Below are 549,754 nucleotides of genomic sequence, written 5' to 3' on the forward strand. Positions count from 1 at the left end.
AAAGATAGACCTTTGGGAAATTGGCTTTATAGGAGGGACAGACACAAGAAAAGGAAATACTAAAGGAGATAAGGATATTAAAACAGAGAAATCAAGAAGAGGGGAGGAGACATGGCAAGAAAGAATGTCAGGGAATCTTAAGGAGAAGACTCTAACAAAGCAGAAGCAGCCATCAGTGAAAACACAATAGTAAGGTAAAGAAAGAAGTCTTTAAGAGACTCAGATCATGTTGTCAGCAAGTGTTTAGAAATTTTGGAGTGAAATGACCAACACTTCCTGGAAGCTCCAGAGTGGGAAAGGAAATGGTGGCAACAAGGCTAATTGTAAAAATACAACCCGCGGTAGTAGTGATTCTAATAATAAAAACAATGCTGACAGTACTCAAAGGGTTACAAATCTGAGTTACTATATGTAATTCCCAAAAAGATTCCTCGCTATAACATTATACCACTTGTCCCTAATAAGCACCTTTATAATACAGATATTTCTTTAGCATATTTTTATTAATATCAAGCATTTTCTATGTTATAAAAATACAAGATACACTGTAGTTGTTTTATTTTTGACCAGTAAGACTCTTCCTACTTTCCAACGTAAACATGTGACACAAATTTCTCTGCTGAAGACTTCTACTATAAGTCTTATGGAAAAATCGGAACACTTAAGATCAAATTCACTGACCTGGTCAAAGAGAAGATTATATGTGGCTCCATAATACAGTAGAAAGATCATAAAGTCAAGCAGTTATTAGCTGTTTCCCATTGAATAGATATTTAACTTCTGCTTCCTCATCTATTAAGAAAAGTCTAATAATATCACTTCAAAACGTTATCGGATGGAATGAATGTGAAATACCTCATACATTGCCAAATCACTGAAGGTTAATTATATGTCTATTTCTTATAAAGCCATATGAAAGGCCAGGCATGGTTGCTCATGCCTGTAATCCCAGCACTTTGGGAGGCCAAGGCAGGCGGATCACCTGAGGTCAGGAGTTCAAGACCAGCCTGGCCAACATGACGAAACCCTGTCTCCACTAAAAATACAAAAATTAGCTGGACATGGTGACAGGCACCTGTAATCCCAGCTACTTGGGAGGCTGAGACAGGAGAATCACTTGAACCCAGCAGGTGGAAGTTGTTGCAGTGAGCCGAGATAGCGCCACTGCACTCCAGCCTGGGCAGTGGAGATTCTGTCCCAAAATAAAATAAAATAAAATAAAAATAAATAAAACCATATGAAGGAACAGGTCATATTTGAACGAGTGAAAGTAAAGAAATTCCTAACACATCCAAAATATTTATTAACATTAATCACCATCATGTAACCCAAACAGGCTCCCTCATAGGACTAAAGACTTCACCATTCCCATAGGAAGCCTTTTTCGTTAAGTGTACCAGCTTCAAGCAGCTAGAAACAAATTTGATTTAGCAATTCAAAGGTAAGGATACAAGGATTTTCATAAGGTAATATGTAATAAGGTAATATGTAAATATGAATTTTAAACTAGGAGCTTCATTGGCCTTCAGGGCTGGCCCTTGCAGAGAATGGAGCAAGAATGTCTGTACATAGATTACAGCCACACGGTTTGAGATTGAGTCTTGTGTGGAAGTTCCTGACAATCAGATTTTCGCAGCCAAAACATTGTTGACAAGGAGCCTGGAAACTGTAGACAAGACTAAAACCTCTTCTGGTTGGCTTTAATAGTAGCCTTTGCAAAATCGTAACTGTAGATTAGATGATTTTCAGAAGGCAGAAAGTTGAATTAATTTTATGCTCCTTTTTTCAAATATCCTTCCAATATATCGTCTAAATTTCTACTGTTACAGTCCTTTCCTAATCACTTCAGTAGAAAGAGAGCAACTCAGAAGCTAGTGAATTTTTTTCTAAGAAAGTCAGACCTATGCTAAATCTAATAAGGGGAGTAGCACAGACTTCTGGCCTGCTATGCTTTTATTTATGTGTGGTTCATAAAGACATGCTGCTAATTCCCATTTAGCTTGTTATCCACTCTAATCCCATTATTTTTCTGCTACTGTTGCCTCACTCTGGAAGGTTCAGTCTTGTGTCCTCAGGATAGTTTTCTCTTCACAGGTGAATTGTTCTTTATTGTCTCTATCAAATTATCACTCATCAAAGGCATCTTGAAATGCAATGCCCCTCTCCAGAATCTCACTTTTGAGGTACAGTCAAAATACCTACAAAGGCCTGAATGATTGGCAAATAAAATTATCATCAACATATACTAAGTATTATAAAATGGTTATGAGAGTGTACAGATTGCAATGGATAACAGAAAGACACCTAATGCTTGTCCTCATTCAAAGTGGTAAACTGCCTGGCGAGGCCTGAAGTCCAGAAACACAAGCAGTGTATGGAGCCAAGGACAAGTCAGCAGTCTGAAGAGGAGAGGCTGAGGTCAAAGTGGTTAAAGAACAGCCTTGAAGGAAGGTTAAGATGCTCTTCAAAGTAAAGGGGAATTCCAATGACAAGGGCAAGAGAGACAGTTGTAGAAAAGGCATAGAGGATTCCTAGAGCCTATTTAGGTCATCCTGAGAGGACCAGGGTGCCTGAAATCAAGACTTCACTCAGAGACTGAGAGAGACAGAACCTAGGTAGATGTGCTGGTACGAAACTATGGAGAGCACTTCATACTAGGACAGGGCATCAGAATATTCAAGAGGGTAGTATGGCATGCCGTTTAAAGTATAATCTGAAAAGCTGGGTTCAAGTCTAGGTGATGTTGCCAATCAACTGTGAGTTTGGGGGAAAGTTTCTTGCACTTATTTCTTCAGGTATAAAGTGGGAATTCCAATAGTACCCATTCTCAAGGCACATGTGGGTACACAAGACAATACATGATTAATAATACTGGCCTGAGCCAGGCACTGTGATATAAGGGAGCACTAAAGATATAGGGGAGCAAAGCACATTCAATTCCTGTTTTCAGGGGTTTAGGTTAAGAAGTTTGGGATTTAATCTGTTGGGTGAAAGGCAGCCCCTTTTTATTGGTTTTAAACAGAGAAGTATTGAGATGAAAACTGACTTGGAGGTAAATAATTCACTAGTCATGTAGTGGAATATTTGTATAGGGTAGCAACAGCTAAAGGTAATACCAACAAGGGGCTTTATAGCAGAAATGTTAGAATGACTTTCTAGCTAAGAGTGATAAAAGATCAAAACTGTGGATCCAAAGGAATGCCCATCATTTGCATGTTTGCCTGAGATCTGAAGTAGTAAAATGGAGAGGAACATCATAGTTAAAAGGGCACATACTCCTCCTGTGGAATTTTACCTTTTTTGCTTTTTAGACTTCATAGTCATTATCTATATGCACTAAAGAAATAAGAAACCATTTACTGACTTATGTCTTAATTCTCCTGAGATTGGACAGTTGATTATAACAACTGAGCAGCAAACTACTTCTATCAAAAGCAAGAATAAACCAGGCAAATCAAAACAATTTGTGTGAGCCATTAAATAAGAAAAAAGAATAAGTTAATGGAAAGAACACAGAGCTGGAAGCTCAGTAAATCTGGTCTGAGTCTTACTGCTGCCATTGCCTCCTTGAAAAAAAAAAATCACTCTTTTCTGGGTCTTAGTGTCTTCCACATGAAGATACAGAACCCAAGGTTTTCAAAAGTCCTCCTCAGTTGATTTCATAGAAGTAGAAAATAGGATAGTGGTTACCAGAGGCTGGGGGAGAGGGGAAGATGGGAAGAGGGTGGTCAACAGGTACCAAGTTACAGTTCGATAGGAAGAAGAAATTCTGATGTTCTTTCACACACTAGGGTGACTATAGCTAATAACAGTTGTTAAATCAAGTTTAGCCTAAAGCTGCCTTCTTACCTACTTAAGTTCGGCCTAAAGGTTTTTCTGTACATTGTGAACTATATAACACATGGAGGTATAAACAGACTGGGTAGCCTACACTTGTGCCAATCACCAAGTTTTGGCCAAACAAAACTCCAACCATGTTGGTCAACTGCTCCAACCATGTTCGAATAAGGCAAATGCTGAGTTGTAATCAATCCAGTTGTTTCTGTACCTCACTTCCGTGTTCTGCATGTCTTTCCTTTTTCTGTCCATAAATCTTCTCCCACCACGTGCCTGCACTGGAGTCTCTGGACCTATTCTGGTTCGAAAGACTTTCCAATTCACGAATCGTTCATTGTTCAATTAAACTCTTTTAAATTTAATTTCGCTGAAGGATTTTCTTTTAGCACAGTATATTATACACTACAAGATAGCTAGAAGAAGGCTGGGCACGGTGGCTCACGCCTATAATCCCAGCACTTTGGGAGGCCAAGGTGGGCAGATCACCTGAGGTCAGGAGTTCAAGACCAGCCTGGCCAACATGATGAAATCCTGTCTCCACTAAAAATGCAAAAATTAGCTGGGCGTGGTGGCGCATGCCTGTAATCTCTGCTACTCAGAAGGCTGAGGCATGAGAATCACTTAAACCTGGGAGGTGGAGGTTGCAGTGAGTCCAGATTGTGTCACTGCACTCCAGTCTGGGCAACAGAACAAGACTCAGTCTCAAATAATAATAAATAATTAATGGTAATATAACTAGAAGAGAATTTTCAATTTATCACCACAAAGAAATGGTAAATGTTTAAAGTGATAGATATGCTAATTACCCCAATTTCATCATTATACAATGCACATATGCATTGAAACACCACACTGCACCCCATTAATATGTCATTATGTGTCCACTGTAAATAAAAGTTTAGAAATGTAAAAAAAAAAAAAAAAAAAGTCCTCCTAGCTCCCAAATTCCAGAATTCTATTACATAACTCAAAGAGCCATTCCAGCCAACAGGGTGCGGTAGCTCACACCTGTAATCCCAGCACTTTGGGCGGCCGAGGAGGGCGGATCACAAGGTCAGGAGATTGAGACCATTCTGGCTAACACTGTGAAACGCCGTCTCTACTAAAAATACAAAAAAATTAGCCAGGCGTGGTGGTGGGCGTCTGTAGTCCCAGCTGCTGGGAAGGCCGAGGCAGGAGAATGGCGTAAACCCGCCAGGCGGAGCTTGCAGTGAGCGGAGATCGCGCCACTGCACTCCAGCCTGGGCGACAGAGCGAGACTCCGTCTCAAAAAAAAAAAAAAAAAAAAGCCATTCCAAACCATCCACTCTTGTAGAGAGAATTGTTATGTTCTCTTGAAGGTTAGCATCATTTTCAGCTCTTTTGATATGGGAGGGGGGCAGGGAAATGCTGGGTAGAGAAAGGCGGGTCCCTGGCTAGGGCTCCACCCTCGGGCCTGTGCCTAAGGACCTAGGTCAGGACAGGCACTCCTCCCTTCACACCAAAATGTTACATCTCCCAAGACCACCCTGTCCTGCCACAACCCGATCCTGTGCCTATAAAAACCCCGAGACCCTAGTGGGCAGACACACATGAGGCTGGACGTCGAGAGAAACACATCAGCGGAAGAACACACAAGCGGCTGGACATCGAAAGGACGTCTAGGGTAGCATGCCAGCGAAAGAACACACTGATAGACGCTGGCAGGCCAGCAGGCCAGCAGGCCATCCACTGGCGGAATGACGTGGAGATTGGTCAAGGCAGACAGAAGGGAGCCCGGACCGCTGAGTGGCCCAACTCCAGGGGAAAACCACCTTCCCACTCCCTCCCGCTTCTGTCCTCCCCATCCACCTTGCTGAAAGCTTCTACCATTCAATAAAACCTTGCACTCATTCTCCAAGCCCACGTGTGATCTGATTCTTCCAGTACACCAAGGCAAGAACCCTAGCATACAGAAAGCCCTCTGTTTTTGCGATAAGGCAGAGGGTCTAATTGAGCTAACACAAGCCGCCTATGGACAGTTAAACTAAAAGAGCACCCTGTAACACACGCCCACTGGGGCTTCAGGAGCTGTAATCATTCACCCCTAGACACTGCTGTGGGGTCAGACCCCCTCATTCTGCTCGCCTGTATGCTCCCCCTAGAGGTTTGAGCAGGGGGGCACTGAAGAGGCCAGCCACTCTCCCTGTCACATGCCTGCGGGGGACAAGGGAACCTTTCCGGTTTCAATTACTTACATAATTTCACTTACTTACATATTCACTTACCTACATAAAATACATATAAGTAACACAGTATTTTTCCAGTGGCATGTGGGAGCCAGACATAGGTGCAGCCTACTGTTAAATTTTTAGAAGTATCGAAAGCCAGTTGACGTTAGGCTATGAAGTTAGAACTGATCATGCTGGGATCATTTGTATCCTATACCTTTTCAAATGCTACACATAATGCTTTTGTTTTTGAGTTTTATTTTGTTTTGTTCGCCTTTGGAAAGCCAGTTTTTAAACATTTATCAGCACACCACTAGTCTTCCTTGAGTGGGGTAAGTAAACCAATACTGTTAAACAACAAAGGTCTTCTGCTTTTGAATTATGATTGGCTCCATGCTAAAAATAGTAGGAATTGTTTCAAAGAGTAATTTAAAACAAATTAGTTACACTTAAAACAATGTGCAGTGAGATGTCACAAGTAACAAAACTTCCACTCTTTCATGTCATCTTTTCCTGTTGTCTCAAGATAATTTTCATTTATATAAATGAAAGCTACCCAGAAGCTATAAACCCTAATTCCAAACCTAGCTGGAAATCACAATCAAGACTGCTAGCTATTAATAGAGTGACTTGTCCCCAGTAGGATGTCCCAGGAAGTGAATTAGCTTTGCATTAAACATCACCAGGGATAAACAAGAAAACTCACTCTAGAAGCACTGCCAGTGGCTTAACATCAACTCACAGAAAGAGCTCAAGGCAAGCTTTACTCCTAATAAATATCTTGATATTGAATCTAAGAGACTCTAAATTTGGTTTGCAAGATTGCCAACACATGTTACAATGCTTCCTGGGGCCCAGCACCACCACAGAATCATTCTAAAGAAAGCCAACAGTAGTGGGTGAGAGAAGAGCTTTATATCTGGATTCAGTTTCTCATAAATGAAATAAATGTGTCTTTTTAAGGCCTTCCGCATGCCTGTTGACAAAAATAAGAAACGCTGCAGATTTACAGGGCAAGAAGACCAAAGTTCCAAGAGTCTTTGTCCCAGAAAAGTTAAATATTTGAAGCTAACTTGTTACAAAATCCTGCCAGAACTCTCCAGACAATAATCAGAATTTGTGTTGAAGAGAGTGACCAAGTACAATAATCTCATGAAGTTTTGAGCTCCGGATTCTTTTATTTTTCTCACTGTTTTCATCAAATGTACTCTATACAACAGTAAGGATAACAACAAAAATAACTGACGTTATTACTGTTTGGCACATCATCTGATGTTAGGCAGTGCAAGCCATCTGTTTACCCAAATGTGAGTGTAAATTTTTAAAGAAAAATTTTAAAAGTGAAATTGCTTAAGGACCTATGATAGAGATCAAAGCAAATATCTGAAAACTTCTCTCAGTTCAGAAGTGTGAACTTGATGTTATCCAACTGTGTTCAAAATGTGACTTAAACTTCATTTCCATTTCTAAGAATAATGCCCATAAAATAAGCTAATCATTCATTCCTTTGTGAGCCTATCAAGCTAACAACTGTTAGAAGTATTAATAATATCAGTATTTTAAAGTGTATACCATTTGTAAATCAACAGCATTTGCTAACTAGTCCTGTAAGAATTACTGGGAAATGGAAAGATAAAAACGTTTTTTTACAATGAAAAACATGTAAAATTGGCAAAATCTTTAGCTCAATAATTAATATCAACATCACATATCTTAGTCCTAAATCTGTTCTTTTCTTCTAATAAATATTATTTTGAGCCCATCAATAAACATTTCCTGAGATAAGATAAAGGATAAAAGATAGTCTTAAAAATAAGGAAGGCATCAAATAAAACTTTCCAAGTATAATCTTATTCTCTTTTTGGTATTGGTTTTATTGTTATCAATATTGTTAATTATTAACATCATTAAAATGATGCAGGGATTTACTTCTAACAGGAAAATGAACAAGGTTTCTCTCATGTTTATGTAAAATTCCTATAAAATATGAAGTCTCCTCTATTCTCAGGAAAGAGAATTTTTGATTGTGTGTAGTGATTTTCATTTCCGTTGAAGTAGCTATATCTGTTAGTTGGCCAAAAAATTATAAAGTAAAAATGTTCACTTTGAAATTTGCACGCAAATTTTGCAATAAAAACATTTTTTAACCTGTAAACAATTTTTATCTAATGTAGAGGATTTCTGCTGCTGCTACAAAACAAAAAGTAATCACACCAAATACATTAGAGGCGTCACACTAACCAAGCCTGACAGTGCTAGGATCGGGAATCAGACATAATCTTATTATTTGGCTGTAGTTTGGACAGCTTCTAGGCATGACTTTAAAAACAGAATTTAAAAGATTACTTTCTAAAATGGCATTTTCCCATTCAAGCTTCTGTTTCCAATTTGTATTCTCTCTCACACTCCATTTCTCTCCTTACTCCCTTTTCTAACTCAGCCTCTTTTTTCTCCTCTAGTCACCTTCTTGCTTCTCCTCTAGGCTTCTTGGCCAGCTATTTGTGAAGTCCTGACACACTTCCATGGGATTTCTTGTTTGCCTATTATGAACTAAATGCAAATTGTCTCAACATTATGCTAATTGTGAAAGACCAGGTTAGAGGATAGCTCACATGTAAAGTCATTGTTGTTTAGTGAAACACTGACATGGGGCCAAATTTTTCTTAAATGAGTTTACCAAAGGCCGTTATCAAGAAACTAGATCTTAGGAAACATTTATACAATACATGGTGATAGTGGGAACCAGATGCTTTGGTTTCTATTACAACACTTTTGGGGGGTGTTTTTTTTTTTTTTTTCTGGTATAAAAAGCAAGTTTCCATGCTTTATCATAGACATGTTGCAGTAAGCTGTATCACAGTTTGCCTCCAGTAATCTGTGGCTGTTCTTAATATAAATGGAGAAGAGCTATGAATTCCAAACTGACATGGTTTCCCTGGTGTGAACGCCAGATTTTTCTCTAATCCCAAGATTAGATACTGAAGTGCTGCTTCAATTGTACAATATTATCACATCCTATCACTTGGCCCCATTTCAACCTGGAGCATTTATTGACAATACTTTCCAAGTTGTTGCTAAGTTGTGAGCTCTCCACCTTATCTGTTGCTCCTTCTACAGTCTTAACTAGCAAGGCTCCCTTAGAGGAAATGTCCTGCGAATACAGCCACCAGATACAGTCAGATACAGCCAGATACAGCCAGCTTGTTTTGGCCTCCTTTAATACAAAAGACCCTTAATAGTTATAAACATTTATTTACTCTCGATTTCTTTTTCACGTGGAAGGGTCAGTCTACTTTGATTTGTGTTTGTGTGTGTGTGTGTGTGTGTACATATGCTAATGTCAAATACCTCTCTCATTCTCTGTTTAGATTTCTTATTGACCTCCTGAAAGCCATGTGAACATATGAAGAATTATTTGTTCTTATTCACAGCTTTATTTTTCCCCTTAAAATATTACGTATGTGCATTTCTAGTATAAACAGTGAATTAAGCACTTTAAAATCAGGTAAAAGCCAATACTCTTACAACAGTAGACAATGACGGCAGCAGAAATATCTAGAGATATGTGATGAGAAAAACACCTCTTGTCAGCTGAAAATAGGACTTTCCAAGCTTCCCGGATCATTGGAGTTTTATAAATACATAATTGCTCACACACAAAACACTGGGCAACCTTGAATCAGCTTGTCATCTCCACTTGGATATCTCATAAACATCTCAAAAGGAGCAAAAGTGAACTTCACATCATCCCAGAAAATTCATTCTTTTGGCAGGATTCTTCAACCTAGTTCCTAGCAACTCCATCCTTCCAGTTGTTTAGACAACAATCCCAAGGTCTTCATTGATTCTCTTTCACTCTACATCCAATCATTCTACAAATCGTGGGTTTAATGCTCAAATCCAACCACTCCTCACCATGACTTTTCCTCTGGTTTTGGCCACTATATTCTCTTACATATAGTGTAAGAGCATATATGAGTTTTTGCGTTAGCATCTTAACTAGCCTTTAAGCTTTCATCCTTCTCCTTCTTTAAGTCTTTTCTTAACAGAGTAGCCAGTGATTCTTGTTAAAGCATTTTAGATTACAGCAATTTTATACTCAAAACTTTCCAATGGTGTCCCTCCCTACTCAGAGAAAAAACAAACAAACAAAAAACCTTACCCATTATAGTGGTCTTCCAGGCTCTGCAAAATCTGGTCATCATTTCCTACCTACCCTAGGCTTTTCCCACTCACTCCACAGACACAAGTCACTTTCCCACTGCTCCAACACAGAGGCCATGCTCCCCACTTCATGGGGAACTTAGAAAGTGCCTGGAGCATAGAGCTATTTGGTAAATATGTATGGAATGTTTAAATGTTCTGTATCTATTACACATCATTGAGTATGTCATTTGTGTTTGGCTCATTGGCACAGTACTTTTTTTTGATTGGACTAGAATTATTAACAATGGAATAAAACATGAGAAAAAGGAAAATCCAATTTTATTTACTGGCACTTGCTGTTTGCTGGTACGCCTAATATCCGCCTGGGTCACCCTTGACCTTTTTCAGGTCTCTATTAAAATACCGCCTTCTCTGGGATGCTTTCTATGACCTGCTTAAAATTTTAAGCCTCACGTATCTCCCTATCCCCTTTCTCTATTTCCATTTTTCTCCTTACAACATTTCACAATCTGTCGTACAATCTATTTTCTTATTGACTGTGTTTATTGCCTATCTCCCCTTACTGGAATATAAGTTCCACGAGGATAGGTATGTTGATCTGTTTTGTTTTCTGCATTATTCTTAGTACTTAGAAAGTGCATGGAGCATAGAGGTCCCCAATAAATACGTGGGTGGGGGGGTGGTGCTAAATGTGTATCTACTGCATGTCATTGAGTATGTCGTCTGTGTTTGGCTTGTTGGCATGGTATGTTTTCTGGATTGGAATAGAATTATTAATAATGGAATAAAACTTGAGATAAAGTAAAATATGATTTTATTTAATCTCTGTTAAAATGATGATAATCTATTGATTTCATTAAAGAAAAATAAAGAATCTACATTTTTGTAAACATAACTGCTATATATACAACAGGCTAAATATTCCCAAACGTTAGAATTTCTATGTGTACTTCATCTGTTTTATAAAACGTGTATAATCTGAGGAAGAAAAAATTAAAAATTGTAATGACATACATAATAAATTGAAACAAATATGGAATACTAAAAACTTAAAATGTGCAATATTGAGTTACACATAAAATAACATAATCTGAGGGGCTATAAGATACTTGCACAGTATACTTCAAAAGTATTTTCATTTAAGTATTTCATACACAAGTATAGCTGAGATATAAACTGGGGGACTCTGCCAGCATTTTGACAGCTTTCTTTGACCTATGGAAGCTCTAAGTCATTCTCCAAATTTCAGTTAATTATCAGAGGACTTTATCCTCAGTTCCTTTCGTCCTCAGCCTTTGGCCTTGTGCCTTCTGACCAGCTCTCTGACCAGCATTGCACGAAAGTCTCCTTGTAAACAAGGAAACAATCCCTTTTGATATTGTCAGAGGCATCTGAACCAGAGCGACTCCATCTTGAATAGGGGCTGGATAAAATGAGGCTGACACCTGCTGGGCTGCATCCCCCAGGAGGTTAGACATTCTTAGCCACAGGATAAGATTGGAGGTCACAAGATTCAGGTCACAAATACCTCACTGATAAAACAGAATGCAATAAAGAAGCTGGTCAAAACCTGCCAAAATCAAGATGGTGACGAAAGTGACCTCTGGTCTTCTTCACTGCTCATTACATGCTAACTATAATGTATTAGCATGCTAAAAGACACTCCAACCAGAGCCATGACTTTTACAAATGCCATGGCAATGTCCTGCTGTATATAGTTTAAAAGCAAGAGGAACCCTCAGTTCCGAGAAATCCCCACCCCTTTCCCGGAAAACTCATGAACAATCTGCCCCTTGTTTAGCATAAGATCAAGAAATAACCCTAAAAATAGCCAAACAGCAGCCCTTGGGGCTGCTCTGCTTATGGAGTAGCCATTCTTTTGTTCCTTTACTTCTTTAATAAACTTGCTTTCACGCTACTCTGTGGACTCACCCTGAATTCTTTCTTGCCCAAGATCCAAGAACCTTCTCTTGGGGTCTGAATTGGGAGCCCTTTCTGGTAACAATATTACTAAAGATTTTAGATTGTCACCTAGCCATGAAGGCTAATGAATGTCTTTGCTAAAATAAAAACATTTCTCTCCACAAGGAAAAATGCTAGTTATAACTGCTAATAGAAGTTATAGCTATAGCTGCTAATATAAAATAAGTAAAAAGAAAATATGATAAGTATAACTTAGAAGAAGCCAGGAATAAGATTAGTACATAAAATGTCTACTGCAAGGTAAATAACAAAGATAACCAACTCTGAATTTTGTCATAACCATTTCAAAGCAGAAACCTAATCAAGTTCATGATTCTGTAGCCATAAGTTTAAAAATAAAATATTTCAAGGAAACTCAACTATCCATAGTATTACAATCAATAAATGCCTCCTATTTCTTCATTCAAAAGACACTGTGTAATAAGGTAAGCAGAGTCCTAAAAGACATCTTTAAATGAGACAATGCATATAAAAAAATAGGCCAAAAGACATAAAAGCTGAGGACAATTTAATCAGAACTAATTATTGAGGGAAAGAGTAAATTCACTGATTTCTTTGCCACATCACTAGTAGCATGTAGAGTAGCAAGAAATGTTCAACATTTGTTGAAGACAGTTTTTAAAAGTCAAATGAGTTACTACTTCTCCTTTAGTTCTCTATAATCATAATCACTGTGTGTTCTTCCATAGGCAAGTCAAGACAGTATTAATTTATTCTAAAAAAGAATGTATTTAAGCTAAATTATTCAATTAATTACATAATTTGGCACCTGAATTATCTTATATTTTAAAACTATAACCTTACAGTGAGTATATAGAATATATACTTATATAGAATATAAACTGAGGGAAGAAAAGCATCATAACACAAAGAAAAAATTGATTCTATTTTGGTAAAAACAATACAAAGGAAAAAAGAAGTTACTTTCGGTTTGTGTCATAGCCCAATCGTATATGTTTGGAATTGTTCCCTGGATGTGAATCTTTTGTATAAAGACATTTGCTAGCTCTTAAGAGAGACAGTGAAAGAGGCGAAGTAAATATGTGTGTAGAATCTAAGAGCTTCTAAATGAAACTAATTCAGTGATTTAAATATAAATGAGTCTAAAACATACGTACTAATTTTCCTTTAAAATGTACTTTCATGAAAAAAATGAGCTTCACAACTTACAGTGCATCATGTAATGAATGACCTCCCTCAGTTTTAGCCATGTCTACATTGTAATTTTATTAAAGCCACTTTAGTCTAAACTATATTTTTTCCATCAGCTACATCTGATTAAAAACCTTAGAAAAGGCAGCCAGGCATGGTGGCTCACACCTGTAATCCCAGCACTTTGGGAGGCTGAGGCGGGCAGATCATCTGAGGTCAGGAGATTGAGACCAACCTAGCCAACATGATGGCAAAACCCCATCTCTACTAAAAATACAAAAATTAGCCGAGCATGGTGGTGAGTGCCTGTAATCCCAGCTACTAGGGAGGCTGAGGCAGGAGAATCGCCTCCCAGGGAGGCAGAAGTTGCAGTGAGCCAAGATCTTGCCACTGCACTCCAGCCTGGGTGACAGAGTGGGACTCCATCTCAAAAATTAATAAATAAATAAAATAAAAATAAAAATTTAGAAAGGACTAATGTGAAAATGGGACCAAGGGCCAGAAGCTTGCTGTTATAATTCCATCTCTAATTTTAATTGTACAGGGGTTGGTTTTGTTTTCTTTTGTTGTTTATTTGTTTGTTTTTGCCTCACAATGCAAATATGAAGAAGGTGACTGAAAAATAATATATACATGATTCAAAAGCTAAATTAGCATACCTTTCCCCTACTTCCTCTCTTCCAAGTCTCCTTTACATCAGTAAGGACATAGGCTGTTATTTATTCAGTTACAGTTGTTTCCTACTGATATCAGTTCCTTGCCTCAGTTTCCCTATGCTCTATGGGTTTTAAATATTTTGAATCAACCCTAGATGAAATTTATGGACAGTAGATATGTTTTAAGTTAGTCTTTCAAGAAAAATCTTAGACAGGCCCAGAGATCCATTTTGCAGGAGAAAAAAAAAAAGAAAAAGAAAGAACAAAAGAAAATCATGTGTAAGAATTACGGCTGGAACATGAGGCTCAAGGAAGCTCTACTTGTGAAATAGTTGTACCAATTGGCCTTTTTGCCCATCCCCTCTCACATAGCTTTTATTAACCAAAAAAGAAAGAAAAGAAAAGGAAAGGAGAAGAGAAGAGAGGAGAAGAGAGAAGAAGAGAAAAGAAGAAAAGAAAAAAGAAACCCAGTGATCATCTCAATTGAAAAAGTGATTAATCTGCGTGGGCAGACCTAAGTGGGAATGTTGGAGTCTCAACACAAACTTTAACAATTCTGCTTTTTATGGGTCCTTCAGTCAACTCCTTTGTTCCCCACCCTATATCACACAGTGAAGCCTGTCAGCCAGCCAATTACACCCTTGTCCCCAGTCAAACTTCTCAATCATGGAAGAGCCCATCTAGAGAAAATTCACAAGAGCTAGCAGAAATAATTAGTTTGTCCATCATTTTCAAACATGAGCAGACAACCAAAACCACAAGACATATGGGCAAATCAATTTGAAGAACTTCAATTGATAGGAGAGGGGAGAAGTTCCTGTCCCAAGCTGGGCAAATTAGCCCCTTTCCTGGGATTTTTGAACATAAGACCAAGAGAATTGGCTCAGTTTATCCTTAGTCACTTAAGACAAATCTATGTAAAATCCAGACTTTTTGTTTCCTGTGTTTTTTGTTTTGTTTGCTATGTGGAAAAAACAATAAATCTACAATATGAAAAAAGAAAATGGGCACTCAGAGAAACACAGAGAACAGAGACAGTTTTGTCAGCATTCAAATTATGTTCTGTTTTATTAATTTCTGAGGCTGAGATAAATCCATGCTTTTCCAGAAGCTTGGCACTTTCATGTAATTTTGCTAAATTTAATTTTTAAGTTAGTTTGAGGTGACTCTGAACAAATATAGTATCTTTGTATATTATCAAAGTGGATATTATATATTTTTGATAATGCACCAAAATTAGGTAATTCTTTTGAACTTCAGACATAAATGAGATGCAACAAGTCATGAAACTAACTTTGATCTACTTACATAACTTATATTTTCCCCTTTACAACTATTAAGATGCTATACACATATTCCAATAGCACTACTGATTCAAAAATGCCCTTGAAGCTGAATTTTTGTAATTGTCTTCTCAGCATTTTTTACAGAACCTTAACTTGTTTCAAAGATTCATGGCATTAAAAGTGGTAAATATCATGTTTTCTCAATTTCCATCTTTATAAGTTAGAACGTGAAATTTTCTCAGGCACACTAAGTATGGGGGTAAATGAAGATCGAACAAGTATGTTTAGCCTCATTCATTCAATGTCTTAGTCGCTCAACTGAGCAACAGTTACCACTGTGATGTTTTTGACTATTATGCTATAAATGATTTTTTGTATCCATATTGGGCCTTTATTTGAACATGATTATAAAGTAATAAAGAGCTTATATTTGTTTAGGTTGGCTAAGTTATGCTATAGCAACAAACAATCCCAAATTCTCAGAAATAATTTGTCTTTCTTATTTATAGGATATACCCAATGTGGGATTGGTGGGGTTGCAGGGCACAGAGGTACTCCATTAAATGCAGTCACTCAAGGACCAGGATAGTGGAGATGATGGTGTTACCATCTTGTAACTATACCATCTAGAGATGTGGCCTTCTTTGTAACCATGGCAAGGGAAGAGAAAAGACTGGACAATGGACTTTTCACAGCTTTGGGCCAGAATGGCATGTGTCATTTCTCCTCACAAAATGTCCACTGGCAAAAATTAGTTTTATGTCTTCCCTAACTACAAGGAGGCTAAGAAATGTAAGCGAACCAATGGAAAATTCTGACACAGAGCCTGAGGTGATGACACGGCAAATTCACTTCAGAATAACCTTTACTAGCTTCCTATAATCAACAATCCTATATTATACATAATAATGCCACTTTTATACTATAAAATAAATTCACTGTTTAAAATATTTGTGACAACTATTCCCAATTATGGGAAAAAAAAATTTACCCCATCAGTAATGTCATGTAATTAGAGAAAAGCTTACAAAAAAAGAAACCTAAATGTTTTATCTTATCAATATAAAAAAATTGTAGAAATAATTTAACTGTTTTGTTAAGCAAAAAGTGCAAATAAAAAGACTAATATCTTTCCACTATGAATTTTTTTCTATTTTGATTCTGTATAACATACTTAAATTTAATGTAAACATTTTAAATGATCCCAAACCAAATGTAAAATATTAGGTTATTTTCAAATTTATTAGTTAGCAATCATATTTTACTTACATAATTTATTTAAAGTAAGTTTAATGCTTTTTAATTTGTTAAATAAAAACATATTTCATATAATAAACACTACTAAAAATTGAATTATAAATAAGTCCTATAATAAAATCTTTAATAATGCACTGACCAAAAGATTTTTATTTACTTAAAATTGTTTCTTATCATGTAACATGGAATTTTTTTTCCAAAATTCCTATTTATTTTTTAAGATAATCTGTAGTGGTATAAATAGATTGCTAGTAGGAAAAAAAGAGAAAATATACACTTAGATATTGCTAGTATAGAAAAAAATCACTGTGCTGAAATTGGGAAATCTGAGTTCTCAGACTACCTCTGCACTCCATTTCCCTTGTCAGTAGATTAAGGGTTCGCTTCACTGAAGACCGCTGTAGTGCAAACAGTGGACCCTCACAACCCTCACACAGCCTTTCATCAGACCGAGGCTTCACAGCAGAAAGGCACTAAGAACCTTGCTCAGGCGCAAAGAGCAGTGACAGACCCAAAGAGCAAGTTCCTCTTATTCTGCATCCTTCTGTCCTCTTCCATACGCTCTTGAATTTTTTCTTAGGATTACTGCTTTAGGTAAAAAAGTGAAGCGAAACTCATGAAGAAGAGAAAGAACAGGTAAATCAAATTTTATAAGAAAAATACCAACAACAAAATGCAACAAAATAAGAAAAAAATTGTTTTTACCACAAAGGACTGGTCACTCCAGTCCTGATAGGAGTTTTGATGTGGTATGAAGAGCTTCACTAGAAATACACGATCTATGTCCTAAAAGTTTGAATAAAACTATAGCAAATTAATCAATGTGGAGAATTTGTCTAAAAAAACTCAAACCCAGTGTTTGGATTTTTTTTTTCTATCAGTGTATCATACTATTGATAGAAAACAATAGTCTTTGTTTCTAGATATTTTATGGGCAATGTTGGAAATTATGGATATCATAAGAAACCTCATTAGAAGAATTCAAAATAAAATTCTGTGAAGAGTGATGAAGCTGGACATATTTTCATACATTCGTTAGCCATCTGGATTTGCCCGTCAACTAACAACAAAATAACATTTTTGCCCATTTTAGTATAGTTATGAATTCGTTAATTTTCAAGTTGAAGAGATTTTGAAAATCTAGACATTAAATCTTTATCCATCATGAATTCAGAAGTTATTTTTCATTTTATAGAACATCTTTTGAGGTTATATTTTTCCATAAATTCAAAGAAGTATGAATGCAAATTTTTTTCATTAATTTCAGATTACCTGTTTTAAGTCTTTAAAGCACCTGGATAATATAAATATTCACTTTGTTTCTTGTTTAATTTTTACATAAATACTTCAATCCATTAGGAATTTATTTTTGTGTATAATATCACATAGGTCCTCCATTTTATTTTCTTCCACATGGAGAACCAGTTGTATAGGTACTATTAAATACACCATAATTAAACTGATTCAATAAACCACTGAATTCAAAAAATACATTTATTATAAGTTTTTATATATAAGATATCAAATTTTTGTTCATCTGATTTATTTTATTCCAATACTATACTAGAACAATCATACTAGCTTTGTTATATTTTAATTCCTTTAAAATAAGTTCCCTATCAATTTTTAAATAACTTTCAGCTAATTTCATATATCAAATCCTATCTTTAAGTTCGATATTATTTTGGCCAATTCCAAACAAAATAACCATCCTGATTCTAACTCAATTGCATTTATGTCTATGTTAATTATGGAGGTAATAATTATGATATTGTTTTCTACTCAATAGAAAGTTTGTTCTTTCATTTATTCAGTTCTCATTTTATCAGTTTAAAATATATTATATGTCTATTCACAATTTTCTGGTTAATTTCATTAGCCTTTTAAAAATCCTGTCAATAATATGCATAGCTCCATCTTTGGAGCAGAGAGTAGACCCTCTCTAGATACCAAATGTGCTGATATCTTGATCTTAAACTTCCCAGCCTCCAAAACTGTAAGCAGTAAATTTCTGTTGTTTATGAATTACCCAGTCTAGGGTGTTTTGTTACAGAAGCTCAAACGGACTAATACAGGTCTCATAACATTTCTTTAAGTAAATATGTAGCCCCAGAGCCTTCATTTTAATCTGAGAGAGTTAGCTCCTTATGGTTTACTTTCCAGTTTCCCTCCAGCAATGTTTTTCACTTCTCATTAGTACAAGGAAAAGATCAAGATCATTCAAAGATAACCCAACCTGGAAAAAAATGTAAATCAAAGAACAGAAGATTATTACTCACAACTTCTTTATACTATAAAATACATAGTAAAAATATGAAATAAGTCAAATAGGTTCTCAGATTTGAGATATTAAAACACTGAATAGGCTGGAGAGAGATATTTAATATTGAAAAAAAAACTGAAGACAAAAGTTTGTTGTAGACTTAATAAGAAATAACCAAAATAGATGTTGCTCAAAAGTTAATGGGCATAAATAAAAGGTTTAAGATGTTCAACATAAATGCAGATGGGGAAGACCAAAATCTTAAAGAAACTAAAGAGAAGAAAATATATATAAAAGATAGATTAAAATGAGATGGAATGAGATGGAATAGAAATCCCAACAAATACATCATATCTCTGTAATGTTCTTTGCACAAAGTTACTTGAAATAAAAAACTGAATTTGCAGTTAAAGAGCATATTGAAAAAATTGAAGCAGAATGTTCGGTCCTAGGTTAGCCATAAAACTTCAAGGATAAAGGATTACTCAGGCATCTAGATAAAGCAGTTCACCTACATGGATGGAAAAATCAAGCACATCTCAGGCTACTCCACAGAACTAGGCAGTGCCAGAAAACAGTTGCACAATGTTGACAAATGTGATGCAAGAATATAATGCCCAGCCAAGAAGTTATCCAAGTAAAAAGGCAACAGACAGATATTTTTAAACATGAAAAAAACTCAGGAAATGCAGCAGCCATAAATCAATGGATAAAACTTCAAAAGACTCAAGGGCAAAACCTAATCATTTAAGAAAGGAAGCTCAAGAGTGATTAATCATCACTGAATGTATCTACTGAAATTTACAATTTAAAAACAAATTTTTAACTCTAATTCCTGGTCTTTTTTAATGCTGCATTCAAATCTTCATAGATTCTCTTATTTTTTTTCTGTTGTTGCTGTCAAAATTATCTATCTCTACCTGTTTTCTGGCACTGCATGTTGTTACCACAGAGAAAATAAGGCCTTCCTGGTTTTCTTCTAAAGATTTTTCTTATTCTTTCTCTGCATGCTGAGCACCCATAAAGTGAACTTCTAGGTGAATTGCGTTTTCTGTTTGGAATCTTACAGTAAAGTTTAAATGGCTGTGGTTAGACAGAGCAGATCTGAGTCACTATCAAGTTTCCTTCATCTTTTATATAGCACAGAAGGAATCCAAAAGTTTCTATCTCCCCTTCACTGCAGAATCACCTGACATAGCCTTCTCTAAGAGCTGTCTGTTCATGAGAATGTCCACCAGGGAAGCTAAGAATAAGCTGTTACAGTACTTTAGGGCACAATAAATATATTATTAATGGGACTTGTTGCTGTCTTGACCTCCATTAGCCAGAAGTTTGATGATTTGCATGCCATCAGTTTTACGCTACAACACCGAGAAGGAAAAAAAAAAAAAAAAACTGAAGACAATTAGCCCCCTCCCAGTCCCTGGATAAGAAGAATATCAGCTAATTAGTGCATATTCTCTACTCTTCATTCATAGGCAGTAGTGTCTCCCAGGTCCTAGCAGGACCTTCCATGAGTACAGGGACAAGCCTTCCACAAGCATTTCAAAGATCACATAGGCAATGCTCTGCTTAAAATCATCAGTGTTCTGATGCTCTCTCAAGCCTTTGTGCTACCTCAAGTCACCACGTGCAGCTTACAGGGAGATAAAGCCCTGTGCATACCCTCACCTTCCAGATTTTGGCATAGCACTAAGTTTTGCAATCATTCCCAAGCCTTAGCCACCTTCTGCCGCACTCAGCCGAAATAATTTGACTGTGGTTATGAGGGGAGGAAGTCAGAGATGTGTATTTTGTTAGTGTGGCAGTCATGAAAATGCACCACTCAGATCTCCTGCAGTGTGGAACGCAGTGATGGAGAGCCTCCACTGCTGGGTCTGCCCCTGGATCCACCCACTGTGTTTCCATGGAGGCCACACTTCCTACAGGCTACTTCTAGCAAATGACTAAGGATAGTGGAGGCACAAAAGTGGACTTTCCGGTGAAATTCGGGACTCTTTCAATGGGCATCTTTGGCTTAAGGACTCCTGATTGGCCTGGCCAGTCTGAGATTTCTCCTTCTCTCTCTTTTATCACAGATATCAGACCTGCATCTTCCCTTGGGGCAGGCAGTTAGAAGGATGAGGATGAAACCCTGTAAAACTGGTTACTTATAAACAACATTAACATTGACAACAAAGTTTACCAAAAAGACTACTGTATTGTCAACTGAAAGAAATTCTTTAACTTTAAGATACCAAACTTGGCCAAGTTATATTTTTCTCTATTATTTTATTCTGTAAGTTGGGATATTTTACAGGTGCGCAGGACAAAACACATGAACTTTTGCCTGTGGCTAAATGTGAAATAAGACTAATATTTAATACAAATGAGGTACAATTTTGAGTGTTTTATGCATATTTATTTAACCTTCATAAAAACTTTATGAAATATTAAAATTATGGTTTCCATTCTGCATATGAAGAAAATGAGGCAGAGAAAGATAAAGTGATGTTTCAAGGCCACATGACAAGGAAGAAGCAGAGTTAGGATTCCACCCTAGAAACTCTGGCTCCTTAGATGGTAAGTTTTGCCATTGTGCCCTACTGTCTCTTCATATACTTTATGAATTGAAGAGGCCTCCTTTTTATATATTCGTGATATGCTCTGTACTGTAGTTTTCCTTTAGAAACACCAGAACCCCCAAAACATGTACAGGTATTCTAACACTCAATAATTATTCAGCACCTAACATATGCCCAACATTCAGTCACTAGACATATAATGGTGTATTAGTCCATTTTCACACTGCTGATAAAGACATACCTCAGACTGGGAAATTTACAAAAGAAAGAGGTTTCACTGGACTCACAATCATGATGGAAGGCAAGGAGGAGCAAGTCATGTCTTACGTGGATGGCAGCAGGCAAAAAGAGAACTTGTGCAGAGAAACGCCCATTTTTAAAACTGTAAGATCTCGTGAGACCCATTCACTATCATGAGAACAGCACGGGAAAGACACACCCCCATGATTCAATCATCTCCCACCAGGTCCCTCCCACAACATGTGGGAATTATGGGAGCTACAAGATGAGATTTGGGTGGGGATATAGAGCCAAACCATATCAAATGGTAAAAAAGGCAGGCAAGTTCTTTATTCTCAGTGGAGTTGTTAGTCCAGTGTCAAACCAGATGCATTATATAAATACAGGTTTCAAACAAGGCTATAAAGAAGGATATAGAGTAGTGTCAGGGAGAGTGACTAGGCAAAAAACTTCTCTCATCAGATGGCATTTCAGCTAAAGGATGAAAAAGGACTATCCATGCAGTTAGCCCAGGAAAGGGCATTATGAGAGAAAAGGATGTTAAGCATGTGAGTGACTATATGTGCTCTGGAAGTGAGATGATGTTGGTATGGATGACGTGTAGCAGTGAAGACAATGAAAACTGGAGTGACTTGGATGATATGGGTGATGTGAAAATCGGGAGAGAGGGGAAGGGAAAAGTAAAGGATATTGCCTATGTTTAGAGCTTCAACAACTAGGAAGACACTGGTACCATTTATCATCAGATGGAAAACTGTATTTGAGAGAAAAATCCAAGACTTCCATTTTAAACATGTTAGAAATTACTAATGGACATTCGATTGAAGGCATCAAGTAGGTAAAATGGAGAAGTCTGCAGGTCAGCATCTAGCCATGAGGTATTTCTAAGTCCCTCTCCATCAACCACAAAGTGTGATCGTTGGATTCTCTGAGCTCTCACAAACTTTGTGCCTTTCTTTTGCCATATATCACATGAAAGTTTTTGAAAAGTATTCTAGGACAGGGATCTCCAACCCCCTGGGCTGGTCTGTAGCCTGTTAGGAACAGGGCCACACAGCAGAAGGTGAGTGATGGGTGAGCAAGCATTACCACCTGAGCTCCACCTCCTGTCAGATCAGCAGTGGCAACAGATTTTCATAGGAACGTGATCTAGGTTGCATGCTCCTTATGAGAACCTAACTAATGCCTGATAATCTGAGGTGGAACAGTTTCATCCCAAACCATCCCCTCCCATCCCCAACTCCCGTCTGTTGAAAAACTGTCTTCCATGAAACCGGTCCCTAGTGCCAAAAATGTTGGAGATCACTGTTCTAGAACACATGGGGATTTCCATATGAGCCATGCTAAAATATTCAGACAAATAAAAGATGTCAAAGCTTTTCATGCCTAAAGCTTTCAAATTACCCTCTATCTATAAGCATCCAGAAGACGAGAGTTGTCCTTAACCAAATATTTGTGACATCCCTCTACTAGATAAAGCTCATGGTCATCTATATTTATGTTTCTTGTAGCTCCAAAGGCAATGATTTGTACAGAAATTTTGTTTAATAGTGCAATTATTGATACAAATAAATATCAGCAAGAATGTTTTTCGGAATACAGTTTTGCTGTTTTTCTTATAGGGTATTTGCTTATCTTTGAATAAGCATGGAGGGGAGAAGAAATGATTGACTAACAAGCTCTAAAGATACTATACTATACTGTGGAAAGAAAAAAAAACACCATCCCTTCCAAAGGAATCTGTTTGTGTAATGTCTGATAATTAATGAGTATCTGTAAAGGACACCAGAAGCAAGAAGCAAATGTTAGTAGACAATTTGTCAAATTTATAAATAGGTTTAAATCACTCTAAGATAGAATTAACTTAAAAGTTTTAACACATTTTGTCATTTTTACAGACATACCTTAAGAAAATTTTCATACATTAAATGTGTATATTTTACCTCAGTTGTAACATTCAATGAAATATTTTATCATCCGGTACATAATCATATAAATAAATGAAACTATTTTTTTCTGTGTGTTTTTTCTTTTGTCATATTCTTTTTATTTTTATTTTTTGAAGTGAAAGATATTTCAAAGTTATCCAAGAAGTTGTACTACTTATAGGATTATATAGTTTCTGTTCTGAAATTATGATTTGATTTTAAAGATTCTGCCAGTCTCTCTGTATTTTAGATTATCACACAAGCTCTAGGCTGAGAGATACAAAGGTGAAAAAAGTAACCTACTTACCCTTTAAGTTTATTACTTTCAAAAGTGGCTGGTGTTTGATTTCACGTGATGTTACATAACATGACTTCCAGGAGAGAATTTACAGCCTTGACATAGTAAGGTGGGCTGCTTAAGCTCAACGCAGTACTGCTGTTTTATGTAAGTCACTGTCAGGCATATTTATTATCAATACCTAAGGCATGCCAAACAGCTGCACTTGCTCTCTTTGAAATATTTTGAACAATTTTTATGGACCTATTAGCACTAATAATAATTTTCAACATGAACTGATAAAACCAGATTTGTGATTGTTGTGACCTCTCCAGCAGGCATGCCTTTTCTGAGGTAAATGCATAGTACCTCTGTTCAAGTTTAATCCCTTAAAATAACAGCTTTAACTTCATCTCTTCAGTGCTGGTACTGCTAATACTGTTTTTTTCAGCAGCTGTGAGCACTAATATATGTGAGGTGCTCCTTGGACTATAATAATCACATCTCCCCATTGTGTTTACAGTCTCTTTTATACAGGGTCCAGGAGGATATTTGCTCACACAGTTACATAGATTCACTTTCTTAGAGACATGAGATAGAAGCCAGATGTGGGTTATTACCTAATTATTGACTATAATAATGATGATGCCTTAAATATCATATGACTATAGGAAAACAGAAATGTTACGTATATAATAGACACATATCATTTTATTTTCTCACACATCCTGTGAATCAGACACTATTATATCTATTTTCAACTTGAGAAAAACTCAAGTTCAGCGAGCCAATTAACTCCTCACTGAAGTCAAACAGCTAGGAAGTCATAAACCCTAGACTCCAACCCATGTATTTTGATTGCATATGTTTTCACGGTACAAATCCTAATTTTGAGCCCAAGCTCAATTTATAACATTGACCAAGACTCAGAAGGTACATATAAAATTTTTAAATCTTTTAAAAACAGTTACTTAAAAGCAGTTTAAGAAATTCATGTAATTAATGACAATTCAATTGCCTCCACAGAAGTACCAAAATTACTTTGTAATTTTGCAAAAACATTAATTGAAATAAAATTTAAAAGAACTAAACTTTGTTTAAAAGAATCACAAAGGTTTTATGAAATGATATTTCCATTGTTTTAAACTCAAAACACTGTTTTTATTGGATCTAAAGGTAAGAACACAGTATCTCAAGATTTTGCATATTGAAGAAGGGCTCATGCACTTACAGACATCTTTATGTCAGATAGACACAGATCCTTTGATTAAAATCAATCTCATAGGCCAGAGCCAGAGCTTCCAGAGATAATAAGAAAGTTTCATTTCTGGAGGAGGGCTGATTTTCTCTCCAACCCTACACATTGTACCACTTTAACAAACAAACAGTGCCCAAGTTGTGTTGTACTAACTTCTGCTTACTTATAGTGGTATCCTTTGAAAGATCTCAAGAGTATACAAGGAGCAAGTATGTTATTCAAAAAATGCATACCCGAAGCTAGCTACTGTCTCTTGGAAACTGTGAAGCTTCTTCTCACTTACTCAGTTCTTTATTCTTAATGTTTCTTAACTTTATACATAAATATGTATTCTATCCCATATAAAAATATTATAGTAAAGCAAAAAATGTCACACAAACCAGTTGCAGAGTACAAGGTACAAAGTATTAAAGATAAGAGGAAATGAATTCACAAACAAAAATGCCCTCCCATTTCAATGAGCACTTCTACTGTGAACTGCTATAAGCAATAAGGGAAAAGAGGAATGTGTGGCTGAATCTCCTCCAGTAAAATCTTTGATGATCACAAAACACAATCCAATGTGACTAAGCAGACCGACAGAGTTTTGATTTTGTAAATAGAAGATAAAACTCAAAATATGCATCTTAGTTGTAATATAATTCAGGAAGAACCAAAGCAGCAAGAAGATTAAAAAAGTAAGATGCAAGAACAATCCATTTTTCTTGTAAGAGATGAATTCAGCAATTTGAGAAATGTGCTGGACGTAAAAAGCGTTAAAAGGCTGAAGTTGCCAGAGTTTATGCTTGGTCAGCACAACATGTTATAAAAATTTGGCTTTTGTTGCTGAAAGAATACTATTTGCATATATATGTAACAAATGATATATATACTTACATATGTATATTATATATACCCATATGTATATGCATATTAAGAGACCATAATGGCTGGTTTGAACTAAAGAACAAATATTGGCTGTTTATTTCATATAGAAATTACTTTAGAATCGCATATGCTATTCTGATGTTTCTATGTATACCTATACATACATACATATAGTATGCATGTATGTGTGTGTACACACACACGTGATGTTGTTAGCATAAACCTTTAAGTGACTCAGGCACTTCTGTATATGTACATGGCATCTTCTTGTAACATCAACATTTTTCTCAACTCATTTGGAGACGTCCCTAACTCACCTTTTTCCTCTGCTTATGTGGTTTATCTTATCATTATGATTTCAATTTCCATGTTTCCAATTTTGTCATATAATCCATCTCTCTGTGAAAAAATAAATTCTTTCACAAAGATAGTTAACCTACTAAAATTGTGAGAATGAACATATTTTTAAAATATTCATCATAGCAGTTATTTGAATGGAAAAAATGGCTAGCATAGTTAAAACACCTATTGAGCTACCTCCTTTCAATTTTCTTGTGTCTTAAACCCTTTTGGTTTTACACGGGCATCAGACTAGCCATTGTAAAGTATGGTTTCATTTACAGTCATATCACAAAATAAGATTACTTTCGTTGACTGTGAGATTAGAGCCTTCCCCACAAATGTGTATTTTATAGCTACTGTTAGGTGTAAGCAATCATAGCTTAAAACTGGAAGCAAACACACAGAAATCATCCAGTTGATTCAGGCTAGAGGCTCTTAGGCAAGTCACTCTTCATTTGCCCAAGTCAAGATAAGCAGTGTTAACATTCTCATTATTCATCAATAAAACAAGAAGGATGAAAAGAATAGGAGGGCACTGAATGTGATAAATGCCAAATAAAATGTTTGGGAAAAGTGAATGTAGAAGGTGGAGATTAAAATACAACATATCCTTGGGTCACTCAGTTAAAAGGCTGTGTACATTCATCAGGGAACTCTATAGTGTTTGGTGAGCACATTAATAGACCTAAGGGAATCCTGACAGAGGTAATATAAACACCCAGTCCTTGTCATATATCATCACCAAGTATTATAAACTATCCTTAGGAAAACCATGTGTTTTTCCAACATTAAAAAAATGTGCAAAATTTCGGGTCATGATACCAGCCTTTTGAGGAGAATTTTTAACCTACTGATACTCTTGTCAAACACAGACTGCAATAAATATTGAGATAAAAAGCTTAATCAAGAAAATATGTGTTTATTCATATACTAAGCTATCTAAGAAAAGTAATACAGCTAGTATCTCCAATAAACAAATAAGACATGATATCAAGAATGCAAGATTAGTTCTTTTGGAATTTTGCTGACAAAATATGCAGCATTGTTTGAGACAAAAGAAAACATAAATATAGTGGGGGCATGTATTGACTTGCAACATATAATATGTTCAGCTTCAGTGCACCCTAATGTGTTATATGATACTTTTAACACTAAAGAAGACTCACCAATAGAAATGTGTACTATAGGCAGGCCACTCACTGACATTTTTGTTTGCCCTCTGAAAAATAATCTAACTTCAGTAGAACAAAGAGACAAAAAGAAGAAAAACAAATAACTGCAAGATTCCCTTCTGGCACACTTAATAAGATGGGCAGGGATAAGTTACTAAAATTTTATGGGAGGTCTTTTAAGCACCATGGCATGGTCATTAACTATTGGAAAGTATTAGCAACCAAAGATCATCCAAATGCATAGCAAACTGTGTGTGTCATGCCAACCATGATGAAACAAAACAGAACTGAATACATAAAGAACACCCATAAAAATGGCTAACCAGCTGACAAATTGCAGATGAAATTTGTAGTTAAATATAACCTCAGTAAAAATTCTGATTTTGCTCCTTTATCTAACAGTAAACAGTCAAGTATTTCCATGTTAAATACAAAATCTATGTCTTTAAAATGATACCACTGCATACTGAGGCATGTTTACTGCAAAGCTATTCAAACTTAAGCATTTCTCACTTTCACCAACCCCTTCCTGGACTCTGAAGTTTATATAGTTTTGCAGAATACTCTAAAGTAAGATATGCTTTCTTAATTTGGTTAAGAAATCTCTCTCCTTTGACTTCAACTTCCCTCTATATTTATCCCCTAATTTTGACTAACAGTAGAGTGGCCAAATACATTTTTGAGATCCAGCTAAGGGGAAATTATTTGGAGAAATGTTTAGTTTAGATTTACTGGAATATATTTTAGGGACTGGCAGTGATTTCTGTGTATAGTTTAGGTATTGTCAGTCAAAAGAATAGTTCCTACTAATCCTCCTACCAACCGTTTGCAGAGCCAGAGATAATACCATGATATGAATATGTCCCTGAAGACCTAGAAATGGGAGTATGTGCATAGTGGAGCAGGAAAAGGGAAGGGAAGGGGAAGAAGGGGGGAAGTGGGAGGGAGGGGGGAGGAAGGAGGGAGGGGGGACGTGGGGAAGGGGGGAAGTGGGGAAGGGGGGAAGTGGGGAAGGGGGGAGGGAGGGAAGCAGGGAGGGAGGGAGGGAAGGAAGAAAGGAAGAAAGGAAGGAAGAAAGGAAGGAAGGAAGGAAAATGAATGAAGCTTGAATGTAGCCTTTGGATAATTTTCTAATCAACAGACACGTAAAGTTATGAGTGGGGGATTTGCTTCTCATCAATACCTAGATAAAACATAAATTCACTCTCATCATTAAAGGATTAGAATCAGTAGTTCATCATAGTAACTATACACACACTAAACATTTTATTTGTTTATGGGAATTGCATTGGAATGTGATCAGAAATCCTGTTTGTAGAACAGAAGCCCAGCAGTACTGCTTCACCTAAAAATTTGTGAGTAAAATCACCTGCTTTCTCCACGCCAACATATTGGATCATGTCTAAGTATATCTGACTCCTTGTGGCCTGATGAAGTCTAAGGGTTTCAGAATAAAAGGCATGCAAACTGCTACAGATCTGGCAAGCCAATATGAAGAAATAAACATTCAGCACTGAAATTCTTCACATATTAATTGATCAAACGATGCATGTAGTATCAGTGCTTGAGTACACCATCATGAAGCTCAGTACTCCCAATTTGGAACAAATGAAGGGTAATTTTTAGTCATTATTAAATTTATTTATGGAAAAAACTAAGAAAATTCTGATTAAAATTAGTAGAATACAAAACAATATAATAAAAAAGCAAGGGAAGCAGTGGAATTTACCTTGACATTGAAAAGTAAATTATGACAAAAAATTAGATCATGCTATCAGTAATAATTCCTTAAGAGATACATTTTGAAAAGCAGTAATGAAAAGACTTTTAGATTATTTGAAAATCCAATAAATGAAGAAAAGTAAATCTTATATTAGTAAAGACTTTTTTGCTGATTGGACACAAAATGCTGACATGAAAAAAATAACTACAAATCTCACAATTAGCCTTTACAATAAGGACATAGTAGAGAAAAAACTGGTTAATGCAAGGAGTATTTAAAATTAATTGTTGCATAAATGGCCTTCAAAAGCCATGAAATCTTATAGCCCAAACATGAAAGAAAGTTAACAGTTTTGCCAAATTTGAGAATAAGACTAAAAATGTATTTGACATTACTAAAATGAATCATGAATCTAACAGTTTTCAGATCTCTCAACAAAAAAGATTGCCAATAAAAAAGATTGAATTACCTTTCTATTTAAAGAAATTACAAAATCATTGTCATATGAGAAGATAATCAAATAGTACACAGGATGTTTCCTATGAAAAAATTAAAATAAATATGGATGTGTACGCAGTTAATTAAAATTCTACACTTTTAAATGGATTTTAAATATTTTTTAGATATTTTGGCTTTTTCACATTTTTACTTTTTTGTGATTACTTATTCTAATTCTCACTTCTGAGCCTACATTTTTATTTTTAATGTTGGATTACTTTTGATAAGGACAGTCCCTAAAATTGCACAAATAGGTTTCACATGGCATAAAATCTAGATTCATACACAGAGCCTTCTGGACTTGAAATTGTAGGAGCTGGATTTAATTCTCTGTTCAGTAATTTCCAAGAGAGATAACATTAAGTTATAATAAACATAACTCTATAATATTGTTGTGAAAATAAATAAAATACACATACTATAGTCTATTAAAATGTATAAAGCTTTATTATATAAAGATTTATTTTTACTATTGTGCAATTGAATTTCTTTCTAAAATGATGATTGGACAGGGCATGAAACTGCATCTATAATAAGAGACAAGGAAAGTTGGCTTAAATCACATGACTTAACTAAAGCATATGGAAGAGCTTTCCAACAGTGAAAACTTCAAAATGTGGCCATGAATTAATACAGGAAATTATGAGGCTATAATATAATCTCTGAAAGTTAAATCTCTTTGAAGACTCAAACTAAATTATTTAAATTCTTCGTGATCTAAATGGGTTTGAAATTTCACTTAAAAAGATGACATTTTAGGGTTATTTATTTACTTTTTACTATAAAAATAACACAAGGCCATGTTGGGAAATTACAAAACAATAAAAGACAAAATCCCTATCATCTACAAGCTAGTAATTTTAACTTATATAGTGAGAAGACATATATAATAATAACTCTTGAAATATAAATGAAATAACACCTCATGTCATCACAGTGCAAAATACTAGTCCTATGAACTTTCTTATTATAGTCACTTCCACCGCTGGCATTTGTAGCACGATTTCCCACATGTCACCTCCCTTCGTGGCTTGTTTAGTCCAATGCTATTTTTTATTTTAGCATCTTCATCTGCTTTTCATCACCAACATGTTTGAGTTTCTGGCTTTGTGTCATTTGTCATGAAATTCTCGCCTTGTGTGTATTTACTAAGCAGAGAAAGATTTGATAGCCTCCACTAATATATAATTTAGTTTAATATTTATACTTGTTGTCAAATAACCTGGTAACTGTTTCATGTCATCTCATGTATGCATACTCACTTCCTAACTTAAATGTAAACTTATTTCATATATAGTGTATTTACGTGTATTTCATATACAGTATACATATTTTATATGAGCCATAAGATGGTATTAGATTCAACTACAATTAATAGTAGAATCCAAATTCACAATGGTCAGAGCAAGAAAGAAGTTTGTTTCTCACATATATGAATTCCGGGGAGAGAGGCCATGGTGCAGTGGCTCTGTCCCACAAAGTCCTTAGGAAGCCATCTCCTATGGCTACTGCATTACAAACTCCAGTGGGGCACTATTCATAGAGGTCATGTAGATTGTTGCCCACTGGCATTGCACAACAGTGCAGCCCTCTGGGGTTCCTCCAGCCACCACTCCAACACTCTTGGGTGTGGCCTCATGCTTATGGTCCAAGAGGATCCACATGTGTGCTTCAGACAGCAAAATGAGAACAGAAAATAAGAGGACAGAGTGTATGTCCATTTCTCTCTTCGCAAAATTTCCTAGAAAGTGCCATAGAACATGTTGCTTGCAGCCCATTATGCAGTGCATTTAACATCCACATGCTCATATCTCCCTGGAAGAAAAGCCAGGAATTGCATTCTATGTTCCGTCAAGCCATAGGTCAATACAGGAAGAAAGAAATGACAGAAAATAGGGAAAAAAAATGAAATGAAGCTGCTGTTGTGAGAAAGACAACAAAGCAAACGAGATTTAAAAATTGGGGGAAGATTTGTCCTATTTTGCTTGGACTATGAATCAATAAAAGGAGGCTTATTGAAAATAAAAATTTTTGTGCAAAATAGACAATCATGCAATAAAATGTACGTTCACATAAATTCATAAAAAATTTTAAAAGATATTCTGATTTTTTCAGTGATGTAAAAGTACATTTGCCTACCAGGAGATGATTCTGAGGAATAATGAGCATTTAAAAAATTTTTAAAACATCAATTACATTATTTTGTGCCCTACTCACTGAATACATTTTTCATTGAAAAATGAAAATTTTTTTATTGAATGAAATAATTTCCAAAAAATATGCTGGAGAATCTCAGACTTTCCATCTTAACAGCTGGTGTGCAAAACCCCCTCTCCATCTTCCTCACTAGAACTGGCATAAACATTACCTTATTGAAATGACATAGCCAGAAGGACATAAAACAAGATGTAGCTAGAGATGTCTGGAACTTATCGTTGAACTACAGCACTTGAATATAAATGGTCTCTGCAAGTCTAAATCCTTTATGGGAAAAAGGGAGCAAGGAATATGAATAAGATTTTTTTTTACTTTGAGAAATAAAGCATTCTTTCCTTTCCACTCTGATTCTCTCCTCAATTCTCTGAGAAAGGAGTTAAACCTAAAATTAGAGCTAGAAAGGAATTTCAGTGACCTTTCACCAGCAAATGGCTCCATGTGCACCTGTGAGACACCTTTACTGGAACTGCAGACACAATTGGGATATGTTCATTGCAACTTAGAACAGATGGAACCAGTATAGGCAAAAAGTAATTTCTTATATAAGTCAATGAATTTAAACCTGTCTGATGTTGTCCAAGAGTAATTTGGAATGGATTCAGATAGTTCCAAACCACTGTATTTGGGCTTTAGCATGATCTTGACTGGTAATGATTTAAATTTGATAAAAAGCCAGAGTTCCAACATTTTTACCCCCTTTCCCAAAATTGATGTAGAGAGTTAGGAATTTATCATTCACCAAAATCATTTTTATATTGCTATCCTACCATTTTACAGATAGATCATATTTTCAAGAAAAAGAAAAACTAATTTGCTGTTCATATTTTCCATTTGTAAAACCCATAACAAATATTTAACTTTCTGATGGTTAACTCTATACAAGCTTGTTTCAGTTAGTAGACAGAAATGTGACTCTATCTGTGGCTCACAAAAGCCCCATGCGTGGCACAACACAATTTTGAAAAGAGACAGATGGAAAGAGTTTATTCTCCATGTGAAAAGCTATAATTTGTTTCTTGGTAAATAAATAAATTAAAGACCACTCACATTTTGGATTTGACCAGAAACAAATGTGAAGAGCCCTCTCTAGTCTACAATGATAGCTTCAGCATCCTGTTATGTAAATAAAACTTGAGCCAGCCATTGACATTGGTGTTTATTGAATAATCAACAGTAGAAGGGCTTGATTCCTTCTACTAGGCATTGGGAGCCTGTGACAATAAGCAAATATACTAGGTCGACGTCTCATGGCTCTGATAAAATAGTTAATATGACTTTCACATTGATAGGAATAGGAAATTACAGACTTTTTATTCTGAATGACATCATATTACATGAAAAAGGGATGTAGGGATTGGTGTATATAAGTCTTCTCAACTTAATTATGAGCAATTTTATTTTTCCAATCCCCTTATACACTTTTCACATAACATGCTTTCAAATCTCCCCAACATTACGGTCATTCCTAAATAAATGAGAGTGTATATCTTCTTTGAAGTATAATGTCCCAAACTGAGCATCATGATTTAAGCATGATGTGATTGTTGCAGAATAATGGGTCTAATACCAAACTACCAAGCTTTGTATGATTTTTTCTTTTAAATTAAAGCAAGTGTCATGGCAACTATTTATAGAACATTAACAATCATCATCATTATCATCATCTAAAGGGAAGAAACACACAATTCTGCAAACTCACCAGTTCATGAGCTCCACCTGAGATAGGAATGATGTCTGATTCAACTGCTTTCTTAGCATCTGCATTCTTCCTGGGAGATAGTGCTCAATAAATGTTTGCTAATGAATTCTACTAAGTTAATGTATTTGGACCAAACACATTATCAGAACTATCCAGAAAGGAATTGTATTACTCAGAGGAAGAGGGTGATCTGCGGAGAAACTGCCTTTCTGGAACAGTAGTGAGCAGAAGACTGATAAATTATTCAAAACACCTGTGCACGGATTTTTCCCCTTCCGAAATGAGTATGTGGCCTTGCTCACACTGGTTCAAGAATTGAGACAATCCTGTTTGTAAGCATTCCCTTAAATAGACCCACCTGGATTTTTGGTGGAAGGCACTCCAACTGGTGAGTATAAAGAGCCAAACACTGAGCACCTGGGATCTGACACGTATAAGTCACGGTCATTGTTGTGTTAGTTAAGGGAAGTTCAGCTGAGATGAGTTCCTACCTTGTATGAACTTGTTACTACCAATAAGGATTTACATATTTACCTAAATGACTTGGGAACTCTTTTACCCTCATACTTTCTGTGTGTATGTATATATGTGCATGTCTCTATCTCTTCCTGGTCACCTGGAACTCACGATTCTTGCAGCTATAAATTTTAAAACCTGCCACATTAGTAGCTATCAACACCCTCTGCAAATAAGTACAGGCGTCTTAAGCAAAGTTCAAAAACAAAAATTGTAATATTTTGTTTTTAAGAAACATTTAATGAGATATAGATAGAAAAAAAGTTTAAATGTAAATAATGGGAACTAAAATGTATTCATCTGAGTCAAATAAGGAAATCAGGATTTTTAGTTGTGCTGACAAAATGCCATAAAAGGCCAAAATGTATTTTGGTATATATAAGGATAAAATTCTAACAATTTTCAAGATAGATCTATAGATAGATACACAGACATTTCCATTCCAAAATATGATTAAGCACCCAGGGTTTCAGGACCACGTATACAAGCAGAGGCTGGGATTTTCATGAATAACTGAGGGTAAGAGCCAACACTAGAGATCTTGCATCAGGTAAGAAGCTAGAACTTACAAGCCAATGTCTATCCACAAATCTAGGGACCAGAATGAGCTGTCTCTTCCGTGAAATGGGAACTAGAGTAAGTAAATTAGAAAAAAATAAATAAATCTGTACACTGGCATGGAGATGTAGCACAGATGTAGGCCACATACTATGGGCCATGAGTTCAAAAAAATGACTGCCCTGCACAGAAAGCGTAGAGCCCAAGCACACACTTATCTATAAGGTAAAGAAACCCAATAAACCCCTTATCAAGAAGAAAAACAAAATAGCTGATCAAGAATCAATTAAACCCGTATGGATAAGACGGAAATAAACTTGGGGGGATAATTGCCGCCTCTACAACTTAGGTCATGCACAGGACTCCCACAAGTTGGCAATTTTCACCAAAGAATATACAATTAAAATTTGTAACAGCAAGAGGCAAATATATCACGAGAGAGTCAATACATTCAAAAACCAAGAAGTCTCACACCCAAAATAGAAGGGCAATCTAAAAATGACTTTAAAATAAGTGTCAATAAAATGTTTAAATGAATAAACAAAGTGACAAAATCAGGAGGAAGATTGAGGATGAAGTTTATACATTGTTCAATTAAATATATATGTAGATACAGTATATATAGAAAATACTTTATACAGTTTATATTTATAATATGCATTATATATAATGATATATAGATATATAGATATAGATATAGATATATAGAGAGAGACCTTTTAAACTTCCAAATCACAGGCATGAAGTGGAGGAGACCAATTCAGAGAAACAGAGATAAAACAATAAAACAACAATAACAAATAAAAATCCAGGAAAAACATAGCATAAGGTAATAGAATTATAATCAAACACATTAACAATTAGAATATATGAAAATCAATTAAACATTAAAGTCAAAATTCTGATACTGGATTACCTACAACATCACTATATTTACCAAAGACAAGTTTATAACACAACGAGACAGAAATGTTAACATAAAATGATGGGGAATAAGACCAGGCAAATATTTACCAAAACAATGCTTTGATAGAAATAAAAGACAAAAAATATGAATAAGGATAAAACATGATCTTATTCATTCATAAAGGAAACAATGGTCTAAAAAGACACAACAATCATAAGTATGAACATTTCTTAAAATAAAGTCTCAAACATCAAGGCCAAAACCTGAAAAAATAACAAGAAGAAAATAAAAAATAGGTAACACCTTGGATTTCCACATACTTCTTTCCGAAAATACATAGAATAATAGTAGGGATGTAGGTTAAAACAACACAATTAACAATCTTGATTTAACAGATATATGTAGAACCATTACCTAACAAATAGAGAAAGTGCATTTTTAAAAATATATATGAATTATTTTCAAAATTGATCCTGTAGCAATCAATAAAGGAAGCTTAATGTTTTATCAGTGGGAAAAAATAGAATCTTGTAGAATTCTCAAGGGAAGCCACTAGGGAGTTTTAACTTAGAAGTGATATGATCCTCCCAATTTTAAGGATCATCATGACTGCAGTATTGAAAAGAAGTTGTAGGACTGAAGAAGGACTAAAGATGACACAGACAGTCGAGATTACTTAATAAACGAACGGTAGGTTGAAGAAGACAGAAAAAAAATTAGTGCAAACAAAATAGTGGAAAAACTAATCATGAATGAAATACTCACTTCATAGAAATTACATAGAAACATACATAACATAGAAATATAAGTGCTATGTAGAACAAAATGGTAGTCTTCTCTAGAGTAAATGCAAAAGCAGGGATACAATATACGTAAGTTTTCTGAACTATTTTCTAGTTTAGGGGGAAGAAAATGTTAAGGGTTGGAATAAAGCCAAGAAGCTACATCAGTGTGGCAGCCCTGCTGAATAAATTGCCTGGTAGTTTTACCACTCTCTCACGGTCTTTGAAATTAATTATGATATTGGGCTTGTTGGGGTCTTCCATATCACAATGCCTTCAAAAGAAAAAAAAAAAAAAGACCCAGTGTTTACTTACTGACATTGGGTTAATTTATCAAAAAGGTCACTTAACAAGGTAATTTATTATCTTTTACCGTATATAATACCGATAATTCTAAGTTATCCAAAGAAAACAGTAAAATCTTCCATCTTCTAGAGAAAACTTAAATGGATAAGGAATTAGCAAAAGGAGAGTAAGAGAGAAAATACCTTTTGTTTAACTGCTGAGCTTTATATGAAGGGTTAGAACAGAATTTTCTGAAGTTTGGCCACTTAAAGGACTTAGACCTATTTAATGACATTCTTCTAATTTTGAAACATCTTTCCCTTCTCAAAAGAAATGGTCACAAGTGGTAGAGTGTTAGCTAAGCTTAAAATCACTTAGATTTACAATGCAATTTTTAAAATTATAAATCAGTAAAGATAAAATTTTAAGTTGACAAATAACTGTATATATATATGTATATATATTTATTACAAAATTTAACCACATTCTTTGTTTGCTTCTTCTTTGTCCCCCATAGAGGAATATACACACATACTTACCCTACACATTTAAAATTTTTATGATTCTAAAGGTATTTTTCCCACAATTTACATAAAGTTTCCCTGTTATCCATTAAAGTGAGTATTCTAACTCTTTTGATATTTCACAACTTCTCTGGTGGAGGCCTTAAAAATTTATAATTTCTTCCATTATGTAGTCATTTGATATAATTTAGAATTGTTGATTTTTCTCTTAACTATCCTATGTCATAGCATCATGGTGGTAAAACACCACCATCAAACTAAAAATCATATACACTGCTTAAATACTTATAAACTAGAAAATATATCATAGGAAAAATGTGACCACTAAATTGTTTGTTGAATAACATGCCTATAAAAAGAAAATAATTTAGATTTAAGCTGATAGTTACATAGAGTAAAAGAAATATTTGGATGTCCTTTGAGATTATTCATTTCAACAAAGTCTGTCATGCCCAATAAGTACCAAATGACAGTGTGGGAACATGTGAAACTGAAACTGGACTGTTAAAGAAATCTGAGCAGAAATATGGAAAATCAGAATATGAAATGTACAACCCCCAGCTAAGTCATAGACTATCATTTTCATTATCTGTCACCTGACAGCAGATTATCTACTCCTAAACTGTGTTTAAAGTATCTCATAAACTTAAATGATGTTAAGGGCAAATGTTTATATTAAAGTATCCATAAAAAGAACTAAATTTGTAAAAATGAGACTTAAAATAACTTACATAATTTTAATACAAATCATTTAAAATTGAATTTTGCTTAGAGAAGAGTTTTCTAAAAAGGAATAATGAAAAACTGTACTTATTTATGCTAATTATTAATTTTTTTTTTTTTTGAGACAGAGTCCACTCTGTTGCCCAGGCTGGAGTGCAGTGGTGCAATCTCGGTTCACTGCAACCTCTGCCTGCCAGGTTCAAGTGATTCTCGTGCCTCAGTCTCCTGAGTGGCAGGGACTAGAGGTGCCCACAACCACACCTGGCTAATTTTTTGCATTTTTAGTAGAGACAGGCTTTCACCATGTTGGTTGGCCTGGTCTCGAACACCTGACCTCAAATGACCTGCCAGCCTCAGCCTCCCAGAGTGCTAGGATTACAGGTGTAAGCCACCATGCCCGGCCAAAAACTGTATTTACTAAAATATTTTATTACTCTTTTATATGTTCGTATACCAAAATAATGCCTGAATTATGTTTAAACAAATGTATTTATATTCATGTATTTATGGCTTTACCAGTACAAGGCATTAGGTTAAGGCTGTGTAGCAATATAAGGATGAATAAAATTACCATTTCTTTCCTTAAAAACTTCATAACAAACAGGGAAGCTGTACACACAAGTAAATATCACAGCTTACAGACTTAAGTCTGCCATAGGTGAGGTTGATATTGTTACAGAGGTCATTTTTCACTCAGTCATTCAACAGTAATAAAGGATTGCCTCTTAAGTGCCTGCCACTCTTCTAGGTATGATGGATAGAGAGAACAAGACTAACAATGAATGAATAAATAACTTCACAGGATTATTTCAAATAATAATAAGTACAATCAATAATTTCAAAGAGTGCTACTAAGATATAGAACTAGAGAGTAGCTGATTGTCCTATTGTGGGGAGCTATGGAACTGGTGGATAATTAAGAGCTACCACCCTCTGTGTGAGCAGAAATTGTTTTGGTTTATATTTAATAGGGATCAGCCATTCAAAGCCTCTTTCTTCTACCTAATCACATTTATGGCATTGTTATAATATAAACTAAGATGCTTCCCTTAAAGTACATCATGCAATTATTTCACAGCAAGGAGCTTAGCTTTAGTTATAGATGATCATTTCTGCTTTCTTCTTTTCCTGATCCTCATCAAATATTGTTCAAGTATCTTCCCTAATATCTAGATTCTGTAACTTTCTAGACTGTTAGATTGTTATGATCTAGATTCATCAACTTTCCTTGATGCTAAAAAAGGTCCATTTGTTTCTGTCCAGAACATGTGAATATATCATGTTCACATTTAATATATTTAAAATAAATGACCTCTGAGGAATGGAGGGCTGTGCAGCTTGAACATCTCCAAGGACAAGGCTAAATACTAACTTCTTTGGCAGCAGTTCTGTCCTCAGGCAGACATATCTATGAGCTTTGCAGAGAGACTCTTGCCTCCTAGGACTCATGAAAAGGCAATGAAAATTATGGCTCTTATTCCTGCACAAATATTTCATGTGTAGAAAATGCCAGGGAAGCTTCTATTATTAGAAGTAATTGCACATTCTAGAAAAGTTGCATTTACCACATACATTTTAATTCAACATATGCCCAGCTATTGCAATTCCAGACACAACTTATATGGCATTTCAGGCTTTGTTTAATTATTCTTCCCAACTAGTTAATAAGGTAAATAGAAAAATAATTATTATCCCTATTCTCTCTAGAAGAGTAAACCAAAACTCAGGCAGGGTAACAGAAACAATCATGGATTAAGAACTCTAAGCCAAGTTTTAAATTCTTAGTCCAGTGTTACTTTCACTATGTCAGAATGGCTGTGCAATGATAAATTTTATATACTGGAAGAATAATTCCTTTCACTTACATGTCAACAGTACTTGTGCATAAAAATTAGACTATCTTTCCATATAGAACTAAATGATAAATGCATAGCAGAGAGATTTTTAAACAGCGAAAATAATGTTACAATTTTCTAATTCATAGGCATGAACACTGTTTTCGAAGTAAAAGGGAAAAACAATGACTTTCTTGCAGTATTAAAATTTTACAAACCAACTTCTCTGTTTTCTAAGATTTTTCTTGCAATCTTGCTTAATAGTCTTAAAACCCTTTTTGTATACTACATAGCATTAGTTTTCATATAATATGTCCACAATAATTCTGATAATTAGGAAAGTATTATCTCTATTTTATGGGTAGCTTGGCATAGAAAGATTAAGTGACTGGCACATAGGCCAGTATTTTGCATTACACTGTAGTACATTTTTTGCCCTACTATATTTTGCACAAGATGAGATTTTCTGGTAGTGTTGAGACTAGTACCTCATCACACTTAATGCAGAAAATTTGATCTACACTTTGGAAAAAAAGAATAGAGAGTAGCTATTGACAAAGGGAAGCAATCCCAGGAAATTTCAAAAGTAAAATAAACTTCCTTAATTGTTGAACTCCCTTGATCAGGTTACGTCTTCATATCAAATGCTTTTGTAATGTCTAATATCAATCTCTATCACTGAAGTTACTGGCCTTGAAGAAGGGACTACTTCTTACTCACCTGTGTGTATCACAAGGATTAAATCTGGTAAATATAGGCACTCAATAAATTCTTGATGCTTAGTTAGTAAATTAATTATATTCTTTTTATTTTTAATATTTTTAGATAATAAAAATTCTTCAGTTAAAGACATTAATCTCCCTGGCCAACATAGCCAGGATAGTTAATGTGGCTGCCTAAGGTAGATATATTACAGCTTTTTCTTTATATTATTATTTAATATTTTTAGAGATAGGAGTCTATGTTGGCCAGGCTGGTCTGGAACTCCTGGCCTCAAGTGATCCTCCCACCTCAGCCTCTCAAAGTGCTGGGATCATAGGCATGAGCCACTGTACCCAGCCCATCATCTTAACATTCTTAACCTTTATGTTTTCAAAACAATCTTAAAGATTATTTTTGCAAGGTGTTTATAATGATTTTTAAATATGGTTTTATTATTTAAGACTTCTAGTCATTAAAATATCCCAAAACTCCTGTACTCCATTGAGACCATATTGATTCCTTAGAGAATAGAAATGGTGTCTGTGATTGTATATGAGAAAAATAAGTGAAAACTGATCAACTATCCAATTGGGATGGAGGAAGAAAGAGCATGTAGCCATAAGCTTTCATCAACTACTCTTTCCTTTCAGTTGCTGAGGTTATCAGATGCTCTTCCATTCATAATCACTGAGTGACTTTTCAACTTCAAATACCATAAGATGGCCAGTGAAGAGGTCTAGATCTAATCATTTTCCTTCTAAAAACAGCTTTGTAAGATGAATGTGAAAGCAAAAGAAATTTGATCCGCCACTGATCCCACTTGGATTTAAATTAAGATACACTATGTGTTAAAATTCACTCTTAAAGCTTAAAGACAAATGCATCTGTGGTTTGCTTCCCAGGGCTTTCTTCCTAATCTGCCACTGACAGTGAAGCCAACATTGTAAGAACAGTGTGACAGTGACAATTTACCAATGACTGAGACAGGTTTTGAACAATTGCTGAAAGTCTAGGGCAGGATTTTCTTAGAATGACAGTCGCATTGAAATATCTGCAACACAAACTTTCCCAATCTAATCCCCAAGTCCTGTATTGACTGCGTGATCTGTACAGTTCTTTGAAGGATCTAGGAGGAGATGCTCACCAACTCATGGATGATCTAGTGAGTCAGTGAGTGCTGGAACAAGGACATTTTTAGCATGCTAGCAGAACTCAGTGCACATCCATCAACATATCTGAGACAGATTGACAAGGACAGCCTTGTCCTCCTTAGGCAGTTACACAGTTTTATGAAATCCGTATGCAATCTTTATAGAAAATACACATGTGATTTTGCTGAAAACCGGGATATTAGTCAAGTAAGCCCCCTCATCAGTTTTCCATAGAATCCAAAAACTTAAAAGACTTGAAAAATAATAGTGCTACTGCTGACATGTGGTTGCTGTATGTTTTATGTACTGTTTTTAACAATAATAATTGAATGTGAATTGCATTTTGATTTTTTAAATAGAATCTTATATTCTAAGTTCCAGATAGAAAGAGAAAGATCTAAAACCCTGTGTGAGGTATTGGCTCCACAGATAATTGGATAAAGAAAGAAGGCAGACCAAAGAAAATGTTTTGAATGATTTAATATACCAAAGCAAATAATAATTTAAATTACCTAATTCTAGAACTATACCCTCTTGTATATGTAAGAGTGGTAATCAAGATGATTATAAAAATGATTTAGAAAAAAGAATTTCCAAAGTGTTGAGACGATAATCCCAATTATGTCAGTTATCTCAAGGTGATGACAGACAAATTTATAGAGGAGTTAATAGGACATAAAATGTCATCAATTAAACCTTTTTAGCTACCTTCTGTGATTTATGTCATTTTTAGAGTTTAACATTTCAATGAAAGCATAGTCCAATAAACAGAGAGATACTGGGAAATTCTAGGCAGTAATTTGGAGAAAAGAATAGAGCAGCAAAGAACACAGAGAATCAACCAGCTATCCATCACCATGTTTGACTAACCGCGTGCTTCTCTCTGCAAATGCTAATCTACTTGAGAACCACCCTTTCCCTCAGATGCTGGAAGCCAGTTAATGTATAGTTTTAATTTAACGTTTCCACATGTTCCCAAGGTCTTGTGTTTCCTCTTTTGAATAGAAACCTAGATAGACAGCCTGGCAGACACACCCTTTCCACAATGTTGGAACAAAATTTAAAGCAGTGATTACCAGATGAAACTTGAGTTTCTTTCAGTGTTTGGTGAAATGAGAAAAAAGAAAAAAAGGACAACATAGTGAATTTTAAATAAAATCAACTGTACTTTTTTTTTGTAATTTGTACTTTTTCACTTTTAAAATACCCTTTATAAGGTGAGAACAATAGACACTGGGGATTCCATAAAGGGGGAGGGATCCTAGGGGGCAAAGGTTGAATCTATTGTGTACTGTGTTCACTATTTGGGTGACAGGTTCAGTGGAAGCCCAAACCTCAGCATCACACAATATATCCATGTAACCATCCTGCATATGTACCCCCTAAAATAAAAAAATAAATAAAAATTAAGTTAACATAAAAAATGTGCTTTATACAAATAAAAGAGGCTAATTAAAAGAAACCATTTGATTTTTTATCTTGACAAAATGAAAATTTTGAAGCTATGCTGCCTGTCTTCCCAGTTTTATTTTTATTGATCTCAGAAAGCTAAAAGTCTTGGAAAAACTGGTTTAAAGTTTCATATGGAAATAAACATGTTGCCTATGGAAAAGTATAGTTAATCCAGATTATTATTTTAGTAAATACAGAATTTTTTCTGTCATCCTATATATCCTTCATTAGTATATAAGCCCTAAAGTGTGTTTTTTGTGAGTTTCTAACTGTGTGTATCCATATATGTTTTTGTCTCTATTTCCATTTTTTTCTCCCTGTGACTCTTCTAAGCATCTGCCCATATTTGCATAAACTATCATTAAAACAGCTCTGTCCAAACGTCTGAATCTGGGATTTTCTTGCTCAGTATAGCTAAATGTAAATGACAAAAGAAGGCAAACATTTTAAATCAAATGCCCTCTAAATCAAGTTCTTGATCACTTACTACTCTGTAAATAGAGCTGTAGTCTAAGTTTGAACTGAAAGAACAAACTGCATTCAGGGATGGAAAAGGGGGTTACCCCCACCATAAAGCAGGGGCTTCTAAGGGTCCGGCCCACCACCCACAGTAAGAAATCCATTTTACATTAAAGCTTGAAAGCACATTCACAGAAATACAACTAAACATCCGCAGCTTAACAAACATCTTGTGAAACAATACTTATCCTTATTTAGTGCAATGCACGCTCACATTTTTTATTCTATCATTTTTAAGCTGACCACAGTTGCCATATTGATTTCATGACCCACTTATGTGTCATGGCTCACAGTTTGAAAAATATTGCCATAAAGCATACATCATAAGGGTGCTATTAAATTACATAGCAGCATAAAGTTCAACAGAATTCTCTTAAATCAATATAAAATTAGAATCTGGGCCCTAACAAATAATTTTCTAGTGTGTTTCCATTGAATTCCTAAGGGAAATAATCAGATATTTTTAACTCAACTTTCCTGATGTCCCTTTCATCTGATCTGATTGTCTCTATCTCAACTTTCCTCGATTATTCTCTAGATAAATATCTTCTAAAGTAGGAGGAGAGAAAAGATAAATAAAAGCTTTCTTTTTTTAAGGTAAACTCTGAGGATCCTAGTTTCAGCATTGATGATGATTCAGATACTGGCTTAAGATTCTCAATTATATAAATTTAGGAGAAAGTGTTCTTAAAAATTACTAAAGAAAGGAGTTACCTTAAATTTCCTATTTCATGTTTGTATAATAAATTATCTGCAATGTTTCCCAATTTATTTTCAAATGAGTAATAAGAGGTAATTTTAAATCTGTTACATATGTTGGTAATGTGTACATGGATATGTATTAATATGTGCATATGTACATGAACACACAACCCCACATATATATATAAAATATATATATTTTATATATAACCCCGCATATATATATATAACCCCGCATATATATATATATATAAAATACATTTACAGTGACAGAGACTAAGCTTTGGAATTCAAAGTAGTTCAAGCCCTGATTCCAACTTCTTAACCACTAATTTTTTTTAAAATGAGATAATAATCACACCTGCCTCACAAGCTGCTGTCAAGGGCAAATTAAAGTCAGCAAAAATCAAAGTGTTAGTATATTGTTAGTTATTACTCTAAATTCCAAGGAATTATCTGTGTAAGTTTTTTTCTGCAGGAGTAAAAAATAAAATAAAATAAAATTAGTCTTGCTGACCATTTCAGCTGATTTCCTTGTGTAATCCTAATCTTATAATTCACTTCATGCATGTGAGTAGAGAAAAATAACCTCTTTAAAACAAGAAAATTGGCTGGACGGGGTGGCTAACGCCTGTAATCCCCACACTTTGGGAGGCCAAGGTGGGCAGATCGCTTGAGCCCAGGAATTCAAGACCAGCCTGGGCAACATGGCAAAACCCCATCTCTACAAAAAATACAAAAAATTAGCCAGGCGTGGTGGCACCTGCCTGGGGTCCCAGCTACTCTGGAGGCTGAGGCAGGAGCATTGCTTGAGTCTGGCAAGTCGAGGCTTCAGCGAGCTGTGTTCCACCACTCCACTCTAGCCCTGGTGACAGAGCAAGACCCTGTTTCAAAAATAAATAAATAAAAATAAAAAATAAAACAAGAAAATTATAGAGAAAAGACTAACACTATAGTTGAGGCTAGAAGGGATTCAAATTTATACTTATTTCCTAAAATCTTTAGATAATTGAAATTGACCATCAGTGATCGCTATTGAGACAATCTCCTACACTCTCAACGACTTAAATTTTCAACTTCTCTGAGTTCTCTTAAAGTAATAACCAAATATAAACTTCAATTTGTGGACTGTGTTCTGTAGACTATCCAACGCATGGGCAAACTATGGTCCCCAGGTCAAATCTAGCCCACCAAATGTTTATCTATGGCCTGCAGGCTAGGAATGGTTTTTATATTTCTAAATGGTTGGAGAAAAAGATTACAAGAAGAAAAATATTTAGTGATAGTGAAAATTACATAAAATTCAAATTTCAGTTTCCACAGATAAAGCTTCATTTGAACACAACAAAAGTCATTCATTTATATATTGTCTATGGCTACTTTCATGCTTTAACAGCAAAGTTTAATAGTTGAAATAGATACTGTATGGTCCACAAAGCCTAACATAAAATATTTATTATCTTGTTCTTCACAGTTTGCCAACCATGGATTACAGAGCAAACAAAACTAAACCTCAAGGACAAAATGTGAGTGATGCTTATTAGCACATTAATCTAATATACTTCGTATTTCAAAATACAGTAAAGATAATTTTTCACCATAACTGTGTCTTATATTTGAGATAGAGTATACACCCTTGAACTACATAAACTTAATTACTTTAAAACTATAGTAACAAAATAAAGAGCATACTGTTTTGAACTAAGATACGTTAGTGTGCTTCAAAATCTAGTAAAGAAAAAAGGTTTTTTATTCTCTAATAGTGTATAGTACACACCTAGGTAATGAAATTAGTTAAATGTTATTATTTTTATAGTGGAATGGATCCCAATTTAAAATAAAATCCCAAGAACTATTTTCTACAGGCCTTCTATCCATCATTACAAGTGAAAAATCAGTATTCTCCAAAATCAAAATTTAATTTAGATTAAGTAACATTTTATTAAACTCCTAGGACTATAAAAAAAAAACTACTGATTTCAGTTTAACATAAGCACTAGTGTTTGAAGGAACGAGAGGATTTTATTTATATATTAATCAGCACTAATTAAATGGAGACTAACAGATAATAGCTTCTTATTACTTGCCCACAAGTACTTGAGCCAAACAGTTAAATCAACAGCTAAAGAGTTTAAATGGACCTATGAGTCAAAAGAAAACATTGAAAAAGCACATTCAGAATTTGCTACTTCTAAATCTCAAGTACTTCTCAATTTTATCAAACACATAATGAATCATCACTAAATCTTGACTTAATTTTCAAAACGGGCAAGAGGAAATTGTTCACCAATCTTAAGCAAGTGAAAGGATTGAGATATTTCATAAATTAAAACATGTAATGTTTGACCTTCTTAGTCTAGATCAGTGTTCTCTGGCCTGGAGGGTACACCCGCACCTCTCACACCCTACAACACAATATAGGTGTATGACAAAAAAATTATAAAATCCCATTTCTATTTCTTACTAACTTTCAATCATGTACATTAATATAATAATAAAGTACCTACAGTGAAAGAGTATCATGAAAACATTTTACTTACAAGTGCACATAACAAAAATAATTGAAAACCACTGGTCTAAATTACTTTGGTTTGATCTTGAAGTATAATCAATTGCAATAGTCTAAATAATTTTGATATAAGCTATAATGACAGGTCAGTTGAAAATGGTTGGTTTCTCTCACATCCGACTGTAATCTCTAAAATGGTTGAACGCTAGAAAGAAGCAGAACACCTTGAAGAAAGAGCTGATTCCAACTCTGAAGTGGGAAATGTATAGGATGGGCGTGGTAGAAGATCAGAAAGCTATCAAAAACAATTGAGGACATGTTCAAAGAACTCAGGTGACAAAAGAGGATCCCACTGGCCAAAAATGGGACAATGTGAGTATCCATAATGATAGTAACTGCAATAGATTGCCTGTTTAAATTCATATGCATTGGTTGCTTTCAGAGAATGCTAGGGAACTAACTCATTTTGAAAACTGCTAAATTTTTTAAAATCAAGCATTTATCTTATATTTTCTAAAAAATAAAAATACTCAAGGTAGATGTAGGGAAAATAAAGAATAGGTGACATTTTGTGCTTGAAGTAAAAAAAATGGCATTTATTTCTTCTAAGTGATGGTATAACTTTTACTCTTGTTCTCAGTATGAAAATACTCAACCAAAAGTAATATGGCATTATTTTTCCCAAGGAGTTTAGTTTCATGCCCTGACTTGTGGATTTTTTAAAGAAAAATGATTCTGTCACCTAATTTAAAACCTTTTGGAATCCATAGTTCAAATCAATCCTTTATAGATGGTTAAAGTGAAGAACTTTTAATAAAATTGTCTTTCCTTTCAGTGGTTAATCCTTAAGACCTGAAAAAATCCTTCTGAGCTGATAATGTTTCGTTTTTTCATCCTGCCAGTAGAAAGGAAGCCAAATAAAATACCCCATCCTACAGTTTCCTTCAAGGATATAAATGAGGCTGAAGATGTCCTGGCCTTATTTTCTAAGCTGGCTAAAGTCCCCATAGCCATTTGCTTATCTCAGGGGGACTGGATAGCTCCTTTAAATTATATTTTATATGGTATGTCCCTGAGTTTTAAAAACTATCTGAGCAACAGTAAAGTCTCATTCCTTAAGGTAGGACAGCAATGAAAAGGCTGGCTCATTTCCCTGGTGTGCTTGCCAACACTCTTCATGCATGAATATTTCTCCCTGCTGCTGTCAGTGAGCCTTTCGAGGTGAGGACAAGATGTTTTAGCCATAGAACTACAGGATCAGGGGAATGAGCTAAAAAAGAAGATATCACTGTAAATTTTTTTTAAAAAGTCATTCTTTCCATTCTCATTCCCCATAATGAGCATTCTATACACCACTGAGACAGAAATATTCTCAGTTACTTACAATTAGATGATCTAATTTCAATTCAATTATTCTAGTTAGTAGTTGCAAATGACTGAAAATCTCTGAGGCTAAACTTTATTATCTGTACACAGGGAATAACAATAATAAGTTCTACCAAACTGCAAGGTCAGAAATGAGAAAATAAAAGTAACATTGCTTGTACAATTAATATGTAATATAAACTGTCAACATTATCATAAAAATGTCATTTGGAGAATGAAAAAGTACCAGCTTTTAGATATTCCACAATATCTATATACTAAGCACCTTACATATATTACCGCATATAAAACTATGAGGTATGTGTGAGTATTCTCAGCTTACTAATCAGGAAACTGAGGCTCAAAGAAGCTTAGTAGTGTGCCAAAAGATACGTATGGAACAATCAATTAGCCCGAGGTTAAATGTGAATCTAAGTCTGTCAGACTCTCAGACCAAGCTATTAACTCATTTTTTTCCCACTTCTAGACACAGCCAGAGGGGGGAGGGAGGGAGGGAGGGAAAAGACAGAGAGAGAGAGGAGAAGAGAGAGATTATTTAAAAAATAGAATTACATTCCAAAAAAAAGGTAACAAATATGCTGAGACAAATGATAAATCAATACTTGAAAAAAGTTTATGTAAATAAGGCTGATTCCATGAAGTATTGCTTAATTTTGCTAAGCAAATAATTTCAGTATAAATGCAATAAATTGAACTGCATCTATTATATGTGATTCCTTAATAATCTCTTTTACTGGATCAAGATCTACTAAAGATATTATTTTCTTGCCTGCTCTGCAGGGATTATTTCAAGTGCTCTAAAATCCTTATATCCCTGAAAGCCTTTTTGATACAGACACAGTTAAATCCTCTTACAGTCAACCTGAATTTATAAAAACGATTTTTAGAGTTTCTCCAAAAACACCACAGGAGCCTTCTAATGCTTACGCACTAGCACTACCCCCATCATCAAGGTACAGAGCTGTTTGGCTGCACATGCAAACAATTGAAAGAGAAGCCTTTGCTCTTCCAGCTCTTTGCTTCCCCTTTCCACAGTGATCTTTCACTGGCCTCTCCTCTCTCCTATTTGTTTGTACTCTCTCCTTCTTCAACAGTCATTAAATTCTTTGTGAAGCTTATTTCATGTTCAGTCTTTTAGCCCAACCTGTTTCTGCTCACTGCAAAACAGAAGTTTTTAACAAAGCAGAGTCGTCTTAACATCTGTTCACTCTTAAACATATGATCCACTTCCAGAAAACTCTGAAAAAGTACAGAATTCGGACATCATCCTGTGAGTTAATCTTAAGGCTTGACATCCCTGAAACATAAATATGTATTAGTTTCTTTTGTGGGTTCCCCGCTTCCTTCTCTGGTTCATCAGAGCACTGCCCTCCAAGATGAAAGAAGAGAAAAAGATTTGCTTTCTTCAGAGGGGAAGTTTGATAACAGGGACATAGCACCTAGAGTACTCTATCCAAGTCCCAAAGATGAGTTCTGGGGCCATATAATGTGTGCTTGATATTGTTAGGAAGCTCTCCTATCCTCCATTTCTCCGACAATGATAGGCTTGTCCCCAGGTGACTGTTGGGGAGCATTCACCTGAAACTGCCTGAGCCCACAGGGTCAATGGATTCACTGCTTTGGAGGATGAGTAAAAACAAGTCCATTTTTTTCAGGTCCAGCTGAAATTCCATTTATGAAGCCTTTAATCATTCAAATCCATAGCAATCCCATGGTACTTATTGTCTGTATAATTCATAGACAACCTGGAAATATTTTTAGAATTTGTATTTAACACTGTCTTGATTATAGAGCAATTTCTCTCTTGAATATCTTAATATCTACTAACAATATCATAAATCCATAATAATTAATGCCTATTAAGATGAGACTGGTCACCAAGACAAGATAGTCTTTATCTTAAAAACAAAAACCGAACAATAAGGTGTATTTCAGAAAGATTTCCTTTAAAATAATTAATTTTTTGAAAATTGGGGCTCTTAATAAATTAGAGATAACTGACACTTCCTGATAGCATCAGAGATGCTGCACTCACAGTAATAGTAATAGCAGGGAACATGTGCTGGTGTTTTCCCCTGGCCAGGCAGTGGGCTAAGTCCTTTACACTTGGCCTTCCCAACACTCAGTAATAAATGCACTTTTGTAATTTACATACAATGGATGAGAAAACTGAGGCAGTTAAGTAAATTTCTAAAAATTTCAAGTAAGTGATAGAGTTAGGATTTGGAACCCAGACAATTTGGCTAGAGAACTCCTTGCCTTGAATCTTTGACTAAAATGAACTTTGACTTCATACTAATTATATTATGTATCCACTTTACTGGGACAACAGAACAACAGAGTTATGTAAGAAATAATGCAGTTTGTCCTATTGACAGATTATTGTATTCCAAAGAAAATTTACATTTAAAAATTGCCTTGTAAAGACATGTAAAAATATGAAGGTGAAATGTGAATTTAAGAGTTTCAGATTCGAAGGAACCATGTTATTTTTCCTGTGAGATGCAAATAATAAATTTTAAAGGCCACTAGTGAATTATATTATGTTTCAAAAATAAGACATATTTTTAATGAAATTGATAAAGCAGGCATACACACAATAGACACAATAGCCATGCATCCTCCATGGCTCATAAAACCTCTAGGCCTAAGGGGTGAATAGACTGAGCAGTTTTGGAAACCCAGAGACAGAGCTGGGTCTGATGAAATCCACCTGAAAAAGACAGAGGGGACGTGAAGGGAATGAGCAGCGTGACCTCACTCTCCTCTTGCCTGTGACTCAACCAGCAGCCAGAGGCAAGGGAACCCATTCTTGTTTTGTTTTTATTTTTTATTTTTTGAGACACATTCTCGCTCTGTCACCCAGGCTGGAGTGCAGTGGTGCAATCTTAGCTCACTGCAACCTCAAACTCCTGCGCTCAAGCCATTCTCCGTCAGCCTCCCTAAGTGTTTGGATTACAAGTGTAAGCCACCACATCCTGCCGGGAACCCATTAACACAGTCCATTCCTTGTCAGCAACTTAGGTGGACAGCAGGGAGGAGAGCTTCAGAGTGAACCTGAGAAACCAACATAAGAGAGGTAGACAGGAGAAGTGTCATCTATGTGTGTCTTCTATTTTTCTAGAACCTCCTTCTTCTTAGAGTTAAAAGTATGTAGATGTATTTGTACCATTCTGGAAATTTTCCCTATGTATTAAAAATCCAGAATCTAAGGCAAAATCATTAAAACATATATAACAAAAACATTTTGCTTTAAGAGACAATTTTATCTTTGCTTCTTTTACCAATTACTTCCTCATACTTATATTGAGTGATTCATATCTGCTAGGTATAGCGCTGGGCATCAGAAATGACAAGATTAGAAAGAATGCTCTTTGTTTTCATGAACTGTCATACTCAATTGGAGACAATAGCAAAATAGGTAGATTACTACAACCACTACTAGATAAGTGAGTTCCATGGGTTGAAAGCCCATTGCTTGACTTCTTGCATGACTTCTTGCATTTTCTCCTTATTTCTGTTAGTTTTGAATATTGTAAACAATAAGCACAGTGCTTGGATAGTGACATTTATTATAAGTGACAATATATATTTGTTCTATATAGCCGTAATACGAAAACTTGGTGCTTAGAATTCCAAAGCCGGAGCTAGTAGTGGGATTCTCACCGCTTTCACACCTTTCTTTATCAAGATGATTTTGCAGCAGGGTTTTACTGTTCTTTCCCTCAATTTGTATTTCTAAAGTCCCCATAGGACTTCCTCATCTTTGTAAATCTTGATTCAATGTAGCATGGGAAATGTAGAATGGCTTTATGCTAGGAATGTGGCTTTTTTTATATATATATAATATAGAATGATTGGTCTTGGGATTTTGGTTTAGGCTCCTGAGATTTACCGGCTTAAATCATTCTGTTTTCCTGGACCAGAAGTAAATGTACCAACTTACATAAGCATAGGTTTAAATGAAATCAATAAACAAATCCTCACCTACCTGCCTCATGGGAGAAGGAGTACAGAGGGATTAGATCTCCTTCACCTACCTAAACCAATTTAGTCGTTGTTATTAATGATCTTTGGAAGATAATTTCCTGGTCATGTGGCTAATGCTGTTTTACAATTCAAGTGTCCTATGAGTAATAAAGGTAAATCAAGCCAAGGTCAGAGTTGCTGGGTAAATGATTGGGTGAGACACTCAGAGAAAACAGTAAAACTATTTTTCTTTCCAGCCAAAGCTCAATGAAAAGAGCAATTATCCTAAGTTTGTATGAATCTGAGTCCCCATCCAAGCTCTTTCACTTTATTCTTTAGGTAAGTTTGTTCACTTCTATTAACTTTAGATCCCTTCTTTGTAAAGAAGAGATCATAATGTCTACATACTTAGGATTCTAATGTGATTTAAGTGACATTATGTTTGCAAATAATGCATTATGTGCATTATACAAGGTAATTTCTCTATATCATTTTTATTGTTGTTACTGCATGACACCTTTTTAAAAAACAGATTGCATTAGCAACAAAGGCACCTGCAGTAAGATAATCACAACACAGACCAGTGTGCTGAGAAGGAGGGAAGCAAATGGTGCATATGATTTTCTTATAGTTTATAAGAAGTCAGATTGTAACTTGTTTCCATTTTCTAAGGTATAAAATTTAAGCAAGCAGATCCTGAGGGATAATGAATGACCAGTGGCCTACTGAAGGCTACCCTACAATCTCATTGCAGAAATTTCTCATTTACAGATAGAGAAGCTTAGGCAAACGGAAGTCAGACCCAGATTCCCATTAGTACAGTGGTTCAGCCCTATCCCATCCCCAAAACACACCTGATTATGCACTTACCTTACCTTACATGGGGTCAAAGTACTCTCCCGGGGTAGGCTCCAGACTTTTCAGATTTTTTATTCCTAGTCAGTAAAGCACATTGGGCAGGCACAATCCTATAAGAATATTTATTAAAGTATGCTCATTGAAATCAGAGCCCTTATACAGTACTGACAGGAAAGTAAAATGGTACAGTCACTGGAAAAAACAGTGTGGCCATCCTCAGAAAGCTCAACATAGAGTTACCATACAAGCCCATAATCCCACTCCTAGATAAATGACCAAAAGAATTTAAAACAGATGCTCAAATACTGGCATGTGAGTGTTCATAGCAGCTCTATTCACAATAGCCAAAAAGTAGAAATGGCCCAAGTGTCCATTAAGAAATAAATTGTGGTTTACATATGCAATGGAGTATTGTTCAGCCATGAAAAGGAACAAAGTACCGGCACACACTACAACATCGATGAACTTCCACAAACATAATGCAGAAAGGAGCCAGGCACAGTCCCGTGTTATATGATTCCATTTATGTGAAATATCCAGAATAAATAAATCCAGAGAGACAGAACACAGCCCGGTGGTTGCCAGGGGCTGGATGGTAGGAGGAATGGGGAGAAACTGCTTAATGGGTGGTTTTACTTTGGAGTGATGGAAATGGTTTGGAGCCAGATAGAAGTACTGTTTGCACAAAATTGTGGATGTATTAAACGCCACTGAATTGTTCACTTTGAAATGGTTAGCTTTGTGTTATATGAATTTCACCTTTAAAAATATTGAAAATTTTAGCTATACTCATTTAAACTGTATGAATATGCATATTTAAACATAAGTAAAATAGAAATTAAAATAATGAGCAAAGGTGAAATAAACAGCATTTTATGTTAACTCACAGTACTAAGCTTTTGCTCTCACAAAAATCTTGATTAATGATAGTATTTTTAAATAGAAGCATCATTGAATATGTTTTTTATAATTAAGTTTAATAGCTATTTTATTTTAGAGGCAATCACAGCTAGAAGGATTATCTCATAGAGATAAGTTGATACAAAAGGAAAGGCATGTACCAAAGTACATAGACTACATTTACTAAATCATGATGTTTATTTTTGTAACCCCTTTATATAATCTATAGTATAATAAAATACATATATTACATATTAATCCATAACATTATGAATAATATGGACAATATTATAGATGATTATATATAATTTAGAAAAATTATTTTGCTAGGAAATTTCTCTTTCTTAAGTCAATCAGTTATTCTTAAAAACTATGTGGAAGATTTTGCCCATTTATATTTTTAAACACATGACTCAAAACCTGCTTAAATTCGTTATTTGAGAGACTTTTAAAGAAGTTAAAAATTCCTACTTCCAAAATGAAAAAAATTAAAAAGTGTTCAACTCTGAAGGTTTTTATGGATGATAAACATATTTTAACAATAAAAATCACATGATTGGAAATTTTCAAAGTCAAATTTTCAAATACTTTCTCCAAAATTATAAGTTTATTTTGAACAGCACTTAATCTCTCAAGCACTGTTTCAATCATTAACTTTAACTTATATAACATTTTAATAACACCTATTATGCAGCATAGTATTATCACCCACTTGATATCACAGAAACAGTCAGGAAAATTAGATCACTTTTATTTTTGTTTTAAGAAAGAATATGTGTAACTCATTTTTGACAATTCACAAGATATGGTTATTCACAAGATAACCCATAAATCTCACAAAAGATTTTTATGGCCATTACACATAGTACTAAAGATACCACTATTTAAAAATCTTGGTTTTATCATAACAAAATCAATAACACCTTGTAACCCATAAACTACAATGCCTCACAATAAGCTGAGAGCAAATCAACATATGAATGAATGTGCTACTGTCACACACTCCCACCCTTTCTTGAAAACACACCGTGTATGTGAAAATCAAACATAGGCAGTCAAAGTGTCAGAACATATATGAAACACTATTAACTTTAATTCTTTCCCATTTTAGGTAAAAATTGAGATAAATAGAATTTATCACCTTACCTCTTCCACCCTTATGAGTCGTGTGCTTATGACACCTAGGGATGCTCATCCACTTTGGAGACCACTGGTCCACTGGACTAGCTGAGAGAGGAGGAATTTGTAGCTTGGGTTTACCTATCACACAGTTGTAAGTACAAATTGGCTCAACCAAACAACTGATTTTGATATAGTTGTTTCTGAGTAAGATGTATACCCTTAAGCTATTGCCCAGAAGATGGAAATAGTTGACAAAAATTTCATATCAATTAAGGAGCTTTAGGGATAGTTTTCTTTGGAGTTGCTTTTTTTTTTTTTTTTTTTTGAGACAGGGTCTCTCTCTCTCTCTCTCTGTCATCCAGGCTGGAGTGCAATGGTGCGATCTCGGCTCACCGCAACCTCTGTCTCCCAGGATCAAGCGATCCTCCCAGTAGCTGGGATTATAGGTGCACACCACCACACTCAGCTAATTTTTGTATTTTTTGTAGAGATTAGGTTTTGCCATGTTTGCCAGGCTGGTTTCAAATGCCCTGGCTCAAGGGATCCTCCTGCCTCGGCTTCCCAAAGTGCTGGGATTACAGGGGTGAGCCACCATGGCTGGCCAGGGACACTTTTTATGCTAAATTTTGGTTCATTTTTAATAAAAAAAATTTCTTAAACAGTACAGCAATGAAAGGCAACATAAAGTAGATCTCTTTTTGCAGTTAAATAGCAAAAAAATTCCAACTGCCCAAGCATCTTCCTGAACATTATTTTTCTAAAAGCATATTTATTATAATCTGATATTTTGTGCTTTCTGAAATTTTATCCCAATGCATTAGATATTAAACAAAATACAAGTACTTGTATATATTGTATTTTATGAAAAAATTATATTTAAAACGTCAATCTGAAATCATTTCCTTTTTTGCAGTTACTCTTATACCTACCAGTAGGTTAGCCACCAATCATCTGGAGCTCTTAGGCTAGGACAACCCATCCAGAGGGAACCCAGACCTTTCTGAGGCTTCTTGTCACCAAGATTGTCACTAATCATGTCCCCTGTGATGCCCAGGCTGGAGTGCAGTGGTGTGATTGCAGCTCACTAAAGCCTTGACTCCCCAGGCTCAAGCCATCCTCCCACCTCAGCCTCCCAAATACAATAGGTGCATGCCACCAAGCCCTGCGAACTTTTTTATTTTGTAGAGATGGGGCTTTGCCATGTTACCCAGGCTGGTCTCAAATTCCCCATCTCAAGCGATGCGCCCGCTGTGACCTTCCAAAGTGCTGGGATTGCAGGAGTGAGCCACTGCACCTGGCCTCTATTGCTCTTTTCTACTTGCAGTATCTCCATTGGATAAAGAATTACACATCTATGCACATATATGATGCTATATCCACATTCTACAGATTTCAAGGATTCTGGCAGTAATAATTTACAAAGGGAAATATTAAATCAGTCTCTTCAAATTGACAATGGTCAGAAAAATCTGCTGCCACCAGAAATACTAAGTTAGTCCTAAGTAGATACAAACATTAACTCAGTTACTTCTTTTACTAATAATTATCCTATGCCTCTGCTTACCTTTTGCTCAAATTTATTTTTGACTGAGGACTCTACATATTAATCTCACTGCTGTCACTTAAAATGAAGTGCTTCCTCAGGATAATGACATTTAACTCCTTCACCTAAGAACTAATGGACTAATAAAATTTATAGATTCCTCCACTACAAGAAAATGGATTGTTTTAATGCACTGCAGTTCAGTTGATCTAGGCCCACCCAAATCTGACAGTGTTACTGATATAATAACTGTGGACTCACATAATCCTATGCCACAAAGGCAAATGGCTCTTCGTGTCCTCTGATCCTCATGGTTTCTTGGTTACATATCTTATCATGGAATGTGTGAAGACATAGAAGTAAAAAAATAGCATGATCACCAGTAAGTTTAGAATTTCAAGTTCTTCCCTGCTCCTTTGTATATTTGAAGAAGTCACTCCATTCCCCTGACCCTTGCTTTAATTTTCTCCATAGCATTTATCACCATCGGGCATGACTATTATTTTTATTCATATTTATTTATTCACATGAATTTCAGGAGGGCAGGCATTTTTTCTTTACATTTACTATTGTACTTCAAGTGTCTAAGATAGTTCCTAGCACATGGGCAATATTCAACTAATTTTCATTGCATGAATTAACAGTTTAACACTGGAAATTAAACTATTTTTCTTCTCTCTGACATAGTCTAGTATTTTTAATATTAGTCCATATTTTTCTCATTTCTCTAATATTTTTCTAATTACTTTTATTGAAAAATATACTCACACACAAAAGATTTGATGAATTGCCATATTTATATTTCTTTGATATAAGTTGGTTCTATAGTATTATTATTATTATTTTCGAGATGGAGTTTTGCTCTTGTTGCCCATTAGAATTATGTATTAAAAATTAGCCTAAGAATTAGGCTGGAGTGCAATGGCACGATCTCCGCTCACCGCAATCTCCGCCTCCCAGGTTCAAGCGATTCTCCTGCCTCAGCCTCCTGAGTAGCTGGGATTACAGGCATGCGCCACCACGCCTGGCTAATTTTGTGTTTTTAGTAGAGATGGAGTTTCTCCATGTTGGTCAAACTGGTCTCGATCTTCTGACCTCAGGTGATCCGCCCACCTCGGCTTCCCAAAGTGCTGGGATTACAGGCGTGATCCACCGTGCCCGGCCACAGTTCTATATTATTTCTAACCATAATATAATTTTTAATGCTTTTAGAGATAAGACAAATTCAAACTGGCTCAACTTTCTCTCTGCTATTTTTTACCTGTAGCTCTTATCAATAACACCTTTATTGAGATACGTAAAAAACTGAACTCTACTGTCCAGCCCAGTCTCATAATCTATTTTCAGTCATTCTGTCTTTCAGATTTCTCAAGATTTAGCATGATAAATTTAAGTGCTAGGAAATCTGATTGTTATTCTAGCTGTACCCATCAGTTGTTAACATCCCTAATGCTTATTTATTTCTCATATAAAAATAAATAGGCAACCAAATAAAAATTTTTTTCAAGTATGCTCGATCTTAGATTATTTGAAAGTAGAGTCATGGATCTTGAAACTTTATCTTAAAATTGATTCATAAGGGAATAAATTAGTAAACATCTCAGACTTCAAAATCATATTATCTAGGCTGGAAACTTGATTCACCTCATTACTACACAGGTGACCTTAAGCAAGTTACTTTATTACTCCAAGATTCAGTTTCCTCATTTATGAAATACTGACGTGCTTGTACCTATCTCATAAAAATGTTGTGAAAAGTAAATGAGAGATACCCTTTTAAGTGTTTAGCACACAATGATTGTTCAAAATATGGTAAATGTAATCTGTATTATCCCCCCAAAATGTATGGAAGTCCTTTCTTCTTGAATCCTGTGTGTGTGTGTGTGTGTGTGTGTGTTGTGTCAAAATATTTTCACATGTATCTAACACCAGAGTTATTTGTGTATTTATTTTTCCTATATTTCCCTCACATAGGAAGTCTTATCCATCCTCTTCTTTACTGTGGTCCCCAGAACTGTGTCTTGAACATGGCAAAAACTTGGTATGTATTTTTCAATACAATTAAACTAAAACAGGATACACCTATAGATCACTTTAAAATGAAAAGTAATAATTTCACTTGCCTCTCATAAATAAAATCACATGAAAGTCTTTTGAAACACAATTTTCATAAAACGCAAATGATAAATTCATTCAACAACTATGAATTGTTCCTGTGTTCATCACTTCAAAAGTAGGTGTCATCTTGGATTTGCTGCTTCAAATGTGTTGCATTTAAGCTCCATGGAAGAGTGAACTAGAATCAGGGATTCCAGCCTCAGTCATGCACTTCCTAATTTAATAAACAGTATTTCCAAACACAAAGACTTCCCAATGAATTGAAACATCAGAACTAAGGTCCTAATGAACCATTACAGCTATCTAATTTTCTCTCATATTCAAGTACTACTTTTTGCATTGGTCTAACAGGTAATAACCACTCACATTTCACAGGAAAAACTGGGACTTGAAGAGAATAAAAAGTATGTCTAAGATGATTCAAAAAGCAGGAAAAAAAGTTTCAGTGTTTAGTTTTTAGTCCATCTAGTTTAGACTATCGCCTAAAAATTATAATATCTAAACTAGCAACACATAATGTAGCTAATTGGATTTTAATCTATGTAATTATAATATAAATGTATACTTTTATATATGTACATATACACTTTTGTGTAAACTATACATATACATTTATGTATAATAATGTAAATGTGTAATTTTTTTCTAGAAGTTTCTATCCAAAGACAAAAAGACATTATTGGGAATATAAAAATTCACTCAATATTATGATGACTAAACTGCTACAGTTATCAACAAAAATTCCCAGACAGAAAATGAAATTGATGTTTTCCCAAATTAAATTATAAAGCTGACACATAAGCATGATATATTTATGACTGAAAATGTCAACCTTCTGGATATCACCTGGAAGTCTTATTCTGCTAAAAACGGAGAGCGCCTGATAAATCCTTGCCTTGCCTTATCTTGCTTTGACTTGCTGATAATTTCATATCCCAACAGGCTAAGGAGGCAGGAGTGGAGAAATGGTATTTTGAACTTAATTTTACTAAATCCATACATGTCAAGGATGATGTTCAAACTATTTAATAAGCAGTACTGAACAGGCACCAGCCAGTCAGTTTCCAGAGGCCCTGTATGCTCCAGCAGTGAGTTGTTTAGCTGTTGGGTTGTGAGAATCCTAAACCTGGAGAGAGCTCCAAGCGTCCAGTGAACTGGGGGGACAGTTGGGTGTCTCTAGGAAGCGGGACTTATCAACCAGTATTTCAATACTGTAACAACGCTATACCCATATTCTTGTATACCTGCTGCATATACATTTTGTTTTGAAAATTCTCCTCTCCTCTCTCTTGAATCCCGTGGACTCATCTCCTACTCTCAGGCTCATCGCTATCTAACCTAGGCAACCTAACCTAAACCATGAGTCTCGTGGCTTCTATCTCCCCAAAAGCATTTAAACTCTTTTCTAGTCTCTCAAATCATTTTATTTATTTATTTATTTATTTATTTATTTTTGTTTTGAGACGGAGTCTCACTCTGTCACCTAGGCTGGAGTGCAGTGGCTCAATCTCGGCTCACTGCAAACTCCGCCTCCCGGGTTCAAGCGATTCTCCCGCCTCAGCCTCCTGAGTAGCTGGGATTACAAGCATACTCTACCAGGCCCAGCTAATTTTTGTATTTTTAGTAGAGACAGGGTTTCACCACGTTGGTCAGGCTGGTCTGGAACTGCTGACCTCGTGATCTGCCCACCTCGGTTTTCTAGCCTGTCTTGGCTTCTGCTGGCAGTTTTTTTTTTTTTTTTAAGGTCATTGAATTATTATTTTTTATTATACTTTAAGTTTTAGGGTACATGTGCACAATGTGCAGGTTTGTTACATATGTATACATGTGCCATGTTGGTGTGCTGCACCCATTAACTGGTCATTTAGCATTAGGTGTATCTCCTAATGCTATCCCTCCCCCTTGCCCCTGCCCCACAACAGGCCCCAGCGTGTGATGTTCCCCTTCCTGTGTCCATGTGTTCTCATTGTTCAATTCCCACCTATGAGTGAGAACATGCAGTGTTTGGTTTTTTGTCCTTGCGATAGTTTGCTGAGAATGATGGTTTCCAGCTTTATCCATGTCCCTACAAAGGACATGAACTCATCATTTTTTATGGCTGCGTAGTATTCCATGGTGTATATGTGCCACATTTTCTTAATCCAGTCTATCATTGTTGGACATTTGGGTTGGTTCCAAGTCTTTGCTATTGTGAATAATGCCACAATAAACATACGTGTGCATGTGTCTTTATAGCAGCATGATTTATAGTCCTTTGGGTATATACCCAGTAATGGGATGGCTGGGTCAAATGGTATTTCTACTTCTAGATCCCTGAGGAATCGCCACACCAACTTCCACAATGGTTGAACTAGTTTACAGTCCCACCAACAGGTGCTGGTGAGGATGTGGAGAAATAGGAACACTTCTGCTGGCAGTTTAAAGTTCTGTTCAGAACACTTTACTATTTCTCCAAACATCATCATCAACACAAAACCCAACATTCTTAGCCTAAATATTAGGACATACCCTTCATCTGATCCCAACATATCTTTGCAAAATTGTTACTTTTTAAATAAACTCTACAATCTAGGCAAAATGAACAGTTTTTTTCCTCTGAATATAGGACACATTTTCATGCTCCTATTATGATCTTATTCTGCTCCTTTGATTGGAATGCAATTTCTTTCATCTGTGTCTATGCACTTCACAGACCACCTCAAACATGATCTTCGTCAAAGTCAACAATAATCTGAACACCTAGTACAGCTTTAGCAATGCTTTATATACACTGATGATTAAAAGAACTATCTTGTTATATAATTATTTGGGTACATATTTAATCTTCCTTGTAGACTGTAGTTTACTGGGTAGAATCCACTTTTGATTCATTTTTGTGTTCTGATAGATCCTAGTTCATACTATACACACAGCAGCCACTCCGTAGATATTTGGTGGATGAAGAAGTGGGTATAACAAAAAACAAGAGAATAAAATGAAATTGGCAAAAATGTTGGCAAAGAGGGACTCTCATCTCAGAACTCATCTAACTAAAAAGAAAAGAAGGAAAAAAAAGAAATGTTGGCCATAGGAAAAAAAAAAGAAAAAAAGTGCCTGTCCTCTGAAATAGCATATTCTTAAGTTGACTAACAGGTAGATGACACTAGAAATTCTTAAACAGTAAATGATCAAGAAAGATGAAAGTCTATAAAAGATATGACCATAAAAGTAAACTGAAACTGAACCAGCAAAAGCTAATGAAATTGATCTACATGCACAGGGATGATTGTGAACAGAAATTGGAAGGGAACTCTCATAACTCAACACACTTGAATACCAAAGAGTAGCATAGCCAAAACCCAAAAAGCACTGAGTCTTTTGAAAAAAAGAAAAAACATATACTTGTGAAATGGGGAGTAGGCTATGTTGGGTTTTTTTTTGTTATTGTTAGCTTATTTTGATTGATTGGTTTTATATATATAGATATATATATTTACATATAAAGTATGAATATGTATTTATATATTATATATCATATATATCATATATCAATATATATTGATATTTATTTATAGTTATATATGATATATCATATATAAATATATATCATATCATATATTATGTATGTGATATATCATATATAAATATATATCATATCATATATTATGTATATATTATATATAAATATAAATATATAAATATATGTTATATATAGAGAGAGAGAGAGTAAGGGATAGGGTCAGTCTTTGGGGAAGGTAGAGTATGTGTAGACACACACACACATACACACACATACACACACACACACGTACAATTTAGTGTTTATTTTCCTCAACAATTATAATGATCAACATATGAAAATGGTAGAGCTAATATTGTTAAAAAGGGTTTTGAAACTCAGGGTAGATAAGGAATTGACAGCAAATAACCTAGTTACTCTTAATTAGTTTAGCTCTTCAAGCCTAGACAAATCACATTTCCAGAAACCAGAATTTATAGAAATCACTGTGAAACTATTGTTGTGAATATCTTTAAAGTAGGGGAGGGGTACAAAAACTATATACCCTTAAAATAATCATTAGAAAAAGAGAAAGGCATGAAAGTTATATATGAACAAAACATCCCACTTAAGAAACCATGAAAATTATATATTTAGAAACTAGAATTTGTATTATAAGTAGCCCTTGAATTTCATTTTTTGATGTAAAATAGTTTCATGTTATGAAATCATACATATTTCTCATTATTGGACTATTTTGTTTCTTATTGTTATTGGACTATTTTATCTGTTTTTGTCTATATATCATTTTTTACAGAATTCTGAAATTTATTTTAAAGATTTTTTTGTATTTAAATAAGGAGACCATATGTACTATGTGATAACTGCAACATTTTATATCTATTTTGGGGAAAAAAAGAGGTATTTAATAAATGGGATTTATTCCATTGACATTGGTGTCTTTCCTGTAGGGATAGTTGGTTCTTTCTTAACTCTCAGGTCTCAGATATCCTCTCTTCACTAAGGTCTTCCTAATGATAACCATGGCTATTTATGCAATTTTTTCTGCCTCTGCATTTCTCTATCTCCCTTCCTTGCTCCATTATTTGATATAAAGTTATAACCATCTGACATACTAAAATTTCTACATAGATGTTACTCTCCTTTCTCCCAGCCCCCTCATCCAGCTCCCCAGAATATAAACTGTACAATAGCCAGAATATTTGACCTTTTGTTCAATTCTATGTCTCCGATGCATGAGTTTATGACTGTTCATTATATATTAAATAGTTTTTCTATAGCAAAGAAAATGTCTAGGTTTTGAGTGTCCTTTTTTAGTGTAGAAGTCAGAATGCAGAATTTACTTATATACATATAAAATAGAGCCTTCTCTATGACTAAGATACAGACATGTGAACTCACCTATCACACCCAACTACTCAAGACTCTGATTTAGAAATGAGCACCTCCAGCAAAGAGGCTCTGTGATAAGCTTGAACTTTACTGGTGCATTTTGTAGCAGATGCTTCCGTGTTGGAGTGGAGCAGGGATTGACTGCATGGTCACTTTCCTAATGCAAAACTGGACTTTGGGGCTGGCAGTTGTGCTTATTGCAGTAAAGTTGAGTTGCTGACATTCAATTCTCAGTGGCAGCAGTAGTAGCAGACATAATTCTGGACATAGTTCTGGGCAGAGTTTGAGTTTAACCTCAAGCTCCGCCAAATTCTCCAATAACTCTGTGAAATATCTATCATCCTTCTAATATATTCCTTTTCTGTTTAAACTGTCCAGAACATATTCTATTTGTGAAACCAAGAACCCTTGTTAATACAATCCTATGTCAGTGATGCAGGTGATCCTGCAATAAGTTTACCATACAGTGAGTCTTATTGTTTGGAATATTACTACATAATAAATCTTGAGCCCTAGTTAAAATACTTTGGCTTTTTTCTCTATCATAATCCATTTCTGAGGGTTGGCTCACTGTGATACTCACAGTATCTTGGTATGTTCAAAATTGTCTCCCTTGAATTATTTAGTGGATATTAAACTTAATCCATAAATTCAGTATGCAAAAAATATAAATTTACTTTTTCATCAACTCAATTTATATATGTGGCCCCTTTCCTGAGAGTTATACCTAAATATTAGGAACTCAAATGATGCGAAATTGTTGGAAAGAAGAGAAGTTTTGCAACTGGTACAATACACATTATCTATTCGTGGGGACATCCGCTGACACATTTTTCATCCCATCTGGCCCTAGGAAGTAAATCCAAATGTTGCTATCCACTCTACATTATTTCAGTTCTCAAAGTTCCTTCATGTCTATCAGCTCTTTCTGAAACTTCCAGCCACTGCTGGCTAGGTAGGAATTTTTCTACTACTCCTCAGTCAGGAAAAATTATAAAGAAAGTTAAGACTTTTGGCTTCTTCCATGTCATGATTGGGTGAAGGGAATGAATAGATAAAAACACCAATAACCTTCTTCTTGACTTTTCTGATGTAAGCCATCTCTCTAGGCTGCCATCTTTCAAGTGAATGTAATGTCATTGGAAATGGAAGCGATTATATCTATGAGCACATCTGCTTTCTAGGCCTTAGCTCCTTCTACCTGTAACACTATTTATGATTTGCTACCACCACATTCAGACATTAATGACATTACAGTTTTCATGCATTTGTTTATTCATTAATTCAGCAGTATTTATTGAGTGCTTACTGCATGCCAATACACCAGCATTTTCTAAGAGCTAAATATAGGGTAATAAAAACAGACCAATACGGTTTCCTTACTCTTATGCAGCTTGCACACAATAGTTACTGAATGCTATGTGCCAATAAGTATACGTACTCATTAGACTACATGGACGCACAATTAGAGGCAAAGATTGTTAATTTATACATCAATGTGAGCTTGGAAGGAAGACTTTAAATAAGATCCCAATAGTTGGAACATTTGGACCATACTAATGAGATGAGTTTTAAGGTCCTAGATATTGATTTTTTTAAAAATCAACGATTCAAATAGTGACCTAATTTAACAACAGTAGATGTTAACACACTTAAAAAAACAAACAAACTTAAAGCTTATTTGATTTCCCTCCACTTGATTGTCTGTGAGTCAATCAAGAAATGACTACTCAAAAAAGTAATGTACAATTACTTTAGAGTTCATCAGCTAAAGTGCAGTTTCCAATGCCAGAGTAAAACTACATTATGGGCTGGTCACTACAACATTCAAAGTAAAATATTCACTTAATGTAGAAATGTAGAATTCCAAGTAAATACTTTAAGTAAAATATTAAGTGAAATATTAATATTTTAAGTGAAATAGTAAAATATTGGTGGCATTCTTAAAGAAATGGGTTGTTTAAAGATCATTTTATTTGTCAAATGACTGGAGAAACTGGAATTTTTCTGCTAGAATTCATATCTTAGAAAAATTACATGCTTTGAAGAATTGCCTTGTCAACAAAGATTTTACATATTTTGGGCAATTGCAAGGTACCAAACTAGAACAAGCAGGCCAAAGTTATATAGAGACAGATCAGATCAATACTAGTTAGAACTGGATAAGAATAAAGCTGTTTAGAAAATCGAAGTGCTTTCTCAAGTGATAATGAGCTTCTCGTGGGTGAAAGTGTCAGGGATATAATAGATTAGTAATGGATCAGGTTGTAAGACCTTTACATTTTCCTCCAACTTCAAAATTCTACAGTTCTAAGATGTATATGTCATTATGAGTAATATACATAAAAGCAGATAAGTTTGTTTTCTGTGGATGTTAACAGTGTAATGAAATTATAGTTCTTGCTGCCTCTCATATTTGCCCAAAATAAGTTCCCAAATATTGGTATAGTTATTCTGCCTCATTTATTTCCCTCAACAATAACTCAGGTAAAGTCTCTATGCCTATACATGGTCCAAGAACCAACAACAGATGATATCTACCTATATTTAAGAAAATAAATTACATTAAGTCTCAGCTAGTTTCGGTGAATATTAGACCTCTGGCCTACCACCCTTAAGCTCTTTTTATGGGAATTGCACAGTAATGATTTGTAAATCTTCCAAAGAAAGGTGAAAATCAGAGAAGCAAGAATTCCCAAAGTCCTGATGTTTCACAGATTAGTAGCCTGCCATTAAGAAACTGTGGGGTTTGGGTGAGTGAGCTGGAGCCATAAGCATTATCAGGTAAAAGTGAGGTTTCCTGGGGCTGCAGAAAGAAATGAGCTTGTTACTACTTCTGGTATTAATCATAATAAGTGTTTTATCTAAGCCTGTCATGTTTAGTTTCTCCATGCAATTTACCTCTCAGGCACACTGTTCACAGTATCAGTTGGCCTTATCTTTTAACTTATAGTCTTCAAGTGCCTAAATGTATTTCCTCCAAAGTTCCCACAGTTAACATGACAAAGTGAACATCAGTGCTATTTTAAGACAATGCCGCACCCGTGTTATGAAAGACAGAGTTGCTTATGCCTGGCTACTCCTATCATCTGTTGAAAAGCTTAACAGGCAGCACTGATTCTTTGCCTAATTGCAGTTTTGCTGTGAGATTAGCACGATTTTAAATGTACAGCCCAAGTACGTGCTTCAATACATTCATTTATTTCATTTTTCACCTTTGCAAAGAAATAAAATAAAGATCTACTTATCCTCTATCTTGCTCGTCTTTTATCGACTGACACTTGTTAGCCAATGGAGTCAAGTAGCTTTTGAGGGACCATATTATGAAGCTCAATTTCTAAGAATCATAGAACGCTACTAGGAGCAACCATACCAACCAGCAAAGAATTCAAACCCACAACAATGCAGAGACAGACTTTTTGCTAAAAATAGAGGAAAAAACTAGTAGCCCTTATAAACCCAGTCCACAGTTCACATTGAAGAAAGATGTCAACCTGCAAGGAAGATATGACTTGAAGATTAGGAAGCTAATAATATACCACTCTGCACGACCCTATTTCATTGTAGTCCTCTTATGATCTGCTAATAATCCTTTATAATTAAGCTTCCAGTACAATATTAAAATGTAATCCACATGAACACCAATCGCAGTGTATTTCAATGGCTGAAGTGGTTACCGCTTCCAGCCATGCATGACAATCACTGTGCAGCTTTAATTTCATATTTTTAAATGACTTGCCCCAAGATTTCAAGAAAAATTATGATTCGTTTCTATCCATAAGTGCAGCAAAATAGGTCTTATTTAAACCCAAACTGTTAAAAGTATGTCTAAAGTATAGGCCTTATGAATTTACATTTTTTCCCCTTTAAAACTAAAAATCTTTAGAACATCCCAACAGAAGTGAGGTCATATTTTGAGGAGTAGCTTATGAAATGTTTATAGTAATTGAAGCTGGCAGTACTAGATGTTGAAAATGGATGTCATAGAGCGACATAAGAAAAAAATTATTCATTTATATATAATATGATTTTATTAATCCCTGCTACCTATATTCAACTGTAGTGCTTATAACATTTTGGTTCTTTTATTTCAGTATATTGTCCTCATTATATCTTGAAAACTTTAGTTTTTGTCCAATAAGTGAATAGTAATATCAACCAAATAATAATTATTTGAAGTAACACATTCAAAATATTTAGTTTAACTGAAGTTTTATATTCCAGTATAGCTGAATCATGACTATAATCTAATTAGTAAATCTACTTCAGAACAGAATTATTAGAATATTATGAATATTGATGCTAGAGTTAATGAGTTTTTAAAAAAAGAAATGATTATAAACAATTTAACCATATAATTATTTTTGATTCTGCCTCTTTAATGGAAACAAGGGAATTGGGTGATGTTAACAGCTTTCAAATAAAAAACATTGGTTTTGTCTCCAGTAAAGAAAAAAATGGCAATTAGTCCATGATCTTTTAAAAGATTTGACTTGACTTGTAATTTACAGATAATAAAGTAATATTAGAGGACATTATTTTCCAAGTTGAGTGTTACTACAGATTAGGAAAATAACATCCTGTCAAATAAGAAATAATGACGTGAAACCGTTATGACTATATCTAGACTCAAAGGGCTCTGGAAAAAAATACTCTTCCTCAAATAGCTATTTGGTGAGATGACTACCAAACATTTGACTAAATTTAAATGTCTTTGTTGATGGAAAAGTCGTACATGTATTTTTAAACAAAAGCTATATACACAGTTCTACAGGAATTATTTACAAGTTACATTTAAGCCATTTAAAAATGGTTTATGTGAAGGTTAATGGTAATAATGTCCTTTCAAACATTTCTTGAAAATATTTAATTAGAGCACTCCTATTTTGATAGAAGTTTTATATAATCCTAAGCATCAAGAAGAGCAGACCAAGAAATTTTTTAAGTCATTGTATTTATTCCTAGCTATATTCCAGGCTCTGTGGTATATGGTGATGAAAGCAAACAAAAAAGGAATAAAACACAGGATCTGAGTCCAAAGAGCTTTTAACCCAGAGGTGAGGTTTGGGGAGAGGTGAAGGAGGAAGAATGTAAGAGAAAATAAGCAGAGAGTAAAAGGAAATACACAACACAGAACACAGAAGCAAAAGCCTTTGAGAGTACAATCAGGAAATGCAAATTCAGGAACTAGCTAAGCATAAGACATTAGGGTATAGTGGGAATTCTAAATAACTCCACAGTGTGCGCCATGCAGAAGCACTCAAAATAAAATATACTTAAACATTACTTCAGTAAATCAAAATGACCCTTCTGCCCAATTCAGTCTGCAATTTGCAATGTTTGTTATAAAATATAAAACCATAAGAGATTAAACTGTAATATGACACATGCTATAGTAAAGGTACAAGTAAAAGTTACTGAGAGCCTAAAGAATATAGTGAGTAAATCCAGGTGAGGAATTAGAGAAGTCCTCATTGCAGTTAAGAGTTAACTGAATCCTGACAAATAAGGAGAATTCAACACGTAGGAAATGGTGGATGTGATATGATGTAGTGACTAAGAGCCTGAAATTTGGAGCTACATTGTCTAGATTAAAATGCTAGCTGTGCCACTCACCAGTTCTGCGATCCCAGCAAGTTACATAACCTCTATAAGCCTCAGTTTCTTCACATATAAGATGGGTACTTACCTCAGTGGATTGTTTTAAAGAGTAAATGCGTGTGAATTACTGGTTTAGCTATTATATTTACATACACAGCTATATATATTAGCCATTTGTATTAAGCATTTCTAAAAGTTAGCAAATCGTTCTTTAAAAAATGATCTCAGATTTCATCCTTCTTACTTTTTTTGCAGTTCAGCTGTCATGAGAAAGTTGAGTGATGAGACCTTGAGCGGGAATCATCAATGAAAGGGCCAAGGAGATGAGATGGAGCATTGTAATCAACAAAAGTGCTAAACACCAAGAAGTGTTGTCCCATATTTTATTACACTTGAGAATGTCTTGCTATTTTAGACGTTACAAGGTATGGCAAGACAATCTTGTAGCAGTGCTAGAATGATTTGTTGAAATGCATTCAATCAGAAATAAAAGATGCTGTTAATAACTGTCACAAAACTATCGTGCTAAGTGTGTGCTTGCCTCCTGTCATTTGGCTTTGAAGTTGAATTAACTGTTGTAAAAGCATTTGGTCTTTCCCGCCAGAAGAAGAGGTTACAAACAAATCTTAATAGAAACATAGTTTTGGCTTTTCCCTTCTGGAGATTTATACTGAAAAGACAAAACACTGGGTACTCAAATGGAAAGAAATTAATTGAAAATAAAAAGAAAGTGTCTGGCCATCTTCATTTCATGCCTGATTTCCCACAGCCATTTTCTAAGTCATTTTGTACCATATAGGATACTCCTAAGACTGATTTTCAAGACCTTCCTTAATCTGACCTCTCAGCTCTTCCCAACAGCATACTCTGCTTCTGCACAGGCCAGTAGGATCATTTTGCCCTGCAAATGTCTTACACCGCTCCAGGCCACTTCACACTTATCTCCTCTCCACTTGTCCTACTCTGAATAAATCCTTTCTTTCCTTAAGGAAATTCTGATCTTGATGTGCCTTCTTCAGCTGCTGCAATCCAAAAAGGACTCTCCTTCCCTCAAACTTCTATTTCATTATATCCTAAGTATTTATATCCTATTTGTTTTTATCAATTTTATGTCAACTATAGACATTCAACTCCATGATGACTTCAGTTGCTTCTAAAATTTGCCAGTCATATTCTTCTTTTTCTGTGCCCAAATAAAAACTTAATAGGTATTTCAATCTTTTTATTTTGGGATGTTTCTATGTTTTAAAATTATTTGATATCACTTGATTTTCTAAATATGAGATGTGAAATGTCAGGGTTTACATTATCTCTTTTTCCAAAATGTCAGCTAACACTGACATTATTTACCAAATAATCCTTCCCTTTGCAATCCAACCCTAATGTCTCCTTTAGCCCAATAAGTCTATTTCAAGAACTCCTAATACACTTATTTGTCTGCCTATTCTGAGCGTCACTACTGAAATGTTTAAATAATTGCATCTGTATTTTGAGTTTTATCACTGTATTTTTTTCTGAATATATGCTCATATGTTTATTACTCTAGATAAGTTTTAGAACTAGTTTATTAAAACATCATGAGTTTTTATGAAAATTACCTTCAACATGTCTATTAATTTGGCAATGAACTTATTGCTATTTATTCAGTAAGTAATATAACATTTCAGAACCTGTTAGGTCCTTTCAAATATGCATATTCAACATTTTTTCTAACTCTTAGATTTTGCCTTTAAGGACTAAACAAACTAAACTATTCCCCATTCTCTGAATATACCTGATACATGTCTACATTTCTAAATCTACCCACTCTCTTCTTCTCATTGCAAATATCCCCCCATATATTAATATCTCTTATGATCACCATTCACTCACCAAAGAAACCTGTTTTCAAATCCCACTGTGTCTATGGATCTTCTATTTACACAGTGGGAAATAATCTTTCCATTTTCTAAACTCCTATGGAAGAGGAGTGTAATTTTGTGGATGAGTTATGTCACATCAAAAATTTTGATTTACTGTTACTCAAATGTCATCTTTTCCCTTTTCCTTTGGTTTGTAAGATCTATGCAACCAGTTAGTTCTGTTTTCACCTGGCACCAATGAGTATGTGAGACTCTACACTTTGTAATGTTTCCCAAAAAGACACATACTAATTGATGAGAAACAAAGGTTTTTTAACACAAAATGTTATAACTTGCAAGACAGGTATTTCACATTAAAGAACCTCAGAAACAATTTGAAAGCAGTTTAAAATGCTTATTGACTATTTTTTGTCTTCCCCAAGTCCCTGTCTTAGTTGGGCCTCCCCCAGGAAGTCTTCTTTTATTTTTCTGAGATATAGTCTTGCTCTGTCACCCAGGCTGGAGTGCAATGGTGCTATCTCAGCTCAAACTGCAACATGTGCCTCCCAGGCTCCAGCAATTCTTGTGCCTCAGCCTCCCAAGTAGCTGAGATTACAGGCACATGCCACCATGCCCAGCTAATTTTTCATATTTTTTGTAGAGACGGGGTTTCACCATGTCAGTCAGGCTGGTCTCGAACTCCTGACCTCAAGTGATCCACCCGCCTCGGCCTCCTAAAGTGCTGGGATTACAGGCGTGAGCCACCGCACCTGGCTCCAAGAAGTCTTCTTACCTTCTTATGCTTTCCCCACACAATCAGCACTCAGTCAACCAGCACAGCCAAATGTCCCTCTACCAGGCAGAGGGCTTTCTCTGTCTTATGAAACCTGGGGGCCAGCTGATAGCCAGTCCTTGGAAGCCTAGCCTCTGTCCAGATTGTAACTCATCAAATTATCATCAAAACATCATTGAGAGGAATGGATAGGGGGAGTCTCTTCATAAAATGAAGTTTCATATCAGCTGCTAAGAAAATAAAATTTCTCCATATCTATATTTGCTTAATTGTGACCATGTGTTATCTCTCTATTGTATGACAAATTCTATTAAGTGCAAAATTACTGTCATGCTATTTTTCAAGTATCTTCATAGTACAAGGTGTATGATTCACAATGGCTTGCTTTTTGTGTATGAAAGTTTTGGGATGAATGAACCATTTGATAAATTTATAATTGATAAATGAATGAATATATGGCCTATGCATACCCATAAAAGATATGAATAAAATTGACTTGGAAAAAGCTGTTTTATTAAAATGAGGCTATATAAATTTTGTTTCTCATTTTCCTTCTTAGCTCAACAATAGGTCATTATTTTGATGGAAAGATTTCTTGTGTGTGCAGTTTCAATTTTCAAAAGGAAACAACCTCTACTTTTAAGTTGCTTTTTTGTTGTTTTTGTCTCTCATTTATTCTATATTAAATATAGAATATATATTAAATTCCCACATAATATTGAAGAAAAGAGAAAAAAATAAACTTTGTATAATCACCTAAATCTAATGCAACAAGATATTGAATGGAACTTTTCAATTACCCTAGAATTTGCAACTGGGACACAAACCTGAAAATAAATGAATCAAATACTCTGTTCTAAAGAGAGGAAACACCAAAAAGTCTGAGCAAGTTGTCAAAACTGACTAGTTTCATTAATTATAAGTTCTACCTTTTAAAATCACAACTTAATTTTAAGTTTACCTCAATAATATGAAGCAAACTCATAACTTTTTTATTAGTCAATTTGGTCTCTCAAAGAATAATTCCAATGTTTTGTTAAAATTACCTAAAACATGAAAAATAATCATATCTAATACATTTTTTGTAATCACTGTAAGCCTTATATCAAAGCCTGGCCAAGAGAGTTACCTTCAAACCACTAAAACTCTGCTTCACTAAAGGAGATACACACAGAAATACTAAGCAAATGGAAGAATCCCTAAGCAAATGACATGAAAGAAATAAAGTAAAAGGATATCGAATATCTTGCAAATAATATATACAACAGAATAAAAATATTATATATGTCCAAGGTTATTTTTAGCTAAAAGAAGCAAGATTCTTTCTAAATAAAAGCATAACAATCATAACTTTCAGTAATTAATAACAATATCAAAATGTGTAATGCAATGCAAATACTGTTACAAATTTTTAAGAAATGTTCTGGTATTTAATTGTAGTAGGAGCATTTACTTTACCACACAACCTCTGTCAGATTACACAGATAAAAAGAGAATCAAATATAGAATTTTTGATTATAAAATTAATGTATCCGATTCAACTTATAACTAAGAATATGTTTTCTTTCCTAAGCATTCATAAAATGTTTTAAAATGACCATATATTAAGTAACAAAGACAACAGCAAGAAAATCCAAAAAACAGAATTTCAGAGGCCATATTCTATGATCATAATGGAATAAATCTAGAAATTAAAAAACTAACAATTAAAATACAGAAAGGGGAAATATTTGTACTATATAGTAAAATACATTACCATATTTAAATATATATTTGTTATATATAATAAAGTGGAATATACTTTTATGTAAAAAGCTTTCAAATAAATAAAAAGTTTCACAACTCAATGGAAAAGTGTACAATGGCAAATAAACAGAGGTGTCAGGAAAAGTAATAAACTGGCCAGTAACTCTGAAAAGTTGTTCACTCTCACAGTTAAACAAATGCAAATTAAAGGCAAACTTTGTCTACCTGCTTAGGAAGCAACAACAAAAAAAATGGAAATAGTGTCAATGGACCATGGAAGCGAATAAATATATAAAAAGGAAGTAAAAGTATAAATTGCTGCACTCTTTCTAAAAGGTAATACAGCAATATAGAGTGGAGTGTTAAACATAGGTACCATCTAACCCATTCAATTTACATCTAAGGATTTATCCTAAGGAAATAGTAAGTGTAAAAGAAGCAAAGATATTATAAACCTGAATGGTCAAAATAGTGATAACTTGAAAACAAACTTATATATCAAAAGGAGACTGATTAAGTATTTGTTGACATGTCCATACAGTAGAATATCCTTAGATAATAGAAGTAATGATGTTACATGTAAGTACTGAATGATCCCATTTACAAAAAGCCAAAGTGGACATGTTTCAAACTTGTGGGGGGCTGGTGAAGAATGCAGAAATCTATTATTAATTAAAGGTTCCCACTAGTTGGTTGACTCAGCTTAATTTAGACTTTCATCTATTTTGTTTTTAATTTGTGATTGCTTATATATTTTAAAATCACTTTTTACCAGTTTATTCAGTAAAAACATTTGTGTGTCTATTCACTGAATGTGTGTTCCAAGTACTTGACAAATTTTTTCCAAAAATCCCCAAACCAGAAAATACCATTAGAGATATTTCATTCCAAATTAAAATAATCTACATTTCATTCAGACCCTCTGGGGGCATCTCATTATCCCTTAGCTGAAAGTGGAAGCTAGGATCTGACAGAAACTGAAATCTTTATATTGATTCTAACAAGTATAGTTTCTTCTTTGCTGAAAATAATTGCTGACTTAAAAATTCAAAGTTCAAATTTTATTCTCCTCCATTGGCTTGAACACTATTCCTTGGGTAACATGTGCCATGGAGTTTACTTTATGGGTTGGAATCATTTCAAATTTTAGCAGACAGTGAGACCAAGCTAAAGACTTCTTTAAGTGTTATCAGTCTTCTTGTTTTACTGCCATTTAGACCCAGATTTCAAAGGTCGATGAATTAGGCCAGCGTTGTTTAGATTATGTACCAACTACAAACATACCATAATGTGCAGGGCTGATAAGAAACATGATCGATAACCAGATAACCCCTTACAGCTGGTGCTTTTGAAAGGAAAGATGATCAAAAATGACCTAACACTTTCAGCATTTGTTTACAACATATTGATTAATTGTATAACAGTTAATGTATTCTAAACAGCATGACTGCTCAAGCTGAAGTTGCTTTATGTCATTATTACCAAAGAGCAACCCAGGGTGCTACAGGTTTTTTTGTATTTCTACTTAATATATAGCTTCAATAATGCATCTTGCTACTTTCTTACAGTCTGTTCTGAAAATAACATATTCTTCACTGAGTAAATATGTCAAATACAAACAAAAAGTAGGTCAACTTAAGCCCTGAAATATCTTAGGGCAAAGAAATGCATGAGTGTTTTTAAAATCAATTTACTCAGTATCCCAAAGGATCAAAGCTCTTTTTTAAAGCTCTAAAGCACTGGAAATAATTCTGATATATAGATTCTAAATATTCTGCTTAATATGAACCTTAAACAACTTGATATGTTAATTTAAAAAATACCAACCTATGATTTCTGACTAAAGAGTTCTAACACTGGAAGTTTAATAGAGGTTTAAGTGCATTTAAACTCGGGAGTAACTGCTAAACTGCATTGAACTCCTACAATGCATGTCAAGCTCCATTCTAAGCACTACACATATATTATCCAAAGGAATCTGCACAATATCACTATGGATAAATATTCATTTTAGAGAGGACGAGAATAAAACACAAAGAGAATAAGTTCCTCCCTATATTACCCAGCTAGTGAATGGTGGAACTGAGTTTCAAACCTAGGCAGTCCAGCTCTGTAGATCATGCTCCTAACCTCTGTGCCTTCATATAATTATTAAAAGATTTTTCTTGCATTCTATATGTATGTGTTAAGGTATGTATCTTTACAATTCCTAATAATACATATTCTTGAAAGTTTTAAACATGGCACAAAGATTGCATTACTGAGTAACACTATTTTCTAAAACTCCTGTGATTATTTTCCATTACATGGGGTACGTTCATATGTAAACCTATGCACAGATGCCTTTCTTTCCTTCCTCTTTCTTCTATTTTTATTCTCTATTCCCCTTCTCTTAACTTGCTTACATAGATTTTCTCTCCCAAAATTTCACTCCATTCTCTTTCGTTAAGCCACATTTTCTCCCTGCACCCCCAGCTGCATCCCAGATCAGCTGACTTCTCCCCAACCTCACATCCCCTTCTGCCCACTTTCCTCTACCCAAGTCCATGTTTCCAGGCCTCTGGCTCCTAGTAAGTGACTCGGTTATCATCCCTGGTCAATCTGGAGATTATAGCCCCAGTGCATCTTATCACAAAACTTAGTCATTATTGTAATAAAGTCTTCTTTCAAAAACATTTTTAATAATGATCAATATAACCTAATGAAATACTTTAAAGACTTTTTATTCCAATGGTTGAATTTTAAAATCTCATCCTGCCTTTCTAATGTTAATTTTTTTTCCAAATTTCAGTTTAATAACTACCTACTTATCAAAAAGAACATAAACAAATTGGTCTGCTTTAAAACAAGCTTTGTCTTACATGGTGGTGTTTGACAATTAATCCCTGGTTCTCACCTTAACCATGAAATTCAGCTGCTTTGTGATAAATTACTGGCTGATATCCTAGCAAACTTTATCACCAATAAAACAAATATGAATTTAAAAGAGTAAAAGAAAAAAAATCATGGACCATCAAAAGAGAAAGAAAGGTGAAAAGAATGCTAACATAAACCCAAATAAGTTTTTTAAAAAATTAAAAATCTATTTTTAAAAAAGTACATTTATTATCTCGAGTAGAAAGGAGGTAATAAAATTAAATATTAGTTTTTTTAATTATTAGGTATTGAAGTACAAAATTATTATTTTTATTTCTATTGCATAAAAGTTGATACAATTATTTTTACAAAAATACATTTGTTATCACAATAATTAAAAATAGATTTCAAGATGAAAATTATAAAAAGAGAGAAAGAGGGTCATTACATAATGATAGATGGGTCAACTCAGTAACCGGAAGTAGGAATACAATATTTAATATCATAACTGGTTAGGTTAGAAACCATCAAGTGAGTGTGATGTGTGTGTGTGTGTGTTTATGCATGTACAAGTGCACTCACTTCATCAAACCCACATCTGGGTGTTTGTTTTGCATAAGGAACATTCCTCATTTTTCATCTTCTGTTATGTGGGAGGGAATAAGTAGGGAAGAAGTAAACTTTGCCTTTCTCACTCTCACAGAAAAGCCTGCAATTAAATGAAGGAGAACTGAAGATCTTCATTAGAAGTCATAGTGATTCCCACCACTTGTTTATGGTGGAGTTCAGATTCCCTCTCCAGGGACTGGTCTAAGCTTACCTCCTCCCCTATTGACCTGAATATCTCGCCCTCCTAACATTAAAAGACCTGAGTGAATTTTCATCACATTTCTCAGGAGACTAAACTTAGTGGAACTTTGAAGCGTGCCTTGGAACACCATGCTTATGCAAGTTTTTTTTCTGCTGTGGATTGTTGATGCTGCAGGAGCAGATAGACTGATGTGCCTTGAATTCCAACAAGGAGAAGGTAGTGTGTTGTTCTTTTTGAATAAAGAGTGAGTATTTTCAAGAGGGTTTTTACCTTAAGTTGCTCCGTTTTTCTTCTTGATCAATTCAATGAGAGTCATTTAAATGCTATGCAACATTAATTTATATTTACTCATTTGAAAACTTTGTCTAGTTATTTGCTCATATTGGAATCATTTGAGGCCAATCTGTAAACAATATTCAAATTCACTGTCATGCAATAAGAATTAACGTGTGTGCATACACATGTATTGGGGAAGGCAGGGGACAAAGAAAAGGTAAATTATGGCAGTCATATTAGAAATTAACAAAATAGGAGTTTTCATAATCAAATTAGACCTCACCCTGATAATTAGGAAATATTTATAAGGAATGATGTGGCTCAGGGAAATGGTATATATATTACACAGGCTACTTTGGAGGATTAAGACCTTTCAGTGTATCTGATCCATCTGCTTCTTTAAGGCCCACGTTTTGGAGGAACTGCCATGTGATTTTATGTAGGGATGTTCATAACCTGAGTTCTTAAAGCTGTGTATGAAACAGATTTTAAGAGATCCAGGCCTGATTAGAACAGTTAGCCTATTCACATCCTCCCTATTTACTGTGGATTATAGGAAGGGAAGTAGGGGTTAAATCAGCAGGTCTTCCTGTTTCCCCAGAGGTTAACCTGGCAGCCGGTTTGGCACCCACAGGAGGGCTGACAGGTAGCAGGATTTGTCTAAGCAGGCTGCCTGAGAGCCAACAAGGAAAACTGAATGCTCTGGATTAGTTCTGGATTATGTTGTCAGAGTGAAGGCTGATGGACAAACTGCAGAGGAATAAAATGCAATCTGTTTGGGGAGAGAGGCAGCGTGCATAGCTTTCATTTTTCAAGAAATGACAAGAAAAATCATTAATAATTTGTAAATCCATGTCCATTAACTTTTCTCTTTGTTATCCCAAGACAGTCTTTTCAACATGAGTTTGCCACTGTCCTATATCTCTTCTGCCTAGTGACAGATGGCAAGATAGATATGAAATTGGATTCATAAAATAGTACCCCCATCTCCAAGACAGACAGAGACTTTATTTTCCTAACATCACTTTTCTCCTCCCAACACCCAGCCCCAGGATGAAAAGAAACTTTGACATCAGTGAGATAGCCAAATGACATGCATTTGTTTTCTGTCCTCTGTAATAAATTTTTAAGACAATGGTATTACTTAATGAAATTCAAAGCCAAAATAAATAACCATGATAACATTAATACATTTATTATGATGATAAAATATAGTGTGATTTTTTTCATGAAATGACTTCAGCATCAGTTTCAGGAACTATCCGAGATAGTTAATAGTTATTAACATTAAAGTACATTTAATGAAAATAAATTTAGGTCTCTATAGAAAGGGTTTACATTTTTCCAATATAGGAGTTACTAAAATTCCTAAAGAGCAATTGTTAATTAATCGTGACTAAATTTCCATTTACTAACATTGAACATTTTAAAATAATTTAGAGTTTGTTCTTGGTACAAGTTTTATAATCTACTTTAGTATTTCTTAAAGGGAAAATTACTTATCATCAGATAAAAGCCTCTATTTAGACTAAGGTAAAACTAGCAAAAAAATTAAAATATTTCTAAAATATCAAAACTGAGAATATTCAGAAATTTGGGCTTTTAGCAGAATTATTATTATTGCTTTATTATAGTTTCAAAAATGGAGTTTTGAGAAATAAGGGGCCAACATTTATAGACTCTAACAGTAATATATTAATAGTAGGATTCTTATTTATTCCATGCTCAATGATTTCAATGACAAATTATTCTCTTTTACTAAGTAGAAGAGTTTCTTTTCTTCTCCGCAGAAAACACCATACATTAAGTCCCAATTCCTCAGACTGGGGGGTTTAGCATATATAATTACAAAAAGAAGGAATCCACAGTAACAAATTAACATTTTGAGCTTGAGAAGAATTCCATGTCGGCTTTCCATTGCTGTTTCATCTCACTCTATCTAGCACATAGTAGGCACTCAATAAATATTTGATAAAGAGATACATAAGTCAATAAAACATGTTTGATGCAAATAAATGAATTCATTGTTACTTAGAAGCAGAAAAATGCCTATTAGAAATTTCATTTTGTACAATATTGCTCTATTGGATGTTAATATAATACATAAAGCATAAAACAGTAATAATGACTAAAAAAGATAGACTCAGTCTGTTTATATAGCATTATAATAAGTTAAAAAGTTATTTGGCCCGCAGCTGTGATTTTTCTCACTAGAGTCAATTAAGCCAGCCATTGTGTATGAACACACCTTCAAATCTGTGTTTAATTATAAGCCATTTAGAAAACAGACTATCATTATATAAAATATTATTCAGATAAAGCAATCAATGATATAATTCTTCTCATTTTAACAATGAACCTCAAATTTCTTGTACACATACATATACCGCCTGTTCTTACTAGCTAATAACCATTAAAAATAATTTTGATTTATCAGTTTCTAATAAAAATAATCCATTATTTTTATAGCAATATAAAAAAGAATATCAAGTTTTTGTTTTCTTCAATACTTGTCCTAAAGATAAGTTCTGCTTTACTGTAAAGTAGCAATTCTTTATTATTTTTATATTATAGTATACAAAGGAAATGATAATATTTCTCTGGGTACTGGCTTGACAAAGAAAGCTGCCCTTGACTGGGAGTCCCCACTGCTTCCCCAAGGCTGAAGACATTAACTTTTCTGCACAACTTTAAACCATGGGGCAACAGGCCCCTGTGCCACAGCCCCTGGATAGAAAGTTCTAAGGTACTGCATCCTCCTGCTCCCCACCCTTTTCTAAAATCTCACAACAAACATGTCATGAGTTTAGCTGTAAAATTAGAGAGACTGTTTCTGAAGAAATAGAAGCAATAAGCAACAATGGAAGTTTATTTCTTTATTATGAGTAGTGAAATAGCAATAAAAATAACTTCATGAATAATATAACTACCTAGAAAACATTTTGAAATAAAAATGAAGTTTATGAAAAACATCATCTTTAAAGGATGTTTATAGAATAAGAGAACTTTATTTAACTGCCATTCATGTTATGTACATAAGAAGAGTTAGTATAAAAACAAATAAACGGGCTATGGCTTGGAGTTATATAGAAACTCCAAATATTTACAATTTTAAATGTGTTAAAAGATTGGCAGAGGAAAGAGAGATTTTAAAGATAAATACAGGTGGCAATTATTGAGTCATCTCAATGAAGCCACCTATAGTGCAGAATTTCTTTCAAGTCTGTAGCCTTTCGCATTTTCTCAAAGGTAACAGACTACCAAATATTTTAGATCTAAAGATTGTCCTCTTTTCCATAACTATGATAATATAATATAGGCTTGGGTAACTTATAAGCACTTAATAAAGAAAAACAAATTGGTGAAAGGGAAATAGAAACTTTGGCACATTTGAAGAGTCTCTGAACTCCTCAAATCAGGTCACTGTTTCTTAATGGAGCAAAGTCATTATATTACTTATTATTCTTTTCAAAAATGACAGCAGCCTCTCCTAAAATCCTATAGAGTCAATGCTAAGACAGTTTTCCTAAACCAATTAGCTTTGTAGCTTTTGTTGTAGATAGTCTTACTGTTTTGTGTCTTACAGAACTTGCTGTTTAGTATCTTTGCAAGCCTAAATAAAAACATCAAATTTAAGAGATATTTAAATTGTTATAAATTTTCTAGCATAAATAAAATCTTATTAAAAGTCAAAGCAATTCAACAATTATATAATTCATGTACTTTGATTTCTAAAGTCCAGTCCAGTAACATGAGGATGAAAAATGATGATTGGGTTTGGAAAATTAAAATATATGTAAGTGTTGCCTTAATAACAGCAGTTCTAATGTGGTGGTGAGGGAATAATCAGATTTCAGGGAACTAAAAAATTTAAGTAAGGAAGTGAAGACTACTTCTTTGCAAAGTTTGGATGAGAAAAGAAGAAAAAATGAATAATAACAGAGGTACTCCAGTGTCAAGGGACACTTTATTAGAATAAGAGGGGCTGGAGCATCATCATATTCATGAGAAGGAACCATTAGAGGAGGTGAGTATGAAAGGGAGGGTGGGAGGCCGAAAAGTAGAGTCAAGTCTAGGGAAATGAGATTTTGGAATATTGATGGGATGGATGGACACATCTTCCTAGTCTAGGGAAAAGACTTTTAAGATTGGTCTAGAGATAGTTTACAGGTAGAGGGATAAACTATAATGAGAGTTTGTAACAAAATTGTGATAGGTACAGTTTTCTCAATAAATCAAGAAGTCATTAGCTGATAGAAGGAAAAGATTGAAGAGGGCACATAAGAAAAGCACCACATGTTTAAATAATTCATTGAAAAGATTGAGAAAGGAGGTAGATATTACAGTGACTAGACAAATTGGAGACCACAGGTTTGTAATGGTCTTTAAGTTTTTGTTATTATTCTTTGGCAGATTCAGCTACTAGGATATGGGAGCAGAGAAGGTGGATTGTGGCAACAGTGTAGGATCAGAATATTGTAGGTAATAGGTGAATAGATAGATATAAGAGTCAAGGATATTTGTGAGCAAGTAATTTGGGTAACCAGCCACAGGGTCTAGCCTGGGGGAAAAAACGGAGCAGAGGAGGGATCCAAGGACTGGGAGCAGCCACATGGATCAAGAAAATGAGCACCATTAGCATAAATAGTAGGAGCTATTTAAATTTAGATAGTATAGGAGATGGCCCATGGGGTAGGAAAGTTAAGGACAAAATAATGGGGGAATTCTAGCATTCAAGGAATATACAGACACAATTTGTCTTCTATTAATAATTGGTGGTGTTAGAGAAAACAATAATAATTTTTGAAATAATTATAAAATGTGAAGTCTGATGAACACACTCAGAGATCCCTTTCAAAATTTTTGCCATAGAGAATGTGAAACAGTTATATGGAAGAATTGGAGTAACTGCAAGATAATTTTCTGTCAAATTCTATAAAGAAACTTTGAGGTTTATTCATGCCTTTCACTTCATTTCATGACTGCGTGAAGGAGTAAGCATTAAGACACATGCTTAAGGTAAAGTGATTTTTTTTCTTTAAGTATTTTTATAGCTGTTTTAAGAACTTCTCCCGAAATACATAAAACAAAAATGTGAACACCCAACATCTAAATCCACCTCTGAACCCACCTTTGAAAAAGGATGGTGATTCCACTAAGGCAGAATAAGATGACTCAAAACTCCAGAGAGTGTGGGCACCAAAGGCACTCACGAATGTGGGTGTCTGTTCATTAAGAGTAACAAATGAGCAAGGAGCCAGCAGGCTTTCCATGGGACATTTCTTTCAGCTTCTAAACCTCCGTAGGTGGCATACCTCAAAAGATAATTATTACAATTATTGCAATTAATTATTACAATTATAGTAATTATAATTGTATATATAGTAATTATAATTGTAATAATTTCAAAGGAAGAAAAATATTCCTAAGATCTCTTAATAAAAACACAACCATAAAATCCCAACTATCCTTAGCATGAAAAACTAAACCTTTAAATCATGAATTCATTTCAATTTAAGAAATACTTACTGAGAAAATAATGTGTTTTAGACATGGAAAAAAGTGCCCAAAAGTATATACAAAGTTTGAAAAGAAGGATGTCCCAGGGAGTAAATCATAAAAGAAGAGGACCTACTTAGGAAAATAAACATAAACACTGTGAGGAAATGGTATTTTCCCTCTTGCCAGTACTCCTAAAATGCACTTGGCTGAGCAGTGCAGTAACAGGCATTGAAATAGATGCCATGCTTATACACAAACTGATATGTGTGTTTTACCACTTTCAAAGGCAAATAATCAAAGCTGTATTTCCAAAGACCCATGTAAAGTAAAGAAGTGTGTGTGTTTGTGCATGTGTGATTCCACTGAATAATGTAGTCCAAACTGGATAAAGTAGAGCAGTGATAGGTAACAGAGATATGTTATACAATAATGATTCTTTTTTTCCTCACCTCCCTTTCTATATCACAATCTCATCTTAAACAACATCACAAGCCCACAGGCATGCACACACACACATACACACACACACACACATACACACACACACACATTGTCATCTTCTCTAGCTGTAGTTTTCTTCATAGCACTTAGTACCTGAAACAATCTGTAACATAGTGATCTTGTCTGTCTCATTTACTGCTGATTCTCCAGAACCTCAGATAGGACTGGCGCATTGAATTCAGTGGATGAATGACAGAAAACACCATGCGCTGAGCTCCAGAGACAAGATATACCCACATTTGGCCCTTCAATTACTGCACCACTGCCCTTTATTTCTTCACCCATAACTTAGTTTTTCTTTTGTTTCTGCTTTTTCCTACAAACAGATTTCAGAGCTTATATCAGAAGATAAAGCAGAAGGAAAATATTGCAAATCATAATTTAGACCTGGAAACATAGCTTGAGAGTCATATGCAGATCTATGACAGGTAGCTGCTTGTGTGATTTTTGTTATGTATTAGACCATAAGGTCAATGCTGTCAATCCGCCATGACCAACTGAAAGTGTTTCATTTCAAGAACAGTTTCAGAAATGTCATTTTTTTAAAATCACAGTTTATGTTAGTTCCTCTTAACTTTGAGAGAAACATTCTAAAACCCCCAGTGGATGCCTGAAACCACAAATGTTACCAAACCCTATATACAATATGACTTTTCCTATACATATATACTTATAATAAAGTTTAATTTATAAATTAGGCACAGTAATAAATAGCAATAACTAATTATACATGTACTGTAGTAAGTTATGTGAATGTGCTCTTACTCTCTCTTCTCTCAGAAAAATTGTGTTGTACTACACTGCAGGTAACTGAAACCACACAAAGCAAAACCATAGATAAGGAGAGATATCTGTATGCAAATAAAAATACTGTTAAATGCTGCATATTAATCATTGCCCATGTGTTAAACCAGTCCTTACTATTTCTTTTGTGTAATTCAATATACAGTGATCATAAAAATCAAAAAAATGTGTTCAATATCACACAAAAATTCATGGCACATACTATGTTCCAGGCCCTCTTCTAAACACTTTGGATGCAGCAGCATCGGTTTCTGCCTTGAAGAAAGGCATATTTAAATAGAGAATAAAAAACAAATAAGAACTATATCATATATGTTTATATATGAACTGTTTGATGGTGGTAAGTGATATGAAGAAAAATAAGGCAAGAGAGAGACTAGAGAGCAAGGGAGAGAGTGGCACTAAATGATCTCAGGAAGGCACTGTCAGCCAGATCTTGTAAGAATTTGTAGGTTATAATAAGGTCCAAAATCTTTGCTCACAATTTTAAAATCCTAAAAGCTTTGACAACCAAAAGTCACTCCCTCCTGCTACTAAACTGTCTAAACATAAAATATCATGTTAGAGTAAAACTAGATCTGATCTGATGTGAGGCTATTTGCAGTCTTTAATTGTTTCTCCTTTTGCTGTGAAAATTTAAGACATATAAATATCCCACATGGACCCAGAACTCCAGTGGGCAATCCGCATAATAGAAAATATGTTCTATGCATTGCATTAACTCTAAAAATCTTCAAAATTGTTAATATCAAAATGCATGTGGTTCCAAAGTTTTCAGATTCGAGGTTATACCTGTATGAACTTGGCTTTCACTCAAGCAAACTGGTAAAACATTAGTGTTCGAACAAAGAGACATGATCTGGATTATGTTTTACTATGATGATTCTTACTAGTTTATATACATTAGAGAATTTTATTATCAAATTTAAAAATTTTCAATGATAGTAAAATTATTATAAGTGTATAAAGCAACAGATCCCCAAATGAGACATAATGAGGTACCAAGGGAGTCTATAAATGCAGAAATGAAGTGGAGAGTGATGAGATCCTTATAGGTGATGGCAAATTGATCATTCAGTTTGGAGCTGTGGTAGTGAGCAGGTACCTTGAACTACATTTTGACTTAAGGGGAGGAAAGAAAGAAGAAGAAGAAACAGAATTGCCAACTTACAGAGAAAAAGTCCTAAGATTTGAGCCATCAGTGTAAACCATTAAAAGCTGACACACAGGCCAGGCGCGGTGGCTCATGTCTGTAATCCTAGCACCCTGGGAGGCCGAGGCGGGCGGATCACTTGAGGTCAGGATTTCTAGACCAGCCTAGCCAACATGGTGAAACCCTGTCTCTACTAAAACTACAAAAAATTAGCTGCGTATGTTGGCAGGCACCTGTAATCCCAGTTACTCAGGAAGCTGAGACAGAAGAATCGCATGAACCCGGGAGGTGGAGGCTGCAGCGAGCCAAGATCGTACCACTGCACTCCAGCCTGCGCAACAGAGGGAGACTCCATCTCACACACACACATGCACAAAAAATGTCCACATACAAATGCCCTCACTTTTAATTTTAAAAATAATAAATAATATTTGCAAAAAGTTCAATAGTAGAGAGAGTAGAAAAAGTCCCTCGTATTCCCGCTTTTTGGAAATAACCACTGAGTTTCAGCAATCAAAAATCTTCATGTGCTCCATGTGAAGTACATGCACACATACATTATGATTTTCCATAGTTCTGGTACACACTGTGGATTCTTCTTGTAGGAGTGAATTCCAGAGAAGGAGACTTATGTTATGACTTATGTTATGACCAAGCTAAGAAAATCGTTGTCAATATTTCTCAGAAGTACATTTTTTTAAAGTTAGTATCCAAATGCATTTGGTGAGTTTCTATGAAAACCAATACATTAAATTATTTGGAAGCAATAAGATATATAAGCCAAATCATACACTCATTCTTTACTACTTTTTCCTTAAAATGAAATGAAATTCAACCATCTCATTTAAAATCAAGTTTCATTTGTCCGTTCACTATGTAGTACTTGATAGAGAGTCCTTCAGAAATGCCTAAAATAGTATCTGGAAAGTAACAGAAAATGAAAGAAACAGAAACCATTGCAATTCAACACTTCTAATCCATTAGATCTTTACTGATCACCCACTGTGGGGCAGGCATAGTACTAGGGACTTTGAATTAAAAAATCAAATAAAACCTAATGTCTGTCATTCATCCTTTTCACTTACATGCACAGAACATTTATTTGCTTTAAATTAAAACTTTATGTAAATTATTTACCCTTAGCAAATGTTTTATCAAACATTTCAACACGGAATCACCTTTACTTTGAAGACATTCTCAATTTGAATTTTCTTAACAGAAACAATTACAGGTTCTTAAGGTCATTTTCCTCTATGAATTCCTTATGTCTAACTTTATATCTGCAGACAACAAAAATTTATTTAGATCAAGAAATATCTAGCTGAATGGTGTGAATCCTGATTTTGATTGTTAGTAGAAGATAATGATGAACACAAAAATTGTCATTGGCTTTTGGGCTGTAAAAACTAAGTCTCATTAATTCCCAGTGTGACCCCATAAAAAAAAAATTCTAGTATTCTCACAGGTAGCCATTGCCCTGGGAGCAGAGAAATGTGGTAAAAGAGGAACTCTGTGTCCAAGCTCATCTCTGTCCTAGGAACCAGTTTTTTCTGAACCCAGCAGAAATGCCAAAAGTCACTGAAAATGGAAAAATAAAATGGTAGGGAGAACACAGGATCAATTATTGATGCTTTTAGTCCAAATTTAATAGACCAGGTCAAGAGAATAAGTGACCTCACCAAGGGAGAGATGTAAACAGAAATCAACTAGAACAAGCTGGTGAATATAAAAATAAAGAGGGTCCAAGAAGGGAAGGAAGGTAGAGTCACTAAACTATGAAGAGAATTGAAACAAGAACCTCCCAGGAAGGCAAAGGAGAAGAGTTTTAAGAGAAGATATAAATCTAGAATCACAAATTTACAAACAGGTCAAGATATGGACTGATAAAATTAGTGCAGTTACTTATCATACAGTTCTTGGTCTTTGCTGTATGCAACTAGTACAAATATTATGAAACACTTACCCAATAAATCCTGCTAAATTGAATAATATTAATAGTATATAGAAACAAGTTCTGTCAGGAAAAACAGGAATTTTCTGTTTGTTTCTTTGGCATGCAAAAGTAATTTTGTGCTTTGTACAAAAGTAGAACTTTGTACCAGTACAAATTACAACTTTGTGCTGGTCTGTACTCTTTCAACTACAAGCACTAATCATTTTGAGGAAACAATTGCACACATTGAGAGCAAGATTACAATCTCTTTCATCCATTAATTTGTTTTTGACCTGCTGAAAGGCAAGACTACCTAAGAGTCTTTTTGTCTACAAAAACATCTGAAGTATATGCAGCCATATATGCCATGTTCAATGGATTGGACTAATGGGATCTCTGACAAAATAGCAATTTTTTTCTGTTATTTTTCTTTTCATTCTGAGTTCTATATGAAAAACAATGAAGACTGGCTCAATGTGTTAAGTACTTGCAGAGATAAAATGCAGAGCGATGTAGACTTCAAAAAGGGTTTGAGTTACTTATAAGTGAAAACACCAAAGAACAAGGAGAGGAAATGAGTAATAGTGCAGAAAGAATAGCAGGCAAGAAATCACTGAAAGAATAGTCTCTACAACGTTCTAATTGCAATGAATCAGAACTCCTGGTAATAAATGTCTTAAAGTATCTTTGGATATATATTGAGCTACCAGTGTAAGCCGTTAAAAGTTGGCATAAAAATGCCATGACTATTTTTTATTACAAAGTAATAAATACTACCTTGTACATGTGTGCCGTATGTGTGTATTCAGCTGCAGGTTCATTTTTGAGAAGAATAAATACATAGATATCTTTGATTTGTTCATAATCGAAATGGAGGTGGAAAAATAGGAGAAACTTTAATTGATAAATCTTTTTTTCAGATACTCTAATTGACCCAGCTATGAACTCTAAGCTTATATATCAACATTCTAGTTATATAACTAATATCAGTAATATCAAGCATAATAATGGCTTTCATTTATTAAGTGCTTACTGTGTGTCAGATACTGTAAAAGATACATAATAACATTACTGCCAACATTTGGTATATAGCTACCATTATGTTTATTTTACCGATAAGGAAACTTATTCAGTATAAAGAGCAGTAAATTCCCTGGAGTCGGATCTAGAACTAGAAATACCATTTGACCCAGCCATCCCATTACTGGGTATATACCCAAAGGATTATAAAACATGCTGCTATAAAGACACATGCACACGTATGTTTATTGCGGCACTATTCACAATAGCAAAGACTTGGAACCAACCCAAATGTCCAACAATGATAGACTGGATTAAGAAAATGCGGCACATATACACCATGGAATACTATGCAGCCAGAAAAAATGATGAGTTCATGTCCTTTGTAGGGACATGGATGAAGCTGGAAACCATCAATCTCAGCAAACTATCGCAAGGACAAAAAACCAAACACTGCATGTTCTCACTCATAGGTGGGAATTGAACAATGAGAACACATGGACACAGGAAGGGGAACATCACACACTGGGGCCTGTTGTGGGGTGGAGGCAAGGGGGAGGGATAGCATTAGGAGATATACCTAATGTTAAATGATGAGTTAATGGGTACAGCACACCAACATGGCACATGTATACATATGTAACAAACCTGCACATTGTGCACACGTACCCTAAAACTTAAAGTATTAAAAAAAAAAATTCCCTAGAGTCACACAACTTAGTAAGAACTTTAAGAGCAGGAACTTCATCTTTCTTTTGCACGATTGCATCCCAGAAGCAAGGACAGTGCCTGGCGCATATTAAATAACACCATTAAAATGGTGCATATTAAATAGCACCATTTAATAGCAAAATGTCTGACGCTTACAATCCATGTGGCCCCAAAGCATGTGTTTCCTCTGCCAATGCCATACTTTCTACTATGCCATAATACTATTTTAAATTAAAGATAACTAAACCTAAAGTAAAGCAGATCAAAATGTATATTTTCAAAAGAAAAAAGTAAATAAAAAATAAAAAGCACTTTAATTGTACATTAAAAAGAGGCAATTATTTTTAGCTGTAATTTTGTTTTAATTAACTGCGTGAAAACATTGAAATTTGCACTCCTTTCGAAAACACATAATTATAGAAGTTGAACGTTATACTTAATAAAGAGCATCACTCAATGAATGGCAGGGACTTTCACTGATACAAACAAAGAGTAACAATAGAAATACAATTAAAAACCAATCAATTTGTTCATTGCAGTTGTTACGTATATATACAGTTCATTGTTTTATGGGGCTTGTTGTATTGTTTCTCTTGATCCAAAAAATATTCATGCTATCCATTACCTTCTGCTGGATCTCTAATCAAATAAAATGGGAACTATCAGGAAAAATAAGTAAAAAGAGAACAGGAAGAAAATGAAAAATTATACAAAAGCTATAACCCATGGATCTACTAAGAAACATTATTGAGTATTTTTTGCCCTACAAAATTTAAAAGGAGTTGTGCTAGAATGCAATTCCTTGGTTCCCCAGAACTTCTAGGAGGGATTTTAGATGAACAGAAAAAAAAAAAAAAGGAGAAACTGTTATTTTATTAGAGATTCCATTCACCCAATCCATTGAATGTGACTTGACAGCCTGTACTTCAGATTTTTTTTAATATAAAAAGACCCAATTATCTTGCCTTTCAGCAGGTCAAAAATAAACTGCTGAGGTAAAATATACAGTACCCTTTGAATCACATGAAGGCATAGTTATTCTCCTTTTAACTCTGTTAAATCATGTAAATTAATTTTTTAAATTTCCTAATATGTTTTTAAAACTTATCTAACACCTGTTAATCTTTTTAGTAGAAAAAAAGAACATTTTTTTCTAGAGCCTTCAATGTCCAAAAATATTTTTTCTCCTTGTAGCCCCAACACACAACACAGAGTACAGCACATAAAAGGAGCTCAATATATGTTTCTCAAATGAAGATGGAGATGAATAATTCAGATAGATAGATAGATAGATAGATAGATAGATAGATAGATAGATAGATAGATCGATCGATCTTGGACTCAATGTACCTTTAGTATGACCCAGCTAACTGCCATCTCCTGAACTAAGTACTGTAGCTATAATTGTACAGTAAAACAAACATTATGGCAGATCTTAGAAAAGCCAAATATGTTTGCTTTCTAAGAGATGCCTCTTGACTTTCCAAAAGCCTTCAATACCCAAAAGAAGGAAGCTCTGCTGGTAGAAAGATTAGAAATTGGCTCATATTTGAAATCATGAAGACTTGGCCTATAATCCTCCAAAGCCCATTGTGAACATCATTAGCATTCCTCTCTGCAACATTAGCCCAGTCTGAGTTAGTCTTCTTTCACATATTTCAATATATAAATTTTTTACTAATTTATACGCTGATAGAATGTATCAACTGATAGAATCATTTTTTTCTTCCTATTCCCCTTCCATGTAAATCTTTGGTGTACTCATACAGATAAGAAAATTCAGGATCCAGATAATCAGGAATCCACTAAAGAAAGGTATGGTCCATTCAAGAATGCAATGCTCATTAGACAGTTTTGTCGTTTCTAGTCAATCATTAAAATTTACACTAAGGCTGCTTTTGTTTTTCTCTCAAAAGTTTGTGTTTTTAAAAATCTTTCAATTATCTATGTATTTTATTGGTTATGCAACCTCATCTCCAATTCCAAAGGGTAATTGAGAGTTAATGGTAGATTGGAATTTTATGTATTATACAGTTAGCCCAATAAGAAAAATGAGTCAGACACCATTAGCTCTTATCCACACTAACCAGTCAGCAAGAATTCCTTATTAATTGTCAGAAAAGTAAAACCAAAATCACAGAAAGAGAATTAAACATTCGGGTAAGTTTTTTTCTAGCTTCAATTTTTACTTTTAATAGCAAAATGTGTGACGCTTGCAAGTAACTATACAGTGTTTATAAATCACATTTTGTACTTGTATAAGAATGTTTTAAGTATTCCCAGACAACTTCTGTTACTAGTAAGTTAAAATATTTGACAAGCAGAAGCTGGATATTTTTAGAAAGTCTTTTAAATATGTTTTTCCTTTGCACGGTTCTGAACCACAGAGGCAGCTCAGCTGGCTGAGAAAACGGCATCATTGGGTCTTTTGTGCACTAGTCATTGAAGGTCATCCAAACCCTGCTCAAGTAGCAGCTCAGAAATGCCCCAGTTGAAGAGGGCTTGGGAGGTTAATTCTGTCATTACTGTGTTGACATGAGGCATGTTGCAGCGTTCAGCGCAAAATGTTACTTGTAATCTTTTAATCCCAAATTAGGTCAATATTTTATCAAGTTAATCTAGCATGAAGATTAATTGTATTAGTTACACACCCATATACACATGCAGGTTATTTGTTTTAGAAATACTTTTAATCAAAGAGCAAACCTTAGGTTACAATAGGCAATTTTTCACCCCGAAAACTGTAGCACACCTTTTAAAAATTATCCTTTCCCCAACAATATTTATCTTTATAAAAGAGATATTTATTCTTTTAATTGATCTTTAGTCACGGGTGATGTTAGAGAAAGGATAATGGTCTTATAATCACTGAAACAATGACCATTTAGAAAAACTGTTTATGAAGAAGTGACTTCTGATTGAAATGTTTTTAATAAAGTATCTCATCCTTTGGCCTATTTCAATTTAATTCAATTTGTTTTCTTAAAATGTGTGATTAGTCCTGTAAAGAAAACAAAAATACTTTTCTGTGTTTACTTCTTTGTATCTCTAAGCACGCTTAAAAATATTATAACAAGGAACATGAACTATAGTGGTTTCTAGAAAGTTATATGTAGTTTTATTCCATTATAAAAATTGAAATTGGGAGTCTTCCTTCCCTCCCTTTCTTTTTTAACCTAAAAAGTAGAGCTTAGGGGGTGGGAAGGTGGAGATATATTGATCCAAGTGGCATAAATCTGCTAACAGAAGTCATTAGAGAGGACAAACGCCTTTCTCACTCAGTTTCTTAGATAAGAACTATCTGGTAGTTTAAAATTCCCAGGCGTCATTCTGGGTAGTTTTGCAAGCCCTGCTAAATGGCAACACAGAGTTCATGCCCTGTTTCATCAATATCCAATGACATTCTCCAAAGGTTATGCTAATTATAAAGATTTCACAGACAATGTTTGAGATGATTACATTACATCTCAAAATTTTAGCTCTTATCTTTAAATATTGGATTTCTGGCATTCTTTGTTAGTGGAAAATGATAGGTAAAAGGACCCAAGAATATTTTCTTGTGATTAGCCCTTTGAATTCATTAACACATTAAAATCAAATCCTTCATGTGAAGAATAAGTAACAAAAGATGTCAGTATCAGACACCTCTAAGAAGAGGATCGTTGACTATATTTGGAAGTAAAATTCACAATCCTGAATGTCAACATTACAGTTATAAAGTTGAGGTAGCCATGCTAAAGAAACATGCCAAACAATTCTTTATTTTTCCACTGCCTACAGTGTAATATTCTTCTCACAATAAATATGAAGAAAAACACACTTCAATTTGCAGTATGAAAAGTGAAATTTATAGGTATCAGTACATACATCAAAAAAAGAAAAACATTTTTAAAAATAACCTAATAATGCATCTTAATGAATTAGAAAAGCAAAAGCAAACTAAACCCAAAATTAGTAGAAAAAAAAAAGAAATAAAGATCAGAGCAGAAATCAATGTAATTGAAATGAAGAAAATACAAAATATTAAGATGCAAAGTTGTTTTTTAAAAAAGATAAAATTGACAAACCTGTAGCCAGACTAAGAAAAGAAGAGAGATATCCCAAATAAGTAAAATCAGAGATGAAAAAGGAGACATTGCAACTGATATTACAAAAATCCAAAGGATCATTAGTGGCTACTGTGAGCAACTGTATGCCAATAAATTGGAAAATCCAGAGAAAATGGACAAATTCCTAGACACACACAACCTACCCAGATTGAACCAGAAGAAATCCGAAGTCTAAACAGACCAATAACAAAGCGATATTAGAAAGTCTCCAAGTAAAGAAAAGCCTGAGACTCAATAGCTTCACTGCTAAATTCTACCAACATTTAAAGAAGAAATAATGCCAATCCTATTCAAACTATTACAAAATGTAGAAGAGGAGGGAATACTTCCAAACTCATTCTAAAAGGCCAGGATTACCCTGCTACCAAAATCAAAGACATATCAAATATGATTATTATGCATTGCATGCCTATATCAAAATAACTCATGTAACCCATAAATATATATACCTACTATGTACCCATGAAAATGTTTTTAAAAATTATAACCTTGGATTTCTCTCTTAGGATATTATACTTCTATTGGACCAGTCTAGGATTGTCTTTTTCTTTTTCATGTTAAAATTATAACTTTTATGAAATTATAAAAATGCTAGATAAAGGGTTTTTTCCCCCAAATCTTCATTAAAATCCTACTTGACCAACAGAAAAAAAAAATGGCTAAGCAGATGAGGGACCCTCTCCAATAAAATACATATATGTATACTGTTTCATGAAAACCCTATATCTGGGAACTTCTGGATCGATAACTAACATTTCTTCTAATATGAAGGCCTTGTTGTTCCAAATTGTCCCCACTCACTTATTTCTCCCACCCTACTTAACAGCTTATCACCAGCAAGCAGATTCCCATACGTGATAACTAATGAAAGAAAACTTAATGTGCCCTAATTCTTTATACAAGAATTAGTTCTTTTGACAGAGATGTATTTCTTTTCTCCATGGCTCTCTGGTGTAAAACAGGAATACTGGTGGTGATTTAAAAAAATTACCCAGCATCAGAAACAAAAGCAAACAAACCGACTGTGTAGTATTATTGCAGAGCATAGAGAACATGCTGGGGTGGGTAGAGGGGATTTAGATGGAGAGTGCATTGCTATCCCTTGAAATCGTTAGATGTGCAGCTACTTAATACATGAACTTTTAAAAATGCATTAAATGTATACATACATATAAAATGATTCATACCTATCTTTTAAATAGAACAACATGGAGAGACTTTAGAGAATTGTTTTATTATTCAGACATGTCTATTTCCAAAAATATTTTGGTAATTAAATCCAAAATTATTTTCACAACGAATATACTCTACAAATGTGACATGATTTTTTGGAGGGTGGGTAGAAGTCCCATAAGACAAATACAGTACTACAAAATAACAAAAGTGTTTTTCCTGCAACTTTTCAGTTTTAGAAAAACATGTTTTTTTAATTTGTTTGGATTTTTTTCTTTTGTGCAACCTAAAGTAACTACTTTTATGGTTTTGTCCCTTTGCTTTCCATTTATTTTACTTGCTTTGACTATTTTAAAGTGAAACTGAAAAAAAAAACAGTTTTTTACAAATGTGTCAGCAACTTTTTTTTTACTTTAGGTTCAGGGGTACATGTGCAGGTTTGTTATATAGGTAATTTGTGTGTCACAGGGGTTTGGTGAACAGATTTTGTCACCCAAGTACTAAGCATAGTACTCAATAAGTACTTCTTTAATCGTCACCCTTCTTGCTCTCTCCACCCTCAGGTAGACCCTGATGTCTGGGCCTGTTGTTACCTTCTTTGTGTCCAAATGTACTCAATGTTGTTACATTCTTTGTGTCCATATGTACTCAATGTTTAGCTCCCTAAGTGTGAATATGTGGTATTTGGTTTTCTGTTCCTATGTTAGTTCACTTAGGATAATGGCCTCCACTTCCCTCCACCTTACTGCAAAAGACATGATCTCATTCTTTATTATGGCTGCATAGTATTCCATGGTGTATTTGTATCACATTTTCTTTATCCAATCTACCACTGATGGGCATTTAGGTTGATTCCATGTCTGTGCTATTGTGAATAGTGCTGCAATGAACATATGCATGCATGTGTCTTTGTTAGCATGACTTATATTCCTTTGGGTATATACCCAGTAATAGGATCACTGGGTTGAATTGTACTGCTGCTTTGAGTTCTTTGAGAAATTGCTAAACTGCTTTGCACAATGGCTGAATTAATTTACATTCCCCCCAGTGGTGTATAACCGTTCTTTTTTTCTGCAGCATCACCAGCATCTGTTATTTTTTGACTTTGTAATAATAGCCATTCTGACTTATGTGAGATGGTATCTCATTGTGGCTTTGATTTGCATTTCTCTAATGATCAGTAATATTGAGCATTTCTTCATAGGCTTGTTGGCCATACGTATGTCTTCCTTTGAAAAATGTCTGCTCATATCCTTTTCCCACTTTTTAATGGGGTTAATTTTTGGTTGTTGATTTGTTTAAGCTCCCTATAGATTCTGGATATTAGGCCTTTGTTGGATGCATAGTTTGTGAATATTTTCTCCCATTTGGTAGGTGCTCTGTTTACTCTGTTGATAGTTTCATTTGTTGTGCAAATGAGGTCCCATTTGTCAATTTTTGTTTCTGTTATTATTGTTTTTGGCATCTTCATCACAAAATCTTTGCCAGGTCCTATGTCCTGAGTGGCATTCCCTAGGTTATCAACAAGGGTTTTATAGTTTCCGTTTTTTATTTATAGTATAAGGAAGGGGTCCAGTCTCAACCTTCTGCATATGGCTAGCCAGTTATCCTAGCACTATTTATTGAATAGGGAGTCCTTTCCCTATTGCTTGGTTTTGTTGACTTTCTCAAATATCAAATGATGGTAGATGTGCAACTTTCTTTCTGGATTCTCTATCCTGTTCTATTGGTCTATGTTTTTGTACCAGTACCTTGCTGTTTTGGTTACTGTAGCCTTATAGTATAGTTTGAAGTCAGCTGATGTGATGCCTCTAGCTTTGTTCCTTTTACTTAGGATTGCTTTGACTATTCGGACTCTTTTTTGGTTCCATATGAATTTTTAAATAGTTTTTCCTAATTCTGTGAAGAATGTCATTTGTAGTTTGATAGGAATAGTATTGACTCTTTAATTGCTTTGGACAGTATGACCATTTTAACAATGTTGATTCTTCCTATCCATGAGCATGGAATGTTTTTCCATTTGTGCATGTCATCACTGATTTATTTGAGCAATGTTTTGTAATTCTTACTGTAGAGATCTTTCACCTCACTGGTTAGCTGTATTTCTAGGTATTTTATTCTTTCCATGGCTATTTTGAATGTGATTTGACCCTTGATTTGGCTCTCAGCTTGAGTGTTGCTGGTGTATAAGGTGCTACTAATTTTGTATATTGATTTTATCTCCTGAAACTTTGCTGAAGTTGTGTATCAGGTCTTGGAGGCTTTGGGCAAAGACTATAAGACTTTCTAGGTATAGAATTATAACATCTACAAACAGGGTAATTTGACTTCTTCTCTTCCTATTTGGATGCCCTTTATTTCTTTCTCTTACCTGATTGTTCTGGCCAGGACTTCCAGTGCTATGTTGAATAGAAGTGGTGGGAGGGAGCATCCTTGCCTTGTTCCAGTTCAAGGAAAATGCTTCCAGCTTTTGCCCATTCAATATGATATCGGCCGTGGGTTTTTCATAGATGTATGTTACTATTTTGAAGTATGTTCCTTCAGTGCCTATTTTGTTGAGGCTTTTTAACATGAAGGGATGTTGAATTTTATGGAAAACCTCTTTTTTTGGCATATATTGAGGCAATCATGTGGTTTTTGTTTTTAGTTCTAATTATGTGATGCATCACATTTACTGACTTGCATATATTAAACCAACCTTGCATCCCAGGGATAAAGCCTACTTGATTGTGGTGGATTAGTTATTTGATGTGCTGCTGGATTTGGTTTGCTAGTATTTCGTTGAGGAATTTTGCATCTATGTTCATCAAGAATATTGGCCAGAAGTTTTCTTCTTTTGTTGTATCTATGCCAGGTTTTGGTATCAGGATGATGCTGGCCTCATACAATGAGTTAAAAAGGAGACCCCTCTTCTCAATTGTTTGGAATAATTTCGTAGAAATGGTACCAGCTCTTTCTTATACATTGGATAGAATTCAGCTGTGAGTTTGTCTGGTCCTGGGCTTTTTCTGATTGAACCAGTAATAAAAATTCTACCAATTTCAGAACTTGTTATTTGTCTGTTCAAGGATACAATTTCTTCCTGGTTCAATCTTGGGATGTTACAGTTCCCAGGAATTTATTCATTTCTTTTAGGTTTTCTAGTTTGTGTGCATAGAGGTTTCTTAGTCTCTAAAGGTTTTTTTTTTTTTATTTCTGTAGGTTGAGTAGTAATGTCCCCTTTGTCATTTCTGATTGTTGTTATTTGGACCTTCTCTCTTTATTAGCCTAGCTGGTGATCTTATTAATTCTTTCAAAGAACCAGCTCCTGGATTTGTTGATCTTTTGTATGGTATTCTGTGTCACAATTTCCTTCAGGTCAGCTCTGATTTTGGTTATTTCTTGTCTTCTGCTAGCTTTGGGATCAGTCTGCTCTTAGTTCACTAGCTTCTCTAGTTCTGATGATAGGTTGTTAATTTGAGATATTTCTAACTTTTTAATGTTGATGTTTAGTGCTATAAACTTCCCTCTTAATACTGCTTTAACTGTGTCTAGAGATTCTGTTGTTTTGGGGTGGAGAGTTCTGTAGATGTCTATTAGGTCCATTTGGTCAGTTGTTGTATTCAGGTCCTGAATATCTTTGTTAGTTTTCTGCCTTGATGATCTGTCTAATACGGTTAGTGGGGTGTTGAAGTCTCTCACTATTATTGTGTGGTAATCTAAGTCTCTTTGTCTCTAAGAACTTGCTTTATGAATCTGGGTGCTTCTGTGTTGGGTGCATATATATCTAGAATACTTAGGTCTTCTTGTTGAATTGAACCCTTTACCATTATGTGATGCCCTTCTTTACCTTTTTTGATTTTTGTTAAAGTCTGTTTTGTTTAAAATTAGATTAGAAATCTCTAATTTTTTCTGATTTCTGTTTGCTTGGTAGATTTTTCTTCATCCCTTTACTTTGAGCCTATGGTTGTCATTGCATGTGAGATGAGACTCTTGAAGACAACATACAAGTGGGTCTTGCTTCTTTATCCAACTTGCCACTCTGTGCCTTTTGATTGAGGCATTTAACCCATTTACACTCAAGGTTAGTATTGATATGTGCAAATTTGATCCTGTCATTGTGTTATTAGCTGATTATTATGCAGACTTGTTTGTGTGGTTTCTTTATAGTGCCACTGCTCTATGTACTTAAGTGTGTTTTTATAGTATCTGATAACAGCCTTTCCTTTCATATTTGGAATTCCCTTCAGGAAATCTTCTAAGACAGGTCTGGTTGTCATGAATTCCCTTAGGATTCATAATATCCTGGAAAGGATATTATTTCTCCTGCACTTATGAAGCTTGGTTTGTCTGCATATAAAATTCTTGGTTATTAATTCATTTCTTTAAGAATACTGTATATAAGCCCCCAATTTCTTCTGGCTTGTAAGGTTTTTGCTAAAAGGTCCACTGTTAGCTTGATGGTGTACCCTTTGTAGGCGACCTACCCTTTCTCTATAGCTGCCTTTTTCACTTTTCTCTTTCATTTTAATCTTGGAGAATCTGATGACTATGTGTCTTCAGGATGGTCTTCTTGTATAGTATTTCACAGGGCTTCTCTGCATTTCCTGAATTTGAATGTTGCCTTCTCTAGCACAGTTGGGAAAGTTTTCATGGGTGATATTCTGAAATAAATTTTCCAACCTTCTCACTTCCTCTGCCTCTCTTTCAGGGATCCCAATGTGTCATAGATTTGATCCCTTTACATAATCCCATATTTCTCAGAGGTTTTGTTTATTCTTCTTTTTCTTTATTTTCATCTGACTTATTTCAGATAACCAGTCTTCAAGTTCTGAGATTCCACAGCTTGGTTGATTTTGCTGTTAACATTTGGAATTGTATGCTGAAATTCTTGAATTAAGTTTTCAGCTTTATTAGATCAGTTTTTTCCTTCTTAAAATGGTCATTCCATATTTCATCTCCTGTAGCATTTTATTTCTTTGAATCCTTAGATTGGATTTCAACTCTCTCCTGAATCTCAGTGATCTTCATTCTTACCCATAATCATAATTCTGTTTCTGTCATTTCAGCCATTTCATCGTGGTTAGGAACCATTGCAGAAGAAGTCACTCTGGGCTGTGTATAGTAGTTGACACCTATAATCCTGGCACTTTGGGAGGCTGAGGCAGGAGGATCACTTGAGCTCAGTAGTCTGAGACTAGCCTGGGCAACATAGTGAGATGTCATCTCTATTTAAATAAATAAACAGATAGAAGTCTTTCTGGATTTTTGAGCTGCCAGAGTTCTTGCACTGGTTTTCTCTCATCTTTGTGGGCTGATCTTCATTTAGTCTTTGAGCTTGCTGTCCTTTAGATGTGTTTTTTCTTTCATCTTCTTTGATGTCCTTGGGGGGTTTGATTGTACTATAAGGGTTCAGTAAACTAGCTTTGTTTCTGGAAGAGTTCAGGGGGCCAAAGCTCAGCTCAGCATTCCTGGGCTGCATGCTCTGACTCTGGGAGGCTATTAATGGGCTCCCAGCTTTGTTCTCTGGCCCCTTGATGTTAGGATTCTGCTGTGCTGGAGGGAACAAGCGGTTCCAAGACTCTAGTCTACAACATTTTGATAAGCGGTGCCAGTCAAAGCACTTTGTTGGGTGGTAGCAGCAGGATCCATGCTTGTTCACACGTGCCAGTGGCAGCAGCACATGGCAGGGTGCATGCTCATCAACCGGGTTGGGACACTGGCAGGCGTGGAAATGCTGGCTTCCATGATGGTGTTTGCAGCAGCAGCGGTGGCAGCACAGGGTTGGGGGTAGGGCGAGGGGCAGGGCTGCTGGCAATGTCAACACCAGGGGCCGGGTACATGCAGGCACAGGGCTGATGGCCTTCATTCACAGTCCGTGCCACTGGCAATGGTGGTATGGGGTAGAAAGGGGGTGCAGAGCCGCTCCACACTTGATAGACCAAGGCAAGTATAGATTGAACTATACAACTAATGGTAGCAGATCAATAACAATTTCATGCATAAAACTTTGAAAGCATTATTGTCCACATCAATTGTATAGTTGACTATGTGTTTCTGGGACAATTGGCATATCTTATGTAACACACATGTATGGAATCACTTTTCTAAGCAGTGCATATATTAGGCAAGTGAGTCAACTACTCTGCAGCTACCATACTCTGCTAAGTTAAATCTACCAACTTCCCTTTAGCAAGTGCTCTGAAGTTAATTATTTTAGCATTTAAATGAGGTTTCCTGCAAGGATTCATCAGTGTTAAGTTATAATCATCCAGAAAATGGCCAAAGCCTCAAGCATCAGTGATTTGATATAACTTTATAGTGTTTAAAATTAGTCATAATTAGTGTCTAAATACTTGAGTGGTAATCTTAAGGTCATAGTCCCGTTTATTTTTTATTTTTATCATAGTATACTTATATGTTAAGTACAAAACCAATTTGGAATACACAATTGTGATGCATGTTTTCTCCTATCATTTTATTTTTAACAATGTCAAACCTACAGAAAATTGACAAAAATAGTAAATAAACAGCCATACAACATCTTCATTTGGTTTTACTAGTTGCCAACATTGTCATATTTACATGCTCATGCTCTCTCTCATGTGTTTATATGTACACATATTCACATATATACACACATACACTTTCTGCAGCTATGCATGTATATATATATACATGTAATTTTATATATTATATATATATGTAGCTGAATCATTTTGGATTTAGACGTACATTTGTAATTTTAGTCTTAAGGCTAGGTCTTATCAAATGTCATGAATAAAATAACATGTTTTACTTCTATTTTAATGCTTGTGTTGCCTTTCCCATGAAAATTTAACAAGGTTAATATAATACTTAGAAATGAAAGGAATATTATCTTTTTTTCAATTACCACAGTTAAGTCATATTGTACTATTTTACTTAAACTAACTAGTATCTGGTCTCCACTACTATATTGCCTCTCCACCTTCCACGCCCACGCCTATTCTATACTTTCAAGAACAGCCTAAGATCTTCTAAAACTGGAATCAAATCATGCCACTGCCTACTTGGATTACTCTGTGATTTCCCATCTCATTCAAGTGTTAAAGCCTACATTCTTAAATGGCCTACAGAAAACTGCACTGACTCCTTCCCTGTACCCCTTATCATCTCTAATTGCTCCTAAAGGACCAGGAAAGCTTTGACATCAGTGCCTTAGCACTTTGACTTTGCTTGCCTATTTTTTATTTTTATCATAGTATATTTATATGTTCTGCTTGGAACATTCTTTTGTCAATACCCTCATGGACTGCTTCTGTGTTTTTAGATTTTGACCTATATATTATCTTCTCATGAAGTTTTCTTAGCCAAGGTTTAAAAACCGTTTTTGAAATGCAAGCACTCTCTATCCTCCTTCCTTGTTTAATTTTGATCATGAGTACTTAGCAATATCTAATATATTATATCTTAAGAAATTTATGAACATGCAAGCTTCAGAAGATGTCTATTTGGTCTGCTGCTAAATTGCCAGCCCTGTAATGGTGCCTGGCACATAGGAGGTGATTTCTAGTTTTTTTAAAAAATGAGCGAATGATACAAATACAAATGAAGCAAATAATAAAGGTAATAATATTAAAGTTTAATCATCTTTTGTTCCTATTAGTTTCTTGAAGATAGTGTAAACAATATCAATGCCTCAATTTGGCAAGCATTTTGTGTTTTCCGCCATCTTCCACATATTATCGACTGTATGTTACCTTTTGCTGCATAACAAATTACCCCCAAACTTAGTGCCTAATGACAAAAGTGTTTGTTATCTCAGTCCCTTTGCTGTTAAATCTGGGTACAGCTTAGCTGGTGCCCCTGTTTCTACATCTCTTGTCACATCTCTCACGGGACTCCGGTCAGACTGTCGGCTAACTCTGCACTCATCTCAAGGCTTTCCAGGGCTGGGGATCTGCTTTCAGGTTCATTTGTGTCATTACTGGCTGGTCTAGGTTCTTACTGCATGCCCACTGTACATGTTTTCTGAGTGTCCTTGTGACTTTGTAGCTGGTGAGCTGAGACAGACAAAGAGAGCTAAAAAGGGCTTTAAGACAGAAGCCACCATCTTTTACAACCTAATCTCAGATGTAACATCTCCGTGTAGCCCTCATCCAGGGGGAAAACATTACACAGGGTGTGAAAACCAAGAGCCAGGGATCACTGGAGGCCACCAGAGCATGCCTAGGGTACTGGTCATTTTATAGATATAGAGAATAAAACCTAGAGATATCAATTTTTCCAGTTTATTCAGTTAAAAGTAAATTAGAGTAATTCTAATTCTCTGCTAATCATCCTTTCGGGATTACTGATAAATTAAAATATAATAATTATTATTCCCAAAATGAACATATATTTTTGCTTTGCTATGTACCAGACAAAATTAAGTACTTTATATATGTCACCGCATTTAATCCATAAAACAACCCTCTATAGTAAGTATACTTATTAAATATATTTACAGATAAGAAAAATGAGAAACAGAGAATTAAAATAACTTTCTCAGGGTCATACAGATAAAAAGTGTCAGGGTTAGCATTCAAACCTGGCAGTCTGGCTTGAGAGATTGGCTTCATAAGCCATACTCTATACTGTGTGCCTCTTAGACACATGAAAACAAAGTAAGTGACTGTCTTAAGCTCATCAGGATTCATTTTGTAACTCTTTTTTAAACTTAAAGCAACAAGAGAATCTTACTGTTATCTTAATGTTTATCTGGTGAGGAAACACATACTACAGGAAAAAAACACCTCAGATTTAAAGTTATATCCATTGGGTATACAGTTCAACAGTGAAAAAATAATAGAACAAATATGTGTTCGTGGTCAGATTGACCCTGAATAGAGTGTCTAATGCTGACTGTGTTGTTCTAGAGTGAATATTGCTTCCCTCTTCCAAAGAAATAAGAAAGCCACACACAGAGAATACCATCCAGTGCATGGGAAATACATATCCTCCTCTCTTTCTTCTTTCTAGTTTATAAAAGTTCCCCTTCCAAATGGCAATAAGTCACTTCAGAGAATGCATTTTCTAAAGGATGATTGCCCTTCTTGAGTAGTGATGCACTTAAGGCAGGCATGCAGTAATCCCCAGAAATGTACTGCCTGGAGTGTCTTATTGCTTAATTAGAGCTGGCACGGGGCCACTTCTTCTCAGCCTTGAACTAACGCAAGAGCAGTGGAAGGAGGCACAGGTATAAGATGTGCTATTTCAGGAGGATATAAAGTAATGGCACAGTGCCAGTCTGCAGAAAACAAAGCCAAACACTCCTGCTACGACAATGAAATATCAAAATGCCTGGCTTCATTGTAGTCAGAGATTAAGTCCATCACTGTGCCCATGACCAGGGCTTAAACATGATCTCTGTTGTTCTAAAAGACTTTATAATCTTCACTCATAGGACCACAGGCCATGAAAGCACCCAGTAATTTGGAAGATATCACAGAAAGTTAATTGTAGGAGTCCAGAAGCTATATGTTGAAGAATTTTAGACCAAGATCACAGACTAGCAAATTATTATAATAAACATAACTTTTCCAAACAGAAGGAGGAAGTCATAATTTTAATTATGTAAACACATCTTCTTAACTTCCTTGAAAAGCCTACCCTTTTTTTTTGTTTTAAATAATACCATACTTTATCAAAGAGCAAACAGCTAGTCCACACCAACTGAATGATGAAACACCATGGCTCCAGCCAATGCCCACCCAGCTTTCCCATCTGCTCAAGGGGCTTCTGGAGAAGTTTGGCGAGCATCAGCAACACTTTACAACATACAGCAAGTTCTACTTTTCCATAATCCCTACATTAGCAACTTTCTATTTAAGTACTGAGACATTCTAGCTGGGGGTCACAGCACCCTGTCAACTAGACCCTTTGTTCTTTCCTCAGTGATTTTTCTGCCTTGCCTAGAGTTTCCATGAAGAATAAGGCAAGCTCCTTAATTGAAACAACTCTTGTCAACAAAAAACATCAACTCTGTCCACTGACAGAATGGAGCATAAGAACAAATCTTTGTTTTCACAATGAATGTCAATGGAAAACTTTATTGATTATTCTTTAACAATCTTATACAACCATCTGATACTTATATTCTTCTTTCACAATCAGGGCTCTGTCTAAATCAACAGTTTATTGAATACCCACTGTGTTCTCATGGATATAAACCAGCCTTCTCTAGCAGTCACAATGTACCTAAAGGCCTAGAATCTGTAAGAAATTATTACTGGAAGTCAAGACCAGCTACATAATATGTGGGGCCCAGGGCAACATGAGGCTCCACTGAGGATAGAATTCTGTGGTATTACATGTGTGTCATGCCCACAGAGCTGGCCCTGCAGGAAGTCTAAAACATGATATGTGAAATGCAATTAAATACATATGCTCAATAGCATTGTTACATAGGAAGCTTTTTATGTGTCAAGGTAGCCTGTTAATTTAGTCCTTTCTAGTTAATTCAGCAAAACAAGCAAACACCTTCATTTTCCCCCACACCAACCAAAAAACCAGTATCTTAGAACAAGAAAATCTATTCTCAGGTAACTTGTGCTCATACCCTGTTGGCAAGGCTGGTGAATGTAATGACTAAAATAAGAATTTAAAAAATACTATTACGAACGTGCTATAGTCTATTAAAGAGAAAGTGTCATTAATGTGTAAAACCTTTTCAAAATGAAAGACAAGTACCTAAGGAAAAGAAACTTCAGGAGGGGAGGGGAGGAGGAGGAGTCCATAGAGAAAATCTGGCAGAGAGATAGCTTCCTAGTTCCAGTAGAGTTTTCGCAGCATCATGTTTTGTAACTTAACTTTCAGTTTGAAGCCTAGTGTTCACAATTGTAACATCCATAAATACTGCAAACCTTCCACAGGCATTTCTGTTTTTCTTCAAATAGTGTTCATTTGTCCACCATGTGGAACTGGGAAACAGCTGACATCAGTCTTGACAGTGTTGGAGAGGCAGGTTACAGAGTCCCCTGGTGAAAAGGTACACAGAGCGATGATGCCATAGGTTGAGTTACCTCATAGCTAAGACCTGCCCAGCAAGGACCGGAGTTAAATATATGTGCTGATAAATGAAGTAATCGTTGATGTTCCAGGCAAGTGTTTCCAAAGCTGGGATTTTACTGGATCATATCAAATGAGGGAGGAGACACAGATGTATCTTCCCAACTGGGAGGGGGGGAACAGTGTTACAGCTCAGAAGGAAACTATGTGTGATGCATATGTGCTCAGTTACACTAAGATGCCTTTCCTTTTCACATATATCTAGAATATGCAATTTATTTCAGTGTTTATGTATTGCTTGATGTTCTATCATCTTGGGAAAAAAAAGTGAATGTTCCTAAAAATGTCTTCATGGAATGGAATTATAACTTGTTTGTTTAGATAACTTTTGTTTATCTCTTTGAGTTATTCCGATACTGACAGTGACTCATACCACCGTCTTACCTCTATCCAAACCATGCAGTCAGGAAAGACTCTTAGGAAAGTATCTTTTTGGTTGTTTTATTAGCATAAAATATTATCTTCTTCCTTTGGCATTTTCTTCACAAACTCCTAATTTTATAGTTGTGACATATTTTGAAAGCATTTAAAAGCATTGGGATATAATATTTTTTTTCAATGAGTAAATCACGTATGACCTTACCATATGTGAGAAAGCACTAATTTTGCTTCTATTTTTAGATATATGTTCAGGGTTTATCACTGACTTGCTGAATGAAAACTTTGCCTTTGAAAACAGAGCCAAAGACATGCAATAATATAAAATGAGAAGATTGTACTCTTGCCTCTGACTCAGGGGACTGTGGTTTGTCTCTAGGTTTAAGACCAGAGGAGGACTGTGTGAGTCTTAAACCTCCCCAGCCCCCCACACTTAGCAATCTTTTTATGTATGGAACTTCCCACTATATTTAAACACATAGTCTGCAAGTTTGAAGGAGACCATGTGCAGCTCTAGAAATCAAGAGTAAAATTTAAAAGCCTTTTCTATAACACTGTAAATCTAATTCTTCCTTACTCCTAATTCCACAGTTTATGTACATACAGAAAATTTCCTTTTACCTTTCCTTCCTTCCATCTTTCCTTCCCTCCTTTCTTCTGTCCTGCCTTCATTCTTTCCTTCCTCTCTTCTGATTGTCATGAAGTTCTTGTGCTAGAGATCACCACTGAACTTTCTAGGACCATTCTGACTACGCCCCAGTATCTAGGAAGGTAGTGATGGGATAAACAGGAGGCTGGACATTCTTTGCGTTCTCCCTTGATTGATGGGGGTTATTGGATTGCTCGCATGCTCTTTACTTATTTAACATCCAAAAAGTCAACCACTATTAAAAGATATGTTTAATTAGATGTCAGTGAAGTAAGCTGAATTCATGCAGCCATAAATTTAAATTGGCAACTCTAACCTTAGGTTTCTTAAATGGTTTAGACAACTATTTTGTTCAGGCGGTAATGTTAGTACATGTTCTGTCTTACATTACTACTTCAAGACGAAAATGAGTATGAAATTTATTTTTTCCAGCATAGCCATAAATTCGTGGGGTTTTTTTATATAAAAGCTTATGGAAAAAAATAGTCTCAGCATCCTGATTTATGTCATCTCTTTCACTCTCTCTCTCTCTCTCTCTCTCAGTTAAAAACTGATTGTCTGTTGTCTGTTTTTCCAGTAGCAGCATATCCTTACGGCATTTTTCCAGCCATAATAACAGTTAACAAGATGCTTTATCCAGAAGAACATAAATGAAATACATTCAGTTCCATCTTCCTTCTTTTATGTGTGCTACTGGATTTCTGCATTCCAGTTGGAACCACAGTAGCAAATGTGCTGAAAAATCAGTTTAAAAATCATTTTTTTCTCAATTGCCATTAATTTAGAAAATTCTGCTGCTAATTTTGGAAAATTGTAATTTAAATATTCAAGAAACCTGTAAAAGTGTTTTCTATTATACCTTATCATACATTATCATACATTTGATCTACTTCACATTTCATTGACTGAAAAGGAATGATCTGTTATTCTTTATGTTGGTATTGTCTATTTGAGATACTTACCCTTAGTAAAAATGTAGCAAGAATGGCTAATTTGTGGGACCCAGAGCTAAATAAAAATAGGAGCCTCTTTTCAAAAGTTATTAAGAATTTCAAGACAGTTATAACAGAGCATTAAACCAAGCACTAGAGCTGAGTGCAGAGTCTTGTGTAGCAGCTCAGGTCAGACGCCTGTGGAAAGTGGCCCTGATGGGAGCATATTTCAGCTCCTTCTAAATCCTACACTCTGTAACGACATCTCCTGCCACTAATCTATCTAGGGATGTGCAAACCTCAAAAGGTGGGGATTTTTTATTTCTATTTCCAGGTATCAAGTAGATATGGGTTTTCACAAATGACTTTGGCTAGAAAACAAAGGTTTTTTTTTTTTTAATGTTTCTTGAGCTTTGGGATTTCAGCCAGGTTGGTAAAAATCTCAGTAAGATTTTTCTAAGATAGAAGAATCCCAGTGCCCCATGTGAACATATTGGTGATGGGGGTCTGGGAGGGTAAAGCTCTCAGAGTTGGGATTTGCTCAGTTGGACTGCTTCCCTTATCTTTAAGTTCCATTAATTGATTTTGGTGAAGTGCAAATTTTTTGCTGAAGAGAGATAAATAGGATCCACACAATAATAGCATCAACTTTAACCAACAAGCCATGCAGTCATTGATTTAGTTAGTCTGGTAGTCATCAGTCAGCATTTTATTCCCTTATGGGCAGCGCCTCCATGAAGAAGGTGGTCCAGAAAAGCAAAGAAGGGAAGAGAGTCCACAAGGCAAATGCTGCCATCTAGAGAGGCAGAGAGGAGAACATGCTGACAGTGGTAATTTTCCAAATAAAATTAGAACAAAAATAAAAACCCTTGTCAGGCAGTGAGTGTGAAAATTTCCCAAGAAGAGATCATCCCTTTGAAGAAATCAGCATTTCATTAAAAGGTGCCATTTGGAATCCATCTAATTTGAGATGAAAGATTATTCTGCTAATAATTCCACATCAGGGAACCTACCAAGAGATTTTTTGTTGTTGTTTAAGCAGGGACTTTTAAAGGTGATTTTCCTAAGGCTGAGTAAAATAACTGCATGACAGCTAATTGTTTGACCTGTCTAAAAAAGAAATGAGTGTGTAACTGTGTTTCTGTTTTACCTTGTTTAAACAAACAAAAAATAGCACAAGGAAGTTGAATTATCTGAAGTATACTGGTCAGTTTACCTCTTTTTTCATGATACAGTGCAAAGACATCCTGCTTGCTCTCTAAGTGGCTTTAAACAAGTAGGAACTGCAAAAATCAAGCAGAGGCACAACACAAACAGACGGCTAAAAAATACCTGAAAAATCAAGGGGAAAGACAGGGATCTAGCTTGTCTCCACATATTACATGTGCAGAAATTTAAACAACTCAATAAACAGCACATACTGAGATGGTAATGCCCCAATTTTTTCAGTTAGAAATGCCCAAAACATTTATAGTGACTCTTACTGGGGAATACATTGCCTAGATTACTGGACAACAATTGAATTCCCACTTAGGAAATATCCTAAATCATTTTACAATCAAAGCAGTATGAATGGAAGTAAGCTGTATAGTGTTGGGGTGTTTTTTTGTTTTGTTTTGAGACAGAGTCTCGCTCTGCTGTCCAGGCTGGAGTGCAGTGACGCCATTTTGGCTCACTGCAACCTCTGCCTCCCGGGTTCAGGTGATTCTTCTGCCTCAGCCTCCTGAGTAGCTGGGATTACAGGCGCCCGCCACTACGCCTGGCTACTTTTTGTATTTTTAGTGAAAATGGGGTTTCACCATGTTGGCCAGGCTGGTCACGAACTCCTGACTTCAAGTGATCTGCCTGCCTCGGCTTCCCAAAGTACTGGAATTACAGCACTTTGTGAGCCACCACACCTGGCCAATTGAAGTAAACTATACAGTTGTTTTTTTTGTTTTTTGGGGTTTTTCTGGCTATTCAGAATTTGTCTATGTGAAAAGTTTTGAAATTTAATATTGTACTGTAAATTTCAAATTTTTATGAGCTATATACTTATCGCAAATATATTTTGATAGTATGTGTAAATATATGTAAACACAAGTATATTATGCTTATATTCATAATTTTAAATTATTTAAAAATGTACAAATTGAGATCTGCCATTTAAATTTGTTTAAATAGAAGGGCTAATGTCTCTGCTTATCTAGTAATAAGAATAGCTATAACTATTTGAGTAATATTATAAGCATTATTCATTCATTTAGCAAATACTTATTAAGCACCTACTATACCTCAGGCACTATTATATGTGCTGGAGATGCAGTAGTGAACAAATATAGATGCATAGCTCAGTGTAAGCCTCATAATATCCCATAAGCAGTAAATGCTTCCCAATTTAGGGCAATTTGCCCAAAATCTTACTGCTTACTAGTGAGGGAACAGATTTTGAATACAGTTTCTGCTTATTTATAAATCATATTTTTTATGCCACATTGTGTTGCCTCCCATATAGTAACGCCCTTTCTGCTCTGATGGAAGTTTTAAGAAATAAGTTTTTATTTTCAATGATTTGTGAAGCTGTAACAGGTGAATATCAGTATGGAACTTGGAAAGTTTATTATAGTTTGTTGAAAACACTTAAATTCTTCATAGGCAACATCACCAGTCATTACGAATTGCAAATCAAAACCACAATGAGGCTGGGCACAGTGGCTCACATCTGTAATCCCAGCACTTTGGGGGGCTGAGGCAGGTGGATCACTTGAGGTCAGGAGTTTGAGCCCAGCCTGACCAACATGGTGACCCTGTCTCTACTAAAAACACACAAAAAAAGTAGCTGGGCATGGTGACACGCGTCTGTAATCCCAGCTACTCAGGAGGCTGAAGCAGGAGAATTGCTTGAACATGAAAGCGGAAGTTGCAGTGAGCCAAGATCATGCCACTGCACTCCAGCCTGGGAAAAAGCATGAGACTGTCTCAAAAAAAAAAAAAAAAAAACACATACACACAATGAGAAACCACTTCACACCCAAAATCAAAAGTGTTGGTGAGGAAGTGGAGAAATTGGAACCCTCGTGCATTACTGGTGAATTGCGGAATTTAAAATAGTGAAGCTGCTGTGGAAAACAGTTTAGTGATTCTTCAAAAAGTCAAATATAGAATTACCAAAAAAAAAGAAAAAAAAAAGATTTAGCAAATCCACTCCTAGGAATATACCCAAAAGAACTGAAAGCAAGGACTCATACAGAAACTTTTACACCAATGTTCATAGCAGCATGATTCACAATAGCCTAAGGTGAAAACAAACCAAATGTCCATCAACAGATGTGTGCATAAACTAAATGTGGTATAAACATACAATAAAATATTATCAGCCTTAAAAAAATGAAATCTGACACATGCTATGATACAGATGAACCTTAGAAACATTATGCAAGTGAAATAAGCACACACAAAAGGGCAAATATTGTGATTCTACTTAATGAGGTACCAAGAATAAATAAACTCATAGACACAGAAAGTAGGATAAAGGTTACTGAGGTCTGTGGGAAAGAAAGTGAGGGTCATTGTTTAATGGGTACAGAGTTTCTTTTTGGGGTAACCACTAAGTTTTAGAAATAGAGGTGATGGTAACAACCATGTAAATACTCTAGTTCCCATCTATCTTCAGCTTTGCCTTCTGCAGTTTTAATTGCCCATGGTTTCAATTACCTGTCAACATCAATCCAAAAATACTAAATGAGAAATTCCAGAAACAAACAATGCCTAAGTTTTAAATTGCGCACCGTTCTGAGTGACCTAATGAAGCTTGTGTCTTCCCACTCCGTCGTGCCTGGGATATGAATCATCCCTTTTTCCAGTATATCCAGGCTATAGATGCTACCTGTCCATGAGTCATTTAGCAGTTATCTAGGTTATCAGATCCACTGTCACAGTATGGCAGTGCTTATGTTCAAGCAACCCTTATTTTACTTAATAACGTCCCCAAAGCACAATAGTAGTGATGTTGGAAATTCAGATGTGCCAAAGAAAAGCTATGAAGCACTCCCTTTAAGTGAAAAGGTGAAAGTTCTTGACTTAATAAGAAAAAAAAAATCCTATGCTAATGTTGCTAAGATCTATGGTAAGAATGAATCTTCTATCCATGAAATTGTGAGGAAGGAAAAATAAATTTGTGCATACCATACAGTATCTAGGGTTTGGTGCTATCTGAAGTTTCTGGCTTACACTGAGGTTCTTGGAACATATCCCCTAAGGATAAGGGGAAACTACTGTATACTTAATGCCACTAAATTGTAAATTTTATGTTATTATACATATTTCACCACACACACATGCAAAATCTTTCAAAAGTAGTAATGAAGATCTATGAGTCCCAAGAACATTGGAAACAAGTGTGGGTAGGTTAGCCATGAGAAAAGGTGGGTGAAGGTAAAACAGTGTCTCTTTAGGACTATTTTAAACAAATGAGCAAATAAATAGTTTACCTACTTCATAATTTGAATAAAGTGTACCTCTAAACATATAGTATAGAGAGTACATTCCTTATCCCTACTATAATTTATTATCCATATATGTCAGAAAAAATATGCATCCACGTTTGGCAGCAAAAGGCAGATAGCATGAAACAGAATGCATTTGGGATGATGGTTTATATTAGGAAATTATACTTTGAGTTATTTATTGGAAGAATGTAACACTAGTTAGCTTTCTTTAAAAATCGCCGTGGAAAAATCTAAAACTGATTGAGCACATTAATCAGAAATGCTGTATTTATAATGAGCTCATCTTGGGAATTTGACACCAAGATCCATATATATGAAGCAATTTCTTCTAAAAACAATTTTGTATTAGAGGAAGTTTAACAATTTGAGGTGAACTATATTAGTATTCCTACAAAGGTAACTATAAAAATGCAAAATATTGTGAAGTATCCATGTCAGAGAATTCAAAAATCATACATCCATATGGTACTCAATAAAAAGCAATTAAATCAACCTCTTATTATCTGGCACTTAATTGACCACCATGGCTGCCTACTGTTGACATCAATTTGGTTTTATATTAACCCAAGGAAGACTGACATTAACTTCATGTTAATATCCCTTATGGAAAACTCACTAGATTTAAATTTGCTAAATTTATAGATTCTTGTGCAACATCCCTTTCTTTTTTCTGTTTACTATTTCTACATATATTGATTTAGGTCCAGAATCTGAAAGCCTAAAATAAATTATGCCAGAAGAAAATGAACCTGATTTCATTTTAATTGAAAAGGACTCAATTGTGTTTACACAGCTTTAAAATTCACCAGGATTAATATTATATAATGTGTAATTATTTTTAATGTAAGTCCACAGGGCCAAAGAAAATTATGGAAGCTGATAGATTTTACTGAACCCAACATATAAATATGAAGCATCTATTATTTATGGGAGTGTCTATCCTAATCTTTAATTCATACTTAAAACAACTCTAATGTAGAATGGCTAAATAATTAAGAAGTACTGAAATAGTTAAGAAGTACTATTATATATAAGAAGTACTTATATATAATATAAGAAGTATATTATATATAAAAAATAAGCTGTGAAGTTGGATTCTAATTCTCTAATAAATCTTGATATTCTGGAGAAAAAAATATTTCATCACTGGAAGGCTATAGTTATTAAAATTGTATCAATGGCATTTAGATAGAAATTTAACACTTGTTGCTTCTAGGTAGCACTATAATAGCAAATTTTTATTGAGGAAAAAGATTAATGAAATTTCAAAATCAAGGCATCTTTCTTTGTTCAGATAGCCAAAGCACACAAGAACAATTTTTGGCAATTGTTCATGTAGGTTAAGGTCTTTTTCCCTGTAATATTCTTTGCAATTACTCAGGCACTTTAGACAAAAGCCAGTTTTATGGTAAATAACAATAAACAGATGAAGTTCTTATTTGGTCTGTAAAATATCTGTGGTTAGTATGAGAATAAAATCTTAAGAACAAATCTAAGTTATAAGACATTCGGTTTTGGTATTAGTAAAGATTGTATGCCCTCCACATAGTTTATGATGTTTAGCATAAGCCAAATATAATTTAAAACTTCAATAGCTTTTCTATCCAAACAATATGTTTCACTTAAATCTTACTAATTAAAATGAAAAATATTGGGAGGATTTTAGAGTGAGATTTTAAAGAAAATTAGCAAAGGATATACTATCATAAATAGGATGATTTGACCTTTTACAAAGCAAAGTAAATTCATCCTTACTCAGGGCTGTTTCATGATGTTATGACCAATGTTTGGTTTTGCTTGTTTCTGTGCTGTGTGAGTTTAATGTTTGTTTTCTATCTATCATGATTTTCCTCTCCTCCCCATGATAAACTCTGCCTTCTACTAATAGTATCAGTTACAAAAAATTAACCAAGCTAACTTTTATGGCTTGTTTTCTCAGACTACAAACATGATGAGATGAGATGCACCCCTGACCCCCTAACCTATCAAGTCATGCAGTGATTGGATTCCATGGAAAGGTCTGTTGTCCAGGCATTGTTTAAAAACTAAATGAAGAACTATCTTTAACCTACTATGACAGGACAGTGAGTTACTCTATTGCTTAGAATCTGGGCTAACATTTAGTGTTTGTTTCTTTGTAAAGATGATTTTTGTAGTTATCTAAAATGAAAGACTTATTTTATAAGTTTGTATAAGGTTATATTTTCTTTTTATTTTTGGTACTTTTTTTCCCCAAAGCTCCTTTTAAAGAAAAAGTAAATGAGCCTTTCTATATTCAAATAAAAAAAGTCTTAGACATCTGGGTTGGGGGTTTATGAGGAGAGAAGGAAGAAAGCAGATAAAATATCCCAACTCCAAAAATCATCTAAGCTGAAATAGAAAGTAGCAGCAGGAAATTAATACCACGTTGTAAAAGAAAGAATGCTAATATAATGAAGCAAATGTCGAGCCAGATGCTACATATGAATGAGCCACTCTAGGACATGCTGGCCACTTTTATAATATCCAAGTGGCCAACCAGAGTTGATGCCCTTCCCAAAGTTCCAGCCTGGAACTCATAGTCGCTGACTTATTCATAGGATTTGGCTAAGAAATTTTTAGATTTGCAAAAAAATCACCATATTTCTGTTTTGTATTGGTGGAAAGTGATGAAATTGTTTTCCAATCAATACATTTTCCATGAAAAGCTGAGTTTTGTCATTTTTATGTTACTGCCTTTTGCTCATGTACAAAAAATACTCTTCTACAGCCCACAAAAATATATAATGTTATTTCAATATGCTTTCAAGTCAAAAACTTAGTCATAACATTTGGAAAAATGAATAATGTTAACATTTATCTGTTTAACCATCCAGACACAGTACTAACTGAAGAAAAAATATCAAAATTCACCTTAGATACCTGCTAATCAGCTAATTTTCCATAGTCATAATTGCCTCCTCAGAATATCTGGTAAATATACTCTAACTTTGGAAGCAAAGTTAAAACAGGATATCATAAAAAGAGGATAACAAAAGAGAAGCTAAATAGTTTTTTAGGAACCTTCATTGTTGGAATGGAACGTGATAATGTGGATTTAAAATGCTTCATAGGAAGTTTGCCAGTCCAACTAGACTGAAAAGTAACCTGGTAATTTCAACAACGTTGTTAAATCATTAGCAAATTCTTTTGGGGAACTTTGTGATATGAACTATAAGAGAAGCCTGATAAGAATTCACTGGCATGCAAAGCATATGTACACTTGTATGCCATCAACCCAAGCTTATTAAGATCTACCATCAAATGTTTTCAAATATGCTACACAAACCCCTTGAGGGCTGAGACTAAGGCCAGATGTGGTATTTTATCCGCATTCTACCCCTTCTCTGCCCTCTTGCTGACATTTCACTGAGTACAGTACACAGTTGAGCACACAGTAAGTACCAAATAATTGTTGACAAGCAGACAGCATACATAATATGTGTCTGCTATTGTTGACTAGCAGACAGCAAACATAATATGGTATCATGAAATGCAGATATCTTAAGTATTAAAAATGTACATCAAATGAAGATAAAAGAGGACAAGGCAAGAAAATAAAAGAAATTTTATTTCCTCTCAATTTTTCTGGTATGGATTGTGCAAAACTATTTCAGGCAGAATATACATAGAACACAACTTTTCTAAGCATGGAAATGACAGAGACTTTCACATTTATCAAAGTACTAAGGATAGATTACCAAAGAAAACTGATCTCTTTTTTTCACCACCTCATCAAATATAGCACTTAAAATTACACAGAAAAGCACTGTGGTAGTACGTTCCTCCAAAATGTTGCCAGTTAGAAAATGCATTTTATCATTGGATGGACCTTCATTTCCCCAGCCTTCCTACATCACTAAAAAATGTTTGTGTAGTTTTATGCATTTTTCCAGAGAGCAATGAATAGGTTAGATCAGCAACTGACTTTATCCACTGACATACAGACTGACTGATGGAAACTTCTAACAGGCTTAAGACTTTAAGCCTTGGTACAAGGGTTTACATCAGACCCTTCACAGAAGAGGAAAGCCATTTAATCCTAGAAACTTGCTAAACTTCCTAAAAGACAAACCAGAGATTTTGTGTATTCTATTAATTCAAAAAAAACAGTGAAAATAAGACTTTTATATCTCTGCGCATTCACATTTCTTTATTCCTGTATAACTGTGTATTGGGAAAAACAAGTTCTTATGATTAGTGGCAAGTGGCACCCCAATTTTTCTCTGTACCGTGTGTCATCCCTCTTTTCCTATTAAGCGCTACTGCTTGCTTGGGTTCCTGACAATAATTGCTACCACTTCATTCTGAAATGATGTGCAGGTTAAAAAAAATATAGGAGAGAGAGAGAATGCCAAAGCACACTATGCTTATCCTCCCAAAAGCAAATTCAAAGGTTTCATAATTTAAATAGAAAGTGACTGGAATTCACATTTGCCCACGTGCTTTTTATTAAATTATTGAAAGCTTTTTTTAACTCTGCATTTTAAAATTCTCAACTCCAATGTATATTTTCTATGATTTTGTACTGAATGAGAAAAACCTCCCAAAAGATTGCATACCAAAGAGCAGAGCCGCCTGTTCTGAGATTGATGTATGTTTATGAGGAAATCCAGCATGCAATTTTCAAAACCTGCAGGTTCATTGTAAGTTAAACCATGTGGCCTCCATTCGAATCATTCCTTCCTTTCAAAATCACTCATCAGAGCTCCCAATTGCCCTCTTCTCTTGAATCGTTCTGCACCGATTTGCTCCCGCCAGACCCCAGCTCTGTGTCTGTGTATCCCATTGCGGAACGTGGAGCTCAGTAACCAGGCATCTTGGTGTCTCCTTCTGTCACCAAGGCACCACTACAATGCTTTTCAAACATTGTACTTCATTTGTTCGTCTGTTATTCTTTTTCATTTTGGATAAGAAATGTATAAACAAAAAAGAAAACTTTCCTCAAAAAATATAGAACATATTTTATATGTGCATCAAAATAGCCTGAAAGGGCTTGGTAAAAATACAGATTCCTGGCTTCTTTCTAGAACTTTTGAATCAGAACATTGTTGGGTATATATGGGATTTGCATTAAATTTGAGAACTTATAAGGACCCTAATAATCATTTCTATCACTTCTATCTCATTACAAGAATAAGGAAAATACTCTTCAAAGGACAGAGTTCTTTCCATAACAAAGCATACGCATTTTGAAAGCATGCCTTGCAGAATAAATTAAGACCAAAAATATCCAGCATCTAGCAGATGTCAAAATTTTAAGTGCTATGCAATATGTCACCAGTAAATTTTTAAAAGAAAAAAAATTTTAATAGAAAATGCAGCTATTGCTTTATTACTCGATTTTTAAATAAAGTCACGGAGTGTCGTAGAAAGTCTTAGGGTCATGTGCCATCATTTAAAAATGATGTCGGACCTTAATTCTCAGACAAAAGAAATAAAATGTAACTTCAAGAATTTGCAAAAAATATTTTTGTGGGTTCATTTTCACTGTGCCTAGGCCTCATTCATCTCGGGATTTGCACAGGAGCCTGCTGGAGGGTCTCAGAGTTATTAAGTGACAATCTAAAAGCCAATTTAGGATTAGCCAGTTTAACCAGGTGAGCAGAGGGTTTCACTTGAGAAAGCAAGCAGCAGCCCTGCCGGAAGTCAGGATTGGAAGGCTGAAGGGTTTTACTAGCGCCCTGAGAGCCGCGCGTTCCGAATGGGTGCGGATGGGGGACCCGGCTCACCAGGGAGGGATTAACGCGGCTCGGGCAATCCTGCGCTAAAGCCCGCTCCCCCCGCCGCCAGCAACGCCGCGGAGCCGCCGCACCAGCAATATAAATATTAGATGAGACTCTCCTGTGTATTAATTAGCACTTTCTAGGGGATCTTGTCATTGAATATTATGAGATAATCACTCCAAAATCATGTTGAAGGAGGGCGCACTTTCAGGTATCAGGGTTGCTAGGGTGCTCTGCCTTGCGCATTGTTTCTTAATCACCAGAATGTACTTGCTTTGTCCTTCCTGAAACTACAGTGTTTTCCTTGCAGTTGAAAAAGAGAAGGAAAGCTTATGATAAAATTCTCTGTGTTTTTATGGGAAGTGCTATTTCTCTGCGCTAAAGACTGTATTGTCAATGTGAGCCTTTCCCTTCAATGATTTGGTGTCACAGGATTGCCTTCAGTGAGGCCGAGTCCCCATTTCCAGAGCATGTTTAAGAGTGTAAGGGTGTGATTCAAAGAAAGGCATTTGTTCAGGAAATGCAAGTGCAAAGGATTTTCCTTCAAGACACAGAAATGCGATTTTTGAAAGGGTGTGCTGTGCCTATGAAAAGTTGTCTAATTCGTTGGACATTTCTGTAGATAATACCAATCTCAGAAAAGAGAGACAGACATGAAACAGCAGAAGCAAAGCAAATGGGCAGGAAAGGGAAAGAATTTCTAAAAGTGGTAGTAAGCAGAACAAACAGCTGTTTGCTACAGGAGCAAGGCTGTGGAATCTAGAGTCTCCCTACTCTATAGCGTGGTTCAGGGATCAGCATTGCCAGTATCAGTTGTGAGACATGCAGAGTCTTGGGCCTCACCCTAGACCTGTGGAATCAGAATCCGCACTGGAACTAGAACCCGCTTTGGTTCACATGCGCATTCAAGTTTGAGATGCTTTGCTCTAGAATTTATGGCAGGTAAGCATGACAAGTGGAAATATGGTCCATGAGGTCCAGAACACATTTCAGATTTTATTTTGCAAATGAAGGAGGATAAAGGAAAATTTTGAGCATGGGAATTATTTTAGAAAAAGTAATAAGACAGTTTGTATTAAAAATTGGAAATATATGTATACCTACATGCATATATACATAGACGTATATGAAACTTATAAAAAAAAATCCTTTTGAGTATTTATTTGAGCACCATGTAGGATAAATGACTTAAGGAGTATTTAAATGTCATACTTTACCCTGTATTTTCCTTTACACTAATTCCTAAAGAGTATCAGGGCTCCTTGCTCCTAGTTTCAAGGACGCTAAATGGTCCCAGGAGTGTAATCCTGAGGCAACATTTTGTCAAATAGCAGTTAACAGAGACTCACTTCCCAGAAGATGAGGTCACAAAGCACACGTCAACCTAGTCATCACTTAAAAGAACCTAATGCAGAATTGCAAAAGCATCATGAAAAGCATGAAAATGGAAAGATGGAAAATTTGGAGAGAATTTGCGTGTGCGTGCACTCGAGAGAGAAGTGGGGTGGATGCAGGGGTCGGGGGAGAGAAGATTTTGACAGAAAAAGAGGACTAGAAAACATACAGGTGTCCTCTAATGTCCATATTCTGCCTCTCCAAATTCAGGAACTTATGAATTCTGATTGCCAGGTGTACAGGACACTGGCTACGAGAGAGGCAGTGGTGGAGGGAATATAACCAGTCCCATTTACCTAGAAGTCCATTCATAGAGAATTGACTGAATATCAAGAAAAGAATTTGCCCCGCCACCCTTCCCATTAAGGAATCACAATGATGATTTAGCATTACAGCACTGTGTTCCATAACTCAAGAGTGTGAGGTTGCGGAGCTCTTAATCTGTAGCTTCTTTTATTCTGTGACTTTAGTCCTTTCCCCATGAGTATGTCCTGCCTTGATTGGAGGCATGCACAGCAGGGTCTGGGTTGCCTGGTACAATGCAAATCTACTGTGAAATTGTGGATAGAGCTGGTGTGGGAAACCTCCACAGGAGACTGTCATCTCTGCCAATCATACTTCATTCAGACACTGAGTAAAACAATTTTCCTTCCTCAACTAACATGTCATACTAATTCCCTCAATCTGACTGCCTTATGTGCAAGGCTGGTACCATCTGTAGACCATAATAGCAGCTAATCTAACTAGAAACACATACCCAGTGACAATTATCTCCCTAAGTCTGCAATCACAGTTCTGTAAGTTTCACTTTAACAGTCATTCCTGTAGAGGCCTCCTGAAGACATATTTCTTTGGTGGTCATATATATATTGCAAGAAACAGTTTAGAAGGCCACTTAAGAAGCTGTGTCACCTGAGCAAGCAACTTAATACCACTTTAGGCCTCCGTTCCCTCATGTGTAATATGGAGATAAATGGTGTGTGTGTGTGTGTGTGTGTGGTATGCACATGTATACACACTACTTGGCACATTTATTTACTGTGTTATGTAAATATTAGTGGTTATTAGTGTCAAATGCAGGTTCCCCAAATATTACTAACACAATCTGTTGATAAGAGAAAGTTGAGTTTATTGCTTACTGTGGTAAGGGAGAGCCCAACTTCGACAGAGCTTTGGCAATGTCTTGAAGGGGGAAAGAAGCAAGAACAGCATGTGTTGAAAATTGGATATTTGATTTATGGTGGGCTTTCAGTTAGGAAGCTTGATTAATTCTGAGTAAAGATTAGGATACAATTGTTTAGCCCTATCTTTTGATGCTTTCCTTTGAGGATTTGGTGGGTCTTTAGGGAAGTTCTTGTAATGAACAACCGAACCATTTGCCTGGCCAAGAGACTCATGAAATAGCAGTCATATACATGCAGACAGCAAATTGTAGGGGGAAAGGGGTAGAAGGGGGTGGTAGGTAGTTTCAGTCCCCAGTGTCAATTCATGTATATAGGAAAATGGTTGATTGTTATTATTGTTTACTCTTCTCTGTATTATTATTATTATTACATTTCTCTGAATAGGAACAAGTTAGCTTGCTATCACATTAGCCCAATTATTAGGATAATCTATGTTAACCCACAGTTACCCAGGAGACATCAAAACCTTGAGAAATCAGACAAAGTGAAGGAAGTTCCTTGGAAGTTAGATCTGAGTAAAGCAGTAATGGGGAGGACTCCAGGAGGTGCTAGAAGGGAGTAGAATAGACATAATGAGTAGTGACATAATATCAGAAACAGACTGTGCCTACAGCATAAGCGATTTTTCTGATGTCAGGCTGCTCTTTTCCAACATTTAATCATTTACTCTGGGTTTGATTCTTAGATGGCAAGTGTCAACCATTGTATTTGTTTTGTTTTCTTTTTCCTTTTATACCCTTAGGGTACCTGAAAGAACTTTTGAGATGGCATTGCACACAGTTTTATTAGAAACAAGAGTGATATTTGCAGATAGATACATGTGGATTCATTAAAGGGAGGCAATGTGGCTACAAATAAAGGGTTGTTAAGAGCTTTGGGCCCAAATGAATCTGCCTTAAGATCCTGTTTCTACTACGTACTAGCTATGTGGCCTTGTACATGTTATTTAACCTCTCCAAACTACTCTTTCCTACAGTAAAACTATAATATCTACTTGGAGTGATATTTTTTAAGAAAGAGGTAATTAAGCAAATAATTCCCAATAAATTATATATAATAGACAGTACAGATACGCTTTGAATTTTGTAGTTTATATGTGTGCATTCTTGCTTATGACATATGATCCTATCACTATATAGTAGTTGTGATTTACCTACTATATAAATACAAATTAGTAACTGCAATACATGTGACATTTCTGCTTTAAATAAAGCTGAAATCTTCTTAATCATTATGCAAACTGTCAAAATTACAGAATTTAGTTTTAGTTGTCAATCACAACAGATGAAGTATTGTACCTAAAATGTCACCTATCTAGCAAGCAATTGTATTTTTATCTATATTCAGGGCATTCAATTTTAACATCAGTTATTGTCATTCATGTCCTCAGATAATAATATCTGCTTTTGAACTTTCTCCATTTTTATAACATAAATTCTAGATGATCAAAAAATCTATAATTATCCCAATAGTTTTTTTAAATCACTAGTTAACCTATAGCATTTTTTAAAATTTGGGCCTATAATCAGTTTATTGAGGCAAATAAATATAATATTCACATGTTCAACTAGACAAATTGATAAAAGAGGTTTCAAAGGATCTAATAATAAAATCAACAAAAGGCAAACTACAATTCTAATGTCAGATTTTACTTTTCTTTTTGTGTATCTTTACGTTAGTTAACAACATAAATATATCATCTCTGATTTTTGAGATAAAATTTTTCCCAAAGAGTTTTACAATGAAAAGAAATGAAACTGCATCACAAAAAAATGGCATTGTGAACATGTATAATACATTTCCTTTTAATACTATGTTGAAACTGAATAGCAACAGCATCCTTTCTCCTCTTCCTTTTCATGAAAGGTACCCAAAGAGCCCATACATCCAGGTAGCCTTCAGATATGGTGTCAAACAGCCCCTTTTTCTGTCACTCCCTGATGATGAATGAGGTTCTTTTCCTAAACAAATAAGCACTTCAGAGGGTTACCCTTGACAGGGTTGTTAATCCAGACAGCCTCTCTTATCAGTACAGAATTCAAGGGCTGAAGTTTTACAGGATCCCTGCACTGCCTGGCTCTTGGGCAGTTGTCTGGAAACTGCTTGGCCCATGGCAACACTTTTCAAAGAACAGCCAGGCTATGCCCTTCTCTTCAATGTTCCCTCTGCTTTCAAATCTGGTCTTCAGCTAACTAGAGATTTTTCTCTTAGAAAATTCAAATCATTTGTATTGTACTTTCAGCAATGAGTTAATATGCTACATTAACATAGTTTTTATTTTCTCTCCAGAAAAGCAATTTGCCAACATAAATTTTAGTTCATGCAAAGAAATAAAAGGGAGGTTAAATGACTGGTTCTGATCTTACAAGAGCAGAGCTAGAAACACTGCCTCTGGATTCCAGTATATGAAACACAGGGACAATCTCCACCTCTTATCAGCAATGTATAAATTTTTTAACCAAAACTCTCTGGCTCTTGACTTTGCTTCCATTGACATCTAGACTAAAGGTCAGCATTTCTTTTGCATTCCAGAAGCTATTAGGAATCAGCTTCAACTTATATTCCTGTTAAGAATTGATGAGTTGACCTTAATTCAATGAGGTTCAACAAATCTCTCAGTAGCATCTCTCAAAATATTGTGTCCAGATGATGGTTGAGAAATCAGAAATTCTTTAGCTAGCATATACTCTCTTGATATTTTAAAAGTATCAACGTATATTTTTTCAATAAAAGTAACAAGTTTAAAATCAGTTTTGCCTCTGAAAATGATTAGCAGGCACTTCAGACCTCCTTCTAACCTCCTCTGTTCTTCCATTCCCACAGTGTAGCACCACAAGAGATATGTAGAAATAAAGAATGCATATTTTTTTATCCCAGTCACAAGCCTAATGTCTTAAAAGGTTTAGAAAAGGCATGTGACAAAGCCTGTTTGAAAAGCAGAGCATAATGTGTTTTCAGTTTATAAATTATAAAATATTCAACAGCACAGGCTAACACCAAGGAATTGGTTACTGCTAGATATCTGGAACTGTTTTTTCTTTCCTTCTCTCATGTGCTTGCTCTTTTTTCCCATTAAGAACAAAATGCAAATCAAATGCAAATGAGATGCCTTAGGCTTAGAAGACAAGAAGGAAAAGAACTGTGCCAAAAAGAAAAAGAACACAGGGGGTCCCTATGAATGGTTATTAAACAAATTATCTGCTCACAGAATTTTTTGATTGACCCAGTCCTAGGATGTTATTTCTGATTTGCATGTTGCTTGAATTTTAAAACAACCCTATAGTTCAGCAAAACAGACTCACTATTTCATATTTTGTTTTCAATGTTCTGCATAAAGAGCCTAAAAATTATACTCTATAAATATGGCTGCTCAGGGCAGAAAGTTTGCTACGTTGTTTCAATTCAGAATTGCTGCCTAGTAGATATTACACAAAATGGGAAGTCAATTCTCAACATCCTGTTAGATATGCGATTGTATTTGTTAAGAAGGAAGAGCTGAAATATGCTCTGTCTCAATAACAATGAGCTTCTTAATACTCAGAATCTGTGTGGGTAGCAATTTAAGCCTTAAATTGGGATCTACAAGTCTTTCTGAAGATTCAATATAAACGAAAGATTAAGTGGGTCATATTAAAATGGTTCAAGAAGATTCTAGAGTATCAGGAGAGCCCAGGGTTTTCAGGTTTGATTTAAATCTATATGCATGCACATCAGATCTAATTGAAAAGGTTAAAATCTTACGATCACTTATTTTGTAATACTCACAGGGGTTTTAGATTCTCATAAAACCCTTTCATTAAATTCCATGGCCTATTTTTAAAGTTATTTGTATTTATTTTCAACTAGTAAAGAGGAAAACATTATTTAGAAACTCAGCATAACTACATCAGTAAAATAGTACAAGCAGAGAGTTAAGCATGAGCCCCAAACTCTCCCAACACCTAACTCCTCAGACTTTTATTGTGTGGCTATGACATACTTTTCTTAGATCATCTTCAATCTTTATGGCAAAGAAAAAGGCTTCCTTCAAGTCATAAGACTATAGAAGTATATAGTTATGATAGTTATATGTATCCAAAAGACTGTTAAACAACTTTTTGGCATAACTTGAGACTCAATTCAAAACATCACCATTGTTATAACTCAGTCTATTATTACAGTCCTTTATTTTATGATAATTTCAACAAATAGATGAAAATATCTCATTTCTAATGTCAAGTATAGAAACTATAATACAGCAACTCTATTAAAATAAGAAAAGACTTCATGTCTAGATAGATTTTAATCAATGCCTCTTATATCAAGATGGATAAAGTACTGCTGAAAGATACATGTAAGTGTACCTAAGCTAAGTATACAATGGAGACTCTTAAAAGAGATTATGTAAATGAGGGACAATTCAAAAGTAAAGTTTAAAAAAACTGACTTAGAGAATTTATCCAGTTTCAGATGCCTTGGTTTCAGACAGTATGGCAAGAACTTGATTTTCCTTTCTTAAAAAAAAGGAAGTAAAGAAAAAACCATTATTTTCAGAAATAGGTGACTTTAAAAATTGAAGTTGAGAAGATGAAAATTAAAAAGAACAAATTTTGATAAGTAACAGAAAATATTTCAGAGTAATACTTAAAACAAATCAGTGTTATATTAGAGGTAGCTGCAAGTTTAGAGCCTTGAAGTTTTGTTATGGAAATAAAAGGATATCATATAAGACACTTTCTTTGTTCTGAAATATCTTTATTTAATCTTAGCTCTATTCTTTTGGTTTAAATTAAATCTTATGAAGAAGTCTTCTTTCTTAAAGAATTGTTGTGCCTATCTTAAGTGAGTTTACATACAGTCCCTTATCTTTGAGTAAATAAGTGATTGGATAGTTATATTGCTATCGGTAACATTTTTCTGAGGAATTAACTAAAGAGAAAGCATTGAGTTTGAGGCATCCAGATAGAGGAGAATCTTTCAGACCTTTTGGAGAGGTATATTCCTTTCCAATATCAGGCAGATGCACATCTCAATTGCTCTTTATTTTTATCTGTCTATTGACTAGGATATTCTGCTAAGGAACAAACAACAGCATCCATGGGATGAGCTATCAAGTGTGAGAGAGCTATCAAGTGTGATGTAACTGCCCCATAGAGATTGTGTTCCTTGTTTTCCTCCCTCTGTTATCTTGCTAGACAAATCTCTTCAGCCTTTAATTGCAGCCTTGACTGTGCAATAATTAACAGTTTGGGTTGGGAGGAGGGTCTTTTTTTTTTTAAGATATATATAATAGATTAGATGTTTTCAATATAAACCTCAATTTAAGCATGGAATTGATTTGTAAAATAGAAATTGCTTGGCAACTGTCATTTAATGGTCCACTTTTCCTGCGAGAAAGCATTTTGATTGATTGGGTATTTTTTAAGATGAATACATGAAGTTGATTTAATTGATATCAGAGCCATTCTTAACATTTATCATTAGATACAATATGTATAGCTGACTAGCATGTTATCTTTTTTTTGGAAAAGGTCAACTAAAGTGAAAGAGATTCTTCCTTTGTAGCTCCTCCCAAAATAAACATTAACTCCTGCATCTGAGAGAGCAGGCTGAGGGAAGGCTCCAGAACAATATTGTCTATGTGAAGTGGAAACTGCTACTGAGGAGCTCAGATTCAAAAATTCCCTGTAATCATGAGGCCAAATAAGCTCCAGCTGAGATAATTCACTGGGCTTTCATGAGTTACAGTCACATCTCCTGAGAGTTTATTACAGGACAAAGTAAAGTAGATTAATTAAACCAAAATGTGCTACAAAAAAAAAAAATGAGAAACTGACTTCATAATATAGCACTGTCAGACCCAGTTTAAATAGATGTTAAAAAGAAACTAATCATTAGAAAACAATTTAGCAAGAGTCAAGTAAAAAAATAATTGTTTTCTTAATGAACCCCTTTTAATAGTGTGATGATAATATTGTACAATGTTTACTCCAAATGAATATATGATATAGTGAAGATTTATTTTCTCAAGGAGATCCTACAAAGTGATATCTCTTCATGTGTATGAAAATTTTACACTTGATTCAGTGTTTTTATATTATGAAATAAATTATTTTAATATATAATTTATATTACTAAACTTATTCTAAGTATAAGCACATATGTGTGCATATTCATGTGTGTATATATGTTGATCAAGTTTAGAGAACCGTAACTTTGGTTATTCATAGAAAAAAATGTCAGAATAAATTTTTTTCTTCACCCTACCTTAAACATGAGTTATGATGTGGAACTGATCTCAACTTTCCATCAAATTTAGCCTTGATCAAATAAATCCCCTGGACCTAAAGCAAGGTAGGTCAGATGTTGGGTGAGACAAGAGCCTAAGACAGCTCTCCTTGCTGGCCGCCATGACCACCATTTGAACCACCATTGGTTTCCAGGACCATGTGAACCTATGGTTTTAGAAATTAAAAGTGCCATGTACTGAAAACATAAGATATACAGCTCCACAATTTATTAGGCATGCTCTCAGGGCTGGCTACCATTTCGTGGGACCCAGTGCAAAATCAAAATTCAGGGCAACAGCAGAGCATTAAACTAAGTGCTTGGCACTTTGGCTTGGAGCCCTGTGTGACTACACTGGTCACACCACACACCTGGGAAGCTAGCTCCGGGTGTGCTGCAACTTCTAAGTAAGGAATAGCTCAATTTGCTACAAGTAACTTCTCCATGCATCACATTATTCTCTATTAAAAAGTCTCAAAGCACAAATATACATCTGCATTGATTGGATATTCATTCAGAGACCTTTTACCTGGCCTCTGTTTGTGTGGCTTCATATCTTTATGACATGGAATGAACAGCTTGGCGCCACGTTGCTGTTATCCATTAACCATTCCTGTTTTCCTAATCATCTTTGACTCCATCTTTCTCTGTCCTATCTGTTATTGTCTTAGGAAAAGAGATGTGAGGTTTCCTTAGCCTGTTCTGGTTTACATGACATGATTTGTGTATCTGCCTACAAGAGTTTCTCAAATGAACCCTGTGCATTATCTTCTTTCCCCAACCCCTCCTCCTCTGAAGAAAGAAGAAAAAGGTCATACATCTGTAAAATGACAGCACTTATGAAAAATGAGAGTTTGGCCCACATGGCTCTCATCAGACACAGACTCATCTGCTGTGCCACAGACTCTGCTCATTTCCTTCAGAATCAGACTGCAGTTAAAAACAGGAAACACCTAATAAATTGCCCATACTATCAAATTAACAAAGCATAAAGAAACTTTCCTAGGTAATCAATGAGTATTGCTTGCTTAAAAAATGCAAGTGTCAAACATAAGGAACCTAAAAATATGACCGCACTTTTCTCTATAAAACTACTTTAAGATGTCTACCTAATCTAAATTTAGAAATAAAGAAGCCTACACAGAGATATGGAAAATTGGACTTTCTACCTAATTTTCTGTCATGAAAGGACTGAAAGCATTTCAAAAGCAGTATGACATTTTATCATATAATCATTACTCTGGGATATTTAGGCACACACGTTTTTAAAAAACAGGATAATATGCAATAATCATACAAGTGTCAGGATTGTCAAGGTAGCCCCTTGTGTGTGAAATTCATCAGTCCCATTTTGTAATGAGAAAAAAGTCTCAATATTATAAAAAGATTTTGTCATAACAATATCTAACTGCCAAAGCTGGGTGTTTTCATTATTCTTGCCTAGAGTGAAATCAGTAATAAACCATAAAGCCAGAGGAAATTTTCTTGAGCTATATTTTGGATTAGAAAAACGCAAGCGAATTTAAATTTCGGGGAAAATTATGCTTATGCAAGTATAACCCTTCCCACTCCTCTACTAAAAAATTTTGTCTCCATGAAAAAAATACATATAAAGGTCTGAAAATACTTTGCCCTAATTTCCTACAAAGCTTTTGAAAATCTAATCATTCTAATGCATATGTATTCTAGGTTCCATTCTTATCCTTAAAACAAACTTCTAGGAAAATGTCAAGAAAATAACTTTTTCAGAAATAACAAAAAGAATATCCCTTAAATTCCTAAGTTTGAACACACTTCTTAGGAAAACAACCTTTATTTCAAGACAGAATTCAACTGCTCTGTCCCTCAGAAGGAACACAAAATGTTTCTACCACTACTCAAAGACATTTTGCTATTCAAATCAAGAGCACCCATCACCAAGAGAGTATTTACAGGATAGAGAGAAAGTATCCTGTGCATGAGTGACCCCTTCAGGTGCTATACTGAAAAGACTATTCTATGCACAGAGTGGGGAGGGTCTCTGTGACGCAATACAAAGTGCTAAGAATTTTCAGGGAAAAAAAAAAATTAACACAGTAATTTATTCCAAAGTTCCCTAAAAGTAATTATTTTTACAATCAAGAAAATGCTTCTTCAACTAATGCATTTCATATGCTATTCACATATATTAAACACGAAACTTTTTGAATGCTACCTGCAAGAAAACTATGTTTTAAATGAGGCAATAATGATAGCCAGAATAAAAATGTCAGGTTCTATTTCAAATAATTCATACTTTGACCCTGTAAGAATAGTAGAATTTATCAAATCATGTATCTGGATTTTTTTTCCCAGAAAATATGGCTACTACAACAATGAGAGATATAATAAAGTATAATTCCTGCACTTTAGAAGTATGGGATAAATTACAAACTGCATGAAAAAATCACTAAAATAATTTCATAATTAAGCTAGACTTGTCAAGGAAGTCAAAACTTCATAATCTTCATAGTCTCAGATAAAATGTCTGAAGCTACCCGAACAGTGGGCTGGCAGGGAAAAACAAGTACAGTCATCCCTCAGTATAGCCAGGGAATTGGTTCCAGGACCTCCACATATACCAAAATCAGCACATAGCCAAGTCCCACAGTAGTACCTGTGGAACCCGCAGATGCAGAGTCAGACCTCCATATCCTGCAAACTGTACATTTGGTCAGTGTTTGGTTGAAAAAAATCTGCATACAAGTAGACCCATGCAGTTCAAACCCATGTTGCTCATGGGTCAACTGTATTTATAACATGGATAATTTTGTCTCTGTGAAAACTAAAATGACATTAGAGTAGGACTCAAGCAGAATTAACAAGAATCCAACCAAGTGCCTAAGCAGGAGATGGTGAACTGCCCAACTCAAGTTGTTACGCTATGTGCATTGCTTTCTATGAGGTGGGGCCATAATGATGTGAATCTGGAGAGCGGTGTAACACCTGTCTATAGTACAGTAGAATCCTGGACCTGGTGTGGCAGTGGAAGATGGGATGAGGGAATGCCTCAGCCAGAGTGGTGGTGGTTAAATATAGGATTCAACTTCCCAGAAATGGAAGAGAAAATGAGGGTATGACTCAAATCAGCCTGATGTTGAGGGCAAGATTTCATCTTGGATGATACTTGGACTTCAAACTAGTAATCATGGGATCCATATGGAGTTGGCTGAGAAAAAGACAAGCTATTTTCCTATCAGGGTTCACCCACTAAACACCAGATTCAAGGAAGAAGGCAGCAGAGTGATTTCTTACCCCTTCTTTGTGGCAAGACTTAAGGCCCCTATAGGTAGTCCGAGTTAACTTTCATTGTCTCAGCAACTATACCAAATATTGGGCAAAATGTTCCAGCAGAAATGAACGCATGGAAGGATTTGATTTGAGCGTTTGAGGAAGGGTGAGCTCTTGAAAAGAAAGCAGAGAAATACAGAATTTGTTAAGGAATAAGTGATATTTCATGTTGTATTTATTATGGAAAGCCTGGTTATCAGGCATTCTGCTAATCATCAAATTCAGTAATCAATACTTGCATATGCGAATGGTGTGTTAGGCTGTTCTTGAGTTGCTACAAAGAAATGTTTGAGGCTGGGTAGTTTATAAAGAAAAGAAGTTTAATTGGCTCAGTTTCTGCAGGCTGTACCAGCATGGCTCCAGCATCTGCTTCTGATAAGGGCCTCAGGAACCTTACCAACATGGCAGAGCTGAAGCGGCAGCAGGAATATCACATAGTGAGAGCAGGAGCAAGAGAGAGTGAGGGGAAAGTTGCCACACACTTTTGAACAACCAGACATTGTGAAAACCATCACAATCACTAGGACAGCACCAAGACATCCATGAGGAATCCACCCCCATGATCCAAACACCTCCCACCAGGCCCCACCCCCAACACTGGGGATTTCAATTCAACATGAGATTTGGAGGGGACAAACATCCAAACTGTATCAAGTAGTAAATAATGATTAGCGTATAAAATAATAATATGCACACAATAAAGGTCTTCAAAGCCTTTCTGAATGATTTAAAATAATTTTTTATAATGTAATTTCATGTTAAAATATAGTTTTCATATTTAACAGAATTAGAGATTACTTAACTCTCCTAAGTTAATCACAGATCTGTGGCATTAAATTTAGCACACCGTATGGTCTTCTATGCTTGGCTCTGTCCTGATAGCAATTTTAGCAATTATTTTGCAGAACATGTGAAGGAATCCTCATCAACAATTTTAAATGACACAAAACAGTAAATTGGGTTATATACTAGACCAAAGCAAAATTAAAAAATGATCTTGATAGGCAAACAAACTATAAATATGAAACTGAACATCAGCTATAACATACTTCTTCAAAGTTAAAAAATAATTTAATATTCTTAGATGAAAAAACCTCAAAATTGTACAGATCTAATGACAATACATTTATTTGTATATTTAATAAACTTTAAATAAAAATAGTTTATGGTGGAAGAGATAGAATCTGACAGTTATAGATTTTATGAATGAATGAATATATAGCAATAATTGACATTTTGAAAAATGACATTAGAAAACTTGTTCTATCAGTTAGTAAAACATAATATAAAGCTACAGTAATAAAGTTGATATGGCATGCACAAACATAGGCAGATCAATAAATCTAAAAATAGAACTAGAGACAAATGCAATAAACAATAATTGGCATTTTGAAGCACTAGGGAATAAATGAATTTATTCAATAATTATGATAAAAAACTGGTTACTTGTGGAAACAAAAAGAACCCTGTATCATATGGATTTATTTTACATAAATAAAAAAACTAAAAGTACTAAAGGAATATAAGATAATATTTTTATACTTCTTTAGGTGGTGATTTATTTAGATAGAAATTAAAATCAGACCACGGAGAAAAAGCTTCACACATTTGACCACATAAACTTCTATATTGCAAGACACTATAAATATACTTGAAAGATAAACAGTAAATAAGAAAAACTGTTCAACATATTTATAAAGGGTTAATATCCATAATATAAAGATCTTATAAAATAAAGTCTACACAGTATATAAATGAGCAAAAGACAAAAAAAGGTAATTTTATGTTAACAATTATGTTAACATAAAACAACAATTATGTTTAAAAAGTTAACATAGTTAACAATTATGTTTAAAAAGATGCTCAGCTGAATAAAATCAAAGGAATGAAAATTAAGACAAGATGTTTTTCATTTGCCAAATTATCAAGGGTTAAAACTGTGCTATTGCACAGCACAACGTAGCACAGTGCAATAGAAATTTCTGAAATGATAGAAATAGTTTGTATATGTTGCCTACTATGGTAACCACTGGCCATGGGTAGTTATTGTGCAACCTGAAGTATGACTAATGAGACTGAGAAACTAATTTTTAAATTGTATTTAATTGTAATTAGTTTAAATAGTCACACATTGGCACTGCCTCCATTTTGAACAGCACAGCTATAGATAATAAATGGTGTTTTTGAGGGCCGTATTAGTCCATTCTCATGCTGCTATGAAGAAATTTCTGAGACTGGGTAATTAATAAACAAAAGAAGTTTAATTGACTCACAGTCCCGCATGGCTGGAGACGCCTCAGGAAACGTACAATCATGCCGGGAGGCACCCCCTCACATTCACAGGGCGGCAGGAGAGAGAATAAGTACTGAGTGAAGGGGATAGCCCCCTTATAAAACCATGAGATCTCGTGAGAACTCATTCACTATCACGAGAACAGCATGGCGGCAACTGCCTCTGTGATTCAATTATCTCCATCTGGTGCTGCCCTTGACATGTGGGGATTATTACAATTCAAGGTGAGATTTGGGTTGGGGACACAGCCAAACCACATCAAGGGGCAAGGCAAATGGCAACAATCATACCCTGATGGTATGAGTATAAATTGATAGATTTAAGAGGAATATTTGCAGGAAAAAATTCTAATATTTTTAACAGTAATGTTTACAGTGTTTTTACATTAGTATTCTCTCTAGTCTAGCAATTCCATTACTAGAAATTTTCTTATGAAATACTCCTACAAGTAAGCAGAGGTATATACAATAGTAGTTTTATTACAGCCTTAAAACAATCATATTGTTCATCAATACGAGTTTGGTTAAACTGTTGTACCTTTAAGCAATAAAACAGAAAACAACTTTAGAAAAATGATAAATATTTACTGTCATGGAAAAATGTTTATAGTGTGGGGTTAAGTGAAAAAGCAAATTAATCAATATGAAATTTATCTTATAATTTTCTATTAATTGAAATATTTGATTAATAAGACTGGGCTATGTGCATAACATTCTGATATATCTTATCACAATACATGTTCATTCCAGATAATTAGAAAATACAGAAAGCAAATACAATAAATTTTAAATTACTCATAATCTTGTCAGCACTTAAGGAACTTTATTAAAACTTTAACATAGAAATTACAATACAATACTATTCTGTATTTTTTTCCAACTAAAACTATATCAAAAACATCTTTTCATATCAATAAGTCAATTAAAATTACTTCAGAGTGTTCCATTATGCTTGTTACAATAATTTATTTAAACAACTTTGAATTAATGCATACCTAGCTTTTCTCATTGTTGTCTATTATTTATTTATTTTTTTTTTGAGATGGAGTCTTGCTCTTGTCACCCAGGCTGGAGTGCAATGGCGCGATCTCAGCTCACTGCAACCTCTGCCTCCCAGGTTCAAGAGATTCTCCTGCCTCAGCCTCCCAAGTAGCTGGGATTACAGCCACCCGCCACCATGCCCAGCCCATTTTTTATTATTTTTATTTTTATTTTTAGTAGAGTTGGGGTTTCACCATGTTGGCCAGACTGGTCTCGAACTCCTGACCTCAAGTGATCCACCCACCTTGGTCTCCCAAAGTGCTGGGATTACAGGCATGAGCCACCATGCCCAGCCTGTTGTCTACTATTAATACACACAACACTAAGATGACCACCCTTCTAGTCAAGTCTGTACATACAGTTTTAACTGTTTTGCAATAAATTCTTAGATGTCAGAGAAGCCTATTACAAGCTCAATAACTAAACTCTCTTTTGTAAGCAAGGCCGACCAATGAATTATTCTTTGCAATTAGATATTTCTACTAATAGGATAATGTATTATCTAGGTTAGTAAAACCCTATTAAAAATCTACCAGATATTAACCTTTCTGACTCACTCATTCTACTGCCGAAAAATCTCCTCTTAATGAGCCTTAAGGAAATATTTGAGGCAACGTTCGCAACTGAACCATTTAGTTTGTGACCATCCATTCTCTTTTCTTTTTCCTTTTATGACTTTTTCAAGAAAGACATAAAAATCTTTTTCAGTAAAAACCTGACCTAGAACATGCTGAATCCCTTCTACCTTGGCAGTGAACTCCTTGAGACAGAAAACAAAACTGTGGCTAAAGAAATTCAATCATTCTTCCCAGAGTGAAGCAGAAGATGTTTCACAGACAGCATGTGTCCTCAGAGCAAATCTCGTTACAGTCTAGTATATGCCTAGATCTGGAAAATAACAAGATGAAAAAAGAGAACCTGAAAGACAGAACTTTGATCGCTTGCAGAAGGAGAAACAGAATTCTCTACAAATTGCATTAAATTATTATGTAAGGAAACAAACATTCCAATGCAGACCAGTCAATTAAGAGACAATATTGCCAGACAAATTCAGCCAAGGTTTCCACCCATTTTCAGAGAGGAAGGACCATCTAACTAACGTATTCATTCTATGTATTTGTGGGCTATATGATCATATTAAATTAACAGGTAATTAACAGTATATATTTCTCACTTCATTGTACAGGTTCAATTATTCTTAGCTAATCCTTTTTATGGGCTATAATACATTCCCAAGTAAAATATCTATGTCAAGTAAACATCTGAAAGAAGTAGAAGTTATTTTATTACTCAAATCAAGGCTATATTTTAAAAAATTTTAAAAAATGCAGAGCAAGTAAGCATTATCCTTTATACTTAAGAAAAATGATTTCTACCAGCATATGGCATGTATTGCACACAATGCTTTGAAAACGCTTTATCTAGTCGTGTCATTTTGTACATTTAGTCTGTATTGACTAGCTCTTTAAATGAATCACAGTGCTTATGAGGCCAGTGTGATAACCTCAACATCAATTAAACTGTTGAGGTTAAATAACTTCAGGTTGCTTTAAGTGCATGAATATGGTGCACGTGCACAGTACACAGGCAAACACACACACACTACACAAAACCAACAGTGAAAACTAGAAAAACTATGTTAATAATTTAGTGCAATTCACTACTACTTTTAGATAAAGCAAGCCAAAACATGTCATGCTGATGTGTTTTTCCTCTATGAAAATATCTCATTTTTCATTGTAGGTGAGAGAAATACCAATCTGAAGTAATAGATAATTTGAATTATAGAAACATATCAAAGAAGTATATATAGGATTATTTTTCTGAGTACACACAGTAATAATACTAAAATGTGTTCTGCTAGAGATTCTTAGGAGTCTAACTGAAAGGAACCCAGGATCATGACTTGCTATGAGCATAACAATTGTTTGCCTCACATGTGCGTATCCTAAATTTCTGAAAGCAGGACCCTTTAGTAGCATGCATACTAAATAGTATTATTAAACATTAAACACTAAGTCTGTTCTAGCCACTCTTCAATGCTTTACCCATATTTACAGTCAATTCTCACAACAACCCTGTAGAGCAGATAAAAATAAATAAATAAACTTGCCCAATATTGTACAGTTAGAATTAAGAAAAGTTGGAACTGAATCTCAGGTATGTCTGACCTCAGACCCCAAGTTCATTAGCTACTACACTATATAGGCTCATGAAAATATCAAATAGCCAACCCACAGCCTTTTGTATATTTTTAAGATTTTAATAGGCCTTTTGTCTTAAACAATGGATAAATTTAAATTTAGCTCTTGTCTCAAATCCATTGGTTCACAATTCTTTATACCTATGTCTGATTGTTCAATGCGGAAAGGATACTATTATTATATTGATAATATTTCTAAGCAAATTTCCTACATTATCTAAAGTCCTTTGTGGGAATAGATGAAGTTAAAAGTAACTGAATACATACATATATACATAACAATATCTGTGAATATTTTTCTCTGCTAGAAATGAGACAACAGAAATGGGTAAGATGGGCAAGGAAGTGCAGAAGAGTTATTGAAAAAGGAGACTTCAAGCCCACAAAGCAAATGTAGCAGGCAGAGAAGAATGTGAAACTACAAACCCTAGTTGGAGCCCCATCCCATGGGAAGGCAGGGAATTTTTTTCCCTTACTCCATGTGGGTATTACAAAGGTAATACAGTATAGCATAATGCCAGTACTTTAAGAAGTCTCTTCTGGACTTCTCTCTGAATGGCTTCATACAGAGATAACCTTTGTCCAAGCTCACGTCAGGCCCTGAAATCCCGCTGTGTACCAGAGGTGGCACAAGGGAGTCTTGGCTAAGGCTGGAAACCTGAGGCTCAGGACCAGTGTCCAGGGCCAACCTCTTAGACATTCCCTTCTAAGGACTTTTAACCTCCCCGTGGGGAGCTCATGGCTTCCAGGGCCACCTAGCCTCAAGTAATGCCTGCACTCCAGCCTCTCTCCTCAGTGTTCAAGCTTCTAGAAAACAAAATCCGTAAATACAGACGGCTTGCAAATAACTTCTACATTTTGCCCTCTAAGTCAACTTCCCCTGAAGGCACAGAGTCTGGCTACAAGTTTGAACCCAGGGGGAAATAATAGAGGAAAAACTGAAAATAATGTCTTGCCCATAAATAATATGCAAAGGTAAGGAAAACAATATTTTTTCCTCTTTTCTCTCTATCATGCCCTATTCCTCATTGACTCTTGCTTTATAAATCACACCATCTCTAACTTTTACCATTTCTCTCATGCTTTCATCTCTCTTTTCCTATCTCTCCAGGACGTATACCCCTTACTTGAGATAGTGGTGCTGAAAAGGGCCTCCATTTTTGCTACAGTATTAGTTGAAACCGGCAGGGGAACACCTTGAATCTGTAGAAGTATTTGTTAATAACGAACTCTGCATCTTTTAAGTTTAATATTGTGTGTGTGTGTGTGTGTGTGTGTGTGTGTGTGAGAGAGAGAGAGAGAGAGAGAGAGAGAGAGAGAGAGAGAGAAGGACAGAGACAGAGAAATCATTTTCCTCTTTTATTTTCAACAATGTTTGGCAATGACTATACCAATAATCTTGAGGAAATTCCAGTCAAACACCTAATACCCACCCTGACAAATATGGCAAGTGTATATGCAGTGTTTATAATTTGATGATAAAATAACCACTTTAATTTACAAAAGCCAGTTCTCTGGCATAAACTTTTTTCAGACACAGACACTTTAATATTTTCAAGTTTCCCAGTCCCTTAATTGTTTAACTCACCCAAGTTTTAGAATATTACAAAGAGAAGTTGCATTTAACAGATGTTCATTTCAAAGACCTTCAGAAAATTATAAATTATGATAAATTAATTTCCTCATTTCACAGTTTGACAAAGCAGCTCTGAGAGCTTGCCTTGGTCTATACTAAAGGGAGGGAAGAGAAAAAAGCAGCAAGTCGGGATCCCAGGAAAAGGAGCGTCTCTTGACTCAGTAAGTGGCTCTGTCACATAAAACTCATGTCGGCTCTTAAGGAGCCAAGCCAGCTGTATCCAATGTGCCACAAATGCTCTGGCCTCTTTTTTCTCCAGTTCAGTTATTGTGTCTATAAATTCAGCGGGCCACCTGTGCAATGTGCTCATCCGAAAGAACCCCAAAGGAGGCATTAACATATCAAGGCTCATAAAGTACAAATCCTTAAATGTGAAAACTGACACTTTCCTCCTCTCCAGGCTACATCTATATAGATTTCTTTTTAATGAAAAAGAAAAGGCTTACTTTTTTGCTTACAGTAAAATGCCTTTGTGTGGCGTTACATAATTAATGACTGCATTTTTTAAATTTCTACTATTGTAAAGCTACCTAACTTTATTCTCCTTTGAATCTAAATGTGAGTCCATGGTTAGAATACCCATCCCTATCAGTAACTCATCAATCAATTTAATCATGAATACTACCTATGACTTGTGTTGGACAAGCATCAACTCATAGGACCAAAAACAAATAAGCTTTAAGACTAACTGAATAGATCTTCCCCCACACACATACTTTCAATTCTCTTTTAAACTAGTTTTTCTGAAAATCTGTCACCTACTGGGGAATCCAACAGAGAATCCATTCCTCTACCTTGCTTCTCTAACTCTAACAATAGTCAAACGTTGTAATGTATTTAGTAACATACCTCTATTAGTATTTCACCTGGAAGGTTGTGATTATCTTCTCTGTCTCTTCCTTTACATTGTAAACTTCTAACAGCAGTTCTTAATGGTAGTTGAAAAGGAGCTGAACAGATCATTTAGGGACCTCTTTGTGTCTTTACATTCACCTTCCCATCACTTCTACCCACTCCAGAAGACTAACAGCACGAGAAGATGGAGAGCAGAAAATGAAAAGAGGTCATGTGTAGTTTACAAAGCTCCCTACTGTAAGGAGGAGATATAGTGCATGCATATTTGTGTGCATATCAGTACCTGGTACATCACAGGAAATTAATAAACTCTGAATAAATGAGTGAGTGAAACCAGGTAAAGCAAAACCTTTCCATTCTGATAAGTCAACACTAATAATTTCAAGTAAATTTGTTAACCAAGCCCATTTTGACCAAAAAGAAAATACAAATTATTTGGATGTATTATTTTCTAATCAATATGTGTTGATTAAACCAGTGGTTGGGAGAGCAGAGAAGGTGGGAGATAATCATTGTGGGGGGAGGGGGGAAGGAAGCAATGTTGATGTTTAAGGGCAAAGCCAGTGTAATGTATGGAAAGCAAAGAGAAGCTCTGGGGTTAATGACTGTTGGGCCACCAATTTCTGCACAAGAGCCAGAACACTTAACTTACATTTGAACGTCTGCCTAAAAGCTGAACCCAAGCTGCCACACTTCACCATTTCCTTACTGATAAAACATTGCAAATTATCATCAAAATGTGATAACTATTTAAGATAAGGCAATAAACACACATTTTGTGATACTCCCTGCATGATCAGAAGCAACATCCCTCCTTACCAGGGAGTGAGAGAAAGAAAAGGATGAGATTCAGTCACTTAAGCTATTTAAATTTCGAGTGTGTATAAAAGAATTAACCTTACCCAAAGAGAGGTCTGGCCTTTGCCCTTGTCTCCTGGGAGGTGGTCTCTAGGAAGAGTGGCTTTGCTTACCTGGGGGCTTTAGGTCACACCAGACATTCTAACAACATGACTTATGATAGGGGCTTTCTGCCATGTAGTAACCACTCTGCCTCCAAAGAGGCTGAAGACTAAAGGCCAGACACTCAGGCAGTCAGCTACATCATTGGGCCCCACTAAAAAGTATGAACACAAAGCTCAGGTAAACTCCCCGGTTGGCAGTACTCACTGTGTATTGTCACATATCATTGCCAGAAAAGCAGCGCTGTCCATGACTCCATGAGGAAGGGTAACTGAAAGCTCCTGGTTTGGAACCTTCTTGGATTCTGCCCCATGCGTCTCTTCCCCTGGGTGATTTGTGTCTGTATCCTTTCCCTGTAATAAACTGTAAATGTGAGTAAAACAGTTTTCAGTGAGTTCTGAGTCCTTCTAGTGAACTCTCAAACCTGAATGTGGTCTTAGGAAGCCCTGAACTCTGGAGTTGTTGTCAGAAGTGAGGGCAGTCTTGTGGATGGCTCTCTAAGTTTCTACAGGGCTTCTCTGATTTTTTTAAAGTCACAGATTCTCAGTACTTCGACACAGGAATTAATTATTTCACATTTCAAAATATATCTATTATCAGCCAGGTGCGGTGGCTTGCGCCTGTAATCCCAGCACTTTGGGAGGCCGAGGTGGGCGGATCACGAGGTCAGGAGATCGAGACCATCCTGGCCAACACGGTGAAACCCCGTCTCTACTGAAAAAAAAAAAAAATTAGCTGGGCGTGGTGGCAGGCACCTGTAGTCCCAGCTACTTGGGAGGCTGAGGCAGGAGAATGGCGTAAACCCGGGAGGCGGAGCTTGCAGTGAGCCAAGATCGCGCCACTGCACTCCAGCCTGGGCGATAGAGCGAGCCTCTGTCTCAAAAAAAAAAAGAAAAGAAAAGAAAAAGAAAAAAGCGACTTACTCCTAAAACTCAGACAATATTCCCATCCTGACATTGTGTGGCGGGAGCCTGGGTCTGTTCCCCAACCCCCAGTGCTCGTAGATTGAGTTATTTTGACAAGCCAGGGTGGCAGGTATCGGATGGAAAAAATGGGATGATTTGGAACAAAAAGAACATGGTTCAAGTCCAAATTCCATTACTTAGATCTGACTGAGCTTGAGCACATCAATTGACTTCTGTAAGCCTTAGGTTCCTCTGAAAAACAAACTCAGTACCCTACTACCTAACACCAAAACAAAAGCACTTTGAAAATTCTAAGGCAGTATTGTCAAACTCTAGTGTGCCTCAGAATTACCTGGAAGGCTTGCTAGAACACAGATGGCTGTGCCCCACCTTTAGAGTTTCTACTTCAGTAGGTCTTGGGTGGTGCCTAGAAATTTGCATTCTAACAAGTTGCCTGGTGATGTTGATGCTGCTGGACCAGGAGCCATACTTTGAGAATGACTTCTCTAAAATACTATACAAAGATAAATAAATAACATTACTTTAGTACTAGGTGCCAAAGTAGCTATTAAATAGTTCACCGGAGAAAGAAGTCCTCTGAAATAAAATACAACCCATTGCTTAAGGCTGTGGCGAGGCTGAACATAGATGCGCCCTCAGTACGCAGAACATCTCAGACTACCACAAGGATTACCACAGGAGGCATGGACGTGATGTGGTGACATTTTTTCCACCAGACACTGCTGTGCTCAACAAATTGAAAGAGAGGAGTGCCTCAGACCCACAATTCATTTTAAAGTCCCAAAATACTGGCTTGCTAGTAGAAATCAATTCTCTATTTGGGAATTTGACTTTATTCTTGTTTTTGCTTTTTAAATCTTACCAATTAAGTTTTGATCAAGGATAATTTGGACTCCGTTTCCAATAGAAATATTTGGTAAATAGCAGTATCCCTTTACACAAAGCTAACTGAGGGATGGCAAGCTTTGGTAGTGGTGGTTAATTGTAATTCCATTCCTTCCATCTAGTTCACTACTATTAAATATAAAAACACAAAAATTATAGTGTTAAGACTGCTGTTTGGACAAAATTTTAAGATTTAATTTAAAACTTTCAAGAACATTGGAAGTTTATTTCTTTCTGAGATAAACTTATTTTCAAGAGCGAAAGAAAATAAAGAACTATAAAAATAAAATTATTCATAGCATTTATACACACTTTTCTTCCATGGTAATGCCGAAGTTACTCTTTTCTTCATGTGCCACTCAAAATAGCACAATTTACCTTCTTAAATGGACCCTTGACAAAGAAGTTATGTTAAAGTGATCATTTCACGATGTCCCTTGTGTCTTAAAAATATGCTGGGGGTTCAAGTCGGCATCCAAGGAAGACCCCTCTACTTTGTTCAATTTGACCACAAATCATTATTCTACAACATGAAAACCTTAGAACATTTTAAAAGACCAAAGTTTCTTTCTTCCTCCATTAAGATTCAGTGCTGTATTAACATATTTCTACTGCAGACCTACTTGTCAAAATCAAACTTATGACGTGCTTTAGGCCAGAGCCTGGTGTCACCTTCTGAGTCAGTTTTCTTATTAGTCTTCTGGCTTACTAGAAAAATGTTATGAGGTATTTGTGCATAGTAAAGATAGATCAGATAGTGTTGAGAACGACGCAGCATTTTTTCTAACAGCACTAGCTAGCATGGTTGAAAATGTAAGTTATACTACATGTTCCTGTGCTGAGAATATGAATGCATATGAGTTTCCTAAAATAAATCTCTTAAATTCATTAACACCTTTCCCAACAAGCCCTTCAATAGCCCTCTCAAAAGCTTTCGAATAAATAGATGTAGAGAAGAGTCTCTATTTACCTTTGTTTGATGTCTTGCTGGAAAATCGATATAGACCATTGACATAATTAGGGACAATAAATGGACTCAGAAACTAGTTTTTCAATGGGGAAGTGGATAGGGGAGCTGTGTAGCTATGAACTACAGAGAACTGGATTACAAAATCCACACAGTAGTCCCTCCTATGCAAAATAATTGTTTGGGCTGCCTGTCATATTTAATAACCATGAAAATTGTAAATTACTGACAGTGATCATGTTGAATTCCCAAACTTAATATACACCCAGGCTTATTATAAAATATTTACATTTTATTGAAAATGCATAAGTAATTTACAATTCCAGCAAAAAGTATAGTTGTGATTCCAAATATGTATATAATGAACATTCCATTCAACTTATCCCTAACATGGGTAAAATAAGCAACTTGTAACTTTGATGAAATCTCAAATAAACTATTTGATAATGAAAAACTACCTAATGTAATGTGATAAGAAAATACATCTTGGGAAATACTTAACAAATTTGCTTGAGACAAAGAGATAAAGCACCAAAGCCACTGAACCATTGTCTTAGTGCAATAAAGAATGGGGGCTCTATTCTCTGCAAATCCTAAGTGAGATAAGGCAAATTCTCGTGATATGTCCTCTCCATATTCTCAGGTTCTGAAAGACATATGCTCAAACAAGCTTAACTTCTTACTGAAGAACAAGAAGGCTGTTAAGGAGCAGGTGTATCCTAGTCAGATCTTCTACACTGTCTTACAATGCCCTAAACCTTTAGCTCTTTTTGCATGTGTGGTGGGGAGGGGAGTAGCTGATTTGATGATGTCATGAATTGTTTTCTTCCATGATATGTAAAATGGAACATAGTTCAAGCTTTATCACATTAAGATATATAAATGACTTTAAGGTCCATTCCCCCTTTATATTAATGAAGTCATTCACAATGAATAATATGTTTATTTTTCCCATTCTTTTTTCAGAGAGTGGAAGCAAATATAGGTCCATAAATATCCCAAAAACCACTAAAAAGACTGGATTACTAACCTTTATGGCTCATTACCTGAGTCTCAAAATCTCTTAAAGCTCTTCGACGGTTAATCTTGAATTTATTTTCATTTAATTGTTCAAGTTGCCCATCACACTGAACATTATTCTACTAAGCACAAAAGAAAAAAAATACACCTATGTATATTATATAAAATATATGCTTATAAAATTATATAAGTAAAACCACACCCATATGTTTTTCCAATACACATTATAAGAAGGCTCTGCTTGCACTCATTTGTTTTATTGGTTTAATAAATTATTGATGATCTAATAAGTGTCAGGCACTAAATACTGGGTAAAAATATTAGATATGTTACCTAACTTTGTGAACTTCACACACTACTAAGGGAGACAAACTCAAACAGATAATTACAACATAGTGTGAAAGGTGCTTTATTAGAGTTTTTTTTTTTTCATTTTACTACAAATACAAAACAAGAGACCCATTAGTTGAGTTTCCCTAAAAGCTTCATGTCTGAGTCTTTCTCTGTGTCTAGGAGTTTCCTCATAACTCATCAACTTGTGATACCACCCTCATCTATCCTGCCAGCCCACACACTACCACTGTTACACATGAAGTTTAACTGCTTGCTTTAATTCAGTCAATCTGTAAACCCCCATCCCTGGCAGCAGTTCATTGTCATTATCAAGTGATTTCAAAACTATCCCCACCACAAACACATCCACCTATCAGTGAGCAAAATTAGTTCTGCTGCTCTTCCAGAGTACATCAAAGCAAACGTAAACATTTTAAGTGGGCCACAAAATGAGAATGGCATTAACAGTCCTTGACTCAAAAGAACAAAAGCATTGGCACGAATGCCTGATAGTTTCCTTTTAAACAGAGACTTGATATACTCTGAGCACTTATGGGACTGGATCCAGGCTCTATGCTGGGTATTGTGGAATCAGAAATGAGTGATACCTGGTCGCTGCTGTAGAGGATTATGTACTCTAACAATTGTTATTAAAATAAAGAAACTGGCTTTAAGACATGTATTTGTAACAGAATTGTTACCAGCAAATTTGACTACACAATGCTTCTTTATAAGAATTTTCTCCTTTGTTAGCTCTTCAACTACCAATTTTAAATATAGAAGACATGTTTTTAATAGTGCATGGGGGTAGGGATGCTCCCTTACTAATTGAGTTAAAATGATTTTTTCTCTAAGAAAAGTCAGTAGAATGTGGGAATTTACAGAATGCCAACAATACTGAAGGAAGTGCTTTCCAGTACTGTTCATGGCTTTCCAGTACAGTTCATGCAGAATTCTCTTTGTCCTGGGGCATTAGTTCCAGTATTGGACCCTCCGATATTATACAAAATTCCTCTGTCCAAGACTCCCTTGACTATTTCCTGAAATAGTCCTTTTTCCTCTGGACTGGATACATTAACAATCTTTAATAAATTTAGATGGCATTATTGCACTTTAGCAATAGGTCTCTATCAATTACCCTGCATGGTTTTCAAATTCAAGGTTGATTCATATGAACTGGGTAAGACTGAAATTCTGCATGTTATATTCTGTTTTATTATCAGTGCTATTTGCAGACAGGAGACAAAAAAATGCTTACCAATTCTCATCATGTTCATTCCCTAACTGATATTAGCTTCCAATGAGTGCTTTTTATTTAACATGGTGGGCAAAAAGGTTATTTTATTCATTTTTTGTCATTTTTCATTTGTGATTCTTTTTTTTTTCCTTCCATGCTGCAGAAAGGCATAACCATTGCACTATTTCTAAAACACCAATGCTTGGTTTTGGTTTGGTTACTTTGGAAAGTCTCCTAACTGAGCAATGAGAAGAGTTTTTTACCTTGAGGGATAGGAGAAAAATAACTTTTTACCCCCCAACAAACCCTAACTGTAAACACAGGCCTGGCTCTCCGTGACCCTAGATGCCGCCAGTTACACACGTGCATGGAGCATGGGAATCCTCTTAGCTGCCGCCCTCACCTGCCACTTCCATCACTCTGTGGCCGCAGCTCCTCTGAGAAGGCAGTAAATCTGTCAATGGGGCCTAGCACCAAATGGCACAGGGTTCCTATCTAGCCTTTTAAGACAAGCCCTCCAGATGATTTCTTCTCTTTAGATTGACATAAATGTTAAATGCAGAAGACTGATACCAAAATCTTTACTTAAGTTGCCTTTCCTCTTAAAAAATTTTATCAATAGAAACTGATAAGAACAAATTTCAAAGAATCATCTAAAAGTATCCATACTTCAAAAATCAAAAACACTCATTTTGTTTTGGTTTGCCTGTAAATACTGCCTAGGGGCTGAAGAGCTGGAGATAAACTGAGGGATGCATTGAGAGGAGGTCACTTGGCAGTCAGGTTTGAAGACTGCACTTCTGAAGCTCCATCAACTACTTCAAGCAAAAGCCTTTATTGATCCACCTTTAACTTGGAACACTGTCATTTTAGCTTCCTTTTCTCCCATTAGTTCCAGTTCAGTCCTGTTATTAATCATGTATTGAAATAGAAAGAGGGTCACAACGTAATGTGAGGCAGGGTAGCAGGGGCACAAGATTCTGCATTCTAAGTGTTGTAGCCCTTTGGAAAAGATGGCTTCAATCTTTTGAAGCCTCAAGCCTCCCTACTCATAATACAACTACTTTCCCAAAAGGGAATTGATTTGTAGTATTTCAGTATTTCAAATATATACCTCATATTTAAAATAAGTTTCATAGTATGTTGTTCTCTCTCTCTCTCTTTCTCTCTCCTCTTTCTCTCTCTCTCTTTCTATATATATATAATATATATATCGATATATATTATATATATATCAATATACATAGATGTTATCTATAGATATTATATAGTATATAATATATTATAATATATAATATATAGATATTATAAACTATAATATAGATCTATATATTATGTAGATATATATATAAAGGGAGTATATATATAGAGAGAGAGAGTATACACACACACACATATATAAATATACTTAAGTGCTCAAATGCTATAATGGGAAGAATGACATTTTAGAGTTAGATCTGGTTCAAATTCTGTCTTAGCCACTTAGATTTATGAATATTAAATAAGAAAGTAGATATAAGTATCTATACATGTGACTTAAAATATATTAGTTATTATTTCTTTCTTATGAAAACACTTTTGCAAAATTATGACAAGACAAATCTGTTACAGTTGACTCCATCTTGCTTCTGACCTCCAAGCTGTCCTTGGTCATTCCTGGGCATAGGCCAAGCTAACTTTGGGAGGAATTTAGTTGATAGTTTACCCTTAAACAAGGATGATAATAGCGCTTCCCAAAACTAAACCAACTTTGTAAAACTGATGAAAGGCCACTAGATTAGAATTATGAAGGAGGCCTCCACTCTGCTTAAGATATAGGAGTAGTTTCTATACTCCCTACTGCTCAGAAGTTATGTGCCAGGGGTCACAAGATCTGTAACTTCCACAGTTGCTTCTGTAGATAACATCACTATTGTAGAACCTAAGATTGGTCTTTTGAGGTTTTTTTCTCAGATTTTTGCATTCTGACAACCAAGGGACCCTGCCCTGACCATGACTCATGACTCAACCAGTCCTGTGGCATCACCCAGAGGAGGACTCAGCACACAAGGACCATTTTCCACACCCCTTTGATTTCACCCCCAACCAATCAGCAGCACCCATTCCCAAGCCCCATACCCATCAAATTGTCCATAAAAACCCTAACCCTGCCAGCCTTTAGAGAGACTGATATGAGTAGAAACTCCAGTTCTCCTGTGGCTGGGCTCAAGTTAATTAAACTCTTTCTTTACTGATCTCAGTGAATTCGTTTTGTCTGTGCAGAGGGCCAGAAGAACCTGTTGGGTAATTACATTTAGCAGCCATAAAATATTAGAATTAAAAACAGTTTAGATTACTTTTACATAATCAATGTAATATTTTGTTTTTAAATCCCCTACTAACTATGACTTGATTTCTGATTATTTTAGTACTGTTTTTCCCCCTATATGGGCTGGCATTGCTTTGTTTAATAAGCTAAACTCAAGAGAAGTTTGGTGGGCAGAATCTTAAGATGGTGGCAAGAATCCTGTCTCCTGGCAAACACACTGATTATAATCTACTCAAGGGCAGTCTGGAGCCATGAATATGATGGAATAATAGCTCTTGATGAGGTTATGTCCTGTGAGTAAGGTGATGGGACAGTCATCCCCTGATGTGTTACATTATATAAGACAATGCCTTAGTAGACTGAAGAAAAAGAGGTTCTCCTACTAGCCTTGACCTTAGGAAGGAAGGTGGCCTCTAAAACTGAGGGCAGCTTGCTGCTGACAGCAAGAAAACAGAGGCCTCAGTCCTACAAACATAAGGAGCTGGATTCTGCCAACAACCACATGGTCTTGGAAGACCCTGAGCTCCAAAGGAGAATGCAGCCTGGTCAAAATCCTGACTGCAGCCTTGTGAGACTCTGAGTAGAGGACCCGGGCAACCATGCCCAGACTCCTGACACAGGGAAACTGAGATAACATGTATGTGTTGCTTTAAGCTGTTGAATTCATGGTAATTTGCCACACAGCATAGAAAACTAATACAAGAAGCAAATCAACATTTCATATTAAGTATTCAGTTTAAAAGTCATTCCTTCAAAGAGAGATTAAAGTAAGAGTAATTGAATCCTTCAGCCCTAATCTGTTAGGAAAGGTATGCCTATCTATTAAGGATCTATACGGAATAAATATCCGTTGGCAGTGAAACAGGGGCCTATTTGTAAAAAGGAAAAAAAAATAGCTATGCTACAAACAGTATTTACAGTAAGAGAGACTCTGGAGTAATAGAAAAACAGATCGTGTTTCTTGGTTATTTCTTGTGCGCAGGTTCTGTTCTAAGTCTTCTACAGTTTACATCTTTAGATATTTTCCCACAGCTTATCATTAAAGTTGATGAAAAGTCAAGACATTTTTCTCAATACTATTTTTTCAAAATAGTACTGGTGTTTGGAAGAACACCTAGATTAGATCTAAATTTATAACTGTTAAAATCTAAGTTATTATTCATATGGAATTTCAATGCATCCTAAATAGCGTAATCTTGAAAAAGAACAAGTTGGAGGTCTTACACGTCCTGATTTCAAAACATACTACAAAGCTACAATAATCAAATCAGTGTGGTAGTAGAATAACAACAGACATATAGATGAATGGAATAAGATTTAAAAAAAAAACGAAATAAGCCTTCATTTATGTGGTCAAACAATTTTTGACAAGGGTGTCAAGCCCATTCATTAGGGAAAGAATAGTCTTTTCAACAAATGGCACTGGGAAAATGGGATATCCACACGTGAAATAATGAAGTTTGCCCCTTGCCTCACACCAAGTATAATAATTAATTTAAAATGAAGCAAAGAGCTAAATGTAAGACCTAAAGCACTCTTAGCAGAAAACATAGAGGAAAGACTGCATGACATTAGATTTTGCAATGATTTCCTGGATATGGCAGTAAGTACAAGCAACAAAAGAAAAATAGTAGATAAGTTGAACTTCATCAAAATTTAAACTTTGTGTATCAAAGGTTACTATCAACAAAGTGAAAAGGCAATAAGCACACTGAACATTTGCAAATTATACATCTGATAAGGGGTTAATATCCTGAATTTAGAAAGAATTTCTACAACTCAACAACAACAAAAACAACCTGATTTAAAAATGGGCAAATATTTCTCCAAAGAAGATATACAAAGGGCCAATAAGCACAAAATAAGATGGTCAACATCACTACTCATTAGGGAAATGCAAACCAAAACCACAATCAGATACCACTCCACATTCATTAGGATGGCTATTACTGATTTTTTAAAAAGAAAAATAAAGGAAAGAAAAACAGGAGGTAACTAATGTTGATAGGAAGTAGAGAAACTGGAACCCTTGTACACTGCTGGTTGGAATGCAAAATGGAACAGCTGTTATGGAAAACAGTATGGAGTTCCTCAAAAAATTTAAAATTGAATTACTATATGACTCAGCAATCTACTTCCAAATACATATCCAAAACAATTTAAAGCAGACACTTGAACAGGTATTTGCACACCCATGTGTACAGCAGCATTATTTGCAATAGTCAAAACCAACCCAAATGTCTATTGAGAAATGAATAGACTAAATGTGAGATATACATGCTATAGAATATTATTCAGCCTTAAAAAGGAGTCAAATTCTACCGCATGATACAACGTGGATAAAACTCGAAGACATGCTAAGTGAAGTAAGCTAGTCACAAGAGAACACATAGCTTATAATTCCACATGTATGAGGTACCCAGAATAGTCAAATTATAGAGACAAAAAGTAGAATGGTGGTTGCCAGGAGCTGGGGAGAGGGGAAAATGGGGATTATAATGGGTATAGACTTCCAGTTTGGGAAGATGAAAAATGTTCTAGGGATGGATGGTGGTGACAGTTGCAGAACAATGTGAATTTACTTAATGGTACTGAACCATACACTTAAAAATGGTTAAAATGGTAAACTTTATGTTATGTGTATTTTACTACAGTAAAAAAAAAAAATTTTAACCCAACATTCTACCAGAAGATTGTTTTAATCAACATATGGGAAAATTTGTTCACACCTGCTTGGTAGCACTACACTTTTAAGAGCCTGTCCCTGTACACTAACCAAGTTTCCCAATAAGCATAACCAATAGCAAATTTAAATATCAAGAGTCCTTACTTGAAATGCTGTAGGTAAGCCATTATATTGTGGCAGTTACTTCAGAATTGGAAAAACTAAATTTAATTTCTAGTTCTACCACTTAGCTATGGAAAATTGAACAAGTGCTTAATCTCTTAATTTCTCCATCTGTAAAAACTCTGTCCTTTTAGGATTGCTGCAAAGACTGCTAGAAGAGGATGTATATATGCATGTTAATAGGGGCAATCTCAAGTGTTCATTTAGCATCCTTCCACGTGGTTATTCGGGATCCCGGTTGTTTTCATCTCACTGTACCACTATCTAGCAAAGATTCCTCAGAGTCATCCACAGGCTTCTCTGCATTGAACCAACAAAAATATTAAGAGTGAGGAAAATTATACAGGATAATTTTATGACCAGGTATGTAAATGAAGTTCAAGTCCTCCATGAACATTTCACTGGCCAGAACCTGATCCCACGGTTGCAACCCACCAGCAAAGCAAGCTGGTAAACATAGTCCTCTGTTCGCCCCAGAAGAGAAAATGAAATTGATAAGCATCTAGTCAGTTTCTGCTACAAATGCCAAAGAAAAAGTTGTTTCCTGTCCCATAAGGAACATCTCCAAGAACATAGTGAAAGTGAAGAAGTAGATTATCTCATTTTGGGCCAGGGCCGGTGGCTCACGCCTGTAATCCCAGCACTTTGGGAGGCCGAGGCGGGCGGATCAGCTGAGGTCAGGAGTTCAAGACCAGGAGTTCACCAACATGGTGAAACCCCGTCTCTACTAAAAATACAAAAAATTAGCCAGGCATGGTGGCGGGTGCCTGTAATCCCAGCTACTTGGGAGGCTGAGGCAGGATAATCGCTTGAACCCAGGAGGCGGAGCTTGCAGTGAGCCTAAATCTCTCCACTGCTCTCCATCCTGGACAACAAGAGCAAAACTCCCATCTCAGAAAAAAAAAACAATTATCTCCTTTCTTCTTGGACCACTTGACAACTACCTTGTTTCAGATGCCTCTCTCTTTGCAGTGAGATACATTTGCCATCAGGCAATTGTTTTTCTGAGCTACTTGAAGCCACACAATAAACATTGTGCATTTTCCTGGAATATCTTAACTGGTTGGGGGAGTAGGGTAGGGGTGGAGTCAGATATGTGTTATTTAACTTGTACATAATTTAAAACTTTAAATTTATAAGGCAAACTTGAATATAATATGAAGTAGAATGCAAACTTCACATTAATTTTTTAATAGAGAAAACATGAGACTTCAAAAAAAATTGTATACAGGAAGGGAGCCCTTTAGGTTGAATTTTTTCCTACTACTATGTGTACACGTTCATTCTGTTCTGAGGTTATTTTAAGGGAAAAGGGTGAGAGGCACTGAATTATATATTGACTTTTATGTTTTTAATTATTTAATAGACTCTACCTCTTTCTTGTATATTTTTGAGATATGTAAACTATACATGTATTTATAATTGCTAAATATTAGCATAAGCTGAATATTATGCACTAGCTATACTGAAACTTACATTGCCTCCCTATACCTTCAGTATAAATATATCAACACATTCTTTCAGCAAAAATGTTATCATTCCAATGCTATTATGCTTGCAATGCCACCTAACCATTAAAAGCAGTTCTCTTTTGCAAGTGTTCAAAGAGGTTGGACAGATGAGATAAGACAAAGTTTAAGCAAGCCAAAGTAACTACTTAGTTCAAATTTCTTTCAGTCAACATTAGGAGGAGGCAGCTTGTTGTTGCCAGGATTTCCAGATCTAAAACATTTGTTTATTTGATTGTGTAATGTAGATAAAGCTTAACTCTTTCACCTCACATTTTATTATTTTATCTTAGAGAAGAAATTCATGCTAATTGCAACCAAGGAATCAAGCTAAAATGCATGAAGAGTTAATGATTTCACCCCTTTTCCTTTCACTCCCTCACTGGATAACCAGTGTTAACATTCTTCTTCTTGAGCATACAGATATATACAAGTGTACAGGTACGTAAGATTCTTAGATGTAAGTGGGATTGTACCATACACAACGCATTTCTCACTTATATTATCAACATTCCACCAGTTCATAGATATGGATCTAATTCATTTTCAGTTAAAAAATGTATTCTCTAATATGAAATACCGTAATTGATTCCACTATTTAATTATTCATGAACACTCCTTGGCTTTTTTGTTTATGTGTTTGCTAATTACTATTAAAAATTCTGCAATAAATACCCTTTTATATATTTGTTTATAGAATGGAGCTTTCATTTATTACTATAAGGTAGATTGTCAAAGAGCCAATGGATATGTTTATCTTTAATCTCAAAATTGGTCTATTTAATATATATTGGTCTATGCTTTATTCTATTTGCCTGATCTGATTATCTTTTCCTGGGCCAGTAACACAGCTTTGATTATAGTGTGTGGTAGAGATGACTATTATTCATCAATATCTGTGTGCTCCTCTTTTTCCTGAGTATATCACTAGAAGACACTTCTTATCCCTCTTGCATTTAGGGAAGGCCACATGATTAGTGTCTACTTTCCACAGAAGTTTAGGAAAAGTGAGGTTTCTCCATCTTTTTGCCATAAACTTAATGAATAGGAAAACTTTCAGAAGGAAGAGCCCCAAGACAGAAGGAACACAGCTGTGCCACTTTATCAAGGTATTGCCTCTTAGCTTAAATCTGCCTACTTTCCCCTGCTTCATTACACTGGAGCTAGAGCCTGTAAACATTTCTCCTTCGTCAGGTGGCACAAGATTAAACATCAGATTAACCTTTGTCAGTGGAAGGTGTTAGAGGGACACTTTAAGGGGAAGGGACTTCTCTTCCTCCTTCTGAGGTGATTTTTCCTTTTGAATCATTCGATTGATTGGTTGATTGGAGACAATGGCTCACTCTGTCACCCAAGCTGAAGTGCAGTGGCACAATCATGGCTCACTGCATCCTCAACCTCCCAGGCTCAAGTGTTCCTCCCACCTTAGCCTCCCAAGTAGCTGGGGCTACAGGTGCGTGTCACCACACTGGATAATTTTTGTATTTTTTTTTTGTAGAGTGTTTTGCCATGTTGCCCAGGCTGGTCAGGAACCCCTGAACTCAAGTGACCTGCCCACCTCAGCCTCCCAAAGTGCTGAGATTACAGGTGTGAGCCACTGTGCCTGGCCCTTCCTGTTGATTCTTGGAGCACGTGGCACCTGGTAGCATTCACCCTCCAGCAACTTCCCTAGACACACCAGCAGGCAGCTTCTGAGAGAGTCTTGCTAGCACCACAGTGATCAGTTTTCTGCCTATCAGCCCCAGCCAGTGGCAGCAAACTTTTCCACTTCCAAGGGACACATTCCAAAGAGCTCCAATTGTCAGTCTTGAGTGGGGTTGGGTCTTCAAGTCTATTCTTTCCTTGGCTACTCTGCCTCAGCCCTATAAGGAGTGACTGCTCCCCAATTCTTCTATTCTTCTATTCTTTAGAATTTTCTCCACACCTTAGTCGTTAATCCCCCTGCTTAATAAATCTTTATATTACATTTTCCCTATTCCAATAACTGATGTGGTTTCTGTCTCCTGGTTGATATAGCATATCACTGAGTGACTGCTAGAAAAGGTCTCCCGCTTCTACCACCGGTTACATGAGTATGAACTGTGTTTGGTTGCTAAAATTTGGGGGATGCTGGCTGCAAAATTAGACTGAACAACCAGTTGAATTATGGAGTTATGGTAATAGTTAATACCTGGTAAATCAAAGACTCTACACTTTTTCAAATTGGCATACCTATTCTCAGCTAATACTTCAATATGAAATCTGACTTTATCACATTCCAATAAATAAAAATTCTATTCCACTAGAATACTAATTTACATAATATATTTATGAAATGTAATATTTTTACAATATTAAGTCTCTTCCCTGGGAAAGATATTATGCCTGTATATTTGTTTAGACTTTCTATAATGTCCTCCAATAATTTGTTGTTTTTGTATAGAAAATATATTCCTTATCAAATTAATTTTATCACTACTTCAAATGAGATATTTTTCTGCTTCCATTTTTACATAGCTTTTTTCTCTTTTCTGAGACAGGGTCTCATTCTCTCAGCGAAGCTGGAGTGCAACGATACAGTCACAGCTCACTGCAGTCTCAATTTGCCAGACTCAAGTGATCCTCCCACCTCAGCCTCCCAAGTAGCTGGGACTACAGGCACATGCCACCATGCCTAATTTTTAAATTTTTTGTACAGATGGGGACTTACTATGTTGCCTAGGCTGGTCTCAAATTCCTGAACTCAAATGATCCTCTCCCCAGGCTTCACAAATGCTGGGATTATAGGCATGAGCCACTGTTCCCAGCCTAAATTATTTTTTTCTAATTCAAGAATTTCTATAGATTTTTACAAGCTGATTTTTAAAATTCAGCCAATATTCCAATTTTTCATATTAAATTTAGGAGTTTTAAGGAAAATCCTTTTGGGTTTTTGTCATCTAAAAGATACAAATCTATCCAATGTTTACACTGTTTTTTTATTGCATTAGTTAATACCTCTAAAATGTTTTATAAAAGGGTAAAAGTGGATATTCCACAATTTTTTTCTAATTTTTATGGAAATAGCTTAACATTGTACCATTTATTTTCTCACTTCCTGGTGCAGATAAATAAACTTGTCCTTCTCTTCCTTCCAGTTAGAGTTTTACATAACAAATAATTGTTTGGGTTTTATCGAATGTCTTTGTGGCAATCATGAGTATAGTCATACGGTTTTCTACTTAATTGGTTGGTATAAGAAATTAGGCTTAGATTTCCTCCTGGTACCACTAGTTTCAACTCCCTCATACAGAATCTAAGGCATATTCCTAGACTTGAAATCATCTACAGAAGGCTTGTTTGGCCGAGAAACCATAAAGCTCCAAGTGTTCCACATATGATCTTGTTCCATTGCCTCAGCACTGCCCACACAGTGATAGGGAACTCAGGAATGCCACATGGTCTGGTATGGTTTGTCTATGTGTCCACCCAAATCTCATCTTGAACTGTAGTTCCCATAATCTCCAGTTGGCATGGTAGGGATCCGGTGGGAGGTAAATTATTGGGGTGGTTACCTCCATGTTATTCTCCTGATAGTGAGTTTTTAAGCGATCTCATGGTTTTATAAGGAGCTTTTCCCTCTCTTTGTTTCCCCTATCATTGTTTGCTTCCCCTTCTGCCATGATTGTAAATTTCCTGAGGGGTCCTCAGCCCTGTGGGACTGTGAGTCAATTAAACCTTTTCCTTTATAAATTACCCAGTCTCAGGTATGTCCTTACAGCAGCATGAGAACAGACTAACATGTGGTCCCAGTGAGACCACTTTTCTCCTACCACATAAAACACCCTGCTTCACCAATGCAAATTGCTTAAGAAACCACCCCCCAAAGGAGAATATCATTAGATCCGACCATTTACTCTTCTTACAAGACCATTAAAGCTAATGCCAACATGCACTATGTCCCTAGTTAACGTAATCCCATCAATGGGAGTGCAAGCCACCCCATATTTTTAGGCAGTTTTCATTCCCAGATCTTATCCTCTAAGCTATGTAGACCCTCTAATCTGATTGAAGCCCTCAGTCCTAACTGATTCTCCCAGTGGTCCCATTTGTGGTTGTACTGGCATTTTGGTGCAGGAATCAGAGATATTAAATGTCCTCCCTTATCCTGGAGAGCTTCTGCACTGTAAAAATGATCTCACTTAAATTGCCAATAGTTTATCTGTTAAGAAACATGACATTTTCTTATGTGTCCTCTAAAACTTCTGTTTATTATCAGCAACAGCTTCTCTATCCTCAACTCCATCTCTGAATGTTCATTTTACTTTCCTGCTCTAAGACAAACTGGGCCAGCTACCCACTGAGGGACTCTTCCCAAGTAGAGGCTGTTACATCTACAATACCCCAAGCTCCTTAGTTTCAGCCACAGCCAGATGTCAGTCTATTCTGCCCGTTATTAAAATCCAAAACCTATGAACTTAACTTCAATTGCAAGAAACTTCCCTTTTAGAGGCTAATTATTATGTTTTTGTTTTTGTTTTTGCTTTGAGATGTAGTCTCCCTCTGTCACCCAGGCTGGAGTGCAGTGGCATGATCTCAGCTCCCTGCAACCTCTGCTTCCTGAATTCAAGCAATTCTCCTGCCTCAGCCTCCAGAGTAGCTGGGATTACAAGCATGCGCCATCATGCCCGGCTAATAGAGGCTAATTATTATGTTGGTGCAAAAGTAATTGCGGTTTTAGACCATGAATTTTAAATCATTATAACTAGGCTCAAATACATCTTTATTAATCACAATAGGAACCATTAAAATTAACACATTTTTGCCAATGAGAAATAAGTTTGTTTATTCCTGTAGCATAAAAATCTGTGCTTCGGGATTTGACAAACTCTTAGAAAGCATTTTCTGCATCCTGCTGGTTGTAGAAGGTTTTCCCTGCAAAACAAACAAAAAGAAATTGTCGAGATACTTGAAGAAGTGGTAGTCAGTTGGCAAGAGATCATGTGAATATGGTGGATGAGGCAAAATTTTGTAGCCCAAGTCGTTCAACTTTTGAAGCATTGGTTGTGCGACGTGTGGTCCTGAGTTGTCATGGAGAAGAATTGAGCCCGTTCTGTTGGCCAGTGCTGGTTGCAGGCATTGCGGTATTTGGTGCACCTCATAGATTTGCTGAGCATATTTCTCAGATGTAATTATTTCACCAGGATTCAGAAAGATGTAGTGGATCAGACCGGCAGCAGACCACCAAACAGTCACCAAGTTTGAGTTTGGGAAGTGCTTTGGATCTTCTCGGTCCAACCACTGAGCTGGTCATCGCCAGTTGTCATATAAAATCCACTTTTTGTCGCACATCACAATCCGATCAAGAAATGGTTCGTTTGTTGTTGTGTAGAGTAAGAGAAGATGACACTTTAAAACGACGATTTTTTTTATTTTCGCTCAACTCATGAGGCACCCAGTTATCCAGCTCTTTCACCTTTCCTGTTTGCTTCAAATGCCAAACTACTGTAGAAAGATCGACATTGAGTTCTTCGGCAACTTCTTGAGTAGTTGTAAGAGAATCAGCTTCGATAATTGCTTTCATTTGGTCTTTGTCAACTTCTGATGGCCAGCCACTATGCTCCTCATCTTCAAGGCTCTTGTCTCCTTTGCAAAATTTGAACCACCACTGCACTGTACATTTGTTAGCAGTTCCTGAGCCAAATGTGTTGTTGATGTGGCAAGTTGTCTTCACTGCTTTATGACCTATTTTGAACTCAAATAAGAAAATTGCTCGAATTTGTTTTTTGTCTAATATCATTTCCGTAGTCTAAAATAAACAGCAAGTAATAAGTCACAAGCAAAAAAAAAAAATAAAGTGAGAAATGCCCATTAAAATGATGTATAATATAACCACATTTATTTAAGAATGTACTCCAATATCAAACAGCAAATTCCAACAATTCAAAAACCACAATTACATTTGCACCAACCTAATGGGTTTATTTCTAAGAGAAAATTCTCTCTTAAGATTTTGGCACCTTTCTCAGATTGTAGCATTGGAAAGTCTTGTGTTCTTGCATAGAATGTTACATTGGTAGTAAACCCAGACAGCATGCCTTATTTGAAAAGCCTTCACCCTTTGCCCAAATCTAGCTTTTTTAGAACCTTTTAATTACCCTCTGGGCCTGTGTTGTCAGCTTCCCATATATGCCTATGAAACCCATAGGCATATATCCGATCTATCCATCCACCCATCTCCAATATATCTGTATATTTTTTTCAGCTGGAAAAGCAGCCTTAGAAGAACGTTTATCTGAAGATTCTACTGAATATTTACTAATGGCTCTGTTTGTGACCCCTAGTGCCTTGTGAGGAGGGAACTGTTTTTCACTTGCCACTAAGAATAGCCTTAAGTATTACTGTCTCCTGATCTCTTATTCTAGAGATTCTCCACCTGATAGACATTAGAATCACCTGGAGAGCACTGCGAAGAGGCTATTGCCAGGACCTCACCACCATATATTCCAGTAAAATTGGTTTGTGGAGAGGCCCAGGTCTCAGTATTTTTTTTAATTCTCCAGCTGATTCTAATGTGCAGCCACCATTGAAAAACCACTGTCATAATTTCAACTGAGTTGATAACAGTTCCAACTTCTTTGTTGACTCTTTCGTGGCCTTCCACAAGTAAGGCCAATGCTACTTGTTAGTTTTAAAAACCCTCTATCCTACCTTCCTTTGCATTCTGGTGAACACGTTGTGTTTTCCTAATTTAATAATTTAGATTTCATCTTGTGAAATCCCATATTGTAGCAATTATGAAATCAATGATCACTGTCTTCCCAAAGCATCTGTTGTTCATATAATTTTTATCTGCCATCATTTCAGAGTCAGATAATTTCATTCAGGCTCATTCTCTCATCCAACCAAGATCTATTCCAACTGCATCTATTCTTATTCTACCAGGTTTCTGACTGATAAGCCTCATCACTGCTGCACATTCCCTTGAATTTCACAATTTTTAGTTATGTTCCCAAAGACACAGCCTGCAGAGTCATCTGCCGTACTGTTGAACTCATTTGGATATTCTTTCAGAATCTTATATTGACCTTCTCCCAAATCAATAACCATACAGTCTTATGATACAATCTTTCTATGTTTAATATAGCATAACTAGTTTTATGGAGAATACAGGGTCTAGGAAAGGTATCGGCAGATTTAAGGGACCATTTTACGTTAATCTCCTGGATCTTACTATTAATCTCCTGGATCTTACTATCTGGAAAGTCATTCCAGTTTGCTCTCCATGATCTTCATCCTATTCCTCTGATAAATTTATCTGGGAAAAAGTCATAGTTTCTGATCAATAACAACTCAAATATATACCCATCTTGTGATTTTTCTTGGCCCCTCTTTAAGAGAGCTTAATCCTGGATATATTTCTTTTATTCCCACTGTTTTCAATTTGTACTGCATTTTGATATCCTGTTTTCCACTCTTTACTTTCTCTTAAGTCTTTGAGGATGGAGGTTTTCTCTTAAGGACATACCTCTGTTCTTTTAATATAGTCAGCTTTATTTTCTTGTTTTATTCTTTGTTCTCCCTCTGTTCTTGTTAAGATAGCAAGATTGAAACTCCAGTTTATCTTTGACATCCTGGGAAAAACATGATTCCTAAAGATAGAAATCAGGACATTTTTAATTAATAGTTTTTGTCAACAAAACATTTGGTTTAAAAAAAGTCTTGATTTAGAAAAGTATATATAAATGAACAGTACAAAGACTTATTATAAAATGAACAAACCCATGCAACCATCACCTAGGGCAAAAATTAGAAAATTACCACAAGCAACCCAGAAGCAACCTTCTTGCTACCTGCCAATCATTACCCTCACTACCTCAAAATGTACCCACCAATCTTGACTTCTACCACCACTTCCTATTTTTGAAATTTATATAAATTAAAACATATTTTTAAAAATTTCTGGCTTCTTTCACTCAATGCTATACTTATAAAATGCAATCATGCTGTTGCATGTGCAATAATTTAGCCATTTTATCACAGTATAGCAATTCATTTTATAAATATAATCAAGATATGTTTATTTCTATTTTACCATTAGTAGACATTTACTATTGAAAGTCTTGAAAATTATGAGCAACTTAGGATCTATGAATTCTATCGGTAGCTGTGAAATTATCTTGGCATTAAACTATTACAAATAACACTGCTTTGAATATTCTTTTTTTTTTTTTTGAATATTCTTATATGTCTCTTTTGGTTGATCTAAGTGTTTGACTTTGTCAGACACATACCTATGGAGTAGAATTGCTGGCTATATGGATCAACTGTGCCAGGATCTAGTTGATGCAGTTTCATGCCCAAGGCTTTGGTATATTTTGAAAAAGTTAAATAATGACTTTTTTTTACATTTACCAGTATATATATCCCAGAAAGACATAACTGATCTAATAAAATAATACACAGTGGTGGAAGTAAGTGATATGATTGTAGCTGAACAATTTCCAATATTTAGGCAGAAATGTCATATACTTGAAAAGACAATTAACCATTTATCACAATCTGATAGGCCTGGATCATAGAAGGCTCTGTGAGTCAGGTTACGATGTTTGCCTTAGATTCTCTGGGTAATAGATATTGAGCAACAGAGTGACCTGGGTGGAGTTATCCTTTAGGGAGACATCCTGGCAGAATGGCGTGAAGTGAAATGAAGGTGAACTGAAGTCAGTGAGCCATTTAGAATCTTCTCATGAAAGTCCAGAGAAAACACAGAAAGGGATCAAGCTAGAGCAATGACAGTGGATGCCAATCACTCTACAAGGAAAAATTGAAGGTTGGGAGACAGGAAAGTTTTCCTGTCCTGGCTGGAGAAACAATTTTTAATGACTGTATAGCCTGTTCTTTGTAAAATTTCCTATCCATTTTCTCAGGAAGAGACAAGATAGGAGAACTTTAGTGGTCAATCACCCTTCTAAGAATCAATTAATAAAGATACCAATAAATACTGATTCCATTTCCTCAGACTGATTCTTTTAAGTGGGGGAAGTAAAAGGCTGAATTAAAGGTAATATAACAGTCTTATATTTATGTAATTTCTAAGGTAGCTGCATTGCTTGTCAGTGTATACTTAATGTATGATGACAGTTCAGAACTGATTTTTTTCCTTTGGGATTTTTAATAATAATTATTTACTGCATTTTCAAAGCCCTTGTCTATATCAGCAGGATGCTATATTGTATGACAAGCAATTCAAGACTCATACTTCTTAGTAGTGGCCTCTTTTTGGAGACTTCAGAAAATGCCAGGCAGGGGGTGATAACAGAGAAAGAGCTTAATAAATGTTGCACCAAAAATGAATCCAGAAACCAGTCTTTCTTTGTAGTAGTTTCATGACATTCAAATGTACCAAGAGCGTCACCATTGACTTTTCACAGGTTAGAGACATCTTGCAATTTCTAGCCAAACTTCAACTTTGGTTCCAACTTTATATGACTAAGAACAAATTGATTCAACTTAAAAAGAAAAATTGTTACTCCTTTATACAATAAGAATAAGAGGATTAGGAGGGAAAAAAATGTTTACCTCACAGAAGTACAGCAGATTGCACAGAATTGTTCTAACAATTTTAGTCATGCTAATAAAGTCACTGGATTTCCACTCTCATGAGGGAGTTTCTCAAATTACTCAAAAATCTGCTTTGGGTGTTTTTGCTTTCAGAAGCTGAGAAATTACTAGTGGGGGATAGTTAATATCTTCCCACAGAGATAAGAACAGAATCACCAAGAGAATTAAAGGAAAAGCAGGAAAATGGAGCGTTCAGTGCAATGTGCTCGGGAGAATCTGACTGTGAATCTAATGCCAACTCAGCTGCCACTTACAGCCACATCTTCTTTAAAATATAAACTAAAAAAAAAATTACATTTTGCTGTCGTGCTAAACCCCTATCCACTCCAATGGATATGGTACCAGGTTTAAGAGGCTGAAGAAGAGACCCAGAGCCAGTGAAAAAGACATGGAGTTTTACTGGTGGCTTACATAGAGGGGAGAGAGTCCAGTTGCAGCAGGCTGAACAGGAGAGCCACAACCACTTGCAAAGGCACGCAGTTTACATAGCATTTTCACTGAACACCCTTTCCCTATCAACCTCCACCTGACAACCTTCATTCAACACAAAACTCAAGGCCTTCATGTCCCATGTGACCAGTATTCCACAGGACAAGTCGGGGCTCAGATGTTCCTCACAGAAAAGGAATGAATTGCCAGGTTGGCCACTGCCAGATTCCCTAGCTTGGAACATACACATTCAGGTGCATCTGTCATACAGGCTTATTTTCAAGACATGCTTAAGTTGTTTCTATCAGATGTGTTTACCATGTATTTGTCAATAGCTTTCTTCAAGAATCACAGCCAGGATGAGGAAGACTTGAAAACAGCACTGTGATCAGAAATTATCCCTTCAGCACAATTTTTCTGATTTTTGTCATTTTGCAAGTCAACATTCAGGGACACCTTGCAGAAATACACTCAAGCACCTGTGTGTACTGTTTATATTTAAGGTTTGTGTTTCTATGTCATTCTTCACTAATACCCAAGATAGCCCTAGGCACTCCTAAAACTATACCAACATTACAAAGTGTCAAGTTAGCACCCCTAAAAAATTATCTCACAGTTACATTTTTAGGACATTCCAAATTCATGGGCTCAGAGGCCTTTCTTGGAGCTCTATCACAGAGGAAGAGACAAGTATATAATGGGCCAGGAGGCTTTCTGTTGTTCTTTCTGTCAAAAATCATTCAGACATGATGTTTATTTGTAGTAGCATTTTTGTCTGGGCTGAAGGAAGATGGATGAACTAAAACCTACTTGGGCTTGTCATTAATGGCCCAAATCAATCATTGAAAAAGGCCACTGCATTACCTCAAGGAGAGGATGAAAGCAATGGCATTTTGGTAAAGAGAGAGACGACTTTACTTCACTGATGGTAATTTTAATCATAAATAATTTATTAATGTCCTCCCTCTTGGTGGTGGACAGATTCTTGATTTATTTATATTAGTGTGGTAAATTGAATCAACTAACTTTACTAAAAGATTAGAAAAATGTTAACCCTATGAAAAGGTAGTAAACAAGCAAGCTACATTCTGTCCTATGTGGTAATATAAGAGATCAACGAAAAGGGTTTGCATCATATTTTCCACAATACAACCTTTCAAAGTAAAAAAATAATAATTTTGTGGATTGTGCTGAACGTGATGAAACTCCATTAGATCGTGAATTTGAGGTAGGATGGGGTTATCAACGGTTTTGCAAAAGATCACATTTATAGTTCAGAGCTGCCTCAGCTCAGAAGTGTCCTTCATTTATACTCCTTAGTGTATTCACTAAGATAGTAAACGCAAGAAGCTTCATGAATGTCGAATTAGTAGACATCATTTCTGTACTACTTGGTTTCCAGGTCTTTGGGTTCCATAGCAATTGGCATTAGCAAAGATCACAGCCTAGGGGATGGTTAAAATACAATTGTATTCACACTTTTTTTATCCTGCAATAGAAGAGCTATTTTCAATTCGATTGAATACATATATGGGATATAGGCCTAAGAGAGTGACGAATTTAGCTTAGAACAACACTCAGAGGATAAACACATCCCTGTTCTGTGGAATATGCCCACTTTCAACAATGAAGGTGACCCTGCATCGGGAAGTACTTGGCTGGACTAGTTGTTTCCTAGGCTCTTGACCCCAGTGTATTACAACCCAGGATGCTTAAATAACTTGCAAATAAGACTGTAATACCTCTATCAGTGAATGCTAGAGATGAAGAAATGCCTTATCTAAAAAAAAAAAAAAAGAAGAAGAAGAAGAAGAAACACGAATTGAAGGCTACCAAGCTTGGTATTGATCCTGGTAAAGTTTGTGAAACAAGCCATCAGTGGATGGTTTGTGAGCATTGTAAAGGAGGGTCACTGGATGAAAGATGGAATCACTAAGAGGACACCGTCTTGTCCTTTTTCCTTTTCATTTATTTTGCTTATAGTGTCACTAGAGCAGTTTATTTCTTTGGGAAATGCAGCCCCTCTGGGGAAAAAAAAAAAGACTAGTACTAATTTAAAAAGTGAAGAAAGCTGAAGGTGATGGTTCTTTGCCAGAAAATAAAAGTTTGGAAATAGCAAGAGTGAAAAAATAAATTTTATGGTAGTTTAGAAACAATACATAAACAAGTTCACTATGTGATCTATAAAGAAACAAGAAAAAGTTTCATTAAAATAATTCAATATTTCTTCCAGACAAAAAATAAAAAAATAGTATTTGCTACAGTGGTACTTGCAAATTTTGAAGTCTCAATACAGAAGGTATTATTATCTACAGCATGAATTATTAATTTTGATTCACAGAATCAAAATTACTAGAACTTCCTGAATAGATTTTACTATACAACAATCATTCTTCAAAGTTAGAAAGCCTTCTGTCTTTATTTTGCTGATGAGGCTACTGAGACCCAAGTATTTTTAATGAAAATTGATAAATAAAAGGGGGAATTTAAAATCCAAGTCTCATACAGGTCTATGTACCATACTATTTTCTACATACCTGAAAATTCAACTTTAGTTATATTTTCTTTATACCCTTTGATATGGTTAGGCTGTGTCCCCACCCAAATCTCAACTTGAATTATAGCTTCCATAATTTCCATGTATCATGGAAGGGACCTGGTGGGAGGTAATTAAATCATGGGGGCGATTCTTTCCTATGCCGCTCTCATGATAGTGAATAAGTCTCACAAGATCTGATGGTTTTATAAAGGGCAGTTCCCCTGCACACGCTCTGTTGCCTGCTGCCGTGTAAGACATGACTTTGCTCCTCCTTGACCTTCCACCGTGATTGTGAGGCCTCCCCACCAATGTGAGACTGCAAGTCAATTAAACCTCTTTCTTTTGTAAAGTACCCAGTCTTGAGTATGTCTTCATTAGCAGCGTGAGAACAAACTAATATACCCTCTCATGCATCAAATGGTGAATATGGATTTGGCTGCCCCTTACCAAGCAATTCAAGATGGGTACATAAGAAAAATCAGTGTATAAGTTACAAATGTAAAATTCTAGGTAAAGACTACAAATAATAACAATTAGAGGAGAAAAAAATGAAATGTACTAGTATTTTTATATCACAGAGATAAAAGATTTTTAAAGTTTTTCTAAAATTTTATGCAGGAAACATCACAGATTTCATTTTATAATTTTGAAATGAAGAAATAATACATCTAATGTGTTCCCAACACTCCCTATTAGTCATCCTCTATTTTACTACTATACTATTTCTTTGGCTCAGTATTTGTGATTTTCTAAAAGTACACTATTTATACATTTATTTATTTGCTTATTGTCTGTCTTTGCCTGAATTTTACCTTTTTCTAAAATTAAGTTATTTGTACATTTATTTATTATCTCTCTCACTTGTATGGAATTTTGTCTGCTTTGTTGACATCTGATGCCTAAGTAGTATCTGAAATATAGTAAGAATTCAATACATATTCTCTAAAAACAATTTAAAATATGAAAACATATACACATAATATGTGATATATATATTTGCTAGGTGAACAATGTTAATTTAACACACATACATATTTGCTAAAATTATAACTAAATTTCTTCCTTTTAGCATTGCTACTTTTTCTAAGAATAATGAGCAACTCAGCCCTTCTTTTATTTGCAAGGTCTCCACATTTTCTAGAACATCAATAGAAAGGTTTAAACCTTAAAATATTAAAATGATGGCCTATGGAATGTCTGGATATATCTGCATTTCTCATGATAATCCTAGTAAAAACATGTATTTTATTAACATTTAACCTTTGAAGCAGGTATGTATTTAAATATTTTAATATATTCGCTGATTATCTTAAGAAGGCACACATGTCAAAATTTAATGCATTATATCTTATTCAGAAATAACAGGAATCTTGGCCTTGTAGTATTGCTAGACCTATAAAATAAAGTATGATCTCATGAGAAAATGGGGACAAATGTAGATGTCTGGTGGAAAGAAAACAAATGCAAGCACAAAGACTAAGTTGAAATATAATAGAGTATTGATACAAGGGAAGAACTTAACTAAAAAGCAAAATAAAACCTTAGAAAACTCTTCAAATGCTGCCACAAAAGCACAATGCTCGCCTTAGTGTTTGTCTAGACTCCATTTATACCGTTATTATTTCCAATTGGGTATACACCAAACATCAAGTCAAGATTATTTTCTGAACACTGGTTCCAGATTATGTCAGATGTTGTGGGTTGTACTTTTAAAATAAACTATAAAATATATAGTAGCCATCTGTCTTAGAATTTTCTGTTCCTTGTTTTTTTAAGGCATAACAGGCAAAAATAGAATCAAATAAAGGAAAACAGCTGTGATGGAAAACTTTGCAAGGCTGATAATTTCACTCTTAAACTAGCACTGAAATTAACACATTAGTCATTTTGAAAAACCAGATTTGTCTTTTTATTAAAAACTGGTGTCTGGGTGCGGGTGGCTCATGCCTGTAATCCCAGCACTTTGGGCAGCTGAAGCAGGTGGATCACGAGGTCAGGAGTTCGAGACCAGCCTGGCCAACATGGCGAAACCCCATCTCTACTAAAAATACAAAAATTAGCCAGCGTGGTGGTGCTCGCCTGTAATCTCAGCTACTCAGGAGACTGAGGCAGGACAATCGTTTGAACTTGGGAAGCAGAGGTTGCAGTGAGCTGAGATCATGCTATTGTACTCCAGCCTGGGCGACAAGAGCAAGACTTCGTCTCAAAAACAAACAAACAAACAAAAAAAACTGGTTTGGATTTTTATAATTAAATTGTCTAATTACATTAGCACCACTTTGTCTCAAGTCATTAATGCTGAAGGAGAATATTATAAAATCTTAAATTTGCACAAACTAAAAATGGCATGCCATTGACATTTATATAACATACTGATATAAAGATTTTACCTAAACTTACCATTTGAAATGGCAGTGAGTTGGCAGCTGCATGAATTAGACTCTCATGATTTCCCATTTGAAATGTGTTTATATGATAGAAATAATATTTCCAGAATTTTGAAGAAATTTCTATAAATGATGAGGTTAATCTAACTTATCATCTGTAAAGTCTAACAAAAAATCTAACTTATAAAAAATATTTTCCTACCTGAAAAAATACAAGAAGAAAAATGTTATCTATTCATTGTCTCTTCATGGATTCAGAACTCTTAGGACTGTATCTTTGCTCCAGATCATTATTACTCCCCACCCTGTCACATAAAACTCACTCTGAGAAACGCATGCAATTTTGCCACACTCTCCACTGCTTTCCTGTTACAGTAATCACAGCCTTTGCCATCTGGCCCACAGTCTTCCTCTCCATGTTAAACCCTGCCATCTGTCGGAAGGACTGCAGTGTCCCATCACTAACCCACCCTTCTCAGTTCCTTGGCCTGCTGGTTCCAAGTCACCTTTACTTCCACATGCAATTCAACCACCCGCAACTAGATTGATACCTCAGTCTTAGCTACAACCACAAATGCTCCACCTCCAAAAACACTCCAGGTGGTTTCCTGCTTTCTCACCATACTGCTTCTCCTTCCCACTTGCTTATTCAGCTACTCCTACAACGGTGCTTTGGCCTCATTAGATCACCAGACAGTTGATGGCTCTCCCAATATGTAAGAACTCTTCCTTCTTTACTTTTTTGTTATCCAAGTACAATCATGCACCCCATAATGATGCTTCATTCAACAATGGACTTCCCAAAAAATAATGTAGCTGAAAAATTCCTTTCGCCTGGTGACATCATAGATGTCCTAATGTCACAGCACAACGTATCACTCATGTGTCTGCGGTGATGTTGGTATAAACAAACCTATTGTGCTACCAGTTGTATAAAAGTGTAACACATACAATTATCTACAGTATATAATTCTTGATAATAAGCAACAATGTTACTGGTTTATATATTTACTACACCTTTATCATTATTTTAGAGTATACTCTTTCTACTTACTAAAAAGAAATTTAACTGTGAAACAGGCAGGTCCTTCAGGAGGTATCCAGAAGAAGGCATTGTTATCACAGGAGATGACAGCTCCATGTGTGTTATTACCCCTGAAGACCTTCCAGTGGGACAAGATGTGGAGGTGGAGATGGTGATATTGATGATCCTGGCCCTGCGTAGGCCTAGGCTAGTGTATGTGTTTGTGTCTTGGTTATTAACAAAAGAGCTTAAAAAGTAAAAAATAAAAATAAAAGTAAACATTTTCAAATACAAAAAAAGTTTATAGAAAATGATATAAAGAAGGAAAATATTTTTTGTTCAGCTGTACCTGTGTTTGTGTTTTAAGTCTTACTACAAAGGAATCAAAACATTAAAAAAATGAAAAGTTTATAAAGTTAAAAAGTTACAGTAAACTAGGGTTAATTTATTATTGAAGAAAGAAGAATATTTTTTATAGGTTTAGTACAGCCGAAGGGCACAGTGTTGATAAAGTCTACAGTAGTGTACAGTAATGCCCTAGGCCTTCACATTCCCTCACCACTCACTCACTGACTCACCTGCAATAACTTCCATTCCTGCAAGCTCCATTCATAGTAAGTAACCTCTCCAGGTATACCATTTTTAATCTTTTATATCATACTTTTACTAAACCATTTTTATTTTTAGATTCACAAATACTTATCATTGTGTTATAATTAATTGCCTATATTTAGTACAGTAACATGCTGTATAGATTTGTAGCCTAGGAGGAATAGGCTATACTGTGTAGCCCAAGTGTATAGTAGACTATACTGTCCAGGTGTGTATAAGTACACTATGACATTCTCACAATGACAAAATTGCCTAACAACACATTTCATACGTAGCAATTACAGCCAGCTGGAAGATATAAAGGGGAAAAATACTTCATTTAAAATATCAATAAAAGAGATTTTAAAAAAATACTTAGTATGTAATTTAGCATTAGGTCCAGCTTCATACAACAACAACAAATAAACAGTGGCTTAGTCACACAGTGGTTATTGTTTCATGTGAAATGTCCCGTGGTCCAATCCAAGACAGAAATAGATGTTTTACATATCCCAGGGGTCCCAGGCTCCCTCCAGCTTTCTGCTCTGGCCCTGGTGTCCCATTCTTACTACAAGAAAGAAGAAAGAGAAGAGCATGCCCCTCGCTTGGAAAACACTCCTCAAAATTGCACATACCACTTCCACTCATATCCCACTGTCTAAAACTCAGTCATATGGCCAGGCTTAACTGCAAGAGAGGCTGTGAAATGTAGCCTTTGTTCTGAGTGGTCATACGCCAGCTAAGATTCAGAGCTTCCACTATCGGGAAAGAAAAGGGGAAATGATACTGGGAGACAACTAGCAGTCTCTGTCACACCTAAGAATAAGTTTAAGAAAAAAAATATGTAATATCTATAAGAAATACTTTCAAATTGCCTGTTAGATACAAAATAGGATCTAAACAAATACAAAGCACACCACATTCTTGGGTGAGCAAAGAGAGATTTTGCCTTGATAATCCACAAAAAAAGGTCTAATAGCCATGAATTTGGATGCCTCAAGTAGTATAGCATAAATTTGTATAAAACAAAACTGTTAAGTATATGTGTAAATGGCAGAAAGACAATTATAGTAATAGATCTCAACCTTTGGCAGATCAAACAAAAATAAGGCCATAATTATTTTTAACAGTAGAATAAATAACATCCAGATGGCAGCTAAAGTCATCTTTCTGTCAAAAATAAAATTGGCAAATGCCCCCATTACTTGTCTGGCAAAGGTTCAATGGCCTCCCCAAAACTTCTGGGAATCTCCATGTCTCTCATTCTTGAGATTCCCTCCAGCCTTGTCCCTGCCCTCTGAATCTCATTAGTTCTTGCCTCCTGTCTCATTCCCCTTTATACATTCCGCATAGACCCAGATGCGGGACACAGACCCTTTTCTTCATCTAGCTAACAACAGCTCACAAAGGCCTTTTTTGTTTATAGTCAAGTTAACTGAAAGTTTGGGGCAGTAGAGTGGGATTACAGCCCTGACAAGCAAACTGCTTATAAGCACACACAGGCAGACCGTTTTCAGAAGTCTTTAGGCTTTGGCTACCACACTGCAACAAATTTCTCCCTCAAATTCCTGGTAAATCTAGCTTCTTGCCTTGTTACCTGGTTCCTGCTTGCCTTAAGAATTCTGTCCTAACATTTCCCTATTTCTCTGTTTTTCAGTTCTACCCCATTCTGCATCATCTCAGAAAATAAATTTTGCTTATTTTTTTTAAATATTAGAGATAACTCCAACAAGTAGCATGGGTGAAACATATTGGGGGGCTACAATATCACCATAATTTCACTCAGACTCCATAGAGTCATGCAAAATAAATATATACTCAATAGTGCACTGCAGCCAGCTCATAGTTGCTCATAAGAGTGGATTATAAGATCTCTTCCCTACTCTCCATGCAGTAACTTCACATCAGTAGGTTGAAATCCTCATATTGAAAGTATTTACAACATAGAAGCTGGCAAACACTCCGAATATCAGTGATTTTTTGTTTTGGCTAGGTTTGGGATTGAGGTTTGTTTTGTGGTTTTTAGTGAGCTGTTTGTTTGAGGAGCCTGCTTACCAGCACAACACTGCCTAAATCCTAAGAAAACTGTGTTTAATGTGCAAATGAAGATTCAAGTCTGTTAACTCATGTTCCTGCCACACGAGCCAGCTAAACCCTCCAAGGCAGTGATAAGAAGAAGGAGAAGACTCTAAGCAAAAGATGACTCCATCACTCGGATCCACAGAGACCACAGGAACATGACACTCTGCCTATTCTAGTCCATGTAACAACATTGATTAAAACAGTTGAGGCAACACGGATATGAAACTGTATAATTTAGTAACTTAAAATCGTTAATTACACTGAACTGACCAGAGTTCAATCCTGAGAATAAAGAAACACTATTATACCACATTCTTCCTTTTTTTTTTTTTTTTTTTTTTTTTTTTTGAGACAGAGTTTCGCTCTTGTTGCCCAACAACAAGAGCTGGAGTGCAATGGCATGATCTCAGCTCACTGTAACCTCCGCGTCTCAGGTTCAAGCAATTCTACTGCCTCGGCCTCCCAAATAGGTGGGATTACAGGCACCTGCCACCACACCCAGCTAACTTTTGTATTTTTAGTAGAGACGGGGTTTCACCATGTTGGCCAAGCTGGTCTCGAACTCCTGACCTCAGGTGATCCGCCCACCTTAGCCTCCCAAAATGCTGGGATTATAGGTGTGAGCCACCACGCCCAGCCTATTATACCACATTCTAAAGTGAGGCACTAGGGATCAATATCTCTCACATGATCTAGTGAAAAGCAACCCCCAGCCTGTCCCCATCCCTGCCCATCCCAACCAGCTATATCAGGAGAAGACTGGAGGGAGAGAGGGAAGAGTTGCTATAGTCACTGGGCTTGTGTGGACTATAGTGTTCATGGAAAAAGGTACTACCCAGCCCTTAAGCCAAGGTGGCAGGAAGGGATTTCACGATTACTGAATGGGATTTGACGATTACTGAATAGAATTTCTTACTGCCTTCAAGATGAGTGACTGCCTCACATTTGGAGAAAGACTATACTATCTATCTGCTAGGACTTGCTGACCATTCCCTATGAATTAAAGAGAGATGATGGCACGCTAAGAAAGAGGAAGACAGTGCAGCAGCCAAGTTAACATTTGCAATGGTAACGGTGTGTGAGTTTCTTATAGGTCCAAGGACACCAGAAAAGGAGCTAGTCTTGAGTCCTTTTTGCCAGTTCCTCATCCTCCAGGCAAAGGGGCTCCAGCAGGGGGAAGCTGTGGGATCCACCTCTGTGGATAGGAGCTGAGTAGAAGGAATTACAAGTACTTGTGCCAAAGAAGATGCTCCTTGCAACAAAACTGAGCCATAGGAAATTCTCACAGGACAAGGCAAAAAACTCACATACACCTTCCATAAGAACAACTCTTTCAATGCCTGCACACAAAGATGCCATCAGGAGAAGCCTGTCAAGATTATTAGCAGAAGAGCAACATAAACCTGCATGAGCCAACAAAGGAAGAAGCACAAATACCCCTGGGTAAAGCAGATTGGCACTCTGGCACTTTCTTTCTTACTGTTGTCCCCAAACACAGAAGTTAGAGTCTGGATGAGGGGTAAAAGTGAGGGAGCACAAGAACAGGCCAAGTTAATCTCCCCACTCAAAAACCCTTGAAATATGGCATTAAGTCATGACGTGACATGGGAACGCTTTAGATCAAGAATGAAAGGGGAACTTTAAACTTGATTGCGTTGAGTTTTTAAATCTAAGAGTGTTCAAAGGTCCTAAATCTGTCTACAAGGTCCTTAAAAGAAAGAAATAGAGGATTTGATAAATATCGAAAGCAGTGATTAGAGAAACGTAAAAAATTTCATGTTTATATTCCACACAGTTGAGATCCACTTCTTTAAAAACACAGCTTATTTGGATTTACGCAAAACAGAAACTCAAACAAAACTTGCTTCCTTTGTTTCTTTTCTTCTCTCCTCCCAGTTCCCTGTCAGTGCTCCCTCAGGGAAGTCCAATATGACATGGCTCCCTATGGGTTGATGCTGGCTTATGCTGCTCTTCTAGCTAATCCTGACAGTCTGTTGATGGTGACATCTCCTGTGAAAGGCACTGCAAGAGGTAAACTCTTGCCAAGGGTACCTGTTAGTGCTTCACCCTAGCCTGGGCCTCAGCTCTCTGGCATGGCAGATCAAGCCGGTACTTCCAGATCCTTTCATTGGCATGTCTTTGTATAATGGTCATTGTGGTGTCTTAGTTCATGTGTGCTGCTATAACAAAATACCTAAGACTGGGTAATTTATAAAAAGATAGAAGTGTGCTTCTCAGAGTTTTGGAGGATGTAAGTTCAAGATCAAGGCACTGACATTTGGAATCTGGGGAAGTACTCCTTGTTGGTCCTCACATGGCCAACAGCAAAAGGGTAAAAAGGGCCAAACTCGCCCCCTTTTATAAGAACACCTAATCACATTCACGAGGGCAGAGACCTCATGACTTAATCACCAACCCACAGGTTCCACCTCTTAATACTACCATGGGAATTAAGTTTCAACATGAATTTGGGGGAGGACACCATCATTCAAACCGTAGCATATGGTAAGTGGTTTGGCGTCTTAGGCTATTTCTCATGTGTCACTTATGCAATCATTCCTTGATGATAAATCCAATGTTAGCTGATTTACTTCCAAGTCTGTGCAAAAGATGTTATATACTGTTGCAGTAATGCAAAGAACCAAACATTTGTTTTCTACAATAAACACAAGTTGGTACTAACTGGTTTATCTTTTTTCATTCACTTTCCTTGTACTTACAGTCCCGTAGGTTTTTTTTTTAACTCAAAAATTGTTTCCCTCTAATTGCAGGCTACTTATTTTTAAAATATTATTTAAACTTAAATACATATTATTGCAAATTTTACTTTTCATCGTTTTACTTTTCAACAAAGACAAGGTCTCTAATCTCTCCCTCCACTCAAATTGCCACTCTCAAACCTCACTATGTATTTGCGCAGTATTAGCTCTCTACAAGTCCAAAGCTTGGATTATATGTTTTGATAAGCAAATGGCCCAACACTTTGAGTTGAACACAGAAGAACTGATAGAAACTTTGAAAGTTCAGCCTTTCTTCTCTCCCACCTACACCAATCTCTTTTCCCAATAAAATGAATAACATCATTCTTGCCCTCCCTCAGAAAACTAAGAGTTACAATTGTTTTATTTTTTTAAATAAACCCCCCCCCCCAATATAAGTAGGCATATTGGAGGATGCAAATGAAGAAGTAATAGGCCAAATTCACTCAGTCAACACAGCTAAGTTTGAGGAGGTATATCCATATAATCTGTTTGTTTGTTTGTTTGTTTGTTTGTGAAGGAGTCTTGTTCTGTTGCCCAGGCTGGAGTGCAGTGGCTTGATCTCCACTCACTGCAACCTCTACCTCCCAGGTTCAAGGGATTCTCCTACCTCAGCCTCCTGAGTAGCTGGAATTACAGGCACACGCCACCACGCCCAGCTAATTTTTGTATTTTTAGTAGAGACAGGGTTTCACCATGCTGGTCAGGATGGTCTTGAATTCCTGACCTCGTGATCCACCCACCTCAGCCTCCCAAAGTGCTAGGATTATAGGCGTGAGCCACCGTGCCCAGCTCGTATAGTCATTTTTAAAAAATTTTTTGGATTTGTATCTTCAGGCCAAATATGTGCTCTTCCTGTTACTTCATTTACACCCCTCTTTATTGAATGACATCTGGCTGTTGAGCACTTTCATGTCAGTGTCTTGACTTCTGAAGGTGTTTGGATTGACCTGAAACAAATATTGAATGTATAGATGCATATATATCTATGTCTTCCACTAACAGGAAATATGTCTTCTTTTCAAACAATCATAAAACGTTTGTAAATATTGTTTCAAGAATGGACAAACAAATCAACAGAACAATAGAGACCATCTTAAGGCCAAAAAACTAAATGAAACCATTTTATATATAAATGTGTACATATTTATATATGTATATATATAAAACATAAATATATAAATATAAATATATGTATATCTTCCACTAACGGAGAATATGTCTTCTTTTCAAACACCCATAAAATGTTTGTAAATATCGTTTCAAGAATGGACAAACAAATCAACAGAACAATAGAGGCCTCAAGACAAAAAACTAAATGAAACCATTTTATATATAAATGTGTATATATTTGTATATATGTATATATAATATAAAATATATTTGTATAAAATATATTTATATTTATATTATATATACATATATGCATATATACATATAAATATATATATACATTAATAAAATATATAAATAAATACATATTATATATGAATTATATATAATTAATATATAAATATATTAAATTATAATTAAAATATATTATATATTAATTATATGTAATTTATATAAATAATAATATATAAATAAAATATATATACATATATACATGAATGAATCATTACAAACTAATGCATGCAGATGAATTATCCAAATGTTCTGAGGAAATTATACTTTTGAGGAACAGATTAAGTTGGGTTGCAATTTTAAAATGCCATCCATGAAAATAAATTTAATTAAAAAATAAAAGCAGAAAACAAATGTAAATTGGCAACTGTTTAACTGATCTCAGAATTATCAGAATGGATAAGAGCTTTCTAAACTGGGAAAAAAAATGAAATTCCTCATTAGGAAATTCTAAACTTACCTATGTAAAATTTGAAGATCTCTGAAGAGCAAAGCCTCTGCAGAAAATTGTAAAACAATTCAAACTGAGAATATTATTTATATCCATGCCGACTGATATTTAATAATATTTTCTATATTAAAAACTTACTCAAACTCATAAAGGAGACACTAAAACTTAGACTGAAAATAGACATGAATACAAAATTCACAGAAGATGGCATATAAATTGTTAATAAGATATGAAATAAAATATTCAAGTTATTAATAAATAGAGATACCAGTTAAAACAGACAATACGATGTTTTCTAAGTTGTCCTTTTTTAAAAGATAATATTTAGTGCTGCCATGAGTGTATTGAGAAAAGTCTCTCACACACACCTGGTGGGAAAGATAAACTGGCATAAACTTTCTGGAAAATAATCAGACAACATGAACAAAAATTAACAAATATATTGCTATTTAACCCAAAGGAAATAGGCAGAAATAAGAATAAAGATGTATATTGAAAGAATTTCATAATAGGTTGTACATAAAAACAAATATTGGATACAACCTAACTTTGAATAATAGAAAAATAATTAAACAAATAATTTTTGAAGAACTTGCATGTGATTAACACGCAAATGTTTTAATGTAACATTAGGTGGAAAAGTATATGTATTCATATATTTCAACTCAGACAAATTCTAAACCACATTAAAAAACACAAAGAAAATAAAACAATGTAATTAACTACCTTAATTATATTTAGGTAGTACAATTACAAAAGTTGTACTTTCTCCTAAAAGTGGCTCAATATTTTCTAAATTTTGTAATGCACATGTATGATTAAAAGTTTTTAAAAGTACTCTTTGAGCACTGACTATATTTTTTAATAGTTTGGAAATATCTCTTGAAAACACGTAAAATATAGCTTTATATCACAATGAGCCTGGCACTGCTGTCACAGCACAGAGTTCAGATCTGAAGTATCTATTGCAAGACTGTTAGAGACAGGCAGAAGGGCAATGAATTTTCCTGCACCTGAGAAGCACACAGTCTAGCAAAGACACAGACAAGGAAGTTGACTACTAGAATAGAAACTGCTAAATGCTATAACTGAGACACTCAGGTGGAAGCACAGTCAAAAAACAGTTTAATTCAACAGCGAAGACATGGAATCAACCTAAATGCCCATCAGTGATAAACTGATGTGGTATGTATACACCATGGAATACTATGCAGCCATAAAAAAGAATGAGATCATGTCCTTTGCAGGGCTGGAGGCTATTATTCTCAGCAAACTAATACAAAAACAAAAACCAAAATTCCACATGTTCTACTTATAAGTGGGACCTAAATGATGAGAACACATGGACACATAGAAGGGGACAACACTCACTGGGGTCTATCAGAGGGTGGAGGGTGGGAGCAAGAAGAGGATCAGGAAAAATAACTAATGGGTACTAGGTTGCATACCTGGGTGATGAAATAATCTGTACAACAAACCACCATGACACAAGTTTACCTATGTAACAAACCTGCACATGTACCCCTGAACTTAATAGAAGTTTTTTTTTTTACATGAATTCACCCCAGAGGAAGGAGGGTGCATGACTGGAAAAATTTCCGAGGAGAAGTTAACATCTGATCTGACTCATTCTTCTCTTCTCCCCCCTCACTCTTTCTTTTCTTCTCAAAGTAGGTTAGAGACAGAGGAGGCACAGTAAAGAGATAGAGCTTTTAAAATAGGGAAACAAAGTCATGTTATGAGGGGTTGTTAAAATCAGCTGGAGTAGGGATTATTTATTTTTATTATCTCAACTCTGAGAACTCTGAAAATCTAAGGCCCCTTCCTGATACACAGAGGGGGGAAATACCACCCTGATAGAACTAGAAATGGAAAGTGTTGAGGATTCTGCTGTGTCTCAGGCATGGAATTTAGATCCTGGGGGCGGGATGTAGCAGAGAGAGATTCTTCAAGAAAAGACAAGCTGCACAGCTGCAAGGACTGAATTGTGAGACTGACAACTTCCAGAAGTCACTCTTTTCCGGGAGCAGGAGCTAGCCAATGACTGAACAGTGATTCACAGGGCCAGCTATTTCCACCCAATGTGTACTCCTCTGGAGAGCAGTCATGGCTCCTGACCTCCCTGTTGGGCTCCATCAGATGGCATCGCAATCTGATGATTTCCCCACCCATTTCTGCGTTCTTCACTCTTGCACTCCTACTCAGTCTCTATATTTGCTTCTCAGAGAACCCAATGATCACAGGCAAGGTAAGTCCAAAAAGTCCAGAGAAGCGCAGGCAAAGAAGAGAAGAGAAAAGAAACAGAACCAGAGAAAAAAAGAGAAATGTTGGCCTCTCATGAGATGAACTTGGCCAATAGTAATATAATTTTCTTTCTGGAAATGTTATGTTAGCTGTTGCAGGCTTTACTAAGAAGCACACAAGAGACATGCAGTGAGGTTACAGCACGTATAGCAATCAGGAGGAATGAGACCATTAGAGAACTGGCACCACCTGGTTGGTTTGGATGAATAAAAAAAAAATGTACATTGGGACACAACAAAAATTTGGCCTGGAGACTTAGGAGCCAGACCATGGGGAATGCTGTATCCTATGTCAAGTAAATGAGTACATTTCCTTACAACTTTCTTAAATACCTTCTTTTTGACCTCCATTATTACTATAATCCTATGCAAGGACAATGGAATTACATAAAAATCCTCAGTGAAATTTATTAATACAATACTTTCAGTGAATATTGGAAACAAAATCAAATATCAGAGAGGAAGCATGCATTTTCCTGCTAGAACATCCACTTATCCTTGTGTCTGGCAGGCTATTAACTCCAATTATAACAAAACAGGTGGCAATTTGAGCACATATAAGATTTAGTTAAGGTATGTATTTAAAGGTTTTTTATCACCAGTGTGCTCTCAGACGATAACAATTTCTCTGTGATGTGGTGTCTCCCAGATCAAAGTTTCCAGATGTCTTTACAAAACTGTAGGGAACCATCTATCCAGAGAGCTCTTCTTTCCTGTGACATAAGTTTGCCTTTCAGACATGTCACAATCACTTAACCATGACTCACAACCACTTTGTGTGGACACCTACATGAAATTGATTGTTGTTTACAAGGCTTTGGAACTAGGCTAGTTCCTCGTGGCCTTTGCTTCACTGTTATCTATCACACAATGACAAGACAGTAAGTACATAAATTCATTTTGTTTCAAGTGTTACAAAGAACAAAAGAGGCCAAATAGCCCATAAGGTAGTCTCCTAAATGGATATTTTCCGGTGATATCCCATGGCCCTCACTGGTTGACACTGCCCTAATAAAACATTCCTACAACAGATGTCTGTGTCTATGGTAATGACCTAGATGGGCTTAGGCTGAGAATTGCTTGAAAGCAGGGGTTTTGTCTTACTATTCTTTGCGTCTGTAGTGCCTAGAGTGACCAGTAGATGGAAATTGTTGGTTCGCATTTCAGCTTTGCAAATCAGGAACATGTTCTCTAAAAGCTGTGACATTGCTCCAGTGATTGAGCTAGAAATGGAACTAAAACGGAGGGAAAGAGCTTAGTAAATTTTTTCTTAAAATTTTTTTCTTAAAGTCCTTTATGAAGTAAATGGCCCATGAGAATCCATCCTCAGTAACTTTCTCTCATCCAGTCGTACGTGGCTGACTTCTGCAAAGCCTGATGTGCCATTGCCTAGCAAGAACTCCACAAAGTATGGGGCGCTACCAGCTGTAAATATACTGCACTTCCCTAGAATTAATTTCTGTGACACTAATGAAAGTTTTGCAATTGTGCATATTGACTACCAAACAGACTTAAAATGTCAACTTTTTATTTATGTTCTATCAAAGCAATTCTATAGCATGCTTTTTTGCCTCCATCAGGATTATCATAAATTCAACCAGTATGAATGATGAAAAATAAATTTTAAAAAAGAAAACTGATATGAATAAGCTTAAACAAAAGTGCCAATAACAAAACAACGAAGAATGTAAATGCCACTTGATTCGCCTTTCCTTCGTGTCCCTGCCCTCTCCTTTTCTTTTCCCCAAAGGGTTCTATAAACTATACTGAACAGACTAATGTTCTAAGGCCCTGACTCCTGCTCCTCGGGAGCTTGATCATAAATTACGGTTGTACAAATTTGTAAAAGGCTTCATCTGTAAGCTTAGCTAAAGCACACATGTAAAAAAATTTTTAAATAACAATAATTTTTTAGAAGGAGATATAAACAAACGAAGAACTTAACCATCTAAGGAAATCACAAAATGAATAGATTGTTCAATATTTTCCTTCATATTCCTTAACAACATTACAGTTGACCAGAAACATGTATGCTATCATTCACCAAAATGCAGAATGGAAATCTAGTTTAATTTGAAACAGACAGGTTAAAAGGCAACTCTTTATTGGAGAAATTTTCATGTTAAAATTAATAAGAGTTGGATAAAAATTGTGAAATAAACTAGCTTGCCTTTGACATCTTCCCCAATTCAAGGAAGAACCTTTTCCTACCATTTGTATTTCCTCTTGCCCCTCTAACCCCCTAGATTTATTTTTTGTTCCCTTTAAAATGAATTATTATGTTTGTATTACTAAAATAATATCTATTTTTAGGCAGCATTTAACCTCAGAAAGTGCTGTGTATCTCTTTATGATATCACCTACCAAATATATTGGCATGTTTATATAACTCTCTCTCCAAAATATAAATTCTCCCAGCCAGAAACTTTGAGCCTTCAGTGCCTTCTTAGTAAATGGCATATATTAGGGACTCAATATTTATTTCTTATTAAAATAAACAAAACATACCCACAAGTTCACCACTCAGAGTTATTTTCTTTTATATTTTTCTATATTTATTTCCAATGTTTTTATTTTATTGTTTCTGGATCATTTTTTAGGTTGGAAAATAATACAAAAAACTTTTTTTGATAAGAAAATTCTAACATTCAAAAAGCCCTTCAGGATCAAACAAATAAATCTTAAGTGGTAGAAATGAAGATGGATGTTCCAGAAAGCCAGAGAACATACCATCATTGCCCACATTATGATACCTGCTACTCCACTTCTTTGTAATGTTAACCCTCTGCTGTTAAGGAACCAACATTTTTTCTATAAGAGATAAAAGATATACCAATAAAATAAACTCAGGAAGAACCATGCAATATTAAATATAAGTTGGAAATTTCAGTGTGAGCTCACCATTTTGTTGTATGGTTTTCTAGCTCTAATTTCTAATGAATATAGAAATGATGATATCTCTGTAGCAATGAGCACATCTTGTGCCCAGGTCTTGCATTCTAACCACCATTCTTCACTGAAAGAAACCACAGGAACTTAAAAAAATATTTATTTCATGTTTGAGTCTGGGAAAATACAAACTGAATTTGAGAAATCTTGTTGCACTAGAAAAAAATAGAAGTGCTCAAAGACTATTTAGGTTGTATATTGCTACATAAGAAATTACTCCCAAACTTAGGGGCTTAAAACAATAAACATTTATTATCTCACAGTTCTGTGGATCAGAAATAGGAGAGTGGCTTAACTGGCTGGGTCCTCTGACTCAGTCTCTAACAAGACTGCAATGAAGTTGTCAGGCAGGCTGCAGCTCTCTGCAGGCTCAACTGAAAGAGGATCTGCTTATAAGCTCACTCCCGGCTGTGGACAGTATTTGCTTCCTCATGGCTGTTGGACTGAAAATTTAACTTACTTATCAGCTACTGATCAAAGGCCTCTTTTATCTTCCAGCCACATGGACTTCCTCATAGGGGAGCTTACAATATGGCACCTCACTTTCATATGGAGAGCAAGCAAGAGAGTAAGAGAAGGTAAGCAAGACAGAAGCCACAGGCTTTTTATGACCTAACATCAGACATTACATACTATTCACTTTTGCCCTGTCTTCTTTTGGTAGAAGTGAATCACTAGGTCCAGCCCACCCTCAAGGAGAGGAATTATGTAAGGTCATGAATACCAAGAAGCAGGGATTATCCAAAACCATTCTAGAGGCTGCCTATCACATGGATCATGTCAAAGATCAAAGGAACAGCTTGAATGGGCTCCAATTGAATTGACCATTTAGGGAAATTTGACCATCCATAAGAATAAATATAATAATTTATTATGATATAATAGATTTTAAAAATCCATGAGTCCATACTGATTTTTAAAAAGTGGGAAGCAGAGAATTACATTCTTATTTATAAAAGAATTCCAGCTAATAAATGTAGAAGAAATGATAGAATTAGAGAATCATCATTTTATAACCCCCAAATGTAATAAAGGATTCAGACAAGGATTACTGCAAGGAGTTAAAACCATTGGGTCGAATGTAGTTGTGTAGCATGATAGTCATATAGTGCCAAAATATCATCTAACATTGAATATTAATTAACAATAGCAAAAATGTTTTGCCTTTTTCAGTAGCAATTCTGATGATTAGCACTCAGCCAATCACTAATAGTTGGATAACTTTATATTATATGCTCCCTGATATAATGTAATACAAAGTATACATCATCTGTAAAATCTTTTTGTCACAAATGTTTAAATTTAATCTTATCAGGTTTTTCAACAAACATTCAATTTACAGGAAATATAGGAGATGGAAGAATAAGTTAAATAATGTCATGAGGAAGTAATCAGAAAAATCTAGAATATGTGAAATTCTAAGAGAAAATTGTCATACATTTCAAAATGCTCTGCCATGGAAAAAAATTTTTTTTAAATGTACGACTGTTCTAGATAAGACTAAAGAGCAATGAAAAACAAATGTAATATGTGAGCCCTGATTGGATTGTGCACAAAGTAAAAAAGAAATTGTTTAAGTTTCAGGAGGATGCAATTCAAAGACAGCGCAGACACATAGTACTAAGATATAAAATAAGGTTTATTGAGTGAAAGACTTGAAGCAGAGTGCATGCATTCCCCATAACTCTTATAATCTCACAATTTAGACTGGACATACATGACCTCTGAGTGCCTGGCTAATGTTCCAGTAGAGAGAGTCCCTTTCTCATTGATAAAGTTCTATATATTTATAGGATGCAGCCCAGGCAGGGATAATCTATGCAACCATGCAACACTGGAAGCTCATAGGTTGAGAAATGGTCTTAGCAGAAATACAAAACCTCCAGAGTCCAGTGGCTGGTATTAGCCTCTTATTCCATGGAGCTAACTTAGACTTGCTGAGAAGTGCTCTGCAAAGCTATTGAAAAGAACCCCCAAGACCATCATGGAACTCTTATCAGGGAAAAGTTGGAGAAATTTTAAAATGAACTGGATAGTAAATAAATTGCTGAATGACTGTACATTTCCTTAAGTGTGATAATGATTTTGTGGTTAGGTATGAAAAAGCCCTTTGTTCTTAGAAAGTACATGATGAAGGATCCAGAAGTCAAGTGTCATGATGTCTGCAACTTATTTTCAAATAGCTTTTTTTTAAGTAAATGTGTGCCAAGAGAGACAAAGGAAATTTTGAGTTTTCTTTTAAATAAAACGTTAGGGAGAAATGAGGACTGTCTTGACTCTTCAGTAAAGTAGAAGTAAATTTACAAACATTATGAAAATATGTTTTCTAATTCTTCTCTGATTAAAATAAAACATAATGTAGACTGTCTCAGAGGCTAGACTGTTGGCTGCAAATAATTGACCTTTGGAAGCCAGATTAAATTATTCAAGACAATTTTGTTCCTAGAACAGTGAAAGGAGGACATGAAAAATAATATGCTCATGGGAAAAATTTATCTAGGTCCTTTTGAATCTCTTCTTGTGTCTAATTTAAAATTTATCTTTATATATGGTTGGCATATTGGCTATTTCATTGAGCAGACTGTGACACTGATCCAGCCAAATTGGAAACAAAATTTGTTGTCATTTAAAATTATTTCTCTTAACTATAATAATATGTATTCCTTAATAAAATATCTGTTACTTTCTACTTATTGCTAAGCTATCATTTGTTAAAATGCAGCTTTTTGTTAAACAACAGTAAGATGCTGACCCAAGAAACACATTAAGGGAATAAAAGAAGAATATTTCATTTGCTATAGTATTCTGGTCTCCATGAATAGTTCTCCCATACCAGAAATGAAAACAGATTTTATTGTCTTATCTACCTTCTCCACCATGACCTTCTTCTCCCTATTGTCCGGTAAATACCTGCTTCAATGGAATATTTGAGCTCTTTAAGAAATAAAAATTACATTTTTCTCTAATTCTTTCTCTGATATTCATGTACGATTTCCATCACCTCTAAATCATAATAGTACCCAACACGGAAACTGGAAGAAGAAGGTTATTAGAATGAAATTTAATTATACACATGAAGCTCAGTAAGGTAGTACCAGACACCTGGAAAAGACACCTGCACTTATTTCTTCATGGTGAGAATTTTAATAAACCTAAAAGGCTCAACTCTGGGAAAAGGAAGATAGTTAAACAATTAACCTGCACAGCCTTTGAAGAATAGCAGGGCAAGTTTCCCTATGTAAGTTGACACACATAGAAAATATGGATTTGTTTTAGACTGTTTAACATATCACTCTAAATTAATAAAAAATTATATGAATTAACTATAAAACTTTAAAAGGCACAAATTAAAAATAATTTTTTCTTAAAATAATAGATGTTGGTAGAACAGAGACCTATTTTAACTACATCTCCAACACTGCACAAGCTTGTGTATGTTATTTAACATCTGCACTTGAGTTTCCTAATCTGTAAAACGTGTGTGATTTTCATTGTGTTATTGGGAAGAATAAGTAAATGCATGCATATAAAGTGCTTGGGATGCAGCAAACTTTCAACAAATGCCAGTTTTCTCCCAAACTACTTCCCCAAAATGATTCACCACCCCTGTTTCTTTCTTCACAAAAATAATATGCTTTTTTTCCCTAGAACTCAGGGGATTTGCAGGAAAAAATAATATATTGATATTATGATAAACAATTTGCCAATCACTTATTTAATTAAAATTGACTTACAAAATTAAATCTTGTTGCAAACATTATGGATATGACTTTTTTTATTACCAAGAAAAAGAAAAGGGTTTGACTGAGATACAATTTTAGATCATAGAATTACAATACTGTTCAATTTGGGTTTTCTTTTCCTTTAAAAAGATTCTATTTCTTCAAATATAATATACACAGTTTACATAAATCTAGTACAGCATTAATCTGATTAAAATTCTAGCATTTTTAATTATTATTCCCTGAAGAGATACTTGATCATAACACAATTAAATGGAAACAGGAACAAGATCAAGAAATTCAGTAAAGTGCATTGTGGGAAAATGAAGAGACCACTACCACAGTCTCATCAAACGAGGGTTTCTCCTCGAGGCAAATCATGCAAAAGGGTCTCAGAGGCCCTCACCTTCTGTTTACATCACACTAATCAAAGTCTCAAGTCACTGGGTTTACAACCTCCTTAAATCCCACATCTAATATTTCTAAATATAGATTTGACCCCATTCTTCAAAAGAAGACTCTTAAAATAAGTCTCAGTTCCTGAGGTGGTATGCCATTCTTTATCTTATCTCATCACTCTCTCTCAGTTTTTTTATCACTGTGTTGAAACAGTACACAGAATAACCAGTGTTATAAACTGATGTGAGTAGCAGTGACTGGGATATTTCTCTCCACTACTCATCTTTCTGCTTCCCACAGTATTGATACTCTCTTGACTCTATGACTTAAGATTGTTTTTAGATGATGGAGCTAAAAATAAATTCAATTTGGAGACAGCCAAGAGGTGCAAAACAAAGACAATGAAATTTAAAATATGCCTTTTAATGCTGTTTGTCTAATCTTCACAGAGAATATGGGTGCTCTAATGTCTACAACATGTACTTATGACTTAAGACAAATATGTTTGGAGTGTTAACTGTCTCACAGCTACTATCCTCAGAGATACATGCAAAAAAGAAAGAAATTAGAACAGTGCTTTGAAAGTATGCATTTCTCCCTAAAGACAGATGCAGTCTTATTGCATGAGTTTCCACATCCTCTGAAGAAAGAAGCAAGAAAAGTTGAATAAAAGTATTGCTTAAATTTTAAACCCATGAATTTGTCAATTTAAATTGCTGCTTTATTTCCAAGGGCATTTGGCAATTTACTTTTTGAATTGGCCACAAGCTGAATAGGATCTCACCTTTCTCATAAAAGGATTCTGTCAAGCCTGAGAGAATATGGGTATGTGGCTCCCCTTAGTGGCCACTGAGAATATCAACATAGTTCAGAAATAAAAGTTGGGAAAAGTGATGCTTTGAATTATCTCCAGCAAAAGCTCATTGTCTGTCTTCTTCACCACCTGGCAACAGCTGGTATATATGTAAAAATGAGACAAAAAACAGATAGAGGTCAGATCCAGGAGGACTTTCCTTGTATAGAAAATCAATTTCAAGTAATGAATGTCCCAAGATAAAGTTTCCAAGAACTTCTGAAGCTTAAAAAACATGGCTTGACTTAAGGGAGAAGATAGAAGCAAAGCTTCACTCCATATACTGTTTCATTAATAGCTCCAGGTTTAGAAAAGTAGAATAAATACTACAACACCAGGGGATAGGCTAATAACAGAATATTCCCAACCTGACAAGTAATTTGATGGAAACAGACACAATGAAAAATGGTTATGTGCAGAATATATTCCAGCTGAGAGTCTTCAATACCAGCAAGTCCCAGAGGTTCTAGGCAGGCACTGAGACATTCACAGTATCAGAATTTCTGGGCCTTGGCGCAGGTTTCAACCGTGTCCCACATACAACATTGCTTTGGTTCCCTTGAGAGTTCAACCTTCATAGTGGCCACTAAATTCAAAGCATAACTTCTGAGAAAGGAAAATGCTTTGGAACAAAGATGGGAAGATAGATCTGCTTTCCAAATTTATAAACCTCTATATTTATCGGAACTAGTCAGGCCACAAGCACTATGCACAATAACTTACGGACACTGGTAACTGCTCAAGTAAGAGATGGGAGGGAGGCTTGGCCAATCCCACTCCTACCAACAGAGCTGACTCATCAATTCTGATACCTCATCCCACCTCTTAAATCAACCTCCCTAACTAATTCATGTGCAACCCTCTTCTTACCTTTGCTCCTTTTCTGATTTTTTTCTTCCTCCATTCTTTACTTTAACCTGGACTCTCTCCCTAATACAACCACCTTGTCCAAGTCACATGAACCCCACCTCCAAATACTGTTTTTTCTAGGTTAAGAGCTTGATTCTTCTCTCTTGTCTTTTATTTCCCTTAATCATCCTCTAGTGAACTTTCTTCAGCCATCCGTTGTGACTAACATGGTAAGCAGGGTCTCTTAAGGGATTTTACCAAAGACACTCTGCTAAAAAGCATTCAAGTTGTAGAGCTTACAGCCCCACATGGTGTCACTATATAATGCGACACACCTCTCAGCTGGCAGACTGTTAAGATGTCTCCGAATTTTTCAGATACTGAAATTGAGGCTTAGAGCAAGTGTCTTGCCAACTGACAATTACATACAACTTGCTGCTTCTTAAGACAGAGTATTTCCCATTATTTAACAGTACCTCTAAAAGATAACAACACAGAAAAAGCTTTGAGGAAAGGGTTAGGTTTTTGGTACTCTTTGAATATCGTCACCCAAATAAAATCCACCTGACAACATATATTTGAATGTCAGTATTAGAGCAATCTACTTTTTAATTATAACCATTTTGTCCTTTACATTCTACCTTTTTTCTTCACTTCAATATAAATAATTACCCCTTTTTTGATAATGTCTTTTCCCTGGTTATTGTGTACAAATACAAAATACGTTCTCATTTTAAGGGTAATGTTTTCACCTGCCACCTGTCATTTAAAATTGCATCTGCAAAAACCAAGCCTTCCTTTTAGTTTTTTTATGTTTTGTTTTCCCAGTAAAGGTTAATTGCAGTCCTGCTTCCATAGCTTCCTCACTGCTGCAGAGTTAACCATGGGTTTGCTTCACTGGGAAAGGTTTATCAAAGGTCTGGAATCCAAAACAATGACAGCAATAAATACCAATTAGATCTAGGCCCTTTGCTCCTACTGCCTTCACAGGTTACAGCAGCAAACCCAGCTTTTGACTTTAGTAAGACTGGACCCTCCTAAAGCCATGGAAGAGGCTGGGCCTTGTTTTCAAGATCACTTTTGGATCATAAGTTCTCCTTCCTGATTGAGATGATAACATGGAAACATTAATGAATAGTGTCCCTCCTCCCTACCTTCTCAAAACAGCTCTTAAATGTCTGCAATTATATTAGGTCTTCGTCGGTGAATGAGGAGTGTAAGTGATACGTGAATCTGTCACCTACAATTTATTTTGTCATAGACTAACAATTTGAGAAACTGAAATTAGAACTTGATCTTAGGACAGAGAACATGCAAAGCAAAGTAAAAACTGTACATTCTTTCTATTAGGGAGAAATACATAATATGTTTCTTACCTATCCTGTATAGTTCCCTTTTTTAAACCATTGACTTTTTAAAGTAGAAAAATGCAAATATAGCTATCAAAAAACATAAAGATATACAGATATAGAAACTAGTCTGTCACATGAGGAAGACTGGAGTCCCTTGAAAATATTTAGCTATTGAAGTAAACAGAAAAGTGCTAGTAATTTTACTAAAACATTGAAAAAGCAACACAAATACAAGCTACAGTGACACAAATGCCAGTTACTATGACTTTAGTGTTCTATGGCCAAACAATTAACAGTTATAAAACCAAATGCTTGTCTGTTTATTGTGGTTAACAAGTATCAAATCAAATTGTAACTTCTGAAAATAAAAGGGCTGTCACTGCAAATCTGGCTTTACAGGTTACTATCTCTATGGGAAAAAAGATATAGCAATAACATTTAAAATTCTTTAATCATTACCATCTCACCATCTTAATGAAACGTTTTTCATTTTTGCTTTAACTTTCCAGTCATTGTTCACCTGAATACACTTTAATGTAGCCATCATTACATATTTTGTCCCAAATAGTATGGTCATAAACTTTTTGGTAGTTTTATTAAAGATTTTATTTTTTGGCCGAGCATGGTGGCTCACGCCTATGATCCCAGCACTTTGGGAGGCTGAGGCGGGCAGATCACTTGAGGTCAGCCATGGCCTGGCTAACATGACGAAACCCTGTCTCTACTAAAAATACAAAAATTAGCTAGGTGTGGTGGCATGCGCCTGTAATCTCAGCTACTCGGGAGGCTGAGGCAGGAGAATTGCTTGAACTCGGGAGGTGGAGGTTTCAGTGAGCTGAGATCACACCATTACACTCCAGACTGGGGAACAAGAGCAACTCAAAAAAAGAAAGAGAAAAAAGAAAAAGAAAAAGAAATAAAGAAAAGAAAGATTTAATTTTTTTTGACTCTCCGTTTGGAAGTCACAAGCTACAAGCAGAGAAATTAATGGGTTTGTCACTATAGGATTGTTAGGTGCTGAAACATACGTGTTTTTTGTGGCATGGTTTTAGCTCTATCTCCCAAAATATAGGTCCCATTGACCACGAAGGAGATCGTCAAACATCAAAACTAGTTAATTAGTCAGCATACAGGGGAAAAAAGCACCTAATAGGAAACTCTAAACTACAGGATGCCTGAAATTCTGGTGTTTGGATCCTGCTTACCTGCAGGAATGACTAATCAAGCACACTACTGCAGTTTGCTCCAAGCTGAACCTGATCTGAAAGACGGGAATTGGTTAACTATGAGATGCATTATTATTTTAGCTCTGATAAACCTGGCTAAAACAAACAAACAAAAAACTCTTGCAATTTATGTTTTTTCAGCACAGCAAATTCAATTCACCCAGGAGGTACAAATTGATAAGCAAGGATTCACAATATAAAAATAAGAAATTCATGTTTCTCATCTAATGAGTCTTATCCTCCACAAAGAAACAGTAACTGGAAACAAACATCTCTAGAATGCCGTCTATGTCTTGTTTTTTGATTGAGAGGGCAGCTCTATCATCTCATCCACCCAGTAAAGCAGCTGGCACACTGATCTCTGGACGTAACAGCTAAGTGGCAGTGATATGTGGGCTGGGCTCTTTCTCGGTAGCTATGGAACAGCCACACATAGCTCGTCTTTTTAAGAGAATGCCCAAATCATTAGCTTATATTTCATAAAATATTTCATTTTCATTATGTCCTTTTGTGTTCTACTACCATTATGAATGGAGACTTATAGGCAAAAAAAAGTTAGAAATAATCAACCTTAAACTAAAATGAGAACTGCTCTTTATGCATACCTATTTCAAACTATGTCTCTCACTTAGCTGTCAAGTTACTGGACCAAATTACACTTTTATTATTCAGATTATAGGAAGGTAAAAAATAAGAGAGTAAGAATCTGTATGTGGGTAGGTGGGAGATCTTTTTAAGGGCGCGTAAACTGAAGGTGAGCTCAACACTTTCTAATAAAGGGACAGAGAAATTGAGACTGTGAATTGCAAAGGAAATGCATATTAAAAATTGTAGAAAGGTTAGCATTCTTCTATCCCTTGTTTGAGGTGATAAGTAAATAGTAGAGTAATGCAGGAGCGAAGCAAAAAACTAAGAATTATTTGATGACAGTACAGTTTTGAGTGATTCCCCAAGGGCCTGACCATGACGTATATAGCCCAGAGAAGAAGAACACTGAACCCAAAGATTCCAAACACTCCACGTGGGAAATTGCATCAAAGACATTTCTCATATCAGCTGCCCTGAGAGTAAGGAATAGCATTCAAAATATTGTGATATTGGGGTTCTATACAAATTTACTGCCCCTGTATTACCTATTAACTTGATCCTTGTTATATTAAACTTCTTTTTAAATGAACAATTCTTTGTAACGAGAATTCAAGAAATAGAAAAGTTATTTTAAAAATCTATTCAGCAGTTTCTGTCAAGAATGCAGAGAAATCGATGATGAGAAGATGACATTTCTGAGTTAAGAAATCTTAAGTCTTTCATGGTTCTGATACAAAAGAAACAATTTTATAGAATTTTACCTTTTATCTAAATGGTATGATATCCTTAAATTGTTTTCAATTAGCTTTTGAATTACTACTGTAACCCTGAGGTTCCATTTATTGTATATTTGTCCACTTTGGTTAATATTATAAAATACAATGAATGTACTAAATTATCTGTAAAAAATGTCAAACTATAATAAAAGTGTTTTAAATATTTTTAATATTGTTACTCTTATAATCAGATATAAATCATATGTCTGAAGAATATAAATGGTTTGTTCCACCTGATTCATCAACTTTTTTCTACTTATAGGAAAGATAAGAGAATGTACTAGTTAATATATGGACATATAATAACATATAATGGGCTGTCTATGTTCTAATTATATTCTACATTTAATAAGTCCCCCCCAAAATATCTGTTTACCTTTAAATGTACCATCTTTAAAATAAGGCTAATAATATTCACTTCACAGGAGTGTTTTGAACATGAAATGAGACTATGCTCACAGAGTGCCTTGAATAATTTCTAATACAAAATGACATATAATGCATCACATTGATTCCACTTTTCAAAGACAAAGTACTTTGGTCACAAAACAGCCGAATTTACTGCACATTTTCATATGACATCTTTTGTCGGCAACCCCAAATCCCTACAAACCCTTAATTAAGGGTTTTTCTTTTCCCTTTTGCCATTGGGTTTATTTGATTTTTTATGAGATATAAGATATGATATAACTTTATGAGATATAATTTACATGCCATAAAATATGCCTGTTTAAAATCTAAACTTGAATCAGTTTTGGCAAGCATGTGCATCCGTGTAACCACCACCACAGTCAAAATATCAATATTGCCATTTCGCCCCAGAAGTTTTCTGGTACCCTTGGTAGACAATTCCCCTGCAACTGGTCCCCTCCCATCATTGCTCTACTTCCTATCACCATGGAGTAGTTTGTTCTACAATTTCATATAAATTGAATTATACAGTATGTACTTTTTTGTGTCTGGTTTCTTTTGTTCAGGATAATGTTTTTTAGATTCATTCGTATTGTATTAGTAAGTCTGTTCACTTTTTTTGCCAAGTGATATTTTATTATATGGATAAACCAGAATGTATTTATTCATTCTCCTGTTAATAACATCTGGGCTGCTTCTAGTTTTAAATTATGAATAAAGTTGAGTAAACTTCAGCTTTTAATCTTATAATGAGTAAAGTTTTAGGCTATTATAAAGATTCCTGTACAGATCTTTGTGTGATCATATGTTTTCTTTTTGCTTTGGGTAAATAACTAGGAGTAGAATTATGGGTCTTGTGGTAATTATATATTAAACTTGATATGAAACTCTCAAACTGTTTTCCAAGTGATTGTATTGTGTTATCCTTTCACTAGCAATGTATGAAAGTTCTATTTGCTTTCATCCTCATCAACACTTGGTATTGTCTGTCTTTTTATTTAGCCATTCTATAATAGGTATAAAATGGTTTCTCATTGTGGCTTTAATTCCGTATTTTCCTATAACTAATGATACTTTTTTGAGGTATCTACTCTCATTTGTTGTCAGCCTTTTAGACATTTAATTGAAATTTTAAAATTATCTGATTTCTTCTGAATATCTGGGACAATACCTGTGGATCATTTCCCTTGCTTGTGTTTTCAGGGTCAAAAGAATCTTCTGAGTCAAATTTAACTAGTATTTAATATCTTAGTTTTATTAAATGTAATGCCACACAGTGGGATAGAGCACGGAAAAGCAAGAGAAATATTGAAAACTGGACCCAAACAGAAGCTGAGGCAGAAAATGAGAAAAAGCAACAGAATTAGTGGTCAGGAGGATCAGAAGAAAAATCAAGCTTTAAAAATTGGTAAAGGAGAAAATTTCAGAACAAAAACTATGAGCAGTAAGTGTAAGGTAATGATCTTTTACGTGGTAGCAAGTGTTTTTGTAGAGTCAAGTATGGAAATTCAAAGTAGCCAAAGAAGATTAACAAATATGACAATGTCACCTTCATAACCTTCCATCTTGTTTCGAGTTCAATACTTTAATAATATGACCAGGTCTTGCTGACTTCTCGTCCTTACTGAGAAAGCAGCCTCTAGTTAATAGAAGAAGAGGTAAGGTTCAGGAACTGTGGCCTTTACTCTTTGATATGTTTGTGAGGAACACCTTGCAATCTTGCCAAATACTTCATCTTTCTGCATCTCAATTTCCCTAACAATTATATATAAACACCTTGAATAATAGAAGCCTGTATACTTAATCTTTCACACAATTAAGAGCAAACAACAACAAAACAATTAGTGCTAATACCATGAGCTCCAGAAATCCTCACAGATGCTCAAATGCTAAAGATTGTTAAGAGTTGTTCTGTGTTAGATGTGTGGTCTAACCAGACAGACTTTATGTGAAATGCTGTCTTGACAAAAATTTAATAACATGTGTGAAGTGAAAGATTCAGTGTTGAAGAATCCCTCTGAACATGCTTCCCTTCAGCACTGCCACATGAGAAAAGCAGACATGTGTTCACAGCCGTCTGGCTCCTGGTGTTATTCATTCTCTTTCTTCTCCATCTTTGAATCCCATTTCTGTGAGCCTTCCTCAGTCACAAATCACAATGACTTAGGAGAGGTGGAAGAGTTATCCTTAGAGGGGAGAATATCAACTCTTCTTTCTGAACCTTTCTAGGGAAAGAATTATTATAGGTTCTCTGTTTCAACAAGTGCATATGGAATGCCCACTATGGACACTGCGGGAGCAGGCAAAACTTGCCTTGGTTTTCTATTACATTATTTTCCTTTTAGGACAAACATGTTAGTATTAATACCATTGATTGGCAGAGAGTAAAGACAGCATAAGATCTCTACAACATATCTCCATTGATATTTTCACTTATATTGCTGTGTCTACAGAGAATTTCTGTTGTACTATAGATATTTTCATTACGGACTAGGGAAAAAGGAAAGATCTGCATTATTATCATTTATAGATAAAGAGACAACAAAAATAGGCATCTTAAAATTTAAGGCAAAAAAATTTGATTTTGCAACAAAAAAATAAACTGACATAAAAATGGGCAAAATGCAGTGATAAGATCAACAATCTGAAAAAATAAACAACATAAAGAAATTAATTTTTGCTACAGATAAGTCTTCAAATTTAATCAACTGCACCTCATAGGAAAAGAATAAAGAGCTATCAGTGCATGGGCAATTTAGAGAAGAGGAAACCCAAAAGGCTAATAAGAAAATGAAGAGATGTTCAAGTTCATTATTAATCAGAAGTACAAATTAAAACCACAGTGAAGTTTCAGTCTATACTCTATAGACTAGCAAAAGCCTTAAAGCAATAAAAAGCCAAATGTTGATGGGAATATGATGATATGGGGTATGCATGGTGGGCACTACTGATGGGAGACCATCAGCCAGCCCGGAGAAGAGTGCACTGGCAGTATCCAATGAAGTTACATATTTTCCTGGGTATGTGTCACACCGAAATTCCAACAGTTATATAGGTGGGAAAGCATGAGGATATTCATTACAGTGTTGCTGATGATGATGGGGAGTGGAGGTCTTTCCTTGGGGGAGTGAACACATACAATATAGTGACCATTATGAAGCTCTATGCAGCAGCTAAAAGAGACACACGAAATAGAGTGCTGAAAAACATCTGTAAAGAAGAATGACTATAGCACAATGCCACTTATGTAAATTTTTAAAAATATACACATTAACAACAAAATACATTTAAAAGAATACATATGTTCAGAAGGATACACATTAAATATATTAGAATGATTGCCCATCAAAAAGGGGGAATGTAAAATGGAAATGGAAATAAGAGTAAATAAACAAACAAAACAAGAAAGTGGCTTTGGAGGAACAATGATGGTAGGTAAGACCAAAAAGGAAACGAGGCCAAAGACCAAAAAGGAAAACCAAGGGGCAAGCGAAGGAAAACAGAAAGAGAGAGAGTGCTACCTCTAGGAAATAACCAAAATAATTAAGTATTGCCTTCTTGTTATCTCTGTACTCTTTGTTGTGAAAGTAGCAGACTTTTAGATAAACTGGAAACATTTTTAATAGGGAAAGAAACCAGTTTTCTTTGAAATGTAAGGATAGTGACAGGGAAGGGTTTGGATCATACTCCTAGGATTCATCTTGCCACACTTGTGGCAACCAGCAGACAAGAAATAGAAGCTATTGTGATAGCTGCCAAAAATAAAACAGCCTTTAAAATAAGGCTCCGTGTGCTGTTAGCAAACAAAGTTACAATGAGTAAGGCTACAGAGCTCATAGTAAGTCCTATAGTGGAAATACTAGGAAAGGATCGCACCCCCAAAATCTTAATAAAATGCCAGTTCCCTAGATACAGCGTTACAAATATATTTTGATCACTATAGTGCAATATTCTTACCTTTTTCAAGTATAAAAATTCTCTGAAAATCTTTAAGAAAATAATAATGATTGAACTTTACCTTAGAGAGTATACAGATAAACTTGGGCTTGGATGAGGAATTAAAATATTTCAAAAACTTCTGTTTTCTATAAAGAATAGTCTTTATCTTTTATATGGGAACAGCCTGATGAATGTCAGTTGTCTAACAAACAGAGTTTGAAAGCAGCATGCCAGCTCCTCCATTTCAAGGAGGGTTAACAGCTGCTGTGGGGGAAAATGGGATTCCCTGTTCAAATAGCTTTATAAACTATGGGTTAAGCAAAAGCTTGTGTTTCATAAACTACAGGACTTGTCAGAGCCTATGCTATGTTAGTACGCACTGTGAATATTCCAGATGTGTTGGATACAGCATTTCTTGATCTTATCTCACTGCAGACTCCATTCGCTGCAAAGCTCTTTGGGAGACTAATGTTCTTTCATACACACTTCCAGACATGCTCTTCTAGGTCAGGAGTTACCATATCTGGTTCATCATCAAAATCACACGGAGATATCTTCAGGTACAGATAGAGATAGAAATATATAGAGATAGACTGTAGGTTCCATCAAGACTGACAGACTCAGAATTTCTGGTGGAGATGAGGAAGAAATTATGGGAAGCCCAGAAATTTGTGTTTTTAGTAAACTTTTCAGGTAATTTTGTTAATTGATCAAATTTGGGTATCATGCAAGACTTAATTGAAGCATACAACATTATTATCTGGTATGAAAGTCCCAAAGGTCTTTGTAAAGTTTTTTGTTTGTTTGTTTTTCATTTGTTGTTGTTGTTGTTTTGAGATCGAGTTTCGCTCTTGTCGCCTAGGCTGGAGTGCAATGGTGCCATCTCTGGGCACTGCAACCTCCACCTCCCAGGTTCAAGTGATTCTCCTGCCTAGCTTCCCGAGTAGCTGGGATTACAGGCGCCCACCATCACACCTGGCTAACTTTTGTATTTTTAGTAGAGACGAGGTTTCACCACGTTGGCCGGGCTGGTCTCGAACTGATGACCTCAGGTGATCTGCCCACCTCGGCCTCCCAAAGTGCTGGGATTACAGGCGTAAGCCACTGTGCCCGGCCCTTTGTATAGGTTTAAACTTTAATAACTTCAGAAGTATAATGCTACACACTTACCAAAAAAAAAAAAAACACTTGGAAGGTTAAATTTTCTAAATATTGTCATGTTTCTTATTCTAGTTTAACATAACCACTCTCTTGTGCTATGTATTGCTATAGTCAATATTCAAACTTTGCAGAAACAAAGGCATTGCATTTGTAATCTGAGCTTTAATATATCCAAAGAGTGAGGTGTTGAATCATACACAGTGCTTGTGATGTGACCTCACAAGAGTTTAATGGTGAGAGATCAGTTTAGTGAGGTGGCCAAGGAAGAGGACTTGCTGCACCAGAAAGTGTGGCATGAAAAAAAATTAAATTAAAAACTTACTTTTCATTATTTACTTTAATTACTTATGTTGTTAATTCAACAATCTGCCGTTGTACCTGAAGTAAATAACATTTCATGTTTAAGATGAATATCGTGAAGAATAAGAAGGCTCAAGTTGTTTTCCAAATTATCAAATTAAATTTTCATTTGCTATAACTGTGATGTGCAAATATACACTTAAGAAAAGTAGCAGTCTGTGAATTGATTGATTGTAATTCTTATATCAATGAGATATTCAGTGAACAAAAACAACTAATCCTCAGCCATTTCAGGTAAACAAGAAATTGCAATTTTAATTTAACTAATCTTGTAGGGAGAAATATATAGAAAGAGATATTTAAGACTGGGCAAGGTGGCTCACGCCTGTAATCCCAGCACTTTGGAAGGCCGAGGTGGGCGGATCACCTGAGGTAAGGAGTTCAACACCAGCCTGGCCAACAAGAGGAAACCCCATCTCTACAAAAAATACAAAAATTAGCCAGATGTGGTGGTGCACACCTGTAATCCCAGCTACTCGAGAGGCTGACATGGGAGAATCGCTTGAACTCCAGAGGCAGAAGTTGTGGTGAGCTGAGATTGCGCCACTGCACTCCAGCCTGGGCAACAAGAGTGAAACTCCATCTCAAAAAAAATACTTTAAGTTCTAGGGTACGTGTGCACAATGTGCAGATTTGTTACATAGGTATACATGTGCCATGTTGGTTTGCTGCACCCATCAACTCATCATTTATATTAGGTATTTCTACTAAGGCTATCCCTCCCCCAGCCCCCAACCCCTCAACAGGCCCCAGTGTGTGATGTTCCACTCCCTGTGTCCATGTGTTCTCATTGTTCAACTCCCACTTATGAGTGAGAACATGTGGTGTTTGGTTTTCTGTCCTTGTGATATTTGCTGAGAATGATGGTTTCCAACTTCATCCATGTCCCTGTGAAAGACATGAACCCATCCTTTTTTATGGCTGCATAGTATTCCATGGTGTATATGTACCACATTTTCTTTATCCAGTCTATTATTGATGGACATTTGGGTTGGTTCCAAGTCTTTGCTATTGTGAATGGTACCTCAATAAACATACATGTGCATGTGTCTTTATAGTAGCATGATTTATAATCCTTTGGGTATATACCCAGTAATGAGATTGCTGGGTCAAATGGTATTTCTAGTTCTAGATCCTTGAGGAATCACCACACTGTCTTCCACAATGGTAGAACTAATTTACACTCCAACCAACAGTGTGAAAGTGTTCCTATTTCTCCACATCCTCTCCAGCATCTGTTGTTTCCTGACTTTTTAATGATTACCATTCTAACTGGTGTGAGATGGTATCTCATTGTGGGTTTGATTGGCATTTCTCTGATGACCAGTGATGATGAGCATTTTTTTTTCATATGTATGTTGGGTGCATAAATGTCTTCTTTTGAGAAGTGCCTGTTCATATCCTTTGCCCACTTTTTGATGGGGTTGTTTGTTTTTCCTTATAAATTTGTTTAAGATCTTTGTAGATTTTGGATATTAGCCCTTTGTTGATGGATAGATTGCAAAAATTTTCTCCCATTTGATAGGTTTCCTGCTCACTATGATGATAGTTTCTTTTGCTGTGCAGAAGCTCTTTAGTTTAATTAGATCCCATTTGTCAATTTTGGCTTTTGTTGCCATTGCTTTTGGTGTTTTAGTCATGAAGTCTTTGCCCATCCTGTGTCTTGAATGGTATTGCCTATGTTTACTCCTAGGATTTTTATGGTTTTAGGTCTTACATTGAAGTCTTTAATCCATCTTGAGTTAATTTTTGTATCAGGTGTAAGGAAGGGATCCAGTTTCAGCTTTCTCCATATGGCTAGCCAGTTTTCCCAGCACCATTTATTAAATAGGGAATCCTTTCCCCATTGCTTGTTTGTGTCAAGTTTGTCAAAGATCAGATGGTTGTAGATGTGCGGTGTTATTTCTGAGGCCTCTGTTCTGTTCCATTGGTCTACATATCTGTTTTGGTACCAGTACCATGCTGTTTTGGTTACTGTAGCCTTGTACTATAGTTTGAAGTCAGGTAGTGTGACGCCTCCAGCTTTGTTCTTTTTGCTTAGGATTGTCTTGGCTATGCGGGCTCTTTTATGGTTCCATATGAAATTTAAAGTAGTTTTTTCCAATTCTGTGAAGAAAGTCAGTGGTAGCTTGATGGGAATAGCATTGAATCTATAAATTACTTTGGGCAGTATGGCCATTTTCATGATAGTGATTCTTCCTATCCATGAGCACGGACTGTTCTTCCATTTGTTTGTGTCCTCTTTTATTTTGTTGAGCAGTGGTTTGTAGTCCTCCTTAAAGAGGTCCTTCACATCCCTTGTAAGTTGGATTTCTAGGTATTTTATTCAGAAAGAGATATTTAAATATATCTCTTCAAATAATGGTAATAAAATAATTTTAATTTCCATAACCAAACTTTAAAATTATGGCTTTTATAAGTTTATAGCCTTTATATTTCATATCTTATTAAATTGTACTTTAATTTTAACTTAAATTATGGGATCCTGTATGAGACAAATATATAAAACCCATATATCCATGCTAGTACGAAAATATAATTTATAGTCACTTATTATTAATTCATTCAGGGAGATGGCCATTATTCAATAAATGTTTGTTGAGTGTCTACTTTATAGCTGGAACTGTTTGAGATAGAGCTTATAGCTAAAGAAACAGATAAAGTCCCTGTCCTCATGCCACTTATATTCTACATAGGGAAGTCAAATGATAAACAAAGAATTAAAACATAGATGTGTCAGATACTGATGAGTGGAAAGGACAGTAAACAAAGAAATGAGCATAGACAATTCGCTGGGAGGCTGGAGGAGTTGCTGTTTTATATAAGATGATTAAGTCCTCCTTGATAAAGTGACATTTGAACAGAGAAGTGAAGGAAAGAAAGAAGCACACCACGCTATTATCTTTTTTTATTTTTTTTCTTCGAGACGGAGTCTCGCTCTGTCACCCAGGCTGGAGTGCAATGGCGCAATCTCGGCTCACTGCAACCTCCGCCTCCCAGGTTCAAGCTATTCTCCTGACTCAGCCTCCTGAGTAGCTGGTATTGCAGACATGCAACACCACACCCGGCTAATTTTTGTATTTTTAGTAGAGATGGGGTTTCACCATGTTGGTCAGTCTGGTCTAGAACTCCTGACCTCATGATCTGCCCGCCTTGGCCTCCCAAAGTGCTGGGATTACAGGCGTGAGCCACTGCGCCCGGCCTACCACATTATTATCTGAGGAAAGGCAGTTTCAGACAGAGGAAACCCTAAGTGCCCGCAGGAAGTGTGCTTGACAGGCTGAAAGAACAGTAAGGGGCCAGCATTCCTGGAGCATAATGAGAGATGGAGCGAAGTGGTGGAAACTCTGGAGGGTTTGGAGCAGAAGAGTGGCATGACCTGATTTACATTTTAAAATGAGAGACTGGCCAGGAACTGTGGCTCATGACTATAATCCTAACACTTTGGGAGGCTGAGGTGGGAGGATCTCTAGAGCCCGGGAGGTAGAGGGTCCAGTGAGCCATGATCGCGCCACTGCACTCCAGCCTGTGTGATAGAGCAAGACTCTCAAAAAAATAAAATAAAAAATAAATAAAAAGGGAGACAACGACAATCATCTTGGCACAGATGGTGGTCATGCGGACCAGTGTGGTAATGGTGTCTATAGCCAAAAGTGGCCCCACAGGATAAGAAGTGGACTAGATTTGGGTTATGAAAGAAAAAGAAAACCAAAAGATAATTTTGGGCCTGAGCAACTGAATATTTGGAGTTGTCATTTGCTGAAACAGGAAAGACCTCTAGAGGATTAGGGATGGGAGAGTAGAGGTGAGAAATCAGGGGTTCAGTTTAAGTTTCAAATGCTTAAGATGCATCTCCAAACTTGATTTGTAGAGTAAGCAGTTTGATACTGAGTTTGCATTTCAAGGAGAGGGTATAGCTAAAGAGATAAAGTTGAGCTTTGTCAGAGCACAGTTAGTATTAAAAAAGCCTACCTGGGGAGTATGTGTATATACAAAAGGGAAGAAGTAAGGGATACCCTAATGTTCGGAGGTTGGTGAGTGAGTCGGAACCCTCAAAGACATTGTGATATATGGAAACTAAGAGACAGAGGAGCTCATACTCTCCATGCATCTGGGTTTCTTAATGCCTTCCTCAGATACCTATGAATGTACCGAGATTAATTATAAAATAATGACGTAATTCATATTTATCCAAAATCCAAAGGGATATATAAAATGTAATTTTACTCTCCTCTCTCTCTGATGGATAAGGATGTAAATGAAAAATAAACAAGGTGATTAAAAAAAAAATCCAGGCTGGATCACAAACTCAATCTTGATTCCTGTCAGCTCTATCTCCTACACCTTCTGTCACATTTAATGTTCATCATGAAACTTCTGCGATACAAAGAGAACTCAAAAAGTCATCTGATGAAAATTCTGCGATACAAAGAGAACTCAAAAAGTCATCTGAATTATCAAAGAAAATTGACATTCACTAAAATTGCAATGTACTTTATACTTTTAAGAAAATTAGCAATGCATGAACTGTAGAATTATAACTCCTACATTAACAAGATACTCAATTAACAAAAATGCCCATTCCTCAATCAATAGAGGTAAGTGAAAAATTAAAATTCTCATTTAAATAAATTTGCAGAGTAATATATAAAGATATTTAAGTAAAATAGTTTAACAAGGAAAATTAATGGTGACAATTTTTTATTAAAACCACACTAAATCTTCACAATATAAATGCATGGTTTTCTTCTTATGTTATGGTTATGTTATAATTGACTAGTAAACAAATGAAATATATCAGACAGAGATCCTTAAAGTTTTAAAAAGCATTTCAAAGTGACCAATCCAAAGTGCGTGGATTAGGTATCTACCTATAAGGAGTGACTTGAGGAGCGTCAAGAAATGTGAAGAATGCAACATGTAAAAGAAAGAGGATGAACTTAGACTTTGGTTGGATTGGGTCTTATTAGCTGTGCTACCATGGATAGGTGAATTTACCTATCAGAGCCTTTTCTTGTAAAGCAAAGTCAGTCTCCCTATCAGAGTTGTTGCAGGATTATATGAGACCATTCATTTATTCATGAATTCTTACTGAGTTTTAACTGTGTTTAAAGATGGTGTTAGACCTTGGTTGTGAGAAGAAAAGATAGGATCATTTGAGTGTGATTCTGTATGTGTATCTATGGTTGAGTAGACAAGGAGACCCACGATATTTGAGCTGAAGTAATACATGAGAAAGCTATTGGAACATATTGGAAATGCAAAACGTGTGTATTTTATCTTCTCAATTTTGTTCCCAAATATTTTTCACAAATAGCTAGATGAGATAATTTTTTTTTAAATCACCATCTAATTTTGACATGAAGACCTGGTTTCAAAAAAGCCTTTTTAAGACTCAGATTAGAAAATACTGTGAAGTGGATGATGGAAGAAACTAATAGTTTGGGAAAACACACTATTATTTTTAATCCTCAAAACAATATAATAAGGTTAATACTATTAATAGTCTCATTTTAGAATTGGGGAAACTGAAGCTCAAAGAACCAAATGATTTTTCTAAAGTCATATAACTAAAATGTAGTGAATTTCAAACTTGAGCATAGAACTAACTCTAAAGATTTTTCTTTACCAATTACCACCAGGGGTGGTTTTGCCACAACTAAACAATACTTAAGCTCCAGGGCCCCTTAACCACATGAGATCCTCCCCATTACCTTAGAAGGCTCTAAGCAATGTGGATAAAGAATGATATAAGGCTGTCTTATTCCTGTAATGTCAGCCTTTGAGAGGCTGAGGTGGGCAGCTTGGGATTGCTTGAGCCCAGGAGTTCAAGACCAGCCTAGGCAACATAGTGAAATCCCATCTCAACAGAAAATCAGCTGGGTGTCATGATGCACACTTGTAGTCCCAGCTACTCTGGAGGCTGAGGTGGGAAGATCACCAGGACGCTGAGGCTGCAGTGAATCGTGATTGTCCTACTGCACTCTAGCCTGGGTAACAGAGAGAGACCCTGTCTCAAAAAAAAAAAAAAAAAAAAAAAAAAAAAAAAAAAGAATGTCGTCAATCCAAAGAGATTTAACATTGTTCGCTGCACAAGAAAATTTCACAAGCCTGAAAGTTTATCATAACCATAAACATTTACATAAGTTTACATAAGAGCAATTACAAATTGTGAAGTGAAAAAGAAACTTTTCTAAAATATCAGTAGTAGAAAATTTGATTCATTATGCAAGAGGAAAGACAAAATTATCTTTTCATTTTCTCTACAGAGACTTATTAAAATATTGCCATCATAATGAAGAGGCAATCAAAAAATATGCTGACAAATGTATAGGGAAAAGATATTTAAAATGTGTGACAGTTAATTAAAATAATTATATTATTTTTCTAGATTTTGTAATGTTTGCCATATTTGTTAACTTAAAAATTTGTCATTTAAGATTTTTTTCATTTTCAATAATGTTTTCCTTTGTACCCAATTTTGTATTCTTTTTCTAAATGAGAGCCCCTCAAGTTGTGTAAACTTCCACAACTTGAGACAAAACCCAGACATGCCTCTGATTACCACCTATCAAATCCCCAGCTTATTGACAAAGAACAGGTCCACAATGAAACAGAGCAGCAGATGGCCAGGTATGCGGCAAAGGAGGGACGCTCTCACTCTCAGGGTTGGCCCACCTGAGAGGAGCCGGGAAATGGGCAATTCCTATGAGCCAGAGTAGAGCAGGAGAGAAGTCATTACCTTGAGGGGAGCATCTATCAGGGGACATAGGACAACGAGAAAGGACGTGACTGAAGTGCAAAAAAAACCCACCACACTCCACAGTCTTTCTTTACGTTCTAGACTATATTCTACCATCTTTTGCTGTATGGATCACATTCTATAGTTTCTAAATACCTCACCTTTAGCTAGGGAAATATTTCATTTACATACATTTTTCAGAAACTGGCTTATATTACTTTGAGTCCTTAATTTAAGGCAGATCACAGAAAATCCAATAACAAGAAAGAATCCTAGGAATTCTTTAGACCTGGCTTCATTTTACTACAAAAGAAACTTGACTTACTGAAGGCCACACAGCTCACTGGAGACAAAAGCTCAATCAATCAGATTAACTGAAAGTCTGTTCTGTGTTTAAGGCATTGGGAAAGGGAGAAAAAGTGACTAATAAAAAGAATCTGCCTTATATATTTAATATTTAGGATTAGAACAATATGTATAGTCATTAATAATATATATAAACATATACACATATATATTTAGTTCTAACTATTAAATATATGATATATAGTGCATAGTCACTTAAGAGCAACCAAAAATGCTATAAAAACAGAAATAAAACTCCATTAGATATAAGTATAAATAGCAATATAAGGATATTTTAACATGCATCAGAAAATTCTAGGGTATTAACATATTTAATAATTGTTAACAGTATTAATAGGAAAGCAAATATTTGTATCATTGCCTATACAAACAAAATTCAGATATGATAGAATTGAACAATTATTCTTTGTTTTTATTTTCTATTTTTTATTATTTGTAATGAATGTTATAGTTCTTTTTTAAGACAAAATAACTTTCAGATAAATGTCAACTAAACTTTATATATAAACTTTATGTGTGTGTGTATACAAAATAATGTCTGAGTCCTCAGAATATAAGATTCTAGATAAAATATGAAATTTAGGGATGAAGAAGTCAAAGGCAACAAGATGTTTGTTACTTTGTGAATTACCTCTACCTTTACAGAAATCCAAATTAGTTTTATCTTTAGCTGGATTCATGAGAGAAATGTTCCATCAAGATAATCCACCAAAAACCACACTTCAAAAGTGAAGTTTGAAAAAAAGAGATTTGTCTTTCCTAATCTAAAGTAAAACACTGAAAGAAACAGATTAAAACACGAAAGAGGGGATGGAGATTTCAAAATTACTCCATTCTGGCTGGGCATGGTGGCTGACACCTGTAATCCCAGCACTTTGGGAGGCTGAGGCAGGCGGATCAGGAGGTCAGGAGTTCGAGACCAGCCTGGCCAACATGTGAAACCCCATCTCTACTAAAAATACAAAAAATTAGCCGGGCATGGTGGCAGGTACCTGTAATCCCAGCTACTCAGGAGGCTGAGGCAGGAGAATCACTTGAACCTGTGAGGCAGAAGTTGCAGTGAGCCAAGATCGTGCCATTGCACTCCAGCCTAGGTGACAGAGCGAGACTATGTCTCAAAAAAAAAAAAAAAAAAAAAATTACTCCATTCCATATTACCTCCTATCTCCCACTCTATCCCACCCCACCTCATCCGCCTGGGAAAAAACCTTAAAAATTAGTATTTTGAAACAGAACCAGAGTACATTAACTTTCTCTTAATGCCATAGCTGTCTGAAAGTTGGGAGGAAAACTCTAAACGAGATTATGGTTCTTCCTTTTTCATTGTTGTTGTGTTTCTGGCAGCTCATTTTTGGGTTTTTGAAAACCAAAGAAAGAATAAGCCACTGGATGGACAGACAGACAATTGCTTGAAGCCAGATTATCAGTAGCTTAAGTAGTAATCCTTTAAGTGTATTGCCAAACATACCGCAAAGAGATCTGAAATAGCTCTTGACTGAAAAAAGCTGAAGTGATGTGGTGACAGCATACCTCAAACTGTTCTGACCGCCTGAAACTTTAAGATGTTACTTTCATCTCCTTAAAAGGTACATAAAGGACAGCGAGGTTTGGAGCCTTCCTTCACTGTAGCTTGAATTATTAGAAGTTTTTTATTGTAATAGTAAAAATTACCTCCACGATGCAAGCTGTGACAACATAAAAGCTACAGCAATCTCCTGAAATTATAAATGAATCCATTTTAGCTGCATTTTTCTTTGCTTTACCAGAAGACAGAAAACTGTGAGACGGTGTATGCTATTCCAGTTAGACATACTGGCCTATATCATTAAGATTTCAAGGCAAGAAACCCTTAACAGAATAATAAATTTCAGTTCAAAATGGGACTGGTTTTTTTTAACTTTTATTTTAGATTCAGGAGCATATGTGCAGGTTTGCTGTGTGGGTAAATGGAGTGTCACTGAGGCTTGGTGTATTAATGATCCCATCACCAAGGCAGTGAGCATAGATAGCACCCAATAGGTAGCCTTTCAACCTACCCACTTCTTCCCAACCTCCCACCTCAAGCACTCCCCACTGTCTATTGTTCCCATCTTTGTGTCCATGTGTATTCAATGTTTAGCTCCCACTTACAAGTGAGAACACATGGTTTTTGGTTTTCTGAGAACTGAACTAATAAAAATTACCTTGTAAATGTCAAAACATCAGCAGAGCAGTAAACAAACCCCTTTGCCAAAATTCCATTTGGGAAATAGTTGCAATGATTATTTTTCTTGGTATAAAAATAGAAACAGCAATAGAAAATAGATAATTTAGATTTTTATTTTTTCAGCTTATAAAACTTTTTGTTTTTAATTTTTATGGATGCATAATAGTTATACATATTTATGGAGTACATGTGATATTTTGATAAGAGCATACAATATGTAGTAATCCAATCGGGGTAATTTGGGTATCCATCACCTCAACAATTTATCATTTCTTTTTGTTAGGAACATTTCAATTCTACTCTTTTAGTTATTTTTAAATAAACAATAAATTATCCTTAACTATAGTCACCCTATTGTGGCTGTACACTAGTTTTTTAGAAGCATGACAAATATTATGTATGTTCTTTTGAAGATAAAGGCAAAAACCACAGAGCCATTTATATACTGTAATCTCTTCTCATCTTCCTTTTATTTCACCTTTTTCTGCATTTAGGGAGTAAGGGAAGCATTGTAAAAATGAAACTGGCAAGTTTTTTGGGTTTTTTGTTCTGTTTGTTTGTACGTTGTTTGTTTTTTGTTTGTTTGGGGGTTTTGAATGGGGGGGTGTTGTTTGTTTGTTTTGAGACAGAGTCTCTGTCACCCAGGCTGGAGTGCAGTGGCATGATCTTGGCTCACTGCAGCCTCAACCTCCCTGAGCTAAGGTGATCCTCCTGCCTCAGTCTCCCAAGTAGCTGGGACTACAGGTGTGCACCACCACGCTCGGCTTTTTTGTAATTTTAGTAGAGACGGTGTTTCACCGTGTTGACCAGGCTGGTCTTGATCTCCTGGCCTCAAGTGATCCATCTGCCTCGTCCTCCCAAAGTGGTGTGTTTTTTTTTTTTAAGACAGAGTCTTACTCTGTCAAATAGGCTGGGGTGCAGTGGTACAACCACGGCTCACCGCAACCTCCATCTCTCAGACTCAAGTGATCCTCCCACCTCAGCCTCCCAAGTAGCCAGGATTACAGGTGTGCACCACCATGCCGTTTTTTTGTCTTTTTTGTGGAGACAGGGTTTTGCCATGTTGCCCAGGCTGGTCTCAAACTCCTGGACTCAAGCCATCTGAAGCCACCTGCCTCAGCTTCCCAAAGTGCTAGGATTACAGGTGTGAACCATTGTGCCCAGCCTGCAAGTATTATTTTTAATTAATATATATTTTTTGTAACAAATTCAGACAACACATATGTATACATCAGAAAATAAAGGCCCCATTCTTCCTCTATCCCATTCCCTTAATGTTAATATATATCCTTTTTGTTTTCTATGCATATACAGTATATGTAACTATAGAATGCATATGTAATGAAATATTCATTTACCCTAACTTTCAAGTATTTTTAACTTACTTTTATTACAGTATTTAAAACTGTAAGAAAGTCACAGCACCAAAGAGACGAAATATTTTTTGGTCCAAAATGAATAACTGTTCAGTAACTCCAATCCAAGACGTATAGAAACCAAGTACAATTCTGCATTTTTCCAGGCAATTTTTGTGGAAATGAGATTAGCATAACTTGCCAGGTAAAAACAATCATAGTAAAAACCATGGAAACTACTAAACCAGACAATCTTTAAAAAAAAAAAAAAGGCAAGGAACAGAGAGTATACAATATCTCTATTCAGTAAGGACTCAGATAAGCTTAAATCGTAAAATTTTCAGAAACATTGCCAGAAATACCCATATTTGCAGCTTATCCCAAGAGCATTACCAATTCCAGCATACATTCTACTGACTTTTTTTCTTTTGCTTCTGGTTTTAAAAATGTCCTTTAACTTCTTAACACTTTAATTAACAAAGAGTTCCTTTAATGTCAGTGCTGTTATGTACAATAAAGTGCATCATTTAATGCTACTAAGTTCTAAAGTATTTGTGATTTTTCTTTCATTTATACCAATAACCTGAGTGTGATGCAAATTAACAATTCCCATATTAGTTGTCTGTGTGTCATTGATACAGCAACTGCAGTCACTGGGTTTCCCAGTGACTATGAGTGATTTAGATTGGATTTACATTGGATTTACATTGTATCAGCATCCAAGTGCTGATTTCTGAAACTGGTCACAGTGTGGTTGAATGTGGTAGGATGATTCACTGAGATCCTAAATCCTTACAGCCAGTGGTATGCTGGTAAATGGTTAACAATCAGTTCTGTGGGATGGGGAGAAGGTCAGCCCTGATTTGCAGTATTTTCCAGTTCCTATGAAATAAATATCCCTACCATCACCAATTTGAAGATATCAACATGAGGTCATTGACTTCAGAGTTGGGAAGAGAGGTGCACCTTCAGTTCTTGAGAACCTCTACAAGCTGCCTCTAGCATATTTCTTCATAAATATGTTAAAAATGTAACTTAGAAATCAGTGACATCCAAACCTTTCACTCCCAATAACAACACTCATGATTACCTGAAAAACAAAAAGAACCCCAGTCAATATCCTCCCTTTCCCTCTTCCCATTACATCTCTCTCTCTTTTGGAATATTGAGTCTAATGAGTTTAATGGCTCAGCTAAGCTTTTGATCTTAAGCCTCTTCCCTTGAACCTATGAATTAAAGTCTTCTCTACACTTGGCACATTTGGCAATACCATGGTCTTTTTAAAAATAAGGGGGAATAAAGGAAACATAAAGGCATCTTCCGTGGTTGTTTTTTAAGCCCAGAGCAGTAGATGTTTATTTCCTATCAGCAGGACTAGAGTCAAGAGGAAGGCTAAATAACTATAATTACTCCCTAGGGAATATTTGCAACATGCAAAGTTGTGATACTGGGAGCCTCCTCAAAAATTCTTTCCCATCTCTTCATTTTTACAATCACCTCAAATGGCTTCACATAGTAAGTGCACAGCAAAGTGCCTGGCACAGAGAGATGATGGACACATGTCTGTTGAATAAATATGTCTCCTCTCTCAATCCTCTGTCACTCTTGTGATACCCTTTTATGGACAGCTCTTAGAAGGAAGTATGTATTAATATGATAGTTGTGCCACCATAATGTATTCTCAGCTATTTTACTTTGTAAGTAATACAAAGATCAGTGATGGAAGGGAATATGGTTGAAATACTTCTGAATTTAGCAGTGGAAGAATTAATTTGCTAAACTGTGGTTATGAGAAAATACTGTATTTCTAAAATTGTCCAAAATTGTTGGTACCTGTGCTGTAACTATTCCTCCAGACTTCAAGGGCCACATTCACTGGGGAGAGCCTGCTTGTACTCCAGGAAGCCAAGTGAGCAACTAGAAGATGGCAATAAATGAAAGCACTTGGCTCAGAATTGCATTCAACAAATACTGGTGTGTGTGTGTGTGTGTGTGTGTGTGTTAGCTTTCTGCTTTTCCAATAGTTTCCCTGCTGTTTTTCCTTCACTAACACTATAATCACAAATTAGCACTGTCATAATCTCTATCAGGAACCTGCCTTCAACTGGGCAGCAGTAGCAACCAGTCCCATATTTTCATGTGTGTAGATAAATGTAGATCTGTTCTTCCTTGAGCTGATGTGGAAAACAAGGACTTTTGAGGAAGACTCAATTCAATAATTTCATGTGTTTCATTACAAATACACAAAATTATCCCAAGTTGTATCCTTTTATTTTGTAAGCTGCATTACAATAATTATTTCCCACTATTATCTTTGGAAATATACTGATTGAAATATTGAAATATAAAATGGTAATACTATATATTACCATTTTATAGTCTCTGATTGGCTAATCTGAATTTTAATTCAGAGATTCATATGGTACCTAAATACATGTTGCAAGAATGTTTGCTGTCTTAATGAATAAATGAGTGAATGAATTAATGATGTAAGGTCAAAATCACTATTGTGGAATCTAAATGCATATTGATGCACAATCCAATTGAAAAGCACTCACTTAGAACACATCTCATTGCTAGCTTGGATATTGACCACACTTGATATATTTCATTCAACTCTGCATCTTGTTAAAGACCTGAAAATACGTTATTCTTCAACTGCCAAGCCAAATCTTTATAAACTTTATGGTTATAGTTGTTATAGTAGAATAAAATATTGTTCTCTCTAATGAGCTTTCCCAAGAAAATTTTAAAATTTTGGAATTAAATCTGGTTTTATCACTGTGCCTTCTTAAAAATTCAGTAATTTCCATTATAATTAAAAGCTTCAAGCATAATTCTAGAGAAGACAGTTCCCCAGTTGTTGGTATGACTATTTTGTTTGCCAAAAACCAAAAGGCCGGCAGAGGTCCTTTCAATCCTATAGCTACAAACCTACACAGGAAAGATCTCATCTTAAGTAAAGGAATCTAATGATTTACAGAGAAAGAGAAAAACTAGTGCCTTCCTAGATAGTAAGAGCTGTATTTCAAACATTTGCCTTCCTATTGGTCCCAGAAATTAATTTTCCAATATAAGAGACAAATCCAACTAAAGTCAACTACTTTTCCACTGTTTGGTCATATACTAACCTGTAACTTACAGTACATGCAAGATTCCTTCCTTCCTTCCTTTCTTCAGTAGACACAACTAAACAACTGTTATATCCAGTGATTAAAAATTAATGTTTAGAATAGAAAATAAAATTCTACTTATCAATTAAAAATGTTTTTTGTGTTCAAAAAAACTACTAAACAAAGAAACTCATGTTTTTAATAGTAAACACTTATTCAGTATCTACTATTGGCTTTTTTGTTGTTGTTTTTCTTTTTAACTTTAGATTTAGTACTATTGTTGCTCCCAGAAAACTGGTTGGCTAGCAAGGGCTGTCTGCAAAATCCCCAATGTGGCAATAGTAGAGCTGAAATCACTTTACCCAACTTGTGTCAGCTATTCCTGATGACAAGAGTGCCAGCAGGGTGGGGCAAGCTTATAGTCAGATTAAGAAGAGGTTTAATCCTCTACTTCCCCAATATTAATATAATGCAGCAGTTTCTCTTTCCACAGGGTGCAATTAATAATCATTTCTCATTCAAACAGCTGAGACACAACACTGCCATTAGGCAGTGTTGCTGCAACAGCTGAGTCATCGCTTTCAATTTGGTGTCAATTAGGCTAATTAGTGGTTAGCAGCTCAGACTGCCCTTCAATCATTTGGAAATGGCTCTCCAAAAAGTCAGGCACTTGCTCTAAAATTTTCTCACATACTGATGATATATGTCTTGACTGCTAAGACAGAAGCTTTAGGCTGGAAAGATGATATTTGGCCACAACATTTATCTGCCCATTGTCACAAAATAGAGTTTTTCTTGGCCACCCACTAGTTCTATGGCCTCTTGTCAGCCATAGCAGTTGAGGCACAATTTGTTGGCCACTGATATTACTGAATCCTATTATCTTTTCATCTCACCAGCTAGGTGGTCGGGGTGTGCTTTCCCCTAAGGGCATATGTACCTGTTAAAACACTATTTCTTTTGGCTCTGATTCTAAACCCAGGCAGAAGGGATTAGAAACCTGGCTTTTAATTGTGCTTGCCTTTTTCTTTTGCGAACAGCAATCATTCTGTAACCCCTTTTTGTGATATGAGAATGAACACTGGATTAAAGCATATTTTTGATTCCTCACCAACCATTCTAGTCTGTCAGGCACCTTGTTTAAGCCGGTGGGTGTGCTTATCAGCAGCTCAGCTTTGGCAGAAGGCAAACATTGAGCAATTTCAAAGCAAATCTGGTTCCTACTCCTAGAAAAGATGCCTACGAACAAGTTTATGGAGATAATTCAAAGAACTATTCAGCATTGTTCATTTAGTTATCAAATTCAAATCTTTAAAGTTTTGACAGAGTAATGATTTCCTTCGTAAGATTTAAATACTCATAATACGTAAACAAAGAGCCTGCATAAATTATAGTAAAACATAAAGTAGGTTGTTCTGTAAACAAAATCATCATTTGAAATATATCTTTGCAGAATTCAGGTAGTGTTACTACTACTTTTTAAAATTGTAATGTATGCTGACATGACTCATCATATAAGAAAATTTCAATTTAAATAATCCTCCACTATGCCCTATCCTAATGGTTTAGATTTTAAGAAAATTTTCTTGTTCTATTGCATTATTTATGTTATCAACTTTTTGATTCTAAGAAATTGAATCTCATGTAATAAGACTACATATCAATATACTTTGCAAATGCAAAATAAATTTCAAGGAGTTGGTATAAAATCAGAGAATTTGCTAATTGAATATTATTGATGACTTAGTAAAATATCTAAGTAGTGAATCTCACACCAAATTTTATGTAAATAATATTCAAAATACATCACTGACACAACAAATTTACATATAGAAGCTTATCTGTGATGCAAGTTAAATATAATCTATACTTTCACTTTATAAATATCATTTTTATTTTATCTACATGTTTATAGTCTACATAATTTGTATAAGGTATATTTATATATCCTATAGTGTTCAGTTACATATGAAATTTTTAAATATACATTTGAATTTACATAGTATAACCAAATTAAAAGAATTTTAAACACTCAGATATTTTTAAAGGTGACATCTATTATAGCTATAGAAAAATGTGACCAGCGAAAAGCTGATAAATAAAAAGACTCATTTTGACTAAACAGTGGCTCAGCAAATTAAATCATTTAATGCAATGAATGATCCTATAATTTCTTAATATTCATTTAAAAGCATTTTCTGACAATTTTTATTTTAAATTAATCGTCAGAACACAAATTTTTTTAGCAATATAAATACTTGAAAATATTCAAATATTTGTGCTCTTTAAGCTAAACTCATATAGATATAGGACTGAATAGCTACAGCAAGATGGGACTATCTTTGTAAATAGAGCAAATTATGGATGAGAAACTTGTAAGTTTTTTTTTTTTCTTTGTTTTTGGTTTCTTTTCTTTGTTTTAGTTCCTTTCTTTGTTTCTTTTTTTTTTTTAAGTTTTTGTTTTTATTTGCCTTACCATCAGTAAGGCTCAATCTTAGGTCTTTTCCTCTAAATACAAAATGACACGTTGAAGAAATTTTTCTTAATAATTATATAAACACTATATAGTCCATATTACATGGACAAATTTTTTAAGTATTTTCTGTATCAAAGTTAAATTAACTTCTAAAACATGAGAATTGAAAAAGAGAAATAATTTATAGTACTCTGCTACTATTTACTTAGCTAACACTTAGAAATTTTAAAGCTTCAACATTTTTCCTTTCACAATATTTCAATAGTAGGCAGTACCTGCACCCAGTTAAAACAATGCAAAAATAATACAGTATAGCTTGGAAAATATAACCAGTCTCTTTTCTATACTTGAAAGGTAATATTTTCTGCACAGCTCTTTCTCATTGCTCATTAATAAGTTTCATACCATTAACATAGCAATTTGCTCTCATTGACATCAGTGTGAAAAATTACATTCTTAACTAGGCATATGAGCCAAGTAATTTTCAAAATATAAAACAGTGACAGCAAACTATGAAATGACATCAGAGTCAGAAGGAAGAGGGTAAAATAAAATGGAAAAATTATAACTTACAAATCAGACCAGAGATTCCAGAAAGAGTAATGCTTAAGGAAATTTATACGTAATAGGGAATAAGGATTTTGTGGATTTTTTTTAAGTTTCAACATAGTTCTTTTTAAAACCATCCATTTATTTAATCTGTATGAAAAGGTGTAATATTACTCTCCAACATGGTAGCCACTGGCCACATGTGGCTATGAGCATTTCAAGTGTGGCTAGTCCAAATTGAGATGTTCTTTAAGTGTAAAATACACCTGGGATTTCAAAAATTTAGTACAACAAAGATCATATGTATTCTTAGTAACTTTTTATATTGATTACATGTTGAGGTGATAATATTTTGGATATGTTAAGTTAAATAATATATATTAGTAAAATTTATTTCACCTGTTTCTTTTTACTTTTTTGTATATTCACCAGAAAATGTAAAAGTATACTTCTTGCATTCTATTTCTAATGAACAGCACTAGTGTAGAGTACATACTCATTGCACTAGAAATAATTAGTGACTCCAATCAAAATTTTGATGGGACTTATTTTTTCTGAAAAGCCTAAAAGATATCTTAAACAGATAAGTTTGTTTATTTTGACCAGCCTAACTGACAAAATTAGCCAAAAGAAAAATAAAAGTGAAGTAAATCCAAAGTCAGTAAAAAACACAAAACATGGGAAGTTATATAAAGATAGATATATTGAGCAATTTTCCACTGGTCACATTGTTCAAATAGCTAAACCATTTGTGCTTATTGATACAACTCAATTTCTTATCTAAATCAATCAGATTAATCCAGCTAGGGAATATCTTACATTCTTGTTATTGTCCCAAATATATTGGTCAGATATTATTCCAAGCAATGGCTAGAATATTACATTCAAAAGCATAAGAGTGATAATGGGCATTAGGCTTATATATACAAAGGATGTTTACAAAACCTGGAGTTTTAACTACTAATTATTTTTAAGTAATATATTAATTTCTTAGAAATAAGACATTAATCCTATCAACAATCAGTAACACGATTATTTTATTGGCAAATATGTTTGGGTATAATGGTATCAAAATAGATACTGAAAACCGAAAATTTTAATCAACCAACTAGCTGTTTTATACAGTGTTGAACAATTATAGTCAATAACGTGGGTGTATCCAAAGAGCAGATTGGAACCCACTTTCATATTAAATAACATGAGAAAAGAAATGGCAAATAGAACTGAAAAATCTCACAGCTATGTAAGAAATAAATTATACTACCTATACTAAGCTTCCATTTAACAGAAAGCTTTCCTTTCTCGTACTCTGTTTCCAGTAGATTTGTCACTTAAAGTTCTGTTCACATGGAATTTGATGAAATCCCCAGCAGACCACAAGATTGGTAAACCTGTTCTAACTGCTCTTACAATATCATGGAACAGAGCTTGAATTACCAATCCACCAGAGAATGCTAATGCAATTATGAGTGTTTACTTACACCATGTGTTTCTCACTGAGCCTCCCCCGCTGTGTCAGGATAAACCAAAGGGAGCTAATGTTTTATAGATGGTAAGACTCTGTTTGTTTTCAGTAGGGCTAAGTCTCCCAAAGCACTCAGACACACTAATTAAAGTAAACTGCAGAGGCCCATAATAAAATATATGTGTTTGGAGACTGTGAGATGAACCCTACTGGCTTATTAAAAGTCAAAAGAAAAATATACATTATTTATGACTTCAAAGGGACACATTGTGAGCTCCAGTTTATTTAAAGGATTAACTAAGCAGTGGTTATTGGTGACCATCTGAACAGTTCTTCTTTCACAGTTCATTAGTTCTGTCATATATGTGAGAAGTCATCATTTGGGTTCAAATCAAATATTATTAATCAAATAAATTGCAGAGGGTACACCAACATTATTAAATGGAATCTTTGTGAAAATAGCTGCTAATAAATCTGGTACTTACTTTTCAACAGTTGCCTAGTTGCAACAATGTGATTTAGGTTTTCAAAATGTTGTATAAGTATTAAATAATACATTCTTCATAAATTTGGCCCTCCCAGAAATAGAAAGTTGTGGAATATAATTACAAAACAAATTGCTTCATGACTATCTATTTTCACAGAAGTTACTCCTTTAATCTAGAAACCTGGAAATTTCACAGGGAGTCCACTTTCCCATTTTCAACACAAGGCTGCAAGAGAAGAAAAAGTAATGGCTCATGAAAATTGAAGCCTTTCTATATCTTTAATATTTTTTTTGAGACGGAGTCTTACTCTGTGGTTTATTAATTGTCCTAAATCAAGCCACATAATTCAAAGTGCACCATTTCTACTTTGCTTAAATAAGTCTGAACTAAGGATGATCAAAGCAAATCAATATTGCTGCATCTGTTCCCTGGCATTTATCTGAATAATTGCAAACTAGCCATGTTATTATTTCTATCAGTAAAAACTTTATATCATTTAACTGAATATTAACTTGCATCTGAAGCATTCTTATAAATAAAACTGCACATATTTCATGGTACAGTCACTGAGAGAGTTTGTTTCTCATGTATTTCTAGGTTACCTTGAGATTTACCTGAGTTTATACATTAAAAAAAAATGTACTCCCAAATAAGAAGCTGGACTTAAGATATCCCTTCTGAACTAGCTAGGAAGCAGAGGCTTTTTCGAGATAGCAGAAATGCTACTGTAGATCTGATATTGCCTCTGATGGAATTATTAGAGCTTTAATTTCATTTTTTCTTTATTCTCTCTCTCCTTCCTTCCCTTCTTCCTTCTCTCTTCTCTTTCTCACTCACTCTCTCTCTCTCTCTTTTTCTCTCTCCCCACCAATCCCATCTGTGTCTCTCTCTGTTTGGCATTTGTTTCCATCTGAAATTTGCCCACAGTCTTTGTCATCATACCCTTAGGAGAATACAATAAAACCTAGAGTTACGAGATGACATTTTGAACATTATGGGTTACATGTCCAGGAGGTGAATTAAAGTTGCTGCCAGTTATGAAGTAATGATAGGATATTTATTTTTATTTTCTTTATACATTCATTTTAATACCACTATCTTATACCATCATAAAGCAGAAAAAGAAAAACTAAATAAAATAAAATAAATATTACCAAAATAGTACTTATTGAACATTTATTTTATTTCTATAATTTGTGTAACTTTACCTCAACAATGAGATTTATATAAGTTTAATTTTCAGATTTCATTAACCTATTAGCAGCAAAATATATAATTTTAATATTCTCCAAGGTATTAATGATGAAAAGAGTATATCACTTCCACTTGATTGTAAGTTGTTTCCCTAAATGCATATTACAATGGGAAAATAATAAAATTTATTGGATGAAGGGCTACTTGTCTTCTTTCTCCCATTTTTCTTGTGTCTACCTCTATTTTTTTTTTACCTCTTGTCCAATGGGCTTCCTAAGTCTATTTCTCTGAAATATTAAATTTAAGAGCATCTTTTTATCTTCACAATTTTGGAACTATCTCTAACTTCTGGAACCGTAAAGCTTTATGATTTTGTTGTCATTTAATAGAGCTCTATAGACCTTTTCCAAAAGCATCACTTGATTATTCTGTAAACAAAATTAAGCAAATGAACAAAACACTACCATGAAGGAACACACATTTTTAAAATCCATGCTCCCTTGAGCAATAAAAAGCAATTTGGCATGTATTGTGAACATGTATGTGTGAACTCAGTAAACTTCAGACAAGTCCCTTTAATTTTGTTTCTTTGGTCCAAATAGTATCCTCTACTCATAGCCCCATTTTAACTATCTCTACCAGAATCAGGGTGTCCTTATTTCTGCATTGAATTGAAAGTATTTTACAAATATAATAAAGATTTTCCATTTTCAAATTAAACTTTGGTTTGAAATATGATAAAGAATAGCTACATTTCTTTAGCATTTACTGTGAGATATATCTATTATTACCTTCATTTTATAGATAAGAACAGTGAGATTTAGATAGATAGTTATTTTTTTAGTGTCATACTCTTGGTAAGCAATGAAGCCTTGATCTTGATACTAGCACAGACCTGTCTGAATCTAGAGCTGAAAGCTCAACTACGATCATGAATTGCCTTTCCAGTAATAGAAAACCAGTTGTCAAGCTACAAGACCAGATTTTAAGGCTCGTGATTAGACTGATAACGGATTTTGCCAAAAAATTAAATTGAAAATATTTATGATTGCTTAAATTATTTCATTAAAGTGTTTCCACCTCCTCTACAATAATAATGTAGATTATCATTATTATTATCTTAGAAACAAGAGACTGGACAATGGAATGAATCAAACTTCCCTGACCACAGCATTCCTTAAAATGTTCATTACCCTCACATTGTGTGGCCTTGTTTTATATGCTTAAGAGCATTGTTGTTGGAATTTATATAAACTTACTTCCTCTGGATAAAGATCTATGTTTGGATCCAAAATTTTCATATTATCAACATGACAATATTGATATAATGTTGTTTTGCCTCCTCCACAAGATTGCATCTTCCAAATAGCATAAATTGTGTCTCATTCATGCTCAAAGCCCGCTACACTGTAAGATTCCAGTACACATTCAACAAATGCTTATTGAACAAACTCATACTACTTTGTAGCATCCATAACAAGTTCCACAGTCTTCTGTATATGAATGGTATTCAGTAAATACATATTGGAAAAGTTATGACCTCCTTATTAAATAAAGAAGAACATCTTACTCAAAATATAACAGTAAAAGCATTTAATTTTTTAATAAAAACCTAAAATATGGGTGGCCAAAAGAAATCATGGTAAGGTGACTTCCCTAAAATAAGACCCACCAAATCGCTAAGATCCAAAATAAAAATGAGAGATTTTTATTAATATATTTAATTCCATCTAACATCTTTCCCACTCAACTTTGAAAACAACAGGAAGTAGAAGAAAATGCCAAGTTATTAGTTGGTCTAGGACAGTCTTAGAAACAATTTTAAATTTATAACTCCAAATCTGAAGACTCAAGTATTTCTTCTAAAAATATTTATTTAGAAATAATTTAATACCATAAAGATATATAAAACCTTTTTTTCAGGTTTACAATTTAGTGTAGGGTCTGAGATTCAAATAGTTAAAAAAAGGAAAGAAAAAATGAAGTAGGATTTTCTCTTTCATATATTTATTCTAATAGATATAATTTTATTAGCATCTGTCTTATCCAGGAGACTGTAAGGCTTATTAGACAGAGGTTATGTCTATTTTTCTTCTTGATTTATTCCCAGTACCAAAGGCAGTACCTAGAAAACACGCACATTAAACCATCATTTGTTAACTGTTTATTATTGAGTTGTATATATCATTAAGTCCTGTAGGATTTTAGAGAGACAGTGATTGCTTCCAGTTGGAGTAATTATAGAAGGCAGTGGAAACAAAATAGCTTTTGAGTTGATCTTGAAGAATGAGTTCGAATTTCAGTAGACGGGGTTAAAAGTGTGTATTTCCATGTTGAGGAGCAAGGGAGTGGAGTTGAGGAAGGAAGGCTATCAGGCAGATAGAATAACACAAAGATAAAATACAAACATATTCAATTACAGCAAGCAAATTAACTGAAATGTGGGATTGCGGAGAAGGATTCCACAATAAAAATAACAATAATAGAACAGAAAGCTAAAAAGACAGATAAGATCAAAATTCAGAAATCCTTGAAATCTAAGCTAAATGTGGAAGGTTTTTGAACAGGGAATGAATAGCATTGTGTGAATCTAAGTCTTCTAATAGACTGCAGCAGTTACTGCACCAAAACAATCAAAGCAGAAAACACTAGTTAGGAGACAATTGCAAAAATTCAAGTGGGAGGTAGATAAAGTTATGAAAATGTTTCTGCTAATTAATTTTTGCAAGATTTTTCCTTTAAATCAGCAAATTGTTAATTTTAGGGCTAAGGTGATTTTAGAAATTATCTTGTTCAAACCCCATATTTTTATGATTTAGGAAATTGAGGACTAAAGAGATTCAATGACCTGCCTAAGATTCCAAAGCCAAGACTGGAAGTGGATCTTCTAGTTTCCAGTTCTATTGTTCTTTCTATCTTAAATATATGCCTCCCTCAAGGTGACGCTTTAAATTAAAAGGAATTAACAAAGTAACAAATACAGAAATAGGACCTTTATTGCGACTTCACTAACCGAACAGTAACCTTATTTAATAGATCTTCCCTGCCACACAGATATCCCACTGAAACATTGTAATAAATGTAATAAAAGGGGAGATTAGGGCAAACATCAGTGGGAAGACATTAATTAGAGAAGGACCTCACCAATTCTCAGTTGACTAATCCTCAAACCCTGTAATTCTCATAAGAAAACTGGCAATCTTGCTTTACTTCTTATCAAAGAGATTTTCCAGCCAAAGAGAGCAGCAAGCTCAAGTAATCAGAATCTCATTAATTTTATTAAATATGCTATAAAGTCTCATAATAAATAATTAAGCCCTATCAAACAGATATCTGATAGTCTTATCCCTTCTTATTTATAGACATAAATAAAATGACAGTGCTTACAATGAAAATCATAAAAGATAATTGTGATTATTGATGATAATAATACCTTGTTTGTTTTAAGAGATTTTAAAGCTTTTCAAAGCATGACTGTTGCATCATAATTGGCATACAAAGCATTTATGTCCTAATCTATATAAATAAAGTTTCTATCAACTACCTGTTACACCATCACTTGAAAATGGCTAGACAGATTTTCACCAAATTTGGCTTGTGATGGCCTGACTTAAGACATAAAATAATAATTGCTCAACAAATCCAGTGAGGAGGGCCCTCACAGGGGGGTCTCCAAGGGAGAAGCCTTTATCATCCAGAAACTGCCAACAGTGTTTGAAGCTGCACTGGGCAGAATAAACTGAAATACATAGATGTAGTCTATGCTTATCTTATTAGGTGTTAGAATATGATCCAAAGTTTCTTTTTCACTATTAAAAAATGTTAAAGACTGTCAAGTTTGTTTTTAAAAAATATATCATACATTTCTACTTATATAGGTAAATACTTCTGGCTATTAGTAAAACTCAAAGTGCTGTAATTTTGTTTCTTTGTTTTTGACTGTACCTGGATTACAAATGCAATACAGAATTTATCATTTCAGTTTATTCTTTCTCATATAGCCATTAAATCAGTTGCTTGATGTGGTAGGCAGAATCTCTCCCCTAAATATGTCCACACCCTAATTCTTGGAACCTGTGAATATGCTAATTTGCATGGCAAAAAGGATTGTGAGAATGTAATTAAAATTACAATCCTTAAAATGGGGTAATTATCATGGATTATCCTGATAGGCCCAGTGTAATCACATGAGCCATGACTCTGGCCATAGTCAGAGATGTTGCAGAAGGAGAAATCAGAGAGATTTGAAACATGATAGGGAAATGGTTCACCATGATTAGAGGTGACCTTTGGAAAGCATGAGAGAGAATTCAACCAGCATCTAGAAGCAAAAACTAGCCCCAGCTGACAATCAACGAGGAACAAGGACCTCAGTCCTACAACCATAAGGAACTAAATTTGGCCAAGAAACTGAATAGCTTGGAAGCAGATTCTTCCCCCCAGAGCCTCCAGTAAGGAATGAAGCCCAGCTGGAACCTGGATTTTAGTCTCGTGGGACCCTAAGCAGAGGGTCCAGCCAAGTCCACAAGGAATTATAACCTACAAAAACTGACAGATTAATATATTTCTGTTGTTTGAAGTTGCTAAGGTTTGGTAATATGTTACAGCAGCAACAAAAAGAAAGAATACACCTGAGTATTCTGGTCAATGTCATTAATTCAGGACATGCCATATGTAAAGTACTATGCTAGAGTAAATGTTTCCTTACCTTGGATGACATACAATCTGGTTAGGAAGGTAAGATAAACATATAAAAATGTAATTAGTAAATCCAGGGAGTAGCAGGAATGCCTAGCAATATCATTTAGGGAAGTCTAGATAAAAGGTAGTTTTTTTTTCTATGTATAGGGCAATGTTTCTCAAATTATAGCATATATCAGGATCACCAGGAATCTTTTGAAGATCTTATTAAAGATATCTCACTCAGGGCTGGACATGGTGGCTCAGGCCTGTAATCCCAGCACTTTAGGAAGCCGAGGTGGAAGAATCACTTGAAGCCAGGCGTTCAAGACCAGTCTGGGCAACAAGGGGAGAGACCCTGTCTCTACAATTTTTTTTTTTTAATTAGCCAAACATGGTATCATGCAACTATAGTCCCAACAACTCCAAAGGCTGAGGCAGGAGGATTGCTTGAGCCTAGGAGTTTGAGGCCACAGTGAGCTATGATGACACCACTGCACTCCAGTCCAGATGACAGAGTAAGAGCTGTCTCTAAAATAAAATAAAATAAAATAAAATAAAATAAAATAAAAATAAATAAAGATAAAGATAAAGATAGCTCTGATTCAGTAAGTTTGGATGGGACTTGAGAAGTTGCGTTAGCAAATTTCTAGGTGAGACTCATGCTGCTGATCCTAGGACCATACATTGAGAACCATCATGTAGAAGTAGAAAAGGGAAATAGTTTAAGCAAATATTTAAGGCTTAATTAGAAGTTCAAGAATTGTTTAGGGACCATGAGTTGACTTGCATGAAAATGGTGCTTTGCGAAGATTATTGAGGCCATAAATATTCAGAAAATATTTGTAGTTGGGAAGACATCTAAAACAGAAAAAAAAGGGGGGGGAGGGGGGAACCTTGAGAAATAGCAAAATACTATGAGATAAGAAAATATTAGTTAATAATAAATAGAGTAACCTGGCATGTTATACTAAAAGTAATTGACTCTTTAAGCTTTGGGGCATTTTATATTTTTTTCTTCTGTCAATTTTGGTGGTGTTTTTAGAAAACTTTATCCACTTCCTCCAAGCTGTCAAAGTTATTAGTATAAATTTATTTGTAATATCCTTTATTCCCATTTGAATGTCTTTAGTATCTGCAACATTGTTGCCTTTTTCATTATTAATATTGATAATTTGTGTTCTCTTTTGCTTTATCACCCTTAAAAAAGGTTTTCAATCATATTGACTTTTTCAAATAATCAAATTTTGACTGTCAAAACTTTCTTTACATTTATTTTCTCCTTTATTTTGGTTCTTATCTTTATAATTTCCTTTCAATATTTCTGTTTAGTATGATTTGTTGTAGGTGTTTCTAACTTAGGAAGATGAAAGCATTAGAACAGTGATTTTAAGCCCTTCCTCTCTTCTATTGTATGCATTTAATGCTACAAATTTCCACTGCAATACAGCTGTGGCTGCATTCCATGGGTTTTGCTATATCACATTTTATTATCATTTAATTTGAAATAATTTTTAAAAGTTTATTATTATTCCTTCCTTATCCCACAGGCTTTCATAAGTATTCTGTTTAACTTAAAGACAATTTTGGAATTTTTGATACATTTTGGTTATTATTTTATTACCTTTAGGAAAGCATATTCTGAATTATTTCAATCCTTGCAAATGTATTGAGATTTTTTATGGTCCAATTATAGTAAGTCTGATCAGCATTCCATGTGCATTTGAAAGGAATGTGAATTCTGTCATTGTTGGGCATATTGTTCTATGTAAGTCAGTTAGGTCAAATTTGATCATTGTACTATTGAGATCTTCTATACTCCCACTAAGATTTTCATCTGCTTGTTCTCTCAGCTCTTAGGATAGGTCTATTTAAGTCACCAACTCTGATTATGGATTTGTATATTTTTCCTTTTCTTCCAGTTAATTTTTCCTTTATATTTTTTAATGTAATAAAATCATGTTATATACATAAATATTTTTAAGATTGTGACATTGTCCTAGTGGTTTGGCTATCATTTAAAGTCCCTATTTATCACCAATAATGACACAAACTTGACTTTTAAAATTAAAGTAGAATTTCTCTGACATTATTTATTTTGGGCTAGTATATACATGACATATCTTTTTTAATCCTTTTACTTTCAATCATTATCTTACATTTGAGCTATGTATCTTGTAAGCATTACATAATTTGTTTTCCCCATCATCTACAACTTTAGTCTTTTTCTTTGCATATTTATTCCAATTGCATTAATTTAAGTGCATTTGTTTTTTATCCTTCCTTACCATCCTTGTCTAATCAAACATTTTTTAAAATTATTGTTCCATTTCCTGACTGGTTAAATTGTTAAATATGCCTTCTTTTAGCCATTAATCTAGATGTTACAACATGCATCTATTATATTCTCATGTAAATTATTACTACTTTCCTAAAAAAGGCTAAAATCTTGAAGTGCCTTAACTTTACCTTTTTCTGCCTTTTACATTAATTTTGTATTTTAATTCTACAAATATTTTACAAGTGTTTTATACTCCATAAGACATTATTTTATCACCATTATTAACCTACAGAGTTACTTTTTCTAGTAGCCTACATTTCTTTTTATATTTTCATTATCTTATGTAGAATCATTTCCCTGTTCATTAAGAATTTTCTAGAGTATTTACTTCAATACAGACATGCTTATGAAAAATTCAGTTTTTATTTGCTTAAAATATCTTTATATCCCACTTCATTTTTGTAGGATATTTACCTGGTCATAGTATTCTAGGTTGGTAGTTATTTTCTTTTAACCCTTTCAATATTGCCTTCTGGCTTATATTATTTGTTAAGAAGACAGATGCAAGTCTTAAAATTATTTATTTAAAGTTAATAATTTTTCTCCAACTTAAAAAAATGTTTCTCTCTGTTCTGGATTTTCAGCAGTTTGACTATGATGTGCTTGTGTGTGTGTGTGTGTGTATGTGTGTGTACGTGTGTGTGTGTGTGTACGTGTCTCTGTGTGTGTGTGTGTGTGTATTGGTTTTTTGGTTTTTGTATCCTTTTTGGGGTTTGCTGAGATTTTTGAATCTGTGTGTTTGTGCTTTCATCAGTTTGGGGACACACCAAGCCATTATCAAATACGGTTCTTCCCAATTTTCTCTCTCCTGTTTCGGTTACTCACATTAAACATATATTAGATTTCTTTACTATGTGCCACATCTTTTAGGCTATGTTTTATATTTCCTGTGTTTTTGGTGTGTTTTAATTTTAATACTGTGTGTTGACCTGTATTAACGTTCATCAATCCTATCTTCTGCTGTGCCCCACATGCTGTTAAACTCATTCACTGTGTTCTGAATTTCAGATGTTGTATTTTCAGATCTGCTGTAATGAGAAAACAGTATGCCTGAAAATGCAGCCAATAGAAAGAAATAATAAAATGTAGAGATGTAGAAATACTGGGAATCATGACATTACTTGAGTCTCTGGACCCAGTGCTGCTTGAAGCTAGTACTATCCATGATCTTTCCAATTACATAAGTCAGTAAATCTTGTTTTTGTTAGTTGGAATTCAGCTTCCAATTGCTTGAAACTCAAATAATCCTTACAAGTATAAATCACCAAGTTGGCATTCACTATATGCCAGTTTGTCATCCAGAGGTCCAGAACGGTCCCCAGCATAACAGCCTCTGCCCCGTGGAATTGAGTGTGCCACCTTTCTGGCATGTGGATATGGTCACCAATTCAGAAGCCCCCCAAACTCCACCATGCAAAGATTTCTATGGAGGTTTTATTATTTAGGCATGATAAATGAAATCACAAGCCATTGAGGACTGAACTCAATCTCCAGCCACTCTCACCTCCCTGGAGTTAGGGAGACAAAGCTGAAAGTTCTAACTATAATCACGTGGTTAGTTTTTCTTGTGACCAGCCCTCATCCTCACCATCGGTCATCTCATTAGCATACAAAAGAGAATAAATTCCAAGGGTTTTAGAACTCCATACCAGGAACCAATAATAGAAAACAATTATTTATTTTTATTATATACAATAAGAAATGAAAATTTTGATATGTAGATTCAATGAAATCCCAATCATAATCCCAATACATTATTTTGCAGATATCAACCAACTGATTTTAAAGTTTATATGGAGAGGCACCCAGAGTAGTCAACATAATACTGAAGAAGAACAAAGTTGTATGACTGATATTACCAGACTTCAGGACTTACTATAACATAGCTACAGTAGTCCAGACACTGTGGTGTTGGTAAAAGAATAGACAAATAGATCAGTGGAACAGAATAGAGAACTCAGATACAGAATCACATAAATACAGTCAACTGATCTTTGGAAAAGCAGCAAAGGCAGTACAATAAAGCAAAATAGTCTTTTCAACAAACGGTGCTGGATACTTACATGCAAAACACTGAATCTAGACACAGGTATTATTCCCTTCACAAAAATAAACTTAAAATGATTAATAGAGCTAAATGTAAAATACAAGAATATAAAACTCCTAGAAAATGAAGTGGGTGAAAATCAAATGACCTTGGGTATGATGATGACATTTTAGATATAACGCCAAGGGTATGATCCATGAAAAAAATAATTGATAAGCTGAACTTCATAAAAAAAAAAAAACTTCTGCTCTGTGAAAGACAATGTCAAGAAGATAAGACAAACCAAAGACTGGGAGAAAATATTTTCAAAAGACACATCTGCTAAAGGACTGTTATCCAAAATACATAAAGAACTCTTAAAACTCAACAATAAGACAGCACACAACCTGATTTTTTAAATGTGCCAAAGGCCTTAACTGATGCCTCTCCAAAGAAGATATTCAGATAGAAAACAAGCATACAAAAAGATGCTCTACCTTGTATGTCATTTGGGAAATGCAAGTTAAAACAACAATGTGATACCACTGTTACACAATTGATGAACCTACATTGACACATCATGATCACCCAAAAGTCCACAGTTTACGTTAGGGTTCACTCAATTAGAATGGCCAAAATCCAGAAAGCTGACAACATCAAATGCTGGTGTGGATACGGAGCAACAGGAACTCTCATTCATTGTTATTGGGAATGCAAAATGGTATAGCAACTTTGGAGGACAGTTTAGCAGCTTCTTACAAAAGAAAGAAACTCATACATTTCTACTCATGTATGAGTAGAAAACTAAATCCTGCTCTTTGACATCTACTCAAAGGAGTGGAAAACGTATGTTCACATAAAAATTTGCACCCAGATGTTTATAGCAGCTTTATTCATAATTGCCAAAACATGGAAGCTAACAAGATGTCCTCTGGTAGGTGAATGAATTATAAACTGTGGTATATCTAGACAATATTAAGTCCTAAAAAGCTATGAAATGACATGAAGCAAACTTAAATGCATACTACTAAGTGAATAAAGCCAATTTGAAAAGGTTACATGCTGTATGATTCCAACTGCAGGACATTCTGGAAAAGGTAAAACTTTAGAGAAAGTAAAACAAAATCAATGGTTGCCAATGGTTGGGAAGGAGTGGTTAGAGGGAAGGATGAATAGGGAGAGCACGGAGAGTTTTTACGGCAGTAAAAATTGTGTGTTAATTTAATGGTGGATATATGTCATTTTACGTTTGTACTAACTCATAGAATGTACAACACCAAGAGTGAACCCTAATGTACACTGTGGACTTTTGGGTGATCATGATGTGTCAATGTAGGTTCATCAATTGTAACAAATATAGGAATTTCCACTGTGATAGGAAATGTTGATAATGAGGACGGCTTCACATGTGTGGGAACTGGGTTGATAGGGGAAATCTCTGTACCTTCCTCTCAATTTGGCTGTGAATCTAAAATAAAGTCATGAAAGAAGGAGACAGACAGATACATCATTTCTGATGTGCACTCTACAGTTAACCCTTACTTAACCACAATTCATTTAACAGAGAAATTATAATACATATTAAAAAGAAAATCTCAAAATATTAAATCACTTTGTCCTTACTACTGGTATAGCTAAAATTTTAGCACCTGTACCTATGGCTAACCTGTATTCATCAGCTACCCTCTGAAGTCGATTTGTACTGACAGACTTCGTAAAATAATCCATGGCCAAGTTTTAAAATGTATTGATTGAAAAACCAGGTTAAGAACAATATAATCAACATAAGTACATGTGTGATTATTTGCTGATCATTTCTCAATGTTCACCAAACATTCAGCAAATAAACTTGTATGGTTATATAATTTTTATCCATCATATTGATGAAAGTTATATTAATTATTATTAGCGAGAGTGTGGGAAAGCAAATACTCTCATATACTTCAATGTGGTAGAGCAAAACAATAAAGAATTTTGGAGGTCCAATTTAGCAGTATCTATCAAAATTTTAAATGTGAATATAATTTAACTCGGGAATTCCTTCAAGGCATATATTTTACGGAAATATTTACACATGTGCAAAAACGGTTTTAGTAATAATATTCTTTTTGTTCATTGCAGTGGTGAAAATATGAAACAATCTAAACACCCACCAATAAGGGAATGGTACCATCCAGTATATGCTTAGCAGTTAAAAAGAGCTTGGTAGATATTTCCTTGTATTACATTTCCTTGCATCACTGGTACAAGAAAATATTTCAAAGACATGCTAACAAATAAAAAATCAAGCTTTAAACAGTTTAAAATATATGAAACCACAATGTTAAAAAAGAAGTATATATACATAATATGAGTAGAAATCTATTTTTAAATTTATATATATGTATGCATAAAAATATTTAAAATGATTATCTTTGCTAGGTGTGGAGGCTCATGCCTGTAATTCTAGCAGTTTAGGAGGCGAAGGCAGGAGGGTCACTGAGCCCAGGAGTTTGAGGCTTCAGTGAGCTATGATCATACCACTGCACTCCAGCCTGGGTGACATAGCAAGACTCTGTCTCTAAAAAATAAAAAAAAATGAAATAATTAAATAATAATTTTTAAAATGATTACATTTTAGAGAGAGTATTACTGTGAGGGAGCAAATAAGAGCAACCCATTTTTTATTCTATTACGTCTTTTTTAAAAATCTGCATAATGAAATTATATTTTATTTGTGTTACATATATAATACATATATATGTCTACCTTACGTAACTATACCACTCAGTTTGAAACCACTAAAAATGTGTTCCCATATTACTGACAAATGAATATTTTAAATTGCTTACATATGTGTATATATATATATATGTCACAAGTAAAATAGTTTATACATATCTCTAAAAAACAAAGGAATCCTGAGATCCAGTCAATTTATTTTCATATAGGCCGTGCCCTGAAGTCCTGTGAGCATGTCACTCCATGTGGCAGTGTATCCCTTCTGTACTCTGCTCATGTAAATGCATCAGCAAATCCTAGGGCACCAACACATTTGAGAAGTCTTATTTCCCGACATTAGCCTTTGAGCTCACCCCAACACCCCAACTATACGGCCAAGTTGTTTATTTGGATTTGTCACTCACACCTCACAGAATCTCTTCTCCTGCTCCCTTCTTTGTCCTTTCTCATTCTATCTGGACATTCTTCCTTCTCTGCTTGTCCCATGGAGTCAGATAGACTCGTATTTGAGTCTTAGCTCTGTCACTATGTATGTGGCGTTGGGCAAGTTACTTAAATTCTCTGAAGTCCAGTTTCAACTGCACAAAGATGAATATAATACCAGCCTCTCAGAATTATTGTTAGGGTACTGCATGTGAAGTACAGCACTGGGCTCTATTTAAGGCTCAGTAAATAAAACCTACTATTATTATTTTTATTTCTTTGGTTAAGCCATCTCCTTCAAAAGTTCAGAGACCCTGTGACCTGTCAATTCCCAAATTCCTAAGCACTTCATAACTACCATTTAGAAGCTGACCCCAACTTCCATCCATGGGGAATAATGATAGATACTTTATACAGGGTCTACGTTTCTCAGAGTTGACCACTCAGCTTTAACCAACTTCTGTGGCAACAGTGTCATTACACACGGTATATTCCAGACTCTGAAAGATGGAAAATATTCCCTTATAATCAAAATAACCTTGGGTCATGAGTGTGGCTTGTTTTTATTCAAACTACCAGGAGAGAGACATGCAGAAAAGTGAGCAGAAAGGTAAACAAAGCCTCTTTCTTGTGAATGTGAAGAAATGAGAGTAGGATAAAGAGTGTAAAAGTATTAAGAAAAGAATTACTAAAACAAGTCAAGCTTTCCCTGGATCACTTCCTATGAAGACATATACAATTCCTCTTTTTAAAAGAAAATTTACCTAAAACCACACTGCATGTATAGTTACCACTTTCCATGGCAGTTCTGATGACATATAAAAATACATTTGAATTGGATTCTGTAAAGCATGTAATTTAAACATTGGTACAACGTTCTAAGTGGGTTTATAGAATCCATGGGTCTAACATATAGGTGAAATCATGTTACGATGGAATTCTTTCAATTATTCAGGTAATTTTATCCCAAACCATGCTCTGCTTACTATAATACTAAGGTGCTGTTATTCAGTGAAATGCTGTTTCTCACTGCTTTTTGTTATTTTCATTGTAAATAAATTCAAGAGCACTACAACTACATATGAATCAGTACATTTTAATGCTTTATTTAAAAATCCATGCTTAAAGTAATGTTGACTTTGTTGCTGCCACTGTAAAATTTTTAAAAAACTATGTAAGTGGTCACATCTTCTAACAAGAAAGGCATGGTTCACAAATACTTTAAAAACATGCGTTAAACCAATCGTGACTCCTGCGGGTTAAGTGCATGGGTTCCCGGTCAAAACAGATATAATTTCTCATAATATCTGGCCTCTATGCTGGTGTTCTTTATAACGCTATTATAAGAGGTTTCATTAGTCAAAGACATCTTCATCTAAAGCTTCCTTCTGGAAATCATATCCTATTTAATAAATTAGATGTAAAGCTCTTTATTCAGTTAACCACTTTGGATTTATTTATCTTAGACACATTTGGCGTAAAAACCTAAATCAGAAGTGTTTCACCCTGGTAAGGACATATAAAAATAAAATGATCTTTCTCTCATTTTATTCCTTCTTATTTCCCTTTACCCCGCCTAGATATAATAACCTATTTCTGAAGTAATACGGATAATTCTGTGACAAATCCACTTCAGCCTTGGTAATGCCCTTCGTTTTGACTTCAAAACATTCACTGGCTCTCATGGATTTGTACTATTTAACACCCAGATAAAGGTAAGCTGCCTTTTTTAATAATGATGGATTACATTTTCTCGTTACATGCTCTTATTCAATTGGATTTTTTCAATTTAAGCACATCTATTCTAGGGAAAAATGTAATGTAAGTCTGAGAATAATTGTAGTTATTAGAAAAGTAAACATGATGAAACACAAAGTAACATAAACTGAAATTATCTGATTAAATTACTATAAAAAAGACGTGTATTTCCATGGAAAAATGATGCAGCTATGTGCTCTGTATTTTCTCTCTCCATTCTTTGTTATAGGACTATGTCATTACTTGTACTTTCTTATAAACAAACATGTGGAGGATGGGGGATATTTTAAGTAGAAATACAAGTTTGGGCCACGTGCAATCAAAGAAATATGATGGCATTTTATGTGTGGAGACTGACCCAATAGTCTCTATGCTAACAAATGTGTCAATGTTTTTACCGAAGTTCTTCTTGAATATCAATTCCAGACCTCCAGAGCGTGAGGTTTTCAAATGTGCTAATCCTAATATTCTGATAATATGGCTAAATCTATTAAATTTATTTTGTTCAGTAAACTCAATTCAAATAAAACTGCCTTATTTTAATTGCTCAATAACTCAAATAAAACTGCCTTACAAAACTATACCATTCAATTTGAAACCACAATTTAAAAAGTGTTCCTATATTACTGACAAATGAATATTTTAAAATTACTAAAATTACTTTTAAAATTATTAAATTATTAATTGAGTTAGAGCAGGAATAAATCAGTACTATTTCTAATAATAAAATTAGTTATGATGTTTCCAGCATCAGCATACTAAATGTAGCTATCATTTTACCTATATTTTCCCTAAACCTCACAAGCATTCTGCAGGAAAGATATGCTGACCTCTTTTCTAGATGGGGACACTGAGGCTGAGAGATGTGAAGTGTCTTACCCTAAACAGCTCAACTAACTAGTTTCTTAAGTAGTATTTGAGCCCTGGTTGACCCAAATCCAAAGTGAATGATCAGCCTAGTACACTACTTAGCCTCTCACATTCCTGGTATCCAATACTGAGACTTGCTCCCAAGTGTTATCCCCTGCTCAGCACCTTGCACAGTGTCCGACATCTACGTAGGTGCTTAGCAAATGTTGAATGGATGAATGAAGCATGCATAAATAAATAAAATATTAGGCTTGGTAGGGTACAGAACCTGACCCACAAATGAAATGTACCATCACAGTTTCTTAAAGCCAACATACAAAATCCATGAAAGTCTATGTCATTGGCATAAATGTAATTAAAATAACATTCATAGCAGTATATTTCTATTTGAACAATTGATATAAGTTACTCACCTTTTTGAGTACCAGAAAATGTGGTCGTATATGTATATGTGTCTATATATATATAATAATCTGAGAAATTAGGCTTATTGATGTCTTCCACTGTTTTTCCTTCAATTCAAGCTTTATTATGATTAATGGAACATTCCCTTTTCCTGTGTCAGAATTAAAACAGTGTATTTCATATACATTCCTTTTTTAGAGATGCCAACGTTTAAACCTGACATTTGAGTTTTGAATCAAATTTTGTAGACAAAACATCTTTAGAGAACAGAATGCAATATTCATTATTTCCAGGCATGTTATTGTTGGATGTACCCTGCAGCAGTGAACCTGAAAGAGTGGCAGGATGAAAAAGTAAGAATTCAAGAGAAATGAAAGCCAAGACAGAAAGAGAGGAGAGCAAAAGATGAAGAGAAAGAGAGGAAGAGGGAGGAGAGGAGGGAAGAGAAAAAGATCTGTATTTGTTTTACTACCTAGTGACAGCCATATAGAATGACATAATCCTGTTTTTGTAGGACTGTTTTGTTAAAGTAAGAATATTGTGTTTGTCTTATTTAAAACATTTCATAACCGTGCACCAAAAGAAAGATATGAAGACCCTCCTGTTTCATTTCCTGCCTCCATAGAATGTTGTGTTACTAAAATATTTTTATTACAGCAGAACCTGAAGCAATATAAAATGTTTGCTTGAGGATTATTTTTAGTCCCTTTAAGCTGAACTTCTGTAATGAAATCTATTTAGAGACATTCCATAGTACCCTATGGTTACTAGCTTATGCAAATGAAGTGTGACCCTGGGAATAAACCTCTTGCCCCCTCATCATCCTCCCTGGCTTCAAAGGTCTCTAGGCAATCACTTTTTTAAGTGAAGAGATTTTAAGGCTGAATTGAAATAGAAAGAGAGGGAATATAACTTGATATATAATACTCGTACAACCCAACCATTTACTATCTACTGTTTTCCCATAAATATTTAGACACTAATTTATAAATCCATTTGGGATAAAGGTATTAGTACGTAATGATTTTTTTCTTTCAACCTCTACCTGTACTTTGGATTCTACAAACTAAAGACCAATATCAATCAATAGTCATTTACTCTAACTTCATTTCTTACTTAAACTGAGGGTCACTAGATTGGGACAGAATTGGTTTAGTGATAACAAATCTCTGCTGATTATATTCTCACTGAAAATATATTTGTGCTGAACATCAGAATAATCAAAAGCGATCAGGAAGATTTATATAATTCTAAAGAGGATAATTACTAGGTATATGCTTAATATATTATTTGAATATATTAGTATTGGAAAATATTGATGTTTAAAAACAATTGCAGAGAAAAATGATGGATCTCATTTTTAAGAGAAGGTTAATGAAATTGGATAACATTGCATTTTCAGAAATACTAGTGAATGGGAAAGAGCTGTCTAAAATGCTTGGATAATAACCATCATAATAAACTTTATAATTTTAGGGGTCCCTTCCTACTGGATGATACTATGAACACAAAGTTTACTTTTTATGGGACAAATTGTTTAAATGCAAGCCAGTTACAGATGGTGAGTGGATTCAAATCAGCTTTTGGAGGCCCTAGGGATCTCCAGGTCAAAGTGTCACCTCAGGATATTGCTAAAATTAGGAACTAATCCAGGATGACTCTGGGACTTGTAGGCCAAAAGGTCTGCTATACAATATTTCAAGAGACGGCAAACCACAGATAACTAACTTTTTAACCTGGTCAAATAGCACAATGAAGTTAAAGTGCCCTGGAAATTCTCTGCAAATACTTTTCTTTTTTCAATACTCTGGTAAAGTGTGGTGAATCTACCATTTTTCATAAAATATCGAGCTTTTTTAAAATTAAAGTAAATGTTACCATTTAAGCTCTGTTATTTATGTTCTGCTTTTTTGTATATGATTATCAAATTTATGTCATGAGGTTTTATTTTAGGTGGTTGATGCTGAATAGTCAGTATTTGGTATAGGTTAATGCTTAGGCCTTGAAATGCATAAGGCTTCACAAACTCTTCCTTTCTAAGGGGTAGGATCTCAGTACTACAGCTATCTTCGTGGAAAAATCTGATTAAGCTCCAGAATAGGGTAAACGGTCCTGAATCCCTGGCCAGTGACTGAAAGAGAGAAAATTAATCAACGATGTACTCAAAATAGGTGCCAGAAGTTGGTGCTAAAACTTAGCTGGTCACCGCAAAGTAATGACTCAAAATAAGATTGTTGCATCTGTTAATGCTACTAAGTTATACAGCAAATATTCATGGACCCAGAAAAAAAAAGAGAATGATGCAACAGAGGTAAGAATTAGAATTCAGAAGAAACTGGAGCATAGCAAAACAAAATCACAGCTAAAATACACCGGCAAATTATAAAGCCACAGAAACTAAGGGCCCAGTAGGAAAAAGTCAAGGATCCTCAACCTGCAAAAAGCAGTAAATCTAGTAGAAAACATTGGATAATTAAAGAAAACTCTCCTGAAAAACAATATATAATTCCAGATTAGTACCCATGCAGACCAAAATCAATTCCTTTCAGAAGCATTTCTCCAAACAGATATGTCAGGTTTTTAAACCTCAAGGACTAATAAATATTTGAGAAGAATTTCAACTGTAGACACTCCTCCTCCAGACCGAGAAGGGAATGAGAGGATGCCCCATGATAAAGAGCCACTCCTACAAGTGTAGCATGTTTGCAAGTTGACCTTCAACAGACTAATCCAATGGTTCACTTGTTCATTCATTCTCTCAACAAATATTAACTTTTGTTATATGACAATCATTCTGTTTATATGCTGCATATAAGACGGTGAACAAAACAAACCCCTTCTCAGCTCTTAAGCATGCAACCAAGTGAGGGAGACAAATTACTAAAAATAAACAAACAAAGAAGCAATTACAGGTGGGCAGATCATAAGGTCAAGAGATCAAGACCATGCTGGCCAATATGGTGAAATCCCATCTCTACTAAAAATACAAAAATTAGCTGGGCATGGTGGTGTGCACCTGCAGTCTCAGCTACTCGGCAGGCTGAGGCAGGAGAATCGCTTGAACCCAGGAGGTAGAGGCTGCAGTGAGCCGAGATCGCGTCACTGCACTCCAGCCTAGCAACAGAATGAGACTCTTTCTAAAAAGAAAGAAAAAAGAAGCAATTACAGTTTGTGATAAACATGATAAAAGGGTAAGGGGGATGCAGTAAGACAGAAAGACAGAATAATTGGGCGAGGGGGCTTTAATTTAGATAAAGTTCATGGAAGACATTTCTGATAAATGTTTTTTAAGAAACCTGAGATCTAGAAGCTGAGTAAAAGCCTGGTACAGAGGAGGCGAAAGAGTCTTCTAGGCAGGAAGACAAGCACGATTGAAAAACCTGAGGTGAGAAAGAGCTGGAAGCATTTGAGAAACTGAAAGAAAGGTCTCAAAGAGGCCATGAACAGAAAAATCTAGAGCAACTCATCCATGGAAGGACCACAAATCTACTGAAAGAAATATAGATGGTATTTTTATTTGCAACAAAGGGACATTAAAGAGCTTTACACAGGCCAGTTGAATGTCAAAAGCAGATTTACCAAGAAGCTAGTGGAGTTTCAACTTCAGAACCATTCAGGACCTTTCTGAAGTCCCAGAAGGAGCTCTAGCAAAGTGCTCGCTCACATATGTTTTCATAATATTATATATAGTCTGTAATGTTGCATATCTATATCGGCTCCCTTTGCTCATGTGCCCCATGAGAGAGAAATTTAGTCTTTTTTGTATACTGCTATATCCCTAAAGACTAGAATAATACCTGGCATATAGGAGGTGCTCAATTAATATTTGTTGAATGAATGAAAGATCTTCAGGGCATGTTACAATGATATTCGCCTCCAAGCTGGATCTCTATGACTCTAGTGCTCCCTATCCAATACACCATATCTGATAGTAGTAAAGAACAATCAGTCCCTAAGAAAAGGGGAAGAAGTCTAATATACACATAAATATATAAATCATATATATATCTGATCATATCATTACCCTCCTTATCTAATGCCCTTTGGCACCTCCCCACTGCCTACAAGAATAAAGTCTCAGCAATTTAGAAAATCATGATCAGTAGAGCAAGTCACATAGATCCTCAACCTATTACATCATATGATAAGTTACTTAATATCCCAGTGTTCAAATTTTCTCCATAGGGCCATAGTGTATATTAAAGGTTATGCTTTTATTGTTTTTGAAAATGTCAGTTAAGACAGTCAATAACATCTACTACCTGCTTAGTAAAGCATGTAAGCAGAGAGCTCTGTAACTGAGTTTTCCTCCTTCTTTTCCTCATATTTTCTTCTATCTTGCATTGACTTTGCTGTCCCTCCCTCAAACCATCACTCCCACCACACAATGCTTAGACTTTAGGATAAATATTGGTCAGATAGATCTTAAAGCAGAGAATGGAATAAAAAATGACAATAAACTTTGGAAAAAAATGATAGAAAGCCCAAGCTCCAGTTCCACAAAATGGTCATGGTCTCCAACTTTCTTAAGGTCCTGGCCACTATCATAAAAGAAACATCACATTTCTTACATAGTTTCAGAAGTGCCTGCTCTGAACCACACTTAGAAGTCAAGTAGCAAAACAGGATCCTTAGCAGCAAAGTGCTCAAATGTGTCAGTCATATCAGTTTTTATTTTCTTTGTTTTGTTTTGTCTTTTGTAGAGACAGGGTCTGGCTATGTTGCCCAGGCTAGTCTCAACCTCCTGGCCTCAAGTGATCCTCCTGCCTCAGCCTCCCAAAATACTGAGATTACAGTCATGAGACACTGTGCCCAACCTAGTCTTACCAGATTTGTATAAGATAATCACCATATCATTCATCAAAGAATCATATCCCAGGCTACATTTCCTTAGTGGATTAAAAATCTCAAAGAGTGAAGGCAGAGAAAAAGTTCTAAAATTTTACAGAAATATATCATCAATGCAAACGGCCAGAAAATAATTGCAGAAAACCAAGGAGCATATTAGAGAAAAGGATTTACCTCTTTAGGCCAAGCTATATATAGACAGGACAGTATATCTGGGGTCCTGGCATTTCAACACACACCCCGTCAGCAAGCCAAGCACATTCTGATAATGTTACATCAAAAGATACAACATTATCCCTGCAAGGGCCACAGGAGCCTAATATTTTCTCCTCTACCAATAAATAGATTTCAAATACAGTTGCCTTCTGGGTAGTCAAACCCTGGCTAGTTTGGGTATGACATAGGATGTGAACATAGGATGAGGAGGCACCTGAAGTCCTAGGAGACTGATATAAAAATAGAGTGTGCATTTTGAGTACATGGGCCAAAGATGCCCCACTCGTTTACAAGTAGAGCTTGTCACTAAGGAAAGAGATGGTAGATCATTTTCGTAGGAAGTACAGAACCAATGATATCTTAAACTAGGATATAAGAGTAAAGAACAATGAGTCCTTAAGAAAAAGGAAAGTCTAGACTGTTACAAGCTCAGGGTTGAACACCGACTGAAGGCATTCTTGGGGGCAGGTCGCTGGGCACAATGTGTGATTGACATTGGAAGCCTTTCAGACTCAGCCACTTTTGCAAGGCTGCTGTGCTGTAGTGACTAGTAACTTTCACACTCAGATACTCTGTCAAGGCTGTGCTGTAGTGACTGGTAACTGAGCATATAAGCAAAGGGCCCCAATCTTATAGCGTGGGTGGGCATCCAGCTGAAAAATGCAGGACAGGTTTCTGACATTGACACCATGTGGCAGAAGAAGGCAAAGGCATTCATGAACTGAATAAACTTTCTTGTGCCTCTTGTGCTCTAGTACTTGAAATAAGACTAGCCTCTCCTTTAGTATTAAGGATTTTCTGGGCTTCTTGGGCAATTAAGTAGGAGATATGCTAATAGGACAGTTAAGTAATAGATGAGGCAATAACTCTCAAGGCTTCGGCATGGAAGTGGCACATATCCCTTGTCCATACTTACTTCTTCGTAACACATTTCCTCCACCAAAATATTTGGCTAAGCTTGATATTTAAGAGACCCGGTAGAAAAGGATGAAGTAAACAAGGGTCCAATAAAATGAAGTCCCAAATATTTTGACAATCATAGCATCTATCACACATTTCTTCTTTGTCCACATAGTCAATGATCAGTATCTAAACAGGGACATGATAAAAGAAAAAAAATAACTTTATAGACTCTCTAATAAGAAGTGTGAAGATTTTATTTTTACAGTTGAGATGCTTTCTAATTCTAAGCTTCTTTAATTTTACAGTAAATAGTATGGCACTTTTTCTTTCTTTCTTTTTTTTTTTTTTTTTGAGACACTGTCTCGCTCTGTCACCCAGGCTGGAGTGCAGTGGCATGATCTCAGCTCACTGCAACCTCCACCTCCCAGGTTCAAGCGATTCTCATGCCTCAGCCTCCTGAGTGGCTGGCATTACAGGTGTCCACCACCATGCCTGGCTAATTTTTTTAAATATTTTTAGTAGAGATGGAGATTCATCATGTTGGCCAGGCTGGTCTCAACCTTCTGACTGCAAGTGGTCTACCTGCCTCTGCCTCCCAAAGTGCTGAGATTATAGGTGTAAGCCACCTCACCTGGCAGATGCCTATTTTTTACATTAAAAATTTGAAGCTGTGTCTATTAAATGCATTGAGTTCTTTTGGAAAATACTATCAATGTCATGGTTATTATATTTATAAAATGTAATTGTCTCTAAATAAAAATTTTTGTTTAACAATTTTTTCCTTTAAAAAATAAAAAATTATATAATCTGCACTACTTTGCATCTTCAGATTTTACTATTTTCTCTCTGTTTTTATCCTTATTTCTTCCTACTCACTTGATATTTTTACACAAAAATGTATAACAAGAGTAAAGTTAATAGAGAGATCTTTTTAACTTATGTATGACTTCCAGAAAAGACCATCTGAAACAGTCATACCCATATCATTCTATATCATACCTACAGATCCTAGAGAAACTCCAAGATTAGGTATAGCATAGTGTCTCTAACATGGTTAGAAAATCACCACATTATAAACCCACCAACCAAAGAGATAATTTCTCAAAGACTATGATCTAGCTATAATAAAAATCTATCAAGCCTGTACAGGTCTAAATGACCTATTGTGGAAGTTATCTTGGTTGTTCTAAAAACAACTGACTATGTAATTATTAGATATTGCAGCTAAATGTTGCATATTTAAGTTTATGCAAACACACACCATTATAAATAGACTGTTTTTTGACATGAAATTATTTACACATTAAAAAAGGAATGTAGAAAAGGAAACCGATCGCAATGTAAGGAACATAATTTGCTTAAAGCAGGTCTCCTCAGATATAAAATCAATAACATTAACCATACTACATTCAAAAAAACAAAATATTTTAAGGATATTTTATTTCTCTTTCCAGTTCTATGCGAATTGTAATGATTATCCTCAAACCATTTTCCATTAAGTATATATGTTTATAAACACATAAATTGCAATTAATCTACAAAAATTTACTGGTTCTAAGTAACAGGGTATGTTTTAGACACTTAATAAAGTAATATCCTCAGTTCTTCTGCTTCTCTCTGTAAATTTCAACATCTCAATCAATCAATAAAAGACCTTCAAGGATCAAAGTTTCTCAGTGCCCAAATGGTAGGATTACCTCAGGATTTAACACCAGGCTTGGTTAAATACAGGTTACATAGATCTCTTCTTTCTTTGGGCACAACCAGAAAGGAATCTTTTAATTATGATAGAAGAGCAACAAGTAGAAAAAAGACAGCCTCTATGCCCCTCTCAATCAACAGACAAATCAACAAACCAGACAGAATTATATGTGATCTGATAGTGTGTATTTTGTGACACCACCATCATTCTTATCCAACAATTATTGAGCATTTCCATATGCTAGGTATTGTGGTAGAAGTTTGAATATCAAAGAAGGAATAAAGAATGAATATGATTTTGCCAGATGGGCAATGGGGGCCTGCGGAGAGAGAAGGGAGATGGGAAAAGAGAGAGAAGGCATTTCAGACAGAATGAACATCACCAACAAAGTTACAGAAACGTGAAACAACATAGCAAATTCTTGAAACTGCTATTAGAACAGTTCAGATTGGTGCCTACTGCTAGGGCACAGGCTGAGAGTGATTAGGTCTTGGAAGGGCGTGGACAGAGACTACTTTATGGAGGGCCACGTGTGCCTTAAGAAAGGTTGTAGATTATCATGTAAACAATGAAGCATCAAGGGAGTGTCTTAATGAAAGAAGCCACGTTATAGATCAGAGTTTTGAGAAAATAATTTTGGCTGGGGCATGGGGTATACCTTAGAGGAGATTGACATACAGGGAAAATATCAATTAGGAGACTATATTTAAAATTCAGAGAAGTGATATTTTTAAAGGTTCTGAGCCCAGTTTTGGATTTGTTACTCATGAGGGTCCTATTGTACATCCAACATCTACTAGAGAGATGATGGCATTTTTCAGGATTTAAAACTTTTCTGTTTAAAAATTTCTTTTCCCCTAACAGACAATTTGAAAGGAGTCATCAATATTCCCTATATTCTTGCAAAATATCTTTTTACAAATGTTACATTGAAGATGTTTGAATCCCTACTTATAGGATTCATTTGGTCCTTCACTGAAGAAAATTGCCACAAATCTCTAATTCACTGGACGGGATAGGATTCACATCGCAGATCATGAGATTCACTCTTTTAAGTGACAAATGACCGTATTTCCCCCTTATTTGGTAACTGACTCCTTCCTCCAACCGAGAGCTTGTATCTCTGTACTTAGGCTTCCCACCAAGATTACATTTGTCCACGACCTATGAAGTAATCTGAACTGTTTTGTAATTTTTAAACACCAGTAGAGGAGAAAACAATGATTGGGTGTCCTCAAAATTCTGCTCAGTGGTCTGACATCATAGATATTTCCCCAGGTCTATTTCCATATTTGACCAATTCTTCTTTCCATTGAGTCATGCTGAACAAAATACATTATCTCAATAATTGCTATCTTCAACAACCTAAAATTAAATGTATCATCCCAACACTGTGGTATGATGAGAAAGAAATTCTGTCTTTTAAAAAAGTTATAGGGATACTGGTGTTAGGGAAGTTATACCGTACAAGTAGAGGAAATTTTTTTTAAGTTTTTTTTTATAATTGCAGAAAAAAGTTTGTCATAACTCATGAAACAATAAAGCCTACTTTAACAACAAAGCCTACTTTATGCCTTTTGTAAAGAAATAAAAGCAAAAGTAAGTATAGTTCCAAATACTATCATTAAAACTTGTGTCTATATTTTAATTTCTGCTTATTTAGCATTGCCTTCATACTTAAAATGTATAAAGCATCACTACTAAAAATATAGCATCTCCCTAGAAAGTGACTTTAACAATAAATAGCTTGTTATAATTAGCTAATGTTGCTTCATAAGCCCAAAACCTTTTAGTAAGTTTACATTAAAACTTAAATAAGGTCTTCAGAAATGTCTGTGATGAAGATCACACAATGCAGTAATACCAAGGAGAATTGTTGACAGTAGCTTCTCACTAGTTGCCAAAGTCCATGACTGTTTTAAGATTATGGAAGGCCATTCATTTTGTTTGCATGAATTTAAAGATAATTTAACCAAATCCCCTAACAGTAGTTAATGGTTCTTAATTATATGATGTGATAAAATAGAAGAAAGCCTTGTTCGCTGAAAGGGAGTATTATTATTAAAATTGTCTAATTTTATATGACAGTAAAATTAAAAGATGACACAGTGAAGAAGGAAAAATACCCCATGGAGTGGTTAAACAACACCTAAGTTTTCACTTTTCTGTGCCAAGTTTTATTTCAGAGAAAAAGGCTCAGTTGCACAACATTTCAGGAAAACATAAAATTAAGCTTTGGAAGTAGATTTCACGGCCCAGCCCTTCTTTACTGACTTATGAAGAAGTACATTTTACATCATTGTTTGAATATGCTAGCATTTCCATGATCAAACTTTTGACTTCAAAATTTAATCGCAGTATAGTTTATTTTGAGCAATTCTAAGTGTTATACCAGTATATCCTATTAACTTTGAACAGGAATTGAGAACACACACCTGGCTTACAAGGATGCTATAGGATTTAGAACATGAACATGATATGCATATCTGAGATTGCCCTCACTATTTCTTTTGGGGGCAAGAACTCTATTTCTTTCAAACTCATGTAAATACAACAGCTAGTCAAGAGTTTCCAGTCCTCTTCTGTTTGGGGACCGGAATAATTACTAGTTATTGAGTGTGAAGTGCATGTTTTACCTGAGTTTTTTCATTTGATGATCCAATCCCTATAAGACAAATGTTATGGTTATAACATCCCCATACTACAGATTAAAATTTCAAGGCTTAGAGAGGTTAAACTGTATGCTCAAAACACACGGACTGTGAAGAACAGACACAGCGTTCGAATCCCAGTTCTGTTCAACAGGGATTCAAATGCAGGTCTGTCTAACTCCAAGTCTTAGGCATATAAAATTGAATTCATATATTTTCTGCCAAATCCCCAAATCTGTCTCTATTGTGACATTTCCTACCACTACAGATGGTACCATACTTCCACTTATCTGCAAAAGCCAGAAAACAGGGATAATTTTTAACTCCTTTTTCCTCATTTTCAATAACCAATAAGTCAACATGTCCTCTCTTCTACTTTATATCTTTCAAATCCAGGTTTATCCCAGCTACGTTTTCTCTACCTTAGTTCTGCTCTCATAATTCCTTTCCTGGATGGTTGTAAAAGTTCTCAACTGATATTTCTACCTCCAGTCTTACCTGTCTCTAATCTACTCTCCACACCACAATCAGAATGAGCTTTCGAAAGTACACATCTTGTCGTATAGTAATCCCAATGTAAAAGCCTTAAATAGTTCCTTAGTGCCTTGGAGATAAAGCTCAAAGCCTTCTTAGCTCTTTTAGGGTCCTTTGTTAATTGTCCCTTGCTTAACTCTCCATCCTAATCTCTCTCTACTCTTTCTCTCACAGACTACATCCCACCCCCCTTAATGTTCAATAGTTATTGAAACATTCCAGGTGATTTCTTGCCTTTATGCTTTGGTACAGATTTCCTTCCTGCTTCTTTGGAAATTTCTCCCTACTTTTTCCTAATTTTTACTTGGATAACAATTCTCCCTTCAGGAAGCATTTTCAGTATCCTCTCCTTAAACTATCTGTCTAAACTGTTACTTGCCACAGCACTGAGCTCAAAGCACTCAAGGAAAATATTGTCATTATCCAGTTAGGCTTTAAGATTCTTCCAATCCTGCCCATTTTTTTTTTATTTTCTTTATTATACTTTAAGTTCTGGGATACATGTGCAGAACATGCAGGTTTGTTAAATAGGTATAAATGTGCCATGGTGGTTTGCTGCACCCATCAACTTGTCATCTACATTAGGTATTTCTCCTAATGCTATCCCTCCCCTAGGCCTCCACCTCCCAACAGGCCCCAGTGTGTGACGTTCCCCTCCCTGTGTCCATACGTTTTCATCGTTCAACTCCCACTTATGAGTGAGAACATGTGGTGTTTGGTTTTCCGTTCTTCTGTTAGTTTGCTGAGAATGATGGTTTCCAGTTTCATCCATGTCCTTGCAAAGAACATGAACTCATCCTTTTTTATGGCTACATAGTATTCCATGGTGTATATGTGCCATATTTTCTTTATCTATTCTATCATTGATGGGCATTTGGGTTGGTTCCAAGTCTTTGCTATTGTGAACAGTGCCACAATAAACATACATGTGCATCTTTCTTTATAGTAGAATGATTTATGATCCTTTGAGTATATACCCAGTAATGAGATTGCTGGGTCAAATGGTATTTCACAATGATTGAACTAATTTACACTCCCACCAACAGTGTAAAAGTATTCCTATTTCTCTACATCCTCTCCAGCATTTGTAGTTTCATGATTTTTTAATGATCACCATTCTAACTGGCATGAGATGGTATCTCATTGTGGGTTTGATTTGCATTTCTCTAATGACCAGTGATGATGAGATTTTTTTCATGTTTGTTGGCTGCATAAATGTCTTCTTTTAAGAAGTATCTGTTCATATACTTTGCCCACTTTTTGATGGGGTTGTTTGTTTTTTTCTTGTAAATTTGTTTAACTTCCTTGTAGAGTCTGGATATTAGCCCTTTGTCGGATGGATAGATTGCAAAAATTTTCTCCCATTCTATAGGTTGCCTGCTCACTCTGATGATAGTTTCTTTTGCTGTGCAGAAGCTCTTTAGTTTAATTAGATCCCATTTGTCAATTTTGGCTTTTGTTGCCATTGCTTTTGGTGTTTTAGTCATGAAGTCTTTGCCCATGCCTATGTCCTGAATGGTATTGCCTAAGTTTTCTTCTAGGGTTTTTATGGTTTTAGGTCTTACATTTAAGTCTTCAACCATCTTGAGTTAAGTTTTGTATAAGGTGTAAGAAAGGGGTCCAGTTTCAGTTTTCTGCATGTGGCTAGCCAGTTTTCCCAACACCATTTATTAAACAGGAAATTCTTTCTCCATTGCTTGTTTGTGTCACGTTTGTCAAAAATCAGATGATTGTAGATGTATGGTGTTATTTCTAAGGCATCTGTTCTGTTCCATTGGTCTATATCTCTGTTTTGGTACCACTACCATGCTGTTTTGGTTACTGTAGCCTTGTAATTATAGTTTGAAATCAGGTAGCATGATGCCTCCAGCTTTGTTCTTTTTACTTAGGATTGTCTTGGCTATGCAGGCTCTTTTTTGGTTCCATATGAAATTTAAAGTAGTTTTGTCTAATTCTGTGAAGAAAGTCAATGGCAGCTTGATGGGGTTAGCACTGAATTTAAAAATTACTTTGGGCAGTATGGCCATTTTCACAATATTGATTCTTCCTATCCATGAGCATGGAATGTTTTTCCATTTGTTTGTGTCCTCTCTTATTTCCTTAAGTGGTGGTTTGTAGTTCTCCTTGAAGAGGTCCTTCACGTCCCTTGTAAGTTGGATTCCTAGGTATTTTATTCTCTTTGTAGCAATCGTGAATGGGAGTTCACTCATGATTTGGCTCTCTGTCTATTATTGGTGTATAGGAATGCTTGTGATTTTGCACATTAATTTTGCATATTAATTTTGTATCCTGAGACTCTGCTGAAGTTGCTTATCAGCTTAAGGAGATTTTGGGCTGAGATGATGGGGTTTTCTAAATATACAATCATGTCATCTGCATACAGAGAAAATTTGACTTTCTCTCTTCCTATCTGAATGCGCTTTATTTCTTTCTCTTGCCTGATTGCCCTGGCCAGAACTTCCAATACTATGTTGAATAGGAGTGGTGAGAGAGGGCATCCTTGTCTTGTGCTGGTTTTCAAAGGGAATGCTTTCCGTTTTTGCCTATTCAGTGCTATATTGGCTGTGGGCTTGTCATAAATAGCTCTTATTATATGAACAAAGAACAAGGACTATTAGCTTTCTAAATATCATTTAGAAGTTGGCTGTGTTTTTTAAGAGACATATTCCCTCTCTCTCAAGTTTTTACTTGTCTTCCATCATAAAGGGAGTCAATGTCATTGCGTTCACACCAAGAGAATATGACTAGCACTGTAGCCCAACTGACCATCTTTCCAACCCTTCAAGGACTAAGGTAGCCATTCATTCCCACAGGATTCCATCTTAGCAGTACAGGGATTTAGAAGTCTCCCAATTATTACATAATTGGCTCACAGTTGGAACTGGATGAGTGTAAGCAAATCATTTGATTTGGTTCAGTTCAACAAGTATGTATTTATTGAATGCATACAATGTGCTAAGCATCAGGCAACAGAGATGAAAGAAAACTTTTTAGGAAATTACAATCTAATGATGGAGATAGATAAACATATATGACATAATGTGCTAAAAGAAAAAAAGAGAGAGAGAGAGAAAGAGATAACAATCTGCACAGGGTGCCACAAAACCACTTGGCTGGGCGGGGTGCAGTGGCTCACGCCTGTAATCCCAGCACTTTGGGAGGCCAAGGCAGGAGGATCACAAGGTCAGGAGACCAAGACCAACCTGGCCAACATGGTGAAACCCTGTCTCTACTAAAATACAAAAAATTAGCCAGGCGTGGTGGTGCATCCCTGTAGTCCTAGCTACTCAGGAGGCAGGGGAATCGCTTGAACCTGGGAGGCAGAGGTTGCAGTGAGCCGAGATCGCACCACTGCACTCCAGCCTGGCTACAGAGCGAGACTCCAAAACAAAACAAAACAAAACAAAACAAAATAAAAACCAACCACTTGGCTTTATCTAAGAGTTGTTCATAGATTTCCTGGAAGTGATAGACCTGACTTAATTTCAGGAAAAATGGATGAGCCTGGTCCGTGGGGAAGATGAGAAGGTTCCCCCAGGCAATGAAACAAAATGAAGTAAAATACACAAGTGTAGTCACAATTTGGTCCCTCTGAAGTAGACACTAAGTACAAGATGCTCATGAGAATTAATACCTGTGGAAGTGAGTAGGAAGAAGCAGGATTGGGCAGAGGGAGAAGTTGAGGTGTGACACTAGTGGTCTACCAGCACCATGGAGGGACTGCAGCCAGACCTTAGATCCCTTCCTGGCTCTGCCACTGCATGCAATATGACAAGAAAATGTGACCCTGGGCAGGGCTGCAGGCTGAAGCAATTGGCAGAGAATTGACTGAAAGGCAGCTAGGCAGCAAGTCCTTCCTTGAAGGGGTCCAGCATGGTGCATCTCTGCGTCTGCCACAAGTGTGAATCTAGGTCCAGTATTATTAGACTATAAATTTCCATCTGGAGGCTGGTATAAAAAGTGGCTGAAAAGATAGATTTTTCAAAGACACATTCTCAAAATGATATGCTAGCACTTCTGGGGGAAAAAAACCACTTATACAAATTGCTTCCTAATGCTGCATTCAGTGACATAGCTTTGTATCTTGAAATCAGCCTTCTTGAGAATATCTCCACCACAAAAACAGTCAGAAGTTACAAATCACAGCCTTACTGTTTTGAGAGCCAGTTTACCAGCACAAGACTTTACCATTTTCCTTCCTGTGTCTATAAACCCACGTCTGAACCACGATGAATAGAAATCCTGGGTAAGAAGGCACTCCACAACCTGCTCAAAATTGGAGAGATTATAGGCCAATAAGCCCCATCTCTTTATACTGAGAGAAGTAAAAACTCTTCACTTTTCCACCTTCTAATCCCTCCACTAACCTCACTTCTGCCTTAGTAAGGTGGAGTCTCAAAGGATAATTCATTCATTGCAACTATTCTGTTTTCACAGCTATTCAAGAACATGTATTGAAGGCCTACTATGTGCCAGGAACTAAGCTAGGGACTAGAAGAACCAATTAAGAGCATGCAATTGTATACAAACAGACTTAATTCCTGTTCTTAAAGTTTTTTAGTTGAGTGGGAAATAGAAATATACCTCAAATAAATCATGAAATAAATATATAATCACAAATGGTGATGAATACTATGAAGAAAATATGGAGAATGATAAACACTTAAAATCCCCGATATTTTAACCTTATGGGTCACTTACAATAGCATAAAATAAAGCGTTCTTGTTATTAGACCCTACAAACTAAAGCAAGTGATAACATACAGTTTTATAGAAAGCCAATCATCATATTCTGTCTTAAGTTCCTGTCTTATCTTAGTTTCTTCAACTAAGTGCCTTGAAGATTATTAGCTAAAATCCCCTGGTTAGGACAAAACAATTGGCAAAGAAAATGCAGCATCTCAACCCTAAATTCACATTCCTAGGCTTATTATCTAAAAAAAAGTGAATTTTTTTCACTAACATTATTTTAGGGAAAAAAATAATGCTTGTCCTTGGAAAAGGCTGAGACTTATGTCTGATCCATACCTAACAACATATAAAAGATAAATTTGCCGTCTATTCATAACATCACATTTCCTATGATAAATGATAAGCATACAATGAAAGCATATAGCTAATGCTTAGTGTGCCCTGTTTTAGAGTATTTGGAAAGTAACACTTTCTACGTGCAACTCCACAATTATGTGCTCATGAATTCTGATCAGATCAAAAATAATTAATCCAGGACAATCTGCCTGTACTTCTTATAGTCAAGTTTTAGATTGAACAAGATTTTGCCACTTTTATCATCTATCATCTTCACCACGAAGTCATTATAAAATGCATCTCTAGTATCAGATAAAAATTTATAGGTGTTTCCACTGTAGGTTGCACCAAAGAGTTAAAACTTCTCAACACATTATACATATATTCATACATAGGGCCAAAGGGATACCATTCTCATTTTTCATCATCAAAGCATTTATAAGACTTCTATCTTCTTTTGCTTTTGTGACCTCTAGCCAGAAAGGCCAAAGTAAATAAAGGTCAAGATAGATGTCAAATCAAGCAATTACTACACAGGGAACTTGGCTGTGACCCTCAGATTAGAAATGGTGACCTGTCACAGCAACAGGGGAAAACCCTCCTGCAACTCCTCTCCCATCTATGAAATACAATCTAGATTTGCAGCCTAGACTGAAAAAAAATTGATACCTTTCATTTGCGTTTTAATCTTTTCCACCCTTCATATTGGGGTTGTCCTCCCATTTTCTCCTTAGCTGTCAGCTCTGAATCATAGACATTTGAGAGAAAAAATTAGTGGGCATCTGTGCTAGGGAGGGAAATCATACCTATCATGAAAAATGAGAATGAGCCAGCCCAACACAAAATGTTGTAATATCACTTTTATTCATATAACTTTATTTGGAGCTGCATGAAAATTAGACAATTTGTGTAATAGCAGTGATTTCAATCAACAATGCTCATATTTTTTTCTGTAATGGGCCACTTGTAGGAACAAATTTTTGGAATATTCTTTGGGAGGTGACTAAAATTTCCAAATTCACTTACATATGTGACCCTCGATTCATGTTATTTCTACAATTTCATTCTTTCCTCTTTGGCCCCCCAAAACTGCGACTCTTCACCCAGCTGCCATGTTGAAAATATTGTTTTTATTACCCATGTCTAACACCACAACCCACATTCACTGCTGAATTCTCCTACCTTCTTAAACCTGTCATTTTTCAAAAGACCTGTATTCATCCTTTTTTTATTGTAAAAAAAAAGAACATGAAAAAGATTTACTCATGAATTTTGAGTTGAGGCAGAACAAAAAAGAGAACTTTAAGTCAAAGTAATAGTTTGATAGAGAGTCTTACAAAGAGGTTCTTTGCTTTTTCTTTTACAGCTTGACTTTCCACAATTCACAAGGGAATATTGCCAATTAAATAAAAAATTTAAGCCATGTTTTCTAGTAAACAATTAAATTCAATTAGAAGTTAATGAATTTTCACTGTTAAATGTAATTATTTTCAGAAAAAAATTAGTCAAATAAATACATTTTAAAATCTGATTTTGAAATAAACTGATAGAAAAACTATGAGGGGTAGAGACTAATTAAAAAACAAACAAACAAACCAGAAAATGACATAACCATCACTCTGTTATTGGAACATAAGCCTGGAAATCCACTGAGGAAGAATTATCCAGAAAAAAAAAAGAAACTTGGAAAGTAAAGTCTCATTTTTCAAAAATTCTTACATTAGTAAACTTCAAATGTGGACCTTAAAGCAAGAATATAAACACATTACTATAAGGTCATTTTCATTTAGAATTTCATTTAAACCCAAGTCTTCACTGAAAAAAACAGTAAAGTTTAAGAAGTAATTTGAAGACTTTCTGAGCTGCACAATTCAGATACATGAAGCATGAGGATAAGTTTCAACATCAAGATAACAGCCAACGTGCTTAAAATTCTGTATAAACCACACCTTTTAGGTCAAATTATTTTTTGCTGCTATGTTCACTGCTTTCACTTACTTGCCCAAGGATTCTGATCAGAGATTTTAGTGGCACATTTGGCCTATTATTATTATTATTTCTTCTAGTTACCAAAGAAGCTAAAGCAGTGCATGCACTATTAATGGTCGGTTTGGAGAGTGTGATAGCCCCCAAGTGTTCCTACATGGATTACACTAACTTCGGAATCCTATTTATTCCAAAAGTATCAAAACACAGGTGATTGCAGGGGTGAACTCCTGGAAATTTAAAGTTGTTTCTTTGGGGAAAAATCATCTTGATTTCTACTACACACATTTACATCTTCAAAATTCCCAGATTTGAGGCTAAACAAAAGAACTTAGCTAACTATCACCTTGAATTACTCTTATTTCTTCATTGTGTCTGCGGTTAATGAAACTGTGAATGAATAAGACTGAAGATGCAATGGTGATGGCTTGACGTATTTTTTTTGTTGTTTTCTTAAGAGGTGTGGCCAGATTTAAAAAAAAAAAAAAACTTGTGTACTAAAAAATAATTGTCTAAGAGTGAGAACCTGTCATTTAAATAGGAGTGGATTCCCTCTAAATTTCACCCTAGTGGCTCTTATGAATCATAGAAAATGGGCAACTCCCTGTGGCTAGCATTCCTTCTTTCCACCTTTAATGACGCCAATTAGCCTGGGTGGGGTTAACAGAGAGGTTACCTTACATATGAGACCATTTTAGTAATAAGTTTCCCTTGGAAAAGGGTCTGTAGGCTTCAGGCAAACTAAAAATAAAGTTAGACAGCTTAAGGATAGGGAAAAGTTAGACTTTAAAATTAGAAAAATACGTAAACATTACTAATCAGTGTTTGTTCATAGTATCTTCTTCACACTTTTTGAAAACTCTGAAAATCACTCAAGAAGACATAATAAATTTCTCTGCAATTATCACAGAGCACTGAGAATAACAAAAGTGAGTTAACTTGTTTGTTTTAAGCCCCTATCCTTTCTGGAAATATGGTTCTCAAGGAACTAGACAAAACATGATTATTGCATTACATATCTAAATGAATTTAGAAGACTATATTTCTTCATAATTAGTCATTTTCATCTTGTCCTAAAGTAATATATTTGTTCAACAACACCTTTAATAAATAGGGTTTTATATACAATATTTTTTCTAAAAACCTATAAACACCCCACAAATCAACATCCATTCTTTACCAAAATATCCTCAGAACCAATCTTTAAATAGGCAGTGAAAATCCAGACTTGTAATAATCTTGGACAATTTCTGAGATAAATTCATTTGATCCTCCAACAGCCTTATAAAGTAGGAAAAGTCGGTAATTTTTCCATTTTAAAGATGAGAAAATTGAGATGCAGAATGATTTTGCCTCTGGCCTCAAGCTAATTATTGAAAGAGTGGGTTTGATTCCAAGCCTCCTGGATTCCCATATCCTCCTTCATGTTCACCCTCTTAATATGTAATTCATACCCCCAATTTTTTATGTAGTTTGTTTATTCTTTAGAAATTCAGAGAAAGCACATGTAAGTTGTTTAAGACTTCACAGGGACAGAGAGCTTTAAGCAAAGCCTTAAAAGTGGGACCAGGGGCTGGGCGCGGTGGCTCACACCTGTAATCCCAGCACTTTGGGAGGTCGAGGTGGGCGGATCATAAGATCAGGAGTTCGAGACCAGCCTGACCAACATGGTGAAACGCTGTCTCTACTAAAAATACAAAAATTAGCCAGGCATGGTGCGCATACCTGTAATCCCAGCTATTCTGGAGGCTGAGGCAGGAGAATCCCTTGAACCCGGGAGGCAGAGGTTGCAGTGAGCTGAGATTGCGCCACTGCACTGCAACCTGGGCGACAGAGTGAGACTCCATCTCAAAAAAAAAAAAAAAAAAAAGTGGCATCAGGTAAGCTAGGTGAGGGGACAGAAGAAATGCCTGCCAGAAGGGGAAAAACAATAGTTACATTAAAAATACCTACAAAGACATTTTTAAGCACATGATTTTATCAGACAATGAGCACTTAAACTACATTATCTTTTACTTCTCACAATAGATACTAAGTTAAATACTTCCTATTAGGAAACAGGCTTAGAAAACTTTTTTTCTTTTCTTTTTTTTTTTTTTTTTTTTTTTTTTTTTTTGCCCTAGGTCACGGACTTGGGAAATGACCTAAGCAGGAGCTGAATTCCATCCCTGGTCTGTTTGGCTCCCAAGCCACGCTCTTAACCTCTATATTCTAGTACTTCCGGAGAAAAGTCATGAGAATGAGCAGGGCATATGTGAAGATAGCCTGACTGAAGAAGAAGAGTTCATGTTGAGTATGGAGGAAAACAAAGGTCAACAGGCAGATTGGGACGAAGTTAGAGAGTGCCTGGAAACTCAAGAAAAATTAGATTTGATGTAATAAGAAATGAGACTTCCTTATAGAATTTTTGAACTGGAAGAAGGATGATAAATGGAAGTATTCAAAGACGTTTCTTTTATGGCAGGAAGATTTGGAGAGAGTACATGATGACAATAAGGGTACAGTTGGGAAACTAATCTAATGGTTCAAGTATGAAATGATGAAGACCTAATCTGGAATGGTCAATGTGATCATGAGTCAAAAGAACGAATCAACATAATTTTTTAACTAATTAGATGCAAGGACTGAAGCAGACGAAGGATGAGTCAAAGATGACTGGATAGTTTCAAGCCTGGGGACTGAAGAGGTGGCGCCACGAAGAGTTAAAACGAGGAAAGAACATGCGGTGGGAGGGCATGAGTTTATGTTTAGGTATGTTGAATTTTAGTGACTGCTGAGTAGGGACTTGGACATGGAATTCATGTTCAGAACACAATACATAGCCATTAGAAACAGGGCACTGTGCAATAATAAAAGTCATCTGAATTTACTAGTGAAGAATATGAAAAAGAGAGAGTAGAACTGAGAATTTAGGCTATGGAGTTTCCACAAATAAGCACTCATGAGAAGAATGAGGAGGCATTCAGGAAATAAGGAAGACCAGTCAGTTTCTTCCTTTTATGGTGTTTACAATTTACTTGAAGAGGCATCATTAGCATACACGAAGTAACATCAGTGTAATTTTTCACCTCCACTGGAATTTAAGCTCCAGGAGAGCAGAGACTACTACCTAAAACAAGATGTAGCACATTTTAGGAATTCAATCTCTATTTCTTGGAGAAATGAATCATTTATTGTCCTATATGTCTCAGCAATTCGCATAGTGCCTGGAAAATAGCTGATGCTCAGTAAATTTTGTTGAACAGAATTAAACTAATAATTTTATCTTTATTCCTAAGGAGATCTTATCTTAAATATTGTTAACTAAGAGCTTTCAGACAAGTAAACTAAGTATTCAAAGAAAAGACACATTTTTGAGCCACTATAAATAAAAAATCATAGAGAAAGTGATATTTAAACTGGCCTGGAAAAAAAGGAAAAATCTAAAATAAACAAAAAAGGAGGAAGAACAGGAAAGTAATAGTTACTAAGGCAAAAAGGCAGAAATATATTTGAGATATCTGTACATCAGTTAAATTTTTATATGAATGAAGGATGTGAGTCAGGGAACCATAAGAAATACCATCACTGAGGTTGTGGTGCATAGTAACCGAGAAGTATACTACACACATGTATGACTGACTATAGATAATAAGAGTGAGAAATGAGTTGAAGACCATGCAAAGGTCTGTGACCTGGGTGACTGTAAGAATGAGGGCACTGAGAGTTCTGGTGGAGTAAAAGATGTGTTGATTTTAAACATGGATGCCTCAAGGTCTCAATCAGGAATCATTTTCACTCAAATCAACTCAAGTGAAAATGGGGCTCATTAAAGATAAAACAAAATTTTGTAGATAACACAGAAAAGAAAAAAATGTATGGCTTGGCCACATGAGGGCATTCCATCTGGAAAGTGAGGAAGTAAAGCTGATGGTCCTTTCCTGGGTCCTTGTCTGGCAGATCTCTCAGCTCTGATTCTCTGGTCCATTTTCCTCTGCTTTTTCAAGGCATCTCTGCTCCACCAAAACTTTCAGCTTGAATGTGATTTTAGCTTGCCATGATGCCAACTCTACATGAACATCCAATTTTTTTTGTTTTAATTCTGAAGTGTCAAAGTTTATCCATACTTTCACAAGAAAAGTGCTATCATTGCTCTATTTTCTTGTGAAACTATATGAAGTCAATAATTATCCAAGTAAGCAAATGCATTTTATGTTTACTATCAACTTGAAGTATACATATGGATTAATTATCCCTTCAATTTTATACTCATTCATGTATTGCCTGTAAAGGCCTACTTTTTAAGTCCCATATTAACTAATATCAAAGTCAACAGATATAATTCATTTCATCATTGAGAGCAATAGCCTAAAATGTATTAGAAAATAATCACTGAAATGCATCTGAAAGAAGAGATAGAAGTGACTGAACTGTTTAACTCACAAACTGCAGCACAAAAAATTGAATAACCCAGAATTTGGTTAAATAAGAATAGCCCAGTAGCATTGAACATTCAATAATTTCATCTTTTTTTAATCTTAGGTGGCTTTATTTTATATCCTTTCAATAAATGAAGTTAAATGTTTTCTCAATTAAGATCCACCAATGGTCTCTGAAAAAGCATGGGAAGAAGTGGCAAATAGGCTGAGTGAATATTCCTGAACTCTTATGTAATAGAAATTGATAATTTATATCCCATGATATATGACTGATCTTAACTAATGTCTGCATTTGCTTTTCTGAGGAAAGCCAAGATTGATTTTAGTCATTTAAAAGAGCAAGAGAGATTCAAACATGCCTTAGATTTCAAATGTTTGTTTTAACATTTAATAGGTACTATAATAAAAGATTCAGAAGAAAGAAGTTAATGGAGTATGAAAATAAAGAATTGTCTGTAGAGAATCACTTTGTGATATTTCCCTTCTTCGTGAGCTTTAATAATCCAGAGTTAACTTTATTATCTTTACATTCTGCTTGAAATATGCTAGCAGCTACACTACCAAATGTAAAGCAATAACTGAACCTGAGTGCCACCAAGATACAAGTAGGCAACTCAAAGACAATAAGAAATGATAAATATGAAGTATTTATTCCACTGAAAATGGGTTTTCTGACAAATGCTGTGATTTCCTGTTCCTCTTTAGAGGTTCATAAGATAGATCTTACAAACTGATCTATATTCTCTAAAAGACAAAAATGGCAGCCCTCATTTGCCCAGTACACATCACCACCCACACTGGAATTAAGGTATAATCTCTATAAACTGAATTTAAAAACCTGTAAAAAATGGTAACTAAATAAGCAGAGCCAGTCAAAATCTTGAAGGGATTTCATGGCTTCAGGAAAGAGGTGAGGCTCCACCTACACAAAAATTCTCTCATTTGTGAGCCAATTGTCTGAAATTTCGTTACCAGAATTTTATCCCTCTAGTTGACAACTTTGATCCTTATGAAAGTGTTTATTCTTCTGTTGGGGATAATAATTCTCCCTGTTCCCAGAGACAAATCCTGACTACTTAATTCTGCCAGGTCTAGTTTTGCCTGTGAGCTACATCTTTTGCACAAGACATGGTCAAGTCCAGCAAATACTTCAAGACAAAAGGTCAAAGATATCTCTAAATTGTGGGCTGGAAAAACAAACTATATCAAATATTAGTCTGAAATAGTTTCATAGAACTTATGTTTATAAATATTTCATAAGAACTAGCTGAGACAATTTTAGTTTTATTAAGTTTTTTTAAGCTACAAACTGTGAACTAGTGTTTTTGTATTATTCTGTGGTACACAAGGCCATTGGATCCAAATTTTAGACTAAAATAAGAAATTTTCTTTAAAATATAATTAAAATTATATGTATTTAAATTTTACAGAAAGGCAGAAGATACTACCAATGCCTAATCCTCCTTCAAATAACAACTTTTTTCATTCTTCATATATGCCTGTAATAATCCATGTGGGAAAAATGATAAAAGACCATATTGATGTTTTCTAAATATGGAGAAAATAAAGGGCAATTAAAATCAGTAAGTTTATCATCATCCACAGCAAAAAACACACATATATAATTGGTCTAACCAGGTAAGACCTGCTTTGTTGTCTTATATCGTATTGCAAAAACATAAAGGTCATCAATACCTAGTTGTACCGCAAGTATTTTCTAATTGGTTCACTTATCCCCTATTTACCTCCTGATAATTTGTAAGAGCCCATCTTTATGTTCCTTTTATAATTTCAACTTTTATTTTAGATTCAGAGAGTACACGTGCAGGTTTGTTCCTTGGGTGTATTGTGTGACACTGAGGTTTGGGGAACAAATAATCCTGTCATCTAGGTACTTACTGATCATAGTACCCAATAGGTAGTTTTTCAGCCCCTTGCCCCTCCCTCTCTCCCCTCTAGTAGTCCCCACTGTCTATTGTTGCTATCTTTATGTCCATGTGAACTCAGTGGTTAGCTCTGACTTATAAATAAGAACATGCAGTACTTGGTTTTCTATTTTTGTGTTAATTTGCTTAGTATAATGGCCTCCAGCTGCATTCATGTTGCTGCAAAGGACATGATTTTATTCTCTTTTATGACTGCATAGTTTTTCATGATGTATGTGTGCCACATTTTCTTTATCCAAGCCACTGTTGATGGGCATCTAGGTTGTTTCCATGTCTTTCCTATTGTGAATAGTCCATAAACATACAAGTGCATGTGTCTTTTTGGTAGAATGATTTGTTTTCCTTGGGTATATACCCAGTAATGGGATTGCAGGATCAAACGGTAGCTCCATTTTAAGTTGTCTGAGAAATCTCTAAACTGCTTTTCACAGTGGCTGAACTAATTTACATTCCCACCAACAGTGTATAAACGTTACCTTTTCTCCACAGCCTTGCCAATATGATTTTTTTTTTTTTTACTTTTTAATAATAGGCATTCTGACTGGTGTCAGATTGTATCTCATTATGGTTTTGATTTGCATTTTACTGATAATTAGTAATGATGAGCATTTTCTCATGTTTGTTGGCCACTTGTATGTCTTCTTTTGGGAAGTGTCTGTTTGTATCCTTTGCCAATTTTTTAATGGGGCTATTTGTTTTTTGCTTGCTGAATTTTTTAAGTTCCTTATGGATTCTGGAAAATAGACCTTTGTCAGATGCATAGTTTCAAATCTTTTCTCCCATTCTGTAGGTTGTCTGTCGATAGCTTTTGTGTGTGTGTCTTTTTTGTTTGTTTTTGCTGTGCAGAAGCTCTTAATTAGGTCCCACTTGTCAATTTTTGTTTTTGTTGCAATTGCTTTGGAGGACTTAGTCATAAACTCTTTCCCATACCAATGTCCAGATTGGTATTTTCTAGGTTTTCTTCTGGGATTCTTGTAGTTCTTGGTCTTAAATTTATATCTTTAATCCATTTTGAGTTAATTTTTGTATATGGTGAAAGGTAGGGGTCCAATTTCATTTTTTTGCCTATGGCCAGTCATTTATCCCAGCCCCATTTATTGAATATAGAGTCCTTTCCCCATTAAAACCCCATCTTTAAAGTGTTAAAGTTTTTCTGAAGATAAAACATTATCAGGTTCAATTTAATCTTTTAGGACAGAAACAATTTTGTTCATTGTTTCTTCTGATTTCAACAGTAAAGAATACAAACATACATTACTATTTCTATATGAATAAATGTGCCAATATGCACTGATAGCAGATCTTTAATGTAAGCTAGTCCAGTATAAAAGCAGAGATTAGCTCTCCATTAGCTCTCCATTTACCACCAATATTCAGATATCACTAACAGTTTTAAGGTATCTACTCAATGTGAAAATCTCAATTATATTATCTGAAATTATTTGAATTAAGAAGGAGCCTTGAGTGAAGTAGCTTCATAAAGCAAGTGTGTATTGGTTTGATGGACTCATTCAGTGTTGAGTAAATATTTGATCAATTTATAAGATTTGTATTTCAATCTATTCCATGTCTTCAATTCTGTAAATGTAGTTTATAAAAAACCTTATAATATTTTTGTACTTAATGATTACAGAACCTGGAAAAGTCATGTAATTTCTCTGACTCTCACTTTTCCCATTCATTCATTGAAGAAAATAAATCACAGCATTTTATATGGATTAAAATAAATGAAATATTAAAGTGCCTATTAAAAAATAAGTTTTTAGTAAATATTTACCTTTATTATTATAAATGTCAAAATATAGCATTTCAGAGGAAAAATAAAAGTAGCATGATAATATTACTTTTAAACCCAGGAATTGAAATCACATACATTCTTGGGCTGTCTTCTTTTTCCTTCCTTAGAACTACCCAGGGATCCATGTAAATCTAACAATTTCACTTGTTCTTATATACCTGCCTGAGCTTGGGGTATAGACCAGAGGATCTATTGACCTTATGGTCTCTTAATTATGGATTTGGTTTCATAAAGTGATACCAAACTAGAGAGTATCAGTATTATACTGCCAGAGCTGTGTTGATGACCTTTCCTCATTTAAATCTGGACTGATTAAACCTTAGATAGCTGCTGATTACTTGTTTTTGACTCTAGGATTGCTGAGAAGAAGATTGATCCTGTTTCAAGAGTAGTCTGCATCTTGTCTACCACTTATATAACACATTAAATACCTTTTTCCTCTCCAGTTCTCCTATCACTCTAACTTTACCTTCTAACATAGTGCTAGATGCATCCTAACCCTCTAAGTCTGCTAATCACACACTGTCTTCTCCTCTCACAACCTACAAGTTAACTTCAAGCACTTATTACACAAGTTGATCTTTTCTTTCTATTATTTCAGTAAATCGAAGGCTCCACTTTGAAGGATCCTCCTCTTAAAATCCTTTCCCCTGGACCTTTTCATTAACATATTCTATGGTCCAAGTTGTAACCTGGGTGGTATTCAAAATAGCAATGATGACCACTATAATTTTGGTATTTATGGATAATAAAATGAAAAAATACAGGCCAGGATTAACCTTAACAATATAAAAACAAACAAGCCAGGTGCAGTGGCACACAACTATAGCTTGGGCCCCGGAATTCAAGACTGCAGTGAACTACAATCACACCACTGCACTCTAGTCTGGGCAACAGGGCGAGATTCCATCAATAAACTTTTTAAAAATTTTTTTAATAAAATAAGTAAATAACCATGCTTAAGCATAATGCAAAGGGTCTTGATAATAATAAAACTCAGATAAATTGAAGATGAAAATAACTTTTATCTGTAATTTAATGTTAGTTCCAAGCTTCAACAGAAAATGTCATCTTATTGTATAGCTTGGTCAAACTTTGAAGAAATAAAAGGAAATGATACATGCAATCTCCCCACAAAAGCTAATTACCCTCAATGAGTTTTCCATAGGCTACAGTATTAACAGCTTTTCGTAGACTACAGTATTCCTTTTATTAAGAAATAAAAGGAAATGATACATGCAATGTCCCCACAAAAGCTAGTTACCCTCAATGAGTTTTTCGTAGGCTACAGTATTAACCTAGTTAACCCATCTTTCATGAGCTTGTTGCAGAAATGAGGCCTGGCCAACCATCTCTGCATGTGTTTGGTTGCCTGTACATGCTTGCTTTTGTGGTTGAAACTCAAGTGCTTCCTCCCACACAATGGAACAGAAGATACTTTCATTTCCTGAAAAGGTAAAGTATCGGCAAAATTTCATATTTATTTTATATATTTGTTTTCTTTTATTTAGGTTTACATTTACCTATTTGATAGATTCTTCTATTTCTATCTTAGCAGAATCAGAAGTTTACATTTATTTAACCAGTTTCTCAAATTTGCAGAGTATCATTTACATATTTTTAAAAACTATTCATCTACACAAGTTCTCTGGGTTTTGCCTAAATTCTCTAAATATTTCCTGAAAATAGGCAAAACAAGGTAACCAAAATCTATCTTTTGTGATTTGTAGTCTCAGTCTAACATATACTTCAATTTGGCCAAAGTATGTTTTTGTTTTCCTACTACATACGGAGCAAGGCAACATTTTAACATTTATTTATGTTAAGCCTCAATATAAAAAGGATTTGAGTAGTTTACAAATGACAATGTAATTATATAATAGTAATACACACCTACATTATGTGACAGGGAGTGTTCAAAGATTTCTGCATGTATTATTTCATTTAATTTTCCTATGACCTTATGAGGTCTCTCTATTGTTACCCTCCTCTATTATAGGTGAGAAAGCTGAGAGAGGCTAACTAACTTGCCCAAGATAAAAAATTGAACAGCAACTAGGATGAGATTTGAACCCTAGTGGTCTAATTCTAGATCCATGCTCTTGCCATTAATGACAGAGAAAGAAAAGATAGCCAGGGTTAGAGTCAGCATAAGAAATGTGCATTGAAAATGTTGTCTAACAGCAAAAAGTAAATCAGACATTTGGCTCTGATTTTCTGGAAATCGAAGAAAGAAAATGACATTATCAGGAACAAAATACACAGTGCCCATAAAATAAAAGACATATCAACAACTCAGAAGACACTTGGCTTCTCCTAGCTCTAAAATCTGGTGGACGTTATGAGAAAAAAAAAGAGTATTCTAAAAATAATAATAAATAAACAAAGAAAAAATGGAGCACCTACTCAAATTGCCCTAAAAGAAAACTCAGGGAATAACACCAGAACCTAGCTCAGAGGAGGCACATTTTTTAATGCTCCCAAGCAATGTTATCCAAGTATGTATGCCTGATGATGTCGCTTGATCCCAGAGTAAAATTTAGAATATCTCAAGGAATGTATAGACTACATCTTCTATGGCAATCTTCCCACATATAACAATATGGAATCTCAGAAGTTACTGAACATCTCATGAGTTAGGAAGCAAATACTAATGTTACATTCACTGGTAGGAGAGATGGACCTATTTTATCCTGCTGACTTGGAACATAGCTATCTAGTCAATTGTTCAGCATAGCAGAAGGTAGGAAGGACACAAATCACTTAACTACTCTAAGTTTCAGTCTCCTCAGCTGTAAAATAGGGAATAATAGTACCTCCTTCATCATGTTACTGTGAGGATTAGATAAAAATCATGTACAAAAAGCTCTTAGAATGGTGTCTGGTACTATACGCTGATTAAAATGTTAATTGTTACCAATAGTAGGACTACTCCTAAACCCATATTTAGAAACTCTAAGGTGGCCCTTCAAAACTTTATAAAACCTAGCAAATTGGAACCGAATATTATGGCTTAAGGAATTAAAAGTAAAATCTTCATTTTGTCCCAGGAATTAATTACTACTCAAGATCCAGCTCTGGAAAATTATATGTAGATTTTGTGATCTTTGTTACTTTTTCAAAATGTTTTAAATTAGGTTTAAATTTTTGTGAAAAAAGTAATGATTTTTTTTCTTTAATTTAGTTGTCTAGACAAAATTAAACTCTTGAACCTTTTACTCAAGTGAAGATGTATTTCTGTCCAAACTGGGACATTGTTGAGAGTGACGTGGGGCTGAAATAATTAACTGTCATTAATTGATCTACAGCAGGTGTAAACTGGGGTATTCCAGCAAATCAAGGATATGTTTACTTTGCTTACGCTTTATTCTATACATGTCAATAATAAAGAATAAATGGTTTTGCATTATCCTTAAAAGAAATTTGCAAAGGCCAATTAAACCAGCATTTTAAATAAAATCATAATCATATTTTATGTCAATGTATTAATCTCCAAAACAAATCAAGTATTACCACTTAGATGCAGATTCAAATGTATCCCAACACTTTGTGCAAAAGATAAGACTTTATAATAAATTCCAATAGATTATGGTGCTCATTAGTTTGATGTCATAACTGGTCATTTAATATTATTCATATTTATTTTAACATCTATTTTTTTCTTATTTGTAGCATTTATGGACAGATAAATGCCCAATATAGCCCTTCAGAGATTGTGTAAACATGTATAATAGAATCAGACATGTCTCATTCCTTCTTTTTTTTTCTTTGAACATGCTAATTCAAGGAAAAAGAAATGTTTCCAGATTATTTAAATCAAATTTTTCTCTATAACAGGATTTTTTTGTTTGCATTGCCATCCCTCTGGTTTATTCTTTCTATGGTCTTCAAAATCTCATTATCACTTAAATAGACAAATCATAACGAAAATTAAATATTTATCTAACTTTTCAGATTAGTGATATTTGAAAAAATTTAAAAATAAATATAGAGTAATAGGACAATGAGAAAAATTGAAAAATAATATATGTAACCAGTAAGTCATACCAAAATATTTCCTGTGCATAATTTTAAAATATAATTTATATTCAAATGTTTAAAAAGTATCTTTTGCAGAATATTAATAACAATAGTAATAGAATAAATAAACAATGTCCCAATTGAATGAGATTTTACTTTGTGTCAATAGAAATTAATTGATAAGGGATTTACAGAAAAAAAAGAAAGAAACTGATATTTCAAGGGGAAAAAATATAGCAAAAACAATGAGCTATCATGTAGTTATTCTTGCAAACCATGGATGCCATTCCCAACTTCACTTCTAATCTTTGAACTACAAGTATAATTCCATGCTCAACACTTGCGATGTCGGTCTTTTCTGTGAGAACCTGAGCTCTGTGAGAGCAGGAACTGTTTGTTCACCACAATATCCTCAGGACATTACAGGGCCTGACATTTATTAGGCACTCAATAAACATTTGATTGATGAATATAAAGCCCAACATTTAGGTTCCACACTTCAGTATCTAAAGTCTAGGATCATCATAGAGTTCATTCTACTAACAAGAGTGCTCACTTTAATACTAATTATAACCCACTACTTATTGCAAATTGTTTTTCCCTGCAGAAGAATGTCTAAGTCAATCTTCATTGTGTATCTTTGCATTTCATGGTTTGCTTGCATGAGTCTTCCTCCTATATTACCTTAAATCATACCAAAATAAAATTCCTATTTTTCATATTTTTGACAGTTTTTCTTTTTTTAATTTTCAAATTCCCTATTCCAAGAAGCAAGATTTTTAATATTTTTAAGAGGGAGAAAATAATATAATGTTCAAAGACATCACAGCTATCTGAGTATATGTATAACTAAAAATAATTTTTTTCTCAAAATATCAAGTAATTGTTGTTCTATACAGTCTAATGTTTTAGTACTGGAAATACCCAGAGAGACTCTTAATCCACTGGGTTAGTGAGAGATCTATGAATAGCTCTTATTCATCAGTCTCAAACAGGATAATTGACCGCAGAGCCCAAGACAATAAAAGTTTGTAAGAGGATGTGGCAAGGTGGTAAAGGAAGTAACTTAAGATATTCACAGACCTGTGAATAGCAGATTTTTGAGAGGAAAAAAAACACCCTTGTAGGTTCCTTGGATAATCTCTTAAACATACAAATAAGTGACTAAGAGAAAATCAATTTAGCAATGGATGAGGCATTTTTCTGTGGCATTTTGGGGTCATGTTAAAACTGGTGAGAATTAAACCTAAGTCTCAAGGGTCTCATCTACAAAGATAGGAATAAATGAAGAAGAGACCAAGTGACTGAGAAGACTAGTGGGTTGGGATTTTAATCGCTGGCACCATGTAAGATTTCCTTTTGCTCTGTCATGCCATGAAGGGATTAAATTACTTCTGTTTGTGAATTTCACAGGCTCCAGGTGGATTTTAATGGATTTCAGATGATTTTATTACAGTGCTGAGAAAATAATCCACATTACTGAAAGCATAAAACCAAATGGACAGTTTTTGCAACGTATTTCCATTCATTCATAAACTACTATGACAATACTACTCATTGTATCTCCCAAAATCTCACATAAAAATGATTACTCATGGCAAAATTATATTGACAAATTAATAATACAAGCTATTTACCTTTATAAAAAATATATTACTTTTTAAATTTGATCAACTTCTAAATGGAATATCAAAGAAATGTATCAATATACTACTGTGGAAGAAAATAACTGCATTTTAAGTTACCAAAAACCAAATTATGAATAAAAAGATTTTCAACTGACATTGCTAGTTTCAGGGGGAAAAAATTCAAGTTTCTACATATATAAATTTGAGTATATAAAAATTCAAGTTTCTACATACATAAATGTGAGTATATAAAAATGGTGCTTACAAGAGTAATCGCCTCATTTGTGGGCTTGTTTTGAAGACAACTGTGTATATGCAGCCAGATTCTATAGACTTCTGATGAATTCATTAATAATTATTGGATGCTAACATGTGCCATTTACTATGTTAATTTTTGCAGTAATATGAGACACGCTCTTGCACTTCATCTGCTGGAAGGGAAAGGCGAGAGTGATAAACAGGCAATGACAATACAGGACTATAGTGTTATAGAAGTTAGGCAAGAGTTAAATGCAGGGCACTGTGGGAGCACATTGAAGAGTGCCTGGCCAAGAAGAGTTAGGGATACGGAGAGACTGGAAGTTCAACAAGGTTTCCTGGAAAGGCTTCCTGGTAGAAGAAAGAGAGGGGCTACTTACAGAGAAGTTCACATTTCTTGCCCTTCAATCTTCAAATTAAATCAAATGGACTCAATTTGGACTAAAATGACAATGCCAGGTTGACACATTTAATGAAAGCACCATTATAACCAAGGTTATCAGTGTTTGCTGCATTTTCAAGTTTCTCAAGAAAAGTTAGTTACTCTTCCTTAAAAATGTGACTTAATACGAAGAAAACGATTAATCTGATGAAGTCACTATGGTAACAAAGAAGGAATAATTATTACAATTTTTAAATGGTCATTTAAAACTACCAGCTGTGAAAACATATTTTAAAATATTTATTATATAATCTGCAACCATTAGTTTTTCATTAAAAAAGGAAATCAAATTAATTAGTGCTATACATGAGATATTTTTAATATTTTCTTCACTAAACTAATCACACATTCATTGTTTTTTATTTTTTTAAGTCATTCTACTATTCTCACCAATGTCATTACATACATACAATATATATTTTATATATATATACTTTAAAACATAAAAATATAGCAAAGTGGTAGTTATCCACTACACCAAAATATGCCTTCTGAGATTTGCATGCATTTTAGTTTTTGTTTGAAACAGTAACGCTTTGGGATTTCAGTTTAGTAATTAAAAGGAACAAAGATGATATTTTCCAGTATTTATGCTGTGCTCTTTCAAAACTACAAGAAAAATGAGCAAGCAGCTTGCTCATAACCAGAAATGTTGACAAGATTAATTCTTATCTCTGAAGCTTAATTAAGCATCTTAATTAAACCACCACATAACAATGAATTAAGAAATATATATGACAGGATAGGTTTTATGCACATTGGAGAGTATCTCAACAGTGGTTTAGAATGACTCCAAACTTTGTAACCTAAAATTTTAGAATTAAAAAACATTGCCTTTATTAGAAATATAATTAAAATTAATTGAGTTATCTTAAGCAATGCTCACAGCATTGACTGAAACACAAAGAAGACAGAAAATATAGAAAACTACTATTTCTCATAAACAGAGTTCACATGGAATCCTAATAAAAAGATTAAGTCAATGTATTGTTAGCCATCCTAAAATATTAGATAAATATAAAAATTGATTTCTAAAATTGATCCTAGGATTGTAAAGCATACATATACAAATATGAAAAAAACAGAGAAATAGAAAACACCAAAAAGATTTAGCGACTATATATTAAGAAAAAATGAGTAACAGCAAATTCTTTTGAATAAATATAAGAGGGAGAAAGGGATAAGGGAAGAATATGGAAGCTTGTTCATTTTAAAAATCAAACTAGACAACAGATTGCCAAAGAAAATGTTTCTTTGGGATCACAAAACAACTCTAAAACATTGCTAAGGTATATTTGAAAGACATGTTTGTTTGTTTATGTATTATCTCATATCTAAAAGGAAAGTAAGAAAGGTAAATATGGTAGCTGTGGAAAAGGAGGTTTCAAGTACAATTAATGGAAGACATTCACCATGAACATTACGTTATCAACTATCATCACTATCACCAAAAATGACACCATGCAAGATTTAAAGAGGAAAACAAAATAAGAATGACTGATGAGGATTCTTAAGTTAGGCTATTATTTTCAGAAATATGATCCAAAAAATCATAGATTTTGTGTTAACTTTTCCTTAATTCTTTCACATTTAAAAATATGATGCCTAAGTTTACATTTCAAGCAGATTATAAATCAAAGTTTTGGGGAAAAGGAAAGTTCTAAGACTGTAAACAAGCACCAATATCCAAATGCTGGTATCATACTCACTATCAAAACTTTGCAAAGAGCTCCATCTTCAGGTCTTTCACAATATGCTGAGCTTAGTTATAAAGGTATCTATTCTTTTCCCTCATAGACTGTAGTATGTCTTATGTAATCAAGTTATTGCTCAAACATTTCTATTCCTGAGGATGCACCAATGGGAGAGCATTTGTTCCATGGTTATTCCCTGAGGCTAATTCTAAAGAAGGAGGGCTAAAGGCAAAAGACTTCTTCATTTTCTAGGTTTAGAAGCAACTACATTATTATATTTTTCTCATCTTCCAATATTTTCCTCATCTTCCAGTTTCTCAAATTTTTTATTAAAGTTCTTAAATACAACATTTACAAGCTGTGACTAAAGAAAAATAGGGGGATTTGAGCAATTTTCTTCCTACTAAATAATTATTCTTTCTCTACTTGTTTACCCGTGCTTATTAATGTCAGAGATAGTGATCACATAAAAGAATCTGGAAGGAATTATACAGAACAAACTAATCTGATATATTTTGAAATCCTGACTTATTAATCTTAAGACTCTGCTGCAAGTTACTTGGCATCTTATCTCAAAGAATGACACGCGTCCCAGACAGACCTGCTTTCAGATATCACGTGTCTAAAAATTACCATATTTATTCATTGAGCCAAGCAACTCCTGAAATAGAGGTATAAAAAGAAGAAGAGCCCAGACGCGATGGCTCATGCCTGTAATCCCAGCACTTTGGGAAGCAGAGGCGGGTGGATCACAAGGTCAGGAGATCGAGACCATCCTGACTAACACTGTGAAACTACTAAAATGTACTTGTACTAAAAATACAAAAAAAAATTAGCCAGGTGTGGTGGCAGGCACCTTGGGAGGCTGAGGCAGGAGAATGGCGTGAACCCAGGAGGCAGAGCTTGCAGTGAGCAGAGATCGGGCCACTGCACTCAACCTGGGTAATAGAGCGAGACTCTGTCTCAAAAAAAAAAAAAGGAAAGAAAGAAGAGGCTCCTCCAAAGCATTGATCTTCATACCAAACAGCAACATAGACAGATTTAGACAATCAAGCAGAAATATTTACACAGTTAAGCATGCAAATCTACTACTGACCATAAATTTTGACCATTAAAATTTCACATAAAGTTCTCTTAACATATTGTAATGGTTTGCATGGGGATATTTCCATATCATGATTACATGAGTAAAACACTCATTCAACAACAAGAAATATATCTGTCATGAAATATTAAGTATTCTCCTCATACAGACAATTATGAAATTGCAGTATTGCAAGGCAGAGTAAGTATGTAAATTTCTACAACGAAATGTGAAGACAATACCTGCACCAAGCCTCAGCTCCTCAGAACAACTCTAGCAAATGGTCAGAAAAAGAACCACTGAATCTCAGGTTTGGAAAAACCATTAAAGATAATTTAATCCAACTGCACTTCTAAAGACAGATCGCTTCTAATGACCTAACAGGTTATCCACAAGTTGATAGCTCCCAACCACTCCCCTGAGCCTTTCCTTCTCCATCCTAACCAGTCACAGTTCGGTGATCCTTCTATATCTAATGATTTGAAGTCCTTCATCTTCTTGCTTCTTTCCTCTGAAGGAAGTATTATTTGATACATTTTTGAAAGTGTGATGCCGAGGACTGAATACAATCCTCTAGAAGTGACCTTCGCAGAGCTGGGAGGAGTGATCTAAAACCTTTGCACAGTAGATGATATATTTTTATCAATATAAGTTAGTTTTAAATTCATTTTAATCAGAAAAGGGGGTAAAGGAAAAGGAGGACACGAAGGGATTATTGCTTGCTAACCAAATGCGGATGTCTTCTATTCTTACATTCCTTTCTCTGCCATTGTTGTTTGCAAAAAGAAAACTGTAGCCATAAGTAGACTCTCTAGAAAACTGAATGTATCAAATCATAAGTATGTTATTTATAAAGACAAATATATTTTTTCTTATGCTGAGCTATTCCACTGTATGAGGAATTTTTATAAAATTTGGTGTGGTTTATTTAAAAACATAATAAAATGTTCTCATTTCTTTTGTCTAGAAAGAATTAGTGTTTGCTAAAGATTTACATGTAAAATATAACTTCTAAAATGGAAGGAGCTGACCTGATTTATAATTATATCAATACCATAAAACTAAACTAGAATAAATAACTTAGAGTACCTCTGTTTATTGCTGAAAAAAAAGATTAAAACCAAACCAACCAAATTGTTTATTTGTTTCTTATCAGTGATAGCAGAAACTGAATCCAACGAGACTCATGTATTAAACCTATAAAGCCAACAAAATAGATTGTACATACATATATACATTGTGCATACATATACACATATACATATATAGATATGGATCATGTAAATATGGATGAAAGGAGATATATATCTACTATTATATATATATACACACACACATAAACACTTCCCTGTAATATTTTAGAAACAGGCTCTAATGCAAACAAAACACAAAATATAAAAGTGAAAGTCTTAGCCACTATCTTCTTTCCCTATATACTTTACATTCTAGAACTCCAGAGTATTTTCCTTTACTGTGTTTAAATCACAGTTTGCTAATGTTAAAACAAATCTCTGTATCTATATCTATATCTATAATCACTTCAAGATGTGGTTGAGGAACATTCAGCGTCTGCTGACATTGGAATCATTGAAGAAGCTGAAATTATTTGAGCCTAGTGTTAAGTGGCGGAAAGAACCACATAGCCCTCTCTTAATTGAGACATCAATCAATTTCTGGGCATCCACCTTCCAGTGCATGTGCAGTGCAGATACTATTTGGGCAGTACTTCAGACTCAAGAAAAAGGGAGGAGGTGGGGAGTGACAGGAGCGCCCAAACAGCACACTACCTCCTGGAACAGAGCTCCCTAAATAACTAACTCTGCAATTTAAATGGGGGCTGTGCTGTGAATTCATATGAAATAAACTAAAACAGAGAATAAGTAAATATTGTCTTTTACATAGTCTGAAAACACTAAGTAAATGTATTTGTTTAAACTAGTAGAATCAAGTTGCTGTGATTTCTGCATTAGTCTTCTGAAATTCCTTCATCAGCAGCCAAAATCCTTTTCAAACGTGTGGGACCCGCTTAAGCCAAAGCTGTAAGTCAAAGAGCTATTTGACCAGATTCAATACTATGGTTGTGATATTATGATATAACAAGAAATATACATGATTCCTGGCCAGAGCTCCTAAAATACTTTTAATTCCTAAATGATAACAGTAATGAAACTGAAAGGGTCATCTTTTCTTACTCATAAGAAGACTTCTTTAACCCCATCTGAGTTTATGTTAATGAGGGGACTTATGTCTCTAAAGATGGGAGCCTGATGACCAGAGGAGTCAACCATGTGATTGGAGGGTTGGAACATTCAGCCCCAGCTCCCAACCTTGATGGAATGAAGAGTGACTAGAGATTGACTTAATCATCAATGCCTGATCATTTAATCAATCATGCCTATATGGTGAGGCCTTCATAAACACCCAAAGGGACAGATTTGAAGAGTCCAGATTCCCAAACACATGGTGATGCTGGGACGGTGTTGTGCCTAGAGAAAATATGGAAGCTCCAAGCGCCTTCTCCCATTTCTTGCCCTATGCATCTCTCCCATCTGACTGTTCTTGAGTTGAATTATTTATAATAAACTGGTAATCTAGTAAGTAAACTGCTTTCCTGGGCTCTGTGAACCATTCTAGCAAATGGTTGAACCCAAGAAGGGGGTCATGAGAACCTTCAATTTATAGCTCTTCCATCAAAAGTACAGGTGACAATTTAGACTTCAACTGTCCTCTGAAGTGGGAGGCAGTCTTGTGGGACTGAGCCCTTAACCTAAAGCACTTGATGGTATCTCCAGGTAGATAGTGTCAGAGCTGAGTTAAGTCGAAGAACATCAAGTTGATGACTGCAGAGAATTGGAGAAATGCTTGGTATGTGGGGAGGAAATCCGCACTTTTGATCACAGAAATGTTCTGTGTTGAGTGTGAGTATATTAAAAAAAGTTTGTTTTTCCCATTCAATGGCATTTAAATAAACTAAGACATATAAAAAATTATAAGGCAATAAAAAGAGGAAGACAATAAGGCTTTTCAGTGGAAATAATTATATAAATTGTAATTTCACTAACCTAAAACATCCTTTCTCAATAAAAAACTTGAGGATTTTGTTTTATTAAATTTAATTTAGTCACTGAATATTTAAATTGAGGGAAGGAAATAATTTTTCATAATTGGTAATGAAACCATAAATGATTTTTGTACACTTTATAGAGTAATTTTAAAGATTTAATCAGTTATACAATGTTCAGCTACTTGATTTGGCACTATTATTTATCCAGACCTGACCAGAGTAAAATAATGGAATTTGGTCCATGCATGTTGTCTTAGTCTGTTCCATGCACCTCTATCAGAATACCACAGACTGGGTAATTTATAGAGAAAAGAAATTTATTTCTTATATTTCCAGAGGCTGGGAAGTTCAAGGTCAAGGTGCCACATCTGGCAAGGGTCTTCTTGCTTCATCATCTTACGGTGAAAGGCAGAAGGGCAATGGAGTTTGTGTGTGAGAGAAAGAGAGGGAGAGAAAGGGGAGGGAGAAGAAGTGAGCCAAACTCAACCTTTTATCAGGAACCCCCTCCTGAGATAACTAACCCACTCTAATCCATTCACAAGGGAGAGCCCTTATGACCTAATCACCTCTTAAAGGCTCCACCTCTCAATACTGTTGCCTTGGGGATTAAGTTTCCAACACATGAACTTTGGGTACACATTCAAACCACAGCACATATCATAAATATTTCTTTATTCCTCTTGAGAAAAATTCACCTTTCTTATGAGTAAAATTCCAAAGTAAAGAAGCAGGAAAAGAAAAACACAAAATAGAAAAGTCATAGTCCTTTTGTCTATAAAACCATGACTACATAGGAGTGCCTGAATACAAATCTAAATATATTAAAAAGCTTATTATACTACTACTTATAAACAATATGCTCCCCTTTGGTATAAAACTCAGAATTATTGGTTATCTGAGAAGTAAATATTAAAAGAATATAATACTATTACAACATCATGACAAAAGCTATCACCCTTTTAAAAGCTTTTTGTATTTTTATTTTTTGTGGAAACACAGTAGGTATATATATATTTGCTATCACCCTTTTTGAGTGCTATTTTCTCAGCATTATACTATGTGCTTCACAAACATTAGTTAGTTTATCATCATGACAAATATTATGTATATGTATTTTATTATATCTATTTTCCAGATAATAAAGCCAAAGCTAAGTTGCGTGTGATCTGTCCAACAGCTATCTGTCTGACCCAAAGCTGATCTTCAGTCCTGCTTCTCTGCCTTTAAAACATCACTTTAAAAAAAACCATACACTATGCTTACACAATCATATTGACATATATTCTAAAAAATTGAATTTAATTTTTATAGTCTATATTCTTCTTATGCTCATAATACACCTTATACTAGAAATATTTCTTACTTTTATTTTTATGGAATTTTTATTGATACCAACAATAACAAAATAGAATTTTAGGCACACAAAATTTAATCAACATTAATAATGTTACTGTATTTTAATGACATACTGGATCATTACATTAAGAATTAGACAATTAAATTATATAATGGAAGCCAAGTTTTGAGGATATTAAAGTGGTTGCTAAGAAATGAGCAAAAGGAAAAATAAAAGATGAACTTTCTACATCAGAAAAAAGAATGTTGAAAACCGTCTATGAAATAAAAATATTCTAAATTGTCATTAATTATTGCAAAACAGTATATTTTACATATTAATCCTCAGAAAAAAACAATAATGAAAGATAGGGAAGAGTTTTCATAAATCAATACTTTAATTTTTCTTACTTTTCAAAGTGAAGTAGTAAGTACATAAATGTAAGTGTTTTTAAAATGGGGAAAAAATCTAGAGTTAGCATTATTGTACTCTGTTAAATAAAACAGTATTTCAAGAGCAGAGATATATTTAGCCATATAATTTCCTTTTCCTAATTATTGAAAAACATGAAGTTTTACCTTTTAAGATTAATTTAAATTAACTTTACTATTAAAGTTTTTATTTTTCCATTGCTTAAGAACATTTAACCACAGCTTATAACTTTTGAATCTCTCTATACCTATATAAAATGATAATTCCTTTGAAATTAGAAATTTCTCTCTGAAGGTGCACCCAAAAAGTTTGGTTTGGTTTGTTTTGCTTATCTTTTGTTTGGTTTGATTTGGTAGCAGTCAGAATTGGCCTGTTCCCAAGGGAAAGAGTTAGGAAAATTCTGAGCCCCATATTTGGAAAGGTTGTTAGTCTTAAATGTTTCTAACCTGGAAAGAGTGGCTGCCCCATTTGCAGTTGCCACTAGGTGGAAGTCAAGCCACTCCCTCCACACAGCCTCTTGCCGCAGTCTCAAGGCCGGCCTTGCCCGCATTTTATCCAGAGCCCGCCTGTGAAAAGCAGGGCCCATGCCTCACTCATGGCCATGTGTGGGCCCTGTGCCGTCTCAGATGCCCACAGAGATGCTGACAGCTGCGTGGGGCCTCAGCCTGCCACCTCTCTGAATTTTGAACCTCAGCCAGGAATGTAAAAAAAGAAGAGTGAGCATCTTATAACCACAGCCAAGCTCGTGACGGCCTGATCACTCCAACGTGTCTAAATCATTCTGAAGACTATCCACATAATCGGTATTGCAGATAAGTTTTCTTTTTTTAATCTTTTCTGCCAATGTATTCAAACAGCTCAACAGCTCTTGCTGTTGCTCCTCCTTCTAATCACCCCTCCTCATACTTCAGATATCAGGATTTTTTTTCAAGAGCACTCAAATTTATATTTCTATCAAAACAGAGAGAGACACAATGTCCATGAGCTAGGCCCTGTGGAGGCCACTTACTGCATTAATTAGAGGGAAGACAACCACAGTGAAATTTCTGTGAAGAACACCGACTTCAGCCAGCACACCCCGGCGTTATCATGAGAAAGGTGAAGCTTGGCAGACCAACCACAATCAGCATCTGCATCATGACCCTGATAATCAAGGCAGAGTCTGCTCAATCCAGATGAGCAGCTCAAGGCACAATAGCTCAAACTATTCTTTAATTCAGGTTTCAGAAAGAAAATAAAGGGAATTATTGAGTAATCACTCAAACTATGATATTGAATGAGATCTATGAATATATACGATTACATAGATAACTTGAGTATAATAATATGTATATACTAAAACTACAATACAGGTACAGTAAGGCTCAAATATAAATTTCAAATTAGCTCCTCCATAAAAATGGGTAAAAATTCTCAGCAAAAATGTGGCCTCTATTCTGGTGCATTCAGGTTCCCTTGTCTCTTTGCACTGCCCATGGTATTTAAAAAAAAAAAAAAAAAAAAAAAAAAAAAGACCTCTTCTCTGTACTTTGGTTCTTTTCATACCATGTGAGAACACCAAAAAGCTGGTTTTTTAATATGAGGACCATAAACCAGTTCTCTACTTACAAAGTTGATCAGTGTTCATTTCTAGTGCAATTATTTTTGGTAGATACCTTATGGGGCTTGTTCACTCCAATATATTCTTTTTTTAAAATGCCAGCCACTGTTTACTCTCCAGTAACATGGCTCCATGACTCCAGACCTGCCAGTCTGAGAGCTCTGCTCTGAACATACTGTAACTCGCTTCTTTTATTCAGCACCCAGGACAGTGCTATGGTTTAGAGCAGACTCTAAAGCCAAGCTCTTTAGATGTGAGTCCTTGCTCTGTCACTAACTAGCTGTATGGCCTTCAGAGATCTACAGGGCTTTCCTTTCCTCCAGATGCCCCATCTATATAATGGGGATAATTGGATCTTACTATTAGTGTTCTGTAAGAATTAAAATACCTAATTCATATAAGGCACTTGGAACTAAGTGTGGCATGTGTTAAGCATTTAACAAACGTTACCTATTTTATTCTGCACATTTGACATCTACTATTCAACTAATTTGAGAGAAAGTATCTGAATGCAATACCCATGTGGTGGCCCTGATTTCTTTAACTGGAAGGGGGATGTTTCTCATCTAACTAGCTAAGTTGTTGCATCATCAAGAAGACATGACCAAATTCCAACTTTGTACATAAGTGGACTGGTTTTGAGAGACTATGAAACTCAACCAAGGCTAAATCATTATATGATGTCCCTAAAGGCCGTCATTAAATTTTGGTTGCCATGCCGAGTTGTTTCTCTGTAGCTGCTGAGCTACAAGATAAAATTTCATTCTATTTTGACTCATCACATCTTTAGAAAAGCTGTGAGATCATGTTATTAAATCCTGGTGGGCAACCAAGAACTGTGAAGACTTTTAGGAAAGTGACTTCCTGGTTGAAGTATGGAGAGTGTCTACTGTTAGCAATAATAGGGAGGATATGAGGGAAAACTAAACCTTGCTTGTTTCCCCTGGGAAATGTAATATCTAGTTGTTCATATTTAGGAGAAAGCTACTGAAGTTTTGGATTAAACCTGGGCCTTGTCTGCATGGCTCACTCAGGTTAGTAACTACTTAAAGGAAGGAGTAGACCAGGCACAGTGGCTCATGCCTGTAATCCCAGCACTTTGGGAGTCTGAGGCAGGTGGATCATGAGGTCAGGAGGATCACGAGGTCAGGAGTTTGAGACCAGCCTGGCCAACATAGTGAAACCCCATCTCTACTAAAAATACAAAAATTAGCCAGGTGTGATGGCACGCACCTATAGTCCCAACTACTCAGGAGGCTGAGGCGGGAGAATCGCTTGAATCCAGGAGGCAGAGGTTGCAGTGAGCCGAGACTGCACCATTGCACTCCAGCTTGGGTGACAGAGTGAGACTCCGTCTCGAAAAAAAAAAAAAAAAAAGAAGGAAGGAGTAGTACCTGGTCTAGGGTTATGGTTATTTTTATGTGTCAATTTGGCTAGGCCAGAGACCCACATACTTGATCAAACACATCTGGATATGGCTGTGAAGCAATTTAAATCAGCTGACTTTGAGTAAAGCAAATTACCCTCCATAATGTGGTGGGCCTCATCCAATCAGCTAAAGGTTTTCAGAAAAAAACTGATGTCCCCTGAGAAAAAGGGAACTCTGTCAGTAGACTGCCTTTGGATTCAAACTGCAGTATCAACTTTTCCCTGAACTTCTGGCTTGCTTGCCTACTTTATACACTTTGGACTGTCCAGCTTCCACAATCACATAAGCCAACTCCCTAAAATAAAGATTTATTTCAATATAGATACCTGTATAGATATGTATATATATCCATATATGTAAAAATCTATATATGGGTATATAGATATGTATGTATATATATGCACATTTTATACATATACAGCTTATTGGTTCTGTTTCTCTGGAGAACCCTGACTAATACACCTAGCTTCTGAGAGTGCATTACTAAATATTGACAACCTAGATGCACTAGGTCCAGAGGGTGAGTTGCCCATGTCTTTCTCAGTTTCCTCTGGGTGGATGTCAGATGGTACATGTTTTGTAATTGTCTTTGTAAAAGGGCAGAGACTGGCCCAGCCCATGGGCCTCCATAAAGTGACAACTCACCCAGCACTGAGAACGATTTGCTGAATTTACATTAAAAACGCTGGAGTCACCAAAAACAAAAAAAAAAGCAAAGATAGACTTTAATTCTGCCTCCTTTCAAAAAGTATGAGTTCTGTTTTTTTATGTTTTTAATTTTATTTTAAGTTCTGGGGTACATGTGCAGATGGTGCACTTAAAGCATGAGTTCTTAAGGCACTGAAAAAATCTATGAAACTTTGGAAAAACTTGATGTAATGTCATTTTTATTTTGTAAAAACATAAATTTTCATATAATCCCAAATTACTAGAGAGGTTGCTTCTTAAATTTCAATTTTGTGGTGCAATACTTTTTTTTTTTTAAGATAACTTCCTGTATCAATACAGAATGCATTTGGCTGCAAGTATCCAACCAATATGCTGCAAATAGATTATGGGCGTGCAATGACTCTATCACTCCCATCAACTCTTAGATCAGCAGAGAGTCTGGAGTGTCCAGATTACCTAGGCCAATTACCTCCAGGCATGAGCTCTTCAAAGGGCTCTTCAAAGGGCTGCTCCAGGACGGGCACGGTGGCTTATGTCTGTAATCCCAGCACTTTGGGAGGCCAAGGCAGGTAGATCATGAGCTCAGGAGTTCAAGACCAGCCTGGACAAGATGGTGACACCCTGTCTCTACTAAAAAAAAAAAAAAAAAAAAATACGAAACTTAGCTGGGAGTGGTGGTGGGCGCCTGTAATCCCAGCTACTCAGGAGGCTGAGGCAGAGAATTGCTTGAACCTGGGAGGCGGAGGTTGCAGTGAGCTGAGATCGCACCACTGCATTCCAGCCTGGGCGACAGAGTGAGACTCCATCTCAAAACAAAAACAAAAACAAAAAACAACAACAACAACAAAGGGCTGCTCCAGCAGACTAAAGATTGATGGTGTGTTGCATGGTCCTCACGGGCAGCAAAAACCAAGAGGGGCATCCAGCCATTTGCTGTTCTATGATGGACATATTACATACAGTCAAGTATGCCATATTATCTGAACAACTACTTAATGGCCAGTAACAAGGCACACTGTGCACTGCTGCGCATCATAGGCAGAAGCCCAGAGAGCTACTGGTAGCATTCCTGTTCCAGGTGCCCAGAGAGCATAGCATATATAGGTCAAGGTACAGCTGCAAAGGGTTGGCTGGTACGCTGAGCAGGAGGCTGGCAAGCATGTCTCAGGCAGTGGCCTCCAACCTTCACATTTGTTGGATACTTCTCTTTGATGATGCTTATATGTCCTTTAGTAGTATGGAAGTGAGTAACAGGGTAACTCCTTTAATTACTAATGCATTTCTACAGATTACATTTTCATTATTTTAAATATTTGATATGAAAAATTCCAATTAAATTCTACATCTGTTTACATTATCACAGGATATTTTGATATTACATCTGTCCCAGAAAGAAAATTAAAACTTTTAGATTCTTAGATGATATTTTCAACTGTTTTAAATTTTTTTAATGGTGAAAATATATTTAAAATATTCTGCTATTTATGCAAATAATTTCTCATCAGTTATTATTACTAAGAATTTGAAGAGATCATCATTTTAAAATCTTACTAAAATTTCTCAAAAAATTATATCTAGATATTTATGCAAAATAAATATTTAAATTTTATGCCAATTAAATATTGATTTTCTTCTATTCTACTCTGTATTTTCTTATTATCATCATAAATTCTCTGCAGATTATCCCAGCATGCATTTCACACATTATAATTCTCTTGTATAGTGATTAAAGAATGAGAAACATTGCCTTAAATAAGGTCTATTTTTCCCCCACATCAATAAATTTTCAGATTGTTGCTGCATCATCAACTCCTACAAGTTTTCTAAAAACAAGTCATATGTCTAGTTCATCGTTGAATCCTTAATTCCTCATCTAGTGACCAGTTTGACATGTGTTAAGTGAATGAAGAAATAAGTACGGGCAAAGATAGTTGCCTTGTTTCAAAATAAAACTTTAAGACTATAGCCATTTCTTATTTTATTATCTTTTTTTCTACCTTCTTTGATTTTATTTCTTATATTTTTATTTTTCTATTATACTTTAGTATAATAAAAGTACTGGAATACATGTTATACTTTAATATACATCTTATACTTTATTATAATAAAGTACTGGAATACATGTGCAGAACATGCAGGTTTGTTACATAGGTATACACATGCCATGGTGGTTTGCTGCACTCATCAACCTGACATTTACCTTAGGCATTTCTCCTAATGCTATCTCTCCCCTAGCCCCCCACCCCCTGACAGGCCCTGGTGTGTGATGTTCCCCTCCCTGCGTCCATGTGTTCTCATTGTTCAACTCCAACTTACAAGTGAGAACATGCGATGTTTGGTTTTCTCTTGTGATGGTTTCCAGCTTCATCCATGTCCCTGCAAAGGACATGAACTCATCCTTTTTTATGACTGCATAGTATTCCATGGTGTATATGTGCCACATTTTCTTTATCTAGTCTATCACTGATGGGCATTTGCATTGGTTCCAAGTCTTTGCTATTGTGAATAGTGCTGCAATAAACATACGTGTGCATATGTCTTTATAGTATAATGATTTATAATCCTTTGGGTATATACACAGCAATCCCATTGCTGGGTCAAATTGAATTTCTGATTCTAGATCCTTGAGGAATTGCCACACTGTCTTCCACAATGGTTGAACTAATTTACACTCCCACCAACAGTGTAAAAGCATTCCTACTTCTCCACATCCTCTCCAGCATGTGTTGTTTCCCAACTTTTTAATGATCGCCATTCTAACTGGTGTGAGATGGTATCTCATTGTGGTTTTGATTTGCATTTCTCTAATGACCGGTGATGATGAGCTTTTTTTCATACGTTTGTTAGCTGCATAAATGTCTTATTTTAAGAAGTGTCGTTCATATCCTTTGCCCACTTTTTGATGGGGTTTTTTGGTTTTTTCTTGTAAATTTGTTTAAGTTCCTTGTAGATTCTAGATATTAGCCCTTTGTTAGATAGATAGATTGCAAAAATTTTCTCCCATTTGGTAGGTTGCCTGTTCACTCTGATGATAGTTTCTTTTGCTGTGCAGAAGCTCTTTAGTTTAATTAGATCCCATTTGTCAACTTTGGCTTTTGTTGCCATTGCTTTTGGTGTTTTAGTCATGACATCTTTGCCCATGCCTATGTCCTGAATGGTATTGCCTAGGTTTTCTTCTAGGGTTTTTAAGGTTTTAGGTCTTATGTTTAAGTCTTTAATCCATCTTGAGTTAATTTTTGTATAAGGTGTAAGGAAGGGGTCCAGCTTCAGTTTTCTGCATGTGACTAGTCAGTTTTCCCAACACTATTTATTGAATAGGGAATCCTTTCCCCATTGCTTGTTTGTGTCACATTTGTCAAAAATTGATGGTTGTAGATGTGTGGTGTTATTTCTAAGGCATCTGTTCTGTTCCTTTGGTCTATCTGTTTTGGTACCAGTACCATGCTGTTTTGGTTACTGTAGCCTTGGAGTATAGTTTGAAGTCAGGTAGCATGATGCCTCCAGCTTTGTTCTTTTTGCTTAGGATTGTCTTCCCTATATAGGCCCTTTTTGGGTTCCATATGAAATTTAAAGTAGTGTTTTCTAATTCTGTGAAGAAAGTCAATGGTAGCTTGATGGGGATAGCATTAAATCCATAAATTACTTTGGACAGTATGGCCATTTTCATGATATTGATTCTTCCTATCCATGAGCATGGAATGTTTTTCCATTTGTTTGTATCCTCTCATTTCCTTGAACAGTGGTTTGTAGTTCTCCTTGAAGAGGTCCTTCACATCCCTTGTAAGTTAGATTCCTAGGTATTTTATTCTCTTTGTAGCAATTGTGAATGGGAGTTCACTCATGATTTGGTTCTCTGTTTGTCTATTATTGGTGTATAGGAATGCTTGTGATTTTTGCACATTGATTTTGTATCCTGAGACTTTGCTGAAGTTGCTCATCACCTTAAGGAGATTTTGGGCTGAGACAATGGGGTTTTCTAAATATACAATCATGTCATCTTCAGACAGAGACAATTTGACTCCCTCTCTTCCTATTTGAATACCCTCTATTTTTTTCTCTTGCCTGATTGCCTTGGCCAGAACTTCCAATACTATGTTGAATAGGAGTGGTGAGAGAGAGCATCATTGTCTTGTGCCAGTTTTCAAAGGGAATGTTTCCAGCTTTTGCCCATTCAGTATGATATTGGCTGTGGGTTTGTCATAAATAGCTCTTATTATTTTGAGATATGTTCCATCAATACCTAGTTTATTGAGAGTTTTTAGCATAAAGGAGTGTTGAATTTTATCGAAGGCCTTTTCTGCATCTATTGAGATAATCATGTGGTTTTTGTCATTGATTCTGTTTATGTGATGGATTACATTTATTGATTTGCATATGTTGAACCACTCTTGCGGCCCAGGGATGAAGCTGACTTGATCATAGTGGATAAGCTCTTTGATGTGCTGCTGGATTCAGTTTGCCAGTATTTTATTGAGGATTTTCGCATCGATGTTCATCAGGGATATTGGCCTGAAATTTTCTTTTTTGTTGTTGTGTCTCTGCCAGTTTTGGTATCAGGATGATGCTGGCCTCATAAAATGAGTTAGGGAGGAGTCCCTCTTTTTCTGTTGTTAGGAATAGTTTCAAAAGGAATGGTACCAGTTCCTCTTTGTACCTCTGGTGGAATTTGGCTGTGAATCCATCTGGTCCTGGGCTTTTTTTAGTTGGTAGGCTGTTAATTACTGCCTCAATTTCAGAACTTGTTATTCATCTACTCAGGGATTCGACTTCTTCCTGGTTTAGTCTTGGGAGGGTGTATGTGTCCAGAAATTTATCCATTTCTTCTAGGTTTTCTAGTTTATTTGCGTAGACATGTTTATAGTATTCTCTGATGGTAGTTTGTATTTCTGTGGGATCAGTGGTGATATCCCCTTTATCATCTTTTATTGTGTCTATTTGATTCTTCTCTCTTTTCTTCTTTATTAGTCTGGACTTTAGCTATTTCTTTACAGATAGGAGAAACTCCCAGAATTCCTTGGGGAAATTCCTTTTTCTTCAAAGAAACACTCTGAACTTTGAATAAGAATCCACCATTACTTAGCAAAAAAGGAATTATTGGTCAGCATCACAGGGCAGCAGTAGCAGGCAATGTCAGCTCTGTCCCTCCACGTTCCCCTGAGCTTCTCCCACTATCTCGCTTCTCCCAAAGACTTCCTCTTTCCTGGCCTTACTCTTAAAAGCAACTACGTGGAAATTTTAAATTCTTGTTTTTAAAATTAAAAAACAAAGTGTTGGTTTCTCTTTTTTTAATATGTGAGTCTGTAAAATAGTTTTCCTATAAGTCAGCAATTTCCTACAAAGAAAGGTTTCCTACTATTGTCACAATGTTTTTTACAGTTTCCACCCCTACTCAATGACATAGCCTCATTGATCTACTCCTACTCAATGGCATAGACTCATTGGTCTACTCCTTTGCTAAATTTTTACTCCAGGTCAAAATACGTTCATATATTTATAAATTATCAGTAAGGGAAACAAAAGGAGACAAAAGAGCACAAATGGGTGCAAAGCTGTTAATATGATAGTATCATAATAAAAAAATCCAATTAATTAGGTAACTCTAAATAAATTCAGTTTCAGAGGCCTGCTAAAATTTCCAAGCTCTTTGGTATGCCTGCCATCCTCACCCCAGTCTGAGTCAGAAATGAAAATATTTAGATATGTTCCCTTCTAAGAGTAGCATCTACCCAGAAGTAAGCTACTTTTTAGGAATATTTGATTTTGGCCTCACATAAGGGTTCCTGCAGAGATAAAAGAAAAACAACACAAAACCACCCAAGGAACCACAGTTATTTGGCTTTGTAGCCACAGTAGTTTATCATTTCTCCTAGCTACATGCACTATACTTGAACAGTTAGAATAGTTTTCATTTATTACATGATTAATCTACAGCCCTAGCCCACTTAAGTCTATGGTCCATTATGCCTCAAAGCAGTAGAAGCTAAATTAGTATGCCATTTTAGAAACAACCTACGTGAGCTTAGTAAAGCTGGATTTACCATACTCAATCAATGAATGCATGTTCCTTTTGTACTCATGTGGTTAATTTGTTTTTAGTTGTGCTCCATGGTTTTCATAAATTTAGTAAATAAATGAGCATAGGTGCAAACATCATGATTGTTTACAGCACAAATATTATGCAGGTTGAGGGAGTTTTAGAAGACCCACTGGCAATCCTTAAAGCTAAAAAGTATTTAAAGTTCAGACATTCTTTTCTTTGCACTTCTGTTCTTGAGGTCCTTGTTTTCTGAATATCACAAACCCAACTGTTTAGCTCATGTGGCATGGAAGCTGAATGGGCATACCACAGAAGTTCTTAATAAATAAAAAATAAAATAAAATAATTTCTGCTTCTAATTTATTTCCCCACTAAAGAAAAGGCAATTTTATATTTGCTTAGGAAAAACCACTTTGATTATTACTTCCGTGGGAGGATTTCTTTATTATTTTATTGAAAAACAACAGCTTATAATTCTTTCTTCATGTACAGGTCTATTCAGATTTTCTTCTAGATAACATGTAGAATACAAGAAAAAACAAAAACTGCCTTAACTCGTCTTTGATGTATTAACGATGTAGAAATTTGTTTAAAAATGATTCTGAACAGCTAGATGCCTGTTGTTCCCTCTAGTTCTGTGACTATCTGAATTCGATGCCTTAAGTAAAAAGTAGTAAATAAGTAGGTTGGGCATCGTGGCTCATGCCTATAATCCCAGCATTTCGGGAGGCTGAGGCAGGAGGATCACTTAGAGGTCAGGAGTTTGAGACCAGCCTGGCCAACATGGTAAAACTCCATCTCTACTAAAAATACAAAAACTAGTCAGGCATGGTGGCACGTGCCTGTAGTCCCACCTACTTGGGAGGCTGAGGCAGGAGAATTGCTTGAACCTGGGAGGTGGAGGTTGCAGTGAACCAAGATGGTGCCACTGCACTCCAGCCTGAGCAACAGAGCAAGACTCCATCTCAAGGAAAAAAAAAAAAAGGTAGTAAGTAATCAATTAGATTCAACATTTTCCCCAAAGTCTTAGGTCCCCCTGAAAAAGAAAATCACAATACATACATAACATGCTTATCCTTTTGTCTCTCATTCTCAAATAGACTGGAAATAGACAAAAATCAACAAAGATCAGAACTACTTGCATTATAAGCCAAATAATTAAATATTGAGAATTTTAAAAGCCTTAAGATTTTAAAATGTGGACAAATGTATTTTTTTATATTTCTGTTTCCACAACAATATGCAGTTACCTAATGACTCCAGCCCTGAGATTAATCTATTAGTCTTAAAAATTCCCACATTTCCTCTTATTTTTGCTAAATTTCACTGACTGCATACTTGTGCAACCCACAACAAAATCCACCAGAACTAGAAATTTTTAGAGCTGGAAGACTTCGAGAGCTGGCCGTTGAACATATAGCACAGGGCAAAGCAGTGTCTCTAATACTCTAATGCTGGATATCCTAAGGTACTTGCTCAAGGTCACACAGTGGTTAGTGGCCAAAGCAGGACTAAACCCATCTTCCAGAGAGTCCTGGTTGGGTGGCAGATGTTTCTGACTTTCTGCCACTACAGGAGGTTTGGGGAAGAGGTATGTTAATCATCTCTACTCTACTGCTTAGGGCAAGATGTTGCATCACTTAATCAGAATGCATTCCTTCCTTTAGCAAAATCTCAAAATGACATATAGTAGAATACCCAGTCTCTACGGAGAAATTTAATTAAACTGCAGTCCCTTTATACCAGCACAAATATTGTGAGGAAAAACAACTCAACTCCTCTGACATTTTTGCAAATAGGTTTAGTGGAATCCATTCTGTTTACTTTTACTGACATTTGTTTTTCAGTCAATTATCTCACATGGTTATTTTTTTCCTTTCATAATTTATTGCTAGCAACCTATCCGTAAGGATAAATACAAGTAATTCCTTTCTTTGGTACAAGCACCTGAGCTTAGGTTAATAATAGCTGGAGAAAATAAACACTCATTTTACCCCTCCTCTTTCCTTTTCCTGATAGTTCTAGTTTGCTTATAAATCAGACTGGTGGCAACACCATAATCCAAGCAGGAAGAATTTAACGTCAAATGCGCGAGTGGTTTCTCCTCACATAGCCCTAAGACGTTGGAAAATAACAAACTTTACTCGATCAGTCATCAGCCAGATAAATAAATATGACAAGCATTTTTTTGGCTCATACCCATCTCCCTTCCATTTTTGCACACTCTTACTTTAGAACTTTCTGTAAAGTCTTGAAAAATTCAGAAAGCCTTCATCACAAAAAGTTCTACTTTTTTATTCCGTGGAGTCTTATTGACTGGACACAGAAAAATTAATTTTTAAGAGGTTGAAAAATATGCAGTGTACAGCAATGTTTCTCAAACTCTCCCATGCTCACTATGCTCCTGGAGACCGTGTTAAAATGCAGATTCAAAGTCGGTAGGTCTGGGATGGGGCCTGAGTTTCTGCTTTCCTAACGCGTTCTCAGGTGATACTACTAGCTCATCACAGACTCCGCTTTGAATACAAAGGGTGTATACGAAAGGGCATTTATTCTGGAGCTGAGGAGACCCCGGCTGACATTGGACCTCATTGGTGCAGTGAGGACCTGAAAGAGCCCAGCCCTCTGCCAGAGCCCTCTGTTCCCCCTGCAACACTCACTGCTTCACTACCGCCATCTTGCTCCCACCACCAGGACTCCTCCCATATTGCCCTTTATCCCTCTCCACCACAGGCTGCCCCCAGCTCCCAAAATGACTCTCAACACCCACAGTCCCTCTTGGACTCTGAACCTAGTCTGTCCCCTTTTCTCACCCCTCCTCAAGCTCTCAAAATCCTTCCACGCTGTCCTCCGAAACTCAGCCATCAACAAAATTCCCTGTATCTCTTCTCCATTATCTGAATGCTCTCTTCTCCTTCCTGCTTTAAGGGAAACCTGGCTTTCCACTGAAGAAACAGCCACTCTTGCAGTCCTCTGTAGTGGAATTCACCTTGTCTTTCACGATTCTTATACCTACAAGGCCTAGAAGTAGAGGACATGTCCTCCTTGCTCCTTATTGCTACTTTCAAACCATTTTCCAGTCCTCTCTCATTTCTAAAAACTCCTCATTTTGAATCTCTGTCATCAAATTATATCACGCATGACTCCTCATTGTTCCTATCACCAAAACCCCAGGAATTCCCCCTTATTTTCTCTACCCAACCTAGCCACTCTCTCCATGGTCATCACCCTAGGCCTTGTTACTATTAACAAGTACATCTTCTCCTTAGTGTCGGTTACATGCACCCCACTCTCTGTCATCACTTCCTATCATTTCATCTCATCTCTCCGTACTATACTCCCACCAACACATCTATCACAATTCTTCCATCCCACTGCTTCTGCGAAGCCATTGATCCTATCATTTTTTCCCTGTCACCCTCATGCCCTCATTTCTCTCCTTGCCCAATTATTTATTTTTTATTTTTTACTTTTTGAGACAGGATCTTGCTCTATCGCCCAGGCTGGAGTGCAGTGTCATGGTCATAGCTAACTACAACCTTGACCTCCTAGGCTCAAGCCATCCTCCCATGTCAGCCTCCTGAATAGCTGGAACTACGGATGTGTGTGACCAAGCCTGGCCAAGTTTTTTTTTGTGTGTAGAGATAGGGTCTCGCCTTGTTTCCCAGGCTGATCTCAAACTTCTAGGCTCAAGCAATCCTCCTGCCTTGACTTCACAGAATGCTGATATTACAAACATAAGCCATCGTGCCCAGCCCTTACCCAATTTAAATTCCATTATCAATAGCTATTAAATCCTTTGCTTCTCTACAATTTGGTTACTCTTTCTTTGCAAAATGATAATCCTACTTAAATCCAAATTTCAGCCTACTTTACATCTGCCCCCACTGCAGCATGATAGAGAAGAATAGAAGCCAGGATGACTGGTCTTGCTTTAAATACTTGGCCATTAACTTCAAGTTGGCCCATCATTCACACTACATGTCTCCAGTTCATACACTCTTCCACTCATTAGTCTGCCATTTTATACTTTCTCTTTACTCAAGTTCCCAACACCTCTTTTCCCACCGTTATACTCAGCTGAAAACCATGCTTCCTATTTTACTGAAAAAAAAAAAAGAAAGAAAAATGAAACCAGTAAGAAAACGATTTCCACATACTCCCACCAACACATCCACCCACATGCCTGCATCGGCGAACATCTTTGCCTTCCTGCCTATCACCACTGTTGAATTATCCAATGTTCCTGTCAAAAATTAATCCTTATACTTCTACATTAGATCTTACCACTTCTCACCAATCAAAAACATTATTCCATCAATTCTTTGTCTTAAATTATCATTTTTTACTCTCTATTGAATTATTCCCATCATAAAGCATTTGTATCTTAAAAAATAAAGAAAACCTTCCCCTTGACCATACTTTTCACTAGTACCCACCGATGTCTTTGCTGCCCTTTCAGCAAAACTCAAAAGAGTTCTCTAATCTCATTAGTTTCAGTGATTCCACCCACCCCATCCTCTTTTACACCCACCCCATACTCTTTTTCACCCACTTTTAGGACCGGGAGTGGTGGCTCATGCCTGTTATCCCAGCACTTTGGGAGGCTGAGGCAGGCGGATCACAAGGTCAGGAGTTCAAGAGCAGCCTGGCAAATATGGTGAAACCCCGTCTCTACTAAAAATACAAAAAAATTAGCCGGGTGTGGTGGCACACGCCTGCAATCTCAGCTACTTGGGAGGCTGAGGCAGGATAATTGCTTGAACCCAGGAGGCGGAGGTTGCACTGAGCCATGATCGTGCCACTGCACTCCAGCCTGAGTAACAGAGCAAGACTCCGTCTCAAAAAATAATAATAATAAATAAAATAAAGTAAAAAACCATTTTTTTCCAGGTTTCCTCCTCCACCATGTTTCCAGAGTTCTTTTTCCATGGTCACTAGTGATCTCTGCATTGCTAAATCCCCAACTAGGAATTGACCTAAGACAGCACCTGACACAGTTAACCACTCCCTCCTTCTAAATACAATATTTTTTTTTCATTTGTCTTCCAGGAAGCCTCTCACATTGGACTTTGCCCTTAGCTCACTGGTTCCTTCATTTCAAATTTCTTTCCTCATTTTCTGCTCCTTGTATTTTTTAATGTTGAAGTATTCCAGGGCTGAGGCCACAGTTCTCTACCTATCAACTGTCTTGACCGTGGTAATCTTACTCAGCCTCATGGCTGAAAATATCACATCTGTGCCAACAACTCCTATATTTATATGCCATGAATAAATATCTTCCCCAGACTCTAGATTTATATATCTAATCAGCTCATTTCTCCCAGATACTAGCCTCTTTGTGCTTCAAACACACTAGGAATGGTCCCATCTTAGAATCCCTTGCATCAGCTGTTCCCTATGCCTGGATGTTCTTCCTCCAAACATCCACGTGGTTAGCTCCCTCACCTCCCTCAAATCTTGCCTTGCATACTGCCTTCTCGATCAGGTCTAGTTTACCCATCTATGTAATACTGCAACCTGCCTCCACACCTGAGGTTCTCAAAACCACCTTACTCTACAGTACTTATTTCCTTTTCTATAGTGCTTACTATCGTCTAACATACTGTTACCATGTATCTGCATATTAGCTGCTATTATTACTGCCTTCTTACATACTATTTATTATGTTTATTCTCTTTCCCAACCCATTACAAAATAAGCTCCATGAGTGTTTACATTTTTGTCCATTTTTTTCACTGTTGTATCCCAAGCACATAAAACAGCTCCTGGTCATAGTAAATAATCAGTAAACATTTTTTGAGTAAATACATTTTCCCATCTTTAAAATGAGGACAGAAATAATATTATTTTCTGGGTTGTTATAATGATGCACATAGTAAGTGCTAAATAAGTATCTTTCCCACTTCAAGTGGATTTTTGATCCTCCTTCCCAAAATAAGATACAGTCTTTGGACATTCCTTCATAGTAGATTTAGCCAGAAATATCTGGTTCTCTCAAGCAGTGAAATTACTGCCTATCAGCAAAGATGTTGGGTAATGTTCCTAGTTTAGTGCTCTCTTTCCTTAATTTAAAAAACAATACAATTTATTTCTCAAGGAATAATCTCTTAAGTGAACAGGAAGCTTGAGGGAGTTGTAGAGGAGGCTGGAGTGAAGATACCCAGTAGAGGAGGAGGGGACACTTGGCAATGAGTCAGATATCTGAGTCAACGTTAGGTCAAAGGGTCTAAGCACTGTGCCTGCACATAGCAGGCACTCAGTAAATCTCAACTGAGTAAATGAGTGTGGCAGCTGGCTGTAGTAACCCTAGAAACCCCTACATAGCATCCTCCCTCATTGAGCAGGGCTGATCTGTTTAACCAATAGGATATGGAGGAAATGATGGTAACTTCCAAGGCTAAGTCATAAATGACACTGCAACTTCTGCTGTGCACTCTTGGATTTACTGCTCTGTGAGAAGACAGCTATCGTGTCGTGAGGAAACTCAAGCAGCCCTACCAAAAAATCCATGTGGCAAGAAACCGAGGCTGTTTGATAACACCCAGCATCAACTTGTCAACCAACTGAGTGAGCCATCTTGGACGGGGATCCTCTAGCCCCAGGCCAGCCTTCAAATATCCATAGCCCTGACCAATGCCTGAATGTAACTTCTGTACAGACCCTGATCAAGAACTACCCAGCGAAGTAGCTTCTACATTCCTGGCCCATAGAAACTGTGAGTTCAAAAATGTTTATTGTTTTAATCCACTAAGTTTTAGAGTGATTTGCTATTTAGCAATAAACCTAATACAATAAGTAAATGAATGAAAAGGAAGGTCACAAGATCAACCTCGTATTCACCAGTTTATTAAGCAGGGCTTCTGTAGTAGTCAATTAGGGTACTAATTTTCAAGTATCAAAAGGGGAGGTATAGTCAGTACTTTTTCCTCTAGACAAATGTGGTTTATAAGGGACAATGATAAGGAGTCCTTATACAGAACTATAGAGTATTGGTAAAATATCTTGCATTCTTCTGAACTCAGTGGGAAAGAAAGAGAAAATTTGCTTTGAGAAAATTTGACAATTCTGGATGCTCATTCTCCAGGCAGAGTCCAGCATCTATTGTCCATGCAGTGCAGTAGGAGGAGAAGTGCCAACAGAGCTGTGAGGCCTCAAGGAAGCTGAGTCATTTCTTGATTCTTCTAAAGATGAGCAGCATTTTTGTCAGCTTGTCCCTGGAGGGTACAATGGCAACAGACTGGGCAGATGTGTATCATGTGGCCTATACTGTGTCAGAATAAAAGGCCACTGCTGTCTCCTTTTCATGGGACCAGCCAACTTGTACAAATTCTTATTAGGAGTGGCCATGAAGGCCAGAAGAAGCAGGCAGCTTCATCACACTGAGTGTGACTTGGTTTTTAAGAGACAGGCCGCCCACTCATCACTGATGGTCAGACATTCAGGGCCTCATGTTAAAAATTAACCAACGAAGACATTTAAATGACAAATTTAAAAGTCAATGATGCTTTCACATTTGAAGATAGTATTGGGGTCTAAATTCAAGGTCCTGTTTGAAAAAATAAAAAAGACCTCAGCCAGTTTGTTTTTCTTTTCTTTTTCTCAGGGGACATCAGTTTTTTTCTGAAAACCTTTAGCTGATTGGATGAGGCCGACCACATTATGGAGGGTAATTTGCTTTACTCAAAGTCAGCTGATTTAAATTGCTTCACAGCCATATCCAGATGTGTTTGATCAAGTATGTGGGTCTCTGGCCTAGCCAAGTTGACACATAAAAATAACCATAACCCCAGACCAGGTACTACTCCTTCCTTCTTTTTTTCAAGATGGAGTCTCTCTCTGTCACCCAGGCTGGAGTGCAGTGGTGCAATCTCGGCTCACTGCAATCTCTGCCTGCCAGGTTCAAGCGATTCTTCTGCCTCAGCCTCCCAAGTAGCTGGAACTACAGGCGTGCACCACCACGCCTGGCTAATTTTTGTATTTTTAGTGGAGATGGTGTTTCACCATATTGGCCAGGCTTATCTTGAACTCCTGACCTCATGATCCGCCTGCTGCAGCCTCCCAAAGTGCTGGGATTACAGGCTGAGCCACCATGTCTGGCCCCAGCTTAATATATTATGCCTAGAGGCTTTAACTACTTTGGGAAATAGTTTGATAAGCCAAGGGGAAAAAAGCTCATTACCAAGTGTTTTTGTTTTTGTTTTTGTTTCGGTTGGAAGGTTCTAGGCACAGGAGAAATTCCCCCAGGGATCCTTACCAAGACAATTGAGAGAATGTATAAATACAGTTACAGAATAATAGACATACAGATAGAAACAGATATAGATAGATACACACATATATATGTTTAGGGAAGTGTGTGTGTATATATATGTGTGTGTATATATATATACATGTATATATACATGTATATATATATATACACACACACACACTATATATATACATATGTCCAAACAAAATCTTTTTCTTAACTTAGCAATAAAAAGTATTTTGCAAAACAGCTAGAAAAGAATCAACTAATCAAAACCTGTTTTCATTGCTCTTAAATTTTTTTTAACCTACCGGCAGTTTCCAAACCGAAAGATATATGTAATTCCAGACTTTACAGAGAATCAAACAATGAATTTGGTCAATTTTACACCTCTAGTTTAGATATTCCAAAAGGAAATTTAAGTGTTTTTAAAATGTTTTTATTTTGTTTACAGAAAAGATGCATGTGAATATTCAGCATTACAAATGAAAGTTCTTTACTACCATAAATCCCTTGATGTTTTCATAATTTGAATACTCCTAATATTAATTGTATTTGTGGCTATGATGAATACAGAAGCTATCAAGCCATTTCCAGTGACTCATATAAAAGATGGCTCTTAGAGCTTCATCTTTCCTCTAGGTACACTCACTCCCTTAATGATCTCATCCAATTACTTGGCTTTCAACATCATCTATATACTGATGATTCCCAAATTTATATCTGGAGCCCAGATAGCAGCAAGTCTGAACTCCAGACTCATACGTCCAGCTGCATATTTGACATCTCCATTTAAAGTCCTAACATTCATCTCACACTTATCTTGTCCTGACCCAAACCGGATTTTCTCTCTCAAATCTTCTCCCACCATCTTCCCCTTCTCAATAAATAGCAGTTCCATCCTCCCAGTTGTTCAGGCCAAAAATCTGGAAGTTATCTTTGACTCCTCTCTTGCTTTCACACCTGACATCAAGTCCATCACCAAATCCTACCATTTCTACTTTCTATGTCAACCAGAATGTGACTTCACAATGTCTCCACCGCAACTGTGTTTATCCAAATCACCATTATCTCTCACCTGGATTACTCAGTAGCCTCCTAGCTGCTCTCCTGCCTCTGATCTTGCTCCCTGTGGTCCACTAGGTACACAGTAATCAGAGTGATTGAGTAAAACATAAGCAATTAAGTAAGGTAAGTCTTCCCTCTTTTCAAAACTCTAAGATGACACTTCATTTCAGCAAACTAAAAGCCAGTGCTACAAGGCCCTACATCATCTCTACACCATACCCTCCACCTTGTTATTCCTCTAACTCATATCCTACTAGTCTCCCCATTGTTCATTCCACTTGAGTCACTCTGGCCTCCTTATCGTTTCTCAAACTTCAGGACTTTCACATTAGCCATAGATGCTTTCTTCCCAGGGAGCCACAGGGCTCCCTCCCTTGCTTCCTCAGGTCTTTGCTCCACTGTAACCTTCTCAGGACTCACCTGTCAAAAGGCAATCCCTCCCCTCTCTGGCAATACCTATTCTCCTTTGCTTCATTTTTTTCTATATCCCTTTTCATATCTGAGAGAGTAAATCTTTACTTATTTGTTTTTTGTTTGTTTACCTCAACTAGAATGTCAACATTCTGAGGTCAAAAGGCACCTATCTGTTTTGTTTACTATTGTATAGCCAGCTTTTAAAATATGCTTAGCATAAAGTAGGAACTCAGTACAAACTCACTGAATGTATGAATATTAAATAATTGGAAATCCATTAGCATAAATATTTCACTATGGATATTTCAGTAATTGGCCACTATACAAGCTGGGACAAAGAAAGCTCAATATATTATTGTTCATTCACCCTTGAAACAAACACTCTTACAAAAAAACTCAGAAAAAAAACAAAAGAAGGAGAATATTTCTCACATAGTTCAGTATCTGAGGTGATTTCACGTTAGCGTTATGCATCTTTGCTGCAAACCTAAGCTCTACTGTTATGACTGTTCTTCTGGAAACAAACTGGTTTCTGAATATCTCAATATTATTCTTCCACATCTGAGAACTCCATTAGAGTAGATGATCACACGACGATTTAAAACCAGATGGGCAAAGCATGTGTGGGTTTAAATCCCCACCACCCCCTCCCCTGACAAATGCAACCAGAGAAATATTTTGTAAAAACTGACTAATTATAGAATAGGAGTCTTCAAACTGTGGCTCAGAGATGAAAGCCAGCTAGGGTTGCCAAATAAAATACAGAATTCCCAGTTAAACTTGAATTTCAGATAAACGACAAATAATTTTTTAGTAAAAATGTCCCAAACAGGAACTACTAAATCTGGCAAGCTTAAACCTGGCCCACACCTGTTTTTGTACAACCCATAAGCAAAGGATGATTTTTCCATCTTTAAATGACCAGAAAAATTGAAAGGAAAATAATATTTTGTTGCAAGTAAAAATTACATAAAATTTAAATTTCAGTGTCTATAAGTAGTTACTGCACACAGCCATGCTCATTTGTTTATGTACTGTCTATGGACACTTTCCAGAAGCACAGTTGAGTAGCTTCCACAGGGACCATATGGCCACAAAACCTAAATACTTACTATCTGGCCCTTTACAGAAAAAGTTTGCCAACCCTTCTTATAGAATATTTACTTTTTTACTTTTGCTCACTGAAGACAAAGCAAAGGTAACTTTCTACCCCTTAGAATTATCTTTCCTCAGAAGCCCTCCTGGCACTTTATCACTGTTTTGGAAAGAAAGTAGAAAGCAAGCTGAGGAGAAGTGAAGAGATGAAGGGTGCAGGCTATGGCACCCCACAAAACTGAGTGTGAATCCTTAAATGGGGGCCATGTGAATATCACCATACCAACTATCTGCAAGAATTAGGAGACAAGAATTGATTTTAAAGGACGAAAAAGGGTCAAGTTTCCAGACTGCAACAGAGCCTGTGATTGTCAGGAGGGCAGAAAAAAAGGAGAAGGAAAGTGAAAAGATAAAAATTAGGACTAGGAGGATGGACTTCTTAATTATTCACCAAGAGGTGACCTTAAGTAAGAAATAGAGACTTCGCAGGGATTCCAGCAAAGACATCAAGACCACAATTAGGGAAGTATGGATAGATGTGGTTGGATCAAGTAAGGCAGCAGTAAAACCCTTTCCAAGGTTAAGGAAATCTTGGATTGCATCTATTCAGTACAGATGTAATTGCCTTAGTTGACATTATAAAGTCCCTGTTGCCAGAAGTAAGCATTTTCATATGGGCATACCTTGCTTTATTGTGCTTTGCAGATATTGCGTATTTTACGAACTGAATGTTTGTGGCAACTCCTCCATTCAGCAAGTCTGTTGGTGCCATTTTCTAATAGTATGCCTTCATTTGGTGCCTCTGTGTCACATTTTGGTAATTCTCCTAATATTTCAAACTTTTTTTTATTATTATATCAGTTATGATGACCTGTGATCAGTAATTTTTGATGTATTATTGTATAGTACTCAAAAGAAAGGGCTTGAGTATGTGTTGCTGCTACTATAAGGAAAAATGAGAAAAGAAAGAGCCACATTTACATGGCTGTGAAATGCCCAGAGTCCCAAAGGAGGCAATGGAGGAAATGGCAACCACAGCCTCTTTAGCCTTATTCTTTCCAGAAAATATTTTCTACTCAGGCCCCTGAGTTAATGTTATCAGGCCTTTGTATTTTAAAGCCTAGAAAAACAAGGAGTGTATAAATTGAGGGGAGAATTTATAAGATACATCAAATGACTTTATTTGTGACCCATAACCCCAGGCAATGATTCTCAACATGTGAGCCTCACATGGAAGGCATATTCCCAAACACAACTTCTGACACCAGATATACTGCACTTCACTCCTCCTAAAAGGCATATCAGCATTGGAGAGAGTGAGAGTGATGTTATCACAGAGATAACCTTGAGGCTGTTCTAAATATATTTTAAATGTAAATTATTTGCAAGCTTCAGTACTTCAACTGTGTTTGGTAACAAACACTTATGACACACCTCACTCCTGACCTGTGTCACAGCACTGTGACTGAGTAGCAGTGTTTCATGCCACTTCACTAGAACAAAATTTCCCAAAAATATAGTCCATGTTAATATTGATTATGGCAATAGTAATATTAACAATCCCTGTAATCAATCCCTAAGGTTCCTTTGAGACCTATGTTTTTGAAGAAAAGAGGAAGTCAAATTGTCCCTGTTTGCCGACGACATGATTGTATATCTAGAAAACCCCATTGTCTCAGCCCAAAATCTCCTTAAGCTGATAAGCAACTTCAGCAAAGTCTCAGGATACAAAATCAATGTACAAAAATCACAAGCATTCTTATACACCAACAACAGACAAACAGAGAGCCAAATCATGAGTGAACTCCCATTCACAATTGCTTCAAAGAGAATAAAATACCTAGGAATCCAACTTACAAGGGATGTGAAAGATCTCTTCAAGGAGAACTACAAACCACTGCTCAAGGAAATAAAAGAGGATAAAAACAAATGGAAGAACATTCCATGCTCATGGGTAGGAAGAATCAATATCGTGAAAATGGCCATACTGCCCAAGGTAATTTACAGATTCAATGCCATCCCCATCAAGCTACCAATGACTTTCTTCACAGAATTGGAAAAAACTACTTTAAAGTTCATATGGAACCAAAAAAGAGCCCGCATCGCCAAGTCAAACCTAAGCCAAAAGAACAAAGCTGGAGGCATCACACTACCTGACTTCAAACTATACTACAAGGCTACAGTAACCAAAACAGCATGGTACTGGTACCAAAACAGAGATATAGATCAAGGGAACAGAACAGAGCCCTCAGAAGTAACGCCGCATATCTACAACTATCTGATCTTTGACAAACCTGAGAAAAACAAGCAATGGGGAAAGGATTCCCTATTTAATAAATGGTGCTGGGAAAACTGGCTAGCCATATGTAGAAAGCTGAAACTGGATCCCTTCCTTACACCTTATACAAAAATCAATTCAAGATGGATTAAAGACTTAAACGTTAGACCTAAAACCATAAAAACCCTAGAAGAAAACCTAGGCATTACCATTCAGGACATAGGCATGGGCAAGGACTTCATGTCTAAAACACCAAAAGCAATGGCAACAAAAGACAAAATGGACAAATGGGATCTAATTAAACTAAAGAGCTTCTGCACAGCAAAAGAAACTACCATCAGAGTGAACAGGCAACCTACAAAATGGGAGAAAATTTTCGCAACCTACTCATCTGACAAAGGGCTAATATCCAGAATCTACAATGAACTCAAACAAATTTACAAGAAAAAAACAAACGACCCCATCAAAAAGTGGGCAAAGGACATGAACAGACACTTCTCAAAAGAAGACATTTATGCAGCCAAAAAACACATGAAAAAATGCTCATCATCACTGGCCATCAGAGAAATGCAAATCAAAACCACAATGAGATACCATCTCACACCAGTTAGAATGGCAATCATTAAAAAGTCAGGAAACAACAGGTGCTGGAGAGGATGTGGAGAAATAGGAACACTTTTACACTGTTGGTGGGACTGTAAACTAGTTCAACCATTGTGGAAGTCAGTGTGGCGATTCCTCAGGGATCTAGAACTGGAAATACCATTTGACCCAGCCATCCCATTACTGGGTATATACCCAAAGGACTATAAATCATGCTGCTATAAAGACACATGCACATGTATGTTTATTGTAGCATTATTCACAATAGCAAAGACTTGGAACCAACCCAAATGTCCAACAATGATAGACTGGATTAAGAAAATGTGGCACATATACACCATGGAATACTATGCAGCCATAAAAAATGATGAGTTCATGTCCTTTGTAGGGACATGGATGAAATTGGAAATCATCACTCTCAGTAAACTATCGCAAGAACAAAAAACCAAACACCGCATATTCTCACTCATAGGTGGGAATTGAACAATGAGATCACATGGACACAGGAAGGGGAATATCACACTCTGGGGACTGTTGTGGGGTGGGGGGAGGGGGGAGGGATAGCATCGGGAGATATACCTAATGCTAGATGACGAGTTAGTGGGTGCAGCGCACCAGCATGGCACATGTATACGTATGTAACTAACCTGCACAATGTGCACATGTACCCTAAAACTTAAAGTATAATAAAAAAAATGAAATTGTTTTCTGTTCCCGACATCTGTTGATGCACTTCACAAGCTTATACTCATAGTCAGCCAAAATATTCATTAGTTCATTCATTAGTTCATTTATTCTCAACATATAGCTCATGTGATAAGAAGCACTAACCTAGTATGATTGATCACAAAAACAGAAATCTCATGCATTTGGGTCAACTAATATGGAATGAGAGCCTGCTTTTTGTCAGATGCAATTCTGGGGATAAAGACGAATAGTCATACCCCTGGCCCTCTAGAAGCTAATGGTCTAGTAGGGATGACGGACAAAATAATTTCAGTGTGATGTAGTTAAATTAAAATGGTAGATGTGAACACAATGTGTGATCAGCCCATAGAAAAGGAAACTGAGTCACAAATGAATAACTGGAGAAAGCTTTGTATGAAAGCTAATGCATTGTTCTTTACAGATATTTACTGTGCAGCTACCCAATTTCAGTAAGAATCCTGTACATCACCATACAGCTGTTGAGAAGACAGCATGGTGCCTGACATAGGGAGCTTATAGGCTAATGAGGAGAGACAAGATGGATCCATTTGCTTGACTCCCAAAGGCAAGTGGAAAGTCACTGAACTCTGCCAGCACCCTCAACCCACCTCTCTGCCCAGGCCTCCCATTTTCAAGGTGACCTGTACTGTCTTGCTGTTCTGTGGTAGATACTTCAAGAATAACTCCTTAGCACACAGTTTTCCCTTTTGGGAAATATTCACAAACATAGGATGAGATGAGAGGCCATGACTTTACATGACCCAGACATGCTGGAAATAGCTAATTGTTCCTCAAGTAGTACCTGACTCAAACTGAGCCAGCCAGCAATCTCTCATTAGAATTTGAAATTCTAGACTAAGACACATAGAGATAGGCATTGAATCACATTAATGGCAATGCCTTATGAAGAATGACCACAAACTCCTGTGACAAGGCCCTGCAGCCACTCTGCCTTCTACTCTGCCCACATGCTACCTGTTGGACTCCCTTCAACTCGCTGAGAACTCTCCCAGTTTCCTTCTATCTGCTTAGGCGGGCCAGAGTCAGCTCTTATGCTTATAATCCAAGAAACCCTCCTACATGTCACCTGTTCACAGTCTTCCAGCTGTAACCAGTCAAGCTATATATCCCTCTGATTAAACAATTTGTAGAGAGATTAATGACTCATACAGCTTAGTATATTATCTACTCTCCATAGAGGCGATAGTTTGGGGAAACTTGTGGAGATATAACACCAGAATCCAGAGAATCCACTCCATTGCAGGAGAGTTTCAGGACCTAACGAACCTTAATAGTCCAGCAAAGGAGATACTTGGATATAAGCAGAATTATGAATGACTCTGAAATGCCACCAAATATGGTTTCAAATCTAGCTCCGTCATTCATTCACTTAACTAAGTTTATACAGCTAGTAAATGGTAGAGCGAAAATTTGAAACCAAATCTGGCTATTTCTGAATCTCACATTTTTTTTCATATTACAAATGTATTAATGTGTTTTTTACATTCTTCCTTTAAAACAATGGTTTTCAATTGGGGGAAATTCTTCACACCCCTAATCCCACCCCAGAAGACTTTGGCAATGTCTGGGGACAATTTTGGTTGTCTGTGGGATGAACTGGCCTCTAGCAGGTAGAGACCAGAGATAACGCTAAGTAAACTACAATGCACAGAACATCCCCGGCCATAACTATCTGGCCCAAAATGCCAGTGGTGCTGAGGCTAAAAATCCTTGCATTAAGTAAAAGAAAATAGACAAATCTTTGAAAGAATGTGTAACTCAAATGTGCAAAGCAAGAAATTAAGTAAAAAATCCCATTTTATAGAAGATATACATTGGAATATTATGTAGTCATTAATTGTAGACAGATCTATGATGTAAAAAAATTTACAGTATTTTTAAATAGAAAAAATATTCTCCAGAAACAGTTGTATAGAGTATTATCCCATTTTGTAAATAAAATACATACATACATGAACATGGGCTCACATATATGTAGGAAAAAAACTGAAACACTATACGCCAGTAAGTTGGTAGTGTCTACCTCTGAGGGGGAGGGGGATTAAATGATTTTTGTTTTCCTCCTTTTTCCTTGAGATGCAGTTCTACATTAAAAGTTATTTTTTTCACAATCTATACATCCATCAAAGGACTAATATCTAGACTCTACCAAGAACTCAAACAAATTAGCAAAACAAACAAGCAAACAATCCTATCAAAAAGTGGGCTAAGGACATGAATAGACAATTCTCAAAAAAAGACACAAATGGCCAAGCATATGGAAAAATACTTAACATCACTAATTATCAGGGAAATGCAAATCAAAACCACAATGCGATACCATCTCACTCCTGCAAGAATGGCTATAATAAAAAAATCAAAACATAATAGATGTTGATGTGGATGTGGTGAAAGTGAACACTTTTACACTGCTGGTGGGAATGTAAACCAGTACAACCACTATGGAAAACAGTGTAGAGATTCCTTAAAGAACTAAAAATTCATCTACCATTTGAACCAGCAATCCCACTACTAGGTATCTACCCAGAGGAAAAGAAGTCACTATACCAAAAAGATACTTGCACACACATTTATAGCAGCACAATTTGCAATTACAAAAATATGGAACAAGCCCAAATGCCCATCAATCAATGAGTGGATAAAGAAAATGTGGCATATATATATATATGTGTATGTGTGTGTGTATATATATACTTGTATAGATACATATATATACATATATATATACACACACACACACACACACACACATATATATATATATATATATATATATATACACTACACCATGGAATACTACTCAGCCATAAAAAGGAACAAAATAATGGCACTTAGAGCCACCTGGATGGAATTGCAGACTATTATTCTAAGTACCTCAGGAATGGAAAACCAAACATCGTATGTTCTCACTCATAAGTAGGAGCTAAGTTATGAGGATGCAAAGGCATAAGAATAATACAATGAACTTTGGGGACCCAGGGGAAAGGGTGGGAGGGGGGTGATGAATAAAAGACTATACATTGCATACAGTGTACACTACTTGGGTGATGGGTGCACCAAAATCTCAGAAATCACCACTAAAGAACTTATTCATGTAACCAAACACCACCTGTTCCCAAAAAAAACTATTGAAAAGCTCTTTAGTTTAATTAGGTCCCAGCTATTGAAATAAAAAATAAATTTTAAAAAGTTATTTGTTTTTATATTTTAAAATGACTCTAAATGACCTCAGTAGATTCAGATTGGCTCACACTTGCTTGTCTTACTTCACCCACCTACACATTCAAGAAAAGAAGCATTGTTTTATTAAAATAAGCTCAGAAAGTGACTCTCTGTTTATGAGGTCCTGGTGCATGCTTGAAAAAATTAATTACATGATCTTATCTCCCCAAAGCCCCCTCGCTTCTGACTCAGGTGAGTTCTGGTGACATCCCCACACCATCCTTTTCTTCCAGCTATAGAGTCAGTTATTCTTGTTAAGAACTTCTGAATAAACCTTAGATGAATGAGACATTATTCACAGCTCAAACTACACAACCTCTATTACTTAACTGATGAGAGGGAAGAAGAATTTTAGAACTTACATTCTTAATCTAAACATTAAAACTAAATCATTATTGGAAAAACAATTCTGTCCCTAAATAATAAAAATACTCAGAATTAATCCTCATATCCTTTTTATTACAGATTCATTTCTTTCATCAGGCAAAATATTATTATTTTTATTAGTCTTCATTCTATTCCTAACAGAGCCACAACAAAAAAGGACTTGATCTTCATTTGAAATAATAATGACAAAGACAGGTCAGTGCAGGACTACTTTTCTTCAAGTACGAGGAGACAAAATCCCTTGCTATAGTTACATAATTTTTTAAAAATATAAAGAACCAAAGGAGTTTATAACAGACTTGAGTTTTTTTGTGGGGGTTGTGAGGGGGTGCTTTGTTTGTTTGTTCATGTTTGTTTTCCATAGAAGACATCAATTATCATTACTTCTTTTTTTTCTGCTTTTTAATATATGTGCATTATTTTAATATTTTATTTTTCCACAAGTTGTTGGGGTATGGGTGGTATTTGATTACGTGAGTAAGTTCTTTAGTGGTGATTTCTGAGATTTTGGTGCACCCATCACCCAAGCAGTATACACTGCACCATATTTGTAGTCTTTTATCCCTCATCCCCCTCCCACTCTTCCCCCCAAGTCCCCACAGTCCACTGTATCATTCTTATGCCTTTGCATCTTCATAGCTTAGCTCCCACATATCAGTAAGAACATATAATGTTTGGTTTTCCATTCCTGAGTTACTTCACTCCAATCTTATCCAGATCACTTCAAATGCTGTTAATTCATTCCTTTTTATGGCTGCATAGTATTCCATCATATATGCACCACAGCTTCTTTATCCACTCATTGATTGATGGGCATTTGGGTTTGGTTCCACGATTTTGTAATTGAGAGTTGTGCTGCTATAAACATGCATGTGCAAGTGTCTTTTTCAAATAATGACTTTTTTCCTTCGGGTAGATACCCAGTAGTGGGATTGCTGGATCAAATGGTAGTTCTACTTTTAATTCTTTAAGGAATCTCCACACTGTTTTCCATAGCGGCTGTTCTAGTTTACATTCCCACCAGCAGTGCAGAAGTGTTCCCTGTTCACCCCATCCACACCAACATCAATTGTTATCAATTGTTTTTTGAATTTTTGATTATGGCCATTCTTGCAGGAGTGAGGTGGTATCGCATTGTGGTTTTGATTTGCATTTCCCTGATCATTAGGGATGTTGAGCATTTTTTCATATATTTGTTGGCCATTTGTATATTTTCTTTTGAGAATTGTCTATACATGTCCTTAGCCCACTTTTTAATGGGATTGCTTGTTTTTTCCTTACTGATTTGTTTGATTTTGTTGTACATTCTGGATATTAGTCCTTTGTCAGATGTATAGATTGTGAAGATTTTCTCCCATTCTGTGGGTTGTCTATTTACTCTGCTGACTGTTCCTTTTGCCATGCAAAATCTCTTTTGTTTAATTAGGTCCCAGCTATTTATCTTTGTTTTTATTGCATTTGCTTTTGGGTTCTTGGTCATGAAAACCTTACCTAAGCCAATGTCTAGAAGGGTTTTTCCAATGTTATATTCTAGAATTTTTATAGTTTCAAGTCTTAGATTTAAGTCCTTAATCCATCTTTAGTTTATTTTTGTATAAGGTAAGAGATGAGGATCCCATTTCATTCTCCTACATGTGGCTAGCCAATTACTCCAGCACCATTTGTTGAAAAGGGTGTCCTTTCCCCCACTTTATGTTTTTGTTTGCTTTGTCAAAGATCAGTTGGCTGTAAGTATTTGGGTTTATTTCTGGGTTCTCCATTCTGTTTCATTGGACTATCTGCCTATTTTTGTACTAGTATCACGCTGTTTTGGAGACTATGGCCTTATAGTATAGTTTGAAATCAGGTAGTGTGATGCCTCCAGAATTGTTCTTTTTGCTTTGTCTTGCTTTGGCTATACAGGCTCTTTTTTGGTTCCATCTGAATTTTAAAATTGTTTTTTCTTTTTCTTTCTTCTTCTTCTTTTTTTTTTTTTTGAGACGGAGTCTCACTCCATCACACAGGCTGGAGTGCAGTGGCACAACCTCAGCTCACTGCAACTTCTGCCTCCCAGGTTCAAGCAATTCTCTGCCTCAGCCTCCCAAGTAGCTGGGATTACAGGCACCCACCACCATGCCCAGCTAATTTTTGTATCTTTAGTAGAGATGAGGTTTCTCAATCTTGGCCAGGCTGAACTCCTGACATCGTGATCCACCCACCTCAGCCTCCCAAAGTGCTGGGATTACAGGCATGAGCCACCGCGCCTGGCCTAGAATTGTTTTTTCTAATTCTGTGAAGAATTATGGTGGTATTTTCATGGGGGATTTCATTGAATTTGTAGATTGCTTTTGGCAGTATGGTTATTTTCACAATATTGATTCTACCTATCCATGAGCATGGGATGTGTTTCCATTTGTTCATGTCATCTATGATTTCTTTCAGCAGTGTTTTTTAGTTTTCTTTGTAGAGGTCTTTCTATTTCTTGGTTTGGTATATTCCTATTTTATTTTATTTTATTTTTTGCAGCTATTGTAAAATGGGTTGAGTTCTTGATTTGATTCCCTGCTTGGTTGCTGTTGGTGTATAGAAGAGCTACTGATTTGTATATATTAATCTTGTAACCAGAAACTTTGCTGAATTTTTTTTTATCAGTTCTAGGCACTTTCTGGAGGAATCCTTAGGGTTTTCAAGGTAAACGATCATATCGTCAGCAAACAGTGGCAGTTTGACTTCCTCTTTACCAATGTGGATGCCCTTTATTTGATTCTCTTGTCTGATTGCCCTGGCTAGGACTTCCAGTACTATGTTGAAGAGGAGTGGTGAGAGTGGACATCCTTGTCTTGTTCCAGTTCTCAGAGGGAATGATTTCAATTTTTCCCCATTCAGTATTATGTTGGCTGTGGGTTTGTCATAGATGGCTTTTATTACATTGAGGTATGCCCCTTGTATGCCGATTTTGCTGAGAGTTTTAATCATAAAGTGATGCTGGATTTTGTCAAATGCTTTTTCTGCATCTATTGAGATGATCATGTGATTTTTGTTTTTAATTCTGTTTATGTGGTGTATCACATTTATTGACCTGTGTATGTTAAACCATCCCTGCATCTGTGATATGAAACCCACTTGATCATGGTGGATTATCTTTTTGATATGTTGTTGGATTTGGTTAGCTAGTATTTTGTTAAGGATTTTAGCCTCTATGTTCATCATGGATATTGGTCTGTAGTTTTCTTTTTTGGTTTTGTCCTTTCCTAGTTTTGGTATTAGGGTGATGCTGGCTTCATAGAATGAATTAGGGAGGGTTCCTTCCTTCTCTATCTTGTGGAATAGGGTCAAAAGGATTGGTACCAATTCTTCTTTGAATATCTGGTAGAATTCTGCTGTGAATCTGTCTGGTCCTGGACTTTTGTTGTTGTTGGCAATTTTTTAATTACTATTTCAATCTTGCTACTTGTTATTGGTCTGTTCAGGATATCTAATTCTTCCTGATTTAAGCTAGGAGGGTTGTATTCTTCCAGGAATTTATCCATCTCTTCTAGGTTTTCTAGTTTATGTGCATAAAGGTGTTCATAGTAGCCTTGAATGACTGTTTGTATTTCAGTGGTGTCAATTGTAATTCTTCTGTTTCATTTCTTAGTGAGGTTATTTGGATTTTCTCTCTTCTTTTCCTGGTTAATCTTGCCAATGGTCTATCAATTTTATTTATCTTTCCAAAGAACCAGCTTTCTTTTTGTTTCATTTATCTTTTGTATTTTTTGTTGTTGTTGTTTCAATTTCATGTAGTTCTGCTCTGATCTTGGTAATTTCCTTTCTTCTGCTAGATTTGGGTTTGGTTTCTCCTTGTTTCTCTAGTTCCTTGAAGTGTGACCTTAGATTATCTGTTTGTGCTCTTTCAGTCTTTTTGATGTAGGCGTTTAGGGCTATGAACTTTCCTCTTAGCACCACCTTTGCTGAATCCCAGAGGTTTTGATAGGTTGTGTCATTGTTGTCATTCAGTTCAAAGAATTTTTAAATTTCCATCTTGATTTCATTTTTGACCCAATGCTCATTCAGGAGCAGGTTATTTAATTTCCATGTATTTCCATGGCTTTGAAGGTTCCTTTTGGAGTTGATTTCCAGTTTTATTCCACTGTGATCTGAGAGAGTGCTTGATATAATTTCAATTTTCTTTAATTTATTGGGGCTCATCTTATGGCCTATCATGTGGTCTATCTCAGAGAAAGTTCCATGTGCTGTTGAATAGAATGTGTATTCTGCAGTTGTTGGATGAAATGTTCTGTATACATCTGTTAAGTCCATTTGTTCCAAGGTATAGTTTAAAACCATTGTTTCTTTGTTGACTTTCTGTCTTGATGACCTGTCTAGTGCTGTCAGTGGAGTATTGAAGTCTCCCACTATTATTATGTTGCTATGTCATTTCTTAGGCCTATTAGTAATTGTTTTATAAATTTGGGAGCCCCAGTGTTAGGTGAATGTATGTTTAGTATTGTGATATCTTCCTGTTGGACAAGCTCTTTTACCATTATAAAATGTCCCTCTTTCAACTGCTGTTGCTTTAAAGTTTGTTTTGTGTGATATAAGAATAGCTACCCCTGCTCACTTTTGGTGTCCATTTGCATGAAATGCCTTTTTCCACCCCTTTACTTTAAGTTTATATGAGTCCTTATGTGCTAGATGAGTCTCCTGAAGGCAACAGATGGTTGGTTGGTGAGTTCTTATCCATTCTGCAGTTCTGTATCTTTTAAGTGGAGCATTTAGGCCATTTACATTCAATATTAGTATTGAAGTGTGAGGTACCGTTGCATTCATCATGCTCTTTGTTGCATGGGTACTTTGTTTTTTTTTGTTTTTTGCTTTTACTTTTTAACTTGTATTTTTGTTTCATAGGTCCCATGTGATTTATACTTTAAAGAAGTTTTCATGTGTTTCCAGGATTTGTTTCAAGATTTAGAACTCCTTTTAGCAGTTCTTGTAGTGCTGGCTTGGTAATGGTGAATTCTCTCAGCATTTTGTTTGTCTGAAAAAGACTGTATCTTTCCTCCGTATATGATGCTTAGTTTCACTGGATACAAAATTCTTGGCTGACAATTGTTTTGTTCAAGGAGGCTGAAGATAGGACCCCAATCCCTTTTAACCTGTAGGAGTTCTGCTGAGAAATCTGCTGTTAATCAGATAGGTTTTCTTTTATAGGTTACCTAGTGCTGTCTCACAGCTCTTAGGATTCTTTCCTTTGTCTTGACTTTGGATAACCTGATGACAATCTGCCTAGGTGAAGATATTTTTGCGATGAATTTCCCAAGTGTTCTTTGTGCTTCTTGTATTTGGATGCCTAGGTCTCCATCAAGGCCAGGGCAGTTTTCCTCATTTATTCCCCCAAATGTGTTTTCCAAGCTTTTAGAATTCTCTTCCTCCTCAGGAACACCGATTATTCCTAGGTTTGGTAATTTACCATAATGCCAGACTTCTTGGAGGTTTTGTTCATATTTTCTTATTCTTTTTTCTCTTTATTGGATTGGGGTAATTCAAAGACTTTGTCTTTGAGCTCTGAATTTCTTCTTCTACTTGTTCAATTCTATTGCTGAGACTTTCCAGAACATTTTGCATTTCTAAATGTGTGTCCAAAGTTTCCTGAATTTTTTGTTTTTTCTTTAAGCTATCTATTTCCTTAAATATTTCTCCCTTTACTTCTTGTATCACTTTTTGGATTTCCTTGCATTGGGCTTTGCCTTTCTCTGGTCCCTACCTGATTAGCTTAATAACTAACCTCCTGAATTCTTTCAGGTAAATCAGAGATTTCTTCTTGGTTTGGATTCATTGCTGGTGAACTTGTATGATTTTTTGGGGGGTGTTGAAGAGCCTTGTTTTGTTACAATACCAGGGTTAGTTTTCTGGTTCCTTCTCATTTGGGTAGGCTCTGTCAGAGGGAAGGTCTAAGGCTGAAAGCTGTTCAGATTCTTTTGTCCCACGTAGTATTCCCTTGAAGTAGTACTCTCCACCTTTTCCTATGGATGTGGCTTCCTGTGTGGCAAACTGCAGTGATTGTTGTCTCTCTTCTGAGTCTGGCCAGCCAGCAAGTTTACCCAGCTCTGGGCTGGTACTGGGGGTTGCCTGTACAGAGTCCTGTGATGTGAACCATCTATGGGTCTCTCAGCTGTGGATACCAGTGCCTGTTCTGGTGGAGGTGGCAGGGGGTTGCAATGGACTCCCTGAGGGTTCTTAGCTTTGATGGTTTAATGCACTCTTTTTGTGCTGGTTGGCCTCCTGCTAGGAGGTGGCGCTTTCCAGAGAGCATCAGCTGTGGTATTATGGGGAGGGACCAGTGGTGGGCAGGGCCCTAGAACTCCCAAGTTCTTTGTTTTCTGCCACCAGGATGGCAGAAACACCCTTTGTTTTCTGCTACCAGGGTGGATAGGGAAGGACCATCAGTTGGGGGCGGGGCTAGGTGTGTCTGAGCTCAGACTCTCCTTGAGTGGGTCTTGCTGCAGCTGTTGTGAGGAATGGGGTGAGATTCCCAGGTCACTGGAGTTATGTACCTAGGAGGATTATGGCTGCCTCTGCTGAGTCATGCAGGTTGTCAGGGAAGTGGGGAAAAGCCAGCAGTTACAGGCCTCACCCAGCTCCAAAGTAAACTGAAGGGCTAGTCTCATTTCCACCGTGACCCAACCCAACAGCCCCCAGTGCATTTCAAGGTGGAGAGCAATAGGGGTTTGAAAACCTGCCCCAGGCTACCTGCCACTCAGCTGCGAAAGAAAAGGGCTTGGTTCTTCCCGGCTCGCCCCCCCACCACCTGCATGTGGAGTCTGCACACCAGATTTGCACCCTCCCAAGTTCTGGCCAGGAGGCTTCTCACCCCGTTCAAATTGTTGCAAAGTTCAGCTAGGGATTTGTTTCTCCCTGTGTAGTTTTACCCCCTGCTCCTCTCCCGATGGAGCCCTGTGGTGTCAGGCAGGAATGGGCTGCTAGGGGACCCGGCAAGCTCCCAGGGCCTTTCTGCTTCTTCCTCTACTCCTGTATTTCACTTGGCTCTCCAAATTGACTCAGCTCCAGGTTAACTCAGAAACTTCTCCCGCAAACAGACCTTCAGCTTCTCCAGTGGGGGTGTGTGTTTGGGAGAGGAGGGGCTCCCTTTCCCACTTCTGCAGTTGGGGCACTCAGAGTTTTGGTTGGGGGGAGGGGGTCTCCCGAGTCCTGAAGGAGCAGTCTCCTTCCTTCAGAGGGTCTGTGGGTCCTCTCGAGATTGCTGGTTTGCTCTTGCAGTCGATTTGGGGCTACAATTCCCAATTGTCATTACTTCTTTAAGCTGACCTACATCTATTGAATCACTAGAAAACCTTCTTCTGTTCTTCAGAGAAAACCCTTTTTTGGGGGCAAAGGAAACAGTTTTCAGTAACTGAGTATTAGGTATCCCAGACTATCAGAAAAGCATTTCCTATAATTTATCTCCTCTCTTCTCAGTATTTGTTCCTACTGGAGAGATTTTTCTGTAAAATTCACACAAGAAAATAGAATGGCGTCTTAAATTAAATTATACCCCAAAGAGTTATATCCCCTTTCCACAGATTGAGCATTCAACCCACATTACCTCCTCAAGACCCTACTTCTAAACATGTTCTCTTCTTTTCTCCAGTTATTGAACACCTCAAAAGGAAAGGTGTGTGTATACCTCTGTGTGAGTATGTGTGTATGAATGTGTTTCTGTGTTGAGGTGTGTCTGTGTATATTTGTTTTATTCCAAATGAGTTAAGAAAGACATTTGCTGAATATCTCAAAATTGGGGCTGGCAAATAATAGACGCTTCATGAATAGGTGTTAAGTGAATAACCAGTGAATGAACAAGGTCTATAATCTTTTTAATAAAATTTAAATGTACTAAATTGCCCTTCTTATTGATAAGCTCATACTCTTATCAAGGATCAAGAGAGAGAACTGGCATCACCAACAGCTCTTCCTGAAAATTCACACCATTTATTTCAATAAATACATTGATAGCTTGAATTGGTGCCATTCTTTTCCATTAAGGTGTCAATGTATTTGGTGTGTTTTAATTCCTTGGTAGAAGGAATTAAGTTTTTAAAAATCTGGCTCATTGATAAATTAGTCTGTTAATACTTTATTTTGATTATAAGATATTAAGGATTCTATTTAACCTTAGAAAAATGTTACTTTTAGCCTAACAAAATAAGATTAAAATGGAACAGAGATGATACATGTCACTTTTAAATGATGCGAATAATCTATTCCTAGGCTAGAGACCCAAGTTACTTTCTGTTCCAATATCTTTCATGTGTAATAAAATGGCACAACCATCTCCATCCTACTATTTCAGGAAATTTTATTCACAAAAGGCAATGAACAACTGCTCATTGCAAATAATATGAAATAAGAATAAAGAAATTGCAAATATTCCATCAATTTCAAATGGCATGGCCTTTAGCTATCCAAATATCAGAAGAAGTAACAATAATATAATTCATTTTAAACTACATTATTAGCTAAAATTATTGGTAAGGAAAACTAGGAAAAGGAAATCAGTTACCCAGGTATAAAATTCAATGTAAATGTTAGACATATAAATTAAAATAAGGATGCGATTTCAAAACCAGTAGAGAAAAGATAAGTTGAGAGCATAATAGAGATTTATATTTTCTATGGTCAGTTTTTGTCTCTAAACCAAAACTGAATAGTTTATATTCAAAATTTTTGATAACTTTTATACTTTTTTATACAACTGTTTATACTTTTGTATATACAAGAATTGATAAGGTTAGAAAGTTGAAATATATTTGAATTGCCTATTGTGCATACACTAAAACCAGATTTTTAATTTTCCAAGATCATAATTTCTCAAGTACTGGAAATACTTCCTTATTATTCAAACTAATTCTCACCATTATTACTAAGGCTTTTTAAAAATCTGGTTTACAAACATGCTTCTATATTAATGCCAGTAACTTTGGCTGAATCACTTTTAAGAACTGAGTCATTCCCTGGAAAGAGAGTGATAGTGTAATACATCCACATAGAAAATTATTTCTACCATTCTCTCTGATCCTTTCTGCAGTATCATGGTTGGGACCTCCAGCTGATCAATTCTTCCATCAGTTCTGCAAGTCAGCCCCTTCTGCAAAGGGCTCCCCTCTAGTTCTAACCTGTGAGTAATCTCTAAATGGCATCAAAAATCAAAAGGAGGTGCTGATATGAACCAATTACTTAAGACCTCAGACCTTTGTTCAATGATGAATTACTTTCTGTCAGACAATAATTTGTCTAATATGCTGTTCATCAAAAATATATCTTACATCTCCTACATATTCTTATATCTCTGAAATTATGTTATTTATCTTATTCTGTCCATTTATTTTCATAGGCCTAGGATTAAAGCTGTTTTCCCCCTGTATGGACAAGCATGTCATCTGTAATGAAGGCTATGTAGGGTGTCCTTGGAGACATTTTTGTCTGCTACATATCTTGTTTTAGACATCCATTCTGAAATCTGTCCTGTTGACATTCCTGTGTTGACAGAGCATCAACCCATTGAGGAAATTAAATTATCCCTCCATGGACAAGCATCTCTGCCTGAAACTCTGGAAACCAAATCACAGAACACCAAGAATCGTTTCACATGCTTTCTATGACATACAAAATCAAGCATTTATTTCTACTCTTATTATGATTGAGAAGTGCCCTTCATCTGGTCAATGCCAGTTAGCTGCAATTAAACTACAGTCTTTTGTGACATGTGACATGTTTCTGAATGAATAGAAAATCATATCATAAGCCTACTTCTCAGCTGTGACATGCTACCTAGGCTCTGGTATGCCTCAAGTTAGAAAATATGCCTTTCCCTTCACAAAAAGAAATGCCATATTATCACAAAGGTTGTGGCCCCTGTGGGCTTGCTTACTCATGGTAATTCTGAATCAGTAACAACAAAGGGAAGAATTACCTGTTTTAAAGTCATATTTTATTAAAATATATCTTTGCTTTTATTTATCTAACAGCAACTTATTCCATGCTGGAATAATTTAAAACAACTGCTATTCCTTCAACTACTTTGTGATATTTTCTTTTCAAATCTCAGCTAACATGTCCTTGAGATGAACAGCTAGCTATGGCTATATTCAGACTGTGAACTGAATGTCTCAAGCAGTGATTCTCAAACTTGTCTTCATATTGGAATCACCTGAGATTTCAAAAAAATATTAATGCCTATATTCTACCCCAGATATTGTAAATTAATTGGTCCCAGTGTGTCCAGGGCTTAGAAATTTTTGCTAGGCCTACAGATGACTTTAACGTGCAACTAAGTTTAAGAACTACTGGCCTATAGAAATATTAATTACCATATCACTATGTGAGCATTAGCTAAATACTTACAGCATCCCATTTTTATTTAACGTCATCATGAATGCTATTCAAGCCACTTAACATTACTAATATTTGTTACCACATATTAAATTGACAGGCACTTTCCTGATACTCTATGCAACCCTCTCAACATTCCTATAAGATAGGTATTATTATTCTCACCTCACAAATAAGAAAACTGAAGGTTGGAAAGTTTGTAATTTTTACCCAAAGCCACCCACTAATAAATGGTGGAGCTAGTATTTGAATCCGAGTCTCTTAGACTCTAAAAGACCTGCTATTTCCACTACATCATACATTTTCAACAGGGGTGATACCACTTCCAAGTAAGTGAAAATTAGTTCTCAGAAGTCAAAAAATTCTTAGATTACATCATGGTTTGTGAATCTTCAAAGCCCAACTCTGCCTGAAAAAATCTTGTTCCTTAATATTTAATTATCTCATTAGGGGTAATTTAAATTAAATTTTATTTTCTTACTGAAGGGGACAATAATGAAAAAAAAAAGTGTAAGAAACACTGCACTATATCATGTTCTGTCTCCATCTGTTTTGGTAAATAAGTTAATATATACCACTCATAAACCACATACAAATTACTTACTACGCAGAGTACCTATAGAGAAAATCTCTCTCCTCAGTTTTACAATTCCCAAGTTGCACTTACAGTTAGAAAGAAACACTATATAAATAAAACCTACATGTCACAGGTTCTCAGAATGCTAATGATAGAATAGGAAGTAGTAAGTCCAAGGAGTGTTATCTAAAAAGTCATTATGAATGTCTATTATATTGTTACCTCAGCATCATAGCAGTAGGTAAATATGAAAGTCAGCTTTCTCCAATCTGACATGGTTAGATGTCAAACTTTTAAACACCTAGAGGCAAGAATCAAGTTTTATCCATCTTTTTATCTTCTATAGCACTTGGCTTCATACAAACCAGTCATTCAAGAAATGTGTATAAAATTAAAAGGAAAACAAAATTGCCATTTCCTGACACAGGCTACCAATTACATAATTAAATATATACAATAATAAAACAATTCTGAGCAAATTTTAATTAGTCTTTATTGATTCAGAACATATTTTCTACTTTCTTTAAGATCATTATTTTAAAATCAAATTTGATTCTGACACAGGGAAGTGCAGCACAAAATAAGTATTCCACTTTCTTCCTAATTTCTTCTCCAGAAAACTACTAATTTGACTTTCCAAGATGTCACCATTGCCCTGTGGAGAGACACAAAAAGGCCTTGGGGCTATTGCCAAGTGTTGAAATACCTGAACTCAGACTTCAGTTGAAGGCAGTGATGACACCTACCCCACCGTAGCCTGAGAAGGCATCTCTGGGAAGAAGTCGCCTAACTTATGCCCAAAGCATCCATGTGTTTATGCCTGCCTCAAGGAAGCATGGAAAGAAATTGAAGGGACTAGTGGATATATGGTGCCACATAAATTTATTTGCCTAAGGCAAGATAGAGAGCTTTGGACAATTTCCTCAAAGGAGCTGTTACTTTGAAAAGCTTGACAACCCACAGGTAAGAAGGATTCCTTTGTGAGCAGATCAGAAGGAAAAAATTTTAAAAAGCCCTAAGGTTTTCAGCTATAAAGACAGAGAAAATATTTGAGAATGGTCCCAAGGGCCAAAGACACCAAGAGAGGAGTTTCTATACGTTATAGCTGGAAATTGCTGTTCATATCCATGGCCAATGAGTGCAACCAAGGAAGAGAGGGGACCTAGAAGAGGAACAACCAAGGGGAATTGCCTCTCTTGATAGTGGCTGCCATTGAAGTTTAGATAGTGTCAGCTTGGGAAAGAAATTTCTTTGCATGGGCAATTCTGGCCCTTTCTGCTTTCTCCGGAAGGGAAACTGAATTATGCTTATCTTTCCATGCACCTAGAGCTCCTATCCAGCCTGAATAATTCTGCTATTCTTCTTAATGAGAAAATTGGCCCACCAGGGGCTAAAAAAAAAACTAGTTAAATTTGCATTGCAGAACTCAAACCAGTTATTGAGACTCGAAAGGGTAAAGTAGCATTCAGATTCCTGGATTAGAGAGAGTGTACCTTATCAAATGAGCTATGTGAGGTAGCAGTTATAATAATAATAAAAACAATGATAGTAGATAAGATTTACTGAACATTTGCTATATATCAGCCACCATGTTAGGGTTCTATATTCAGTTTTTTTATTTAAACATTTCAAAAATCTTATGAGAATTGTTTTATATACAGTATAAAGAAGGATGGAGAATTGAGGTGAGGAAAATGCAAGATGACAGAATTTGCCATTGTTTTCTTGTGTTATAAGTTAGTATTTGAACTTGCAAAGCTTTGTCTTCTCAGAGCAACCTGCCTTTTCTGACATCTATCTGTGTCATTTAAATCTTTGCTTCCTTTGTAAGGGTCAGAAACCTAACTCAAAATAGGCTAAGCAGAAAGGACATTTTAGGAGCTCATATAATCAAACCACAGGTAGCAACAGGGCACCAGATCTCCATGCCTTATCTCTATTTCTCTTTAGGTGCATTACTCTCTCGCATACAGCAGACAAGGATTCTCCACTTGGCTGGGAAAATATCTGTTTACAATTCCACATTTACCTCTTCTCAGGTTCATGACTCCAGAGGGAAGAGATGCCTGGGGAAGAGACCAGTGTGAAGAAACACAGGGAAGAATCCCTGACCCCTTGGGTCCCCTGTCGCTACCCTGAACTAATCATTGTAGCCTGAATGTTCAGACCTGAATTATGTGCCCACCTCTATGGCCAAAAAGTTAAGGCCCTGTAATTGGCCGCCCCATCAGAATCACAGGAATGTAGGGAGAAGGGAGTAGTTCTTTCAAGAAGGAGTAGGAGGCACAGTTACCAGAGTAAGAAATGCAGGGCCGACAAAAATAGCAGATGCCGACTATACTCCTGATGTGTGCACAACTCACCAGAAGAGCTTGCTAAAATGCAGAGTTTGATTCAAAAAGCCTTTGGCAGGGCCTGAGGTTCTATATTTCTTACAAGATCCCAGATGATGTCACAGACCACACCCAGGCAGCAAGGCACTAGCCTTCTTCCACGCATTGCCCTGATCGTCTAATGGGGCAGATGCTCTAAAGCTCGGGGCTCCCCAGCAGGGACGAATGCAATCTCACATGCTTGTCTGAGTGTTGTGCCTTTTCAGGACCAGCTGTGCTCCCGTCACAACACTGAAATAGAAGAGGTGTTACACGTCAGGATTGAGACATATGGGCAGAACTCTGTGATAAAAACACTTTACAATTTCATATCACCTTTCATTCCAGAGTGTTTAGAGGCCATATACATTCAGCACCACAGAAAGATGATAGAGGAAGCAGACTCCATGGGGTGAAGGAGGTGGCAAGAGATGGAGTGGGGGTGGGGGAATCTGTAAGTCAAGCATAGTGGGACATTTCTCTGCAAAAGTCAACACAACACCAAAAATGTAAAAGAGAAAAAAAAAAGCAAATGAAGATCTTTAAGGTTTATGTTGAAACAGCAATAGTACATAAGTTAATGTTCAGGATCATTTTCATGGAGTCATCTTAATCTAGGCAACTCCATAAGTTGCCTAGATATGTTGGTACTCTGTGAGCACAGATGGAAAAAAAGGAAATCAGAAATGAGCTAAACAAATAAGAAGATTAAAAATATTATCAGAAAATCTATAAGGTCTGAGTCTAGCAACCCCAGCTTATATAAGGTATGTCAGTTTTCTTAATTAAATGATTAAGTCTTAAAATCTTGAAGGGCAGTTTTCGATCACATGGTCTCTGGCATGGGAAGTAGCCTTTTGTTTCAGAGCATTTAGTAAAAGAAAGGACTTTTCTAAATGCTACAAAATGCAAACATGTAACTTAACCTTGATACTCCTGATAACAATAGGGGTAGTTAATATTGTCCTGGGGGAAAAAAAAAGTCACTTTATGACAGAGGTTGAAAATGGAAACTAACTTTTAATGACTCCAGGAGTGTTTGCCTGTAAAAGAAATCCACTTTCGAGCACTGCTGCTTCCCATTTGTTATCAAGGACTCCTGAAGGGCTTCCAGTGACTTGGAAGGAGTTCTATTTTCACTTCTTCTGGCTCCTGTGACTATGTCTAACAGCTGATAAATGAAGACCCACAAGCTCCCACAGGATGGTTTCAAAGGGAATGTGCTCCAGGCAGTATGTAGCCACCTGCCAGGGAAGCACATATCAGATCAAAACGGCAAGGAGAGAAATCTTTTCGCTGTTTCACATTTCCTGGTGTTTCCAGTGAATTCATTCTATTAATCTACTTTGTGAAATATTTAGTACCTCTGCTTATTTATGAGCATCCACAAAATCTTCAAGATAACAAGAAAAAAGAGAACAGGGATTCTTCGACCAGAAATGTGTCTTTCGTTCTTTTTTGTTCACCGTCTGCCTTCCCTTGTTTCTTCTCCCACTCATGCTTAAGACAAGGTGGTGAAGCCTTCCCCAGCAAGCAGATAACGGTAGTCACTCCATCAGGAGAATGGAATTTTAAATCACAGCATTATTGTTTTGTCAGAGAGAAAATCATGGTACTTCTAGAGCTCAGAAAGGGATTTTCCAGTACAGATATTTTCTTTATAACAGAAACTCCTCATTTTTATTAGGAAATACATTAAAATGACTTATTACTCTTGTGCCCTCACACAGTAATTTTGGGCTCCTGGCAGAGTCCTGGTCAAAAGCCTATTTTTATAAATCATGGGATGTGGCTGATGCAGCTGGTTATCTCTTAGGATTCTGTCAGTTCCACAACGAGAAATGGTGCTGCCACGCTCACTCCAAAGGAAGGTGGTGGTGAAGTGTGGGTTTCAGATAAGGATTTACACTGAGAGGCCAGCTCTAGAAACTACACAAAAGATAATAGATAGGAGACGGGCAAGGAGAAAGTTACAGTCATAAAATTAGAGTTATTACAAACAGGCAAATAAATGAACACGTTCCATTCTGGTTTGCTTTTACATTTGGCAATAGCACAAAAACAAAATTGAATATGTATCTTGTGAATTAAAATAATCTACTATGCCAGCTTCAAAGAGAAAGTTACCAATTAAATGGCATATTTTAGATATCCAGTCATCTTTGTTTGATTCAGCATTTGACTTATTAACTGATAGTCCATTTGCTTCTCAAAAACTTTAGGGTACCTCAACATTCAACGAATGTCAACCACATCCATATGAGTTGAGCATTTACTCTGTCCAAGCACAGTTCTAAGAATTGGGCATTTGTGGTAGTCAAGACAAGCATGCCTCTGCCTCTCAGAGCTCACAGTCTAGCAGTGTAGTCTAGTTAGCAAGGAGAATGGAATTGTTCATATGTGGTGATTGAAACCAGAACAGTGCTACTAAGAGCACTGTGACCACTGAATCATCAGCTACATTGTAGAAACTCACTTATTAAGTGTAAGTGTTATCCCTAATATAAAGGGTACCACATCACCTCTAGATTCTACAAAGTCTCTGTCTGCTAAGTCCACACTCATCAAAGACACTTTAGCATGGATACCAAAATATGTCCAGAACAGTTTCAGTCGAATTCAATTTAAGTCCATAAGCATCCATTGAGTGTCTCTGAAGTGTAAAGCACATTGTTTGGTCGTTACACCCACTCTTAGGTTGTCTATAATGGCATTCAGGAGATATTTACATAAAGAACAGGAATGGAAAGCAGAATGTAGTGGACATTCTGTAAGAGAAGTTTAAATTTAAGGTCTAGGAATACTTGGGAAGAAAATGTTAACTTTAGCTCAGATGACTAGAGAAGATCTCTATAGACAAAGTTTCAAGAACACCATGAAGGTTGAGAGGATCTCATCAGATTGGTTGGGTGAAGGCAGAAGAATGCAAAGATTAAGAATTAGTAGTGCAAGGTGATGGTCAGAATTCTAACACCGTCTTACTAGTTGCATGACTTATGCCAGTTTCTCATTTGTAAATGACAGTTAGAAAGATTAAATCATAGGCTTGTCGTTGGGACTAAAGACAATGATTCATGTAAAGTGCCTTACATAGTGCCTTTTATATAAGTACACAATAAATATTAGTCTCTATTATTGTTGCAGAATAAGCATAGAGGAATGAAAACAGACAAGTACAGGGCATGCAAGAGGAATAGCTGATGAAGTCCATGAAGACCTCATTGAAAAAGGGAGCTAGAGGACAGATTATTGAGGGCCTCAAAATAAGAAAAAGTAATATGGCCTTTATTGTATAAAAAAATAAGAAATCACTCAAGGTTTGGAGTAAGAAAGTAAGTGACATAATTAAATCATAATTAAATTGTATGTCACTCTTACCAATTTTAAGACAATATTTCTGAAGTCTTTTTAAGATGCATGGTGGTAACACTGTTCACAATAGCAGAGACATGGAATCAACCTAAATGCCCATCAGTGACAGACCAGATTTTTTAAATGTGGTACACATACACCATGGAATATTATTCAGCCATAAAAAAAGAATGAGAGCATGTCTTTTGCAGGAATGCGGATGGAGCTGGAGGCTATCATCCTTAGCAAACTAACACAGGAACAGAAAACCAAATATCACATGTTCTCATTTATAAGTGGGAGCTGAATGATAAGAACTTATGAGCACAAAGAAGGAAACAACAGACACTGTGGTATGCTTGAGGCAGGAGGGTGGCAGGAGGAAGACGAACAGAAAAGACAACTATTGGGTACTGAGATTAATACCTGGGTGACATAATAATATGTAAAACTCCCATGACACATGTTTCCCTATGTAACAAACCTTCACATGTACCCCCAAACCTAAAATAAATTTTTTTTAAAAAGATGTATGGCTGTAAAATGATCATGACTTTGAGTACTACTAATAAGAATATCTACTATTCACCAAGTGCTTACTATGCATAGCATTGTGCAAGGTGCTCCACATATTTTTAAAATTTCACCGTTACCAAAAAAATCTATGAATCATGTATAAGCAAACTGATATTTAAAAAAAATTAGAAAACTGAGGCTCAGAGAGGTTAAGAAGAGCCAAGATGACATCCCTAAAGGAAAAATACTACTGAATGATGATTCCTTCAGGAAACCTAATAGTTCTGTTCTGGTTTATTCTGTCCTTATATTTACCACACTACATTGCATTCAATTCTTAATTGTCTGTTTCCGCACTCGAGTGAAATCTTCTTGCATCAGGACCTTTATTAGTCATCATTATGATCATTGTGTTCTAGACAATCAACAGCCACATTGTGAGTGAATGCATACATAAATGACTGTAATTTTATGGCAGCATTTTCATTGTATAGCATATCTATAAGCTTCATCTGACCTGCTGCAAGCCTGTTAGTGTTGATACTAGAATATATGCATGTGAAGTTTATATTTTCACTTTTTAAATCTTTATAATACAGTTAGAATAGGGTTAAAAATGTTTCTGGCCCAATTAATGTATTTTGCCCCTAAAATGTAAGTAAAATAAGTATTTAATTCATATACCTTGTATTTTTGCCATCAGAAAAATCATGCTTTTTAAAAAATAATTTTCATTTTCTGGACAAAGGAAGTTTCAAATATCTACTCTTTGAGTAATCTTTTCCACGAAAAGGAAAAAAGCCATTTCTTAAAGCCGGATTATATTTAGAGTCCTCTAGAGTCAATTTGACCCAGATTCAGCCTAGCCAGAAAAAGAAAAGGTGATATACAAAACAAAAAAAAGATTGAAACATGAAAGAAAATTAATAACTCTGTATTAAAATGGGCAATCAATAAGGCAAAGAATAATACAAACCCTTCAGATCATTGTAGTATGGGGTTTTGTCTGGCTGGCTGATGTTGATTCTCTGGCTCCAGACTAACGTGACATGGACAGAAGTTCTATTTTCATTTGGTTAATACATTGAAACTAGTGCTATCTGTTAAACATTACTACGGATAATCTTAACATAGCTTGAAATTTAAAAGAGGAACGCCTATAAGGCAATTTGATTTTATCCAGAAGATTCACAACAGAAATAACCTTTTTTCTTTTTTGGTTCAGCACACATAATGTGAGACTTAGGATGGTTCCTCATAAAGAGTAGTTCATAATAAAGAGTGAATAAATTTATTACATCTAGGACTTTAAAATTACCAGGAATAATGCAAATAGATGATAACACAAGTATAAAATATACATACATAAATGTATCTGTATTGGATGGTTACCAAAGATTATAATTTCTGCATTTTGATTTCTATATCTCCCATATTTTCTACAGTTGTCTGATTCCATTGTGATGTTGGACTGCTGTCGGCTTTCAAGTGCCCCCACCAACCTTTCCCTTTACCTGGGCAAGCTCATAAGAAAACTTGCGTGGCCCCCCCTTTGTTGCCAGTAGGGAGTGTGAACTATAAAATGCTAGGTCTGTGGGCATGAACCCTCACCCTACACCCATCCCCCAACTACAATAAAAGCTGAACAAGTCTGCTTTCTCTACTCTCTCAAGTTGTCTCTGGACCTGTTTGGGAGGCTACCCTGCTCTCTGCAGAAAGCCTCATTATGTGAGTAATAAACCTTGTCATATCTTTTTAGTGCATGTGTAGCTACATCAGTCTTGACATCAGAATCAGACTTTGGATGAAGGTTCACCTACCTCTGTGGCCTGAAAGATAGCCATCAATATATATTGTTTTATGATTTCAAAAGCACATAAAAATGAACAAAGTTTAAAAGGTTTTAATGACCCTCATCAACATATACCACCTCTCTCCCCCTCTTTCTCTCTCTCACATACACACACACACACACACACACATACACACACACACACACAGAGCAAGGTAAAATCTGTCACTTTTCAATATATATTTCCTGGATATTTTGAAAAAAAAATTTATATCAAATTATGGAGGAAATTAAACTACTACTGCTTTCAAATAATTTTCTGTGAAAACATTAGAAATAACTAATAAAATGGACATTGAGGGAATTTTGATCAGAGAGTAGAATGAAAATTTCAAAAGTAGCTGGGCATAGTGGCTCACGCCTATAATCCCAGCACTTTGAGAGGCTGCAGTGGAAGAACTGCTTGAGCCCAGAAGTTCAAGACCAGCCTGGGCAATATAGTGAGACCTCACTTCTAAAAAAATAAGAAGAAGAAAATTAAAAAGTATTAAAAGTAAATATTTATCAAGTGCTATTATGAACTAGACTCTATTTTTAAAATCTTTTATGTATTAACTCACTTAGTCCTCATGACAACCTTATGCAGTAGATACTTTTATAATTCCATTTTACAGATAAGGAAACTAAACCACAGGGAGATGAAGTAACTTGCTCAAATCACAGAGCTAGGAAGTAAAAGAAGTGGGATTTGGAAACCCAGGAAACATTTTCAGAACCATATACTATAAAATCCCCCTTAACTGTCTCCTTTACAAAATTAAATAACACCATATTTAATCATAGTTATATTTTATATTAAATTTATTATCTATTTCATTTATGTGAATATTTTCTAAGTTATAACAGTTTGCAAGCCCTAAACTAGACGAAGCTGAGAACTGGCAGATATTATGGATTAAATTTGCATAGCATTTATTTTCCCTTTCCTAATAATGGTCCAGTTTTCCTCCATGCATCCACCTCTTCCCTCATGCAGCCCATATTCATAAAGGTGCACTAACCACATCCCTATCTCCTGGGAAATTTGTTTAGAGGTAATCTCAACACATCTGCCACGGTGATTGGGTCAGGAAAACAGACATAAGCCGATCAGCACATGGCCTTGCCCTGGCCTCAAGGACTGGTGCAGGAATGGACATGTAATCTAATTTACACCAGTGAAATACAAAGAAAGGTTTACGTGAAACTCCTGGGAAATAATTTTTCTCACTCTTAATTAAAAACAACCAGAAAAAAGTTTTCACTTCCTCTGAAAATCATGAAATGAAACTGTGAGGCTTAAAGTAACTAGTCCTTTTGCTTCCAAAAGAAGCCAGCCTGAAGATGAAGCCAATACACAGAGGAGGCTACAGCTGAGCAAACTGAAGAGAACCAGCCAAAGCCACTGGATTAAATCAGACTGAAGCCTGTCCCCTCTGAATGTTCGAGCATGGGAGTTAATAATATTTATTTGTTTATTTAAGCTAGTTTAATTTTGTTTTCTGTTACTTACAGACCTAACTCACATATACCTAAAATCAGACTGCCTCTAGTGATTTTATACCACTCTATCCTTCCAACAAACATCCATACAAAACACTCACTCTCTTGGTACCAATGTAACATTCCATATTCATGTTGAGAGGAAACGTCAATAACTTTTCTCTGGGATTTGTGCCTGTCAGTCTGTATTTTAATTTGTAGAAGTGTTCTTAACAGCCTTCCTTCCCTATTTGTCTTCATGATTAATCCCAGGCTTTCTCAAAGTTTGTTCCTGAGTGCCATGTTGTAACAGATTGGGGGAAGGAAGCTCATCACAAGCTTGAGATTGTTTTCAGTGTTTATTCCTTGTACTCCCTGAGTCACCCTGAGACAGTGACTAAGAGGATCACGTGGAAGGTCATTGAAGAATGAAATAAAGTTTGTCAAGTTCAGCACTTAGAACCATGAAAGCTCACACATTAAAAAGTGGAGAAGTAGCCAACAATTGATAAATGGCTGAATAAATTACATTCTAGGTACTCCAAGAAATATTATGCAATTTAAAAAAATATATGACTAAAAACTATGTTAGACTATGGTAGACTCTGAAGAAATAACTTAGCCATCATACTAATAGGTTAAAAAAATACAAACTTGTCTACATAGTATTTATAATTTACTATTTGAAATGGGCATTGATTATTTTATTAAGGAAAATTTTACTGTTTTAACATAAGAATGCTTATTCATTTAAGATATGTGAACATAAAGTTATGGAGGAAACATTTAGCACTGCATAGCTTGAAGATCTCAATGTCCACTTTCCCAAAGAGGTTTTCTAAGCCAGAGGAGAAGTACAGTGTCCAAAATAAGACCTCACACCCCATAAAATTTAAATACTGTCTCTCAAGTGCTAAGAAACAAAAGACTGCCGGTCAGGTCTTCTGGGTCACTTGGCAACTTTTCGACCTCCTCCACAGCAATAAAACCATGCAAGAAGCAATATAGCTGAGAAGGGGGCAAAAATAGGATCGGAAGGAGTTGTGAATCTGTCTGCCTTCACCAGATTATGCAAGGAAAAGAGGCAATGAATTAGATAATACCGGGCTGCAAATCTGTATTTATCATAACTTTCCAAAAGTGAAGAGCAAAGTGAAAGATAGAAATGAAGGACAGACAAGAGGAAAGTGAGGTAGAGGAGAGGGAAATAGAAAGACAGATGCCAGAGATATGTAAATAAAAGGACAGATGATAAACTAGAATTATGGATGTAGATAAAGGAGTTAATAGAAAGGACAGAAAGAAAGTGAACAGGGAACAAGACAAGAAAGGATACTCCTGGCGGCGTCAGACCTGATGATGAAAACTTTGGCAAGACCCAGGGAAGGGAAGGTGGAGGAGAATGACAAATGTGCGGCATAAAAATCAATCATCTTTTCTAGATCTCTGCAGGAACAAATTTTCCAGAGATTTAGATTTGGTAAACAGACCAAGCCGGATCACATGAGGAACTTAAAGGGGATTTGACATGTCAAACACACAGAAGCCAAGGTTTGCCTATAATGTTGAAAATAACACCATGCATGGCCTTTTAGTATCAGGCTCATTTCAAATAACTGCAATTCATAGAGGCTTCCCTAAGAAACCCAAGACAGTGTACTAGTTTTTATTTAGCTGTAAGATATGGCAATAATAATTCATACTTGATTTATATAGCCTTGTTAATTTTTCCTCTTCAAAGAAAGGAAAATGCAGACTTCAAAACTATGTGTTGTGTCCATACATGCTTTGTATTATTTGTTAACATGTTTACATTTAATATTTTAAATTGACTCTATATTTACTACAATGCGATAGAACTGTCGGACTGAAAGAAAAGCACATTTGAAAATAGTCTATACTTTCTGATTTTTAAAATTAAGATTCTTTAAGCATAAACTGTTACCTGAGAGTGAATTATGGGCTTAAATTGCTTTATTAATTTTCAGATCCAGCAGACCATAAGCATAGTGATTAAGAGAATGAGCTTTGGAGTGAGATAGACCTGCCTGGGTCCAGGACCCACCATCTATCATCATGTCTGGCCTTTTTCATAACATTTCTGACACAGAATCTCCCTGTCTTTAAGATAAAGATAGCAATCTCTGCCTCGTGGCTATTGTGAGAATTAAATAAAATAATACATAATGAGCCCTTAGCACAGCACCTGACAAATGATAAATATTCAGTGAATGCTTCCACAAGTTCTGAATGTCATCATTGGTATTGTTAATGTCATCGTCGATATTATCGCCAATATTCTTATCAATGAGAGTGGGAATTTTACTAAGAAAACATTATTTCTTGTATAGTTGCTATATTCAGACACACTGAGGTCCCTGACTTTCTGTGTATAATTTCCTCTGCCTGGAAAGTCCCTGCCACCACCTGCCACCACCTCCTGCCTGGCCATGTCCCACTCATCGCCCACTCTCAGCTAAAACATGGCTTCTTACTAGAACCCAACCTTCACTGATCTCAAAGGATGGAGTTGACCCATAGCACCCGCTCTTCACCTATGCTATTGTAATCACATTACACTATAATTCCACGTTTATTTTATAGACCTGTATGCTCCTCATATTATACACAGACATACACACACATGTGAGCTTAAGCTCTATGAAAACCTAAATCTATCTTCTGGGCCTTCATTTCTAATTCAAACATATAGCCAAAGTATTCCTGGCACATACTAAGTCCCTAATAAATGCAATTTTGAATAAATGAAAGATAGTTAGCAAATAGATGTTAAGAAGTTTTATAAAACCTATGTGATAGACTAAATCATAAAATATCTACTAATCAGAAGCATCCCATAACTACTGAACTATTAAATTTACTGATTACTTACCAAGAGTCCCCTAACTAAAGTAACTTGACAATAAATAAATAAGCTTGACATAGTTATGTGATCTTTGAAGTCATCGCTGAAGAAAGCAGTTTAAATTACATGCCCTCAAGCAAATTTTTTACAAAAGTTATCTTTCTTTTCTGAGCCCAGCTATTTTAGTAGCTTCTTGAGTAGAAGTTACTTTTATGGGGAGAGTGAGAGAAAATAACCATCAGAACTTCATTTAAAAAATTCAGCTACTAAACATTTGTGAGTACCTCTTATGTTAGGTACACAGGCAGATGAAAGAAAAATGAAACACAGCCTTTCCCTTCAATGGGCTGACATATAAACAGATAATTTTTTACACCCACCTACCTCCCCCTACCAAATTCATTCATAAAGGATAGTTATTTATCATTTATACCTATTTACTTAGTTTTAAACCTGAGGAAGACTATTATTAAACGTAAGTGTGTACATTTATTTCCTTTTTAACTGAGATAAACTAAGCATGCCAGACTGTATCACAATTTTACGATTAATTCAATCTTTTGAAAATAAATCAATTTCTCCAAGTGCTCATGCTCATAACATCTATCAAAGAGACAAGATGATTTGTATGTAACCTCTAAAATTTTACCCCAAAACACCTAATGATTTTTCCTTTTGGCAAAAGCTCCTGTAAACCTGTGGAAATTACTCGTGTTCTGTCCTTTGGGGACAATAGGCTAGATCAGCTCCCTCTCACACTGCATTTTTCTCAAGATTCACCAGGAACATTATAGACCCATTTAACAGGCGGCTGGTCTTGTTTCTTTTTCCCACTTTCTCCACCCCAAGAATGATATACTAGATTTCTTTTTTCTTTTCCTTTTTCTTATGCAAATATCCAAAGTAGTGGGGACATTCCTAAGAGCAGACAGAATTTAAACCAAAAGATTAATTTCATGAACCTGCATGGAACAAGAGCTTTGCTTGTGGAACAGGAAATGAATGGGGTTTTTCCATTCTTCAAAGCTGAGGAAAGTGAGTGAGAACTATGAAGATACCAGTTCTTTCATAATATGTTAAGTCATTAGAGAAAAAATTAGGCTCCAGAAAAGATACATACAGATAAACATTGTCACCATTTCCCTTTCAAAGTTAGGAACACCTTAATTTGTATTTACACATTCTGCCTTCTCCTCACCAAGGCAATGCTTAAAGTGGCTCTTAGGCTTTATGTATGTATAAAGAAAGCTTTGGTTTTGATGCATTAAGGAACTAGGATGTGATTGCTCCTAGCATCTGACTGTTGAGTATTCGCATCCTTCCTTCCTGCAATGCAGTTCATTCTCGATAAGTGACAAACCCTTATTTCAAATTCAGAAGCTATTGTTCTATTTTCCATGATACTAACACCCCTACAGTATGCTTCAGGATTCTGGTAGGAAAAAGATTCACCCCAAATCAACCAAATGAAGAAACTCCAATGAAGTGAGAACTTACATTAGTTTTGGGCATGATGAAGGAAACAAACAAAGAATGGTGAGATACCCAGAGACTTCAATAGTGGGAAGCAAAAATTAGCACCACTGGCACTGAAGGAAGAAAGGGAGAAAATATTGTTCCAGGAACCCAGAGAGACCTGAGGTTGAGAAGCAGGGACCAGTGATGGGAGCTGTAGCCATAGAAGATGGAATAGGAGGAAAAGGAAGTAAACACTCTGACCCCTTTTTCCTCCCATCCTCTTATTCTCCCATTGATCTCCTATTGACCAAATCCAACTGGAGGATAGCAATCAGCTATGGGGGAATCCAGGTAATGAAATCTGTAGGGATCAGTGTCCCGGAGTAAAACACAGGATAGAAAAGGGCAAAGAATGTATCTTGGATTGAAAGAAATATATAAAGAAAAAAATTTACAGACACACCCAAGTAGGACTTGTTAGTAGGTCACTAGACTGTTTATCATTTAACAATATTTATCCCTGGTGGTCTAAAGAAGAGAACCATAGGGAGCTCTCCTGGTGAGGATTCTGTAATACATTTATGTATAAATAGTACTGTCTCATTTCCTCTCTCCTCAAGCCAAATAAGCCTTCCAAAGAGAACTACTGAAAAAGATAGAAAAGATGCTCTCCAGAAAGACAGACTGCCAGACAATATCCTTGCTGAGAACAAAAGCTCACAGTCAACCCTATATTACCACTGGCACAGAGTGAGAGAAGGTTCTTGGCTTTTTTCCTCTGGAGTTTTAGGACATAGATTCTGATGTCTGACCTCTTTTGAAGAGATGAGAACAGATAACTGGCCAGAAAAACCATGACACCTGAGTGAAGAAAGAGTACTTTAGTGAGATCATGCCACAGTCCCAAGGATTATGTTGACACTAAGGAAGATATATGGGCATGAAGCAACTAAGAAAACATTGCCCAAAATGACTGCTTTCCAGGGCCATGAGATACCAGCATAACAAGGCTCTATGGGTATTGGAGAGCCAAGAGAGAACTAGCAGTCTTTGTTAATTTAAAGGCGCTTTTTCTCTCATCCTCCACTCACCTCTCCTTCTTCCATCCTGAAGGAACCTGACATATGGAAAGGAAAGGCAGAAGCAAGAAAAATAGAACAATAATTCACCAGATCCCCCTAGCCCACTGCTGGCCACTTAGTCACTAGGCAGGGAAAGAGAGAAGCTTTGATTTGGATGAGAGATCGAAAACAGTTTTCTTTTGGATTATACCAAACCACTAAATACCTAAAAGTAGCTTGAGATCAGACACCTGGCATTGACTATGCAGAAGGCTGCAAAACCTCAGACAGACTCCAAATTAGAGGAACCAGGTCCTTCTAAAGTATAAGTTGAAGGGTGGGCCGGAAAACAGGCAGATGTATTGAAAATCATGATAGACAACAATCAGAGCCCCAGATTTCCCTCCTAACTCTTATCCTAGTCATGGGGCTTCTCCTCTTCCATCCCAAAGAAGGCTGAGTAACAGCCCTCCCTCGAGTAGAGAGGCTTTTAAGATTGCACAGCTAAGAGTGACAATGAGGCACCACAATGAAAAGAGGGGATTATGTGACAATTGACCCACCTAACACTGGGAACCCTTCACCTCTTTGCCCACCTGGAAACCAGAACACTGGCAGCTGGGCTGTCCTAGCAAGTGTCTTGGATTCTTATAAAAGCAAGCTAGTGGGACACTCATGGTGGCTCATGCCTGTAATCCCACACTTTGGGAGGCAGATGGAGCACTCAAGCCCAAGAATTCAACACCAGCCTGGACAACATAGTGAAACCCCATGTCTACAAGAAATACAAAAATTAGCCAGGCATGGTGGCACGTGTCTGTAATCCCAGCTACTTGGCAGGCTGAGGTGGAAGAATCAGCTGAGCCTGGGGAGATTGAGGCTACAGTGAGCCAAGATCATTCCACTGCACTCCAGCCTGAGTGACAAAGTAAGACTTTGTCTCAGGGAAAAAAAAAAAAAAAAGGAACTCACTGGCCTAAAAGGGAAGACCTTGAAGAGGGAAATTGAATGGCAAGTGTCAAGGAGGAAGGAAGATACACTTTCCATTGAGTAACCTTCTTACTGTTTGAAGGGTTGGCCATTTGGATATATTGCCTATTAAAAATCATAAATATATGCATTTTAAACTATAATGAATTCCTCGAAGAGATATAAGAAGATATTGAGGCCGGGTACAGTGGCTCACGCCTGTAATCCCAGCACTTTGGGAGGCCACGGAGGGTGGATCATGAGGTCAGGAGTTCGAGACCAGTGTGGCCAATACGGTGAAAACTCATCTCTACTGAAAACACAAAAATTAGCTGGGTGTGGTGGCATACACCTGTAGTCCCAGCTATTCGGGAGGCTGAGGCAGAAGAATCGCTTGAACCTGGGAGGTGGAGTTTGCAGTGAGCTGAGATCATGCCACTGCACTCCAGCCTGGGCAACAGAGTGAGACTCTGCCTCAAAAAAAGAATTAAAAAGTTGTTTCAGAAGATATTGAGTCTGTGAAACAAACAAACAAAAAAAGGATGCTCCAACAGAAGGAACAGTCTAACACCAGAAGGGATCTGTTAGAAACGAGAACATGATCACAAAAATAAAATGTGATAGAATGAAAGTTTCCAGAGATAGAAAGCAAGCTACATAAAAAATACTTGGAAATCAAAATGTTACCTTCTCAGCAGCAAAACTGAGCAATGGAGAAATATCTTCACAATTCTAAGGAAAAGATTTTTCTACCTAGAATTCTAAACCTAGCCAAATTCACGATCATTTTAGAGGGTAAAATAATATTATGTAAAATATCAAAACAAATGTAATTCCTATCACCTTTTTCAGAAAGCCACCAGCGCATGTGAACCAAAAAAATGGGAGCAAAAAATCAAAAAACAGATATGAGGTTAAGAAAATAGGAGACTCAACATAGAAGAGACAAAAACTTCTCTAGAGTGTCAATAAAAATTAGGATCTAGAAAACAATTAGTCAAGAGTGAAGCAGGAGGACAGAAGCCTCCATAAAAGATGTGTCCAAGAAGAAAGAAACAGAGGAAGGAGGAAAGGATGGTGAGAGGACAGGAAAAAAGAAAGAAAGCAAGGAAAAGGAAGGAAGGAAGGAAGACTCTCTTCCATGTTGAGTCTCCTATTTTCTTGACCTTATATCTGTTTTTTGAAGGAAGGAAGGAAGGAAGGAAGGCAGGCAGGCTCTCTTCCATGTTGAGTCTCCTATTTTCTTGACCTCATATCTGTTTTTTGAAGGAGGGAAGGAAGGAAGGAAGGAAGGAAAGGGAGGGGAGGGGAGAGGAGGGAAGGAGGGAAGGAGGGAAGGAGGGAAGGAGGGAGGGAGGGGAGGGGAGGGGAGGAGGGAAGGAGGAAAGGAGGGAAGGAAGGAAGGAAGGAGGGAGGGAGGGAGGGAAGGAAGGAAGGAGGAAAGGAGGGGAGGAGGAAGGAGGGAGGGAGGGAGGGAAGGAAGGAAGGAGGGAGGGAGGGAGGGAAGGAGGAAGGAAGGAGGGAGGGAGGAGACAAAGAAGAGAGGAAAGATATATTTGACTAAATTGAAAGGACTCTTGTAATTCCCAGAAAATTGGAAAATAGATTCGTGAAAGTATCTAAAAAGTATTCGAGAGAGAGAGAAGGGCCAGGTGTGGTTATCTCGTGCTTGTAGTCCCAGCTACTCAGGAAGCTGAGGGAAGATCGCTTGAGCCCTGGAGTTTGAAGCTGCAGTGAGTTATGATCGTGCCACTGCATTTCAACCTGGGCAACAGAGCAAGACCTTGTTCCAAAAAAAATAAAATAAAATAAATAAAGAAAGAAAGAAGGAAAGAAAGAGAGAGAGAGAAAAGAAAGAGAGAGAGAGTAAAGAAAGAGAAGCAATTATTAACTGTAAAAAATAATGTGATTAAAGTAAACAACCTGGCTCAACTGTGAAAAATATTTGCTTATTTGTAACACTGACTAATACTTTAACTAAAATGTGTGATACAGCTGTATCCGCAGACTGAGGTGTGGTGAGCTGGGTGGGCAGCAAAGTATACTGCAGGTTGAGAGAGCTAAATCTCCATCTTCCACAGTAATTAATCTAAAATTGTCAAAGTAAGGAATAACAGTTTAATAATTTTATTCTATAATATAGAGGTAAATAATAGAACAATCAATTGAAAGACTTTGAAGTAGATACTTTTGAAGAATGAGAATTGCAGAAGGGTTGGGTAGAGATTGGTTGGAAATTCTTGCTGTTATAAACTTGAGAGTATTATTTCAAATCTTAATCTATAGACACATATACAATATGTTATGTGTGTGTATGTATATTACTACGATAGACATTACATTTTAATAAAAAATTAAAGGATCAGCGATAAAATTTACACTTTTCTCCATTATATTCTGAGAAATTTGTAAGGCAAGATACTTATTAAAGTAATGAAGCCGGGCGTGATGGCTCACGCCTGTAATTCCACCACTTTGGGAGGCCAAGGCGGGTGGATCGCCTGAGGTCAGGAGTTCGAGGGCCTGGCCAACCTGGCAAAACCCCGTCTCTATTAGCAGGGTGTGGTTGTGCACACCTGTAATCCCAGCTACTTGTGAGGCTGAGGCAGGTGAATCGCTTGAACCTGGGAGGCGGAGGTTGCAGTAAGGAGAGATCGTGCCACTAAACTCCAGCCTGGGCAACAGAGTGAGACTCTGTCTCAAAAATAAATAAATAAAATAATAAAGTAATGGGAGATGTTTCCATTGCAAGTTTGAAGAAATTTTACTTTCCAAAACCACCCTTTAGCCTCAATGTGAGTAACACAAAGAACATGGAATTTGGAGTCAATATAACCAATATTATGCTAATATTGCCAACTTCAAAGGATTCTTACAACAAATAGAGATAATCTATGTGAATAGCCTGGCATATAGTAGGTACAAAATAATTGTATTTATTATCATTATCTTTAAAGTAGCTTATAGTCAGCTATAACCTTGCATAATACTGTTTCTATCAAACTTATTTTCACAGATAAAAAATATCAGTAAGGAAGAGAAAGTGCTAAATACATAATGGCCACATTAATGCCAAGAGGTAATTAGATGATTATAAGATCTTTGTCCTAAGGTGTAGTAGCAATTAGTGCTATTCACCAAATATTCCATCAGGAGCCTTCTAAACATATGGCTGGGGGAAGGGAAGCATGAAATTACTTTTGTCCCATGTGCTGTGAGCAGGAAGTAGTGTGTGTCATCTGGGCCAGGCATTTAATTGCAAAGCAAGACCATCCAAAGCTCTCTTTTCCACCTGGCATAGTGACCAGTAATGTTCAGAACAGTGGCCACTCTCTCAGCCTTGGTTCCTGAGTGACTACAATGTGCAAAGCTTCCCTGAAAACCCACAATTAACATGCAATGTGAGCAAAAAATAAAACTTACTCTTAGATCGGTGAGTTTATTTGTTACTATCCTAACCTAACCAATAAATTAATGATGACAATTGTCTGGCCAGCAACCCATCAGATACTCATTCTCTCTCTCTCTCTCTCCCCACGCCTCCTTCTGTCTCTCCTTTTTCTATTAGGTCTAAAATTAATAATAAATATATGGCAGGAGGCACTTACCTGAAAGATGGAATAGTCACGTGCATGCTTGATAAGCACACACAGAAAGAAATTCTGCAGAAAAAAAGAAGAGCAGACTATGTGCCTATCCTGTGCAGAGAGTAGAGACGAGACTCTCATAGGGACAAAAAATGAAAGTAAATGAGTGACAATTGTGTGGTTCCTTTGAGCTGGGCTATATTTCCTATATTTTATTTCTAAGAGAAGCCATTATTTTCCCTTGGCAAGCCTTTTTGTTACTTGAGCTAGTTTGAATGGGTTTTATTTCCCCTTACAACAAAATGAATGCTGATTAAAACTGCACCTTGGATTACAGCAAGGCACATGGTGCCCAGGAACAATACAGGTAGCATATTGCTAAAAAGGAGAACAGCAGAGAGATTAAAGGGATAATTCCTTGCTCCACAGCCCAACAGTGAAGCCAAACAGTGCAGTTGCCAATGACAAACTCAGAAAACCCACAAATAAGCCCCAATGAGAACAGCATATCATAATGAATGTTCATGATCTGTTTGCTGAAATAGAAAAGCAGTTGCTCATTTTCTGAATTAAAGAAATTCTAATATTCTATGTAGTAAAATATCTACATAAAAATGTGTCATCCATGAAAAAATGTTAATATGCAGAAATCTCAACCCAAGGAGAATGTACCTTAGGCCCAAGCACAGCTCATCTGGTATGTACAAGTGCTGCAGGGAAAACTAGAACACCTGCATGAACATTTGATTACTTAACCAGGGCTTTTGTCTAGTCTGTCAAATCCCTCTGTTAGAAATCCCTCTTTCTGACACAATAACAACAGAACCAGTTTTTCAAATGAATGATCTTTGACTCCAAAGAGCAAGCCAGGACTCATACTCACCGTGTGTGTCACCATCTCCTTTCAGGAGACAGTTGGTAATTACTGCAGGGCTTCACTCTGGAGAGGGTTTGCCCCTGCAACTTTCACTGATTTGTTTAACTAGCAGTGAAACGAGATTTACATGCCTTTCTCCCAAGGTGGTCTTCTCTAAAAACCACAGCAAAATGATCATCTGCAAGCTGAGCTCATGGGTAAATAAAAGCAGGTCCCTTCTTTCCTAAAGTGGAAGGTCTAATTTTACAGTCTTGATTGCTTTCCTAATTACAGACCCCAATCATCGCCACAGTACCAAGTGGTGACAAGAGTTCTGTAACTGGTTATATATCCCATCCCAATCATGAATCTCCTCATTCAAGTTCAATACAGAAGCATCTCAAATCCACACTGTTGCAGGTACTCAAAACTTCACTTAAACAAAAGCTTCAATCCCCTTTTCACTGGTTCTCCATTCTCCCTACTATACCTTTACCTCTCTATTGTGTCACCAAGAAAATATGCTCTTTTCTTCCAATAAAAAAATTAAAATTAAAAAAAAAAACCTAGTCCAAAGGACAAGCATCACCTCCTATGAATACAATGCTGAGGAATAACAAAGCAACACAGATACTAAAGCCACGAGAGATTTTGTTTGCTTTGCTCATTTCTCAAAAATAAGATGAGTGGAGACAAGGAGGGTATGTATCACAGGCAGATTCCCACCCCTTTGGCTGGGAAGTAGGCAGACACAATTCTACCAAGAATATGAAAGTCTTAAAGTAAAATGAGAGTTGCAGGCAACTTTTTGCAGGAGAAAAATCCACAGAAAAGCATCAGTCCATCCCAGAAGAGTTCATTAGAAGAAAACACTGGCCTCCATCTGTCCACACTCTTCCACTTGAGAATTTGAAAAACCCAAAGATTCCCCTGAAGATGTGCCTTCATCCCAGGCACTATGCCAACTCAAATCTGGGAGGAAGAACAGAGGAAAGCATTTTAACTGAAGCCTAGGCATAGAACATAGTACTTTGTAATTCAGTAGCATTCCTGCTCCATATGTCTAAAATTCTTTGCAAGTATGGGTTTTATTAAGCTCCTTTTTAGAAAACAGGAAAGTAAACTGAGGTGGAATAAAGGACTTAAGTTTAACTCCACTAGCAGGGCAGTAAAAAAAAAATAGAGGGAGGATCCTAGAAACACCTATTGTGAACTGGGCCTCTGATGTCTAAGATGCTGCCAGTCGCCCCAGCTCTGAATCACCTCCACCTCAAGGAACAAGGTGGCACAATTACACCTAAAGAGGGCTAAAAGGTGATGAGAAGAATCTCAGCAGTGAAGAGGTCACTGTGAGGTCACTATCCACTACCCAGTCTTGGAGATTAAGGAAACAGGGAGGAAGAGACCACATCAGCTCTCCCCCAGCTGGCTGCAGGTCTATTGCCTCACTGAATAGCAACACTATCATGCTAACTCAGCTGGTCCCAGCAGTGAGGTTTAATTCCTGTAATTATTAACTTGAACAAGAAATTATTCCACCTACTCATTTTTTTCTCACAAAAAATGAGTGCAAATAAGGTAAACAGAGTCACATCTTAATTTTCATTCTCTCCAACTACCTCTGCAGTTAGTTTTATCCATCCAAGGTGCTTTCTAACTATGAAAAAAAAATACTGTAAACAAAGAACAATTTGCATGTTTAATGGAGAAAAATTTTAGAATTACTTTATTAAAAATTAGAGTATTTCGGCCAGGTGCGGTGGCTCACCCCTGTAATCCTAGCACTTTAGGAGGCCGAGGCGGGTGGATCACGACTTCAGGAGATCGAGACCATCCTGGCTAACACAGTGAAACCCCGTCTCTACTAAAAATACAAAAGATTAGCCGGGTGCAATGGCAGGCATCTGTATCCCAGCTACTCGGGAGGCTGAGGCAGGAGAATGGCTTGAACCCGGGAGGCGGAGCTTGCAGTGAGCCGAGATTACGCCACTGCACTCCAGCCTGGGAGAAAGAGCGAGACTCCGTCTCAAAAAAAAAAAAAAATCAGAGTATTTCTCTCTTCATTCTGGCAGGCTTCTTACTCTCCTCCCCACAAAGTACACTAAAGTGTGCAAGCATGATGTCCTAATGAAGGCTACAGAGAAAGAGTAGCTCAGTGGCACTTGCTATCAGAGAATATATTTACTTATCTTACATTTTTTCCTTGCAGGCAGTCATTTTTTTCTGACCCATTTTCTAGAGAAAATTCTTTTTGGGGGTAAACCAATAATTAACTAACCTGAGCAACATCAATCAAGGCCGAATTTCACCTAATGGTGAAAAATCAGGTCTATTTGACTGACTTCTTTTTTTCAAGGCTTTTATTACCCAAATCTCTGCCCACATGTATATATATATAGCTTAAAATAAGAGAATATGCAGGAATACATACTTTATCCTCCCTATATCTAGAAATTCTTAAACATTTATATTTTACCACTGTATATTCTTAAGTTTCGTATTTATGAATAGCACACAACATTCTTTTAAGTTGAGCTACTCCTAATATGATTTCCAGTTTACAGATAAGGAAACTGAGGCACCAAAACAGATTAGATGTATCATCGTTCTTCACAGTTAAGAGTCTACTGTTGACAATATTAAGAGAGACAACAGGGCAAGTCAGTTACAAAGCTGGATTAAACCTTCATGTTCTCCTAGGTTCATGCTTGATCAAGGAACCACCTTGTCATGCCCTCATGGTCATGGAGGTGCGTCAACTTTTTATAATGTCACTCACTTTAAAGGAACCCTGTCTTTATTTAGTTGGCCCTTTATCTTGGTCCTGCCTATTTCAGATCAGCTGTCTGCATATTTCCATGTTTTGAGTATACTCAAGAGCAAGACTGTAAAGAATACAAAAATAAATCAGACCATAAAGATTATCAGCCTGAATGCCACTAGGAGACAAAAGAAACTGCCACAAGGAACAAGGGAAATTAACATTCTTTCCTATCCACCTGGCAAGAACGGAGATCAAACTGAACTTGTTTGCAATCCCTGTTAACATGGAAGCACTAAAAGCATAGAGATTCCTCTAAAATATTCTGGAGCTACAAAAACTGAGGTTTCCAAAGACCCTCTTTCACCATTTATTATTCTCCCCCGGTAACTCCATGTTTTTTTATATTCTCCTGATTAAACTGCCATAAATTCTTTCTGAAACAAAATAAGGAATGGATTAATGAGTGGATGAATACCAGAAAACATGCAAGCTTTATAATCAGACAGACCTGGTGTTGAATACCAGCTTTGACATTTATTAGGTGGGTGACACTGAGCAAGTTACTTAGCCTCTCTAACCTACTTAACCTCTCTGAGCCACAGTGTTCTCATCTGCTTAAAAGATGGATAATAATGCCTCCCTCTTGTAATGATTTTAAAAGAATGTATATAAAGCACTTTATATACATATCTACTGGCACAGTATAAATATCTACTGGCACACAGTAGATATTCAGTAACTAGTAGCTATTAATTAGAGCTTCTAATCAGCCTGAATTACCAATAAAAACCATTCGGCATCAACGTAGTTCCAGAGTGAGAGAAAGACTTAAATCAGCCTGACTAGCTTTATCACATGCTAGTCCATGTGATCAAGTTAACTCCAGTGAGCAAGCCAGGATTAATTCTGTATAGGCATTTTGGAAATAGTTTGCAGCTGCCCGATTATTACCTCCAGTAGTTAATGGGCATTCAGGGGCTACCAAATGCAATGTTAATACTCTTTACCTCTCTGTGCAAAGCAAAATATATTTCATCAATGTCTTTGGAAACAAATAATGAAGTTCAAAGTGTCCTTAATCTCATTTGTAGAATCTACTAAGTGATTTAGTGCAATAAATATTCAATATTAAATTCCAGTTACTATAAATTATTTTTTGAGAAATTGAAAATTCCTCTATTAGAGTGAGTTTCTAGATTCAGCAATTGAAGTCATGTGACATTATATATTGCCATTTAAAACCTCTGGGCCAGGCGCAGTGGCTCACTCCTGTAATCCCAGGACTTTGGGAGGCTGAGGCGGGAGGATGACAAGGTCAAGAGATTGAGACCACCCTGGCCAACATGGTGAAACCTCGTCTCTACTAAAAATACAAAAATTAGCTGGGCATGGTGATGAGCACCTGTAGTCCCACAGCTACTCGTGGGGGCTGAGGCAGGAGAATCGCTTGAACCCGGGAGGTGGAGGTTGCAGTGAGCCGAGATCGCACCACTGCACCCCAGCCTGGGCAACAGAGCAAGACTTGGTCTCAAAAAACAAAACAAAACAAAACAAAAACAACCTCTGAGCTATGATTTCTCACATGTCTAATGAAAAGGTTGAACTCGGTTTCTAGTTGAAATGCTTCCTTTTACCACGTCACACATTTTGTGTGTGAAAGATGGGCAGCAGTGGGTAGAAAAAACTGTTGAAGTAGGAGAGGAAAACAAACCAAAAATGTTATTGTCCCTTAAAATTGAAATGAGTTATCCAGATCATGCATTCAAAGCTCTAAAATTCTATGATTCTCAAATGACGATTGTACCATATATATCTTTTTATCTCTTCCCCACCTTCATCTCAACCCAATGGATTTTCTACAGTAAGCATTCAATAATATTTGTCAATGAAGAAACAAATGAATGCATAAACTTTTTTAAAAAAAGCTTAAAGGCCATAATCTAATAGTCAAAGATTGTCTCAGGTCTTGCTCTTCCTATATACTTTAATTCCAGTGCATAAATACATAACAACCATGATTTGTCCCTAGAAACATCTCCAGGGTAATTGTATGAGAATAGAAGACTAGACAGAAAATAGCAGTGATGCTGGTGGATCACAAAATGGAAGAAACGTTAAAATTTATTCTGAAAATTAAAAAAAAAAGGCAAGTGACATTTTTCTGGGTTTCTATTTTAAGTTAAAATGTAGTGGAACAATCTGCTAAGAAAATTAATTCAATATGTGTGAAAGATAGAATTCCAATCAAACAACCAGCTTTTGAAATCTGTATAGTCACATGGTAGAAAATCAACAGTAAAAGACCAAGGACTTCTGTTTTAGTTTCACACTTAGTTTGGATGAAGCCACAAACTTTGCCAAGCACGTGAGGAATACTTTCTGCTGAATAGTTTTAATTTGATCTAATTGTTCTTGACAGTTTCTTTGATTACATCATGGATTGTGCACATTAAAGATGGGCTGTGGGTAGAGAAAACTATTCAAGTAGGAAAGAGAAATAGAAAAAAATATTAAGCTGCTTTCCTTTAAAATTGTAATAAGCTCTCCAAGTCATACTAAACTGTATTATGTAATGTATGAAAAAAGGGAAATGAAGTTAGCAAAAATTATATTACATTCAGTGTTGGGAGTATTAGCTCTCATTATTATATTTTCAATAATTCAATAAATTATCACACCTACAGTGCATTTTATCCTTTAAATTATGTTAAATCAGTAGTCAAATTTTACTTAGGAATTAAGGTTTCACTTTATTGATGCCTTCCTTTAAGTAAGCTGCATTTCATTGTGGTATTGGAATGAGATTTATTAACATTTTTATTCTCCCAGACTTTGCCACCTTTCCCCACTCCTCACTCTCCACCTAGAGGGTGTTAGCTTGGACCACTCAGCTTTCCTGCCCTCTATGGAGAATTTCATCTTGCCATTTCAATGCCTCTCCTCATATTTTCTGGGCATCTTCAGGGATACCCTCAGAGTAACCTGAATATCCTCTGAGCCCTGATAGTTATGGGTCCCAGGTAACCCTAATTTCCCAGTCGTCAAACCAAGCACAGTAGCATCAACAGAATACCTCTATTGTCCATTAAACAACAGCAAGGAGGATAGAAACCAGTAACTTCATATAATCAGACCAGCTGCTTGCAATTCTGAAGAACATCTGCTAACAAGTCTCATACTTTCTTTTTGATAGGCCAGCATGTGTTGTTAAGTGGTCTATTCAAATCTTAACTCTGGCCCTAATAATATCCCCTGTTAAAACAGTGAGAATATCAAAGCAGAAAATATGCAAAAAAATTACTAGATATGACCAATAAACAACAATTGTATAAAAAATAACAATATCCTTTTTAAAAGTTTCAGTGGTGAGAGATAGGAATCAAAAGTGTAAATATAAATACAAGACCAGATAGTGAATAATTAGAGGATGTGGGTGTATCTTTCAAATGGATTTGTGAAAAAAAACATGGAATAGAAGTTAGTAGATGCTGAAAGTAAAGCATGAACTTACAGCAGGGATCAGCAAACTATGGCATGCTGCCTGCCTTTGTAAATAAAGTTTTATTAAAACATAGCCTCACCCATTCTTTTGCATGCTATCTATGGCTGCTTTCCCATTATGACAGCAGAGTTGATCAGCTGCAGTTGAAATCATATGGCCCGCAAAGCTTAAAATATTTACTATCTGACACTTTATGGAAGAAATGTTTGGTAACCTCTGTCTTAGACTTTAAAAAATCATCATGAGAAAAAAAGTCTGATTAAGTTCATATCTTAAGTTCATACCTTGAATTATTTCACATATTAGGCTATATATGAGTGATCTCAATTTCACCATTTGGTGGAAGTGACAAATTTGGAGAGGTCTATGCTATTCTATAGATTTTTAATATAGGGCTAATTTGTAAAGTATACCCTTGTCTACTCTTGCAAAAATACTAAGGTACAAAATTTCTTTGCATATTTGAGTTATAACATCTTCCAAATAAAAATAAGAATATACTGTAAAAGCATCTGAGGAGGATGAAGAAAAAGAAAAGGCCTTTAGGGATGGTTCAGGGAGAGAGTCTGAAGGAACCTAAGGAAAGAGTCAGCACTGCCAAAGATCTCTGTGGTTAAAAGTTCTGCTAACCATCTGTTTATCAGCTAATTGTGACAACCACAGCTACTCTGCCTCTATTAAGTGGTGAAACTGGGCCTCACCACTCCTGAATCCTGTGATCCTCAGTGAAATCAGGAAGCCCATTTCAATGGCAGCCTTTCCCATGTTCAACTCCAGCCTAGAGAGAACAACTCTTATACATTTGGGTATCCTTTATCCAAAATACTTGGGACCAGAAGTGTTTCAGATCTGGGATTTTTTTTTCAGGTTTCAGAATATTTGCATATGCATAATGAGATATCTTGAGGATGAGACCCCCAAGACCAAAAATTATATAAAACATGACATTTATTTGTTTTATATATATATATACATTATACAAAATGCTGAAGGTAATTTTATACAATATTTTTGGTAACTTTAGCATGAAACGAAGTTTGTGTACACTGAACCATCAGAAAGCAAAGGGGTCACTATTTCAGCCACCTATGTGGACAGTCTATGGTTGTTTGGCATCACCATCATCCCTGATTCTGAATTCATCTGCTACAAATAACCAATCATTTTCTTACACTTATTCACCTATAAGTACTTAACAGTAAAAAATATGATATACCATTAATACAGTAAAATAATAATAACAACAATGTTTTCAGGGTAACCAAGCACAGTAGCATCAACAGAATACCTCTATTGTCCATTAAACAACAGCAACAACAAACAATGGCAGGCTTCCCATCTCCACCTGTGATTCTGTGTTTTGATTAAAAGGTTACTGTACACTGTATCTCATTGTTTTAGGTGTGAAGAAGCATCGGAAGTGGGTCCTGCAGGGCTGAGGAGGCATTCTGCTGGGTGCTTTTTAAAAATGTTTCCTCCAGAGTCATCTGCCTCATTGACAATGGTTCTTATAAGTCTTTCTTTGATTTTATAAACTGACGTGATTTCTTATTCTGTTATGAATGCATGCTGCTCTAGTTATGCAATAAGCTCATCACTCATTTTCACCATGTTATCTATAGGCACTTTTTCAACAGTGTTAACAATATCATCTTCATGATCACTATTATCATAATCACCTTGATTCAGAACCATTTTGGCTATTTCACCATCAGACAACGAATGAACAACTGTTAAAAACTTCTTCAATATCCACTTCTTCCAGCTTACTGATGGACTCTGAAGGTATATTTTTTCATATGTAAGAAGGTCAGGCCTGGATTTTTCTCACTTGACATATGAAATCCTTCAAAATTGCCACCTTGCTCATCATCATCGCTGAGCATAATCACAGGCCAGAGGTTGTGCCAAGCACGCACAAATGTATCTTCAGTGTTCTAACTGTTGGCAACAGCATGTACAGCACCCTTCATGCTAAACTTCTTTTGAAACCTTCCACACCCACACCTCTGTTCACTGCTGCTACCATGATGTTCAAGAAAGTGTTTTTATATTTACTCTTTATTGATCTCAGGATACCCTTGTCAGGTGGCTGAATTAATGAAGTCACATTTGGGGGAAAGTACACGGCATAAGCATTATTTTTTATGAGAATTTTAGCTGAAGGAAATAAGCAGAACAGTTTTCAAGAAATAAAATCTTTCGGTCATCATGCAGTCTAGCTTCCCTGTCTGTAGTGAGCACAAGATGCTGGTACAAAATGTTTGTGAAACTGATCAGAAAAGATGTTCCTGATGATCTATGCCTTTCTGTTAGCATAATAATGGACTGGTAAGAAATTCACTCCTCTGTAACTGCAAGGACATGGGTACAAAAAAATAGTTTAAAGAATGAATAAGATCTAATATTTGATAACACAACTAAGTGACATAACCAATAATAATTTAATTGTACATTTAAAAATAACTAAAAAATATAACTGGATTGTTTGTAACATGAAGGATAAATGCTTGAGGTGATGGATAACTTCATTTACCCTGATATGATTATCACACATTGTATACCTGTATCAAAATATCTCATGTACCCCACAAATATATATACCTGCTATGTACCCACAAAAATTAAAATTAAAAAATTTAATAAAATAAAACTGCAAGGGCACAAGCTTGTGCCTATCACACCAAGTGTGCTTACACATGCCTGCTGCATTAGCACAGCCAAGCACAGTTCTTCTGACCTTGGCATCCTTGATTCCTGTAGGGGCTGTTTTATCATCTGCAGTCAGTGACTTTCTGGGGCAATAATGCCAAAACAGTGACGTTTCATCAGCATTATGGACTTATTCCGGTGTCAGCTTTTCATCAGTGATGACCTCGGCAAACACATCCATGAATTTCTCCACTGCCATGTTATCAGCAGATATTTTATCACCACAAATATTTAAAAATGTAATGCTGTCTTTTCTTAAATTTCTGCAACCAGCCTGTTGAATATTCACAGTTCCCTTTGGTTCATCGTGATAGTTCTTTGCTTGTTTCATTTACCATTAAGTGTCATGTGTTCACTGCAACACTGATGGCCCTACTCTTTCAATACATTATCAAGATTTTCGTTTTTAAATTTATGCAGTTTTTCTATTTTTCATTAACTTGTGTTTATCACTTTCAGGATAGAACTTAACAGTTCATCCTCTGTTGCTTCAGGTCATATACGGTGGTCATTCCAACACCATACTCTACTGCAAGACATTTCACACTTACACCACCGTCCAGTTTCTCCAGCAGTTTGGCCTTTGGTGCTACAAAAACACAAATGCTTCCTGTTTTCCTTTTTTTTTTTTTCATTTGGGCCAGAGTCTTGCTCTGTCGCCAGGCTGGAGTGCAATGGCGTGATCTCGGCTCACTGCAGTCTCTGCCTCCTGGGTTCAAGCTATTCTCCTGCCTCAGCCTCCTGCTTAGCTGGGATTACAGGCACATGCCACCACACCCAGCTAATTTTTTTTATTTTTAGTAGAGATGGGGGTTTCACCATGTTGGCCAGGGTAGTCTTGATCTCCTGACCTTGTGATCCACCCTCCTTGGCCTCCCAAAGTGCTGGGATTACAGGCGTGAGCCACTGCGCCTGGCCATTTTTCTTATCAATGTTACCCACAGGGGTTTTTTCAGGCCTCTTTGACATTTTCAACAATACATTTACACCACAGAGCAGAGAATAAGTGAAAATGACAGTCAGTAATGAATGTAGGTCTTGACCTCATGTGGGGTGTTGTGGAGAACCTGCTGTTGGTGCATTCAGCCTACACATCTGCCATTTTATTACCCTTTGTGGACATGCTTGCATGGGGGAATATGGGTGTACCTGGAAAAGACATACTGCAGCTAAAGGGGGCTAGGGGAGTCTTTTTTCCTTTGGGGAGGCTGAATAAACTGTGTGTTGTGGGCCTGCATTTTGACTTCAACCCGTTACATTAAATCAGATATGGAATTTTCCACTTTGGAGAATCAGTTGACACTCAAAAAGTTTCAAATTTTGAAGCATTTTGAATTTGAGATTTTTGGATTAGGGATGCTCAACTTGTAGTACTTTAGCATGCTGGTATACCCTTCAGTGATGAAAGAAGTGGTATCTAAACAATGATGAAAGGAATAACATCTAAACCTTCTTGAATCCTTAGGGATGAAATAGATGAACAGTCCAATAATATCTGTGGAAATCTAGGATTGGGGGAAAATTTCTTAATCTGACCTAATGAACAGAAAATTGACTTGCATGACCATATTGACAAGTCTTAGCCTTTCATCCAATTGTCAGTTCTAATTCAGTTTCCAAACCCAGAGCCTCTTCAGTGAAAAGGATGCTGGGACACCTGTAGGAAGAAGCCTATGATAGCACCCTGAGTTAGTGCCATAAATCTTCCTTCCGCCTTTTCCTAAAAGAATTGGAGTCATTTACACCTCCCTACACATCCCAGGGCTTGTTTACTGGCTCAGTGCTAGAATGAGCTATAGAAGACTCAGTTGCAGCCCCTATTGTGAGAATATACCTTGCAAGGTATGGTATGCTCTAGAGTGTGGTTGCATTCTGAACCAGCAGTCCATACATGCTATTTTTCATACAGAAAAGATACATGGGGCCAGGTGTGGTGGCTCATGCCTGTAATCCCAGCACTTTGGGAGGCAAAGGCAGGAAAGGCGGGTGGATCAACTAAAGTCAGGAATTTGAAACCAGCCTGGCCAACACGGTGAAGCTCCATCTCTACTAAAAATACAAAAATTAGCCAGGCATGGTGGCGTGCGCTTGTAGTCCCAGCTACTGAGGAGGCTGAGGTGGGAGAATTGCTTGAACCCAGGAGGCAGAGATTGCAGTGAGCCGAGATCATGCTACTGCACTCCAGCCTGGGCAACAAAACAAGACCCCCTCTCAAAAAAAAAAAAAAAAAAAAAAGAAAGAAGAAAGATAAAAGAAAAAAAAAAGAAAAAAAAAGATGCTTGGATTTATGTTAGGAACCAAACATGCTCCGAGTGATTCACTTTCAAATTTTTTGCTTCTCAAAACTAAAGGTCTCTGAGAACTTTTGGGGAGTCCACAAGGTCAAACTACTTTCACAATTATGCTAAGTTTTTTTTACTTTCACACTATGTTGACGTTTGCACTTGTAGTGGGTAAAATTGTTGGTGCTTTAGCATGAATCAAACCGTACTAGCAGCCCTCATGCTCTTCATCTCCATGCACTCAAAATAGCCAGAGAATCCAGCCAGTTTCACTCAGGAACGCATCTGAGGAGTCCGTGCAAACTTTATTGTATTAACTCTTGGCCCATGAGTACACATATTTTTAATATTCTGTGTGATGAAATGGGAAAGATGCATGGAGTGTTTTGACTGCACACCAAAGGACAATCATTCGAGAAAAAACCACTGTGTGGGCCAGGCGCGGTGGTTTAGGCCTGTAATCCCAGCACTTTGGGAGGCCGAGGTGGGTGGATCACAAGGTCAGGAGATTGAGACCATCCTGGCTAACACGGTGAAACCCCGTCTCTACCAAAAATGCAAAAAAAAATTTAGCCGGGCGTGGTCGGGGGGCGCCTGTAGGTCCCAGCTACTCGGGAGGCTGAGGCAGAAGAATGGCGTGAACCTGGGAGGCGGAGCTTGCAGTGAGCTGAGATCACACCACTGCACCTCCAGCCTGGGCAACAGAGCAAGACTCCGTCTCAAAAAACAAAACAAAACAAAACAAACAAAAAAAAACCTACTGTGTGATTATTTGAGTTGTAAGCTGAACTAGCCATTTTTACTTTTTTAAAAAAAGATTGAAAGACAAACTAAAGCTATTCAGATTGAGATTTGGAAAATATTTTTCTTGAAAATGAACAAAGAGAGCTTATCACTTCAAGAAAACATCTGACTTTATATGTGGCCGATGATAAAACTTATTTTCAGGAGAATTTCAAAGTTTGAAAAACTTTCATTCATAACTGTGAGCTTCACAGCTTTCTAAAACTTGAAGACTTCTGTTTGGGTCAGTGGTAATATTAATGTATATGAATTTTTAATATTGTATAATGAAATGCGTCAACCTTAGGAAAATCAGAATAACTCACAGAACAAATATTTTTCAAATGACCAATGCATAAACATTACAAAATCATAAAAGATCCATTAAAAATGCAAGACAGGCCAATGAATTTTAATGTTACAGAGCCCTAAAAGTTTACTGGGGTGGTGTCACATTCCACAGTGCAACCAACCCGTAAAAAACTACAACTTCTTAGGTATTAGTGTGTATCAAAAAGAATATCCACAGTTATATGAAAAAGCTAGAAAAATGCCCTCTCTTTTTCCATTTACATTTCTGTGTGAGGCTGGACTTTCTACATATACTTCTCCCAAAAAAAATCCCAATAAAGTAAATGTAGAACCCCAACTATCTTCTATTAAGCAAGACATTAAAGATACTTGTAAGCATGTAAAACAATGCCACTCTTCTCCTCTATAGTTACTTTTCATTAAAAATATGTTCTATTCAATTAGAACACATGGACACAGGGAGGAGAACAACACACACCGGGGCCAGTTGGGGGGTGGAGGGAGAGGGGAGGGAACCTAGAGGATGTCAGTAGTTACAGTGAACGACCACGGCACACGTATACCTGTATAACAAACTGGCACATTCTGCACATGGATCCCGGAACTTAAAGTAAAATTTTTAAAAAATGTTCTACATGTTAACATGTAATGGGTTTATTATCATTATTTTTAATAAAGTAATAAATAAATGTCAAAACTGTCATATGCTTAATTTCAAATATGATAAATACCAATAGCTGTAACTTATTAAAACAAATACTCTTTGAGAAACTTGATATTTTTTAAAAGTATAAAGAAGTCCTGAGACCAAAAGTTTGAGAACTAATGAAACTTAAGACTCTTTCTCTTTTCTTTTTTTTCCATAATTAAATGTTGTTTAATAGTTCCTGAAAGTCTATGGCTGAAAAGTATGATGAAAACAAGGATTTATAAAATAATTGTAAATTTTTATATAAATTGAAATGTAATTCAATAAGTATTCTTATGTTTATTTTTATAAGTCATTTTTACAGTTACTGCTTTGTCAAAACTAATATTTCCATTAAAAAAATGTTGAGGTATCTTCTAATAAGTTCCTTGAAATGAACTTTTCCTTGAAAATCATCTCTTTTTTAACTATAGGCATATTAAGCTAAAAATGTCCTCTCTTCATTTGGGCTTCACAAATATGCAATTAATCTTCCCTCAGCTGAAGACATTTAGCGGCTTTAATGTCTCCTCACAAATCAATACTTTAGTTCTCTTTATCACTGTTATTTCTCCTTTCTGGATTTCGTCCATGTTTCTTTTCTAAGAATTCACAAAACTGCAATGTGATCTCCAGTGATGGCCTCTCCACCCTGTGGATGGGAGCTACCTGTTGCCCGCTTGCCTGATGTAAAGCCCAAAATAGCCTGGATCTCTCACCCATCATTGCTGGATTTTATCTGCTTTTTTTTGTCCTCAGTCACCTTGAGATTTCTAAAGGATCTATTGGCTTCCAGATTGTTCTTTCCTGCTAACTTTTTTGAATTGCAGATCAATTTCCCACATTTCAAGTGAAATACCCATAAAGATGATCTTGTCAACATTGTCAGTTTTGTAAAATAATAGGAGAGCTACACTAAAAAGAAAGTTGAGTAAGAACAAAAATAACATTCAACCACAATAATTATATGTGCATGCCTTCACACAAGTTTCAAAGTTTTGAAAGATAATGATTTTTAGTCATTTAAGTTTAGGCATCAAAAGTAACATATACAGTCCTTTGGTCCAAATATCTGATCTTCCTTATCATCAGGTTACATCAATCTTTCCAGCATTTCATTATTTTCCTTTATTACTTATTGCTATTGTGTTTTTTATCAAAGGAAAGTACATTTTAAAAGTTGTTTTTTAAAGGAAAAAGATCATATATTTTATATGAAATATTTGTTTTCTTCCACATAGTAGGACTCAGAAGGTGTCTTTAGAGCCTTGACACTTTTCCATCTACTGGGTTGTAAAATTTTCATATTCTTAGCCTCTCGGGAAAGCAATCACTATTTAGCAGATATAAGCCAGGAGTCACCCAAATTCAAAAACTGCTGGATAATTAATAGAAAAAAAACCTACGCATTTATAGATTTTTTTTCTGAAGACACTGTGAAAGAAAATATAGGGAAAAAAGTTAGATTAAGACTTTTTTTCCTTAAATCATATTCTTCTAATTATTTCTGAGATGTATTTTATAAAATGTTTGAGAAGAAATAAACTGAGAATTAGACTGCAGAGATTACCACCACACTCCACAAACAAGATAAATTGTGTAACCATATCTGGCATCTATTTGTGCTTTCGAACATCAGTCAGTCAAATGCATTGGGTGTTATGATGATCTGAGCACTATTCCAAGTTCCAGGAAAGATAAAGTTATTTTCAAGAAGCTGGCATTTATATATTTACTTAGTAAACTTGGTGTTGTTGCTAATTAGAAGCTAATGAAAATAAGAAAAAAAATCCCTATGTATTCTAAATCCCTTTAAAAGATAACTGGAATACTTTAATTAAGAAGGCTAAGGAGATTCTGGTTTAAAATATTCCTTATTCATATTGAATATTCCCAGAAAATATGTTTTATTTTTAAGGTACTATCTTTAAAAACTTCACTCCTTTTCTTGAACAAAGAAATAATTGATGGCTATCATTTTGTGAGGGTTATTAATTTGGTGATGTAGCTGTTTCTCTTGGTTTTTCAGCCTTGCTTTGTTAGTCTTAATGAGCATTAGGAAACTTCAGATAAGCATAATTTTGTTCCCTTTGACTTTCAAAATAACAATATATAACGTAGAACTTTGCAGATTTTACTTAGTAAAGCATATCAAAGAGTTTATGATTTATTGCAAGAAAATTCATTTAGGAAATTCATATAGTAATTTGTTTCTTAGCAAAAGTTAATGTTATAATATCAAACTTCTAATGATAGTTTTCATCATAATGGCCAAAAAACTATCTCTTGTTATCTTTATGGATTATCTCCATTCAACTTTCCCCTCCAAGAGTGGTATTTTTTAATGTGGTTCATCGACAACATTTTCTCTAGCAATTTTTTGTTTTGTCTGGATTTGATTCTTATTGTTAAATCTCTACAATTCAATGTACATTTATTGAGAGTCTCAAGTGTGCAAGGCTCTGGGCTAAGCACAATTAAATCCCTAAATCCTATTGCAAAATCCTGTTTTGCCTACATCAATGAACCCATTTCAGAGAGTAAATAACTGCAATAACCTTATAATTGGTCCCCATAACTTCAATTTATCCTTCTTTCAATGCCATTTGAAAAGTATAGCCAGATGAATTGTAGAATAGAAATTTAATAACAACTCTGCTCAAAAGAAATAAGAGGCTCCACATTTCCAAAGTAAGTTCACATATTGTTTTTAGCCATGGAACCCTTTGTTTAAATGAAATATTTGAAAATAACCCAATACACGAAACAGATGAAAGTAGAGTTCCTTGGGTTAGGGTAGGAAAGGGAGCAGATACCACAGGCTGAAAGGATAGACTTTAGGCTTCTTATCCTGTATTAAAAGTGTTCAGGCTGGCACAGTGGCTCATGCCTGTAATCCCAGCACTGTGGGAGCCCAAGGCGGGCAGATCACAAGGTCAAAAGATCAAGACCATCCTGGCCAACATGATGAAACCCTGTCTCTACTAAAAATACAAAAACTAGCTAAGCATGGTGGCACGTGCCTATAGTCCCAGCTACTCGGGAGGCTGAGGCAGGAGAATTGCTTGAACCCAGGAGGCGGAGGTTGTAGTGAGCTGAGATTATACCACTGCTGCACTCCAGCCTGGCAATAGAGTGAAACTCCATCTCAAAAAAAAAAAAAAAAAAAAAGTGTTCCACAGGCCAGCCTGTAATCCCAGCACTTTGGGAGGCCGAAGTGGGCAGATCACCTGAGGTTGGGAGTTCAAGACCAGCCTGGCCAACATGGTGAAACCCCATCTCTACTAAAAATACAAAAAATTAGCTGAGCATGGTGGCACATGCCTGTAATCCCAGCTACTTGGGAGGCTGAGGCAGGAGAATCACTTGAACCCAGGAGGCGGAGGCTGCAGTGAGCTGAGATCGGACCACTGTACTCCAGCCTGGGTGAAAGAGTGAGAATCCATCCAAAAAAAAAAAAAGGAAAGAAAAAAGAAAAGAAAAGGAGTATTCCACAAGATAATATCCGTATTCCTTAACTACTATGCTCCTCACACTATCCCACTCTATCCCATTCCTGAAACTTCTGGATCATCAAGACATTTTGATCCTTTTTCTCTCAAATACATTGCTACATCTGTCACCTTTGTTTACGCTATTTATCCTAAATGAAAGACACCTTTCTCCCACAACTTTGACCACTGAAGCAATTTCTAACCATTATTTGAGGCCTAGTAAAGTTTTGCCTGTTTTCATACCTCCGTGAATGCCATGAGAAGTAATGAATATTTTCTCCTGTGTTTATCACATAGACTGCCATTTAGCAATGTTAGATCATTCTATGTAGTTCTTATGTAGTTCTATGTAGTTCTTACATAGTTTAAGGCTGTTTCTCCAAGATTTCCTAATTGACTCATAAAATATCCACCTAGTTAGATGATTCCTAGGCAACTTCCAATCCTGTTTTTCCTGTGGTTAGAGATCTGTCAGATCATTGTCAGTCTCAAAGCTTTAGTCTCTTTCTTAGTTATCTATTGCTGCATAAAAATGTACCACAAATTTAGCAGTTTAAAACAACACACACTTATTATCTCACAGTTTCTGTAGATCTGTAGATGCAATTTCTGCAGACAGCTTAGCTAGGTCCTCTGCTTAGGGTTTCACAAGATGGAAATCAACATTATCAGCCAGGGCTGTGGTCTTATGTGAGGCTTGGCTGAGGAAGGACCCACTTCCAAGCTCACACAGTTATTGGCAAAATTCAGTTCCTTACAGGTGTTTGGGTCAGGGTGTCCCCATTTCCTGCTGTCTGTTCGCCAGATGCCAACCTCAGTTTCCCGACACATGACCCTCTACACGGGCAGCTTACAACATGGCCACTTGCTTCATCAAATTTAGCAAAGGACAGGGAATCTGCTTGTCAGACATGCATTACAATCTTATGAAACATCTTATGCTTATGAGCACATACAGATAATCACAGACATCTTGTCACCTGTGCTATATTCTACATGCCTAGAAGCAAATCCCAGTTCCTGCCCACACTCAAGGAGAGGAGACAGGGGACTACACGAAGGCATGGGGATCATAGGAGCCACAAAAGGCTGTCTGCTAGTCTGCTAAAATTACTACGTCAGTGAAGGATGCTTAGAATATGTGAAATCAAGATTTTTAAGTCAGTTCCAGACATCTAAGGACTCTGCCCACACACTAGTAAGAAGTACACATATGTTGCAACATGCTAAGTAGTTTTATCAATAAGTAGTGTTTGGATAGGGAAAAAAATTTTCCTGGGATATATACCAAATACCTGACCAAAATCAGTAGGGCTAATCTGCCTTTGTCTCTATTCAAAAGACTTTCCCAAAGGACTAAATGAGGACAGGACCTAAAGTCCTGGAAACGGTTGAATTTCATGAATGCTTCTTACCAATACAACTAGGGTTGAAAAAGGCTGATGTAGGACAGAGTGTAGCACATCATCATCAGTGCCTCACAGGGGCAGGATTACAGACATCCTCTTCCAGAACATCTGAAAAGTCAAAGTTTATTTAAAATTTGGCCAGAAGCAAATTCATAAAGAATGAAGTTCAGATTCTCATAAAGAATGAGAGTCAATGTCAGCCTCAAAGGCTAGAACATCTTCTGTGAGAAGATTTGAGGGACATTCTCAGAAAATAAAAGAATGGAAGAACTGTTGCTAAAATTTTATGAAGTCAGGCTGTACACATCAAAGTTCTCAATCAGGAAATAGCTTAAGGAAATTAAACAGAACAAGACAAAGAGACAGGTTAGAATATTATCCAAAAATGGAATTAGGTTTAAAGTGAGGTCCGAAAATGGGTTTTCTTTGGCATGTCTCAAGCTGGTTCAGAGGAGTCACTGATTCATTCATCCTTAAAGAGACATACACACAACATCTATCTCAACAGGGTACCTTATCCTGGTCAGCTTTCCTATAACTTTCTTGATAAAAGAAGGGATTTGGAAATTTCTCGAAGTAGGAGAGCACTTCAGGAAAGTTACATTAATGTGAGGTCAACACAGTTAATCAGATATTTTTCTAAAAACATATTCTAACGGCTTAAATATTTTATACTATTTCTCTCTACAACATAATTTTTTAGGTTTATATCAAGGTTTCCAGATTCCATTAGCATTTTCTAGAATTAAATCTATGCAAAGATTATAAGGTAAAGACTCATCAAATTAAATCTGTGGCTGCTTTCTTAAAGATGTATCCCAAATGACTAGAACAATACTTGGCTTAATAGATGCTCAATAAATATTAGTTTAGTGATCGAAAAAAAATTAGACCTGGAAATGACTTCAAAGGCCTTGGGGTCCAGTTCATGTCTCACCCAGTGTAATCCTCCTCAGCTTTCTAATTATGAGTCTCTTATATTTGTAGAGTATGTTAGAGTTGATAAAGTTTATTTGTATCCATTATTTTATTTTATTTTTACAAAATGTACTATGATCAGTATTAGTATTCTTCACTTAACAGATGAAAAAACAGAGACTTCAAAAAGTGAAGTGACATGCCCAAGATAACACAACAAGCTATGGACAGAAGTGGGCTACCCCTTCATGCCAGCCTGGGTCCTTCTCTATTGAATTATAAGTTCTCCCCTCTGCAGGTAAGGGCAGCATAAGCCAAAAACAAAAACAAACAAACAAAAAAAGCCTGAGCAGCAGCAAAACCACCAATTTCTTAGAAAGACTGTCTTTGCACCCTGGCTACAATGTGCCAAGCCACTCTTCACTGGGAAGAGTGCCTGCCCCTCTGTTCTAAAGATTCTGATAAAGACTCAGTGATAATAGTCCACGTTATCTCAGGTCCTCCATTAGCACATTGTCAATTTAAAAAAAGAATGACTGTAGTTGTTTGTCAAGCATTGCTTCTATTAAGACCTTAAATATATGGCAAGAATGGGAAGGAAGAGTAAAAGCTTTTACACAGTGACTGCAATATAGTAGGCGTTCAATGAATGTTATCTTCATTAAACAATAGTTAAAAAATTGTCAACTTTGTCAAATATGGGCTTTACAAGGACTGCTTTTAACAACAGTATTCTTCCTTCACCCTTCTCAGAAACTTTGTAGTTTCTTAAGGAAAACAGATCAAAAGTAAAAACCTGTTTTTTTAGTTGTGGCAATGGCATGAAATAAAAAAAAAAAAAGAGCTAAATTTATTCGACTATATTCCAGGTGCCAGCTCCTGGATGTCCCCAAGTCCTCCAAATTGTTCATTTGAATCTTTCTTTCACTTATGGTAGGAAATCCATCTTTGTGTATCTCTAGGGATTCAGGCTGAGGGGGTAGATTATGTTGATTCTAATCATCTCTGTCCTCCAGTTACCGCTTTGTCATAATTTTCTAACTTTAATGCATGTTGTAAGTTTTCCCTACTATATCTGAGACTACTATGGTATTAATCCTAGAATACCAACAAAATTCAAACAAAGTTTCACTGAAGGTTTAATAGCAACTTAAAAATTAAACATGTATGGTTCCAAAAATACCTTATTATTTTATTTTGCCTTTTTTGAGCTTCATAAAAAAAGTTATCACTTAATACATAATCTTCTGAGACTTGCCTTACTTTATCATGTTTCTAAAATGTATCCATATACTTACAGTTTCAACAACAATGATAATGTACTGGTTCTTAGGCTGGGAGTGAGTTCACAAGTGTTTGATTTGTTATTATGCTTCAAAGTTAAAATCACTATACATTCTTTTCTTTGTATCAGATATTACATTCTAAAAACATTTTAACTAATTATTAGCCATCTTAGTTCTTAAAATTTCTATAGCCATTAACACCTCCAAGAACTTCTCTCTTCCGATCATCCATGCCATGGATCCCAGTCAAGACAGTTACCCAACTCCAACTTCCCTCTTTCTCTCCTCTCAATAGCTTTTTTCTAATTGCAGTTCTTAATCCTTCAATTCCTGTTTTCTTTTTAAAGTAATTTTAGAAAAAGTACTAATTTTTCTAAGAAGAAAAATTATTCAACACTAACTTGTAATAAACAACCCCAATGTCAGAGTGGCTTAATACAATAATACAACACTCTTGTTCATATGAAATCCAGAGCTCAAGTTCCTGGCCAAGAGATCTCTTTAACAACTCCTCCAAGTGATCAACTCAGGATTCAGGCTCTTTCCATTGTGTGTTCCACCATCTCGAAGGCCTTCTCTTCCTGCCATGTGGTTGAAGGAGCAAAGAAGATCACACAGAGACTTTCAATGGCCACGCCTGGAAGTGCTATACGTCACTTCCACTCACTTTCCATCTGTAGAGCTCAGTGACAGAGTCCACCCACACTCCAGGAGCTACTGGGAAATATATGTCTTCCTGTGTGCCCAGGAAAAAAATAAAATAGTTTGGTGAACTCAGAGTATTGTTTCTGGTCCTCTTTTGCTTTTCCAGCCTGTTTGGGCTATTGAGGAAATGGGAAGACAGAGGGTGGGAAGTGTTTTTATATCTTTCACAAGCAAATATAATATCATGCTGTTTTGTATACAAAAGCCAACCTCTTTGTATGAATGAATCTGCTACAACACTATAATTTTGCAATAATAACAGAAGGTTTCCTTAGCAACACTTCTCTTTGGCAATGGCCTCCTTTATCTTGAGAAAGGGAAAGAGAATGATGAAGTCAACTGAGGTTCTGAAATCATTTATTGTTTTCAATTTGTCTTGGACCCAGTTGCCTTAAAAACCAGGAGAGAGGGTTTTAAGAGAGAAAAAGGCAACACGAATCACAAAAAGCTTGGTTTTGCATATAAAGAGCCAAAGTCTGGAAGACTGACATCATGAAGTGTATGCCATAAGCCTTAGACTGAGGAAAACTGCACCGTGAAAGACAAGCAATTTCTCCAACACAAAGGAGACTATATGTCAGCCAGTTGTGGGGAAGGAAGAATCAAGGGTGACCTACTAGAGTCTAAATAGAGACTATGCCTGAGAAAAAGGCCTCATGCTCCATCTCTCTGGGCTAAGTAATGATTAGGAGGAATGACTGGAGCGTAGGAGACATCTCTGCATATACTGATGAAAATCTGAGATAGCGTCTCAGATTCCTTCTCAATGATCTTTCTGTTCTGGGATCAATCCCAGATAAGTTTGAAGAGAGAGATCCCAGAACAGAAGGATAATTGCCTAGCTATTAGGAGTACAACTCAGAAGTTGAGTAGGGAAGTCCTCCATCCCACATTGGATCTGAAATAGCAGTGGCTGAAAGGGGTGACTAGGCAGATGGACCTGGGAGCTTCCTCAGAGAGCCCCAGCACTCCAGATGATGTGGATGCAGCAGCCAGCTTTCCTCACAATTTTAGAGGAAGTCAGACAAGACTGGGATTCAAAACCCCAAAAAGGCCGTGCAGTGGGGATAAGAATTAGAGGCCAAGATAAAGTGTGGATTCAGCAGCAGGGACAGAGGCCAATGCCCAAGACCAGGAGAAATCAGTGACACCTGGGTTGGGGCCAGGAGGCTCAGCAGGCCAGGTGGCTGGCTCCCCATGCCAGAAAGAAACACAAGACAAGCACCATCACCACCCGCCAGGATGGTCAGGATTGCAGAATCATAATTAACTAAGTTGTTACCCAAAAGAGACTTAAAGTTTAACTGCAAATGCTAGTTACTTTAAATTGACAATAATGAGTTGGTCCTCATCAACAGAAAATGAGGACTTGAGTAAGCTTAAGTTAATTATAGGGAAACAAAGAATGTTACCTTTTTTTTCACAGTTAAGTTGTAACATGTATCCATTTACAACTATATCTCTGCTCTAAACATTTTCCTGATGGTGCACTGTGTTTTAGGCTCTGCACTAGGTGTTAGGTATACAAAGATAAATATGAACTCCTTTTATAGTCTCATAGTGGAGCAGGTATGTTAGCTAGGCTATAGGACCTGCTATATCATAATATTTGTATTAGGATACAAATATCTTAAATAACAGGGGCTTGTCATCATCACTGGTCATTAGAGAAATGCAAATCAAAACCACAATGAGATACCATCTCACGCCAGTTGGAATGGCAATTACTAAAAAGTCAGGAAACGACAGATGCTGGAGAGGATGTGGAGAAATAGAGATGCTTTTACACTGTTGGTGGGAGTGTAAATTAGTTCAACCATTGTGGAAGACAGTGTGGTGATTCCTCAAGGATCTAGAACCAGAAATACCATTTGACCCAGCAATACCATTACTGGGTATATACCCAAAGGATTATAAATCATTCTACTGTAAAGACACATGCACATGTATATTTATTGCAGCACTGTTCACAATAGCAAAGACTTGGAACCAACCCAAATGCCCATCAATGATAGACCGGATAAAGAAAATGTGGCATATATATACCATGGAATACTATGCAGCCATAAAAAAGGATGAGTTCCTGTCCTTTGCAGGGACATGGATGAAGCTGGAAACCATCATTCTCAGCAAACTAACACAGGAACAGAAAACCAAATACCACATGTTCTTACTCATAAGTGGGAGTTGAACAATGAGAGCACATGGACACAGGCAAGGGAACGTCACACATCAGGGCCTGTCAGGGGCTGGGGGGTAAGGGGAGAGAGAGCAATTAGGACAAATAAGTAATTCATGTGGGGCTTAAAACCTACATGATGGGTTGATAGGTGCAGCAAACCACCATGTATACCTTTGTAACAAACCTGCACATTCTGCACATGTATACCAGAACTTAAAGTAAAATAAAATAATAATAATAATAATAATAACAGGGGCTTAAACAATAAAGAAGTGTATCTTTATCACATGGCAGTCTTACTGTAAGCAGTCCAGGGCACATACGATAACCCATAGTAGAAGGGACCAAGTCCTCTTCTGCCTTCCTGGTCTGCCATCCTGGTGTGTTGCATACATCTTTATTGTCAAAAATGGCTCATTCTTCAGAAAGAATAGTTAATGGATACTGGGCTTAATACCTAGGGAATGGGATGATCTGTGCAGCAAACCACCATGGCACACATTTACCTATGAAATGAACCTGCATATCCTGCATGTGTACCCCTGAACTTAAAATAAAAGTTGGAAAAAAAAACGGTCTGTGCTCACTAAAAAATAAAATTATTTCACCAAAAAAGGCTCATTGTACCCACATTCCTGTCAGCAGGGAGGGGAAAGGGATAAGGCAAGGGCGAACCCTTTATTTAAATCACATGTTCCAGAAATTGCTTATACTGTTCTGTGCACAAACCACTGGCAAAGAACTCAGTCACATGGCCATACTGCATAGACAGATTGGAAAGTGTAGCTCTCAGTAGGGCAACCATATGCCCTAATTAAATCATTTTACTACTCGAGGAATGACCAGACATTGAAAGAAAACTGTAGCATCTGCTTTAGTCTGTTCCTCTGACTTTTTAAATATTCATGCTATGTGACCCAGCAAAGGAAAGAAACTAACTTCTAAAGGGAAAATAGAGGAAAGTATGAAGAGATGAGACAGTGTGCTGATCAGAGAGGCCTTCAGAGAAGAATTGATGTTTGAACTGGGTTTCATAAGTGAGTAGAAGCTCACTAAGAGGACTGAGAAGAGTAAGGGTGTTTAAGGTGAAGAGAAATGAAAATCATGTGCAATATCACAGAAGTGTAAACTTTGTTGTTTTATTTAGGAAATTTTAGATAGTTCTAAAAGGCCAAGATGAGATTGGCTAGGTATGAAGAAATCAGATAATAAATAGCCTTAAATGGCCAGCAAGGCATTTGGCCATTGTTCTACAGGTAAATGGAAAATGCTGATGAAATTTAAGTAGGGAAGTGACATAATCATGTTTATAGAGTTAAAAGATTACTCTTGAGACAATGCAGAGGATAGACAAGACTGAAGACTGGGAGACGATTTAGAAGGCAGCTGAGATTGTACAAAAACAAGATTACAAGGGTATTAAGGCAATACACATAAGAAATAAGAGCTTTAGGTAACAGATTCTGAAGGACTTTGTAATTAACTGACAGCAGAAGTGAAGAGGCAGGAAGATTATTGGATGCTTGGACTGATACACTTTAAAATAGAGAATTCAAGATGAGATCATGGATGTGTTGAATTTGAAGGTACTATGGATAGTAAGAAACACTCAAATGAAAAATGACCAATAATCATAAAAAATAAGGACCGTGAATTCAGGAGGGAGGTCTAAAATGGAAATGTGTGTTTGGGAGTCATCAGTGTGATGTGGCAGTGGAAACATTTGATATCAATGAAGATACATTGCTTGAGAAGAGAAGAACTTGAGCAAGAACAATATTGCTTAGTGTGCAATGCCAAGCGGTATTATGGAACCTATAAGCATTTCTGAATGTCAGATTTGAGGATTGTGATCCAAACAGGCAGTTATTGTGGTCAGATACATCAGAAGTGACTATAATCAAGAGATGACAGTGAATCGGTAAGGAAAAGAGACCCTCTTGCTATCTGTCAAAGGAGGAGGGACAGAACTTTAAAATATAATGAATATAATAGTGTGAGTTAGAAGATCTAGGTGTAAATCTCAATTTGTTCCTCACTGGCAATTTGACCTTGGGCACAGAGGAAACAGATCTTAAAAGAAAAAGAAGAATCATATGCAGAAAGAAACAATAACAAGAAATTGAAAGAAAACACTGCCTGTATTTCCAACTTGTTCTCAATTTCTGATCTTTCTTAGAATTTCTTCATTCTTTTGTTTGATTTTAATTAAATATCATTCTAATTTATAATAGATTTCTTTTTTCCTACTAGTCCAGAGTGAATTGACTTGTTTCTTGCAGCAATATCCTAATATACAGATGCAACATCTTTTTAGAAAGAGAAATTTTCTTTTCTCCTGCATGAATGTGTGGTTTGTCTTAGTCCAAGACTGCTCTTTTGGATTCATGGCAAGAGAAAAAGAAATGTGAAGAGGAAAAGAGATGGAAAAATGAACCCCTACTGGTAGCAGAAATGGTTAATTACTGTATTAGTCTGTTTTCACTCTGCTGATAGAGACTGGGTAATTTATTAAAAAAATAAAAATAAAAGAGGTTTAATGGACTCACAGTTCCACCTGGCTGGGGAAGCCTCACAATCATGGTAGAAGGCAAAAGACACGTCTTACATGGTGGCAAACAAGAGAAAGAATGAGAACCAAGCTAAAGGGGTTTCCTCTTATAAAACCATCAGATCTCCTGAGACTTGTTAACTAGAACAGTATAGGGGAAACCACCCCCATGATTCAATTATCTCCCACCGGGTCCCTTCCACAACATGTGGGAATTATGGGAGCTACAATTCAAGATGAGATTTGGGTGCGGACACAGACAAACAATATCAATTACCATCCCATATCTATTACTCCTTTTTTCTCAATGGGAAAACCCACAATTTTAATTGCTAATTGGTTGAAAGCACTTGTCAGTCTCCCTTGCAGCTAGGCATGACATGTGTCTAAGTTCTGGCTGATAAGATAAAGTCAAAGGTGACATGGGGCATCCTAGAAGATTGTTGAAAGAACACTAACTCACATTTGAAAAACAAAACAAAACACCTGTTTGTCGTTTCTCCCTTCCTCCTACCTGCATTCCAGAATGCTGATGGGAGGGTAGAATTTCCAACAGCCATTTTCGACCAAGAGGTAACCTTGAGAATGAAAGCCATTCATAGAATGGCGAAATAGAATAGCAGAAGGAGCCCAGGTCTCTGTTGACCATAGAGTCCCCATAAAAGTCCTAGACTCTCTTATCTGTGTTTCTCTCACAGATAACAAGACAGAAGAGAAATAAACTTCTATCTCATTTAAGCTATTTGGGGTTTGCTCTATATGCAGCTAGTAGAAAAATTATATTGCAGCAGATACTAGAGAAAATTGATATGCCTTTGTATAATCTATACAACTCTCATTCCTAATATTTCTACTGCATTTATCACAGTTCTAAAACTGAAAAATTATTTAAGAATTCATCTTCCTTATATTTATTTTCAGAAATCAGAATGATGTGGCAGAAAAAAAATCAGCCTGAAAATTAAGAAAACTATATTTTGATTCTAAATAGTTATATTACTTTATTAAGTAATAACACTTCAAGTGCTTTTTCATCTTTAACATAAGAGATTTGAACCAGATAAACTCTAAGGTTTTTTCAGTTGCAAAACTCTTCTGTTTCTATATTTCTTGCTTTCTTCATGGGATTATTGAAAAGACCCAAATGTATAATTTCTATTTAGCAAATAGCACTGTGCCATGCTTTTTGCAAATATTAATTTAATCATCATAGCTGACCAAGGAGGTAGGTACCACCCATTTTAAAGATAAGCAAACTGAGAAATAAATTAAGTAACTCTCCCAAAGCACATAGCTTACACTTGGCCAAACCGGGATTCAAACCCAGGAAGTTTGACTGGGTTTCTGATCTTAACACTACCCCACCCTACCTCAAATAAACAGAACAGCAAATAAATTCTGCTTAACTAAGTGACCATAGTCACTTCAGTACAATGACTCAAGGACCCTAACAGGACATGGTAATTTTTCTTATTTTCAGAGAAATCCAAACATGATTTCTCCCAAACCTTAAAACACAGTACTGATGGGAAGCTCATAGTGCAACCATAACTTCAGAAGGGTGTTTGGGGTGTGCTGTGCACTAGAATAGAATGCACTATTTCCTTATGAAGTAGGACTTGAGAAATTTTCTCAGCATCGCCTGGGGAAAGATATTATTCTTTCCAATAAATCCAATTTTTATTTTAAATTGATACATGAATAAATAAGCCATTGCCTATCGTTTCAAGCTGAGGCACAGCATGGATCTTGCCACTGCGGTGCGGCAGATGGGCTGCGCTCTGGCATGCCTAATGCTCAGCTTCCGTCCGTCAGTGGCTCCAGCCACTGTTCCTCCACGCTTCCCTGTCATGCAAGTATTAGGTTTCACACAGAAATGCAAAAAAATATGCCTTTAAGCTCATTTCTACATGGAATACAATATATTCGCCAGACAAGCTGGACCCTCATATTAATCATAAATCAATTATGTTTACCCTTAGCCAAGAAAGTACTAAAATGTTCTTCCCTCATTTTGAAACCTAATATGATATTCACAGTAATTATGCTGCCTTTCATATGAATCATCGTCTCATTCTGTAATTGTTAGTACACGGCTGATTCATTTTCTGCCTTATAGTATTTGAAATGATCATTCCACTTGTGGTAGGATTTGGGGATTTATTGAAGTAAATCCTTTTACTCACTAGACTTTCCTTTTTTGTATCCCATCTTCAGTCTTTTTGTTGAGATTTTACACCAAAGTTTTCTAAAACCTGTAGCAAGTAAGAGAACAACATGTTAAACCCTACTGAAGCTGGCAAAGCCATACTAATGGATGGCAAAGTCTCTCTCCACCACTTTTTCTTGATCTTGTCCTTCCCTCCAGAGTCACACCACACCCACCCCCTTGTTTCAATTGTCCCTTTCATGCCTCTGAAAATACAATCACGTTAATATTATGTGCTGAAACACTTTTAAAATATGAAAGTATTTCAGGTTACTATTCAAATATGCACAAATAAATATGAGGTTTTTTCTGGGTATCATATACATCAATTTTTGGGAAGAGCACATTTAAAGACAGATGTCTGCTGTCCTGGCACCTCCAATATCACATTATTTTATGCATATTAAGAAGGTGTCATGGAATCGTCTCTGGTTCAGACCCTCTGGAATGTGAGGCATGGTCTTGGGATTGTGCCCTGCTGCCCTTTCTACATTAAATGTTAAACTGTCAGAGTGACAGGAAACAGGTGGACCCAGTACAATGAGGCCATCTGACTGAGACTGCCAACCTTCAGGTGGAACGTAGGAAATCAGAAATCAGCAGCCTTTCTGGACACTGTTATCACTATAAGAAACCATAATAATAAAAATGGGGGACTTAACATTGTAGATATTAGTAATGATCACTGCAATAAGCAACTCCTTTCCATGGACGCAGTCTCAAGTCCATGATGGCTTTACTTTAGGAGGGCTATTTATGCTATCCTCTATTTCAGAACTATATTTTGCTAGAAAAATGATTAAAGCTTATTCTCTTTTTGCATTTTGAAGTATTGGGCTTTTCATTTTAAAGTGTTTGATATGAAATTTCATCTTTATAATGAGAGTAGCTATTTATTGATTGCTTACAATGCTGAGGACACTGTGCTAAGAACTTTATATTCACAAACCTATTTGAACCTTAAAACAACCCTTCAGGATAAGTATTATCAACTATTCTTCTTTATAGATGAAGCAATAAAACATCATATAACAAGTAGGGGAAAATCCACATCTCAAACCACATCTCAAACCAATCCACATCTCAAATCCACATCTCAAACCACATCTCCCAAAGCCTATGTTCTTAACCACCACCTTACCCTATCTTGCCTTTGCAATCATGTATGGATTGCCAAAGAGCTATGCCCAGTTATTCACCACATTTTTTCAATATAAAATAAGTTCATCATCTAATAAGAAGATCATGATTTCTTTTCAGCTATTTAAGTGCTATAAATTCTCTTTATTTGCTCATTAGCTGGTATATCTTGTCAGCTAATGGCAAAATGTAAAACCAGCTGGTTTTTAGAACCTTCCTTTTGCTTTCATTCTCAATGCTCCCTGAGTTGTTTGGTTGGTTGGTTGTATTTGTTATAAAGGAGTTAAGAGTAAGTACAAAGCAATGACAACATTGTCAAAAAGCAGAATTTGTTTTAAATTGTTTTCAACCATTTTCTTTATCAACATATACATCGCCACATAAAAAATCCAAAATTAGTTGGATTTTTACACTGGCTGGAGGTAGTCCTTAATTTTGTAAAATGGCTGGTTTTATAAACTGCAGAATGATACACTTCTGTGCAACAGAGCAGCTGAAGTCTGAAAACAAACTATTTGGTAGTCAAACCCTCCCCCATTCTAGGCTTCTTATATGGAGCTGCCATGACATCTAGTGGCCAAAAATTAGGGAAGCTATTCTTTATCCATAAAGCACGCAGGATTTCTAATTTAGAAGCATATTGAAAATCTCACATAGCAAATGAAATTGTCGGTAAATACAGTGCTTCAAAGTTTACGACTATTACGTGAATTGTTGGTTTATCCTTCCTACATTACTTAGATATTTTAAAATATTTATCATAATGAATTTACACCAAAGCCTTGGTTTATTCTGAGGTGAGTATGTGAATGCATCATAGGATTTGATTCTTTGTGTTTTACTTCTGTAAGAGTAACAACAATTCGATATCAACGATTAAATCAACTTTACATTTTAAATGACAGTCTAAGTAAATGAGTAATAACTTTATATTATCTCAAATTAAAGTGAAACAATTGACATACAAGTCAATTCTCTGCACCTTTTTGCTGAGTTAATGGGATTTCTTTTCTAAAGAAGAAATATTTAATGTTATTAAAGGAAGAAATAGAAGATTCGAAGTCAATTTTTAAAGCAAAACAACTAAAAATGAACAGAGTATAGTTGTCTTCAGCAGATTTTTTAAAAATTCCAAAGGTCTGTTTCTAGTAGATTTTCTGTGGTTTAAGCTAAAATAAATAGTTCGTGGAAACCACAATATACAAATGATCAGAAATAATTTTTAAACACTTTTTCTAATGAGTTTTTTAGTCTAAGAAACACCAAAATAACAGCCTGAGACAGAGACTGATGCATCCATGGTTTATGAAAGCTATAATCACAGGAGTGGGGGACAGGAAGGGGCAGGAGAGACAAGAATGGATACAGAAGGAGGGGCAGCCAATACAACGATGCAATATAGAATTGGCCACTCCTGGATGCAACTGATTCCTGGATCTACAGGACCTTCTGAGAAAACTTATGGACTGTACTGTATCTCCAAATCACCCTCTGGAAGGATGCAAGGGTGGAGCATTTCCTGTCCATTTTTATGCCATATTGGTCAAGGTCTGTCCCATGGGTCATAAACTCACCCACACAGGGAGGCTGTTCATATGTGTTCAAGAATCCAAGGCTTCTGGTGTCAGAGAAGCTTTATATGGACTGAGGCAAGGCACTTCCAGTTGTACCTACATAAAACAGGTCAAAATCTGTGCACAGGCCGGGCACAGTGGCTCACGCCTGTAAACCCAGAGCTTTGGGAGGCCAAGGCGGGCAGATGACCTGAGGTCCAGAGTTCGAGACCAGCCTGGCCAACATGGTGAAACCCGGTAACTACTAAAAATATAAACATTAGCTGGGCATGGTAGTGCATGCCTGTAATCCCAGCTGCTCGGGAGGCTGAGGCAGGAGAATTGCTTGAACCTGGGATGCAGAGGTTGCAGCCAGCCAAGATCACACTGCTGCACTCCAGCCTGGGCAACAAAGGGAGATGCTGTCTCAAAAAAAAAAAACAAAAATCTGTTCATAACTGTTGTCTGCAGCAATGGCTGAAATGAAAGATGTGGCCAAGCGGATCTGCAGTGCTACACAAGAAACACTCAATAAATGTGCATGCAATTATACTATCTGTGTTACATTAATAACAAAATAGGTCATATCAAGTTCATTGATATGGATATTTTTATATTTAATAAATATTACTAAGTATGTTGATTAAATGATATAATTATCGCCCTGGCCAATGCACAGCAGAAGTCAAAATTCCAAAGGGATCTTGAAGCAGCAGTAAAATCTATTCATCTTGATTGGCAATTATTTTAGTGGTGTTAGTCTAAACAGTGTTCACAGTATGAATTGTTATGTTGAAATATTTTAATCTTGTGAAAAAAGCAACATTTAAAATCAATTATCTTGATGTGAAATCCTGATATGATGGGAATAACTTGGCTCCTGGGAAGAAAATCTGTTAAGCTTTCATAGAAGCCCCAAGAGCAGATGTTTTAGAAAGAAGAGAAACATAAAAGAAAATGAGAGTGGGAAATAGAAGAAAATTAAAATCCTACCTCATATCATGAAAAAATTTCCCAAAAGATAAATTTACATTTTGTCCATCAAAGGGAAATTGGAAGTTCTACTTTTAATTTTGTGTGTCCTTGTAGTACTCAAACTGAGCACTTTGTCATCGTCAAAAAAGTAAAGCTTTTGTGGATCCTTCATGACTGCTATCCAATCTAATTCAAGATGGGTCAAAGACTCAAATGTGAGAAATAAAATCATTACCTCCCTTGAAGACAACATAGGTGAATTTTTAAATAATCTTTAGGATGATAAAGGCTTTTTTACAGCCAGAAATGTTAAAAGATGAGTATATTTTTACTTAAGTGGTAAAACCTTACATGGCACAAAGAAATGCCAGACAAAAAAGCCAAAATACTTGTAGCATGCAGGACAGATAAGTAGTTAATATCTGTCATATTTTAAAAGTTCCCTATCAAATCACTAAATAAATGATGGAACATCATAACGAAGTAGATCAAAGAACTTGAATATACAATTGAAGAGAGAAAAAGTAAAATATTAGATAACATTAAAATATATCAATAGCTAACATTTACTGAGAATGAGTTTACCAGGAAATGTTGTAAGAGCTTTATGTGTATTAATTAATTTAATTTTCACAATTCTATGAGGTCAGTATTATTATTATTACCATTTCCCAGATGACTAATCTGTGACATAGAGAGGTTAAATAATTAGCACAAAGTCAAAAAGCTGGTAAGTGATAAAGCCAGAATATAAACTCACATGGTCACACTCCACAGCTTTGGCTCCTAATCAAATGCATACATTCATTATTAATCCAAAACTCAAATACAAACAATGATTTACTGCTTTCCACCTAGCCAAATGATAAAGATCTTAAAGATCAGTGCTATGTGGAAACTCATAAATTGTTAATAGGAGTGTCAATTGATACAATCTTTTTGGAGGTCAGTGTAATGATATGCATCAATATTAAATGCCTTCTTTTTAACTCAGACATCCTTCCTCCAACAGATTCCAAATAGATCCTAAGGAGATAAAGAATCAAACATACAAAAATGTAGGAACAAAAACGTCCTTCAAAGCATGATTAATAATAGGAGCAGGAAAGAAATGGAAATAAGCACAATGTTCATCAGTGAAATAGTTGTTAAACAAATTAAAGTATATCTATACCATGAATAAATATACAGACTTAAAAATGAGTGATATATTGACAAACCATATATCTCATAAGGGGTTAATCTGCAAAATATACAAGGAACTCCTACAACTCAATAGTAAAAACTCAAAACTCAACTTAAAAATGGGCTAAGGACTTCTCCAAAGAAGACATACAGATGGCCAACAGGCATATGAAAAAATCCTCAACATCACTAGTCATCAGGGAAATGCAAATCCAAATCACAATGAAACATCACCTCATACCTGTCAGGGTGGCTATTATTCTTTTTAAAGAAAGTGTTGGCAAAGATATGGGCAAACAGCAACCCTAACACACTATTGGTGGGAATGCAAATGGTGCAACCGCTATAGAAAATAACACAGAGGATCCTCAAAAAAAATAAAAATAGAACTACCATATGATCCAGCAATAAAATTTCTAAGTATTCATAAAAAAATTGAAATCAGGATTTTGATGAGATGTTGGCACTTCTATGTTCACTGCAGCACCATTCACAATAGATGAGATGTAGAAACAACCTAAACGTCCATTGACAGGTGAATGTATAAAGAAAATGTGTAAGGTACATACAGTGCAATACTATTCAGCCCATTAAAAAAGAAGCAAATTCTGCAATATGTGACACCATGGATGAACCTTGAAGACATTATGCTAAATGATATAAGCCAGACACAGAAAGATAACTACTGCATGATTCCACCTATGTGAAGTATCTGAAATAGTTAATTCAGAGAATCAAAGAGTGGAATGGCGTTTGCCAGGGACTGAAGAAGGGGGAAATTTGAGTTACTAATCAAGGGACATATAGTTTCAGTCAAGCACAATGAATAAGTACTAGAGAAATGCTGTACAACATTATCATAATCAATAATTACATATTACACTTAAAAATTTGTCCAGGCCGGGCACAGTGGCTCACGCCTGTAATCACAGCACTTTGCAAGGCCGAGGCAGGCAAATTACAAGGTCAGGAGTTTGAGACCAGCCTGGCCAATATGGTGAAACCCCATCTTTACAAATAATACAAAAATTAGCCAGGTGTGGTGGTGCACGCCTGTAGTCCCAGCTACTCAGGAGACAGAGACAGAAGAATCGTTTGAACCCAGGAGGCGGAGGTTGCAGTGAGCCCAGATCACACCACTACACTCCAGCCTGGACAACAGAGCAAGACTTTGTCTCAAAAAAAAAAAAAAATTGTCCAAGAGTAGATCTCATGTTAAATGTTCTTAGGTGTTCATTGACATAGAGAGGTCTGAAGATCACTGAGAATAAATTATAATTATAAAGCAGAATATATACAATGCTTTTCAACTGTTTGCTGCCATAAATCATAAGAAACTTTACAGAGTCCACAATTGAAAGTGGATCACTGAGTCATTGATTTTTGAGTGGGTGGATGGGCAGCATAGTCCCAATTGAAAATAATTTTCATATAGTATGAGGATAAACACACATAAAGATATTATATATATTACATGCATTTACATATATACATAACTCTGTAAGTTTAAGTGTGCAAAAAATATATATCTAAATGGATCTTCACAAAAACTTTTACAATGAATATTTGCCTGAATAATAGTATTGAGAGCTATTGATATTTTCCTTTTCATATTTTCTATCTTCCTTCCATTTTCAATACAACTGTATATTACCTATCGAATCTGAAAACAAATTATAACTATTTTTCATCTGAAAAAATTAATGCTTTTGATATGCTATTCTTAAGTTGAGCAAGACAATTCTTTCTGTTCCCCACAGATTGTCTAAGTTTGTAAACACCTTATAACCAGATTTCTCTTATTTTGTCTGCTAGCTGACTGCCACACGTGTAGGCTTTCAATCAGGGAACAATATATATAAAATGAATGCTTCCTTTATAAATCACACCCTTAAATATTAAGCCTATATAGTGAAAATACGGAAGGAAGAAATGCTGGCCTCCTTCGTGACTTTCTAACAGCCAACTTCCTCCTCCCATAAGAGGTAACTCCTCACATTCCTTAAGGCTTTAGCAGATCCCTGTTCCCTGGAGGAGAAGCAGAGCACACCAAACGTCAGGAGCCAATGCCTCCCTTATACATTAAGAAGTCAATAACTCACTTCTAGTGGGATTAGATCATTGATTCCAACATGATCTTAAGAAGAGTGTTTAATGGCAGCTCTCTCCCTGTTAAACCTCTTAGTACAGTACATTCTTAGGACATATCCTCCCAAGAGAGCAACAGGAGAGATTCAAGTTTAAAAAGCTAAATCAACTCTTTCTGGTTAGTAGCTCAGCAAAGTGGCTACTGAGAAAAAGTCTATGTTGCAAAACGGGAAATCCTGTAGCCTGAGCCACCCACCCACTTCTACTGGACCTAATAGATGCTACTAAGTTCCCGATGTGGAACTAGGAATCAGGAATCATGTACCATATAAAAACATACCATACTACAGTAAACTCAAAGAAAACCCAGAGCAGAAGAGCAGATTCTTCTTAAAGGTCAAAATTTATTTATCCTCTGGAAATATGTATATCACACACACACACACACCCACACACAAAACAAAAATGGTAAGTACATTTTGAAGTGAAATATTCCTAAAATTAAGGACAGCTCTCCTTTATAGGAAGTGATGCATAATTCAATAGGGTTCAATAAGAACACAAATGTTAATTACATTAGGAAATATACACAAAAGTTGTCCTCATTTACACAAAAGTTGTTGCAATAAAATATTTGTTAAACATTCTTTTATTCTACACCTAAAAAATCACTTCATCTTTAAAACAAATGATCTAGAAATATATATGACTGAACAGGTCTAACTCTAAATCCAGGTCAGAATTTAGGCTACAATTTCATGATGTACAACTATTCTGGGTAGTAGGTATTATTAGCAGCAATTTTATAGATAATCAAACTGAGATCAACAAATACGAATTGAGTTGCTCACAATCAAACAGTAGGTAAATGGAAGGACTGGAATTAGTACCCAGATCTTGACTTTTAAGTCTAATTTTCTTTTCACTGCATCATGTTTCCTCCTAGATATTACAAAGAAAAACTTATTCCTCTGGGTGGGTGAGAATGATTGAGTTACTTGTTTAATTTTAAAATATTTAAGAACACAACTTACAATTTCTTCAAGAGAGAAATAATATTACTAGGCTGGAATATTACTAATTAGATAAGAAGTTGTTGATGCCTTTGAGGGGAGTCTAATTATGAAAGTTAGGCTGGGCACGGTGGCTCACGCCTGTAATCCCAGCACTTTGGGAGGCCTAGGTGGGTGGAGCACCTGAGGTCAGTAGTTCAAGGCCAGCCTGACCAACGTGGTGAAACCCCGTCTCTACTAAAAATTCAAAAAAAATAGCTGGGTGTGGTGGCACACACCTGTAATCACAGCTACTTGGGAGGCTGAGGCAGGAGAATCGCTTGAACCCAAGAGGCCAAGGTTGCACTGAGCCAAGATCACGCCATTGCACTCCCACCTGGGCAACAAGAATGATACTCCGTCTCAAAAAACAATAACAATAATTATTATTATTATTATTAAAGTAGTAAAAAGACAGCATTATGATTTGGTGCATTTAATCCTTAGGATAACATAAATCCTGAGGGTAGCACTGCAACTATCCTTCTCAGGCTCCAAGGTGCAGTATATTATTTGATGGTGAGGAGTGACACTGATCTACCAGTTTTGTCCCAGGGACTTGGTCCTGAGTTCCTCTAGAATGTTAACTAAAAAAAGATTGTGAGAGTCAAATATAAGTTTTCTAACAAATCTACCCTTTGAGGGCAAGAGGGTTGGGGAGCTGTTAAAATTGTTGGAACTATGGAAGGAAAGGAAACCACTCAGCAAACATTAAAGGAACCATGCTTAGAGAAGAAAGGAGGATCCCTCGGGCTAATAGGACAGGCATCACTGCCAATATCCACAGGCTTTAAGGTACGCTGAGGTCATGTAAATGGAAGATATGACAGGACATCCGAACTAAAACCACAGGAAAAAGATTGGTTCAGGCAGCTGCAGAGGAGCAATTCAATGGCTACTGAGAAGAGTTTGTGAGCCATCCCAAGATTGGCTTAAGAAAGAGAGAGGTTTCAACAAACAGGAATTCTAGTCAATAAGCTGTTGGTACTGATAGGCAAAGATTAGTTAGAATGAAGGTTATGCTGCTGTGACAACCAGTTCTAAATTACAGTATTCTAGGTTGACACAGATCTTTAGTTCCCATGATTCGTGAACCGTGTTTCTCCCAGCTTGTTACTCTGCTATCCTGTACGGCATTTTCCTCTTTTGCATTTGCAAGCTGGATGCAGACACATCATTTTCAGCTCATTAAAAATGTCCCAGATGGGCGTGGTGGCTCACGCCCATAATCCTAGCACTTTGGGAGGCCAAGGCAGGCAGATTGCCTGAGCTAAGGAGTTCAAGACCAGCCTGAGCAACATGGTGAAACCCCGTCTCTACAAAAATACAAAAAAATTAGTCGGGCATGGTGGTGGGCGCCTGTAGTCCCAGCTATTCGGGGGGCTGAGGCAGGAGAATCGCTTGAACTCGGGAGGCGGAGGTCGCAGTGAACCGAGATCGCACCATTGCACTCCGGCCTGGGTGACAGAGTGAGTCTTGGTCTCAAAAAAAAAGTCCTAAGATCCAGGCCCAGAAGTGCCGCAGCTAACTTCTCACATATCTTTGGTAAGATTTTAGACATGGACACTCCTAACTCTGAGGAAGATTGGAATATGTAGTCTTTAGTTTACCTTAGCTACAATTCTATTATTAAGGAAGGAGGGAACAAATTTTGGTAGGCAACCAATAATCTCTATCAACTAGCAGTTTGCTATCTTCATTTTTATTCACATGTCCATGATTGTGCCCCATCACCAACCCTAAAAAGCTAGAAATTTGGAAAGGAATATATTTCACCATGGGTATGTTTAAGATTCCCACAGCCTTTGTGTAATTTTAGTTAGTATGTAGTATCCAATACAAAATGGAAGTGCAGTTTTTTCTCAGTAAATTGCTTTGTTGTCTTCCAAGTCAGAAGAATGATAGTAAGACATTGGAGTGATAAGTCTGAATCAATGCCCGGAACAGTAAGAAGCACCCTCACATAACAGAACCTAAACTTGGACATCAAATAAATTGCTGCATGTTATATTATAAATCTCTTTAGTACCTTTTACACATATATGAAAATCAAGAAACACTAATTAAAAGCACAGATTATCTTGATAACTAGTTGTTCATTCTATAATGAAAGATCCAATTCAAATAGCCCCAAATTACACAGAATACTCGTTTTTAAAAGTTCCAGCTATATCTGGCATATAACTGCTTTACTAAGTTCGACCATTAGAGTGTTGTTTTTTATTAAGTTCACTCAAATAAGTTACCTTCACAGTCTGTCCTAGAGACTAAAATAAAGTCTGTACAGACCTTTTAAAGCAGAATCTTTTCATGGTGTTGTGTTAAAGGCCAACAAATTGGAATTAATCTTCAAAGTTTCATGTGGCTGAATCTATAAAAACACTTATTGTCTTGACTATTTTAAATACCTTGACATAATTTTCTTAAAATGGCATTTATTACAGTTAGTAAAATAATTTTAAATTGTTGCTTGATATTAAACAATGTTGCCTTTTAAACCAATTAATTTGGTGTCATGTAGATGTAATTTCAAAATTGCCTCCAACATTTAACAGAGTCTATTGCATAGTTATGTTCTGCTATAAATTACTTTTTAACAATATCATTCTAATTAACATGATTAAATAATTTTGAGATTATTTTAGAAAAGAGGGGGACTTGAAAAAACAGAGATTCTAATAATTAAGCTTCTGGTGCACCTGGCCAAAGATTGGTTAGAGTGAAGGTTTCCCAGACTATGTTTTCCAGAGAAAAACAAAAGTGTGATAGGAAAAGAATGTTCATCTCGATCCATGGGCAAAATGTAAAGTATAAAAAATGGAAAACTATCCTTAGAAGAGAAGTCATTGAAATATCTTAATGTAATACTAAGAGACTGCTCCAGCTAGCGTTGAATGTGAGATCAAAAAAAAAAATTGTGTGAGTTTTACATTTCTAAAGTATTTTCCACACACAAACTGTATCCGTATGGTGAATTACATGTACCTCTATCCACAGAAAAGATAATCAGGACAGCAGCAAAGCAGGCTTAACACGCACTGTTCCAGCAAAATCCTTGATCTCAAATTTAAAGAGAGAAGAAACAGACTCAAAGATGGTTGTTAAGGAATTCTGGCAGAATCTCTTCAGAGAGAGAAGTTAATAGGTGTAATAAATGACCCAGGGCACTGGTAGGAACAAATTATATAAATAAACTTAAGAAGAAGTTATACAAAAAAGGTGGACCCAAACAAATGTGAACCTGTAAGTTAGGAAAGCAAGCTCAGAGGATGGCATGGCCCATTAAAAGCTGTTTGACCTACTGCACCTCTATTCTTTTGTCAAAGTTATAGGAGTATCCTCTTAAGCTGTCACTTTTACAAATGTAAGCAAAATAATTTTATAAAGAGATATTTTGTCTTATTAAACACTGCCCCAGTACATCGTCCAAATTTCCCTCTTACCTTGAAGGAAACGTGAATGAATATTGGAGCAGAAGGTTTACATTAGAGGTTTTATTTAAATTATCATTACCATAGGCTCTTAAATCACCTAATGATTCGTTTGCCTTGCAAACCTAAAACAGAACTTTTTAAGATAAACTTTAACTTGCTACAAGTCATAAAATTATTTCCATATAAAGTCTGTTTATTAAATGTGTTAAACTGTTATATGGGCCCTTTAAATTTATGGAAAGGCAAAAAAACTGCCTGGCAGCAATACCTGCAAAAGCAATATACACTAGGGAAAAAATCATGCTATAGGAATAGAGAGTAGACAAAGAATATCTGAAATATCCAAGGCTGGAAATTGAATTACAAAGTCCAGCATGAGCCAAGATGATCTCATTTTATGTGGAGCCATCCTTAAGGCAAAGATTACAGCTCTAAACTTTATCTTTTAGACTTTCATTATTTTGGCTAATTCTAAGAGGAGGCATTTCAGACTTCTTCATCTCCTGATTAAAGGAATGTAATGACTAATTGGGGTTCAACACCCCATAGCCCTTTTCCCCATTTTTGGATGCAAACAAATTCCTGAAAAAGATATGGTTACAAATTACTATTGCTCCCAGCAAAAGATCATAAGGTTAATGTTTTAACATTTCTGGGATATACCTGCTAATTGTAGAGATTTTCGCTGCGAACACATAGATAGCGAACACTATATATGGCCAGTTTAGCTTTGCAACACTTTGCAACTGGTACATGAAGCCATTAGAAAAATTATTAGTGATAAATATCTCTTTCTATCAAATAACAAAGATTTCCTGAAGTGAAGTTGCACTGCTACATCAACAACCAGACATTATTATTTTTCCTATGGCACTTCAGTAGGAATTAAGAAGAGAGCTCCATGAAGCATTTAAGCTCCAAGGGGGTTATCTGACAGACTAGAAAAACTTCTTTCTTAAGTCTTTGGATACTTTACATATATATATATATATATATATATGTATATATATATATATATACACACACACACACACACACACACACACACACACACACACAGTATATTTGTATCTATTCCTCCAAGAGTTCACTGGAGCATGTCAGAGCGTTGACAGTTTCAAAGAAAATATCACCTCAGAATATTTTATGACATCTTTAGCCTGTGAATATGCAGTGATTTTTTTTTCCTTTTTTTGCCACCTTCCTGATTAGGAATGAATATGCAGTGATTAGGCACTGATTTTGTTTCCACATCTTCATAATTATAGCTGAAAGTGAAATCATTCCTAACCTCCTGCTATTCACCAAGCCAAATAACCATGAACATAAACAACACAGAGAGCAAGCCGTACAGTCATTTAGAATTTGATCTGAAAAAAGATTTTCTGCTTTATTAATTTAATTACACAAAGGAACATTGTGTTTTTCTGACTACCTCATGACATTGTGATGAAAATTAAGAACTTAGAAGTCTTTTAAAAAGCCTTATCTCTTTGGTTACAAAAACTACCCAACATGTGATTTATCAAGAATATCTCCCATTTGTGTCATACAAATTCCAAAGGAAATAAAGACGACATTACACATGTTTATCTTGATGCAGTGACTGGTTTCTTCATTTTTGATGAGGAACAAAGGAAAAATATTTGTAACAGGTTCCCATCTAGCTGTTACAGAACCTGAAGTCTAAGTGTTACCCTGAACAAAACTGCTCTTAAACGTGGTTATGTTTTTCTCATTACTATCACTTTTGACAGGTATAGCATGATACTGCCAAGTAAGACTTACGTATTTAAGTGAAGTAATGCAAGAAAAATGACGAGTTATATAGGTTGTACTTTGCAAACACAAATCCATTTGATATGTATGTGCTAGCCTCATCAAGATCTCAAAAGGAGAATAAAGTGCAATTTAAAGATTAATTAACATCTAAGAACACACGTTCACTTGCTACCTCAGAAACAATCATATGATATAGATATTATCATCCCCATGTTCCAATAAGTTGACTGAAACTTAGATGTTGAGTGATTTGCCCAATTATACAGCTAGTCATCAGTGGAATCAGATTTTGAACCCAGGACTTGAGATGCCCAATCCAATGTTCTTTCCACTGCACCATGTTGTGTCTTACAAAACACTCGATAATCATTTGTCTGAAAGGTAATACTGAGAAAAGCTCATTATATGATTCAGTGTATGACTTTGGGGTACCCATGCAGATTTCCAAATTATGGGGCTCACTGAGAGATAAGGAAGCAGCCAGGAGGGCAGCAGTAAATCCCTAAATGTCATTCAAAAGAAAACACCCCAGAGAAATTAATTTTAGCCTTGGCAAAGGTATATTGACTTTTGTTAGTTTCCCTTTTCTGGATTTTACTAAAAGATGGTGCATGCATAAATCAAAAAATACAAGAAGAATACAAATTGGCAAAAATAAACAAAGAGAAAACCAGGTGGGGAAAGGAGACGAGCATTTATTTCATAAATGCAATACTCTTTATGAAACAAATTATTTCTACCAATTTTATGTCATGTGTCAATTAAATTTTATTTTGGATTCACTTGCAGAACTAATTATTCAAAGGAATATTTTATTACTTTTAAGTATCTTTTATAAGCAAATATTAATGTTTGGCATATGTGTCTGTGGCAATACAGCACAATGGCTAACAACAGGAACTTTAGCGCCACACTGCCTACGATTTAATACTGACTCCTCTGCTTACCAGCTGTGTAGTATTCAGCAAGTTACTTAACCTCTCTGTATCTCAATTTTCTCATGTATAAAATAAGAGACTGATAAAAATAGTACCTACCTCAATGCTACTGTGTGAGTTAAAATGAACACTTTATACATATATATATAGAGAGAGAGAGACAGAGAGAGTTTTTGCAACAGTAAGTACTGGTACATGGTTAAGTACTAAACATGTTAACTGAACATATTATCACATTGCTTAATAATGTACCTCTATGTTTCAAATTAATGCCCATTTGAGATCTGAATAAATACCGAAGATAAGATAATCATGGTAATGTAAAATTATCATAACCACATTAAATATACTATTGGCCACTATAGTGTATAGTTCTTTGGTTATAAGACAAATATCTATAATTAAAGACACCATTAAGCCAGTTTTTCAGACACATGGAAATAAAGTATTGAGGAATGCATAACTAGGGGTATGAGCTGAAATAAATAAAGAATAGAAAGAAAAACAGATATTATATATTGAAGACATAGATATATACAACAGATATACACATCAAAAAATGGCAATGATCTGGAAACAAACCTGACTACTAAAGTGAAGTGACAGTCTGCCTAACCTGAGCACACCAAGAAAGTCTTGTTGACATCTTAAACATTGTTCCTACCCAGATTCCAAAAAGTCTGAAGTCCTAATATTAAAAGACTTATCCTATTGAATAAACTTCCCTCAATACATTTCATTCCTGGGTTTATTTTTATTTTTTATTTGTATTACAAATTGACAAATTAGCATTGTATCAATTCCTTTTTTAAAACAAAATTGTTCCTAAGAAAGGTTGGGCACACACAAATTAATTCATTGTAAGGTATTATTAATGACTGGTCAGATTCTCCTTTCTAAGAAAATGGAGACTCATGGGACAGAAGAGTTCAATCTTGTTTAGCACTTCCTTTTTGAGCAAGAAAGGAAGAAGAAAGGAAAAACACTAGAAGGAATAAACTAGTAGGGGGCTGCTGAAAGAGCCCACAACCAGGCCTCGCTTGATTTTCCTCCATTTTTATCCTCTAGACCAGGCATGGCAAACCTTTTCTCCAAAGGACCAGATAGTAAATATTTTAAGCTTTGCAGGGCATATGGTCTCTATCACAACTACTCGACTCTGTCACAAAAGCCCAGAAACAGCCTGAGATAATATTTAATGCATGGGAGCTGCTGTGTTCCAATAAAACTTTATAAATACAGCTTGCAGGAAGATTTGGCCCACAAGATGTAGTCTGCAGACAACCTGGTCTAGGCCAGAAGCCACCTCAGATTTTTTTTTATAAACCCCCTGTAACCATATTATTCCATATAAAATTTAATTAGTAATAAAATGATATAAAAGTGTTTTGTAAAGAGGGCAAAAAGAGCATGCATTAAGGTGTTCGAATCTTTAATCCAAGTAAAATGGAAGGTAAATCCAAAACTCAGTTATACATATCTACATATAAACCTTATAACAGTGGGAACGTAGGCCCCAGGTGGTCTCACACCGATGTTCTGAAATTTGTGAAGGTTATCCTCTCTCAGTGTTTTCTTTTTCTAGACCCCCCAACACAGAGATTTCTCCATTTTAACAAATAAGGAAACAAACTTTAAAAATATTAGGGAACCTAGAGTCAAGCTGGCATGTGACAGAACCAAATTGAAACCCAGATTGACCTGACTCCAAAGCCCATGCTGAAAAGAAACTTTGAATTGTTCTCATCAATGGAAAAGGCAGCCTTCACTAGAACCCTTAAATTAATATTGATAGTATAAGCACATATCACAGGTAAAGCAGATGACTATGGCAGGTTTTCACTGTGGAGGTTCTTGATAAACCTGTCTAGAATAGTATCAGGTATCTAATCATAATAGTTACTGTTGGGTATTTTAAGAAAATGTAAACTATATATACATTCAGCCTATATTTTTGTTACTCTAAATATTTTAAACAATTATTTTATTTTGGAAATATCCAAGCATAAGTTGAATATTGCTTTTTAGAGTAAGATTGTTAATATTTAACTTAAAGCTATATATTTACAAAAATATATCCTAGAGAGGAAAGGAACAAAAACTATGTAAATTTTGCTAAATATCAAAGGAAAGTACAATAGATAAATCCAATTCAAAACATTTATTGGACTCTTACTTAAATTATGTGAAACATCTATACAAACTAAACTTCTGGGGAAATTCATAATGTAAATTTTATTTTTTTATGTTTAACTTTTGTTAGGTCCAGGGTACATGTGCAGGTTTGTTATATAGGTAAACTGCATGTCACAGAGGTTTGGTGTACCAACAATTTTAAAAGAATAATCAGGTAAGGCAAATGGAGTTTTGAATTAAAGCACTGCTTCCTCACAAAAGAACCACCTGTGATAATTCACACAAAGAAACACATGACATTACAGTATACATTTTATTTATAAGGGATTATAGTTGCTTCTATCCTAAGAATAAGTACAATGCACTTTGGATTTTCCTTAGGCTTCTGAGATTATATTATGACATTGATTTCTATATCTGTCATGATATTTTAACCTGGAAATGTATTGCTGAACTAGTATACACTATCTTGGATCTCTGAGTAGGGCTGCTATAGCACTAAGATTACAATAGGATCATCATAAAAGAATTGCAGTATATTATTCGGGATTACCTACATTCTGAAAACCAATTTCAATGTTGCATCATTTCTCTTTTGATATACAGATAGTTTCTAATGACTAAATTAAGCACATTCTACATAAGACTTTAAAAAAAAACATGATTGCAGGAATCTAGTAACGGCAAACTAATTAATTTGGACAAATGCTCAGCTAGAAAGGCTGAACAAAATATTTTTAAAAACATATTCTCCAAAGCATTGAAAGGTTAAAAAAAAAATAGTGAAGAATTACGAGACCAAGATCTGAGGAGGACCGGGGACCAAGGAGATGAGCATTGCATTTGAAGCTACTCATTCCCTGGGAGATCTGAAAAATCCCGGAGAGGTAGCAGAAAGGCTAAGAAGCTGAACAGTGATTTTGCTAGTATTATAAAGCTAGAAGGAGAGGGGTTAGCCACCAAGAGCGCTAGCATTCTTTTGGTTAGTGCTTGCATGGCATAACTGTATTTAAATTTAAATAAATTAGTATTTACATTAAATTTAAAAGTAGACTAAATGTTTCGATTTAGATTAAAATATTATAACAGAATTTTTAAATTCTATGCTATAATAGACATACCTAAAGCAAATACATACAGAAAGTTGAAAGTAAACGAATGATAAATGTTATGCCGTGAAACTCTAACCAAAAACATAGTGTAATTATATCAATCTAAAATACAGTAGATGTGAAAGAAAAAAGCATTGCTAGAGATAAAATCATCCATTTCTTAATGACAAAAGTTCAATTTACCAGGAAAATTTACTTCTAAATGTATAAACACATTATCACATAGCCTCTTAATATTACATTAAAAATTTATAGTATTCCAAAGAAAAAATAGACAAGTCTACAACCATAGTGGAAAATTCTAACAGACCTTTCAGTAAATGTTAATACAAATGACAAAATATCAGTAAGAACTTAGATAATTTTAACATATGATTAATAAAATTTGACCTAACTCACAGACACAGAACACTTTCTTTTCAAGCCATATAATTCATTTTAAACCACATATCATTCACATCTTTTTTGAGCACATATAATTCCCTCATAAAAATTAGAGTTCCCACTGTTCCACATTCTTTCAAATACTAATAGTATTAGATTTTTCTTCTTGTTTCTTCAGGACCATAAAGCAAGTTTTAATAAATTTTGAAAGACTGACATCTACAGTATCTTCTCTGGCTAATAAGGTAAAGTGGATTTCAAAAATTGTAGAAGAATTTTTACATTGGAAATTAATCGGTGTACCCCAAACTGTTTACAGATTCAATGAAATCCCAATAAAAATTCCAGCAGCCTTTGGCTCTATTTTGTTTTGTTTTGCAGAATTCAACAAGCTGATGCTAAATTTATATGGAAATAATGAAGGCCAAAATTATCCTGATATCAAGATTTATATAAAACTACACTTATTAAAACAATACGGTATTGACACAAGAATGACAAATATATCTTTGGAATAGAACAGAGATCCAAAAGACATTCATGTATGGACAGCTGATTTATAACAAAGACAGCACTGCTAAACAGCATGGAAAGGATGATCATTTCAACAATTGGTGCCAAGACAATTGGGTGCCCATGTGAAGAAAAAATAAAATTTGGCCTTTACCTCACACCATATACAAAAATATGAAAGGCAAATCATATAGCTTCTAAAAAACTATATTAGAAAATATATTTATGACCTTGCGGGAGGGGAAGACTTCTTAAACAAAACAGAAAAACCACGAAAGAAAGGGTTGATAAACCAGACTACATTAAACTTAGTCTACATGAAAGATCATGAAAGAAAGAGTTGGTATATTGAAAGAAAGAGTTGGTATAAAGAAAGAGTTGGTTAAAGTTCAAAACTTCCTTTTTTTAAAAAGACACCGTAAGAGTCTCAGGTCCACAACAAATCAATGGATCAATGAGACAAAGTGAATGCAATAGTCTTGTGGGCAGCAGACTTAAAACAAGTGCTTCAGGCCGGGCACGGTGCCTCATGCCTGTAATCCCAGCACTTTAGGAGGCCGAGGCAGGTGGATCAATTGAGGTTGGGAGTTCGCGACCAGCCTGACCAATATGGAGAAACCCCATCTCTACTAAAAATACAAAAGTAGCTGGGCCTGGTGGTGCATGCCTGTAATCCCAGCTACTCAGGAGGCTGAGGCAGGAAAATCACTTGAACCCAGGAGGCGGAGGTTGTGGTGAGCCGAGATCCTGCCACTGCACTGCAGCCTGGGCAACAAGAGTGCAACTCTGCCTCAAAAAAAAAAAAAAAAATGCTTCACAATAGAGGGTATCTAAATGACTGGAAAATATGAAAGGTGTTCAATGTCATTAGTAAAAGGGGAACAGAAATTGAAGCCATTGTGATATACTACAGTAACCAATGAGAATGGCCAGAATGAAAAAGTCGAATACTATTAGTATTTGAAAGAATGTGGAACAGTGGGAACTCTTAACACTAATAACAGGAGTAATGTCAGTAGAAATAATATGAAAGACAATATAACTATCTTTTAAAATGGAAGATATGTATGCTTTTTGACCCACTATTTCCACTTATATAACTAACAATAATGTATGCACATGTGCTTCAAGAAACATGTTCAAGAATGTTTATGGCAACATTATTCATGATATCAAAAAACTGGAAACAGCACAAATGTCAACCAGTAAATGGAAAATGATAAATTACAGTATGTTCATACAATGAAATTCTCAAATTTTTTATTTTCTTTTTAGAGCGGGTTTTCGCCGTGTTGCCTAGGCTTGTCTCAAACTCCTGAGCTCAAAGAATTCGCTCACCTCGGCCTCCCAAAGTGCTGAGATTACAGATGTGAGCCACCACCCCCGGCCACCTATGAGCCACCACGCCCAGCCAGGTCCAGCCTGGCCACCATGGTGAAACCCCATCTCTACAAAAAACACAAAAATTAGCCAGGCATGGAGGTGCATGCCTGTAATCCCAGCTACTCACGAGGCTAAGGCTGGAGAATCACTTGAACCTGGGAGGTGGAGGTTGTAGTGAGCTGAGATCTCGACATTGCACTCCAGCCTGGGTGACAGAGTGAGACTCCATCACAAAAAAAAAAAAGCAAAGATATGACTACAATATTAGTCAGGATATTAGTTAACTTTAGGAGGCATACAGGGGGCAATGACTGAGAGGAAGTTTGGAAGGACACTTCTGAGAGGGTGATAATACTAAATCTTGACTTGAGTGAGTTCCATGGGTTTCGTTTGTAACAAATCATTAAGCTATATTTTTTTCTTTTTTTTGAGACGGAGTCTCACTCTGTTGCCCAGGCTGGAGTGCAGTGGCACGATCTCGGCTCACTGCAACCTCCGCATCCGGGGTTCAAGCAATTCTCTGCCTCAGCCTCCCGAGTAGCTGGGAATACAGGCATCTGCCACCATGCTGGCTAATTTTTTTGTGTTTTTAGTAGAGACGGGGTTTCACCATGTTGGCCAGGCTGGTCTTGAACTCCTGACCTCTTGATCCACCCACCTCGGCCTCCCAAAGTGCTCGGATTACAGGCGTGAGCCACTGTGCCCGGCCTCATTAAGCTATATTTTTGTTCTGTGGACTATTCTGTATGCATGTTATATTTTACAGTTTAAAAGTATTTTTAAATTACTTTGTACATTAGAACTGAAACTGAAATTCAAAATACATATGTATAGCTATTTGAGATTGCAATGATGTGCTTGAAATGAGGAAAAAATATTGACATTACAGGGTTAGCTTTGCAGAATACTTGCCAAACAATTGAGACAAGCAAGTAATAGTAATAATAGCAAATATCATAATAATAATGGCTAAGACTTATAGCACTTACTGTGTGTCAGTCACTATTCCAAACAATTTACATACATTAACTCATTTATTCTTATGAGTCTTGTAAACATATAGAACAGAAATATCTTAATAGATATCCCTTCTTCTAATCTGAATCATAGAAGTGCTATTTGTGATGAAATCCAAAGCACAAGAAAAACAGCTCTGAGTGTAATAGTCACCACTGCTCCAAGGGTGCAACCTTTCCTGAAGTCATGGGTCACAACAAACAAACAAAAACACCTGTCAAGGAGTTTATGCCAGTAAATCAAGAAGAGATTAGATATTTTAAGACAGATCAAGTGTCTGTCCATCAGCTAAGGGTGGAGCTAGTTAGGAAGCATTGTCAATAAATGAGTGAATTCAGCAGAAGTTTGTTTTTTTTTTAATCCAGATTATCTAATTAACCCACCCCAGTGTTGAATATCTCTTCACATGCTAGAATTTTCCTTAACATGTGGAAGTAGAATATATTTTGTTTTAATTTTTAAGATCCAAATGTACTGTTAAAATAAATTGTTCTTATATCAGCTAATATACTATGTGAAATTAAGGGGACCTTGTAGAGTAGTAGTAAAATACGACTATCAAATTCTCTATGGTCGTAAGGATGTGTGCAACCATCTAGGACACCACTAAATATGTAGACACTACAGCATCTTTGAGTCACCAGTAAGATATTTTGATTCTTTTTTAATTCTGAGATTAAAAACTCACTGAGAATTGTGTTTAATTTATGACAACTTAAATATCCAGTCTACTATTTGGTAAAATAAAATCAATTTCCTTAGATACATGGATTGGCATGGTCAACTAATTCAGAGTTGGTTGAATATTTCACTTTTCAATTCTCTATTTGGATTTGGTGTAGACACACTGTTCATTTTTACTCCTTAGCTCTTTCAACATATGAAATATCCACAGATATAGAAAATCATCCCTCCTATAGCTTTAATCACAAAAGATAGGTGTGGACCTTCTACATGGTAATGCCACTTACAAAGGCAAGGTAATTAGAAATCAGTCAACATATTAAGAAGTTGTTCTGCAAACTTTCACTAAAAGTTAGAGAACAGTTCTGTTTCATCAGAATTTATTGAAACCATATTATTTATATAGTTTAATTATTTATATAGTTTAAAATTCTATTATTAAACAGCAGTGATGAAAACACAAGATAAAGTCACTTTACCAACATCTGTATTCTTAATGAATTATATTATTTACACTAGGGAATATTAATTTTCTTTTTTTTCTTTCCCTTTACTAATAGTAATACAATCATTTTCACAACAGGAATATTGCAGTGGTATGATAAAATTCATTTTTAATGCTAAAGATAAAACAAAATTATATTTCTTTCATAGTAAGAATGATGTATGGTATGATCCAAACTTTTAAGTTATTAGACTTAATTTAAATAGGAAAGTTTAGAATATATTTTGAGTTCACATTCATCAATTCAGCAGTGAGCTATCTTTTGTAAACCCTACTCTATATTTTTAATTAAACTTTTATTTTGAGATAATTATAGATTACATGGAGTTTAGAAAAACAGAGACCTTGGCTGAGCGTGGTGGCTCACGTCTGTAATCCCAGCACTTCAGGAGGCTGAGGCAGGCAGATCACCTGAGATCAGGAGTTCGAGACCAGCCTGGCCAACATGGCGAAACCCTGTCTCTATTAAAAACACAAAAAGATTAGCTGAGTGTGGTGGTACATGCCTGTAGTCCCAGCTACCTGGGAGGCTGAGGCATGAGAATCACTTGAACCCAGGTGGCAGAAGTTGCAGTGAGCTGAGATCACACCACTGCACTCCAGCCTGGGCAACAGAACAAGACTCCATCTCAATAAAAATGTTTAGAAAGAAAAGCAAAGATCTCATACACAGCTTACCTATTTTCTCCCAATGGTAACATTTTGGAAAACTATGGTACTACCACAACCAAGATCATGACACTGATATAACAAATATACAGATTATTTCTATCACAAGGATCCCTCATGTTGCCCTTTCATGGCCACACCCACTTTCCCTTTGCTCTTCCCCCATTCTAAATCCACCAGTAATCTATTCTTCATTTCTATAATTTTATCATTTCAAGGATGTTATTTTTTATGGAGTCATACTGTATGCAACCTTTTAGGACTGGCTTTTTTCACTCAGCATAATTCTCTGGAGATTCATCCAAGCTGCTGTGTATATAATCAGTAGTCTGTTCCTTTTCATTGCTGAGAAGTAATCCATGGTATAGATATACCACGGTCTGTTCAACCATTCACCTGTTGAAGGACATCTAGGCTGTTTCCAGTTTTGGCCATTACAAATAAAGCTATGATAAACAGTCATGGAAAGATTTTTTGGGAACATAAGATTTTATTTGTCTGGGATAAATGCCCAGGAGCACAATCGCTGGGTCGTGTAGTAGTTGCAAGTTTAGTGTTTTTAAGAAACTGCCAAATTGTTTTCCAAAGTGGCTGTACATTTTACATTCCCACTAGTAATGTACAAATGATCCAGTTTCTCCACATTCTGGCCAGCGTTTGGTGAATCCTTGTATTTTTTAGTGTCAGCAACTTGTTAGTGCAGAAATATTCAGACAATGTATTTGTGTAAGTAATTGCATTTCCTTATGAAGTGATATGTTCAATTATATATAAGTAAAAGATGGACAGTTACAAAAAATTAACAATAAAAATTGAAAGAAATAAAATCGAACCAATATAAATTAGATGACAACTACATATCCTGTATTTACTTCTAATACAATTTTTATGAGTCAATGACTTATCTCTCATTGAAAACAAAATACTCTTGACAAGCTCATCTTCAACCACATCTTAAATTTACAGCTTTATCAACATCTTTTTTGGTCAAAGGAAATCAACCTATCAGCATAAATATATGGTCAAAAACAGGGTGCTATCACATGCATTCACTTTATTTTCTTTTCTCTTCTTTCATTTTCATTTTCTTTCTTTTCTTGCATATTTACTTGCTCTCTGCTTCAGATTATTCATCAAAGCCAGTTGTAACCCTTCAAACACAATTGTCCGCGGAAGTGTTGCTAATCATTTGAAAAAGCTCAGGAAAAAAAAAATGTTGTAATTCACCTAGACTCAACTCACTACCTTAAGAAATCCATGGGATTATATGCCTATTCAGTTATTGAGGGAGTTAAATCCAGGCTTAGGTATAATAAAAGCTTGCTAAAATGCCTTTTGTCCTCTTACTGGAATACACATTCTTACATGCAAAACTGAGGAGCAGGAAGCAATTGCAGGAAGAGGAAAGATAGCAATACAAAGTGAGAATAACCAGAACTTGTTCTCTTGTGTTTTGAGTTAGCCTTTGCTTTCCATACCTTGAGAAGCATCAAATTAAAAGAATGTGACTCAAGACCACAAAAAAAGTAACCTCATAGATTTACAGGCCTGCACAGAAGTTCATGTAGTTGCACAGCTCCAAGCAGAAGGTTTATGTTCATTTAAGAGTGGAAAATTTTCAAGTTCTTCCAGAAGCACCATCTGTTTCTACTGGCTCGTCATGGTTTGAATTATTTATTACAATAACCTCAGATTTATTGGGTTAACCTTTGGATTGACTCCTAAAATTAACTATTGAATATTTATTATTTTTTCAGTAGGATAGTAGAATACAAAAATTAATTTTACCCTAGTATTGAAAGCACCTTAAGGTCTTTATCATAACCAAAATGACAGAAGGAATTATATTGTTTATCGCATCTAATAGGTTTGATCCCTACAGCTATGTAATTGGTCCACTAGATGATGCTATGGTGGTTAAAATTTTTTAAAGATGATCTGTGCAAATTTCAAACAACTACAAAAATGTTTTTAAAATGTTTTAAACATAGTTTTAAAAATAGTTAACATAGGATACCTGCCTTATCAATCTGTTAATGAGAAATGGAAAAAACACAGAGTTCCTAAAACTAAAGCCAGGACTTAAAAGCTGACAAACAGCTTTCTATGAATCTTCATGATCTGGTAAGTCTCAATATCTTAAGAAAAATATAAGTGACTTTTTAGAAGCAAAGTTAATGATAAACTGCATGCTATGAGAGAATTAAATACAGAAACATTGGGGAAAAAGCATTTCCAAAGAAGGCAGAGATATAAAGTTAAATTAATTTTAGTAAGAGGTTTTTTTTTTTAATGGGGGAGGAAGAAAACACAATTTTTTGCATATTTAAGAATTCCATTTAAACCTTGTTTGATTTTTTAGACTGGCACAAAAAGCTTCCAGTTAAAAATAGACAAATTTAGAAAAATCAGTTAAGGACCTAATTACCACACCAAATTGAGTAGTCAATTTCCACCTTCTTGAACTAAGCAGCAATTCTTGCTACCTTCAGGCCATTAACACAACTAAACCAATTCCACTGCATTTTCTCAAGCTTTGGCTTCAGGGCAGCTCCTAATTGGCTGATGGCATTAGAGAGCATTGGGTGCTACAGGGCTACAGTTCCTTCTAAAGGAAGGCATCAGTTCTTCATTCTTTATTTCTTGTGCTTTTGTCAAGGCTTTTTTTGTTTTGTTTTGTTTTGGTTTGGTTTAAGCTTTTCACCCACTAATACTTAATAATAAGTTTTTGCTATTTAGGACCAGCAAAAACTAAGGAGCAATTATTCTCCATTTTTCTTTGTTTTAAAGTGTCACTTTAGTGAATATTAGCCATTTGAAAAAAGTGTAGATAAATATTTAAGTTTGCTAGTACAAAGTTACACTTAAAAAAAATAGAAAGGAGTCCTAGCAGCTTCTGAAAACACAGAATGCAACCTGGAAGAGATGGCCAAGTCCCACAAAATCAATTTTTTTCTTAATGGGAAACATTTCAAAGTATGAGTGATATGTAACTTATCTAAGTGTTTTGAATCTTTGAATCTTAATCCTTTGAATTTTTATGAAGTAGAGTCCTTAAAGGAAAGCATACCATACTTAACTCCTAAAAGACCTCTTTCTGATTAAACTATAGTATCAATTATAGCTCTTTATATCAACTATTATGACATTGCCATCTTGAAATTCTGTATTACTGAAAAAAAATTTCAGAATTCATTTCTTTCTTTTTTTTTTTTTTTTTTTTTTTGAGACAGGGTCATGCTCTGTCACCCAGGCTAGAGTGCACTGGCATGATCTCAGCTCACTGCAAACTCCGCCTCCTGGGTTCAAGTGATTCTACCGCCCCAGTCTCCCAAGTAGCTGGGACTACAGGTGTACACCACCACACCTGGCTAATGTTTGTATTTTTGGTAGAGATGGAGTTTCACCATGTTGGCCATGCTGGTCTCGAACTCCTGACCTCCACTGATCTGCCCGCCTCAGCCTTCCAAAGTGCTAGGATTACAGGCGTGAGCCACCGTGCCTGGCCCATAATTCATTTTTTAATTTTCAAATTAAATAGTCAATGGAGGGAAAAACATAACCCCCTTCTTTGGGATCACTTTCAGTTTAGTGACTATTTATTAATATTTATAGCCATAGGGAAGAAAAAACATTTGCAGCCTATCATTATTTCTTTGTTATTATAATAAGGACTGCTGAATCCTTAATATATGTTGTGCACAAATAAACCCAGATAGAAAACAGGAGACCAAAGTCAGTTGTCCCATCAACAGCTGAAGCACAACCGTGACAAAGAGCATTGGCTCAGGAAGATAGAGAGAGCATGAGATGGACAACACTCAAATGCATTTGAGTATGACAGACACTGAGAATTTGAGGCACTGTGTATTTGAAGATGAATAAGTTGCTATCCTTGTCTTCAAAAACTCCATAATTGGCCTGGTGTGGTGGCTCATGCCTGTAATCCCAGTACTTTAGGAGACAGAGCAGGGAGGAATGCTTGAGGCCAGGAATTCAAGACCAGCCTGGGCAACATAGTGAGATCCCATCTCTAAAATAAAAAATTAAAAAATTAGCCAGGTGTGATGGCAAGTGCCTGTAGCTATAGCTACTCAGGAGGCTGAGGTGGGAGGATCGCTGGAGTCCAGAGGTTTGAGGCTGCCATGAGCTATGATCGTGCCACTGCACTCCAGCCTGGGTAACAGAGTGAGATCCTGGCTCAAAAAAATAACTTCATAATCTAGTTGGGAAATAGATATTTACATAAATAATTACAATGGCTACTATAATTGCCCATCTCATCACACCACAAGGAGGCAGGTCCAAGATGCAGTGGCTATAAGACTGTCACTGCACATCTACTACACTCAAACAAATACTGCTTAGAATTGTTTGCTAAGCACTTCTGTCCAAATACAATGGGTACAACAAAGAAGCCTGAGATCCTTATAAGGTCCAAATACTCAAGTTGCTATCTCTCCACCTTAGGCAAGAAAACCAACATATGCTGAACACTGGTGAACAGGGAGTATTAACCTCTCTTAACACTGACTCTAAGTCATAAATACTCAAAAAGTTGAGAATCTGTTTAAACAGCAATAGTCTAAGAAGGCAGTTTGGAAGAAAAGCGGTTTAGCTTCTATCTTCACTACTCTACTGAAGATGCATTTTTTTCAGGGTCTAGAATGAGTTTTTTATTGAATGTTCAAACCTTTCTCTGGAGTTACATGATTATCCACCTCTTGCTATGCCATTCTTTCTCCATCTCCCCCTTTCCTACCCCATCACACCAAGCCAGATGCCAAACCCTACAGCTACCACTGCACTGTCTCTCACATCTACCGCTTATTTTCCATCTGCTTATCTGTATCAGTCACAGTTCCAAAAAACAGATGCGCACCTAAACGATTAACTCCTAAGAGGTGGATGAAAAAATTATCTACAGAGGTGTAAGGAATAATGAAACATGCAGGAAGTCACAACCACAGGAAGCGGTTACCACCTAGAGGCCTGAAGGAGCAAGATTAGGCAGTTGTGTTACTGAAACCCAAAGAGAGCTGTATCCCAGGGCGAGGGCCCACCTCATTGGTGCTGTGACTGCAAGAAGAAGGAAGGCAGCCACTGCCAAAACCAAGGCCCAGAAGTGTAGGTGATAGGCCATGAGGAATAAATACTCCAGCCTCTTTCTTCTCCTACCCTTCAATCTTCTGGTTTTGTTTCCATTGACCAAGTCCAGCTGAAAGCCAGAGACAATGGAGCTCAAGTGATGTGGCCCACAGAATTCAAAAGGGCAAAGAACAGACCTTTAGGGGCAAACAGAGAAACACCAGCATATCATACTCAGAAAGCACAAAGCCTCAGGATTCATTGCCTAGATTATTACAATTTCCTTATGGTTCTCTTTTCTCTGTAGTCAATCCTCCAGCCCATGCATTGCTTCAATAAATATTGTTTAAATTTTTTAGTTAAAAACACACATAAGAAAGGCATTCTCTGACCACCTCCCCATCACTCTCTATCTCTACCTATTGCATTATTCTCTTATTTATTCTAAAATTATTTTGTTTTGTGTTCATTTGTTTGTCATCTATTTCTCCAAAATAAAATTAAGCTCCCTGAGAGCTATGAATTGTGCTTCTGTGCTTGGTATATATAGATTAGGCATTCAGTTATGAATGAATAAATTAATTAATGAAAGAGTGAATGAATGTATGTAAATGATCACATATGCTGGACAATGTGACAGGAGCGTAATGAATCAGCCACAGAACCTGAACATAAGGAAGTAAAAACTAATTCATCATTTTAATGGCCAGCATACAAACCTCTTTTATCTTCAAGGTAGTTCCCCAAGATACGTATTATTGGCTAGATGTAGAGTCCTCACCGTTTATTATAAGAGCAAAAGGAGATAAATCACTGGTTTCTCTGCCCTGTGGCAGCCTGGACATGGACCTATGACTTGTTCCCAGCCAGTCAAATGCTTGTGCTTTAATCCCTGAAGGAGGAACAAACAGAAACATATTCTAATCATATGACATCTTGTCTCAAGAATCTATCAGTGATTCCTACTTAGGCATTTCCTGTTAAGTACAAATTTCTTGGGCTGGTATTCCAGATTTTTCAGACCTTTCTTGTCCAGTGTTAGAGTAATTAAGTAAGAGGTGGAGTTAGAGTTCAGTGTCAGGCATGTCCAACAAAAAACCCAGGTTCTGCCCATATACTCTACTGTCTTTTCAACAAATGTTACCTGTGGCATCTAAAGAGTAAATCAGTCAAAAGGGAATTAGTCAGTTGGGCAGATGTGTTTTTATTTTACCCTACAATCCAGGGAACTAATATTATAGCCAAACATATAGTTTAGATACATCTTTTAAATTTTCTTATTGTGCTTTTAAAATTGGAATTTTCTGTTTCATTATTATTAATGTGCCTTAGCAATGTTTAACCCAGGAAGTTTCTTTTCATCTCCTATAATAAAAGCAAGCAACTAGAAAAATGAGCAACTTGAAGAAGTAGTGGACTTGTCTGCCTTGTTCCATGAAACTGATTTTGTTATTTTATAAGTCTTTAAATCACAAAGTAATAAACATTATATATAAAGGTGTAAATGTTTTAATTGAACTGTTTTATTAGAAATTCATCACTAATTTATTAAACAAGAAGTAAAGGATGCCTAGAAACAACATTTTAAAAGGTCTTTATAGAATGGCAGTAATCATTTCTAATACAAGATCACAGAATTTACAGTTCAGTTCAACCAGATGAATATAAAAATATGCATTTCTATTGGCTAGTCAATCTTTAAGGGTACATCCAATCTGAGACATCGTTCTTGCTTATGGAGAAGAGCAATGAACCCACAGAGGACAACAATACAGGTAAGAAAGGTTATATTTAAATGGCTCAAGTCTTTCGTTACTGATGGCATAAATGAAATAATAATGACAATTCACCATGCATAGGTCTTAGTGTTATATTAGCCTTTGGTTAAGAGTCTGATTCTAGATCAATATTGGCCATTCAAAAAGTAATAATTTAGTAGGTGATTTGAGAGATAATATTTTTTCATAAAATATTTTCTATTAGTAGAGAGTGATTATATAGTATAGTAGTAAAATAGATTATGAATAGAAAGGCAGATAATAGAAGATAGATAAAACTTCAAAAAAAATGAAGTTTTCTGATATGATATTGAACGTAACACTAATTTTTCTGGATATAGTTTTCAGTATATAGAAACTGATGAAACCTGAGAAATATTTCAATTTACAATTTCTGCAATTTATCTCAAGACAACAGGAAACCACTGAATGGTCACCCAGTGTAAGGTAAGTTTAAGTCATGTCATTACTTATTAAGGTTGCAGAAAACACATGTCAGCAGCATTTAATACACCTACTCCAGTAATTACCAGTACTGGTTTGCAACACTCCAGGATTTTTTTATTTCAGGGTGTCATAAAATTGCCAAAACAAAATTAACATACCTAACTTTAAAAAATACGTCTTAAGAATCTATAAAAGAACTCAGGGAATACAGCCAAGTAAGTAATAAAATACTACAACCCCAAAATTGCAGGAACTGAACAATCTTTACTCATTATAGCTAAGAAAATTGAGGGCTAAATGTCAGGGAAATTACTGCTGGAATCAATAAAAAGATTATTTGCCTGATGCTATAGCTCCATCCAGTGGCAGCTAATGATGACCTAGACTAGCAGAACTCTAGCCAAAGAAGAGAGCAAATAACAGAACTCAATGGAGAAGGGGCTTTCTTGAAGGATCAGGCCCCAATCACACTAGGACTGCCTTGTACCAACATGCATTATCATTATCTCAGAGTATCAAAGACTCTCAAAGCTGGAAGACCATTTAGAATAAGGAAACCAAATCATTCAAGACACCATAGTTACGTCTACAATGTGTGAGAAATCCAGTGTAAAGTGGTCCACCGTTCAGATATTCCACACTACATAAATAAGAACCCCAAGACTGACTTTTCCATTGTATATTCTTGGGTAACATGTATCTCTGAAATTAGAATCTGAGTATTTTGGCTTCATTGTGTTTTCTCTAACTGATGTCCATGAATTTCTTGTGAAATATTACTCTTATCAGGATATAAGGTCGATGAAGAAGAATCTTTATCTGATTCCACAGTTGTACCCCAGCCTCAAAACTGTGTCTGTCCCATATTATGTTCTCACAGATATTTATTGAATTAATAAAAATGTTGAATATTTTTTAAATGTGATTTTTTTACTCTATGTTCACAAAAACCTTTGCAAATCTAATAAAAGCAAACCCTTTCTCCCAAAATATGCACATATCTGGGAGGCAGAGCAAGATGCTGAACAGAAGCCTCCAGCAATTGCCCACCACTGTCCCCCACCCTCACAGGAACATGAAATTGAACAACTATCCACACAAGAAAGTACTTTTATATCACCAAAAATCAGGTGAGTGATCACAGTAACTGGTTTAACATGATATCAAGGAAAGAGGCACTGAAGAGGTAGGAAAGACAATCTTGAATCACTTACAACATCCCTCCACCATCCCTGGCAGCTGTGTAATGCAGAGAGAGAATCTGTGCATTTGGGGGAGGGACAGCACAGTGATCATGGGACTTTGCATTAAAACTCAGCGCAGCCCTGTCACAGTGGAAAGCAACAGGAGCCAGAAATCAGCCAGCACCCACAGAGGGAGCATTTAGACCAGCCCTAGCCAGAGGGGAATTGTCCAGCCCAGTAGTCGGAACCTGAGCTCCAGCTAGCCCCACCACCTTGGAGCTAAAGTGCTCTGAGTTCTAAATAAACATGAAAGGCAGTTTAGGCCACAAGGACTGCAATTCCTGGGCAAGTCTTGGGGCTGTGCCAGGCTCAGAGACAGTGTACCTGGGAGCATGTGAACTAGTGAGACACTAGCCAAGGGGGCCAAGGGAGTGCTTTTGTCACCCCTCCCCCAACCACAGGTAATGAAGCTCACAGCTCCTGGAGAGAGAGGAGAGAGTTAAGAGAACTCTGTCTTGCAACTTGCATACCAGCTCGGCAACACTTACATGGGGCACCAGGCAAAGCTTTGAGGCCCCCATTCCAGGTCTTAGCTCCTGGATAACATTTCTAGTCACAGCCTGGCATATTTAAAATGCTGAAGGAAAAAAACATTTACCTTGAACAGTATATCCAGTGAAAATATCTTTCAAACATGAAGGAGAAATAAAGCCTTTCCTAGATAAAGAGAAACTGAGAGATTCCATCAACACCAGACCTGTCCAACAAGAAATGCTAAAGGGAGTTCTTTAATCCAAAAGAAAAGGATATTAATTAGCAATAAGAAATAATCTGAAGGTACAAAACTCATTGGCAATAGTAGGTACACAGACAAACACAGAATATTATAACACTGTAATTGTGGTGTGTAAACTAATCTTATCTTGAGTAGAAAGACTAAAAGATGAACCAATCGAAAATAATAACTATGACAGCTTTTCAAGACATAGACAGCATAATAATATATAAATAGAAATAACAAAATATTAAAAAGCAGGAAGATGAAGTTAAATGTAGAGTTTTTATTATTTTTTTGTTTGCTTGTTTTTGCAATTAGTGTTGTCACCAGCTTAAAAATAATGAGTCATAAGATATCATTTGCTAGCCTCATGGTAACCTCAAATTAAAAAAAACATACATCAGATACACAAAAAATAAAAATCAAGAAATAAAAACATACCACCAGAGAAAATCACCTTTATTGAAAAGGAAGGAAGGAAAGAGGGAGGGAAAGACAGAAGGAGAGAAAGACAGAGGGAGGGAGGGAGGGAGGGAGGGAGGCAGGGAGGCAGGGAGGCAGGCAGGCAGGCAGGGCACACCCAAAATTAGTCAAAGAAATAAATATCAGAGCAGAAATAAATGAAATTGAGGCAAAAAAACAAAAGATCAACGAAACAAATAGTTGGTTTTTTGAAAAAATAAAAAAAATCAACAAACCTTTAGACAGACCAGGAAAAAAAGAGAGATGACCCAAATAAATAAAATCAGAAATGAAAAAATGAGAAACTACAACTGATACCACAGAAATTCCAAGGATCATTAGTGGCTGCTGTGATCACTGATCATAGTATATACTAGTTACTCATAAACTGTAAAACCTAGAAGAAATGGATAAATTCCTGGATACATACAACCTATCAAGATTAAACCATAAAGAAATTCAAAACCTGAATTAGCCACTAATAAGTAATGAGATCAAAGCCATAATAAAGAATCTCCCAGCAAAGAAAAGCCTGGGCCTGATGGCTTCACTGCTGAATTTTACCACACATTTAAAGAAGAACTAATACGACTTGTATTCAAATTATTCCAAAAAATAGAGGAGGAAGGAATACTTCCAAACTCATTCTACACAGCCAATATTACCCTGATAGCAAAACCGGACAAAGACACATCAAAAAAACAAAAAAAAAAGCAAACTACAGGCCAATATCCCAGAGGAACATTGATGTAAAAATCCTCAACAAAATACTAGCAAACCAAATTCAACAACACATTAAAAAGATCATTCATCATGCCCAAATAGGATTTATCCCAGGGATGTAAGGCTGGTTCAACATACGGAAATTGCCAATAGCCAAGATTTGGAAGCAACCTAAGTATCCACCAACAGACAAATGGATAAAGGAAATGTTGTACATATCCACAATGGGGCACTATTCAGCCATTAAAAAGAATAAGATCCTGTCATTTTCAGCAACATGGATGGAACAGGACATTATGTTAAGTGAAATAAGCCAGGCCCAAAAAGACAAATTTTGCATGGTCTCACTGATTTGTGGGAGCTAAAAATTAAAACAATTGAACTAATGGAGATAGAGAGTAGAATGATGGTTACCAGAGGCTAGGAAGAGTAGTAGGGGTGGGGAAGAAGTGGGGATGGTTAAAGGGTGCCAAGGTATAGTTAGAATGAATAAGAGCTAGTATTTGATAGCACAGCAGGGTGACATACAGTCAACAATAATTTATTGTACATTTTAAAACAACTAAAAGAGTATAACTGGAATGCTTGTAACACAAGGAAATGATAAATGCTTGGGGTCATGAATACTCCATTTAACCTGATGTAATTATTATGCATTGTATGCCTCAAAATATCTCATGTACCCCTTAAATATATATACCTACTATGTACTCATAAAAATAAAAAATAAATTTTTAAAATGCACATGTAATTATTCAAACAGTTTCAAGATTTCTTGTATTCTCTGTCACTCATGTTTATAGGCCACAGTTTAACATGTGCTGCTTTAAAAAGAACACTAAGACCACTAAGACCAAGTTCATAATTAGGAAATTGACATAATTAATTGCATGCATTATTTTTGCCTGCATTGCTTCTGCTACTGTCTTAGCTCCTGATCCCCTGATCCAAGAAGATCAGAGCTGGGTTTATTGATAGTGAAAGTAAAATTAGTGGGAAAAAACAGATTAGTTATATTTGAAAGTCACACTTAGCATCAAAAAATATATGAGAAGAGCATAGAAAAAAAGATAAATCTGAGAACATTTAGTCTTGCATTGTCCTCTTCTGTTCTTCACAGCAAGAACATCACAATGTTTATATTGGGATCACAATGATTCCCAAAGTGATCACCATGATCACAGCCTGAGAAAGATGAGCTGGGCCCAAGGTCCAAGGGGCCTGAAGAAGTCAATCCTGTGATTTTACCCCGCAGAAGAGCCAAGTCAATGCCCAGGCACTTCCCCAAAAGATATTAAGGCTGCTGCTCAAAATGCCCTGTCACCAATACAGTGTCTGGGCTCCAGGTTCTGAAATCCTTTTGCACCAGTAGTTGAATCACCTCCCTTTTCTGTGCCCTATGTTTTGCAACATTTCCTTACCTTCATCTTTGTTGTAAAACATAAGAACTTTCTAATTATTCCTTCCTAGGGCATTTCTCTGAACAGACCTAATCATAGTCCACGACAACCATCACTTTAATTCCATTGAACCAATTTATTGAGATACTTCTGGTGTCCAAGACTCTCTACTAAACATTTTGAGCATGGAAAAATAAATTAGAAGCATTCCTGCCTTAAACAAGATATACTTCCATCTAATGGGAGAGATGGATGATAAACAAATAATTATAATACAAGAGAGACTGGCATAAGTGCCAAATAGAAGTACAAGTAACAATATGTAGAAAGTGAAGAAAGAAGCTAATAATTCTGGTGGGCTAAGATTCCTAGGAGGAAATATCATTTGAGCAGGGTACTGATAGTGAGGAGGATTTAAACATAGAAAGAGTGAGAAAGGGGGAACTAAGATAGCATCCCAGCCAAAAAAAAAAGAGACAGAGAGAGAGTATATCAAAAACACAGAGGCACAAAATTGCCTGGAATGCTTGAGAAATAGGGAAATAGACCACTATAGCTAGTTTTAGAAGTCAATGCTAAGCTCGGCACGGTGGCTCATGTCTGTAATCCCAGCACTTTGGGAGGCTGGATGGAACAGGACATTAAGTGAAATAAGCCAGGCCCAAAAAGACAAACTTTGCATAGTCTCACTAATTTATGGGAGCTAAAAATTAAAACAATTGAACTAATGGACATAGAGAGTAGAACGATGGTTACCAGAGGCTGGCAACCTGAGGTCAAGGGTTCAAGACCAGCCTGGCCAACATGGCGAAACCCTGTCTCTACTAAAAATACAAAAATTAGCTTGGCATGGTGGTGCACATCTGTAGTCCCAGCTACTCAGGAAGCTGAGTCAGGAGAGTCGCTTGGACCCAGGAAGCAGAGGTTGCAGTGAGCTGAGTTTGCCCAGTTGCACTCCAGCCTGGGTGACAGAGAAAGACTTTGTCTCAAAAAAAAGAAGTCAATGCTAGAAAAATAATTTGGGCTTTAAATTCCACATCAAGAAACTTGCACTTTCTGATATAAGCTAGAGAGAAAGATAACAAATTATTAAAACAGTAAAGGCACTATTATCTGCCTATATTCTAAACAGAATAGAACTTTCTGGAAAGATAGCAATGTCCTATATTTGCACTGTCCAATATAGTCGCTAATTAGCCACAGGAGTACTTAAAATGTGGCTAGTGTAACTGAGGAACAAAATTTTTTATTGTATTTAATTATAGTTTATTTAAATTTAAATAGTGACATACAGCTAGTAGATTCTCTGCTGTACAGTACACTGGTACAATGTGCTCTTCTGTGACAATGTGAAAGATGGATTGAAGGGGTCAGAAATTATACATGGGGAGGTCTGTAAGAAAGTTATTACAATGGTGCAAATGAGAGACCAAACTACGAAAGAATGTCTAAGAGTGATATTTGGAAAGGAAACCAATAGGACTTGGCAATTGATTAAAAATAGATGATAAGCAAGAAGATTGAATCAAAGATGGTTCCGAGATTCTGGACTTTGTGATATGGAGAACAGTTGTGGCACTATGTATGCTTTCCCAAGAAAAGTAGTTAGAAGGGGAAGATCAGTTCAATTTCTGACACATCAATTTTTTTTTTGAGATGGAGTCTCGCTCTGTTGCCCAGGCTGGAGTGCAGTGGTGCAATCTCAGCTTACTGCAACCACCATCTCCCAGGTTCAAGTGATTCTCCTGCCTCAGCATCCCGAGTAGGTGGGACTACAGGCACGCACCACCATGCCCAGCTAATTTTTTTTTTTTTTCGGATTTTTAGTAGAGACAGGGTTTTGCCATATTGGCCACGCTGGTCTTGAACTCCTGACTCAGGTGATCTGCTCACCTCAGCCTTCTGAGAAGGAACCTGAGAAGGGCTGAGACCTGGGCCTGCAATCAGCTGGGAAGTGGGTGTTGGGAGGTGGAGTAGCAGATCTCCACTGCCCTGCCACCCACATCTGGCCTGCCCAGCCAATTGGTTATGCTTTTTGCATCATACCTAAAAAACACACCATCTGACTTTGTTCTCAACATTGTATTTTAAGATACATTTAGGCTGTTGTGGAGGTCTAAGTATATATTGGTTGTTACTGTTCTATGGCATTTCCATTTGAAAAAATATGCCACAATTAGTTGAATAATTATTCTGTTATTAATATTTGTGTTGCCTTCTTATGCTCCACTTAGTGTTTCTGATGCTACTACTCACCTCCTTTAATTGCTTCTTATTCTGTGCCTGCCTTAAAATGTGGATGTTGCCCAAGGTTCTGTTGTCAGGTATCTTCTTTTTTCTGTTCTTTCTTTTCCTCTTTTCTGTTTTATCTATCTGATCTCTTCATGTCGGGGGTAAATAACTATCTATTCCTTTGGGTAGGATCCTGGAGACCTGACTCAATCAGATTATATTCCCAGGGAGCTTGGCTTGGGTAGGTTATGAAGTTGAGTTATATATTTGTTTGAAACGGAGTCTTGCTGTGTTGCCCAGGCTGGAGTGTGGTGGTGCAATCTCGGCTCCCTGCAACCTCCACCTCCTGGGTTCAAGCTATTCTCCTGCCTCAGACTCCTGAGTAGCTGGGATTATAGGCACCCACCACCATGCCCGGCTAAGTTTTGTATTTTTAGTAGACATGGGGTTTCACCACGTTGGCCAGGCTGGTCTGGAACTCCTGACCTCAGGTGACCCACCTGCCTCGGCCTCCCAAAGTGCTGGGATTACAGGCATAAGCCACCACACTCAGCTGAGGTTGAGTCATATTTTTACCAAAGCTTATGGTGTAGAGATTCCTTTCTGGACATCTGAAAAGCATAAAGCTGAGGATAAGCAGGCTGAAATAGAAGCATAATCTATAGATGAATATGACAGCCATATTCATGTAGAAGGCAGAGCAATTTAGGGGAACTAGTGACTGAGAAATGTTATAGCTGATGGATCAGAAACAAGTCTGGGGGGATTTATTGCAGTTGAGACTATGATAGATTTTACTTTGATTCTTATGCCTACTTGCTTGGGTTATTCAAAAATTAAAGAGTATGTTGAAAGGGCTGACAAAATGGACAATGGCCACCTAATCTAGACATGACTTATTCTTTGAGGTCTAAGAGCGATTTTTTAACCATCTTCTAGACATCGTTGCAGAATGTCTTTTGTACATCAAATTTGACATGTCAAGTTGGGCGTGATGGCTCATACCTGTAATCTCAGCACTTTGGGAGGCTGAGGCGAGGAGATCACCTGAGGTCAGGAGTTCAAGATCAGCCTGGCCAATATGGCGAAACCCTGTCTCTACTAAAAATACAAAAAAAAAAAAAAAAAAATTAGCTGGTCATGGTGGTGCATGCCTGTAGTAAATGAAAGATAAATTATTAAGAAAAACATAAGGAGTGGGTTCAGAAAAAGAAGAAAGAGAAAAGGCCCAAAAAATAATGAAGAAATGAAGGAACTAGAGAAAGAATATTTGCAAGAAAAAGCAAAGAAAAACATTAAGAATAGTTGTAAAATGCTAAAGAGTGTGAAAAGGAAAAAGATAAGCAACAGCAAAGTGAATTATAGGGGAAAAACGAAATAGCAAGAAAAAGGTTTAAGGCATGGTTGGAAAATACAAAAAATAAAACTCATCTCACTCCAAAGAGCTATGGTTATGCCAAAGGAAAACATAGAGGTTTTTACAGAGGAAATTCCTATTCAGAACCAGGCTTTTATAATTCAATTCCATGAAAACCAATACATAAAACCCTCCTAAAGAAACTAAGGATCCATCAGGAAAGAAGAATGAAAGATCCATGACAAAGCAGCCAAAAAGGACATCATTTCTGGCAATTAATAAAAGCAGAACAATCTTTACCTTAGAACTCTATGCAGAATACAAAGACAGTATATATAGGAAATAGCGTGTTTTACCTGGAGCTATTAAATTTTAAAATTAGAAATGGTTTTTTGCTGCTCAATCAGTGCTCAGCATTTGATGTGATTATTGATAAGTTCTGATTTTTGCATTCGTATATGGAGTCCTTAGAGTTAATTGAGGAAGACATTTTATAAATTTTAGTTTTTATAAATATCTCAAGGTTGATCTTGGCATGTTGTTTCACAGGATATGTAACTGAATATCTAACAATTGTGTTGTGTTTGTATTTAGCTCGTATTAAAATTACACTGTAATATCAAAAAAAAAAATAAGCACAAGCAACCAAAGGAAAAAAATGATAAATTGGACTTTGAAAAAGTTAAAAACTTTTGTGCGTCAAGAAAGTGAAAAGACAATACACAGAATGGAAGAAAATAGCTGCAAATTATATATCTGATAAAGGTCTAGTGTCCAGAATATATAAAGAACTTTTACAACTCAACAATAAAGACAACTCAATTTTAAAATGGTGAAAGGATTCTAACAGACATTTTTCCAAGGAAGATACACAAATGGCCAATAACCACATGAAAAGAAATACTCAACATTTTTAGTCATTAGGGAAATGCGTATCAGAACCAAAATGAGCACCACTTCACATTCACTAAAATGGCTATAATTTTAAAAAAACATATTAATAACAAATGTCAGTGTGGAGGTGGAGAAATTGTAACTTTCATAAATTTCTGGAAGGAATGCAAAATGATGCAACCAGTGTGGAAAATACTTGGGCAGTTACTCAAAAAGTGAAACATAATTACCATGACCCAGCAATTCCACTCCCAAGAATGTACCTGAGAAAACTGAAAATATGATCAAACAAAAACTTGTACACAATTGTTCATAGCACTATTATTCATAATACCCAAATAGTGCAAACAACCTAAACATCCATCAACTGATGAATAGTTAAACAAAATGTAGTATATTCATAACATGAAATACTTACTCAGCTATAAAAAGGAATAAAGTATTGACATATGCTACAACATGGATGAATCTTGAAAATATAATGCTAAGTGAAACCTAGGCAATACCATTCAGGACATAGGCATGGGCAAGGACTTCATGTCTAAAACACCAAAAGCAATAGTAGCAAAGGCCAAAATTGACAAATGGAAGCTAATTAAACTAAAGAGTTTCCGCACATCAAAAGAAACTACCATCAGAGTGAACAGGCAACCTACAGAATGGGAGAAAATTTTTGCAATCTACCCATCTGACAAAGGGCTAATATCCAGAATCTACAAAGAACTTAAGCAAATTTACAAGAAAAAGTCAAACAACCCCATTAAAAAGTGGGCAAAGGATATGAACAGACACTTCTCAAAAGAAGACATTTATGCAGCCAACAGACACACGAAAAAATGCTCATCATCACTGGCCATCAGAGAAATGCAAATCAAAACCACAATGAGATACCATCTCACACCAGTTAGAATGGCGATCATTTAAAAGTCAGGAAACAACAGGTGCTGGAGAGGATGTGGAGAAATAGGAACACTTTTACATTGTTGGTGGGACTGTAAACTAGTTCAACCATTGTGGAAGACAGTGTGGCGATTCCTCAGGGATCTAGAACTACAAATACCATTTGACCCAGCCATCCCATTACTGGATATATACCCAAAGGATTATAAATCATGCTGCTATAAAGACACATGCACACGTATGTTTATTTCGGCACTATTCACAATAGCAAGGACTTGGAACCAACCCAAATGCCCATCAATGGTAGACTGGATTAAGAAAATGTGGCACATATACACCATGGAATACCATGCAGCCATAAAAAAGATGAGTTTATGTCCTTTGCAGGGACATGGATGAAGCTGGAAACCATCATTCTCAGCAAACTATCCCAAGGACAGAAAACCAAACACCACATGTTCTCACTCATAGGTGGGAATTGAACAATGAGAACACTTGGACATAGTAAGGGGAACACCACACACTGGGGCCTATCATGGGGTGGGGGGAGGGGGGAGGGATAGCATTAGGAGATATACCTAATGTAAATGACGAGTTAATGGGTGCAGCACACCAACATGGCACATGTATACATGTGTAACAAACCTGTGCATTGTGCACATGTACCCTAGAACTTAAAGTATAATAATGAAATTAAAAAATAAAGAAAATATAATGCTAAGTGAAAGAAACCAGACACAAAAGACTACATGTGATTCCACTTATAGGAAATGTCCAGAATGGGCAAATCCTGACACAGAAAGGAAATTATGGAAAGAGAGAATTTGGGACAAACTGCTAATAAATACAGGATCTGGGGGAAAGAGGGAATTGAAAAGTTCTAGAATTAACTAATGGTAATAGTTGCACACTTGGTGAATCCACTAAAAACCATAAAGTGTACACTTTAAACTGGTGAATTTTATATTGTGCAAGGTATATGTCAATTTCTAAAAATACTCTTGAAAAAGTCAAGCCAGTGAGTACCTTTAGTGAGGTTGGTAATTAAGAAAGAGCTTTCAGCGAGCCCCAGATGGGCTTTGGGGAAGCTGGAGCAGCATTTTTTAAAATGTGGATTGTGGTTGTTTTAAAATAGTTTATTAAGCTGTGTATTTATGCTTTAAGTGCAATTCTGAATGTGTCTTATATTTTATAATAATTTTTAAGAGAGAAAAAGGTGGAGATAGTAAACTGGCATCTATATATTGTTTCCAAAAAGAAATTAAAGTAGTGAAATTAACATGAAATTTCATTTCTTTGGAAATGAGATAAATTAATGTAGATTTAAGGTAATGATTTTTATGTATACTACATACATGTATTGGTATCATAAACATATTCTTATATTTCAAATAGGTATCTTAAAAGATGTGTATTGTTGCTGAAAGGATTGTTTAAAATTGAAATAAAATCAGAGAAACAAGGATTGGAAACAAATAACACTAACCTCAAAAATTTACGAACAATAAAAAGGTAATTGTATACTTCCCTAAAAAGTAAAAACAATGACAAATTAATTTGTAACTAAATGAATAGTTTTGTGGACTGTGAGAAAAAAAATCAGAGAACTAGATAGTTTTATTCCAAAAAATATACACTTAAAAATTATCTGCAATATATCCAACTTGTATTCTTTGCCCGCCCACCCACTTTCCTCTTTCCTTTCCCTTCTCTTTCTCCTCCTCCTCCTCCTCTTCTTTCTTCTTTTATTATTTAATATACTCAAAGGGTGCCAAAAAGGAAAATAGAATAAAGTAGAATAAAGAAAGCAAAAATAAGGAATGTCAAGAGGAAAACTTTCACTTAATTTTACCATTTCTTGACATTAAGTAATGGGTACACTCATAAAAGTTTCTTGTAAATCAAATTACTTTAAATATTCTGGAAAAGTAATTGCAAAATGTATACCTAATAATAGGGCATTCTTCTTAAAATGGAAGCATTCTATTACAGTTCAAATAAACATTTCTGAAATTTGTACAATTGGGATTATTACTCTATATTTATTTAATTTTCCTAAAGAAGGATAACTTTGGTGATGTGTTTACCGGACAGATGTATTATTTTTTCCATAATTGAAAATTTTAGTTTCAATCTTGGAAGGCAATATAATGTAATAGTTATGAACTGTCATTCTAGAATCAAATATTGTTTTATATTCTGGCCACATTATCAATAAGCTATGTGATTTTTGATAAAGTAATTAACTTATTTGTGCTTCGGTCTCCTTATCTTTAAAAAGAACATAATAATAGTACATACAGCATTGGGTTTTTGTGAGGAATAAATGAAATAAATACATGTTTGTGTGTGGTTGGGTGTGCAGAGAGAGTTTACAATAAAATTTCAGCACATAATCAGTACTAGCAGAACTAGTGGTAATAATATCTATTACTTCATATACTATGAATCTTTCTCTAAAAAGCCTACCATATCTATGTGTATTAGTCTATTTTCACACTGCTATAAAGAAATATCCAAGACTGGGTAATTTATAAAGGAAAGAGGTTTAATTGACTCAGTTCCACATGGCTGCAGAGGTCTCCGGAAACTTACAATCATGGCGGAAGCTGAAGGGGAAGCAAGCAACTTCTTTACAAGGCAGCAGGAGAAAGAAGAATGAAGGAGGAACTTCCAAACACTTATAAAACCATCAGATCTGGTGAGCACTCACTCACTATCATGAGAACAGCATGGGGGAAACCACCCCCATGATCCAATCACCTCCCTCCCTCCACACGTGGGGATTACAGGTCCCTCCCTCAACACATAGGGATTACAATTCAAGATGAGATTGGGTGGGGACACAGAGCCAAATCATATCACTATGAATGGGTGTTGTGGGAAGTCAGGGACCCTGAACAGAGGGACCAGCTGGAGCTGAGGCAGAAGAACATAAATTGTGAAGATTTCATGAACATTTATCAGTTCCCAAAATTAATACTCTTGTAATTTCTTATGCCTGTCTTTAATCTCTTAATCCCATTATCTTTGTAAGCTGAGAATGTACATCACCTGAGGATCACTATTGTACAAATTGATTGTAAAATATGTGTGTTTGAACAATATGAAATCAGTGCACCTTAAAAAAAAAACAGAATAACAGTGATTTTCAGGGAACAAGGGAAGACAACCATAAGGTCTGACTGCCTGCAGGGTTGGGCAGAATACAGCCATATTTTTCTTCTTGCAGGGAGCCTATAAACGGACGTGCAAGTAGGAGAAATATCACTGAATTCTTTTCCCAGCAAGTAATAACCCTGGGGAAGGAATGCATTCCTTGGGGGAGGTCTATGAACAGCCGCTCTGGGAGTGTCTGTCTTATGCAGTTGAAATAATGACTGAAATACACTCTGGTCTCCTGCAGTACCCTCAGGCTTACTAGGATTGGGAAATTCCAGCCTGGTAAATTCTAGTCAGACTGGTTATCTGCTCTCGAACCCTGTTTCCTGTTAAGATGTTTATCAAGACAATACGTGCACGGCGGGACATAGACCCTCATCAGTATTTCTAATTTTGCCTTTGCCTTGTGATCTTTATTGCCCTTTGAAGCATGTGATCCTTGTGACCTACTCCCTGTTCATACACCCCCTCCCCTTTTAAAATCCCTAATAAAAACTTGCTAGTTTTGCGGCTCGGGGTCATCATCACGGTCCTACCAATATGTGATGTCATCCCCAGAGGCCCAGCTGTAAAATTCCTCTCTTTGTACTCTTTCTCTTTATTTCTCAGACCAGCCAACACTTAGGGAAAATAGAAAAGGACCTATGTTGAAATACTGGGGCTGGTTCCCCCAGTAAATGGGAAAAAAAATCCTTCTTACCTAAGATCCTTTTTTCCAACCAAAATCCAATCCAAGAAAAAAGTATCCTTTAAATCCAAACTCATTTCCTTAGCTATTAATGCAGTTTATCATAGCTACATATTGAAAGTTACAAATATGCCAGGCTTTGTCCATGTAGAACATCATTTTTTAATCTGTCAGCTTCTGACATTAATAACACTGCAAAAAGAAGGACAGGAAATTACTCCTTTGACTCCTTCATGATAAAAAAAATTTTAAATTTTATCTGATAAAATGAAACACCCAACATAGACCTCTTATTTTATCCCATAATACACACAAAGCAGTAATTTTACTTGAACATTGCTTCCTGATGTGCCTAGTTCTACAGTTAATTCCAAAAGTCCTACATGTTCAAGCAATGCTTCTCGTGTTGATTTTCTCATGTAGGTATGATCTGTTTTACTCACTGAAGCCAGAGTAGGTTTTTTTTTTTAATATCTGACTATGGCCCTTAACTGCTTAAAATCCTTCAATGTCCGTACATTGTTTTTGGAATAAGAAGCTAAATCCTGGATACAACCTTCAAGGCCTTACATGATTTAGTCTCAACTTCCTTTTCAGCCTCATTGCTAATTACTGTCACTTCGATTGCTGAGCCTTGGCCCCCAAACCTGCTTCCAGTTCCCTGTATGCTTCTCCTTCATAGCACTTAACACAATTGATGTTAATTATTTGTGTTAAGGGTTTGCCTAATACCACTTACCATACTAGATTGTAAGCTCCATGAAAATAGCAAGCATAAACATCTTACTTGCTATTGTATCCCGGCATCTAATCTGGTACGTGGTGCATACTCAATAAATATTTATACAGCACATGAATACCTAAGCGGAATCTCATATTTTTATTTCTTTGCATTCCCTCAAGTTAAAACACAAGAAATATTATGATGAATTTAAATGTCAATTAAGACACCTAATACACATACTTAGCCTAGAACTGTGCCAGACTCAGTAATTATTTATTGCTTATTATATATTGAACACATATATCACTTCTTTGCCTTTTGGCTAAGATCATGTGTAAGATATATTAAATGATATTATTACTGGTCAATATCTGACTATAAAGTCATAAAACATTTACTAAAAATTGATACTAATATTAAGCCTTCCTGAAATCGTCCTATTGAATTTCCATAAATAAGAGGAAAACTTAAATGAAAGTCTGCTATTTTAACTTCTGTGGCATTTAATCAAAACAATTCAGTAGCAATGTAACTAGAATGGCCCATATAACTGGCTTGGAATGCATGTTTGGTCATATCTTGTATATTTCCATGGAATCACCCTCTCCCCCACTTGTCTGTATTAATAGAAAATCCATTTTCTCTCTCTTGAGACCTACCCTTTCCCACTCTTGAGTCCAGCGGCTTACTCACTCTAAACTCCTGGCTGATGGAGAAAAGCTTCCTTGGCTCAGCAAGGCTGTTGTTTCTTTCATTGCCACTAGATGTCGTTGTTGAAACCTAATATACATTCACAATCTGATGGCGGTGGCATGTCTATCCCCAGCAAAATCCTTTACAGATCCAGACCCTGTATAACTGCACACTTGAGTGTAAATTAGGGCTCTTCAATCTCCTACTCAGATGTCCAGTTTTCTTCTCAAAGCATGAAAATCAGGCTAGGGTGGCTGAGTCTAGAGGGGTTTACAGCCCTGGTAACATATTATGTCAGAACCAACTCACCCCATGACCTGCAAACAAAGGGGCCCCAGTTCAAATATGTCTCCTTGATATGTTTTGTTTATCCATACTGTGTTTGAAATTTCATCTAAAAATTTTCACACAGGTCGGGCACAGTGGCTCACGCCTGTAATCCCAGTACTTTGGGAAGCCATGGTGGGCAGATCACTTGAGGTCAGGAGTTTGAGACCAGCCTGGCCAACATGGTGAAACCTCCTCTCTACTAAAAATACAAAAATTTAGTTGGGCACAGTGGCGCGTACCTGTAATCCCAGCTACTCAGGAGGCTGAGGCAGGAGAATCACTTGAACCCAGGAGGCAGAGGTGGCAGTGAGCCGAGATCACACCACTGTACCCCAGCCTAGGTGACAGAGGCAGACTGTCTCATTAAAAAAATTTTTTTAATTTAAAAATTTTTCACCCAAACAAGCTGGATCTCCAGTTTCTCTTGAATAATACTGCAATACTGAGCTCCTATATGGCACAGCAACACCATCTGGAGCTGAATCGCAATAGCATCTCTCACCTCCTCCATATCAGATTGCTCAAGGCAAGCACTTCGCTGCAGTGCCCTCCACTCCACATTCCCTGATGCTGTCTGTTACTTGCCACAGCCAATTGAATGTATGGTGCCTGTTCTAGGCCCTGATGGCTGTGCAAGAGGAAAAATCCAGGGTCCACCTTTTTCTCACAGGTTTTCCTATGTAGATCTGTGGCCCTTACCTGCCACTAGATGTCAGTCAAGGACACTTTTGTCCATCAGAGAAGTCTCCAGAACCTTTCCTCCCAAAAGACTCACTGACCCCCAACCACCCAGTAACAAGCTCTGCAGACAAGACCAGCCACATAATTTGCAAAGCCCAATGCAAATGGAAATTCAGGACCTTTTGTTCAAAAGTCAGGAAAAGAGTACCAGTAAAAGTACTACAATATTAAATGTTTTCCTTTCTTCCACAGTCTCTCTCTCTTCTCCTGTCATGGTGATTTTTATTTGCTATTTAAAGTTATGCTCCCTCAGGCATGGGAATACTTGCAGGGCAAGTACAGATCTTCACAGGTGCCCAGGGGCCCTGCCTGTGACCCTACGCATGTAGCCCACGACCTCTCTGCATCCACCAAACTGACAGGCTATGCCCTACTCAGGGGCAGAAAGGTCATTCTCCTCTTCCCACAGTTCCATGGTCCCACTGTCCCAACCCAGAGTGGATGGGCAACCACCACAGAACGGGAACCTCCACGCCATGCATTCAGTGTCTGGATATGGTGGGCCAAAGACTTTCCTGCCAACTCACTCACCAAATGTACCGTGGAGTTACCAGCCTGGGGCAGGGACAGCCACCACCTCGCCCTGCCCTGAGATGCTATGGGGCACACATCGACCCTGAACCTCCCATATCTGTGTTCAAGCCCCCACTAGGGGAAAAAGGCAATGGCAGAATGCTGCCCATCTCAACCCCAACGCCCTTGAGGTGACCACCTCAAGCAGAAGGCACATCAGTTAATGGGGTACAAGCAGAGAGGAAGAGGCAAGGTGAGGCCAGGGTGTGAGGGCATAGGAAGCAGGTAGCCATGAACCCATCCTGGGGAAGTGGGAGGAGGGGGGGACCGAGAGGGAGTTGAGGCTCCATGTCCCTGGCACATGCTCCATTTTTCCATCGGACTTCACTTATGAAAATACAAATTCTAAAATAGAACTACAAGGAATGTCATGACAGCAACTGCTGAGCATTAAGCCCAGTTATGGGGCCCTTCTGAGCTGGGGATCCTGTGTGACTGCACTGTTCTCACACCCTAAGGCTGGCCCTGTCAGCAGACAGTGGGATCTGAAGAGAAGAAACTTTGAAGCCACAAAAAGTTTTTGTTACACACTTCCTCCAGGGCCATGGGGGCCTAATTACCATATGTTTCAGAACTTAGTGGGGCACTCAAGTGACTCTTCTCTGAAGAAGAAAAGTTGGTTTGATTTATTCTGTGCACCTAGTGTAAAGGTGGCTGGCAGTTTCTTCATGTACATGGTGTCCGACACAGTGGTGGAGCCCTACAACACCACTTTCTCAGTCTACCAGCTCGTAGAAAATGCAGGTGAGACCTTTTGCATTGATAATGAAGCTCTCTATGACATCTGCTTCAGAACCCTAAAGTTGCCCACACCCAACTATGGTGACCTGAACCACCTGGTATCTGCCACCATGAGTGGGGTCACCACCTGCCTGCACTTCCCAGGCCAGCTGAATGCTGACCTTGGGAAACTGGCCATAAACATGGTCCCATTCCCCCACCTGCACTTCTTCATGCCTGGCTTTATCCTGCTGACCAGCCGGGGCAGCCAGCAGTACCGGGCCTTGATGGTGGCTGAGCTCACCCAGCAGACGTTTGATGCCAAGACTATGCTGACTGCCTGTGCGACCCCTGCAAGGCTGCTACCTAATGGCAGCTGCCATTTTCAGGGGCCACATGTCCCGGAGGGAGGTGGACGAGCAAATGCTTAACAGCGAAAACTAGAACAGCAGCTACTTTGCTGACTGGATCCCCGACAATGTGAAAACAGCTTTCTGTGACATCCCACCCCCAGGGCTAAAAATGTCTGCTGCCTTCACTGGCAACAACATGGCCATCCAGGAGCTGTTCAGGCACATTTCAAAGCAGTTCACTGCCGTGTTCAGGCACAAGGCCTTCTTGCCCTGGTGTATGGGTGAGGACATGGATGAGATGGAATTCACTGAGGCCGAGAGCAACAGGAACAACCTGATGTTCGAGTACCAACAGTACCAGGAGGAGGGAGAGTTTGAGGAGTGGGCCCAGGAGGAGGTGGCCTAGTAGAGCCTTCTGTTAGATAGAAGTGATACGAATTCTTTATTCACTCCCAGTGTGTTCTATGAAAGCTATGTCTCTCTGTGTGTGCACTTCTTGTGTGCTCACCTGTATTAAAACATTTTCATAGTAAAAAAGAAAAAGTTACCTAAGTTATTTAAGTTTTGCATCACCAAGCGCAGTAGTTAGGCAAAGAAAATCCTCTAAGAAATTCACACTTTTTGAAGAGGGTGATTAAATCATTAGTAAGATAAAATAACAGCAACGATAATAAAAGCATTGACACCTTCCCAAGCAACAGTGTTGCCACAGAGGAAAGCAACTGGCAAGTACATTTGTGCTCATTCAGATATGATTACTGCTCTTTGCTTTTAACTGGATTTGGTAGAAAAGAAAACTAATATAAATACATGTTTTTTTAAGTGTCTGATGAAGAAAAAAAGGAAATATAGCATATTTTATTATGGGAAGTTATCAACTTATATTGGCCAAAATCTTCTGAAGATCACCAAGTAACAGAATAGTAAACCAGTCGGATTACAACTTAATGAGGAGCCTCAGCTTTTCTTTCCCAGTAGAACACAGACTGATCAGGGAAGAGATAACTATTTTCTTCCATTGTTTCCCTCCTCTTTTCATCTAAGCACATTACACTGAATATTCTTTTAGATTATATCACCCTGGACTTTACCTTCTCTTTCTTCTTTCGACAGCATTATGTTAGCACATTTGATATCGAGCATATTTCACTATGTTCCTGATTCATAATTATAATATTTGAATTTAATGTTTTGTTGATGTCAACATTGAGATTATCATAGTTTCATTAAGCATGTTTCATGCTGTAGTGTGTTTTGGTCACTGGCTCAGATTATACCAATAAGGATTCTAGAAAAATTACAAAGTATATTAGTTTTATGTGGCATAAATCTCTGTGCATTCAATTTTATTTTATAGTCTGTTTATTATTCCATCATTCCCTCCCATGATGTTAATAGTTTAAATTTTAATACCGGAATGCAACATACAACACACAAATGATTTCATCTGGCTATTTCAATAACAAGAAAACAAATTAAATAAAAATGAAAGGGAAGTTTTTGCCATCTGCTACTTTGAAGAACTATTATTAATGCATCATCTAATTATTGTACAACTGTGTGATTCTCAGCCTTTATATTACTTTTTTTACCTTTTTGTGAAAAAAAAAAATTCTTTTAAAAAGTTTCTACCTTCAAAGAGCTCTGGAGTCCTCAATTCCAGGGGCTTCAGTATGCTTCAGTAACTGTCTAACCTCGTCAATTCCAGTGGATTCAATACACTTTAGTAAATCCCTCCCATCGCCCTACTTTGAACCTTGTCAACTCTAACATTAACCCCAAAATACTACTCTCTGACAAGTTCTTACCCTGCCAGCACTTGACTCATCCATTGATCCTTCCTGGCCTCAAGTCCTTCCCTGCCATACGGGACACTATGGTTTACCACTTGGCATATCATTTCTCTCTAACAAGTTCAATTCTCTAGAGCATGTGTTTGATTTCATAGGCCCTAATAAACAATTTCTCAATTTTTTAATTGGTCTTTGTCCTTCTTTCTTATGTATTCACTTACCGTTCACTGCAAGCTCCCAATCTAACCCTAATCTCCTCCTTCTCAGCAGATGGTCTTGCCTTAGATACCACTGAATACTTAGTGAAGTCTCAACCATCTTCTTTTTGTCATCCATGCTCAGAGTAAGAGGTATGTCTCTTCCCCATTAATTCTCTACTTTACTCATCATCTCAGGCATCCCACAACTTTCCCTTCCCTCTCCTTCGAGAGCTTCCCCAACTATTTCTCTTCCCCTCTCCTGTGTGTTCAACCTCTTCCCTTTACTGGGTCCATTTTTCACATTATAAGCATGCTCAACTTGGTTCACTTAAAACAATGCAAGAAAAGACACCTTCTGATCCCACAATACCTGACCGGTTTCTCTAACACACACAGGGCTTACATTTCACATCTTATTTTCCCTACCTTGCCCTCATGCTACCTCTCTTCACCTAGTTAAATCCAACTCTTCTTTTGGATATTAGGACACGTATCCAACCTTGGGGAAATTATCCTGACTGCCCAAGCCTGATCAACTTCCATTGTCAAACACTTGCAATGAACTGTATTCCCTCTCTTCAGAGAATTGTTCTAATTTTAATTATACATACATTAACATGATTCATTTATTAACTTTTCTTCCCATTACTCTTTAAGCTTTCAGAGAGCAGGCACCATATTCTTTTAGAACAGCATTTTACCCTCAGTGTATTACACAGATCCTGGAATATATTTGGTGTTTGACAAATATTTGTAAATGAATGGATATGTTCATTGATTGTATCTCTTAAATCCTCTTCTAAAAGTATATTGTAGTTCGCCCATTGCTCTGGTATGCATTTGGGTGTCTCTTAAAATTCCTATGTTGGAAATTAACCCCCAATGTGATAATACAGCCTGTAGGAGGTGATTAGGAGGTACAGTCTTTAGGAGGTGATTAAGTCATGAGGGCTTTGCCCTCATGAATAGAATTAGTGCTTTTATGAAAGAGGTTGAAGGGAGCTGCCTTGCCCTTCTGCCATGAGAGGACACAGCAATAAAGTGCCACTAATGAAACAGAGAATGAGCTCTCACCAGACACCAAACCTGCCAGTACCTTGATCATGGATTTCCCAGCCTCCAGAACTGTGAGCAATAAATTCTGTTGTTTAAAAATTACCTTATCTAAGGTATTTTGTTATTGCAGCAGGAATGGAGTAAGATGTATTCAGAAAAACAAATATGAGTCTTTCAGAAAAATAAAACACCCAATTTTTTCTTCATTATTAGTGACGCTAAAAGGCAAAGAGCATGTACAAGGAGAAAAAAAAAAAAAGGCATTGGCTTAAGGATTGGGAAGCCAACTCCCAGTCTGTCTGCCGTGCTTAACCTCTTACAAATTGTGGGAAACAGACCTGCATTTTTTTAAGGTTTTTCTGAAACCATCTAATTTTCAGAATATTGCCCATTAATGCAATTAATGGACTATTTCAGAAGAAAACTTTGAAAACTGTATTATTTCTCAAGAAATATTTTGAAATTATTTGTATCTATTGAGCACCTACTTAACAAATGCTAATTTGGCCTATGGACTTTCTTTTAACTATGCATTAGCTCATACATGCATAGCGACCAACATACCTGGATATAACTAAGATGCCACAGAAAAGGTTTCCTTTACCACAAGGAAGCACAGCCAGCCCAATTCCAATTACACATGGAAACTAGAACTTGGATACCATTTATTTCTCGGGTGAAAAGATGAGGAATATATTGTAAAAAATGATGACAGAGTGTCCATTTCTAATGGGGAATTTTGACACTCTATTAATAATCAATTTTTCATGGATTTTCCATTTGTCTTTTTCCCAGAAGATGCAGTTATGGCATTTTCCACAGTGGTTTAAAAATGTGTATTTTCTAATAACCTTCTAATTGTAAAAAGATAAATTTTTACAATTTATCTTTCATCAAACTCTCTGCTTTGGCTTTGTCTAAAGTAAAGGATGAAAAAAATAACCTGCTTAAAAATTTTTAATAGAGTTTACCAAGATAAATTCCTGAGGTAGGTTTCATCTGGTATTCCTATTTCCAGAGACTTCACCATGTGGAAAGATGCTCGAAACTGATAATTATATAAACCTGAAGGAGAACATTTGGCTGAACATATGTAGCTGGACTTTCAACAAAGTGTGCAATTATGTTTTATAAAAGTAATGCCACCAAGCAAGAGAGAGTCCGTTTTTAAGTCATCATAAGTAATTACATAAGTTCCCACACTCAGAGGACCAATATTTACTAAGTTTCCTAATGGCATTTAGCAACAAGTCTTACTATTAAAAAAGGAGATGTACCTCAGCAAAATATTCAGGTTGTAAATGTTTAGGGAATTAAGGAGTTGGTAGGTGGTTAATAAAACAACAAGATGCATAGCTAAGGAAAAAGCAAATGAAGCAGGAGCTGTTATTGTTTTCCATAATCACCATATAAGCCAAAAAATGTGGTTTATAATTATGACGTATGCATGGATTTGTCTAGAAAGACACATTGTGGTAAGGCCTACATCAAAATAAGATCAGAAAAACCTTTTCTAGTGGTAGCTATATATCACTAACCTACTAACAAAGGTACTAACTTCAACTTGCCTTGGGACTCAGCCTATGTCAAACAAGAGTCCTCTTTTGAGGATGAAAATCAGGCAGCATTCAGCTCACTGCAACCTCCACTTCCTGGGCTCAAGCGATCCCCCCACCTCAGTCTCCCAACTAGCTGGGACTACAGGCAAGTGCCATCATGCACGGCTAATTTTTGTAATTTTTGTAGAGACAGGGTTTCACCATGTTGCCCAGGATGGTCTCAAACTCCTGGGCTCAAGCAATCCACATGTCTCAGTCTCCCAAATTGCTGGGATTACAGGCATGAGCCACCGTGCCCAGCGTAACATGTTGCTTAATTACAAGTATCGAGTATGGTGGCTTCTTAAAAAGTTAAGTATGGAATTACCACATATGGAATATAGTCCATGGAAATTCAACTTGACCTGAATTTTAAATATATATACCTATATATGCATACACACTTGTTTTATATGTGCACCATTTGAAGTTGGCATTTATTAACAGGATATTTCTATTACTCACATGAAAAAGAGTTCGTGAGGCTTTTAGGTACACCCACCTGCACTGCTTACCTCGCAAATTCACCCCAACCTCTTTCTTGCCTGTATGGATAGTCCCATTTACATTTCATATACCAGAGAAAGCCTAAGTCATTTATTACTTAAAAACCAATGATGACATTTCTTGGCAAGGCCCCAACATTATTAATTTATGAGAGAAGACTGTAGTAACTTATCCAAGAAGGGCACATGTTTTCTTCTCTGTCATCCTTGACCTCATTTGTGGCTGTGTTTCCTCCTTCCCTGAATGCATATTATCCCCATGATCCTGGAGGAAAAATGACTCATCTGCTCAAAGGTGAATGTTTTGGAATATTTATTGTTTGAGACCTGGCTGACTCATGTTTATGGCTTTTCCTGTGATTTCTCTTTTATTCAGAGTTTCCTGAGCATGATCTTTTCACCTCTCGGGACTTGTCCATGATTTTATTTCAAAGGAAATGTCCTCCCTCAAACACTACTTTCCTGAAGGGTGGCTATTTGTCCTTAAAGTCCAAGTAAATAAGAAACCCCCTCATAGAAGTTCTTCAGGGTCCTTCTTTCCATCTCTCATTGGATTAATCACAGGCATATCTGTGCTCCCAGGGTATCTTGACACAGACATCTACGGCTGCACTTTCCTCACCACATTGCAATGTCCTTCCACTCAGAGAGGAGAGAACTGTGCACTTCCCTACTAGACTGTTGCTCTTCTCCCATGGAGAGAATTTTTTTTTTGTCTCTATATTATCTGCACGTAAGACAATGCCAAGAACTAATAGATTCCCAATTAGTGCTTGTTCAATGTTGATTATTTGAATTCTAACATGTTGTCTATTATATTACTGGAGGAGCTGAGATTTAAAACCAGGCCTGTTGTATCCAAAGCCCATGATATTTCCCCTCCAACATATGATCTGTGTATCTGTTCACTAAGCCTCATTTTTTTCTTCCTCCTGACCACACAACTAGAGTTCATCTTCCAGTCATAAATAAACAAAAGTAAAATATGCCACTTTAAGGCCTGGCTTCTAAAAATAACTTCTGCCAATCTTGTACCATTTATTTCTTCCTTTGTTTGCTAGCTAGATTCAGAAGACCCAATAGAGGAATCCAAGACCCTAGCAGAGCCATTAGATAGAAAAAGTCTGGGCTCCTGAGTCACCACATGGAGGAAGCTAGGAATATCCTAGTAGAAATATTGTGTGAGCAAAAAAGAATGCTGTATGTTAGTTATTAAGCTGCTAAAAATTTTGAAACTTTTATTCAGCAGTTAGCCTACCCTGATTAATGTACTACCGGAATTACAATTTTTATAACATTTTTCTGATTTTTAAAAGCTACATGTACACTCTAGAAAATTTAAAAATAGAAAATAATAAAAGAAAAATAATATTCACTACTCAGAGATAAACATTGTTTAATATTTTTGTTATACATTACACATTTTATTAGTGTTAAGGGGCAGGGGAGGAGTTAGATATAGTAGAGAGAACAAAGAGATGTTATTTAAAAGATAGAAGTAGCAGTTTTCTTAGAGAAGAGCGCTATCTTGCTATCTTTTGTTCCTTAGTAAATTATTTCACTGTGAAGTGAAGTGATGGTCCCCAGGACATAGTATAGTAAGTAGAAGAATGGCAAAATTAAATTGTTTTGCCTAACAAGTAAAAGGATTTTGAGACTTTCTGGGCAATGAAAGAGCCAAAGAGAGAAGTGAGAGAGAGAAGCCAGGAAGAAGTTCTCAGTGTTGGGAATTCCCAAGAGACATTCAAGAACAAGAATGTGTAGCATCTAGTCTTACATTATTTACCTTGTGTCCTGCTATCCCATAATGCAAACCCCTTGCTGTGACACCCCTGGATGTTCAATGAATTCTCATCTATGTGAATGTTGATATGACTTGTGTTTTAAGAAAACTGAAGGAAAAGGCAAGAAGTGAGAACATAATAGAAATTAGAATCACAGCAAGACATCAGAGGAAGAGATGACAATGAAAAACATAAGACCCCCTCCCTCCTAAATAACGTTATGTACATTTGCCCAAACTTTTCATGTCTCTGCTATAATACACTTTTAACAGCTGCATGCTATTCCAGCATATGACCACTCCATCACTGACTGAACCCTCCCTATATCATGCCATTTACATTCCTTTCAGTTTTTCACTGTTAAACATAGTTCCTCAGCAAACATCCTCATACATAAAATTTGGGTCCAGGCCCATTATTTCTTGGCTTAGCCAAGGCTCCCTTTGTTTAAAGAACAAAAAAATTGCTCAAATAAGTCGAAAAGAGCTTAAGTTAAAAAGCGAAACTTAATATAAGGATCCAGGGTTATTGCACAAAACCCACAACCTTAGGTAATTGGCCTCATAAGGAACTGGAAACCCCGGATGTAAAATCACCAGAAATTGCCATCTCTGTCACTTCCCTCAGAAGACCCCCATTTTCACTTCCTGCCTGTATCTGTGTGTTTGAGAGAGAGATGCAATTTATAATTCATATTTATATTAAATAAATGATAACAGATACACAGTAGGTTCTGATAGCAATCTCCAAATCCTTCTAACTAAGAAAACTACTAAATGTCACACAACTAACACAACTAGGCTTTTTTTCTTATGTGTTCTGTGTCTTGTGCTTATACCTCCTTTTCTTACACACAATCTTATTCTAGGCATTAGTCTGTGATGAGGGGAACTACTTCTCACTTCAAAAATGCACTCAGTCATTCCCTACTTATCAACACCAGAAATGATACTCACTTCTTCCACCCCATCTTTCTCACCTGAGTGCTTTGTCAATGTGAGATGATCCTTACATTTCACAAAAGAGCTTTCTTCAGTATCGGGGGTGGGGCAGCGGCAGGGGTCTGCATCTTCTCCAAAATCCTATTTGCCTTTGATGCCCACATTGGGATCTGGAGTCTGGCAAGCTCTTGATTTCATCTCTGTTCCCTACTATAATTTTTCAAGTCTTATTTGTGGTCTATGGAAATGTTTGCCTTGTTTTGAGTTGGCCAGGTACTTCCACATATCTTCTTATAAAACTTGTCCAGCATTGCTGTTTGTTTGAAGCAGACAGGATGTGTCATAGCCTGAATTCATTGTGCTGTCCACTGATAACTCTTCCCTTCCTTGTACCTAGTGGCTTTCTCTCCTCCTCAAGCTCACTGACATGAGAGTCTTTCCCTCGAGTCCAAAGAAAGGAGGCATAGGCTGGGTAGATACCACAAAAAAAGTCTCTATGCAGCCTTAAGATAAATCCCTGGAGGTGGAATTTCTGTCTCAAGGATATGAACATTTTAAAGTTTTTGGTATATATTATAAAATTGCCCTCTTGGAGGAGGAGCCAAGATGGCCGAATAGGAACAACTCCAGTCTACAGCTCCCAGCGTGAGCGACGCAGAAGATGGGTGATTTCTGCATTTCCATCTGAGGTACCGGGTTCATCTCACTAGGGAGTGCCAGACAGTGGGTGCAGGTCAGTGGGTGCGCGCACCATGTGCGAGCCGAAGCAGGGCGAGGCATTGCCTCACTTGGGAAGTGCAAGGGATCAGGGAGTTCCCTTTCCGAGTCAAAGAAAGGGGTGACGGATGCACCTGAAAAATCGGGTCACTCCCACCCGAATGTTGCGCTTTTCGGACCGGCTTAAAAAACGGCGCACCACGAGATTATATCCCGCACCTGGCTCGGAGGGTCCTACGCCCACGGAGTCTCGCTGATTGCTAGCACAGCAGTCTGAGATCAAACTGCAAGGCAGCGAGGCTGGGGGAGGGGCACCCGCCATTGCCCAGGCTTGCTTAGGTAAACAAAGCAGCTGGGAAGCTCAAACTGGGTGGAGCCCACCACAGCTCAAGGAGGCCTGCCTGCCTCTGTAGGCTCCACCTCTGGGGGCAGGGCACAGACAAACAAAAAGACAGCAGTAACTTCTGCAGACTGAAATGTCCCTGTCTGACAGCTTTGAAGACAGCAGTGGATCTCCCAGCATGCAGCTGGAGATCTGAGAACGGGCAGACTGCCTCCTCAAGTGGGTCCCTGACCCCTGACCCCCGAGCAGCCTAACTGGGAGGCACCCCCCAGCAGGGGCACACTGACACCTCACACGGCAGGGTATTCCAACAGACCTGCAGCTGAGGGTCCTGTCTGTTAGAAGGAAAACTAACAAACAGAAAGGACATCCACACCAAAAACCCATCTGTACATCACCATCATCAAAGACCAAAAGTAGATAAAACCACAAAGATGGGGAAAAAAGAGAACAGAAAAACTGGAAACTCTAAAACGCAGAGTGCCTCTCCTCTTCCAAAGGAACGCAGTTCCTCACCAGCAATGGAACAAAGCTGGATGGAGAATGACTTTGACGAGCTGAGAGAAGAAGGCTTCAGACGATCAACTTATGCTGAGCTACGGGAGGACATTCAAACCAAAGGCAAAGAAGTTGAAAACTTTGAAAAAAATTTAGAAGAATGTATAACTAGAATAACCAATACAGAGAAGTGCTTAAAGGAGCTGATGGAGCTGAAAACCAAGGCTCGAGAACTACGTGAAGAATGCAGAAGCCTCAGGAGCTGATGTGATCAACTGGAAGAAAGGGTATCAGCAATGGAAGATGAAATGAATGAAATGAAGCGAGAAGGGAAGTTTAGAGAAAAAAGAATAAAAAGAATGAGCAAAGCCTCCAAGAAATATGGGACTATGTGAAAAGACCAAATCTACGTCTGATTGGTGTACCTGAAAGTGATGGGGAGAATGGAACCAAGTTGGAAAACACTCTGCAGGATATTATCCAGGAGAACTTCTCCAATCTAGCAAGGCAGGCCAACGTTCAGATTCAGGAAATACAGAGAACACCACAAAGATACTCCTCGAGAAGAGCAACTCCAACACACATAATTGTCAGATTCCCCAAAGTTGAAATGAAGGAAAAAATGTTAAGGGCAGCCAGAGAGAAAGGTCGGGTTACCCTCAAAGAGAAGCCCATCAGACTAACAGCGGATCTCTCAGCAGAAACCCTACAAGCCAGAAGAGAGTGGGGGCCAATATTCAACATTCTTAAAGAATTTTCAACCCAGAATTTCATATCCAGCCAAACTAAGCTTCATAAGTGAAGGAGAAATAAAACACTTTACAGACAAGCAAATGCTGACCGATTTTGTCACCACCAGGCCTTCCCTAAAAGAGCTCCTGAAGGAAGCGCTAAACATGGAAAGGAACAACCGGTACCAGCCGCTGCAAAATCATGCCAAAATGTAAAGACCATCCAGACTAGGAAGAAACTGCATCAACTAACGAGCAAAATCACCAGCTAACATCATAATGACAGGATCAAATTCACACATAACAATATTAACTTTAAATGTAAATGGACTAAATGCTCCAATTAAAAGACACAGACTGGCAAATTGGATAAAGAGTCAAGACCCATCAGTGTGCTGTATTCAGGAAACCCATCTCACGTGTAGAGACACACATAGGCTCAAAATAAAAGGATGGAGGAAGATCTACCAAGCAAATGGAAAACAAAAAAAAGGCAGGGGTTGCAATCCTAGTCTCTGATAAAACAGACTTTAAACCAACAAAGATCAAAAGAGACAAAGAAGGCCATTACATAATGGTAAAGGGATCAATTCAACAAGAAGAGTTAACTATCCTAAATATATATGCATCCAATACAGGAGCACCCAGATTCATAAAGCAAGTCCTGACTGACCTACAAAGAGACTGAGACTCCCACACATTAATAATGGGAGACTTTAACACCCCACTGTCAACATTAGACAGATCAATGAGACAGAAAGTCAACAAGGATACCCAGGAATTGAACTCAGCTCTGCACCAAGCGGACCTAATAGACATCTACAGAACTCTCCACCCCAAATCAACAGAATATACATTTTTTTCAGCACCACACCACACCTATTCCAAAATTGACCACATACTTGGAAGTAAAGCTCTCCTCAGCAAATGTAAAAGAACAGAGATTATAACAAACTATCTCTCAGACCACAGTGCAATCAAACTAGAACTCAGGATTAAGAATCTCCCTCAAAACCACTCAACTACATGGAAACTGAACAACCTGCTCTTGAATGACTACTGGATACATAACAAAATGAAGGCAGAAATAAAGATGTTCTTTGAAACCAACGAGAACAAAGACACAACATACCAGAATCTCTGGGATGCATTCAAAGCAGTGTGTAGAGGGAAATTTATAGCACTAAATGCCCACAAGAGAAAGCAGGAAAGATCTAAAATTGACATCCTAACATCACAATTAAAAGAACTAGAGAAGCAAGGGCAAACACATTCAAAAGCTAGCAGAAGGCAAGAAATAACTAAGATCAGAGCAGAACTGAAAGAAATAGAGACACAAAAAACCCTTCAAAAAATCAATGAATCCAGGAGCTGGTTTTTTGAAAGGATCAACAAAATTGATAGACCGCTAGCAAGACTAATAAAGAAAAAAAGAAGAATCAAATAGACACAATAAAAAATGATAAAGGGGATATCACCACCAATCCCACAGAAATACAAACTACCATCAGAGAATACTACAAACACCTCTACGCAAATAAACTAGAAAATCTAGAAGAAATGGATAAATTTCTCGACACATACACTCTCCCAAGACTAAACCAGGAAGAAGTTGAATCTCTGAATAGACCAATAACAGGATCTGAAATTGTGGCAATAATCAATAGTTTACCAACCAAAAAGAGTCCAGGACCAGATGGATTCACAGCCGAATTCTACCAGAGGTACAAGGAGGAACTGGTACCATTCCTTCTGAAACTGTTCCAATCAATAGAAAAAGAGGGAATCCTCCTTAACTCATTTTATGAGGCCAGCATCATTCTGATACCAAAGCCAGGCAGAGACACAACCAAAAAAGAGAATTTTAGACCAATATCCTTGATGAACATTGATGCAAAAATCCTCAATAAAATACTGGCAAAACGAATCCAGCAGCACATCAAAAAGCTTATCCACCATGATCAAGTGGGCTTCATCCCTGGGATGCAAGGCTGGTTCAATATACGCAAATCAATAAATGTAATCCAGCATATAAACAGAGCCAAAGACAAAAACCACATGATTCTCTCAATAGATGCAGAAAAAGCCTTTGACAAAATTCAACAACCCTTCACGCAAAAAACTCTCAATAAATTAGGTACTGATGGGACGTATTTCAAAATAATAAGAGCTATCTATGACAAACCCACAGTCAATATCATACTGAATGGGCAAAAACTGGAAGCATTCCCTTTGAAAACTGGCACAAGACAGGGATGCCCTCTCTCACCACTCCTATTCAACATAGTGTTGGAAGTTCTGGCCAGCGCAATTAGGCAGGAGAAGGAAATAAAGGGTATTCAATTAGGAAAAGAGGAAGTTAAATTGTCCCTGTTTGCAGAAGACATGATTGTATATCTAGAAAACCCCATTGTCTCAGCCCAAAATCTCCTTAAGCTGATAAGCAACTTCAGCAAAGTCTCAGGATACAAAATCAATGTACAAAAATCACAAGCATTCCTATACACCAATAACAGACAAACAGAGAGCCAAATCATGAGTGAACTCCCATTCACAATTGCTTCAAAGAGAATAAAATACCTAGGAATCCAACTTACAAGGGATGTGAAGGACCTCTTCAAGGAGAACTACAAACCACTGCTCAAGGAAATAAAAGAGGATACAAACAAATGGAAGAACATTCCATGCTCATGGATAGGAAGAATCAATATCGTGAAAATGGCCATACTGCCCAAGGTAATTTACAGATTCAATGCCATCCCCATAAAGCTACCAACGACTTTCTTCACAGAATTGGAAAAAACTACTTTAAAGTTCATATGGAACCAAAAAAGAACCCGCATCGCCAAGTCAATCCTAAGCCAAAAGAACAAAGCTGGAGGCATCACACTACCTGACTTCAAACTATACTACAAGGCTACAGTAACCAAAACAGCATGGTACTGGTACCAAAACAGAGATATAGATCAATGGAACAGAACAGAGCCCTCAGAAATAACGCCGCATATCTACAACTATCTGATCTTTGACAAACCTGAGAAAAACAAGCAATGGGGAAAGGATTCCCTATTTAATAAATGGTGCTGGGAAAACTGGCTAGCCATATGTAGAAAGCTGAAACTGGATCCCTTCCTTACACCTTATACAAAAATCAATTCAAGATGGATTAAAGACTTACATGTCAGACCTAAAACCATAAAAACCCTAGAAGAAAACCTAGGCATTACAATTCAGGACATAGGCATGGGCAAGGACTTCATGTCCAAAACACCAAAAGCAATGGCAACAAAAGCCAAAATTGACAAATGGGATCTAATTAAACTAAAGAGCTTCTGCACAGCAAAAGAAACTACCATCAGAGTGAACAGGCAACCTACAAAATGGGAGAAAATTTTCGCAACCTACTCATCTGACAAAGGGCTAATATCCAGAATCTACAATGAACTCAAACAAATTTACAAGAAAAAAACAAACAACCCCATCAAAAAGTGGGCGAAGGACATGAACAGACACTTCTCAAAAGAAGACATTTATGCAGCCAAAAAACACATGAAAAAATGCTCATCATCACTGGCCATCAGAGAAATGCAAATCAAAACCACAATGAGATACCATCTCACACCAGTTAGAATGGTGATCATTAAAAAGTCAGGAAACAACAGGTGCTGGAGAGGATGTGGAGAAATAGGAACACTTTTACACTGTTGGTGGGACTGTAAACTAGTTCATCCATTGTGGAAGTCAGTGTGGCGATTCCTCAGGGATCTAGAACTAGAAATACCATTTGACCCAGCCATCCCATTACTGGGTATATACCCAAAGGACTATAAATCTTGCTGCTATAAAGACACATGCACATGTATGTTTATTGCGGCATTATTCACAATAGCAAAGACTTGGAACCAACACAAATGTCCAACGATAGACTGGATTAAGAAAATGTGGCACATATACACCATGGAATACTATGCAGCCATAAAAAAGGATGAGTTCATGTCCTTTGTAGGGACATGGATGAAATTGGAAATCATTCTCAGTAAACTATCTCAAGAACAAAAAACCAAACACCGCATATTCTCACTCATAGGTGGGAATTGAACAATGAGATCACATGGACCCAGGAAGGGGAATATCACACTCTGGGGGCTGTGGTGGGGTCGGGGGAGGGTGGAGGGGGGAGGGATAGCATTGGGAGATATACCTAATGCTAGATGACGAGTTAGTGGGTGCAGCGCACCAGCATGGCACATGTACACATATGTAACTAACCTGCACAATGTGCACATGTACCCTAAAACTTAAAGTATAATTTAAAAAAAATAAAAAAATAAATAAAAATAAAAATTAAAAAATTAAAAAAATAAAATAAAATAAAATTGCCCTCTTAAATGGTTAAATCAAGTTATGCTTCTACTGGTATGAGATAGTAGCCAACACTAGGTCCTCTTAGGAGCTGTGAGTAGTAATTGGCATTTATTCAACATTACCTCTGATGAGGTAGAGTCCTGCATTACCTTCCTCTTTCATTATGGTCATCCTTCAGGGAAAGCAGTGCTGAGATAATAGCTTGTCCCTTCCTGAATGTTGATCCCAGAGCTCTCTTCCTGATACTCTGCATCTTTGGACTGCCTTCATGTTCTTGCATAAATGCAGGTGGGCATATAGGATACCAAGTCATTGCTATCTAGAACCTGTGGTCTAAGTAGTAGTAGTTTAGTACAAATTTTACCAGAAAATCTGATGCTAGTTCCAGGTTGCACAGCTTTCTAAAAGCATATAGGCCTGTGTGTTAGTCCATTTTCTATTGCTATAAAATAATACCTCAGACTGGGTAATTTATAAGGAAAAAAGGTTTATTTTGGCTCAGGGTTCTGCAGGCCGTACAAGAAACATGGTGCCAGCACCTGCTTTTGGTGAGGCCTCAGGAAGCTTCCAGTCATGGCAGAAGGCAAATGGGGAGCCAGCATATTATATAGAAAGAGAGAAAGCAAGAGTGGAGGGAGGTGTCATACTTTTTAAACAACCAGATCTCATGTGAACTAACAGAGTGAGAACTCACTCATTACCTTGAGGGCAGCATCAAGTCATTCATGAGGGATCTGCTCCCATAACCCAAACACCTCCCACTAGGCCCACCGTCAACATTTGAAGGTCACATTTCAACACAAGATTTGGAAGGGATAAAACATCCAAACCATATCAGCACATGTTTATAAATTGTTATTATTTATAATGTCTGGAATAAGCATTAGGGCCTTAAAAGGAATGTTGTGAGAATACCCAATGTCAAATTCAGGTGATGTAGCTTTCTAAAGGCAATGTGTATAACCACTCAAAGCAATTATACTGGAATTTTAGAGGATTTTGTTTGGGATACAAGAGACCTGGCCAACTCCCACTGACATGTCCCCTAACCTGGCTAAACCTTGTCCTGGACAGGCAGAGCCAACAATCCACATCTTTATGTATAAGAAATTAGGAAGCAATATCCATTTAGTATACCCAGCTTGATATCTCCTGGTTTTGAATACAAAGAATGCATCGTGAGAATGTATTCTTTGCACTTTTCTCAACAAATAATAGTTGTATATGAATTGGTGTCAAAGGGCCCACTTCCGCCAAGCTTTTATGGGACTACTATTTGCACACATTGTCCCATCAAATCCTCATAACACCTGAGCAAATATTTTTATTCTTCCCATTTCACAAATGAGAAAACTGAGGGTACTGACCTGACAAATAACCAGTGTAAATTGTACAGTGGAAGTTTGTGGCTTCTGCCTGTAGGCTCAATTTTCCCCTGCTCATGGTATTTGCATGTGGATTTTGTTTAAAAGCAAGTTCATCTTGTCAGTCAGAATGCAGGTGGTGTGAACTCCACATTACCTTTGGGGGTGTCCATGTAACTCAGAGCAGACCAACCCATCTTCTGATCACAGAGAATGGTTCAGGGAAGGGCTATATTAGAAGGGAATAACTCTTTCCTTAAGCTTGATATTTCCCTTACATTTTAAAGACATGAAAACATTGTAATCACTCCTCTTTTCTCACTCAGCCCAAGAGGAGGTATACAGAGGTATCTAGTTCTTACAGTAGGGAAAAAAATACTGGGCATATTCCTATGCCCAGCATTAGAAAATACATATGCAACTCCATGTATTTTCTCAAGAGCTAGGTCTGTGGGAACACATAGTTCTGCTCTGCTTGGCCAGGGGCAGGCTAAGTAAGCCCTTAGTGGGGAAGGAAAGGCTGCAGGAAAGACTGGAGCCAGTCTAACACTGTCATGACTGGTGGCTAATCTACAACATTCTCAGGTTATTATTAAACTCATTTAAACTCTAAGATTATCCTCTACATTCTCTTTCACCAGCAACAAGGGTGATGTTTTATATCTCTGCCTTATTGAGCCAGACAAGTACATGGCCCAGTCAGAGCTGATTCTCAAGTTTTTGCAGGGGGAATAGGGCAGAGGGGAGGAAGGCATGTGCTTTCCACTGGACTTGAGTGGGAAAGGCTGGAGCCTGCATATTTAGGGGCTGCCAGAGGAAGGCAGGGCCAAGTCAAAGAGAAGAGCCAGGTCCTGCCAACATTGGATGAGTTCCTGAAAGCAGTTGTTCCTGAAGACAACTCTATAATTTAGACTTCCAAATTGATTATCCAATAAATTCCATTTTTTGCTTAAGCTGGTTTGAGTTGGATTTTCGGCCACTTCCAATAAAAAGAGTTAATACACAGAAATTATCAAAAGGATGTTAAGTAAAAAGGCATAAGGTTAATGTTACTGGAGCTTGGCGAAGGAAGTTCAGGCTTGGGATGAACCTCATGGAGAAGCTCTTACTTTGGATCAGTTAAAGACACAATCATTTGAGAATTTGTATAATGAGTACAATGTACATTATTCCAGTGGTAGACTAAAAGCTGAGACTTTACCACTGTGCAATATATCCATGTAACAAAATTGCACTTGTACCCCTTATATTTATACAAATAAAAGTTTTTAAAAAGACACACTCATTGATTACCATTGTATACTAAGATATCAAAATGAATAAAATAAAGTCTCTATTTGCAAGTTATTTCCTGTTATTTAGTAGCGGAGGATGAACCCGTGAAAGATAGTTTCCATGCTAGGTGGTAGGTTCAGCAGCACAGTGTTATGAGGGCACACAGTAAGAGCACATTGCCCATGCATAGATGCTGGAGGAAGGATTTGTCAGAAGATGACACCTGACCTGCTTAATGAAAGGTGAATAGGAGTTAGCTGTGAGGAGATGGCAGGATAGGGCTTTCCAGACAAAAGGAAATTAAGCTGCTCAGGCAGAGGAGTATAAAATAGTATGATGTTGGGAGACAGAATGGTACTGACTTTGGATTGTTGGGCCTTGAAGGATGAGGAGGAAGCTGTGAGCATATGGTCATGTATCTAGAGCATCTGATTCACGCAAGGGAGGAGCTGGAAACACACTAGAAAAGTACATTGTCATGAGACTTTAGAGAACCCTAAATGCCAAGATAGGCAATAAAATTTGACCTTATAATAATTGATAAGGTAAAACTGAAGCAGTGCTTTCAGCAGAGAATTCTATGATAAAAACAAAGTTTTAGAAAAAGTAATCTGGCAATAGTTTAGAGTGTGAATTGGATGATAAAATGCCAGCTAGAAGACTAGTCCAACTGAGAGGTAATGAGTACCACTGTGAGGAAGCGAGGGCCTGACCTGATGTAGCTGAAATGAAATGAGGATGGATAAAAGAAGGAAAGTTAACTATCAGTATTTACTCAAATTTTATAATGCTTGGCTTAAAAGTAGGCATCATGAAAAAAATTTTCTCCTCTGTTTGTATGGTGGCTTATATATAAATATGTTTTTCTCTATAGAGTTCATAAATTCCTCTAGAGCAGGGACCGTGCTGGTTCTTTGTGTTTCTCTTGGTGCACAGTAGGTATTTAATCTATATTAGAGACTTTAATTGAATTCTCAAATCGGTTTTTGCTAGTTTTATTCTTTTTTATCTTCTTCAAATATGTGTCTATGTTTAATTGACAAAGTTATATTGTTTGCATTGTTATAAGAGTCAATTTAAAAATGAGTTCAATATACCACTGATCCAGGAAAGAGACTACACAGTGATATTATTGTTTACCAAAGAACTATAAGAATATGTATAATCCCATTTATCTGTTTGAGTCTCCCAAGGTGAAAAATGATAATATTATTTTGAAAAACACCTGGATGCTGGGATAACTGGATAGCCATATGCAGAACAATGAAACTGTATACCTTTCATCATATATGAAAATTAACTGAAAATGGATTAAAGATTTAAATGTAAGACCTCAAACTGTAAGAATCCTAGAAGGAAACCTAGCAAACACTATTCTGGACATTGGCATTGGGAAAGAATTTTTGGCTAAGTCCTCAAAAGCAATTGTGACAAAAACAAAAATTGGCAAGTGGAGCCTAATTAAACTAAAGAGCTTCTGCACAGCATACATAAATAAATAAAATTAAATTAAACCTATCAACAGAGTAAACAGACAACCTACAGAATGGGACAAAATATTCACAAACTATGCATCTGACAAAGGTCTAGTATCCAGAATCTTTAAGGATCTTAAACAATTCAACAAGCAAAAAACAAACAATCCTATTAAAAAGTGGACAAACGACATGCACAGATACTTCTCAACAGAAGACATACAAGCTGCCAACAAACATATGAGAAAATGCTCAACATCACGATCATCAGAGAAATGCAAATCAAAACCATAATGAGATATACCATCTCACACCACTCAAAATGCTATTATTAAAAAGTCAAAAAAACAGCAGATACTAGTGAGGCTGTGGAGTAAAGGGAATGGTTATTCACTGTTGGAAGGAATGTAAATTAGTTTAGCCACTGTGGAAAGCAGTTTAAAGATTTTTCAAAGAACTAAGAGTTGAACAACCATTCAACCCAGGAATCCCATTACTAGGCATATGCCCCAAAGAAAATAAATCATTCTACCAAAAAGACACTATGCACTCATATGTCATTGCAGCACTATTCACAATAGCAAAGACATAAAATCAAACAAGATGTCCATCAGCGGTTGATTAGATTAGGAAAATGTGGTACATATACACCATGGAATGCTATGCAGCCATAACAAGAATGAAATCATGTCCTTTGCAGCAATATGGATGCAGATGGAGGCCATTATCCTAAGCAAATTAATGCAGGAACAGAAACCAAATACTGCATGTTCTAACTTACAAGTGGGAGCTGAACATTGGGTACTCATGGACATAAAGATGGGAACAATAGGCATTGGGGACTACTAGAGGTGGGGAGGAAGGGAGGGGGGCAAGGGTTGAAAAATAAACTATTGGGTACTATGCTCACTTCTTGAGTGACAAATTCAATCATATCCCAAACCTTAGCATCACACAATATGACCATGTAACAAATTTGCACATATACCCTCTTTATCTAAAATAAAAGTTGAAATTATTTTTTTAAAAAACCTGGAGATTCCAGGTTAAAAAGACTGAGGAGCAATTAGATATGGGTCCTAATCTCAATAAGTGCATAAGAGGGAAATGAAGATGACGATATAACAATATAGATCACCCTCTTAAATTTAGGATTATAATAAATTCTAAGGCCAGGGAATGTTAAGGTTTTAGGAGAAGAACCATGGTTTAACACATAAATAAGATGCTGCTCTCAAGTATATTTTCTTTTACCTAGCATTGTTTTTAATTGGGAGGCCTGTTTAAAAGGAAAACCAATGGTTTAAAAACAAACAAAAGAAAAGTAAGCAGTGGTACCGCTAACGCTAACTTCAACACCGAAAACTGAAGCCAACCCCTTGGCCTTGCTGCTGATAAAGATGTGAGTGCTCTGACCTCCTGACATATGTCCTGTTGATTAATGCAGTTCATGGAAGAATTGTCACTTCAGCTGATGTCCTGAATTTCTACAGCTGATAGAACCATGGTTCTCAAATTTTAATGAACAGAAGACTTACCTGCACTAATTTTACCAATTGCAGACTTCATCCCCAGAGAGTCTAATTCAATAGATCTGCAGTGAAAATCTTTCACTGATCACACACCCTAGATGATTGTGAAGCAGGAGATCCATGGACAATGTTTTAATGATCACTTACTCTCTAGGTTTTTTAGGACATAAACACCTGGATTCAGAGTGTGAATCTGACTCTGTGATGTGAGCTCCAATTGAGGTATAGTGGCACAGATAAAAGAAAGATTAATTTTGCTTAATGAAAAGGGAGGCAAAAGAAGAGTACAAGGAATCCCTAAAGAGAAGATGATATTTGACCTGTGATTTAAAAGATGAGAAGAAGGCCAGGCACGATGGCTCATGCCTATAATCCCAGCACTTTGGGAGGCCAAAGTGGGCAGATCACCTGAGGTCAGGAGTTCAAGACCAGTCTGGCCAACATGGTGAAACCCTGTTTCTACCAAAAATACAAAATTAGCCAGGCATGGTGGCGGGCGCCTGTAGTGCCAGCTACTCGGGAGGCTGAGGCACGAGAATTGCTTGAACCTGGGAGGCAGAGGTTGCAGTGAGCCGAGATCACAATGCCACACTCCAGCCTGGGCGACAAGAGCGAAACTCTATCTCAAAAAATAAAAATTAAAATTAAAAAAAAAGATGAGAGGAAATTTTCCAACTAGGAAGGAGCAAAAAGAGAAAGAACAAGGAATAAGGAAAATGCCTACAGAAGAATGGCAGATCAGATGGCAAAATATGAAACCACAGCGATAGACTTGGGCCACTTTACACAGAGCTTTGTGTTCTGTGACGCATAATTTATCTTGTGGCTTTTGGTTCCCAAATGAAACAGCTGTACCAGAAATCTTCTGAGGCATTTATTAAAATTCCCAGGGTCTCCAGCAGAGCTACTGAATCAAATCCCTTGAGGAGAGATCTGAGTATCTGGAGTTTTAAGAAGGGTTCCCAGGCACTCTGATAAGCAGCCAGTATAACTACTGGTAGACCAAGGGCTAGTCTGAGCCCTCATCTAAGGGCTCTAAGCATCTAAGTGCTTCAGAGAATGCAGCATCCGAGAGTTGCTGTCAGGAATGATCCAGCAAGGGGAGGAAATCATAGTTGAGAGGTTCCATAGCCAGAAATAGGTCAGTGCCAGAAAATTTCCATAGAGAAAGGCATAGATGACAAAGATGTGAGTTAAGTAAGTAAGCTGGACTACAAAAGCAGAAGGTATGGACACAGAAGGCAGTTTCTGGAAATAAAGGCAAAGTACAACAGAGAGTTGTCCTATGTGAGATGAGACAAAGATGGACTTCTGATGTGTATGAGGTGCTGCCAGAGATGGCTTAACAGCAGCCCTCCTTAATCCAGCTGATGCCTTTCAGCTGGAGTTGAAAAGGTATCCAGTTCAGTTAGCAGTTGAAAAGACAAAGCTAGGAAAACATCAGGAAAAAATATCAGAGTTGGAGTTTGAACATTATGGTTCAATAGAAACTACAGAAGTAGATGGCATTGCTGGAGAGGTAAAAACGGACTTTTAAGGGACAGAGTAGATTTTTTAAAAGGCATTGAATTGGCAAGAGGAGGAGGGAGTAATGTGAACTGTCTTTTGTAAATACATGGGATGTAGGATTGAACGAAAGTTTCCATTTCTAAGCATGTAGAACCGTTCTTTAAACTACCAGTAGATGGTGCCATAGTTTTGGAAAATAATAAAGGTAAACAAAGCCAATAATGTTACATGTAAAAACCTTGTTTTATGTTAACTTAAAAAAAAATAGGATTTATAAATGTAGATTTAGAAAAGGAAAGACTTTGTTTCTTCTAAAGGCATTTAGAAAAATGCCTCCCACAAGACCAGAGGCAGGCACTTCACAGGAGGAGTGCTTGGAGTGGGAGCTTTATGCTGAACAGGTTGGCTAAACGTACATATTCAACAGGTACAGGAGGAGCTATGAATATTCATGAGGGTGGTCCTGACACATATTGGATGTTACATGTTTATTGAACAAACATGCATGTAACATGACCCATGTTTACTTTGGGGTGGAGACTTAACATTTAAATGTATTTACAATTAGGCCCTATAAATCAAAAGTTTCTTTCAGGGCAGGAAGGCATACAAGTGCACAATATCTGTAAACCGCCCAGAACCAGTCCATGGTCCATGATCTCCTGATCAGGAGAAAGTTATTGAAATCAGTCTCTTGTCCAATCAAAGCTATAGCTATGGCTGGTGGAACAGGGAGTGGGTGGAACAGGGAGTGGGGGTCAGAATCTGGTAGAGGTGCAAATTGTTTTAATATTGCTTATCTCGAAGCCAGTGCTTGTTTAGCTGACAGAGAAAAAGAAAAACCTAGTTTATTACTTAAGTGTAGGGGGTGCGTGAATTAATCCTTGCCTGGCATGACCTTAGGTCCTGTTTGTATCATGGTGTAATATGGTATCTTACTGCCACGAAGAGTTTGTTCTGTCAGTCTTATGATCTCTATTTTAACATTAATGCTGATCAGTTGTTCTGTCTAAACCATAAAAGAGAAAGGGTTTAATGAGATGTGTCTGACCTCCCATTCCATCATGGCTGGGAACTCAGTTTTAAGGTTTTCCTGGAGTTCTCTTGGGCACAATGGGGGTTTGTTCAGTTGGTGGGGGAGGGGGGTAGGATTTTATTTTAAGTTTATATTAAAAATAAATAAATAAAACTTATGATAAGGAATGACTAAAGCCAAATTAAGATAACATATCAATACCTGAAGGCTTATTTATTGTTCAAGACTCATATTCTCAGAACTTTATACTCCACTTTAGTTTTAATTTGTGACCAATAAATTGCATAATGTGGGGATGGTTCACATGATCATCAAAACCACAAACAACATAAAAACTTTGAAGAATATGGAATATGGCTGTCAGTTTTAAAATGTTCACTTGCTATAAAGCTAGCCACTTTCATAGTGTTATGACTATCATGAGTTCCAAGCACTTTTGCCTTCAGAGCCCCTTCCTTCATTGAAAAGAATACACATACACACACACACGCACACACACAATTATATTTTGTGACTGCTTTGGTATACACCCCAGGCTGGATTAATTATTAAATATTATCATTATATCTTTCCTTCTGAATTAGAAATAAAATGCATATATTTTTGTGGGCCCCTAAAAATATTGTGAGCACTATACACTTTGTACAGTAATTAAGTCCATACAATGGATGTCTAGCTACCATAAAAATGAAACTTAAATAGAAAATTAAATAGAAAGTAAAAATAAATAGAAAGTAAAACTAGAGGGAGACAATGACTTTGAGGGCAAGTTGTCCATGGCAAAATTGAAATTCTTTGGAAGTTTTATGTGCTATCTTAAAATCATATCCAAATATTACAAAAGATGTATTTTAAATTTCTTATCAGGGAAAAAGAAGAAAAACAAAATTTCTTACCTGATTCATGGGTTAATGGTAATACTGCAGAGTTGCCTTGTCCCTGAAAATTATTACCCAAAACTTACTGCTGAAAGCAGCAGAATTAAGTATGTCATGAGATATTGATCAAGTACAGTTCCAACAGGAAGAAGAACCGATTTATGGAAAAGAATATTTTTATTTTGAGAGTTCTAAGATTCTTTTTTGTAAAGAGGGGAAGGATGGAAGCAGAAGAGAGCTGCTATTATTTTTCTTAGTTTCTAATTTGGAAAAAGGAAGTGTATGACTGAAACATTTGAGAGTCTAAAATTTTAAGAAAGGGCCTACATAGTACAATAATAGCAATTTTAAATATAATCCAAAATCAAGACTCAGAGAGTTGGAGAGTAGGAGGGGCTGGTAATAGGGATTCCTGGAGAAGCAAAGAGAGAAATTCTAGGGCATTCTGAGAGATATAAAGTGAGATGAAGCAGCTTTGGGTGTCTGCAGGCCAGGAATCATGGTCAAGGATCAAAACTCAGGAATAGGGGCCACCCTCCTACTGGGTGATGACTTTAAACACCATCCTTGCTGTGGAAATTGTTTAAATTTAACCTATATCCTGTGATTTTTGCTCAACTTCAAGTATTGATGGAGAATGTTTTAGCTTTTAATTTGTCCTTAATCTTTTACATATTAAAATAGTACTTCATCTAAAGCTTTATGTTGTCAAACAAAAGAGTTCTTTATTCAAATTGTAATGGCAAAATTTGCCTTTTTAAAAACCCTGATTTTCTTTCAATGTTCATACTTTATAAAGATAAGGTGGGGGGATGTTCATTTACCTAGTTGATTTACACCATAATGTCTATTTTTGCCAAAGAGTTTGTTTCCCCTCTTTACCCCATGAGAGATGGAGAAGGAGTGGGGTAGGTTGGGGATAGGATGTTCAATGAGCACTTTGCGCAGGGAAGACAAGCAATATAGAATTTTTATGGACCTCCAAACAATCCTGACCTTTGGCAGTTCCACTCTGACATGAATAAGTGTAAGGCAAGTCATATAGCATTTAACATTTGCCATCCATTCTATCTATCAAGTTTGCACTACATCCACCATGAAGAGTGAATTCCCTGATGGGCAGCCATTAAGAGAGGCAGTACAGAGTTTAGAATCAAATTGCCTGGGTTCAGATCTGGTCACTGCTACTTAATGGCTATATAATCGTAGGCAAGTGAGTTAGCTTCTCTAAGCCTCAGTGTCATTATCCATAAAATGGAGATAATGACAACATCTACATTATAAATAATAATGAGGATTAAATGAGATAATCCATAAATAAGCTCATAGCACTTGGCACAGAATAAAAGTTCTAAATTAGGTATTGGCCGTATTATTTGCTATTCCAAGAAACAGCACTCAGAACATGTCTGTTAAGGATGGCTGAGGCTCTGTGTGTCACTCAGAAAAGAGCTGGGGGCAGAGGAGCAACCCCAAGGCCTCTGCCAAAAGCAACTTGAAAGTTAAACTCGTGTTTTTGTCCAATGGCATTGAACAAGAAATAAAAGGTCAACCGCCATTTCCTCTGGAATCTGGCTTGTGATGTGATATCCGGGAATTGGCCCAACTCGTGGGTAGAGACAAACAAATCTTCCTCCCTGCAAGCTTACATACCTACCTTTATTCTAACCTTCATCTCTACATAATCCCCATTCCTCAAAAGTTTATAAAATAATTGCCTTGTGCAAATTAGCATCGTTCAGGTGCAATACTAAATAACACTGACGCATATTTCTATTTCTACTATTGGTTTTTGTGACAATGATAAAGACATGCTATTTCCTGAAACAATAAGTGACCCTTTGATTTTAAAATTTGGCCCTTTTTTTTTTCCTTTTACAGACCACTTCTTATTTCATAGTGCATTACTATATTATTATTTACAAAACATTCTTTTGTAAATAATACAAAATTATTCTGGAGTGCAGCGGCGCGATCTCGGCTCACTGCAAGCTCCGCCTCCCGGGTTCATGCCATTCTCCTGCCTCAGCCTCCCAAGTAGCTGGGACTACAGGCGCCCGCCACCACGCCCGACTAATTTTTTTTTTTTTTTTTTTTTTTTTGGTATTTTTAGTAGAGACAGGGTTTCACGTGTGAGCCAGGATGGTGTCGATCTCCTGACCTCATGATCCGCCCACCTCGGCCTCCCAAAGTGCTGGGATTACAGGTGTGAGCCACCGTGCCCGGCCTACAAAACATCCTTAGTCAATATTTGTTTGATTCAAAATCCTGTGAAGAATATATTTAAGGCTCCCATAATTTCAGTCCTACATGTATTCCACTGTACATAATTTGTTTCAAACAAAATGGAAAAATCCCCATCCCCACAAGCTCATCACTCTTTCTAAGTGAGAATGGGTCATTTCTTCTGTATCCTTAAAGCAGTTCAGAGACGAAAAATCAAGGAGCATAGGAAATGAAGCCTGTCCCACAATTAGGATCCAGTTCATACTCACTGGGACTACTTGGAGAATTTTCTGAAATCCCTTGTCTCAAGCTTCACTTCTAACCCTTCATTTCTGCTGCACACCACCTAAATTGAAGTTGCCTAGATATTCATTCTGTAAATTATTCATTCTCTCTCTCTCAGTATGAGTAGCCTGGCAATGCCAGACAAAAAGAAAAAAAAAAGTCTTCAGAAATACTATGAATGTTTTAGTACAATCAAGCAAGCACTTTGATTTATTCATTGATTCAAAAAAGATTCATTAAGTAACCCCTATCTTTCAGGCATTGTGCTAGATATTGCTTATATAGTGATTAATAGGACAGAAGTAGTCCTATCTTTGTGAGGCTTACCACTTAGTGAAAGAATAAGACATGAGAAAAACAAACACACACACACACACATATATAATTACAGATTACAGTGATAAAAAAAGAAAAGAGGGACATCTATGATTATAACAAGGAAGCACCCAATTCATGCTGTGGGATCAGAGACAACTTCTCTAAAATAGGATATGTAATTTAAGGCCTAAGGGATGTACAGGAGTTAGCTAGGTGAAGATTTGGGGGAAGTTATTCTAAGCAGAACATATGCAGTGTTCCTAGAACAACAAAGAGCTTGGTGCATTAAGAAATTGAGAAAGTCCAATGTGGTGGAGCTTAGTGAGCAGTCGGGGGAAGATCATCTAAGATGGACTCAGCATCATATAACTTCTCTGGAGTTTTGTTAAAAATCCAGAATGTCTAACTCAAAAAAGCATTTTGCAATATATTATAATTTACAATGGAAATTTGAATTTCAAGTTCCAAGCAAAATTATACAAATAAGCATCTTCTTGGCATCAACCTGGCATCTTCCACAGTCTCCCACATACCACTCCCCTACACCCTGTCCCTGCTAAATAATGGGTACGTCTTTTAATGAAATTTTTCAAGTGGTCTAAACTTGGTAGAATGCTAACATGAAACCATTTTTTTCTCCTTTTAACCATACTCTATACAATCTCTCTTTCCTATTTTTTAATATCCTGAGCAGATTGCATAGGCTGGGGGTTACTTTCAGTTATTAATTTCTAGCCTAGTCTAATCAAATTTTTAAAACTTCAATCTTGATCCAATTTTATGTTGTTGTTTTTTTTTTCCTCCAAGCACCAACCAAATTTGGCTTCAGTGATTTGGGAGAAAGGCAAAATTTGCTCATTCACTCCTCCTTGCCTGGGTTTCTTTATTCTTCAGTGTATTGGTGAGAGAGAGATGGGGCCCAAGTTCTCTAGTTTGACATAACAGACTCTTCACAGTCTAGCCCTTGCCAAGCAGAATTCGAGTATCATGGAGAAGCAGAGCATGTTTTCCCCAGTCAGGCCTAAGCTGGAACACAAGAGAAGCCTAAATTAGATAAGAATCCTAAATTATGATATTATCCTTGATTGGGATTTTTATTGGCTAAAACAAGGCCTCCTTGTGATTGAAGGAATCAGAATGCTATTATACCTGCCAAATATTTCATCCAGGAAAGGAAGAGTCAATCCAAAAGCAGGTTTAAAAGGAAAGAATAGAACATAATTCTCTCACTACACAGTCCAGCTTGTTTGATAAAATTGCTGCACAAGTTATAATGTGTTTTGAAGCAGATATAAAAAAAGAGCTATAAAGTCAACAGAGAGCTGAAATTACATAGAAAGTGAAAGCCATCTGTTGACTATATCAAGTCTAGTTAAAATCCCTAGTCTGCTCAGGGCTTGTATGAAATAAATAAATTAGGTAGTACAATTATCTGGACAAGTCATGAGACCCTCGCCCAACAAAAAAATGTGTTACACTTATTCCTCTTTATTTTATACTTTTCTGTTAAAAACTTAACAGAGTTATAATTTTTTTTTTACTTTTTGCTTTTGTAATTTCTAAAAGCCTCAGCAGATCCTGGAGAGTATGAGATTAACTTTAAAAGCAAAAGTTATTCTATGTTATGGAAAGACACACATGACCAGTATATGAAGTGGTCGTGTCCAGTAAGCCCGACTAAGCTCTACAAGCCTTATTTTTTCTATGTACTGTCTGTTTTCTATTGCTTCCCGAAAGCAAAATAAGCAAACTTGTCTATCTTTTAGAAGGTCCTTTACAATACATTTTATAATTTAAATCTCCTTCATTTTTAGAAAAAAAATGTACATTTTTTTTTGAGATAGTGCCTCACTCTGTCACCCATGCTAGAGTGCAGTAGTGTAATCACGGGACACTGTAGCCTCAACTTCCCAGGTTCAAATGATCCTCCTACCTCAGACTCCCAAGTAGCTGGGACCACAGGCATGCACCACCACACCTGGCCGGTTTTTTTGTTTTTCCTTTATGTTTTTGTAGAGACAGGGTCTTGCTATGTTGCCCAGGCTGGTCTTGAACTCCTTGGCTCAAGTGATCCTCTCACCTCGGCCTGCCAAGTCCTGGGATTACAGGTGTGAACTACTGCAGCCAGCCTAAATCCCCTCTAAAGAGATATATGTTCTTTTTTTCATGGTCAGAAATTCTCTTATCAAGAGAGATATAAGACCTATATCCCCTCCTCAAAATCTGGGTGGGTTTGTGACTCACCTTTAACCAACAGAAAGCAGCACAAGTGGCATTTCATGACTTCCCAGTATAGGTCAGAAAAGACAATGCAGCTTCCGTTTTATATATTGAGATACTCACTTTTGGAGCCCTGGCTCCCCTGAGGTTGCCATACTTTGAGGAAGCCCAGGCAACAATAAGAGGCCATTTGTAAGTATTTCAACTGACACTTCTACTAATGTCCTAGCTGACAAATAACATTAACCACCACATAAGTGAGTGAAGATACCTCCAGATGATTCCAGCACCCAGCCCTTGAGTCACCCCCAGGCCTCAGATCTCCTCAACTGAGACCCCAGACTATGAGCAGAGATGAGCCAGTTGAACCAGGCCTTGTCCAAATTCCTGATCCACAGAATCCATGGGCACAATAAAATATTTATTATAAGCTGCTAATTCTAAGACAATAGAAATTTTGCAAAATATTGACTGGCCTGGCTAATGTCTAGAATTCATAAGCTCTACCAGTCTCTTTATCCAACAGGTCAAATTTTCCCATATATATCTATTATGGATTGAATTGTGTGCCTCCCCAAATTTATATAAAGTCCTAACCCCCAGTACTTCAAAATGTGACCTTATTTGGTGATAAGGTCTTTTTTTTTTTTTTTTTTTTTTTTCCCCGAGATGGAATTTCACTCTTGTTGCCTAGGCTGGAGTGCAATGGTGCTATCTTGGCTCACTGCAACCTCCACCCCCCGGGTTCAAGCGATTCTCCTGACTCAGCCTCCCAAGTAGCTGGGCTTATAGGCATGCATCACCACCACACCTGGCTTATTTTTTATTTTTAGTACAGACGGGGTTTCACCATGTTGATAAGGCTGGTCTCGAACTCCTGACCTCAGCTGATCCACCTACCTTGGCCTCCCAAAGTGCTGGGATTATAGGTGTGACCCACCACGCCCAGCCTTGGGGATAAAGTCTTTACAGAGGTAATAAGTCAAAATGAGTTCATTAGGGTGGTCCATAATCCAATATAACTGGTATCCTTATAAAAGGGAGAAATTTGCAAACAGAAAGCCATTGACCATCAAGATAGCCATCTACAAGCCAAGAAAAGTCCTGGACAGTTCCTTCACTGACAGCCCTCAGAAGGAACCAACCCTGCCAACACCTTAACTTTGGACTTATTGCCTTCAGAACCCTGATGCAATAAATTTACATATTAAAGCAACCACTTTGTGGTACTTTGTTTCAGCATCCCAAGAAAACTAATTTAGCATCCAAGCTAGGGCCAGCAGGCAGGGAGGAGTCTCAGGGGCCAGAAACAGATGGAAGTTAGAAGGAAGCAAATATTATAGAGTCTCATTATCTATTGTTGGAACTAGACCAATGTGTGAGTATCATCTACAGTACAGTTGCACCAAGTGGTCTGCTAACTGCTTATTCCTGCTATAGTCAGGATCTTACTAAAGCAGCCATTCTATCCTTAACCAGTTCTGTTAGCAACTCAATTAGTAAGTCAAAATCATGTTTGGGATCAAACACACTGGGCTTAATCTACTTCACATAGGATGGTCACTTATATATTCTCAAATAGCTGTCTGCCTCTCCTGAGTATTTAGCAAAAGAAACATGCTCAGGCTCTTGCAAACATTCCTTAAATTATGTTATCCTATGTCCTTTCAGCACCATGCTTACTCTTTTCTGAATTTGAGTCCATTTATGCCAAAACAAGAAATAAATTTCCTATAATAAAAACTGTCTAGGCCAAGCATGTGACTCACGCCTGTAATCCCAGCATTATGGGAGGCCGAAGTGCATGGATCATCTGAGGTCAGGAGTTCGAGACCAGCCTGACCAATATGGTGAAACCCCATCTCTACTAAAAATACAAAACTTAGCCAGGCATGGTGGTGCGTACCTGTAGTCCCAGCTACTGGGGAGGCTGAGGCACAAGAATCGCTTGAACCTGGGAGGGGGAGCTTGCAGTGAGCCGAGATCGTGCAACTATACTCCAGCCTGGGCGACAGAGTGAGACTTCATCTCAAAAAAAAAAAAAAAAAAAAAAACTCTCTAGCACTACCATTGGCTACTTTCTAAGATGGTGAGTTTACTCTTACTGAAAAGAGTTTTGAAGACTCATTCAAGGATGTTATAGAGAAATTACTAAATCAAAGAAATTACGCTGGTTGTCCCTAAAGACACCTTTCCGTTACATGATCTTATAAAAATGTAGACACCTGAGACTCAGTTATATTCTCTCATGAACTGCATAATAAACGAAGGACAAAAGGGGCACACAATGAAAACTTTAATAATGGTATATTTTAGTAAGCCTTCACAGAAGAAGAAACCTGCAGAAAAAAAAAATAAGAGCATTCTGAATAAGACACAAGCTAGTTGTTTATCACAGCATCTCACTTACCTTCCACTTAGATAAGCTAGGTCTTTACTTAATCCTATGGCCACAGATGCTCATGAAAATATTTCTAAAAAAGCATTTTATGAAATTAGATGTACCTGCCTGATGCTTTATATCAATATTGAAATAAGAAAGCTCATAGGAAGATTTCTTTCATATGGTTAGCCTTATGACATTTTCACACAAACCTGTCTACAGGTCAATCTGAAATATGGTTCCTTTTATTATAACCTATTCAAACAAAGATTTTATCCTTGAATAAATAATAAAAAGGTCAAAAGAAGGTTTTCTGTGCCTGACCCAATGCGCAACTAGGTTGCATTTCCCAGCTGTCCATCTTCCTGCTATTTTCTTTGGCAATGCTGCTGAGCAAGAAAACTTGTCTACAGACTGGGAATTCCTAAGACTCTCATATATAGGGAACTCCTACAAATTAGTAAGAAAAAAATCAGACACCCCAGTAGAAAAATGGACAAATCTCCATGTGAGGACACAAAGAAAGCACCATCTATGAGAAACAGGCCCTCTCCAGACACCAAATCTGCCGGCACCTTGATCTTAGACTTTCTAGCCTCCAGAACTGTGAGTCATACTTTTCTATTGTTTATAAATTACACAGTCCAACGTATTCTGTTATAGCAGCCCAAAGGGACTAAGACAATTGGTAAGAGCTAATACCTGGAAACTACATATGCTGGTTTTCTAGTTACTGTTTCTCGCTCCAAAACTGTCATTCTGTACTCTGCTTTGTAAGGTCGAGGCTGGAATTCTGCAACCATATTTCTACTTTGCCAGACAAATCTATGTTAGGTTCTACCAAGGGAGGTGCTAAAGAGAGACTGGAAGGGTTGCAGAGGGAGAAGGAACTAGATTCCTTCCTGTTTTGCTTTCTGTTTCTGTCAGCATCATTACAACAATGGTTCTTCACTCTGGCATTGGCAATTGGTTGTGGTGTTCAGTTTTTCCCACACTCTCAGAGCCAGTCTCCTCATCCCACTCAGAGGAATCTGTACCATCTGGGATCCTCAGGGACCCCTTTTACAAGGTCCCAAGGCATCAGCACCCCCTGAGCCACAACCCCTCTTCAGAGATCTTGATTCCATCTCCACAGAACTTCTCCTCTAAACTTCTAGGTTCTAATGATCTTTTCCCCTTTGTCCACAAGCCTTACAGGTGCTTCCTGCAGTTATTGTCTTTGTATTATCTTAGTGTTTCCTTTTCCCTTTTCAGTCCTCCAACACCTATTTAACCAATTCTTTACATTAATTTTTTTCTTTAAAATAATTGGTACGTTTATAGTCCATCAACAGTAGAATAAAGTATAAAATATTCTCAATGTGGAATAATATACAAAAATGAGAATAAATGATCTACTATGCCTAATGACATGGATAACTCTCATAAACAATGATGAGCGAAAAGAAGCCAAACACAAAAACTGTATATAATGTATGATTTTCTTAATATAAAATATAAAAACAGGTAAAACTGATGTACAATGTTTAGAAGTCAAGACAGTTACTCTTGTTGGGGAAGGTGGGAGGGTTGGTTAGTGGCTTCAGTGCTCAGGAGGGCTTCTGCAATGCTGATAATATTCTGTGTCTTGGTCTGGATTTCATGACACAGAAGTGTCCAGTTTGTGAAAATTCATTCAGTTTTGCAAGTACAATTTGATTGATTTTCTGTTTATCATACTACCAAAAAATATTTAAACAATAATGCAGCAGCTATAAGTTGTAAACTAATGTTTGCAGTCAAACTGGATATTGACAGTAACTTTACATCATAAAAACATTTTTATAAATTCAAAAAAGTGAAATAATCATGAGTAATTTATATTTTAAAAAATTAAAATGGTTTAAAAATAAAATATTATACAAAAATAAGCACAGTGCACTCTTAGCACTCTTTTACTCAGTGCCTCACATTTGTTTTTACACTCATGTCATTTCTTTTATAAACTATAATGTGCCAACTAAAACAGGTCAAACCTGTAGTGCACCCAAGCTAGTTTTATCACCACAGTTTTATAAGAATATGAGAAAACTGGAGATAATTTAAGAAATAAATCATAAATTTATTCTTGAAAACCTGTCAACACTTTGGTTCTTGATTCCTATCTTCCCTTTCAGAATATAGGCCCTAATATCTACTAAAAATCTATAGTATGCTTTTTATCCACTTTAATTTTAGCTTTTAATATTCTTTTCCAATACTCCACCTGCTTGACTGTACTCGGTACTTCTTCAGTCTCCCAGATGCATTCACTCTATTGTACTGGACTGTTTTGAGGTTTGTTTGTTTTTGTGTTTTCCTATGGCAAGTCATTCTGGATACCATAATATCATTGCAGGCCAGATTTTCCCACAGCGTTTCCATACTGGACTGAACTGTTTTTGTGGGCTTTTTGTTGTTTGTTTGTTTTCTGTGGCAATATCCTCCTGGATACCATGATCTGATTGCAGGCCAGATTTTCCCACAGCATTTCCTGAAGGGTCATCCATTCAGTACCTTCCCTATGACCATTTCCAAGTCCTGGCCCTTCCTGATCTTCCAGGTCCTGCCCTCTCATGTGATTTAAAAAAAAAAAAAAAAAAAAAAAAAAAAAAAAAAAAACTTCCAGAATAGAATGTTCACAAATTGAACACACCTGTAAAATAGGAAGCCAGATCAAGATACAGAATATTACCAGTGCACATGATGGGGTAGTTCACACAAAGACTGCATGAGAATCTATGAAAATTATTTATTCATTCAATAGATATTTACAGTGTGTCTACAATACCAGTCACTCTTCCAGGTCCTAATGCTACCCTGGAAATTCATAAGACCAAATTTTCAGTTCTGACTCTGCTACTTTCTAACTATTTGATCTTGAATACATTACTTAACCTTTCTGAGCATCAATTTCTTTGTACATAAAAATGCAGTAAAACATTTCTAAAATGCCGTAATCACCAAAGGAAAATCAAAAAAGCCTTATGGAGAAAATACAGGTTGTGGTGGGAAAGGCACAGACAATTCTAGTTAGCACAGTTAATTGAACATTGTATTAGCCTGTTCTCATGCTGCTATAAATAACTTCCTGAATCTGGGTAATTTATAAAGAAAAGAGGTTTAACTGACTCACAGTTCTGCATGGCTGGGGAGGCCTCAGGAAACCTACAATCCTGGTGGAAGGCACGTCTTCAGAGGGTGGCAGCAGAATGAGTGCCGGCAGGGGAAACGCCAGACACTTATAAAACCATCAAATCTCGTGAGAACTCACTCACTATCACGAGAACAGCACAGGGGAAACCACCCCCATGATTCAATTACATCCCACCAGGTCCCTCCCATGACATATGGGGATTATTACAATTCAAGGTGAGATTTGGTGGGGACACAGCCAAACCAGATCGAACATCTATTTCTTCTGTTTTCACAAATCCCACAAAAATGGAGAAAAAAGGAGAAGGGTTAAAAGGCGGTAAAGTACATGAAAAAAAGATAAATGGACAATAGCAGGTGAGAAGTATCTCAACAAATTTAGTGGAAAAGAAGATGGAGCAGAAGTAATTAATTTAGCAGTGTAACCTCAGGGTCCACAGAGGGAGAAACTAGTAAAGCTAGCCAATGTGTTATCTGGAGGCTTGGGGCTAGAACAGCAGAGTTCCTATGGGAAGTAGGGGTGAGGCTCAAGCTGAAATCAGGGCCTAGTTGAAAGACTGTACAGTCTGTTTGCTTATGAAGCAGCTGGAAGTCTAGGTCCCTTTCCCACTTCACCTCACCCATCAACGACCAGAAATTCACTCAGAGAAACCGTGAACTCCTGAAACCAAACATAGTGTGGCAGATGGAAGACTGAAAATAGGGGGTGGGGGATTAAGTGAAAATCTGGATGCTGAAACTAAGACTTTCAGCTGCTTTTTCTACTCTACATTCAGAACAATAGCAGCCAGACTCTGTCACATTTGCCCCTCCATCCCCAATTCATATTTAAATATATTGAAAGGATTCTTGAGAAGCGTGTGACAGAGATATCGTAAGATCTGGAAAATCAGCAAGAAGATCTTAGCAAACTCGGTAAATGAAAAGGGAGAATTATTAACTGCAGGGAAAAGTATTATATGAGAAAGAGGTGTGGTGTAGTGCACAACACGGCTAAACATTGCGTAACATTTGCACAGTCATGATAATGTAAACACTGAGTATTGGTTTAGCCAAAAATGCTAACGTAACTACATCAGGGGATAGGGGAAGGAAATTGATGCGACACAGGAGTTTTCTAGGTATTATTGTTTGGCCTTCAACATACATTCGCACACTTTCCACGTACCCCCTTAATTACAAAGGCTGGGAAGCTAAAAATGACCACATTTCCCAAAAGGTCCTGCAGCTACAGTTCTGGACGCAATTTAAGTTCTCTCATAAGACGCACTCATTTGAGATTTGGAAGGCAGAAGTGAGGCAAAGGCCATTTCCTTGTGACTGAGGCAGCTGGTAAACAACATTAGACAGATAAGAATGTTTGCAGTAGGCCGGGCACAGTGGCTCACACCTGTAATCCCAGCACTTTGAGAGGCCGAGGCAGGTGGATCACCTGAGCTCAGGAGTTTGAGACCAGCTTGTCTAACATGATGAAACCCCATCTCTACTACTAAAAATACAAAATTAGCCAGTCATGGTGGTAGGTGCCTGTAATCCCATCTACTCAGGAGGCTGAAGCAGGAGAATCGCTTGAACCCAGGAGGCGGAGGTTGCAGTGAGCTGAGATATCATCATTGCACTCCATTCTGGGTGGCAGAGCAAGATGCTGTCTTTAAAAAAAAAAAAAAAGAAGAAGAAGAATGTTTGCAGTAGGCAGACTTCACATCCTAATGTGTCTTCATGGATGTGGGGCATTAGCAGAGGTGACAACAGCAGACACCTGAACTCTGTATCAACCCTACTCTACATGGTATGCCACTGAACCCAATAGTCCTGCAACAGCCTTTGCCTCCCACTCAGTTTGTCCCTGCCCCATCCCCTACTCCCAACAATTTGGTAATCACTGCACTGAATTGGTAATTCCCTGTACTGAATTACTAGAATGGTTGCATTTCCCCAAATTAAACACACACTAATACAGGGGGAAAAAACTAAGTCCCAAATGACAAATTAAGAAGTTGCAATATGAGGACATTATTTAGAAATCTAGAATTTCAGGAAAATTAGCTAGCAGAGTGGGGGTGATAAACCTTGGAGAGCAGGTCTGCGAATAGATAGAAGTTAAAGTAACTTATAAATTATACCTCAGATATCCTAAAAGCATAACTTGAATCTGACTTCATCAATATAATCTTATTGCTGTAAGATTAAGAATAATATCACCAGAGGGTAGTTTTAAACACACATACATATGCCAATTCTCTTCTTCAAAAGTTCTTCTTGGGCCTTGCATGGGGGCTCACACCTGTAGTCTCAACACTTTAGGAGGCTAAGGCAGGAGGATCCTTTTAGCCCAGCAGTTCAAGATCAGCCTGGGCAACATAGGGAGACCCCCATCTCTACAAAACACAAAAAAATTAGCCAGGCATGGTGGTGTGCACCTGTGGTCTCAGCTAGTTGGTAGGCTGAGGTGGGAGGATCTCTTGAGCCCTAGAGTTTAGGCTGCAGTGGGCTGTGATTGCACCACTATACTTCAGCCTGGGCAACAGAGCAAGACCCTATCTCAAAAAAAAAAGAAAAGTTTTTCTTGTGTCAGGTTTATAGTATTAGTATAGCCTAAGGAAGAAGTATATTCAAGCCTTTCATTGAATTCCAAAAAAATAATCAGTATATATTAATACAAACAGAACATTTTGATGCTTTCTTTTAAACCCATATATTCAGGCAGTCTAACTCTGGCCCAGATTTCTAAGTATCAGGAAGCCTAAGTCTCTGTGATTACTTTTGGCTCTGCTTCTACTAATGACCATTTAGCATTTGCTAACTACTAATGACCATTTAGCATTTGCTAACTCGCGTCAGCCTGAATAGATTCACACAAGGAGCTCATCTCCTGTTCTTGCATTCTCCATCTACCTCTTAATCACAATGGGAAAGACTGATGCACATCCTTTTACACAAGCTTTCCAGAGAAGCTGACTTTGCTGAAGTTTGGGGACGATGGAGAGAATTTACTTCAGAGAAACAGAAATATCTATAAAATAACATTTTAATTTGCTGTTTCTACAAAGTGTTGTAATCATTTCTGTAACTTGGCCGACAAACTCCTGCCCTGCTGTTCAGGTATCTAGCTGTTCTGCCTCCTGGGCTCCATCTCTCATAGAATGAAAAAGTCATATTTTCTTTTTCTTTCTTTTTTTTTTTTCTTTTTTTTTTTGAGATGGAGTCTGGCTCTGTCACCCAGGCTGGAGTGCAGTGGCATGATCTTGGCTCACTGCAACCTCTGCCTCCCAGGTTCAAGCAATTCTCTTGCCTCAGCCTCCTGAGTACCTGGGACTACAGGCACCTGCTACCACGCCCGGCTAATTTTTGTATTTTTAGTAGAGATGGGGTTTCACCATGTTGGCCAGGCTAGTCTTGAACTCCTGGCCTCAAATGATCTGTTCACCTTGGCCTCCCAAATGCTGGGATTACAGGCATGAACCACCACACCTGGGGCCCCTTAAAAAGTCCTATTTTCTTACACAGAAAGATTGAAGTCACTGCAACCTTCTTCAAACCCATCTCAAGGCCTCCCAGTACAGAGTTGAAGAGCCAGAATAAACTTTGAAATTATGGCTGTCGGGTCAGCCACAGCACATTTTCAGAACACAGCCAAATCTTTCCCAATTTTTAGTCACAAGGTAGATTGTAAGGAGAGAGGCGTTAATTCAAATTGCATGAAGAATGACTTCCTGATTATCAGAACAATCAAATAATAAAAGCAGTGCCCAGAGAAAATTATAATGTGCCACAGTTGAAAATACTGCCAAAAGGTAAATAACAATCTACCTAGATAAAGTACGTAGAATAAGATTATATTTTAAAAATCCAAAGTCATCCTTGATAATAAATTTCTTACTTTGTGTGTGTGTGCATGCATTTCCATGTGTTTTTATTTAGTTATGTTTTTATATCATTAAAACGTTTTCCACTTTGGCAAGTGTATTACTGGTAATGTCTCCCAATTTTCTTTGTGATAGTTAATTTCCACATAAGCAGTCATCAAATTGTAATATAACTCTAAAATCTTTTCATTCAGTAGGTTAGATTCTAAAACTGAGGAAAAGATTAAATATCTTGTTCCTTAGAAAAGTATGCATATTCAATGTTTCTGACCCACTCATCGAAGTTTGAAGAGTGCAGATGAAAGAAGCTGAAAAGGTTAAACCCCTGAATGCTTATTACTTTTACTTATTAATGAGAAATACATAAGTGAATTTGTGACTTTCACACTGTTTGAAACAGCCTTATTAAAGAGCCATAATTTGTGTGTGTGAGTGTGTGCGTGTGCATGTTGGTATGCACCAAAGTTTTATGTGTTCATTTCTTGCATTTGAAGTACTTTTTGATGACATCCTTGGCCTGACACTCCTTGCCAGCGTCCTTAACTTCTACACAACTGCCACCAACCACTTTACAACCACTTTCCCCTCTCTGTCAGTTTCGCAGAGGCCTGCTTATTGCTCTAGTTTCTTGTCATCAACCTTAAGTCGGTTGATTCGGTGTTCAGCGCAAAAGGCCTCCACCAACTTGACATACACAGGCTCATCACAGTTGGATGCAAGCACACAAAGATGGGCTTGGCACTTGTCTAAGGCTTTGGCAGCTTCAAGAATTCCACATGCTGGGCCATCATGGATGAGGGCGGTCTTCAGCACTTCTTGTAAAGCAGTATTAACTTCCATTATACCTCCAGCAGTAATGCCTTCCTCGGCCATGGCTGTGGCTTACCTGTGAAGCTGAATCTTAAATGCACCTGGGCCTCCACTTCCACGCGACTAGGTGGTGGCAGGGTAAGAAATGGCATAATTTATATATCTTGAAATTTGTTCAACGTAAGTATACAATGATTTCTTGTAAATTTATGGAGTTGTGTAGCAACCACTATTCACTTAAAAATATTTTCATCACTCCAAAAAAGTCCCTGGTGGCTACTTGCAATCACTTACATTCTTACTCTCAGGTCCAGGCAACAATTGATTTTTTTTTTGTCACTTTAAGTTTGCCTTTTTCTTAAGGTTTCTTGTAAATGAAATTATACAAGATAGTCTTCTGTGTCTGGCTTCTTTCACTTAACATAATGTTTTAGGGTTCATCCATGTTGTAGCATGTATCAATAGCCATTTTTTTTATTGCTGAATAGTATTCCACTGTGTAGATAATATCTCACATTTTATTTATCCACTCATTAGTTTATGAACATCTGGATTGTTTCCATCTGGCTATTATACATAATGAACATTCATGTGCAAATTTTGTGTAGGTACATGTTTCCAGTTCTCTCGGATATATATCTAGGAGTGGAATTTCTGGATTAAAGATTCTATATTTACCTTTTTGAGGAACTGCCAAACTGTTTTCCATAGTGCTTGCACTATTTTTGCATTCCCAACCAGCAATGTATGAAATTTCCAATTTCTACACACATCTTAGCAAAAACTTGATATTATCAGTCTTTTTACTATAGCCATTTTAGTAGGTATGTAATAATAGCATGTAGTTTTATTTTGCATTTCCCTAATGATTAATGGTGTTAAGCATTTCTTCTTGAGATTATTAGCCATTTTGTATTTTCTTTGTTAAATGTTTATTCAGATTGGGTGTCATGGTCCACGCCTGTAATCCCAGCACTTTGGGAGGCCAAGGTGGGTGGATCACCTGAGCTCAGGAATTCCAGATCAGCCTGGCTAACATGGTGAAACCTCATCTCTACTAAAAAATACAAAAATTAGCCAGGTGTGGTGGCACATGCCTGTAGTCCCAGCTACTCCAGAGGCTGAGGCAGGAGAATCGCTTGAACCCAGGAGGCAGAGGTTGCTGTGAGCTGAGATTGTGCCACTGCACTCCAGCCTGGGCAACAGAGTAAGACTCTGTTTCAAAAAAAAGTCTATACATATCTTTTGCCTCTCTCTCTATATATATACATACATATATATATACACACACATACACACACACACACACACATATATATTTGTTTCGTTTTGTTTTGTTTTTTGTTTTTTGTTTTTTGTTTTTTTTAAGAGACATGAGGTCTTGCTCTGTTACCCAGGCTGATCTCAAACTCCTGGGCCCAAGCAATTCTCCCACCTTAGCCTCCCAAAGTGCTGGGATTACAGGCATGAGCTACCACACCCAGCTCTTTTCCCTATTTTTTAGTTGGATAGTTTATCTTCTAGTTATTGAGTTATAAATATCCCTTATGTAGTCTGGATGCAAATAGTTTACCAGATATAGTACTTGCAAATATGTTCTTCCAATTTGTGGCTTGTCTTTTTATTTTTTTAAGACTCTCAGGTTTTGAAATCAGAAAAAAATATAATGGGCTCAATATTATGTGAAAAATTATACTTAATCTCCTAATAATTTTATTCTTTTAAATCTTTAAACACAATACAGACAGAATTTGGAAACTGGAATTACAATTTACTTCCTAGAGGATGAATTATAACACAGGAAAAGCCTTTTATTATAATATGTTTTGACATGAGATTAGTGGTTTACAGCTAACTGGCTGAGGAAGAAGAGTCCTGATTTGTAGCATTTTCAATTTCCATGGTATAAATACTCCCCCAGGGACAATTTTAAGGCACTAATGGTTTAACAACCAACTCAAAAAGTTTCTGAACATTTAGCTCTTGACCCTAGAGAGCCAGAAAGAACCAGCTCTAGCATACTACTAAAAATCCATGATTGAAGTGGTAGTAAAAGTCTTAAAGATAAACAAAAGAAGAAGGAAGGGAAGGGATGGGGGAAGGGGGAAGGGAAAAGGAAAGGGAAGGGAAGGGAAGAGGAAAGGGAAGGGAAGGGAGAAGGAAACAGGAGAGGAGGGGAGGGGACGGGAGAGGAGAGGGGAGGGAAGAGGGGAGGAGAGGGGAGGGGAGAGGGGAGGGGAGAGGAGAGGGGAGGGGAGGGGAGAGGAGAGGAGGGGAGGGGGGGGAGGGGAGGAGAGGGGAGGGGAGGGGAGAGGAGAGGAGGGGAGGGGAGGGGAGGAGAGGGGAGGGGAGGGGAGAGGAGAGAGGGGAGGGGAGGGGAGGGGAGAGGAGAGGAGAGGAGAGGAGGAAAGAGAGAAGAGAGAAGAGAGAAAAGAAGAGGACACCTGCTTTGGAGGAATTTGCAGATTACCAAGAAAGATATCACTGATCCTTTACATGTAAATGAAAGGAAAATTAGTTTTTAAAAAACCAAGTCAACAGATTATAAAAACACATAAATAAGAAGCTCTACAAAGAACAAAAATGAAAATAAAATCATTCTCTGGAGCAGAAAATGGAAACTATTTTATAACTGTGGTATCACTATCACTAATCCAGGAAACCCACTGAAAGGACTGTGGTGACTATAAGGAGTTCGTTCCATGTTGTTTGTGTGGTGCTGACCGTTCCCATTCACCTCCGGCAGCTAACACACAAGTCTGGCCTATCCCCCTTAAACCTAATATTGGTTCAAGAAAGAGCACATGGACCAATCCCTCCAAAGCCCTCCCTGGAGCTTTTTCTGGAAGAAACAAGAGATCAGTAGGCATTAAGATTATGTAGGCCTGGAGTTGCAGTCTGCTCAAGTGATGACTCACTCTTCCCCCACTATTTAGCAGCCATGGGTTTTGGGAGGTGTATTAGTCCATTTTTATGCTGCTGATAAAGACATACCTGAGACTGGGCAATTTACAAAAAAGACATGTAATGGACATACAGTTCCACATGGCTGGGGAAGCCTCACAATCATAGCAGAAGGCAAGGAGGAGCAAGTCACGTCTTACATGGATGGCGGCAGGCAAAAAAGAGAGCTTGTGTAGGGAAACTCCCGTTTTTAAAACCATCAGACCTTGTGAGACTCATTTGCTACCATGAGAACAGTGCAGGAAAGACCTGCCCCCATAATTCAATCACCTCCCACCGGGTTCCTCCTGTGACATGTGGGAATTGTGGGAGTTACAATTCAAGATGAGATTTGGGTGGGGACACAGCCAAACATATCATAAGGCATTAAAAAACAATTATACTATCTCCTTCTACAGTGCAAGTCACTCCCCCTAGCTACAGTGATTGGTCCAGAAGTAAGCTAATCAAGGCAAACCACAAGCCTTTCAATCAACCCTTCAGGAACTACATGTTCTCTTCCCCAGGAAATGACCCCCTGGCCTAGCCTGAGGATAAACATAACACATGGGGGATGGCAAGGCCCACGGAATCCCAGAGAAAGATTGATGAGGCCACTCTTGAAGATGGTTCTACATCTTCACTATTTAATTCGCAAACAAATAAATCTCTTTTGTTTAGCCAGTTTAAATTCCATTTTATACTGCAACAAAAGCATTCTATTGGGTTCAATAATCTTTCTACCCTTGTTTTTTTGGTTGTTGTTAACTCTTCTGTCATTTGACAGTGTCAAAACTTTGTAATTTTGTGCTCTTGACCTTCAACTGTTCACGCATCTTCTTTCTTTTTGTTTTTGTTTTTGTTTTTTTTGGCAGGTGGGGTGAGGTGATGGAGTCTTGCTCTGTCACCCAGGCTGGAGTGCAGTGGTGCAATCTAGGCTCATCTCAACCTCCACCTCTCAGATTCAAGCAATTCTCCCACCTCAGCCTCCTGAGTAGCTGGGGTTACAGGCATGCACAACCAGTCCCCACCAATTTTTGTATTTTTAGTAGAGACAGGGTTTCACTGTGTTGGCCAGGCTGCTCTCAAACTCCTGACCTCAAGTGATCCACCTGCCTTGGCCTCCCAAAGTGCTGAGATTACAGGCATGTCACTTGTCTTCTGATCTTTAAAGTCCTCCAGCATATCTATGGAAGCAAGCATGGAAGGACATGGATGAGAACATGCTGCTATCGATTCACAGTCATCTGTCCTTTCTTCACCAACAATCTGTTTTCATGCAGGCCTGCTCGACCCAGTTTTGGAGTGTTTATCTTTACTCCAACCTTGCCCACCAGCAGAACATTGTATCTGCCAATTACCCCTGATTCCTTATGGAGAACTATGGCACCCTGGGCAAAGAACACCCTGTCTTAAAGCCCAACCCAGGCTCCTGGGACTTGTCCAGACTGAGGTCTTAGCACATACCTATTAAGAGAAAGAATCAAATAGCTGCAACATGACTTTCTACTGATTCTTCTGGCTTTTGTGACCGTTCCATTTCAGTTCTTTTCAAAAGCTCTATTGGCAATATCTGCTCCTTAAACATTAGCAATTCCCCAGGTTTAAGTGCCACATAGTAATTCCAGTTTTAATTAAATCCACAGAAATTGAGTGTTCTGTCCAAAATCAGGCTTGGAATTCAACTTTCTAAAGTCCAGGAGAGGATTCAATTAATTTCTACATCTGGCAGAACAATCTTTAATAGCCTTAATTGGATAAACATCTTGGAAAAGTTTATATTTGTTCCTGGGGGTGATGTTTTTCTTTTTCTTTTTTTTTGTAAAGACAGGGTCTTGCTATGTTACTCAGACCAGTCTTGAACTCCTGGGCTCAAGCCATCCTCCCACTTCAGTCTCTCAAAGTTCTAAGTTTACAGACATGAGCCCCAACCATGCTCAGCCTGGATGTGATGTTTTTAGGCAGAATATTGACATATAAATACATTCTGAATGAAGAATCCAAAAGGCATTATTAGGTGGGGAAAGTAAAGGGACTAAGGATATTCTCTCTTGAGAAGAAAATTCTTAGGAGAGAGCAGACAGCTGTCTCAAATATCTAAATGTCTGGACTGTATAAAAGAAACTGGATTTAGGCCAGGTGCGGTGGCTCACGCCTGTAATCCCAGCACTTTGGGAGGCCAAGGCGGGTGGATCACCTGAGGTCAGAAGTTCAAGACCAGCCTGGCCAACATGGTGAAACCCCGTCTCTACTAAAAATACAAAAATTAGCAGGGTGTAGTGGCGGGCACTTGTAATCCCTGAGGCAGGAGAATCGCTTGAACCCAGGAGGCGGAGGCTGCAGTGAGCCAAGATTGTGCCATTGACCTCCAGCTTGGGTAACAAAGGGAGACTGTCTCCAAAAAAAAAAGAAAGAAAGAAACTAGATTTATTTCATGCTCCTCATAAGGAGGATTGGGAGCAAGGATCGAAAGCAGCAATCAACTCAATTTGGATTAAATGTATAATAAATAAGATTTTTCTTCCTTCTTCTTTTTTTTTGTTTTGTTTTGGTTTTTTTCAGACAGATTCTTGCTCTCTTGCCCAGGCTGGAGTGCAGTGGCATGATCATGGTCCGCAGCAGCCTCAACCTCCTGAGCTCAAGCAGCCTTCCCACCTCAACTTCCTTAATAACCGGGTCCACAGGTACACACCACCATGCCCAGCTAATTTATTTATTTATTTTTATTTTTATTTTTTGTAGAGATGGAGTCTTGCTGTGTTGCCCAGGCTGGTCTTGAACTCCGGTGTTCAAGGGATCCTCCCACCTCAGCTTCCCAAAGTGCTGGGATTACAAGCAAGAGCCACTGTGCCTGGCCTTGAGATTTTTCAATAATTTGAATTGTTCCCAAATATAACAGATTGATTTGTGAGGTGGTGAACTCACGTCTGTAAAAAATGTCAAGCAGCATTTAGATGCCAACCTATCAGGGATGCTAGAGATACACACTTCCAACTGGAAGTGGCTTTTAAGATCCCAGATATTTTTTAAATTCTAGAATGTGTCTCAAATGAAATGCAATTTGTAAAATCCTAACTGGCGCTTCTCAAACTTTAGTGTGCATAAAATCACCTAGAAAACTGGTTAAAACACACATTCAGGGCCCCACCCCTCAGATATTCTGATTCATTAAGTCTGAGGTGAGCCCCAAATTTTGCTTTTCTAATAAGCTCGCAAATGATGCTGATTCTGTTGGTCCAGGAACCATGCTTTGAATAGCCCTGCAAATCGTAATTTTTTATTCGATATTTGTAAAGAGATGAAAGAAAATTAAAAGGCTTGGCAAGCAAAAAGAAATGAAAAGTAATGTGTACTCGGTGTTCATATAGGAAATAAAACAGTGTAATGACTACTTCGAAGGAAAAAAATTCTTCCAAAACGTAGGCCACATCTACCCAACAGTATGCAAACATTTGGAGAGGAAAGTAATTGGTACATATGGCTGTAGGTGTTCATTTCTAACTAAACTAAACAGTCCATCAAAGCCTTTCTTTCAGACATTTAATTAAGTAATTCTGAGGAGATTATGTCATTTAAATATTTCTTGTTTGGGGGTCAGGGACCCACTTAGGTTCAGGTATCTCTTCTGCTCATCTCTAAATCCTTGTTTAGCAACTCCACCCAGACCATTAACAAAATCCAGGGTAAGCTTGTCAGTTAGGAGTAAAGGAGAGCTGTTTGGGACAAATAGTATAATTCAGTTTGTAAATGTCTTTACCCTTGAAGTGGAGATCTGGGCAATCATCTTAAAACGATAAGCTCCCTAATGGCAAGTTCAAAGGAAATCTTTATCCATCCTTCAAGGCTCATCTTAAATTGCACTCCCTCATTAATTCTTTCCTGATTCCATCAACAGACTGTAAGCGCCAAATCCTTATCTCACTGGCAGATCTCTTAAGATATAAACTACTAATTCCGAACTGTAATGTTATTTGTTGTATTAGTGTGGATCCAAGCACACAGTAGGTTACATAGAAGAAGGATAATATAAAGAATTATTAAACTCTGATAAATGAATATACAGAAAAAAGGACAGTAAAAGAAAACTATAAGGTACCCTAGGGCTGAATAAGAGTATCAAGGAAGAACAAAGTTGTAAGGGGGCCCCCTCCCCAGACCTGGGGTTCAGACCTCATTGGAGAAGGTATAGTTTAGCCTGATAACCAAAACAGAAAAGTTCACTGGTTTGCATTAGCCCGAGCTGGTCTGGGGTCACTAGGAGAGCAGGAAGCATCCCTACAGAGTGCAGCCAGAGCTCAGCAGATCAGAAGCCAGATGCATGGTTAGGCATAGGTGGTGGGAATCCAGGGAGCAGGCAAGCCACAGAGCCCAAATAAAGAGTAATGTCTCAGGGGGAAAACTCTCAGGCTGTTGACAATCCACATGCAGGCTTGCACAGGGAATTGGGGCATTCATGTGGTCAGGAAGACTTTGGGACACCAGTTTCCATGCCAAGGGGTCCATGGGAAGCTTATTGCCAGGATAGGCTGAAACTGCAAGGTTACCTAGTGACTGCATATTCTAGGAATGTGGCCAAAACAGAGTTCCACCAAATGTCCTCAAACCCACTCCACCAACTTGCCATGCAGCAGCCAGAAACAGCAGGAGACATCTTTCCAACAGCCTCTACTAAGAAAACTTAGCATTATGCTCACTGTAAGGAGGAGACACTTAAAAGAATTCTGCCTATTAACAAAGGGCATATGTTGTGGAGTGAATCTGGAGCTGAGAGGCAGGCAATAAACTGATGGTTGACATGTATGTGTTATTACAAGATTGTTGATTCTTTTAGGATTAAAGACTGGATTTCATCTCTGTAGTCTCTGTGGTACCTAGGTCTTATTATAACAAACTATTCCTCAGTAAATATTGAGAACTCCTGGCTTTTTTTCCCAGAAATTGATAAGTTGATCCTAAAATTTATATGGAAATGTAATGGACCCAACATAGCCAAAGCAACATTTGAAAAAACAAAGTTGGAGGACTTGCATTTTCTGATACCAAAACTTACTACAAAGCTACATTAATCAAGACAATATGGGACTGCCATAAGGGTAGAAATATAGATAAGTAGAAAAGAACTGAGATCCCAGGAATAAATCATTAAATTTATGGTTAATTGATTTTTTAACATAGGTGCCAAGACAGTTCAATGGAGGAGGAATATATTTTCAACAAATAATGCCAGAACAACTCTCTACCCATATGCAAAAGAATGAATTTGAACCCCTATATCATACCATATACAAAAATTCAGTCTAAATGGATCATATATCTAAATGGAAGAGTGAAAACTATAAAACTCTTAGAAGAAGAGATTGGAGTAAACCTTTATGACTTTACATTAGGCAGTGGTACCTTAGATATAACGTCAAAATTCAAAATCTTTGTGCCTTAAAGGACATCATCAAGAATATAAAATGACAGCCCACAAATGGGAGAAAATATTTATATATCTGATAAGGGATTTATATCCAGTGCTTCTACAAATCAATAGTTTAAAAATAAAATTACCCAATTTTTAAAATAAGCAAAGGATTTGAATTGATATTCTCCAAAGAAGATATGTAAATTATCAATAAGCACATAAAAAGAGGCTCCAAATCGTTAGTCATTAGGGAAATGTATGTCAAAACCTCAGTGACCTACCACTTCATACCTATTAGGATGGCTATAATAATAAAAAAAAACACTAACAATTTTTAAAGGAAAATATGGAAAAGTTGGAACCCTCATGCATTGCTGGTGGGAATGTAATATAGTAAAGTCACTTTGCAAAACAGCCTCGTAGTTTCTCAAAATGTTGACCATAGCATTACCATATGACCCACCAACTCTACCCTTAGGCAGATACACCAAGAGAATCAGAAAGCTTATGTTGACATAAAAATTTATACGTGACTATTTATAGCAGTATTAGTCACAATAGGCAAAAAGTGAAAACCACTCAGATGTCTATTAACTGATGAATGGCCAAACAAACTGTTGTGTATCCATACACTGGAATACTTTTTTACATGACCATTAAAATAAATTAAGTACAGATACATAGTACGACATGGATAAATCTTGAAAACATTATTGTAAGTGAAAGAAGCCACACACAAAAGGCTACATATTGTATAATTCCATCTATATCAAATGTTCAAAATAGGCAAATCCATAAAAACAGAGCAGAATAGTGGTTGCCAGGGACTGGGGAAAAGGGGAAAATGGTGAATGACTCCCAGTGGATATGGGGTTTTGAGAGAGAGAGATAAAAATATTCTGGAAATAGAAGTAGCCAAGTATGGGGGCTCACACCTGTAATCCCAACACTTTGGGAGGGTGAGGCAGGTGCATCACTTGAGTACAGGAGTTCGAGACCAGCTTGTGCAACATGGCAAAACCCCCATCTCTACAAAAAGTCAAAAAATTAGCTGGGCATGGTGTCATGCACCTATAGTCATAGCTACCAAGAAGGCTGAGATGGAAGGATCATTTGAGCCCAAGAGGTTGAGGCTGCAGCAAGATGTGATCACACCACTGTACTACGCCTGGACAACAAAGTGAGACCTTGTCTCAAAAAAAAAAAAAAAAAAGAGGTAATGAATGATATCTGAACAATATAGTGCACATACTAAAAATTATTGAACTGTGCACTCTACAAGGGCATTTTACAGTATGTACTCAGTTCTGAATTATATCTGAACTAAACTGTTAGTTAAAACATTGAGAACTAAGATTTTGATATTTGCTTCCATTTTCTTCTTCCCTTCCCAAGTATGTAGTCACATCCAGAGAACCTGTATAGAAAAGAATAAAACCTTCTTTTCTTGGAACAATTAGAACAAATAGAAAATTGGAATGTAATAATCATTGATGTCAAGTTTCATATATCCTTATAAAAATACCTAATTATAATTTTTGGTTGTCATGAATTTTGAAAACTCATTAAAATAAGTGACACAGATGCTATGGCACTAAATAACCAATGGAGTAGAAGACTTGACCAAGCCACCTCGTCTCTCCCTGGGCTTCCAAGTCCTCAACTATGAAATAGGAAAGTTAGGAGAGATGACCTTCAGTATCTGTATGCTTCTGTTATTTGTTCTAGAAAATTAGCTTTAAAATCAAAATTTCAAAGACCTTCAATGTTTACAAATTAAATACATAGTAATAAGAATTATTTTCTGCCAGAGACAGTTCTTATTAACTGTGGGTGCAACTGTATATTCTGCTTTTCTTTTTCTCTTGATAGAGCTCATGTCTTTTTATCACTAGGTTAAAATATATAATTCTGTGTGTGTAGAAAATATCATTATATTTGAATTTTTACATGTTCTTTGAAGGAATTCTTTACCCACTTAACAATTTAGGCCTTCTAATTCTATACATACTTGTACATACTTTGATTACAGAGATTTCATTTTTCTCCACGTAAAGTTAAAATACAGGCAGCTAAAAAAAGCCTGTGCTATTTCTGCCAGCCCTCTCCTGGGACTCTGCTCCCTAGTTAGGCAGTTATTTAAAATTGAGCGATTATACTGCCTTTTTCTGATAGTTACAATTTTTAAAACTTAACTTTTCTTTAAAAAAAAACAGAGAATAAAGCAAACTGCATTCAACTGGTCAGTGTGCTCCCTGGAAACCCAGCAGATACTTTTCTGTCTATATTTGGATTTAAGTGTATATTTAGACTCTTTATCCCAGAGAGCTCAGTGATTTGCACTCTGAAAGCATGTGCTCTTCTGTTAGTCATTTTAAGAAATTTTTTTTTTGCCTTCCCACTTAAAAAAAAAAAAAAGGATGAAGGGCAAAGAAAAAAAGGAAACGAAAAGAAAAGAAAGAAAGAATTTGATTAAAGCAGAAAGAAAGAATTTGACTAAAGCAGGAAGAAAGAATAACAAGAAAAAACCATGGCAAATCGAGTTCCTCAAGTCTGTTCTATCCATTCATCTGCTCTCTACAAGAGGAGATCCTGTTGTTCACGGCCTGTTCACGAAAGCCCACCCTGCTTCTCCTCTGTGTACCCACAGCATGTTACTTAATGCTTACTTTTATTCTGCTGTGCATTATATTAGTTACTTAAATGTCTGTGTCCCTGACTAGAACTGGATTTCCTTGAGTACTGAGTCAGACTGCCACTGAGTCACACTGAATACAAATCTAGTCATTTCTCAAATTAAAACTCTCTATAGTCTCCTAAAATGCGGAGGGATGTATACTCCTTGAACAGTCCCTTGTACAATGATTTCATAAAGTGGGATCTCAATACAATGTGTTGAATTAAATTTGCTTGTGAGATCATTCAATGTAAACCATATGAAATGTTCATTCCCTCAGGTCAAAAACTGGCAAGAATTCTATTACTCTGGCATAAAGGAATTTCAGACACCCGCTGTTTGGTGTTGCCTTCCCCCTTCCTTGTAAATGAGCTCTCTTATCATGCACCTCACATTCAAGGGATTTTGTCAACATTTCATATGGCTCATTGTAATAATTTTCACTGAAGAGTTTTAAATTTATAGAGGTATATTAATTGTAAAAGGACTATTTGAAATTAATTTCTTTCTGTCTCTTACAGATTTGATAATAAGGAGCACAACAGGGGCCAGGAATTTGTTTATAGAACATAAAGGGAGCAATGGTTTTTAGTCTTTTAGGGTGAATCTGACAGAAAACATGGACACACTTCCCAGAAAAATGCTCACATGTACACTCTCACCATTTTGCATATAATTCCAGCAGATTAGTAGATCCTTTCATCTCCTCCAATCAATTAATAACTTCTCTTGTAGAAGACTATATTCAGAAGATGAAAGAAGTGTTGAGCAATGGTTCAGTAATTCCAGCTGAACTTCAGTTTTAGAACAAGAAAAAAAGTAGTCTCTTTTTGGATCGACCCAGTCCACAATTCACCAGATGGTTGCCTCTCTTTGCCTATATAAACACAGTTAAACAGGAAATGCACATAATATATTACCCAAATTGAGACACTATTGAGGGTGAAAGAGGCACCGACAATAATTACAGCAAGACAACAAAACTATGATCCATATAACTATGATCTATATATATCATTAAATATTTGGAGAGTTTATTTTTTAAATGTATCAGATCCCTATTGTCTAGATGACTGTCCCATTTTTCTGCTTTCCTTAAGGGGCTAATACCCATTATCATAATTAGCCCATAAAAAGCAATGATCAAATTCATGGCTTTTTCTTCCTTTTGTACTTCAACTTGGAGTAAGTCAGTTAAACTTTACAGGGCTCAGCCTCCTACCAATAAATGCACAGGTGGAATACATCTGCTCTTAAGGTTTTTTTTCAAGCTCCACCGTCCTATACATTCAATTTGAAAGTGAAGATTTTTTATCAGAAATCTGCTAAGTAAAAAGGTTTCTAGGCCCCCTACTTAGAAAAAAAGACCTTCAAAATCATAGTGTTTTTGTAAAAAGCAAATAACTTAATTGATTAAAAGTCCCTAATAGTTTATAATCAAGCTTGTAATCTACAATATAGTCTGTAACTTTGAAGTGTAAATGTAACTATGTTAATTAATCAGATTATGTATTTTTTCATGTAATTACCACAATAAGGTAGATACCTTAGTCTCATTCTACAGACAAGAAAAACAAACTTAGAAACTTGACTGAGGTTACACTGATGATAAATGACAAAATCAAAGTTAAAACCCCATCTGACTGCACAGCTTGGACACTTCACTGCTGAACTTAAAGCTCATGAATTTACCAAGTACCATCCCTGCTTTAAACTTAGCTATCAGTCTACTATAGCCCCAACATATTCAAAAATACCATATTTCCTAGACATTATAAAAGCTATCTCTTACACAATCACTTAATTGCCTATCACAGTAAGTGATAATGGTCACACTCTGGGTTTAAATAGAGCAGAAAAGTATATTCAATATTTGTTAGTACATATTAAAAATACCAAGTCGGCTGAGACCAATTATCTAAGGAACAGTTCATAATGAACCACCCTCAAATATGAAACAGCTCTAATTGTGAGAGCTATGACTCCATCTGAAATAATTTTTTAAATGACAACCCCAAAACTATACTCTGCATTTTTACATGTGATACATAAAAACCAGCTGCTATCAAGACTTTTTAAATCTTAAAATATAATTTTTAATATGTATATATAAAACATGTATATGTAAAACGGTCAATTGCTCTCAGCATTGAGAAGATACATTAGCACAACATATGGCTACCACTACTGCTACTTTAAAAGACACTACCTTATGTTATATAAATACTACCTTGGAGACAGTCATAGGCCTTTATGGATTTTTAAACCTAACTAATGTTAGGTTTAAATGTTTTAACCTTGAAACCTAATATTTTAAGTTAGCACACAAGATTATAATGCAGATTTTCCTTGAGATATATGGAAAAGTTAAGCAAAACTTGGAAAAGGATATTTCATTAAATAACCAAAGTGAACCACTTCACCAACTTAAATAATAATTACTGAAGACTGTGCCATTCTATATGTTCAGGACTACGCAGCGACAGGTTAACAAACAATCCTAGGGTTTCTACCTGAAATTGCCCTCCTGTCCTTACATGAAGCAGCTAATTTTCTGGGACAAGGCAGAATGAAGATGTTCTTTCAGAATATAAATCCTTGAAGACCATAAAGATGTTCCACTAACTTATTTTGACATTTTCTCAACTCCAAAACATGTATTCTTTTTGTAAATGCTGTATCGTTTCAATTAAATTTTAAGCACCTGTGAACAAGGAGAATCTAGACAAATATGCTTTGCTAGCTAGCAAAAAAAAGCAAAAATAATAATAGTGGAAGATGGAAATGTTAAATTTGTCAATATTTTTGGTGATCTGAAAACTATACACCTTAGGAAATTATCTAGAAAATAACATGTATTTTGTCGCTTTCATCTAGAATGTAACTTCACATCACATAAATCATAATACTAATGAAAATTATAACAAATTCATTTTCCTCCCCCACAATAAAAGTAGTATAAACTTCCACTGAGAGATCATTGGATTTAAATCAAATTGCATAATCAAAATTAAAAACAATAAACACTTGCACAAAAATGTGTCTCATGGAAAACCGAAACTGGAGATAAATTGTCTTGTAAAATGCATTAAAATACAAGTCCAAAACCACAGGCAATATTTAACACAAGCCTGAAATCCTATTAAATCAAAGGCAAAACTTGAAAGTCATTTTAGCACCACCATTCAAAAACTTACACCGGCTGGGTACAGGAAAAACAGAGGGAGGTTTCTTCAAAACCACCTACACAGTGGCTGTTTTCCTGCTCCCAGGTCTGTCAGTGGAGACCAGCTTCCTGCTCAAGCACAAGGAGCACACGGTGCATATGGAAAACCGTGGAGTCAGCCAAATTCCCACCCACACCAGCTCCTCTCCTCAGCCGGGCCCTTACAAGCCACAGAAACTGATCAACTCAATGTGATGGAAAGAAGAAACCCAGGACACATTTCTTTTGTAAATGGAAATATTTAGGTACATTGCAGAGACTCAAACAACCCACAGAGGGGTTGAATGAAGTGTCATGAGTTTTAGAAAGCAAAGACTGAAAAGGTACCTTTCATTACAAAAGAGACTTGAGGAATAAAGCAATAGAGCTCCCTTAACTATAAATGGAGAAAGGAGCAAAAGATATTGAGAAGTGGTCACACCAAGGAAACTAATATAAGAAATAAAATCCATTTCAGCGGAGCTAGGAAAGGAAGAAAAATAAATAATTGAGTGATATAAAAAAAACTGGCTCTCCAAAACCATTAGTAAATGAATTACTATAGAGTGCAGAGTTTTCTGGAGAGCTGGGAGTTTATCCTTTAACTCATATTTAAAACACATTTAAAACAAATTTAACCAAATTTAATCTAATGCAGATCTTTCTAAAATCAATTACACATCATTGCTTTGACTTCTTAAATGTGATTTTTTTTTTTTTTTGAAACAGTCTCTTTCCGTTACCTAGGCTGGAGTGCAGTGGCACAATCTCAGCTCATTGCAGCCTCCATCTCCTGGGTTCAAACAATTCTCCTGCCTCAGCCTCCTGAGTAGCTGGGATTATAGGCGTGTGCCACCATGCCCAGCTAATTTTTGTATTTTTAGTAGAGACAGGGTTTTGCCATGTTGGCCAGGCTGTTCTCGAACTCCTGACCTCAGGTGATCCACCCACCTCAGCCTCCCAATGTGCTGGGATTACAGGCATGAGCCACTGTGCCCAGCCAAATGTGATTATTCTTAAAGGGTCATGAAAGGAAGCACTGTGCAATGATTTACAAACTCTGGCCTGAGCACAGGTGCTTGGCTGACCCATAAGAATCACCTGGGAAACTTCATAAAAATACAAAGAACAGGAATGAAGCCCAGAAATCTGTGCTTTTTAAAACCTTCCCTGGTAATTCTGATTCATGGCTAGTTTCAGGAACGGGGAGTATAAGGGGAAGAACACTTGTCTGACTATTAGTATTTAGGCAGTGTTACTTCGATAGCTATGAATGCATTCGACACATTTATTGAGCACCTAATATATCCTAATATTGAGCACTGTCTTAGTTCATTCAGGCTGCTATAACGAATACAATAGACTAGATGGCTTATAGACAACAGGCATTTATTTCTCATAGTTCTGGAGGCTGGGAAGTCTAAGATCAAGGGACTGGCACATTCAGTGTCTGGTTGGGCCTGCTTCTTGGTTCATAGGCAGTCATCTTCTCATTGTGTCCTCATGGGGTGGAAGGGGCAAAGGAGTTCTCTGGTCTCTCTTTTATAAGGTCACAGATCCCACTTATGAGAACTCTGCACCCATGAACTAATCACCTCCCAAAGTCCCCACCTCCAAATACCATCACACTGGGGATTAGGTGTCAACATTTGAATTTTGGGAGTACACGAACATTCAGTCTATAGCAAGCACCTAAGATAGGCTTTGGCATACAAAGATTAATAAAATGTGGTCTGCCAAAGAGTCTACATTCAAATAATGGGGCCAAATACATTAAAGTACAATGAGGTAAAAATATAATAGGATGTAATGAAAATCTATCCTGGAGAGTGAAAGAACTCCTAACTTAGCCTCGGTTTCCTGGAGGAGACATCTGAGGTGAGTCCCAAAGTTTGAGATATTAGTCAAGTGAATTTGAAGAGAGAATGAGGAGGAAGAAGGGACAATGTTCTGAGTCCCCCTACATTATACATATAATATCAGTAGTTGATGGTAGAAAGTGGGAAATGGGTGGGTAAGAGTTTGAAGTTTAGTTTGCAGGCAGTGGACAGCTATTGTAGTATACAGTCAATGAGATCAGATTTACATTTCAGTCAGATGACTTTGGCCAGATAAGTGGAATATAGATTTAAGAAGATAAGAAATGGAAATAGAAAAAAGAAAGAAATGGAAGGAGAAGAATGAGTTAGGAACCCATGGAACAATTTCAGGCAAGAGTTATTGAAGGTCTGATAAAAAGCAGTGAAAACTGAGATGGAAAGGGGAAGATAAATTTGAGAAAAATGGAGGCAAAAAGACAAAGTGATTGATTCGAAGAGGAAAGGACATGGAAGGGGTAGAAAAGGTGAGGGAGAGAGAAATAAAGGAGTCAAGGATGACACCCTCAGACCATGTTAGGCAAGTCATTTATTTCTAAGTGTCATTAATAAAATGTGTACCCTAGATGACCTCCAACATACTTTAAGTCTAAATGTCTATGCATCATTATTATATTGATGATTATATTATTCATTTGTGTCTTCAAAATCTTTTAGAGCTTGCCCTTACACTAAGGGGCTCCTGGATATTTGAAATTCAGGTATCTGCTTTCTCGAGTATTGTTATGTTCTCTCTTGATATGATGTGTAAATGAAACTTGTCAGCAGTAACAGTAGCTGCTGACAGCGTACCTGCCTATAGCAGTCTTCTCTTCTAAATGTGCTATTTCTGTATATTGTAGGTATGGAAGGAAGTTAGAGAACTGAGTAATCTCCCTCTCTTCTGAGCTATATGCTCCTTCATTTGTAACTCCCTCTGAGACTTTCTTTATTCTACATTGTTTTACTCTTAGTTGTGTACATGCTTTATATGTCCTATTTGGGCTTAAGCCCCTGAGAACAAGAAGGGTTTCTTAATGTTCTTTGTGCCGCTTCATATAAATTGTCCCCTACAGTGCCTTGCATACAGAACTTAAACAATGCATAGGTGTCTCTTTTGCACCAAGATTGTTAGAATTGTTAATAGATTATGAATAAACTGACTGGGTGAGGACCCAAAAAGCATTTTTTTTCTGAGTAGATAAACTACAATGCTCAAGGCAGTTCAAAAGTCATTCAGAAAGCCTTTTGCTTAGTTTCTTGTTCTTAACTGTGTTCTAGATAGATAAAGTTATTAAGAGACAGAGATATGGAACAGCAAAATATTATTAAAGGAGGAAAAACTTAAGATGACTCAAGTACAATTTGAGAAAAAGGCAACTATCATGGAAAGTAAATATAAGCAGTCATCTAGTTTTTAATTAAATGGATTTTGATAAATCTATGTAAGAGTCAAATGTGTACATTGTCAGAGAGCTAAAAACTATAACATCCTTTAGGTAATCTTATAAGTGTAATTGGAAAACACATGTCTAGCAGTTTGTATCAACTCTTTAAGTTTATTATTTTACCTGACAAACCACACAGTTAAGAAAGTTAAAGCTAAACAGTGTGTTGCTCATTCCAAAATTGTGCCATTAGAGACATCCCTAAGGATTTGACCTTTGCTCAACTGTCATTAAGATTATGAAGCCTATACCTCTTACATATGTTTCAATAGAATCATTTTTATAGCACATTGCTTTTTATATCTGTAAAATTTAAGACAAAATTTGGTTGGGCGCAGTGGTTCATGCCTGTAATTCTAGCATTTTGGGAGACTGAGGTGGCCAGATTGCTTGGACTTAGGAGTTTGAGACCAGCTTGGGCAACATGGCAAAGCCCCATCTCTACAAAAAATACGAAAATTAGCCAGGTGTGGTAGTGCACGTCTGTTGTCCCAGTTTCTCTGGAGGCTGTGGTGGGAGGATGGCTTGAGCCCAGGAGGCAGAGGTTGCAGTAAGCTGAGATCGTGCCACTGCACACCACCCTGGGTAACAGAGCCAAACCCTGTGCCCCGGCCCCCACAAAAAAAAAGCTTATGACAAAATTTAATTAAATAGTTACATTGCCACTATTCAGAAAAAGAAGGCAACGAGGCCAAAACTGAGCAATTTACCAGCTTCCTGTAATGGCTCAGAATAATTATTCTCCAGCTCCTGAACACCATAGTACACATTTTATTTGGGAGTGTCAATGATGTGGAAAGGTCCAAGTTTGACAAAATTTCAGAAATTAAGAATTAAGGACTGTCCATAATTTAAATATTTAAGAAGACAAGAAATCATTCACTTTTGATTTTGTTTTTCAGTTTCTAATGGGTTGCAGAAGCAGGCGGGAGCTGATTACTATTCACAGATGGCCTAAAGTTTATGTCTCCAGTGTCCTCAGGTTTCCCCATTCCCTACCTAAGTTCTGCCCTTCATGAGGTCTGAAAAAGGGCTGAGAAATCACAGGCTAATCCCATATTGCTCTTTCTCTATATTGATCAAAGTTTGGCAAACATCTTTTTGCACTTAGTTTACTTAAGACAATATTAGACTTTTCCCAAGATATTTTCAATTAGAAATTAAGCAGAGCAGGAGTCTTCAAAATAAGCATAGAAATGGGATGAGTTTTACAGGGTAAGGACTTTCGATCCAAACCTAATTAAAATTTAGTTATAGCTGAATCAGCTCTCACATTGATTATGTTCCAACTACATACTGGGCACTTTGTAAAACACAGGGATAGTAGTAGATCTCCCATCCAGAAACCTGTAGTCTAATTGGAGAGAGAAGCACATAAACAAAGGAGCTGCTACGATGTGGTAAATGCTAGGACAGACGTATGCACGTATTATTGAAACTCGCCTTCTTTGTCTTTTACACCTAGATCAGAATTGGCAAATGCATGTGTCTTAGTCCATTTGTGCTGCTATAACAAAATATCTGAGACTGGGTAATTCATAAATAATAGAAATTTATATCTCACCGTTCTTGAGGTGAGAAAGTCTGCTATTGTTTGGATGTTTGTCCCTTCTGAATCTCATGTTGAAATGTAATCCCCAGTGTTGGAGGTGGGGCCTGGGGGAGGTGATTGGATCATAGGGGTGGATTCCTCATGAATGGCTTAGCACAATCGCTGTGGTGATGAGTGAGTTCTCACTCGGTTCACATGAGATCTGGTTGCTTAATAGAATCTGGGACCTCCCCCTTTTCTCTTTTGCCTCTGCTTTCACTATCTGATGTGCCTGCTCCCCCTTTGCCTTCCACCATGATGATGAGGCCCCCACCCAGAGCAAATGCCAGTGCCATGCTTCCTGTACAGCCCACAGAACCAATTAAACCTCTTTCTTTAGAAATTACCTGGCCTCAGGTATTTCTTTATAGAGGTGCAAAAATGGACCAACAAAAATCCAAGATCAAGGAATTGGCAGATTCGTTGTCTTGTGAGGATGCAGTCTCTGCTTCCAAGGTAGCACCTTTAACACTGTGTCCTCATTTAGCAGAAGGAAGAAGGGCAAAGGGGGATGAACACTATGTCCTTACATGGTAGAAGAGCGGAAGAGAAGAAATCCACTCCCTCAAGCCCTTTTATAAGAGCCTAATCTCATCCACAAGAGCTCTGCCCTCATGACTTAATCACTTCCTAAAGGCCTTACCTCTTAACACTATCACATTGGCCAAAAGTTTCGTGAATTTTAGAGGACACATTCAGACCACAGCAACATGACACTGTGCCATCACTCATATCTCCTATTCCATAGCAGTCATTCTTTCCCAATAAATTTTCACAAGCCTTCTTGTGAAAATACAGTGTGCCACGCAGTTGCTACCAGTAACTGGAACATGAGATGAAACCCATCTGCCTCTCCGTATCTAGGCTTACATCTGCTAGTACCGTATTGGCAGATACTATTTGGGGTCTGATTTCTTGCCCAGCTGGAGATACATACAGAATTCTTTAATTTCTGTTTCAGCTTTTTGCATTCCCTGTTAAGTCAACCACTAAGTTATTTACCATGTGAAGAAACCCAAGATCCAAGCTCATTTGCAGAGCATAGATAACAGATTTCCCATATGCAATGAAAAAGCTAAGCATACCTCATGCTATCAGCTCCATTCACGTAATATTAATGCTAACTAATATGTTTTGAGTATAAACTTAGATGCCAATAATACCCGTTATTTTGCAAATAAAAAAACTGAGGATTAGAAAGAGCCAGGATTGGAATCTAGCGGCAGAGTCAAGTCTCAAGTTTTAGAATTGTTAACTGCTAGAGTGTTCCACCTTACTTCTCCAGATCCTGGAGAAGTGCAGCATTCCTTCCAGAATTTCTTGATTCTCTTCATATATACCATTTTTAAAAACTCATTGAAGGCCAGGTGTGGTGGCTCACGCCTAAAATTTCAGCACTTTGGGAGGCTAAGGAAGGCAGATAGCTTGAGCTCAGGAGTTGGAGACCAGCCTGGACGACATAGTGAGACTCTATCTCCATCGAAAGTACAAACAATTAGCTGGGCATGGTGGCACCTGCCTGTAGTCCCAAGTACTCGAGAAGCTGAGGCATGAGAATTGCTTGAGCCTGGGAGGCAGAGGTTGCAGTGAGCTGAGATTGCACCGCTGCACTCCAGCCTGAGTAACAGAGTGAGACCCTATTTCAACTTAAAAACAACTCAGTGAGAGTAATAGGCTTAGCCAGGAAAACACATACAGGAAAGCAAATTTAGAAAAAATATTAACAACTGGACATTCCAGGTGAACACCCTGTGAATGTTCACTGTACTATTGCAACCTTTCTTAAGGTGTGAATTTTTTCAGAATAAAAATGTGGAGGCAAAAATGTAATAGACCTAATTTTCACTGAGTAAGGAGGGTTTTTCTCATTGCAGAGTGTTAAAATAATAGATACCTTGGAATTATAATAGGACAACTTATATGTATATCAAAACATTTTAAAGATCTTTGGGGAGGTGTTGGCAAAAATAGCCTTAGATAATTTAATTATGATGATTAAGACACAGCATAAGAAAAATTCCTTCTATCCTTTCACTTTTGAGAATTAGTATCTCCAATCAGAACAACTTGACTAATTGGAATAAATGAAAAGAACAGCAGCCAAGGCACTCAGGTTAGATCTAGAAGAAAAGTCAGATAGAAATCATAGAATTTTTTTTTTTTTTTTTTTTTTTTTTGAGATGGAGTCTCGCTCTGTCCCCCAGCCTGGAGTGCCACGGTGCGATCTCGGCTCACTGCAAGCTCCGCCTCCCAGGTTCACGCCATTCTCCTGCCTCAGCCTCCCAAGTAGCTGGGACTACAGGCGTGCATCACCACGCCTGGCTAATTTTTTTGCATTTTTAGTACAGACGGGGTTTCAGTGTGCTAGCCAGGATGGTCTCGATCTTCTGACCTCATGATCCGCCCGCCTCGGCCTCCCAAAGTGCTGGGATTACAGGCGTGAGCCACCGCGCCAGGCTGAAATCATAGAATTTTAAAGGAGAGAGAGATTTTTCAAATTGTCTGGTTCAGCCTGCTCATTTTACTCACTATGAAATTCAATAGCAGAAATTTTAAATAAACTGCACAAATGTCTGCAGCCTGAGAGTGGCAGAACTAGCCATTTCTCCTGTATCCCAGTTTAGAGTTTATATCACTCTGATTCCTTTAGTAAGTGATGAAGAGCTGACTCAACATGGCTTATGGAAAAAAACTGGGGACAACATTATGTTGATAGATTTATGGGTTAACATAACTGAGAAAAGCATACAGGTGTAGCTCTAATATTTGGAGTAGCTAGCTAAAAATATTCATCTCTCAATCATGTATTCTGCTGGGCTGACTTCATTCTTATGCCCTATATGGTTGTCCTCCTGCAGTTCCAAGCTCATACCATCACAGGCCAATCCTGTAGACAATACTTTTCTTATAATACAAACAAAAGTCCCCAAATTGAGTTTTATTGGCCCTGATTGGCCTGACTTGTGCCTATTCTTGAACCAATCACAGTGGCCATGGGAGATGGGGAGAGTAAAATGCATTAAATTTACTTAGTAAAAGCCATATTCTCCATTCCAATCACAGACTGGGAGTGGGAGACTGGTCAATAAGAAAAGCTGGGGTATTGTTAACAAAGGAGTAGGTACACCTTACTGCTCATCTGTGAGTAATAAATGTGCTTTGCCTAAAAGAAAAAAGTAGGTACAGATAACAATAGCAAAACCCAACATTTATCCATAAATAACAGTAAAAAGAATAAAGTCTAAGAGAAGACAAAATCACTTTTTAAAAAAGTTTGAGGCCAGGCACGGTGGCTCACGCCTGTAATCCCAGCACTTTGGGAGGCTGAGGCAGGCGGATCACGAGGTCAGGAGTTCAATACCAGCCTGGCCAACACAGTGAAACCCCATCTCGACTAAAAATACAAAAATTAGCTGGGCGTGGTGGTGGGCGCCTGTAGTCTCAGCTACTCGGGAGGCTGAGGCAGGAGAATCGCTTGAACTAGGGAGGCGGAGGTTGCAGTGAGCCGAGATGGTACCACTGCACTCTAGCCTGAGCAACACAACTAGACTCCGTCTCTTAAAAAAAAAAAAAAAAAAAAAAAAATTGAAAGGACTGTCACCAAAAAAATAATAATAATAAATAATTTGTTCTTTTGTACTTCAGAAATGAATTAGGACCAAGAGGCAGAGGAGATAAGGATACAGATTCAAGTCAGGACATGCAATAAACTTTCTAACAATTAGTATTAGTTATTTGGTAATTGAATAGGCAGTATCATGAAGTAATGAGTTTCCCATAGTTGGAGGCCTTCAAGCAGAAGAAGGGTGACCATCTACCAGAAATGTTATAGAAGGGATCCTACGTTGGGTGATAGCTTGCTCTAAACCGCCTCTGAGATTCCTTCCAACTCTAAGATTCTAAATTATTGAGAACAGCATGAATAAAAGATCCAAACTCATTCAAGAACTAAATAATTCAACAAAAGGTAATACAACTTTCATCTATGAAGTTGAATCAACCAGACTTTGGGTGCCAGCAATCCCATTTTACAAGAAAAACAGATATAGATCTTTTTAAATGATTTATTTTTAAATTACAACATTAAAATTAATTTTACAAGGAAACACATCCCCCAGAGTCACATTGTCCAAAAAGCCATTTTAAAATTTTATCTTCCAAATTTGATCTTTTTGTTCACATAATTTCACCTCTGTGAGACTTATTTCCTAAGCTGAGAAGCTAAGTCCTGAATTACTCTTTTTACCTGCCTAGCTCCTGGGGTACAGGATAACTGAGTGACTCTGTGACTACCAATCTTCATTTTTTCACTTAACATTATATTTAAATGTTTATCACATTGATATAAAATCTTTACCATTTTAAGGTTTTACATATTTGTGTTGGTATACCACAGTTTACTTAGGCATTTTCTTACAGGAAGACATTTAGGCTACTTTCAGCTTTTCACTATAATTCTGCCTTGAACATCTTTATGCAAACAACTTTTCCCCTTTTTGTTTTTTAATTTTTACTTTTATTTTAAATAATAATTGTACACATTTACAAGGTTCAATGTGATGTTTCGATATATGTGTACATTGTGGAAAGATTATCTCTAGATAATTAAGTTACCCATCAGCTCACATATTTTTTTTTATGGTAAGAACATTTAAAATCTACCCTTTTAGCAGTTTTGAAATATGCATTATTATTAACTATGGTCACTATGCTGTGCAATAGATCTCAAAAAGTTACTCTTCCTGTCTAACTGAAACTTTGTACCCTTGGGACAACATCTCTCTGTCCCCCACCCCACCCCTTTTTTAATTCTTTCCCAGGACTGGAGTTAGTAGGCCAAAGGGTACGGATATCTCTGTGGTTCTGAGTATGTATGCCAAAAGAATGCTATCAGTTTTCAGAGCCACTAGCAATGCCTGAGTTTAACCATTTCTCTAAAATATTGTTCACATTAGGTTTTATTCGACATTTTAAAAATTACTAACAGATATTAAACAGTGCTTAATAATTGTCTATATTTCCACTTTTTTCTCTAGCAATGAGTTTAAATAGCCTTCTCAATACTTTTTTTTTTTTTTAATAAAACAACTGTTAGTCTACCTTCCTACTGTAAGGAGAGAACTCAGCAGTGCATCTGAATGCAACAGAATCACACTAGAGAACGTTAATAGAGCAGAGAGGATAAAAATTAATTCCAACCCAGGCATAGTGGCTCACACCTGTAATCCCAGCACTTTGGGAGGCTGAGGCGGGCGGATCACCTGAGGTCAGGAGTTTGAGACCAGCGTGGCCAGCATGGTGAAACCCCGTCTCTACTAAAAATACAAAAATTAGCTGGTGTGGTGGCACACGCCTGTAATCCCAGCTACTCGGGGGTCTGAGGCAGGAGAATCGGTTGAACCCAGGAGGTGGAGTTTGCAGTGATCCGAGATTACACTACTGCACTCCAGCCTGAGTGGCAGAGCAAGACTCTGTCTCAAAAAATAAAACAAAAATTAATTCCAACAGAAAGAGCAAATTTCTCCTTCTCCTAATCAGAATGGACTCCCTGGGAAGGCAAGAGAGCATTAATAGAGCGTTGTTTAAGCTGATACAGCTTCCTTAAACTGAAAGAACACTAAAGGAAGTGAGGCCTCTCCAAGTTTCCTTTCCTTGAAATTTACATCAATTGTGCAAGAACCATAGTTTCCTGGAATTTTGGTTCAGATTCCAAACATCTCAAAAATAATTCCCTGTGCCCTGCTAAATAAAAAGGAAGCAGATGAAAATCATATGAGGAAAATTAAAGCATATAGGAAGCTTAGAATAACATTATAGTGTGTCAAAAATCAAACCAACAAATGAAGTTTGGGGTAGTTTCCACAAATAACTGCATTTGTTTTTCTAAGATTGTATTACCAATTGAGTCCAGAACTCTCTGATTTGCTCGTTTCTCCCTCTGGAAAGATGCACAAATGAAATAAGAATAGAAGAACATTAAAAATAATAAAGGCATGAAAGTGAAGGATTAAAAGTCCTTGTTCCCATAGCAACTGCACCAGCCACATTTGCACTAGACAGGCCATTCCTTAGACGTGCATCTGTTTCTTGCACTTATTTATTTCTGAGAAAGCACAAAACACACTAATAAAATCACAACAAAACTCCATATGATTTGACTTTGGGAGGCCAAGGTAGGTGGATCACCTGAGCGTAGGAGTTCGAGACCAACCTGGCCAACATGGCAAAATCCCATCTTTACAAAGATACAAAAATTAGCCTGGCATGGTGGCACACACCTGCAGTCCCAGCTACTTAGAGAGCTGAGGCAGGGCAGAAGGATCGCCTGAGCCTGGGAGGTGGAGGTTGCAGTAAGCTGTGATCGTGCTACTGCACTGCAGCCTGGGTGGAAGAGTGACACTCTGCCAAAACACACACACACACACACACACACACACAAACAAACAAAAAAAAACCACTACATATGATTTGAGACCAACATGTTATAGTTGCCTAGGTAATAACAATCTTATATTTCCCATGGGAAACTGGCAGTGCTAGCTTTATGTGTATATTTTTCACATTGTGCAGCAGAGTGAAAACAGCCCTCTCCTCCCATAAGATTAGGCTGTAATCTGTTTAATGTCTTTTGTGTAAAATGCTAGATTTATTTAAAGAGGTGGTTCTCCAGATCTCCAGGAAAAACCAGACTCTATGAACAAAAGAATAACAGCTTAAAGAAAAACTCACTCACTAAATTAAAGGTAAATGATATTAGGAAAAAAAAAAAAAGGTTCTGCCTTCAGTCCTAGGTGGAGATCCAAGGATTCTGGCTACTCTTTGGTAAAAGTTCTTGGCTTCTGCCAAGAAAATAACACAAGAATTGGATTAAAATGAAGCTTCATGAGAATAGGGACCTAGACCTGGGCCAAACGCCTAGTAGTGTTCAATAAGAGAATAGGGACCTAGACCTGGGCCTAAAGCCTAGTAGCGTTCAATAAATACCTGCTAAAAAACTGAATTAATACACTTCTCAAAGACTCAAGAAGCCGGAATCTACAAAAGACCAGACAGTATACTCTAAAGGAATTTTGTAAGACTTGTCCCCTAAGCTGAACAAAGCTAACCTCTGTATTGTACCTGCCCAGCTATATAAATACTCTGTGCCTTCTGAGTCCTTTTATATATAAGGAATTTCTGCTCACTTTAGCCTGATTGAAGAGTGCATAGTTGTTTGACTTATCAAGTTGCCAATCAAACGCTATGAGGGAGAACTTCAAAATGTGCCTTAGTTCATGGGGTTGGCAGTAAAGAGCTGATGTTCTCTGGGTTGCTGTATATAATTCCAAAGCTTTATCCAAAAAAGTCGATTTTTATTTTTTTATTTTTTTGAGACGGAGTCTTGCTCTGTCACCAGGCTGGAGTGTAGTGGCGTGATCTTGGCTCACTGCAACCTCCGCCTCCCGGGTTCAACTGATTCTCCTGCCTCAGCCTCCCTAGTAGCTGGGACTACAGGCATGTGCCACCACACCCAGCTAATTTTTGTGTTTGTAGTAGAGACGGGGTTTCACCATGTTGGCCAGGATGGTCTCCATCTCTTGACCTTGTGATTCGCCTGCCTCGGCCTCCCAAAGTGCTGGGATTACAGGCGTGAGCCACCACGCCCAGCCAAAAAAAAAAGTTGGTTTTTATAAGAAACACTACTAATAGGCAAACCAAAATTCCAAGAATGAAAATGTTGCCTTCAGGGGAAAAAAAATGAGGCCCATCAGAGAGGCTACTGGGTTCCCATGGTGACATTTGTTTCTGATTGTATGTATATAATATTAAATACTCTTTTCTGGGGTTTTAAAGACTTTTAAGAAAGGGAATGAACCAGATTCATTTTCTTTCTAATTTTTGATATCCAACGGCATATTTTCTGGCCCCTAGAGAGATTGTTTGTGGGGGAGAGACAATCAGAGAGGGCATGTGTGAGAAACTATGTGTGAGAGATGGTGTGTGCGAGAGGTTGTATATGTGTGAGAGAGACTGTATGTATGTGAAATCATGTGTGTATGAGAGGGATTGTGTGTATGAGAGATTGTGGGTGTGTGAGAAAGACTGAGAATCTCCTGACTACAAAAAACAGGAAACAGTTCTTTAAAATAAGCCTATGAGAGTCTGCCTATTTTAATTCCTTCTCTGGGCCTGAAAACATTTTAATAGAAGATCCCAAATAACTCTTACTCTTCTCCATGTGTACACATGTTTACTTTCCATATTTACTTTTCTGTATTTTACCTGTACAATAACCCATCATTTTCTCAATGTACAGATAAGGCATACACAGAAAAAATGTGATATTTTATTTAAACACCCCTCCATTTTCCTTGAATAAAATGGATGGAGTAGTACAAAAAATAATTATCAATTGGATATACTCCCCTCACCACCCACTGAGAAAGACATATTCTTACCCAGTTACAGAAAGATACATCATTTGATACACCATCAAACGACCCAAGGCTCCAACAAACAACACACACTAGGAAGCACTCAACAGAAAGGGACAAATACACAGACCTTCAGTGAGACACTAGGAAAGGAGGCTAAAGGAACAAGAGGGACAGTGAAATGTGTGTTCCTTGAAAAGGATGGGCAGATACTCAGGCAAGAACAGGGGGACCCTGCTGGAGAGTGTAACTGGGTGCATGTGTGTGTTTCTCTCTCACATACAAACCCACACACACTCATCTCTTATACAAATGCGCTTTCTCTTAAATATATCCATTGGCTCTCTGACACAAGTAGTTTCTCTTTCACACTTGATCTCTCTCAGTTTCTGTTGTTCCCTCATACAATCTCTCTCTCACACAGTCTCTTGCATACACATACAATCTCTCTCTCTCTTTCTCTCTCTCTCTGAAACGGGGTCTGGTTCTGTCGCCCAGGCTGGAGTGCAGTGGTGTGATCTCTGCTCACTGCAGCCTCGACTTCCCGGGCTGAGGCGATCCTCCCACCTCAGCCTCCTGAGTAGCTGGGACCACACTGCCACCACCACGCCCGGCTAATTGTATTTTTAGTAGAGATGGGGTTGCCCAGGCTGGTCTCCAACTCCTGGGCTCAAGCAATCTGCCCGCCTCGGCCTCCCAAAGTGCATACAATCTCTTATACGCAGTTTCTTTGATATAGAATCTCTCTCACACACACACACAAATCACGCTCAGCGTCTCTCTCACACTCTCTAACGGTCTCTTACGCACACACAATGTCCCTCATACATACACACAGCCTCTCTCATCATGTACAATCTCCCTCATGCAGTGTATGTATGTCCATAGTTTTTCACACAACACCCTTCTCTCAGTCTGTCGGCCTCTCTCTCAATCACACACACACACACACACACACACACACACACACACACACACACACACACACACACCGTTGGCCCCGCCCCCTGTCTTGGCCCCTCCCCTGTATGGCTCCGCCCCGACGGCCGGGGGTTGGGCGAGCCAGTGACAGGAGGGGCCGGGCTGGTACTTCAGGCGCCCAGGCCGGCGGGGCGCGCTCCGGCGGCTCCTGTCAGCGGCGGGTGCGGCGGATCCCAGGGCAGCCTTCGGGCGGTGGCGCTGCCTGGTGCGTCGCGGCGTGGTCCTCCGGCGGCTGTCCGGGGCGGCAGGAGTTGGCTGCGGGATGTGCTCAGCCGGGGAGCTGCTGCGGGGCGGCGACGGCGGGGAACGCGACGAGGACGGGGACGCGCTGGCGGAGCGGGAGGCGGCAGGGACCGAGCGGGATCCCGGGGCGAGCCCGCGGCGGCGCGATCAGCGGCCGAAGGAGAGCGAGCAGGTGAGCGCGGGGAGGGGCGGCGGCGAAGCGGCCGGATCGGGGGCCGCGAGCCCCGCCCGGCGGTGGAGGGAAGGGGCCCGGCCCGCGGGCCGCGCCGCAGGTCTGCCCCGCGTGGGCACTGGCTCCGCGGCGCTCTGGGAAGTCGCCGCTGGGAGCTGTTAGACGGCGCTCCCGGGAGGAGCGGCGGGGTCGCGCGAGTGCAGACGCCAGCGCCGGCCCCGGGGTCGCGTGTCTGGCGGGGTCAGCGTGGCTCGTCCCCTGGCGTCCGGCAGAGGATTCTCAGGCTGGCGCCCAGGGCTCGGAGGAAATGCCCTCCATAGCGGTGATTTATTTAAAAGCCTCACTTGTAAACACTTCTTTTTCAACTTCGAGTCCGTGCCCTGCGCCAGGTTTAGGAGCCGGCGGCTCCCCTCCCGCCCTCCATCTTGCGTTTCCGAGCCCACACCTAGCGTGTCTGGAAGGTGTGGGTGGATTCCGTCCACGCGCAGCGCTGAAAGCATGAGTAGGAGCGGGTGTTACAATGGATGTCTTGACAGGGACTCTCCCAGAGCACGTTCTTCATAAATACAGATGAGATCAAAGCTTCAGTTAAAAAGTGGAGAGGCAAGAATATTGCTTTCGGTTAGTATTATACTAAAGAGAAAGAAGTATAAGAGGCCAGCCATAGTAAGGGAAAAGAGAAGTTGCGTAATTTTTTAAACTCGCTGACTTTATCTCATTTAAATAAAGTGTGATAATGGGCATTATAACATCAAATATCTTAAAGACTAGGCAAAAGGTTTAATTTTAAAAATTGAATTGTATGTTGGATGAATTTTCTACAGCAAATACAGTATTTAGACTTTCCAAATACCTGAGGTAAGCCGCTCTTTAGACTCACATTAAGGAGCAGGAATTCAAATGATTATTGGCCTTTATTACAGCCTGTACTGTTAGGACAATTAATACCTGTCTCTCCTCATCTTTCTTCATCTGTCCTTTCTGTCACATTTCACAAATTCCAGTATCATCACTAAATGCATTAATAGATGTATACCTTATATTGTTTCAATAGGTTACTTAGGAAACAGAGTAACACTGTGCGGCACACAAAATATGCCTTAGCGTTAGGTTTGATCACCACGTGGAGTGTAATTTTTCATCTGTGACAATATAAGAGAAAGTGACTCAAGCAAATAATTTGGTAGCTTGTTCTTCGGATTCCCTTCCTAGTGGTTTTTCCCGTTAACTGTACTCATTTGCTCAAGGGCTTGATTTCCTCCAACTTAAATTGCTCAACTGGAAAAGTGAAGAAGACAGCACAAGAATTCCTTTGGGGGTGGGGAGGGGGTGCATTTGAGCAGGGGTTTCCAAAGTAAATTTTCAAATAGTTGTAAGGGAGCATATAAAAATACTTCATTTAAGCTTCTGTGTACTTCATTAGTATGATTATGTAGACATCACTAATAGTTGTGGTCTTTCCAAAATTGCTTATGGTACAAAGTAAAAGGATAAAACAAAAAATGAAAAGTACATCTTAGAAAACATATCACTTTGCATACCTGCCTCCTTCATTGAATGTCATGAAAGTTCATTCTCCTGTACTCCTTTGAAGTGTTATTTTTATCATTCTCTTTTTGCCTCAAGATTTATTAATGTGTTCTAAGCCCCCATACACAATAATTGAAAATCACACCGGAGATAGGCATTTCCTACTGCATTAGCACCAAAGAAGAATTAGTCAAGAAGCCAAAAATAAGCAAAAAATTGGTGCAACCCAACCCATTGGTGTAAAAAGCAAGCTTTTCTGATAAAACGTTTCTTGGTAATGTTATCACAAAGCCTTGTTTTCTAGTTTTTTTCAAGTCCTGTAAATGAAATTATGCATTGCCATGTAATGATGGTAGAAATAGTATTACATGTGTAAAGATATTTGAGGAAGAAACGAAACTAACAACTATGGAACATATCCCAAGGACTCATTTTATTTAGTTTTTATTTAGGGAGATGGTTTTTGTTTGTCCTGTTGGTTGGTTTAAGGATACAAGGACTCCACATTACAAATGGAATATTTTTGAAAGATTGGTTTCTAAGTTAATGATTTAGAACTTAAGGTGAACTTTTCCATGAAAACAATGATATAAACAGAAGCAGAACCAAAACTAATTAGCTGGAAATGAGACAGAGGCCATCTTCCTGCCGTCTTTTCTACTTGGCACGCTCACTTCGTGTTCCAGAGTCATGGATAGCCTCATGGGTATTGAGAGGAAATTAGAGGCAGGAGCTAGCAGAGGCGCTCCTTTTAACCCAGAAAAGAGCTATGGTTGTATGCTCTTGAACACCATAGCTCCAGAGGCACCTGACTTGTGCTCCTCTAGCTCTTTCAATGATTTTGTCAACACCTAATTTTCTGTATTAAGTCCCTTTCTATTTCTATTCCCCTCACAGAGTTTGCCCTTTCCTAATAATTTGATGGAGGTTTCTTTCTTGGGCTGTTTCTCAAGCTAAATCCTCGTCCACATACATCCCTTCCTTCACTGATTTTTCTTTCCACTTCTGTCTGAAAGGTTCATTCCTTTTCCTCAACCTGGAAAGCTCTTTCATCAGCTTGTTATTACAATACCAGAACAAAATGTATCTTTATTTTGTTACTTATTTCATATATATATGAAATATATATATATAAACACCTAGTATTAACATAGGTGTTTTATTACTAGTTAAGATATTGTCTGCATCATTTTTAACAATTTGTCTTTAGATGCTACTCCATTTGAGCAAAAAATGAAGGTTCTTCTGTCATTCTGGCCTGAGTCTTTCCAGGTAGGGCGATTGACAAAGGATGCCTGGTTAAAACCAAGTCACTTAAGAAAGGAGGCCTTGGGAGAATGAATCAAGTCCCATAGATGAAGAAACTGTGCCAGGTTTGAATAGGATCAGGTGTCTAAAGAGAGATAAGCAAGGGAAAGAAGCAATTTCAGGGAATGTCCAGGTAACTGAAGGGACAGGACACAGCTATTCCATATATGTGTTGGTAATTGTGTGTATGAGAGATGATCCAAGTATGTTCATGAGGGTGAATGCCAGGTGGCTTTATGTAAGAGTTTCTGTGCCCTGATGCATAGCTGGAAGGCTAAACATCTCTAGTCCATTATTATATGCCTTAAATGTCAATAGCATCTGCTTAGATGTGGCACAATGTACAGGTCACTCACAATCTGAAATAACCTAACATGACCCTCTTACCTAGAGAATAGGGAAGTCCCATTATCCTTAGATTGACTTTCGAATTATTAACTCTAGCTTTAACGTCTTTATGATTATAAAAGTAATGTGTGCTTTGGAAAATTAGAACTATAGAAAGATCTAAAGAAGAAAAAAGCCTTGAAATCCCACTCTGAGTAATATTTTGATATCAAATATGAAATTTGGTATTACTACAGTATATTCATTTGCCTATGTGTATATGCATATATACACACTTTTTTTTTTGAGATAGGGTTTTGCTATGTTGCCCAGGCTAATCTCAAACTACTAGCCTCAAGCAATCCTCCCGTCTCAGCCTCCCAAAGTACTGGGATTACAGGTCTGAGCCTTTGTGCCCAGCCACACACATATTTTTAACATGTTTTAATATAAATATAATTTTGTGTCTTCTTTTACAAAAGGTTGTGTCATTTTCCCATGTTATGGAAATTCTATGTGAAAACTCTCTTTAGGGCTGCCAAATAATTCATTCCCCTAACACCGCACATTGAAGTTGCTTCAAGCTTTCTTTTATAAATCATGCTGTCTGAAAATATTTGCTTGTAAATCCTTAAACTTCTACCCTGGTATAGATTCCTAGAAGTAGAAGAACTAGGTCAATGAGTCAAACTCTTTGAAGCCTCTTGAAACATCCTAAAGAATTTAATTCAAGAAAGGTTGAATTTACACTTGCAGCACTGGTGTGTAAAAAGGCCAGTTGGAAACCATCCATGCCAGCAATGAACAATATAGTTTATAATCATTGCCAATTTCATAGGTAAAACTTCTATCATATTGTAAGCTGTTGCTAGAGAGGTTTACTAAACCATTCATATACTTATTAGGCATTTGTATTTCTTTTTAGTCATTTTTTTTCCTTTTGGCATTATAAGGATATTAATCCCTTATTTTCACATTGGCTGTAAATATTTTCTCTGCTTGCTATTTACTTTATAATTTTATTTACGTTTTTTAAAATTTGCTAATGCTTTGAATTTTTATTAAAGGAATTTTTTTTTGGTAATTTCGTATATACACACACCACTCACATGTATACACATATCTCTTTCTATACATATTTGTTAAGAAATTTTTTCTAATCTTACAATCAGTTAAATATTTGCCTATGTTTTCTTTTGTATGTGTGCATTTATGGTTTAATTTTTTACTCTATATATTTAATCTCTTTAGAATGATTTTCTATATTGTATGAAGTATGGAGCTGATCTTTTTTTGTCCTAATCATTGAATAATGTACTTTCTGCCTTGCTTTATAATCTTTTGTAGTATTAAGGATTATATTAAAGTCTGTATTAAGTTTTTATATTTTTGTTGGTATTATGAAAAGGATTTTTTCCATATCATATTTTATTGGTGGTTTCTAGCTATTGGCTTTTATGTATTTCATTTTTAACTGGCCACCTTTCTAAATTTTTATACTGGTACTAATAAATACTAGTAGCTCTTAGACTTGATTCATTTGCATCTTCTAGGTATATAATTATCCAGTTTATAGATAAAAATAATTTTGCTTCCTTTCAAATGATAATGTCTCATTTCTATTTCTTGCCTTTTGCAATGCCTAGAACTTTCAGAACAATGCTGGCTCATAGATAAATGTAAGTAAATAAATGAAGGAACTTCTGTAACAGCATTTGCCAAAGTGTGTTCCATGAGATGATCTGTTAAAAAGAAAACAAAATGGGGGGTTCAGTGAGGGGGGTCCATGCCTTTTGATCTATCAGTAGAAATATGATTAACAGTACAGATTCTAGATCAGGGATACCTGGGTTTGCCTTTTATTGACTGTAACTTTAGGCAAGTAACTAACCTCTCTGGGCTGCAGTTTCTGCATCTGCATAATGGGAATAATTGTAACAACTTCATAGGATTATTGGAAGGATTATATGAATTAATAATATATGAGACGTACTTAGAGCAGTCTCTGGCACATAGCTAGCATGTGAGTGTTAGCTGTTAGGCCTAATTTTGGACCAAAGTCCTAACTGAAACGAAGTCTGAGAAAGACAATTTTAAGTTTTCCAGCCTTTGCAATTAGAAAACCACCTGAGGCGAAAAGCAGAACAGCATTAATATAGTTTGGGCGTTTGTTGCCTCCAAATCTCATACTGAAATGTGATCTACAGTGTTGGAGGTGGGATCTGGTGGGAGGTGTTTTGATCATGGGGGTAGATCCCTCATAAACGGCTTAGTGCTATCCCTTTGGTGACAAGTAAATTGTCACCCACTTAGTTCACACAAGATCTGGTTGTTTAAAAGAATCTGGGACCTCTCTCCCTCTCTCTCCTTCCCTTCCTCCCTCTTGCCATGTGACACTGCCTGCTCTCCCTTCACCTTCTGCCATGATTGTAAGCTTCCTAAGGCCCTTACCAGAAGGAGATGCCAGCACTGTTTCGTGTACAGCCTGCAGAACCATGAGCCAAATAAACCTCTCTTCTTTATAAATTATCCAGTGCTATATTGTCTGTGTCTGATTTTTTTATAGCAATGGAAACTGATGCAAGTATTCCTCAACTTCAGTGTGCATAGGAATCATCTCTTATTAAATGCAGATTTTGATTCAGTTGGTTTGGAGTGAGGTCTGAGATTTTGCATCTCTACAAACTCCTAAGTGATGCTGATGCTGTGCCCATGGACCACATTTTGGCAAGGGAATGGAGAATAAGCAAGTCAATATACTGTATTCACCACACTTGCCCTTCAACATAGTATCAGTAATATATACATATGAAGTTGTTTAACTATTTTCTTAGAAGTGTATATTTAAACTCTTGGTAAAATATGAGAAGCCAATAGTTGTTCCCTAGGCTACGTTATTTGCTGTAGGTCCTACAGCTAACTCATGCTAGAGCAGACTAGAACCCAGGTTTCCGAACACCAAAGCTAGTGTTTTTTGTTTGTTTGTTTCATAAATACAAAAAGCACATTACATGATGGAAGAACAGTCTGACAAATTTTCTGCCCTTCTTTAGATGGTGTAGTTCAAAACTAAATATTAGTTTATACTCACTTCCTTTCACATATTTTAAAAGCAGTTTGCAAGCAATATTGTAATAAGTGCTATGAGCTTAGATGAATTCTGCCCTAACTTAATCTCATCTTGTTCCTAAGGACATCCAGTCACTAGAGTAACTCAGGGAATAATTTTGCATTTGATAGGCATCTTTTGTTCATTTTTTTAAATCATCCAGACTGGAACTTCTAAATCAGTGGTTCTCAACTGGGGGCCTTTTGTCCATACGGGGCATTTGACAATGTCTGGACATTTTTTTATTGTTGAAACTAAGGAGGTGGTACTGACATCTAATAGGAAAAGGCCAGGAATGCTGGTAAACATCGTATAATGCCATAGTCCCCTACAACGAAGTATTATCTGGCACAAAATTTCAACAGTGCCAAAGTTGAGAAACAATATTCAAAATATGTAAGGGTTACAGTCCTTTGAGTTGTCAAAAGTAATTACTCTGATAATAGATATTCCAATAGATAGGTTAAAATTGTTTATTTGCTTGAAACCTGTATTTTAAACAGAATTTCAAATGATCCCTTTTCTCTGTGTCTCTTCTAGCAACTCCTCATATGCTCTATTTTGCTTTCTCGCACATTCCTTTTCAGCCTTTTTTTCCTACCACCCATCTCCTTTCTGTCTCTGTTGAGTCTCGTTCTCTCATGTGTTTTTTCCCTCCCCACCCATCTCAACCACTTTCTCTTCTTCTGCATACATCTTCCCCTACCTCTTCCACTTCAGTGCAGAAGCTGAGCATTATGAAACAATGAAAAGGGGGTTGAAGTATGACAGATCTAATTTTGAATCCTGGTTTTACTCTTTATTAGCCCCCGTGATCCTGATTACTTAATCCGTCAGAGATTCAATTTCCTCATTTGTAATGGGTATAATGCTACCCACCTCTTAAAGTTTTTATGAGGATTCAGTCTCATTTTGTATGTAAAATGCCTAACACATGGAGGCGCTCAATAAATATTTGCTCCTTATTTCTCCCTCACCTTTTCTATGCTTCTTCTTTTTCTCTGGTTTTCCTCCTCTTATTTCCCTCAACTAACACATCATAGAACTGTGTTTTTAGTACATGTAATTCTCAAATTTATAGAATATTTATTGAACAAAGTGTTAAGATTGTGAAACAATGTATCTAATGTTTAGAATAGACAATCTCTAAAGAAAAAATTAAACCTGTCAACCTAAATTATGTTGTTTTTTATGTAGATCTCTAGTTGGTTTTTTTCCCCCTTGTTGCTCACTAATCCTTGAGAGGAAAAATACCCACCTCCTCTGTACAAACTATTCTCAGTTTCCAATTCAAAAGAAGTGATAAGGCAAGATTAAAAGGAAAAACTAAAAGTACCATGACATCAGTCTTGCTGTAACAGAAATATGTAGAAATTCTGTGTCTCTATTCATGTGTTCTTTAAGACTTAGCAACACTGTCTTCATTTTCTGTCTTTTCTGGAGTCATAATCTTATCTTCTAGTAACAACCACCTATCTCCAAAAACCTTGTTCCTACTAGTTATGTTTTATTTCATTGTGTTTATGTGTGTTTAAGAGAATTAATAAGACATTTGAAATGTAGCTTCTTTTGAGCAGATAAACCGAGTTTCTAACCAACCTGATGCAGAAGATACTTTCTATCTTCTGATCTTTTTCCCCATACCCAGTGTTTCCCCCGGCACCGCCCCCAGCCATTTAACTTCATTGGCAGCTGAGTCTTATCTTGGCATAGGAAGAGGAAGTGATTGGCTTTATTTCTTGCTGTTTTCTTAGGGCAACAACTGCAGCTTATCAGAGTTCTAATCAAAAGGAAAGCATGGTACAAATGTTTTTAACTTTATGGAAAATGAAGGATAAAATTATCATTAATACTTAATATCTAAACATAATGTTAAGAAAGTTAAATTCCCATTGTGGTTTTTACTGTATTTATTTTCATGTAACTTTTTAAATATCTGTGTTTGAGAATTTCTTTTATTTCCTCTTCCAATTAATCCAAAATAATTTAATTTTTGTTTTGTATCCTCTTAATTAAATTTTACTTGAATGTCTGCAGATGGCCTACAGAGGTAGGGAATTTAAGTTTGATGTTGCATGATTGCAAATTCCATCAGTCTGACTGAATTGAGGATTTCTTATTCCATGAGTTTTAGAGGTAATAACAGCAGAAGCGAAATTTTCACTGCCACAAATTGAGAATTGAGAAGGAAAGTCATTTTTCAGGAGAAATATTAGATTTTGACTACTTTTTTCCCCTAAGTATGATACTTTATTTTTTAAAATTTATTTCTTATTTTTTTATTTTTGAGACAGAGTCCTTTGTTGCCCAAGCAGGAGTGCAATGGTAGGATCTCAGCTCACTGCAACCTCCACTTCCCAGGTTCAAGCAATTCTTGTGCCTCAGCCTACCGAGTTCCTGGGACTACAGGTGCATACTACCATGCCTGGCTAATTTTTGTATTTTTAGTAGAGATGGAGTTTTGCCGTGTTGCCCAGGCTGGTTATGAACTTCTGGCCTCAAGCAATTTCCCTGCCTTGGCCTTCCGAAGTGCTGGGATTACAGGCATGAGCCACCGTGCCCAACCTGGCTACTTTTAATGGATAAGTTTACCCATCTTGTAGTAGCATCTAGCATACTGTCCTGCATATACAAGGTATTAAGTAATGTCACCAGAGATTTCATTTTTTTTTTTTAAAGTAGATTCTTGAAAAAGTATAAAATGTAGAAATGTCTTAACCTGCAGTTTGAAATCAGAAAGAGGCTTGAGCAGGGTGTGGTGGGTCATGCCTGTAATCCCAGCACTTTGGGAGGCTGAGGTGGGCGGGTCACCTGAGGCCAGGAGTTCGAGACCAGCCTGGCCAACATGGCGAAACCCCGCCTCTCCAAAAAAATACAAAAATCAGCTGGGTATGGTGGGGAATACCTGTAATCCCAGCTACTCAGGAGGCTGAGGTAGAAGAATCGCTTGAACCCAGGAGGCAGAGGTTGCAGTGAGCCAAGATCGCAAACTGCACTCCAGCCTGGGCAACAGAGCTCACACCACCCTCCCCCGCCACAAAAAAGAGGCTTGAGTTAGGCATATTCTTGAGTTCGTGGCCCACAGTTATGTATCATTAGTTCATGAAAAGCCCTTCTCTTATTTAATTATTTTTCCATTGCATAACCATTTCTTTCACTACAATAGGCAGCTGTTCCAATATGTCTGTTAGATATTACTGAAATTGAGTGTATCTTTTTGACTACCTGGTGGTTTCATTTGTGTGTCTGCAGTTATGACTTATAATTTTAAAAATATTGAAGCCCGGTAGTTAAAATGAAAAGTGAATGCAAATTTTGATATTTTTCGGTTTATAATCATTTCAAAGACTAAGTTCTAGTTGATATTCTCATTGTTTTCATCCATCCCCTCAAAAAAATCTTTTTTCTTTTATTGGGTCTATGTAGTTTAGTGGGAGGTAAGTATAAAACAATGCTATAATTTTTCATTTACTGATAAGTGACAAGTTATAATGATAAGTTATAAATTATATAATATATAATATAATGCTATTATTAGATGAAGCCTTATATAGGTAGTACATTTTTACATTTAATTATATCATTTTTTAACGTTTTGTAGGAAATGAAAACTGCAACTTCATGTAGAGTCCAATAAATAGAAAAATATGTCCAGCCTCACTATAAAGAAAAGAAATGCAAATTAAAACAACTAGGAATGATTTTTTACCTATCAAGTTGTCAAAGATTAAAAAGATGAATGGTGTGGGTTTAGAGATATAGTGTATAAAATACTATATTTGGCTATATGAGATATAGTGTATAAAATACACTAAAAATTAGAGGTATAAGTTAGTTCAGTATTTCTAAAAGGAAATTTGATATCAAACCTTATGAACAGATACTATTATTGCCCCTACTTTAAGATGTACAAATTGGAGAGCAAGGAGGTTAAGTAACATAGTGAAAGTATAGCAGCTAGTAAGTTGCAGAGTTGAGATTCAAACCCATGCTTAAAAGCCCTAAACTACCAAGCTAATGTTTGGCCATGAAATCAATTTAGTGGATTTTAAACAGGATAGAGTAATATAGAAATTATTAGAATGCATCACACATAGTATGAGTGTCACTCTGTGGAACTTAATATGTACTAGTTCAGGATATAAAATACTGTATATTTCTTATTGTGGATGACAGTCACGATCACTGCAGTAGCATAGATAGATCAATTCTATCTGAGGTCATTTGCCTGGAACTCTTCCCCCAGATCTTCCCTTGGCAGAGCTTCATATCCCAGCTTATCTATTACTTCCTCAGAAAGTTCAGCTCTGACTACTTTGTGGAAAGAACCTCCCACCCCATAATCCTCTATTCCATTAGCCTGTTTTCTTTTCCTCATAGCTCTTCTTGCTATTTGAAATTATCTTCCTTGTTAATATGTTTATTCTCTGCCACTCCTCACTGCCCTCTCCACAGGTACACTCTAAAACATAATCCCCATGAGGACAGAGATTACATTATATGGCAAATGTTTCAGAAAATTATTTGGGCATCTCTGAGCTACTAGAGATGAATCTATCAAAACTTCTTCTCCAAAAACACACTTGCTAGTAAAAACTCAGTTGATGTTTTTGCTGAAGAAGTGTGACTTCCCAGGTGAAATTACCATGACAGAAATTAGTATTCATGAGGGAGAAACTTGGACTTTGTGTATAACAGGAACATGTCTTCTTATCAGAATCAACAGAAGAGGAACTAGTGATGTTAGTTGTGCATTGAGCTTAAAAGATTTCTGTGAAACATCTGTAAAATTGTAGGCAAGGATTGTAGTCCTTGAAATGCTGTATTTAAAAATTATCACATATAAAGAAGGTAAAAGGCTAACACACACAGGAACTGGGGATATTAACTTGTATTGCTCTAAATTTTGAATTCTGTTTTTTGTTTTTTTGAAAATAGGATAGTAAGAAACCCAGATAGTCAATGAAGGCCAGAGCTAGTAGAAAGATAGTGAATAAAATTCTTATCAGCCATTTCAATTGTGACAATGTTAAATTATAATTTCCAAAAAGGTAAAATTATGGTTCTCATTAAACATAAAAGGAACACGTGTTAAAGATTTTATGTAACTCATCATTAACAGGGAACCCAGTAAATGTTACAACCTATTCAAAGAAGAAATCAAAGAACTAAAAGTATTTATGGAGAAGATATGTTGAAACGGATTTCAAAACTAGCTTTTTCCACAGGCAGAGAGAGGGAAGTCAATTGAACCTTCACTGGAACAGAGTTTATTCCTACAGATAAGAATATTTTTGCATTGCTCTCAATTATCTGTAATTTATGGACTTTAAAATAACTCAAAGACCATGAAGATTAATAATGTTCTAAGCAATGCCATAGAGACACCCAGTAATTTTTTTTGCTTATTCTAAATAGATAAAGATAATTTAGTAATAGACAAAGATAATTTCTAAAATTTGCTACACTAAGTAGATTAATTTCTGGATAGCAGGGGTACGTATGTCTCTTTAGAGTGTCATGTGATGCTAGAAAATGTTAATTCTATTCCAGTCTTCTTGCCTAGTACTATTGAATGCATACATTCAGCGTACATGTGAAAGTGCATGATTTATATGAAAAAAAAGTAAAAATCGATTTCTTTTTGACATTCTGTTATTATATAACTAAAATTAACCTGAATCTGAGATCAATCCCAAAAAAACACCCCAAACACTTCCAAAAAATTTTGGTGAGAACAAGATTGCTGCTCAGAGGATTCCATACCTATGTCTAGTTTTTATTTAGCACAGAAATCCCAATTGCTTGTTCATGTCCTAGCATATTTTCTCCGACTGTTGAGTGGTTCAGAGACAACTTTGTCTACTTTTTCTCCGACTGTTGAGTGGTTCAGAGACAACTTTGTCTACTCAAGAGTTTCACAGCAATGTAGAGGCACATTTCATCTAAGCTTTTAAATTTAAAGAAGGGCAAGAATGAAGTGATTTTTTTCCATAGGGAATTAACTAATTAGTATGACTATCTTTGGCATCAATAAAAATATCCAATGTAAAACACTTGAGAAAAATTACGTAAAGAAAAAAATAGATATCAAACTTTGTCCTTCATTATTTATTTTATTATAATTTATTATTATGGTTTACTTAACAGTAATATACTGAAAAAGGTATAATGATTCTGCCATTTCTGGATGATAATATTTTCTTCTTGGAGTTTAAATGATTCGCTATTTGGGAATCAAAGTCTTTGGGCACTCTATATTTGGCTACGATTTTCAGGCTTAAGTTGCTCTAACAATCTTGCCATGTACTGAAGATACTTTCTCCATTTACATAATATTGAACATCAATTGTTTTAACAACTGATTGTAATCATTGTATTATATAAATGTTTCTGTATTCTTTCTTTTTCTGGCTAGCATATACTTTCTTGATAGCTTTTAGCCCATTGATTTCAAAAATTTAATGAGCTCCTACTATTTTTCCAGGCACTGATCTAAGTCGAGATAGAAGGAAACAAATAAAAACAGGCCACATTTCATTTCTCATTAATCTTGTGTTGTAGTAGGGAAAGAGAGACAATGTATAAATGAACAAGTCTATCAGCGAACAAGTAAATCATTGGGTTATATGCACTATGAAAAAAATAAAAGCAGAAAGGTTGACAGGGAGTGTAGATATGAGCTAGGATTGCTATTTTTATTGTTATTCTTATTTTTTCATTGCTATTGATATATAATATTTGACCATACTTATGGGGCACATGTGATATTTTGATACATGCATTGTATAATGATGAAATCAGTGTATTTAGGATATCCATCACCTCAAACATTTATTATTTCTTTGTGTTGGGAACATTCAAATATTCTCTTCTAGCTTTTTTGAAATATACAATATATTGCTGTTAACTGCAGTCACCTAACTGTGCTATTGAACACTAGATTTTTTCTGACTGTATGATTGTGCTTTATCACCCCTTTTCCCCCCATACATACACACTTCCCAGCTCTGTTAACTGTCATTCTACTCTGTCTCCAAAAAATCAACCTTTTTAGCTCTCACATATGAATGAGAACTTGCAATATTTGTCTTTCTGTGCCTGGCTTATTTCACTTTTAAATAAAGTGGTCATAGAAGAGCTCACTGAGGTAATAGTTGAGCAAAGACCCAAAGTAAATGAGAATTACCTACTTGGCTGTGCCCCTCCGTTTGCTTTGACTCTTTAGTAGGGTAAAGCAATTTAAGTCCCAGTCTTAGTAACTATGGTAACATATCTTTCTTCAGTCTAGATTCTCAATTCTTTCTCACAATCCCCACTTCCAGTTCTCTATATTTTGTTGCTATTTTATTTGCTCCTACTGTAAGCAAACGCAAATTCTTTGTGGAAAGATAGGAGGAAAAAGTAAATTAACTATGGACTTATTTCAGTTAGCAAATTTCCTCTTTTAAAGGGTGCATTTATTATACCAAAGCCAGACAAAGACACAAAGAAAGAAAACTGCAGACCAGTATCTCTGATGACTATTGAGGTACAAATCCTCAACAAAATACTAGCAAACCAAATTCAACAATATACTAAAAAGGTTATTCATCATGACCAAGTGCGATTTATCCCAGGGACGCAAGGATAGTTCAACATACACAAATCAATCAATGTGATGTATCAACAGAATGAGGGATAAAAACCATATGATCATTTCAATTGATGCTGAAAAAGCATTTGATAAAATTCAACATCCCTTCATGATTAAAAAACACTAAAAAACTGGATATAGAAAGGAAATATCTCGACATAACAAAAGCCACATATGACAGACCCACAGCTAGTATCATACTAAATGGAGAAAAAATGAAAGTCTTTCCTCTAAGATCTAGAACATGAGAAGGATGTCCACTGGTCACCAGTGTTATTCAACATAGTAATGGAAGTCCTAGCTAGAGCAATCAAACAAGAGAAAGATATAAAGGGCATCCGGATTGGAAAGGAAGAATTCAAATTATGCTTGTTTGCAGATGATATGATGTTATATTTGGAAAAATCTAAGGACTCCATCAAAAAACTATTAGAACTGATAAATTCAATAAAGTTGCATAATACAAAACCAACACACAAAAATCAAAATCAGTAGCATTTCTGGCTGGGCACAGTGGCTCATGCCTATAATCCAGCACTTTGGGAGGCCCAGGTGGACAGATTACTTGAGGTCAGGAGTTCAAGACCAGTCTGGCCAACATGGTGAAACCCCATCTCTACTAAAAAATACAAAAATTAGCTGGGCATGGTGATGCGTGCCTGTAATCCCAGCTACTCGGAGCCCGAGACGAGAATCACTTGAACCCAGGAGGCAGAGGTTGCAGTGAGCCAAGATCACACCACTGTACTCCAGCCTGGGCAACAGAGCAAAACTCCATCTCAAAAAAAAAAAAAATGGAAAGATATTGCATGTTCATGGATTGGAAGAATCAATATTGTTGAAATGTCCATACTACCCGAAGCAACCTACAGATTCAATGCAATTTCTATCAAAATACCAATGACATCCATCACAGAAATAGAAAAAACAATCCCGAAATTTATTTACACTCACAGAAGTTCCAGAACAGCCAAAGCTATCCTGAGCAAAAAGAACAAAACTGGAGGAAACACATTACCTGACTTCAAGTTATACTACAGAGCTTTAGTAACCAAAACAGTGTGGTACTGGCATAAAAACAGACACATAGACCAATGGAACAGAATAAAGAGCCCAGAAACAAATCCACACACCTATAGTGATCACATTTTTGACAAGGGTGCCAAGAATATACACTAGGGAAAAGACAGTCTCTTCAATAAATGATGCTGTGGGAAAAACTGGATATCCATATGCAGAAGAATGAAACTACATCCTTTTCTCTCGCCATATACAAAAATCAAAGCAAAATGAATTAAAGACTGAAATTTAACATCTCAAACTGTGAAACTACTACAAGAAAACATTGGGGAAAAGCTCCAGGACATTGGTTTGGACAAAAAATTCTTGAGTAATACAGACAAGTACAGGCAACTAAAGCAAAAATGGACAAATAGGATCACATGAAGTTAAAAAGCTGCACAGAAATAAAGATGTTCTTTGAAATCAGTGAGAACAAAGAAACAACATAACAGAATCTCTGGGACACAGTTAAAGCAGTGTGTAGAGGGAAATTTATAGCACTAAATGCCCATAAGAGAAAGCAGGAAAGATCTGAAATTGACACCCCAACATCATAATTAAAAGAACTAGAGAAGCAAGAGCAAACATATTCAAAAGCTAGCAGAAGGCAAGAAATAACTAAGATCAAAGCAGAACTGAAGGAGATACAGACACAAAAAACCTTCAAAAAATCAATGAATCCAGGAGCTGGTTTTTTGAAAAGATCAACAAAATTGATAGACTGCTAGCAAGACTAATAAAGAAGGAAAGAGAGAAGAATCAAATAGATGCAATAAAAAATGATAAAGGGGTATCACCACCGATCCCACGGAAATACAAACTACCATCAGAGAATACTATAAACACCACTATGCAAATAAACTAGAAAATATAGAAGAAACGGATAAATTCCTGGACACATAAACCCTCCCAAGACTAAACCAGGAAGAAGTTGAATCCCTGAACAGACCAATAACAGGCCCTGAAATTGAGGCAATAATTAATAGCCTAGCAACCAAAAAAAGGCTAGGACCAGACGGATTCACAGCTGAAGTCTACCAAAGGTACAAAGAGGAGCTGGTACCATTCCTTCTGAAACTATTCCAATCAATAGAAAAAGAGGGAATCCTCCCTAACTCATTTTATGAGGCCAGCATCATCTTGATACCAAAGCCTGGCAGAGACACAACAAAAAAAGAGAATTTTAGACCAATACCCATGATGAAAACTGATGCAGAAATCTTCAATAAAATACTGGCAAACTGTATCCAGCAGCACATGGAAAAGCTTATCCACCACTATCAAGTGGGCTTCATCCCTGGGATGCAAGGCTGGTTCAACATACGCAAATCGATAAACCTAATCCAGCATATAAACAGAACCAAAGACAAAAACCACATGATTATCTCAAGAGATGCAGAAAAGGCCTTTGACAAAATTCAACAACCCTTCATGCTAAAAACTCTTAATAAATTAGGTATTGATGGGACGTATCTCACAATAATAAGAGCTATTTATGACAGACCCACAGCCAATATCATACTGAATGGGCAAAAACTGGAAGCATTCCCTTTGAAAACTGGCGCAGGACAGGGATGCCCTCTCTCACCACTCCTATTCAACATAGTGTTGGAAGTTCTGGCCAGGGCAGTCAGGCAGGAGAAAGACATAAAGGGTATTCAATTAGGAAAAGAGGAAGTCAAATTGTCCCTGTTTGCAGATGGCATGATTATATATTTAGAAAACTCCATCGTCTCAGCCCAAAATCTCCTTAAGCTGATAAGCAACTTCAGCAAAGTCTCAGGATACAAAATCAATGTACAAAAATAACAAGCATTCCTCCACACCAATAACAGACAAACAGAGAGCCAAATCATGAGTGAAATCCCATTCACAGTTGCTTCAAAGAGAATAAAATACCTAGGAATCCAATTTAAAGGGATGTGAAGGACCTCTTCAAGGAGAACTACAATCCACTGCTCAAAGAAATAAAAGAGGACACAACCAAATGGAAGAACATTCCATGCTCATGGGTAGGAAGAATCAATATCATGAAAATGGCCATACTGCCCAAGGTAATTTATAGATTCAATGCCATCCCCATCAAGCTACCAATGACTTTCTTCACAGAATTGGAAGACACTACTTTAAAGTTCATATGGAACCAAAAAAAGAGCCCGCATTGCCAAGACAATCCTAAGCCAAAAGAACAAAGCTGGAGGCATCACGCTACCTGACTTCAAACTGTATTAAAAGGCTACAGTAACCAAAACAGCATGGTACTGCTACCAAAACAGAGATAGACCAATGGAACAGAACAGAGCCCTCAGAAATAATACCACACATCTACAACCATCTGATCTTTGACAAACCTGACAAAAACAAGCAATGGGGAAGGGATTTCCTATTTAATAAATGGTGCTGGGAAAACTGGCTAGCCATATGTAGAAAGCTGAAACTAGATCCCTTCCTTACACCTTGTACAAAAATTAACTCAAAATGGATTAAAGACTTAAATATTAGACCTAAAACCATAAAAACCCTAGAAGAAAACCTAGGTAATACCATTCAGAACATAGGCATGGGCAAGGACTTCATGACTAAAACACCAAAAGCAATGGCAACAAAAGCCAAAATTGACAAAAGGGATCTAATTAAACTAAAGAGCTTCTGCACAGCAAAAGAAACTACCATCAGAGTGAACAGGCAACCTACAGAATGGGAGAAAAATTTTACAATCTACCCATCTGACAAAGGGCTAATATACAGAATCTACAAAGAACTCAGACAAACTTACAAGAAAAAAATCAAACAACCCCATCAAAAAGTGGGCAAAGGATATGAACAGACACTTCTCAAAAGAAGACATTTATACAGCCAAAAGACACATGAAAAAATGCTCACCATCACTGGTCATCGGAGAAATGCAAATCAAAACCACAATGAGATACCATCTCACACCAGTTAGAATGACGATTATTAAAAAGTTAGGAAGCAACTGGTGCTGGAGAGGATGTGGAAAAATAGGAACACTTTTCCGCTGTTGGTGGGATTGTAAGCTAGTTCAACCATTGTGGAAGACAGTGTGGCGATTCCTCTAGGATCTAGAACTAGAAATACCATTTGACCCAGCCATCCCACTACTGGGTCTATACCCAAAGGATTATAAATCATGCTGCTATAAAGACTTGGTGCCAACCCAAGTGTCCGTCAGTGATAGACTGGATTAAGAAAATGTGGCACATATACACCATGGAATACTATGCAGCCATAAAAAATGATGAGTTCATCTCCTTTGTAGGGACATGGATGAAGCTGGAAACCATCATTCTGAGCAAACTGTTGCAAGGACAGAAAACCAAACACCGCATGTTCTCACTCATAGGTGGGAATTGAACAATGAGAACACTTGGACACAGGGTGGGGAACATCACACACCAGGGCCTGTTGTGGGGTCGGGGGAAGGGGAAGGGATAGCATTAGGGGATATACCTAATGTAAATGACTAGTTAATGGGTGCAGCACACCAACATGGCACATGTATACATATGTAACAAACCTACACATTTTGCACATGTATCCTAGAACTTAAAATATAATTTTTTTTAAAAAAGGATGAGTTCATGTCCTTTGTGAGGACATGGATGAAGCTGGATACCATCATTCTGAGCAAACTATCGCAAGGACAGAAAACCAAACACTGCATGTTCTCACTCATAGGTGGGAACTGAACAATGAGAACACTTGGACACAGGGTGGGGAACATCACACACCCGGGACCTATTGTGGGGTGGGGAAGAGGGGAGGGATAGCATTGGGAGATACACCTAATGTAAATGACGAGTTAATGGGTGCAGCACACCAACATGGCACATGTATACGTATGTAACAAACCTGCACGTTGTGCACATGTACCCTAGAACTTAAAGTATAATAATTTTAAAAAATAAAATAAAATGAAAAAAAAGCTTCTGCACAGCAAAAGAAACAATCAACCAAGTGAAGATACAACCCACAGAATGGGAGAAAATATTTGTAAACTACCCTGACAAGCGATTAATAACCAGAATATATAAGGAGCTCAAACAACTCTATAGGAAAAATGTCTAATAATTCAATTTTAACATGGGCAAAATATTTAAATAGACATTCCTCAAAAGAAGACATACGGGCCAGGTGCCGTGGCTCACGCCTGTAATCCCAGCACTTTGGGAGGCCTAGGCAGGCAGATCACTTGAGCTCAGGAGTTTGAGACCAGCCTGGGCAATACGGTGAAACCCCATCTCTCCAAAAAATACAAAAAAACTAGCCAGGCATGGGCTCAGCTATTTGGGAGGCTGAGGTGGGAGAATCACCTGAGCCTAGGAGTTCCTTCAAGACTACAGTGAGCTGTGATCGCACCACCACACTCCAGCCTGGATGACAGAATGAGACCCTGTCTCAAAAGCAAAACAATAATAAGACATACAAATGGCAAACAGGCATATGAAAAGATGCTCAACATCACTGAGCATCAGAGAAATGCAAATCAAAACTACAATGAGATATCATCTCACACCAGTTGAAATGTCTTTTATCCAAAAGACAGGCAATGACAAATACTAGTGAGGATGTGGAGAAAAGGGAAGCCTCATACTGTTGGTGGGAATGTAAATTAGTATGACCACTATGGAGAGAACAGTTTGGAGGTTCCTCAAAAAACTAAAAATTGAGCTTCCATATAGCCTAGCAATCCCACTGCTGGGTATATCTCCAAAAGAAAGGAAATTAGTATCTCAAAGAGATATCTACACTCTCATATTTGTTATAGCACTGTTCACAATAGCTAAGATTTGGAAGCAACCTAATTGTCCATCAACAGATGAATGGATAAAGAAAACATGGTACTTATACCCAAGGGAGTACTATTCAGCCGTTAAAAAGAGTGAGGTCCTGTCTTTTGCAACAACATGGATGGAACTGGAGGTCATTATGTTAAGTGAAATAAGCCAGGCACAGGAAGACAAACATCGCATATTCTCACTTACTTGTGGGATCTAAAAATCAAAATAATTGAACTCATGAAGGTAGAGAGTAGAAGGATGGTTACCAGAGGCTGGGAAGGGTAGTGGGGCGTGAGGGGGAAGTGAGGATGGTTGATGGTTACAGAAAGAATGGAATGAATGAATGAGACCTAGTATTTGATAGTACAACAGAGTGATTGTTGTCAAAATAATTTAATTGTACATTTAAAAATAACTAAAAGTATAATTGGATTGTTTGTAACACAAAAGTAAATGCTTGAGGGAATGGATACCCCATTTTCCATGATGTGCTTATTTCACATTGTATACCTGTATCAAAATATCTCGTGCCCCACAAATATAGACACCTACTATGTACTCAGAATTTTTTTTTTTTTTGAGACAGAGTCTCGCTCTGTCGCCCAGGCTGGAGTGCAGTGGCATGATCTCGGTTCACTGCAAGCTCTACTTCCCAGGTTCACACCATTCTCCTGCCTCAGCCTCTCCCGAGTAGCTGGGACTACAGGTGCCCCCCACCACGCCCGGCTAATTTTTTTGTATTTTTTTTTTTTTTAGTAGAGACGGGGTTTCACAGTGTTAGCAAGTATGCTCTGTATCTCCTGGTCTCGATCTCCTGACCTCGTGATCCGCCTGCCTTGGCCTCCCAAAGTGCTGGGAAAATTTTTTTAAATGTTTTTTAAAAGTACATTTCTTAATGAAGATTATATACTCACACCTTAAAATGAATTTGTTTATTCTGCTTTCCTTTAAATATGTGGTTCAACTCCTTTACAATAAGAGATTTAGAAATTTGATTATTTGATGTGAAGGGGTGAGGTTGAGAAGGAGAATGTAGTTATTTACAGCAAAGCATGTTTTCTGAAAAAGAAATTATCCAATAAACTGTACCACAGTTTATTGCAATGAGCTCAGAATTTGTTGTCAGAATACTCCTGCTTTCAAATCCTGGCTGGCTGATTTGGGGGAAGTCCTCTGGTGTCAGTTAGACCTCTGGAGTCTAATAGCACCCACCTGACTGTGATTTTGTGAGGAGCTAATGCTTTGGAATATATGTGTTTCATAGTTTATTGAACAAATGGCTATAAGCAAAGGAAGATGGAAAAAGATCAAAATTACAAGGATTTTTTTCTGAAGATATTAAAAATACTAATAATTTTTTCTTGGCCAAGGTGTGACTTAAAAATTGAATCTTCAGCATATAAACTATATAAGTATTAATAAAAATCATTAGAGAAGATGAACTCTCCATCAGAAGAGAACATAAAGTAAAAAGATAAGATGCCCTATAGATAAGCCCCTGAGGAGTTCTAACTAAACTCAGAAGGGAACGGGCCAGCGGAAGTAGACCAAAGAGAAAAAGGGATATGAAGACACCTAGAATGACTAGTAGGCTTCTGGCTTGCACTGCAGGTTGTGCCATTCATCGAGGCAGAGGATACTGGAGGAAGACCAATTTTAGAGCAGATGGTTATGAACTTGGTACTGGGCATGTTGAATTTGAGGTTTCTCTAAGACATTCATGTAGAAATGTTGAATATGTAGTTGAGCATTCTAGTCTAGAGATCTGAAGAGTTGCCTGAGCTGAGAAGTAATGTTCTGAAAGATAAGAGGAAAACTATGAATCTTTTATGGGTCATTTTAATTAGGAAGGGATAGTGCAGCAGTGTTTTATATGGTAATTTGGGTACATATCTTTATATATTAAGCAGTTTAATAGCAGGGAACATGGGTTATTATTTTGTGTACCCCACAGCACTTAACCTTACTCTTGATAAGCATTCAATTATTATTTGTTGAATTGAACTAAATTGACTAAGTAATTTATTTTGCAAGCTAGCCTATTCTGTGAATCAAGGATTGTGATTATCTGAGTTGGAGCTTAATAATCAAAGATTCTCAAGGAGGACATGACAGACATCAAGAACCAGTGTGTGGTTTCCTGAAAGTAAGCAGCCATCAGTCTGACAAATCAGTCAGGTCTGTGCAGGCTTGCCACAAGTAGGGCACAGCACATCTTGCATAAAATGCAGGTGCAAAACTTGCTGAGAGGAGAGGATCATAACTTTGGCATGTAAGCACAAACTTTATTACAGTAAGCAGAAAACTTCTAGTAATTTTCACTATATCACCATTCACCTAAAATTAAAACAACTAATATACTTTGTTATGAAATAAGGTGACTTTATGTAGATACACTGTTTTTCAAAGAGTTTTTTCACAAGAAATGTCACAGATTCACACACTTTTCTTTATCTACAAGACTAGATTCCTACAGACTCTTTAGTTCTATAAATAATGAAAAGCAATTAAACTTTTTTCCCTACTTAGTCCAAATGATTGATAGCTTAATAGATATTTCATTTAATAAGAATGGTACAGCAGTGGTTATTTCAGAACTGCAAAGAAAAAATCAGCCAAGTCAATGGGTTTGACAAAAAGTGAAGTATATAAAACAAAAAGCTGTTATTGTACAGGAAACAATAAACTCCCAAACAATTAATAAATATAAATGGCATTTTCATAGCTTTTTGAAAAATTGTTAGATTCATAAGTACTGTTAACTTTGCTATGAGACAAAATTCCATTATAGATCTTACTAAGAAATTATTGATAAGTTAATTTTAAAGGAAACTTAGTTCTAAGAAGGATGGTTCCTATATTTGGATTTTTTTTTTTAATTTGAGACAGTGTTTGGCTGTTGTTGCCCAGGCTGGAGTGCAATGGCGCGATCTCAGCTCATTGCAACTTCCACCTCCCGGATTCAAGCGATTCTCCCACCTCAGCCTTCCAAGTAGCTGGGATTACAGGTGTGCACCCCCACACCCAGCTTAATTTTGTATTTTTAGTAGAGACGGAGTTTCAGCATGTTGGTCAGGCTGGTCTTGAACTCCTGACCTCAAGTAATCCGCCTGCCTCGGCCTCCTGGAGCGCTGAGATTACAGGCGTGAGCCATGGCACCTAGCCTTGGATACTTCTATTAGTCATGCCTACATGTTTAACTCTTTAAATATAATATGGAAAAGATATAACAGCATAAGCAAAATAGTCTTCAATCTTCCATATAACTTTACCTTGGGCTAGGTACAAACTTAAAACTCCTATCCTAAAATGTAATGTAAAAGAAGTATTTACAAAATCATGAATGTTGATAATTCTTTCAACAGATGCTGGCCAAACTACCAGAAGAGCGGCATCAGTGATATACTCAATGTTTTTAAGAATCAGTCCTCATCTAGTTAGTGCCTCAGATTCTTTCTGATGCCGCTGATTTTGAATATTATTGCTTTTCTTCGTTTTGTCCTAAAAGGAAGTGACTCATCAAACACACAAACTAATGCAGTTCCAATCAGGATCTATATTTTGCTTATTTTGCTTTAGGAATGAAAAGGTATATGTTACAGTATAAAATCTATTTTTATACTTGCGTGCATGAATAAGAGGATTTGGGATTATGAGTAAATGCTAATCTTAAAAAGAAATAGCAACACCTCTAAGAAAGAGACAACAAAAGAGTGAGAAAGATCCAAAACAATCCTCAGGAATTGGATGGACAATTATCAAGAGGTGACTGAAAGAATTTGGGAGTATGGAAGGAGTGCCAGGAACATTGAGACAACATAATTTTATAGTGAAGCATCTCAGCATAATTTTTACCAATAATACTTAGCAGCCTAAAAGAAACAGGGAAATTGGAGACTGTAGGAAGTCAGGGCATGGGGAGAAAACGTAGCTATGAATTCGTAGTTGAAATGGTAGACACTAAGTATTCTCAACTGCAAGGAGAAAATAGAAGCCAAAAAGACTAAATATATAACTAATCCAGAGGCTTCTAAAATTCTGCTTCTTTCTTGGTATGTATTGTCATGTATTTATTTATCTTCCCTTTCTGTATGATAATATGTCTTACTTGTGTTTCACAAATGTGAGATTCCTGACCTTTTATAAGAAGGTAACAAGGCATTTTTCAAAAAGCCTTTCTTTGGAGAGGTTAAGTGGGATGGTAGAGTGGATTAAGTGGAACAAAATTCCAGTTTTTTGGCGAGAAAATATTTTTTAGTCTAAAATCCCTCTGAGACTCACTACAAACTAATTTCTTTCTGTCATTCTTCTTCCTTCTTTTGGTTTCTCTATAACTAAATTTAGTTTAAAATGAAGTTATCTATAAAGGCAGCCTTTCCATGATCGTTGGAGCACATTCTGCTCATGTTAGAAGTTCATTGTTCTTTGTTTTTAGTTATTAAGCACATACAGTAGTCCCCCCTTATCCACAGGGGATACATTCTAAGACCCGCAGTGGATGCCTGAAATTGATGATAGTACTGAACCCTATATATACTGTTTTTCCTATGTGTACATACCTATGATAACATTTCATTTGTAAGTTAAAGACACAGTAAGAGATTAACAACAATAAGAATAAATTAGAACAATTATAATAATATACTGTAATAAAAGTTGTATGAATGTGGTCTCTCTTTCTCTCAAAATAATCTTATCATATCATAGTCACCCTTCTTGTGATCTGTCGATCTGATAATTGAGGTGACTACCAAGCGACTAATGGGTGGATCATGTCAACAGCATGGATACACTGGACAAAAGCATGAGTCATGTACCGAGCAGGATGGAGCAAGATGGTGTGAGATTTCATCACTGTACTCAAAATAGCCCACAATTTAAAATTTACAAATTATTTATTTATGGAATTTTCCATTTAATATTTTCAGACCACAGTTGACTGCAGCTAACTGAAACTAGGAAAAGAGAAACTGGATAAGGGGGACTACTATAGTATTAAGGCAAGAAAATTTCAGGGGAAAACAAGTGGTTATTTTCTGGCCAAATGTGATACATTTTCTCTCTTAACTGGATACAGTTAAAAATAGGAAAAAAAAAAAAAGCCCACCTTTGAAGTGCTCAATGTGCTTAGTCTTTGTGCCAACTTCTATAGTTTTTCTTTTCTTCTGGGGGTAGGAATGGGATTAAAGGTTAGAGATTGGTTTTGTTTTTTATTTTTAAGAAAAGATGAAATTTTTAAAATCCTGGTCAAATAGTAAGTATGACAATTGAGACCAGGTGCTATACTACAGTGAGCCAGATGTGTGTATAAAACAAGAAACTGTTATTGTACAGGAAAAAAAATGCAAAAACCACAAAACCATTTTAAAATTATTATTTTTACTTTCTTTCTGTGCCGATAGCACTCCTGCAAACATGGTAAACATTCCTAAAACCCGCTGGACTTTCTGTACGAAGTGTGGCAAGCACCAACCCCACAAAATGACACAGTACAAGAAGGGCAAGGATTCTCCGTATGCCCAGGGAAAGCGGTGTTACGACAGGAAGCAGAGTGACTATGGGGGACAAGCTAAGCCAATTTTCCGGAAATAAAACTACAAAGATGATTGTGCTAAGGCTTGAGTGTGTTGAGCCAACTGCAGATCTAAGAGAATGCTGGCTATTAAAAGATGCAAGCATTTTGAACTGGGAGGAGATAAGGAAAGAAAGGCCCAAGTGATTCAGTTCTAAGTGTCATCTTTTGTTTTATTATGAAGACTATAAAATCTTGAGTTTATGGCCGGGTGTGGTGGCTCACGCCTGTGATCCCAGCACTTTGGGAGGCCGAGGCGGGCGAATCACGAGGTTAGGAGATCGAGACCATCCTGGCTAACACGGTGAAACCTCATCTCTACTAAAAATATAAAAAATTAGCCAGGCATGGTGGCGGGCGCCTGTAGTCCCAGCTACTCAGGAGGCTAAGGCAGGAGAATGGCATGAACCTGGGAGGCAGAGGTTGCAGTGAGCCGAGATCGCGCCACTGCACTCCAACCTGGGCGACAGAGTGAGACTCTGTCTCAACAAAAACAAAAACAAAAAAAAATCTTGAGTTTATATTCAAAAAAAGTATTATTTTTGCTGATGTAAGTGAATCAAGACAAGTATAACTAAACTGCTTTTAAAAACTGATACATTGAAACAATTAGAATGTGAATCATCACAAGATTGATTTTATATTTATAACAAAGCCTATAGTGTAGGCTTTAGAACATAGGCTTTAGAGCCAGATTGCCTGAATGTGTCTAGATTCCACCAATTACTAAGGGATCTTGACTAAATTACGTAATCTCTCTTCCTCAGTTTCCTTTATGTTTTGAAGATCATAGTACTTAAAGCATTGCCCAGCACATACTATTCAATTAGTGTTCATTTTTTAAATTAATAAATGTGTCATGAAATAAGTTAAAAATTTCATTTAAACACTGCTTGTTGTTTTCAAGGCTTACATATTTCAGAGCATATCTACATAGGGATAACCTTTGAGATGAAGAGGAATAAAAAGCAAGAAATCAGTCTTTGCAGGTGACTAAATTCTGAAGTGAAGATGTTTTGTAAACCACAGAATCGGTTTGTGGTTTATCAGTGCTATAACCAGCTATCCTTTTATATAATAATACAAAAGCAGTTAAACACACCATATCATTTTTTAAAACATCATTTAAATATTTGAAAGCAGTGCATTAGTGGGTTTTTTGCCAATTCTTTTGATTTAGTTTATGACCAAATTGACCTTTTTTGAACTAAATGCCAAGCATTTTGCTGCTCTTAAATGTTGATCACATTTTGCCTTAAAGTATATGTATTTGTTTATAAATGTTAACCTCCACACTAGATTATTAGCTTCTCAAAGTTAAGGATGTAATATTACTTATCTAATACTTTATAGGTACCAGAAAAAATGTTTGTTGAATTGGTTCTAAAGTGTTTTTAAAGCCAAATAATTATAAATGTTATGCTGAATATAAATGACAACACAGTTTTATTTGTTCATTTATGCGTTAATATGTTTATTTATTTGCTGTTTTTTTCTTTCTGGGCTGCCAGATATTTTGTGTTTGTTTTGAGGCAAGGTCTGGCTTTGTCACCCAGGCTGGAGTGCAGTGGTGCGATCTTGATTCACTGCAGCCTCTGCCTCCTGGGCTGAAGCTATTTTCCTACCTCAGCCTCCTGAGCAGCTGGGACTACAGGCACACACCACCATACCCCACTAACTTCTGTATTTTTTTGTAGAGTCAGGGTCTCACTATGTTGCCCAGGCTGGTCTTGCACTCCTGAACTCAAATGATCTGCCCACCTCGGCCTCCCAAAGTGCTGAGATTATAGGTGTGAGCCACTATGCCCAGCCCTGCCAGAGATTTAATGTGGGCCATAGAAGGAGGAGACCATTTTAATGTTTACAGAGCATTCTTGATTTACTTTTTATATTTCTACATTTTTTAAGAACTTCCCCAGAGAGTTATAAATAATGATAGAAAGTATTTTAATTGTGCTAAAAGTTTTTCTAAAAAATAGGTTTGAGTGTGACATTTAATGTATTGAAAGCAACTAAGGAAAAAACAGGACTGACTATTCTGAGATTTGGGTTTCTGGTTAACTTTCTTTAGGCTTAATGAAAAAATGAGTTAATTACCAGCTAAAGTACATGGTAGGCTACTGCACAATGATGGAAAATTGCCCACTTAATGATATGTGTGAAAGGATAGTGAAGAAGGAGAAAAAGGGAGCCATTTTAAAATTCATTTAAACTTCAAGTATATATTTAAAGCCTTTTTTTAATGTTAGTAAGAACTGCCTGATTAAATGGATCCTTATAAGTCAAACTTTTATACTGAGAGTTTGATCACAGTACATGTGAAGAATAATAAACACTCTTGAAGGTGCTCACGGTCCCAGGACTGATTCCAGAGAACTAGTTACCTACCATACAGCATCCTCTGATTCAGCCTCACAGAAGTTGTCTCACAGTTCACCATCAAAAGTAATGTCCAGAAATAACCAAGGTAGGGCTTCCAGAACAATGAGGTAAGGAATTCAGCAGACTGTCTCCTCAGCAAAGCAGCAATTTAACTGTTGAAAATTATGGAGCAAAACAAAATAAAACAATCTTTTAAAGTCTCCAAGAACCATCCTCAAGGTATACAGCAAATAGAATTATTCATTCAAGAAAATATACTAAATCTCAGGCTACAGTTTCACCCTGGAGGAGTAGGCCTCTGGTGTTTTTCAGCTCTCCGCCCCTCCTCCTCCTAGCTCCATGTTGTGGAATCTCAATTCCAGGTAGGTATAGCTGAGACAACCAAGTCTCTCTTCCCCTAACCAGTCTCTAAGCGAGGCACGGCAAGTCCAGAACACGGAGGCCCACCTTCCCCTCCCTGCACTCACTGTAGGGCAGAGGTTCCCTCCCAGGAGAGGTAACCCGGAAAACCAGGGGCTGCTCCCCAACCTCAAGTGTCTAATTTTACAGCAGGGTGTCACCCCAGGGAATGGTGCAATGGTGCAGGAGCCCTGCCCAGGAGGAAAGGCAGATCTGGCTGGGCACGGTGGCTTACGCCTGTAATCCCAGCACTTTGGGTGGCTGAAGCAGGTGAGTGAAGAGCTCCATAGATTTCCCTGAGAGGACTTCGTTTACTTGGGAAAGGGAATGGAGAACTTCATGGCTAAGTTTGTTGTTGAAAGCAATACAGATCTTGGTGAAGAGCAATTAATAGGAGGCTGATAGCTCCATAATATATCAAAACATATTACTAGTGGCACCGTCAAAACAACACAGCAGCCAGAAGTTTTAAAGAGAGAACCAAGGAAGGAGCCAAGAAGAGCCTTCCTGGGATCAAAGTCAACTGTGAGAATTCGAGAAAGCAGGGCTCATGTGCTAGGCTGCACCCACTCAGGAGCAATTATGGTAGGATACGGGGTAGACTTGAAAGCATTCTCCATGCTGTACATAGACCCATCAACACAGGACAATAGCCTCAATGGCACAAGGGGCTTAAATTCAACATCTGACTGAAACCAATTGAACAATAAACTATTCTTACCCCTTACTCCTTGGAAACCAGGCTTTAAAGTGACATCACTGTCATCCCTGGCAGTCTGAAAAACTGTGTATATGCCCAAGGCATTTCTCTGTCAGTTGCTAGAGTGGGAATCTCCAAGCTACTAGTCCCTGGCTGAATGTGTAAAGTGCTTACCACAATATCTAGCAGATGGGTGAATTCTGATTAGTGGTAGCTATTATTATTATCATCATCTATAGTCAGAACTCTTGGTTTCAAGTGACAAAAATCCAACTCCTACTAGATTTTGGAAAATAGGAATTTATTGGCTTATGTTATGAAAAAGACCAAAAGTAGTTATGCTAGCTATATCTGAGTACTTAAATTATGTCAATGAAACCATCTCTATCCATTTCTTGGCTTTACTTTATGTTGGCTTTGTTCTTAGCAAGCTTTCCCCCCTAGTAATATGATGGCCTACAACTCACCAGCTATCTAACTACAGTTTGTTTTTTTCTCAAAAAAGCAAAAACAAAAAACAAAAACAACACACAAAAAACCTGTCTCTTTTTCAATAGTTGCAGTAAAAGTCTTGGTTAGAGCTTTCATTGGCCTGTCTTGAGTTGCATTTACGTGCCCAAGAAAATGAAATGTTCAGCCGGGTGTGGTGGCTCACACCGGTACTCCCAGCAGTTTGGGAGGCTGAGGTGGGTGGATAACCTGAGGTCAGGAGTTCGAGACCAGCCTGGCCAACATGGTGAAGCCCCATCTCTACTAAAAATACAAAAGTTAGCTAGGTGTGGTGGCGGGTGCCTGTAATCCCAGCTACTCAGGAGGCTGAGGCAGGAGAATCGCTTGAACCCGGGAGGCAGAGGTTGCAGTGAGCCGAGATCATGCCATGGCACTCCAGCCTGGGCAACAGAACGAGACTCTATCTCAAAAAAAAAAAAGAAAATGAAATGTTCTTATTGGGCAGGCTTGGAGCTGGGGAATGGAGACATCTTCAACCAACACATGGACTAAGAGCAGGTAAAGTGTGGTTTCCCCAAAGTTAAATCAAGGAGAACATATGGTATATATACTAGACAGGCAAAAACAGCAGACTTTCAATACTGCATATGTAATGATATGCATTAACACAACAACATGTAATACTGGACACAGGAAGACAGTTATAAGTGAATCTTAAATTGTCAACTCACTCAGCAAAAGCCTGTTTATAGAATGTAGCTTGTGCCCTTTCCAAAATGAGTAAACAGGTTCTACCAATATTAACGTGCACAAATTGTTCTGTGGGTAGAGATGTTCCATAGAAAACATCCCACTTCAATTTCTATATAATTAAATTGTCGTAACACTAGAAAAAATACAACTGAACTTAATTATCATGAGAAAGATAATCACTAAGGCATTAATTATCTCAGGCAGTATGGTACAATAGAGAATAGAAGTAAAAATCACAAGATATAAATTCTGCCAAAAATAGAGTAATAATAATTACCATATATTGAGTGCTTATTCAAAAAGCTTTTATCTGTTTTCTTATCACAACAACTCTAAAGTAGGTATTATTATACACATTTTATGGGTGAAGAAACTGAGAGTCAGTGGTTAAGTAATTTGCCCAATGTCACACAGCTGATACATGACAGAGCAGGATTTGAATCTGTCCTGTTTGCTACGAAAGCCTTGGTTTTTTGTTAATGGGCTATGGGACTTAACCTGTTCATTCCTAATTTCTAAAGTAAGAGACTGTGTTTTAATTATCTTTGAAGATGCTTCTCAAAAATCCAGTGATTACTTAAGGGTTTACCTTTAATTTCTCATCATTAATTTGGGGTATCTTTTAAGAAGGATTTTGAATCAGTTAGAACACCCCTCTATTTTTATGTATGTCTTTAATCATGGACCAAAAAAAGAGTATCACTGCTTTGGTGAGAATACTCTTCGTGTGCATGTCGTAGTCAGTACTCTCTGTATAACCACAAAGGAAACTGTACATTTGACAAATGTTTTTCCATTGGGACCTCACATACAAAGAATAAATTTTGGCAAAGACAAAAGTGATTAATGTTAGAACAGGAAAAAAGCTCCATCTATATTTCTGCACTCATGTACTGGTTTATATGTGAAGTCTTATGGGTTTGCTTATTGTTTGTTGGGGAGGTTTTTTGTTTGTTGTCTTATTGCAATTCTGCCAACCACGTATCTCTTCATTCTTGCTGAGCCTTTTTTTTCACATTTGAATCTGAATTCATTACTACTTTTAAAAGCATGAAAATGTACTAACTTGCTGCAAATAGCTTTACTTAAATTTTTGTACAGGACGAAAATAAGAATTTGAGCAACTTTTCTGCTTGAATACTTTTAGGTATTCTGTAAACTGTGAGAAAAGATGTAAAGGAAAAAAGATAGTGATACTCATTTTGCTGTGTAAAATGTATTCATTCTGTGTAAAGTGAAAGTGTATTTATATAGCTTATCTTTTCAGAGGTGGAATACATAAAATTTCTCTGAAAACTAAGCAGCATTAACTAGATGCTAGCTATTAATGTAATAATAACTGGAGGGTGTGTACAGTATAGGGATTAATGGTGAGTCCCCTGGAGTAAGAATATCCAGGTTCACATCATAGATCTTTCAATTACTAAGTATAGGTCAGTGTCCAGACATTTAATTCCTCTTAAACTTTACGGTTTCCTTATCTATAAATGGGGGGAAATAATAGTGCCTCCTTTACAGATTGTTGCAAAGATCAAACAAGATAATGCATGTAAAACACAATGCATGTTACATAGGAGGCACTTGGGTTGGCTTTCCTACTCTGCCATTAATAGCACTACCACTACTATTACTCTGAAAATTACAAGCATCTTGAGAGAGAATCAGACCCCCAAGAGCTCATCTGTACGTATTAGTGTCTGCTCTTAAAACGCAGTGGGTTAGGAATTATGCTGAGCATGTAAATTTTAGCTAGCAGCTGTCATATTCTGTAATTTAGTCTAGAATTTATAAATATTTGAAAAATATTGAAAAAATTCACAACTATGCTCATGGGAGAATATAATGAATATTGATATTTCATTTAAGTTTTCTTTGTTTTAAATTTTGGTGGGTTTTTTGCATAGTATGTTATTGTAGAATATTTCCATTGTTCCTTCAGCAAATACTTATTATGAGTCTATGATGGGCCAGGCATAGTGCAATATACAAAGTACTAATGTAAAATTTGTAAGACATGTTTCTTGCCCTTAATACCCTTAGTGGGTTCAAAGCTAGTGACAGGAAATAGATATATAAAGAAATAATTTTATACCAAAATACTATGCTAGGCATAATAATGGTCTCTCCAAAGATGTCCACATCTTAATCCTCAGAACCAGAGAATATGATATCTTACATGGCAAAAGGAATTTTCCAGATGTGATTAAATTTAAGGACTTTGAGATGTGGAGAGTATCCTAATTATCCAGGTGGATCAAACTGATTTCACATGGGTTCTTAAATACAGAGAACTTTTAATTTGTCTTGACTTAATTCTTGTATATGGTGAAAGGGAGGGATCCAGTTTCATTCTTCTGCATATGACTAGCCAATTAAATAGGGAGTCCTCAACACCATTAAATAGGGAGTCCTTTCCCCATTGCTTGTTTTGTCTGCTTTGTCAAAGATCAAAATATTTAAATGTAAGACCTCAGACTATCCTAGAAGAAAATCTAGGAAATACCCTTCTCAACATCGGCCTTGGCAAAGAATTTTTGGCTAAGCCCCCAAAAGCGATTGCAACAAGAACAAAAATTGACAAGTGGGACCTAATTAAACTAAAGAATTTCTGCACAGCAAAAGAAACTATCAACAGAGTAAACAGGCAGCCTACAGAATGGGAGAAAATTTCCACAAACTATACATCTGACAGAGGTCTAATATACAGAATATGTAAGAAACTTAAATCAACAAGCAAAAAACAAATAACACGATTTTTAAAAGGACAAAGGACATAAACAGACACTTCTCAAAGGAAGACATAAAAGCGGCTATGAAAAAATGCTCATCATCACTCATGAGAGAAATATAAATCAAAACCACAATGAGATATCATCTCATACTAGTCAGAATGGCTGTTACTAAAAAGTCAGAAAACAGATGCTGGCGAGGCTGTGGAGAAAAGGGAATGCTTATACATTATTGGTGGGAATATAAATTAGTTCAGCCACTGTGGAAAGCAGTTTGGAGATTTTTCAAAGAACTTCAAACACTCTGATGTAGTTTCTTTTGCTGTGCAGAAGCTCTTTAGTTTAATTAGATCCCCTTTGTCGATTTTGGCTTCTGTTGCCATTGCTTTTGGTGTTTTAGACACGAAGTCCTTGCCCATGCCTATGTCCTGAATGGTATTGCCTAGGTTTTCTTCTAGGGTTTTTATGGTTTTAGGTCCAATATTGCAGCACTACTCACAATAGCAAAGACTTGGAACCAACCCAAATGTCCAACAATGATAGACTGGATTAAGAAAATGTGGCACATATACACCATGGAGTACTATGCAGCCATATAAAATGATGAGTTCATGTGCTTTGTAGGGACATGGATGAAGCTGGAAACCATCATTCTCAGCAAACTATCGCAAGGACAAAAAACCAAACACCGCATGTTCTCACTCATAGGTGGGAATTGAACAATGAGAACACTTGGACACAGGAAGGGGAACATCACACACAGGGGCCTGTAGTGGGGTGGGGAGAAGGGGGAGGGATAGCATTAGGAGATATATCTAATGTAAATGACGAGTTAATGGGTGCAGCACACCAACCTGGCACATGTATACATATGTAACAAACCTGCACGTTGTGCACATGTACCCTAGAACTTAAAGTATAATAAAATATATATATATATTTAAAAAAAGAACTTCAAACAGGGCTACCATTTGACCCAGCAATCCTATTACTGCATATATACCCAAATAAAATAAATTGTTTTACCAAAAGACGCATGCTCTCATATGTTCATCATAGTGCTATTCTCAATAGCAAAGACAGAATCAACCTAGGTGCCCATCAATGGTGGATTGCATAAAGAAAATGTGATATATATATATATGTGTGTGTGTATATATATATATCACATATATTACATAATGTATATATATTATGTAATACTGCACAGCCCTAAAAAAGAACAGTCATATCCTTTGTAGCAGTCAACATGGGTACAGCTGGAGACCACTATCCTAACCAAATTAATGCAGAAACAGAAAACCAAATACCACATGTTCTCACTTATAAGTAGGAGCTAAACATTGGGTACTCATGGACATAAGGATGGCAACAGTAGACACTGGGGACTACTAGAGGGTGGAGGAAGAAAGTGGAGTGTGGGTTGAAAAACTACCTATTGGGTACTATGCTCACTACCTGAGTGATGGAATATATACCCCAAACCTCAGCATCATGCAGTATACCCTTGTAACAAACCTGCACATGTACCTCCTGTATCTAAAATAAAAGTTAAAAGTATTTTTAAAAGAGCTAAAGAAATAATTTAAAATTAAAACTTTTGAGGCCCCTAATTTTGTGTCCTATTTATACAGTATTTATGAAGAATTCTATATTTCTCTGTGTTTGTTAACAACAGTTAAATGTAGGCAGTAAAAAATACAGGTGTTCATTATACCAGTGTTTCTCAAAAGGTGGCGAAAACTAGGTTTTTGTTTTTCAGTTCATTGCTGACTGATACATTTGTAAAATATAGTAAAAACGATGTGGTATAAAATTGCTATAAAAGTTTCTAAATTTAAAAAAAAAAACTTTTTTTCACTGTAGTCAGAGGAAAATGTTAACTACTGAAGAATGGTCAAAGAGGTGCAGTACTGCTAGCTTTGAAGATGAAAGAAGAGGAGCCAAGGAATGTGGGCAGCTCTAGCAACTGGAAAAGTACGGAAATAGATTCTCTTGAGCCTCTAGGAAGAAATTCAGTCCTGCCAACATGACTTCTAATAGACAGAACTTAAGATAATACATTTGTGTTGTTTTAAACCATTACCTTTATAATTCTTATGGAAGCAATAGAAAACTAATATTAAGTACAAGTTCTCTTTACTTGAGGAGTATATGCGGAGAAATAAAAGAAAATAAGGATCACTTTCCAAAGTTGACCCAGAAGAGCTAGGAATAATTTTTTCAAAAGACATGCAAAAGTCATTGTTCCAAAGTGGATCACATACCCTTTCCAAAACTAGCTCTAGTAAAGAGAAAATTACTCTTAGAATCATCTCTGGAACTGAGTAGGTAGAATTCACTTCACCTGAAGAATGAAGGCTGGATTTAAGGTTCTAATAGGGAAGAGGAAAGAAGACTGGATGCTAAGTAATGTCCACAACAGAAATACTGCTAATCCCATAAAAATATGTACATTGTTTTCAGATTACTGTAGTAAATAATATTTTGTAAAATAGTGCCCATCTTTGGTTTGGCCAAAAAAAAAAGGAGCAATGTAGAAAATCTATCAAATACTTCTCTAATGCCTGCCAGAAAAACACATGATAATTTCTTCCTGTTTATTCAACAAATATTTATTGAGATGTTTCTATATGCTGCTATTTTCAGGACATAGCCTTTGCTACATATTCATATCAGAGGATATCAGTGGCCAGCAAAAATAAATACTGCTCCTAGTTCATGAAGTTTATAGTACAGGTAGACATTAATCAAATAATAACACACATTGGCATTGAGTCAGAATGCATTGAAAGAGCATTACCTGATGCTGTGAGACTGAGTTGAAGCTTAAGCTAAGACCAAAAGGAGAGGATGCCTTAACTAAGCAAAGGAGAGACGAAATAGTTTTTTAAGCAGAGAAAAGAGCACCTGCAAATCCCTGTGGCAAGCAAGAGCTGAAAGACCTCTGTGGCTGAAATAAAGACAGGAAGGCTGATGACAGAATGAGGCCAGAGACCCAGATAGAAGCCAGACTAAGCAGGGCCTCATAGATCATGTTAAAGATTTTGGCCTTAATCCTAAAAGCAGGATGGAGGTGGCATGATTGAATTTGCACTTGGAAAGAACCACTGTGGCTACATTGTGGTATATAGATTATAGGGGAGCTAATGGACTTGTGCAGTAGCAGTGTTAGGAAACTATTGGAACAGTCAAGAGATCTTAGTAGACTCTTAGGATTATAGCAGTACATGGAATCGTATATACACTTTAAAGAAATATTTAGAAGGTAAAACAAAGAGAATATGGTGATGAGCTGGATGTGGGTCATGGGGAAGAGGGAGAGGGAGGGGGTCAAGAATGCCTTAGAGTTCTGACCTTTGGATCTGGCGTATGGATGGTGGTGCCATTCACTGACCTAGGGAGCATCAAGAGAGCCCTCTTCCTCACAAATCAGCCAGATGGTTTAAATTTTATTGTAAACAAGAACTTCTAAAAATAATTGAATCGGATGACCTTTTGATAGCTGCATGAGACAATCCAGAAAAAGCAATATGTTGTTACTTGTAGTAGTTTTGTGACACCACATGCATTTCATTGTATCTCATAACTCAAGTCATAATATAGTCCTTTCTTAATACAATTTACCCGCTTGCAATATATTTGTAATAAGTTAATTCTACTTAATTATCTCAGCTTGTCAATTTTGTAAACTTAAAAAAAAAAAATAGAAATGCACCAGTTGGCGGAAAGAAGGGAGGGATCAAACTCATCGACTATCACCATGCAGGCCTTTACCTCAACTTATTTCAAGTATCTCTTATTCCTACAATGAAGTGCTGGTGCTGGCTCCTACCAGTCGTCAAAGAGCAAGTTGTTAAATTTTCAGGAACTTTGTGAGCTGGCTGTTAATAGTTTGAAATTGGCCACAGTGGAAGTACTAACACTACAGAAATTGGAAATCACAACAGAATTGGCAAATGCTGTAAAATAGAGCTTCCCCCAACCCCCAACAAAGCCCATTGTTAAACATTTACCAACACGCCAGTCTTTGTATCCTTTAGAACTGTGTTATTTGAGAGGATATCCTAGATACATAAAATACTGTAATGAGATTGACTATAATCTCACTGATTGAAGAATATTGATCATTTTCCTTTTCCACGTTCTTTTTTTTTTTTTTCTTTTGCCTGCCTGGAAACTGACACCCTTTCCACATTCTTAAATGTCTTCCTTTAGGGTTGTTTGAACCCCCTATCCAATTCATTGCTGGATATATTTGATGTTTCTACAGAACTTCATTTGTGAAGATACGTTACTTTTAGGCATTAGCCTAGTGATTTTTTTTAAAACTTTTTTCTTCTTCATCAGATTACCCAGATTAAGAAGTATTTCAGTAAGGTGGCAAAGTTTTAGAAATTACTGAATCTGGTTGATACGTATATAGGTTTATTATACTATTTTCTCTAGTTTTGTGTGTGCTTAAATTTTTTTATAATTAAAAAAAAGAAGAAGAAGCAGGCTGCAACAGCCACAGCTTGCCCAGACCTGTCCTTACTGGGTCTTCAGCTTCCAGTCTCAATCCCACCAGCTGATCTCAAGATCTGAGATAATGTGAGCATTGCTGTCTCCTCACCTGGCCTGATTTACTAACTCTCTATTTTGATTTAAGTGTTGCAACACCTCCTTCTTCCCCTGGAAAACCCACAAGCATTTGTAGATTTAATTTATTTTACAAAGAATTTAAACCTTCAGACAGTACCTACCACATCCAGATTAGGGTACTTTCTTCGTACTAAAACCACAAAAATACTGAAAAAAAAAGTCTTAAAAAGCTTCAGTAACAACAAAAAAACCCCAAAGTACAATGAGTGCGTAGATTACAAGAAATTGGGAAGAGTAAAAAAAAAAAATTTTTTTAAGAACTTTAATAAAAAATGAAGAAAAAAAGGCCAGAAACAGTATCAACATGCTAAACACTGGAGAAATAGAGAGGGATGAGGGATCAGCAGAATTACATACTAAATCGAGGACTCTTCAAGTTCTACCCTAAAGAAAAGAAAGCTTTAATATTAGGCAAGAATAAGGGTTTTTTTAAATGTAGTATATTGTTATGGATCATATCAAAGTACAAGAAACATAAAATTGACCCAGTCGTAATATATCAGTGAAGGAAAAAATAATTTAGAAATCAATTTTTTAAAAAAAGAAAAGATCCACAAATTATAACTTAAAACTATCAGTATCAAAAAAGGATCACATAAATCATTTTATGGATTAGAAAACTGAAGTTGAGGAAAAGTGAAGTAATTTGGCTAAGATCATGTCACTCAGTTAAAGTGTTGCAGCCTGGATGTGAACTCCCTAGGTAACTCTACAACATTTTGTTTTTCTCACTCTTTTTCTGATAGAAGTGAAAATCCAAAAGTAATTTTAAAAATTATATAAAATAGGCCAGCACAGTGGCTCACGCTGGTAATTCCAGCACTTTGGGAGGCCAAGGCAGGTGGATCACCTGAGGTCAGGAGTTCAAGACCAGTCTGACCAACATGGTGAAACCCTGTCTCTACTAAATACAAAAGATTAGCCAGGCATGGTGGTGCATGCCTGTAGTCCCAGCTACTTGGGAGGCTAAGGCAGGAGAATTGCTTGAAGTGTGAGGTGGAGTTTGCAGTGAGCCGAGATTGTGCCATTGCACTCTAGCCTGGGCAACAAGAACAAAACTGTCTCAAAAAAAAATTATATAAAAGTATAGCTCAAAAGTAAATCTGGCTTGAACACATGATGTAGACTCAACAAAGATGCTGCAGTGAGTCTCATTTTTCTACTACCTCATCAGTCCCCCTTGGTACTCATTACTGTACATAAATTACTAGTATATGGGAAAAGCCCATTTCTTAAAGTCATACTGAAAATCATTTTGTCTGATTTTCTATTTTAAACAAAAGTTAGATTTTTTTTCACTCTTCCCTTAAAGATTTATTTTAAACTCTATGTGTACAATAGAAAATAAGGCTTCATATAGCCATTTCTTTAATGAAAAAAATATTTTTAATTACTTACTGATCAATGACTGAAATGATCAAGCTTTGGTTTCTACTAAAAGAATGTAAGTTTGATTCAGATGTTTGAAGAATGTCTTAAAACTTCCTCAAATTCATTGGCTCTTTGTGGCAGATGATTTTGTGACACTCCCTTATAAGATAATTAATTTTGCTTTCCTTTGGCCTATACGGCATACTTAATGGTATTTAATACTTATTATGTGAAGCCCTATATCTAAAGGCTTTTTAAACATATAATAAATTCTCCATCATGTACATACTATGAGCAAATAATTCAATAATTATTTGAATCATGCCTCCTAAATAAAATAGATTTAATAAATTATAATTATCTCACCTACATGACATAGTTTTTCTTTTGTGATTCTACTAGGGTCTGGGGCCGGGGGGAGGGGGAGAGAAACTATACCAATTATTTTAACAAAGATAATTTAATATAAGTAATTGTTAACTGGGTATTGGAAAAGCATGGTCACCAGATCAGCATCATAAGCATCACCTAGAAACTTCCTAGAAATGCAAATTCTCAGACTCCAAGCTTCACCCCTGACTTACTGAATCAGAAACTCTAGTAGTAGGCCCAGCAAGCTGTGCTTTAACAAGCCTTCCAGCGGATTCTAACACATGCTAAAGTTTAAAAGCCACTGCACTAAAATATCACCAAGACAACCACTCATAGGACTGGGCAGAAAGAAAAAGAGATGGATGGACTTACTGAAACTAAGAAGCTTCAAAAAGGTCCCCATGGAACTGAAATTCAGACTTTTGAGAACAGGTCACTGCTTGCCTGGTGCTGATTTCTCTGAGTTCAGAGGAGGGAGCCTATAGACCTGGGAACCAGGTATCTGAGGAAGAAGCACCCAGTAATTGGAGCTGGCATCTCAAGAAGGCACATTGAGATTGGTTCTACAAGTGTTGGAAAACCCCCAAATTGCAATCAGCTGCTACTACTAGCAGGCACTATTGCTGTCAGAGTGAAGAATTGTTGCTAGAGTGAGACTTAACAGGATTAAGAAACCCATCCGAAGGAAACAGCAAATTCCTTCTTCCTTCTCTACCTGTGAAGTGTCACGCTGGTCCCTCTATTGGCAGAGCCTAACAGGGAGACAGAAATGCTTGCAGAATTCCAAAGAGTGGGTTTGAAGCCAAGAGACAGTAGCTTACTGTCATGGCCTTAATTATAATACAACTGGAAGATAATAGAAATAATACTTTAGGTATGTATAATTGGGTGCATGTAGACATTTTCTGGGATACTAACTACTGGGTAGACATTTGGCCTTATTGTAAAAAAAAAAAAAATTTGTATTAAAACTATTTGTTTCTCCTGATGAAATTAATAAGAGGCATTTAGGGCATCTATATAATGAACAGGAAACTATGCAAGGGCCTGCGCTGAAGTCTGCTTAGCTGAGCCTAAGACAAAGATCACAGCAGTAGTGGCTGAGGATTGCCCAATAATAACAGCAAACATGCTTTGGTCATCTGAGGCTCAGTTTCTTAACGTCTTAGTGTCAAAGGAACCGTCTAAAAAGAATCTTACCAGGACAGAGCAGTCAGGCCTTGCCTCATAAAACAGGAGGGTGGCAGAAAAGGGTGTTCTGAAGTCATGGTCACTCACAAGAGATACAAACATGATTCTTCACTTAAGCAGTCATTTTTGTGCAATTCCAGGATCAAAAAGAACATTCCCATTGTATTAACAGGTACTTGTAGAATAATTATCAGAAGTATGCCCAGCACTTTGGAAGATGAAGAACTAAGGTTCTTAAAGACGTTTACATATTTCTCATGTTATGTTCATGTTTTGTCTTTTTTTTTTTTTAAAGGATGTTGAAGACTCACAGAACCACACTGGTGAGCCTGTTGGAGATGACTACAAGAAAATGGGAACACTTTTTGGTGAACTGAACAAAAACCTTATCAACATGGGCTTCACAAGGATGTATTTTGGAGAACGAATAGTGGAACCAGTAATAGTCATTTTCTTTTGGGTTATGCTGTGGTTCCTTGGCCTGCAAGCCCTTGGACTAGTTGCTGTTCTTTGCCTTGTTATTATTTATGTGCAACAGTAAAACATGGCCGAATTGAATTGTTTGACATTTGGTAGCCATATATGTAATTGAAGAAGTTATATATTTCACTTTTTGACAACCGAAAAAGTTTGCCTTGTTTCAAATCGTGTGCTGGCTGTTTTGTAAGTAAATTTATACATGGATGTCACTTAAAACTAAACTCTTGATCATAACAGCGTTGAATATATATTTTGGATATACATTAGCTTATTCAAAACTCTTGTTTCACTACTATGATCTCTGTTTCCTTTATACACCTCTATCCCCATGCCAAATCTTAAGTAACACCACCAGAAAGTGAACAGGGAAAATAACAGGACATGGAATTCAAATCAAGCAATATAGTTCTTATAAAGAGTTCCAATAAAACATTTCAGAAGAAAAAGTATGAAACAAGCTAAAAGTAAGTTTCACTTAGAAAACTTGTCCCCACTCACCCTCCCCACCAAATAATCTCATATTATTTGGGAAATATTTGGATTTCAATTGTCCCTACCCAGCCTAAACTAAGGTAAATGATAATTAGCATACACTACCTTAATATTGTGATGAAAATCAGTAAAGATAGAACGTTTTCTAAAGGTTGAAAATAATATATTTATTCTTGCTGGGGAAAGCTCCCAGGTTAAATATAACTTTTTAAAAATGTAACATTTGGACCTAGACCTACTTTAATATATCATTTGAAGTTTCAGACAATTTTGGTGCTAATTACTTTTTGTGAGTTTTTAAAGTCTCATAGCCTAGTTGACTGCACCCTATGATAATGCCATATTTTCTTGTATCTAACAAGTTGCATATTTTTTCCTAGAGAGACATTTTCAGTGTATTTTTTTTAGAAATTTATAATTTTATAGTTCTTTCATAACACTTATTCTGAGTTTTGAAACAATGTATTTCGTATCTTGACATGGATTTTTTTCACAAAAAATTTATATTTTACTGTTGTTTTCAGGAAAAAAATCAGATCATTTTTCTTTGATATCTATATCAGAAAGGTACAATATTAACAGTATAAAACCAAATGCTTAAATTTGGAACTTAGCCAATTTTGATAATCTTTTTCTAAGGCTAAAGTCACATCAGTAATTGGCTAGCCATGTTATTAAGGTGTCTTAATTCAGCATTTTCAGGTTTTATATTGAAATACGCATTTCTTTAAATATTCTTTGAAAATGGAGAATGGCTTTAGTGATATTTTGGGTTTTGTTAGAGAACCTAAAATCTTTACACTTTCATCTCAAAGATTATAAAGGAAAGGGGGGTAGTTAAGATTTAGAATTCAAGTTAAATTTCAGAAATTGGGGCAGTCAGGCATTTGTATCTTTGGTAGGGCAACAAGTAAAACATGTAGAGTGCTTGCTATCCCACTTTATAAAACTTTTACCCAATCTTATTTCTAAACCTCTGTGCATTCTTAGTGTCTTCTCATTCTGAAACAGAAAATAAGGAAAAACATTTAACTTAGTTTTCTAAAATCAGATAATCCTAAACAAAAATGTTAGGGTCACTAAAAAGTATTGCGCATTTATATAAATACAGTCCTTTTAAAATTTGACTTTTAAAAAACAAAAGACTTTGTACGATATCATTGTTATTGCGTTTGCAATATTTTTATAGTAGCCTTTATGAACTCAGTATAAGTGCAAGTTGTTTGAAAAGGTGTTTTTATTAGTGCACAATAGAATTGTGAGGTTTTCAGTAGATGTCATGAGATTTTGTATATCTACATAAAATATGAGTACATTTTTTTCTAATGCTACTGGAAATTTTACTTTTCCTTTGCAACACATAAACGATATGATGTACAAAATAACAGCTCTGGTTCCACCAGTACCTAATGTTGAAAACATTTTTAAAGTAATTTTTAATACTATTTAGTATACTGTCAGTACTGTACATCTGCACACTGGTGTTAATAGGGTATATATTAAATTATATAAAGAAATAAGATTTTGCTGTTATTCTTTCTACATATATTATTGGTTAGTACATCACAATATTTGGCTTTGATATGGGAAAAAAACTTTGCCTATGTAATGGAAATAAAATATTTTCTTTTATGAAATATATTAGAATGCAGATTATACTAATATCCTGAAATAAAACTGGTAATTTATTTGGTTCATGGTATAAAGAATTAGATTGGGCCGGGTGCGGTGGCTCACGCCTGTAATCCTAGCACTTTGGGAGGCTGAGGCGGGTGGATCACAAGGTCAGGAGATCGAGACCTTCCTGGCTAACACGGTGAAACCCCATCTCTACTAAAGGTACAAAAAATTAGCCGGGCCTGGTGGCAGGTGCCTGTCGTCCCAGCTACTCAGGAGGCTGAGGCAGGAGAATGGCGTGAACCCGGGAGGCAGAGCTTGCAGTGAGCACTCCCGCACTCTGGGTAACAGAGTGAGACCCCATCTCAAAAAAAAAAAAAAAAAAAAAAATTAGATTGAAAATGATTCTCATCATTTCAATCTCAAATACAAGCCAGTTTTAGAAACTGTTATTGCTTATGAATAAAGAAATAGAAGTTACAATGCTAAGGTTATTATATAATGCATACTCATACGGCCAGTAATTCAAAAGAAAAAGGTCGAAGTCTACAAATAAACAGACTGTAGATGAGTAAATCCATTTTTCTTAAAGTAAAAACTCTGTATTTTGTAGAATTCTGTCCTCTCATACCTTAAGCTGTCATGGGCAAGGTATTTTCCCATTCCTGGCTACAGGCAGATCATTCCTAGTCCAGTAGTGTGCTGGAGCAAGCTTGCACTGGCTTACAAGAGCCAACTGTGAACATTTTTTCTGCCTTCAGTGCTGTCAAGTTGGTAGTTTGAAATTGGCCATGGTGGGAGTATTTACACCAAAAAAATTAGTAAACACTACAAATCAGATCTTTTTTTTTTTTTTCCTTGAAAGCCAGCTGTTAAACATACATCAGCACACCCTAGAGGCCACATTCCCATTTCTATTCCTACAGATACGAAAGTAAAGAACAGAACACATTTTGTGAAATAAAAGAAAGCATATGAGGTAAATCCCCATCGACCCACCCAAAACTGCATCTGGATCTTTCCCTTGTGGGTATTATGGTTCATGGTTATCTTCTGACCAACAAATCTCTATTTAATCATGTTTTGACCACAGAAAATCTCTCTAGGCTGTCACCAAGCTGTAAATCCACTAAAGACTATCCAGGCAATCAGGAAAGGCAAAACTTACAGAATGATAGAGGAAAAATTACAGTATAAGTAAAGGTCTGTTGTAATATAGAAAGCTCAAAATAGTCAAAGCCAGGCTGGAGCAATCAAAGGCTATTCGTGTGGTTCATAGATTGTTTTAATAGTTATTTTACAAATGTTTATTAATTTCAGGTGTTTTAAATGCTTTCATTACCAATTTATGGCTTTACAATTGAAGGGAGAAGAAAAAAATGTAAGACGGCCAGGCGCAGTGGCTCACCCCTATAAGAGTGCTGGGACAGCACTTTGGGAGGCCGAAGCAGGCGAATCACCTGAGGTCGGGAGTTCGAGACTAGCCTGACCAACATGGAGAAACCCCGTCTCTACTAAAAAAAAAAATAATAATACAAAATTAGCTAGGCGTGGTGGTGCATGCCTGTAATCTCAGCTACTCAGGAGGCTGAGGCAGGAGAATCACTTGAACCCGGAAGCCAAAGTTTGCAGTGAGCCAAGATTACGCCCTTGCACTCCAATCTGGGCAACAAGAGCGAAACTCCATCTCAAAAAAAAAAAAAAAAAAAGACTTTCATGCCTGGTAATAGAGTTGGCTGAGAAGAATATAAACTTATTTACAAACTATGACTTCAGGAGTATTGGTGGATTAGAGGTCATTTGCAACTCCTGTCTCTCTGCCCAACATTTAATTTTTGGTATGCGTTGGAGTTCAGTCCAACAGCCTGCTCTCACATCACTCCACACAGCAGCTCGGCAATGTCACCACTCCCGTGGCTGCAGAGTTACCATTTGCATCCTAACAGCTCCCCAATTTGCATCTCTAGATCAGAGCACTGTACAGAATTTAAGACTCATACATTCAATTGCTTGCCCAATATTTATTTGCACTTGGTTATCCCATAGTACCCAAGATTCAGCATGTCCAAACGAGCGCAGCATCCTTCTCCCAAATCTTTAATTCCTGTTTCCCATCTCAGCAAATGACACGATCCTTTCCCTAACTGCTCAAGCAGGAGTTGTAGATGACATCCTTGACTCTGTGTTTCCTACACTACCTACATGTAACCAAGTACCAAGTCTATTTTACTTCTAAAAATATAATCTTTCTACTTCTATTCATTCCTAGCATCACTGAGTCCATTCTGCCATCATCTCACCTGGCATGCTGAGAATCCTGATTAGCCTCCCTACCTTCATTTTCCACTTTGTAGTTACAGATCTTTCTAAAGCATTATTCTAACATGATTCTGATATCCTTGACCTAAATCTTTTCAATGGCTTTCTGTTTTCATTATGATAAAGTCCTTATGCCTTAATATGTTTTACAAGGCTCTTCATGTACTGGTTCTTGCATACCTCATCTCTCTACACTGCCACTCTCCATTTCCAGGATTCAACTATACTGAACTTTTCCCCAGTTCCTTTAAAGAGACATGCTTTCTTACTTCCAGAACTTTGTACATGCTTTACTTCTTTAACTGCTCCCTACCAGACTGACCAATATCTACACAGCCTTAAGACCTCAAGTGAGACATCATGTCCTCCAGGGAAACTTCTCTGACTCCTTTCAATCCAGTTTTGGTTCTTCATTATGGCTTGGTTTCTCATGTGCAACCCTGTGCTTTCCAGGTCAGCACTTCTCATGCTATATTGCAATAGCTTATTTGTCAGCTGCTGCTTTAATAATTGATTAATTATTAAATTAATCAATAGGCTTCACAAGGGAAGAGAACATGTCTGTCATTCTATAATTGCATTGCTAGTGCCTAACACAATGCCTGGGACATAATAGGCTGTCAAAATATTTATCAAGTAAACCCACTTCATCTACTCATGGTCTTCATGTAGACCACTAACAAAAAAGATCTAGAGCTGGTTGTACTTTGAAGTTCTTTGACTCCAAAAGTAAACTTACTGTGCACAAAGAGCATGGGTTGATGTATACATTATAATTTATAAAGCTATTCACTTCTGATAAAAGAATACTGCTGTTATTTGGATACATACACAGTATTTCCACTATACACTTGTGTATTTTAGGAGAAAATGTATTTTCAGTGTTTGGTTGATTCACTATTTTTCCAAAAAGGATATTTTACAATACCTACGGTCACTGATACTACCAGAACTTCACTTTTGTTCAGTACTTTTTAATAGACCTTTATTTACTACATTTTAATTTTTTAATTTCTTTTCTTTTATTTTATTGTTATTATACTTTAAGTTTTAGGGTACATGTGCACAATGTGCAGGTTAGTTACGTATGTATACATGTGCCACGCTAGTGTGCTGCACCCATTAACTCGTCATTTAGCATTAGGTATATGTCCTAATGCTATCCCTTTCCCCTCCCCCCACCCCACAACAGTCCCCAGAGTGTGATGTTCCCCTTCCTGTGTCCATGTGTTCTCATTGTTCAATTCCCATCTATGAGTGAGAACGTGGTGTTTGGTTTTTTGTCCTTGCGATAGTTTACTGAGAATGGTGATTTCCAATTTCATCCATGTCCCTACAAAGGACATGAACTCATCCTTTTTTATGGCTGCATAGTATTCCATGGTGTATATGTGCCACATTTTCTTAATCCAGTCTATCATTGTGGGACATTTGGGTTGGTTCCAAGTCTGCTATTGTGAATAGTGCCGCAATAAACATACGTGTGCATGTGTCTTTATAGCAGCATGATTTATAGTCCTTTGGGTATATATCCAGTAATGGGATGGCTGGGTCAAATGGTATTTCTAGTTCTAGATTCCTGAGGAATCGCCACACTGACTTCCACAATGGTTGAACTAGTTTACAGTCCCACCAACAGTGTAAAAGTGTTCCTATTTCTCCACATCCTCTCCAGCACCTGTTGTTTCCTGACTTTTTAATGATCGCCATTCTAACTGGTGTGAGATGGTATCTCATTGTGGTTTTGATTTGCATTTCTCTGATGGTCAGTGATGGTGAGCATTTTTTCATGTGTTTTTTGGCTGCATAAATGTCTTCTTTTGAGAAGTGTCTGTTCATGTCCTTCGCCCACTTTTTGATGGGGTTGTTTGTTTTTTTCTTGTAAATTTGTTTGAGTTCATTGTAGATTCTGGATATTAGCCCTTTGTCAGATGAGTAGGTTGTGAAAATTTTCTCCCATTTTGTAGGTTGCCTGTTCACTCTGATGGTAGTTTCTTTTGCTGTGCAGAAGCTCTTTAGTTTAATTAGATCCCATTTGTCAATTTTGTCTTTTGTTGCCATTGCTTTTGGTGTTTTAGACATGAAGTCCTTGCCCATGCCTATGTCCTGAATGGTAATGCCTAGGTTTTCTTCTAGGGTTTTTATGGTTTTAGGTCTGACATGTAAGTCTTTAATCCATCTTGAATTAATTTTTGTATAAGGTGTAAGGAAGGGATCCAGTTTCAGCTTTCTACATATGGCTAGCCAGTTTTCCCCACACCATTTATTAAATAGGGAATCCTTTCCCCATTGCTTGTTTTTCTCAGGTTTGTCGAAGATCAGATAGTTGTAGACATGCGGCGTTATTTCTGAGGGCTCTGTTGTGTTCCATTGATCTATATCTCTGTTTTGGTACCAGCACCATGCTGTTTTGGTTACTGTAGCCTTGTAGGATAGTTTGAAGTCAGGTAGCGTGATGCCTCCAGCTTTGTTCTTTTGGCTTAGGATTGACTTGGCGATGCGGGCTCTTTTTTGGTTCCATATGAACTTTAAAGTAGTTTTTTCCAATTCTGTGAAGAAAGTCATTGGTAGCTTGATGGGGATGGCATTGAATCTATAAATTACCTTGGGCAGTATGGCCATTTTCACGATATTGATTCTTCCTATCCATGAGCATGGAATGTTCTTCCATTTGTTTGTATCCTCTTTTATTTCATTGAGCAGTGGATTGTAGTTCTCCTTGAAGAGGTCCTTCACGTCCCTTGTAAGTTGGATTCCTAGGTATTTTATTCTCTTTGAAGCAATTGTGAATGGGAGTTCACTCATGATTTGGCTCTCTGTTTGTCTGTTATTGGTGTATAAGAATGCTTGTGATTTTTGTACATTGATTTTGTATCCTGAGACTTTGCTGAAGTTGCTTATCAGCTTAAGGAGATTTTGGGCTGAGACAATGGGGTTTTCTAGATATACAATCATGTCATCTGCAAACAGGGACAATTTGACTTTCTCTTTTCCTAATTGAATACCCTTTATGTCTTTCTCCTGCCTGACTGCCCTGGCCAGAACTTCCAACACTATGTTGAATAGGAGTGGTGAGAGAGGGCATCCCTGTCTTGTGCCAGTTTTCAAAGGGAATGCTTCCAGTTTTTGCCCATTCAGTATGATATTGGCTGTGGGTTTGTCATAGATAGCTCTTATTATTTTGGATACGTCCCATCAATACCTGATTTATTGAGAGTTTTTAGCATGAAGTGTTGTTGAATTTTGTCAAAGGCCTTTTCTGCATCTCTTGAGATAATCATGTGGTTTTTGTCTTTGGTTCTGTTTATATGCTGGATTACATTTATTGATTTGCGTATATTGAACCAGCCTTGCATCCCAGGGATGAAGCCCACTTGAACATGGTGGATAAGCTTTTTGATGTGCTGCTGGATTCGGTGTGCCAGTATTTTATTGAGGATTTTTATTTTTAATTTTTTGTTTTGTTTTTTGAGGCGAAGTCTCGCTCCATTGCCAGGCTGGAGGGCAGTGGCACGATCTCGACTTACTGCAACCTCCGCCTCCCAGGTTTAAGCAATTCTCCTGTCTCAGCAGGAGTAGTTGGGATTACAGGCACATGCCAGCATGCCTGTATTTTTGTATTTTTAGTAGAGACGGGGTTTCACCATGTTGGCCAGGATGGTCTCAATCGCTTGACCTCATGATCCGCCCGCCTCGGCCTCCCAAAGTGCTGGGATTACAGGCGTGAGCCACTGCACCCGGCCAACATTTTAATTTTTACAAAAAACTCTTAAACTTTTTTGTGAGCAGAAATTCTCAAGTATCGAAGCATGGTATTTTAGGCTCCAGAAGAAATCCACTATTACAGTGTCCTAGTAGCCCAGACATATGTGTTAAATGACATGTATATACTTTGTTATTCTTTCTAATAAATAATACTCTTTTACAACTCTGCCTTCTGAGTGTCTCTTCCAACTCCCTATCACATGTTCTACTTACCAGTTAATGGCTGCCACATCAGTTTGGAATGACCAAAGCAACAACAAACATCTGAGGGTGAACAGAGGTTATCTTTTTTCCTTATCCCTGTTGCTGGAACAGAATGCCAAGACATGACATGTATGGCTTCCCAGGAAAGGAGAAGTGGGAAAACCAAGATCAAGACCAACCTCTGCCTCCAAGCTGTATTTTTCTTCTTTCTGTTGGCTTGACTATTGTGTAAGTTAGAATTATCGAATAAACTCTGCAGAAGCCTGCTAGGGATCCAAAACATATTTATGTTTATTAAATTTGAGTTATCTTTTCAGCAATTAAAGTTTATCATTTAATCTTTTATTGACTTAGTTGGAAATTTCCTTGCCGGTTTTCCAAAACACCACAGAATACAGTAACTTGTATCATAAAACCATGGACCTTTTTTGCTATTGGTTTCCCCCAGTATTATAAGAGGCTAGTTTATAGTCTATGTTTAATGTGAGGTTGTTTAACGTAAGAAAATTTTATATACAATGTACTTATTAATACCACAGTTAAGACAAACACTTTAAAAGATTTTTCTGGGAGTAGCAGGATATGTAATGACATTATCCGTATTTGAAAATATGTACCATCTACTGAATGCCCTTCTCTGGTCTGTCGTGATTGTTTCTGTTAATGTTTTCCTCATTTTTTAGGTATAAAATTCTAAAAATAGTCATGATTAGTTTTTCCATGAGGCCACAGCACCAGGTAGCCACAGCAGGCTACTTCTGAAGGACCCTAAGTCATAATTTTTTAATATATTTTCTGTTTTAAAGGGCACAAGAGTTATGTATGTAAACAGAACATATAAATAAAGGTTAAGAAGAAACAGGCACAAAAGGAAAACACCCTCCCTGGGTATTACTTTGGAGAGATGAACCTAAATAAATTCATCTTTCACAAAACTCTAATGATGATTTTTCATATGAGGTGAAGCATTTGTTTAATAGACCAGTGGTTTTTAAAGATTTTTAAATTTAGTTTACATAAAATCTTACACAAATATCACATATAGGATACTTAAATATCATTTATATGATAAAAGAGCTGCTATGATTGATTTTACTGTAGGTCAAAGTTCCCTGGGAAGCAGACTTGGAAGAAATTAGCATGCAGAAAGTATACTAGAGAGTGCTCTGGGATTGGCACCTGTAAGGGAAGTAAAAGATGCAAGACTGGACAGAGGGGGTTAAGCAATACGGTCACAACAGGGCCACAACTCTATGGGGTGCTTTGAAGCTAGGATGGTCCTTTAGAGTTGTTTCATGCTGAGAGAAGACAGCTCTCTTCTGCAAAAAGCAATTCCTAGGGAGAGCTGAAAGCTGGGGATTATCAAGCGGCACTCCCAGCAGCTATCAAAATAAATCCTTTGGTTCTGAAGGGAGGATTTGAGCAGCAAAATGTAGCATCTACTATAGAGTCCATTCTTTTCTTATCTTGTCCTCCATGGTACCTCAGTCACTTCCAAAAACCTTAGTCTTCAGAGTACCATACAAAAATCACTGATTTAAATCATAAACTCATTGACTAAGATGGCTTAAAAATTGGGGGAATACTGGCCGGGCGCAGTGGCTCAGGCCTGTAATCCCAGCACTTTGGGAGGCCGAGGCGGGTGGATCACGAGGTCAGGAGATCGAGACCATCCTGGCTAACACGGTGAAACCCCGTCTCTACTAAAAATACAAAAAATTAGCCGGGCCTGGTGGCGGGCCTCTGTAGTCCCAGCCACTCGGGAGGCTGAGGCAGGAGAACGGCCCCGGGAGGCGGAGTTTGCAGTGAGCCGAGATCGTGCCACTGCACTCCAGCCTGGGCGACAGAGCAAGACTCCGTCTCAAAAAACAAAACAAAACAAAAAAAAAAAAACTGGGGGAATACCTACACCTTTAGTCTGTTGTGTTGCCTAGCTTCTACCATAAGATTCGGTATTCAGTTATGATAAAGCTTTAGTTGACTTAACAGTATGTCCAGAAGCAAAGAATGGCTTGCCTCTGTTAGGAATAGGTAAAAAAAAAAAAAAAAAAAAAAAAAAAAGGTTGACAAGAAAGCCCATTACTTAAAGCTAGGAGTAGGAAGTCAATGACATTTTGTACATATAAACTGCATAGACCAGTATTTAAGCTAATAAGTCTGCCAGATGGGGCCTCACAAGATATCAGGACAAACCATCATTAAGGCATGTCATGGGAGCTGGATAGGTTCAAGCACAGACGTAGGTAAGTCTTTCCAGAACTCTGATTTGTGCTTTCTGGCCCCCTCCCCAAGTTCCCAAAGCAGTTTTAATCCTCAAACTTTTGGAGCATGTTCGAAATAAGATTTTCAACGGCAGAAAAGAACTCACTTCAAAGAAATCATACGCTGTGCCCCCACCCCAAAGCACTATTGGAACTGATGTATGACTTGGAGATTTGGCTCTAATCCCGACTTTTCTATTTATTTTTAGAACATAGGGTCTCATAAGCCAGATTTGGTGAATCAGTAAGCACTCAAGAGCTTTCTCCAGTCTTAGTCCAGAATATTTTGGGGGCTCCCTAATAGAGTCTTAGGAGTGGGCATGATCAAGGAAGACAATGACCCCAACCCAGTTATGCACAAAAACTACAGTAGTGTTGAGGCATGCTTTTCCTCTTCGGTTACAGGAAAATTTTAGAATAATGTCCAAACAAACTTCCAGGTAAAAGATACTCTTTATGTCAGACCTGAATTTAAGACTTGGTTCTGCCATTTATTCGGTGTAGAACTTGTAAAAGTAATACATCTTTTTAAACTTCAAGTCCCTCATCTGTAAAACGAGGTAATTGTTAAGACGGCATAAGTTACTAGGTATCTTATCATAGTGCCTTGCATATAGCAAGCTTTCAATAAATGCTAGTCATTATCATTAAACATTCACACATGATAAATGAGATGACCTTCTTCACTACCCATGGAAAGCTCATATAGTGAGAGCCACAAAAGGTTTAGTTATTTTGTTGACAAAAGATAACTACAAGGGAATTCTATTACACTGCTCTTCTGTTCCCAATCACTCATGATTGAAATCTTTGTGAAATCTTTTATTTCTACTATGAGTGCTTCATGAGTTAAAATGATCATAAAAATTAGGAATAAGCCAACAAGTTAATGAACAGAAATAAAATGTGCTTTGTGCAACCATACCTTCTTTAACAAGATGCATTGTTTTCTTGAAGCCTCTATTTGCCACAATACCATGCACTTTCTGTTGCCTCTTTGCCTTGGAAAACTTAGGTGCAGAACCACACTCAACAATTCACACACGATTCAGCTGTGGGTTTGAACATTTTCAAAATGATATCAATTCTGAAAATACTTAGCTCTAAATTTTCCTGCACTTCATAAACATACTATTAGGGTATGTTTATAGAATAATATGTATCTTGCTTTGGTTTTAAAATGAAATTTCAAATTAATTTGTTTGTCTGTGCTATATTGTCAATACACACTTAAAAATGTTTGGCCAAGATAAATATAATTATACCCAGAATAACCTGTATTCAAAATGTATACCCTATATTAGTACTCTCACATAAAATATCCAGCCCACATCAAAACATATGGATACATTCTATATAAAAGTAGATAATATAAGCCAGGAATGGTGATTAATATGGATTAATATGTATTATTAATATGTTCATAAAGTCTTATCTTTTTAGTCTGAAAACATGCTAAATGCATATTATGATTTTAATTAGTCTTTTTCTATTTTAGCAAAACTTCAGTTACATTGTTCCCTCCTGGACTTCCCTTTCATATTTCCTTTTCTTTCAAGTATTTCTCCCTACCTGAAAAGTGGAAGTTTCTCAAATCAGATGTTTATGAAAAGTTATGGCATATCTTTAGTGCCATCTCTTAGTACACTTCAAAACTGGTTCTCCCACATTTTCCTTAACTGTCAATTTATGCTTTCAGATATTTTTATAAGATCCTCAGATAGAGCTGATGTTGGCCCATATAGTTCTCCAGGCATTTCTCCATTTTTCAAATTGTGAGAAACATTTCTTGAGAACTCCTTTCCTGAATACCTGATCTTCACAATCACCTCTCTGTAATGGAAATATACTGTGCTTTTTCTTCCCTTACCATATCACTGACTGTCGATGAGACAGACTTTCTTCCACTACCTTGGCTTGCAAAAGCCCTAGGCTAACAAAGAAGACATTATTTTTGCAATGGCAGAAAGACTTAGAAACAAAAAGACCTGGGCTATAAAATTTGTTTTAAATTACAGGTGCTTTACTGGCACCATTTACTGATGCTAGGTGGTGCTCCTTCATTTCTGCCAAATCAAGTAAGAAACTGCTATTGGGACTATTTTCTTTACCAGATGAGTCATTTCTCTTCATCAATCACTTTCAGAAATGTTCATACCAGGAAAAGTGGCACTGGTGAATTCTCAAACTGAAATGCAACTCTATGACACACCATCAGCTGCTAACTTTTTTCTTTAAATATAGAGCATGGGACATCAGAATGAATTCATCTTTAGCTTAATATAGATACAGATGAATAAATACAGAAATAATTATAGCTATGTATGTATACAAGGGGTTAGTATACTGCTCATATCTTTCCAAATTGACAGGGTCTAGAAACACCACCACCCCACTAGCATATCAGCACCCATCTCTTTGTTTCTAATACCATTCTGTAATAAGGGTAATCAAGGTTCCCTGGAGAAATGGCTGATTCTAGGGCTAGACAGGGAAAGTGAAAGATGAGCCTGGAAAGTAAAGAAAGCTAAAACATTCTCTCTCTTTCTCTCTGTCTCTGTCTCTGTCTCTCTCTCTCTCATACACACACACACACACACACACACACACACATACACACACACGAGACAGAGAGAGAGAGCACAACAATTGAAAGAGTTTCCAAAAAACCAAAGCTGGAACAATTTAAGCAACAAAATATATAAAGTAGTATTGAATTGTAACCCAAAGTATAAATATTCACAAGTTTATCCTGATAGAAATAGATGATTACATAAACAAATTAATAAAGGAGAATAGACAAATCTCTTACACAGAATTTCCAAATAATTTATATAGATACTGCCCTTTCAGGTAGGTGGAGCACGACTCCCTAATCCATGAGAATTACTTTCCAAAGAATACAGAATTGAAGGCAGTAGGGAGAGTAGCTTGATAGGGGAGAAGCCTGACAAATATTACTTCAGCCAGGTCATCAAACTTGGTATCATCAGTGATAAGTCATGTTGATAGCATATACCTTTGATAGGTTGTTATGGAAATGCCACTTTATATCTGTGGTCTTGCACTCCAGAAACCATAACCCCAGGCTAATCATGAGGAAAACATCTGACAAACCCAAATTGAGGATCGTTTTATGAAATATCTGAGCAGTACTCCTCAAAACCTTCAAGGTCATCAAAAACAAGTCTGAAAAACTGTCACAAACCAGCGAAGACTAAGGAAACATTATGATTAAATGTAATGTGGTATCCTAGATAGGATCCTGAAACAGAAAAAGAACATTAGGAAAAGGTAACGCATTCTAAAAGAAATATGGACTTCGATTAATAATAATGTATCAATACTGGTTTAGTTGTAGCAAATGTACTGTAAGTATGAACGTAGACATAAGATATTAACAACAGGAAAAACTGTATGCTGGATAGACAGGAACCCTCTCTATAATCTTTGCAACTTTTCTGTTGCAAAAATTTAATTATCTGCATTACTAAATACTTTTTAAAAAAATAATTTTAGGCCTGGCGCAGTGGCTCACGCATGTAATCCCAGCACTTTGGGAGGCCGAGGCAGGTAGATCACTTGAGGTAGGGGGTTCGAGACCAGCTTGGCCAACATGGTGAAAACCCATATCTACTAAAAAAAAATACAAAAATTATCTGGGCGTGGCAGCGCACGCCTGTAATATCAGCTACTCAGGAGGCTGAGGCAGGAAAATTGCTCGAACCCGGGAAGCAGAGGTTGCAGTGAGCTGGGATCGCGCCACTGCACTCCAGCCTGGGTGACAGAGCAAGACTCCGCCTCAAAAATAATAATAATAATTTAAACAAATTCCACTTTAACCCTTAGTCATGTCAGTAACCACATATTTTCTCCTTTTCTATATAAATATTCCTTTGCGCTATGAGACAACATAAGTTTCTAATGACTTTTTCACCCTCTTCTTTTTATACATTTCAAAGCAGCAGTATAAAATTCACATTAATACTCCTTTGAAAAATTATAGCTCTATGACATATCAAACATATTAAAATAAATATCTACAAGTTTATACTGATATAAATAAATTATTGCTTGAGAAATTAACAAGGAAGAATTTCATGTGAGCATTTTATTTATGTTTAATAATTTCTTAGGTGAGGGAGAAAGGATAGGAATCTAAATGTCCTAATACAAACCAATTAGCTCACACCCAAAAGAGTCTTTGAGTTTGACATATACTCCTAGAAGTTCCTCCTGGGTGTGGGGTCCTTGGTCCATCTGTGAATCCCAGGAAGACTCCCAGGATATTTCCAAAATACCCTAGAAGTTGACAAGCTGTTGTTGTGGCTGAACCCCTGTGGATGCCACTGGGAATGGCACCAGGTTCAAGAGGCTGAAGAAGAGACCCAGAGCCAGCAAACGAGACATACATTTTATTGGGGGCTTACATACAGGGGAAGGAATCTAGTAGCAGCAGGCTAGGCAGGAGAACTGCAACTGCTTACAAAAGGCAGGTGGTTTAGCATTTTCACTTAGCACTCTTTTTCTAACGACCTCCAGCTGGCAACCTTCATTAAGCCCAAAACTTGGGACCTGGACCCCCGTATGGCCTGTGTTCCACAAGATGGGCTGGGAGCTCAGATGTTCCTCACAGAAAAGGAACAAATCTTCACTTTGGCCACACCCAGATTCCCCAGCTCAGAACATGCATTCAGGTGCATCTGCCATACACGGTCATTCTCAGGGTATGTTTCAGTTATTACTATCACATGTGTTCACCATACAGTTGTGACTGCAATAGAGTCCTCTGGCTCTGAAGAGCCTTACCACCAGTGAGTCTTCTGATCTGCTCAGGACAGACCAGCCTGGAACAGTGCTTCATTTTCCCACCAACCCCAAAACATGCTTGGTCCCAGAGCCAGTCAATCCATAAGAGAGTTCTTAGGCTGGAAACATCTTAGAAAGTCTTTCCAGAAAGACATCTCAGGTTGATATTAATACGGCTCTGTGGCCTTTAGAGGACCCTGGAAAGGAAGCATGTAGAGATGAGTCCTGCAGCCTGGCAACCTCCATTTGCATTCATGCCCAACCACAGAGCATCTTTAATATATCTGCATATCACCAGAGGTCCTCCTCAGGGGAAAATAACAGGTTCTGGGTATTCTCTGGAGTGTAAGGCTTTACAGGCTTGATAACTTCTTCTGACAGCAACGCCTGTTTGCCCTCTCACTAAGAGTTCTTCTGGCTTATGTGAATTTGAAAACATTTCTGCCTGAATATGTCCCATATATTCTCTATCATTTTTTGAAGGTCAGCAACGCTAGCCATCCAATAGTGATTATGCAGAAGATCTGTACATTGAACAGGTGACATAACCAAGAAAAAAACTGTGTCACTTGTAGTCTATACTTGACTCCTGTCCTCTAGAAATTGCATCGTGCCTTGGTTTCTCTATTTGTAAATGTCAATTTAGTCTAATTCTCAAAGAGTTAAAACATTATTGGATAGGGTTAAAAAACATCTTGACTTTTGTTAAATATATATATTTATTTATATTTGTTATGCATTCTTATGTTTATATATTTTTAATGTTTACATATTTTTCTAGGAGACATAGTAAGGTGTTGACAGTGGTGATCTCTGATAGGCATATGTTTTCATTTCATCATTTTTGCTTAATTTATCTTCTAGAATGTAGTCCATGTACAAGGTAATAATGAAATATTATAGTTTTTGACCCATGCTATTTTATACATTCAGTGCATTAAATTTCTCTCCCTTTTACCTGTTCCCTTCCTAGCCGAAAAATGGTTTTTTAAAAGATAATCTATTTAATGAAATATAAAAGAACTGCAAAAATACATACTAAGAATGTTAATAAACTAAGTTTCTAGTAATGAATAAAACGCTTCTTAAGGTTTTCCATGAAGTATTGGCCTTTGAGATGGAAATTTCCAAACTATTTTCATTTGCTACCATAAAAACTGCATGAGTGATCAGGCCTGATCACAGATGGGGAAATCTGGTGATGCCTGGATGATGGAAAAGGTAATAAGGCCCAGATATTGAGCTGTTTTCTTTAGACTGCACCTGGTTTATGGGGGCCTGAAGTACTCCAAATGCTCTGTCATAATTTGTTGTTAGGAAAATGAGCTTAATGTCACGGAAAGGTCAGTCAAAGGTTGAAAACTATTTGAAATGAGAGCTTCTTATCACTACCTATTACTCTGAACCTAATTGTTTACTGTTATTTGTTCAACTGTTTGCATACCAAGGATTAGTTTAAAAGTTGAAATTTTGAAATATCTGGAAATAGTTTTCAGAGAGTTCCCTACCCCGCCACTCTTTCACTACCCACATAACAGAAGGCTGGGTAGGAGAGGAGCAATTCCAAACCAAGGCCAAGACAAGTTCTTCTGAAGCCCTCTTGGGGCATCTGCTGGAGCAATACTGGTTTTATGTTTGTTTGTTTTGTTTCTTTCCTTCAAGCTGGCAATAACGCCTATTTTAATCTAACCAACCAAATAAACAGCAGGGCCAAATGTCCCTTTTTTTTTTTTTTTTTTTTTGAGACGGAGTCTCGCTCTGTTACCCAGGCTGGAGTGCAGTGGCGCGAATTGGACTCACTGCAAGTTCCGCCTCCCGGGTTCACGCCATTCTCCTGCCTCAGCCTCCCGAGTAGCTGGGACTGCAGATGCCCGCCACCAGGCCCGGCTAATTTTTTGTATTTGTAGTACAGACGGGGTTTCACCGTGCTAGCCAGGATGGTCTCGATCTCCTGACCTCGTGATCCACCCGCTTCAGCCTCCCAAAGTGCTGGGATTACAGGCCTGAGCCACTGCGCCCGGCCAAATGTCCCATTTCTTAAATCTTAATTCTTCCCCCTGTGATAATCCAAAGTGCCTTGCAGTCCTGCTCAACTGGGCTTTGCCACATTCTGGACAGCCTGGGAATTGGATATAGTAGCTGAAACTAAATAATTTGGCACAGATCCCAAGTTATTTGCTTAAGTCTAACGGCAATTGTGTATTCGCCAAGCCCCATCACTGCTTTCTTCATTTCCTCTCACGTAAACTTGCGTAGAATATTTTTAAGCACTACAATTAAAAAAAAAAAAAAGAATGCGGATTTTTTAAAAGTTCGTATTGCTTTTTTCAATAATTTTTCCAAGTAAAAATTTCCTTGAGGGGAGAGGAGAATGGAGAGATGTTCACCGACAGGTACAAAGTTGCAGGTAGACAGGAAGAATAAGTTCTGGTGTTCTATCACACAGTAGTGTGACTATAGCTAATAATGATGCATTGTATATTTCAAGATTGCTAGAAAGAATTTTGAATGTTATCACCACAAAGAAATGATAAATGTTTAAAGTGTTGGATGTGCTAATTACCCTGATTTAATCATGGTACGATGTATACATGTATTAAAGCATCACACTGTACTCCATAAATATGTACAATTATGTGTCAATTATAAATAAAATAAAACTTTAAAAATTTCTCACCTATTTGTTATCCAGACACTTGCAAAGGGAACAAACAGTTTGTGATTTCGCTTGGTATTTGTTTTCTGTACTGAAATTTTTATTTTGTTTTTGCTTCATTTTTTGCTTTCTTGGCAAGGTTTGAAGATCTGCTTTTTCCATTTAATCACTCAATGCACAAACACTATTAAATATCTGCTGTCTTCAGAGCAGTGCTGGCATTGCGTGCTATAAGAAATACAAGGTATAAGGCCTGGTCATTACTATTACAGAGTTTATAATTTAGCTGAAATCAGAAATAAACATGAAAATCCATTATTAGCTAAAGCTCAATCAAAAAATTATTATTTCTGCCAAAAGAAACAGAATTAAAATACCTCTCCTTTCCATATGGAGGTACAAAATTAGGTACTCCGAGCGAGTTTAAGGGAATCATGAACTTTTTTTTTTGTATAACTACTAGAAATGTTATAGAACATATTGTAGAAGTAAACTTTCTTAGGAATACCATTTGTAAAAAATTCAATACTTACAGAGAATTTGGGAAACATATAAAGGTTCTGAAAAATCTGCAAAATATTAGGCGGACTAGGCTCAATAAAAGGGGAACAACACAAAAAGACAAGGAAACCATATTGGACCAGAAGAGGGACCATTGTCTTTAACCATCCACAATTTATAATTCTCATCAATGCCTTAAAAAAGAGGAATTTAAAACGCACATGTGTGTATATGTGCCTATATCTCAAAGATTATACAAGATACTGGTAATAGAGGTTGCTTTGGGTAGGAAAACTGGGACACGATATAAAAAGAGACTTACGTTTCACTGTATGCCCTTTTGAACCTTTTAATTTTGTTTTATGTGTATATATAAACTAGCTTAAAAAATTAAGTAAATAATTTTAAAATGCATGTATGTAACAACCAAGAGGACTCATACCAATATATTAACAGTAGTTATCTCTGAAAAATAACAGACTATTTGTTTTTCTTTTCTCTTTTGTATTTTTATAGTTTTCAAATTTTCTATAATAAATGTGTATTAATTTTATAATTACAAAACTTCAAATTTTAAAATTCCTCCAGTAACATGGAAAAATAGTGAGTGCATGAACAAAAAATAACTAAAATTAGTAATATCAATATTCTCACTGTATGGTATTAGTTGTTACATGTAATTTTACTTCTCAACAATATAGAAAATTAAATATAGTGTTTATTTTCACCTAATATTCTTTCTTTTGTTAATAATCTCACATCTTAGGAAGCCCATGTAGGAATTGTTACAAATATTTGAACTAAGCAGTCTCAACCCTTGGATCTTTGGGTGTCTAGGAAGTGCAAAACTGGACAGGCAGCACTCCTAACGTGGTTAGCATAAGTAATTTCTATACATTAACTACTCAAGAGTGGCCATAGAGAAGCAGATGCTGTTAACATGAGAATAATAAACTGTAATTACATACACAAAATGTCTTTAAAACTTTTATACCTATCCCTACTAATGTTTGGATTAATAAGTGACAGGAGAGAGTTTTAAAATGGTTTTATTATTTCTCCAGAGAAAATATGCAAATAGCCAATAAGTACTTGTAACAATACTCACCATCATTAGTCATTAAGAAATGAAAATGAAAATCACGAGATACTAGTTCACAAAAACTAGGCTGGCTATAATCAGTAACAGATAACAAGGGTTGTGTGGCAAAATAGGAATCCTTAATACATTGTTGTTGGGAATGTAAAAATCATGCAGCTGCTCTGGAAAACAGTTTGGTAGTTCCTCAAAAAGTTAAAACATCGAGTTTCTATATGACCTAGCAGTTCCATATCTACATATATACTGAATAGAAATGAAAACATCCACACAAAGACTTGTGCATAAATGCTATGAGCAGTATTATTCTTAATAGCCAAAATGTGGAAAAAACCCAAATGTCCATCAGCTGATGAAAGGCTAAACAAAGTGTGGTATATCTTTATAATTATTATTCCGCCATAACAAGGAATGAAGTCCGGGTGCGGTGGCTCACGCCTGTAATCCCAGCACTTTAGGAAGCAAGAGGTGTTTCTGCTGCTGCGTCGGTGAGCGCAACTACTCCATTCAGCAGGATCCAGGGACCGTTGCAGGTTCTTGGGCAGGGGGAGAAACAAACCAAAACCACAGTGATTTTGTCTTTCAGATGGGAAACAGGCATCAACAGGCTCACCCTTGAAGTGCATCCTAAGCCATTGGGACCAGTTTGACCTGCAAACCCTGAAAAAGAGATGGCTCATTGTTTTTCCGCACTATGGCCTGGCCCCAATATTCTCTCTCCGATGGGGAAAAATGGCCACCTGAGGGAAGTATAAATTACAATACTATCCTGCAGCTTGACCTTTTCTGTAAGAGGGAAGGCAGATGGAGTGAAGTATCTTATGTCCAAGCTTTCTTATCATTGAAGGTGAATCCACAACTATGCAAAGCTTGCAATTTCCATCCCACAGGAGGACCTCTCAGTTTACCCCCATATCCTAGCCTCCCTATAGCTCCCCTTCCTATTAATAAGCCTTCTCTAATCTCCCCCACCCAGAAGGAAACAAGCAAAGAAATCTCTAAAGGACCACAAAAACCCCTGGGCTATCGATTATGTCCCCTTCAAGCCGTAGTGGGAGAGGAATTTGGCCCACCCCGGGTACATGTCCCCTTCTCCCTCTCTGAATTAAAGCAGATCAAGGCAGACCTGGAGAAGTTTTCAGATTATTCTCATAGTACATAGATGTCCTACAGGGTCTAGGACAAACCTTCGATCTCACTTGGAGAGATGTCATGCTACTGTTAGATCAAACCCTGGCCTTTAATGAAAAGAATGCAGCTTCAGCTGCAGCCTGAGAGTTTGGAGATACCTGGTATCTTAGTCAAGTAAATGATAGAATGACAGCCAAAGAAAGGGAAAAATTCCCTACTGATCAGCAAGCTGCCCCCAGTATGGATCCCCACTGGGATCTAAACTCAGATCATGGGGACTGGAGTCATAAATATCTGTTGACATGTGTTCTAGAAGGACTAAGGAGAATTAGGAAAAAGCCCATGAATTATTCAATGATGTCCACCATAAGTCAGGGAAAGGAAGAAAATCCTTCTGCCTTCCTTGAGCGGCTATGGGAGGCCTTAAGAAAATATACTCCCCTGTCACTCGACTCGCTAGAGGGTCAATTGATCCTAAAAGATAAGGTTATTATCCAATCAGCCACAGATATCAGGAGAAAGCTCCAAAAGTGAGCCCTGGGCCCTCAACAAAATCTGGAGGCATTATTAAACTTGGCAACCTTAGTGTTCTATAATAGGGACCAAGAGGAACAGGCTGAAAAGAAACAGCAAGATCAGAGAAAGGCCGCAGCCTTAGTCATGGCCCTCAGACAAACAAACCTTGATGGTTCAGAGAGGACAGAAAATGGAGCAGGCCAATCACCCGGTAAGTGCTTGCTATCGGTGTGGTTTACAAGGACACTTTAAAAAAATATTGTCCAACAAGAAACAAGCTGCCCCTTTGCCCATGTCCATTATGCTGAGGCAGTCACTGGAAGGTGCACTGCCCCAGAGGACAAAGGTTCTCTGGGCCAGAAGCCCCCAACCAGATGATCCAACAACAGGACTGAGAGTGCCCAGGGTAAGCACCAGTTCATGTCATCACCCTCACTGAGCCCCAGGTATGTTTAACCATTGAGGGCCAGGAAATTGACTTCCTCCTGGACACTGGTGCAGCTTTCTCAGTGTTAATCTCCTGTCCCGGACAGCTGTCCTCAAGGTCCGTTACCATCCAAGGAATCCTGGGATGGCCTGTAATCAGGTATTTCTCCCACCTCCTCAGTTGTAATTGGGAGACTTTGCTCTTTTCACATGCCTTTCTTGTTATGCCAGAAAGTCCCATGCCCTTATTAGGGAAGGACATATTACCCAAAGCTGGAGCTATTATCTACATGAATATGGGGAACAAGTTACTCATTTTTTGTGCCCTGCTTGAGGAGGGAATCAACCCTGAAATCTGGGCATTGGAAGGAACAAACTCAAGCTCCAGCCTTAAACCTTCCCATGAGACAAAACTTCTCTTTATACATCACAGAGAGAGCAGGAATAGCTCTTGGAGTCCTTACTCAGACTCGTGGGACAACCCAACAACCAGTGGCATACCTAAGTAAGGAAATTGATATAGTAGCAAAAGGCTGGCCTCACTGTTTACAGGTAGTTGCGGTAGTGGCCATCTTAGAGTCAGAGGCTATCAAAATAATACAATGAAAGGATCGCACTGTCTGGACTACTCATTATGTAAATGGCATACTAGGTGCCAAAGGAAGTTTATGGCTGTCAGACAACCGCCTACTTAGATACAAGGTGCTACTCCTTGAGGGACCAGTGCTTCAAATATGCACGTGTGTGGCCCTCAACCCTGCCACTTTTCTCCCAGAGGATGGGGAACCAGTCGAGCTTGACTGCCAACAAATTATAGTCCAGACTTTTGCCGCCCAAGAGGATCTCTAAGAAGTCCCCTTAGCTAATCCTGACCTTAACCTAATATACCAATGGAAGTTCATTTGTGGAGAATGGGATACGAAGGGCAGGTTATGCCATAGTTAGTGATGTAATACTACTTGAAAGCAAGCCTCTTCCCCCAGGGACCAGCACCCAGTTAGTAGAACTAGTGGCACTTACCCGAGCCTTAGAACTGGGAAAGGGAAGAAGAATAAATGTGTATGCAGATAGCAAGTATGCTTACCTAATCCTATATGCCCATGCTGCAATATGGAAAGAAAGGGAGTTCCTAACCTCTGGAGGAACCCTCATTAAATATCACAAAGAAACCATGGAGTTACTGCACGCAGTGCAAAAACCCAAGGAGGTGGCAGTCTTACACTGCTGAAGCCATCAAAAGGGGACGGAGAGGGAAGAATAGCAGCATAAGCAGCTGGCAGAGGCAGCAGAAAGGAAAGAGAGAGAGAGACAGAAAATCAGAGAATGAGAGAGAGAGGAAGAAACAGAGAGACAAAGAGAAGGAGACAGAGAGGAAGAGACAGACAAAGAAGGAGTCAAAGAGAGACAGAGAGAGGAAGAGACAGAGAGAAAGTCAAAGAAGGAAAGAGAGGAAGAGTCAAAGAGAGAAGGAAAGAGAGAAAAAGAGAGACGAAGAAGTCAAAGAGAAAGAGAAATGGAAATAGTAAAGAAAAAAACAGTGTACCTCATTCCTTTAAAAGCCAGGGTAAATTTAAAACCTATAATTGATAATTGAAGGTCTTCTCTGTAACCCTATAACACTCCAATACCACCTTGTTTTCAGTGTAAACAAGGGCATAGCCCGAAAGCACTGAGGCCACTGACAACCTGAAGCCAGCGAGACCATGAACCCACTGGAAGGAAGAAACTCCAGACACATCTGAACATCTGAATTGTACACCATCTTTAAGAACTGTAACACTCACCGCAAGGGTCCGCGACTTCATTCTTGAAGTCAGCGAGACCAAGAACCCACCGGAAGGAACCATTTCTGGACACAGGATCACGAGGTCAGGAGATTGAGACCATCCTGGCTAACACGGTGAAACCCTGTCTCTACTAAAAATACAAAAAATTAGCCAGGCGTAGTGGCGGGCACTTGTAGTCCCAGCTACTTGGGAGGCTGAGGCAGGAGAATGGCGTGAGCCCAAGAGGCGGAGCTTGCAGTGAGCTGAGATTGCACTACTGTACTCCAGCCTGGGCAACAGAGCAAGACTCCGTGTCCGGAAAAAAAAAAAAAAAAAAAAAGGAATGAAGTACTGATACATGCTACAATGTGGATGAACCTTGCAAACATTATGCTAAGTGAAAGAGTCCAGATACACAGATACACAAGGTCACATACTGCATAATTTCATTTATATAAAATGTCCAGAGACAGAAAATAGATTATGGGTAGCCAGGGACTGAGGGGAGGGAAGAACGAGGAGTAACTGCTAGGGTACCAGATTTCTTTGGGGGATGATGATAATGTTCTGGAATTAGATTGTGGTGATGGTTGTGCAATCTTGTGAATATACTAAAAGCTACTGAATTGTACACTTTAAAGGCGTGAATTAAATGGGTATGTAAATTATACATCAATAATCTTTTTTTTTTCATTTCATTAGGAGCTGCATGCCTAAGGTCAGGGTATCAATATGATCAAGTTTATTGACTCATGGGTACAAGCATCCTGTGAGCTGATTCTTTGGGAGCTCATGATGTTATTATTAATATTACTTACTTGATAGCATACTAAAACTAATCAATGCAGACCATATTTAAAATATCTTCATGATATACTAATTCTTAAGTTTTACTTTGAAATCTATCAAAAAGAAAGGTAATGCGACACATAAGTAAAAGCAAATTTGATTATTTTACAGATTTTCATTATAATAGGACAGTGGTTCTGGTCATTTTTAGACATCTTACCACCAAGCCTGAACTACCACGCAGTAAAAACTGACAACAATCTGACCCTAAATATCAAATTAGACTCATTACAGCAAGTAACTAGCAGCTTATGTATGATCAAAATCTGATTTCTCATAGCCATGAACATATTTCCTTCCTTTACACACTGACCAAGAAGTCTGTATTTTAATTACTATAAATTATACCTTATTATGACTAATTTAAAAATGGGAATCCTTTTTTAATGTTGGGCATATACAGCAGTTATTAAATTTCTATGTTTTATTGGTAGATTTCAATGAAAACATCTAAATTCTCTGTGGTTTTCTCCGTAATTATTTGGTTGTTAATATAGTATAATAAGAGGACAATAAAATCACTGAATGGTGCTGAACCCCTCATTTCTCTTTTCTTCCCCTACACACATGGCATATTCATGTAATTTCATTTTAAAGTGTTAATTAAGGCTGGCATGGTGGCTCACGCCTATAATCCCAGCACTTTGGGAGGTTGAGGCGGGAGGATCGCTTGAGTGCAGGAGTTCAAGATCAGCCTGGGCAAAATAGTGAGATCCCTACAACAAATAAAAAATGTAAATTAGCCAGGCATGGTGGCAAAAGTCTGTGGTCCCAGCGACCTGGGAGGCTGAAGTCGGAGGATCACTTGAGCCTGGGAGGTTGAGGCTGCAGTGAGCCATAATTGTACCACTGCACTCCAGCCTGGATAACAGAGCAAGACCCTGTATCGAAACAAAGAAAAAAGTTGTTAATTAAAATATTTTTGTTTAGCATTCAATAGGAAATTGTTGCTGAAACACCAGGTATTCTGTCTAGGTCCTGCTGCTCACAGCTCATAAAGCGAATCACTGAGACAACAATTATTGCCAAGGAAGAAGGCTTTAACCAGGTGCTACAGCTGAGGAGATGGGAGATCAATCTCAAATCCATCTCTGACTAACTAAAATTAGGGGTTTATATAGCAGGAAAGAAATGTAACAATGTATAAGAAAACAGCAACTAGGGAGGGGTAAGGAAGTGATCATAATGAATGAAGGGACTGCCATCTCATTGTCTGGATGCAGTGATCTTGTGAGTTTCAGTTCTTTGACACATTTTTTAAGAGGACTTCTGGAGGAAGAAGCCCAGATAAAATAAATGTAAGTTTCAAGCTTTAAGACCAGAACAGTTAATTTCTATGTTTATGAAAAAAACAATCTATGGCAGCAGTCTCCAACATTTTTAGCACCAGGGACTGGTTTCGTGGAAGACAATTTTTCCACAGACAGTGAGGGCCATGGTTGTGGGATGAAACTGTTCCACCTCAGATCATCAGGCATTAGATTCTCATAAGAAGCATGCAACCTAGATCCCTGGCATCCACAGTTCACAATAGGGTTCACACTCCTAAGAGGATCTAATGCTGCTACTGATCTGATAGGGGATGGAGCTCAGGTGGTAATGCTCACTCGTAGCTCACCTCCTGCTTTGCAGCCCGGTTCCCAACAGGCCATGGATGGGGGCTGGGGACCCCTGGTCTATGGGACTATTGGGTCAGTTTCAAAATGTTTATGCCAATAAAATAGACTTTTCTTATAACCTTGAATTAGTTATCTGCTGCTGCATAGCAAATTACCCCAAATCATAGTGACTAAAAATAAAAATTTTATTATCTCAGTTTCTGTGAATCTGGAATTTAAGAGCCACTTAGCTGGGTGGCTCTGGCTCAGGAGCTCTCATGAGGTTGCTAGAGCTGCAGGCATTCACAGCCTTGATTGAAACTGGAGGATCCATTTCTACAAAGGCTCACATGCATGGCTGTTGGCAGTAGGCCTCAGTTCCTCATTGCACATAGAGCTGTTTCATGTATCCTCCCAACTTGTCACCTGGCTCCCACCCCACCCCCAGGCCAGTGATCTGAAGGAGAGAGCAAGGAGCAGGCCACAAAGCATTCTATGATCTCATCTTGGAAGCTGCACATTATCACTTCCACCATACTCAATTCATTAGAAGTGAGTCCCTAAGTGCAGCCCATACTCAGAGAGAGAGGAATCAGTCTCCACCTTTAGAAGGGAGGAATGGCAAAGAATTTGTGGATGTATTTTAAAATCTCTACAAATCCCTTTAAAATAAGTTGATTCGTATGAGTATACTTTATGCTTTAAAAATAAGCCTAATATATGTATTAATTTGCCTCTGAATCTTACTTTACTAATTTTGAAAGTTATATGATCGGATTGTAATTCTTTTGTTTCAAAATTTTTTCTCCATTTCATATATTATTACTCTCTGTGAGAAAAAGTCAAAGACTAACAAGAAAAGTACTGTGATAAAGACTATTAATTCTCATCACATATCCATGTGCTTGTGTATATTTCACAGCCTTCCTTTGGGGACTTATGACAATTTTTGGCCAATAAAATGTAAGTGGTAATAATGAATGTCACATAAATGATAAAAGAGTTAAGAGCTAAGTTGCCTTTTTCTATCCCTCTTTTTCCTTGCAATGGCAACCTTGAACAACACATGTTCTAGCTGGTACAGCTACAAGAAGAAAGAGGGTGTCCTAATAGTGGATTGTGTTGTGAATGAAAAGTAAATGTTTATTATTTTAAGCCACTAAAATGCGGAAATCAACTTTTTAGTCAGCATACCGTACCGAGGGGTGACTAACACATATTGCTTCATTTTAAATGTAGCAATACAAATGTAAAAGTACAGTTCTCTTAGGTCTTGAACAAATTTTTAATTGGAAATTAAGCTATTTCCACTTAAAAATAAGTAATAGAAACTAATACTAGAATATTTAAATCCAGTCAGTGCAGCCTCATGCAGGTAGCTGTGATCTAACTGTAGACCAAAAGAAAAATAGCCTTGAGTAAAAAAACAACTTTAAGAAAGAATTGATAGAGCTTCAATTTCAGAAAAACCCAGAGATTAAGAGAAATGATAAAAGAAGTTTATGACCTTATAGTGAATCCATTCTAAAGTGATACTTCTGAAAGCTGAATGTAAGACTTAAAAAAACTATGAAAGCAAGAAAAAAAGAATCAAATAAGCATATTCCTAATGTTTGGAGGCTAAAATCTAAGATAATGTTTTATGTGTGACAAAGCCTAGGGCTATTAACATACTAAGTGTGAAAACTGAAACTAAAACTAAATCCCTAAGTCTAATCACTGTATTTTAGACATCTTGTCATATGTGTCTTTGGTGGAGTAGAAGGTAGACTGAATGAAGGAGGTGAGGAGAATGATGTTCTTCCAAAGAAAAAGTGAAAGAATTGGGAATTAAGAAAAGGAGAGGCAGGAAAGATTCATAAATTGGCAGGAGAAAGAGGGAGCAAGATTATTTTAAATAAAGAAAAATAAGTAGTGATAATGAATTCCATTCATTCAAAAAGAAAAAAAAGGCCCAGTGCATTTATTTCATTTTTTTACCTGCAGGTGGCAGCTCTTCCTAAATATGTCATGGAAATGTCCATGAGTATTTCTGCATTGTCTTCCTGTAGGCAATCCTCAGAACTGAATCCCAGCTCTCAAAATAAACACAAAAACAAACAAAACCACCAAAAAAACAAAAGACAAAAACTATATTGCCATCACTTCTCAGTATAGCACTAAAAAAGAAAATTCTTTGAACAGCTTTAATTCCCCCCCAAAAATGTAAAACAAATGCCTCCAGAGAGTATAATAGAAACAAAATAACAAGTATATGTCTATTTCTTCCAATATAGTAATTGTCAGTTACTTCCTGAACTTCTTGGGGTTGTGTCTTGTTTTACTTTGTTTGTTTTGTAAGTTTTTAATTGTCTGAACACATTGGCCAAATTACAAAAGGCCAGAATTACACTAATTATATAAAAAAAATTAAATACACAGGAAGACCACTGTGTATTTTTTCAAGGATACATATATGTCCAAATAAGTATTAGGAGAGCATATTGTAAAGGCATATGTTACATGCATTAATTCTAGTGTCTGGAGGACAGGGAATGGGATTAGAAATAGAAGATGAAAGGAGAAAAATAATGAAGTTGATTTAGAGTTATCCCAAGTATTTCATAGTTTTTGTTTCTTTTGTAAATAGTATTTTTAAATTTTCTATTTTAAACTGCTTACTGTTAGTACACAGAGAAATATAATTGATTTTTGTATATTTACCTTATATTCTAAAATGTTGCTACATTCACTCTCACTGGCTTCTTTTCCTTTATGTAATCCCAGTGTTCCTCAGCTGCAGATCCACTGTTAGCATCTACCATGTATAAGGTGCACAGCACATGCCAAGCACTATGGCAGATACTTTATATATCTTCCCTTCACACCACATGGCCTCTCTTCCATTTCCACATATTCTCTTATTGACTTCATCTGCTGCTCTGCCCTGACTTCCAACTCTAGTGTCTGTAGGCCTCACCTTTACCCACAGTGTAGTTTCACATTTCCAGGAGATTTCTGGACTTTGTCGTATTGTTTCTCATTGACCCCTCAGACTTGATATGTCTGAAATGGAAAGCATACTATTGTGCCACTCCAGCTTCCATCTTATATTCTATCAGAAAATATGTGCTAAAAAGTTACCACAGAAAATATTGTAGTATATTTCAAGTCACTCTATACACTGAAAACAAAATCCATATACCTCAAACCCTATAAATTTGTATGCTTCATGATATGACATTCCTTACCTCTGTCATTTGACCATGCTAAAGGGAAAGAAAAAAGTTGTCACCTTTTGACAAAGCAGCTAAAGAATCATCACAAAATATAATAAGTACCCACAATAAGTTGAACACATAATTCCTAAAAATAATGAACTCCTCAGAATTTAGAGAGAAAGAGATTGATAAAAGTCACTTTCTGAGTTAACTTTTCAAATGGTACTGATAATATTAGGGTGTTCTCCAAATTCCATCAAAAGGACCATGCTGCTTCTTAATTTTATTAAACAGAGTAAATATAATGATAACTTTAGGAATAGTTTATTATTTATATTTATTATTGTCTACAACAGTGCCATTCTACAATAACTGAAGAATAATGATAAATATGGGGTGTAAAACGTGAGAACCAAAGAGCAATGATTTGTCAATATTTACCTACTTTATCTATAGCAGAAGGTATTGTGATTAACCAATTCATGCTCTCTGGTCAGACTAATTATGTCCCTATATTAAGAAGCTATCCTAGTTAAATGACAACTGTTCACAGCCTCAACTCAGCCCATTTGCTCTTCATACCTACCACACAACTCTTTGGTATACCAACGGGCCTTTCTTATTGGGAAAAATTGTGCTCAAAAGTCAACTCCTGGGAGACAGATAAATTGAATTCCTGTGCCTCTGAATCTAGCACACACCTGAACCTTTAACCAGAAGTGACTGATCTATCTATGACACAGCTCCTCCCTACGGCTGAACAAGTGGAATCTAGTTTCTTGCTCCCCAACACACTTTATAGTCAGCTTTACTTATATAAGCTTTTGCTTGGTATGACCTAACAAAGTTTCCAATTTTTATTATAGGCCTGGAATTTCACTCTTCAAACAGGAAATTCATTTGTTTTAGCTTAAAATACTTGAATAGATTTTTTTTAAAAAAACTATCCATGTCTTATCAAAATACTTGAAAGAATTTGGGAAGGGAAAAATCCATCGTTTTGTTACTTTAATACAGCTATTATTATTTTTTGTTCTCCTTTCTGGCCAAATTGCCTTATAAAAAAAATGACAACAGTTGACAACTCAGCAATGTATGTACACAGTGGTAAACTTTTTCTGTAAAAGGGCAGATTGTAAATATTTTGGGCTTTGCAAGTCATACAGTTTCTAAAGCAACTTCTCAACTCTGCTCTTGTAGCACAGAAGCAGACATAGACATTAAGAAAATGAATAACCATTGCTTTGGTCCAATATAATTATTTGGGAATGATAAAATTTTAATTTCATATAATTTTCACGCAGCACAAAACATTATTTTTCTTTTGTTTTTTCTTTTTTTCTCCAGCATTTGAAAGTGTAAAAACCAGTCTTAGCTTGTGTGCCATCCAAATGTGGACAGTAGGCTTGATACTCATGAACACAGAGTTGACCAGTCCTATTTAAAAATAGACCATTTCTCTAGTTTTGACCTATGTCCTGAGCTCTATAGACAAATTTTCAGCTTTTTCCTGTTTATCGTGATACGAATATTCCAACAGCATGTTAAACAAAAGGCGTTTAAAACCTAACTCAGAACTTACCTGAAGTTCCCTATTTCTGTTGATCCATAGCTGAAATTTAGAAATCATCTAGACAGGTTCAGCAACCCTTGTGAAGTTCTGTCCTGTTTCAAATATGTCTTCACTTTCAAATTCCCATACCCAGCATCTGAATTAATGCCTTCATTTTTCTCTTCTACATTGTTGCTATGGCACTGTAATTGGTTTCCCCTACTCCAATATATCCAACATACTGCTCTCAGAAAAGCCTCCTAAAGTGCTGCTCTAATTATGTCACTACACAATTTTACAACTTTCTCTAAATCTATTGCTTACAAAATGTAATGTAAGTTCTTCCAACTGGCAGTCAAGGCCATCCAAAACATTATCCCAAATATCTTTCTAGTCTTGCCTCCCACTAACTCTCATTCAATGATGTGTTTTGTTTGTTTAGAGACAGGCTCTTGCTCAGTTGCCCAGGCTGGAGTGCAATGGCATGATCATAGCTCACTATAGCCCTGAACTCCTGGTCTCAAGTGATTCTCCTGCTTTGGTCTCCCAAAGCACGGGATTACAGGCATAAGTCACTATGCCTGGCCCTCAACAAATGTGAATAGCACCTATTAGGCACTGTGCTGGATACTCAGGTACAAGATTGAGCAAAAACAACATGACTTCTGCCTTCGTGGAGTTTATAGTCTAGTTGTGGATAAAGGCATGAGCCAAATAATCACATAAAAGTTACAATAATAAAACTGGCATGCAAGAATAACATGGAATAATCTTTTCAAAGACTTGAAAGAATTTTAAATCTAGAATTTTACATAAAACTAAACTATTATCTCGGTGTGTGACTGAACTAGAAACTCTCAGTCACACAAGGCGTCAGAACATTCATCACATAAAGATCTTGTCTGAAACTATATTTGGAAAAAGTACTCCAACAACAAGAAAAATATTTCCAAAGGCTTTGAGCTCTACAGGAAATAAAATTTTGATAGGCTTTGTTGTGGTGATATTTTCACAAATGTATACATATTACTGAAACACCAGGGGGTTTGGTCTAGGTCTTGCTGCTCACTGCACAAAAGCCAATCACTGAGACAAGTGTTGCCAAGGAAGAAGGCTTTAATTGGGTGTTGCACCTGAGGAGATGGGGGCTCAGTCTCAAATCCATCTCCCTGACTAACTAAAACCAGGGGTTTATATTAGCAGGGAAGAAATGTAACAATATGTAAGAAAACAACAACTAGGAAGGGCCAATCATGGTGAGTGAGGGGGTCCTGCATCTGCTGCCGTGATCTGATGAGTTTCAGTTCTTTGGTGCTTTTTTGAGAGACCTGAATGTTGTTTCCTGAGGAAAGAACTCAGATAAAACAAATATGAGTTTCAAGCTTTAAGAAACGGTCAATTTCTATGTTTATCCAAAAGAACAGTCTATGGGACTATTGGTTCAGTTTCATACATATTTGAAAGCTTATAAAAGTGTCCACTTTAAATATGAGCAGCTTATTGTATGTCAATTATTCCCTAGTAAAATGTGTAAAAATCTGATAAAAAATTTAAAATATATATGTACAGCTTAAAGTAAAAGAATACAATGAACACCTGTGTAGTCAATATCTAGGTTAAGAAAAGCAATTACATAAATCAATGTAAAATTATGACTGTGACTGGTGCTATGAGAAAAGGTGGGAAAGAGCCTAGAATAAAGGTTTCTGACTTCAGGAAGTTAGAGGAGCCTTCCCTGAAAAAGTGATGCCTGATCCTAAAACTGATAATTGACTCATAATATTAAAAGTCAACACTTAGATAGTAATGCTACCTGCCAGGTACTGTTTTACATGTTTTACACATAGTAACCCATTTAATCCTCACAACATTGCTTCATGTTGATTCCTTTATTATCCCCACTTTACAGATGAGGAAATTAAAGAACTGAATAGTTAAGTAGTTTGCCTGAGGTCACACAGCCAGTAAGTAGTGGTAGCATTCCCTGGGAAATGAGACACTGGAAGAGCAACAGGCATGGGGTGTATCAGTGTATTTGGTTACAAGCAACAGAAACTGATTTTAGCTATCTATATTAGTTTAGATATTAGTTAGGTTTACCTGAATGGTTTTCCATTACCGGCTGATAACTGTTTTTTCTGTTTCTCTGTGGCTTTCTCAAAGTCCTAAGAAGATTACAATTCCCACGGTGGCCACTCAAAGATTAATCCAAGGAGTGTAACCTGGAGCAGTTGGCCACAGCATTGGATAGGCAGCCAGCCTGGTATTGGGCATTTGCCTACAGGGTACAAGTGCTGCTATCAGTAAGATAGATGCTCATTTTGGCCAGGAGAACATTGTCTGATGAGAGCTAGCACATCGGATAGACAGCAACTTGGCTTGCAGGCCTGTAGGCTGGCAGGAACCTGCACAAACTCCAAGTGGTGCACAGAGCACCCATTTCCCCCAGGGCCAGGTGATAGACTCAGAGAAGAAATAGGACAGTCCTTTGCGGGCTCGCTAAGAGGCCGGATTTGACAGATGGGCAGGGCCTAGCCAATCAAAGGAGACACCAACCACAAGGCTGGCGCAAGGTCCTGGAAGCCTCTTTATGTGCCAAGCATCAACCTTTCGGTTGTTGGATTTTTGAGAGCTGGGAGGGAGGGTCCTATGGGAAAGGCTAGTGGCTGACATTATGAGAAAAGGATGCTCCAGAAGGCTTGGAGCAGCAGCTATCTACCAACCGGTGGGAAAGGATTTCAATGTCTTAACCATAGTAAACGCCATAGCTGTGTGATTCCGTAGATAGCAGATACCTATTTTTCTATTTTGCTGTCACTGTTGAACAATAGTTAGGTATTATTTTCTCTTCTTCTTTTTTTTTTTTTTTTTTTGGAGACAGGGTCTTGCTGTGTCACCAGAGCTGGAGTGTAGTGGCACTATCACAGTTCTCTGCAACCTCCATCTCCCAGGCTCAAGCGATCTTCCCACCTCAGCCTCCCTAGTAGCTAGGACTACAGGTGTGCACCACCAGGCCCAGCTAATTTTTGTATTTTTTGTAAAGATGAGTTTTCACCATGTTACCCAGGCTGGTAAGTATTATTTTCTTTCAGCTCTTTGAATATATTACTTCATGGTGTCCTGAGTTTTACTGTTGCTGTTGAAGTCTGTTGAGGGTTCATCATCCTATAAATATAATATGTCTCTTCTCTGTTTCTTTTTGAGATCTTCTGACTTGGATGCTTTTTAGTTTTCACATGATGTATATAGATATAGATTTCTTTTTCTTTATTTTCCTCAGGAATTCTATTTCATAATCTTAGGTTTCATATCTCTTCTCAAGTGTTAATGATACTTGAAATATTATATCTTTGAATATTTCCATACCCCATTCTTTATTGCTCCTTCTTCTGGAATTCCTCTCTGCTATTTTCATCTTCATATACTAAATTCTGGGTAACTTCTTCAGGCTTTTTTATTAGCACATAAGTTCTCTTCTTTGTCTTAAAAATTTTTTGTTTGTATTAAGGTAATACGAGCAAATAGTTTAATGTATCAAAGAGGCAACCAATCAACCAATTTAATTTTTTTTTTTGAGATGCAGTCTCACTCTGTCATCAGGCTGAAGTGCAGTGGCACGGTGTCGGCTCACTGCAACCTCCACCTCCGGGGTTCAAGTAATTCTTCTGCCTCAGCCTCCCGAGTAGCTGGGACTACAGGCATGCACCACCATGCCCAGCTCACTTTTGTATTTTTAGTAGAGACGGGGTTTCACCACGTTGGCCAGATGGTCTCAATCTCTTGATCTCGTGATCCACCTGCCTCGGCCTCCCAAAGTGCTGGGATTACAGGCGTGAGCCACTGCACCTGGCCCCAATTTAATTTTTTTTACTGACTCCTTTTGCTATTACTTTTGTATCATTAAATAACATACTTTTATTGCTAATTCAGATTTAAGTTTTATTTCCATTATCTATTGCTGCATAACAAACCACCCCAAAAAGTGGCTTAAAACAACAATTTTATTATTTCTCACAATCCTGTTGAGTGACAAGGTGATTCTTCTGGTTCATATGGTACCAGCTAAAATTTGGACACTAGAAGGCTTAAATGACCTCCTATAGTTTGGCCTGGCTGCCAGCTGAGAGCTCAGCTGGAGCTGTCGGCTAACCCACTTCATTCTCCTCCACAGAGTCTCTCCAACATGGCAACTAGATTCTCAGTCGAATATTAGTTACACAAACATTTAGAATTGTTATGTCTTCCTGACTAGTGCAGCTTCTTATCATAATACAACATCCCTCTTTATCACTGGTAATGCTGCTTATACTGACATTTAATTTGTATGATATTAATAAATTATACCAGCTCTATGATTATGATTAGTGTTTATATGGTTACATATTTTTCCTTCCTTACTTTTAACATATCTGTGTCTTTGTATTAAGAGTGAATCTCTTGTGCACAACATATAGTTGGTCTTTTTTTATCCTGTCTGAAAAAAAATTTTTTTTACCTTTTAACTAGTGTGCTTAGTCCATTTACGTTTAAGGTAATTATTTATATGGTTGGTTTAAGTTGACCGCCTTGTAATTTGCTTTTCATTAGGACTTTCTTTTGTTTATTGCTCCTTCTGAGAGGTGACAACATGTTAGCAGCCCTCACTCACTCTCAGCACCTCCTCAGCCTCAGCGTCTGCTCTGGCCATGCTTGAGGAGCGCTTCAGGCCGCCGCTGCACTGTGGGAACCCCTCTCTGGGCTGGTCAAGGCCCGAGCCGGCCCCCTCAGCTTGCGGCGAGGTGTGGAGGGAGAGGCGCGAGCGGGAACCAGGGCTGCGCGTGGCTGCAGGCCAGCGCGAGTTCCAGGTAGGCGTGCGCTCGGCAGGCCCGGCGCTCGGCAGGTGCTGCCAGCCCCAGGCAGTGAGGGGCTTAGCACCAGGGCCAGCAGCTGCGGAGGGTGCGCTGGGTCCCCCAGCACTGCTGGCCCACCAGCACGTGCTCGAATTTTTGCCAGGCCTCAGCTGCCTCCCCGCGGGGCAGGGCTTGGGACCTGCAGCCTGCCATGCCTGAGCCTCCCCTGCGCCCTGGGCTCCCGTGCAGCCCAAGCCTCCCCGACAGGCGCTGCCCCCTGCTCCGTGGTGCCCAGTCCCATCGACCACCGAAGGGCTGAGGAGTGCAGGCACCCGGCGAGGTACTGGCAGGCAGCTCCGCCCTTGGCCCCCGGCATGGGATCCACTAGGTGAAGCCAGCTGGGCTCCTGAGTCCGGTGAGGACTTGGAGAACTTTTATGTCTAGCTAGAGGATTGTAAATGCACCAAGCAGCACTCTGTGTCTAGCTAAAGGTTTGTAAATGCACAATCACTGCTCTGTGTCTAGCTAATCTAGTGGGGACTTGGAGAACTTTTGTTTCTAGCTAAAGGATTGTAAATGCACCAATCACCACCCTGTGTCTAGCTCAAGGTTTGTAAATGCACCAATCAGTGCTCTGTGTCTAGCTAATCTAGTGGGGACTTGGAGAACTTTTGTGTCTAGCTAGAGGATTGTAAATGCACCAATCAGCAGTCTGTGTCTAGCTCTGGGATTGTAAACGCACCAATCAGCACCCTGTCAAAATGGACCAATCAGCTCTGTGTAAAACGGACCAATCAGCTCTGTG

At 36.7% G+C, this 549,754-nt stretch overlaps 1 protein-coding gene, 1 long non-coding RNA gene and 1 pseudogene across 4 annotated transcripts; 1 reads left to right on the forward strand and 2 right to left on the reverse strand.

Moving 5' to 3' along the window:
• Positions 1 to 132,268: 132,268 nt before the first annotated feature.
• On the reverse strand, positions 132,269 to 439,077 carry LOC129397620 (uncharacterized). Of its 3 annotated transcripts, XR_008625210.2 has the most exons (5): positions 438,910 to 439,077; positions 356,923 to 356,991; positions 158,278 to 158,401; positions 138,967 to 139,122; positions 132,269 to 133,993 (listed from the first exon to the last, which is right to left on the reverse strand). It is a non-coding gene; the product is annotated as an uncharacterized LOC129397620 (long non-coding RNA). The 3 variants fall into 3 exon arrangements; XR_010112010.1 differs by lacking the exon at positions 356,923 to 356,991 and having other exon boundaries at positions 138,967 to 139,112; XR_008625211.2 differs by lacking the exon at positions 356,923 to 356,991.
• A 4,193-nt stretch (positions 439,078 to 443,270) lies between these two features.
• Positions 443,271 to 443,668, reverse strand: LOC100979228 (small ribosomal subunit protein eS12-like; annotated as a pseudogene).
• A 28,542-nt stretch (positions 443,669 to 472,210) lies between these two features.
• Positions 472,211 to 515,371, forward strand: FAM241A (family with sequence similarity 241 member A). The gene is made up of 2 exons (XM_034959006.4): positions 472,211 to 472,542; positions 513,175 to 515,371. The coding sequence occupies exons 1-2, from the start codon at positions 472,390 to 472,392 to the stop codon at positions 513,418 to 513,420; spliced, it is 399 nt and encodes a 132-aa protein (XP_034814897.2). The 5' UTR covers positions 472,211 to 472,389; the 3' UTR covers positions 513,421 to 515,371.
• The last annotated feature ends 34,383 nt before the right edge of the window (positions 515,372 to 549,754 follow it).

This window comes from Pan paniscus, chromosome 3 (assembly GCF_029289425.2).
Source record: "Pan paniscus chromosome 3, NHGRI_mPanPan1-v2.0_pri, whole genome shotgun sequence".
Lineage (NCBI taxonomy): Eukaryota > Metazoa > Chordata > Mammalia > Primates > Hominidae > Pan > Pan paniscus.

Excerpts from the sequence above, each read along its gene's own strand:
- FAM241A (XM_034959006.4), top strand. The coding sequence starts at position 472,390 with ATGTGCTCAGCCGGGGAGCTGCTGCGGGGCGGCGACGGCGGGGAACGC. Across the intron at positions 472,543-513,174 it reads GGCCGAAGGAGAGCGAGCAG|GATGTTGAAGACTCACAGAA; the intron begins GTGAGCGCGGGG and ends TTTTTTTTAAAG.